The sequence below is a fragment of the Homo sapiens genome, chromosome 8 (genome assembly GCF_000001405.40).
Source record: "Homo sapiens chromosome 8, GRCh38.p14 Primary Assembly".
Classification (NCBI taxonomy): Eukaryota; Metazoa; Chordata; class Mammalia; order Primates; family Hominidae; genus Homo; species Homo sapiens.
The window spans coordinates 124,952,441-125,441,466 of record NC_000008.11 but is presented as its reverse complement, the minus strand read 5'-3'; the positions used below and the strand labels follow the sequence as shown (position 1 = coordinate 125,441,466).

The 489,026-nt window shown below is 41.5% G+C and overlaps 5 protein-coding genes, 2 long non-coding RNA genes and 1 pseudogene across 28 annotated transcripts, besides 44 other annotated features; 2 read left to right on the top strand and 6 right to left on the bottom strand.

The window, feature by feature from the left end:
* Positions 1-3,063: 3,063 nt before the first annotated feature.
* TRIB1 (tribbles pseudokinase 1) lies at positions 3,064-11,109 on the bottom strand. 2 transcript variants are annotated; one of them, NM_025195.4, is made up of 3 exons: positions 10,205-11,109; positions 7,858-8,150; positions 3,064-5,461 (listed from the first exon to the last, which is right to left on the bottom strand). In NM_025195.4, the coding sequence occupies exons 1-3, from the start codon at positions 10,562-10,564 to the stop codon at positions 4,996-4,998; spliced, it is 1,119 nt and encodes a 372-aa protein (NP_079471.1). In that variant the 5' UTR covers positions 10,565-11,109; the 3' UTR covers positions 3,064-4,995. The 2 variants fall into 2 exon arrangements, with proteins under 2 accessions (NP_079471.1, NP_001269914.1); NM_001282985.2 differs by lacking the exon at positions 10,205-11,109 and adding an exon at positions 9,143-9,258.
* Positions 9,347-9,436: an enhancer, noted in NCBI's record as "active region_27915". NCBI's record gives its function as "activates an Ori minimal core promoter by ATAC-STARR-seq in GM12878 lymphoblastoid cells {active_cell/tissue: GM12878}" and the evidence as "EXISTENCE:reporter gene assay evidence [ECO:0000049][PMID:35858748]".
* Positions 10,247-10,586: a silencer, noted in NCBI's record as "silent region_19519". NCBI's record gives its function as "represses an Ori minimal core promoter by ATAC-STARR-seq in GM12878 lymphoblastoid cells {active_cell/tissue: GM12878}" and the evidence as "EXISTENCE:reporter gene assay evidence [ECO:0000049][PMID:35858748]".
* Positions 10,907-10,956: an enhancer, noted in NCBI's record as "active region_27914". NCBI's record gives its function as "activates an Ori minimal core promoter by ATAC-STARR-seq in GM12878 lymphoblastoid cells {active_cell/tissue: GM12878}" and the evidence as "EXISTENCE:reporter gene assay evidence [ECO:0000049][PMID:35858748]".
* Positions 11,317-11,936: a silencer, noted in NCBI's record as "silent region_19518". NCBI's record gives its function as "represses an Ori minimal core promoter by ATAC-STARR-seq in GM12878 lymphoblastoid cells {active_cell/tissue: GM12878}" and the evidence as "EXISTENCE:reporter gene assay evidence [ECO:0000049][PMID:35858748]".
* Positions 19,111-19,610: an enhancer, noted in NCBI's record as "H3K27ac hESC enhancer chr8:126434099-126434598 (GRCh37/hg19 assembly coordinates)". NCBI's record gives its function as "activates a minimal SCP1, AML or CMV promoter by ChIP-STARR-seq in naive H9 embryonic stem cells {active_cell/tissue: H9 hESC(naive)}" and the evidence as "EXISTENCE:reporter gene assay evidence [ECO:0000049][PMID:30033119]".
* Positions 19,611-20,112: an enhancer, noted in NCBI's record as "H3K27ac hESC enhancer chr8:126433597-126434098 (GRCh37/hg19 assembly coordinates)". NCBI's record gives its function as "activates a minimal SCP1, AML or CMV promoter by ChIP-STARR-seq in naive H9 embryonic stem cells {active_cell/tissue: H9 hESC(naive)}" and the evidence as "EXISTENCE:reporter gene assay evidence [ECO:0000049][PMID:30033119]".
* Positions 23,355-23,404: an enhancer, noted in NCBI's record as "active region_27913". NCBI's record gives its function as "activates an Ori minimal core promoter by ATAC-STARR-seq in GM12878 lymphoblastoid cells {active_cell/tissue: GM12878}" and the evidence as "EXISTENCE:reporter gene assay evidence [ECO:0000049][PMID:35858748]".
* Positions 24,617-25,514: an enhancer, noted in NCBI's record as "OCT4-NANOG-H3K27ac-H3K4me1 hESC enhancer chr8:126428195-126429092 (GRCh37/hg19 assembly coordinates)". NCBI's record gives its function as "activates a minimal SCP1, AML or CMV promoter by ChIP-STARR-seq in naive H9 embryonic stem cells {active_cell/tissue: H9 hESC(naive)}" and the evidence as "EXISTENCE:reporter gene assay evidence [ECO:0000049][PMID:30033119]".
* Positions 25,515-26,412: an enhancer, noted in NCBI's record as "OCT4-NANOG-H3K27ac-H3K4me1 hESC enhancer chr8:126427297-126428194 (GRCh37/hg19 assembly coordinates)". NCBI's record gives its function as "activates a minimal SCP1, AML or CMV promoter by ChIP-STARR-seq in naive and primed H9 embryonic stem cells {active_cell/tissue: H9 hESC(naive and primed)}" and the evidence as "EXISTENCE:reporter gene assay evidence [ECO:0000049][PMID:30033119]".
* Positions 35,382-36,068: an enhancer, noted in NCBI's record as "H3K27ac-H3K4me1 hESC enhancer chr8:126417641-126418327 (GRCh37/hg19 assembly coordinates)". NCBI's record gives its function as "activates a minimal SCP1, AML or CMV promoter by ChIP-STARR-seq in naive H9 embryonic stem cells {active_cell/tissue: H9 hESC(naive)}" and the evidence as "EXISTENCE:reporter gene assay evidence [ECO:0000049][PMID:30033119]".
* Positions 36,069-36,756: an enhancer, noted in NCBI's record as "H3K27ac-H3K4me1 hESC enhancer chr8:126416953-126417640 (GRCh37/hg19 assembly coordinates)". NCBI's record gives its function as "activates a minimal SCP1, AML or CMV promoter by ChIP-STARR-seq in primed H9 embryonic stem cells {active_cell/tissue: H9 hESC(primed)}" and the evidence as "EXISTENCE:reporter gene assay evidence [ECO:0000049][PMID:30033119]".
* Positions 51,918-52,418: an enhancer, noted in NCBI's record as "H3K27ac hESC enhancer chr8:126401291-126401791 (GRCh37/hg19 assembly coordinates)". NCBI's record gives its function as "activates a minimal SCP1, AML or CMV promoter by ChIP-STARR-seq in primed H9 embryonic stem cells {active_cell/tissue: H9 hESC(primed)}" and the evidence as "EXISTENCE:reporter gene assay evidence [ECO:0000049][PMID:30033119]".
* Positions 52,419-52,919: an enhancer, noted in NCBI's record as "H3K27ac hESC enhancer chr8:126400790-126401290 (GRCh37/hg19 assembly coordinates)". NCBI's record gives its function as "activates a minimal SCP1, AML or CMV promoter by ChIP-STARR-seq in primed H9 embryonic stem cells {active_cell/tissue: H9 hESC(primed)}" and the evidence as "EXISTENCE:reporter gene assay evidence [ECO:0000049][PMID:30033119]".
* Positions 54,025-54,715: an enhancer, noted in NCBI's record as "OCT4-NANOG-H3K27ac-H3K4me1 hESC enhancer chr8:126398994-126399684 (GRCh37/hg19 assembly coordinates)". NCBI's record gives its function as "activates a minimal SCP1, AML or CMV promoter by ChIP-STARR-seq in naive and primed H9 embryonic stem cells {active_cell/tissue: H9 hESC(naive and primed)}" and the evidence as "EXISTENCE:reporter gene assay evidence [ECO:0000049][PMID:30033119]".
* Positions 54,866-55,160: a silencer, noted in NCBI's record as "tiled region #8491; K562 Repressive non-DNase unmatched - State 7:EnhWF". NCBI's record gives its function as "represses a minimal TATA promoter and a strong SV40 promoter by Sharpr-MPRA in K562 cells {active_cell/tissue: K562}" and the evidence as "EXISTENCE:reporter gene assay evidence [ECO:0000049][PMID:27701403]".
* Positions 63,804-64,370: an enhancer, noted in NCBI's record as "H3K4me1 hESC enhancer chr8:126389339-126389905 (GRCh37/hg19 assembly coordinates)". NCBI's record gives its function as "activates a minimal SCP1, AML or CMV promoter by ChIP-STARR-seq in primed H9 embryonic stem cells {active_cell/tissue: H9 hESC(primed)}" and the evidence as "EXISTENCE:reporter gene assay evidence [ECO:0000049][PMID:30033119]".
* NSMCE2 (NSE2 SUMO ligase component of SMC5/6 complex) lies at positions 74,347-349,607 on the bottom strand. 16 transcript variants are annotated; one of them, NR_146191.2, is made up of 9 exons: positions 349,509-349,607; positions 339,321-339,453; positions 338,980-339,150; positions 290,190-290,296; positions 285,369-285,467; positions 259,211-259,364; positions 84,148-84,248; positions 83,649-83,755; positions 74,347-74,699 (listed from the first exon to the last, which is right to left on the bottom strand). NR_146191.2 is itself a non-coding variant. In XM_017013331.2 (9 exons), exons 4-9 carry the CDS (start codon positions 339,134-339,136, stop codon positions 74,582-74,584), a joined length of 744 nt encoding a protein of 247 aa, XP_016868820.1. In that variant the 5' UTR covers positions 339,137-339,150; positions 339,321-339,416; positions 346,934-346,999; positions 349,509-349,607; the 3' UTR covers positions 74,347-74,581. The 16 variants fall into 16 exon arrangements, 14 of the variants coding, with proteins under 14 accessions (XP_016868820.1, XP_047277658.1, XP_011515276.1 ...); XM_017013331.2 differs by lacking the exon at positions 285,369-285,467 and adding an exon at positions 346,934-346,999 and having other exon boundaries at positions 339,321-339,416; XM_047421702.1 differs by lacking the exon at positions 285,369-285,467 and adding an exon at positions 341,910-342,013.
* Positions 106,735-107,552: an enhancer, noted in NCBI's record as "NANOG-H3K27ac-H3K4me1 hESC enhancer chr8:126346157-126346974 (GRCh37/hg19 assembly coordinates)". NCBI's record gives its function as "activates a minimal SCP1, AML or CMV promoter by ChIP-STARR-seq in primed H9 embryonic stem cells {active_cell/tissue: H9 hESC(primed)}" and the evidence as "EXISTENCE:reporter gene assay evidence [ECO:0000049][PMID:30033119]".
* Positions 106,944-106,993: an enhancer, noted in NCBI's record as "active region_27912". NCBI's record gives its function as "activates an Ori minimal core promoter by ATAC-STARR-seq in GM12878 lymphoblastoid cells {active_cell/tissue: GM12878}" and the evidence as "EXISTENCE:reporter gene assay evidence [ECO:0000049][PMID:35858748]".
* Positions 107,034-107,083: an enhancer, noted in NCBI's record as "active region_27911". NCBI's record gives its function as "activates an Ori minimal core promoter by ATAC-STARR-seq in GM12878 lymphoblastoid cells {active_cell/tissue: GM12878}" and the evidence as "EXISTENCE:reporter gene assay evidence [ECO:0000049][PMID:35858748]".
* Positions 131,304-131,443: an enhancer, noted in NCBI's record as "active region_27910". NCBI's record gives its function as "activates an Ori minimal core promoter by ATAC-STARR-seq in GM12878 lymphoblastoid cells {active_cell/tissue: GM12878}" and the evidence as "EXISTENCE:reporter gene assay evidence [ECO:0000049][PMID:35858748]".
* Positions 140,348-140,848: an enhancer, noted in NCBI's record as "H3K4me1 hESC enhancer chr8:126312861-126313361 (GRCh37/hg19 assembly coordinates)". NCBI's record gives its function as "activates a minimal SCP1, AML or CMV promoter by ChIP-STARR-seq in naive H9 embryonic stem cells {active_cell/tissue: H9 hESC(naive)}" and the evidence as "EXISTENCE:reporter gene assay evidence [ECO:0000049][PMID:30033119]".
* Positions 146,279-146,338: an enhancer, noted in NCBI's record as "active region_27909". NCBI's record gives its function as "activates an Ori minimal core promoter by ATAC-STARR-seq in GM12878 lymphoblastoid cells {active_cell/tissue: GM12878}" and the evidence as "EXISTENCE:reporter gene assay evidence [ECO:0000049][PMID:35858748]".
* Positions 156,085-156,254: an enhancer, noted in NCBI's record as "active region_27908". NCBI's record gives its function as "activates an Ori minimal core promoter by ATAC-STARR-seq in GM12878 lymphoblastoid cells {active_cell/tissue: GM12878}" and the evidence as "EXISTENCE:reporter gene assay evidence [ECO:0000049][PMID:35858748]".
* Positions 164,266-164,560: a silencer, noted in NCBI's record as "tiled region #6874; HepG2 Repressive non-DNase unmatched - State 13:Ctcf". NCBI's record gives its function as "represses a minimal TATA promoter and a strong SV40 promoter by Sharpr-MPRA in HepG2 cells {active_cell/tissue: HepG2}" and the evidence as "EXISTENCE:reporter gene assay evidence [ECO:0000049][PMID:27701403]".
* Positions 170,565-170,863, bottom strand: RN7SL329P (RNA, 7SL, cytoplasmic 329, pseudogene; annotated as a pseudogene).
* Positions 222,005-222,149: an enhancer, noted in NCBI's record as "145 bp enhancer 31 fragment used in the MPRA reporter construct; PK_construct_77". NCBI's record gives its function as "activates an SV40 promoter by MPRA in HepG2 cells {active_cell/tissue: HepG2}" and the evidence as "EXISTENCE:reporter gene assay evidence [ECO:0000049][PMID:23512712]".
* Positions 222,070-222,083: a transcriptional cis regulatory region, noted in NCBI's record as "HNF1 motif; enhancer activity is reduced when this motif is scrambled". NCBI's record gives its function as "necessary for full MPRA enhancer 31 activity {active_cell/tissue: HepG2}" and the evidence as "EXISTENCE:site-directed mutagenesis evidence [ECO:0005528][PMID:23512712]".
* Positions 223,413-223,642: an enhancer, noted in NCBI's record as "active region_27907". NCBI's record gives its function as "activates an Ori minimal core promoter by ATAC-STARR-seq in GM12878 lymphoblastoid cells {active_cell/tissue: GM12878}" and the evidence as "EXISTENCE:reporter gene assay evidence [ECO:0000049][PMID:35858748]".
* Positions 223,653-223,852: an enhancer, noted in NCBI's record as "active region_27906". NCBI's record gives its function as "activates an Ori minimal core promoter by ATAC-STARR-seq in GM12878 lymphoblastoid cells {active_cell/tissue: GM12878}" and the evidence as "EXISTENCE:reporter gene assay evidence [ECO:0000049][PMID:35858748]".
* Positions 249,244-249,383: an enhancer, noted in NCBI's record as "active region_27905". NCBI's record gives its function as "activates an Ori minimal core promoter by ATAC-STARR-seq in GM12878 lymphoblastoid cells {active_cell/tissue: GM12878}" and the evidence as "EXISTENCE:reporter gene assay evidence [ECO:0000049][PMID:35858748]".
* Positions 249,624-249,693: an enhancer, noted in NCBI's record as "active region_27904". NCBI's record gives its function as "activates an Ori minimal core promoter by ATAC-STARR-seq in GM12878 lymphoblastoid cells {active_cell/tissue: GM12878}" and the evidence as "EXISTENCE:reporter gene assay evidence [ECO:0000049][PMID:35858748]".
* Positions 251,409-252,608: an enhancer, noted in NCBI's record as "BRD4-independent group 4 enhancer chr8:126201101-126202300 (GRCh37/hg19 assembly coordinates)". NCBI's record gives its function as "activates an origin of replication core promoter dependent on BRD2, P300/CBP, MED14 and CDK7 cofactors, and independent of BRD4, by STARR-seq in HCT116 cells {active_cell/tissue: HCT116}" and the evidence as "EXISTENCE:reporter gene assay evidence [ECO:0000049][PMID:35650434]".
* Positions 274,216-274,265: an enhancer, noted in NCBI's record as "active region_27903". NCBI's record gives its function as "activates an Ori minimal core promoter by ATAC-STARR-seq in GM12878 lymphoblastoid cells {active_cell/tissue: GM12878}" and the evidence as "EXISTENCE:reporter gene assay evidence [ECO:0000049][PMID:35858748]".
* Positions 274,286-274,535: an enhancer, noted in NCBI's record as "active region_27902". NCBI's record gives its function as "activates an Ori minimal core promoter by ATAC-STARR-seq in GM12878 lymphoblastoid cells {active_cell/tissue: GM12878}" and the evidence as "EXISTENCE:reporter gene assay evidence [ECO:0000049][PMID:35858748]".
* Positions 289,430-289,649: an enhancer, noted in NCBI's record as "active region_27901". NCBI's record gives its function as "activates an Ori minimal core promoter by ATAC-STARR-seq in GM12878 lymphoblastoid cells {active_cell/tissue: GM12878}" and the evidence as "EXISTENCE:reporter gene assay evidence [ECO:0000049][PMID:35858748]".
* Positions 289,700-289,749: an enhancer, noted in NCBI's record as "active region_27900". NCBI's record gives its function as "activates an Ori minimal core promoter by ATAC-STARR-seq in GM12878 lymphoblastoid cells {active_cell/tissue: GM12878}" and the evidence as "EXISTENCE:reporter gene assay evidence [ECO:0000049][PMID:35858748]".
* Positions 349,516-349,735: an enhancer, noted in NCBI's record as "active region_27899". NCBI's record gives its function as "activates an Ori minimal core promoter by ATAC-STARR-seq in GM12878 lymphoblastoid cells {active_cell/tissue: GM12878}" and the evidence as "EXISTENCE:reporter gene assay evidence [ECO:0000049][PMID:35858748]".
* On the top strand, positions 349,675-417,207 carry WASHC5 (WASH complex subunit 5). 5 transcript variants are annotated; one of them, XM_047422502.1, is made up of 30 exons: positions 349,675-349,852; positions 350,070-350,464; positions 357,445-357,754; positions 358,209-358,354; positions 359,000-359,084; positions 359,706-359,806; positions 362,537-362,729; positions 364,967-365,119; positions 366,356-366,469; positions 368,143-368,314; positions 373,748-373,875; positions 377,816-377,945; positions 380,273-380,385; positions 381,925-382,091; positions 382,170-382,245; positions 383,801-383,911; positions 384,650-384,790; positions 385,796-385,876; positions 390,802-390,903; positions 392,282-392,461; positions 394,136-394,260; positions 396,769-396,931; positions 397,373-397,475; positions 397,563-397,642; positions 401,569-401,672; positions 402,508-402,637; positions 404,134-404,230; positions 409,073-409,226; positions 412,760-412,847; positions 416,794-417,207. In XM_047422502.1, exons 3-30 carry the CDS (start codon positions 357,569-357,571, stop codon positions 416,848-416,850), a joined length of 3,480 nt encoding a protein of 1,159 aa, XP_047278458.1. In that variant the 5' UTR covers positions 349,675-349,852; positions 350,070-350,464; positions 357,445-357,568; the 3' UTR covers positions 416,851-417,207. The 5 variants fall into 5 exon arrangements, with proteins under 5 accessions (XP_047278458.1, NP_055661.3, NP_001317538.1 ...); NM_014846.4 differs by lacking the exon at positions 350,070-350,464; NM_001330609.2 differs by lacking the exons at positions 350,070-350,464; positions 357,445-357,754.
* Positions 349,786-349,955: a silencer, noted in NCBI's record as "silent region_19517". NCBI's record gives its function as "represses an Ori minimal core promoter by ATAC-STARR-seq in GM12878 lymphoblastoid cells {active_cell/tissue: GM12878}" and the evidence as "EXISTENCE:reporter gene assay evidence [ECO:0000049][PMID:35858748]".
* WASHC5-AS1 (WASHC5 antisense RNA 1) lies at positions 396,478-400,783 on the bottom strand. The gene is made up of 2 exons (NR_170219.1): positions 400,688-400,783; positions 396,478-396,968 (listed from the first exon to the last, which is right to left on the bottom strand). It is a non-coding gene; the product is annotated as a WASHC5 antisense RNA 1 (long non-coding RNA).
* Positions 408,674-409,873: an enhancer, noted in NCBI's record as "P300/CBP strongly-dependent group 1 enhancer chr8:126043836-126045035 (GRCh37/hg19 assembly coordinates)". NCBI's record gives its function as "activates an origin of replication core promoter dependent on BRD2, BRD4, P300/CBP, MED14 and CDK7 cofactors, with strong dependence on P300/CBP, by STARR-seq in HCT116 cells {active_cell/tissue: HCT116}" and the evidence as "EXISTENCE:reporter gene assay evidence [ECO:0000049][PMID:35650434]".
* Positions 419,184-442,962, bottom strand: SQLE (squalene epoxidase). Of its 2 annotated transcripts, none has more exons than XM_011517246.3 (11): positions 441,396-442,962; positions 438,039-438,291; positions 435,762-435,942; positions 433,980-434,076; positions 432,383-432,496; positions 432,124-432,295; positions 429,835-429,930; positions 423,266-423,408; positions 422,740-422,836; positions 420,596-420,683; positions 419,184-419,714 (listed from the first exon to the last, which is right to left on the bottom strand). In XM_011517246.3, exons 1-11 carry the CDS (start codon positions 441,510-441,512, stop codon positions 419,522-419,524), a joined length of 1,551 nt encoding a protein of 516 aa, XP_011515548.1. In that variant the 5' UTR covers positions 441,513-442,962; the 3' UTR covers positions 419,184-419,521. The 2 variants fall into 2 exon arrangements, with proteins under 2 accessions (XP_011515548.1, NP_003120.2); NM_003129.4 differs by having other exon boundaries at positions 441,773-442,962.
* Positions 442,602-442,651: an enhancer, noted in NCBI's record as "active region_27898". NCBI's record gives its function as "activates an Ori minimal core promoter by ATAC-STARR-seq in GM12878 lymphoblastoid cells {active_cell/tissue: GM12878}" and the evidence as "EXISTENCE:reporter gene assay evidence [ECO:0000049][PMID:35858748]".
* Positions 442,862-443,361: a silencer, noted in NCBI's record as "silent region_19516". NCBI's record gives its function as "represses an Ori minimal core promoter by ATAC-STARR-seq in GM12878 lymphoblastoid cells {active_cell/tissue: GM12878}" and the evidence as "EXISTENCE:reporter gene assay evidence [ECO:0000049][PMID:35858748]".
* On the top strand, positions 443,269-444,479 carry SQLE-DT (SQLE divergent transcript). Its single transcript, NR_134457.1, has 2 exons — positions 443,269-443,504; positions 444,307-444,479. It is a non-coding gene; the product is annotated as an SQLE divergent transcript (long non-coding RNA).
* Positions 443,582-443,641: an enhancer, noted in NCBI's record as "active region_27897". NCBI's record gives its function as "activates an Ori minimal core promoter by ATAC-STARR-seq in GM12878 lymphoblastoid cells {active_cell/tissue: GM12878}" and the evidence as "EXISTENCE:reporter gene assay evidence [ECO:0000049][PMID:35858748]".
* A 17,598-nt stretch (positions 444,480-462,077) lies between the features above and the next one.
* Positions 462,078-468,172, bottom strand: ZNF572 (zinc finger protein 572). The gene is made up of 3 exons (NM_152412.3): positions 468,051-468,172; positions 465,748-465,861; positions 462,078-465,119 (listed from the first exon to the last, which is right to left on the bottom strand). The coding sequence occupies exons 2-3, from the start codon at positions 465,824-465,826 to the stop codon at positions 463,609-463,611; spliced, it is 1,590 nt and encodes a 529-aa protein (NP_689625.2). The 5' UTR covers positions 465,827-465,861; positions 468,051-468,172; the 3' UTR covers positions 462,078-463,608.
* Positions 468,070-468,229: an enhancer, noted in NCBI's record as "active region_27896". NCBI's record gives its function as "activates an Ori minimal core promoter by ATAC-STARR-seq in GM12878 lymphoblastoid cells {active_cell/tissue: GM12878}" and the evidence as "EXISTENCE:reporter gene assay evidence [ECO:0000049][PMID:35858748]".
* Positions 477,473-478,228: an enhancer, noted in NCBI's record as "OCT4-NANOG-H3K27ac-H3K4me1 hESC enhancer chr8:125975481-125976236 (GRCh37/hg19 assembly coordinates)". NCBI's record gives its function as "activates a minimal SCP1, AML or CMV promoter by ChIP-STARR-seq in primed H9 embryonic stem cells {active_cell/tissue: H9 hESC(primed)}" and the evidence as "EXISTENCE:reporter gene assay evidence [ECO:0000049][PMID:30033119]".
* Positions 483,986-485,185: an enhancer, noted in NCBI's record as "BRD4-independent group 4 enhancer chr8:125968524-125969723 (GRCh37/hg19 assembly coordinates)". NCBI's record gives its function as "activates an origin of replication core promoter dependent on BRD2, P300/CBP, MED14 and CDK7 cofactors, and independent of BRD4, by STARR-seq in HCT116 cells {active_cell/tissue: HCT116}" and the evidence as "EXISTENCE:reporter gene assay evidence [ECO:0000049][PMID:35650434]".

Genomic DNA, 489,026 nt, shown 5'->3' with positions numbered 1-489,026 from the left:
CCATCTCAAAAAATTAAAAATTTAAAAAAGATGAGCAAATAAGAACCAGCAGACTGCTTATTCACAGTCATATAGCAAAAAAAACTTTGGCACTAGGAAGAGATCCTAGTCACAAGACTTCCACTTCTGTGCCCTTGGCTCTTTGACTTAGAGGTCCATTAGACTCTGAGCTGCTAGGGGATTGCCATTCATCCACCTACCTGTCCACTCATCCATCCATCCATTCACCCACCCACCCACCCATGCACCCATCTACCCACCCACCGATCCATCCATATTGGCATGCATATATATATGTATATAATATATTTTATATATATATATATATGTGTGTGTGTGTGTATATATGTGTGTGTGTGTGTGTGTGTGTGTGTGTGTGTATATATACATGTATATGAGGTTTTGTTGTTGCCCAGGCTAGTCTCCAGCTGGCCTCAGGTGATCTTCCTGCCTTGGCCTCCCAAAGTGCTAGTGCTGAGATTACAGGTATGAGCCACCACACCTGGCCCATGTTGGCTTTTGACAAATTTCTTGTGGAAGGCACTGTGCTGGTGCTGAGGAGCCAGGGGAGAACAAGACTGTCACACTCCCTGACTTCTTGGAGCTTTCCATTCAGTGAGCCAGAACTGAGCCTCAGTCATCTATTTCCCAAGGGTCTACCACAATGTCTGGCACATGGTAGGTGCCCAGTAAATGTTTGTTGAATGAATAATGGATTGCTCATCTTCCATAATGCCTACACATTTATAATTGACATACTGGGTCATTTGAAGACATTTGTGGAGCTAAAAATTCAGTATTTGTATTTGTCTTGAACCACTTTCTCTCATCATTATTCTTACCAGGAGACTTTGTGTGGTGGTGTGTAGGCAGAGCAACAACATTGGGCATGGAGTCCAAAGACCCAAGTTCATATCCCAGCTCTGAGCTGCTTACTCCTGAGTAGCTACTGAAAGACGTTTGAGCCTCTGTTTTTTCAACTTCAGGGAAATATTTGACTTGCCTGTTTCACTCATGTGCTGTGACTCCCTGGGGAGGAGAGGAGAAACTTCCAGAAAATATGACATGAATAAAAGGTTATTGAGATGTTACTTGGATGACTTCCTCAAATGACAAGTATGTTGATGACACAGGGGAAAATAAAAGCAGCCAGCTTTTCAGCACACTCATTCTGACCTTATATAATTTAACTGGTTGCAATTGCCCCAGATTTGTTCCAACCTTAGAAGAGATTAAATGTATGGATTTGTGGTATCACATGTCATCCCAGCCAATCCTGACCCATATTTCTGTCCATCTGGTTCATGCAACAACAGTACAAAGAGGTGTTATAACCTTAATTGCTTGCAAAGTCTTTTGAAATCCTTAGATTAAAACCTCGGTGAAGTCCGAAGTATTAGCATCCTGAATGCCCAAGAAGTCACGCTGAGCCTTGTCTGGGTTCACTGGAGCAGGCAACAAGGTCTGTTGTGAGGCCTGCTTCAGGAACTTTGGGGTTTAAAGTCCTATTCATGGGATGGCCAGAGACCAACCCCCAACTTCTGAGTTCCTAAGCTACCCAGGCATTTGGCCATTTCCCACGTTGCTTCTGAGATGACTTTTACATTTCTTAAGTTCCTGGGTCACAAGGCCTGAGTTGCTCTAACTTCAGTGTCTGCTTTCCTGGCCAATCCCAGCCTGAGTCCTAAAAAAGGGTAATTGTGTCATCACTAACTTCTGTCTGCCTCTTCGTATGAGTCCAGAGTTGATGAATTGGTCCTCATCCTAACTTATACAGGTTAGAATTAAAATCCCATCCCATGGTGGTTACGCTTAGAGCAGGCACCAGGCAAAAATTGAAAAGGGCAGGCAGAGGTTCCTGAGGCCCTCCCAGTGTTTTGCTTTCTAGATCTATTGGTTATGCCTGTGTGTTGTTTGTGAAAATTTACTGAGCTACACACTTATATGTGCATTTTTCTGTTGTTACATTTTACAATGTGAAGTATTTTTAAAAATCAATCTGGATACAAATTTACTTCATTTAGACTAGATTCTGAAGTGAAGCTATAAATAGTTAAGCTATAAACAATAAAAAACTCTTTTCCTTTCTCTACTTTTGTGATTCAAATTAATGTCACCTTAGTATTTTCCTTGCTTTTATTTCCATTTTCACACTTATGGAAAGAAAAAAGTAAAAGAAAGAAAATGCCTTGCTTGGCCGGGCGCAGTGGCTCACGCCTGTAATCCCAGCACTTTGGGAGGCCAAGGTGGGTGGATCATGAGGTTGGGAGTTCAAGACCAGCCTGGCCAATATGGTGAAACCCCGTTTCTACTAAAAATACAAAAATTAACCGGGCATGGTGTCGGGCGCCTGTAGTCCCAGCTACTCAGGAGGCTGAGGCAGGAGAATCACTTGAACCTGGGAGACAGAGGTTGCAGTGAGCCGAGATTGCGCCACTGCACTCCAGCCTGGGCGACAGAGCAAGACTCCGTCTCAAAAAATAAGAGAAGAAAAAAAAGAAAATGGTTTGCTTAGCCATTTTAATTAAGTCTAATGAAGAGGGATTGGTTCACAATCGGAAGTCCCATGATGCCTTCAGAGATCTGTGTGAACCTCTGCAATGATAACAAAATTTTGTTTTATACATGTGACACTGTTCTCAGGAGTGGTCATAGCTTTATCAAATTCTCAAGGGTCCACGGCCCAAAAAAGACAAGCTGATTTTTACAACTCAAGGTTAATTTATGAATGCTCACCTTCAAACGTTTCTTGATTCTGATTCTGCTATGAAAGAGTATAAAAAATAAAAAATGTTTCCCGAGTCTAAATTCAACCCAAAGCACGTATCAACACCCAATGGGCTTCATCCATCAAAATAAATTTGCCCACTGAAATGAGAAAAGCAAATGGGTTCAAGTCTGCCAAAGGTCATCGATGATCCTCATCATCTCTACTTTTCCACCTTCCCCTTGCTGCTCACCCCCAACTAGACTGTAAGTCCTGAGGCCAGAGACCTTTGCAACCTCTGCATGAAATTGCAAAAGGCAAAGCAGATGGAACTCGAAAGAAATTCACCACACCTATTTACGAAACCAGGTTTATTAAAATTTCTCTACAAGTCAGAAACGGCCATCTCACTGTTCACATATATACACGTATGTACAGGAAGAACCTAGTGTTTCTAGCTTTCCCGGCAGAAGGCCCTGCCAGCCCAGAGTCCTTAGTCGGATAATGTATCACAGATACAACAGTCGAGCAACCACGAGAGCGTTAGTGCGACAGAGGCCTCTGTCCTCCCTCTTCTCAAAGTCCCATGATTCTGTCAAGGTAATATTGCCAATAATCATTCACATTTCACGTGGTTTTAGACACGCAGGTTATTCAGACAGACACAGACAACAAAACAAGCCTCAAAGCCAGAACAAAACAAAACAAAACAAAATCGAACATAGGTATAAAAGGTAAAATATATGTACAAAGTACACAGTACGTGAGGTATACACGGCATTCTCACAATGCATGTTAGTAGTTTGCCTAGGCATAGCCCTTAAAGATGACTGCCTGTTTTTGTGCCATTTCTCAAAATACAGTATATTTTGTTTACCCGTTTAACCACCTGATTTCAGCACTGTCCAAGACAGTTACTGATATTTCATCTGAATTTGTTTTTTAATGAAAGTTGCAATTTCTCCATTAAGCTCCATCTTTTGTAGGGGAGTGAGTTTCCATCTCTGGACATATCTAACAGAGGCTGGATTCCCACCTACAAAAGAAGCTGAAGAGGGGATTTCTGCCTTGGGAGGTGGCAGAAAGAGGAAAGAGATTGGACCGGATGATTTTTAAAGTTCCTTCCAACTTTGAAGATTTGGGGTTTGCTGTTTCACTCCAGAAGCCGATTATACAGACGTATTCATAAACCACACATTTGAAATATTAACAACCCACCATGCAAAACTGCAGATGTACACACAATGCCAAAGGCGGACCATATCTGGGAGGGGTTAAAGTATAATTCTGGAAGTTAGTCTGAGAATCACAAGACTATCCAAAATTCACTCTCTTCAAAGCACAAAGATGTTTAATGTCTGCTCTTGGGAGAGGTGGGTGGGAGCCTCCTTATCTTTCTTCTCTTAGACAGAATGCTCCACCCTGAGATGGTCTTGGGGAAAAAGTAAAGGGTAGGTACTAACATATTTGGAAGGAACTTAAAAAGCTAATAGTTTCCAAGCACTCAAATTATTTTTTAAAATCTGGAGTCTCTCTGAGCTCAGAGTTCTGAAATCGTTGGGAGATGGAATCTTTTGTGATACTGTTCCACGTTCGGCTGGTAAGTGCTTTTATAGCTAAAGGGGGAAGTGTCAAGGTCAGGGAGAAGGCATTAGTGCAGATGAGGTCTTGGCAGGAAACAGAGAAGAGTCTCGGTTCATGGTTCCATCAGGCTCCTGAGCAACTTAAAACAGTCTGCTCCAAAAACGGAGCAGAGTCATTGGTAAATGTGAGTGTGAAGAAAGGGTGAGTGTTAAGCCAAAAAAGGAACTTTCCCATCAGAGAAGCTGCCGTAGCAGTCTAGCCACCAAAGATGAGTTCAAAGATGGCAGATTTATTGGCCCAATTTGTCACCCTGTGAAAAATACGGTTATTACTCAAAATATGTCATTGTGCGATTTGCTTTTTCTCCCATTCGAATGCTCAAGTTTATTACACACTTGACCACCGGGTGTAAGATGTCCATACTCTGCCCTCCACAAAAGATGCGGAACTCCCAAATCCAGCAGAGATAGTTGGTGAGGGTTCCTTAAGGGAAACAAATTTGCAGGGCAGCCAATCACAGCATATGCTGCTCAAATCAATAAAGTCACTCATCCCAACAGAGAAGAGGAGGCGCCATGCCGAGTTCAGCAGCTTTCATCCTGATGCAGTCATTATCTGGTTGGTACCACGCCAAAGGGCCTGTCCATCTTTAGAAATGGAAATGCCAGGTGTTAAGAATTATGAGGTTTCTGAGGTTTTGGGGATTAGCAGAAGAAGGAACTAATGTCACTGTCCTCCTGGTACTCTGGAACAATCTGGTCTGAAGTTCCTATTTCTGAGTCGATGTACCCGGGTTCCAAGACGGACTCAAACCAGGGGTGCAGTAGGATCTCGGGGGCAGTGAGTCTCTCGGAGGGCTCCCGTCTCAAGAGGCTGCGAATGAGGCACCTGGCTTTGGGGGAAATGTGCTCAGGAATGCAGAACTGTCCACGCCGAATTTTGGAGAAAAGGGCACTGGGGTCTGAGTCATGGAAGGGGTATCGTCCAACCAGAAGGGTGTAGAGCATCACCCCCAGGCTCCAAACGTCCGCAGCCTTTCCGGAGTAGGTCCCAGTGGTGTTGAGGATCTCAGGGCTCACGTAGGCTGGGCAGCCATGTTTGTCTGACAAAGCATCATCTTCCCCCTTCATTATGTGTGTGTCTTCTAGACTTTCTAGTCTAAGCTGGGTTCTGCAAGAGAGAGGAACCAAGCCATTATTTCCACACCAGCTGCTATGAAAAACAAAGCCTTCCCAATAACAGCGCCCACAGGCACTAACAGCAAAGGCTCCAGGAATGCTATTTACCCCTTCGTCCAGTAAGCAGTGCCCTGCAACTACCGAGGGCTCCTGATTTCACAAACTAACACGAACTGCAATAAATGTTTGCAAAGTATCGGCAGAGCGCCTGGGGTGGAGGGTATGAGGCAAAGCCCCAAATAGTATTCATAATGCTGGAGCTTACAAGAGATATCCTAATAGGAGTTACGCAATTTACTAAGTTCCCATTGCAGAACTGGGAGCCTGTCTCAGAATGCTGCATTCTCTACAAAAGCTAGCAGGGAAGAGCAGCATATCCTACTTCTTCAGAGAGGGCCTGAGCATCCTACGAACCCATCTTCCCTCTTATGACTGCCAGGGCTACCTGGACCCACACTGCATTACAGAACACGGAGCCCAAAGTCACTGCTATTACACACAGGTCATCAGCGCTGGTGCCCACACTGATACATGCACACAGAGCAAACTTTGTCCTCCTGGGCCCAGGCTGCAACAATTAGGATGGGAAAGTTGCAAGGAATGTTAATTACATTTATTGGGGTGTTTAACTGCAAAGAACACTTTGCCTGGACAGAGAGGTTATGCGAGCAAACAAAAGTGGCTGATGGATTTCAGGGACGCAGGGACCCTGAAATTCTTACACAGGGACACACACTCCCCCTGGGATGGCACATCAACATGTGAGCATATGTATTCTACAGGGGGGGTCTCTGTTCAGGTAACAACGAAAGTCTAAAACACCTTCAGTCAAAGGCTCTCTTATGAAGCTGCAGGTGCCTCCTTATTCAGAACCAGCCACCCAAGTCTCCTGGATCCCCCAAAGCTCAAAGCCATGTGGTGGGGAAGCTCTGATATCCAGTGACACCCTGTCTCTGCCTGCTTCTCTGAAATACCCGTTTCAGTAAGTCACTTGTGAAGTTAAATGCAAACATTTGGTACTGGCTGATGGGTCAATTCCTTTTCCTCTCAAAGGTCTGTTTTTTTTTTTTTCTGCCTTCCTGTTCCCTGGAGTGTAGTATACATGTGCTAACTTCAGTATGTCCTCAGCGTGACCTCCCTGTCGTTATGTAAAATACCCATTGGTTCTGTAAACGGAAAATATGACTCAACCCACACTGTCTGCCCCTGATTGGCTGCTACAGCACTAAAACCCTGCACCTGTGCTGGTTACACGAATAGCGTCAGCCTGACATTGCTTAACCCCCGGGTTGCCAAACCCCATGCCCATGATATTCGCCTGTGCAATGCAGATTTCAAAAGCTAGTAAGGAGGTGTGTAAGGCATGTTTCAGAAAATGCATCACCATATCAAAGGAGCATGTTCCAGGAATTAGAAACTTCTTCATTGCCAACAGTTTGCTTTTCTTTGCTAATCAGTGTGTTCCAATAATTATTGCGAGGTCAGATACAAAGTCATGCTTTATGACAGCTCAACCCTGTACTGTTTCATATGCTCTGGAGTCAAAGGTAAAAATGCACAGGTGAGATAAGCCCACTTCTTACAACAAACTAACTCACTCTCACCTCTACAATGTTACAGCCTTACTGCTTGTAATCTTTCCACAAGGGATGTGGCTGGCTCTTAAAATCAAGTGTGGTCTATCTCATGCGGCTTCCTGAATTCTCTAGCTGAAACCTCAGCTTTGAATCTTAATGCCTCATTACTCTCTTATCAAGCTCATCTTGTTCTTTATGAGGTAAGCTATGATCTATATTTAGCAATCCATCCTAACCAACTTCCATTTACTATTCAATGTGGCTATTTTCTGAAGACGGATCCAAACAAGCTGTCTAAAAAGTCACCAGAGAATGTGATGTTACAGAGAACCTGGACTGGGATGGGAGAGGAATGCTGTGTGAAACAAGAGGGTGGAATTCTGCATATATGACAGTCTCACTAGCTCTGTGAAACCTTCCAGGTACAAAACAGCACTTGGCATAAGCAAAGATTTGAACACTTCCTTCAGAAGGCAATATCGTAAAGGGCAGTTTAATATTTGTACCCCAGACAACTGACCTTTCTGACAACAATGGGGAATGAACCTGATCCTGGGGTAGGAGAGGAAGAGCACCCTGTCAACACTTGCCATCCCATAGAAGCGCCACGGTGTCCCCAGGCCCCGTCCAAGAGAATGCAGAATAAACCAACCTTGGCTGTGACTCCTCAGGAACAGAAGCTCTAAATACTAAATCTGGGACATATGAGCCCTTGACTTTGTTTTGCACCAACACACAGCACCTAACTACATGACCTGCACCTCCGCTTTGGTTCCAAAAGGCCACAGGAGAAGCTGTGGCGGCCGCTCACCTCTCCTCCGTGGAGAAGACGAACTTCCTAAGCTTCAGGTCCCCCAGCACGATGGCTGACTGGTGGCAGTGGGCGACGGCGGAGACAATCTGCTTGAAGAGCCGGGCGGCTTCCTCTTCCCGCAGCCTCTTCCGGCTTCGCACATAGGAGTGCATGTCCCCAAAGTCCTTCTCAAAGAAGACATAGGCCTTGGTTTCCCCAAGGATCACTTCCACAATGCCAGTAATGTTGCTGTGCGATGGCAGCTGGATGTAAGGCCTGATTTTGTCCTGGTAGTGTTTAATGGGAAACACCTGTAGAGAGAAGGGGGGCCCGTTTAGGGGGCTAGAAAAGCAAAGGCAGCCTCCCAAACCCCTGAGGGAGCTGAACAGAAGTTCTCAACCTGTGGGCTTAGGATGTGAGTAAGTTCCATTCACCTACTCCTTTCCTCTGCCACCTTACCTTACGCAGCCCCAGCTGCCCCTGACACCTTTAAAACCAGTAACACCTAAAGCTCTAGACTTGCAAATACCCAAAGGGTTACCCGCTTTCACACAGATGATTTGAAAGAACTGTCTCCTGTACATGTTCCCATCTTCTGTCAGCTCCTGAGAGCTAAGCAAACCCCCCACCCTCTGTGGCCCTTTCCTGTTTGCAGGCCACACTAGTTGAGTGGCTGATAGAAGGAAGCCCCTGGCCTGTCCAGGAGCTGAAAAGCAGTCCCTGGACGTGCATGTGCCTCCTGCAGACCCAAAGTGCTCAACACAGAAAGGGCACAGAATGTGGTGACTCTGCAGCCTCCAAGGGGAAGCAGGGGCCAGAGAACATGCAGAGCTGTCATTAATCAGAAGGAACAGATGACTTGGAGGGGGAGGCTGGGACAATGCAGCCTTAAGCAACCTGCCTACAGTCCGACTCAAGTGTAAGCAGCCTTGAGTTACAATTCTCACAGGAAGGGTATGGAATCCTGCGAATGGGTTTTCCACTTGTTTGTTTATCCCCCCACACCCGACCCCACCCCTAGAAATGAGTAGCATCTCCTCTCTTCTAGGAAGCTGGCTGGTCTCTTTAAAGGCCTTTTGTTCAGTCCAGTTACTCATATCCTAGACTCAACTGGAAACGGTGACACACGGGCTGTCACCATCTGGATTCAGCTATTATCTGCTCAGAGGAACTGGAAGGGGTTGCACAATGGCCAGACTCACCCCACCTCTAAGAGGCCTGGCTGCTCTGGCACCAGCTAGAAAAATCCCCTGCTGCCCCCTCCTCCCACCCCATCCCATCCCATCCCACCACACACACATACATGCTTGTCCCAGAACAGCTCTTAGCCCCAGTCATGGAGAAGAAAAGGTTTTTTTTTCCTCCCTATTAAACTGGGCTTGATCATGCGTCTGAAATTTCATTCGGGTTGGGCAGTAGGTGGCAGCAGCGAGCCCCGGGACGGGGTCGGGGTGTTGGGAGTGTCAGGTGAGTTGCGGAAAACCCAGAAGCGACTTAACTGGGGGGTGATCCTATCTTTCGGGTGAAAAGGAGCGGCCCGAGGGTGCTCTGGGGTGCCTCAAGCAGGGGTGCCACGCTCGCATAAAGTAGACTGTGGGAACGTTCTGCGTCTACCCGCGCAGGAGGAGGACCCGGCGGATCCTGTTTCTAGGAGCTGTGTCTCCTCCTCCTGGATGGGATCCCTATGTTCAAAGGAAAATCGCTGGCTGGAAAATAAAGTGAATCGAAGCGAGGGTTCCTGGCCGGTGTGGGCTTTTCAACATTTCTACTCCGAGCAGATTCCTCCGCCTCGGGTGGATGACTCTGGGACTGCTCCCTTGGGAGGGCGTGTTCTAGTCTCAGCGCGGATTCAATTCGGAATCCCCAAGGCAGGAGCCGGACACAGTCTTCCAGCCCCCTTACCACCTACAACTGAGCCCGGGTGCCGTGCAAGCCCGGCAAGAGAGCTGCCAGCTGCTCCAAGCTCCTAGGAGGCACCCACTAAAGGGCGTCCTTCCAGGACATTGGCGGGGGAGGGGGGGTGGAGAGCGAGGAGAATGAGAGAAGGGGAATGGCATGGCCCTGGAATCCATTTCAATTCCACAACTTATATGGAACGCCACGCGCTACACTGGGCGCTGAGGAAAGGAACAGATAGAGAAAGCCACTGAACACTGCACTTCCTCTAGGCGCCCCCATTATATCACTCCATGGGAAACCCCTCGATCCACAAAAACGTGAACCTGGTCAAATGGCGTCTTATCTGACCCAATCTACTGATCCGCCCTGTGCCCAGCCCAAGCGTTGGCCGGACCCCAAGCACCTTTGCCTACCACCCCGTCCCGCGCCCCCGACCCCAGCCGGGTCCTGGCCCGGGAGCGCCTACCTTGCAGCGCAGCTCGCGTCCAGTGTGGATGCACAGCGCCCGGGACACATGCTCGCGCTCGGCTAGGGGCAGCAGCAGGTAGTCGGCGATGCGGCTGGGCCCCGGCGCGCTCCCGGAGCCTCCGCCGGCCCCCGGAGCGGCAGGCGGGGGCTGCGGGCTGCAGGGCGAGCCGGGGGGGCTGAGGTAGTCCGGGGGGCTGGAGCACTCGGAGAGGCGCGGGCACTTGGCCGCCACAGCCGCCGCGTCGTCGGCGTCCAGCAGGCGTTTGGCCGGGACGCCTCGGGTGGCTGGGAAGAGCAGGGCCGGGCCGCGGGGCTGCGAGGCGCCGCTCATGGCAGAGCGCACCGGACCGACCCGCATCCCGTCCTGGGCCGGGGTGGCCCCGGCTTTTTAAGTCCCGGGATCCGCGCGGGAAGACGCTGCGGGTTTGGTGCCGGCTCCGCGACTTCTTCCAGCCGGCGGGATGGAGTTTGCAGACTGGTCTTGGCTCGGCCCCCACGAGGGGCAAAGCAGGAGCCACTCCCCGGCGCTCGCGTTGCACGCGGGGACCACGCTGGCTGTGCGTCCGGGAGGCGGAGGCCGGCTCGAGTCCCCGGACCCCCGCAGGCAAGGGCTCCCGGAGCCTCGCTGGGGGCGGCCGCCACTATTGTTGCCGAGGCTGCCGATAGTCCGGGAGGCAGAGGCGGCGGCGGCAGCGGTCAGCGATCCCGGGGTCCCGAGCCGCGAGGACAGGATTCAGCAGGCTCGGCGGAGCCACGAAGCAAATGCACTTCCCAAAGCGATGAGTCTCCAGCAAAAGCCGGGGGAACTTTTTCGCGGCGCTCGGGATCCTGAGCGCTCCTGGGCTCCGGGCGTGTATGAGAGCGAGCGAGACGCGCTCAGAGAGAGTGACTGTGAGTGAGTGTGAGCGCTGCACCGATCCCGGCCAGTGCACTCCTCCTTCTCCTTTTCCTCCACCTCCTCCGCCTCCTGGTGACTCACGCTGTATACACACACACTCACAGGCCGGGCTGTGTAAACAGTTGGGAAGCCGGGTTGTGCAATGAGGTGGCTGCGACGACTCCGGCCCCGCCGCCCAGCGAGCAGTCTCCGGAGCGGAGGGAGGAGACTGGGGGAAGGGGAGAGGGAGTAGGAGGTGGGGGGAATGGGGGTGGACTTAGGGCTGGGGATGCTCCGGGCAGCGCGCGCTCGGGCGCAGGTGGTGCGTCCCGGGCCGGCCTGGACGCGCGCACACGCCCCCAGGGCTGGGAGGGGCTGGGCAGGAGGCGGCGCGCGCGCCCTCCCGCAGGCCCCCAGCTCAGCGGAGAAGCCGAAGGAGGGGGCGGAGGAAAAGTTCCCGTGACGTAAGGGCCCGGGGAAGTGGGCGGGAGGGACGGGGCTGCGGGGAGCGAAGCGACCGCTGATTGGTGCGCGCGCCTCATTCACAGTAAGCACAATGGGCTGCGGGCGCGAGGCGGGAGCGCGCACCACGGTTCTCTGCACCCGCCGCTCGCTGCAGCCCCGCGGCGACGCCTTTCGCCCCGGGGATCCCCCCACCGCCCAGCGCCTGGGGAGCTCCGGTTGGAGCCGTGGGCGCCGCCGAGGCCCGGCTGCAGCCGGAGGAAGGAGGGGGATAGGGAGGTGATGAATTCCAGAATCAGTCATTCACCCCCACGCGGTAGTTCCGGGGAAGACCTGTGCGTGGTAGTGGATGTGGCTTTTTTTTTTCCCTTTTCCTGCCCCCTCCCAGCTCTAATCCCCAGCGTCTGTTCGCTTCCACAAATAGAACCTTCTGTTGGAGGAAATAAAAGCAAACACTGGGCCTTCTGCGCTGCCTCCACCTCCACGCCCCCCCAACCCCCCCGCGCCTGCCGCCCGCCCGGATTGCACGGAAATAGCTTCTCCAGGCTCCCGGGCCGCCCCTTCGCGGTGACTCGCAGAAAGAGCTTCCTGAGCCAGGGCCGGTGGGAAACAAAGGATGTGGGGAGCGGGCGGAAGGGGCCCACGTGGCTGCCGCCGGATTCCTACTCCCTCCCCAGCCTCCACACGCGCCGCAGGGTCTAGGGCCTGAGTGCCAACCTGGGTAGGTGGGTAGGCTGGTGGAAGTCATTCTGGCCACTGCCAGAGATACCGCCTGCACCCGGGCAGCCCTGCCTGGTGGTGCGCATGCATTCATTCCGTGTGATTTGGAAGAGCATCAAAGTTGCGCGTGAAACAACTTGGAATCTGTCATTTTTCTTTCTTGAGTGAACCAGGTCAGTTTGGAGTCCCTGGGCACCCAACAATATAACTATTATTAGAGAGCCCTTACTTGTCCTTCTGCTAAATACTTAATTTTCTAAAACCAGGTCGAGCCCCAGGAATAAATCATTTTCCTTATTAATTCTCCATTCATTCAACAAATACTAATTAAGCATCTACCAAGAGCTAAACGCTGGGAATTAGAAGGTGAAAATTAAAATAATAATAATAGCTAACATGAATCGAGGCCTACAATGTGTCGGACACTGTTCTTAGCACTTTATATGTATTACTTCAGTTTTCCAACCACACTATGGGGTTATTTTTTGCCCCATTTCACAGGGAAGAAACTGAAGCCTTAGAAGGATGAAGTTAGGCCAAGCGTGGTGGCTCACGCCTGTAATCCCAGCACTTTGGGAGGCTGAGGTGGGCAGATCACCTGAGGTCAGGAGTTCAAGACCAATCTGGCCAACATGGTGAAACCCCGTCTCTACTACAAGTACAAAAATTAGCTGGGTGTGGTGGCGCGCGCCTGTAATCCCAGCTGCTGGGGAGGCTGAGGTGGGAGAATCACTTGAACCTGGGAGACAGAGGTTGCAGTGAGCCGAGATCGTGCCACTGCACTCCAGCCTTGGGGAGAAAGCAAGACTTAGTCTCAAAAAATAAAAAATAATAATAATAATAATTTAAAAAAAGAACGAAAGATGAAGTTACTTGCTGCGGTTAAGTAGCTCATAAGGGGTGGTGCGGTCAAGCTCCTAAGCATTTATGGCGACTGGAAGGAGAGATTACAATTTGTAGGGGAAAACAGGAGTTAGGGAGGACTCTAGAAGGCATTTGACCTGGGAGATGTGCAGGGACTGTGAGGGAGTTGCTCAAGGGAGAGTATGAATGGTGGGAGGCCGGGCCAGACAAGGGGTGTGCGGAAGGGCAGGGCTAGCAGGCCAGAGAAACTACAAGGGTGGTGGGAGCTGAGCCTGCAGAGGTCTCCTGAGACAGTGTTGGGAAGGGCTTGAAAGCCATGTTGCACTTGGTCCTGTGCCCAGAGGAGAGCCCACCGAAGAGTTAGTTAGTTAGTTTGTTTGTTTGTTTGTTTGTTTGTTTGTTTTGAGACAGAGTCTCCCTCCATCGCCTAAGCTAGAGTGCAGTGACCCAATCTCGGCCCACTGCAACCTCTGCCTCCCGGGTTCAAGTGATTCTCCTGCCTCAGCCTCCCAGTAGCTGGGATTACAGGCGCCCGCCACCATGCCTGGGTAATTTTTTATTTGTAGTAGAGACGAGGTTTCACCATGTTGGCCAGGCCGGTCTTGAACTCCTGACTTTAAGTGATCCACCCACCTCAGCCTCCCAAAGTGCTGGGATTACAGGCTTGAGCCACCACGCCCGGCCCCACCTACATTTTTTTTGTCTTTGAAGATTATTCTGTGCCAGAATGTAAGATCCACTGAGCTGCCAGCACTTGAATGGCAAACTCAGCATGGCCCCTGAGCATCTTCCTCCCAGGTGTGTGCCTCCTTCTCTGCCTCTTCTGAGAGACAGGCATGCCACCATCCACCCAGCTCCGCCCACCCAGGGGCCAGGATCACAGGCACTCATCGTGGGTTCCCCTTTGAATCTGCCTTTTTCCTTTCTCCCACAGCCCACCCTAGACCTGTGAGCTCTCAGTGCCGGGCCCTACCCCGCACTGTTCAGCTCCCTGGGGCTGGCCCTCACCAGCTCTACTTCCCAGGCTCACTTGCCCATTGGCTTCCAGCCCAGTTTGCCCAGTGGGAGGCCCGGGAGGGAGATTAGAAGGCAGGAGGAAGAAGAGAATGCCCAGGCTACTATTTGCTTCAGGCAGCTGGCCACACCTCCTCTGGGGCTCCAGAGGAGACAGCCACTCCGCATGGCTGCTGCGATGTGCTCCCCAGATCCCGCTGCCCAACTGGAGGATCTGTTTCCCTGGCTGCTGGGAGTGCATATCAGGAGCTGTTTTGGAAATTGCCTTGACTGAGAAGAGCCACTTTGCCGGAGGTCACACTCCCTTCCCAAGGGTCCACATCCAGTGACTGCTGATCATGGAAGAATAAAGGTCCCCTTGTCCCAACTTGGGCCACCTGTCCAAGGCATCCCAGCTTCAGAGCTCCCAGATTTAGGCCTTCCTAAAATTGCATCACAGCCCAGCTTTTTCCTCTGCCCAATCCTGTTCCTTCCTCCCCCTCTTCCCACAGAATCCTCTTGCAGGCTGGCCTGCATCTCAGAGTCAGCTTCCTGGGGAGTTCAACCTGTGGCACCCCTTCTTCATGGTCCGAGCTCACTCCAGGGACTCTGGCTTCTGGGAGCAGGTGAAACCACCTTTGTCCCTCCAGCCGTAGGGTGGCAGCAGCTTCCAGATGTTGCTAATCTCTGGGTGGCCCCCAGCACCATGTTTTGTTCTGTTTTGTTTCTGCCCTTTCTATGCCTTTGTAACTAGTTTTCTACATAAATTCTATCCACTGAACTTCCTGGCCTGAGTTCCATTTTCCTGCCCAGACCCTGTCTAATAGAAACCTTCTCCCTTTCCCACGTTCGGCCCTCTCCCCACTCCCATAATCCTAGTTCACAACCTTCCCCTGGATTCCTGCAGTAAGTTCTCAATGGAGCCACTCATTCATCCCTTCAACAAACATTGAGCCCCTACTTGGTGTCAGCACCCACTAAGTGCTGGAGACACAGTGATGCACAAAACACAGTATGTCGTGTATCCCCTTGATCCATCCCCCACACAGCTGTGGAGTCACTTTCCTAAAATCCAAATGTGATCACGCAAGGCACTGACCTAAAACCTTGCAGGGACCCCACCCCCAGATAAAATCCAAACACCACAGTATGGAAAAGTAGGCCCTCTTCCAAGCCCCATTTCCCTTCCGAGCCTCACCTTCCAGGCCCACTTCCCTTCCAAGCCTCACCTTTCTTGCCTCCTCCCCTCTGTCCTACCCATGCCAGCTCCTGGCAGGGCCCCAAACTGATCTATCTGCCAATTCACATCTCTGCACTTCAGCCTGCGCTGTTCCCTCCCACTGGAATTCCCTCTCTTCCTTTTCCAAGGAAAGGAACTCTTACTCATCCTTCAAAACACCATCCGGATTTCCCCAGCGCCTGCACTCAGATCTCAGTGTCCTACCAAATGCTGTCGAGTCCTCTGTCCAACTATCTCTCGTGACCCTTTCCACGCAACTGTGTTCCCAGAGGGCAGGGGTTGTGTCTTGTTCATTCGTGTTCATCCAGCCCCCAGCCCAGTGTCCGTTATAAAAGAGGGACTTAGGCCAAGCACAGTGGCTCACGCCTATAATCCCAGCACTCTGGAAAGGCCGGGCAGGTGGATCACTTGAGGTCGGGAGTTTGAGACCAGCCTGGCCAACATGGTGAAATCCCGTCTTCACTAAAAATACAAAAATTAGCCAAGCGTGGTGGCAGGCACCTGTAGTCCCAGCTACTCTGGAGGCTGGAGCACGAGAATCGCTTGAACCCGGGGAGCACAGGTTGTGGTGAGCTGAGATTGTGCCACTGCACTCCAGCCTGGGCAACAGAGCAAGACTCCATCTCAAAAAAAAAAAAAAAAAGAGGGGGCTTAGTAAGTGTCAACCAAATAAATGCACTCCAGGGCAGAGGGTCACCCACAAGGAGAGCCTGAGATGACAGATGGAGAGGAAACACTGGACTTCAGACAGAGACAGGGGCTGGAGAGCAGGGCACAGATTTCGGAGTTAGACGTCTGGCCCTGGAGAGGTAATGGGAGGTGGAGTGTCGGGGAAAGCAGGGGCTTGTGGGGCTCCCAGCCTGCATGCCGGGGAAGATGAACATGGACCTTTGGCAAGGCCTGAGATAAGGCAGGCCGAGGCACAAGGCAGCTAAAATTGTCTTGATTTCTTTGCGGAGGGCTTCCCTACTGGTAAAATCTGGACTGAAATTCCCTCAGACTTTTCAGATACTCACTTGAGGAAGCCAGTGGCTCTTAATGAGCCTCGGTTGTCTCACCTGTGAAATGGGCGTAATAAAGGCCTGGTTTTCCTCTCCTACACAGTTTAGTTTTGTTTAGTTTTGTTGTGGAGATGGGGTTTCATCATGTTGCCCAGGTTGGTCTCGAACTCCTGGGCTCAAGCAGTCCTCCAGCCTCAGCCTCCTAAAGTGCTGGGATTACAGGTGCGAGCCACTGAGCCTGGCCTCCTCCCCTACACAGTTCTTAATGGAAATGAGGAAGTATAAATATGTGGAAAGTACTTTTGGATCATCCAGCCAGACCCAAATGTGGGAGATTATCAGGTATGGGTGTGCCTTGATTTTGAACAGTATTCATTTAGTCAACAAATATTCATTAAGGACTTGCTATATGTGAGAATTGAAAAAAAAAACAAAAAGACCGTACTATGAAACTCCAAATCGACAAATACAAATATCTAAATAAATAGGATGGTAATTAGGAAGTCATTCTTCCCATATTAAAGGGTCTCTACCAAGCGATGCCATCCACAAGCTCCTCTGGTGCATTTATGATGAGGCCTGAAAGCCAGAATCACCACTGATCGTGCATGCGTGTGTGTCCTGCGTAGCCTCGGCATGATGCTCAGCTTGATGCTGGATGCTCAGTACATGGTCAGCTGTGAGAAAATTGATTTAACTCTGACTTTTCAGGAGCTCACATATTACATAACATGGGGAAACCTGTATCGATTTTTTTGGACAAGGTTAGGCTGCTGATGACCTCTGGCTTGATTCATTTTCATTCATGCCAAGGTAGATGCATGGCAGCAACGTTAGGAAGGCTCTGAGTGTTCTACCCATTCTAAAATGGAAATCCTTAGAGGCCAGGGCCCCCAGTTTCCATCTCCCTGTCTCACGGCACATGAGGCTTTGTAGCCACACACAGAGGGTATGCGTCCAGTGCATTATGCTCCCTGACCTTACATTCTAAAAAATAAAATGAATTAAAAAGTTTGGGGGCTGGGCGCAGTGGCCCACTCCTATAATCCCAGCACTTTGGGAGGCTGAGGCAGGCAGATCACTTGAGGACAGGAGTTCGAGACCAGCCTGGACAACATGGCGAAAGCCCATCTCTACTAAAAATACAAAAACATTAGCCGGGCGTGGTGGTGCATGCCTGTTGTTCCAGCTACTCAGGAGGCTGGGGCATGAGAATCATTTGAACCTGGGAGGCAGAGATTACAGTGATCCAAGATTGCACCACTACACTCCAGCCTGGGTGACAGAGCAAGACTCTGTTTTAAAAAAAAAAAAAAAGGAACATATTTAGGGAAGACAATATATCAAAAGTTAGGAAAGACAAAAACATGTATTGTGTTCCTGCCAATTCTAGACACTTTCCTGTTGTTTAATTTAATGTTTAAACAATCATGGAAAATAGTTATTGAGCTGGATGCAGTGGCACGCACGTGTAGTCCCAGCTACTCGGGAGGCTGAGGCAAGAGGATCACTTCAGCCCAGGAGTTCAAATCTAGCCTGGGAAATGTAGCAAGACCTTTTTTTAAAAAAAAAAAAAAAATCCTGGGCGGGGTGGCTCTTACCTGTAATCTCAGCACTTTGGGAGGCCGGGGCGGGCAGATCACTTGAGGTCAGGAGTTTGAGACCAGCCTGGCCAACATGGCAAAACCCCATCTCTACTAAAAATACAAAAAGTAGCCAAGCATGGTGGCAAGCAACTGTAGTCCCAGCTGCTCAGGAGGCTGAGGCAGGAGAATCGCTTGAACCCAGGAGGCGGAGGTTGCAGTGAGCCAAGATCATGCTGCTGCACTCCAGCCTGGGTGCCAAAATGAGACTCCATCTCAAAAAAAAAAAAAAATTGTTATTACCACCATTTGTACAGATGCACAAACAGGCTCAGAGAAGCTGATTAATTTGTCTAAGGTCACACAGCCAGAAGGTGGCAAAGTTGAATTGAACCCTCTTAGGGCTGAATCCTAGCCATGGCTTTTCTGCTTTATACATTGCCTCAATCTCCTAATGAAGAAAAATTCTATCCAAACATTTCTCTTTCTTTAAGAGCACAGGAAGCCTTAGATTTGCATAGGCCTAACATCTGTGGAGTCCTGAACAAGAGTATAAACAGAGGCTTCTGATCTGTGACCTGTTTTCCCTTATCTTCCCTCCTGAGCTTCTCTTCCCTCCTTCAGTCCTCACCATGTAGGGCCTCCACGGCCTGCCCTGGAGATCCTAGATGACACATCCAAACCTGATCCCCACACACACCCCACACACACCCCACACACACACCCCACACACACCCCACACACACACCCCACACACACCCCACACACACAGCCCACACACACACCCCACACACACACCCCACACACACACCCCACACACACCCCACACACACACCACACACACCCCACACACACCCCACACACACCCCACACACACCCCACACACACCCCACACACACACCCCACACACACCCCTTGGCCCTTCCTTGACCACCCATAGGCCTAGAGGTCCACACAGCAGAGTCAACAGGTTGTCTTGGGAAAATGGGACCCAGGAAAAAGACTCCTGAGTCCCAAACGCATGTTCCAAACCATTAGGGCAGGGAATCCCAGGGTCCTAGGTACCTGGAATTGGGTCTGGAAGGGCAGGCACAGGCTCTGTGTAGGCCCCGGCCCTTGCTCAGTGGAAAGGATACTCCTGGAGGACCAGCGAGGGCCTGGATTGTCCAGGTCTAAGGGAGGTACTGGTTTGCCAGGAGGGATTCCAGAGCACTTTGCCAAGGCCCTCTCTCCTCCCTCCTCACATGCACGTTACGGTCTCTTACTTGTAAAATGTTTTTTGTTTGTTTTTTTTTTTTGAGACGAGGTCTTGCTCTGTCGCCCAGGCTGGAGTGCAATGGCCCGATCTCGGCTCACTGCAACCTCTGCCTCCTGGGTTCAAGCAAGTCTCCTGCCTCAGCCTCCCAAGTAGCTGGGACTACAGGCACGAGCCGCCATGCCCGGCTAATTTTTTGTATTTTTAGTAGAGATGGGGTTTCACCGCATTAGCCAGGATGGTCTCGATCTCCTGACCTCATGATCCGCCCACCTCAGCCTCCCAAAGTGCTGGGATTACAGGCATGAGCCACCACGCCCAGCGTAAAATGTTTTTTGTTTGCTTGTTTTTGTTTTTTTTGTGTGTGTGGCAGGGTCTCACCCTGTCACCTCGGCTGGAGTGCTGTGATGAGATCTCAGCTCCCTGCAACCTCTGCCTTCCGGTTTCAAGCGATTGTCCTGCCTCAGCCTCCCGAGTAGCTGGGATTACAGGCGTGCGCCAGCATGCCCAGCTATTTTTTGTATTTTTAGTAAAGATGGGTTTTTGCCATGTTGTCCAGGCTGGTCTTGAACTCCTGGACTCAAGCAATCCGCCCACCTCAGCCTCCCAAAGTGTTGAGATTACAGGTGTGAGCCACCACTCCTGACCCTTGTAAAATGTTCTTCTTGATCAGATCTGTAATTAGTACAATCCCTGCCCTCCAAGGAACGAGCCATAGTGAGAAAGGCACATTAACAGAAACATAGACAAATAGCTACCTACAGTCTAGTGCTGAGAAGGAAGAGAATCACTTAGCAGGGAGAAGAAGGAAGGATCAGGAGAGACCTCCTAGAAGAGCTGGACTTGGAGGGCCATGGACAGTCTATCACTTGTCTCCATGCATGGCTGGTCCAGTGTTTGCAGGCATTGTAGGGGTGGCCAGACTGGAAGCTTCTGAAGGTCAGAGCTGGGGGTTTCCTGGATCCAGGGGCAAACATAGCACCATGCCTGCCTGCCTTGGGTCAAATGCTGACACACCCTTCATGTCTTTCTGAGTTATTTTGCTGCAACTTTCTTTCTTTCTTTCTTTTTTTTTTTTTTTTGAGACGGAGTTTCACTCTTGTTGCCCAGGCTGGAGTGCAGTGACGCGATCTCAGCTCACTGCAACCTCCGCCTACCGGGTTCAAGCGATTCTCCTGCCTCAGCCTCCCTAGTAGCTGGGATTACAGGCGCTCGCCACCATGCCCAGCTAATTTTTTGTATTTTTAGTAGAGAAGGGGTTTCACCATGTTGGCCAGGCTGGTCTCGAACTCCTGCCTCAGGTGATCTACCTGCCTCGGCCTCCCAAAGTGCTGGGATTACAGGTGTGAGTCACTGCTCCCAGCTGTTTTTCTCCTTTTTGAATGAAGCTGTTGAACTGGTGATGTTCACGCTGAGTTCCCTGCAACCTTAAGGTTACTATGGTGGCATCTGGGGAGAGAGCGGGTAGCTAATGTGAGTCTCTGAGCTACCCATGCCAGCTTTCGCCAAATGTTCTAGATGATGCTTGTTCTGTAAGATCTTGCTGGAGAAAAGGCTTCCACCGCTCCTGAGTAAAAAAATGAAAACCACTGACCTTAGTGGTTTCGGTGATCTCTGAGGTCCCATTCATCTCTGACACTAATTCTTTTATTTAATATCAGGAATCATGAGCCAGGAACCCACAGGGCAAATCCAGTCTTAGGCCACGTTTGTTAGCCCATCTCAGTGTTGGCAATTCTTTGGGGAGTGAGGCATGCACTGTCTAGTTCACCACAGCCCCCACCACTCCTTACTGTCTAACATCCACCACATCACATTTAGGTTAGCAGCCTGGACCCTGGAGACCTTTGAGTTTACTCCCCAAAAATGCTCCCCTGAGACCCTCCCTTCCTGGGAGACCCTCCAGATAGCAGAAAAGGGGTCCAGAGCCTGGAAACAGATGTCCCCCAACCAAGGGAGAGGACAAAAGGGGAGCAGGGTGTTTTAGGTATAAGGGGTGCCTCCTTTCTTCCTATCTGCCCCACCCAGAAGACCCCTGTGATCATTTTATTTTTTATTTATTTATTTATTTATTTATTGAGACAGGATCTTGCTCTGTTGCCCAAGCTGGAGTGCAGTGGCACAATCTTAGCTCACTGCAACCTCTGTGTCCCAGGTTCAAGCGATCCTTCCCTTTCAGCCTCCCAAGTAACTAGGACTACAGGCACATCCCAGCACACCTGGCTAATATTTTGTATTTTTAGTAGAGATGGGGTTTCACCATGTTGGCCAGGCTGGTCTTGAACTCCTGACCTCAAGTGATCCTCTTGCCTCGGCCTCCCAAAGTGCTGAGATTACAGGCGTGAGCCACCGTGCCCAGCCCCACTGTGATAGTTTTAAAAATACTGTTGCAAATTCTTTGCCACTTTTCCCATCAAAAGGCGGGAGTCTCTTGAATCTGGGTGGCCTTATGACTGCCTTAACCAATGTCACAATGAAAGTGACACTCTGAGACTTTCCAGCTTGGGTCATAAAAACCATGCAGCCTCTGCCTGGTTCCATTGGACACTGGCAGTTGCAGCTCTGAGCAGCCAGGTAAGAATCCCCTCTCCCCTGAGAACATGATGCTGGAGAGGCCACAGGGAGCCCCTCCAGATGACAGACTCAGCTGAGCCCGTCCCACAGCTGTCCCAGCCCAGGTACCACACAGGGGGTGAGGAAGCCACCCTAGGGGTGAATGCTCCAGCTTCAGATACCACAGAGCAGACAAGCGCCATCCTCACCCCACCCCGGGCTCCCCCGCCCCTTGTCCTGTGTGGCCTGACCCACAGAACGGCTTTATGCCCCAAGTTTAGGAGTGGTTTGTTACACTTCTAGCCATAGACAACCAGAACAACATTCTGGAACTGTTCCAGATGAGTCAGGAAGTCCAACAGGCAGAGCCTCTTCAGCCCATAGGACACCTTTCAGTGCTAGCTAGAAAAGGGTGCCCTACCCTCTGGATGGGTTGCAGCAGGGCACAGGTAGCCCCCACAGCAGAGCAGAGGGCTTGGCCAGCGGAGAGCAGGCTGGATTTCAGCCCTGTACAACCACATGCAAGAGGGCCCTGCCGACCCGAGATGCCCTCTTCTGTCCTGCATGGATCAGTGTGAGCTGAGCTGAAAGGAAAAAAGTCATTTTCTAAACACTCATACAATTGCCCTGCAATCCCAGTGAGCATCTCCCAAGTCTCAGGAAGGTCCCTGTGCTCAGACCTTACAAGCTCTGCTGCACCAGTGAGTCATCTCGGTACAGAAAGCACTCACCAAAAACATAGACATTGCCAGGCGCGGTGGCTCACACCTGTAATCCCAGCACTTTGGGAGGCCAAGGTGGGCGGATCACAAGGCCAAGAGATCGAGACCATCCTGCCCAACATGGTGAAACCCCGTCTCTACTAAAAATACAAAAATTAGCTAGGTGTGGTGGTGCACACCAGTAGTCCCAGCTACTTGGGAGGCTGAGGCAGGAGAATCACTTGAACCCGGGAGGCGGAGGTTGCAGTGAGCCGAGATCATCATGCCACTGCACTTCAGCCTGAAGACAGAGTGAGACTCTGCCTAAAAAAAAAAGTGGCCAGGCACAGTGGCTCACGCCTGTAATCCCAGCACTTTGGGAGGCCGAGGCAGGTGAATCACGAGGTCAGGAGTTCGAGACCATCCTGGCCAACATGGTGAAACCCCGTCTCAACTAAAAATACAAAAAATTAGCTGGGCATAGTGGCGGGTGCCTGTAATCCCAGCTACTCATGAGGCTGAGGCAGGAGAATCGCTTGAACCCAGGAGGCGGAGGTTGCAGTGAGCCGAGATCAGGCCACTGCACTCCAGCCCTGGTGACACAGTGAGACTCCGTCTCAAAACTAAATAAATAAATAAATATAACAAAACAGAAAACAAACAAAAAACATATACATACACACACGCATATCCACAAGTTGTTTTTTCCTTTTTCTTATTAAAAAAAAAAAAGAAGAAGAAGAAGAAGTCCCCACCTTACCATGATCTGATCCAAGTTCTGCAGGCTATTTTGAAGTAATTCATCTTTCCCCTTCAAACAGACCATTTTCCCTCACTCAGCCCGCCAAGACTGTCTCCTTTCATTCTTGAACAAAGCTAGCCCCAAGCACAGGACCGTTTGGTTTCTGGGGTTTCCATTTAAAAATACTCTCAGCCAGTGGCTCTTCTGCAATATTCGTGAGGAGTGCTGCAGACCGTGAACTGAAAGATGAAGTGGGCCAGGGCCAAATCATGCCAGATCACCAAGCGTCTGAGGCATAGAAGTCTTTTCTCCTCTGGGTTGAGTAATGGCCACTGTGAGCTCAGAAGCCACAGACTGTGTTCACAGACGCTATACCTCACTTTATGCAAACCTGGTAGACAAAAATCTGGCTTTCTGTGAAAGAATGCAGAGGTGGAGTTGTCCACACAGCCTGTGGGTTCAGGCAGCCTCCTTCGTTGGGAGGATGTGTGGTCATAGATTATTTGTCTTTGTTGAGGAAAGGAACCCACCGATGCTGAGCACTGACTCAATGTCACTTGCTGTACTTTGTATACATTATCTCATCCATCCTCGAAACAGCCCTGCAAGTGGTTACTATTATCTCCATTTTCCAGCTGAGGAAAGGGAGGCTCAGAGAGGCTGAGTCACTTTCTCAAGGTCACACAGCTAAAAAGACTGGGAGCCAGTGGGCCGGACGCAGTGGCTCATACTGTAATCCCAGCACTTTGGGAGGCTGAGGCGAGAGGATCCCTCAAGTCCAGGAGTTTAAGACCAACCTGGGCAACATAGTGAGACCCCCCCCTCCCCCGTTGCTACAAAAAAATTAAAAATTAGCAGGGCGTGGTGGCACACGCCTGTAGTCCCAGCTACTCAGGAGGCTAGGGTGGGAGGATCAGTTGAGCCTGGGAGGTCGAGGATGCAGTGAGCCATGATCATGCTACTGCACTCCAGCCTGGGCAATAGCAAGACCCTGTTTCAAAAAATAAATAAATACAAATAAAAGACTGGAAGTCAGGATTCAAGCAAACCCCAGGTTGGCCCATAGCAAGACACTTGTATTTCCCTCTCCCCTCTCTCCACTTCCTTCCCAGGCTTGCTTTCTCTTTGCTCCACTCCTTAGGAAACTGCCCCGCAAGAGCCTCTGCCTAAGCACTGCTTAAGTGAGATTACATATGGCCTCACCCGTGGGTTGGAGGGAGGGCTTACCTAGCTCACATACAACACAATTCAATTGATCAAAACTTGTTTGTATAAGACCTTTTGTGTATTGGGACAAACCTGGACCGGGCTCTGGAAGGGATCCTTGTCCTTGGGCCAGAGTCATTTGTCCTTTGGCCCACATTTATTGAGCTTCTATTGTGTGCCAAGCATCATATTCCACACCGGCAGTAGAGAAGTAAACAGCAGCCCTGTTCTCTGTGAACTCATGCCGGAATGGAAAAGGAAGGGCACAGAGAATCGTAGGATGAGAAGAATGAAATGGATCCCAGAAGAGGGACACAAGAGAGGTCAGTTCTGCCAGAAAGCCCCCCATGGACCAGCCCCTGGAACGTGAGGTTGTCGTTGTTGAGAGTGGAGCCATGTCCAAGAAAGATTCACTTGAACCAGCTCCTGGAATTTGATAGACAGCAAGAATCGCATTGAGACAGGCAGCCATCCGGCAGGCCAGGATGTACGCATCAGCCGATCAATGAAAACATTCACTTTGCCCAGATGAGCCACCCACAGGAAGCCACATTATCAGAAAGTTAATTGTACCAACGGAATCTGCAAATGTGGCGGATATTGGGAAGTATTTTGTAGCCAGGGTAGCTTGAAGCCATCTCTGTCTCTAAAGGGAAAGTCATCCTAGGATACAGTTCTGGCTAAGTTAGCGCTGGCAAGAATCCCTCCACTCTACAGAGCACAGATGGTGTATTAGTTAAAGCACAGCTCTGCTGCGGTAACAAAGAAAGCCCCCAAAAAAGTGGTTTAAGGGATGCAAAAGTCTGTTTCACCCCCCTGTCACTTTCTGAGGGGACCATTCCCAATTGCTGGAATTTAGGGATGTAGTCTCTTTCCATGTTATGGCTCCAGCATCCCATTCGCACCATCAAGCCCAGGTCTCAGCCACATCCAGGTCCCAGTTGGCTGGCAGAGGACGAGAGCATGAGGGAGGCACGCCCACTTGGCCTGGCAATGGCACGGACAGCCTCCACTCACATTTACATTTCTCATCCAATGAAAAGGCCAGCTGGGAAGTGAGCCCAGGAAGATGCAGAGAGCAGGTGTAGGTGGACCCCTACCTGTCTCTGCTTCCGATGGCAGTTGTGATGTTTGCAGGTGTAACCAAAACCTCCACTTAAAGGGCCAGGCCCGGGGGCTCATGCCTGTAATTCCAGCACTTCAGGAGGCCGAGGTGGGGCGGATTGCCTGAGCTCAGCAATTCAAGACCAGCCCGGACAACATGGTGAAATCCCGTCTCTACTAAAAATACAAAAATTAGCCAGGCGTGGTGGTGCGCGCCTGTGGTCCCAGCTACTCAGGAGGTTGAGGCAGGAGAATCGCTTGAACCCAGGAGGTGGAGTGAATGTCATTGCACTCCAGCCTGCACAACAGAGTGAGACTCTGTCAAAAAAAAAAAAAAAAAAAAAAAAACCTTCATTTAAACCAGCTTAAACCCACAGGACAGCTTGGAGGAGGCTTCAGGGTCTACTAATTCACCACCTCATCTCCAGTGGGTCAGCTCCCCACTCAGGCAGGCCTCAGCTTGGCTGCAGTGGGTCCAGTATCAAATCTCAACATGACAACATTCAAAGAAGGAGGAGAGCGCTCTTTCTGTGCTTTCCCTTAGGAAAGAAGAGTTTCCCCAGAGGCAAGCCAGCACTCCCCTCCAGCGGACAAAATTAGCCGGGCATGGTGGTGGGCACCTGTAATCCCAGCTACTAGAGAGGCTGAGGCGGGAGAATGGCTTGAACCCGGGAGGCGGAGGCTGCAGTGAGCCAAAACCTTCCCACTGCTCACACCTGTAATCCCAGCACTTTGGCCAGATGTGGGTCACATGCCCATGTCTGAGCCAGTTACTGGAGCAATGGGCTGAATCGTGCCCCGCCCCGACATTCATATGGTGAAGTCCTAAGCCCCAGGGTGACTACATTTGGAGATAGGGCCTTCAAAGAGGTAAAGTAAAATGAGGTCATCTGGGTGGGCCCTAATCTAATCTGACTGATGTCCTTAGTAAAAAAAAAAAAAAAAGAAAAAAAAAGGGTGATTAGGACACAGACAACAACACACACTGAGGGATGACCCTGGGAGGACACAGGGAGAAGATGCCACCAACAAGCCAAGAAGAGAGACCTGAGAATTAACCAACCCTGGCCAGGTGTGGCGGCTCTACGCCTGTAATCCCAGCACTTTGGGAGGCCGAGGCGGGCGGAACGCTTGAGTCCTGGAGTTTGAGACCAGTCTGGGCAACATGGAGAAATCCTGTCTCTACTAAAAATACAAAAAATCAGCCTGGCATGGTGGTGGGCGCCTGTAATCCCAGCTACTGGGGAGGCTGAGGCAGGAGACTCTCTTGAACCTGGGAGCCGGAGGTTGCGGTGAGCCGAGATCACGCCATTGCACTCCAGCCTGGGCAACAAGAGCAAAACTCACTGCAGCCTCTGCCTCCCGGGTTCAAGCCATTCCGTCTCTAGTAGCTGGGATTACAGGTATCTGCCACCATGCCCAGCTAATTTTTGTATTGTTTTACTTTTAGTAAAAACAGAGTTCCACCATGTTGGCCAGGATGGTCTCAAACTTCTGGCCTCAGGTGATCCACCCGCCTCAGCCTCCAAAAGTGCTGGAATGACAGGCATGAGCCACTGCGCCCGGCCCACTCTCCAGTTCTTTATCTAGGAGTTGCTCTGGTTTACCTTGATAGGAGTTAAGAGCTTGGGGTGCTCTCACAACCCATGTCTCACCCTATGGTCAGCCCCCTGGTTTCCCCCACCAAAGGCCAATCACATGCCCTGGGGGTGGAATTTCTGCTTTAACTCTGACAGCAGCCTCATTTCCAAGTTCTTGGGAGCAGGGGTGTGCTGGTGAATGTGGGAACAGTTGATTCTGGTGGCAGTGTTTGCCGATTTCCACGGTGTAAATGCTCCCACCCTGGCCCATTTGAATCTGCTCACGTGAGGTCAGTGTGCACAGAGTTGGGCAGCTCCAGCACACACACCGCTGCCTAGGGGGCACCTCTTCATTGCCTTCAGTGGTGACAACGGCCAGTCTCTTATCATCTATTCTGAGCTCACATCTCAAATGATGTTTATGAGAAAATGGCTCACAGGGTAGGAGAGGGTTAAAAATATGTTATGGCCCCTGGGTGGGAACCTGTGTGCAAACAGAGGGCATGGGAAAATCTTGGGGGTGCCAGGTCCTGGAAAGATCCCCTCCTTCACTTGTTCCCAGGCTGGGAGGATGAATGCCACCGTGGATAATAAGTGGAAGTAGGACTCTGCTCAACTCTCACTGCCCTCTCCAGGAGGGGCCCTCCCCCCTTCACCTCTGCACAATCGCTTCCTCTGTTCCTGGAGCTCCAGAGCTCAGCTTCCCTCAGAGTCCCATCCAAGCTGGAGTCAGGATAAAGGCCACCATTGACGGGCACTTCCTCTGCACCCCGCACTGGGCTGGGTCCTCCAGACTCGATTTTCATTGAATTCACACCACTGCCCCACGGACTTAGTGGGCGTAGTCTCGTCACAAAGATGAGGTTTAGAGAGGTCAGAGAAATGGTTTCAAGGTTGCGGTGGCAGGCGTGGGATTTCCACGGTGCTTCCGGGGTCACATATGACACTTGGAGTCACAGAATAATAATAATAATGACCATGGCTAGTGTTTACTAAGAACTTAATTTTCTTTCATTTATTCTGTTTTTTATATATATTTTTTGAGACAGAGTCTCACTCTGTCACCCAGGCTGGAGTGCAGTGGCACAATCTCGGCTCACTGCAACCCCTGCCTCCTGGGTTCAAGTGATCCTCCCACCTCAGCCTCCCGAGTAGCTGGAACTACAGGCGTGTGCCACCATGCCTGGCTAATTTTTGTATTTTTAGTAGAGACAGGGTTTCACCATGTTGGCCAGGATGGTCTCGAACTCCTGACCTCAAGTGATCCATCCACCTCGGCTTCCCAAAGTGCTGAGATTACAGGCATGAGCCACCATGCCTGACCTGAGGACTTAATTTTGGAAGTGAGGATGTACATGCGCGTGGGCTGATTCAATCCTCATCACCGCTCTATGACATAGGGATAAACTATGGTTCCCACTCTGCAGATGAGGAACCCCAGGCTCCAGGAGGGGATGCATTGTGTGCTGTGTTACAGCGGCAGGGCAGGACTGAGAGCTACTTGGGGTTGGAGGGGTGGGCAGGAGAGCTGCTGCCCAACTCATTCAGGCACCCCCCTCCCTACTTCACTCCCCAGTCTTCCTTTGGTTCCTGGTCTCTCCCTACCCCTCCAGAGGACTAGCACTTTCCCCAGCAGTGTTTGGGGTAGATCCAAGGTCCCGAAGTTCCTGCCACAGGCACTGTCTGCGTGATAGGAAAGGAAATCTCTGTCCTTCCCCTCGGTGCCCAACCTCCCGTTGGCTAAGCCGGCACCTGGGCGGGCAAGAGGGTAGAATGAGGCTATTCAGAGAGTTTTCCTGATGCAATAACTGATTGCAAAACCCTTGCATCCCTGAGCGTTTTATGGAGGTTGGTAATTCTAAGTGGCACCAGGAAATCCCAAACTCACCCAGCTGCCAGAACACAGCCCTCCAGGTCAAACCACAGGGAAGAACAGTTACCCCAAGGCTAGGCGTCAGAGAAACAAAGGGAGCACCAACAATAACCCCATGAGGATCCAGCTCTTCATGCCCCTAATCCCATTTGCTCCACAAGGTCCTCTCAGGTGGGAGGAGCAAACCCAAGTCTCAGTTCACAGATGAGAACACTGATTTGTTCGAGGTCGCTGGATAAGTAAAGGATTCTGACTTTCAGACTCCTGGTCTAGTGCTCATTTCTCCACAGTTAGGGCCCTACACTGGAGACAATGGGTGATGCTATTAGGAGGGGCGAGAGAATGGCAGAGGTGACAGGAAGAGAGCAAGTGCAAGGGGCCTGTAGCCACACTGACCCAACTGCAAATCATGGCTCTGCAGCATCAGGCAAGTCACTTAACCTTTCTGGGCCTTCCTCCTCCACACAGGGGACAGGGAGATAGTTAAGAGTTTCCACTCTGAAGTCAGAATGGCTGGGTTGTAATCCTGGCTGCACTACTTACAGGCTAAGCTGTGTGACCTTAGACAAGTCGCTTAACTTCTCTGTGGCTCAGGTTCCTTATCTGTCAAATGACCCTTTTAAAACCCACCTATAGGCTTGTTGTGAGGATTTTCTTAACTAATGCAAGTAAGGCTCTTAGCGTACGCCTGGCTTATGGTAAACAGTTAATCAATATCAGCCCTTAATATTGCCTGCAAAATGGATAAGAAAAGAGCTTTTGTTTTTGTTTTTGTTTTTTGTTGTTGTTGTTTTTGTTTGTTTGAGACGGAGTCTAGCTCTGTCGCCCAGGCTGGAGTGCAGTAGCATGATCTCAGCTCACTGCAACCTCTGCCTCCTGGGTTCAAGCAATTACCTGCCTCAGCCTCCCGACTATCTGGAGTTACAGGCACCTGCCACCATGCCCGGCTAATTGTTGTATTTTTAGTAGAGATGGGGTTTCACCATCTTGGCCAGGCTGGCCTTGAACTCCCAACCTCGTGATCCACCTGCCTCAGTCTCCCAAAGACAGGCTGAGTCACCACGCCCGGCCAGAAAAGAGCTTTTGTAGGTTCGGTGTGGTGGTTCATGCCTGTAATCCCAGCACTTTTGGAGGCCGAGGTGGGCGGATCTCTTGAGGTCAGGAGTTCAAGACCAGCCTGGCCAACATGGTGATAACCCATCTCTACTAAAAATACAAAAATGAGCCACGTGTGGTGGCACACACTTGTAATCACAGCTACTCGGGAGGCTGAGGCAGGAGAATCGCCTGAACCTGGGAGACGGAGGTTGCAGTGAGCCGAGATTGTGCCACTGCGCTCCAGCCTGGGCAACAGAGAGAGACTCTGTCTCAGAAAAAAAGAGCTTTTGTAAATTAAAGGAAACAGCACATTTAGGGGGATGGGGGAGGGTGTGGTTGAGGGGAAGTGCAGGAGAGCTCTCCCTCCACAGATTGAATTGGAATCTTCCAGAAAGGAGAAGGAATCACAGTAAGGGGACCCAGGCTGGCCCTGGGCCGGCTCTGGGATATTTCCTTCTGTAGCACCCACTGGCCTTCACCTTTGTGCTCTATTCACTCTACCTTGCGTTCAATCCCACCCCCTTCAGCCACTCCTCCCTCCCCGCAAAGATTCCCTTGGGAGAATTACCTCAAGCTGGAAATCTTCCTGGCCAGGGTAGTGAGAGGGCAAAAATGTAAATACACATTGGCCTTGGAGTTTCATAACTGCCGTGAGTCACTTCCCTTCACAGAAGACATGGCAGAGGGACAAGCGCTCTGAGTCCTATCAGTGAGGGTGGACTTAGGTGCGTTTCCAGGCATTCTTCACTGGAGTCCGCTCCAAGTTCTCTCCACCGGAAGGATGTGCTGTGGATGTTTGTGCTGAAGGCATGTCAAGGTTCAGAAGAGGGAACAGAACCCCCCTGGACCCAGGTCACAAATTTCCCTCATCAAACATCATTTCTGTCTTCTTAATTCCTGGCCACTGAAGATCCTTTCCCAGCTGCCTCAGAGGCCTGGCAACTTGCCATGTATTCATTAGAAATTCTTTAGTTTGCGAGTAACTGAAATTATAGTATTATAATAAATAGGGGTTTATTTTCTCACATTGAAAGAAATTCAGAACAGAAGAACTGTTCTTGCATTTTTGGCAGCACAGTGACGTCGAAGCCAATCATACTATGATTCTGTTGGTCTTTCCCTCAAGGTTGCAAGATGGCTGCTGCAGCTCCACATATTACATCCACTCTCGAGGCAAAAAAGGAGAGAAGAGCACAAAATGGTGGTGCTGTTGGTGTCTGTTCCTATGTCCATTATCTATTGTTGCACAAACGACCATGGCCAAATTTAGAGGCTTTTTTGTTTTTTAAGATGGAGTCTCACTCCGTCGCCCAGGCTGGAGTGCAGTGGTGCGATCTCGGCTCACTGCAAGCTCCAGCCTCCCAGGTTCACGCCATTCTCCTGCCTCAGCCTCCCGAGTAGCTGGGACTACAGGCGCCCGCCACCACGCCCGGCTAATTTTTTGTACTTTTTAGTAGAGACGGGGTTTCACCGTGTTAGCTAGGATGGTCTCGATCTCCTGACCTCGTGATCCGCCCATCTCGGCCTCCCAAAGTGCTGGGATTACAGGCGTGAGCCACCGCGCCTGGCCAATTTAGAGGTTTTAAAACAACAGTCTTTATTAGCTCACAAGTGAGAGTCAGCATTCTGGGGTGGGATCGGCTGGCAGTTCTTTTACTCTTAACCAGGTTCACCCATGCAACAGCAATCAGTCGATGGCTCAGTGGAGGCTGTCTTGTCCAAGACAGCCTCACTCACATATCTGGTGCTGGGCTCTGGCTGTTGGAGACGTGAGTGCAGAAGCACAGGTCAGAGTGAGCATGGAAGCATTCCGTGAGCCAAGAAAGGCTGGAAAAGGCAAGGAATGGCTTCTCCCCTGAAACCTCCAGATGCAATGCAATCTTGCCAACACATTGATTTTACCCCAGTAAGACCCATTTTGGACTTCTGGAGTCCACAACATCAGAACTGTAAGATAATCGATTGATGTTGTTTTAAGCCACTAAGTTTGTGGTAGTTGGTTGCAGCAGCTATAGGAAACTATCTCTCTCCCTCCACTGCTCTCTATATTTCTTTTTTGAGATATAAAAAATACAGGCGTGAGCCACTGCGCCTGGCCTATATTTCTTTTTTGAAAGTAGAGAGATTAGGCCGGGCGCAGTGGCTCACGCCCGTAATCCTAGCACTTTGGGAGGCCGAGGCGGGCGGATCACGAGGTCAGGAGATCGAGACCATCCTGGCTAACACGGTGAAACCCCGTCTCTACTAAAAATACAAAAAAATTAGCCGGGCATGGTGGTGGGCGCCTGTAGTCCCAGCTACTCTGGAGGCTGAGGCAGGGGAATGGCGTGAACCCGGGAGGCGGAGCTTGCAGTGAGCAGAGATCGCACCACTGCACTCCAGCCTGGGCGACAAAGCGAGCCTCCGTCTCAAAAAAAAAAAGAAAGTAGAGAGAGTAGGTGGATATATTACAACTTAAAAAATGGGGTTTTAGGCCACCCCAGACCTATAATCCCAGTACTTTGGGCGACAGGTGGATCGATCACTTGAGCTCAGGAGCTCAAGACCACATTGGGCAACACGGTGAAACCCTGTCTCTACAAAAAATACAAAAATTAACCAGGTGAGGTGGTGCGCACCTGTAGTCCCAGCTACTTGGGAGGCTCAGGTGGGAGTTTCACCTGAGCCCAGGAGGTGGAGGCTGCAATGAGCTGTGACTGTACCACTGCACTCCAGGCTGGGCGAGAGTGAGACCCTGTCTCAAAAAAAAAAAGAGAGTTTTTATATATGTATGTGTATATATGAGTGTGTGCAAACATATATACCTATATATACTTAAGCTATTTTATAATAAAATATTAAAAGAACATACAAAAAATAATTAAAGAGTTGTGATGATCAAACATGAAATAGTCAGGCATGAACTCAAGCTCCAGTCTGTAGGACAAGTTGCTCGGGGTCAGACCAAGTGCAGCTGCCATGGATCCAGGGCTCAGTAATCCAGTGGACACCTATGTGTCAGGCTTGAAGCTTGACCCTAGAGCATCTTTTTTTTTTTTTTTTTTTGAGACAGAGTTTCTCGCTTGTTGTCCAGGTTGGAGTGCAATGGTGCAATCTCAGCTCACTGCAACCTCCGCCTCCTGGATTCAAGCAATTGTCCTGCCTCAGCCTCCTGAGTAGCTGGTATCACAGGCATGCATCACCACGTCTGGCTAATTTTTGTATTTTTAAGTAGAGATGGGGTTTCACCATGTTGATCAGGCTGGTCTCGAACTCCTGACCTCAGATGACCCACCCACCTTGGCCTCCCAAAGTGCTGGGATTACAGGCATGACCCACCGCGCCCAGCCACCCTGGAGCATCTTAAGGGAAGGGGAAAGCTTCGTCCCAGGAGTTCAGAAAAAGAGAAGCACAGTGGGGGTCTAGCCTGGAGAAGGAGCTGAGGTCTGGGCTTGCGCGTGGCAGACCAGGGGCAGGTGAGGGACAGGCCATCTCCTCCAGACAGCACCCTCTCCTTCCTCCACGGACTATTCAGGGGTGTTTGTCCTGTGCCACCCAGGATGCTGATAGGCACAGGGGCTTGGAGTCACCAGGCCTGAAGCTCTAATTAGTACTTCTTTTTACAAATTAGAAATACAATTAACTGGCCCGGCGCAGTGGTTCATACCTGCAATCCCAGCATTTTGGGAGGTCAAGGCGGACAGATCACTTGAAGCCAGGAGTTCGAGACCAGCCTGGCCAACATGGTGAAACCCCATTTCTACTGAAAATATAAAAATTTACTGGGCATGGTAGAGCATGCCTGTAATCCCAGCTACTCAGGAGGCTGAGGCAGGAGAATCGCTTGAACCCAGGAGGAGGAGGTTGCAGTGAGCTGAGATCACACCACTGCACTTCAGTTTGGGCGACAAAGCGAGACTCCGTCACAAAAGAAAAAAAGAGAAAGAAAAAGAAATACAGTTAATTGGTATGAATTGTATAATTATATTAATTGTAATAATTGTGTAGGACCCTGGGTTTTACCAGCTACTAGTTGTGTGACTGCACAAGTTCTATGTTAGCCTCTCAGGGTCTGGGTTTCCTCATCTGTAAAATGGGTATCAAACACTCAGCCTGCCTCCCTCACTGGGTTGCTATAGGGAGTAGAAAAGATAGAGGGTGTGAAAACCCCACAGCCAGGAGAAAGATGTTCCCTCTGCGTGAATGGAGGCTTTCCACTGATTTGTCCACAGGCACTCCTCTCAGATTAGAGGGGGCCCTCTGATAAACTGGTTTTTACACAGCAGCGTGCACCAGCTTTCTCCACATCACACGGGCACTGTCCTCTGTGCTTTGGGAAAAGCCAGCAGGGCTGAGGCAGCCAGGAACAGAGCTGGGACGCCAGTCCACTTCCACCCACCCATCCAGGGATTTATTCAACAAACATTTCCTGTGCACCTACTATGTGCCAGGCACCAGGATCAAGGACAGTGAAGCAAACAACCGTCTCTGCCTTTAAGGTGTGTGCAGTGGCGGGATGGGTGCCGGGGAGAGAGCTGTGGAACCCCAGTAGCTCCAAGACCTTCCACTATCTTTTACTCTTATAAGTTCGGCAAGAGAGTTTCCATGTTCAGACCATTCCGTTTGCTGCTTCTTCCAAAGGTTTCTTCATTTGGCCTCTTTGGGGAGGAAGGGACACCTACAGAAAATCTTGAAGGCTAATTCGGATGTTCCCAGCTTGGGAGGGAATTCCAGTAGAGGGGACAGCCTAGTTAACGTCCAGAGGCAAGATCATTTAAAGTTTACCAAGATTCTGTAGGGAGAGCTCCAATGACCATGAGGATCTTTTTCCTGTTATTTCATTGAGATTTAAGTTAGAGCTCGGCCAGGCGTGGTGGCTCATACCTATAATCCAGCACTTTGGGAGGCTGAGGCAGGCGAATCACTTGAGGTCAGGAGTTCGAGCCTGGCTAACATGGTGAAACCCTGTCTCTACCAAAGGGGAAGCTCAATTCTGAGGTTGAGTAGGAGGAGCTGGAAAAGATCAAGCTCAAGTTCTGCCACAGGTGCAAATCCTTAATTCTAAGCCTCCATTTCCTCGTCTGTAAAATAGGCTTGTTGCAGAGTTGTCCACATAATGAAATGAGAAATGGGCATAATAAGTTTTCTTTTTATTTATTTATTTTTTGAGACGGAGTCTCACTCTGTCTCCCAGGCTGGAGTGCAGTGGCACAATCTCAGCTCACCACAACCTCCGCCTCCCAGGTTCAAGCGATTCTTGTGCCTCAGCCTCCTGAGTAGCTGGGATTACAGGCGTGTACCACCCCACCTGGCTAATTTTTGTATTTTTAGTAGAGATAGGGTTTCACCATGTTGGCCAGGCTGGTCTCGAACTCCTGACCTCAGGAGATCCTTCCGCTTCGGCCTCCCAAAGTGCTGGGTTTCAGCCACAGTGTCTGGCCTGACATCGTAAGTTTTTGATCATTGTTTTTAGTGGAACTGCTCAAAAATGGACCTCCTCAGGGAGGATGTCCCCCAAATACCAGCGGTTAGTGGATGCTTCATCAGGAATTGGAGGAAATTGTGGACAGTCTGAGTAGGTAGCAGAGGGGGTGCCCCTGAACCTTATCTTTGGCAGCTAGAAGCAGCAGTTCCCCCACCTTCTGACCAGCCCAGGGAGTCCATTTCCCTGGCTCTTTCATATTCCTTAGGTGGGATCCATCCCTGCCAAGGCCCGTGTCCAGCAGGCCTAAGTCACTCACTACAGAACAGTCCCCTGAACTGGGGCAGTAGCCAGACTTGGAGGCAGGCATTGAGAACATTCCCAGAGGCTCCTGGGCCATCTGGTCACCTCCCACTTCTGCAGAGCCCTGCTCCAAACACCTTCATCATCAGCATCATTGTCATCATTGTCCCGTCTGCATGTTCTGAGCTCCCTCCTTGTGGCAGGCCCTTGGCAGACACTCAGATCTCACAAAGCCCTTTAAAGCGGACTCCTCGCTCCCTCTGTCCTCAGGAGTCTCAGCGCTGTGAGTAACAAGGCCAAGGCCACGCAGCCGCTGGAAGCACAGAGTCGGGCCCTGCCCGTAGCCATCAGTATCCTGTATCCGTCTGACTGCAGAGCCAGAGCTTTAAACCCCGTTAGTCCCCATGTGCTCTGGCCCCTCTGCCCCGAAGAGAGCCAGGAAGTGGCGTGGGGTCTGAGTGCACTTCCCAGGAGGGGCCTGAGCAGAGTAGGAAGAGCTGAGCCTCCTGTGAACTGACCTGCAGGTGACTCAGAGCCCCTCTGCCAGCTCCTCCCGGGAAGCACTAGGTGGGTTGTGGCCCATTGTCGTTCACCCAGCACAGGAATCCGTGTGAGTAACTGCGGAACAGAAAGGCTGTTGAAGGGGGCAGTTCCCGGGTAGAGGCACAGACGTGGGTTGGGGAATATGAGGTGTCTTTCCGGAGCCAGGAGGGCAGAGCTCCACCTTGTCTGAGGCAGACAGAGAGGGAGAGAGCCCGAGGGCCTCTGCCCAGCACCCGGGGATGCTCAGCAAGTGGATTCGGAACACCGCCCGTGTCTCAGACACGGGGGACACGCAAATGTGTCTCTAAGTCAGGGCACCCTCTGTGTGCACAGAGCCATCGAGGGCACTCGCCTGGCTGGACCCCAGGGAAGGAAATGGGATGGCTTAGTGGAGCAGCCCAGTGTGACTTCCCAGAGCTGACTTCCCAAAACATGCCACGTCCTCATCAAATAAAATCAAACCCAAACCCCTCTAGGCTGCTGCGCCTGACCTTGCTTACTCTAACCTCATCTCACCATCATGCTCCAGCCATGCCTTCTTCTCTATGTAATAGTGCTGGGCACTTTCTGCCACAGGACCTTTGCACACGCAGAGTCCTCTTCCAGGGGCCTCTTCCTCACCACCCACCCCTCTGCTTCTCCCCACCAACTCCTACTTCCCCTTCAGGTTTCAGCTACAGTCCCGCTTCCCTGAGCCCCTACACTAAACTACCTGGACCACTCTGTTACTCCTGCTCCCAGTGATCGCCTTTGCATCACTGACCGTCATAAGAAAATTCTTTGTGCAATTATTTGCTTAGTGCCTGACACTCCCCACACACGATACAAGTGCCGTCAGACTAGCGGCCATGTCTGTTTCATTTACCAGTGCATCCTCCATCATCCTTTGTTGATAAGAAGGAAGGAAGGAAGGAAGGAAGGGAGGGAGGAAGGCAGGAAGACTGGAAGGTAGGCAGGGAGACAGGCAGGAAGGAAGGGAGGGAGGGAGGGAGGAAGGGAAGGAGGGAGGGAGGAAGGAAAAAAGGAAGGAAGGAAAGAGGGAGAGAGAGAGACAGGAAGCACTGCCTCCAGGCTTACAGCAGCAGATGGTCTCACCCCCCACCCGTCTGCTTTTTTTTTTTTTTTTTTTGAGACAGAGTTTCACTCTTGTTGCCCAGTTGCTTAGTGCCTGACACTCCCCACGCACGATACAAGTGCCGTCAGACTTTCTGCAATGGCATGATCTCAGCTCACTGCAACCTCTGCCTCTCGGGTTCCAGCGATTCTCCTGCCTCAGCCTCCCGAGTAGCTGGGGTTACAGGCATGCGCCACCATGCCCGGCTAATTTTTTTGTATTTCTTAGTAGAGACGGAGTTTCTCCATGTTGGTCAGGCTGGTCTCGAACTCCTGAGTCAGGTGATCCACCTGCCTCGGCCTCCCAAAGTGCTGGGATTACAGGCGTGAGCCACCGCGCCCTGCCCGTCATCTGCTGTCTTTCCTTCCCTGGAGTGTTCAGCCACAGCTGGATGCAGGCTCCTCGGGTGGGAAGGAGGAGGCAGAGAAGGGCAGGCCAGAGTCCATCTCCAGAAGAGCCCAGCCCTGAGCGGCCCCTTAGGGGCAGCTTCCTGGCTCTGCCTCACAGCAGCTCCGAATCTAGAGTGAGATCCTTGATTTGAGGAGCCTCACTTGGCTCTTCTGTAAGGTGAGAGAGAGGTCTGAGCTTTATGCAAAGGCTTTATCTAAAGGCTGGTGCTCCAGGGCCACTGTCTCCTTCCATCCCCTGGAGCCCAGCCTCTATCCGGGCTTAGATAAAGGCTGTGCTCTAGGGGTGGGAAGGAGACAGCGGCCCCAGAGCACCAGCATTGTGCCTGGCCCCAAACAGGTGTTCAGTAACTGCGCTCCCCACCCCACTGCCGCCCCCCGCCTAGATGCTGCTCCTCACTCCTCACTGGCCCGGATCTCAGTCTTCCCACTACCACCTCCTGCAGACCAATGTCTGCATTCAGGTAGGGCCCATCTCTTTCCTTAGTGAATCCTCAGCGCATCACTCAAAGGCAGGCCCTGGGCCTGGAGCTGGTCAGGGGAGAGACTCCTCTTGTTAATTTTTTTTTTTTTTTGAGACAGATTCTTGCTCTGTCACCCAGGCTGGAGTGCAGTGGCATGATCTCAGCTCACTGCAACCTCAAGCGCCCAAGTTCAAGCAATTCTCCTGCCTCAGCCTCCCGAGTAGCTGAAATTACAGGCACGCGCCACCACGCCCAGCTAATTTCTTTGTATTTTTAGTAGAGACGGGGTTTCACCATGTTGGCCAGGCTGGTCTGGAACTCCTGACCTCAAGTGATCTGCCCACTGTGACCTCCCAAAGTGCTGGGATTACAGGTGTGAGCCACCTCATCAGGTCCCTCTTGTTAATTTTTAATCTGCACAAAGCCCCAGAGTCATCAGGCCAAGCTGACCCACAGCAGGGTCATCCCAAAGTTCCTGCCCTCACTGTTCCAGGCCATCCCCATGTGGCTTCTGGGACTGAAACACAGGGGTCATTACCTGGGACCAAGGCACAACAGATATTCTAAACATCATGGCCATTTTTCCATGAGATCATGAAAAATAAGCGATTCTTTTTTTTTTTTTTTTTTGAAATGGAGTTTCGCTCTTGTTGTCCAGGCTGGAGTGCAATGGCATGATCTCAACTCACCACAACCTCTGCCTCCTGGGTTCAAGCGATTCTCCCACCTCCGCCTCCTGAGTAGCTGGGATTACAGGCGCACGCCACCACGCCCGGCTAATTTTTGTATTTTTAGTAGAGACGGGGTTTCACCATGTTGGTCAGGCTAGTCTCGAACTCCTGACCTTGTGATCTGCCCGTCTCGGCCTCCCAAAGTGCTGGGATTACAGGCATGAGCCACCATGCCCGGCCCAATAAGCAATTCTTTTTATCCGGATTGCCCACTGGGGCCTGTGAGGTCCAACCCCGCCCTCAGAGCCAGGCCTGTGTCAGGTGAGATGCAAGGTGGAGGGGGACATGGAGGACTGGAGGAGCCTGGAGCCTGCATACCTGTCAAATTTTCTACATGCGCCCAAAGCCATTTCAGTGGAGTGAGTGACTCGCTGCCAAAAATAGGAGAAGGTTCCAGCACCCTGAAAATCACTGTCTTCCAGGTCAGGCCTCCACGCTGAGGCCCGGTGTACCTCTGGCTGTGGTGAGAGCCTGTTTCCTGCCACACGGGCCTTAGGGCCTTACATAAAGTTAGATTCCCAGGTAGAGGAGAGGGGTTTGGCTCCATCCAGCCGGTTATTGAATGCTGCTGTCCACAAGCCAGATGCTGGGGTACAGAGGCCAACTAGACACAGTCAGGCTCCTGGGTGTTTGTGGGGAAAGATGCTTTGACAGGCACTTGCAGAGTGTGGAAAGACAGAAGCAGGGGATTCTGGGGGCACAGGGCAGGGCTACCTCATAAACCCAGTTGAGATCAGGGAAAGCTTCCTGCAGAAGGTGGCAGCTGAACTGCATGCTGGATGCCAGGCAAAGAGACGGGGAACGGTGTTGCAGGCAAAAGAGGCTGCTTGGGTTCCAGAATGCTGGGTAGTTTGGTGAAGGGGAGGGGAGCAGGAGGGAAAGGGGAGGTGGGCAGAAAAGGCCACACTTGGAGGGGCTTGAGTACCAGAATAAGATGTACAGACTTTGTTCCAGAGGCCCTGGGGAGCAGGCAGGGAGATTGGCATGACTGGCCCTGTGATTCCAGGGTGGCTTTTTTATATTATTTGCTTAATTATTTGTTTATTTTATTTATTTATTTTTATTTTACTTTAAGTTCTGGGATACATGTGCAGAATGTGCAGGTTTGTTACATAGGTATACATGTGCCATGGTGGTTTGCTGCACCCATCAACCCATCATATAAGTTTTAAGCCCTGCATGCATTAGGTATTTGTCCTAATGCTCTCCCCGCTCTTGCTCCCAAACCCCCAGCAGACCCCGGTGTGTGATGTTCCCCTCCCTGTGTCCATGTGTTCTCATTGTTCAACTCTCACTTATGAGTGAGAACATGCAGTGTTTGGTTTTCTGTTCCTATGTTAGTATGCTGAGAATGATGGCTTCCAGCTTCATCCATGTCTCTGCAAAGGACATGAACTCATTCTTTTTTTGGTTTTTTATTTGTTTGTTTTTTGGTTTTGTTTTGTTTTGTTTTTTGTTGTTGTTGTTTTTTGGTTTTTGGTTTTTGTTTTGACAAAGTCTTGCTCTGTCACCCAGGCTGGAGTACAGTGGCACTATCCTGGCTCACTGCAACCTCCACCTCCCAGGTTCAAGCAATTCTCCTGTCTCGCCCTTCTGAGTAGCTGGGACTACAGGCGTGTGCCACCACACCCAGCTAATTTTTTGTATTTTTAGTAGAGACGGGGTCTCACCATGTTAGCCAGGATGGTCTTGATCTCCTGATCTCGTGATCTGCCCGCCTTGGCCTCGAAAAGTGCTGGGATTACAGGCGTGAGCCACCGCGCCCGGTGAACTCATTCTTTTTTATGGTCCAGGGTGACTTTTTGAAGCTACCTTTTATAATTTGTTTTAAAAACTTTTGTAGAGACAGTGTTTACTATGTTACCCAGGCTGGTCTCGAACACCTGGGCTTAAGCAATCCTCCTGCCTTGGCCTTCCAAGTGCTGGGATTACAGGTATGAGCAACTGTGCCTGGCCTAGAATTTTTTTTTTTTTTTTTGAGACGGAGTTTCGTTCTTTTTGCCCAGGCTAGAGTGCAATGGTGCAATCTCAACTCACTGCAACTTCTGCCTCCTGGGTTCAAGCAATTCTCCTGCCTCAGCCTCCCGGGTAGCTGGGATTACAGGTGCCTGCCACCATGCCCGGCTAATGTATTTTTAGTAGAGACAGGGTTTCACCGTGTTGACCAGGCAGGTCTTGAACTCCTGACCTCCAGTAATCCACCCGTCTAGGCCTCCCAAAGTGCTGGGATTACAGGGGTAAGCCACTGCGCCCAGCCAGAATTTTTTAAGAAGAGTTGAAAGGGCAGGTCCCCACCATCAAGCACTAATGAGGATGTGGAACCTCAGGGACACTCATCCATTGCTAGTGGGAGGAGACACAGGAACAGCCACTTTGGAAAACCATCTGGCAGCATCTACTGAAATTGAAGACACACAGCGCCATGCACAGCACTCAGCACGTGGTGAGCACTCAATGAACAGCCGGCGAATGCAGGAAGAAGGCGAGGAACACTGACCTTCATGGTGGGCGGAGAAGGAGCAGCCAGAGAGGTTGGTGGAGAGCTGGGTGGCTGCTGTGGTGGAGGGAGTGGGATGTGGAACTATTTGCATTCTTCCTTTTGATCCTCTTTTCCATACTCATTCATTCTTTTTTTTTTTAATCACAAATATTTCTCGAGCACCTCCTGTGTCCCAGGCACTGTGCTAGGCACTGAGTATCTGTCAGTGAACAGGAAAGGTGCCATCCTCATCCACACGAAGCCTGCAGCCTGAGATGGAAACAGAGAAACCAGTAGACCGACATGGACACACAGGTGACACATCCCCATTTGGGTATCTTCCTGGATGCTCCTGGGAAGTGGAGCCTATCAATGAAGGTCAGAAGAAAGGGGACCTGCCCAGGGTCACACGGCCTCTTCATTCTGGCTGCCACAGCCCAACCATGAACCCGTTCCGCACCTTGGTTAAAACCTTGGGGGAGCCGGGCATGGTGGCTCACGCCTGTAATCCCAGAACTTTGGTAGGCTGAGGCAGGAGGATCGCTTGAGCTCAGGAGTTCAAGAACAGCCTGGGCAACATAGTGAGACCCCGTGTCTACTAAAAATCAAGAAAATTAGCTGGGTATGGGGTCGCACATACCTATATTCCCAGCTACTCTGAGGCAGGAGAATCACTTGAGCCCAGGAATTTGAGACTGCAATGAGCTATGATGGTGCCACTGTGCTCCAGCCTGGGCAAAAAGAGTAAGACTCTGTCTCAAAATCAATGAATAAATTAATTAATTAAAATAAAAATTAATAAAAACCTTGGGGGAAAGTATGTAAGGAAGCTGCAGGGGGTAAGCCCTGGCTTGGGGTTTTGTAGAACTTTGGCTCTGCTCAGCAACACCATAGACAAGCACGGGGCCAGTCCAGCCAGGTGGGAGGGAGCCGGCTTGGCTGCATAGGCAGAGAAAGGGCAAACTGGGTCCCTGCACGGTGGCTCACACCTGTAATCCCAGCACTTTGGGAGGTGGAGGTGGAGGTGGGTGGATCACTTGAGGCCAGGAGTTCAAGACCAGCCTGGCCAACATGGAGAAACCTCGTCTCTACTAAAAAAAAAAAAAAAAAAAATTGCCAGGTGTGGCAGTGCGTGCCTGTAATCCCAGCTATTCAGAAGGCTGAGGCAGGAGAATGGCTTGAAGTTGGGAGGTGGGGGTTGCAGTGAGCTGAGATCAGGCCACTGCACTCCAGCCTGGGGGACACAGCAAGACTCTGTCTCAGAGAAAAAACAAACAAACAAACAAACAAAAAACAAAAAAAAGAAAGGGCAGCCTGGGGCCTAGATCAAGGATGTGGACAGCTACCATGAGTGATGAGCTCACTGCATCCTAAGAGTCCTTAAACACCCCAGCATCCATTCCTGCACGATGTCCCCCAAATTAGAATCAGAGAGAGGAAAGGACAACGGTGATCCCTTCTTCCCCCTCAGTGGTTTGGCATAGGTGCTGGAGAACAGGAACAGGTCTGGGAATCTGGATTAGAACTCATCTCTTCTGCTTGCTGGAAAAGTGTCTACCACTGCCCAGAGCCCAGAGTCCAACCATGGCCCTAAACCCACACTGAGAGTCTCCCAGCCATGAGAGGAGCCCCCTTCCCTGCATATACATTCTGCATCAGACAAAAACCAGTCCCCCTGGACTGAGAGGAGCGGTCTGTTAAAGGCCTTACAGTGTCGGCCGGTCAGAGTGGAAGACGTGGGCAGAAACCTGGACAAGAAGCTGAGCAGCCAGCCAGGGCCTTGGACACCACACCAAGGAGACTGGACTTGCCCTTGGAAGTGTCTGAAGAAGGAAGGGTACCAGGCGATTTGAGGGTTAGAAAAATCACTCTGGAGCAGTAGAGGAAATGGAGAGGAGAAAAGGGGGCAGAATGACTGGGGCAGCTTAGAAGACTACTGCACCAGTCCTAGCAAGAGAAGAAAGTGCCTGTATAGGGCAGTGAAGGTGGGGATGAAGATGAAAAAAGAGCGGGGCAAGGTGGCTCACGCATCTAATCCCAGCACTTTGGGAGGCCTAGGTGGGTGGATCCCTTGAGGTCAGGAGTTCAAGACCAGCCTGGCCAACATGATGAAACCCCGTCTCTACTAAAAATAGAAAAATCAGCCAGGCGTGGTGGCACACATGCTTGTGATCCCAGCTACTCAGGAGGCTGAGGCAGTAAAATCGCTTGAACCTGGGAGGCAGAGGTTGCCCTGAGCCGAGAGCACACCACTACACTACTGCACTCCAGCCTGGGCCACAGAGCAAGAGTCCATCTCAAAAAAAAAAAAAAAAGAAAAAAAGATAGGACAATGAGAGAAGCACCTAGCAAGGAGGAAAATGTCTGGGCCATTAATTGGCTTGGGCAGGGCACCTTCCAGGGTGTAGTGGGTTGAATGGCACCCCCAGAAAGAAAGATTTGTTTACTGATAACCTGTGGCTGTGACCTTATATGGACAAAGGATCTTTGTGGATGTGATTAAGTTATGGATCTCTAGATGAGATCATCCTGGACTATCCCGATAGCTCCTAAATCCAATGATGAGTGTCCTTATGAGAGGCACAGAGGAGAAGTCCACGTGAAGATGGAGGTAGAGACTGGAGTGAAGCAGCCGCAAACCAAGGAGCACCTGGAGCCACTAGAAGCTGGAAGAGCCAGGAGGAATTACTTCTAGAGCCCTTTACAGAGGGTAAGACCATGCTGGCACCTGATCGCGGACATCTGGCCTCCAGAACTGTGAGAGAATATATTCCTCGTTTTAAACCATCAAGTCATTGAATAGCAGCCCTAGGAAGCTGATGTATGGAGAGATGCAGGTTTCCAGGGTCTCGGAGACCCAGCCCTGCAGCTTCCCACCCACATTTCCACATCTCCCTGCTCCCAGGAAGGAGGCGCCCTGTTCCTAGCCTGCAGACCCAGACAGGCAAGCCTGCAGTGGGAAACACTCTCACTCGGGCCCTGCCTCGTGCTAAAAAAACAACCTCCGATGTGTTGCCACATGAGGATTAGTCAAATAATTATGAGCTCTGACTTCCCCTGAGTAATTCTGTCGGGTTGACAACTAAGGCCTCTGGAGGGGTAAGTGGAGTCGTCGCCCGGTCAGTGAGGAAAGGCAGCATCCAATACCTACCAGAAGAGGCTGATCTCCGTGGGAACCTACAAGAGACCCAACCGGGCTCACAGGTGGCACATCCCAAGCATGAACCAACTGGGGAAACGTGAGGCCACCAGCCAACCACCAACCCTGCACCCCACCCCACGAGGTGAGCTCACCCCATTTGGGGCCACAAGCTTTCATCTCCAGGATCACAGGAGCAGCGCTGGGGGCAAAGTGAGAGCTTGCCGGCACTCTCTCGGCTCTGCTCTATGGGGCCCTGAGAGGGAAAGGGAAGGTTGTCCTCACATTACAGGCTCAGAGAACCCAATGTGGCAATAGGCTCAGGGTCTTCAGAATCTCACTAAGAAGCCAGGTTCAAATGCCAGCATCAGCTGGGCGTGATGGCTCACACCTGTAATCCCAGCAATTTGGGAGGCTGAGGCAGGCAGATCACTTGAGTTCAGGAGTTCGAGACCAGCCTGGCCAACACGGTGAAACCCCGTCTCTACTAAAAATACAAAAATTAGCCGGGCATGGTGGCAGGCGCCTATAATCCTAGCTGCTTGGGAGGCTGAGGCAGGAGAATTGCTTGAACCTGGGAGATGGAGGTTGCAGTGAGCCAAGATTGCACCACTGCACTCCAGCCTGGGCGACAGAGAGAGACTCCGTCTCAAAAACAAAACAAAACAAAGCAAAACAAAACAAATGTCAGCACCACTTCTTAAAAGCTGTGTGTCTCTGGACAACTTAAGTCATCTCACTCAGCTTCAGTTTCCTCATCTCTAAAATGGGCATGATTAAACCCACAGTGCAAGGTTGTTTAAAAAATTAAATGAACTGGGCCAGGTGTGGTGGCTTATGCCTGTAATCCTAGCACTTTGGGAGGCCAAGGCGGGAGGATCACCTGAGCCCAGGAGTTTAAGACCAATTTAGGCAACATGGTGAAACCCCATCTACAAAAAATACAAAAATTAGCTGTGCATGGTGATGTGCATCTGTGGTCCTAGCTACTGGGGAGGCTGAGGTGGGAGGATCACTTGAGCCCAGGAGGCTACAGTGAGCCGTGGTCAAACCACTGTACTTCAGCTTGAGTGTTGCAAAGAAAAAGAAAGAAAAAAGAAATTAAATGAGCTGTTATATGCCAAATGCCTAACACATAGTAGGTGCTTCAATCAGTAGGTAAACACTTATTGAACACCTATTGTGTGCCAAGTGAACGAGCAGGTCACTGTCCTCATGGAGCAGAAACAGCCCAGCATGGGAAGGTTCTGATGGGAGCATAGGAGGTGAAGGGGAATTCCAGAGTAAGTGATATTGAAGGCGGCCTCGTATTTCTGTTCGGCTGCAAGTCTTACGGCAAGCAGTGGCAAGGTCAGTGCTCAAAACCCAGGCTTCAGACTCCCTACCTGCTGCCAGGGCCTCAGGCAGCCTTAGAGGGACCAGGTGAATGGGATTGGCCAGCTCTAGGTTAGAGTCAGCCCAGCAGCAACATCCCTGCCCAGAGGCTCCCAAGCCTCCAGCCTAGTGCACACTTCAGAGGGCTTCAGCCTTGGCCGCTACAGCTGCTTCTCCATTCACCTGCTGATGGTCATTTGTGTGTTTCTAGCCTTGGGTTATTACAAATAAAGCTGCTATGAATATTTATGAGCAAGTCTTGGTGTGGGCATACATTTTCATTCCCTTGGGTAAATTCCTAGAAGAAGACCCAAATTGTAGTAGGCATACATTTAACTTTTAAAGAAACTGCCAAACTGTTTTCCAAAGTAGTTGTACCACGTTCTATGTTCACGTGTTCCCTGACAACACTTGGTATAGTCAGTCTTTTTAATTTCAGCCAATCTAAGAGATGTGTTGTGGTGTCTCACTGTGGATTCAACTTGCATCTCTCCAATGATTGACGACCCTGAGCATCTTTGAATATATTTATTTGACTTCTGTGTATGTTTTTTGGTGATGTATCTGTTCAAATCTCTTGCCCATTTTTGTTTATTTATTTATTTAGAGATGGAGTCTTGCTCTGTTGCGCAGGTTGGAGTGCAGTGGTGCGATCTCAGCTCACTGCAACCTCCGCCTCCTGGGTTCAAGCGATTCTCCTGCCTTAGCCTCCTGAGTAGCTGGGACTACAGGGGTGCGCCACCAGTCCCAGCTAAGTTTTGTATTTTTAGTAGAGATGGTGTTTCACCATGTTGACCAGGCTGGTCTCAAACTCCTAACCTCAAGTGACCCGCCCATTTTGGCTTCCCAAGGTGCTGGGATTACAGGCGTGAGCCACTGCCTGGCCTATCTTGCCCATTTTAAAGAAGTAATGAGGTTGTTTGTTTTCTTATTATTGAATTTTAAGAGTTATTTCTGGCCGGGCACAGTGGCTCACGCATGTAATCCCAGCATTTTGGGAGGCTGAGGCGGGCGGACCACTTGAGATCAGGAGTTTGAAACCAGTCTGGCCAACATGGCAAAAACCCCATGTCTACTAAAAATATTTTAAAAAGTAGCCAGGCATGATGACGGGTGCCTGTAATCCAGGTACATGGGAGGCCGAGGCAGGAGAATCGCTTGAACCCACGAGGCGGAGGTTGCAGTGAGCTGAGATTGCACCATTGCACTCCAGTCTGGGCAACAAGAGCAAAACTCCATCTCAAAAAATAAATAAATAAAAAGAGTTATTTCTATTTTCTGGCTACAAGTCCTTTTTCAGATATATGATTTACAAATAGTTTCTCCCAATCTGTGGCTTATTTTTTCATTATCTTAACAGTATTTCCTAAAAAGCAGAAGTTTTAAAATTTCCAAGAAGTTCAATTTATCCATTTATTTTATGGGCTGTTCTTTTAGGGCCACATCTAAGAAATCTTTGTCTAACCCAAAGTCACAAAGGTTTCCTCTTATGTTTTTTTATTCTAGAAGTTTTGTAGTTCTAGGTTTTACAGTTAGACCTGTGATCTGTTTGAGTTAAATTTTTTCTATGGCACAAAGCATGGATTCAAGTTCATTTTTTAGAAGATGAATATCCAATTGTCCCAGCATCGTTTGTTTTGTTTGTTTTTTCCTTTTTTGAGACACAGTTTAGCTCTGTGGCCCAAACCGGAGTGCAGTGGCACCATCTTGGCTCACTGAAGCATCGACCTCCAGGCTCAAGTGATCCTCCCGCCTCAGCCTCCTGAGTAGCTGGGACTACAGGCATGCACCGCCACCACCATGCCTGGCTAATTGTTGTATTTTTTGTAGAGATGGGGGTTTCGCCATGTTGCCCAGGCTGGTCTCGAACTCAGCACCATTTGTTGAAAAGAGTATCTTTTTTCCATGCGATTTCCCTTATGCTTCTGCAAAAAAAAAAAAAAAAGAAGAAAAAGGCAGTTATTCATATGTGTAGATCTGTTGTTTCTGGATGCTCATCTCTTCCATGTATCTATTGGTCTGTCTCTGTGCCAATACCACACTGTTTTGACTACTATAGTTTTATTATAAGACTTCAAATCAGGTAGCATTGGTCTTCCAACTTTGTTCTTTTTTTGAAGTTATTTGTTCTAAGTCTTTTTGCATTTTAATATGAGTTTTAGTATTAGTTTGTCAATTTCTCAAAAATATATATATATGACAGGACATTGTACCTAGTAGTTGCTCAGGCAGTTGTTCTGGATTTCAATCTTGATTATTAACACTTCTACAGTGCTTCATGGTTTGCTCTACTTTTTCTTCCCTTAAATTTAACTCTCTCAACAAACCGGTGACACAGATGAACATGGTGTAGCTGATGTCCCCTATTGTACAATAAGGGAAACTGAGGCTCTGAAGGACAAACACCTTTCCTTATGATCACGCTGCTAGTGAGTGGCAGAAACAAGTTTTGAATGCTTGCTGTCAGACTCCAAACCCAGGGCTCTCCTGCAGTAACCTGCCTCTGAGTAGGGGGTCTCCAATACATTCTTACTATCCCCCAAATGTAATAACCTGGGCAAAGAGGGGCACTCATTGTTGTGGTTACCTTTTTAAAACTCAGTTTCAAAGGCTGGTGTCATGCAAATGTATTTCCGTTGCCCTTATTTGAACGCTTTCCTCTGGCTTCCCTAAAATGTGGGTGTCTGTCTTAATGGAAAAACCATATGCCTTTGTTCCCTTTTAACTTTCTTTCTTGGCAAGAACACAGCTCCATGGAGGAAAAGCGAGAGGAAACAGGGACACATTACAGAAGGAGGGATTCCGGTTTTGAAGTGAGGAAGAACTTCCGAATTGTGAAGGCTGCCAAGCCCTGGATTAAAATGCCAAAAAAGAACTTTTCCAGCCTGGGAATCCTGAGGTCCCACCGCTCTCTGGGGGCTAGCTATGGCCTCGAATCTCTCTGTCCTCAAAGGTCACTGGAAATCAGTCATTTGACCTCTCAATGCATTCCCCTAGGTGCACAATGACAGGTACAGGTTCTGGGGCTAGCCCACACCTCTCAGTGGGACCCATGATGGAGCTGACATACAGTGTACATAGCAGTTGTTTTTTTGTTTTGTTTTGTTTTTGGTTTTTTTTGTTGTTTTTTGTTTGTTTGTTTGTTTTGTTTTTTTTGAGACAGAGTGAGACTCTGTCACCTAGTCTGGAGTGCAGTGGTGCGATCTGGGCTCACTGCAACCTCCCCCTCCTGGGTTCAACCGATTCTCCTTCCTCAACCTCCTGAGTAGCTGGGATTACAGGAATGTGCCACCATGCCTGGCTAGTTTTTGTATTAACAGTTCTGAAATATTGGTTTGTCTTGTGTCGGGTTCTCTGGAAACAGTTCCTGAGATGAAGATTTGCATGTAGGGGTGTGTGGGAGGTGCTCTTGGGAACAAGGTCACGGGGTGTGCAGGAAGCCAATTGGGCAACGTGGATGCAACAGGGACCTCAGCCTGAAGTGCTGGTCCCTTTGTAACCCCCTATCAACCAGTCATTAGGTGCTGGCTGCCCCAGGGAAAGGAGAGGGACTGGCTGGCAGCCCACGCTCCTGGTCACTGGAAAAATAAGTTCCTTCATCCTGGAGGGAGTGTGCATTGGGGTGCAGGTTCCCACACATCCACTACGAGGACAGAGATTAGTTCAAGCCCTTCCTTTGTTCTTCACTGTTCCATGGGATCAGGCCTCTGGTGTCCCTGTTTTGAACAGCAGGAACGCACCTCCAGGAGCCCCTTGGGAGGCAATAAGTCCATTATTGGCTCACCCTCGGAAGAGCAGAGTGAAAATGATGTCAATGCAAAAATATCAACATCTAGAGTTTCTTTTCTCACTCTCTAGTTTTTTTCTGGGCTTTTGCTTCCATTTCCAGTACTCAGGACCTCTTTGATACTAATGAAAGACAAGGTAATTCTAGAACTTAGTGATTTCTTTCATGTCACCCACGGTGGTTGGAAGAATTCCTTGGCAGGCTGGACGCGGTGACTCATGCCTGTAAGCCCAACACTTTGGGAGGCTGAAGTGGGCAGATCACTTGAGGTCAGGAGTTCAAGACCAGCCTGGCCAACACAGTGAAACCCCATCTCTACTAAAAAAAAAAAAAAAATTAGCCAGGCGTGGTGGCGGGTGCCTGTAATCCCAGCTAGTTGGGAGGCTGAGACATGAGAATCGCTTGAACCTGGGAGTCGGAGGTTGCAATGAGCCAAGAGCATGCCATTGCACTCCAGCCTGGGTGACAGAGCGAGACTCTGCCTCAAAAAAAAAAAAAAAAAAAAAAAAAAAAAGAGAGAGAGAGAGAAAGAATTCCTTGGCTGATTCATTGACCAGATAACTGATTAGCGCCCCCAGAAAAAAAGCCCCCTCCCACCCTCACTCCTCCAGGGAGGAAGATTGTGCTTCTTCCTTCACTTATATTATCAGGAAGCTTCTGGAAAGAAGAGGAAATGCTGCCCAGAGTGCACAACCCTGAAGGGATAAGCTTCTCCTGGGTTCCGGGGGAGTGGGGTCGGTGGGGGTGGGGGAGTAAGCTTGCGATGGGGAGTGGTTGGGAGGAGGAGACATATCCCCACTTTTACTTGTTCCTTTAGCAAATATTCGTGGCACGCTTCCCATAGGGCGGCACAGTGCCAGTCCCCGCCCTTCAGTAACATGGGGTCTAGTGGAACCCTGTGTTAAATGCTATGATGGGGGGGGTAGAGGCTGCAGTGGATAAAGCGTCCAGGGCAGACAGCAGGGTGGGCACTGGGGAGTCAGCAAAGACCTGGGGGAGGAGAGGGTGACTAAGCTGAGACCTGGCAGAGAAGGAGGAATTGAGGGGGAAAGGGACGGAGTTGAGAAAGCCAGGAAGAGTCCGGGCTAGGAGAATGGCACCTGCCAAGGCCACAGGCAGGTGAGAGCCTCAGAGCTTCAAGGAAGGCACAACATTCTTCGTGGCTCAAGGGCAGAGGGATGAGGAAGCCAAGGGGCAGATGGGGGCAGAGCTGGCAGGGTGGGCAGGGTCTGAGACGGGAATAAACAGCTGGTGCCTGACCAAGACCACCACGACCACCAAGACCACCAAGGCGAGGGGCATCCTCAGGAAGAATTGGAGGTCTTGGGAGTGAGTAAATTATCAGCCGAGCAGCCCCTTTGGGAATTGCCCAGAGCGGCACCCCTGTCTCCCTCAGCCCTAGTGGGAGGGGAGGTCCGGTGGCAGCGGCAGCAGCAGCGTGGGGGCTCTCTTTCTGGAACATGCTTTCCCAGTATGGCATGGCTAGGTTGCTCACCTCTTGCAGGTCTTTGCCTCAATATCACTTTTCTCACGTGGGTTCTCCTAATTACCCTATTGCAACTTCTCCCACTCTTTCCCCCTGCCTGGCTCGTTTCTCTCCATGGCCCTTATCACCCTTCTCCCCCCAGCATTTTACTTGCCTGCCTCACATTGTCTAGCTCCTCTCACTTCTTGTGTGTGTGTGTGTCTTTTTTTTACCACCATATCCTGGGATCCTAAATGCTGGACTCAGTAAGTATTTATGGAATAGAAAACGGCTAACAAGCGCTCCTTGTTTTTTGTTTTGTTTTGTTTTTGTTTTTGTTTTTTTTTGAGACAGAGTCTTGCTCCGTTATCCAGGCTGGAGGGCAGTGGTGCGATCTTGACTCACTGCAACCTCCATCTCTCAGGTTCAAGCGATACTCATGCCTCAGCTTTCCAGGTAGCTGGGATTACAGGCACCCGCCAACACCCCTGGCTAATTTTTGTATTTTTAGTAGAGACGGGGTTTCGCCATGTTGGCCAGGCTGGTCTTGAACTCCTGACATCAAGTAATCCACCCACCTCAGCCTCCAAGATGCTGGAATTACAGATGTGAGCCACTGCGCCTGGCCAATCTCTCCTATTTAATACTTAACAATGCACCGGACTCAGCCTTCACACTTTGCAAGCGTTATCTTGTTTATCCACACAATAACTCCCATTTTACAGTGAGCAAACTGAGGCCAAGGGACACACAAAAAAGTTGCTCCAAATCCACATCTACTAAGTGGCAGAGCTGGGGTTCAAGCCCTTAGATTTGGCATCTGTAGTTGCTGCTGCTGAGTTCCCTCTGGAGAATGGCTTTAGCATTTCCAAGAATAGACAATATCTAGGAAGGGCATGTGTTTTTAACTCCCTCCCCACCGTGCGCACAAGCACATATTTTAAAAACCAAATTCCAGCAACTACACGTTCAAATTCAGAGGGCAGATTTGCCAAAGTGGTGGCATTGGCTGTTATTGGCAGAAACCTCCCACTCACAGACGTGGATCGTGAGTTTGCTGGTAAATCTGTTGAGTGGAACTCCTGAGATGGGGATGCACCTTCCCACGGCCTGTGTGGGGTGGCTCCCAGGCTAGCCCAGGAAGCCTGTTAACTCCCGCATCCTTCCTGAATTCGGACTGAGTCTCAACGCCAAGAATCCAGGAGAGCCAGATGGGAGGCTGCTGGTGGGGGAACTGACAGAGAAAGCGTGCTTCCTCCCTAGGAGCCCACTCTCACAGCCATGGCGTGTCCAAGTTTCTTATTTGTTCTACGAATAAACTACATAGACAGATAGAGGCACACTGACTAGGACGCTGCATCCTCCCACCTTGCAGCTGCCCTGGAGGGTGCAGGAGTGTCCTCTCATCTCACGAACGGGTCCTGAGGCTGAGAGAGGTCAGGGACTTGCTCTGAATCCTACAGCCTGAGATGGAATCCTACGTTCTCATAGTCTCACGGTCTCAGGGCTCGGGGAAGGGGTGGGGGGAGGGGAGCGGGCGGAGCTCCAGTCTGGGACTCCAGCCCCCAAAGCCTTGTTCTGTCCACTATTCGTTTGGGAAAGACTGTTGCCCAGAGAGGATGAGAAGCTGTTGGCCAGGCTGCTGTCCATCTTGAGCTCCGAGTGCATCTCTTGCAAATCGCTCCTGAAGCTGCGCCTCCCAGCTCATTCATCTGAGTGGAGAGAAGCCAGATTTCAGCACAGGCGCCGGGGCTGCTCCGCTACCTTTTCCCCCATCAGCCAGCGTTCCTCAGTTCTGAGTGGCTCTTTGTTGGCTTCTTCGGGGGAGAAAAGGATGATACTGATGACTGTATCTTTCACTTCCCAGACCCCACCCAGTGTACTTTTATGATTCGGAAATTTTATTAAATCCCTCAGCACAGCTTCTTTCTACACTTTCTGTGGTTTAACTCTCCCTGGGTCTTTTTGCTTAGGGTTTGGCTTTTGGTTTTTTTCTCTTTAAACGTGAGAGTCTGTCTCTCTTTTTTTTTTTTCCTCCATTGTTTCTTAAATGAACCAAGTACTAACATCTACTTGTTTTGTTCTGAGACAGAGTCTCACTCTGTTGCCCAGGCTGGAGTGCAGTGATGCAGTCTTGGCTCACTGCAGCCTCTGCCTCCTGGGTTCAAGTGATTCTCATGCCTCAGCCTCTGCAGTAGCTGGGATTACGGGGTGGGGTGCCACTACATCCGGCTAATTTTTATATTTTTACCAGAGAAGTGGTTTCACCATGTTGCTCAGGCTGGTCTCGAACCCCTGACCTCAGGTGATCCTCCCATCTCAGCCTCTCAAAATGCTGGGATTACAGGCGTGAGCCACCACGCCCAGCCTACATTTCCTTTTTTTTTTTTTTTTCTGAGACAGAATCTCACTCTGTCACCCAGGCTGGAGTGCAGTGATATGATCTCGGCTCACTGCAACCACTGCCTCCCAGGTTCAAGTGATTCTCCTGCCTCAGCCTCCCGAGTAGCTGGGACTACAGGCACCTGCCACCACACCCAGCTAATTTTTGTATTTTTAGTAGAGTGGGGTTTTCGCCATGTTGGCCAAGCTGGTCTTGAACTCCTGACCTCAGGTGATCGGCCTGCCAAAGTGCTGGGATTACAGGCGTAAACCACCATGCCCAGCCCCAACTACTAACATTTCTAAAATTCGCTATGTATAGGCCTTGAATACTGGACAGTAAGTGCACACTGACCTGGTGTTCATCCAGTGGATCCCTCTGTGCTCGAGTCCCCAGTAGAATCTGGGTCTCCTGGGCCTGCCCTCCCCTCTCCTTTCAGTCCTGTCCCTCTGGGATCCCACCTCTGGGCCTTAGCTCCCGTAAGAGAAGGCCTTTGCTTCTCACCTGTCCGAGCTGGTACCCTTCTCATTACCCAAAGCAAGTTCCCCTGGCCCGTGAAGTCTTTTCTGACCACGGTATCCTGAGCACTTTCCCAGTCCTACCTCCTGAAGGATTACTGCCTGCCTCACTGATCTGGTGGCACAATGTGACCCTCTATAATTATCTTGAGAAAGACTACATTAATTGCAAAGACGGGAATGGCATTTTAGAAAAATTAACTACCCCACCACCCTCCATCCTGGTTCCTCCCCACTTCCACCTACCCCCAAGCTAATTCATTCTGAGACTGCTTGGTGCTTTTTGTTATTTAATCTTCATGCATTCACATGCATTCAAATAGGCTGCAACCGCCTGAAAGCAGGAACAGAGGCTGCTACAGCCCAGGCTCACCAGGGGTGCAGCCAGGCAGGCCCCTCCCCTGCGTGCTTGATTCCTACCCGCTGAGGAGGGAATCCTGCCAAATGTTCCAGCGTCTCTGGGGTGAGAGCTCACTCAACACAGCCCCGAGAGCCCTGCAGAGCTGGGGCCACCTCCTTTTCACAGGTGAAGGCACTGAGGTGCGGAGAAGTTACTGTGAGTCACCTCAGGTCACAGAGCTAGTAAGTAAGAGAGTGAAATTGGAACTCGGGTCTTCTGACATGTCCAGCTGTTCTGGGAAAAACACTGAGGGCGTTTGACTTCCCTAAACCTCACTCCCTGAGCGCCTGTCACTGCAGAGCTGGGGTTAGCTAAAAAGGTGTTGCAATCCCTCGTTGTTCACCCAACAGCCAAGCCTGGGTTCCCATCTTTGGCTTGATACGTGCCCTTGGTAGCAGCCCCTCAAAACGCGTCTGTGGGGCGGCGTCCACCGGGGTGAGTCACTAACTATCTGCCAGCTGTCACCTCACCTTTAGCGCAGAGCGCTGGAAAGGCTTGTTTTCTTTGGCTGGCATTAAACAGCCACCTCTGACACGTGGTTGGATGCGGGACATATGTGGCGTCAAAGGCAAACAGGCCCACAGGAAAAATAGATTTGTAGAATGGAAGTCTCCCAGGCCAACAACAGCAGGCTTCTCCTTCAGACTCCCAGGGCTGACAGGGATGTCACCTGCTTCAAGGAGACAGATGGGGACATGTTGGGGAGTTCATGCTTGGTGACTCGTGGGAGCAATAGGAACAGCTGGCTGAGCTGTGTGGGTGTGACCTGGGATGGCAGCACCGAGGCGCTCGGGGAGTCTGAGCCCCAGCTCACACTTCTCCTGTGAAACTCAGATCTGCTGGTAAGCACAGCCGCTGGGGGCCTGTCCCTTCTGACAGTCTATGCTGAAATCCCAACCCCAGTGGGCGGGTGGGTATGCCTTGATGATTAATAGCCGAAGCTTCGTGCTGGTGTCGCCATGCTCTCCAGGGACTTCTTCATTTCAATGCTGGGCAGCGTGGAGGAAGGTTCTTAGGAGAACACTGGAGAATGTGGGAAGGCTTTGGGCACCGGCCAGGGCCCCCCGCCCCGCTCCAGCAGCAGCCTCCCAAAGGGTCACCCGGGATGCTGTTAGGGCTTTAAGAACACCAGTTTCGACCAGGCGCAGTGGCTCATGCCTGTAATCCCAGCACTTTGAGAGGCCAAGGCACGCAGATCTCTTGAGCTCACGAGTTCAAGACCAGCCTGGGTAACACGGTGAAAGAAACCCCATCTGTACAAAATATACAAAAATTAGCTGGCATGGTGGTGCGCATCTGTAGTCCCAGCCACTCGGGCGACTGAGATGGAAGGTTGCAGAGAGCTAAGATGGCGCCACTGCACTCCAGCCTGGGCAACGGAGTTGTTTCAAAACAACTTTATCTCAAAACAAACAAAACAAGAAAACACGAGTTTCTTTTCGTTTAATGTTCCATATCGATTTCAATGTATTTAAGGATACTTAGCACATCAAACTCATGATTGTATGCATTCTATTATTTAGGAGAAGGCTGAACTCCAAAAAATTCAGCAAATAATAATACAGGCCACAGGTGGATATGGTGAAACTTTGATAGCGGAGTTTGAATATTTGGAGTTTGGGAAATGCTGCTTTCTTGGAGAATCCAATATTCATGCCAAAAATATCAACTGAGCCTCGCTCTAGCTGAGCAGATGGTTAGAGACCTCTCTCTGATACAACGTTAGCCCATTCCCAAGCTTCCAACACATATGACATCTAGATTGGTAGGGTAAAGTGGAATGAGAGGTTTTTTTGTGTGTTGGTTTGTGATAATCAAGATTGTATCATGTAATGGGCCCTTGGGTATAGAGACAGAATATTAAAAAGAAAAGAAAGAAAAAGATGTACAACTCTCTACATTTTTGTACAAAATACAACTATGGTCTTTTTTGAGCTTTTTGCTTAAGAATATGCTGTTTTAAATAGCTAAAATTATAGTGTGTATATATGTTTTTCTGCTTGGCTTTATGAACCAAACATTAATTCATTTGGGTTTTTCCTTATATGCGAGGTGCATCAGGTACAGGACCCTCACATGGGGCATGAATTAGAATTGAAACAGCTAGGTGGGAAGGGGTCCCCAGAAAAACTCCAACCGGCCTGCTCCCTGGGAGAAACGCGCCCTGGGGTGGAGTCACAGCAGTTCATGCCGTTTACAGTGGGGAGAAGCCTGGTCCCTCCTTTTCCTGGGTGGAACCTGGGATTCAATCTGTGGGGCGGGAAACACATTAGCAGGGCCCTGGCTTTGCAGAGGGTTCCTCTTTCTCTTTTTTTCCCTTTTCCCAAATAAATTCTATTATTCTCACCCATCAAATTGTCTGCGAGCCTAATTTTTCTTGGCCGTGTGACAAGGACCCAACGCTTAGCTGAACTAAGGAGAAAGTCCTGTAACAGAATTACCTGGGAAGCTTGTTAAAATGCATAATTCCTCCCAGGATTCTGACTCAGTCAGTCTAGTCAGTCTAGGGTCAGTCTAGGGTGAGCCTATGCATATGCATTGAAACAAATTTCTTTTTGAGACGGAGTCTCGCTCTGTCACCCAGGCTGAAGTGCAGTGACACAGTCTCAGCCCACTACAACCTCTGCCTCCCGGGTTCAAGTTATTCTCCTGCCTCAGCCTCCAGAGTAGCTGGGATTACACATGTCTGCCCCCATGCCCGGCCAATTTTTGTATTTTTAGTGGAGACAGGGTTTCACCATGTTGGCCAGGCTGGTCTTGAACTCCCGACCTCAGGTGATCCACCCATCTTGGCCTCCCAAAGTTCTGGGATTAGAGGTGGGAGCCACCGCCCCCAGCCAGGCATATGCATTTTAACCAGCTTTTCCGGTCGACTGATAAAGGCGAGCCTGGACCTCACTTTGAGAAACCTTGATGCGTAGGGGGGAAACATGACTCAGACGTGGACTCCATCCTGAGGAGAGCACAGCCAAGGGAGGCAGATGAGACGCCTACAACAACTCACAAAGTAGAAAGGACCCAGTGCAGTGGGAGAATATGAAATGAAGTGCAAGGCAGCTCCATGGAGGGCAAAACTGCTTCCAACAACTTGTGCCTCATGCACTCATGCACTGCTCTGATAATAAGCTTCGTTATTTTGTGTCTTTAACCAGCGAGAAGTCGTCCTTTCAGGGTGGGATCTGGGTCTTGGTCATCTTTAAGCTCAGTGTCTAGCACAGAACTAGGACTGGAATGGGACTGACCCATGGCTGGTGGGATGGACAGACAGATAGGTGGAGGGAGAGGAATTTTCTCCAAGGATAGTGTCTTCTTTATTTTATTTTTATTTATTTATTTATTTTTGAGATGGAGTCTTGCTCTGTTGCCTAGGCTGGAGTGCAGTGGCGCGATCTCAGCTCACTGCAAGCTCAACCTCTCGAGTTCCAGCAATTCTCCTGCCTCAACCTCCCAAGTAGCTGGGATTATAGGCGCGTGCCACTGTGCCCAGCTAGTTTTTGTATTTTTAGTAGAGACAGGGTTTCACCACGTTGGCCAGGATGGTCTCGATCTCTTGACCTTGTGATCCACCTGCCTCAGTCTCCCAAAATGCTGGGATTACAGGCATGAGCCACAGCAGCTGGGCAGTGTCTTCTTTTTAGAAGGTGTTTGTTCATGCAACAAATCTCCATAAGATGCATGAGGGGTTTTGTTTTAAGGTAGGTGAGTTGGGGAAGGATGGTCTAAATAGACTTTTCTGGTATTCATCTCTCACCACCACCACCCACACTCTTGGGCGCTGCAGCTTGACCCTCTGCTTCTGAAGGTTGCATATTTTTGCCTGTTGTATTCCAACCTACCCAGAATTTTTTATTCATAGTATTACTCCTACGTCTAACAGAAGAATCATTTCAATGCTGTAGGATCTTCTCTCTCCTTTTGTTGAAGGGTAGTGGGGAAAAATTTCCCATTATTTGTCTTGGATATTGGAAGTCACACGCTAGTTGCAAGAACTTGTGATCTTTTGAAAGAGTGTGGCTTTTTGTGAGGTAATGCGTAAAACAAATACAGCCTCCCAAGACCCCACCCTTTCTGCTTATCAACAGAATCAAGAAACATGCCTGCAGAATCTTTTGAAGACAGGCTGTGAGTAGCTAAGGCAGGGCCAAGAATGGAGACATCCTCTCACTGTGCCTTCAATTCCCCACCACCCACTGCTCCTCCTAGAGTACCCGTGTGCTGTGGTTTGAATGTATCCCCCAAATTTCATGTGTTGGAAACTTGATTCCCAAATTAATATATTTATGTTATTTGAAGGTGAGGCCTTTGGGAGGTAATTAGGACCAGATAAGGTCATCAGGGTGGGGTGCCCATGATGGAACTAGCGGCTTTATAAGAAGAGGAAGAGAGACTTGAGCTGAAATACTCTTGCCCTCTCGCCAAGTGATGCCCTCCTTCACGATTTTATCATGGGGCACGAAGGCCCTCACCAGATGCCAGCACTGTACTCTTTGATTTCCCAGCCTCTAGAACTGTGGGCTAAATACATTTCTTTCCTTTATAAATTACCTGGTCTGTGGTATTCTGTTATAGTAGCAGAAAATGGACTGAGACACTATGATATAAATTCACTTTAAGAAAAAAAGAGTAGGCTCATGTGTTAGAAGAACCTGGGGACTCCTCTGAGAGGATCAGAACTGCTAAGGACTTCCCACGCTGGCTCCATGGTCTGACCTAGAACTTGATCTGCCTGGCTCAGTGGGGCTGTTTTGGCAGGGGCAGGGGTGGGGTCTGGTTCCAGTCCTCCTGGCCCATCACTCACTGGCTCAGGGATCTTGGGCAAGACTTGATCTTCTTTGGGCATCAGTTTCTTCATCTGCACCCACAGCTGTTGGGAGGATTTATGGACTAGGGCATGCAAAATATGCCTGATGAGCTCTGACAACTACCGCTTGTCTGGGAGGAATTTCATCTGCATTATGTATACGTATTTCTTCTTATTTAATCTTCTGAGGACAAAGAGAACATTTCAAAAAATGCATAATTTACTAAATGATCAGCAAACAACTGCAAGGTGCCAGGCTTTGTGCTAGGTGACAGAAATACATGAATTATAGCAGACTCTATCACAGAATGTCCTGGAAACATAGCAGAGGCTGGAATATAAATGAGGAGCAGCCAGAGAGCCAGGTCCACCATAGAGGGGAGTACAAGTGCCAACAGGGCTCTTGACCTTCATTGGGCCCTGGACCAGTGGGTGGTCCTAGTGAGGTGTCGAACCCTTTTTCAGAACAATGCTTTTAAAAGCATAAGATTACAAAGGAACCCAATTATATTGAAAGGTAATGAATTATATTGAGACATTTTGAAAAATGAATTTGTAATTTAGTAATAGATATGCTTTTTAATTAACATAGTAAATAAGATCTAGCAGCAGGTTTAGAAAGTACTGTATTTTATTTCTTCTTTTTTTGTCCTCTTCTATCTTCTTTCCTTTGGGGATTCCAAATACATGTATATTAGGCTGCTTGATGTTGTCCCACAGCTCACTGATGTTGTTTACTGTTTTCTTTCTGTGGGTTTTTTATTTCCTGTGACTTTTTTCTCCCTGTGCTTCAATTTGGTTAGTTTCTCTTGCTCCATCTTCAGCCTCACTAATCTTTTCTAATACAGTGTTGAATTTACTGTTAGTCCCACCCAGTATGTTTTTCATTCCAGATGTATTTTTTTTTTTTTTAGAAATTTGATTTGGGTCATTTTTATATCTTCCATGTTTCTCCATCACATCTCATGCTTTCCTCTACCTTTTAGACATATATTTTCTTCCTTTCTTTCTTTCTCTCTCTCTCTGTCTCTCTCTTTCTTTCTTTCTTTTTTGAGATGGAGTCTTGCCCTGTCTGTCGCCCAGGCTGGAGTGCAATGGCATGATCTTGGCTCACTGCAACCTCCACCTCCTGGGTTTAAGTGATTCTCCTGCCTCAGCCTCCCGAATAGTTGGGATTACAGGCACACACGTCCACGCCCAGCTAATTTTTGTATTATTAGTAGAGACAGGGTTTCACCATGTTGGCCAGGCTGGTCTCAAACCCCTGACCTCGTGATCCATACGCCTTAGCCTCCCAGAGTGCTGGATTACAGGCGTGAGCCACTGCACCTGGCCCTAGACATATATTTTCAATAGCTGTTTTAATATTTTCATCTACTAATTCTGTCATCTATGTCTATTAATATTACACAAATCTTCCTTTTATTATGGATTATATTTTCCTGCTTATTTGCATAGCTGGAACTTAAAAAAAATTTTTAAATTAGTTTATTACTTTTTTAGAGACAGGGTCTTGCTATGTTACCGAGGCTAGAGTGCAGTGGAATGATCATAGGTCACTGCAGCCTCAAACTCCTGGGCTCAAGCAATCCTCTTGCCTCCCAAAGCATTGGGATTACAGGCATGAGTCACTGCTCCCAGCACATAGCTGGAACTTTTTGATTGGATGTCAGACATTGTGAATTTGACATTGTTGGGTGCTAGATTTATTTGTTTATTTTGTATTCTTTTAAATATTTTTGAGCCTTGCTCTGGTATACAGTTAATGAGAAATGGTTCAATCTTTTTGACCAAAGGTCAGCAAGTGGGCTGGGCACGGTGGCTCACGCCTGTAATCCCAGCACTTGGGGAGGCTGAGGTGGGTGGATCACCTGAGGTCAGCAGTTCAACGTCAGCCTGGCCAACATGGTGAAACACTGTCTTTATTAAAAACACAAAAATTAGCTAGGCGTGGTGGCGAGTGCCTGTAATCCCAGCTACTTGGGAGGCCGAGGCAGGAGAGTCACTTGAACCTGGGAGGCGGAGGTTGCAGTGAGATGAGATCACGCCACTGCACTCCAGACTGGGCAACAGAGTGAGACTCCATCTCAAAAAAGAAAAAACGGTCAGCAAGCTACAGCCCACAGGCCAAATCTGCCCCCTGCCCACCTCTGCTTTTATATGATTCATGAGGTAAGAATGTGTTTTACATTTTTAAGTGGTTGCAAATATCAAAAGAATAATATTTTGTGGCAGGTGAAAATTAAATTTAAGAAATTCAATCTATAAATAACTCTTTATGGAACACAGCCACACTTATGCATTTGCATATTGTCTGCATTTCATGCTACAAGGGCAGAGTTGAGTTGCTGCAACAGAGACTGTATGTCCTCCTGCAAAGCTGAGAATATTCACTCTCTGGTCCTTCACACACGGTTTTGCTACCCCTGCTTTGGAGGTGTATTTTTTTTTTTTTTTTTGAGATGTAGTTTCGCTCTTGCTGCCTGGAGTTTTGCTCTTCGCAGTCTGGAGTGCAATGGCGTAATCTCGTCTCACTGCAACCTCCGCCCCCCAGGTTCAAGCGATTCTCCTGCCTCAGCCTCCCAAATAGCTGGTATTACAGGTACACGCCACCACACCAGGCTAATTTTTGTATTGTTAGTAGAGATGGGGTTTCGCCATGTTGGCCAGGCTGGTCTCGAACTCCTGACCTCAGGTGATCCACCTGCCTTGGCCTCCCAAACTGCTGGGATTATAGGCACGAGCCACTGCACCTGGCCTGGAGGTGTATCTTTAGGCATCGTTAAGCAGTACAAGAGCATCCTTTAGTCTAGGGCTAGATTTCCACTCTACCAAATGCCTCATCAGTTATGAGGCTTTCTACTCTGGCTGGTGGGAAAAGGAACTATTCTTCGGTCTCTGTGAGCTCCAGTTTTTGTTACCTCTCCTCCTCTGTGGTTCTTTTCCAGCCTCAGGTGGTTTCCTCACAGGCGCATGCTGATGATGACTCAGCTGCAGGCTCCAGGGGCTCGCTGAGCAGCTCTCTCTTTTCAGTGCTGCCCTGTGAATTCTAGCCGCTTGGCCTCCCTCATCAACTGTCCACTCAGCGCAGACAGACTGGCAGGCCCACATGGGCTTCCCTGGCTCTACGGTGGCCTGGGCACTCTCTGGGCACTGAGCAGTCATTGGGCTGAGCTGGTTTGTTTGTTTCCCTTCCCTATCACTGGCCTGTGCTGCCTGTTGTCTAGTGTCTGAAAACCACTGTTTCATCAATGACATCTAGATTTTTAGCTGTTAAAGGTGGGAAGATCAATCCAATTTCTCTTATTCTGTAATTGCAAGAAACAAACTAAGTAATGCATTTTATAAGAAATGACGGTAATTTTATCTCCATAACAACAGTAATGTAATATGAAAATATTATGACTTTTTTTTTTTTTTGAGATGGAATCTTGCTCTGTCACTCAGGCTGGAGTGCAGTGGTGTGATCTCGGCTCACTGCAACCTCTGCCTCCTGCATTCAAGGGATTCTTCTGCCTCAGCCTCCTGAGTAGCTGGGATTACAGGCGTGCATCACCATGCCTGGCTAATTTTTATATTTTTAGTAGAGATGGGGTTTCACCATATTGGCCAGGCTGGTCTCGAACTCCTGACCTCGTGATCCGCCCTCCCTCCTTGGCCTCCCAAAGTGCTGGGATTACAGGCATGAGCCACCACACCCTGCCTATTTATCACTTTTGTTAGTGATAAAGTCACAGGTACTGCTAATTCTATTGGAGTTCATTGCCTATATTCAGAATTGTGGGAGACGCTAAATTCCAATTACAGGTTAGTAAAGAAGCAATTTGCTCCCCACATCAATTTATAAACTTCCTGAATTTTATCCACAGTCCCTTGGGAGTTGACCAAGGGTTCCCTCCATGAGACCCTTTATGCTAAGTTTTTCTTCTTCTAAGTCTCAAAGACTGTTTAATTGGCCTTTTAATGGCACATATTGTTAATTGTCTTGTGGCATATTCCTGACACAGTCGCATATTTTCTTTTTTTTTGAGACAGAGTCTCACTCTGTCACCCAGGCTGGACTGCAGTGGCATGATCTTGGGTCACTGCAACCTTCGCCTCCTGGGTTCAAGTAATTCTCCTGCCTGAGCCTCCCAAGTAGCTGGGATTACAGGTGTGCACCACCACACCCAGCTATTTTTTGTATTTTTTAGCAGAGACAGAGTTTCACCAAGTTGGCCAGGCTGGTCTGGATCTCCTGACTTCAAGTGATCCGGCTGCCTAGGCCTCCCAAAGTGCTGGGATTGCAGGCTTGAGCCACTGCGCCTGGCCAGAGTCCCATATTTTCTATAAAACAAGCCTGAGTTTTTTTCTCTGTGGGCAAAAACATCCCAGTTCTTTTCAGTATAGCATCCAAGTTTTACCATCCCTAAATAGCCTTGTTTATGCTGTTCTCTGGACGAATCAGTGTCTTCACATTCTTTGTGAACTGTGGTCACCATGAATAGCTTAAAAACTCACCTCTGGGCCTCACGCAGAGCCTCATGGCCTGTCTTCCTGACTGCACGGCAGCCTTTTCCATACATTCCAGCAGCATGCGGACTCGTTTCTTAACAGCACTGTGGTGTTTGTGACAAAAGATGATCCTTGAGTTGCTTCCTTTCATAATCGTATCTTGCTTTTTGTTTTAAAACCAATTCTGCATTTGTTCATTAAAAAGAAAGAAATCTGCCAGGCGCAGTGGCTCACACCTGTAATCCCAGCACTTTGGGAGGCCGAGGTGGGCAGATAAGAGGTCAGGAGTTTGAGACCAGACTGACTAATGTGTTGAAACCCCGTCTCTACTAAAAACACAGAAAATTAGCTGGGCGTGGTGGCATGTGCCTGTAATCCCAGCTACTCAGGAGGCTGAGGCAGGAGAATCGCTTGAACCTGGGAGGCGGAGGTTGCAGTGAGCCGAGATCACACCACTGCTCTCCAGGCTGGGCTGGGTGCGGTGGCTCACGCCTGTAATCCCACCACTTTGGGAAACTGAGGGAGGGTGGATCCCTTGAGCCTAGGAGTTCAATATCAGCCTGGGCAACTCAACACAACCCCGTCTCCATGAACAAACAACAAAAAAATTAGCTGGGTGTGGTGGCACACGCTGGCAGTCCCAGCTACTGGGGAGGCTGAGGTGGGAAAATTGTTTGAGCCTGGAAGGTTGAGGCTGCAGTGAGCCGAAATCACACCACTGCACTCCAGCCTGAGTGACAGAGCAAGACCCTGACTCAAAAAAAAAAAAAAAAAAAAAAAAAAAAAAGTACTGGATTCAATGAGTTTTGGTAAATTTAGAGTTGTGCAACCTCCACTACAATCCAATTTCCCTTACCCCCAGAGGGTCCCTCGTGCATTCCCTCTCAGTTGTCACCCCCAGACCAGGCCACCACTAATCTTTCTGTCCCTCTAGATTTGAATCTTTCTGAACATTGAGTGTGAGAGGATTCATAGCCTATGTGATCTCTATGACTGGCTTCTTTCACTGAGCATGTTTTCCACATCCATATGTGCTTCACTCCTACTCACAGAAACAGAGTAGGAGGGAGGTTACCAGGGGTCTGGGGTAGGGAAATGCAAAGATGTGGGTCAAAGGGTACAAACTTGCAGTTATCAGCTGATCTAACGTATAGCATGGTGACCACAGTTAATCATAAAGCATTGTACACTTGAAATTTACTAAGAGAGTAGATCTTACTCTCAACACATGATACACACACTACACACACACACACACACACACACACACACACACTTTTTTTTTTTTTTCAGACAGAGTCTTGCTCTGTCACCCAGGCTGGAGTGCAGTGGCATGATCTCGGCTCACTACAACCTCTGCCTCTGGGTTCAAGCAATTCTGCCTCAGCCTCCTGAGTAGCTGGGATTACAGATGGCTGCCACCACACCCGGCTAAATTTTGTATTTTTATTAGAGACAGGGTTTTACCATGTTGGCCAGGCTGGTCTTGAACTCCTGACTTCAGGTGATCCGCCTGCCTCAGCTGGTCTCGAGCTCCGACCTCGACACATATGGTTTTTTATTTTTTTTTTTGAGATGGAGTTTCGCTCTTGTTGCCCAGGCTGGAGTGCAATGGTGTGATCTCGGCTCACCGCAACCTCCGCCTCCCAGGTTCAAGCAATTCTCCTGCCTCAGCCTCCCGAGTAGCTGGGATTACAGGCATGCACCACCACACCCAGCTAATTTTGTGTTTTTAGTAGAGACGGGGTTTCTCCATTTTGAGGCTGGTCTCCAATTCCTGACCTCAGGTGATCCGCCCACCTCGGCCTCCCAAAGTGCTGGGATTACAGGCATGAGCCACCGCGCCCAGCCAATGGTTTTTTAAAAAGGACTTCATTCCTTCGTATTGCCAAGTAGTATTCCATTGTATGGATTTATAACATTTTGTTTACCCATTCACCAACTGAATATTTGTATTGTTTCCAGTTTTTTTTTTTGCTATTGTAAATCATGCTGTTATGAACTATTTATTTATTTATTTATTATTATTATTATTTTTTTGAGACAGAGTCTCCCCCTGTTGCCCAGGCTGGAGTGCAGTGGCGCGATCTTGGCTCACTGCAACCTCTGCCTCCCGGGTTCAAGCGATTCTCCTGCCTCAGCCTCCCAAATAGCTGGGATTACAGGCATGTGCCATCATTCCTGGCTAATTTTTGTATTTTTAGTAGAGACGGGGTTTCACCATGTTAGCCAGGATGGTCTCGATCTCCTGAACTTGTGATCTGCCGTCCTTGGCCTCCCAAAGTGCTGGGATTACAGGTGTGAGCCACTGCGCCCGGCAGTGCGTTAACATTTTTTTAAAAAGCCAAACAGTTTTTTCAAAGTGGCTGCATCAACTTGCATTTCCACCAGCAATGTAAAAGCGTTCCTGTTTCCTTCAGTTTTACCTGCCTTCTTTTCAGAATCATCATCCCCGCTCCACAAATCTGACACAGGTAGAAGGCAGATTTCCAAAACATAATAATCTTCATACAGCTGGGTAATCTACTCACATGAGTCACCCCACCCTGTCTCCCAATCAAAGGGTTCCAGACTTTTAATTTTTATTTATTTATGTATTTATTTATTTTTTTGAGACAGAGTCTTGCTGTGTCGCCCAGGCTGGAGTGCAGTGGCGCGATCTCGGCTCACCGCAAGCTCCACCTCCCGGTTCATGCCATTCTCCTGCCTCAGCCTCCCCAGTAGCTGGGACTACAGGCGCCCACCACCATGCCTGGCTAATTTTTTGTATTTTTAGTAGAGACGGGGTTTCACTGTGTTAGCCAGGATGGTCTTGATCTCCTGACCTCATGACCTGCCCAACTTGGCCTCCCAAAGTGCTGGGATTACAGGCGTGAGCCACTGTGCCTGGCCTTTATTTTTATTTTTTTAAATTTTATTATTTTTTGAGATGGAATCTCACTCCGTCGCTCAGGGTGGAGTGCAGTAGTGTGATCTCAGCTCACTGCAACTTCCACCTCCCAGGTTCAAGCAATTCTCCTGCCTCAGCCTCCTGAGTAGCTGGGATTACAGGCACCTGCCATCATGATTCAATATACACATTTTGGTCAATTATATACTAATTTGTGGCTAGGCACTGTGACTCATGCCTGTAATCCCAGCTCTTTGGGAGGCTGAAGTGGAAGGATTGCTTGAGCCCACGAGTTTGAGACCAGCCTGGGCAACACATCGAGAACCCATCCCTACAAATAAAAAAAAAAAAATTAGCTGGGCATGATGGCCTGTGTCTGTGGTGCCAGCTACTTGAGAGGCGAGAGGATCACTTGAGCCCAGCAGTTGGTTACAGTGAGCTATGAATGTGCCACTGTACTCCAGCCTTGGTGGCAGAGCAGAGCAAGACCCTGTCTCTAAAATAGACAGGGTATGTGTGTGTGTGTGTTTGTACTAATTTCCACGTCAATCTGCTGTCCTTCCAAAGGGCCTTCTACTTCCCATAGGACCTAGTCATTGACAATATGACATGGAATCTTACTTCCTTTTTTTTTTTTTTTTTTTGAGACGGTGTGTCACTCTGTCGCCCAGGCTGGAAGGCAGTGGCGTGATCTCGGCTCATTGCAACCTCTGCCTCCTGGGTTCAAGCAATTCTCCTGCCTCAGCCTGTAGCTGGGATTACAGGCACCCGCCATCATGCTCGGATAATTTTTGTATTTTTGTAGAGATGGGGTTTCACCATGTTGGGCAGGCTGGTCTTGAAATCCTGACCTCAGGTGATCCTCCTGCCCTGGCCTCCCAAAGTGCTGGGATTACAGGAGTCAGTCACCTCACCCGGCTGGAATCTTATAGCTTTTAAAGAAACTTTAGGGAGCCATCCAAGTCTTTTAGTTTATGTGGGAAATCTGAGGCCTGGGGTAGGGAAGTGACAATATCACCTTTATGTGCTAGTCAGGGACACAGAGGGTTAGTTCGCTTCCTGGAAGAAACTTTGCTGGAAAGAGAGGGGGTGCTGGAATGGAGGGAAAAGAGGGAAGTGTTGCAGAGAGGAAGGGGGCTGCTACGTGGTAAAATCCTGAATGCCAGAACAGGACATCATTCTGTAGGAAAGGAAGGCTTTTGGGTAGGATGTGAAATTACCCAATCAGTATTCTAGTAGGTTAATATGAGAGGGGCAAGATTTGAGTCAGGAGGCCAGCTGGGAGGCCGGTGAATAGTCTTGGTGTGAAGTAAGGAGGGAGGCCCTGGATTTGGTGGTGTTGGCAGAGAGAACAAGGGAGGGGAGGATCACCCAGCTATGCTAAATTCGTGGATAACTGGAGTCTGCGAACCTGGGAAATTGGTCTCAGTAACAGCAATAAGGAGGTTGGGATAGAAGTGCAGGTCTGCTGACCCTGTATGTGCCCTCCATGGCCCTGGGGCAAAGAGCCCACCAGCAGGGCAGAGTGCTTCTGCTCACTCACTGTTCCATTCCAAGACAGGACTGACTGCGCACAAGTGTGTGACCCTGGGCAAATGACTTGACTCTGAACCACAGTTTCCTCATCTGTAAAATGGGGGTAATAACGAGGGTTCAGGAGACTTAGCTTAGGGGATACTTTTAAGGGACTTAGACCTGAGCCTGGTACATGGCAAGCAGTCAGTTCACACCAGCCTTGGTTCCTCTCAGTCCTGTAATTTATCTCTGTCCTTGCATAAAACCTCCGTCGGGGTGTATCCAGCTAAAAGCAGTACTCCCCTCAGACACTGCTTCAAGCTGGACACTCCATGTTTGAAGTTTTATATAAGGTGAGACAGAAATTATCTTTTGGAGTTTGTGGTAACTTTTTAAAAATTAATTAATTAATTTGTTTATTTTGAGGCCGAGTCCCGCTCTGTCGCCCAGGCTGGAGTGCAGTGGCGTGATCTCAGCTTACTGCAACCTCCGTCTCCCAGGTTCAAGCAATTCTCCTGCCTCAGCCTCCCAAGTAGCTGGAATTACAGGCACATATCACCATGCCTGGCTAATTTTTTTGTATTTTTAGTAGAGACAGGGTTTCGCCATGTTGGCCAGGCTGGTCTCGAACTCCTGACCTCAGATGATCTGCCTGACTCGGCCTCCCAAAGTGCTGGGTTTACAGGTGTGAGCCACCCTGCACGGCCGTGTGGTAATGTTTTAAATGTGCTAGTTGAGTTTCTTAAAATAATTAGCATTTTAAAACAATGCCATGTCCACACAATTGTCCTAATCTTAAATCAGTCATATCTGAAAAACTATTTCGCTACAATGTCTAGTGCAGTTTTCGAGTGCCACTCATGTGGCCTTGGGGTAATCTCAGATAGTACTCTGGGATTGTCCTGGGAAAAGGAGAGCTGCAACTCCCACCTCCTCTTTGACTAGAACTGCTCCCCTTTAAACTGTCTTTTATATTGGGTTACTAAAGAAGATGAATATAATTTTAATGGAAGAAAAGCTTCCATTAAAAAAAAAACTCCTATAACAGAAACTTAATAAATATGCCAGATTGGGCCAGATGTGGTGATTTACACCTGTAATCCCAGCTACTCAGAAGGCTGAGGCAGGAGAATTGCTTGAACCTGGGAGGCGGAGGTTGCAGTGAGCTGAGATTGCGCCACTGCATTCCAACCTGGGTGACAGAGCAAGACACCGTCTCACAAAAAAAAAAAAAAAAAAGAAAGAAAAAAGAAAAAGAAAAAACAAGCTAATAATATGCCAGATTGATACTAACAATCAAATGACAGACCTTCAAAAGATGAAAATCAGTTTTGTGTAAAACATCAAACTCTTTGAATGGCTAGACAAATTTATGAAACAGTTTCTGAAGGCTAAAGAAGGGGAAGATTTCAGAAGATATAAATACCATACCTTTTCAAAAGTGAAATACTGTTATTTTGCATTTTTCTAACTGGTATTGGTACCTATACAAATATTCCAGAATTCTCTTTAGAGTTGGGAAAAATGCAAATCCAATCTTGGGATGCATTTTATGCTTACTCCTATCTGTTTAGTAAGCAAAGTATTTCACAAAAGAACCACATTCCATGAAAAGTATGTTTGTTCTGGCTTAAATACAATCATTTCCTCCGTAAAGTCTGATTCAGATAAAGCATCTTAGGAAATTCAAAAGCATTTAGTTTGTAGACAACTGAATTTCATACTACTTTCTGAATTCCATAAAAGTGCTTTCAAAATTAATTCAACCATGTTAGACTATGCTTTTAAACTCAAATATGTTATTATTTAGTGGATTTTACTGCCCAGTAGATGTCAAATTCAGTTATTTCCTGCATCTAAAAAAATTTATTTATCTTTCTTTTATTTATTTTGAGACAGTCTCACTCTGTTGCCCAGGCTGGAGTGCAGCAGTAGTGTGATCTTGGCTCACTGCAACCTCTGCCTCCTGGGTTACCCAGGCTGGAGTGCAGTAGTAGCACGATCTTGGTTCACTGCAACCTCTGCCTCCTGGGTTTAAGCAAATTTTGTCTCTCAGCTTCATGAGTAGCTGGGATTACAGGTGTACGCCACAACACCCAGCTAATTTTTTGTATTTTTGGTAGAGACAGGGTTTCACCATGTTGGCTAGTGATATGGTTTGGCTTTGTCCTCACCCAAATCTCATCTTTGATTGTAACTGTCACAATTCCCACGTGTTGTGGGAGGAACCAGGTCGGAGGTGATTGAATTATGGGGGCAGGTCTTTCTTGCACTGTTCTCATGATAATGAATGAATCTCACGAGATCTGATGGTTTTAAAAACGGGATTTTCCCTGCACAAGCTCTCTTTTTGCCTGCCATCATCCATGTAAGACGTGACTTGTCCCTCCTTGCCTTCTGCTGTGATTATGAGGCCTCTCCAGTCATCTGGAACTGTTAAGTCCATAAAACCTCTTTCCTTTGTAAATTGCCCAGTCTTGGGTATGTCTTTATCAGCAGCATAAAAATGAACTAACACAGTAAATTGGTACCAGTAGAATGGGGCACTGCTGAAAGGATACCTGAAAATGTGGAAGTGACTTTGGCACTGGGTAACAGGCAGAGGTTGGAACAGTTTGAAGGGCTCAGAAGACAGGAAAATGTAGGAAATTTTGGAACTCCCTAGAGACTTGTTGAATGGCTTTGACCAAAATGCTGATAATGATATGGACAATGAAATCCAGGCTGAGGTGGTCTCAGATGGAGATTAGGAACTTTTTGGGAATTGGCGCAAAGGTGACTCTTGTTATGTTTTAGCAAAGAGACTGGCAGCATTTTGCCCCTGCCCTAGAGATTTGTGGAACTTTGAACAAGACAGATGACTTAGGGTATCTGGCAGAAGAAATTTCTAAGCAGCAAAGCAAAGGTGACTTGGGTGCTGTTAAAGGCATTCAGTTTTAAAAGGGAAACAGAGCATAAAAGTTTGGAAAATTTGCAGCCTGACAATGGAATAGAAAAGAGAATCCTGTTTTCTGAGGACAAATTCAAGCCAGCTGCAGAAATTTGCATAAGTAACAAGGAGCCAAATGTTAATCACCAAGACAATGGGGAAAATGTCCCCAGGGCATGTCAGAGACCTTTGGGGCAGCCCCTCCCATCACAGGCCCAGAGGTTTTGAAGGAAAAAAATGGTTTCATGGGCTGGGTCCAGGGTCCCTCTGCTGTGTGCAGTCTAGGGACTTGGTGCCGTGTCCCAGCTGGGCTGCTACTTCAGAGGGTGGAAGCCCCGAGCCTCGGCAGCTTCCACATGATGTTGAGCCTGCATGTGCACGGAAGTCAAGAATTGTGGCTTGGGAACCTCCGCCTAGATTTCAGAGGATGTATGGAAATGCCTGGATGCCCAGGCAGAAGTTTGCTGCAGGGGTGGGGCCCTCATGGAGAACCTCTGCTAGGACAGTATGGAAGGAAAATGTGGGGTCAGAGCCCCCACACAGTCCCTACTGGGGCACTGCCTAGTGGAGCTGTGAGAAGAGGGCCACCATCCTTCAACCCCCAGAATGGTGGCACCATGTGCCTGGAAAAGCTGCAGACACTCAATGCCAGCCCATGAAAGCAGCCAGAAGAGGTGCTACACCCTGCAAACCCACAGGGGTGGAGCTGCCCAAGGCCATGGGAGACTACTTGCACCTGTTTGACCTGGAGTCAAAGGAGGTCATTTTGGACCTTTAAGATTTGACTGCCCCACTGGATTTCAGACTTGCATAGGCCCTGTAGCCCCTTTGTTTTGGGCAATTTCTCCCATTTGGAATGGCTGTATTTATCCAATACCCGTACCCTCATTGTATCTAGGAAGTAACTAGCTTACTTTTGATTTCACAGACTCATAAGCAGAAGGGACTTCCCTTGTATCAGATGAGACTTTGGACTGTGGGCTTTTGAGTTAATGCTGAAATCAGTTAAGACTTTGGGGGACTGTTGAGAAGGCATAATTGGTTTTGAAATGTGAGGACATGAAATTTGGGAGGGGCCAGGTGGAATGATATGGTTTGGCTGTGTCCCCACCCAAATCTTATCATGAATTGTAACTCCTAAAATTCTCAGACGTCATTGGGGGAACCCAGTGGGAGGTGACTGAATTATGGGGGTGGGTCTTTTTTTTTTTGAGACAGAGCTCTATTGCCCAGGCTGGAGTGCAGTGGCATGATCTTGGCTCACTGCAACCTCTGCCTCCCAGGTTCAAGCAATTTTCATATGTCAGCTTCCTGAGTAGCTGGGATTACAGGCTCACACCAAGGCTAATTTTTGCATTTTTAGTAGAGACAGGGTTTCACCATGTTGGCAAGGCTGGTCTTGAACTCCTGACCTCGTGATCTGCCCACCTCGGCCTCCCAAAGTGCTGAGATTACAGGCTTGAGCCACTGTGCCCGGCCAATTTTGTATTTTTAGTAGAGATGAGGTTTTGCCATGTTGGCCAAATTGGTCTTGAACTCTTGACCTCAGATGATCCACCCACCTTGGCCTCCCAAAGTGCTGAAATTACAGGTGTGAACCACTGTGCCCGGCCTTATTTCTTTTTTAATAGAGATGAGGTCTTGCCATCTTGCCCAGGCTGGTCTCAAACTCCTGGGCTCGAGTGATCCTCCTGCATAGGCCTCCATTTTAATTAGACTTTTTGTACACACACACACACACACACACACACACACACACACACACACACACTTATTTACAAAAGCTTTGGTTCTAAATGTGGGCTTCGAATATATTTTCATTTTCTAAATTATGTCAATAGGGAGGAGGAGAGTATGGAGTTAAGAATGGAGATTTTAGGACTGGGCTCTCCAGATTCTGGTCCCAGCTCAGCCATTTCCTAGTTCCATCTCTGACTTTCCATGGGTGACTTCGCTTCTCTGTGCCTACTTTTCCTTATCTGTAAGAACTGTCCTTCTCTCACTGGGCTATGAAGATTATAGGAGTTAATATAATGTAAAGCACTTAGAATAGCACCTGGTATACAGTAAATAAGTACTCAATAAATGTTAGCTATTATTAGCTATTCTTGGTTTTCCAGTGCCATCAGGGTATGCTTCAAATTTGGTTTAATTAAATAGTAAGGTTGATAAAAGGTTGCTAATGGAGACAATAGATTGGTGCTCATCACACAATTAGAATATAATTGAAGACATTCAATTTAAAGACCCTGCTGGTGTCAGTCCATAGACTCTCAGGGGTCACAGGACATTAGGGAGCATCTTGTTGATTAGAGACATTAGAGAGCATCTTGTTGAACACCTTCACTTTATGGCTGAAGACACCAACATCCAGAGGGATGAAGTCACTTGCAGTGAACCATCTAGAAAAACAGAGAGCAGCTGGAATGTGGTTACTGTTGATGGTACTTTAGGCTCTTGGAGGGCTGCAGCAAAGTATTCATTATAGGCATCAATCATCACTGCAATGCACTGATTAGCCAGTCACTGGAGCATTCTATTCCATTCAGAATGACAATAAAAGCATTTATATGTTTGGAACTGTCAATATACAATGTAAATACAAGAAAGTAAACTGACTTTGCTTTATAACCAAATGCTATTATTTACTATACTCATAGAAAATGCCTCCCAATAGGGGTGTTTTTATATGTTTCAATTTCAAATATCACTTGAAAGACATTCTTTTTTTTTTTTTTTTTTTTTTTTTTTTTTTTTTTTTTAGAGGCTTGCTCTGTCGCCCAGGCTGGAGTGCAGTGGTGCGATCTCGGCTCACTGCAACCTCTGCCTCCTGGGTTCAAGTGATTCTCCTGCCTCAGCCTCCCGAGTAGCTAGGATTACAGGTGCGCACCACCACACCTGGATAATTTCTGGATTTTTGGTAGAGACGGAGTTTCACCATGTTGCCCCGGCTGGTCTTGAACTCCTGACCTCAAGTGATCTGCCCACGTCGGCTTCCCAAAGTGCTGGGATTACAGGCATGAGCCACTGCACCTGGCTGAAAGACATTCTTTAGTCAAAACTATTATAAAAATCAGTCTGATGTCCTTGAAATGGAAAAGCCTGCACCTCTGGAACAATCCATACATCAGGAGGCATGCAGGGAGGACACTGCAGATGATCAAAGTTTTATTTAACATTATAGAACACTTAAAAATAAACAATATGATTGCATTTCTGTTGTGTAACTTTGAAAAATGTTTTCAAGCACACATAAAAGCAACAAGTTTTACCCCCAACAAGTATGCTATGCAGCCAGTCCCTAACTGCTGGGGTCAGCACTGCTCTCAACAGACAGCTGGGGTAGGAGGTAGGCTGCTGGTGTCCCTGCAGGCAGGTGGCTTTTCCTACTCGGAATGACGATGTCTTTTCTTGTTATGGTTCTCAATTGCCCTTCTAAGTGCTTCATCCTGGATAAGATCTGACTTTCTTATATCCGTGTGGCTACAGCCAATTTGAGGGCAACTGTGAGAAAGAAAGAACATCAAGTCAGTCCCCTTTACTGCCTTAAGCAGAAACTTCTTTTATACTCAAGTGTTTAAGTAAGGCATTTTACTGAAAAAGGAAAAGTGTCAAAATCAGGACCAAGCTGTGCTCATTCATTTATTCACTGAGTCCCTACCTGAGCCAGGCCCTGTCTGGGTGCTGGGGACACAAGCGATATGTGAGTAGTGCCTGCCTTATCATGAGCTAACTTTCTTTTTTTTTTCTGAGACGGAGTCTGGAGTGCAGTGGCACGATCCTGGCTCACTGCAAGCTCCGCCTCCCGGGTTCACACCATTCTCCTGCCTCAGCCTCCCGAGTAGCTGGGACTACAGGCACCCACCACCACGCCCGGCTAATTTTTGGTATTTTTAATAGAGTCAGGGTTTCACCGTGTTAGCCAGGATGGTCTCGATCTCCTGACCTCGTGATCCGCCCGCCTCGGCCTCCCAAAGTGCTGGGATTACCGGCGTGAGCCACCGCGCCCAGCCTATGAGCTATCTTTCTAATGAGGAAGACAGGCAACCACTAGGGAACCAAATAAATGCTTGCTGCAAGTTCAGGTCACCTTATGGGCTATGAGGGCAACAAAGCAGGGTCAGGGAGAGAGAGTGCTGGGGCCACAGCTTCACTGGCTGGACTCAGGGCATGCCTCACCGAACACATCTTATCTAGGGCAGGACCCAGAATGAAGCGTGGGAACAAGTCTGCATGTGGTCTGGGCTGAGGCAGTAGCAAGTGCAGTGCTGAGGACGTTCCAGCTTGGTGCCCTGGAGTGACAGCAAGCTCTATGTGGCTGCAGCGACCCAGGCAAGAGGGAGAGCAGTTGGAAGTGAGGTCAGTGCGCCAATGGGGCTTTGGAGTTTATTTAATTTAATTAATTTATTTATTTTGAGATGGAGTCTCACTCTTTCACCCAGGCTGGGGTGCAGTGGCGTGATCTCAGCTCACTGCAACTTCCGCCTCCTGGGTTCAAGCAATTCTCCTGCATCAGCCTCCTGAGTAGCTGGGATTACAGGCGCCTGCCACCATGCCTGGCTAATTTTGTGTATTTTTAGTAGAGATGGGGTTTCACCATGTTGGCCAGGCTGGTCTCGAACTCCTGACCTCAAGTGATCCACCTGCCTCGGCCTCCCAAAGTGCTGGGATTACAGGCATGAGCCACCGTGCCTGGACTTGGATTTTATTTTAAATATGAAGACAAAACACTGGAAGGTTTTGAGATGGGTGAGGAGTGTGTTTGGTTTACATCTGGAAAATGTTACTCTGGCTGCTTATGGAGAATACAAAACAGGGAGGTAAGAGAAGGGCAGGGAAAATAGCATGGGGGATCCTGCAGGGTGCAGGAGAGAGGTGAGGGCAGCTCGGCTGAGGGTGGTATGGCGATCAGCTTCAGGACATGCTTGACCATAGAACCTATAGGACTTGCCGATGGAGTGGCTGTGGAGCATAAGCGAAAGGGAAGAAGCGAGCTTCATCTGGGTAGATCAGTGACTGGTAGTGCCCTTCATCACAGTGGGAAACGATGGGGCAAAACAGGCTGCAGCACAGAACCACAGTCCTGGTTGGTATCTGTTTCCTCTGGAATGGATGCCCAGTAGCCCTCCTAGAAGAGAGACTGAGTGGGCCACTGGGACTCGGTGGAAAGGCTGCAGCTAAAGACATCAGTGAGTCACCCACAAAGGGGTGGAAACAAGCCACGGCTCTGCTTCGATGTGGTCTTCTCTGAGGGCAGTGGGCTGGATGAAACCACCTATTTCTTCTCAAAGAATCTGGTTCTCAAAGTGAACCAAATTTTGGTAGATTAGAGGCCCAATGTTTGGAGTCAAGCTAACCTAGGTCTGAATTTTCTCTCTACCACCTACTTGCTAGTTATGAGACCACAGGCAATTCACAATAACCCTCTTGAGCCTCCCTTGCCTCTGAGTTAAAATGGGGAGAGAACCCTTATTTCCCAAGGTGACAGTCAATACTGTTAATTCCCTCCCAGATCCTCTGTGCTCAATAATGTTAATTCCCTTCCAGATCCCCTGTGACTATCATGTGTTCCCTCATCATCATTCTTCCAAGAAGTTTTAAAGTTCTGGATCTATTTCTATCTTGCATATATCCCACACAGGCATGCACCCATTCATGCATTAATTGACTCTTCTAGGGATCAGCCCTATGCTAGGTTCTAAGCATGCAACTGTGAAATACAAATACATGGTTCCTGCCCACACAGAGCTCTGGCCCAGTGATCTGAGACAGCTCTCCATAAAGCACAGGATATTAAGACCAAAAACAACAAATGTGCAAACCACAGTAAAGATGCAAACCAGAAGGAAAGAAAGTTGGTCATGGGAGCTCCAATTTGTCTAGTGGTAGGAAGCCCAACAGTCCAACATGAAAGAAAGTATTTCTTGGCCCTGATCTGTGGATCAAGGAGTTTTTACATTAGAGGGGTATTAATCAATGAAATATAATATGCTTAATAACAGTATTTATTTTTAAAATATTAAAATATGGCCAGGCACGGTGGCTCACACCTGTAATTTCAGCACTTTGGGAGGCCGAGGCAGGTGGATCACATGAGGTCAGGAGTTTGAGACCAGCCTGGCCAACATGGCGAAACCCTATCTTTACTAAAAATACAAAAATTAGCCAGGCGTGGTGGCGCATGCCTGTAATCCCAGCTACTCGTGAGGCTGAGGCAGGAAAATCACTTGAATCCAGGAGGTGGGGGTTGCGGTGAGCCAAGATTGCACCATTGCACTCCAGCCTGGGCAACAGAGCAAGACTCTGTCTCAAAACAAAACAAAACAAACAAAAAAAAAGTGCCCTACATACTCAGGTACATGATGTGTTAAATCATAATTACAGAAAGGCAATTATATGAAAGAGGATCAGGGTGATTTGGCCCAGGTATGCATCATTTTGATGATTTGGCTTTGCATTAGGGCAAGGCTGGAGAAATGTTTTACACTAGTTTAAAAATCTGTATTTTTTTCCCAGCCTGTCCCCCTACGCTGTGAAGTCTCAAAGCGAATTCTCCTTCCTTTCTTCCTTCCTTCCTGCCTTCCTTCCTTCCCTCCCTCCCCGCCCTCCTCTCTTCTCCTTCCTCCTCCTCTCTTCTTCCTTCCTTCTTTCCTTCCCTCCCCCTCCTCCTTTCTCCTTCCTTCCCTCCCTCCCTCCTCCCCCTCCCTCCCTCTCTCTCTCTCTCTCTCTTTCTTTCTTTCTTTCTTTCTCTCCTCTTTCCTCTTTCTTTTTTTGACAGGGTCTCATTCTGTCACCCAGACTGGAGTGGCACTATCTCTGCTTACTGTGACCTCTGCCTCTGAGGCTCAAGCAATCCTCCCACCTCAGCCTCCTGAGTAGCTGGGCCCACAGGTGCACAATATCACGCCTGGCTAATTTTTAAAAAATTTTTGGTAGAGACAGAGTTTCACCATGTTTCCCAGGCTGGTCCTGAACTCCTGAGCTCAAGTGATCCACCTGCCTTGGCCTCCCAAAGTGCTGGGATTACAGGCATGAGCCACCGTGCCTGGTGAATTATGTCTGTAAGTATGAAAAAAAGCAGCTAAGATCATGAAGAGGATACAGACACTTTTGTGACTAGAAAAGCCAAGTATCATAACTTTGGCTTCCATGACATTGAAATGCAACTCCAAGTAGGTTGCTGGGATGACCCTCCCTTAAAACATAACCCTGAATATCTGCTTTGGACTGCCTGGCCTTGGTCTCTTCCATTCTACCCAGCAAAGGCCTTAACTTTCATAGCCAGACAGTGAATAAGCAGTGGAGAGGGAAGTGGAGAGTGAGGTGGGGAGGACTTCCTGATGACATCATGGTTTTAGTCAGTGCATGAGAGCATGCTGAGAATGTCTGATGGACTTAACCACACACTCAGCTGCAGAGCAGGCGCCCACCTTCACTTCAGTGGGATGGATCCCAGAGTGAGCCATGTCAAACAAGGTCTGAGTTCACTGAGGAGATAGACTCTGATGGTAGAGGCATGAACCAAATAGCCCTCCCAAGGGGAGCTGGATGGCCTACTGACAGAATTGCAGGCTCAAGAATGAGAAAGACCTGGGCTTAAACCCCCTGGCTGTGTCACTCTGGGTAAGTGACTAAATTCTCTGTGCCTCAGTTTTTCCCTTTAAGAACATGAAGGCAGAGGACAAGCCTGTCCAATAAGGCTGAGAAATAAGCAGGCTGATGTGTGTCAAGGACTGGGGAGTTCACTTCAGGTCCTGCCGTGCACCAGTCCCTGCCCTAGTCCACAGCTTCCGCTCTCAAGAAGCTCGTGGAGAGGAGCCAGCTGCACTGACAATGTTGGCATGACATGGGGTGCTAACGACATTTTGTCCAGCATGAATAAGGGCTCAGGGAAGACTTCCTGGAGGCGAGGTTGATGCTGGAACTGGGAAGGACCTTGTTTCTCCTTCGTCTCCAATAAACACAAGTTTTTAAAGCAGAAAGGATAAGAGAAGGCCATCATGCCACAGTGCTGAATCAAGGCATGCCTCCTCTGGAGAAACAACTGTCTCCGTAAGCATTCGGCATTAATCCCACGACATCTTGGTGAGCGAGTTCAGTGTGGCAATACCCGATCTTCAGCTGCCGCATCATCGCTGTGCAGGAGTCAGCCCTTCAGGCCTCGCAGGAGCGGCTGGGTCCCCACCTCCAGGCACTACCCGGGCAGAGCATTTCGCTGCAGCACAGGGCAAACACAAAGGTGACTGCTGAGCAAAGGGAACCGGGTCTTGGGGTCCCACAGAGCTGTGGGGAACCTTGGCCTCTGCAAATGCTCAAAAGTACATGATTCTGGGAGTTCCTGGATCTGGGTCCCAAGAATTCCAAGGTTTAGTCTACAAGCTATAGACAGAAGGTCTATAGAGACCTCTGGAAATCTGAGTGGGAGGGATTCCTGTCATACCTCAACACAGACAGTAATTCTATCTTACAACCCCTGAGTCAAATAATGTGTCACTAAGCAGCACGGGGAGTGATAACAACTCTATCAGCCTCGGTCTTAACAACCCTACAGCTATTTGTTTAGCGCTCTTCGCTCCCAAAAGAGCTTTCAACTAAGTGCTTTTGCTACTCTTCTGCCAAGAAATGTGCTGGTCCAGACCTAGAATGGAATTCCCTACCATTTCTTTGGCCCCTGAAGTGCTGTGAGATGCTGATGTTATTTCCACTTTACAGATGAGGAAACTGAGGCAGAAAGGTTGAATGGCTTGTTGGTAAGTGTTGAAACAGGAATTCCAAGCACAAAGCTGGAGTTCTGCTGTCGAATGACCCATTTCTATTCAATTTCATTTTATTCTACATGCTCTTAAATATGACTTTTAAAAATATGTTTCCTGTTCTCAAACAAAAAAGCAAAAAAGTGACTGTGGTCAGGTTAGAAATATTAATATATGAAAATCATAAGGTTGGGAGGCCAAGGTGGGCAGATCACTTGAGGCCAGGAGTTCGAGACCAGCCTGGACAACATGGTGAAACCCTGTCTCTACTAAAAATACAAAAATTAGCCAGGTGTGATGGCATGTGCCTGTAATCACAGCTACTTGGGAGGCTGAGGCACGAGAATTGCTTGAACCTGGGAGGCAGAGGTTGTACTCCAGCCTGGGAGACAGAGTGAGACTCTGTCTCAAAAAAAAAAGGAAAAGAAAAAAGAAACGAAAAAAAAAAAAAGGAAATCATAAGGCAGCTTTATTTTTAAGAGAATAAATAGGCTTATTGTTAACAGATATATTTTAGGAAATTATTCTAACTACCGTGCTTGGCTGGGGCTAAAGTCTCAACAATATTATTCTGACTCAAGCCAGTGCAGAGAGGCCTTCCCAGGGCCTGAAGCTTGCACAGTAAAATTCAGGCAGTGCCCAGAACACAATGGACCTGGAACTCCAGTCTAAAAAAACAAACATAACTAGAACAATCTAGGAGGAAGAAATGAGACAATGTGTCATGGACATTTCTAAACAAAGCGAACCCAGAAATACTCATCACTCTAATGTGCATCATGGGAAATGATACGACTTCATGCTTCATCAGAAACTTCTGGAGTTGGTTTCAAGAAGGCCCTGAGTTCTAATCTACTGCTGCCCAAATGCACCTGGCCTTCAGAACCCTGCCCACCCCGCCCACAAGTTCCCATGAGCCTCCACTCCTTATCACTCTTCCTGGCTCCTGGCTATATTTTAGACTGCTTTTTTAGGGGTCTTCTTCCGCTGATTGATCCTCTCATTGGTCAACAAAGTGTTTTTTGAGGGTTGGCACCAGGGTGCTAAGGCATCACAGTGAGCAGAACGAAGTCGGGCTCTGGCCTTGTGGAGATCACAGGCGAGGTGCGGGTCCTGCCTTGCTGGCTCTCTGCTGGTGAATGCATTTGTTCCAGAGCTGCATCTGTGACGGTAGTTGAGCGGGTTGACTCGTCTATACTGATAACCTCCCAATCCACATCGATAGTTCTGAGTCCTCCCCTGACTGCAAAACTCACACTTGCTGCACTTCCTGGACACTTCCACGGGGCTGTATTGCTGGGACCTTGCATTTAGGATGACCTGAGCTGAGTCTATCACAATCCTCCAATAAGAGTGTTCCTCTCTCATGCCTTCTCTGGAGGCTAATGAGCAAATGACAGTATTAGACACCCAGATGAGAAATGTCAGCCACCCCTCGCTGCTTCTTCCTTTCTCTTACATTCAGTCAGTCGTCAAATGTCGTTAACTGTACCTCCACAATCACTCTTGTATCTCTATACTCTAATTTTCTATAACTTAAACCACTGTAAAAGCATCCTAACTGACTTTTTTTTGCCTCATGCCTCCTTAATCCATCTCTGCATTGCTATTGGAGTAACTTCCTAAACTCCAGGTTGGCTCATCTTACTCCTTTAAAACTGTCCTCGTCTCCCATGCCTATAGAGCAATGGTGGAAAAAAACGAAGAGGATGTTGATAGTGGCTCAAGTTTGAAGATGATGATGGGATAATTTTACTGAGCCCTACTGTGTACCAGCTACTTTAAGTACTTTGCATGTATCTTATTTAAATTTCAAATATGCCAATGAGGTGATTACAACGATTGTCATTCATTTATGGATAAGGAAACTAATGAAAGCATGCCATGGCTGGGCGCGATGGCTCATGCCTGTAATCCCAACACTTTGGGAGGCCGAAGCGGGCAGATCACCTGAGCTCGGGAGTTTGAGACCAGCCTGGCCAACATGGAGAAACCCCATCTCTACTAAAAATACAAAATTAGCTGGGCGTGGTGGTGCATGCCTGTAATACCAGCTATTCAGGAGGCTGAGGCAGGAGAATCACTTGAACCTGGGAGACGGAGGTTGTGGTAAGCTGAGATCACGCCATTGCACTCCAGCCTGGGCAAAAAGAGGGAAACTCAGTCTCAAAAAAAAAAAAAAAAAAAAGAGAAAGAGCAAGAAAGCATGCCATTTAACAACCCAGAATCCTCCCTCTTTTTTTTTTTTTTTTGGAGACAGAGTATCACTCTGTGACCCAGGCTGGGTGCAGTGGCATGATCTCGGCTCACTGCAAGCTCCGCCTCCCGGGTTCATGCCATTCTCCTGCCTCAGCCACCCCAGTAGCTGGGACTGTAGGCGCCTGCCACCACGCCCGGCTAATTTTTTTTTATTTTTAGTAGAGTCGGGGTTTCACCGTGTTAGCCAGGATGGTCTCTATCTCCTGACCTCGTGATCCACCCGCCTCGGCCTCCCAAAGTGCTGGAATTACAGGTGTGAGCCACCGCGCCTGGCCGAAATCTGACATTTCAACTGTTAACTCAAAAACTCAAAACAGATCAAAATGTACTAAGAATGTCTACATTTTGCAACCATTAGGCAGCAAAGCCACTATTCTTCTAGAATACATAGGATAAGTTATTTGCCTGAATGACCATCAAGATATCTTTAGTCTCCAATATATTATCTCTAAGTCCACACCCAGATGAGGAGTGCTGGGGAATTCCAATTCTAGGTCTGGACCAGCAAATTTCTGGGCAATGGAGAAGCAAGCCACACATCAAAGGGACTGTTATCAGAAGTCAATTGAGAACTAGTCACACCTGCAATTCCATTCCTGCAACAAATCCATGATAAGAGCACAAGAAATGCCAAACGAAGTCAATGCCAGTCAGTCTGGCTAACTCAGGATTCTATGTTATTACAGGAACAGAGCATGGTCCTCCGTGGTCATGGAAGAAGGGGAAGGAAGGTGAGATATATATATGTGTGTGTGTGTATATTATATATATTTAAAGATAAATAATATATGATATACATATAAAACAATATATAACATATAATATATATTATGTCTATTTATAAAGATTCTGCAAAACTTCCAATTAAAAAAATAATTTATCATTCATGAGTTAGCCATGAATTTACCTAAACCTTTTTTTTTTTTTGAGACAGAGTCTAGCTCTGTTGCCCAGGTTGGAATGCAGTGGCACAATCTCGGCTCACTGCAACCTCTGCCTCCTGGGTTCAAGAGATTATCCTGCCTCAGCCTCCCGAGTAGCTGGGATTACAGGCACCTGCCACCAAGCCTGGCTAATTTTTGTATTTTTAGTAGAGATGGGGTTTCACCATGTTGGCCAGGCTGGTCTTGAACTCCTGACCTCAGGTGATCTGCCCACCTCGGCTTCCCAAAGTGCTAGGATTACAGGCATGAGCCACCCTGCCTGGCCTTATTCTGTTTTGAAGGTGTGGTTGAAGTTCCCTCAGCTTCTTCCTGAACAGATTACTAATTTTTCCCTCATGTATTGTTTTTCCAGAAAGCCCACTTCCATGTTTACAGTATTCGGGAGGTGAACGGAATTTAGAAGAGACATTGAAGTGCCTCTTCCTCTAGCGTGAACACGCCACCTCTGAGTAACTACCACTAGGGAAGGCTCCACTTCCTTCCCTGCGTCCACTCACTAGGCCTTTTTCTTCCGCTTTTGCCTGGACTCAATCATGCGAACAATGGCGTCCTCTTCATAGGTGTGGCCACACACTTTATTTTTCACTGGCTTCTTCATTTCCTCCTGTAATCAAGGAGATGTTGGGCTTTCAGGAATGATAATGATCAACTTCCAGTAGCTGTTTCGTCCTAGTCCTGAGCTTTCTATGTTTAACTTCCCATTCTCATGGCTTTACATAATTACTAGGCTTTAGATAAGGAAATGCAGGGAATCCAGTGGCAGTACTGTCACTTGGCCTGTAGGCCATGACTTTAGTCCCGGATCCTTCAGGGCATGATTGACTGACAGCTCTCTCCAGCCCAAGAACCTCCCGTGGATACTCTTCAACCCCCAGCACTTTTCTTTACTCCCTCCTTAACTCCCTAAGTGAAATCAAACCAGAAAGCAAACAGGAACCTTTCTGCCTCTGTGAAGTGAATCGTGTTTCTTTCAGGGGAAGTAGGAGGAAGCGGTACCTTTGTAATGGGGCAGGTGAAGTTGGTCTGACTTTGGGTCACAATTATATCTTCATCCACTCCTTCTGTTCCGTCAGCTTCTCTGTCAGCTTGAAGACCACCTAGAGGAAAATGGAGAGTTGATAAGCCTCTCTGGTCTAACGTCAAAGAAAAGGAAGGAATGGAAGGAAGGGAGGTGAAGAGTTTCTGGGGGAGCATTTGCTGTTGGCCCCCATGTAAGGACTGGATGCATAGAAACTCTTCTGCTTTTCAGAGAACACTACGGGGTACCTCATTCTGACTATTTTTGATAAGGAAACTGAGGCTCAGAGCAGTTAAAAAGAATCTTTTTTAAAGTTATAGAGAAAGTGACCAAGGGTGTGGCTTCAGAGTCAGAGAACCGACCTGGTGATCTCTTTCTTGTCCAGTGGTGAGACGCTGGGCTAGCAAGGTGCCCTTTTTTAAAGCCTCTGCTTTACAGCCTTGTGGCAAAGATTAAAAGAGATGAAGAATGTGGTATGCTTTGCACAGCTCATGGTACAAAGCAATAATCAATAAACAGTCATTACAATTAGGTAGTGCAGGGCTTCTCAAACTTTTTAGTTATAGGTATGAACTCTTTTAAGCTTTTTCTATGTGGGTTATATTTATCAATATTTAACATATTAGACATTAAGATTAAGGAATTTAAAATTCATTAAAAAATAACAATAAGGCCGGTTGCGGTGGCTCACGCCTTTAATCCCAGCACTTTGGGAGGCTGAGGTGGGCGGATCACGAGGTCAAGAGATCGAGACCATCCTGGCCAACATGGTGAAACCCCATCTCTACCAAAACTACAAAAATTAGCTGGGCATGGTGGCATGTGCCTGTAGTCCCAGCTATTTGGGAGGCTAGGGCAGGAGAATCGCTTGAACCCAGAAGTTGGAGGTTGCAGTGGGCCAAGATCCTGCCATTTCACTCCAGTCTGGTGACAGAGCGAGACTCTGTCTCAAAAAAAAAAAAAAAAAAAAACCAAAAAATTAAAAGTAACAGTAATAATCCCACTACGTGTTACCATAAACATTTTAAAAGTTAAAATTATATTTCCAGAACACCCCCCCCCATACACACAGACATACATAATGAGAAGAATGGCATTGTTTTCCATTTTTATAAATATCTTGAATGTCTGGCTTCATAGCAGCCAGTTGGATTTGGATATCTGCGTATGCATTCAATCTGTCACAATATCACATATCCTGTAGTCTCTGGGAAAATTCACTCATGAAAAGAATGAGAGTGAAACAGGCAGATGAGATCATACTATTATTATAAAGACAGTTTTGACCTTATGGACACTCTGAAAGACCCTTGGAGCACCCTAGAGATCCCTGGCCTGCACTTTGAGAACTGCTGAGTGATAGTGACAGGACTGGCTTTGAACAGAGCATGAGCTGCTTCTGAAACTGATGTTCTTTGAGTTACATCCCATTGGCCCCCAACTGAAAAACCAAACCAAACCAAAAACAGATGATAGACAACATTTGAATGGGATGATGGGAGTATCTCACATGAAAGCCATTCTCTCTGAAGAAAAGATACTTGTAATTTTGCACAGAAGTTAAAGATCAATAGCTTTTTTTTTTTTTTTTTTTTTTTGAGATGGAGTCTCGCTCTGTCACCCAGGCTGGAGTGCAATGGCGCGATCTTGGCTCACTGCAACCTCCGCCTCCCAGGTTCAAGTGATTCTCCTGCCTCAGCCTCCTGAGTAGCTGGGAGTATAGGTGCACGACACCATGCCTGGCTAATTTTTGTATTTTTAGTAGAGATGGGGTTTCACCATATTGGCCAGGCTGGTCTTGAACTCCTGACCTCAGGTGATCTGCCCGCCTTGGCCTCCCAGAGTGCTGGGATTACAGGCATGAGCCACGGGGCCCAGCCAAAAGATCAGTAGCTTTCTAAACATGTTGATGGTGTAGTCCTTTCTCCTTCCTTCTCCTTTCCCTTTCCCTTCTCTACTCTTTTCTCCCTTCCCTTCCTTCTTTAATTTTGGCAAAATAATACAGACATAAAAATGGCTTTCCTCAATGTGTGAGAGGAAGCCCTTGTTTCTGGTTCAGATGGTGTGGCATACCTTTCGGTTCCATAGAACTGATGACTGTGGGCCATCACCTAGGCCAGATGAGGTGTTTGTTTGCAAAGGCACTACAGGTTGAGTATCCCTTATCCGAAATGCTTGGGACCAGAAGTGTTTCGGATTTCGGACTTTGAAATATTTGCATAAGCATGATGAAATATCTTGGGGGATGGGACCCAAGACTAAACATGAATTTCATTTATGTTTCATATAAAGCTTACACACATAGCCTGAAGCTAATTTTATGCAGCATTTTTAACACTCATGTGTACTTGTTGCATGAGGCCAGATGTGGAATTTTCTGCTTGTGGCGTCATGTAGGTGCTCAAAAAGTTTTGGATTTTGGAGCATTGTGGGTTTTGGATTTTGGGATTAGGGATGCTCAAGCTGTACTGAGGGGCAGGGAAAGGGCTGCAGAGCTCTTGTTCAAGGTAACCTGGTGAATTAATTGCAACACAGGGATTCTGCCTCCAATTACTTTGTTTTTCTTAGAGAGTCACCTTCTTGGAGTAGACTGGTATATTTGTATGCCAGCTTGCTGTCCCCTAAACCAGCTTTTATTCTTTGAAGAAGGCAGTGAAGATCTCAGGGCTTGGGAATAACCAGTCAGAGCATTTTTAACCACTGGGCATTAAGGTGCAGTGCCTCGGGGCTTCCAGCTTTTCAGAGAGCTAAACAAACGTCTGAGACCTTAAAAACCATTGGTTGGCTTCAAAACAGAATAACAATAGTACTGAAATTACTAAATGTTAAAGGTCTATGCAAATGTGAAGTTAACTTCATTAATTGTTGATCCGGTAATCGAAAATACATAATTTGGAAGTAATATGTAGGGCTGGATTTATTTCTTCATAAACTTCATAAAAATTTCCCAGTATGGTAAGATAATTGCTGAAACTAATAGTCAATTACAAATTAAATCAGTTACTGGTAGCCAACCTATTTCCAAAGCAAAATTATACAAATATTTTTTCAAAATTTTGACAGCAAGGTTGGGTGCGGTGGCTCACGCCTGTAATCCCAGCACTTTGGGAGGCTGAGGTGGGCAGATCACCTGAGGTCAGGAGTTCGAGACCAGCCTAACCAACATGGTGAAACCCCTTCTCTACTAAAAATACAAAAATTAGCTGGGCGTGGTGGTGGGCGCCTATAACCTGAGCTACTCAGGAAGCTGAGGCAGGAGAATTGCTTGAACCTGGGAGGTGGAGATTGCAGTGAGCAGAGATCATGCCATTGCACTCCAGCCTGAGTGACAGAGCAAGACTCCGTCTCAAAAAAAAACAACAAATTGACAGCAATAAAATTATATATATATATATTTTTTATTTTTTAGTTTTTGAGACGGAGTCTTGCCCTTGTCGCCCAGGCTGGAGTGCAATGGCACGATCTTGGCTCATTGCAACCTCTGCCTCCCGGGTTCAAGCAATTCTCCTGCCTCAGCCTCCCAAATAGCTGGGACTACAGGCGTCCACCACCAGGCCCAGCTAATTTTTGTATTTTTAGTGGAGACGTGGTTTCGCCATGTTGGCCACGCTGGTCTCGAACTCCTGACCTTGTGATCCGCCTGCCTCAGCCTCCCAAAGTGCTGGGATTACAGGCGTGAGCCACTGCACCCGTCCTAAAACGATATTTAATAGGGCAGGTACCATATTATAGTATGTTTGCTGTGGGGTGGGGTCTCTGGAAATTATATTGCTCATGGCTATGATGGGTTTTCATGCTTCTCAGGGCCTGTCTTTGGTATTCATAGTGCAAGAGTTAGACTCCTAAGAGAGTCCCTTTATCAATCCACTGACTCTTCATCATGGCTCGGGAAAGTTGGACAGGTAAGGAGAAAAGCCAAGGAGAAGGCTAGGAGCCGTCTTTCCCTTGGATTTACTTTTCAAAGCCTCCTCCTATGCTGCTGCCTCCCATTTCTGATCGTGTGTTTAAGAGTAAAAATAAAAGTAGCTCTTTCTTAATTTTGTACACCATTTATTCTGAACTGATGCTGGTTTCTGACTGTATACGTTGTGCCAGAGAATTCACCAGAAAATCTGCTGGATGAATAACAGAGTTCAGCTGATGTGAAAGACTGTGGGTTTGTTTGCTATTTCCTATTTTTAAATTTCAAAAGGTAGAGGAAGTAAGAAAGCACAACTCAAATGCAATGCCTACCACTAGGGAAGGCTGAGTGGGGAACTTCAAAATTGTAGGTGGCTACCAGCATCAGTGATCACGAAATAAAAAGGTAACAAAAGTGAGACTGGGGAAGAATGTCACGAGTGAGTAAGAGACCACAGACCAAGAGTCTAAAAAGAGAAAGACTCTCAATAGCTAAACTTCCCTAGAGACAGAACATTTCCTCACTCTCAATCTATATTTATAGAAATTGACATTAGCGTTGGGATTCTCCAGTGTGCTAACAAAAGGTCACATCTGGCAATAAATATCACTTATACTGATTTAGATGACCCAAAGACAAAACTTTGTGATAAGTCTGGTAAAAGGAAGATGGGAGAGAAAATATTGATCATCTACTAGAATCACAGAAGTTTTAAAGTTGAGGTTATCTATCTATCCTGAGTCTCACATTTACCTGAGACAATTGAGATACAAAGAAAGTGTAGGTTTTGTCCAAAGTGATGCAGGAATTTAATAAATCAATGTGTTGTTCTATTTTCTCTGACTGGTTCATTTGAATATTAAAATCTGTGTGTTGGTTCTGGGAGCTCCTCTGCTCCCAAATTTTTTTTTTTTTTTTTTGAGATGGATTTTCACTCTTGTCGCCCAGGCTAGAGTGCAATGGCGTGATCTCGGCTCACTGCAACCTCCGCCTCCCGGGTTCAAGCGATTCTCCTGCCTCAGCCTCCCGAGTAGCTGGGATTACAGGCATGCACCACCACCTCGGCTAATTTTGTATTTTTAGTAGAGACGGGGTTTCTCCATGTTGGTCAGGCTGGTCGCGAACTGACCTCAGGTGATCTGCCCACCTCGGCCTCCCAAAGTGCTGGGATTACAGGCGTGAGCCACCACGCCCAGCCCCAAATTGTTATTTCATTGATAATAATACCTCAAATTTACTGAATGTTATATAGCAGCTACAGTGCTAAGCACGTCATATACATTATTTCATTTACTCCTAACAAAATACCCATGAAGAATAACTATATTGTTATTCCTATTGTGTAGCAAGAAAATTTAAGCCCCACTATGTATATATATTTTTGAAATGGAGTCTTGCTCTGTTGCCCAGGCTAGAGTTGCAGCAGCACAATCTCTGCTCACTGCAACCTCTGCCTCCTGGGTTCAAATGATTCTCGTGCCTCAGTCTCCCAAGTAGCTGGGATTACAGGCACCCACCATCATGCCTGGTTAATTTTGTGTATTTTTAGTAGAGATGGGGGTTTCACCATGTTGGCCAGGCTGGTATCGAACTCCTGACCTCAAGTGATCTGCCTGTCTTGGCCTCCCAAAGTGCTGAGATTACAGGTGTGAGCCACCATGCCCGGCCAACCCCACAATATTTTTAAGGCAAATGTAGAAAATATCTACATTTGCTTTATAATAAAGCAACAATTGGATTAAATCAGTTTAATCTTTAGTAAAGAGGTTACAAAATTTTCCTAACTATAAGTAGAAAAACAAGCAAACTAGTCATATTATTTTCTATATACATAGACGATGTTGTTAGAAGCATATGCCGGCTGTCCAACTTGTGACCAATGGACTGATCTCAGACCTCTACTTGACCTCCAGATGCCCCTGCCCAGGGTGCCCCAGAACTGTGCTGAAGCAGGAAGCCTGCACAAGAACTAACATTTACAGCGCACCCATGAGGGATGGAGCAAGGTAGAGTTAGGTAACTCGAATATGTTTTTTTTTTTTTATGTCACAAAATGTACACCAAAAGGAAGGAGAAACCCTGGATATGTTTGAAGTAGTATTTCCAAAGGTCTACAAATACAGTCCAGCAATGTAAAATTGGATGGGAGGTGTCATGAGGGCATTGATTGGACCCCAAGATGTAAGTTCCCAATTTTTGTGGCTTGTCAGTTATGACTCAGGGAAGAGCCAAGCAGCTCTGCCTTTGGTTCTCCTCTTCTCAGTCAGCATCCACCGAGTTGCTCAAAGCCAAAGCCTTTGGAATCATTCTTGGTTATTCCCTTTTCTTCATTCCTCACATCCAATCCACTAGTAGGTTCTGCTGACTCTGGTTCTACACCATATTCCATATCCAGCCCCTTCTCTCATTCTCTACTTCATGCCTTGGTCCAAACCACTACTGCCGCCTGCTCAGCCCTCTGCAGTTGCTTCCTAACTAGTGTCCCTCACGAAGGGCCACAACCTCCCATGTCTGCCTCTTGCAGTGGCCTAGACAGCCCCATGTGACTCTGTCCCTGACAACCTAATATGGTTTGGCTGTGTCCCCACCCAAATCTCATCTTGAATTCCCACATATTGTGGGAAGGACCCAATGAGAGGCAACTGAATCATGGGGGCAGATCTTTCCCATGCTGTTCTTGTGATAGTCAATAAGTCTCACAAGATCTGATGGTTTTAAAAAGGGGAGTTTCCCTGCACAAGCTCTCTCTCTCTTTGCCTGCCAGCATCCACGTAAGATGTGACTTGCTCTTCCTTGTCTTCTGCCATGATTGTGAGGCCTCCCCAGCCATGTGGAACGTTAAGTCCATTAAACCTCTTTTTCTTGCCAGTCTCAGGTATGTCTTTATCAACAGCATGAAAATGGATTAATACGCAACCTCTCTGCTCAGTTGTCCTGTCTCCCACTGTGCTCAAGGCACACTGGCCTTTTCTGTTTCTGGAACATGCCAAGCTCCTCCTGTCTTTGGGCCTTAACACTAACCTGTCTGGAATGCTCTTCCTCCTGCTCTGTGCCTGTCCTACTCCTTCTTGTCATTTTAAAATGTCAGTTTAAATGTCATCTCCTTGGCAAGGCCTTCTCTGATGTCCCAAGCTAAAGAAGCCACACAGACTTTCTCTATCACATCACTCTTGTTCTCCACACAGCACATGTCCATAAGTGCTATTTTTCTGTCTGTCTTTCTTCTCCACTCCCCCTCCCTCGTTCTCTTCCAGGAAAGCACGGCCTTCATTCTCTTGCTCACGGATGTTTCCCAGAGTCTAAAATAGTCCCTGGCATAGGGTAGTAGGTGTTCAATAAACATCTGACAAGCAAAGTGCCTCATCCAACAAGGCAGGAGTGGGCATATTTTTCACAAGATTACACTTAACATATTTAGCAGACGTGGCAACACAAACACATACACACATCCTCACACAATGATGATTTTATAGGTTTTAGCCAAATGACAGAGAGGACTTCACTCTCGCTCGGGGTGCAGTCCTGGACCCTGAATTACATGTCAAAGGCAGGAAGTAAATATAAGCTTGAAAATTACAGTAGGCTGTGTGGTAATTACAAAGGAGAATCCAGACATGGTCTTGTGGTCATAAAATACATTTGGTACTGGCCACACACAGCCCTAGCATTAGTCACTTGTCTGTCTTCAGGCATCCCAAATTTGGCTACCAGTTAGAAAGTTTTATGCCAGCTGGGAATAAAATTTGATTGCTATGTACTTTTTCAATTAGGCTGGAACATTTCTTTTCTTTTCTTTCTTTTTTTTTTTTTTTTAAATACAAGCTCTCACTATGTTGCTGAGGCTGGTCTTGAACTCCTGGCCTCAAGGGATCCTTCCACCTTGGCCTTCCAAATTTCTGGGATTGTAAGCATTAGTCACCATGCCTGGCCTAAGCCTGAACATTTTCCTAAAAGCACTTTTCTCTTGAAACTATGAAAGTAGCATATGAAGAAAATACAAATATTTGTTGCCTGCTTGAAATGCTTATTAGGCTGCCCATATTATTTTACTTGCATTATTCCAAAGACAGTTTATTTGGAAAGGCTGAGCTGGTGCTTGGAAAATTTGGGGGTCACGCTAATGTGCAAAAGCACATTGATTCCAAGTTTGAAATTCTTTAGTTATAGCATGTGAGTATGTATCTGTGCCAATTCCTGATTTGTTTCTCCTACTCAGTAACCTATAGCTGGGGCTACCAGTAACCCCACCTGTGGACTCAGATACTTCTTAGGCTTTAAGTGGAAAAAGAGATATTCAGCAGGCTCAGTTCTTTTGGTTTGGAATTAAGAGCTCTGTGTGTGTGTGTGTGTGTGTGTGTGTGTGTGTGTGTGTGTGTGTGTGTGTGTTTTGCTTTGAGATCCACTCCTTGGTACTCTTGGGTGTCCAGCTTTGTACCTCAGTTTCCTCATGGGACTGGTGGCCTGTCCTGACTGCCAGCTGTTTGGTTGGGCCATGTTGTCATTTCCCTTCTGCAGGAAGCTGAATCCTAGGTTCCTGTATTAGTCCGTTCTCGTGCTGCTAATAAAGACACATCCAAGACTGGGTAATATTTAAAGGAAAGAAGTTTAATGGACTCACAGTTCCACGTGGCTGGAGAGGCCTTACAATCATGGAGGAAGACGAAGGAAGAAAAAAAGGACGTCTTACATGGCGGCAGGCAAGAGAGATGAGAACCAAGCGAAAGGGGCTTCCCCTTATAAAACCATCAGATCTCATGAGACTTATTCACTACCATGAGAAAAGTAGGGAGGACACCGCCCCCATGATTCAGTTATCTCCCACTGGGGCCCTCTCACAACACGTGGGAATTATGGGAGCTACAATTCAAGATGAGATTTGGGTGGGGACACAGCCAAACCATATAAGTTCCAATGCTCCCTGGTACCAGCTAAGACTCTGCTGTATGTGAAGACATTTCGCAGAATTCAGACGGAGATCATGATCAAATAGCACCTACACAATGAAAGATTCCCTAGATGTTACAACCTCACAGGATGGCAAAGTTCAACAAACATAAATTTCAACAAAAATACTAGAACACAGGTTGAATTAATATAATGTAATCAGAAAAATGGCTAGAACACAATAAGGATCCAATATGTTACTTATTTTGTATAGGTATTTATTAAAATCAACATTATATACTTCTGTAATTATAAAATTGTTACTGCTATTATTATTATTTTTACCACTGTTATCTGCTAGACATGCATGGTATTGGTGAAAAATAATCCTTGCCTTCAGGGAGCTCAGTCACACAGAACAGACACCTACAAAGCAAAGTGTTCTTGTGAAGGTCATGCATATACAAGATACTGTGGAAGGAAGGTCTCGAGAGAGAACAGGGTCAGCCTCTCTAAGGAGCTGATGTCTGATCTGGCTCAATGAGGAAGATCTTTCAGCGTACATTTTCTAAACAACTCTACCACCCCCTTAAATGTAAGCATTTCATTCATTGCCACCTCAGGTCAACATTCTGATCAATGTTCTTCCTCCTTTTCTTCTCTTAACTATAATCCATCCTCATCTCAGATTCTATGTACGTGGTGAAGCTATCTCTATCCAATCTAACCCAATGCAACTCAATCCACCCAACACAATCTCCATAGCCAATCTCCTTTCATTGAAATCTCATAATATCCACTGTCTATACCCACACTCTTTTAGCTCAAACTTCTTTCTTATTCTGTTGTTTCATGTGAATGGAACTTTCTTTTCCTGATACATTGAAAGCTCTTTGAGGACAAGCACTGTGTGTTTAAGTGAAGCTAACTCAACTAGACTTGCATTTATTGAACACTTACTCTGTGCCATGCACTACACCAAATTCCAGGTATAGATACAAAGAGGAATAAGATCGGGTCTGGTAGGAGAGACAGATATGAATATTTATATCCTGTGTGATCAGTGAAATATATACATTTTGTACAAAGTACAAAAGTATCTCTGGAGGTAGGGGAAGAGTCAAGGTGAGCCTCCTAGAAGAAGGTAATGACTCAGCCAGGCTCTCCAGGGAGGTGTGATAAGAAGAGGGAAGGATATTGAGACAATGAGGATTACAGTATTTAGGAACATGGGCTCTGGAAAGAGGCCTGCTTGGATTTGCCTGGTTCTATCATTATCAGCAGGGTGCTCTTGGGCAAATTACTCCATCTTTCTTTGTCTCAATCTTCTCAGCTATGAAATGGAGATACTAATGGTACTTACTTCATAGTGCTGTCTGAGGATTAAGTGAGTTAATGTATGAAAAGTTCTTAGCATGGTTCCTGGCAAATAGCAAGCTGTAGATAGCTGACACAGCACTATCAACATCTTCAATTTTTTTCTGTCTGCTTCCACTTCCATGGCTCTTTCGACACACTCCTCTGAAGATTTTGAAAGTAAACTGAATGAAGAGTTTCCTCCAAATGAGCTGACATTTTAGTAAGATATACCCTTTCATGTTATCATGTGCTTATAATTTATCTACTGTTGTTGCAGACATGTCCTTTGTCCTCAGCTGACATCATGTTATTAATTTGCCTCCAGCTATTAAATACTGTCCAAATATTAGGTTTAAAATAATCAAAACCCAGCACATTCAACTGGTAGGACAAAAATCGTCAGTTAAGATTTGGTCATACAATATCCACTTCAAACCAATAAATACTGGAAATACTCCCAAACTGAGCACCTGCATTTAATACCTCTTATAAGAAAAGGCTTGATGATCATCTCTAGGTCACCAAGCAGAAGCAGAAAATCTAATGCACACATTCTATTTCTTTTATCTGGGTAATGAACTAGGAAAACCAAATAATAGGGAAAGTCTGATTAGCCAGCATTGAGAAGGTCTACAATTTTCCATTATTTACATCCTCAGTAAAGTCTGAAGAAAGCAAAGATCAGAAGGTAAGGAGCGCCCTTTGCACTCATCTTCTTACATTCTCTTATTTTAGAGAGTTGTAAGTACCACCTGTGCAGGTACTCAAGACAGTACATGCAAGTTGTTCGTATAGCCTGTCCATTCTCCATCTTTATCTTGAGTCTGTCTCCTCCTCTTCATTTTCACTGCTGCTGTCCTACTTCAAACCCCCAACATTTCCAATTTGGATTACTGAAAAAAGTTCTTTATTCAGCTCTCTGCCTCAGTCTCCCCAGTCTATTCTTTCTATTCCAGCTGGTCATCTTTCTAAGACATGGCCTTCTTTTTTTTTTTTGAGACGGAGTTTCGCTCTTGTAGCCCAGGCTGGAGTGCAATGGTGCGATCTTGGCTCACTGCAACCTTTGCCTCCTGGCTTCAAGCGATTCTCCTGCCTCAGCCTCCTGAGTAGCTGGGATTACAGGCATGTGCCACCACGCCCAGCTAATTTTTTGTATTTTTAGTAGAGACGGGGTTTTGCCATGTTGGGCAGGCTGGTCTCGAATTCCTGCCCTCAGGTGATCTGCCTGCCTTGGCCTCCCAAAGTGCTGGGATTACAGGCATGAACCACCATGCCTGGCTGACCATGGCCTTCTAAGCATGACAACAAGACTCTTCGCTAGTTGGCCCAGAGTAAGTATCCTCATCTCCTACTCTACTCACTTCAATCCTATCCCCCATATCCATCCCAGACTGACTACAGTTCACCCATATTTAGCACATTAGTTTGTGCTTCTGCTGCTATCTCTTCACCTAGCAATCTCTGACCACCCTCCAAGACTCAATTCAGGCATTTCCTCTGTCAGGTGCTAAAGCAGAGGTGAGTCCTCCTCAGGACTCCAGGGTACCTTTTGTACCTACTGTAATCATTTGTTTACTTCTCTATCTTCCCTACCAGAATGTGGATTCCTTAAGGGAAGGAACTGTCTGATTCAGCTTCATGTTCTCAGTGAACCAGGCAATGTACAGGAACTTCATAAACGAATGGTTGCTGAAGTAAGAGAATGCTTTGAATACTGTCATGTACAAATTTACCACAATAAAAAGATGAAAATAGTGAAGAGGATTGTTTTGAAGACAAACATCTTAGAATAAGACAATTTGGTCCTTGAGTTAATTACTGATTTTCCAGAAAGAAAGCCACATTATACCGTGTAGGTCATACCATTGTTCATTCTCTGTTCCACTTCTGTACAAAAGCAAATTACCAAAAAGAAAGACGACGGAGGTCACATTGGTGGAAGAAATAAACTACTCCACATACGTATTTAGATCACCTCTGATTCTGTTCCCTGGCCAGAAACCATCTACGCCCCCGATCACCTCTGATTCTATTCCCTGGCCAGAAACCATCTATGTCCCCAGAAAAGTACAGAAGTACAGTAGTAATCGGCTGTCAAAAATGTGGAGGTTTTTTTTTTTTTTTAAGTTTGTTGACTTTACCAAGGTGGGACAGACATTCAATTACTGTTGTTTTTATAATAGAGAAACATTGGAGAAGTATAGATATCTGAAAGACTGAGAATTTAAGAGAACTGTAGAATTATGACTCACAAAATCTCAGTTTCTCTAGAATTTTCCTGGTTTTAAAAAATCTGATAGTTATTAAAAATAATCTTCAACATGAGGAAATGCTTACATTACATGAGGTGAAAAAACTGAAATTAAAATGTACATGTAGTACAATTAATTTTCTTTTCTTTTTTTTTTTTTGAGATGAAGTCTTGCTCTGTCAGCCAGGCTGGAGTGCAGTGGTGCAATCTTGGCTCACTATAGCCTCTGCCTCCTGGGTTCAAGCGACTCTCCTGCCCCAGCCTCCCAAGTAGCTGGGATTACAGGTGCATGCCACCACTCCTGGCTAATTTTTATATTTTTGGTAGAGACGGGGTTTCACCATGTTGGCCAGGCTGGTCTCAAACTCCTGACCTCAGGTGATTGCCCACCTCGGCCTCCCAAAGTGCTGGGCTTACAGGTGTGAGCTACCGTGACCGGCCATGATTCATCTTAAACAATGGTATATAGAAAAAAGATTGAAGGAATAGATGATGAAATGTTGCAGTCCATCCTGTGTGGGTGACATAACTACTGCATATTTGCACTAGGAGTAGAGGAATCAAGATTTCTGAGATATTTGGAGAGTAATTATTTAGCTTGAGCTTTTTATATCTAGTACTCTTCAAGAGACCAAATAATATTGATGAGGTAAGTAGGACTGACGGCAATGAGGGTGGATGGATTTGTTTATTCAATTAGTCAAATTGAAACAAATGATGAAATAAAGTCCAGAGATCATCATAGTAAAAAAGGGAACTTTAAGATTTACAATTGCTCAACTTTAAAACTGCAACATTTCAATTTGGGTAAGATGGGGCTATGACACCATTTCAATCCCTTGTATTTTCTAGATGTATTATCTTAAAAGCAGTTGTAATTTTTTTTGTTGTTTGTTTGAGATGGAGTCTCCCTCTGTTCCCCAGGCTGGTGTGCAGTGGCGCGATCTCGGCTCACTGCAAGCTCTGCCTCCCAGGTTCATGCCATTCTCCTGCCTCAGCCTCCCGAGTAGCTGGGACTACAGGCGCCCGCCACCACGTCCAGCTAATTTTTTTTTATTTTTCTTATTTTTTAGTGGAGACGGGGTTTCACCGAATTAGCCAGGATGGTCTCAATCTCCTGACCTTGTGATCTGCCTGCCTTGGCCTCCCAAAGTGCTGGGATTACAGGCATAAGCCACTGTGCCCGGCAGCAGTTGTAATATTTTAAACTTCTTGGATCCCTTACAAGGTTATATGTCATACTTTAATTTTTTTTTTTAATTTTTAGACAGGGTCTTGCTCTGTCACCCAGCCTGGAGTGCAATGGAACAATCTGGGCTTGCTGTAGCCTTGACCTCCTGGGCTCAAGCAATCCTCCTACCTCAGCTCCCCGAGTAGCTGGGACTATAGGTGCGTGCCAACACGCCTGGCTAATTCATACTTTAAATTTATATAATATGTTTTCTTCTGTCTCTTCTAATTTCAGAGACCTAGACAAACAATAATAAAATACTTGTACAGAATGTGAGACTTTAATAGCAAAATAAATCTAGACCTGATATCATAATTTGTTTTCTAAAGCTTCTCAAATCCTTTAAGGCTAAAAGGTAAAGAACCTCTGAAGATGTCTATTTTTGGATAAAGTGCAGTGAAGGAGGAAGTACCTGTGTTATAAGTTGTCACATCTGTTAGTGCTCAGCGCTGTCCTCAGATTGTAATGACTGGAGTATGTCCCCTCACCCACTGACCCCGAATCTAATCAAATATGTCGCCCCATAGGATTTACTCAGCGCTGTCATTACCAGATGCCCTGGAATCTTAGTATTAATGAAACATGCTTGTTTTTCCTTTTTACATGCATTTGATAGAGAGTATCAAGATTTATTTTTGATCCATTTAAACATTCTTCTTTCTAGTGGCACAATATACTCGTTTAAAAAAAAAGTCAGGAGAACAATCCCAAAAGGGTATTCAATCCGGAAGATATTAAAAAGATCAAAGCCCGAGGGTGCAAATCTAGTGAAGCCTAACAATCCTGTCAACAACAATGTGGGTGAAATCCCCAAAATGTAGCTCAGCTCCACGGCCTGACAAAGTGGTCAGAGCCAATCGAGGCAGGGCTACCTGAACTTCCAAGAGTAAGGAACACTCATCTGTGATGACATCTGTACTTAGTTTTCAGGGTCTTGTCTGAAGTTAGCCTAACAGAAAACATACCCCACAAAAACCTGCTGACTGGAAGGAAGAAATAAAATGAAAGTAAGAGAGAGGGAGGGAAAGAGGGAGGGAGGGAGGAGGGAAGGAAGGAGCTAAAAGATGAGGAAAATCTTTATTTCTGCAGAGCCCAAGGGAAGGCATCACTGAGTCAGCATCGTAGAACAAAGTCCTTGCCTCTAAGCCTTCCTTCCTCTCACCCACCCCCTCCTTGTCCACTTTCCATCCCTTTAAAATCCTCCCCACATGCAAAGGAAGACACATGACTTCAAAATCAGGATCAGCTTAGGACACAGCTCTTGTGAATGTGTACAACAGATCTGAGTCATTTGTTCATTTTGTAAACATGAAGAAATCACACTTTTCAAACTTCCTCCTTCATGACATTCACAGTGCTTGACAATATGCTTAGCATGGAACATTTACTCTTTTCCTTACCCACACCCAAAGGTGTCAAGAGGGACAGATGTTCTTTCTCACTGAAAGCTCACATATTCCAGGGCAGGTGACAATTACGAGTGAGCACAAGTAGAACCACAGAGAATGTGATGTCTATGAGCCTAGGCTGTGCCACACAGAAATAGAGTGCTGAGAAGCAGTCCAGGAGGGCATTTTATCAAGGCCACTGCCTTCCTCTAGGAAAACTTCTCACTCAGGGGTCCCCAGGAGTCTCCCCTTAACCCCCCCACCACCTGAGGCAATTAACATATCAAACACATCATTCATAATTATCTGTTTGTGTGGCTGTTTCCCCCACTAATCTGTAAGCTCCATGGGCAGAGACAGGTTTTTTTTTTTTTTTTTTTTTTTTTCCATTTCTAGATCCTCAGTGCATTGCACATGGACTCTCGATCCTAAAGGGTCCTTGGTGGCTTCAAGTTGGTTCTGCCCACTCTCTACCTCTTCTGCAAAGGAGTAAAGGAGTGCTCTGCAAGACCCAGAGACAACTGTTCTGTAGTTTCATACAAGAATGGACTTCGGGAGGGTAGGTTAAGTCTGGACCTTGGCTCTACCATAAATTGGGGGATAGGTGTCAAATTTCCTGTAGGCTATCACTTTCTTCTTCTCTGTATCATTAGGATACTGTGAAGATGGGATCAAGTGTTTTGCCCTCATTAGAGGAAAAAAAAAACTAACAGATGAATCAACGCAGTAACAAAAACCACATAAGGAGAACTCTGGAAATAGTTCCTGAAAGGGCAAGGCAGGGTGACTGGTTGATCTTGCTTCGCATTTTCAAAGCCTACGGGCCTGACTCCTAGCACTACAGTGTACATACTACCTGCAGTTGTAAGCGGGACAAAACAGAGGAAGCAAGAAAGGAGAAAAAGAGAGAAGAAAAAGACTCTCAGAACTTGCTTTATGAACTCTACAGGAAAATATAAAGATCCCAAATAGTGACCTTCCTCACCCCATAATGAAGATGATGCTGTTGGGTCACTAGCATAATCTACAGCCTGGCATGTGAATGACATCTGGGTCTTGCAGTAGGTAGTGAGTGCACACCAAGTAATGAGTGCCCCTCCCGCAGCATCGCAGAAGGACAAGGCTGGATTGCAGCTCTCCAGTTACTCTAACTACACTTTTATTCCTTAGCTAAAAATTCCCTTAAGACAAAAGAAAAAAAAATATGGAGAGGTGACTGGTTAAAGTGATTGGGAAAGCCTCTCTCTGAATTTGAGGCCCCCGACCACATGCCCAGTGAGGGAACACGTAAGCAGGGAATTCAGGAGCAAATAAAGGAGGCAGGCTAAAAATAAATGAAAGGTGAACATCAAGGAGGCAGAGAAATTATGCAGGGGATGTAATTAGCACACTAATTATCAGGGTCATAATTAGGAGCAATAGAATGAAATTGAGAAAAGGATAATTTTAATTGTTGGAAAGACCTTGTGAGGGAGAGATGAGTTTCTCATCCTCTTCACCCAGACTGAGGGCTATTCATCTGAACAAAGCTGGTTCAAAATGAGCTAGCAATTATTTAAAGAGAATTTTATTTTCGTTACCAAAAGTAGATTAGGTTACTTGATGACACACAGTGGCCTCTTGTATCTAATTTTATCATTCTGTCCTTTATTCTAAATTAAATAGTAAAATAGCTAATGACAAAAAAGCCAATGACTATTTCATTCCAAAAATATAATTCAGCATCTAAGGAGATCAAAATGGCAAAGCAGGAACAAGTAAAGAGAATAAAATGCAGTCAAATATGTTCAATTTACAACAGATTTATAGATGAGAAGGGAATACTAAAAATAGGACTTGTTTCTCATATTTTTCAGAGCTAATTCAGTTATTTTATTTTTCAGAAGTAATATAAAGACGGCCAAGAAACGTAACTAACCATTGTCACTAAACGGTAAAGAGCATTGGCTTTGAAATTTTAACCTAGTTTCACAATGACAGTCGAGTAGCATTTTCACAGTGGTTGGATAACTCAAACTTGCAGCCCTAAATATGGTTAAACGTCATGCTGTATTAGGCTAACACGGTGAAACCCCGTCTCTACTAAAAATACAAAAAAAAAATTAGCCGGGCGTGATGGCGGGCGCCTGTAGTCCCAGCTACTCGGGAGGCTGAGGCAGGAGAATGGCGTGAACCCGGGAGGCGGAGCTTGCAGTGAGCCGAGATTGCGCCACTGCACTCCCGCCTGGGCCACAGAGCGAGACTCCGTCTCAAAAAAAAAAAAAAAAAAAACAAAAAAAAACTACAACGTCGGAGGCTTATGGTTTCCCAGGATCAGGAGCAAAATTTAAAGAAAATTTATTTTCTCTTCCTCATTCAGGAGCCCAAGGTATGACTCATGCAACTTTCCTTCAGTAAATGTCTGCTGACCACCTCCCATTTCCCAGGCACAGAGGATGGGGTTGAAATAGACAAGGAAACCCACGACTGTAGCATAGTGTGACGGGCACCAGGAGAGAGGCAAGCTCAGGGGGCCACGGGAACTCACCAAGGACTTCTTAAAATGACTGGAGGCACAGTGACAGTGGGAGGAATCCTGAAGGAGAAGGAGTAGGATGAGCAAAGGCAAAAATGTGAGAGAAAGCACGGCTGCCACTCTGCCATTCTTAGTGGAGGGATTTGAAGGCAGCAATTCTAATGATATGTACAAATGCCTCATTATGTCCATTATGATACACTAGGGAATAGGAGCATCTGAAAGGCAGCTTTTCTAATGTTACTTAATATTTTCCCAGGATTATGATTATTTAAATGTCTCCTGAAATGTAAGCTATACAGAAGCTTGCCTGCATGCTTCCTCTTCCAACCACCCGCTCACCACTGTGTGCCTCTCATGTGTGGTAGGTTCTGCATACACCAAGATAAACAAGACAGAGCCCCCAATCCAAAGGACTCTAGTCTAGTGTTGGGGCAGACAGTGCCATTAGCATACAAGGGATAAGTTCTGCGAGCTTCTGCAGTGGACTCCTGAGGAAAAGGACCGTCCCAAGCAGTGTGGGGAGCTCACTCCAGCCCCCAAGGAGAGAGACCAGGTGCATTTGGAGAACTGTAAGCTGAGGAGAGAAAATTGAGGGTGGACAGGACTCAAGGCAGACCTGACAGAAGACACTGCAGAGCAGTGTCCCTTCCTCCAACAGCAACAAGGTGCCAGAGAGCTTTTTAAAATGTATCCTCTCCCCATGTGAATTACCAACATAGAACAGTTTTGACAGGATGTCTCAGGGTAAGGCACATCTTGTGATGAGGCACTTTGTGCTCTCCCCAGCCTGCTCATCCTTGACCTTCATGTCAACTGTAAATCTAGGGCAGAGCGTGAATTTAGTTTTCAGGGAATCCTTTAGAAATCTTTGGCCTAAACTGAGATGCTAAGATGTCAGAAGCACCATGATAGCCTAATTCGGTCCTTGTCAAGAAACCTTTTCCATAATCATTCAGTTTCATCATGCATACCATATTTATTACTCCTAGAATAAATTTCATTTATAACCCAACTACTGACAACAGATACTGAATTTTGAAAGGGTAGGCTGCCTGCAGACAGATCCAGAAGTAAAGTAGAGTTTACAACAGTAAGGATTTTATAATGCCAGGCTTTCATCTTGCATGATGTTAGCTGTAATTGCTAACTTGATTTTTCTTTTCTTCTCTGTATTGCTTCTGAGGTTATGATGAAATGTTTGTTGCTACTGCTAACGAAATTCAGAAAAGGACCATTGGTTTTCTATTCCACTTGGGAATTTTGATGCAATAGATGCTTGCACTCTGCTGTCAGGACAAACAAGACTTATTTTTCCAAGGTGCAAAAGGAACAAAGCTTTTCAAAAGAAAAGTGAGAAGAAAATTCAAGCCAAGAGGATTTTGGGAGATCCTGCAGGAAGAAACTTTTGCATTCTGTTCATCTCACTATATGAGAAATATTCCCAAGAACTTCTATATAAAAGGCAGCTTTTTTTTTTTTTTCCACCCAACATCTAGGTAGAAAAAGACAGTGCCTTCAAGACAACTGTTTGCCATTTAGAAGAAAATGGTGCTTTGGTGGAAAGGGCACCAGAATGACTGAAAGTTCCTGGCTCTGCCACTAGTCAGCTATGTGACCTGGGAGGTCACATCATGTATACCACCTTTCTCCACCTTGTTTCCTCTCCAGCCTGAAAAGGGATGAGAATTAGAAGGAGGGTGGTCTCTCTAGTATCAAAAATCCATTCCAGCTTTAAATGCTTTATCCTTTCAATCATTATCAACATTTTATCCTGAGAGGAATCAGACTATCTTAAAAAGAAGCAGAAAAATGACTCCTTATGCTGCCATCTCCAGGCAAACCTGTTGTTTTCTTTCTTTCTTTTTTTTTTTTTTTTTTTTTGAGATAGAGTTTCGCTCTTGCCCAGGCAATGGTGCGATCTTGGCTCACCGCAACCTCCACCTCCCAGGTTCAAGCAATTCTCCTGCCTCAGCCTCCTGAGTAGTTGGGATTACAGCCATGTGCCACCACGCCCGGCTAATTTTTGTATTTTTAGTAGAGACGGGGTTTCTCCATGTTGGTCAGGCTGGTCTCAAACTCCCGACCTCAGGTGATCCGCCAGCCTCGGCTTCCCAACATGCTGGGATTACAGGCTTGAGCCACCACGCCCGGCCAAACCTGTTGTTTTCTAGAGTCAACATACAGTATTTGCAAGTCAAACTTGCATAACATTCTACCTTATGTTACAGAAATAGGTGGCCATTAGTAATCTGGCAAATAAAATTAGGATTTCAAGTGATGAAAACATGTTTCACTATGACCAATATTAAGTAAATTGAGCAACAGAGATAATTGCCCAAGTATGGCAGGTAGGTGCAATGTGGTTATTACTAACATTCTGAAAATTGTATTCAGGAAACCTTATAATCACAGCATTATTTTATAAGAGTCAATGGACTACAAAGAAGAATTATGTTCAGACCTGTCATAGACTTAGAGGGGGTGTAGGGTTGCAAGTCAGCAACAATAAGAGAAGTTAAATCAGTGGCTGGAATATGTTTTCCCAGTGAGAGGAAACAGACTTCTTACTGTGCTATGGACTCTTACCTACTTTAAAGGGCAAATGTTTGCCCATTCTTTCCGTACCTCAAGACTACAGAAACCTAATATAGGCTAACCCCATTTTCTCAAATTATAATTATTTTTTCAAAGACCTCTACCATTAGTTGCAATTCATGCAAACCCATAATTTCACAAACAATAAGAAGCCTATGTCACTGAAAAAGGCAAGAGGATCAGATGTTGGGATATTACTAAACACAGATGACCAAATCACAGTGTTAGCTGGAGGAGAAGATTCCCATAGTTCCCAGATGGGAGTGAATGGATGAATGCCTATGTTGCCAATAGGACTGATCAGTTTAAAAATGTGAAAAACCACCCACTGGAGTCAGTATTTTTCTTGGAACTATAATCTGAAGATGCATCAACCTGGAAGCCCAACTATGTAGACTAGAAGTGCTTGCAAAGAATTTGTTCAAAAAGGAACTCGCAGTTCTCCAAAGAGAGAATTAAATGCAGCTAATATTTAATCTTCCATATACCAGGTAGTAAAATGCCACACATGGCAGATGAAACTGTGAACCCAACCATGTGAATTTCCTTGTAGCCAACTTCTCCCATTTCTACTCTGCAGCAGTATCACCCAACAAAGCCACCCATATCCTCATCACTTCTCCAAATCCACTCTGATCCTCATCATCCTCTCATAGCTTCTGACTCTGCATATAACCAATCCTCCTTCCCCTTCTCCAACTTCTGGCTGAAGCAGTGTGGCAGAAGCAAGGGATTCAGAGTCAGACCTGGGACAATCCTGCCTCCCCTAGCTATTTGATCTCGGGAAAATGACCACCTCTCAGAGCCTTAGTTTCCCCATCTGTAAAATGGGAGAAGACTTAACTGGCAGGACTACTGTAAGGACTGAGTATTTAACTGAGTATTGAATTGAATTTAATTGAGTAATTGATTATTTAATATGCCCAGCACATAATAAAATGCTCACAGGTCTTCTCTTCCTTTCCTTTCCTTCTTCCCTGGATTCCATGATACTAGAGGTGTTTGCTTTTACATTCTGCCTCAATGCTCTGTCCTTCCTATCTTCAAAGCCATATCAATGGTTCCTTTCTACCAGGAGTGGGGTCCTGTCAGGCTTAACTTTCCCTACTCTTCTCCCTTTATTACAAGGTGCTGTGTGATAACATCTGTCCTCTCCTAGCTTGTGATTTTCCTAATTCTTATCTATTCACTTCCATGCTACAGTGTCTTAGTACAATGTCATATATACACAGATCCAAAAGTGATGTTTTCTGAGGCTCTATCTCACTTGATGACACTATATCGTCTCTTTAGATGACACACCAACCTACCTATTCACTTTGAACTTTCCCCTTTGGTTGAGCAATGCCTAGTTCTTAAACACCCTAATCATCAGTAACTCTTACTATAAATGACATATGCTTATCTTTCTTTGGAAATTCTTCATCTCCTCTATCTCACTGGGTCACGTCACCATGTCAATGATCTGTCAAATAAGGAACCTTAGTCATTTCTGCTCATCCTTTCTTGGGCATAATTCAGAACACTGAGAGAGCTTGTGTGGTTTTCCCACCCTCACTGCATGGAGTATCACCCCCATTTTGCTCCTTTGTTTGTTTATAGACAATAATGGAAATTTTTAGTTACCTCCTGGCTGGCTATCCATAACTATCTCTAATATTCTTAGAGAGGGCTTAAGGTGTAGCAGACATATTTGGAAGGATCCAGCAGGGGCTTAAATACTGCCTGCCTCAGTCCCTCTGTGTTTTTGAGCAAGTTACCTAATCACCTTGAGTGCGTTTTGTCATACGCACAGGGGAAACACCTGTCTGGATGAAAATACCTGTCTGGTAGGGCTGTTCTGAGGATAAAGGCATTTTATGTAAAACGCTAAACATGGGGCTTGGCACATAATCGCTGTTTAAAAATGGTGGCAATGATTTCCTTAACCCTCCAGAGCTGCTTCCCATACCTCCTCACTCCATCATGTGTCATTACAGCCCCTCCCTTGGCAGTAATTCTGAGTGGGTGGCTTCCTTCTCAGAGTCCTGTTGGGACTTCACTCTGTGGTACAAAACACCCTCAAGAATTGCTTCAAGACTTCTTTCCAGATTGCTTCAAGATACTTCGCAATCTGGTCAGGTACTGCGGCTCACGCCTGTAATCCCAGCAATTTGGGAGGCTGAGGTGGGAGGACTGCTTGAGGCCAGGAGTTTGAGATGAGCGTGGGCAACATAGTGAGACTCCGCCTCTACAAAAAAATAAAAGATTAGCCGGGTGTGGTGGTGTACATCCTGTAGTCCCAGCTATCAGGAGGTTGAGGTGGGAGGATTGCTTGAGCCTGGGAGGTCACTGCACTCCAGCCTGGGTGACAGAGCGAGACTGTGTCTCAAAAAAAAAAAAAAAAAAAAAAAAAAAAGAAAAGATACTTCATAATCTTTTTTGGCCCAATCCTTCGTACACATAGTCTGCCCACCATCCCCAAAGTCATCCTCTGAGCTCTAACCGCCTCATTTCAAGACATCCTTGAAACTAACTCCAAACTAAAGCCTTTCCAGATTGACTATAATGGACACTTGCTACATTCCAACCCGTGAGAAAAACAATTCCCCTCCAGCAGGGGGAGGTGGGAAGGACTCAGCCTTGGTGGGTCACACATCCCGCTCTCAACGTGCCATGTGACCTGAGCTGCAGCACTTCGGTCCTCTAAGCCAGGGGCGCAGAATGGGTGTCCCCATGCTCCTTCTAGGCTCTCTGAATTCAACGTTCATGGATCCCCTGTTCTGTTGCTGTGTGAATAACCTTTATGTCCCTTGCCTCAGCGCTGTTCTCAAGGGCAGAGACCATTATCTGGGTAACTCACTTAGCACAGCCTGGAGCGCTGTGCTACAGATAGTACTTAACGCATGCATTTAGATGACAATGATCAAAGCACCTCCAGTGAGGCACAGACAGCTGCCACTAGATGACTCAGACCTCTCTGCAAAATGGCTTAATTTAGCACCCTTTCAGTTGTCTAAAGAACAGACTCTGAGTAAAGGACAAAGTGAACTGAACACCCTTTAACTAATTTAACCTCACAATGGCCCTTTAAGGTCAGGAGTTATTATCTCTACAGTACAGATGAGAAAGTACAGACACAGACAACTTTGTCTGTTTATCCTGAGTCCACGGCAGACCCAGGAGCATGAAGGAGTAGTGGAAAAAAACCTGCACTGACTGTGAGGGTGACCTGAGCTCTGAGCAGGCCTCTGCCATTCATGAGTTCAGCATGCCACTGATCTTGGTGGAGGTACTCCTCTCCTTGGGCCTTATTTTCTTCATCTGGGAAATGGCCTCGCAGTGGTTCCAAACTTGGTGGTATCAGAACCACCAGGAAGGCCGGGCGCGGTGGCTCACGCCTGTAATCCCAGCACTTTGGGAGGCCGAGGCGGGCGGATCACGAGGTCAGGAGATCGAGACCATCCCGGCTAAAATGGTGAAACCCCGTCTCTACTAAAACTACAAAAAATAGCCGGGCGTAGTGGCGGGCGCCTGTAGTCCTAGCTACTTGGGAGGCTGAGGCAGGAGAATGGCGTGAACCCGGGAGGCGGAGCTTGCAGTGAGCCGAGATCGCGCCACTGCACTCCAGCCTGGGCGACAGAGCGAGACTCCGTCTCAAAAAAAAAAAAAAAAAAAAAAAAAAAGAACCACCAGGAAAACTACATTAGAAAGAAATCTAGCAAGGCGTGGTGGCTTGCACCTGTAATCTCAGTGACTCTGGAGGCTGAGGCAGGAGGATCACTTGAGGCCAGGAGTTCGAGACCAACCTGGGCAACTTAGTGACACCCTGTCTCTAAAATAAAAAATAAAAAATTACCCAGGCATGGTGGCATGTGCCTGCAGTCCCAGCTACTTGGGAGGCTGAATGGGGAGGATTACTTGGGCCCAGGAGGTCAAAGCTGCAGTGAGCCGTGATCGTGCCACTGTATTTCAGCCTTGGCGACAGAGCGAGACTCTGTTTCTAAAAAAAGATAAAAAGAAAAAAAAAAAGAAATCTAGATTCTTAGGTCTACTGTTGGAGATTCTGATTCGGCAGGTCTGGAGTGGGGACCAAGACACCTTTATTTTCTGTATGGGTCCCCCATTTTGGAACGAAGCTCACTGGCAACAATCAATGTCTATGATACTGGGTTCACAGCTCAGTGTTCCACTCAGACAACTCTGTCTCTTCCAAGTTCCAAAACTGATTAGATCATCTTATCCCTCTCTCTTGAGGTCCCAAACTGGATGATTTCCAAGCACATTGCAGGGTAGCTTACCACATTCAGGACAACTCAAAGAATTTTGAAATCAAAGGTTGGTTCATAAGACTAAACGGCTTCTCACAGGGTCAACTAAAGAGGTAATCTTGTTTTGACAGAAATCTAAGCTAAAGTGCAGGAACCTCTCCCTGAGCAAGCTTCTTGTAACCAAAATGGAACCCTGAAGGGGATAGGGGAAAGAAAAATGGAACAAGCTTGCTATAGCAGTGTACAAAGCATTCTGTTTAAAAGAAAACTTGTAATATATCTGGATTAGCTTGACTAGAGCTTAAATATTCAATGAAAATCTTAACAAGGAAAGAACTAACCTAAGAACCTGTTTGTTTTGTAATATGAGGACTATTATTTACTGAAAGCTTACTATGCACCAGCTTCTACGCTAACTATTTTATAGGCATTGCACCATTTAATTGATACAACTCTGATGCGAGTACTATATTATTCACATTTGAATGAAAACTGAAGTTCACAGAGCTAGCCAAGCCCAGGTATATTTCACTCCATAAACCATACAATACTATTAGCATGGTCTTACTACCTCATGTATCTAAGGTCAAAATTTCTAGAATATCTAACAGTGAAGAGGAAGACTCAGCAAATCTGCCAATTTTCTAAGAATCTATGAATTAGAGACAAAAATATGCCCTTTATAGAATTCTCAAATTTTGACTTAGCATCGGTGACTGGCAAAATAATTCTCAAATTTGCTTTATTTAGGAGAATTTATTCAAATGGGAAGAGGATAATAAATAAAATTTAGAGTACAACTCCTGTTCTTGATGTCGATTTGCTTGTGCCCTTGAAAAGCCAGTTTTCATATCTGGCTGTGGGCTTCATATCAGCAGAAGGAGGGTGATAGCAGCTACTTACATGGCAGGGATGTTGTGAGAATTAAATAGATTAAGTCCACAAAGCAGCTTTGATCTCCTTAGAGAAAGTGCCAAATAAATGAAATATGGAACTACTGTTTGCCCTTGCACAGGCCATATCTGACTGAAGTTTACAAGAAGTACCCAGACCAGACTTCTTCCACTGCTCCTTCCGAAATTTTACCCCTGCAAAGTAAATTTGTGATTGCAAGAAGTGGACCATGCTATACGCTGAAACTTTACCGTTGACTGAAATTTGAAAGAAAGTAAGTTGCTCTTACATTCCTTGCAGGGGATTTGGGTTCTGAAGCAGTGAAATAACTTCTAACAATGTGGTCTGATTTTGAAGGCAGTCCCCAAACTGTGCTATTCTGAAGGATTAAGAGAAAAGTGTATAAAAAGAATCTGGTTATTTTGTTAAAAAAAAAAAGATCGTTTTTAAACTTCAGGGAGGAGAAAATCTATAGTTTTCATCTTTCCCATGCTAAGTTTTCCTACCCTGCCTGCAGTTACTCTTCCCCATTACCCAGCACTTGACATTTACACAGTGCTTTACAATCTTTTTATTATCTAATGTTCACAAGCACCCTATGAGGGAGGGCCCTGAGTACTGATAACAATTTTACAGGTGAGGAAACAGTCACAGACATCTAATGACTTGTTCAAAATTATGAGAAACCTTTTTTTAAAATTATTACTATTATTATTTTTTATTTTTTGAGACGGAGTCTCGCTCTGTCACCCAGGCTGGAGTGCAGTGGCGCTATCTTGGCTCACTGCAAGCTCCGCCTCCCGGGTTCACGCCATTCTCCTGCCTCAGCCTCCCGAGTAGCTGGGACTACAGGCGCCTGCCACCAAGTCCGGCTAATTTTTGTATTTTTAGTAGAGACGGGGTTTCACCATGTTGGCCAGGATGGTCTCGATCTCTTGACCTCGTGATCCGCCTGCCTCAGCCTCCCAAAGTGCTGGGATTACAGGTGTGAGCCACCGCGCCCAGTCACCTTTCTTTCTTAATATATGACACAATACCACCTTTTTCACATCATGTGTGTGAAAGAGGTGGTAACACAAAAATCTAATGAGTAAAGGGAACAAAGTTTGAGTTTCTCTTTCAGTGGACTCTGCATTACATTAAAACTGAAAGGAGCTGTGGTCACCTAGTCCAAACCCCACACTTGACAGCTGGGGCCTAGAGGGAGGTAAGTGCTCCAGGCCACGTGCTTGTGGGAGGCAATGTTGGGTGATCATCACTCCTCCAAAGCCTCTGGCGTTTCCCACTCCTCCTGCTTCTTATTGGGAAGAGCTAGCTCTAAATTCTGTTTCCTTTAGTACCTAGCGTACATTCGAGGCTTAAGAAATAAACGTAATTAGGCATGGAATGAAATCTGGAGTTGCCCAGGTGCGAGCTTATTTTTGGCCCATGCATTCCTCAGAGCAGATCTGTGTTTCTCTAAGGGTAGCCTTCCTCCCTGAGGTTGGGGATTGGCAAGAGGGCAGGAGATTTCCACACTTCTTCATGGTGTGTCCAAAAACTAGTTCTGGGGGCTGGGCATGGTGACTGACACCTGTAATCGCAGCACTTTGGGAGGCCGAGGTGGGTGGATCACTTGAGGTCAGGAGTTCGAGACCAGCCTGGCCAACGTGGTGAAACCCTGTCTCTACTAAAAATACAAAAATTAGCCGGGTGTGGTGGCACACGCTTGTAATTCCAGCTACTTGGGAGGCTGAGGCAGGAGAATCGCTCGAACCGGGAGATGGAGGCTGCAGTGAACCTAGATCGTCCCATCGCACTCCAGCCTGGGTGACAGAGAGAGACTGTCTCAAAAAAAAAAAAAAAGAAAGAAAAAAGAAAAAGTTAGTTCTGTTTTTCCCTAACAAGAAGGCAGACTTGTTTCCATCCTTCTGAAAGCGACGTGCCCCGAATCTGTAAAGCTACCTGTTCCCTCCCATTCCTAGGTCATACCCCTTCCTCCTGTAGCTTACCCACCTTTGGCTTTAACTCCCAACCTCAGGGTCAATGATTCTAGGTAATGATGGTTCTTTCGGAGGGGGCTGGAGAGAAGTGATAGTAACAAAAAAAATAACAACCAGTCTTACTACATGGTATCACCACCACCACCTCCATGGCCACCTGTCAGTTTACTGAGTGCTAACTATCTACCAGGCCTTGAACTGAGTGAACACTGTGTGAATTAATTCACAATGTGTCTCACAACAACTCTATGAGGCAGGTTGCAAATATTATCCCCATTTTACAGATGAGGAAACCGAGGTCCAGAGAGGTAAACTGGCCTGATATTTGCCAGGCAGCTAATAAGTCTGATCCCAGAGGCCATACTTATCACTCTCTCTACTGTGATGGAGCCACAAGATTAAAAAGGGCCCCCAGACTCCCAAGGTTTGTCCCAGTATATCGGAACAAGCTAGACAGGTGTGTTGCTGAGGACTAAGATCTGCTGGCAATGAGGTTGTCTATAACTAAAGGCAGACGTGGATTCCAACTAAAACATCAACATAAACACCTAACCCTCAATGTAAACAAAACATGATGCTTGTTCAAAAGGAAATCTTCTTGGTAACTAAAAAGAAAGGAAACAGGATATCAAAAAACAATGGCGGTCTCCAGGTTTTGTGACAGCTCTGAAGAGCCAAGCTGATAGGAGCCCTGCTCACAGCCAAAAAGCTCCTGTAGTGGGAGCTCCTGCTGTCCCCAGATTGAAAGGACCTGGGCTGAAACTGCAAGGCTGTGCCAGGTTTTAAACACATCCAAGAACATCCTAATTAAAGTCTCACTGAGATAACCTGGTAAGGAAGGATTGCCCGCTGCTGGGGACTGAGGTCAGGCTGGTCTTGCTGTCATTCAGATCTTGGTTTCCCAGGTAGGGATTTTACCAAGCATGAGGTCCTACCTTGATGTTGCTGCAACATGATTCAAGGGTGGTTTTCTCCACATCTTAACTAATACAGTAGCTGTCTTGGTCACAACTCAGTCTTGGATGAGTCTGGACACTGCCGCTCACATTTCCTTGGTCTGCAGACTGTCTGATGGGACAGGCCTCATGCAGGCAGCCAAGAAGGTGCTGAACTGGGGGCCAGGAGTTCTGACTTCGGGTCTCACTGAAACAGTGACTAGATGTTTCCTCATCTCTGAGAGGGTTGGGACTAATGACCTTGGATATTATTTCTAGCTGTGACATTTTAAGATTATAACTCCCCTGCCACTAAAAATAAAACAGAAAAAAAAACAGAAAGTGGAGACCCAGATGACAGGGATGAATGAAAAGGTTGCTACTGTTTCTGATGAAACACCGATGATAGATAGCAAATCACTGATTCATGCCAGAAATAAAACACTACACATTGAGAATTTGTGCACCAGCCTGTGAATCATGTGGAGAATCCTCAAGACCACATTTTTGAAAATCCCTGAGTTGGGCTCTCATGAGAGAACTACTCATCCTCTGGCTTGGCAGCGAATTCTGAAACCAGCAGGCCTTGGTGTCCAGATCTACTCCAGTGAAAACGTGTGTTAAGATACTCCTTGTGCCTGGCACACAACCCAATCCAGGCCCTCGAGGTGCTCAGCAATTTGCACGTTCATAGCTCTCCATGTGCTTTTATACACCTTTCTTTTATTCTTTCACTAGACTCTGATGAGACAGGCATGAAAATTGATTCTTAAATGGAGACTACAGTTATTATACTTAGCTCCATCCCATGACCTCATAAACAATTCAAAAATTTTCTAAAGACAGAGGCATCATGAAGATTCATACATCAAGTTTAGAATATTGTTTCTTGTGGACATGATTCTGACTGTCAATTTCAATGTCATAACTTAAGAATCTGTTAAAAAAAAAAAAAAAAGGCCAGTGAGAAGTCTTTGGATGATGCCTGCCTCTTAAAAGTGACTATACAACCTGGAAAAATGGCCAGTACTATTTCCTCAAATGTTAGTCTCACTAAAGCAAACAGTTTTAAAAAATGATTTTCCTTGTGCTAGAAAACCTCACCCATAATTATGATAGTTCTTGAATATGGCAATCTTTTATTGAGGAGGAGCTCTTTAATATATACTAACCTCAAAAGGTTCAAAGGGAGTTCCCAGATTACCTTGATATTAATCTATTCAGACCCATTTAGAGATGTCAAGAATCTCTGTAAACCCATTCATGATAATCCCTATGGTAATTAGTTACCTAATACAGTCATGCCTTTAAATCCTAAAACAATTGTATACATATATTTTGTGGTTACTTATACTATATTGGAGAAATGGAGTACTTCAGGTCAAACCTTCAAGTCCTGTAATATTCTAAAGAAATCTTACTTTTAACACCTTTTATTTCCTTATATTCTGTGCCCAACACCTGTATGGACAAAGACTTCTAGCCTCCTTAGTTCTGTACCTACCCTCTCTCTTGTCTATAGCTCTCACATACTACAAAATGGTAGATGTTTTAGCTCAAATTAAAGACTTAAAAAAAAACACTCTCTTACTTTAATCTGATCAAGAAATAAGGTGTAAAATATTTTAGTTATTTGGGACAAACCCACAACATCAATTTTCTAACCCAGAATTATCTTTAAAGCCTCCTAAAAAGACAGCAGCTACTCAGATGAATAAACAAACTGGATTATGTTTCAGTCATATAGTTTTCAATTGGTAATTATACTACATTCATTCAGTAATTATATTTCAATTATAGTTCCCAATTTTGGTTTCTCTCTCTTTTTTTTTTTTTTTTTTTTTGAGATGGAGTCTTGCTTTATCGCCCAGGCTGGGGTGCAGTGGTGTGATCTTGGCTCACTGCAACCTCTGCCTCCCAGGTTCAAGCGATTCTCCTGCCTCAGCCTCCTGGATAGCTGGGATTACAAGTGCTCGCCACCACGCCGGCTAATTTTTTTTTATAGTTTTAGTAGAGATGGGGTTTTACCATGTTGGACAGGCTGGTGTGGAACTCCTGACCTCAGGTGATCCACCTGCCTCGGCCTCCCAAAGTGCTGGGATTACAGGTGTGAGCCACCTCGCCTGGCCCTCTCTCTCTCTCTTTTTTTTTTTGAAATGGAGTTTTGCTCATGTCACCCAGGCTGGAGTGCAGTGGCGAGATCTCAGCTCACTGCAACCTCTGCCTCCTGGGTTCAAGTGATTCTCCTGACTCAGTCTCCTGAGTAGTTGGGATTACAAGTGCCCGCCACCACGACCGGCTAATTTTTGTGTTTTTAGTAGAGATGGTGTTTTGCCACATTGGCCAGGCCTGTCTCAAACTCCTGACCTCAGGTGATCCACCTGCCTCGGCCTCCCAAAGTGCTGGGATTACAGGCGTGAGCCATTGCGCCTGGCCCGCCTTTTTTATCTTTTTAACCAATCTTTTTTTTAAACTTATAAAAGAATATGCACATATATGGTTTTCAAAAAATTCAACAAAAGTGAATAAAATCAGAAGTCCTCTCTCTCTTTTCCACAATCCCACAATGCCAATTCTCAGAAACAACCACTGTAAGCTTTTGTATATGCTCAAGAAATCCCTCACATACACACAGTGTATATACACAAACTATATATACATATATGTAAATAGACACACACATACATATCTACAAATACACACACACACATATATATAATGCCTATTTTTACTCAAAGAGATATGCAAATACCTTGCATTTTTACATCTAATAATTTATTTGGGGGATCATTTCCTATTGACACATACAGGATGACTTGATTTTTATTTTTATTATTTATTTTAATTTTTTTTGAGATGGAGTCTCACTCTTTTGCCCAGGCTGGAGTGCAGTGGCGCAATCTCGGCTCACTGCAAGCTCTGCCTCTCGGGTTCACGCCATTCTCCTGCTTCAGCCTCCCGAGTAGCTGGGACTACAGGCGCCTGCCACCGCACCCAGCTAATTTTTTGTATTTTTAGTAGAGATGGGGTTTCACCATGTTATCCAGGATGGTCTCGATCTCCTGACCTCGTGATCCACCTGCCTTGACCTCCCAAAGTGCTGGGATTACAGGCATGAGCCACCGCGCCCGGGTATTTTTATTTATTTATTTATTTTGAGACGGAGTTTCACTCTTGTTGCCCAGGCTGGAGTACAGTGCCGCAATCTTGGCTCACTGCAACCTCCGCCTCCCAGGTTCAAGTGATTCTCTTGCTTCAGACTACCAAGTAGCTGGGATGACAGGTGCCCGCCACCATGCCCAGTTAACTTTTATATTTTTAGTAGAGTGGGGGTTTCACCATGTTGGCCAGGCTGGTCTTGAACTCCTGACCGCAGGTGATCCTCCTGCCTCGGTCTTCCAAAGTGTTGGGATTACAGGTGTGAGCCACTGCACCCAACTTCATTTTTAAAAATAGCTGCTTAAGCCAGGCACAGTGGCTCACACCTGTAATCCTAGCATTTTGGTAGTCTGAGGCGGGCAGATTGCTTGAGCTCAGGAGTTCAAGACCAGCCTACATGGCAAAATGCTGTCTCTACCAAAAATAAAAAAAAATTAGCCAGGTGTGGTGGTATGTGCTTGTGGTTCCAGCTTCTTAGGAGGCTGAAGTGAGAGGATGACTTGAGCCAGGAGGTAGAGGTTGCAATGAGCCGAGATCGTGCCACTGCACTCCAACCTGGGTGACAGAGTGAGACCCCAGAATTCATCTAATTAATCCCCTGACAATACACATTTTATTTTATTTTACTTTATTTTATTTTATTTTATTTTATTTTAATAGAAACGGGGTTTGGCTATGTTACCCAAGCTGGAGTGCAGTGGCTATTCACAGGCACTATCATAGTGTACTGCAGCCTTGAACTCCCGGACTCAAGTGATCCTCCTGCCTCAGCCTCCTGAGTAACTGAGACTATAATAAGCATTTAAGTAAGTAGCTTCCTGTCCCCATCTTTAATGAGGCATAATTAATATATAATTAACTATGCATATAAAGTATATAATTTGATAATGTACACATCTGTTCAATCATTACCACAATCAAGAGAGTGAATATTTGTTGATTGTTCACAAAGTTGCCTTGTGCCCTTAGTAATCCCTATCCTCTGCACTTTCAGGCTTCTACTCCCCACTCCAACACAACTGATCTGTTTTCTGATGCCTTACATCAATTTGCATCATAAAGAATTTTATCAAAATGGGCCGGGCGCGGTGGCTCATGCCTGTAATCCCAGCACTTTGGGAGGCCGAGGCGGGCGGATCACGAGGTCAGGAGATCGAGACCATCCTGTCTAACATGGTGAAACCCTGTCTCTACTAAAAATACAAAAAATTAGCCGGGCGTAGTGGCGGGCGCCTGTAGTCCCAGCTACTCGGGAGGCTGAGGCAGGAGAATGGCGTGAACCCGGGAGGCGGAGCTTGCAGTGAGCCGAGATTGCGCCACTGCACTCCAGCCTGGGCAACAGAGCCAGACTCGTCTCAAAAAAAAAAAAAAAAAAAAAGAATTTTATCAAAATGGAATCACATAGGATATGCTCTTTTTTTTTTTTTTTTTTGGTCTGGCACCTTGCTGCATGTATCAATAGTCCTCATTTTTTTTTTTTTTGCTGAGTAGTATTCTGTGGATATGACATACAATGTCTATTCATTTATCAGTTACGGGATATTGGGCTTGTTTCCAGTTTGAACTAATAGAAATAAAGCTGCTATGAACATTTGTGTAGTAGAAGTCTTTCTGCGGGCACATGCTTCCAATGGTCTTGAATAAATATCTCGAAGTGGGATGCCTAGGTCATATATGTTTAACTTTTAAAGTGGTTGTATCAGTTTACATTTCCACCAGCAGTGTGAAGAGACTCAGATTCTGCCTAGACTTGCCAACACATGGTATGATCAGTTTTTGTCGTGTTTTTAAAAACTTTAACTATCCTAATAGGTGTGTAGTGGTATTTCATTATAGTGTTAATCTGTATTTCCCTAATGACTAAAAGAGGCTGAGCATCTTTACATGTGCTTGTCATCTATATATTTTAAGTGTCTGTTCATGTTAGTTTTTTTGTTGTTGTTCATTTCAGTATCTTTTCAAAATCTTTTTTCCATTTTTGGGAGTGCTTTCTTCTTATTGAGTTTTGAGAGATCTTTTACTATTCTGGATTCAGGCCCTTTATCAGATTTGTGATTTGAAAATAACATTTCCCAGACTGTCACTTGGCCTTTCATTCTCCTAAGAGTATCTCTTGAAGAACAGAAGTTCCTAATTTTGATGAAGTCTAAATTATAATTTTTAAAAATGTGGATTGCTCTTTGCCTAAACCAAGGTCACAGTTTCTCCTATGTTTTCTTCTAGGGCTTCTATAGTTTTAGGTTTTATATTCAGATATATGATCCACTTTGAGTTAATTTTTACATATGGTGTGAGATATGGTTCAAAGTTTATATTCTGAATATATGAATATTGGATTGTTACAGAACCATTTGTTGCAAAGGCTGTCCTTTTCTCACTGCATTATCTTTGCATGTTTGTGGAAAACCATGGAACTGTCTTTGCATGTGAGTAGAAAATTAATTGGCTGCCTATGCATGGATCTATTTCTGGACTCTATTCCATTCCACTGATTTATTTAACTGTTGTCCATCTTACTACACTACCCTTGTTACTATAGCTTCATTAAGTCTTGAAGTCAGGTAGAATAAGTTCTCTAACTTTGTCCTTTTTTTTCCAAAGTTATTTTGGATGCTGTATGTCCTCTGTGTTTCTATAGGAATTTCAGAATAATCTCGTCAATATCTACAAAAAAACCCCTGCTGGGATTCTGATTGTGGTTTCTTTGAATCAACAGATCAATTCGGTGAGAATTGGCATCTTAAGTATATTGAGTTTTCGAATTCATTAACATGGTATATCTTTCCATTAATTTAGGTCTCTGATTTCTCACAGTTTGCATTCAGTAGACAGTTCTTGCACACCTTTAGTCAGATACATCGATAGGTATTTCATATATACATATATTTTTCTGAGACAGAGTCTCACTCTATTGCCCAGGCTGGAGTGTAGCAGCATGATCTTGGCTCACTGCAACCTCCGAAACCTGGGTTCAAGCGATTCTCCCACCTCAGCCTCCCAAGTAGGTGGGATCACAGGCATGCGTCACCACACCCAGCTACTCCTTGTATTTTTAGTAGAGATGGGGTTTTGCCATGTTGGCAGTATTTCATATTTTTGATGATATCATAAATGGCATTTAAAATTTTTAAATTCTGATTGTTGCTAGTATATAGGAATATAATTATTTTTAATTAGTCTTATATTCTTCAAATTTGCTAAACTCACGTATTAGTTCTAGCAGCTTTTTTGTAGATTTCATTGGATTTTCAGCACAGATGATCATGTTATCTGCAAATTTTACTACTCCTTTTCCAATGGATGCCTTTATTGCTTTTTCTTACCTTATTGTACTTGTTTGAACCCCAGTACAATGCTAAACAGAAGTGGTAAGAGTAGACATCCTTGCTAGTTTCCTTAGGGGATATGCTTTCAGTTTTTCACCATGAAGTATGATGTTATATGTAGGCTTTTCATAGATGCTCATTAGTAGATTTAAGAAGTTCCCTTCTATTCTGTTTGCTGAGCATTTTTAAAATCAAGAATCAGTATTGGATTTTGTCAAATGCTTTTTCTGCATCTATTGAGATGATCATATGATTTTCCTTCTTTCTGCTTCACTCACTCTCAGACTGCAGTGCAGTGGCACAATGATAACTCACTGTCACCTCCAATTCCTGGGCTCAAGTGATCCTCCTGCCTCAGCCTCCCGAGTAGCTAGACCTAGAGGTACCCACCACCACACCTGGCTAATTTTAAAATTTCTTTGTAGAGACACGGTCTTGCTATGTTGCCCAGGTTGGTCTCAAACTCCTGGGCTCAAGCGACTCTCCCACTTTAGCTTCCCAAAGTGGTCAGTTTGAGGTCATATCCAGAATATAAAAAGATCTCTTAAAACTCAAAATCCAAAAAATGGAAAAAAGATCTTAAAAGATATTGAAATAAACAAAAAAATATTGATGTGAACGAACACTTAAAAGAAAATATGTAAGTGACAAATAAGCATACATAAAGATGCTCAACCTCCTGAGTCATTAGGGAAATGCAGATTAAAATCATAATGAGATACCACTACACACCTATTAGGATGGCTAAAGTTTAAAGAAACATAACAAAAACAACAACAACAAAAACTGACTATCATGTCTGGGATTACAGGCAAGAGCCACTGTGCCTGGCCTGATTTTTCTTTTTTTGCTCTGTTAATATGGTGAATTATACAGATTAGTTTTCAAATGTCAAACCAATCTTGCATTCCTGGAATAACCCCCCGTTGGTCATAATGTATTATCTTTTTTGTACATATTTGGATTCCATTTGCTAAAAAGTTATTTAGAATTTTTGCATCTATGTTTATGAGGGATATTAATTTGTAATTTTCTTTTTCTTATAATAACTTTGCCTGGTTTTGGCATCAGGGTAATGCTAGCCTTGTAGAATGTTTGGGGTAATATTTTCTATTCTTCAGTTTTCTGTCAGAGTTTCTGTAGACTTGGTATTACTTTTTCCTTAAATACTTGGTAGAATTCACCACGAAGCCAGTTGCCTGGGCTCTATAGTGTAAGAGCCTTAAAACAGTATAATTCCATTTCTCCCTGCTAGCCTTAGTGCTGTTGTTACACATTTTACTTTTACATATGATACAAACATTGGTATTATTTTTGCTTGAAAAACTCAATGATTACAGAGGTTAGAATATTAAGAAAAAAAATCCTGTGTGTATTCATGTAGTTACCATTTATGATGATCTTTATCATTTAGTTCTTTGTGTAGATCCAGGTTTCCACTTGGTATCTGATATGGTTTGGATCTATGTCCTTGCCCAAATCTCATATTGAAATGTAATCACCAATACTGGAGGTGGGGCCTGGTGGGAGGTGACTGGATCATGGGGGCAGTTTCTAACAGTTTAGCACCGTCCCCCTGGTGCTGTTCTCATGATAGAGTTCTTGTGAGATCCGGTGGTTGAAAAGTGCGTAGCCCCTCTCTCTTCCTCCTGCTCTGGCCATATGTCTGCTCCCACTTTGCCTTCTGCCATGATTTACAGTTTCCTGAGGCCTCCGCAGAAGCTGAGCAGTTGCCACCATCATGTTTCCTGTACAGCCCACTGAACTGTGAGCCCAATTAAACCTCTCTGCTTTAGAAATTATCCAGTCTCAGGTATTTTTTTTACAGCAGTATGAGAACTAATACTGCATCATTTTCTTTCTTCTTGAAGGGTTTCCCTTTAACATTTCTTGTAATGCAGGTTTGTTGGTGATGAATTCTTTTATTGTTTGTATGTCTGAAAAAATCTTTATGTCTCACCTTTTTTTAAAAAATATATTTTGCTGGGTATGGAATTCTAGTCTGAAAGTTTTTTCTTCCTTTCAGTAACTTAAAAATTTCATTCCACTGTCTTCTACCTTACTTTATACATTTTTTTGAGAAATCTGCTGTCAACTTTATATTTGTTATTTTATACATAATGTTTCTTTTCCCCCTTTGGTTGCTGTTTTCCCTTTATCACTCATTTTAAACAATTTGATCGTAAGATCCCTTGGTGTAGTTTTTTCCCCATGTATCTTTCTTTGAGGGTTTGTGAAATCTGAAAACTGTGGGTTCACAGTTTTCATGAAATTTGGAAAATTTTCAGCCTGCCTTCCTTCCCTTCCTTCCCTTCCCTTCCTTCCTTCCTTCCTTCCTTCCTTCCTTCCTTCCTTCCTTCCTTCCTTCCTTCCCTCCCTCCCTCCCTCCCTTCCCTCCCTCCCTCCTTCCTTCCTTCTCTTTCTTTCTCTCTCTCTCTCTTTTTTTTTTGAGATGGAGTCTCCCTCTGTTGCCCAGACCGGAGTGTGGTGGTGTGATCTCGGCTCATTGAAACCTCCACCTCCTGGGTTCAAGCGATTTTCCTGCCGCAGCCTCCTGAGCAGGTGGGACTATAAGTGCATGCCACCACGTCCAGCTAATTTTTATATTTTTAGTAGAGATGGCGTTTCACCATGTTGGTCAGGCTGGTCTGGAACTCCTGACCTCAGGTGATCTGCCAGCCTTGGCCTCCCAAAGTGCTAGATTACAGGCGTGAGCCACCACGCCTGGCCAGCCACAATTTTCTTAAATCTTTTTGTCTCCTCATAGCTTTCTTCTTTTGGAGACTTCACTAAAACATATATGTGACTCCTTGAGACTGTCCAGACTTCACTAAAACATATATTTGACTCCCTGAGACTGTCCCACAATTCACTGGTGCCCTGTTCATTTTTTTAAGATTCTTTTTTTTATTTCATTTTGGGTAGTTTTCACTGCTGTGTTGTCCAGTTCACTAGTCTTCTCTTCTGCAGTGTCTAAGCTGCCATTAATCCCATCCAGTTTGTGTGTTTTATCTTTTCAAAAATTTCAGCCATTGTAGGTTTCATCTTATTGGGTCTTTACATATGTAAAGACATACACCCCCACTGCCCACACACACACACCTACCTTCCATGTATCTAATTAACATGGGCAATCTTTCTTATAGTTTTCTGAACATATGGAATGCAATCACAATAATTGTTTTAATGCCTTTCCTATTAATTTTTATATCTGTGTCATTTCTAGGTCAGTTTTGATGGGTTGATTTTCCCTCCCTTATTAGGGGTTGTATTTTCCTGCTACCTGTTTGCCTGGTAATTTTACCTGGAATCTAGACATTGTGGGTGCTGTTTATTTTTGTTTTCTTTATAAACATTCTTGAGTTTTGTTCTTGGATGCAGTTATTTATTTGGAAACAGTTTGATGCTTTTGGGTCTTATTTTAAAGTTGTGCTCAGGATGACCAGAGTGGTGTTTAATCTATGGTTAATTTTTTTCTACTACTGAAGCAAAAGTAACCAATGTCTCTGAATTATGGATTTCTTTCCTTTCTGGTTGTTGAGAACAGGTACTATTCTCATCCCTGTGTGAGTTCCAGGCACTGTTCTCTCTAATCCATTAGATAGCTCTTTCCCTGGCCTTGGGTAGTTTCTTCACATGCATGTGCTCATCAGTATTCAGGAGACCTCCTCACATCTCCAGATTTCTCTCTTTGTGCATCTCTCTACTCTAGTCTAGCTATCTTGGCTTCCCTGGACTCTTAGTTATATTTCCTCCATTCAGGGAGATCACAAGGATCTGCCTAGGTTCCCCTTCCCTGTACTATGGCCTGAAAACTCTCTCAATAGTAAGCTGGAACAAGCATGGGACCCATTTCCTTTGTTTCCTGTCTTCAAGGATCATTGCCTTTCCATGCCTGATGTCAATGCCTTGAGTGCCGTGGTTGTTTCACAGATTTTGTTTTCTTTTTTTTTCTCTGTTATTTTAGGAGGGAAGTTCAATGTGGTACCTGTTATTTAATCTTGATCAGAAGCTTAAGGTTTGCTTCTAGTTTTTGGCTGATACAATAGATGTTGCCATTAACATCACTGTATACATACTTTTGGGTCTATGTGTGGACTTACATGTTGAATAAATTATTTAAGGTGGCTACTTCCCCATATATAGATTGCAACACTGAATATTATCAGAAGTGTACATCTTTTCCAATTTGATAGGTAAACATTATTTTACTTTTTGAGTCAGGGTCTCACTGTGTCGCCCAGGCTGGAATGAAGTGCAGTGGCGCGATCTTGGCTTACCAAGAACTCAACCTCCTGGGCTCAAGTGATCTTCCCACCTCAGCCCTACTAAGTAGCTGGGACTACAGGCACTACATCTGGTTAGTTTTTGTATTTTTTGTAGATATGGGGTTTCACTGTGTTGCCCAGGCTGGCCTCAAACTCCTGAGATCAAGTGATGCACCTGCCTCAGGCTCCTGAAGTGCTGGGATTACAGGCGTGTGCCACTATACCCGGCCCTATTTTATTTTCATTTCTTTTGTAAAGTTAAACATCTTATATTCTTACTGGTGATTGGTACTGCTTTTTCTGAAACTATGTGCTTTCATTTTGTAGAATATTGGTTTGTCATTTTCACATTGATTTGTAAGATTTTGTGCAGGAAATTAATCCTCTATCACATAAATTACAATTTTCCTCTTTAGCTGATAGTTTGTCTTTTGACTTTACTGAGGGCATCTAAAAATATCATAAATAATTTTTTAACTTTTTAAAAATTTAACTGGCATTCTGGTCTGATAATTTTTGCTTTGATGTAGTTCAAATTATCAATCTTTTTCTGCATGGTTTCTAGATTTTGCATATTTTCTGGATGTATACATACATGACATTAGCAAGGCTTTATATCTCAAATGCATAATTAACAAGTGAAATACCCTAGTTTCTTTTCTCCCCTGTAACCTGGAATCAGATAATAGTGTTGCTATACTGAGTTCACATTGGCTTATGCTGACCTAGACTTCAGATAGGCAACTGTCTTTGATTAATAAAACATGGAAGACAAAAATTATTATGTGTAAATGCAATTTGGTAGGGAAGAATTTCAAAGCATGGAGGAGGGAGGAAGTATATATTAAAAAAGGAATCTTGGTCAGGTGTGGTGGTGCACGCCTGTAATCCCAGAACTTATGGAGGCCAAGGCGGGTGGATCAATTGAGCTCTGGAGTTCAAGACAAGCCTAGGCAACATGGCAAAACCCCATCTTTACAAAAAATACAAACATTAGCCAGGCATGGTGGCATGTGCCTGTAGTCCCAGCTATTCGGAGGCTGGGGAGAGAAGATCACTTAAGCCCAGGAGGTTGAGGCTGCAGTGAGCTGTGATTGCATCACTGCACTCCAGCCTGGGTGATAGAGTGAGACCCTGTCTCCAATAAAAAAAAAAAAAGATCTTTAGGAAACCACTGACTTTAAATCATAGTCTTATTTTTTTCCCAGGATGGACTCATCTTGAGGGTATTCTGGGAAGGTGGAGTGATGATGTGAAATCAGAAACAATAGGCCAGGAGTGGTGAGCCAGCCTGGAATCCCAGCACTTTGGGAGGCCAAGGCAGGTGGACTGCTTGAGATGAGAAGTCCAAGACCAGTCTGGGCAACATGGCAAAACCCCATCTCTTAAAAAAAAAACGAAAAACCAAAAATCAGCTGGGTGTGGTGGCACACGCCTATAGTGCCAGCTACTCGGGGGGCTGAGGTGCAAGAATTCCTTGAGTCTGAGAGGTAGAGTCTGCAGTGAACTGTGATCATGCTACTTCAACTCCAGCCTGGCAACAGAGCAAGAGGAAAGAAGAAAGAAAGAAAGAAAGAGAGAGAGAGAAGGAAGGAAGGAAGGAAGGAAGGAAGGAAGGAAGGAAAAGAAGGAAAGAAAGAAGGAAAGAAGGAAGGAAGGAAAGAAGGAAGATAAGAAGGAAGGAAAGAAGGAAGGAAGGAAAGAAGGAAAGAAGGAAATAAAGAAAGGAAAGAAGGAAATAAAGAAAGGAAAGAAGGAAAGAAAGAAAAGAAAAGAAAGAAAGAAAGAAGGAAAGAAAGAAAGACAGACAGACAACGGTTATTCTAAGACCTGCTGGTTGATCATAACATAGTTCCTAAAGTCTGGAGCCTGCCCTGAAAATTCCAGCTTCTGACCAATGCACGTACTGCCAGTAGTGTCATAAACATAGTTGGAATAGACTTTGTACCTTATCATACACTTTCTTCATATTGTTGCCTAATTGTTTTCTGGAAGTTCTATTTTCCCAAGAAGGCAGTTAGCTGCTTGAAAGCAAGGCCTTGGGCCATATGCTTCTCACAATACTAAGTTTATATATAGAAGGTGAATTGTTCTGAATTGAGTTCTTAAGTATGTGCTGTTGAAGGTAAGAAAACTGTGTAGAAACTACCTCAAATTAGGAGACTAGAATTGAAAAAGAAGACATGCTATTCACTTGTTTGCCCTGGGATGGCATCTGTTATCATCATGCATTGATAAGAATGAGGTTTAGACCAGGTGTAGTGGCTCATACCTATAATCCCACCACTTTGGGAGGCTGAGATGGGAGGATCACCTGAGCCCAGGAATTTGAGACCAGCCCGGGCAACACAGTGAGAGCTCGTCTCTGCTAAAAAACAAAAAATACATTAGCTGGATGTGGTGGTGTGTGCCTATGGTCACAGCTACTCAGGAGGCTAAGGTAAGAGGATTGCTTGAGCCCAGGAGGTTGAAGCTGCCGTGAGCTGTGACTGCACCACTGCACAACAGCCTGGGTGACGGAGTGAAACCCTGACTTTAAAAAAGAGAGGGAAAAAAAAGGGTACCAACAAAGGAAAATCAATGTGGTGAGCCTGAATGGAAGACTCCTCCATGGAAAATATAATTGCTAAAAAGTCATACTCTTTCTCTGTACAGTTACAGTGAATAAATTACTGAAGGACTTAAAATGGCAAACTCTTACATTTCCTTAGGGGAAAGGAACTAACCTTTAGCAAGGTTCTATTAAAAGGAGAGGGAAAGCTAACATTGCTGACCGTGCACCCAGCCTTGTACTAATAAACACTTTTCATGAATTAGCTAGTTGAATCCTTACATGCCCATGAGGGAGATCCTATTATTCCCATTTCATAAATGAGAAAACTGAGGTTTTGACACGCAAGATGACTCAGCTAATACAAGAAGTCAGTGTGATTTGAAAGCAGGTCTGTCTGACTCAAAACTCAGCCCCTCACTGTGCTACAGTGCACCTCATTTCACTCTCAGAGCAACCCAAATGGAAGCTTTCCCACTTTGCTGATGTGGAAGCTGGGGCTTTGAGGTAAAGGAACAGCCTAAGGCCCAACCAGGTCTTTCTGACACTGAAGCTCATACACTACTCTGTTTGGTACTTGGGGCCTGACATTCCTTACCTATCTACTTCTCCTGTCCCTACCACTCTATCCCTGTAACTCCTCTCTCTGTTCCTAACACACAAACACACATGAAAAGAAAAAAGAAAAAAAAAAGATTCTAGTCAATGAGAAAAGTCATGATGAAGAAAACATGCTCTGCAGGGTTATTCTGTGTCTGTTTCGCCTTATGTGATTCTTTGTGCCTAATTATATCTCCTTCCTTTAAACCCTTCAGTGTGAGTCTAGTTACATCTCTGAGGTCCTCCTTGATCCCCACCCTCCCTTGCTGGAATTAGTTGCTCCCATTCCACCCAACATCTCGCTTTGTTTACTTCTCTGCTATTCTAGTACTTCTCATGCTTTGCCCATCTCCCCATAGGGCTTCATCCAGCATTTTACTTAATTGCTCTATCACCAAGAGCTGGCACACTGCTCAGGCATGGTGCACAATGAATGAATGAAAAGAGATTGAATGAAAGCCTGCAAGTCCCTACACAGTATTTACATCAAGAAAGAAAGCTACTGGCAGGATCACAGCTCCACTTCCAGAGGTGTGAAAAAATATTACTGGTAGACAACCATCACCTGGCTTGGTTGTTTTCAGGGAGTGATCGAGTGTCTAAAAATGCAAGGCTCGGCCAAGCACAATGGCTCAGGCCTGTAATCCCAGCACTTTGGGAGGCCAAGGCGGGTGGATCACGAAGTCAGGAGTTCGAGACCAGCCTGGCCAACATGGCAAAACCCCGTCTCTACTAAAAATACAAAAAATTAGCCAGGCATGGGTGGTGGGTGCCTATAACCCCAGCTACTTGGGAGGCTGAGGCAGGAGAATCGCTTGAATCTGGGAGGTGGAGGTTGTAGTGACCTGAGATCGTGCCACTGGACTCCAGCCTGGGTGCGACAAGAGTGAAATTCTGTCTCAAAAAACAAAAACAAAACAAAACAAAACAAAAACAAAACACAAGGCTCCTTGAAAGGAAACTGCAAACCTAAAAAGCACATTACTGATTTATGGGATTTGCATAAGCTTTTAATGGCTGGGAGGAATTGGCCTGCTGCTTAGATATCCACTTAAGCATTAAAGACTTTGCTTCTAGTTGCTAAATTATTTTGAACAAATCATCTCCTACATTCATTCAATTCACATCTCTGCACGTTTGCTATCCTATTTGATTACCGGTCTTTGAAAAACACATGCCAATCTTTTTCACTTTCCATTATTCTAAATAACTACCCTGGAAATGCCAGATAGCCTAAAGTTGCTCATGCAGGGCTTTCTAGGGGGTCTTGGTTGGAAGATAGAGTAAGAAAGCATCAGTTGCTTTCTGCCACTATTTAGTTGTAATAGCTGGTGGACTGAATCTCAGATCTATCATTTTGGGTCCCTTTGATTTTTCATTTTGTTCTGCAAAGTCTGTTGAGAGAAGAAAAGTAAAGTTCTGTTTCTTTTTTTCCTTCCCTTCTCTGCCACCAGACTGAACAGTGTCACACTTTGTCCACGGAAGAGTATGGGGAACAAGGAAACTCTAAGGACGTGTATAACACATACATGGGGGCTGAGGGTGGATGTAGAAGGCACAGGATGACCGATTTTGAGGACACTTTTCCTTTGCTTCAGTCTCCTTTATGTGGAAGGTGACAACAAAAGAGCTAAGCTGGCAAGTCGTGAGGTCCTTCTCTTTCTAAGAGTTACCAAGAGTAAGGCCTGTCTGTCATCAAATACAAATTTGGAGCTTACAGCTGGTTGAGATTTGGCATACAGATCCTTCCTTCTTTAAAGTGTTTTCCACGTGCCATTTTTAGAATTGGGATAATTCTAAAACACAGTAAATTAACTCAACTGTTAACTTTTTCTCCCCATACTTGACTTTTATCAGGGCTGCCTCTTCCTACCTTTTGGATCTTATCTCACCACTCTCCCCCTGTGCTCTAGCTATACCTGCCTTCTCATCCTTTCTTTTTTCTTTCCTTCTTTTCTTTTCTTTCTTTCTTTCTTCTTTTTCTTTCTTTTCTTTCTTTCTTTCTCTCTCTCTTTCTTTCTCCTTCCTTCTTTCCTTCCTTTTTTTCCTTCCTTCCTTCTTTCTTTCTCCTTCCTTCCTTCCTTCTTTCCCTTTTTTTTTTTTCCACTTTAAGTTCTGGGATACATGTGCAGAACGTGTAGGTTTGTTACACAGGTATACATGTGCCATGGTGGTTTGCTGCACACCTACTGACCCATCCTCTACTCACTGTCTCTTGATCATCAAATTCACTCTAGCCCCAGGGCCTTTGCATGTGATATGTGCTTTCTGTGTATTTGCTGAGTTCTTCTCTGTGCTCTCCCCGTGCTGGTTCAGCTCAAAGGTCACTTCCTCAGAGAGGCTTTTTCTAATGACTCTTCTCCAACCGGCCCCGTACTCTTTATCACACTAGCCACCTGTCTCCTGCTCACCCCACCCCATCCTGCCACTGGACAAAAGGCTCAAGGCCCTTGCACTTGAAACAGATCTCTTGCCTTTTGCCCTGTTGAGTCTGCTTTCTACCACCTCAGTCTGCTATCCTTGTTCTAGTGGCACTGCAGATGCAACACATTTATTTATTTATTTGTTTATTTACTTATTTAAGACAGAATCTCACTCTGTAGCCTCGGCTGGAATGCAGTGGCGTGATCTTGGCTCACTGCAACCTCTGCCTCCCAGGTTCAAGCAATTCTCCTGCCTCAGCCTCCCAAGTACCTGGGACTACAGGCGTGTGCCACCCACGCCCGGCTAATTTTTGTATTTTCAGTAGAGACAGAGTTTCACCACGTTGGCCAGGCTGGTCTTGAACTCCTGACCTTGTGATCCACTCGCCTCAGCCTCCCAAAGTGCTGAGATTACAGGCATGAGCCACCATGCCCGGCCACAATACACATTTATAAAAGAAATTTCTGTTAACCTTGAGTAACTGGAGAAATTAAATTTAAAAACCATTTTCTAAGCATCTGAAATGTTAATGTTTCTATTTCAGTTTAGCTCTTATAATGTAACAAATCTTTTGAAAAGCATAGAACAGAGACATCAAAGTTTATTAAATGTCTCAGAGAGTTCATTATTTCTACAGTTTTTATTATTCTTTCTGTGACCTTATCATTATCTTCTTTTCTTTTCTTTCTTTTTTTTTTTTTTTTTTAATTGAGATGGAGTTTTGCTCTTGTTGCCCAGGCTGGAGTGCAATAATGACCTGATCTCTGCTCACTGCAACCACCACCTCCCAGGTTCAAGTGATTCTCCTGCCTCAGCCTCCTGAGTAGCTGGGATTACAGGCATGCGCCACCATGCCTGGCTAATTTTGTATTTTTAGTAGAGACCATGTTGGTCAGGCTGGTCTCGAACTCTCAACCTCAGGTAATCTACCCGCCTTGGCCTCCCAAAGTGCTGGGATTACAGGCGTGAGCCACCGTGCCTGGCCATCTTATTTTTAAGAAAACTATCATTTCTTGATTCTATTTCACCATTTAGGTTCACATGAATTATTCCAAATTTCTTAATTTCCAAGCAACACATTACATTCTTCAGATTTCTTCCAAAATAGTTAAGGGGAAATCCCTGATGATTTCAGCTGACAATTCCTTAATCAGGAAAAGACTTTAAATGCTAGTCATCGGAAAAGTTACAATTTACAGGAAAGAAAGGGGAAATGCTGACATATTGCACAACATACCACGAATAAAGCATGGCTTATTAATTCAGTGGCATACTCACGCTGACAATTTTATCAAGAACTTCTAGTGACATCATAAACTGTGTTAGAGCAAATGAAATGTTTTTATTATCTATGTTTTTGAAAGTCCAAGGTAAAAATAAGATTTCCTTCTTTGGAGATTTTATGGGAAAAGGAAACTATACAATTTACGCATTTTTTTTTACAGATTTCTACAAAGATTCTAGGTTTTAAATGAAGCAGAGAACTGAGTGAAAGGGAATTCTTTGGTGTCTAATTTCATCCAGTATTGAGGAGAGTGGTTTTCTTCATGGTTTCTATTCTTTGGTAAAAGAAAGGAAATACATGCTTCTGCTTCTAGTTGTGTGTGCACAGATCCAAGTTCTCTGCTAGTGGCAAGGGCAAATGCCTCAATATGGTCCCCAGAGCAAAATCTTTCCCCAGGTTACACAAACACAGTTTGAAAGCAGTAATTACTGCGGTGTAACTTTGACCCCCAATTTATCTGATAAAAATCAATTCGGTTTCAGTTGGAGTAATTATCTAACATATTAAAAGTGAGATCATCATTAGCACTGGGTTTTCCCCCTTGCGATCTAATATATTCATCAATAAACCATATTCTTTATTAATGTTTTATTACAAGTGATCACAAACATAAGGCATTTCATAAACATATCTTGTTAATAAACATATCTCATTAATCGTTACATGGTAATTCAACAGCAGGTATGATGCAAACATTATACTCCTCGGTAAATGAGCATGGAGGAAAAAAGAGCTCCAGGAGGCTGAAACAGATCACAGTGACTCAGTCCTAAAGTCAGCCTAAACCTCTGTTCACATTTGGTCTTGAGCATTTATTCATTGGAATGGTATTGGCTAAGGGAGAAAAACATTACGGAAGAATGGATGAGGTACTTGCAGGTATGCAGAAGACAAAAAAAAAGGGGGCTTAAAGTAACCGGGAATTTAAATGTAGTTATGAGAAACAGCAACAAAACTTTATGATATTGGTCTTTATTTTGAAAACCATATTGAATACACCAAACAAAAAGCTATTACACATTTCTCTTTTACATAATTGCAATAGCTACAATTGATTGGGCACTCATCATATGGTAGGTACTCTTTCAAACATTCTCCACTCATTCTTTCTTTGAATTTCCATGACAATCCTATAATGTTCCAATTCCAATCCCCATTTCAGGGATTAAAAAAAACTGAGGAGCAAAAAAGGTTAAATAACTTGCCCCAAATCTGACAGGTGGTGGGCTGGGAATGGAACTCCCTTCTGTCTGACTCTAGTCTGAGTTATGTATTTTCCTTATTTTGACATTTTGGAGTCAGTCTTCCTAGGTGCCCTTTAGGACTCTAGCAAAATGTGTCAAGTATTTTCTGATGTTTCATCCTGCCAGTTACACAAACGATTAGTTTCCCAATAGAAAGATACCATCTGTTGTTTCTGTTTAATCACACCTAATTTTGCTTCAGTGTCTCTGTTTACCTAGGATGAGGGTCCCCCCATCATAGTAGAAATGAGAAAGAAACAGCCTGCCAGCTTACATGTTTCATGATCTTGAGTTTCTCACAGCAGAGCTTTAACATTTCCTTCTTAAAAACCTTTTGACCACAGACTGGTGCTTCTTGTTTTGACAGTCCAATCTTATTAGATCATGCTCTAGCTCAGTGTAGGCCTTGCTCAATACTCTGAAATTTCAGACCTACTGAAGCTACTAAAAACTTTTTGATTGAGAAGTCCACGGCCTCATGTGAAACTGGAGTCATGGAAATTTGAACAATTAATACATTTTTTTTTTTGAGACTGGGTCTCACTCTGCACCCAGGCTGAAGTGCACTGGCGTGATCATAGCTCACTGTAGCCTTGATCTCCCCAGCTCAAGCAATCCTCCTGCCTCAGCCTCCTAAGTAGCTGGGACTGCAAGCATGTGCCACCACGCCTGGCTAATTATTTTGATTTTTAGTAGAGACAGGGGTCTCGCTATGTTGTCCAGCTTGCTCTCAAACTCCCGAGCTCAAGCGATCCTCCCCCATTGGCCTCCCGAAGTGCTGGGATTACAGGCATAAGCCACTGCACCTGATCTTAATAAAACACTTCTATGGTAAAGTGACTCAATGATGGCAATAAAATAAATGACTAATATTCACATATGACTTTTTATCCAAAGCTCCTAAAGTGCTTAATGAATTTTTATACACTGATTAAACTTCTACAATGCAGTAAGTATACTCTGTGGTTTCACAACACAATTCTTTTTTTTTTTTTTTTTTTTTTGAGACAGAGTTTTGCCCTTATAGCCCAGGCTGGAGTTGAATGGCGTGATCTCGGCTCATTGCAACCTCTGCCTCTAGGTTCAAGCGATTCTCTCCTGCCTCAGCCTCCTGAGTAGGTGGTATTACAGGGATGCGCCACCATGCCCAACTAAATTTTTTGTATTTTTAGTAGAGACAGGGTTTCTCCATGTTGGTCAGGCTGGTCTTGAACTCTTGACCTCAGGTGATCCACCCGCCTCGGCCTCCCAAAGTGCTGGGATTACAGGCGTAAGCCACCGTGCCCGGCCTCATAACACAATTCTTTCATGGACAGCTGCACGCTGGCCCCACGTTATCAAGCTCAAATTGTCCTCAGATGGCTGGCAGGGGGTAAGGAAAATGCACTTCTTCATCTATCTTCAGAATAAGGAAATAGTAAAAGGTGGGGAAGAACTTGAGCTGGGGCAGATTTCACCAACTGAGCTACACTCACCGGAATGGGAGGCCTGCAGAATCTCAGGGAGTGGGTTGGCCATGTGGCTTGAAAAAGGGGAGGAAAATGGCTTCCCAATAAAAGCAATTTGCAGATGCTTTTGTGTGTATCACCTTTGTATCGTGTGGCCCCATGACTCAGCTTTCAACTCTGTGGAAGTTAAACAGGTAACTTATTTCCCCTCTAGATCTCCATGCTCCCTTCCCCAGATACAACCTATAGTCTCAAATCTATCAGCAGCAAAAATAGGTGACTAAGGACGAGGCCAGATGGTCAAACTTTGGGTTGTTGTTTAGCCTGTATTGCTGGTAGTAACCAGAACAGCGTAAAATGCTACCATGGAAAAGGTCAAAGGAAAAAGACTTCTCTGACTCAAGAAGACCATTAGGCGAGGATAATTGCCAATTGTGATTTTTAAATAAATGACACAGAAAAGGTTTTACTTAGGATTTTTTCCCCCCAAAACATCCAGAGAAAATACTTAGGATTTTTTATCTTAAATCAAAGAGCAAAGGCCTGAGACTCAGTATTTAGCATCTTGTTAAAACTAGGTCAAGGAGTGTAATGAGAATTTTCACTTTTCATTTGGGATTATACTGTAGAGAACATGGCACCACGTTCTAAGAGAAGGTTATATAAACTCCCATGCCTCCGAGACTAGGAAACAAACAGGAGTGGAGGAAGTGGGCCAGGTGGGGCCTGGTAAACTGTGGGTACCAGGGAGCCACTGTTACCCAGTCAGGCAGACTGTTTCCACAGGGGAAGCAGGGAAGACACAGTGTTGTCAGATTTGGCAGTTAAAAAAAAGAAATTGAAAATGCAGATTTTTATGTGAAACCCCCCAGTTTTTGTATGTTGCAACAAACTGACATATGCGTATACAACTATGTGGGTCAAGCCGAACACATCTGTGGGTGAGATCCAGCTCACAGTGCTGGTGTCTGTCCTCTGAGACCACAGTAATCGTTTTTAACTCTTAAGCAATTGAAAAGAAGCAAGAGCTGACACATCCTCCAGGGAGCAAACGACACTTGCTTAGTCAAAACCCCTTTATACCTCTACTTTGTGGGGTTTTAGAGGCAGGTTCAAGAAGTTGATGAATTTCTTCCATTAACAGTATCAAGCCTACAACCCTGTAGCTTCCTCTTGGAAGAAGGGAGGTATTCTGAGAACTCTAGGGCAAGCTAGGGGAAGTGCTCAGTGAGAGTGATGTTCAGTGGCTTCACAACAAGGTGTAAAATCTGTGATTTGTTCTTTGCTGCCACTCCAGACAAATGGGCTCAGGAGATGTATCAACTAGGGTCTTCCAATTGGCAGCTCAACAGGACTGATGGAAAAGTTCAGCCACGGAGAAAAGAATCACATTCCCTTTCTGATCTGACAACACATTATGAAACAGACAACACGATGGCTGGCTGGCCGCCTGCCTATCTTCTTTATCATATACTAGGCATCTCGCCATACACCATGCTTTCAGCTATCTTCCCAGACTGCTCCTGGAAGATTTCTAAACATAGACATTGCACATGTGATTGGAAAGAAGGAGACTTCTATTTTAAAGAAAAAAAAATTTCCTTGTCTCTAGCTATGGGGCTTGAAATTGACTACCCACTAAATCTACCAGGGACCGGTACCCACAATGTTAAAAGAGAGGAAAAGGAAACAAATGCTGGACTCTTTCCTCCATGTTAAGTGAACAGGGAGCTGATCTGTGAGTGATTTACAATGGGCTGGGCTCCCATTTTAACACACTGTTTTATCCACTGGCATAATTCAGTAGTAGCACTAACATTGAACCTTTATAAATTGCTTACTCTATATATGCCATGTACAGTTCTAGGCATTTCACATGTATTAACTTATTATTCCTCACATAATGCTAAGGATGTAGGTAATATCATTATATTCCCATCTTACAGATGTGGAAACAAGCACAGAGAGGTTAAGTATTTTGCCCAAGGTCACACAGTTAGCAATTGGTGGAACAAGAATTCAAATCCAGACAGTCCAGCTCCAGGACCTGTACTTTTAACCATTACACTAGATAACCTACCAAAATGAAGACTGGATATCAAGATAAAGTCCATAAATTGAGACTGGGTTATTCACTGTGCAATATGAAGGCTTGGGAATTCTCTGTTCTGATGGTCAGTGGAAAAGAAACGTGCTATTTTCACATTTTGTGCAGGTCTCCTAGAGCAATTATGTGTTCAGGAAAAAAAATCTAAGAAATTTCAGTGTATACATTTGACTCAAATACTGTTACAGTGGAGCTGCATCATATCTCTTCACTGTGTGGGGAAGGGAGGGAGGAAGTGGGGAGAAGAGAGAGAGAGATAGAGAAATTTAAATTGGGCAGTAAGGCCCAAGATGGGACAATGAGTGGTGAAAACAGCTGTTGCTCAGTTTTTTTTTTTTAATATATATAAGCTTTATGTTTTTGTTTTGTTTTGAGACAGGGTCTCTGTTGCCCAGGTTAGAGTGCAGTGGGGCAATCATGGCTTACTGCAGCCTCAACCTCCTGGGCTCAAGCCATCCTCTCGCCTCAGCCTCCCGAGAAGCTGGGATTACAGGCACATGCCATGACACCTGGCTAATTTTTTAATTTTTTATAGAGATGGGAGGTCTCACTATATTGCCCAGGCTGGTCTTGAGCTCTTGGGCTCAAGCAATCCTCCCATCTCAGCCTCCCAAAGTGCTAAAATTACAGGCATGAGCCACTGCGTCTGGCCAAGTATAAACTTATTCAATACTATGACCTGTAATCCTAATTGCCTGGCTATTGACTCTCAAGCCTGGCTTTGGGGCCAATCTTATGCAGCATCCTGTAACAGCACCCTAAAATAACATTTAGCCTGTACTACAACTGATTGTTATTGTTTAATGGATTTTTTACTAAGCCTCTCCACTAGACTATAAGCTCTGTGAGGGCAAGGCTCAAGCTCTAACAGGGAACTCTCAATACCCAGCTGACTAAAAATTTATACACCAAAGCACAAGGCTATACTTTGGTCAGAAAAAATTACACTGCATATAGGTATATGAGCGTTTCTAAACTCCTAAACTGAGTATGCAGGTATACGAGTTTCTAAACTAGGTTGGCATCCCCCTTCTAGCCTTCATTTACTGAGGGTCTGTTTCTCTTTAACCATATACTCCTTGATGAGTAACCTCATTCACTCTCCAACACCATAAGCCAGCAACACCCACATTTTCTTATTTCCCCACATGCACCCCTGAGCTACAGGTCTGATTTTCCAGCTGCCTTCAAGATATCTCTGCCTGACAGTTTAACGCTTCCAGAACTAAGACTTCTCTTCAGCCTCTTGTCCCTACTCCATTTCTCCTCTTCCAGAGTGAGGGCTTATTTACTGCTGTGGTGTAAAGTGAGGCTTTGGTGTCATACAAATCCATGTTCAGATCCTAGGGAGACACTGACTAGCTAGCTATATGACACTGGGCTCCTCTGAGTTTAGGTTTTCACAGTAGTAAAATGGCAATGATACTACTTACTCCGTAGGGTTATCATGATGACTAAATCAAATAATGTATTAAATTCCTTAGCTTAATGCCAGGTATATAGTTTCAGTCTGAAGTAAAACAGTACCTTTTATTATTCTCTGTACCAGTTAATTTAATATCTCCATTTATCCAACCTCTGAAGCTGGAAAACATAAAGACATCCTTCACTTCTGAAGATCTTCCCACTCCCTTTTACTTCAAATAGTCCCCAAGTTCTATCAGTTCTTTCTTTCCTTCCTTCTTTCTTTCCTTCCTTCCTTCCCTCCCTCCCTCTTTCCTTTCCTTTTTCTTTCTTTCTTCCTTCCTTCCTTCCTTCCTTTCTTTCCTTCTTTCTTTCTCTCTTTCCTTTCTTTCTCTCTCTTTTTTTTTTTTCAGAGTCTGGCTCTGTTGCCCAGGCTGAAATGAGGTGGCACGATCTCAGCTCACTGTAACCTCTGCCTCCAGGGTTCAAGCGATTCTCATCGCTTGATGAGAATCAGTGATGAGACTTGATGCCTCAGTCTCCCAAGCAGCTGGGATTACAGGCCCATGCTACCATGCCTGGCTAATTTTTGTATTTTTAGTAGAGATGGGGTTTCACCATGTTGGCCAGGTTGGTCTTGAACTCTTGACCTCAAATGATCTGCCTGCCTCAGCCTCCCAAAGTGCTAGGATTACAGGTGTGAGCCACCGCACCCAGCCTCAATTCTACTTTTAAAGCTCCCAAACCTGGATCCTTCCTCTGCACCTCCACTGCCTTCAGGCAGGCCCTCATCTTTGTCTAAACCATTGTAACTACTTGCTGTCTCGTTTCCTTGCCCCGGGTCTCTCTACACTTTAGCACATACATCACGGGGCACTGAAGTCATCTCTCCTGAAACCTACATGGATCACGTCACTCCTCTGCTAAAAACCTTCACAGGCTCCCATAGGTAAAGTACACATCTTCACCTACTAGGAATGAGGTGGCAACTATCACTTACTATGCTAAATATCTTGGTAGGATCTTTATATATATTATTCATGTAATCATCACAACAATGCAAATGAAATGAATTTAAGTATCTTAGTTTTATAGATTAGAGTCGAATGAGGCTAATCATTAAGCACTAAGGGAAGTCAAATAACTTTTCCACAGTCTAAATCAGTCAAAAACTGAAATTCACAGCCACGTTTGACTTTATCCTGTATATATGTCAGTACAGTGAATTAATATCTTATGTAGAGAATAAACTCTGAAGTCAAAGCATAAGATGAAAATCTCATGTATGACAAAGCCAATTTGACAATTTCTTAGAAAGGTCAAACACAACCAGGATTTCTTTTAGCACTAGAAAGAACATTGTTTCTTTAGCCAGCACAAGAAGTAGGTGACATGCATCTTAGGGACACGTTATACAAACAATGTATATCTTTAAACACTACAATCACACTTGATGCAATGAAATTTTACACCATGAGAGCAATAGGGAAGCTGAGAGCAACTGAGGGAATCATTCATCCCTGTCATCTTCTGCACAGTGTGGGACTGGTGGACAAAATTACCTGTACTATTTAAATTTCCTCTCTGTTTTACTCTCCATTTTTGTTGAGTATGTGGAGTTGAATTTCTGTACAGCAATTGGAATATATAGTTAACAGTACTTACAGTGCACTGTAAGTACTTATAAATTACCTCCTTTTCCTAAACAGCGAGAGGGGGTGCAGAAGCCACTTATTTTGACGTTCTTGGCACCCAGTATTATACTTCGCACAAAATAAGCAGTTAATTTATATACTTATTGGAAAAAATGGATACCCCTGACCTTTTATTTTATAGTTTAGTTCCTTCAATACTCATCACAAACTTCAAATTCGTGCAGCATGAGTTAAGATGATCATTGGGTAGGTCCTTATTTGGTCCTGCAAATGAATCAGAATTCCAAAGAATTCTGTCTGTTCTTCATGTTCTGCACTGCAGTTTGGTCTCGAATACACAACTTGACTTAGGGTGTGTCCATTCAGTTGAGAACAACATCTTGCAGACTAAGGAGTCTGACAGTTCCCACAGGCTCTCCTGAGTCAAAGCTGAACTGCAGGTTCACAGAGGGAGGCAGCTACTCTGAAAGCTGCCTCATTTTCTGGTCTACTGTGGTCAGTAACAGGAAACTGAACCTTTGGTATTTTGGCCTTTGATTCTACCCTGCCCTTAAAAGGCACTCAGAAACACTGAGTCTTTAAATATGGCAAGAGTGAGGACTCTCCGCTTGCGAAACAGAAGATGCGGGGAGTGTGGAGCTGCAGCATGGACACTGCGTTACCCTGCTCCGTGCCCTGGGGAAAATGTGTGTGTGGTGCATGATGTGTGCTCAGATTCTTTGTCCCGGATTCCCAGAGTTGTTTGGAGGCACAGGCACCAACTTCCTATCCAGTTCCTGAGCAGTGGTCTTGCAGAGTGGTCAAGTGGAGGCTAAGATTAGTCTTGCTACAGCAATGTGATGGCAAACACATGTCTATATTCATTAAATGACAGTATGACATCATGAAATCACTCAGATCTGGGTTTGAATACTGCCCCTGCACGCTCCCCAACCCCTCTGTCTCAGGGTCCTTTCTCGGGACAGGCCATTTGCTTTATATCATTGTTCTAATCTTCTTGTTCTATCTGATTAAGAAGTATAACACAGGTCAAGCACTTAGCACAGTGCCAGCTATCTTCTATAAGCTCAATAATCAGCAGTAGTTATCATTCTTCTCTCAATTCTCACCCCATATTAACCTCTAAGTAAAAGCCAAAGTCCTTCAATGGCCTGGGAAGCCCTGTGTCATCCACCCCTTGTTAGCTCTCTGATCTCATCTCCTACTTTCCTTTCCCTCACTCATTCCATGGGAACCTCCTTGTCACTCCTGGAATGTGTGCCAGGCCAACTCCCACACCAGGGCCTTTGCAAGGACTGATTCCTCTGATTTATCCCCAATGCTTTTAACAGTGCCTAGCACATAGGAGACATCCAATAAATATGTGTTAAAAAAGAAATTGGGACCTGGCGTGGTGGCTCATGCCTGTAATCCCAGCATTTTGGGAGGCCGAGGCGGGCAGATGACTTGAGGCCAGGAGTTCAAGACCAGCCTGGCCAACATGGCAAAACCCCATTTCTACTAAAAATACAAAAATTAGCTGGGTGTGGTACCACGCACCTGTAATCCCAGCTCTGGGAGGCTGAGGCATGACAATCACATGATCCTGGGAGGCAGAATTTGAGTGAGCTGAGATTGTGCCACTGCACTCCAGCTTGGGCAAGAGAGTGAGACTCGGTCTCAAAAAAAAAAAATTGGGGCAGGTGCGGTGGCTCATGCCTGTAATTCCAGCATTTGGAAGGCTAAGGCTGGTGGATCACCTGAGGTCAGGAGTTCGAGACCAGTCTGGCCAACACGGCGAAACCCTGTCTCTACTAAAACTACAAAAATTAGCCGGGCATGGTTGGTTGGTGCCTATAATCCCAGCTACTCGGGAGGCTGCGGCAGGAGAATTGCTTGAACCCAGTAAGCGGAGGTTGTAGTGAGCCGAGACTGTGCCATTGCACTCCAGCCCTCCAGCCTAGGTGACAGAGGGAGACTCTGTCTCAAAAAAAAAAAAAAAAAAAATGGCTTGTATGGAAAACTCATGTCTTGTGGAGAATGGGAGCTCACTAACTGCAGAGGTCCTGACACCGTGCCTGGGTCCCCTTCTGAAGGAACTGGGACGCTGTCTCCTAACAACTAACAAGAAAGTCTTCCAAGTACTTTCGGTGAATAAGTTCACTTAATCCTCACCACCACCCCACCGCCACCTCCATGTAGTGAGGTACGATTATTATTACTTATTTTAGAGAAGACCAAGCACTGAGAGGTGAATTTGCAAAGGTCACAAAGCCAGTATGTGACAGATGCTGGATACCATGAGCCACTGCATTCTATTACCTTTGGCCAGGGAAACCTCGGGTTAGATGACTACTTGGGACGCTGTTTGCTGTCCCACTTTTGCTGGTTTTTCAACCCCTTCTGGATGCCGACTGTACAGGCAGGTGATTTTCCTCAGGCCCCCTTTCCCACCAGCCTGTGCTGCTGGGGTTCTAGCACATTCCCCAGCCAATCCTGCTCAAGTTATGATGGAGGTCAGGCTAAATGGGTCACATAGATTGTTCATTTCAGGGACAAAAAGGCATGGCTCAAAGTTTTTTTTGTTTTCTCTTTGAAGCCATACTTCACAAAAATAGTTAATGATTGTGACACAGAAATAACTGAGCAGTCAAATAATGATAGGATGGAACGTCAGTGAGTCAGACAGGACACTATTTGGAACTGAGATGACCACTGGTTAGGTAGGATGATTCAAGACTGCTCAGCGGGCTACAGAGCCCAGGTGGAATGTTCTTCCATCCATTCTTCACTCTGCTAGCATTAATCCATCTTTTAACATTCATCTCAGTACTCCTGTCCCCAGAAAGCCTTTGCAGACCAGCCCCTTCCTGTCTTTCTTCCTCTCTCCCCAGGCTACATCAGGCCACCTTCCTTTCTACTCTCAAAGCACCTTGTACCTCCTCCACCATAATACACTTGCTGAACTTTATTGAGACCACCTGTTCCTACTCCACTGCCCACAGACTGTAAACTTCAGTGCAGGGACGATGTTCTTCGCATCTTTGTACCCCATGGCATAGCGAATAAGAGATGCTCAATAAATGACTGTTGAATGGAACAGTGCCAACTTACTGAGATACCATAACTTTTTAATCTCTGAATTTGCCTTGTCACATTTGATATGGCTTAGAACGAGGTCTAAATGGCATAGCCAGGGCCAGGTGTGATGGCTCATGTCTGTAATCCCTGCACTTTGGGAGGCTGAAGCAAGAGGATCACTTGAGTTCAGGAGTTCGAGACCAGCCTGGGCAACATGGTGAAACCCTGTCTCTACTAAAACAAAAAAATTAGCCAGGTATAGTCCCAGGTACTCAGGAGGTGGAGGTGAGGTGGAGGTGTGAGAATCAATTGAGCCTGGGAGGTCAAGACTGCAGTGAGCCATGATGGCACTACTGCACTCTAGCCTGGGCGACCAAGCTAGACTTGTCTCAAAATAAAAAAAAAAAAAGAGGCACAGCCCTTGAAGTGACCCACTTCCAGTACAAGAAAGCCGAAAATTGTCCAGGTGTAGTGGCTCATGCCTGTAATCCCAGCATTTTGGGAGGCCAAGGCAGATGAATCACCTGAGGTCAGAAGTTTGAGACCAGCCTGGCCAACATGTTGAAACCCTGTCTCTACTAAAAATACAAAAATTAGCCAAGCATGATGGCGTGCACCTGTAGTCCCAACTACTTGGGAGGCTGAGGCAAGAGAATCACTTCAACCAGGGAGGTGGAGGCTGCAGCGAGCCGAGATTCTGCCACTGCACTCCAGCCTGAGTGACAGAGTGAGACTCTGTCTCAAGACAAAAAAAAAAAAAAAAAAAAAAAAAAAGAAAGCCAAAATTATGAGGTCAAGGTAATAATAGTCTTCAAACTACATGGCATTCTCTTTCCATAAGCCAAAAGTTCTTTGGTTATTCTCAGTGAAATGAATTGCCAACCTCCCAATAAATAAATGCATTAAAGGGGTTGTTACATTTTCCTTAGGGGTGCTTAATATGGTTTGGCTTTGTGTCCCCACCCAAATCTCATCTCAAATTGTAGTCCCCACATGTTGAGGGAGGGACCTGGTGGGAGGTAACTGGGTCATGGGGGCTGTTTCCCCCATGCTGTTCCTATCATAGTGAGTGAGTTCTCTTGAGATCTGATGGTTTAAAAGTGTGTGGCAGTTCTCGCCTCTTGCTCGCTCTCTCTCCTGTTGCCATGTAAGACATTCCTTGCTTGCTCTTTACCTTCTGCTATGATTTTAAGTTTCCTGAGGCCTCCCCAGCCTCTTTTCTGTATAAATTACCCAGTCTCAGTTCATTCTTTATAGCAGTGTGAAAAGAAACGAATAGAGTGCTCCTTTCTTTTTAAAAACGGAGCACACTGACAAAGAATCTCCTCTTGATTCAGCCAATATACTTGGTGATGAGAATCCTGTATCAACTAGACTATTGATAACCTCATGCATTTCACTATATACAGATTTAAAAATACAAATTATGTGTAGGTGATGCTATAAAAATACTTCAAAGGTTTACTTTCAGAATGGTTCACTGGGTCACAGTAAAGGAGTTATCAAATACAGAAGAAAATAACAGAACATTATTTTTTACTAGCATCAACTATTCCTGAAATGTGCTACCTTGGGTATGCATGCAGAAAAATGTTTCAGCAATAAATGGGGGCAAGGAAGTTCATTTTAAGGATCGGAGGAACAACTACTATGGGACTTTGAAATCAGATTTTAATATCACCCCAAACTTAATCCCATCAATACTAACACTGTCCTGAGTTTTGCAGTTATTAAGAGGATTAATTTAAAAAGTCACCCATCACCCTGCTTATTCTGAACCAATGTTGACATGAGTCTCAAACTGGTGACAACAAACCACATAGTATTTAAATGAATCAGAAGTTCCTGGTAAGACCTAAACTGGGGAAAAAAAAAAAAAAACAAAAAAAAACCCACAGATGAATTTGATATGCAATCCCTGTTAAGAACCACTGGTCACGTTCAATGGTATTCCATTTAATTACTATAACAACTCTGCCTGTTTTTACAGATAAGGAAACAAAAGTGGAGATGGTTTAAGTAAATTTCCCGCATTATCCTGCTAATGAGGCGCAGCATCAGCACTGGAAGATCTGGCTCTGGGTCCGCAGAGCTAAGGGACCAGGCAATCTGCTTGACTGCAAACGCTGGATCTCACGTTTACTGGCTGGGTGACTTTGGGCAAGTGTCTTAACTGTGTCTCAGTTTCCACATCTGCAAAATGGGGATTTTTGTAGTACATGCCTCAAAGGGCTGTGGTCAGGATCAATGAGTTAACTTAAACAAAGTACTTGCAACAGTGCCTGGCATGTAGTCAGCACTATTTTATTTATTTATTTTTTGAGATGGACTTTCACTGTCACCCAGGCTGGAGTGCAGTGGCACAATCTCAGCTCACTGCAACCTCTGCCTTCTAGGTTCAAGCGATCCTCTGGCCTCAGCCTCCCTAGTAGCTGGGACTACAGGTGTGTACCACCACACCAGGCAAATTTTTTATTTTTAGTAGAGACGGGGTTTCACCATGTTGGCCAGGCTGGTCTTGAACTTCTGATCTCAGGTGGTCCACCTGCCTAAGCCTCCCAATGTGCTGGGATTACAGGCATTGCACCACTGTGCCTGGCCCAGTCAGCATTATTTTTGCTATCATGTGACTTCAACATCCGTGTTTATTTGTCCACATTAATATTATGAAGTGTATGTATTCATTTTCTGATACATTTCATAATTGCTTTGCATATTGTAAAAGTAATCAATAATTTTTTTTTTGAGACAGAGTCTCACTCTGTTGATGGGCTGGAGTGCAGTGGCACAATCATAGCTCACTGTAGCCTCAAACTCCTGGGCTCAAGTGATCCTTCTACCTCAGCCTCCCAACTAGCTATGACTACAGGCGCACGCTATTATGCCTGGCTTTAATTTTTTTTTTTTTTTTCTAGAGACAAGGTCTCACTTTGTTGCCTAGGCTGGTCTCGAACTGCTGGCTTTAACTGATCTTTCTGTCTGGTCCTTCCAAAGTACTGGGATTACAGCCTAAGTGTTTGTTAATTAAGAGATTTCACCCTAGTTTTTACTGTGTCTCATTCCAGAAGGAAGAGCTAATGTGGAGAAGCAGGCCTTAAAGAAGACAACATTTGGCTGAACAAAGGAAACCATTTCCCCCATTTAGAACTATTTGAAAATGGAATGAGCTGCCTGTCCCAGGAGGTCCCTCAACCAAAGATGACTTCTTAGTAGGTAGAGACTTTGTAGAGCAGATTAAAGAATTGCCTTTGCAGGGGAGGGGAAAAACTGGGTAAAATAAGCTCTACAGATTCAATGTATTATCCTGGAGATGACTGCTGGCTTGAAGAGCTACCTTTTGGCCAGGCATTTTTATAGGAATGTAGCTTTAGTTACATTATATTCAGACATTTACCTTGACTAAAAAGCATGAAAATATGAAATACAGGTTGTTAAAAATGGGTGTGTGATTATGACAGAGATGTTACGAATTCATTGATTTTAGGATATCTCACAGTAAAATGGCCCAGTGAAGTGATTGTAACAATTTAATTGAATAAGTGACTAAGAATAACTTAATGTTTGCAATGAGAAAGAAAATACTTCCTGAATTTCTAAGTATACTCTATATTTTCTATGCAAAATAAGTAATCAGAGGTATTCGATTTCTTAAAGAAAAATCAGTATAAGCACTGTTGTTTTTTATTCTAATTTCTTAAGAGAAAAAAATTAGCAAATTCTCTGATTCATTTTTATTCCACGAAAGTACACCTTGGCCATTTTCCTGCAGGAATGCCCAGCCTTGAGTTTGCTTCTCCTCAGCAGTTATTGTCTTATGTTTGTAAGCAACAATACGAAGGAGGAAAAGGAAATGTTAAAAGCTTTCTTAAAAATTACCACAGCAGGCCGGGTGCGGTGACTCACATCTGTAATCCCAGCACTTTGGGAGGCCAAGGTGGGTGGATCACTTGAGGTCAGGAGTTTGAGACCAGCCTGGCCAACGTGTGAAACCCCATCTCTATTAAAAATACAAAAAAATTAGCCTGGCATGGTGGTGCATGCCTGTAATCCCAGCTACTAGGGAGGCTGAGGCAGGAGAATCACTTGAACCTGGGAGTTGGAGGTCGCAGTGAGCTGAGATTGCACCACTGCACTCCAGCCTGGGTGACAGAGCAAGACTCCGTTTCAAAAAAAAAAAAAAAAAAAATGACCATGGCAACAACAATTTGACTACAGCCAAATCCATCAGTTTGCTTCCCTGTTTGGGTATGCTCTCTCTCATTCATTCATGCATATTCTCTCTCTCTTACAAACATAGTATTCATTCAATATGTCATGTACCCAGCAGAAGTGAGTGTTGGGAGTTAAGGGTGCAAACTGCACATGACAACACTAAATTTACCTCAGTTTGTAAAAAGAAGAAAATAACAGTACCTAGTTCATAGGGCCATGGAAAGTATTAAATGAGATAATCTATGCAAGGCTATTATAATGCCTAGCGTGTAGTAAATGTTTAATAAGTGCTAGCTATTTTTTTTAATTAATCAAGAGCTAATCAGTGCAAAGATCAGAATCTAAGCTGTAAGCTGTAATTCCTACTCATACTTTAATAAATATTAGTTATTTCTTGTTTAATAGTTGTGAAGGCACATGGTTCAGGATTATGCAGTAGTTTAAGATCTTCAGTAGGGGCAACGGTTATTATTGGGTCATGATATGCTTCAGTTTCATCCAAAATAATATTTTAGTCAATAGAATGCTCAAAACAGAATTCATTAGAGCTTAAAAAACAAAGAAAGAAATCCAGCTCTATAAATGTATAAAGCTGTTGCTTCCTTTTACTTTGGAGGAGACAAAATTCAAGCTCCAACTATTCCTTCCAACTATTCCCCAACCGAGCCACACAATCACACACTAAAAATTAAGGAACCAATGAGGCAGAACATGGGATGATGTATTATGAAGGGTTAATGATCCACTCTCAGTTCTTTACCCCCTTTGTCCCTCTCAGAACTTCCCAAAGCTGTACTAAGCAGAGACAGGGGTGTGCAGCCCAATGAAGAGAATTCCGACCTGTGTGTTATTCTCTCAGGGGGTCAGAAAGGATGATCACTCTACTGTTAAGGCCTCTTTTCTGGGGAGATTTCTGAGAAATCCTAAGCACTTCTCTGAAGAAAGCATCCTCTGAATTCTCTTCAACTTTTAATTTTTTAATTTTATTATCAAATGGCCCTTTTGGATGCTGTTTTTACCTGTCTGCTAGTTGGTCAAACCAAGATGGTGAAACTCTGTCACCTTCCAAGCCCTGTGTCATTTTCTTTCTTTGACAGAAACACAAAGGTCACCAGATTAGGGGCCCCAGAAGGTAAAGAGATGGATGAAAAACTGGTTTAGAAAATAGTCTACATATATAAGCAAGGGGCTAAAAATCACAGTGCTTTTACTGGAAACAAGGGATACAGAGGCAAACAAAAGTTATAAAAAGGTTCTTTCCTTTCTGCAGCCAAAACCCTATGTCATCACAGCAACACGACATTCAAGAAAGTCCAACCTATTTTAAGTAGTTTCAGGTGACAGATTATTGGCCCACAATGAGACACAGACTGATGGATCACAGAGGAGAAAAAGTTCACTGTGCTGTGAACCACCACTAATCTTGACTGATAAAACCAGAAGAGACACACATCTCCATTTTCAAGTGTTTACTGGGTGACATCACACTGTGGATTTAACCAAAGTGCTGTCTGGATTATCCAGTAAATGTCACATAGTAGTACTTGAGTAGCTCAGATAAAGGCCTCGGAACACTGTGAATGAATTCATAGCGCAAAACAAATTTCCCAGATGAGTGTGTAATCTTAACTCCATGTCATTTTACTTTATGTTTTTTCACGTATAATTCTAACCCCATAAATGACATTCATCTTGTAAAGAACTATGGTTTTGTTTTAGAAAGTCAATCCAGTAATATGAGACAGTTTCTATTACGTGCATAAGAAAGTATACGATCGCAAGTTTAGCCCTAGATTGGTAAAATAAATATTACAATATTAATCCATCAGGGAAATGCAAATCAAAATAATGAAATACCACTTCATGCCCACTAGGATGTCTACAATAAAAAAGAGACAATAACATGTGCTGGTGAGGACGCGGAGCAATTGGAACCCTCATACAATGCTGGTGGGAATGTAAAATGGCGCAGTCCTTTTGGAAAAGTCTGGCAGTTCCTAAAAAGGATAAACATAGAGTCACCATATGACCCAGCAATTACACTGTGAGATAAATACCACGAGAAATGGAAATAAAAACAAATGTCCACTGTACACAAATGTTCACAGCAGCACTATCCATAATAGCCAAAAGACAGAAAGAACCCAGATGACCATCAACTGAAGAATGATATATAAAATGTGGTATATGCATATAATGAAATGTTACTCAGCACTAGAAAGGAATGAAATAGTGATACATGCTACAACATGGATAAACCTTGAAAACATTATGCCAAGTGAAAGAATCCAGTCACAAAAGACCACATATGCATGTTTATATGAAACGTCCCAAACAGCAAATAGAGATAGAAAGTAGATTTAGTGGTTGCCTAGAGCTGGGGAACTTGGGAGAAAATAGGAAGTAAATGCTAACAGATACAGGATTATACAGGATTTCTTTTTGAAAATGTTCTAAAATTGATTGTGGTGATGGCTGCCTAGCTCTGTGAATATACAAAAACAAAACCCAGTCTACTGCACACTTTAAGTAGGTGAGTTGTATGGTATGTATATTACATCTTAATAAAACTGTTATAAAGAAGAATATTAGCACATCAGATAGTAGGAGATATAACTGTCTAACTTGGGACTCCAAAGCCATCATCTCTCACAGCATTCAGTGTTTAACCCATCAGCTAAAGGTTCAAGACCTACAGGATGGTCTTCAAAAGTCTCAGCAACCTCATAATGTTTAGGGTAATCCTGTTACCTCTACTCATCAGTATGCTTGATGACTAAACCTTCCTCCTGTTTGTGTTCCCTACAATAATTAGCATGGAGCTTTCCACAGAGTGGATGCTCAGTGATCATTTATTGAACGAAGTTCAAATAAATTTCAAAATTAACCCACTGGAGTCAGTAAATAAAAATAAACAAAGAATAATTAGCTCTATATGGGGAAAGCTGGTCAGCACCACAACAGCCATTTGCCAAACTAAATCTGAGGTATCTAAAAATACAATTATGTCCTTCAAATTTTCGTCAGTCCTGGTTATAACAATAAGAACCACCCTCTTAAACTGCCAAGTTTGTATCTCCCTTGATAAACTTCCTGGGCAGGGGTAACTTCCAGTGTGGATTAATGGACAAGATCCCTGAGAGTGCAAGGTGGGGCAGCATCCTATTTCCCGGACATGAGTATAATAGTAATAGCATTCTTAGAATGGTACCCAGAATATAGTAAGTGCTCAACAGTGTAAGCTATTATTGTTGTATAATTAAATTTGCAGAATCCCTGAAACAGAGCTGGGGCACAGCTACTGTCATCATGGACAAGAGCATATGGTATCAGACCTAAACCAGGCCCCCTGGGACAGATTTAAGTAAAATTATGGAATTAGACTCTTTCCTAAATTCTTAGTTGGGAAATACTGCTCCAGACTACAGGGGGTCTTCAACAAGTATGACCTGCCAACATTTGAAACTCGTTCATGTTGAGGAACACTCCTAGAGGAGATGATTATAAGCTTTGATGGGCAACTCATAGTTGTGCTTTGGAAGGGAAAGCACACACTACCCCCATTCTGATTAAATAACTACTTTTCAGAATCGATTTGCTCTTATTTTTCTTCTGAATTTTCCAGCACTGACAGAACCAGGGAATCACATGTGGTTTGTAGAAGCCAACAGCACTACAGGTGGTAAGAAGCTTTTGGAGAGATAACTTATCTGAAATGATCTCAAATTTTGGCAACAAAATTCTTTTGAAGATACAAAGGGCTTTTCTACAATATTTTCTTTTTCATGTTTCCCATAGGTTCTTTTTTTTTTTGAGATGGAGTCTTGCTCTGTTGCCCAGGCTGGAGTGCAATGGCGTGATCTCAGCTCACTGCAATCTCCGCCTCCTAGGTTCAAGTGACTCTCCTGCCTTAGCCTCCCAAGTGGCTGGGATTACAAGCATGTGCTACCACACCCAACTAATTTTGTGTTTTTAGTAGAGATGGGGTTTCACCATGTTGGCCAGGCTGGTCTTGAACTCCTGACCTCAAGTGATCCACCCACCTTGGCTTCCCAAAGTGCTGGGATTACAGGTGTGAGCCACTGCTCCCCCTGGCCTCCCACAGCTTCTTCTTCTTTTTTCTTCTTCTTCTCCTTTTTTTTTTTTCCTCCCATAGCTTCTTGAATCTACATATTGCTAGTGTGGCAGACACTGAGAACAGTCACTAATACTCTCTTCTTCCTGAGTCCCCAACTATACCTTTGTCCAGCCCTCCTTGTAGGTAGGTGTGGTACTTGTGACTCAATCCTGGCTAATGAAATGAGAGTGGAAGTGATGTGCACTTCCTGGTGTAGTCCTGGCCCAATCTCATTCTTTCCCCATGGACCAGCTTGAATGAATTGAGTGCGGGAGGACAGAACCACAAGATGGAAAGAGCCTGGGTCCCTGAATAAATTTATGGAACAAACACCCCCTTTATCTGCACTGAACTTTATATAGGAAAAAAATCTACAGTTTAATAAGCCACTAGGGTTTTGGAGTTGTTTATATAGAAACTCCTGTTAGTTACTCTAATGAATAAAGCTAGGTAAAAAGCTCTGTTAATTATTGTTTACGAGATCTGGCTTGCTTCCAGAATAGTTCTGGAAACACTATTAGATACTGGCAACAAAAATACTAATATAACTCCAGAAAAACACATTTCTTAGGTGTCTTCTCCTCTATCTTTACCATCACTAAGATCACTGGAAACAATCTTTCCATCACACTGAAAACACATCCCGGTGTATCATCTGATCCTGCCTGATTCTCCTTTGGAGAACATGTCTTTCCCATTGTGTGATTTGTAATCTTAATCCAAATCTGCTTGCAGAGTTGGCCAATGTATATCTCCTATTGTGCACTTGATTAATCATTGACCAGCTCATAGAACTGTTATATAATTACATCGAGCTCCAGGCTAAGAGTTTACCAATTTAAAAATGGAAGATAAAAATGAAAAGATATCAGCAAACATTAATTAAATTTATTAAAATTTTATATAGTTCTTTACAGCAACCTTTTAGCAACCCATGCTCTAATGTAAACTAGTTTTTTATGTGTTAAAATGATGAATGGAACAAAATGTAAACGGAATCTTTTATGATTACCACCTCCAGTCTCTTCGGATGAATAAGCAAAGTTAGTACAGCTACTTTGGGTTTTAACACCATCACCTACCTCTGAAAGTTTCTGCTGTAGTTTGGTAACCCTTCCTTTACCCCTCTCCCCCTTTTAACTTTCTTAATATTTACCACAATTACATCTTTTTATTTGCTTGTTTTCTGCCTGCTTTCATGACCAGACTATAATTCCCATGAAGGCAGAGCTTACCTTAGTTTCTGTTCATCCAATATTTACTGAATATTTACTGAATGCCTATTGTCGGGCACTGCTAGGTACTAGAGAATTAAACATAATTATGGTGCCTGACCTCATGGTACACATAATTTGGTGGAGGAAAAAGACAATAAATCTATAAATAATTTATACTGAGATAGTGCTACTACATTATCCTTTTTACTTTATGCTTCCTTGGGTTTTTGGTGGTGGTAGGAGTTGTCTGTCTAACTCATGATAGCCCATCCTGTCTGAGAACTGTCTCTTTGCATTCAGACATGTGCCATGGCAACCATATTTGTGTCATGTGGCTCTGTCTCCTTGATCACAGTTGCCTGGACCACACTGGACTTGTGACCTACCTATGTTGCCTCAACCAACTTTTCTGTGAGACTGGAATTGTAACTGAGAGATTCTAATTCTGTCTGGGCTCTTTAGTTGAACTGAAAGAGGATACATAACCTAGAATGCTATGAGGTAGCTACCTTCTGCCAGGTGGTCAGGCAAACTGAGCAAGCCAGGCTGAGAGAAAGAAAAAAAAAATGCAAGTCATGCAAAGAAGTAGAGATGAGAGATTTTATGGTCTGAGAAAGACCAAAAGGGCCTCCTTTTAGATTCTTGTTCCTAGTCCCTTTTCCCATGAGACACCCCTTTTTCCTTACAGCTTATTTAAAATTTTTTCTATTTATTAATTTTTTTTTGCTACCGCTACCTTGTATTAGTGTCTTTTCCTTTCAGTCACGTTTTGACTAAGACATTTCTACTTAATATGATTTTAACATATTCTACTTAATCTCATTCATTTTCGTAGCATAAGACATGGGCTACTACCAGAAAGTGGAGTTTTTTTTAACGTCATGAAAAATGCATCTGTTGGATTTTAATGCTCAGGAATTCTAATAATGCTTCTCAGGTGCTTGTCTAGAAGTTCCCCATTTTCCTCACTAGTGATTTTGTAATACAGACTCATTTCCATTCAAGGGCAGAACATCAAAGACCAACATTCTTTAAACTCCGTGAAAAACACTATCACATGTGTACACCAGCTTTTGTGGCTAGTTAACATTCAGGGGAGAAAATAATTATTCTTATAAACATCAATGGTGTGTTTGTACTCATAAACAAAAAGGCTTTGATAATAAATGCTTTGATTTAAGACCAGTAGTTGATCAGCTAGTGTGATTAACAACTGCTAACTGGAGACACCAGAATTTGAATGCACCTAAACTAAAATACATGGCTTTTAAGGTCCTACTCAAGAAAGAAAACCTAAGCTTTAAATTCGAGGTAGGTGGGGGTTTCAGTAACAGCACACCCACAAACATCTGCTACTTTTAAAGTATATTCCTTCATTATTCATCAAACATTTAATAAGCAGAGCCATGTCAGACACTGAAAATGTAAAAGGAGCACGACTTGGTCTCTGTTCTAAATGAGCTCACAGTTAACTGGGGAAGACAGACAAGGAAACAGGAAACCCTTTGATAACAAGAATGCCCTCTGATAAGTACCCTGCTAGACACAGCAGCATGGATGAAAGGCCTCTAACCCATTCTGAGGTGGGCCAACAGCTGAGTCCAAGAGAATAAGCAGGACTTGGGCAGACTGAGAGCAGAGACAGAGACAGATTGGCTGAGAGAGGGGCACTTAGCAATACATGTTCAAACGCAAAGATGGGAGGCAGAAGAGAGTCTACATGTTAACATCCAGTTGTCCTGCAACAGCTGCATGAGTGATACTTTGGATAACTGCCTATATTTTTCCTCCAAAGTTCCCGTTTCCAATGCTTTTCATGTGTTCTGATTACTCTAGGAAGTAAGTATGATCCAGTTCAACAAATATTTATTGAGGATGTGGTAAGTTTTAGGTACTGCTGTAGGCCTTGGAAGTACAAAGATGAATTAAAGACTGGGGGAAAAGGCCAAGTGTGGTGGCACATGCCTGTAAATCCCAGCACTTTGGGAGGTTAAGGCAGGATTGCTTGAGCTCAGGAGTTTGAGACCAGCCTGGTCAACACTGACCATCTCTATAAAAAGTCAAAAAATTAGCTGGGCATGGTGGTAATGCATGCCTGTGATCCTGGCTACCTGGGCAGCTGAGGTGGGAGGATGGTTTGAGCCTGGGAGGTTGAGGCTGCAGTGAGCCAAGATCGAGCCACTGCACTCCAGCTAGGGCGAGACTGCAAACCCTGTCTCAAAAAATAAAAATAAATAAATTTAAAAAATAAAGACTGGGGAAAAGACTTGTCCTAAAAAAAACTCCTAGCCTAGTGGGGAACACAGGTACACAGTATCTCGAGTGTTAAGAAAGACACATGCATAGAACTAAAGGGGCAATGAGGCCTGAAATAAGTCTATAAGAATGAATAAATGTCAACAGTAACAACAACCAAAGTGAGAGAAGAGTTTCAGATACACAGAACAGTGTTAAGTACAGAGATTTGCCAGGAAAAAGGACCAGGACATAGAGAGAGGCCAGATTTGAGAAATATCCCTGGTAAAAGGAATTTGAGGAGATATAGGCAATCAATCAATCAACAGAAATAGCTCAGAGGCAAAATAATTGAAATGTGATTGCTGGGAATGAAGGAAGGGGGTTAGTCTAATTATGACTAGGTTTTCTATTTCAGTGTATGATGCACTACCTGAGGGAGGGAATGCAGGAGGAAGAGCTGATATCAGAAGAAAAAAATTATCTTGAGGCTGAGGGCCTCCTGTTACGTCCCAGCAGTCAGAGAAGCAGTAAGGACAGGATTATGGTGAGGGAGCTCACGCAGTAGCATAAAGGTGAGTGTGGGAGCTGCAGCCGTGATAATAAATGAAATGACAAAAGAAAAGTCAGTAGAAAGAAGCGCAATTGCCCAGAATGAGAATCCTAAAACATCGGCCAGTATGGTGGCTCACGCCTACAATCCCAGTGCTTTGGGAGGCTGAGGCAGGAGGATCGCTTGAGGCCAGAAGTTCGTGAAGAGCCCGGGCAACATACCGAGACCCTGTCTCCACAAGAAAAACAGAGATAATCCTAAAAAGTTATATTTAGGTGTAGATACAGGAGTTAGTTGAGAAGGATCCCGCACAAGGGAGTAATGAGTATCTGGGAGCGTCGAGTAGTCAAAAATTTTAAATGGCACAGAGACTTAGGAAGATATGGATTGGAAAACTGGCAATGTGCAGGTCACTGGAGATATTCTGCAGAGAGGATTCACTGGAATGGTGGAAGAGATCGGGCTGCCAATGTTAAGGAGTAAATGGAAGTAAACAAGTGGTCCCTGGGTAGTCAGAACACTCTTTTAAGACAGGGAAAGGAGAGAAGGGGCATTAGCTAGACACGGGACAATCTCTCTCTCCTCTGTCTGTTTCATTTTAAAGGGTTGAGTGGGTTTGTAGCCTGAGTGGAAAGCCAGCAGAGACTAATGATATGGATGATACAGAAAGAAGAGATAACTAAAGGGCAAGGTCCTGGAGGAGAAAGTTGTCTTACTTAGGTCATTTATTTTAACAAGGTTTAGCTTCTGGTTATCTCTAGCCAGGAGAGCAATCAAGCAGTGTATGTCCCAAGGATAGGCATCTGTGGAAAGGAACAGTAGCAGCAGGCATGAAACAATGGCACTGGGCTTGTAGCAACTCCAGATAGCTGGAGGCAAATTCTGTATTTGATTTTATTATTTTATATTTTTTGAGACAGAGTTTCACTCTGTCACCCAGGCTGAAGTGCAGGTGGGCAATCTCAGCTCACTGCAACCTCTACCTAACAGGTTCAAGTGATCCTCCTGCCTCAGCCTCCCGAGTAGCTGGGACTACAGGTGCCCGCCACCACACCCGGCCAATTTTTGTAGTTTCAGTAGAGATGGGATTTCACCATGTTGGCCAGGCTGGCCTCAAACTCCAGACCTCAAGTGATCTGTCCCCCTCAGCCTCCCAAAGTGCTGGGATTACAGGTGTGAGCCACCACACCTGGCCAAATTCTGTATTTTATTAATGTGAAGGCTTCTTACATGTGTGGTAAAACCACCCTACAGAGGAGGCACGTTACAGTGAGATCGGGAGTTCACCTCCCAATTGGCGTCTACTGAAGTTCAGAGATAAACAATCAAACACAGCCCCCAATCCAGGGGATTACAATCACCACACACATATGATTTTCTTAGGATGCAAAGGAACCAGAGCTGAGTTGAAGTCCCAGGTTTGCTGGAAATTAACTATTGGCTTTGGGCAATTTTTTTTTTTTTTTTTTTGCTCTAGGCTTCAGTTTCTTCATCTACAAAATGGAGAAGAGATGCTATAAACAAGGCTTAGGGAAGCTTAAGCAAGTTCATGGACATGAAAGTGGCTTGTAAAATATAATGCTTAATTTAAATATATGTATGTGTATGATGGCACATAAAAGATGTTATTTGGGCCGGGCGCAGTGGCTCATGCCTGTAATCCCAGCACTTTGGGAGGCCGAGGCAGGAGCATCACTTGAGGTCAGGAGTTTGAGACCAGCCTGGCCAACATGGCAACACCCCATCTCTACTAAAAATACAAAAAATTAGCCGTCATGGTGGTGGGCGCCTGTAATCCCAGCTACTTGGGAGGCTGAGGCAGGAGCATCACTTGAACCCAGGAGGCGGAGGTTGCAGTGAGCCGAGACTGCACCATTGCACTCCAGCCTGGGTGACAGGGCGAGACTCCATCTCAAAAAAAAAAAAAAATAAATAAAAGGTATTGTTTGGAGTCTCTGAATATTGGGCAAATCTGGAAGAGATGGACCATTGGATAATTTTTTGGTGGTGGTGTTATCTCTGTAAAGACATATCAACACAAAGGAAAATACATATTGAAGTAAAAACCTTTGGCTTTCACTGATGATTAATTCCTATTGATTTTCTGGTAGTCTTGTGATCCTGAGAAGGGGCCCTGAAGGTAAGGTATTGACAGTGGTGTGCAAATTAACTCTCCCAGGCACTGGAGGGTAGGGAAACAAGTGCTGCTAGTGGACTGTTCTCGGGGGTAGTGTGTGGCAATGGAGGCTGTAAAAATGGGATTCCAAGGTACATCCTAATGGCCAAGGGCTCAAGTTTTGGTCAGGTCAAACCTGAATTCAAATCCTGGCACAGTCACTGAGACATACATGTGACCTTGGACAACTCAACCTCACCAAGCTTCAGTTACCTCATCTGTAAACTGGGGTAATATGATGTACCCTTGGAATGCTGTAACGATTAAATACAACTGTGTGTATAGCTTTGTGTGTGTGTGTGTGTGTGTGTGCGTGTGTATGAAGAATTCTTAGCATACTGTAGGTGCTCAATAAATGCTAGCTATTATATTGGGTCTGCTATTACAGGTTTCACAGATTCTTGTACTGTCTTCACATGTTGCTGTTATTTATTGATACTTACTATGTGCCAGACACTAAGAGCTTTATAGGTACAGTGTTACCTAAATGTACATGTTTAAAGTAAAACATCTGTTATGTCAGTCTTCAAAACCCTATTAGAGCAGAAACTATGGCTACCCTATTCTTATCTGGGTATATACAAAAAATACCCAGCACAGAATGGGCATGTAAGTATTTGTTAAAAGAAGGAAGGGAGGGAGGGGAGGAGGGAGGAAGGCAGAGCTGTTGAGAGCTGCTAACTCAGGCTCTATAAAATTCAAGAACTAAGAAAAATAGAAACAAGGCACCCCAAGCCACTGAATGTGATGAAAACTTCTTGTAAAAAGTCACTTTCTTGTGTCGATGTGACTTATTTTTATTCTCCTAAGCTCTGGTATAATCTTTCTCTCCATCTGGCAAGTGGGAATGGACCAGTTATATTTCAAGTTTGCTAACAAAGACTGCTTAAGGTAAATATTTGTTGCTTTCCAAAGCAAACTGTGCCATTTTAGTTTTAGGTTATTTTAATGATAAGCTCCTTCAGATCTAGTTCAACTGATACTTTGTACTACAGCATGAAAGTACATTTGCCTCTAATTCAGACTATATTTAGAATCCTTTTCATGCCGCATCATTCAAACAGATGTGGGCCCAGCTGTTGCTATTCTTTCCTAGAATCTCACTAAAATGTAGATTTTCGTAAGATTTTTAAAAATAAATTACACAGGTGTTATCTCTGAGGCAATTAGCACATTAGCTATAAAAAGAATGCCTACTAATTAGGTTCTCTTTTCATAAGCTCAGAAAAGGGGACAGGGTTTTCACTGTTTTGATTAATCTATTTTCATTTGGTTGTATTATTTTTTCACAAAACAAAAATTGTTGTTATTGTTATTAGTTGTTATTTCAATATTATCCCAGAATAGTGATCCAATAAAGCCCTCTCTTTAGATTCAGATTCAAGTACTGAACATGGTGCAGAAATGCTGTAAGTGCTCTCAGATCCACTATGTCATTTTCTTCCAAGTGATTTAAAAATACCTAAACAAATCTGAATGGCATATCTTTGAAAATGTGAGAAATCAGAGAAAGAACTGAAAATCCTGAATACAGCTGAGTCTAAGTATCTTAGGGTAGGGGAAAGGTCAGCAGTTGAACAATCCTCGATAAGGATAGAACCTCTCTGGTTCTGTTTCCTCATTTCTGAAACAAAGACCAATGGGTTGGTCAGTCTCAAACCCCCATGTGACTCCGCTAGAATCCCTCCTTCTCTGAAGTGGATGGCAGCCTTAGCTGTGCCTCAGTATGCCATCCTCTCAGCCACAGTTTGGAACTCTTCCAAAGCAAGTCTAATAAAGGACTTGTGAGAGTCGAAGACATACTCTGTCTTTCAGGGGTATTTTTTTTAACAAAGTGGCAGAACTTAAAATTTTTTTTCTTTTTTTTTTTTACTCTCTAAATGTTTACTTGAGTCATTCTTTTTTTTTTTTTCTTTTTCCGGAGTCTCGCTCTGTTGCCCAGGCTGGAGTGCAGTGGTGTGATCTCAGCTCACTGCAAGCTCTGCTTCCCAGGTTCACGCCATTCTCCTGCCTAAGCCTCCCAAGTAGCTGAGACTACAGGCGCCCGCCACCACGCCCAGCTAATTTTTTTGTATTTTTAGTAGAGACGGGGTTTCACCATGTTAGCCAGGATGGTCTCCATCTCCTGACCTTGTGATCTGCCCACCTTGGCCTCCCAAAATGCTGGGATTACAGGCGTGAGCCACTGCGCCCGGCCTACTTGAGTCATTCTAAAGCCAGTAATAGTCCAATGCTTGCTGTGGATCAAATGCCTGAGTTGAAACAAAGAGGCAAAATGGGCCCTGGGTTCCTCTAGGGTCTACATGTTGACTGTGCTGTGTCATGAGGGCACTGCCCCCTCCCCAGCTGGACAGCCCTCCCCGCTACCAAACAATACCTTTCATTTGTGCATTGCTTTATGTGTCTTGATACATAATTGCATTTCATCTTCATGTTATCCTGATCTTATTGATATTCACAGAGGTTAATTAAGCAGTTTCCAGTTGGTTAGAGACACTAAGAGGCAAAATGGGTGCCCAAACCAAGATCTCTTGATTCTTTTTTAATTTTTTTGACACAAGGTCTCACTTGCCCAGACTGGTGTGCAGTGGCATGATCTTGGCTCACTGAAACCTCCACTTCCCACCTCAGCCTCCCAAGTAGCTGGGACTGCAGGTGCAGGTCACCATGAGCAGCTAATTTTTGTATATGCGGGGTTTCGTCATGTTGACCATGGTGGTTTTGAACTCCTGGACTCAAGTGATCACCCACTTAAGCCTCCCAAAGTGCTGGGATTACAGGCATGAGCCACCATGCCTAGCCCCAGATCTCCTGATTCTAAGTTCAGTGTTTTCTTAATTAAAAACAATAGCAGCAGAAGTGGCTAATAATTACTTTGCATTTACTATATATCAGACCTTGTGCTAAGAGCTTTATATAGAAGGTTGTCATATTTAATCATTGTCATAACTCTATGATGTAGATATTATTACTCTTTCCACTTACTGATGTGAAAAATGAAACCACAGAGAGGTTACATAATATACCCAAGGTCACACAGCTGTCAAGAAGCACAATTAAGATTCTAATCCAGGCAGTTTGGCTTTATGACTTGCTCTTTCAACAATTATGCTAGACTACCTTCCTACAATTAGCATAGATGCCCTCATCAGAACGATTCTCATAGTTTCCATCCATAATTTCGGTAAAAATATTTTCAAGTGGAGTCCAGAACTGCCCAGTAGGGCTGTACACTGTGTTACACATGGCATTGTGTATAACACAGGTCACTGGTGTCAGGGAACACTGCTCTTGCACAGTCAACAGATACTTTGAAGGGATAAGCTGTGTAGCATTATTACTGGTGCCCAAGCACAGTATATTATACACAGACAACGGGGAGTAACTGTCCTGAATTGAACTCAGTGGAAATTACCAACTCTTCATTGACACAGTCTGAAGTACAGCCTTTCTCCAGGTTACAGCCGTTTGAAAATTAAAAGACAAAAGCCCCAAGCCAAAAGGACAAGTTCTAACTCTTAAATCGAAGGAGTAAGTGGAGCAGAGGTAAATATGCGATGCATCAACCATATGTAGCCTGCAAATAGGTTTTGTTTAGCTAAACGTTGCATTTCAAATTTCAATCAATAGCTAATATTTAAAAATTAAGGGATCTTGCCGGGTGCAGTGGCTCACACCTATAATCTCAGCATTTTGGGAGGCCAAGGTGGGCAGATCACTTGAGGTCAGGAGTTCGAGACGAGCCTGGCCAACATGGTGAAACCCCGGCTCTACTAAAAATACAAAAATTTGCTGGGTGTAGTGGCATGCGCCTGTAATCCCAGCTACTTGGGAGGTTGAGGCAGGAGAATCGCTTAAACCTGGGTGGGGGAGGTTGCAATGAGCCAAGATCATGCCACTGCACTCCAGCCTGGGTTACAGAGTGAGACTCCCTCTCAAAGAAAAAAAAAAAATTAAGGGATGACATTAAAAAATCCAAACATCCGATTTCTCTAGAAAAACTGGAAGATGCAACACTACACAGGGTATTTGCTCTCTAGCTCACCAATTTCAATGGGACCAGTTTTATCCATTTCCTTCCCTCCCTGGCCCCTGCAGGAGTTAGAGTTTGCAAGCTACGAGCTAGACAGAGCATGGAGGGAGATTAGGAAGTATATTGGAGCCTTCTAAGATTCTTAAATCACCCACTTAGCCAGTTGTGGTTGCTCATGCCTGTGATCCAGCACTTTGGGAGGCAGAAGTGGGAGGATTGCTTGAGGCCAGGAGTTTGACAACAGCCTGGGCAACATAGCAAGACCCCATCTCCTTAAAAAAAAAAAAAAAGTTACGGCCGTGCACGGTGGCTCATGTCTGTAATCCCAGCACTTTGGGAGGCTGAGGCGGGTAAGATTGCTTGAGGCCAGGAGTTCGAGACCAGCTTGGCCAACATGGCAAAATACCTGCTCTACTAAAAATACAAAAATCAGCTGGGTGTGATGGCGCACTCCTGTAATTACAGCTACTCAGGAGGCTGAGGCAAGAGAATCGGTTGAACCCGGGAGGTGGAGGCTGCAGTGAGCCGAGATTGTGCCACTGCACTCCAACCTGGGCAACAGAGCAAGACCCTCTCTAGAAAAAAAAAATCACCCTCTCGATACACCCAGTGATCTCCTCTGGCAACCTTGCTGTATAATGTGTTGAAATTTTAGTCATTTAGTGACTGAACTTTTATCTTTGCCTCAGTTGACAAAGTAAACTGACAGATCCATCTCAAATTGATTTTGTCTCCAAAACTAGAATGTCTCCAATATTAAAGCACTACCACAAAAATTACAAATTGGGCCAACATCCTTTTAATGGGCTTCAAGATGAATAACCCATGCTGTTGTTTGCAGTGTTCTGCACAGTTGGGAAAAGAGCTAGCTATAACTTTCTCATGTGTTTTAAGGAAGAAAGACAGTCAGTGGCAAAGTCTGAACGCTTTAAAGCTATCTTAATCGGCTTATAACTGTCACAAAAGTTGTAGACAAAAAAGAAAAGGTGACATCTGCATTCACCGACCCATTCTGGATAGGCAGGCAGAGTTTTCTTCCTGAAAACCTCTGTGGTCTGTGCAGCTGTGCTACCATTCAGGAAGACTGTAGGTTTGTAGGGCAGCAGGCAGGGAGGCAAGTATGCATTTGAGAAATTACTAACATGTTTATTCAATCCAAATATAGTTACAGATTAACTACACCAGTTTATAATGAGATTTCCCTTACCAAACTTTGAATCTTATGTGATAAAAATATTTCCTCCATTAGTCAGTGAATCGTTATTGACTCCTATGTCTTAAAGAATCTATAGACATTTAAAGGCTTTCTCCTGTCTGGGACCCAAACAAAAGAACTAAAGGTGTATGAGAGGTCAAAAGCATTGCTAGAATCAGTATCACTTTTATTATAATCAGCTGGACTTCAAATACTTTCTTTTTTAAATTAATAGGATCATTTCTGAACAGATGGTTTCAAAACTAAGTATGATGATAGTGAATATGTAGTTTTTCTCACTGTTAAAAAACAATCCTGTTTGTTAGAAAGTCCAGAGTCAACTCAGCTTTATTGCTTCAAATAAGCAGTTTGCACAGAGGACAGTAAAACTGTTTAATAAAAGAATGTAATAGGCTTAGCAGATGTTGCAACCATAGAACATTTTAGGTAAATGTTTTAGAAAGGACATTTCATTAGTTTAGAAACACTCTGGAAAATCAAATTCAGTTGCTGAATTTATGGAATCTCTCTCTGAGGATGTATTTGGGTCTGTTTCTCTCTAGTTATAAACACAAGACTAAGTTTACAATGAACCAACTTCCAGCAAAGGCAGGGAAGAGGGAGTTGTAACTCTTCTAACTAGCTCATATTATCCACGTTCTTGCTTATGTTAATAAAGGCAGCTTTAAAAAATCATCTTTTCCATTTGTTTACTGACAGCTTTTGGGGTGTTAAAGAAAATCATCACTTTCTTGGCAGTGAGTCCTCCAACATTTGGTTGATAACCACTAGATGAGAACATAAAGATGGTCCCTGCCCTCGAGGAATTTATAGTCCAAAAGGAAAACAAAAAATGACAAATAAAAAACATGCACATTGTTACGTGGTTCACACTATTTCTTACTCATTGATAGAGAGGATAGATGACTGCGCTGGGGTTACTAAGTCATTCCTCTGCTAATAACAAAGGAATGAAAATAATGCCACCTTCTTAAGGGCAAACTTAAGGCTCAAAGGGGGAAAAAGTGTTATGATTTTATAATGTCACTTAACAAGCAATCCATCCACTAAGGAGATAGGCAAGTATGAACAGTCAACATTTTAAATATGGATGCTTATTTCCTAATAATCAAGATGACACACTTGATTATTTTAATAAATTATAAGTTATGATTCAACTCGGATTCAAAAAAGAGAAAAATCAAAGTAGCAACCTTTCTATCTTAATGCATTTCTATCTTTCGCATTTTGCCACTTAGGACCAGTAAATATCCTAGCCCCAAACACTTACATTATATCCGACACAAAGTTAAGCAGACTTGACCTTACTTACCCCAGTCTACTGAATTGCTTCTAATTAGTACTCTTATTTAACAAAACGCTCATATTGTAACATACCCCATTATACATTTACTTGTGAGAAAAGTCTTAGTATGGTCATTATCATTATCATTCTTAAATAAGAAGATCATTTCTCATAAGGAAGCTACTTTTCTGAGTGGCATGGAAAATGTAATGTTCATGCTATCTCAATCAACCATTTGCAATATATATAAGAAAAAACCCAACCCTTGCTATATCTCAGTGCTCCATCTGTGCTAACTGCTCCAGGCTCAGCCACGTCTCAGCTCCCAGGTGCACGGAACCACATCTATCAAAATATTTATCCGACATAGCTTTGTAATAAGAGTGGAATGTCCTTTTTGATGATTTCCTTTGAAAAATATATATGTATTTAACTGGCAACTCTAAACTTTTGGAGATGGCAGATAACATAAATCCACTTATTTAAAAAACTTCCCCTCGTGGTGGTTATAGCTGATCTAATATAATGATTATACAAACACAAAATATTTAATATGCTTTATATTTTCACATTTGACTATGGCTCTAACCTCCAGCTGAATGTGCCTTAATTCCAATCCCATCCTGGTTCTCGGTTTGAGTTGAATCCTGGCTAGATAATAGGAAGATAATCTTAGATATAAAATTTCAGCAGCAAGGGCATATCAATATTATGCATAGTTAGTAAAAGCACTAAAGTCTACAGCAATTTTTGAACAGGTGGAAGTGAATTTCAGCTTCTGGGACTGCAATTTATACTACAGAATGAAAACCAAAACAATATCCAAAAGACAAAAAGAAAGAAAAAAGAAGACCCTCTTGACCAAAGCAAAAGCATACCAAAAATCTACTTGACTTTAAACATTCAACACTCATTGCTGAGGAAACACCTCTACCATATCATCAACATGTTCGCTGTATAATCAGTACCTAAAACAATAGGTCAGCACTTTGAGTCACCCTGAGTGTGAAGGGCAAGTGGAAAGGTCAGTTCCCTCATGCCTCACGAAAGCACACGCTCTGCTCTGCTGGCAGCACCTGGCAATGGCTTGCCTTCGCTTCCTCTGCACTAGCATACTGCCCTTGGGGCTTCTGTGCCACCCCCAACTTCCTACATTCTGAAGGAACCAGACAGCGTGGCAAGCAAACCTAAGAGCAGGGCCAGGACAGAGTGCTCTGAAGGGCCTTACTGGTGCCATTCAAGGGCCCCAAAGATTGCTCAATATCTCCGCAGGAATGTGGCACTCATTCCACCTAAGCTGGGAAAATTCCCTTAACTCCTTTTTCTTTTTATAAATAAAAGAAAACAAAACAAAATAATAATGTAAAATACCCATGCTTCCTTCCTTCCACAACAAAAAAGACCATCATCATTTAACTATAATCAATTAAAATCCAGCAAATATTTCACGGGCTATGTGCACAGCATTTTGGACCCAGACAGTTTATTTTAAGGATCCCAAGTATGTTCGTTTTCTGGAGGCTCTCCCACTGATACCATATCTAACATATTAAAAGTTGTATTTATACCCAATTAAAAATAACTTTCTGCCCAAAACATTTTTGAAAGAATTTTTGCATCTTTTTAAAAAAATTATTTGGTAGCTGGTTATTCATTTAATTTACAGTTTTCTATGATTTCTCAGTAATGACTGCTAAATTTAACATTTAAAGAAGATGACAGGCTGGGCGCAGTGGCTCACGCCTGTAATCCCAGCACTCTGGGAGGCCGAGGCAGGTGGATCACAAGGTCAGGAGATCGAGACCATCCTGGCTAACACAGTGAAACCCCGTCGCTACTAAAAAATACAAAATACCAAAAATTAGCCAGGTGTGGTGGCGGGTGCCTGTAGTCCCAGCTACTCGGGAGGCTGAGGCAGGAGAATGGCGTGAACCTGGGAGGCGGAGCTTGCAGTGAGCTGAGATCGCGCCACTGCACTCCAGCCTGGGCGACAAAGCGAGACTTCATCTCGAAAAAAAAAAAAAGAAGAAGAAGAAGATGACAAATTATTTGGTTTTACCTTTGTGCAAACACTTATATTCAATCCTGTGCCTTTTTGTGTTTTAAAGCCATTTTCTTTTGAGATCTCTAAAATTGTTTAGGTCCTGAAAAGTACCATATTATTTAGTCATTGTGCCTCTAGTGCCTAATGAATATCATGGCCTTGACTTCAGAGAGGTGACTTGAGGAGGAGATACCTTTCTCAGGAGCTAGCAAGAATGATGCAGGGTGAGCACAGGGGGAGGGAAGCCTAGGTGAGGAAAAGGATGGTTGATAAACCCATGTCACAGAGCCTCAAACTCAGTAAACCAGCAGATAGGATATCTGACCATTCAACAATCCCTTTGTGTGTTACTGGCAGAGGACACAAAGATGAAGAAAGCACTTTTCCTTCCTTCAAGGAATTCATAACCTAGTAGAGGAAATAGGACTTGAGTACAGGATACAAGGCAGAGTATGAACACTGCTGTAAGAAAGATCTCATGCGCCATCAGAACACCAGTGAACAAGTTATTACCAAGGCCACCAACCACACAACTCCAGGGGGAGCCATTCACACTGTCATCTATGTGAATGGTGTCCCCCACAGTTGTGCAATGCAGTGGTCAAGGTGGGGGAATAATAAAAGGCTTTCCAGAAGAGATGGCATTTGGCAGGTCAGTGAAAAACAGGAAGCTCTTCCACTTACTAGCAGAGTGACCTCTATGAGATTCCATTTGCTTGTCTGTAACAGGAATAACACTAACTTCATTGGGTTATTAGGATGAAACAAACAAAAATACATCTGTATATAGTATAATACCTGTGCCAAATCCACCATTCCTTCCCTTTCTCCTTCCTTCTTTATTCAAAGGTTCATGGAGGTTCTACCATAAGTCAGACACTCTATGAGGGACTGTATATACAATCAGATATAATAACCATATGCGTCTGCCTTTATGAAGTTTATACTCAAATGAGGCTATTCCATTATTAATTATTCTACAATCAGTGATAGGAGGAAGGTAGGCCAAGTAGAAAAATTAGTGTGAGAAAAAGCAAAGCAAAAGGTATCAGTAAGCAAAGTAAAATACAATCAGTCCTCCAGTTAGTCTGGAGTAAGGAAGAGGGGTTTTAGGGTGGGAAGAATGCATGGTAAGACCAACAAAGAAGGGCAGGAAAACTACACAGCAACAGCAAGTTGGAAGCAAATCAGAGTGGGAAACAGATTTAATCTATGGTTTCCATTCTGTTTGATTGGCTAAGGGCTTCCTGGAAGGCTATATTGAGAATGTACTCATGATTGTCAATGCTGGCCCTGGGCAGTACAGGGGCTGGGGTGCTATGTGAGTGGTGGACTGGGCATTCTTTGTCTAAATGTAATTGAGTATCCTGTCTTTGTAAAAAGCCACTTCTGGAAGAATCTCTGAATTTCTTTGGCAGACATCTTGAGCACTACAGCAGGACAGAAGACCCAGTGCGGGGGGCAGACCTCTGGCTGACTGATGGCACAGAAGGCCATGAGATCAAAGGAATATAGGGTGCCAGTGACTACTCTAAGACATTGGCTAAGGCTGGAATTTAGGTCGGGCTAAAGACATAACAGAGTTATTGGACTGGAAAAAGTGAAGACACTTGGGTTTTGCAGGCGGAGCGTTCTGGGTTTGAATTCCAGCTCTTACAATTACTAGCTCATTATGTCACTTAATCATTCTGAACCTTAGCCTCTCATGACAAAAAAAAATCTGGATATTAGTATTTATTCATAGGATTGTGGAAATCAGCAAAACACCTCATACGGCATCGAAAACACATTAGGTGACTCAATAAATAGTACTTCGTTTCCTCTTTCCCTGAAGTGGCTAGAGGCCCCTACATAAAACATTAGGTCTAGAGAAAAGGAATCAAAATTGGGAGAGTTGGGAGGGTGATTATCCAGTGTGGCTGGGCTGGGCAGCCAACGAGGAAATACAAATGAGTAGAATTCAGGAAGTTAGAGGGCAGTAAGAGGAAGAGAACTCAGTGGTTTGGTTGGCTATCCACAGGGCACGTTCTTACCTGCTGGATACCATGGGAGGGTACAGGGAAGAATAAAGAGTGGCACTTCTCTAGTGGAGTTCATAGCCCACTCGGCAAGATAGTTTTTAACCACAAATTATAATGAATAATGATGTGTGGCTAAGAATTAGGTACAAATGACATGAGAGGGCTAGAAGACGGGATGAAGTGTGAGGGAAATTCAGAAAGTTTCACAGAAGCTGAAATGAGAGTTGCATCAAAGGACATCAAATGTTTTCCAAATGGAGTGAGAGAAAGACATTCTCCTATGGACAGGAAAAGGATATGGAAGGGGGGTGTGAAGAGTTTTAGGGGCCTTGATATCAGCTGACACATGACTATCATACCAGATAAAAGCAGGGATAGGGAAGATGGGGGAAAAAGAAGTCAGGTGCTGAAGCCACCTAGGATATTATTCTATTTATTATTATTATTATTATTATTATTATTATTATTATCATCTTCAGATTGTCCTGAAAAATTGCAAGACTACTCAAGAACAAATAGGTTCTTTTTTTTTTTTTTTTTGAGACTGAGTCTCCCTCTGAAGCCCAGGCTGGAGTGCAATGGCGCGATCTTGGCTCACTGCAACCTCCGCCTCCCAGGTTCAAGCAATTCTCCTGCCTCAGCCTCCCAAGTAGCTGGGATTACAGGCGTGCGCCACCATGCCTGGCTAATTTTTGTATTTTTAGTAGAGATGGGGTTTCGTCATGTTGGCCAGGCTGGTCTCGAACTGCTGACCTCAGGTCATCTGCCTGCCTTGGCCTCCCAAAGTGCTGGGATTACCAGCATGAGCCACCGTGCCTGGCCACAAATAGTTACTTACTAGAATTCTATTCCTTGTCAGTGAAACTGAAGATGCATCTCTCCTACCTAGAAAATAATGACCTAAATAGGCAAATAAAAATGCATAGAACTGGAAATGTTATGGACCATATGCAAAAAAACTTGTCTAACTGAAAACTGGTAGGTGACATGGAGTTAACTGAGAGAAGAGCTTGACTCACAACTCAGAAAGCAATTCATTTTTAAAAGCTAGTATTATTTTAAAAATAATTAAATGAACTAAAAAAAAATCACTGAGGTGACAGGAATTAAAATGAAATTAATACAAGGAACATTGATTGGATTTTAAAAAATCCTGTTTCACTAATTTACTTTGGAACCCCTTCATGTTTAGTAAATAAGTTAAAAAGTTTTTTTTTGTTTCATTTTCTGTATTTTTCAGTTTCAAAATCTTGAATGCTTGAAGCTTTCTTTTGTGCTTGGGATCTCCAATCTGCCAAGCAGTACGGGTTAAGCTTCCCTGTCTGCTGGGAGTGAGTGGAGAGTGGGTGCAGAGTAGAAACAGTCTGAGAGGCCCTTGTCTCAAGAGCTCTGAAGTCCTCTGAGGATGACATCATCATTTAGGTGAATCATCTGCAGCACATTCCACCTTGCAAAAAGAGGTGCTAAACACAGCACAAGCTATGCTGAGCAGGGCAGAGGAGGCACCTGGAGGAGGGAGGCTTTAGAAAAAGCCTGGGCACCTGCTAGCTCCAGGTCCCAGCAGGAGGTATGCAGATGATCAAGAAATGACTCCACTTGTGTGATCCTGGGACTCTAACATTTATACAGCACCCCAAACTCACAGGTATAAAAACAAAGTCTTAAGAAGGACACCTGTTGACCCCAATCTGCAATATGAGTGAGGAACAGGGCCATAATTAAGGCACTGGTCTCCAACTTTACTGTTCATTTCTTAGGTCATTTCCAAGAGAAATTCAGATGATAATCCAGTGAATCGTTATCATAGTGTAGTATAAATAAAGAATTAAATAAAAGCCAGTTGCAACCTCAAATATGTCCATAAACTGTAAGTTGGAAAGGTAGTTTTAAAATACATTTTCCAATTCCTTTGAACTAAAATCAAATTTAGGACGCTGTAGGAAGGCAGTTCAAACAAAAGCTAATTTTGTTTAATGAACTAACCAGGAAGGCATTGTGAAAGTATTGTGCAACTAAATGCTTAGCTAATTACTGTGAGATCAAATAACTGTTACCATAGTTACCGCACACTGTTTTCCATAATAACTTTTATCACTTCAATAAATCTTTGTGATGCAACAAATATAAAAAGTTTACTGTAACATGACTATAATGTTTTGGAAGGCACACACTGATGGCTGACCTACTGAAATTACCTTCCCATATTTGTCAGTGAACAAGGGATGGTATCAGTATCTGGTTGACTCAATACCAAAATGTCTCACTGGCGTCTTTAATAGGCTGTAACACCTCAACAGTTGAATTTACCTGGTCCTGACTTTCAACAAGGAAGTCACTGGCCTTTTCAGTATTATACTTTGTCTCTGAATGAGAATAAAAGTAACAGCAACCATTTATGAAGCAGTAACTGTCAGGTTCTATGATAGGCGGCTGACATACATCAAGATCTAATCCTTTCCACACTGCTGCAGAATCAGGATCCTGCCCCGTGTCACCCAGCTCCCTCTTGGGAGGGGTTTCAACCCTGGCCTAGCTCCCAAGTCAGTTCTCTTTCCACCGTATTACACAGCCTTTTATATATATATACACACACGTATACGTGTGTATATATATGTGTGTGTGTATATACGTGTGTATATATATGTGTATATATATACGTGTGTGTATATATATACACATGTGTATATATATACGTGTGTGTGTATATATATATACGTGTGTATATATATGTGTGTGTGTGTATATATATATATTATATATATATATATATCCCAAGTAGCTGGGATATATATATACATAATAAGGCAATTTCTATAACTGTTTTATTGTGGCAGTATAAAGTGTTAAGGTTATACTACAATGTCACAGGATGCTATGTAACACAATGACTGACTGGTCTGTTAGCGGAAATGATGTCATAGCACCACTGGAAAAGAAACAATCTTTTAGTTTAGAACTAGTGACATTACACTCCTCCTGTCCCCATGTGCCGGGTTAGTCATTTGGTCACCTCCACTCTTTTCTGTATCTTGTATGTCCTTTTCTAGATCTAAATGCTGAGATTTTTGAATAAGTAAGTGAAAAAGCAAACGTGACATAATAAGATGGACATTAAACTTCTAGTGTAAGTGTGATAAAATGAAGAAACTGCAGATTTGCCGGGCGCGGTGGCTCAAGCCTGTAATCCCAGCACTTTGGGAGGCTGAGGCGGGCGGATCATGAGGTCAGGAGATCGAGACCATCCTGGCTAACACAATGAAACCCCGTCTCTACTAAAAATACAAAAAAATTCGACAGGCATGATGGTGGGCGCCTGTAGTCCCAGCTACTCGGGAGGCTGAGGCAGGAGAATGGCGTGAACCCGGGAGGCGGAGCTTGCAGTGAGCTGAGATAGCGCCATTGCACTCCAGCCCAGGTGACAGAGCGAGACTCCGTCTCAAAAAAAAAAAAAAAAAGAAAGAAACTGCAGATTCAATATTCAGTTGTCAATGTAAGGCTAAATAGCCTTGGCCAAGTCACCGAATATCTCTGGGTTTTCCCACCTGAAAAACGGAGCAATAATCCCCACCTATAAACTCACAGAGATATTATGCAGATTATTTAATATTGCTGAATTCTTTGAAGATATAAAGTGCTAAGTATAACAGCCATTCTCAAGGTGAAACATAAAACATACACATGATTACAGAGTCATTAAAAAGCATGAGTGAAAAACAGTATCAAAAGCAATAAAATCAAGCATGCATCCTCCAGAACGCTGATGTTGAAACCCCAGGAGCTCCTGCCTATGAAACCTGATTCATACCTATTCAGCACTCTTCCAAAGGTCTCAGTTTTAAGGGGCCAAAAGCCATTTCATTACTGGTTTCAAAGATGAACAGCTAGGAGTCATGTCAGGGACTGAATCAGCCTTTGATGACTCAGCTATTGTAATCCTTCATGTCCAAGATAACCAAAGGCTGACATCAGTCCTATGTACCCTTAATACCTAGGTATTTAAGCCGAAACTTATCCTTGACTCTACTCTGTCTCTTATTTCCACCTATCTCTTCCATTCAAGTGATTACCACAACATTCCAAATATCTTTCAAATTTAATTGTTTCTCTCAAATTTAATTCCTCCCCTTTATGTCCACTTTGATAGTATCTTAACTTAGACCCCCCTCACTACTTACCTCATCACTAGAGTAATACTTTTTTTTTTTTTTTGAGATGGAGTCTCACTTGGTCGCCCAGTCTGCAGTGCAATGGCATAATCTCTGCTCACTGCAACCTCCACCTCCCAGGTTCAAGCAATTCTCCTGCCTTAGCCTCCTGAGTAGCTGGGATTATAGGTGCGCACCACCATGCCTGGCAAAATTTTGTGTTTTTTAGTAGAAACGGGGTCTCACTATGTTGTTCAGGCTGGTCTTGAACTCCTGACCTCGTGATCCACCTGCCTCGGCCTCCCAAAGTGCTGGGATTATAGGCATGAGCCACCACTCCTGGCCTAGAGTAGTCTTATACTGACTTCCCTGCCTCCACTTTTCCCTCCCACTTACATTTATTCTTTTTTTTCTTTTTTCTAAGAGATGGTGTCTCACTATGTTGCCCTGGTTGGCGTGCAGTGGCTGTTCACAAGTGTGATCTCATTACTCATCAGCACGGAAGTTTTGACCTGCTCCATTTTCAACCTGGGCCCGTTCACCCCTCCTTAGGCAACCTGGTGGTTCCCTGCTCCTGAGGGGTCACCATATTGATGCTGAACTTAGTGTGGACACTCGATCAGCATACTGTACTGTAGCCCAGAATTGCCGGCCTCAAGCGATCCTCCCATCTCAACCTACTGAGTTGCTGGGACTACAGGTATGCACCACTGCATCCAGCTAGGCCTATCTTTTACCCTACCCAGGATATAACACACTGCTGATCATAACTTGCTTCTATTTAAAGCAATTCAACACATGCCATTGCCTTCAGGATAACATTCAGATTCTGTTTTTCGTCTTGTTTTGTTTTTTGCTTTGAGACACAGTCTCGCTCTGTCACCCAGGCCAGAGTGCAGTGGTGCGATCTCGGCTCACTGCAACCTCCACCTCCTGGGTTCAAGTGATTCTCATGTCTTAGCCTCCCGAGTAGCTGGGTTTACAGGTGCCTGCCACCATGCCCCGCTAAGTTTTGTATTTTTAGTAGACAGAGGTTCAGCATGTTGCCCAGGGTGGTCTCGAACTCCTGACCTGAAATGATCCTCCTGCCTTGGCCTCCCAAAGTGCTGGGATTACAGGCATGAGTCACCGCACCTGGACCTTTCAGATTCTTTAGTAAGTCATATAAGGATGTTCATAATCTATCTCCTGTATACTGTCTCCAACTTCATTTTTTACCTCTCTCCTTATATTCTAGCTACACTCTCTCTCTTCTTATAGCTCCTTATGCTTATTGCTACTACAGTTGCAAGACTGTATTGAAATTCTCATTATTTGTAAAGAGACTAGTCCTAAAGAACCATAAGGGCCGTGCTTGTCCTTTAGTTCAGCCTTGCATAAAGTACATACGTAATCAATAAATTATAAATGGATGACTGACTGAATGAAGGCTTCCAGAGGACAAGTTAACAAGTTATGTTTAGCTTACTTTGTTACACTCTCAGCTTGGTAAAAGGCTCTTGAGCAATTAACTTGATAGATGTTGTTAACTATTGATGATGACTGATTCAGGATGACCTATTATTGAGATTCATGTGAAGTAAGTTATCCTCTGCAACACAGACTTAAACGATTTGCTTTCCAAGCTTATAGGTTTAATCAGATTCCATGAACTATTGCCAAGAGGCAAATACTCAAAGCATAAAACAAGGATCTTAATGATCTTGTAGAAAGCTATGATCATTGAATGTTCACATTCATCAGACCCCTGCTGTAAAAAACTTCTCTTCATCCAAGCCATGATGAGCACAGGAAATAAATTGATCAAGCAGTGAGCAGAATACAGAGGAGTGTCATTTTATAGTGGCATGGTTTTGCTCCATAGATACAAAGTTAAACAGTATTTCAAAGACCAAATCAGCCATATATGAACCAGCTTCTTTTACTCAGTTAAAGAGTCGGCTGGGTGCAGTGGCTCAAGCCTGTAATCCCAGCACTTTGGGAGGCGGAGGAAGGTGATCACTTGAGGTCAGGAGTTCAAGACCAGCCTGTCAACATGATGAAACCCTGTCTTTACTAAAAATACAAAAATTAGCCAAGTGTGGTGGCACGTGCATATAGTCCCAGCTACATGGGAGGCTAAGGCAAGAGAATCACTGGAACCCAGGAGGAGGAGGTTGAAGTGAGTCGAGATCGTGTCACTTGCACTCCAGCCTGGGTGACAGAGTGGGACTCTGTCTCAAAAAAACAAACAAAAAACAAAGTTAAAGAGTCAAATATATCTTAATCCATTTTGGGTAATAAGCAAAGATAGCTATGCATGAGTTCATATTTTGTGGAATAAAAAAGAGAATCAAGAAACTAAACAATATATTTTTTAAAAAGTCATGATCTCTTCCCCAATACCTGCCAAATTTTAAAATTCCTACTTTTTGATACTCTTGCTCCTCCAAGATCTCAATTTGTATTTTCTAAGCTCAAGACTACTCCTATGATTACTCATGAGTTTTGATCTGCAGGCTCTGGCACTGCTGGCCATACCACTCTTCCTAAAATTACTTCCTCTCTTGGCTCATGCACTGCTATGGGATCTTACACCTCCTCCATCTCAGGCCATTCCTCCCAGGGCATCTCTTTCTCTTTCTAGGCAATGGGTGTATGTGCATCTCAGCTCTCTCTTTTGTTTCTGCTGAAACATTAACATTAAATTTGGATATGCAATTTCTAAATATTTCATTTTTAGCCCTGATTTTTCTCTCTGATTCCAGGTCTGCATCCCCAACAACCTAAGGAATATTTTAATTACTCATCACACCACTGCTTCAAAGAAATGTTTAAAATGAAATATACCATCTTTTCCTTTATTCTCCAAATAGTTCTTTTTGCTTGTTGTTGTTGTTGTTAATGGAGTGATCATTCTCTAGGCAGCCCATGATAAAACCTTGGGATCCTTTTCTCTTTTTTTTAACTTCTTTCTCCTTCAAACGACCAACAGAAGTGCCAGTGACAATGTCAATTTCCTTTGCCACATACGTCACAACTTTCCTTTCCTTTCTAATTTCACTAACCAAATGTTGACCTTCTCAAAAAATACTTTTTTTTTTTCTTCCTTGAGACAGCATCTTGCTTTGTTGCCCAGGCTGGAGTGCAGTGGTGTGATCATGGTTCACCGCAGCCTCGACCTCCCAGGCTCAAAAAATCCTTCCACCTCAGCCTCTGGAGTAGCTGAAACTACAGGTGGCACCATCATGCCCAGTTAATTTTTTTTTTTTTTTTTAAATAGAGATGAGGGTTTCACTGTGCTGCCCAGGCTGGTCTCAAACTCCTGGCCTCCAGGGATCCTCCCACCTCAGCTTCCCAAAGTGCTGGGATTATAGTTGTGAGCCACCACACCCAGCCAAAAAATACTTGTTTTTACGCATGGATAAGTACTCTCTCTGCTTTCTCTTTCCTTCCTAATTCCACCAGATTAAACTTTTTGAAAAATGAGTTTGATGAGGCCATCTCTCACTCAGAAGTCTTCTATAATTCAACATGACCTATTAGATAAAGTACCGATTACTATTTTTTGAGACAGAGTCTCGCTCTTCACCCAGGCTAGAATGCAGTGGCACGATCTTGGCTCACTGCAGCCTCAACCTCCTGGGCTCAAGTTATCCTCCCAACCGCAGGCTCTCAAGTAGCTGGGACTACAGGTGTGCACAGCCACACTTGGTTAATTGTTTTGTAGACAGGCCTCCCTATGTTGCCCAGGTTGATCCTGAATTCCTGAGCTGAAGTGATCCTCCCGCCTCAGCCTTCCAAAGTGCTAGGATCATAGGTGTAAGCCACCATGCCTGGCAAAGTACTGATTTCTTAGCGTAGCATTCAACTCCTTTAGCAGTTTGGTCCTGACTGTCTAGCCTTACTTCTCACATTTGGTCCTCACTGTCTAGCCTTACTTCTCACATAAAAATACATACAAACGAAAGCCTTTACACATATTTGTCTCACTAAAGTAAACCAATAAAGAGAACATATATTTAGAAAAGGTACCCTTGGCTGGGCGCGGTGGCTCAGGCCTGTAATCCTAGCATTTGGAAGGCCGAGGCAGGCAGATCAACTGAGGTCAGGAGTTTGAGACCAGCCTGGCCAACACGGTGAAACCCTGTCTCTACTAAAAATACAAAAATTAACCGGGCGTGGCAGTGCGTGCCTATATATAATCCAGTTACTTGGGAGGCTGAGGCAAGAGAATTGCTTGAACCCAGGAGGTACAGGTTGCAGTAGGCCAATATCATGCCATTGCACTACTGCCTGGGAGACAGAGCAAGACTCTGTCTCAAAAAAAAAAAAAAAAAAAGAAAGAAAAAAGAAAAGTTATGCTTTTCTGCTTCTGTGCCTGATGCTCAAACCAAATGTTCAGATTACCTTTATTTATAAATAAAGTTTTTGTCCTGTGATATTCCCAAGGACATAGTGATTCTGAACATCTCTCCTTCTTCCTCTTTAACAGACACTGGAGTACAATTTGAAGGTCTAAGTTTCCTTGCCTCCGACTTCCTTTACTAAGCCTGAATTGCAAGGAAACACAAGTCTATTATTGCTCTTTTATCTTCTATTTCTAATCCCAAACTCCTAGTACTTTCTTTTGCTATTCATCCCCAACAGGTATACTGGATCTGAAATTCTCATGAAAGCCTGAACCTTATTCAGGAGTAAGGTCAACTATAAGGAAAATGATCAGTTGGAGACAGCATTCTATTCTCTCCAACTATATAGCAGGACAAATTGATAATACATTGTATAAAACAAAATCCTAACAGAAAAAGGTGATTTATGCCTTCATATAGTCTGATGCACTTCCCCCACCAGAAGGTGAATACAGACAGTGTTAATTGTGTTTGTTCTTGTTATGAACTATTTTCATTATTCAAGAAACTTCACTAAAGAGTAAAGTCTGTAGGAATTCTGACTTTATAAGACATGCCACTGAATTCATAGTTGCTTTTCTAACCACTATTTCATTCTACAGTTTGATGGGGTTTAAAAAATAGACCTCAGCCTGACCAACATGGAGAAACCCCATCTCTACTAAAAACACAAAATTAGCCGGGCGTGGTGGCACATGCCTGTAATCCCAACTACTCGGGAGGCCGAGGCAGGAGAATCTCTTGAACCTGGGAGGCGGAGGTTGCGGTGAGCGGAGATCGCGCATTGCACTCCAGCCTGGGCAACAAGAGCAAAACTCCATCTCAAAAAAAAAAAAAAAAAGAAAAAATTTGACCTGCCCCGCAAGCTCACACAGGGTTAGCTATATTCATGTGTTCTTTATTCGGGTCACAGGATTTTGTTCTAAGTAAGGCAACTATTTTGAAGTGTGCCCTTGAGAGACAATTCATCCAGAAATGCTTACAAATCAAATAACTTAAAGTAATAGAGGGTTCATGATACACATTTACAGGAAAAAAAAGTACAGAAAGGTCAAAAGGAACCATGAAAGTCATTCTCAAATAATGGGGCCTACAAGTCTGAGAAAATTTAAAAAACAACTAAGGATCAATAGATGTTCAGAGACAAAGAAAACTAGGCATTTTAAGTGGCTATGTGGTATGATGAGAAGAGCATATGATTTGGAGTCAGAAGTCTTGGTTCTAACACAGGCTCTGCTTCTTACAAGTCATATGACCTACAGAATTAAATCTCTAAGGCAAGGCACGGACTAGGGTAAAGTAAGGCGGCCACCTGCCTGAGAGGCAAAATTTAAGAGGGTACAAAAAACAAAAAACTGAATAAAGATAGCAGCATTTTAACGCAATAATTTAAAAACCAAAGTTAATGCAAAAGACTAGGTGCAGTGGCTCATGCTTGTAATCCCAGCACTTTTGGAGGCCGACATGGGTGGATCACCTGAGGTCAGGAGTTCGAGACCAGCCTGACCAACACGGAGAACTCCTGTCTCTTCAAAAAATATAAAATCAGCCGGGCACAGTGGTGCATGCCTGTAATCCCAGCTACTTGGGAGGCTGAGGTAGGAAAATCGCTTGAACCTGGGAGGTGGAGGTTGCAGTGAGCCAAGATCTTGCCGTTGTACTCCAGCCTGGGCAACAAGAGTGAAACTCCGTTTCAAAAAGAAAAAAAAAAAAAAGTAATGATAATAATAATAACAAAGTTAATGCAAAAAATTCATGAACTACCAAAAAAAAATTAAATAAAGCCAGGATCCAACCTTGCAGCTGGCATAATTCACTTCACTTGCCTCTCCTTAATCCTGGCCCTGTTGAACTGTATATAAACTTTAATTTTTAAGATACTACATAAAATATTACTTGATTACTGAGTTTTTGGCATCCCCTTAAGTTTTGTGCCTGAGGTGAGGACTCTCACCCTAGTTTCAGCCTGCTCCTGGTTTGAGATTTCTCATTTGTATAGTACTAACAATAAAAACAAAACAAAAGCCACATTCCCAGGGTTGTTGTGAAGATTAAATGAGATATTTGCATGTGTCAAGGTACTAGAAGATATAAGGCCATTTTTCAGTATTATTATTTTATAAAGAGTTGGAAGAGTTAATGAGGCTGCAAGATGGTATAAGAAAACTCCCAGAAAATGAGTCTGGCGAATTGTCCTACTTTTCTCTCCTACCCTGTGATAATTTTCTCTGGGTCTTTCAGCTCTTACACGGTTCTGAAGTAGCTTCAAGAACAGCCCACCCTGATCACCTGAGGTCAGGAGTTTGAGACCAGCCTGGCCAACATGGTGAAACACCCCATCTCTACTAAAAATACAAAAATTAGCAGGGCGTGGTGGTGCGCGCAGATGGTCCCAGGTACTCAGGAGGCCGAGGAATGAGAATTGTTTCAACCCAGGAGGCAGAGACTGCAGTAAGCCGAGCTCGCGCCATTGCATTCCAGCCTGGGCAACAGAGAGAGACTCCATTTCAAAAAAAGGAAAAAACAAGAACAGCCTGCCCTGTCCTGGGACAGGCGCTGCTGAGAGTGACAGGCATGAATGGGACTCCACAGAGGATATACATAAGGCATATGTTCTCCATCCTGTTGAGGGTTATAACCTTTTTAAAGGAATATGAATGAAGTACAAACTCAAAAATAAACAGAAATGCTAAGATTAAAAAAGAAATGTCAATGAAATTCACACTCATGACAGTCCACTTTGGGCTATGCCTCAGACTCCCTGGGAACAAGCACATCTACTGCTTTTAGGGCTTACTCTAGGGAGAGACTCCCTCATGGACCTGGATTACACTTGTCTCTATGTTCGTTGGAGAAAATTCAGAGGGCCAGTTATGTGCCAGACATGGGAAATCTGAAGATTCATAATGTATAGTCCTTGTCTTCAAGGAGCCATCTATCTGAGACATGAGAACAGTAGAAAAACTCTAAACAGGGGACTGCAGCTTTCATTCATTTAAAACATTTTCAGTGAGTACCAGGTGTTAGGAATTGTTCTAGGCAATGGGGAGACAGCAGTGAGTAAAACACAAAAATCTCTCTTTACACGCTAGAGCTGATATTTGAGAGGGATTCCTGAGTTAGTCCCAGATTAAATTTATTCTAGGTCATATCAGGCCTCTTCTTTTTTTTTTTGTTTTTTTTTGAGATGGAGTCTCGCTCTGTCACGGAGGCTGGTGTGCAGTGCCATGATCTCGGCTCACTGCAACCTCTGCCTCCCGGGTTCAAGAGATTGTCCTGCCTCAACCTCCAGAGTAGCTGGGATTATAGGCGCGTGCTACCATGCCCAGCTAATTTTTTGTATTTTAGTAGAGACAGGGTTTCACCATGTTGGCAACGCTGGTCTCAAACTCCTGACCTCAGGTGATCTGCCCACCTTGGTCTCCCAAAGTATTGGGATTACAGGCATGAGCCACCACGCCCAGCCCTCTTACTTCTTTCTAGAGCATGAACATGGTAAACCTAGGATCCAGCAGTAAAATTAACATGAAGCTAGAAGTAACCTTCTAGTTTCTTCCTAAGAACACCTGTTCCATGAGCCAGCAGGTATAACTGAGTATTCCAACGTCTAAGAGAGGACCCTTACAAACATTATAGAACCAAACTGACATACCTACATAGATCCCTGGGAAATGGCAATTAGGTAATGATTTATATTCAATCGCTTTGAATTTTCAAATCCAAGTCTAGGCTGCTTGAAGACAGATGCCATCTCCTACCTTATCTCTCTCTCTGCTCCCTTAATCTGAGCACTTAATCATTACTTGCTGATTTAATGCAATGTGTAAATTGAATAATATTTTCTAAATGAGTTTCATTCACTATAGTTATCATTCCCCCAGCTACCTCATTATGAGGTCCCTGTCGCCTGCACAGGAAGTGGAGGAAATGGTAAGACTGACCAGCATAAACATATAGATCTAGTTCAAGAGAACAATATAAAGATACTCATCTTCAACCTTTTTTCGCGGAGGCACTGAAATGGTCAAAACCACTGCCACATTTACAAGAATACTACTTGCTTTATATAACACCTGGGACTTCCAAAGCTCTTTCAAAACCACCATTTCATTTGATTCTGACATCAAAGCTACGAAGTAAACAGAGTGAGCAATACCACTGCAGAGAGGAGGAAACTAACACAGAATGGGTCTCACCTAAAGCCACACAGCCTACCAGTGAGTTTTTAGAAAAAAAAACTAGACTTCCAGTGTAATGCTTACACCATGACACCAGATTGTGGAGCTAAAAGCATTGAGCTCCAAATTTCAAAGTGCCTGGCACATAGTAAGCTCTGACTGTCTTATTTATTCTTGCTACCCTAGTGTCTAGAACAATTTTTGGTGCATGAATGAATGAACAATAAATGGATGAATACTAATAAATGGATGAATGAATGAATGGCAAACTAAAGGAAAGTTTGACTCATATACTTTCACAAAATTGTATACTATTTATTTATTTATTTTTTGAGAGGGAGTCTCACTCTGTCTCCCAGGCTGGAATGCAGTGGCGCGATCTCTGCTCACTGCAAGCTCTGCCTCCCAGGTCCATGCCATTTCCTGCCTCAGTCTCCCAAGTAGCTGGGACTATAGGCACCTGCCACCACGCCCGGCTAATTTTTTGTATTTTTAGTAGAGACGGGGTTTCACCATGTTAGCCAGGATGGTCTCAATCTCCTGACCTTGCGATCCACCTGCCTCAGCCTCCCAAAGTGCTGGGATTACAGGTGTGAGCCATCGCACCCGGCCTATACAATTTATTTTATATTTTATTTTATTTTATTTTATTTTATTTTGAGACAGAGTCTCACCCTGTCACCCAGGCTGGAGTGCAGCGGTGCAATCTCAATTCACTGCAACCTCCACCTCCTGGGTTCCAGTGATTTTCCTGTCTCAGCTTCCCGAGTAATTGAGATGACAGGTGTGCGCCACCACACCTGGCTAATTTTTCTATTTTTAGTAGAAATAGGGTTTTGCTGTGTTGGCGAGGACGGTCTTGAACTCCTGACCTCAGGTGATCTGACCATGCTGGCCTCCCAAAGTGCTGGGATTACAGACGTGAGCCACTGTGCCTAGCCAATACAATTGATTTTTAAAAATGTTTTTCAAAAGCTTCTAAGCTGTTTTGTTTTTGTTTTTTTTTTTTTACTTCTTTACATGATTAGCTTTTAACCAAAGTGGATATTTTCCCTGACCTATTTTCAAAGCTAATCTTTAAATCCCTTGGTTATGAAATCTTAAGGATTAAATATTTGTTCTGTAAAAATGTGTAATGGTTCAGGCAAGAAAAAATTCAAAGTGTAAGTATATTAATTAAATTTCCAGAATTCAAGATACTAGAGTTTTATTAAAATGCCTGAAGTGTGCTGAATCTCCAATGAGAGAATTTAGTTCCCAATATTTCAAAAGTGACTGAAGTCATACCCCCAATTACCTGAGAATAGTAACCACAGAGCACAGAAGCCAAATGGAAAAAGTAGAAAGAGCAGATGCTTCAATAAATAATAAAGGCTTTCTGATATTGGATCTCGACTAAATTTGAATACCTAGCTGGAGTTTTCTGACAGAAAGCAAGAGCTTTAGCATTTCTAACCTTGCAAATTTGATCACTGTTCCATTCTTTCCCTAGATTAACACAGCAGGGGATTAGCTTGCATAAACTTGCTCCCATAGTATCCAGCATAATAGTGATTGTCAATAAGTGTTAAACAATAAACTTTGAACAATTCCACAAAAAATTACAGGTAAGTACATGCTTCTGTAATGACTATGGAGTACTTTGGTTGATTCGCAAAACAGTAATTTTCTCCCCCTTTTCACCGAAATGTAAATATCGAGGCTTCTTTTCTCAGAATGATTATATACTTTTCTCTGTCAGCTTCATCCAATACACTTATGTATGGCATAATATACCTATGTTTTGCCTTAAAATATCTGTGCCATAGGGTATATCTGAAATTAAGAAATTTGGCCAGGCATGATGGCTCATGCCTGTAATCCTAGCACTTTGAGAGGCCAAGGCAGGTGGATCACCTGAGGTCAGGAGTTAAAGATCAGCCTGGCCAACATGGTGAAACCTCACCTCTACTAAAAATACAAAATTAGCTGGGTGTGGTGGTGCACACCTGTAATCCCAGCTACTCGGGAGGCTAAGGCATGAGAATCACTTGAACCTGGGAGGTGGAGGTTGCAGTGAGCTGAGACCACATCACTGCACTCCAGCCTGGGTAACAGAGCAAGACTCCATCTCAAAAAAGAAAATAAATAAATAAATGAAATGAAATTAGGGAATTAAACCACAAAGAAGACGGCCACCTAGATCCAAATTCTTTTTATTGAGGAAACTCAGGCCCCGAGAAGGAAAGTGAAAGGTTCAACGTCCACTAAGTGAGGGAGCCAGCAGGGAGGGCTAGAACCCAGATCTAGTGGGGAAAGCAACTACCACACACGAAAGTATAGAGATATAGCCCCAGTGAATCAAAATGAACCGCCCTACACTGTAATCATCCTTTAGCTAAAGTGCTGTCTTGGTAGAGAACTGCTATTCAGATGATTTCATCTTTAATTTTACCCTCCTGATTCCATTCTGAAAAACACATTTTTATACTGGGCTAACACTAGTGACTTAGCCTAAGGAACTAGATTCTTCCAGGTAGTCACATTCCGGGGCCACTCCCTTCCACTATTCTGACTCATCAGAGATATGTCCTCCCACATTTCTTGATTTGAAACCCAATCCCAAGAGTCGTGTAGTAGGGTGTGTTCCAGCTCTGGCTTCGACACTGACTGTGGCCACTAGAAAGTTACTGAACCTTTCTGGAACATTAAAAGATTTTTAAATAAAATATTTATCCCAGAATATCCAGCCTGCAATATCTGCTTTCTTTTTGTTTCACCAGGCTGCTGCCTCGGTTGCTTCATCTATAAGAGAAGAGGTTGGATTACATGAGCCCAATGCAGTTTCCAGCTCCAAAACTGCAGTGTGGCATAGCTGAAAAGAGCTAGAAGTCAGAAGATCTGATTTCTATTTTTATTTCATCCATTTATTAGCAGTATGACCTTACCCTCTGAGATTCAGGCTTTCTGACCTATGAATGAGATAACATTACCTACCCTGTTTTAGAGTTGTTGAAACCAACATTTAATAAACATAAAGCCATATAAATATAAGCTATTGTTTATATTATGATTACTACTGTTAAATTTGTGGGTACTGCAATAACAAGAGTAGGCCACAGGGTAAGATGTTGCTGTTCCACAACTCTATGGGATAACTCAAGCAAGTACGCTACTGCAGTTGTCTCCAACTTTTGGTGCCAGGGGCCGGTTTCATGGAAGACAATTTGTCACAGACTGGGGTGTGGTGGGGGCAGGGGTAGGGAGGACACGACGATGGTTTCTGGATGAAACTGTTCCACCTTAGATCATCAGGCATTAGTTAGATTTTCATAAGGAGTGCACAACCAATAGGGCTCATGCTTCTATCAGAATCTAATGCCACCGCTGATCTGACAGAAAGTGGAGCTCAGGTGGTAATGCTCGCTTGTGGGCTGCTCACCTCCTGCTGTGCGGCCCAGTTCCTAACAGGCCACCGACTGGGGACTCCTGCTCTACTGCAAACTCTGGGGCTGGCAGAGTTCACTCAGGAGCCCATCTCTGTCTGGCACAGGACTCTCACTTTCTCTTTAAAAGCTCTGTGAGTAGGCCAGGTACAGTGGCTCACACCTGTAATCCCAGCATGAAGTGGGCGGATCACCTGAGTCGGGAGTTCAAGACCAGCCTGACCAATATGGAGAAACCCCGTCTCTACTAAAAATATAAAATTAGCCGGGTGTGATAGTGCATGCCTGTAATCCCAGCTACTTGGGAGGCTGAGGCAGGAGAATCGCTTGAACCCAAGAGGCGGAGGTTGCAGTGAGCCGAGATCGTGCCATTGCACTACAGCCTGGGCAACAAGAGCAAAACTCTGTCTCAAAAACAGAAAACAAAGCTCTGTGAGCAGGCCAGAAACTGCTAAGGACCACTGGTCAGTTGTGTGACCACAATGTCTTGTACCAAGGAAATGTCAGGCAATAGCTTCCAACCAAGTCTTTCCTTCAACTAACCTCTGGCGACTAAATAAGAAGCAAATCACATTGCCACTCCCATAACCCCCCCACCTCTCTCCATTACCCTCATCCTCTTACTCCTCTGTGTTTTCTTATCTGTGGCTTTTCTCATTCTTGAGTCCCTTCTAATCTTTCCTATTATTTTACTTTCTAGAACCCTCATGCCATTATAAAAAACAAAACAAGCCATCCTCCAGTTGCACACAGAATGCTCCATCTGTTGTCTTAAACAAAACTTTGCTTTTGTCCAGGCTGAGGCTGCTTTCCTATGGAGGCTTGCCCATTCTCCCTCACTCAGGGGAGCCAGGAAAGTGGGGTGGGGGGAGCGGGGGTGAATGGGATAGGGGTGGGGCATTCCCTTGAATAAAAGCCCTAAACTGTGCAGATTACTAGTATAAGACCATAATCTCCAAAGTCAACTGGACCTCTGGGTCACCTATCAATCCTTCTTGCCTCTTGTGAGCTAGCCCTTGTTTCCATTTTCTTAAAAGACTACTCTAAGACTCACCACTGTCTTTAACACAGCTATCAATCCCTGCTATACTCATTCCCTCAGTGAACAAACTTATCTCCTGTTTCACAGAAAAAAATTAAGTCCATCAGCTTTAATCTTCAATCTCCTGCCCTACTCTTATAAAACTATTTACATCTATACCCACACTTACTGTATCCCAAAAGACTGCCCTTGACTCTCTGCCCTTCTATCTCTGAATAGATGCTACTACATGAATCACATCTTCTTTTTCTTCTCTCTTCAATCTCCTCCCTTTAATGGCATGAGCTATTTGGGTCATAAAAGTATTTACGTATTTTCCATCTCTCCAAAACCACCACCACCACCCTCTCATGCTCCTGTGTTCTTCTCTAGCTACTCTTCATTGCCTTGGCTGTACCATTGGTGTCTATTTTCTTACTTTCCATGCACTTATCCATTGACATTTGGTTTTGTCTGGCCGGGCACGGTGGCTCACGCCTGTAATCCCAGGACTTTGGGAGGCCGAAGAGGGCGGATAATGAAGTCAGGAGATCGAGACCATCCTGGCTAACACAATGAAACCCCGTTTCTACTAAAAATACAAAAAAATTCGACAGGCATGGTGGTGAGCGCCTGTAGTCCCAGCTACTCGGGAGGCTGAGGCAGGAGAATGGCGTGAACCCGGGAGGCGGAGCTTGCAGTGAGCTGAGATCGCGCCACTGCACTCCAGCCTGGGCGACAGAGCGAGACTCCGTCTCAGAAAAAAAAAAAAAAAAAAAAAAAAAAAGAGAAATTTGGTTTTGTCCAGCTTGGCAAAAGTTACCAATGACCCTTCCTCAATCCTTATCTTACTGGACTGACTGTTTACATTTGACACAGGAGATTACCCCCTTTTTCAACTCTCTGACTTTGGTTTCTGAGATGACTCCTCCTTCTTGGTTCTCCTGGAACTTCTTGGATCATTCTTTTCCCATCTCTTTTGTGGGCACATTTTCCTTTAAATGTCTTTTTTTTTTTTTCTTTTTTGAGATGGAGCCTTGCTCTGTCGCCTAGGTTGGAGTGCAGTGACACAATCTCAGCTCACTGCAACCTCTGCCTTCTGGGTTCAAGTGATTCTCCTGCCTCAGCCTCCCAAATAGCTGGGATTACAGGCACGTGCCACCACGCCTGACTAATTTTTGTATTTTTAGTAGAGATGGGGCTTCACCATGTTGGCCAGCCTGGCCTCGAACTCCTGACCTCAAGTGATCTGCCCGCTTAGGTTTCCCAAAGCGCTGCGATTACAGGCCCGGACTCCTTTAACTAACTTCTACATGTCAGGGTGCTCCCAGAGTTTCACCTTCAGCCCTCTTTTTTTTTTTTTTTTTTTTTTTTTTTTTTTTTTTTTGACACAGAGTCTTGCTTTGTCGCCCAGGCTGGAGTGCAGTGGCACAATCTCGACTCACTGCAACCACTTCCCAGGTTCAAGCAATTCGCCTGCCTCAGCCTCCCCTAGTAGCTGGGACTACAGGCATGTGCCACCACGCCCAGCTGATTTTTTGTATTTTTAATAGAGACAGGGTTTCACCATGTTAGCCAGGATGGTCCCGATCTCCTGACCTCATGATCCACCCGCCTCGGCCTCCCAAAGTGCTGGGATTACAGGCGTGAGCCACCGCACCCAACAGTCCTCTTCTTTTTTAACTGAACATTCTTCCCCTGGGTGAGCTTGTCTATGCATAATTTCAGCTAGCAATTTTGTGACAATGGCTGCCAAATCTTTTCTTACAGCTTAAATCTCCTTTAATTTTTGACATGTATTTCCAACTGCCTCACTGACATCGCTACATGGATGCCAGAGACTTTACATATCCAGCACGTCAAAGCTGTACTCTCTAGCTTTGCCCCTGCATTATCCTCCTCCTTATATTCCCCCTCACTCCCTTCTGGTGGCACTGGCATCTAGCTTTCACCTAACTTAGAAATCTGAGGGTCCTCTTTCACTGTCTCTTTCCTCCCTATAATCAGTTAGTTTTTTTTTTTTTTTTTGAGACGGAGTCTCACTCTGTCCCCAAGCTGGAGTGCAGTGGTGCAATCTCAGCTCACTGCAACCTCCGCCTCCCAGGTTCAAGTGATTCTCTTGCCTCAGCCTCCTGAGTAGCTGGGACTACAGGTGCACGCCACCATGCCCAGCTAATTTTTGTATTTTTAGTAGAGACAGGGATTTCACCATGTTGGCCAGGATGGTCTTGATCTCTTGACCTTGTGATCCACCTGCCTCAGCCTCCCAAAGTGCTGGGATTACAGGCGTGAGCCACCACATCCGGCCAGTTAGTATTCTTTTTACCCTCTAAATACTTCTTTTTAAAACCACCTATTTCTTGACTCTAGTTTCTCTTCCCCATCCTCACCCTCGCAGTCTTAATTTAGGCCTCATTGTCCTTGCCTGAACTGCTGCAACGGCCATCTGACTGGTCTTCATGCTTCAGAATTCATACCCTGAAATCCACCTTCCCCACTGCTGATAGAAGGATTTGTCTAAAACACAAACCTGATCAGACAGCTTCAATCCAAAATGCAATACAACAATAATGAAAATAACAAGCTGTGTGTACACAATATGTCTTCACCTGGCAAACACGGGCCTTCATGATTCAACCTTTGCCAATTATCTCTGGCTACATAATTAGTACTTCCTATTCCAGCTTTAAGCTCCAGCAACACCTAAGTGCTCATAATTCCTTCTGCACACCATGTTGTTTCCTTCCTCTCTGCTTGTGATCACACTGTTGTCCCCTCTGCCTAGAACACGCCACCCTTTATTCTCCAACCTGGTTAACCTGAGATTCAGTTCAGTTGCCATCTCATTCATTGAGGGAGTCTTCCTTGATGATGAAGGAAGGATTAGGTGTCTCGACTCAGTGTTCCTGTGATACGTAGTAAATATCACTGTCATTGTAATCTACATTGCTTCAAAATTGTTTATGTGTCTACCTCCTTGTTCCAGCAACAAATCATTCCTAAACTCTATGGCTTAACTCAACAGTCATTTATTTTGCTCACAAACTTGGAAAGGGCACAGTGGGGATGGATGACTGATGACTTGTCTCTGTTTCATGTAGCATTAACTGGGGCAGCTCTCCTGGAACTGGAGAATCCACCTCCAAGATGGCTCATTCATACAGCTGACAAGTTGGTTCCTCTCTGCTTGGGTCTTTAGGCTTCATCACAGCATGGTAGCTGGGTTCCAAGAGTGAGCATACAAGGAGACAGGAAGTGGACGCTGCTAGGTTCTTAAGGTCTGGGCCCAGAAACTGATACAATGCGTCATTTCTGCCATATTCTATTGGCAGGCAGTTACAGAGCTCAGATCCAAGTGGAAGGGGCAGAGTCCCACTTGCTAATGAGAAGAGTGTCAAATAATTTTGGGGGACATGTTGTAAAACAACTATATTCCTTTACGTGCCCATGAGCTCTTTCAGGACTCAGCTGGCATGGCATTTGTTTGCTGAATGAAAGGATTCATTCCCGGACCAAACTGCTTCCATAGAACGTCACAGTCTCAGTCATTTGCACCAAGGAGGTTGATTCCAGACAACTCAGTCACATCAATTAGCAAGAGGATTAAGGCTCAAAGGAAATTAGGCTTAAAGTCTTATAGCATGTTAGAAATGGGAAGAATTTACAAGCCAATCAAATTATAGTCCTTTATTAAAAAAAAAAAATCTGAGGTAAACAGATAAAAGAAAAAGCAAAGAACCCATGTGGGTCAGTTATATAAAAAATGGCAGTGATTCAGGATTTGCTATATATGGTGAAGTACATGCTATTTACTTGTTCAATTTCTTTCTTTTAGCAAGTTAAAGCTAATTAAACTTCAGAATCTGAATGAGCATGGTTAATTTTCTTTCTTGTAAAAGGGGACACTATTTACTTTTGTAAATTGGGTCCCGTTTACAGCTACCATTGTAATTCAACTATTTGATGACGCACCATTTCTTGGTAAAATGTTTTGTGGCACACTAATGACTCAAATCCTATGCACTGACATGCATCCAGCCATTAAATAGAATATGAAAAATGCAAAAGACTTTTGTTTTTAGACATCTTCAAACACGACTGAAACACAGAGTGTTTCAATAGAGATATTAGAGTTTGAATTATTAAATGTAATATTGGAGTCAAAAGAGAATTCTTTGATACCAATGAAAATCAAATTACAAGCCTAATTTAAAAGGTAAATTTTGACTGAATAAAAAAAGGTAGTTTGCTGAATTAAGAGAGATGCTTAGTTACAGCCCTTAGAAACACACTTAGACAAATATTTGTTATCTTCTAGGCCTTTTGAGAAGCATCCTGAACACTAGGATAATCTTATAGGAGAAGTCATGATGACTATGACTGCCAAAAAATTTTTTTTGGAGGGGGAATTGTCATTTAACTGCATATGTGGTAGCATTTTACCAAGACAAAGTAAAATTAATTTTCCCCAAAGGAATAAACTTTTTCTTTTTCCTCCAAATTCTTCTTGCATGGTAGAACATTTAGGAAATGGAATAGTAATTATCTTTTAAATCAGGCTGCCTATACGACTTCATTTTAAGCTTTCTGGAGGAAAGGCACAATACTAATTTAGCAATTCCATATAAAGATAAGTCACATGAGATGCTGCCTTTACAATACAAACCAAGATGAAGATTTATAACATTATCTGTATTCTCAAACTAATGTTTATGCAGTTACTACTTTTCATCCAGTATAACATCTGAGAAACTACAAAATCCCCTGGAATGGATCACAGTTAAAGTGGAAAATGGAAAGTCAAAACAAAACAAAACAAACAAACATAAAAACAAAACTCCACCCGAAACTCTGCATCTAAGGTATATTGCAGGAATTCCCCAAACACCCATCCACAAAGATTGCATCTTTTTTGCTCAGGGCGAAAAGAAAGCCTGCCCCTAGGGGTTAAACATTATCAATCAGTACTTTGTTATGTATTCAGCATGGTCAAGGCTTTGAGCTGAGCACAAAAAAGGCTCAGAATCTACATACACCTGCTAATTCAAATTCTCTAGCAAATACCACAGTTTAATATCCTTCAAGAGAAGGGAACAGGTAGCTCCCTTAAGTGTATATAAACTTCCATATTTGCCTATTTCAGATATAATCTAGCTTTACTTAAAGAGAAATGGCAGTACCCTGGGGTAGGATGGGAAGGGCACCAATTTCTTTCCAATCGGAAATCATGAGAATGCCTATCATTGACTGAGAGCTTACCATTTGCCAGGCACAGTGCTAAGTACTTTACATGTACTATATCATTTAATCCTTACAACAATCTTAAGAAATAGAGACTTTTAATCTGTGTTCTATAGGTAAGAAAATTTAGGCTTAAGGGAGTAAAGAGTTTCACCCAAAGGACTCAGCTGGTAGGTGAGGACACTTTAAATAACCTTGGCTCTTTCCGGAGCTTGCGCTCTTAACTCCGGAACTACCCATCTAACAGATAACCATTCATTTAATCTAATCTATGCACTGCTTAAATAGACTTATACAAGTTAAAGGTATGCTTTCATTCTAAAATAATTTAGAAATGGATAAGCATGATTGATTTTTAAACCATCAACTACCAGATTAAAATATTCCTTCAGTTATAAGATGTCCCATTTATGTACTACTAATTTGTGTACTGCCAATTACAAGACCTCATTGATAATAAGACACATGCCAATTTTTGAGATAGTCAAATGCAAGAAAATATAAATCTTAATACTGATGAAACAGGGTTTTTCTCTTTTTTTTGAGACAGAGTCTCGCTCTGTCGCCCAGGCTGGAGTGCAGTGGCGGGATCTCAGCTCACTGCGAGCTCCGCCTCCTGGGTTCACGCCATTCTCCTGTCTCGCCTCCCGAGTAGCTGGGACTACAGGCACCCACCACCACATCCAGCTAATTTTTGTATTTTTAGTAGAGACAGGGTTTCACCGTGTTAGCCAGGTTGGTCTCAATCTCCTTACCTTGTGATCTGCCCCCCTTGGCCTCTCAAAGTGCTGGGATTATAGGCGTGAGCCACTGTGCCCGGCCGGTAGGGGTGTGTTATTTTACACATTTGCTTCTCTTCTTTCTGTCATCCCTTTCCAGTCTCATACATTAGCTTCTCTTTACTAGTCTCTTAAAAGTTCGTGTTCCCAGAATTGGTGCTATCCTCTTTTTGCTGACTATACTCTCCTGGGCAATCTCAGCTAGGATTACAAGGATTCAACCATCTCCAGATGACATCTGTAAGTATATTTTCAGCTGATTCTTTCCTCAGACTCCAGACCATATTTCAATGGTTTATCACCAAAGTGATATTGTGTAAATCTCTTAGATCCAGCATGTTAAAAAGTCTAACCCTAAGCCTGCTTCCCCTTCTGAGGTCCAGGTCTTATGGTGGCAGTATAATGCAGTATACTGTAGGGAAAAAAGATGTTAGATTACAGGTCTAGGTTCAAATCCCAGCTCTGACATTTAGCTCCTGTAAGACCTTGAGCAAATGATTTAACTTTGCTTTAAAAGCCTGCTTCTTTATTTAAAAAGTGGAGTTAATGAAGATAGCTTGCAGAAGGTGGTAAAGATGAAGTCAGCTAATTATGAAAATAACTATTCCATTGTCTAAGACATAACGGGCATCCAATAAGTGGTTGCTATTTTTGCTATTATTGAGATCTTCTGCCCAGGAATATATGCTGGAAACTTGGAAAAGTCAATGTCAGGTTTTGAAAAAAATCTATTTTCTAGCTCTCACTCAAACTCCATGTCTACCCATATTCACTGAGTCTACTTGAAAAACTATTCCTTCTGTTGTATGTAAACTCTAAGTTTCCTCTTCTACATTAATATTTAATCATATTCAAGTCTCTCCCATTTAAAAATCACTGTCTTCCCATTAAGACCCGTGATATAATTTTCCATTGTTTCAAAGATCTCTCAAAAATTTAAGTTTTCTTTTTGAAAATACTTTTTTTTCCAGTTCATTTGTGGGCATTTTCTGTATTATGTCATTATTGAGAATGGAATTTTTGTTTGCTTATTTATTCTGTTCCCTGCGTCTCCCTGAAACTTTCTAATGGGTATGGGTAGTATATAAGAAAGCTATTGACATTTATCTGCTTTGTCCTATAGCTGACTATATTATTCCCTTATTAAACTTTTAAATTATGGAACCACTATGCTTTTACTAGAGAAATTTTAAACACACACATAAAAATTCAGATCATTTGCAGTCCTACCATCAAAGACAACTACTTTTAACAGCTGCTATATAATTTTTCTGCACGGCATATCATAAATTAAAATATATTTTATAAAAATAGGATCATATTGTGCATGTTGTTTTACTGTCACCTAGTAAAGATTTAGTGAATGTAGGTTAATACTAATGTTATAATCAACATTATTATCAACTGTCAACATAAATCTTCCTGCGTAAAGATCAGGATTCAGACTGATTTAAAACATAAAAACTAAGAAATGGGCTGGGTGTGGTGGCTCACGCTTGTTATCCCAGCTACTTGGGAGGCTGAGGTTGGAGGATCTCTTGAGCTGGGGAGGGTGAGGCTGCAGTAAGCTATGCTGGCACCACTGCACTCCAGCTTGAGTGAAAGAACAAGATTCCATCTCTTAAAAAACAAAACAAAACAAAACAAATCCGAAGAAATGTCTGCAAGAGACATATGACCAAATAAATAAGAATTGGATGAAATTATAGCTATAAAAATTTAAGACAAATCTGAATTCATGAGAATATAAGTGAAACAAGTAAAAGCAGGTTGTTTTTAGTTAATAAATGTTTACTTACAGTAAGGAAACAGTAGTTGTTTAATGCTATGAACATTTCCACAGCAATATATCAATAGAGGTAGTCTAACCTTAATAGGCTATAACACATCTTTTTTGGATTAATTAAAGTAAGAGGGCTAGAAAAATCTGGGTGGATGAAAGGATGCTTTTTTTTTAAAAAGAAAAACATTATAACTATCTTTATGTTTCCATACCAAAAATAATACATATAAAATAGTGTTGCTGGGCGTGGTGGCTTTGGGAAGCCAAGGCAGGCGGATCACCCAAGGTCAGGAGTTCTAGAACAGCCTGGCCAACATGGTGAAACCCCATCTCTACTAAAAATACAAAAATTAGCCAGGCATGGTGGTGCATGACTGTAGTACCAGCTACTTGGGAGGCTGAGGCAGGAGAATCGCTTGAACCCAGGAGACGGAGGTTGCAGTGAGCCGAGATTGCGCCATTGCACTCCAGCCTGGGCAACAAGAGCGAAACTCCGTCTCAAAAATAAATAAATGAATAAGTAAACAAATAAATAATAAAATACTGTTTCCCAATGTTTTTTCCTTTTTTATTTTTAATTCCTCCCAATAGCAGCTGGTAATTTCTGAATGTTTTCAAAAGTTCACACCACCTTAAAGAAACTTAAAAATCTCAGGTCTGCCTTTAATGTTTGAAATAATAATAATAATGATCACCATCATCCCAAACCTAAAACAATGTCAGGTTTTGGGAAAAAAACATTTTTGCTTAGAAACTTTGATCATGTGATGCCCACATAAGCACTGAGTATTCTTGCTTGAAGGAATCTTGTGTCCTTCAATCAAACTGGGTGTGGGAAAGAGAACTCAAAGTGGGCCAGGCTGATTGCACTGCTTTCCTTTTATAGTCACAAATGGAGAAAAACCAGCTCTAAAAATGTATGTTGGTGAAGTGAGTAGGTGGCATTCAAAGTCCACTCATTTGTTTTGGAGTAAATAGAGAAATGTTTTGCCCAAAATTTTTTCAAAGTGATTTTCTGGAAGTTATTTTGTCAGCTGAATGAAACTTGAGTCCCGAACACTCCCCATGAACATCTTTCTGACAAAGACTGCATGTAGGTGAGAAAGGGATTCTTATAAGCTCCAAATGGACTGTCAGCTGTGATGTGGGGATGCTATCATCCAAACTTACTCTTGAAGCAGATTAAGTGAAATTTCTCCCCTCTCTGAATTCATCTTAAGGAACCTGTTTTTTGAGATCTTTAAAATTCAGAACCATGTTCGAAACAGTATAATAAAGTGGACTCTGGTACAAGATTGAATTTCACTCATGGCTCTGCCTATTTTTTTTTTTTTTTGAGACAGAGTCTTGCTCCGTCACCCAGGCTGGAGTACAGTGGCATGATCTTGGCTCACTGCAACCTCTGCCTCTCTGGTTCAAAAGATTCTTGTTCCTCAGCTTCCCTAGTAGCTGGGATTAAAGGCATGTGCCACCATACTCGGCTAATTTTTTGTATTTTTAGTAGAGACAAGGTTTTACCATGTTGGCCAGGCTGGTCTTGAACACCTGACCACAAGTAATCCGCCTGCCTCAGCCTCTTAAAGTGCTGGGATTACAGGCATGAGCCACCGTGCCTGGCTGCTGGCTCTGCCAATTATTATACCTGAGTGCCCTAGGGCAAGCTACTATGATCCTCTGTGTCTCCATATCCTTCCCTGTAAAACCCTATCTGCATACTTCCAATGACTGTCTTCAGTACTACATGAGGTAATACATAGAATACACTTGAAAAATGTTAGTGAGTCTCATTAGCATAGCTGGACTTTCTCTGAAAAAACTTAATGTATCAAGGAATGATGTTGACTTTTTTTTTTTGAGATGGAGTCTTGCTCTGTCGCCCAGGCTGGAGTGCAGTGGTGTGATCTCAGCTCACTGCAACCTCCGCCTCCCTGGTTCAGGTAATTCTCCTGCCTCAGCCTCCCAAGTAGCTGGGACTACAGGCATGCACCACCATGCCCAGCTAATTTTTGTATTTTTAGTAGAGATGGGGTTTTACTATGTTGGCCAGGCTGATCTTGCTGACCTCAAGTGATCTGCCTGCCTTAGCCTGATGATATTAATTTTGCCCCTTGCAGTTTCAGTTCTTTATATGCAAAATCTTCAAATATAATACATCTTGCAACCATGTTATGCTTTGCTGAATGCTTGCAAGTTTGAAGCAATTGCTTTTGTCTTTATTGTCTCAGAAGTAGGGCAATATTATCCTTCAGCTCATAAATCTTCCCAAGCATGCTTCCTTCTGACATGACTGAAAAGGTCAAACAGAACATAAGGTAATATAAACACCCCGGACTGTTTCTTTTCACACTTTAGTTTCAATTTTTAATCTTAAAATCTTCAATTCATTTGTAACATATTTAAATCTAAAGTATAAATTTTAGATTTAACATATAGTTATTAAGACATTAATCAATGGTTTCAAAATTTTTATTGAATGAGCCAACTTTTCTCTACAGATTTGAAAATCTAACATACACCAAAATCTTCCATGCACTTATTATAATAGTTGTCTGTTTACTGTCATTCTCCCATTGGAACTTAAGTTTCACAAGGAAAGTGGTCACTTTAGTTCACCACTTGTTCACTAGCACTCTATTACTCTAGAGTAATATTACAACTTGTCTTAGTAATAATGACTGAAAATGGCTTTCCTCTTGATCTCTTAATGTGGTTACCATTTTATGGATTTTTCTAATGATGAACAAATGCTACATTAGTGAAACAAATCTTTTTTTTTTTTTTTGAGACAGAATTTTGCTCTTGTTGTCCAGTGGGAGTACAATGATGCAATCTCGGCTCACTGCAACCTCTGCCTCCTGGGTTCAAGCGATTCTCCTGCCTCAGCCTCCCGAGTAGCTGGGATTACAGGTGCCTGCCACCATACCCAGCTAATTTTTATATTTTCAGTGGAGACGGGGTTTCACCGTGTTGGCCAGGCTGGTCTCGAACTGCTGACCTCAGGTAATCCACCGGCCTTGGGCTCCCCAAGTGCTGGGATTATAGGCGTGAGCCAAATCTTAACTGGTCACATTTAGGAATCTTTCAATATTCTGCCAGATTTTATTAATATTTGCTATTTGACTTAAGATTTCCTATATGTGGTTTTAGTGGAAGTGTCCTTAACTTTTTTTTTTGGAGACAATGTCTCACTCTGTCACCTATGCTCAAGTGCAGTGGCATGAACACGGCTCACTGCAGCCTTGACCTCCTGGGCTCAGGTAATCTTCCCACCTTAGCCTCCTGAGTAGCTGGGACTACAGGTACACGATACTACTCCCAGCTAATTTTTTTTTTGTTATTTTTTGGAGACAGGGTTTCACCATGTTGCCCAGGCTGGTCTCTAACTCCTGGGCTCAAGCAATCCTGCCCCACTCAGCCTCCCAAAGTGCTAGAATTAGAGGTGTGAGTCACCATGCCAGGCCTCTTAATATTTTAAGAAAAAAAAAAATACAGAATTTAATCATAGTAAAGCAACGTGACTATAGTTAACAATATTATATAGTATACTGGAGATTGGTTTGAAATACTTAAGAATGCTGATCTTAAGTATTTTAACCACACAAGAGAAAAAGAAAAAAAAGAAAATGGTAATTATGCGGTGTCAGATATGTTAATTACCTTGATTGTGGTGACTATTTCATAATTTATATCTATATCGAAACATCAAGTTGTAGACTTGTACATAATGTTTTTATTTTTCAATCATACCTCAATAAAGATGAGGAAAAAAATAATTTGGTCATAGATACCCTAGCTTCATAAAATAAAATGCAAAGTTTCACAAGACATTTCCATGCTTTGAAATAGATTAGATAACATAGGACATTTGTGTTCCTTCAAAGTTTGACAGTATTGAGTGATAAATATGTCTGGAATTTGCATTTTGGGGGAGGGAGGAGTCTTTCTTTAAATTCTGTTTTTGTCAATGTCATTTATAGTTGTTAGCCATTTGAAGCTCATTTTGGTCATTTAAGAAACATTTTTGGGGCCAGGCATGGTGGCTCACACCTGTAATCCTAGCACTTTGGGAGGAGGAGGCGGGTGGATCACAAGGTCAGGAGATCGAGAGCAGCTGGACCAACATGGTGAAACCCTGTCTCTACTAAAAATACAAAAATTAGTCGGGCATGGTGACGCATGCCTGTAATCCCAGCTACTCAGGAGGCTGAGGCAGGAGAATTGCTTGAACCTGGGAGGCGGAGGTTGCAGTGAGCCGAGATTGCGACATTGCACTCCAGCCTGGGTGATAGAGTGAGTGAGACTCTGTCTCAAAAAAAAAAGAAAAAGAAAAAAGAAAAGATTCATTTTGCAGATTGAATTGTCACAGAGTTAAAACTGAATTGTCACAGAGTTAAAAATATTACTTTTCAAATATGTTTTTTAAAAATTCCCAACACGTCTATGGTTATATACCTCTTTTTATTCCTAATTTCATATTTTCTTTGAGATGGAGTCTTGCTCTGTTGCCCAGGCTGGAGTGCAGTGGCGCAATCTCGGCTCACTGCAACCTCTGCCTCCTGGGTTCAAGCCATTCTCCTGCCTCAGCCTCCCGAGTAGCTGGGATTACAGGTGCCTCACCACACCTAGTTAGTTGTTGTATTTTTAGTAGAGACGAGGTTTCACCATGTTGGCCAGGCTGATTCCTGACCTCTGGTGATCCACTGCCTGGGCCTCCCAAAGTGCTGGGATTACATGCGTGAGCCACAGAGCTGGCCTTCATATTTTCTTTTGATCTTAATTTTGTTTCAATTTTCAGTAATCCAGCTCTTAGATTGATCATTTTATTGTTTTTCTGCTTTTCTAATTCATTAATTGCTGCTATTGTCATTATTCTTTCATTTTTCTATCCTTAGTATTTTTTTTAGATTTTTCCTTGCATTGCTGTGTAACTCACTTATGTTTATGCTATCGAGCTTAATAAGGCAACAATTTTCCTCTAATTTTGATAAACCCTCTTCCCACCTACACATTTTGGTAAGTTATGTATGTTCTTGCCATTAACTTGTGAATCATTTTTAACTATAGTTTTGACGTAGCCTTTGACTTGTGTTATAGATAAGTTTCTTTTTTAAATTTCAAATTATTATTTCAGTTAATATTTGATGTAAATGTGTATTTGTCAGCATTATGGTGAGAGAATGTGGCAAGTCCAATTTCAATGCTTACCTTTATTTATTTATTTATTGAGACAGAGTCTCACTCTGTCGCCCAGGCTGGAGTGCAGTGGTGCAATATCTGCTCACTGCAACCTCTGCCTCCCAGGTTCAAGTGATTCTCCTGCCTCATCCTCCCCAGTAGCTGGGCTTACAGGTGTCCACCACCACGCCGGGCTAATTTTTTGTATTTTTAGTAGAGATAGGGTTTTACCATGTTGGTCGGGCTGGTCTTGAACTCCTGACCTCAGGTGATCTGCTGCCTTGGCCTCCTGAAGTGTTGGGATTACAGGTGTGAGCCACAGAGCTTGGCCAATTTCAATGTTTAAAATCCCTTAAAATTCACTTTGTGGCCAGTATAAATCTTATAAATATTTAATTGATCTTGTAAATTACTTTCTGTAGCATACAAAGTACAGTGTGTAGTTATTAGTTTAAGCTTTGAGCAGTCGCTCCTCTATATCTTTTTTTGTGTGCGAATGTTCATTTACTCTGAAAAAAAAGTCCAAATTGCAGCAGCAGTTGTGTTTCTTCCAATCCTTGTACTTCTAAATGTCTTCTGATAGGACGAAAGTTTTATGAGGATTGCTTTGACAGTGTTTACTGAATTTTTAACAGCAAAAAATAATAAAGTTGCACAGTATAATACTTTTGCCTCTAATTCAACAGTAGCACCCCAAATTTTTTAGTTTGTTGTCTGGTATGTGTTTTCAACCTCTCCATTATGATATTTTTAAAGATGTACCTTTGGATCATATAGTGGCTGAATTTTTTTTAAAAGCCAATTCGAATCCTTGTCTTTTAACAACATAGGGTAGTCACTGCATGGTAATAAATGTTTGGTTTTAATTTAAAGCTACATTTTGTTTTTTTATGCTTCCAGAATGGTTTCTTTCCCCCTCCCTTAGCCATATAGGTTAAGAAGTTCCCTCTCCCCTTAGCCATATTGATTAAGTTTTTTCCCCTCCTCTCTTTAATGAACAGAATGAGTAACTTAGGAAATTATTCATCCTATTTTTACTCTGCTACTGCTCAACTTTGAACTTTCTTTATCCTGTATTTTTTTAATCAATGCTAATTATAAAACAGCCATTTTTTACTCTCCTTGGACTCTTTTGTCTTCCTCCTGCCTAATTGTTGAGAAACATTCTATAATTGTAGATCCCTGCTATTAGTCTGTTACATTATTCTTTTTTGAGGAATCATTTATCATTAGCTTTATGGCACACCACTCTGTTAACAACTGCTAGTCACAATTAATTCTATGCTACTTAAAAAAAAAACTCTTACAATATCTTCCCTTTCTTGAGTTCTTTATTCTGACTAATTACTTATGTGGCTCCAGAATGTCTTTATAAATTTTGCTTTTTGGGGGATTTATACAGAAGTGGGATATGTTGTGAGTCTTTCAGTGACAAAGATGATCTTCCTGTTGCTCTTTGAAGAAAAGATGCCTCAGCAAGCTGTAAAATTTGAGGCTTTTCCCCTCTAATGCCTAAGGTGACGGATGCTCCATTATTTTTAGCATGCGGGACTATTAGGTAATTGGATACAAAGTAATTCTCTTTCTTTTGAGATAACTATCGCCTCCCTCACTCCACCTTACCTGACTCTCACACATCTGGATGCTTATAGTTCTTTATAGTTCTTATAATTCCTTAAAATATAATAATTTTGTTAGAATATGTTTAAGAGTGAATCATCATTACTTTCTATTTAATAACATTGAGATATGATTCTTGATTTTATCAACACAATCACTCCTCAATTTTCAATGACAATACACATTAGAAATTTAGAGGTTTTTTTTTTTAAAAAATTATTATTTTTGCAAGGTTGCTTCAAAGGAGCCCATTTGCTATGGTTGCTCACAATCTTCTCCTTTTGGAACAGATCCTTTTGGATCTTCCTTTTGGAACATCTTTCAGCTTAAGGCCCTTTAAAATCAAATCCAAATTTCTCGATATGACACATAAGTCTGTAACTCTCTTGACTTTAAACATAGCACTACTTCTTCAGAGAACAATCCTGTCACTGTAAGAATTTCCTGATGCCCTAAAGCTGACTTAAATACTCATCTGACATGCTCTCTTAAGTATATATACGTCCACTATTATTGAATGTATTCTCTATTACAATTGTATATTTGATTGCCTGTCTCCCCTCAACTGCATCATACATTTTCAGGGGTGAGCCAATGTCTTTTTCACTCTATCTCAGTGCCCTGCATAGTTTCTGGCACAGACATTTCCATGTCTGGTGATTTTTTTTCCACATTGCTTACCCAGATAGAGTCTACATGTAACCAATATTGAGAATTGTGAGTGTTCTATCAAAAATGTTGTGGGTTTTTGATATAAACTTTTAGGTTCCAGCAAAAGAAAAAAAAAGTGACTGCAGCTTAAAGATGACTCTCCTCTCCTTGTCTATCACTGTGACCCACAGGCAGCTAGCACTGTCTCTTCTGCAGTTAGCCTGACTTTGCTGAGAGTAAACCAGGTGAGAATTCTGAGCCATCGCATGGGTATGCGTTTGTGCTGTGAGTGGGGGACTCTGTTCTCTAGTACCTATGTAATTACCAGAGGCTCCAGACATTTCAAAATATGTCCCCCCTCCTCTTCCACAACTACTCTGTAGTTCACCCAGGTCTCTAGCTCCTGCTGTTGTAAGCTGAAGGGTATTTGTGAGCACTGGTCAGAGGGCCCTCTGTTTACTTTCCAGGCAGGGTCCTCCTTAGCATGGGATGAACCATAAGCTAACAGTTCTTGCTGGAACCAAGTTTTGTTAAGCTAGGCATTTGCATGGCATCTTTTCTTGGTGGTCTGCAGTGATAAAGACTTTTTCCTACTAATTTCATTTGGACACTTTAGAGGTGATACAACTGGAGTGGGATGGTGGAGGTGGTGGTGAACATGTGGTGTCTCATATGTAAGCTCAGGTCAACACCTTGAACCAGGAGCCCATCCAATATGCCCTTCAGCTGTCTGTTGCTGCCATATTGCTTTTCTTCCCTTTGATTCTACGGGATCAAATATGTTAGATTCTTTATACTCTGCTCGTTTCCCCATCAGCTTCCTCTTTTCTCTCCATGGGTTTGCCAGGTTCAATCCTCAGCCATCCTTTCCTCTCTTTCTACATATATTTCCTGGGTAATATCTACTTCCTGGCTTCAACTGTCACCTGTAACAGTGGTTCTCAAACTCCCCCCCCAGTTATTGTTTACATAGAGATACACTTCCATTAGACACAGTGATTCTCAATCACATGGACATCTTGAAATCTCAAAAGGGGCATTAAGGAAGCAGTTCTCACATCTAGGGATCTTTGGTCTGAGACACCTGTCTGTTCCATTTCTGGTAAATGGCATCATCACCCACTGAAATTGTCCACTCTAAAAGCCCTGAAGTCAACACCACTAGACTTGAGGACAGACAGGGTGTCTCTCTTGTTCCCCACCATATCTAACAGAATGCCTAACACATAGCAGCTCAACAATATTTGTGGAAGGAATAAATTCAATTACTAAATTCTGTGATTTCCAATTCTTATATTTTCAACTCATTCACTTCTTTTCAACTTACACTATGAGTACTTTTGTTAAAATCACCACTACTGTTTACCTGGCTTACTATGGGCCCAACCTCTGACTCTGCTTCCTCCAACCCACCTCCATCCTACAGTTATCTTTTTCAGTTACAGATCAATTCTTATTAACCTTCAATGTAAGGTCCTTTAAAATCAAATCCAAATTTCTCAATATGACACATAAATCTGTAACTCTCTTAACTTTAAACGTAGCATTCCTTCTTCTTCAGAAAACAAACGACCCAGATATAACTGTAAGGAGAATTTCTTGATGCCCTAAGGCTGACTTAAATACTCATCTGACATGCTCTTTTAAGTATATGTACTTCCACTATTATTGAATGTATTCTGTATTATAATTGTATATTTGATTGCCTATCTCCCCTCAACTGCATTATACATTTTCATGGGTGAGCCAATGTCTTTTTCACTCTATTTCAGTGCCCTGCACATTTTCTGGCACATAGTAAGCATCCCATGAGTATCTGATGAATAAATGTATTTCCAAATTCAGGTTCAGTATCCTTAATCTGAAAATACAAAATCCGAAATGCCATAAAATTCAAAGCTTTTTGAGGACTGACCTCGTGCTCAAAGGAAATGCTCATTGGAGCATTTTGGACTTCAGATTTTCAGATTAGGGATATTCAACCCGTAAGAATAGTGCCAATATTCCAAAATTCAAAAAAGTCTGAAATCCAAAACACTTCTGGTCCCAGGTATTTTGGATAAGGGATACTCAACCTGTACCACCAGTGACCATGGAAGCTGCTAATTTTGAAACTACAAAATGGGAAAGGGATCTGAACCCAGCTGGGATCCATAAATAGATACCAGGGGTGCATGAATACCATGCAGTTGTTCCTAACATTTTGTGTTTATATACCTTTTTTTTGAGGATGATTTTCAGGCTGTCAAAAACCAATAATTCTACAAATTTAAGAAATATTACTGTTGGTGTTTACTTGATTAGACAGGAATATGCTAAGTGCATTACAAACTAACAAAAAAAAAATAACCATTACACACAAGACACAGACACACATGCAGGGATTTACTTAATGCTATCAAGCCTTATGGTAAAATTGCCCAAAGGGACAAAAATAAGAAGAGTTAAAGGGCTGCAGGAAGATTGAAGAACAGGTGATGCAGAAAAAGAATTCAGAAAGGCAGAATAGAAGGAGAAAAGTTACCTCTGTTTACTCAGCCATTTATACAAGGTCCCTGTGCTGCCAGTATGTGAAAGATTGGCTTCATTATAAAGTATGTCAGTGTCTGAAGACAGTAATGTAATTCTGAAAGCTGTAAGCCAGGCGTGGTGGCTCAAGCCTGGAATCCCAACACTTTGGGAGGCCAAGGCGGGCTGATCACGAGGTCAGGAGTTCAAGACCAGCCTGGCCAATATGGTGAAACCCCATCTCTACTAAAAACACAAAAATTAGCCAGGGGTGGAGGCTTGTGCCTGTAGTCCCAGCTACTCGGGAGGCTGAGGCAGAAGAATGGCTTGAACCCGGGAGGAGGAGGTTGAAGTGAGCCAAGATCTGCCACTGCACTCCAGCCTGGGAGACAGAGCAAGACTCCGTCTCAAAAAAAAAAAAAGAAAAAGAAAAACTGCACACTTCAGCTTGCCCTAATGCTGCCCAACTTCAGGAGAATTCTGTTCTATAATCTAGTTGTCTTTTCAGTTCAGTCCAGTGAATCTCTGTTTAGACCCTGACCCTCAACAGTAGGAAAGAGAAAACAAAGGCTGACAGTGGCCTCAGCAATGAGCAAGAAGGGGCAGGGATCAGAGTGGGCGACACACTTACTTACTTCTCAGGTGACCATCTTTCTCTGACTCACTCTACTCTTTTATCTTTATTTACAGCACAGGTTATATACTTTTCTATTAGCAGGAATCTTGATACTATCTCATGCACTTTGGTAAAATGTATGTAAGTTCTGAAAAATCCAGGTAGTTTTGCAAATTCTGGGTATATTTTTACAAATGTTATGTTCAGCCTCTAATTAATTATTTATTGAAGGAAGTGGTATGATTTTTCTTTTTAAATTTGTAATTTTTTGTATCAGCACATAACATTTAATAGTGCCTGGTTTGAATTTTTTTTTTTTTTTTTTTTTGAGACAGAGTCTTGCTCTGTCGCCCAGGCTAGAGTGCAGTGGCATGATCTTGGTTCACTGCAACCTCTGCCTCCCGGGTTAAAGCAATTCTCATGTCTCAACCACCCGAGTGGCTGGTACTACAGGCGTGCACCACCATGCCCAGCTAATTTTTGTAGTTTTAATAGAGATGGGGCTTTATCATGTTGGCCAGGCTAGTCTCGAAATCCTGGCCTCAAGTGATCTGCCCACCCTGGCCTCCCCAAGTGTTGGGATTACAGGAGTGATCCACAGTGCCCCACCCAATTTTTAAAATGCTATTTTTTTGTAACATAAGATGTTGTTTCAAATCCACTAAGGTATATCAAATACTGTGAGTTTCTTCTCAAATATGGTGATAGGCTTGACTTTTGAGTGTTCTGATGCAACCTAACCTAACTTCCATTACCATAAAGTCTACAGAGTAGCTACTGATCTTACATCCAGAGTGGCTCAGTCCATGAAACCAACCTTGCCAAATGGGATGAAAACTGGATCCTCTTCCTCATTAACATCAAAGGAAAGCCAGAGGGTGGGAAATTTTGTCAAAGGGAATAAGTCATTGACTAGTTAATCAGCATCTAAATAATCAGGAATGGGCTGTAATTATTTGAATAACAATTCGGCCCCATATCATTAAACATCAATATACAAGAACAGCTCTGTAACAATATACAGGAATAGGAGCCTCATGAATTTGATATATGTACTAATAACCCCACAGTGTCTTACTGCAGAACTCCAATTGTATACATAAACAAAACTGTGACTGTTAGAACAATTAAGAATTTTTAAGGAAGTTTGTAAAAAATAAGTCTTTTCAAGGTTCTGTATTATCCTATCTGAAATTTCTGTAAAGTCTTAATCTACTATTTAAAAATATATTATTTTAAATCTTAAAATAAATTGAGAACTATTGTGGGTAAATTCCCAACAAATTCATGGTGAGATTTAGTTATCAATTATTCTGGCTGGAAGCTGGTGGGAAAGGGGGAGGAACAGGAAAGAAAGGAAAAAAAATGCTGTTTAATGAAGTCCCAGCTAACAGTGCACTTATTTGATACACTATTCAATTTTTTTAAAATTCCAGGATTTGCTTAAGAGTTATAATGGATTTGCCCTGTTATCTGTGCTGATATCCTTCTTGGCAAGGGATTGCTGTTAATAATTTATTGAAATATGGTTTCAGTTCCGTTATATTCATAGATAAGCTGAACATGTCACAGAGAACTTGTGCTTTATTTTTTTCTATAACTTACATGGAACTTGAAACCCTTTGAAATGCTATTGGGACTGTTGTGAGGAAAGAGAGACAGATGGAAATGGAATAAAAAGTTTCTATAACCTCGTTCCCTGCCTGCTCTACTTGCATCCTTATCCTTAATCTTGTTGAAATCATTGTGTCTTCCATCTTCTTTAGTTCTCACTGTCTCAAGAGAGACCCGGGTTAGGAGGGGACTTGAATATGATGCCAGGATCAATGCTGATAGTGAGATGAGGACCAGAAGAGGCTGTGAAGCCAGGACTAGAAATGAGGTGTTGGGAGTCCTCATGATCTAGCATCTACAATATATATTCTCTTCATCCATACAGGTGTGGAATTTGCAAAATCAATCAGATAATATTCACCCAGAAGAGGTCAACTGTCATGGGGTAACATAGCTTAGTACTCTCTAACTGGAATGTGCACATTATTAGGGAGTTCTTAATAACTTCTGAGAACTCCAGTGTGGAATGGAAAGGAAACATGGCACAAAACGATGCAGATGGGCATCACCTGGGGAATCCAGCAGTCTGTGCCAACAGATGGCCACAAGGTAGTATTTACCCTGATAAGCCTTGCAGACTCTGATACCCGGTCTCACTGACTGGACTCAGGAATGCAGATTTATGCTAACAAAACTCACAAGACACTGATGTACTGAGAAAAAAAGAATGTGACTTTATTAATTCACAGTGAACAACAGAATAGGGCATAACTGAATTACTCTATCAGCCTGATAGTGAATTATCTCCTTGAAAAGGCAGTTTCCAGAGGGAAGCTTGGTGTGTGTGGAAGCACAGCAAGTGGAGTTAATTATGTAGGATTCCAGTGCCACAGGGGTTAGACATCTGCCAGGTGGACTGAATGCTTGCCTCAATCTGGCAGGTGTTGTTGATCTGACAGTGCTTTGTTAGGAACCGTAACAGTGACATTAATAGCTTTACTTTTTCTCTGTTTTAGAGACAGAAAAACTGCTATTCTGATGGAGACTGTGTGAGTGTGTTTAAGATGTCAATGCCCTCGATTAGGTTATAGTAAAAACCTTACTCCCCAAAGAGTCTTTATGTCTCTTAAGATTATGTTGCCTCTCTTGACCTTAATCTATTAGGTGTTCACTTCTCAGTTTACTTTTCAGGGGGTAATTTCATGTCCCTGCTGCCTGGGATCAAGAGGGGCACCACATGGTGGACTCCACATTTGCCTACAGTTCCACAAAGTGTTGTTTAAATTCAAATCAACCTGTATTTACTGTGCCAACTTTATGTTCACTGCTGTGCCAGGTACAGAAGAATATTAAAAAATGTAACAAGAGCCTCAGAGGAAATGTATAACTACTGAGTGCCTACAGCCCTTTGTTCTACTTAAGGTACATTTACTCATTCAGTTTTCACTAGTATTTATAGACCCTCTACTATGTACCAGTATTTAGTAGGTACAAGAAAAATAAACGTGACAGGTCTTGTTCCTTTTAAGAGTCTAGCAAAGGAGCAAGATCAGAAAAAAAAAAAAGAAAGAAAGAAAAGAAAGATAGTGTACCAAGTGGTATAGAGCATGGTAGAGGGAGTACTTTTCTATCAGTGGGCAGAGATGTTAGTCAAATCTTTTTAGAAATCTGATTTTAAAACACATTAAATGATGACAATTGTTTAAAAATTTAATTTGAGTGGTATAAAGCAAAAAGTCTAAGTTCCTTTCTCGTTCCTTCCCCATGCCCTTCCTGTCTCTCAGAGATGGCCTCAGTCAGTAGTTTAGTGAGTACCTCCAGGTCTTTTTCTAAGTATATGAAACACACATATGCAAACATTTCCATTCCCAACATAAACACATTTATATATACACATAAATTTATATACTTATTATGTAAAATGTATATATTAAGACCCCTATTTACATAACACACACACACATACTCATTTACATGAAATACACATGTATGGGATCATATGATATATATATATATAGTTTTGCAACTCGTCCTTTTACATTTAATCCTTTGTTGTAAATTATAACATGTACATAGAAAAGTGCACAAAATACATACTTTAAATTTAGAAAATAATTATCCCGTACAGCTACCACCAGGTCTATAACTAGAAACTTCTGAGCACCCTAGAAACTCCCTGACCTCACCACCTCCAAATCATTGTGCTGAATTCTACGTTAAGCGCAAAAAGTTTCAGTTCTCCACTTCTTTCTGAATTTTCACTTGCCTTCAGACTTTAGCCTTTAATTCCTTCTCTTTTCAGCCCTTTGCTGCTCTGAGGATGTTTTCTTATACATACTCAACAGTTTCAATTATTTTTCAGCAAGAAGATTGTTCAAATAACCTAACTGCCATATTTCCAGGAATAGAAATCTGTGTTGCCTCTCAATTTCTTCCTGCGTTAACATTATATGTAAAATGTGGACTCTTACCTACTAGGTCATAACTCCTTAGGGATTAGAAGGCAAGCATCTTTTATTTCCCACAGCAAAAATAGTGAAATATGCAATAAATGCACCAAGAGTAGAGAATAATGGAATGGAAAAGAGAATGAGTATGTAACCATTCCTGCTCTTGAGGACTTTCCATTTTCTTTTCCAAAGGAAGATAAGATGTGTATGAATAAAACAATTTGACATGAAACAATTTGAGGAAATAAAAAGGTATATTTAAACACAATTCTTTGTATTCACTGACATGGAAAGATTTCCAATATACTTTGAAGTAAAAACAAATGACATAGAATTGTATATGTGTATAAAATATAACTCCATGTATCTATATATACATCTATATATAACCTCTCGTGTACACAGGTGTGGGTGTATGCATGGCTATGCATATTCTTGCTTATGCACAGAAAAATGACACATATGCTACAAACTGGGATTGGGGTCAGAGGAGTTATCTTTTCACTTTCAAATATCCTATATAATATTTTTGCCACAAGCATATATAACTTTTGTAGTTAGGAAGAAAACATATTAAGAAATATATGCTCAAGGGCAAATAGATATGATAATGGAAATCAAGAAGAAAAAAATGCAGGAATATATAAACTCTTGGGAAAAGCTTTTAGGTTTCCTTTTTTTTTTTTTTAATTGAGATGGAGTCTCACTCTGTTGCTCAGGCTGGAGTGCAGTGGCACGACCTTGGCTCACTGCAACCTCTGCCTCCCAGGTTCAAGTGATTCTCCCGCCTCAGCCTCCCGAGTAGCTGGGATTACAGGCGTGTGCCAACACACCAATTTTTGTATTTTTAGTAGAGGTGGGTTTTCACCATGTTGGCCAGGCTGGTCTCGAACTCCTGGCCTCAAGTGATCTGCCCGCCTCAGCCTCCCAAAGTGCTAGGTTGCTTGAGCCACCACGCCTGGCCAGGGAAAAGTTTTTTGGTAAAAGCCAGGACTTGAAATGGGCTCTGTAGGACTGGCAGTGTTTAAATTAGAGGACAGAGGTGGCGGGGGATGGGGTGGGGATTAGGCGGACAAGAGTTGTGTTTTGAGTAGACCTTTGGGAAGAAATAAAAATGGTATCTGAAGAGGGCCATAAGGAAGCTGGCTAAAGCTAGCTCCAAGTTTACATTGAGAGAGATGATTGAAAGGGCATAACAAAGCCACAGCAGAAAATGTGGAACATCATCAACATTAAGAGTTTATAACTGGTTTGATGGGAAAGAAAAGTCATTACAGGTCATTTTACAAGGTGTATATGAGATAATATAAACCTCATGGGGTAGTTTGTATAGAATGAGACAAAACATGTGAAAATCCCTGGTAATTTGCCAGTAATTACAGGTTTTATTAAGTTATTATAATAAAGTTACACTTTAGGGAGATTATCCTGGCATTCTTGTATGAAATGTATTACAGAGCAAGAAAGATTCAGAGCAAGAAAGACTCAGAGCAAGAAGATACCTTTGCAGGGTAATATATTTGAAAAAGCCTGCCTAGTTTTCACAATCTGAAAAATACAGATAACTGTCTTAACTCACAAGATTACTGTAAGGATTAAATATACATAAAATGGTATGGCCAAAATGTATTTGTTCATTTCTTCTCAACTGCTATTAGTCTAGATGAATGTTGACAAAAATCAGAACTTATAGCCTGGTCAAGGACCTGGAAAAGATAAAGGCCAGAGATTTTTTTTTTTGAGACGGAGTCTCGCTCTGTCGCCCAGGCTGGAGAGCAGTGGCAGGATCTCGGCTCACTGCAACCTCTGCCTCCTGGGTTCACGCCATTCTCCTGCTTCAGCCTCTCGAGTAGCTGGGACTACAGGCGCCTGACACCATACCCGACTAATTTTTTGTATTTTTTTTTTTTTTTTTTTTTTAGTAGAGACAGGGTTTCACCATGTTAGCCAGGATGGTCTCGATCTCCTGACTTCATGATCCGCCTGCCTCAGCCTCCCAAAGTGCTGGGATTACAGGCATGAGCCACCATGCCCGGTCAGAGATTTTTCTAAATAAATAATCAATAGGGATCTATTCATTAGATGTAGAAAGTGACAGCGGAAAAAGTGAAGATTTCTAGGTTTCCAGGAAGGGAGACTGGTGGAATGGTGATGTCTCTGACAGAAACCAACCTAGATCTGTGATTACAATATATTTGGGAGTTATGACAATCTTATCACGAGTTTCATCTCCTCCATCTCTGTTTTCCCTGCCCCAACTCATAAACTTCCTTGTATTAATACAAAGATGTCTTGGAATATTTTAAAACAAAAGTGCATTTACATTCATTTCATTTCGGAAAAAAATTCAAGCATGCATAAAAACCTTAAAATAATTGAGACATACAAAATTACTATATATTCAATTTATTGCATATTAGTATTACCTAATAGTACTAATACCTTGTTAAAAATAAAAAACTCCACATGTGACTTTAAGGAATAAAAATCCTACATAAATAAAATATTTAACAGATTTAAACATCTTTAAGGTTTAAAATTATTTGTATTTGTTCTTATGAGAACCAGAACATAAAATTATGAAAAATTTAAAAAGATCAATAAAAATTAATCACAAAAATGGTTCTGATTTACCGTGCTTTAAAAATTCTTTTCTTCTAAGTGGATTTTGACTTCTAAATTACATGTTACGATCCCAGAATGTAGCTTAAAGCAGGGTTTATCACAGCTCTACAGTATTCCCAAAGTCTAAATTACATACCTATGTTGCCTAGCTGGAGGACAAAAAGTTTTAGCACTATTACATGATAACATGCAAAAACTGGGCAAGCTTCAAAGTGATCTGCCACGCTTCAGATTCCTTACTTTTCCGTAAGGTCACATCCCTGTAGAAGATGACAGAGCCGGCAATTGCGTAACTAAGCCTCCAGAACTAGTTACAACCCTGGAATGTGACCATTCTTTTGCAATGCAGTTGGTCACCATCATATGAAAATCTTGAGAAATAAAATATCCTGTTTACCTGCTAGTTCCTGTCAGAGAATAACTCATTCACATAACAGTCCTTTAGTCTCAACTACCAACCTATCTTTTTTAGTACTTATAATTAGATTTTTAAAAGAATATTAAAAGTATTTCTACATATCCAAAAAGGTTAAAAAAACAAGAAGAAGAAAATAAATACATGTTGGCTTTACGATAACATAAGAAAGGGGAGGTGAGAGTGTAGAAATGAAACAAAATTGGCTATGAGTTGCCCAATGTTGAAGGTGGGGATGAGTACGCAGAACATTCTACTGGGCCTACTTTATATATGTTTGAAATTTTCCATCATAATTTCCTTCTTACCTAATTTTTCAAGATTGTCTCCTAACTCTACACCTAAAAAGAAACATTACAGTACTATTAATAGTATGGTAATAAATGTGTCACCTTTAAAATACTGAGTTAAGATTCTAAAAGCACCTGAAGCTTATTTGCTCAACAATAACAAAAACTATGCCAGACAATAATTCTTATCATGTGCACAGTGCTTACAGAAAGTACTTTCTTTCTTTCTTTTTTTTTTTGAGACGGAGTTTCACTCTTGTTGCCCAGGCTGGAATGCAATGGCACGATCTCGGCTCACCACAACCTCCGCCTCCTGGGTTCAAGCGATTCTCCTGCCTCAGCCTCCCGAGTAGCTGCGATTACAGGCATGCACCACCACATCCGGCTGATTTTTTTGTATTTTTAGTACAGACGGGATTTCTCCATGTTGGTCAGGCTAGCCTCGAACTCCCAACTCAGGTGATCCACCGGCCTCAGCCTCCCAAAGTGCTGGGATTATAGGCATGAGCCACTGCGCCCGGCATCAGCACTTTCATGTTCATCATCTCAACTGATGTTCAAGATGATACTGTGAGATACAGTGGGTGATATTCTAATTTATGAAAAAGAAACACGAGGTTCAGAGGAGTCAGGTGACTTTCATTTCATTAATTAATTTATTTATTCAGTATGCCAGCATATACTGAATACTACCATGTACCAGGCAGACCTGTCTTAAGTGTTAAAAAGAAAGAGATAAAGAAAATGTGTTCCTTCTTTCAAGAGGTGCATGGTAGAGAGAACAGATTTATAAACTGATAACTACCTGATGATGTCATCCATGCTACAGTTAAGTGTTTTCCCAAATTCCTTTTACTATGACCTGCAGCAAGAAATATATATATATTTTTATCATAACCCAGTATATACAACTGTATGTTTAAGTGAAAAAAAATTTCATGAAACAGTATTCTTCCTATGCATGATACACACTGGTGTTTTCTAATCCACTTTTTCAGAATCTTTTAAGTAAAATACTGTGGGTTGCAATCTATAGTGTGCAAAAGTGCTATGGTAGGAATGACCAGAGTTCTGTTGTAACACAAAAGGAAACACAAACTCTGTTCCAGGGAACAAAGACAGGCATTAAAGAGGTTGATCTCTGAGATGTATCACTACTAAAGTGGCAGAACTCAAACAAAGGTCTTCAGATGCTTTAATCCCTTTGTTCTTGCAATAACTGCTATTTTACACTGGCCAAATAAAAAGGAACAATAGACTGTGAACTCACTGATGAGCTATGAAGACAAGTCATTGTCTTGAAGGGATGTCAGCAACCATTTAATCACATCTACTGAATCCTCATTATGTGGCACAGCACTTTCTGTGTATTAGGTCACCCTACTGCTACCTGTAAAACAACTATAAGCATCTTTTACTAATATATCATATAATTAATGCTTCTTTCTAGGACTGTAAGGTTTATTCTACAGTTAACAGTCCTAAGTATTTCTTCTCTCAAAAATTCTGTAAAATAAAGGCTTGCCAGTAAGAAACCAGAATAATATATATTAGATAGAAAATCAGATACTAGAATTTTTAATCAACCACCAATCTATATTGTGATTTTGTTTAATGCATTAATCCTCTATCAGGGTCTCTAAAAATTGTTTTTGATCCAAGGCAGTTGTACCTACTACGTAGAGTTCAGTGAAGAGTAAGCAAACCCTGACCTGTCCACCTGTACTAGTATCTCATGCTGCTGCCCCCTGCTGTCTAAGAAAGACAGGGGCAAAATCTTGAAGATGATTTTTCTTTGCCATTTCCTCCATTAGGAATGTTTTCCATTTTTAGGTATTTGTTTTGCAAATCTATTTTGCCCAGTTTGTGAACTTGACCTAGACTGGTAATTTCTTTGTACCTTTTATCCATTAAGTAATAAAAAAGAAAAGGTGTTTTTCCTCATTGGCATACGATTAGCTTACAATAGTACTACTATTCATCTGGTGTTGAGTAAAAATTCACTGAAGATACTGAACAGTGTTGAAACTGAACAGAAAAGAGACAAAAGGAAGAAAGTTAATTGGATTTCATGAGATACAGAGGAACTACAGCTGTTTCTCATTCCCACTTCCCCAAGGGATGTTCACGCTTTGAACATCAATAATGATTTTGGTGGCTGAAGGTTTTTAAAAAATCATATTCTTAATTGAAATCAAATGAAATTGAACCAAACCCAAAACACCAATCAGCCCTTGTGTCTTTAATCATACAATTGTAGGGCCTTGTTAAATTGAAAGGGTTCTGGGTAAGGCTTTATAGGGTATTAGTTCAGTAAGAGAGGGTTGGCCAGGAGGAAATAAGAATGACATTTTGAAAAAGTTACTGAAAAGCATGAGCCTTTTGTAAAGATATCTGATATCTGGATGAATCTCTTTGTCTGGAAGACACGTTTAGGCTTGATAACTCTGAATGTTCCAAAGAAATCTGAATAAGTCAATGAACTACATACAATCTGCAAGGTTTTCAAAAAGATATTTGTGTTATATGCTACACAAAAGATCTATTTTAAGAGTTTTCTTTAACATTTTCAAAATTAAAACTAAAATCGTTTTAGTGTTTTATCATTTGATTCTCAACTAAATATTTACAGATCTTGAAAATTAAATTTTTAAAATATATAATTAATGCTTCTGTCTGAGACTATATGGTTTATTCTACAGTTAACAATCCTAAGTATTTCTTCCCTCAAAAATTCTATAAAATAAAGGTAAAATAAAATTAAACATTTTAAAAATTTATCAAATGATAAGTCATCATTTATCATCTATCAAATAATAAAACACTAAAACAATCAACTAAAGATATGTAGCTAAAAATAATATAAAACAGACTCCTGGCTTTTTAATCCATAATTATCCTTATACACAAAGTAGAACTGGGGAAACCAGACTCTATTTTGAGAATAAGACTGAATTTCATCTAGAACATAAGCTTGGTGTCATTTTATTTCCTAAAATCTTTAATACCACTTCCAACTTTGTATGAAGCATCTTCAAATGTCGGTACTTCTTTAGCTATCTTAAACTCAGTATGACCCAAACCAAACTCAGATTCTCTTCCACCCTTTCTTCCTGGCAATCCCTTCCCTCATTATTCTTAAATAATTCCAGTGCTCTCTAAAATGGGTCACAAGAAAATCCACTGGAAAGGAGGTTAAAATATTAAAAATTTTGTATGGGATACATGCTCAAAAATATTTTACTATTAAGGATGTGTGATTTAAAAAAAAGTTGAGACTACGAATCTAATGTAACATAGGTTGCCTTCACTGCTTTCAGTTCATCGATCTACTAAGTGCTTAGATTATTTCTCCCAGTCTCTTGCATCTCTCTTTTCTTTCCCATTTCCATTATCACTGCAGTAGTTCAGGTTCTCCATGTCTTGCTTGGACTTCTGTTGTGGTCTTCTATCTTGTCTTGCTTCCTGCAACATTTTTTTCTGACTCATCATCCTTCATTCTACCACTAGAAGTATCTTCATTAATCATATGCTAGCACTGAATAAAAATAAACACACAAACAAACAGCAACACATACAAAATAGTCCCAACACCCTAACAGTTTTCAAGGCTATCATCTTACCTCAATCTGGTATAGTGAAAAAAGGAATGGACTTCAGGACTGGTTCTGTCTCTTATAAGCTTTGTAACTTAGAGGGAATCACTCAGGCTTTCTGAGTTTCTACTTCCGTCTGTGAGTGGCCACATACATAGTTCACAGGATTGTAACGTGAATTCAATGAGCTAAGCTACTTATGAGAAGGAGCTTAGCACAGAGCCAGGCACGTATGAATTGATTATCTTGCTGTAGGTTCACTGGCTACAACCACTCTCTGCCTTACCCCCTTTACACTTGACCACCATATGGCATGTAACACACCAGACTCTCTGGGACATTCACTTTTCTCAAATATGACATATGCTCTCAGCCCTCTTTGGCTCTGAATGTACTATACTCTCAGCCTCAAATGCCCTGTACTGCCTTCCCCAGTGAAATTAAATCCATGCTTCAAGGCTCAGCTCAAATGTCAGCTCTTCCAGGAAGTCTTCCCTTGATTCTGCTGGTCAAAATTCATCACTTTCCTTTTGTGTTTTCTCAGCACCCAGCTTGCAGCTTTATTTTAATATTTATTTCTTTGTGTTACATTATCACATATTTACATATGTTACCATCACTGAATTGTAAGCTTCTAGAAGGCAGAAAGCATACTTTTCTTCTTTTATTCTAACCAATTAACACCTTGTACTGGAAGGAATTGAATAAATATCTGCTGACTGAATGAATAAATGCATCAAAACACTTTAGAAAGAAGTAAAATTTTACCAAAACAAACACCACTTATTTCAACTTTTGAAATAATTTTTACCTGAAAAATATACCATAATTTTATTTAATCTTTATAATTCATAAATAAAAGTAACAAGAAATGATCTAAAAATTAGGCAATTTTGATAGTTAAGACTCAATACATAGTATAAGATACTATTTTTTAACTATCAAACTGACTTTAAAAATTGACAATATCAACTGCTATCCACTGAAAGACAACCAGTGCATGTAACAGTAATAGAGGGTAATGATTCAAAGAGGAATAAATCAATGGCACATGCATAACATGAAATATTAGAAATCAATTTAAAATCATGTTTTTCAAATATTTAATGAGCTCACACTATACTGACTAAAAAAATGACACTAAACTGATCTCAGTTTTGCGAATATATAGTTTACAGAAAAAAAAGACTAAAAGAAACCACAAAATGTTATTATGTGGTTATCTCTGGGTAACGGGATTACAGGTGATTTTTATTTTGCCCTCTATATTACCTGAATCTTTTACAATATACACATTTTTATAGTCAGAAAAGTAATTCGAAACAGATTGAATATAAAGGAATTCTAATTAGAGCTTAATCAGATTTGCAAACACCAGAGTTTATTAGCAAAGTACAAGGCTTCCTGATTTTTAATATGAATTGCAATACATTTGCAATTAAGATGATGTAATTAAAAACTGGGAGTTAATGCTATAGCTTAGACAAAGATGCTAATAAAAGTTGTCCTTAATTCTAAACAGAAAGTAAAGGAAAGAAACATTTGATTCGTTATTCGGTAAGGCAGCAAAGCAGTGGCTCTGGAGGGGAAGGCCCTGGTTGGCATGACTTGCTCTCTGAGCTGCAGTCACGCTACTGACAAGTCAGGGACACTGCTGTTGCCCACATCTTCTCACTGCTATCTGAAGGACTGATGGAGACACTAAGCTACCATCAGCTACCACTGATGGAGACACCGAGCTACCATTCATAAAATCTCTACTGCCATGTCAGGGACGTGGCAGGCCTGCTCCTGCTTCTCATGTCTTGTGGATCTGGAGGCTGCCCCCCAATTTGAGGATGGGCAAGGTCAAGGCAGGGGTTCATTCTGACTTAAAAGGAACCTGAAAAGTCTGGTTAAACCTGTTAGTAAAGGTTAATTCTAATACAGACCCTGAGTGGCCTCAGGTGTTTCAGACTGCACCAGACATGGCTGTGAATGTGGCACTCACTGGTGAGTCCCTAGGCAAAGGGGGCTGGGGCAACTAAAGGAAGTGAACTGGGCTGGTGGGTGGAGATAGGGGTTGGGGAAGGACACAAAAAGATGAGGCAGAGGGTTGCCAGAACAAGTTTTGGAGAGCAGTGCCATGAAACGGGGAGAGAAAAGAGGAAACTAAGGGAGAAAGCAGAAATAGCCAGACTGTCAAACAGGGAGGAGTAAGGGGAAGAAAGTGTCTTCCTCCTTGTTCTCCCTGCCCAATTTACTCTTTATTCATGCTTACTTCCCTGCTTCTACCTCTTTTCCACATCCCCTCTGCCTCTCCTCTCCACCTCTTCACTACCCAAATCATGTTTTCATTCTCAAGAATCACTCCCACTCCCTCTCAGACAAGTGGCGTTTCGTCCTCCAGGAGTCAGAAAGTGAGAACCCCAGACAACACTAATCCGAGTGGATCACAAGGCCTGAGCTGGCTTCCCAAGCCCCCAAGGCACCCAAGCATCACGAATGAGATCTTGACTGATCCCGGCTGCAGATATGAGGGGTACAGTGCAAGAAGAGCAGCTGTACACCTCTCCGCTTTCTGTCCCTCCACTCCTGTCCTCATTTGCACTAGCTTCAGTTACAAAGGATGCACTGTCTTCAATTACAAACGACCCACGCGAATGTCCCATGATTAGAATTTATCATCTGATAACTGTACGGTCACCTTCCTTTCCTGGTGAATTTCTAAAATGTTATTTTAAAATGCCAAGACTGGACATGTTTAAAAGCAAATCTACACAATGACTGGGCCATGAGAATATTTAGTTAAAGTCATGAGGCCCTCTGGGAGGAATGCAGTATTTCCATAATTCATCATCTTGGTGCCCAATGTCAGTTTAATATGCCAAGAAAAAGATCAAAACAAAATGTCTGACACTGGGGTTTTTGTGAAGAAAATTGTATGTATTCTTTTTTGCAAACAGACATAAAGGTTGAATTTAATCAAAAGTGTAAATAATTGTTAAGTGTTATATACGCAGGTGCTAAGTGGGGGCAACTTCAGAGACTCAAGGATTCACTTTGGTTAAATGGCAAAAAGTCCATTAAAATTCATCTTTTGGAAATTATTACTTGAAAAAGAAGAGAACGATAATATTGTATCTGGAAATGTGTTCATTCTCCAGTTAAAGCGTGTTATTTTACACCTCATCAAACAGTACGATAATTTGTCTACAATTGCCAAAAGCAATGATGCTTGAAGTGAAAACTAAAATGTCCTTGCAGATAGCTTTGCTTTGTTCAGCAAATAAGTATAATTTGCTCTCATGTTAAGAGAAAACATTTTCTTATAAAATATATCAAGAAATAAAAAGGCAATACCTTCCTGAATAAAAACAAATATACCCCAGAGCACAATGTGAAACAAACAAGCTATTGGGAATCTCCCTGGAGAGGCTTCTCTGCTCACTGTACCCTTAGACTTTGAACTTTCTCAGGGGGTGCTGGCAAACTGCAGGATATGCAAACAGGGTGAGCTGATGATTTTCACTTCTTCAACCTCTTTTTGCAGCTCTCTCAGGAACTTAGACAAAGCCAAGAATGAAATGAGAGCTGCAGGGCTCTGAATAACTATTTAGCAGTGTTGACTACAAAAAAGAACTGTTGGGTTTGAGGTGAATGGAGTCGAAAGGACAGAAAGAGGTTGTTAGAGAGCTTAAAAGAGCCACAAGATGAAAGGAGACCCACTGCTGTCGACTGAAGGAAAGCCTTACTTTTAGCTAATTTGTTTCTTGGCATGGCCCCACAGTGCCTCTCTGAATGGCAAAACCCAATACTGGTTTAAGAACTGATTTCAGTCTCTGAGGTAATATGTAAAAACATTAAGTTCTCAAACTCAGCTCATGTTAGGGATTAGCACATATAGCCTAAGAAAGATATGCCAAATATGTGATAAATTATTCTCAGATTTAGCCCACTGGATGAAGGCACTTTGTTTTAGAAACACAGACTTTAGCAAAAGTACTCCAAAATAATCACTAATTTGAAAAAATCTAATGTCCTACAAAACAGATCACATTATCATTGCTGTACTGACTTCCCATTTCCTCCAACTTCTAAGATTTTTTCTTTTTCCTCAATAAAGTCAATCAACAAGAGGCAGTTTACGTAATAGTAAAGGGCATGGACTCTGCAGCTTGATTTCCTGAGTTTGAATTGTAAATATAAAGTTTGGCAAATTGCTCAACCTCTTATGAGCCTCAATATCCTCCTCTGTAAAATGGGGATAACACTATCTACCTACCTTATTGCACCTTAAATAGAGCTGGGTACATAGGAAGTACTCAAAGGTCAACAGTCGATATTAGTTAAAATTGTTACCACTCACCAACCACTGGAACAGAATAGAAAGCCCAGAAATAAATCTATGAATTTATGTTCAACTGATTTTTGACAAATGTGCCAAGAGCACACAATGGGGAAAGAACATCTCTTCAATAAATAATGTTGGGAAAACTGTAGATACACATGCAGAAGAATGAAATTAGACTGTTAACTCACAATATATGCAAAAATGAACTCAAAATGGATTAAAGACTTAAGTATTTAAGACCTGAAACTGTAAAACTACTTGAAGAAAACTAGGAATAGCTCCACGACATTGGGCTGAGCAATAATTTCCTAAATATGACCCCAACAGCACAGGCAATAAAAAAAATAGACAAATGGATTGCATCAAACTAAAACGCTTCTGCATAGTAAAGGAAACAACAGAATGAAAAGACAATTCACGGGTTGGGAGGAAATTTGCGAAGCATACATGTGATAATGAGCTAACATCCAAAATACATAAGGAACTCAAACAACTAAATAGCAAGAAAACAAATAACCTGATTTTAAAATGGGCAAAGGACTGGGCATGGTGGCTTATGCCTGTAATCCCAGCACTTTGGGAGGCTGAGGCAAGAGGACTGCTTGAGCCCAGCAGTTTAAGACCAGCCTGAAAACAGCCAGACCTCCTCTCTACTAAAAATTTAAAAAAATTAGCCAGGCATGGTTTTGTGTGCCTGTAGTCCCAGCTACCAGGGAGGCTACAGTGGGAGAATCTCTTGAACCAGGAAGATCAAGGCTGCATGATTTCTGCATCAAGGCTGCATAGTGGAGCTATGATTGCGCCACTATACTCCAGCCTGCGTGACAGCGCAAGACCCTGACTCAAAAAAAAAAAAAAAAAAAAAAAGGCAAAGGACCTGAACACACATTTCTCAAAAGAAAGACACATAAGTGGCCAAGAAATATATGGAAAAAATGCTCAACTTCTCCAGACACCTGGGAAATGCAAATTAAAATCACGAAGAGATAATCACTTCACATCTGTTAGAATGGCTATTAGCAAAAAGACAAAAGACAAGTATTGGTTTGGATGTGGAGAAAAGGCAACCCTGGTACATTGTTCGTGGGAATGTAAATTACTACAGCTATTATGAAAAACAGTATGGAAGTTCCTCAAAAAACTACAAATAGAGCTACCATATGATCCCACTTCTGGGTATACATACAAATGAAATGAAATTGGTATGTCAAAGAGATTTCTGCACTCCCACGTTCACTGCAGCATTATTCGCAATAGTCAAGATATGGAAGCAACCTGAGTGTCTACTTTTATTTTATTTTATTTTTGATTTTGTTGGGACAGGGTCTTGCTCTGTTGCCCAGGCTGGAGTGCAGTGGTGCAATCTTGACTCATAGCAACCTCTGCTTCTGGGGTTCAAGCAATCCTCCTACCTCAGCCTGCCAAGTAGCTGGGACCACAGGTGTGTACCACCATGTCTGGCTAATTTTTTTGTATTTTTTGTACAGATGGGATTTCACCATGTTGCTCAGGTTGGTCTCAAACTCCTGAGCTGCCTGCCTCAGCCTCTCAAAGTGCTGGTATTACAGGTGTGAGCCACCGTGCTTATTTTATTTTATTTTATTTTATTTTTGAGACAGGGTCTCACTCTGTTGCCCAGGCTGGAGTGCACTGGCATAATCTTGGCTCACCACAGCCTTGACCTTCAGGGCTCAAACGATCCTCCCACCTCAGCCTCCTGGGTAGCTGGGAATACAGGCACACACCACCACACCTGGCTATTTCTTTTCCTTTTGTAGGGACAGGGTTTTGCCGTGTTGCCTAGGCTGGTCTTGAACTCCGGAGCTCAAGCAATCCACCCACCTCAGCCTCCCAAAGAGCTGGGATTACAGGTCGTGCCACTGCACCCCGCCTCTAAGAGTCTCTCATCGATGAACAGATTTAAAAAATGTGGTATATACATATACAATGGAATACTAGCTAGCCTTTAAAAAGAAATTCTGTCATTTGCAACAACATGGATGAACCTGGAGGGCACTATGCTAGGTGAAATAAGCCAGGCACATAAAGACCAATACTGTATGATCTCACTTACACGTGGAATCTAAAACAGGCTAATTCATAGACTTTGAGAATAGCATGGTGGTTACCAGAGGTTGGGGGAAGGGGGAAGGGGTTGGGAAAATGTGGAGATGTTGGCCAAACTACAATGTTTCAGTTAGACGGGAGGAGTAAGTTTTAGTGATCTATTGCACAGCACGAAAATCACATTATTAATAATGTATTTGTATACTTCAAAATTACTTAGAGGAGATTTCAAAAGTTTTCACCACAAAAAAGGAAATGAGGTGACAGATATGTCAATTAACTTGATTTAATTATTCTGCAAGGTATACATATATCAAAACACGCTGTATTCCATAAATATATATAATTATTATTTCTCAATTAAAAAATTTTAAAAAATCGTTCCTACTTTAAGGCAATGACATCCTTATACCTAATCTTTTTAAAAAGCATATGATTAATATATTTAGTAATTTGCATGCCTGCTTTTTCAAGTTAAGAATGTAATTCTTGAAGGTTTATTAATTTGTCTCAAATATCCTATAGTTTCTGGCATATAATACAAGTTTGACAAATGAGTATACATATAAATAAAAAGAAAGAAAGAAAACTTCCAGGCCAAATAAGGTGAATATTTATAATATAAATTCTGATTTAATGAGCTTTTTTATTGAGTGTCTACTTTATGCTAGGCCCTGTGTGAAGACTTTCACATCATCTCATTTATAGGTTGAACATCCTTAATCCCAAAATCTGAAATGCTTCAAAATCCAAAACTTTCTGAATACTGACACATTGCCACATGTGGAAAATTCCACACCTAGTTGCAGTCAAAATGCAGTCAAAACTTTGTTTCATGCACGACATTATTAAAAACATTGTATAAAATTACCTTCAGGCTATGTGTGTAAGCTACATATGAAACATAAATGAATGCTGCATTTAGGCTTGGGTCTTATCCCTAATATATTTCATTATGTATATACAAATATTCCAAAACCTGAAGTCTGAAACACTTTTTGGTTTCAAGCATTTCACGTAAGTGATACGCAACCTATAATATGTCTATGGATAAGACACATCTGGCTGGGCACAGTGGCTCATGCCTGTAATCCCAGAACTTTGGGAAGCTGAGGCAGGTGGACTGCTTGAGCCCAGGAGTTCAAGACCAGCCTGGGCAACATGGCAAAACCCTGTGTCTACAAAAAATACAAAACTTAGCCAGGCATGGTGGTACACAACTGTAATCCCAGCTACTCAGGTCTGAGGTGGGAGGATCACCTGAGTGAGGGAAGTTGAGGCTGAAGTGAGCCATGATTGCGTCACTGCACTTCAGCATGGGTGACAAAGTGAGATCTTGTCTCAATAAAAGAGATACATCTATGTAAAGGCATTAATAACACAGTGGGTACTGGGCTATGCTGAGACTCATTTAGACTATCCCCTTTAGTTTACAACCTGACATGGTTGGTTATTTAAACTTTGTTGAGCTAATTTTCAAGCCATATGAAAAACTCATTTATATGCCTTGGAAATGTAGCAGTAGAGGGTGGGTATGACCATGATATGGGGAATGCTACTGCAGGACTGGTATCCTATATTCTAGCTCTGAGGAAGGGTGATAGTATCCCTTTGGAACATAAAAAATACCTTCGAGATATTTTTAGCACACACAGGGCCCAAGTTAGAGAAAGCCCTGCTATAAGAAATCTCTTTAACCACAGAATAAAGAACTATATATTACACACAAGACTTGGCAGCAACTCAAATTCCAAATGTTAGTTTTTCTTGCATTCATCATATATTTCATGGAAAATTTATATCGATCTCAGATCTTACTAGGAAGAAAATTCTAAGCCAGCATAAATGAATAAGTGGATTTCAATCTTCTGAAAGGGCTTTTGGGTGTGGCTGAGATAGCTAACTTTGAAAACTTAGCAACACAGGATACATTATGAGTAAGTTCTTTACTTTTTTTTTTTTTTAAATAATGATGTTAACTCACCAGATCCTTCTGAAAGAGTCATTTTATTACTTTCAATGAAGTCAAGCAGAGAACAAGTTGTAATATGAAACACAATTTATGCAACTATGTTGAAATTCTCTGACAGAGTTACATGTTCTAATGTAAGAATTTTATGGTAAAACAAATAATATCAAGAATTAGGTTAGGCTCATTTTTGTTTTAGGTTGTCACAGGAAAACTCTTTCTATACAAACCATTAAAATTCTAAGGCAAATGATAATGCCTTAATTTTTTTTTAATCATGTTCCCTACAGTTTAAAATTAAACAGCTGAAACTAAACCTCATTTGAAATTATACTGTTAGGCAACTCCAGAAGCTAAACACAAAAACATGTTAAAATAAAGATTGCAACATCAAGAGAAAACCATCCTCATATATATAGTTTTAGATTCTCAGCCATTTCTGACTCCTGCCCAAATGAGATCAACTGATCCTTCATAGGTTTTCCCACAGTCAGCCAACAAGCTACTCACTATTTCTCAGCCACATGGGTTTACTCAGAGAAATGCAATACATCTAAAAAGCCAATAGAAATCCCATGGGTGGGTTTGGTCTGCCTTTCAAAACCAATGAACTTCCCATTATATAATCTTTAATAGCAAGAGGGAAGTTTACAAGTCATACACCCAACTTAACCATAAGGCAGGCTACGTTGTATGCCTCACTGTATTAGGAAAGAAGAAGAAAGAAAAAGAGCTTTCTGAATGGCACGAACCATCTTGTCCAGTAATGTCAGAAAATTAATGAATCCTACTTGATATTGACAGTACTACCAGGTTCTTTTTCACAGTGATTTTTCAGTTGGTGTGGTGTTTTCAATCAGCGAAGCCCAAAGTGTCTAAAACAAAACTTCAGTGACATTTTATTAATTCTTTATAAAATAGAGTAAGTCTTATAACCACGGGAGAATTCTGAGAATCTAGCTTTTCCAGAAAGCCCAAGAAAAATAATTCAGTTTCACCATTCTCAAATTCATTTGACTTTGAAACAAAATAAACATATTACTCTATTTAATATCGTTGCACAAGCGAATTCACAAGAATGAAATGTGTTCAGAGTTCCTAGAAAAAATGTAGCAATACAGGCTGCCAACTTGTTCAATGTCAAGCTCTAGGCAGTATAGCAGCAGCAGCAGCAGCAGTAAATGACTCAGAGTGAATCACACTTAAGCTATTTTTGCTTTTAAAGTACTGCCAGGCACTGTGTTAATATTCAATCCAGAGTAAATTTAGCCCAACAAGAAAACAAGTGTTTCCATGGTTGCTTCTTCACAGTGTTTATGGTATATATGCAGCCATTAGGCACAGGAATCCAGCCAGATAAATTAAGTAGAAATGCTCATCTTTCATTTATATCCAGGCTTTGGAACACTGAAAGTACGAAAGTCAACTCAGGCTTTTCTTCCATCTCTTTCTGTCTATCTGCCTCCCCAGACCCCAAATAGCAAATATGTGGAGTATATTATTAATGGTTCATTTAAAAGTTTATCCCATTAAAGTAGATTTAGTGGACTGGTGTTCAGGGATTTTATCTGGCTCTATATTAAGAATCACAAGCACTCACATTTTTCTGATAATGTAACCACAGGGGACTAAAATGCTTAAAGTACCTAGCAAAAACTGCAGAAAATTTGGTCTGCAGAGACCAAATGGAGTCCTTATATAGTAGATGTTAAAATATTGGTTACAGGGGATAAATCACCAATATCTAACTGATTGTTTTATTGTGTTTAAAACACGTAACATAAAATTTAACACCTTAACCATTTTTAAATGTATGGTTCATTAGTGTCAAGTTTATTCATGTTGTTGCGAAACAGATCTCTAAAACTTTATCTAGTAAAACTGAAACTCTCTATACTAATTTATTTTTTACAAATCTCAACTTTTGGCCGGGCGCAGTGGCTCACACCTATAATCCTAGCACTTTGGAAGGCTGAGGCGGGTGGATCACCTGAGGTCAGGAGTTCAAGACCAGCCTGGCCAACATGGCGAAACCCCACGTCTACTAAAAATACAAAAATTAGCTAGGCATGGTGGCAGGTGCCTGTAATCACAGCTACTCGGGAGGCTGAGGCATGAGAATTGCTTGAACCCAAGATGCGGAGGTTGCAGTGAGCCAAGATCGTGCCACTGCACTCCAGTCTGAGCGACAGAGCAAGACTCTGTCTCAAAAAAAAAAAAAAACCCTCAATTTTTCAGAATATGCTATTTTTATCCCAAATGCATGTGGAGTTTTTATATTTGAATAGCACAGTGACTTGGGGAATTGCTTCTAGAACTTTTCCCTAATTAAACCTACCTGTCTGTTTGTATGTCAGAATCCTCAGCATTATCTGTAGAATAATCTAAGCTACAGTAGACATGGTGGTTAGTATTTTGGTCAGTAAAAAATATCAGTCTGCTTTCTCAGTACAGGTTTCTAAAGTGGGATGCATGCAGCTCAGAGTACATGCAAAATCTCAGAACTTCTATTTATAATTAACTTTTATTTTAAAAAGGAGAAAAATTAGGTTTCACTAATAATGCACATACTGATATTATGCAGAATATGTACAAACACGAATAAACAAATTATCAGGAGGCTCATATGACAGTAACAATTAAAATAGCGTAGAGACTTCTGCTTTAATGACCACAAATACCTGAGCCTTCTTGCCCTTCTTGTCTCTTTATTTTCTATCCTAGTACAACGGTTTTTGTTTTGGTTTTTTTTTTTTTCATATTTAGATGGTCACTGCCACTAAGTATAGTGGAAAAGGCTGGGTCAGCAAGCAACTGGAGAAGATAGAGAAATGGTAATTTGAGCAAGTCAAGTCTGGAAAACAGCCACACTAAGTACCTCAGCACAGCTGTAATAACAGGACTGAGCACAGTGACAGTCACACAAACCAGCCTAATCGAAGACTCATGCTCTGAATTTAAAAAGTGATCAGGGCCAGGCGCGGTGGCTCACGCCTGTAATCCCAGCACTTTGGGAGGCCAAGGCAGGTGGATCACGAGGTCAGGAGATACAGACCATCCTGGCTAACACAGTGAAACCCTGTCTCTATTAAAAATACAAAAAAACAAAATTAGCCATGTGTGGCGGTAGGTGCCCGTAGTCCCAGCTACTCGGGAGGCTGAGACAGGAGAATGGCATGAACCTGGGAGGCAGAGCTTGCAGTGAGCTGAGATCATGCCACTGCACTTCAGCCTGGGTGACACAGCAAGACTCCATCTCAAAATAAATAAATAAAAAATAAATAAATAAATAAATAAATAAAATTTTTTAAAAAAGTGATCAGTTTTCTTATGAAGATCTCTAGACCTCTAGGACTCCCTGAAAATTACAGTGGAGATTCAAAAGCTATTTTCAATATTCTGAGAAAGCCTAGCACAAGCATAATATGTAATAGACAGGATCTTTCAAAACACATGCCTCCTAGGGAACAACTATCAAAGGGGTAGCTTGGTGGTAAAAAGGTGGAAACTCCTAAAATAGTCTAACTTATCTTATGGAATCTTTATTTCCTATTGAAAGCATCTAGCACAGGGCTTGGCATATAGTATAGGTGCTTAATAAATCTTTGTGGAATAAATGGATGCAATATATAACTGCATCCACACAAATCATCCTATTTGAAGCCAATGCATTCTAAAGCTCTGTTTGTTACCTGTACGCTAACTGTGTAAGTAACTTTCAAAATCTCAAAGCCTAAGGGACTATAAATAATTTACCAGAACATCTTACTTTCCCTTGATCACTGATTTCACTAACTCGTCTTTACCCGAAAATTCCAGGTTGGAGTATAAACAGTATTTAAATGTCTACAAAAAGAACATTAAAACCTAAGCAGAGGCAAAGGTGAGAGAGTGAAGAATGGTTGAAGCAGGAGATTTTTCAGACAGTGAAACTATTCTGTATAGTGGACACATGACATTGTGCATTTGCCCAAAACCCATAGACCATTTTTTTTTTTTTTTTGACACACAGCCTCGCTCTTGTTGCCCAGGCTGGAGTGCAATGGTGCAATCTCGGATCACCGCAACCTCCGCCTCCCAGGTTCAAGCAATTCTCCTGCCTCAGTACGTAGCTGGGATTACAGGCATGTGCCACCACACCCAGCTAAGTTTGTATTTTTAGTAGAAAGCGGGTTTCTCCATGTTGGTCAGGCTGGTCTTGAACTCCTGACCTCAGGTAATCTGCCTGCCTCGGCCTTCCAAAGTGCTGGGATTACAGGCATGAGCCATCGCGCCCGGACCCACAGATCATTTGATTCAGCTATTCCACTTCTGATATATACACAAAAAAGAACTGAAAGCAGAAACTCAAACAGATACATGTACACTGATGCTCACAGCAGCATTATATCCAAAAGGTGAAAACGCAAATGTCCATTGACAGATAAGTGGATCAACAAAATGTGGTACATACAATGGAATATTCAGCCTTAAAAGAGAATGAAATAGTAATACATGCTACAACATAGGTGAACATTAAAGCCACTGTGGGAAGTGAAATATGCCAGACACAAAAGGACAATTTTTTGTTTGTTTGTTTTAAGAGACAGATATAGTCTTGCTCTACTGCCCAGGCTGGAGTGCAGTGGCACAATCATGGCTCACTGCAGCCAAGACCTCCTAGGCTCAAGTGATCCCAAGTAACTAGGACAATAGGTGTGTGCCAACACACAATTCTTGTAGAGACAGGGTCTCGTTATGTTGCCCAAGCTGGTGTTGAACTCCTGGGTTCAAGTGATAAACGCACAAATATTGTACAATGCCACTTACATGAGGTACCCAGAATAGTCAAATACATAGAGATAGAACCCGATTTAATAAATGGTGCTGGGAAAACTGGCTACCCATATGTAGAAAGCTGAAACTGGATCCCTTCCTTACACCTTATACAAAAATCAATTCAAGATGGATTAAAGACTTAAACGTTAGACCTAAAACCATAAAAACCCTAGAAGAAAACCTAGGCATTACCATTCAGGACATAGGCGATTCCTCAGGGATCTAGAACTAGAAATACCATTTGACCCAGCCATCCCATTACTGGGTATATACCCAAAGGACTATAAATCATGCTGCTATAAAGACCCATGCACACGTATGTTTATTGCAGCATTATTCACAATAGCAAAGACTTGGAACCAACCCAAATGTCCAACAATGATAGACTGGATTAAGAAAATGTGGCATATATACACCATGGAATACTATGCAGCCATAAAAAATGATGAGTTCATGTCCTTTGTAGGGACATGGATGAAATTGGAAATCATCATTCTCAGTAAACTATCGCAAGAACAAAAAACCAAACACCGCATATTCTCACTCATAGGTGGGAATTGAACAATGAGAACACATGGACACAGGAAGGGGAACATCACACTCTGGGGACTGTTGTGGGGTAGGGGGAGGGGGGAGGGATAGCACTGGGAGATATAACTAATGCTAGATGACGAGTTAGTGGGTGCAGCGCACCAGCATGGCACATGTATACATATGTAACTAACCTGCACATTGTGCACATGTTCCCTAAAACTTAAAGTATAATAATAATAATAAATAAAATAAAATAAAATAAAATAAAATAAAGTGGTTACCAAAGGTGAGGGTAGGGACATGGGGAATTACTGTTTAATGGGTACAGTTTCCATCAGGGTTACTGAAAAAGTTCTGGAGGTGGCTAATGGTGATGGTTGCACATCAGTGTGAACGTACCTAATCTCACTGAGCAGCACACCTAAAATGGTCAAAATAGTAAGTTTTATGTAATATAAATGTTAATACACGAACACCCACCCCATAAAAATATACACAGCATAAACCTAATGTAAAAAATGGGCTTAACTCAATAATAGTGTATCAATATTGGTTCATCAATTGCAACAAATATATCATTCAAATGTACAATATTAAAAATAGGAAAATAGGGGAAACTGGTGTGTAGGGGATTGGGGGAGAAGGTGGTATCTGGGAACTCTCTGCACTATCTGTTCCATTCTGTTAACCTAAAAACGGTCTAAAAAATAAAGTCTATTAATTTTAAAAAATTCTAAGCAGAGGCAAAAGGGGTTGGTCTGTGGCAAACTCCTTTCTTTCACGTAGGGTCCTGTACTGACCCCGCCAGTGACCCATTTCCTTGTTGAGACCGTGAGCCCCCATGACTCAGCCTCCTTGCCTGCCAATTCTGATCTCATTCCTTTAATGCTCATGGATTTCCTGGTCTTAGAGGCTTGGACCTGATGTTCCTACTCCCATGGGCCTTGGATGCTACTGCTATTCCCTAGTCTGTCCAGCTTGCTCTGACTTATGACTTGTCTTGACCTTACTGTTTGTGTATATTCTGCCTTCCAACGACTGGCCTGCTATTGACCCTTGGTATTCTAAACCTTGATACAGTTCCCTAATTTTGCCTACCAACCTGGTATTTATCTTGCTGGAAGGCACAGCCCAGCCTAATAGCAATTAAATGGGAAGAGTACTTAGGGGAATGATATTGGGATACAATTATAATATTTGAAAACATTTATTAACACTATAAATAAAAGTTATTTGTTTAATGTAAACTGCTTCTTAAAAGCAGATTTTATTCTACCTTCTAATTTCCTGCCTTAATTCTGTGTTCACAGAGTATCCAGATATAAAGTAAGAATTACAAACTGGAATGCCAGCAGGAAAGACAGTTGAAGTGGATCAGATATAAAACAAAAGGGAATGGTCAGAATAGTGACTAATAGAAAGGCACAACTCTTACCTAAACACATTTGAAACCCAACAAATCCCAACACTGTGTGAGCCAAACAAAACTCACATTTCAGAATGGGTAGCCTGGCGACCTCCAGGTCTCTGTACAGTTGAAGGAAGGAAGGAAGGAAGGAAATAAGGAAGGAAGGAAGGGAGGGAGGGAAAGAGAAAGAAAGAGAGAGAGAAAGAGAGAAAGAGAGAGAAACAGAGAAAGAGAGAAATAAAAAGAGAAAGAGAAAATAAGAGAAGAGGAAAGGAAAGGAAAGAGGAGAAGAAAGGAAAGAGGGGAGGGGGAGGGGAAAGGGGGAGGGGAGTGGAGGGGAGAGGAGAGGAGAGGAGAGGAGAGGAGAGGAGAGGAGAGGAGAGGAGAGGAGACATGGGTGCCTTAGGTAGACTACCATTTAATACACTAAATTTGAGCTAAATCACTCCACACAAACATATATTTACTAAAGTAACAAAGAAGCTTAGGCATATGAGCAATATGGGCAGTGAAATCACATTTTAAAACAGCTAAACCTTTGGCCAAGAGAGAATGCAATTAATAATGTGACTAGTTTCCTGTACGCTGCTGGCTACAGATAACCCCATGAAGATCTACAGGGCATTTTCCAATGGCACGATTCATTTTGCTTTCAGTGTCCTCAAAGGGGAAAATCTCACAACAGAGAATAAAAGCTTAAAAAGAAAAAAGGGTACAAATGTTCAACATTTCTTTTTCATACAGGTCGACTCTTTCAAAGCCAAATACTTAATTTCTTTTTTTCTTTTTCCCTATTCTCATTTTATAAAAGAGAATTAAATGGTAGCCAATCATCATTTACTGCTCAATATAATTTTTGGATCAGAAAATATTATTACATATTGATTTTTTTAACAGATTAGAGGATATTCTTCACATTAAGTCTACAACATATAAGACAAAGAGAACAAGGCCTCTACTTGCCTACCCCAAATATTTGAATTAGCAGATGAATCAGAAAAAGGTACACTTTCCTCCAGGCATACCAGGTACATGCCTCGGTGATTAGAACCCGGGCTGAAATCTAGTCACCCTCTGCCTCCTTAGTGAGGTGCTTTTATGTAGTACATAACAAACTGTGCAACTGTATACAGTGAACTGATCCTATCCTACATTTAAAAAATGTTATCTTAATAAATTATTTAGATTATCCAAGTCAGTGCTTTCTGGCCCACCATGTCTCTTCATCTGATCAACCATCCCTAATTTAGAAACTATTTAAAGTGTCAATTTAATTAATACTCTGGCAATGACTTCCAACGGTTTGGTACTGAACACGTACCTGAACCCTCCACTCAAACCTCAGCCTGGCTCACAACTTCCTTGCCCATTTTGCTCTTTTCACCTTGTTGTTCAAGAGGCTCCCACAATAGTCTGGCCATGAACAAAGCCTCCTGCACATACCGGGCTCTCACTGCCTCAGCTCTAGGAGGTCATACTTTAAACTCAACCAAGTCCCTGAGCTTCCCCTATTACCCCAGAATGGCATCTTTTTTGAGATTCTTCCCACCTAACTCACCCAGCTCTGCAGAGTGAACCCAGAAAGACTCTATCCTGGGCTACCAGAAAACAGGTCATAAAATCTTATTGATACCTTTAAATGAATATGTGTTCGCCTTGCTAACAAGGTAAAAGTCGGTAGCAAAGAGCCTGAGTTTGAACACTGAGATTCACACGTGTAGCAACAGATACTGACAATGTTAATTACACTAATTAACACAAAGGCAGAAACTAATAAAAAATATTTAGGAAGCAATGGCTCTCTCTTATTCAAAATTATAGAGACAGATGGACTTTGCCCACTTAGGCTAATCAATCCATAAACGTTTACAGAGCACTATGACATGTAAGTAAATGAGGATACCTGGTCTGACAAGTACATGCCAATGGAACAGAATATCAGAAACTAGAACTCTCCTGGAAGTTAAGGAATATAAAGTCAATGAAAATATAAGATTATCTAAGATTGCAAAGAGCTACTGTAATGAAGGGAGGTGGGACAGAAATATTCTAAAGGATAGCAAACAATATGAAGCAGAATTAGAAGTTGATCTGGGATATACAAGTGGCAGAGACCAAAAGGTTTAATAACCTACTGAGTTGGCAAGTGTGTGAAAAATGGGCTCTCATACATTGTTGATGGGGTTGTAGATTAATAAAATCCCCATAAAGAGCAGTTTGTCTTTCATAGTAAAAATCTAAAAATTCACGTCTCCTTTGACTCAGTAATCCCACCAGTATTTACCTTACAGATACAGGCCTACTTGTGTGGACTTCTGTATGTGTACCAGTGCACATGGCAGTGATGTTGGTAACAGCCACAGAATAACTACTAAGCCCACCATCAGGTGACTGGTTAAAAATTATAGTACTATTTTATATAGCCATTAAAAAGTGAGGCAGTGCTATATGTACTGATATGGAATATTCAAAATATATTATGTGAACAAAGCAAAGTAGAACAGAGTATCCAATATGCTACCATTAAAACACATGTGCAAGCTGTGCAACACAGAGACTATTTCCACAGGGATATGTAAGGAACTGGTAAGAGTAACTGTTTCCAGGGAGGCAGAGGCCCACTTTTCACCATAGTCTTTTGCACTTTGTGAAGTTTGTACTATGTGCATGTATCACCTAATAAAAAAGATAAAACCTTTAAAGAAGAGCAGAGAATATACATATATAATAATGTTATTATACATACACATATAAAATGTATAATAGAACAGAAGAGACTGTCTTGGGCAGGAGTGGTTAATGAAGGTTTCCCACAAAAGGTAGTGGGAATGAAATCAATCTGGGAGGCCAGGCATGGTGGCTCACACCTGTAATCCTAGCACTTTGGGAGGCCAAGGCAGGTGAATCACTTGAGGCCAGGGGTCCAAGACCAGCCTGGCCAACATGGTGAAATCTCATCTCTACCAAAAAATACAAAAAAAATTAGCCGGGCATAGTGGCATATTGGCACATACCTGTAGTCCTAGCTACTGGGGAGGCTGAGGCATAAGAATCGCTTGAACCCCAGAGGTGGAGGTTGCAGTGAGCAGTGAGCCGAGATCACGCCACTGCACTCCAGCCTTGGCAACAGAGTGAGACCCTGTCTCAAACAAAAATAAAAAAATAAAGAAATCAACCTGGGGAAGAGATGGCTAGGTAAAACTGGGAAGGCACCCTTGAGGCCAGATCGGTGAGAAAAAAAAGGAACAAAATGAGGCAATTTTTAGGCTGAAAAGGGTAAGATGGACCAGAAAGAGAAAGAGACTAACATTGTGCAGATGCTGAATGCTACTTCCCTTTCTACAGTTCTTCTATAGTATGTATTTCTCTCTTAAGTGGTCATGTGTGTATAATGTAATCCATGCACTTATTGAATGTCTATCATAAGCTGCTGAGGACATAAAAATTGATGAGATTCAGTCATCACCCTCAATGAGCTCTCTCTTTCAGGAAAATGCAAAACTAGGAGAGTAAAGGAAGAATTCCACAGAGAAAAACATGATTAGCATATATCAGAAAGCAATTATCTATTCTACATGATGTAGTAATAATGACAGTAATGAATAGCTAACACATAACATTTACTGTGTGCCAAGACACTGTTGCAAATGACTTTCATATATAAATTCATTGAATCTCCACAACAATCCTTTGAAGTGGGTAAACTATTATTATGTCATTTTAACAGACAGAGGAACTGAGGTATAGAGAGGTTTAGAAACTTATCCCGGGTTACAGAGCTAGTAAGGGGCTGAACCTAGACTTGATCTTAGAACACGTGGATCTAGAGTCTAAGCTATGAACTGTGACTATTCTGTAGAGACCTTGAAAGAACAAATGCTAATCTCAGAACAATAGTATCACCTAACATTTATTTGCATAGGACTTTGCAGTTTACAAAATACTTTCATGTGTTATCTCATTTCAACTTATGATCACTCTGTGATATATTCTCTTTGGACCGAACATATAGTCCAGATATTAAAATACATGAAATGATAAGAGCTATTATAAATTCTCCCAATTTCTTGTCATTGAAAATAAATGTAGTAGAAAAATTTCCCCTAAAGAATTCTCTAGAATTCACCACATGGTAGCAATTAAGTTAGACAGTATTAGTCAAGTATCACTACTTTCATAGGAAAGGCAATGATAAACTAGATAAAGGGATTCATTCATAAAGGTGTTTTAAATCCCATTTTAACAGAGAAAAACTACCTTTAATTTACCAAAATAAAAATCATGATTCCTATATTCTATTACTAATTATATATAGTTACATCAAGTACTTTGGAAATTGGTATAAGTTTAAATATGGTACTATTCAATTAGCACTAAATAAAATACATTTTAATTGATCCTTCTCCTTCTCAAAATAGTTTAAATATAAGCAACTAAAACAGAAAGTATGAAAAGCAAATTTACCTGTCAAATTTAGGAAAGGAAATTCCCCCAATTATTTCTACCGGTTTAGTCCCTAAATAAAGCCAGATATACTTGTAGAAAGTACCCAGTTGACATCACTCAATGGGGGTTTCCTTACTTTTGTCTATGTTGTACTTCTTCGTCAGCAGAGATACACATTATTTGTTTCTATTTTTTTTCAATCAATACATGGCTACAGAGTACTATTCAATAAAAACAAAATGTGCATTTCCCTTATAAAATAACCATTCTTTACTCAGTCTTCCAATTAAAGTACACAAATAGCTGACGATAGAAAATCAAATTGGTCACAGTGGTGCATGGCTGTAGTCCCAGCCACTCAGGAGACTGAGACGAGGGGATCATCTGTGCCCAGGAGTTCAAGACCAGCCTGGGCAACACAGCAAGACCCCATCTCTAAAAAAGTTTTAAGAGAAAAAGAAAACAAAATTAAGCCTTGGCACCATTGGAGAGGAAAAAAACATTGACAGCAATCTTCCCAGCATAATGTTTTCTACAGTCTTTCTATAGTCATGTTATTGCATGCTCTTTAATACTTGCCACTTGAAAAGACTCTAATTAGATAATTACCTTCTTGGGAAAACAACTCAATTCTAAATTGAGTAGGATTCCTACCTCTCCACTTATTCAAATTCTACCTCTTCTTCAAAGTCTTGTTCAAGACTCATTTTCTGTATGAAGCCATCACCCTCTGGTTTCAAAGATGTCTCCCTTCTCAGGTGTTAATTGTATGAAACACTTACGCTGGCACTCAATCATTTGTCTCCTCCTATTCTTTTTCTAATTCAACAGCACTCAGTTTATATTTCTCTCATGCTTTGAATTATAACTATTTTAAATATCTATTTCCACTAAAAGGACTAGGTCATATCCATCTATGTACTACCTTTGATTAAAGCATAGTCCTTGGTACATTAATAAATTATTTGTTGGGTATAAATTTTACCCATGCTATAAGCATATAAACTTCTTGAAAGTAAAGACTATGTCCCATGTTTCTTTTTCTCTATTCCTATACATCTAGTCCAGTGCCAGGCAAAAACAGACAGTTAAAGATACTTAACAAATACTGTATAGGTAAACCAGCTGTAGTTTTATTTTATTTATGTTACACTCTCTTTTCAAGTTGTTTTAATATCTGAATAAACAAACATGTCTTTCATCAAACAGATGAATCAGAAGAGTGAGATTACTTCAAATACCTCCTTGTTTTGCAGGGGTAATGTACTGAGAAAAGAGGATGAATGAAACACACACACACATACAGTCAATGATGTTTCAGCAGTTAAAAACTCGTATTTGAGTATTCAAAATGAACAAATGAATATGAGCTGGATGGCTGACTGACAATCTGGCCACAGTATTTTCTACCACCCTCCCATCAAGAAGCAGAGTCTATTCTCCCACCCTTAGAATCTGGGCTGCCTTGTAATTTCTTTGACCAAAAGTCTGACAAAAGTTACACTGTGAGATTTCCAAGTCCAGGCCTCAAGAGCTCTTCAGCTCCGGCTCTAGAGGCTCTTGCCTACCCACTGCTACCATGTGAACAAATCTGAACTCATCTGCTGGAGGCTGCAACCACATGGAGCAGGGATCAGCTGTCACAGCTGAAGACATTCTAGGCGCAGAAGCTCCCAGCCAATCTGGCAGTGTGAGGAAGCCCCTCCTAACCGGCAGAAGACTCACCCAGCTAAACCCCATCCAAATGACAAAGCCAAATAGTCACGAGCCAAATAAATGGTTATTTTAAGCTACTACGTTTTGGGGTGGTTTGTTCCACAATAAAAACTAAGAGAGCTGGAAACTCAACACCATTTAATTTAAAACTGGACACTTAAATGGTGTCACAATACTAATTTCTATTCCACAGCAGTTTTGAACTACAGCCACTGAAAATCATTCTTTTATGTTTAATATTTATTTTAAAATACCTTAAAAATCAAATTATGATTAAAGTAAAATTTCTAAATAAAAAGTAATTGCTAGCTTTGGGATGAACTGATTTTTTAAAATATTATCTAATAAATGTGTATACCTCATTTATATCACTTTATGTGCTATGAGAATTTTTTTTAAACTACACAGTGTGTTTCCTGCTTATAAAATTAGACAAGAGAAGTCAGGTGTGACCTTTACTCTTTATTGCTTTAAATACCAATTTCTGGGAGAGGAAAAAGAAGCTATGAAGAAAACTCTTAACCAATACTACCAATGAAGTAGAAGCAGAGAAAAAAAAAAACTGGTGAATTCCATCCCTCTGCCCCCATAATCTTACTAGGTTATGGAACTTAGTTTTTGAATTTTTGAATATGAAAAGTATGAATAATTTTATTTAGGACTCAGAAATGTGTGCATCCTTGGTAATAGGAAATTCAACTAAAATAAGAACATGATACTAAGAAGACAAACTTTCTCCCTTTAATGCTTTTTGGCCCATAAGCCCCTTGGTCCTTCTCCCCTCACTGCAGCACTCCTTGCTGGCTCTGCCTCTTCTTCTTCTCCCTAGGCTCTCTCTTCCCTTCACTCCTAGAGCTCCAACTATCACCTGGAAGCAAGTGAAAAGCCTTTCTCCCCCTCTCTTTAGCCATGGTCTTACACGAAATGTTTTCACTGCCAACCACTTGTTGAAGATTTATACCAAAATCCAGCACCTTAAATTCAGTACGCTTGACATTAATGAAAGTCACCTTCCCCACCTAAAGACCAGTTCTTCCATGAGACAGTCTACAACTTTTTGATGGTATCACCATTTTCCCAGTTACCCAAACTAGAAACTTCATGGCCAACTTCAACTCCTTGTTCTCCTAAGTCTACTTTATTTGAAATATTTGACAAATCCTATAGATACTACTTCTACAACACTTCTTGCATTCATTCTCTCCTTTCCAATTAGCCCATGGCAGTTCAGCATATCATCAGTACTTGACTAAACCCCTGTAACAAGATCTCTTCCCATACCAACTTATCCTATATACCACAACCAGACTTGCTTTCCTAAAGTTCAAATCTAATCAGATGTCTCAGCTAATGAAAAACCTGTAACCCTCCCCATTACTTATTAATCAAACTGTCCTATTCAAGGCAACAAGTAACTCCATAAATCTGTCCCAACTTACCCTTGTAATCTTTTCTCCCATATACATATGATCTGATCTAACTGGATTATTTTATTTGCTGTTCCTCAAGTCCTGTGACTTCTGTTCTATTTCTGTTCATGGCTTACAGTATTTCCTTACCTGGTCACGGTGATCAGAATACATATAAATATTTATACTGCTTTAACATTTAATATTATATGATAAAACATTTTCTGAACACGTCATTTTATAGATAATTTTCACAAAGCTCTTGATTGTTTCCCAAGTTTCTTGTTGAACATCACACAGAAATCTCTGTATATAAAACACTTAAATTTTGGACTATCATATTAGAAGTGATTCCCAAAAGCACACTTACCAGGACAATATATTAAAGAGTTTTGGCACACATTTTATATCTTTAAAATTCAATTGATTATAATTATCTTAAATCATTGTATTATAAAAGCTTAAGCTTGACCATCAGAGATAGCATATTTTATTAAGTACGATACTGGTATTTACAACCTATAATTCTAACCATTTTTTCTCAACCCTCTGCTCCTTCAGGTCCTCCTCCCCCACTCCCCTGCTTCAATCTCCAGCCTCCAGCCGAGGTGATTACTAGGTTAATGGTAAACAAAGAGTAACAAAAACAAAGAATAGCTCGCTGCTTCTCACAACTTGGTATTCTGAAAATGGAGTAAGATACTTTCTAGTTTTTGAAGTAGGGTTATGGGGGAACTTGTTATTTGAATCAAATGAGCCAGTCAAGAGAGAAGGTTAATGTGTTTCAGTCAGTGTGTCTCCTGGGATGCACCATCACCAAAAGCAGCAGATACAGAACATTTTACTGATGGATAAGGGACAGTATAATGCATGTCAAATATTAGATTATGAGTTGAATATTTCAGTTTGGGGTTCCATTTAGTACACTATTTAAATGAAATAATTAGGATATTTCAAAGCCACCATAAAATTTGCCTCAAATCCCTCTTCCTGCCAAGCACATACTTTTTCCTAATCTTTGTAATTAGATACTCTTCTCCAGATGAAAGCTTCTTTAAAGGTCTCACATTGTAGACATGCACTTGCTCTACCTTAGGGAAGACTCCCTGAAGTCAGTGATTTCTGCATTGAGGCAGAAGGAGGGACTTGCCTTAACCAAGGGAAGAGAAAGAGGGGTAGAATAGTCCATGAAGAGATCAGCAAGAGTGAAAGTCTACAGGTAAAGAGAACACAGTACTTTCTAGGAATGTTAAGTGTTTGGATTCCAAGGGCTAGAGAGGAGAGCGGTGAGAAAGTGAAATAGGAGCCTGGAGCCAGAAGGGCTGAAGGGAGCCATGGAAAGCCCATGCCCTACTTGACTCTTGCCAGTTTCCTGTGAGCAAGCATGACCAGGTATATGCTGCAGAATGATCATTCTGGTAGAAACTGGCCGGATCTAGTTAGAGCTGGGAGCATATAGGAGGCTGACAGCAAGATCAGAAGTAGAGCAGCAATAGTAGTGGGGGCAGAAAGTAATGGAGAGGGGACTGGTAGGGATTTTTAGGAATGGGACTAGACTTTTAGGAATGGGACTAGACAGCGTATCTTATTGAATGGCATAATTCTTACCCATCTCTGCAGTAGGAATTTTCTGCTTTTGGTAAATGTAAAGTAAAACCCCTGTGCTCTACAGCAGGAGGAAAATGTACATAAACAAGCTACTACTATATTTTCTTGACTCCATACAACTATCAAATATAAGAAGTATGGTCAACTTAATACTTTGTGTACGGGGAAAAATTAATGCTTCCATATAAAGGAAAGATGGAGGTTGTTAAGGCTGATGATTGGAGGAAGGAATGAAAAGTTCTTGAGTCTAATTTGTAAGTTTCCTACCTTAGGCAACTGAAGTGAAGTCACAGTATAGTGTCCTCTCGGGAAAGAGAAAGGAAGTACCTTCTATAAGGAAGGACCCAATGGTCAAACTGGGCAAGGAAGGTTGCCAGGAAGTCTGGGAACACCTCCAACAAACAGGCAGCCACACTTTGTGCTTAAGAGTGTAGTTGTTGCCCAGGTCTGCCAAGGTAACCTTCGCAAAAAGGGCCTTGACCTATCTTTTATTCCCAGGACTACTATGTGTCAAAGTATTTGTCATGAAATATTTGTCCCATGGGGGAAAAAAGGTCACATGAACTAAGTCATAACCCCCTTCTATAATCCTTTATTCACTTCCCAAATATATACTAAGCACTGGTTCCATGACAGGTACTGTTTTAGGCACTAGGGATATAACAGATTAAGACAGACAAGCATCTGTCTCACCGCAATGACATTCTAGCCAAATGTAAATTACACGATAAGGACTAGGGAATCCCATAGGAAAGTAAACTGACTAATATATCTAACACTGAAATTTTATTTTTTTAAATTTTTTTCTCCTACTTTCAAGCTAACAAGTTATATTTTATTTTTTAAAATAACCTGACTATGTTTACTTTGGAAAACCCTACTAAAAACCTTTCAACAACCCCACCCTACTCTCTATCTTCTCCAGATTTTGCATGTTAAATTTCTAGGACCTTGTAATCTCAAGAGACTAGTCTCCTTTTCTTCTCACCTCCAAGACATCAATTACTTACTTACATTCCTAGTGACTAGCAGTGCTCTGAATATAGTAGGGGCCTACTCACTAAAATATTGATAATGGGGGAATCTATGCACATGTGGGGTATATGGGAAATCTCTGTATCTTATGCTCAATTTTGCTATGAACTTAAAACTGTTCTTAAAAAAGAGTCTGTTAACAATAATTATTTAAGAATAAAGTCTATTAACATTTACAAGGTAGGGGTAGGATGAAGCATGGGCTGTATATATCTCAAAGACCTATGGGCTGGCTGTGGAGCCATGTGGCTTATTTCTCAGTAAAAGCTTCTCCCTAGGAAGCCATTTCTGCCTCCTTCCCTTCCTCTTTCTAGATATTAGTTATGCAAGGTCCATGGGTATGATACAGTCTATAATCTGGCAAACAGGTTGACAGGAGATGAGGGTACTAAAAAAATTATATATATACATACAGACACACACACACACACAACATTTACGATAAGTTATCTGGTGATTTTTTTTTTTTTTAAAGGCTAACTAAACAACTGAGCTCAAACAGCAAAGACCATTTTTTTCAATTTAAATCTATGTATATCTATAAAGGAATCCCTACTGTATTAAAGGCCCACAGAGTACATAGTGATAGCTGCAGCTCCATTTCATTTGCTTATAACAAATATTCATGTTTTCATCAGAGCATAGGAAGGTTCATGGTGAATACAGCAATTCCTGACACTTCAGTTTCTGTCTTCCTATCAAGAAAAGGTTGTCAAAACCAATACTGTACTGAAAAATGATGTGTTACCTTGTCAACATTTTTTTGTTCCCACCCTTGCCAATTACAGAACATTCCTTAACTACTTGAAAGTCCAGCAATATTTTATCCTTCATTAAGATCTTTAACACATTAACAAAATTATTAAAACATTGCTTATGCTTAAGAATTCATGCCAATTGATAATAACTTTAAAATGTTTATCCTTATACAATTTAAGTATATGTATAAATGAAAATTATTAAAGTAAATGCCTCTAATAAGTTCAAAAATATCAGGTAACTAATATTTGGGGAGTATATGACAGTTTATAAAACACTTTTCACATATAATATTTGATTTAACCCATAAACAACTCTGTGGGCTAGTTAGCATTATTATTATATTACTATACTTTGCATAAAAATATAATTTCATTGATGTGCTTTAAAAACCACAAACTATTACTTGGTTGTGCCACTATCTGAACTTACATTTTCTCATTTCAGATTCCAGTTATCTTTCCATGGTTTAGACAGTCTCTATCTGTACCACTGTTATCAACATATATAGGTGACTAAATAAATGAGTTTAAAAAGTTATCCAGGGCTGGTCCGTTCCAAGATGGCTGAATAGGAACAGCTCCGGTCTGCAGCTCCCAGCGTGATCGACGCAGAAGACTGGTGATTTTGGCATTTCCAATTGAGGTTCCTGGTTCATCTCACTGGGACTGGTTGGACAGCTGGTGCAGCCCATGGAGGGCAAGGTGAAGTAGGGCGGGGCATTGCCTCACGAAGGAAGCGCAAGGGGCCAGAGGATTTCCCTTTCCTAGCCAAGGGAAGCCGTGACAGACTGTACCTGGAAAAACAGGACACTCTCGCCAAAATACTGTGCTTTTCCCATGGTCTTAGCAACCAACAGACCAGGAGATTCTCTCCTGTGCCTGGCTTGGCAGGTCCCATGCCGACGGAGCCTTGCTCACTGCTAGCGCAGCAGCCTGAGAACCTGCGAGGCTGAAGCTTCGCAGGAAGGCGGGGGAATGGGGTGGGGGACGGTGGGGTGTCCGCCATTGCTAAGGCTTGAGTAGGTAAACAAAGCGGCTGAGAAGCTTGAACTTGGGGGAGCCCACCACAGCTCATCAAGGGCTACTGCCTCTATAGACTCCACCTCTGTGGACAGGGCATAGCTGAACAAAAGGCAGCAGAAACTTTCGCAGACTTAAACGTCCCTGTCTGACAGCTCTGAAGAGAGCAGTGGTTCTCTCAGCACAACGACTGAGCTCTGAGAATGGACACACTGCTTCCTCAAGTGGGTCCCTGAGCGCTGTGTAGCCTAACTGGAAGACAACTCCCAGTAGGGACTGACAGACAACTCATACAGGCGGGTGCCCCTCTGGGACAAAACTTCCAGAGGAAGGATCAGGAAGCAATATTTGCTGTTCTGCAATATTTGTGATTCTGCAGCCTCCGCTGGTGATACCCAGGCAAACAAGGTCTGGAATGGACCTCCAGCAAACTCCAACAGACCTGCAGCTGAGGGACCTGATTGTTAGAAGGAAAACTAACAAACAGAAAGGAATAGCATCAACATCAACAAAAAGGACATCCACACCAAAACCCCATCTGTAGGTCACCAACATCAAAGACCAAAGGTAGATAAAACCAAAAAGATGGGGAGAAACCAGAGCAGAACAGCTGAAAATTCTAAAAACCAAAGTGCCTCTTCTCCTCCAACGGATCACAGCTCCTCGCCAGCAATGGAACAAACCTGGACGGAGAATGACTTTGACGAGTTGACAGAAGTAGGCTTCAGAAGGTCAGTAATAACAAACTTCTCCAAGCTAAAGGAGCATGTTCTAACCCATCACAAGGAAGCTAAAAAACTTGAAAAAAGGTTAGACGAATGACTAACTAGAATAAACAGTATAGAGAAGACCTTAAATGAATTGATAGAGCTGAAAACCAAGGCACAAGAACTTCGTGATGCATGCACAAGCTTCAATACCCGATTCGATCAACTGGAAGAAATGATATCAGTGATTGAAGATCAAATTAATGAAATAAAGCAAGAAGAAAAGTTAGAGAAAAAAGAGTAAAAAGAAACAAAGCCTCCAAGAAATATGGGACTATGTGACAAGACCAAGCCTACGTTTGATTGGTGTAGCTGAAAGTGACAGGGAGTATGGTACCAAGTTGGAAAAAACTCTTCAGGATATTATCCAGGAGAACTTCCCCAACGTAGCTAGGCAGGCCAACATTCAAACTCAGGAAATATAAGAACACCACAAAGATACTCCTCGAGAAGAGCAACCCCAAGACACATAATTGTCAGATTAACCAAGGTTGAAACGGAGGAAAAAATGTTAAGGGCAGGCAGAGAGAAAAGTCAGGTTACCCACAAAGGGAAGCCCATCAGACTAACAGCGGATCTCTCAGCAGAAATCTTACAAGCCAGAAGAGAGTGGGGGCCGATATTCAACATTCTTAAAGAAAATAATTTTCAACCCAGAATCTCATATCCAGCCAAACTAAGCTTCATAAGTGAAGGAGAAATAAAATCCTTTACAGACAAGCAAATGCTGAGAGATTTTGTCACCACTAGGCCTGCCTTACAAGAGCTCCTGAAGGAAGCACTAAACATGGAAAGGAACAACTGGTACCAGCCACCGCAAAAACATGCCAAACTGTAAAGACCATCGAGGCTAGGAAGAAACTGCATCAATTAACGGGCAAAATAACCAGCTAACATCATAATGACAGGATCAAATCCAAACATAACAATATTAACCTTAAATATAAATGGGCTAAATGCCCCAATTAAAAGACACAGACTGGCAAATTGGATAAAGAGTCAAGTCCCAACAATGTGCTGTATTCAGGAGACCCATCTCATGTGCAGAGACACACATAGGCTCAAAATAAAGGGATGGAGGAAGATCTATCAAGCAAATGGAAAGCAAGAAAAGCAGGGGTTGCAATCCTAGTCTCGGATAAAACAGACTTTAAACCAACAAAGATCAAGAGACAAAGAAGGCCATTACATAATGGTAAAGGGATCAATTCAACAAGAAGAGCTAACCATTCTAAATATATATGCACCCAACACAGGCGCACCCAGATTCATAAAGCAAGTCCTTAGAGATCTACAAAGAGACTTAGACTCCCACACAATAATAACGGGAGACTTTAACACCCCACTGTCAATATTAGACTGATAAACAAGACAGAAGGTTAACAAGGATATCCAGGACTTGAACTCAGCTCTGCACCAAGCAGACCTAATAGACATCTACAAAACTCTCCACCCCAAATCAACAGAATATACATTCTTCTCAGCACCACATCACACTTATTCTAAAACTGACCACATAATTGGAAGCAAAGCACTCCTCAGAAAATGTAAAAGAAGAGAAATCACAACAAACTCTCAGACCACAGTGCAATCAAATTAGAACTCAGGATTAAGAAACTCATTTAAAACCGCACAACTACATGGAAACTGAACAACTTGCTCCTGAATGACTACTGGGTAAATAACGAAATGAAGGCAGAAATAAAGATGTTCTTTGAAACCAATGAGAACAAAGATACAACGTACCAGAATCTCTGGGATGCATTTAAAGTAGTGTGCAGAGGAAAATTTATAGCACTAGATGCCCATAAGAGAAAGCAGGAAAGATCTAAAATCGACACCCTAACATCACAATTAGAAGAACTAGAGAAGCAAGAGCAAACAAATTCTAAAGTTAGCAGAAGGCAAGAAATAACTCAGATCAGAGCAGAACTGAAGGAGATACACAAAAAAACCCTTCAAAAAATCAATGAATCCAGGTTTTTTGAAAAGATCAACAAAATTGACAGACCACTAGCAAGACTAATAAAGAAGAAAAGAGAGAGGAATCATACAGACGCAATAAAAAAATGATAAAGGGGATATCACCACCAATCCCACAGAAATACAAACTACCATCAGAGAATACTATAAACACCTCTACACAAATAAACTAGAAAATCTAGAAGAAATGGATAAATTCCTGGACACATATGCCCTCCCAAGACTACACCAGGAAGAAGTGGAATCTCTGAATAGACCAATAACAGGGTCTGAAATTGAGGCAGTAACTAATAGCTTACCAACCAAAAAAAGCCCAGGACCAGACAGATTCACAGCCTAATTCTACCAGAGGTACAAAGAGGAGCTGGTACCATTCCTTCTGAAACCATTCCAATCAACAGAAAAAGAGGGAACCTCCCTAACTCCTTTTATGAGGCTAGCATCATCCTGATACCAAAGCCTGGCAGAGACACAACAAAAAAAGAGAATTTTAGACCAATATCTCTGATGAACATCGATGTGAAAATCCTCAGTAAAATACTGGCAAATCGAATCCAGCAGCACATCAAAAAACTTATCCACCACGATCAAGTAGGCTTCATCCCTGGGATGCAAGGCTGGTTCAACACACGCAAATCAATAAATGTAATCCATCACATAAACAGAACCAATGACAAAAACCACATGCTTATCTCAATAGATGCAGAAAAGGCCTTTGACAAAATTCAACAGCCTTTCATGCTAAAAACTCTCAATAAACTAGGTATCGATGCAACATATCTCAAAATAATAAGAGCTATTTATGACAAACCCACAGCCAATATCATCCTGAATGGGCAAAAACTGGAAGCATTCCCTTTGAAAACCGGCACAAGATAAGGCTGCCCTCTCTCACCACTCCTATTCAACATAGTGTTGGAAGTTCTGGCCAGGGCAATCAGGCAAGAGAAAGAAATAAAGGGTATTCAATAAGGAAAAGAGGAAGCCAAATTGTCCCTGTTTGCAGATTACATGATTGTATAGTTAGAAAACCCCATCGTCTGAGCCCAAAATCTCCTTAAGCTGATAAGCAACTTCGGCAAAGTCTCAGGATACAAAATCAATGTGCAAAAATCACAAGCGTTCCTATACACCAATAACAGACAGAGACCCAAATCATGAGTGAACTCCCATTCACAATTGCTACAAAAAGAATAAAATACCTAGGAATCCAACTTGCAAGGGATGTGAAGGGCCTCTTCAAGGAGAATTATAAACCACTGCTCAATGAAATAAAAGAGGACAAAAACAAATGGAAGAACATTTCATACTCATGGATAGGAAGAATCAATATAGTGAAAATGGCCATACTGCCCAAAGTAATTTATAGATTCAATGCCATCCCCATCAAGCTACCAATGACTTTCTTCAAAGAATTGGAAAAAACTACTTTAAAGTTCACATGGAACCAAAAAAGAGCCCACATTGCCAAGAAAATCCTAAGCAAAAAGAACAAAGCTGTGGGCTACCTGACTTCGAACTATACTACAAGGCTACAGTAACCAAAACAGCATGATACTGGTACCAAAACAGATATACAGACCAATGGAACAGAACAGAGGCCTCAGAAATAACACCACACATCTACAACCATCCGATCTTTGATAAACCTGACAAAAACAAGAAATGGGGAAAAGATTCTCTATTTAATAAATGGTGCTGGGAAAACTGGCTAGTCATATGTAGAAAGCTGAAACTGGATCCCTTCCTTACACCTTATACAAAAGTTAATTCAAGATGGATTGAAGACTTAAATGTTAGACCTAAAACCATAAAAACCCCAGAAGAAAACCTAGGCAATACCATTCAGGACATAGGCATGGGCAAGGACTTCATGACTAAAACACCAAAAGCAATGGAAACAAAAGCCAAAATAGACAAATGGGATCTAATTAAACTAAAGAGCTTCTGCATGGCAAAGGAAACTACCATCAGAGTGAACAGGCAACCTACAGAATGGGAGAATATTTTTGCAATCTACCTATCTGATAAAGGGCTAATATCCAGAATCTACAAAGAACTTAAACAAATTTACAAGAAAAAAACAACCCCATTAAAAAGTGGGCAAAGGATACGAACAGACACTTCCCAAAAGAAGACATTTATGCGGCCAACAGACGCATGAAAAAATGCCCATCATCACTGGTCATCAGAGAAATGCAATCAAAACCACAATGAGATACCATCTCATGCCAGTTAGAATGGCGATCATTAAAAAGTCAGGAATCAACAGGTGCTGGAGAGGATGTGGAGAAGTAGGAATGCTTTTACACTGTTGATGGTAGTGTAAATTAGTTCAACCACTGTGGAAGACAGTTGGGCAATTCCTCAAGGATCTAGAACTAGAAATACCATTTGACCCAGCGATCCCATTACTGGGTATATACCCAAAGGATTATAAATCATGCTACCGTAAAGACACATGCACACATATGTTTACTGTGGCACTATTCACAATAGCAAAGACTTGGAACCAACCCAAATGTCCAACAATGATAGACTGGATTAAGAAAATGTGGCACATATACACCATGGAATACTATGCAGCCATAAAAGGGATGAGTTCATGTCCTCTGCAGGGACATGGATGAAGCTGGAAACCATCATTCTTGGGAAACTATCAGAAGGACAGGAAACCAAATCCACATGTTCTCACCCACAGGTGGAAATTGAGCAATGAGAACACTTGGACACAGGGCGGGGAACATCACACACCACGGCTTGTCAGGGAGTAGGGGTGCTGGGGGAGGGATAGCATTAGGAGAAATACCTAATGTAAATGACGAGTTGATGGGTGCAGCAAACCAACATGGCACATGTATACCTATGTAACAAACCTGCACGTTGTGCACATGTACCCTAGAACTTAAAGTATAAAAAAAAAAAAAAAGAAAAAAAAAAGTTATCCAGGGCTGCACTTGGTGGCTGATGCCTGTGATCCCAGCACTTTGGGAGGCCAAGGCAGGAGGATCACATAAGGTCAGGAGGTCGAGACCAGGAGCCTGGCCAACACGGTGAAACCCAGTCTCCACTAAAAATATAAAAATCAGCTTCACATGGTGGCAGGCACCTGTAATCCCAGCTACTTGGGAGGCAGCAGAATTGCTTGAACCCAAGAGTTGGAGGTTGCAGTGAGCCGAGATCACACCACTGCACTCCAGCCTGGGTGACAGAATGAGACTCCATCTCAAAAAAAAAAAAAAAAAAAAAAAAAGTTATTCAGGAAAAAGAATGTAATGACTAACATAAACTTTAACAAATACAAGGCAAATAACTCTGAAAGACAGTACTTGAGCATAACACAAATATCATGATTAAGACTATCAATAAATAGGCATATTTGTTTTAGAGTTATAAAGAAATATATTTCCCCCAAAATACTGTAAAGTGGGTTGATGGTCAGTGCCAGAATGTAAGCTCCATGAGCATAGAGACTTGTCTATTTTGTTCACTGCCATATTCCCAGCATATTAAATGAACATCTGTTGAATGAATGAATGCTAAGTACAACATCGAGTTTCAAAATGAGGCTCTGAGATATGGGTAAATGAAGTTCATTTATATTTAAAACCAGGACACCAAGTACAATTTAATTCATTAGGTAATTACTAAGTGACTTATATGTATGTGCTTATGACTATGCTAAGATATGTTTGTATGGATCCTCCCTTTTAAATAATAAGCTGCATCAGATCTGGAATTGGTGTCAGATTTGTATCGTTTAGAGCGCCTAGTAAACAACTTTCAGTAGATTATTTTCAACCCTCATTGTACATTAGCATTGCCAGGAGAACATTAAAAAAAAATGCCTGTGGACTTACCAGACACAAACTTAATCTGAATCTCTGGGGTAGAGACTGAACTCTGATTTTCTTTTCTTTTTTTAATGTTCACAGTTGATATTGACGCCTAGGGATGGGTGAGCACCTCCGCTGTAAACCAGTGGTTCTCAAACTTTGGGTTACAGGAGAATCATTTGGAGAGCTGAAAATTCAGTCTTACTCTCCCAGTTTCAGATTCAGTAGGTCTAGGGTAGAACCTAAAAATTTATATTTTTAATAAGTTTCTAGGTGATGCTCATGCTACTGGTATGAGAATCACTCTAAGAACCATTGCTACAGGTCACCTATAGTGTTTCTGGAATGAATTAAAGAATAAATGTAGAAGATATGCTAATAGACAAACATGAACATTATATGAAAAATTTAAATATAAAAAAGGTTAGAAAAACATAAATTAAAACCACAATGAGATATCACTACATACTTATTAGAATAGCAGAATGAAAAACAAAACGAAAAATAATCCAAGTGCTGGTGAGGGTGCAATTCTCATAGACTGCACATTGAAAAACAGTTTGTCCATTTCTTTTTTTTAAAATTTTATAAATAATATCGACAAAATGTCCATTTCTTATAAGCTAAACATCATATGCTTACTAATCCCAGCAATCATATGCTTACCAAAGCCATCAATCTTATGCCTGGATATTTACTCAATAGAAATTAAGACATATTCACATAAAACTCTGTACATGAATCCTAGCAGTTTTATTCATAATGGCCACCAGCTGGAAACAACTGAGATGTTCTTCAACTGGTAAATGAATAAACAAACTATGGTATATCCATGCGATGAGATACTACTCAGCAATAGAATGCAACAAACTGCAGATAACTAGCAATACTGTTAATGAATGTCAAATGCACTCTGATAAGTGAAAGAAGCCACTCAAAAGGCTACACACTGTACAATTCTACCTATACAACATTCTGGAAAAATTAAAATTATATATAGAAAAAACAAAACAGTGGTTGCCAGGGGCTGGGAATGGGGGGAGGAGTCAACTACAAAGTGGCACAGGAGAATTTTTTGTTGGGGGTTGATTGATAGAACTGTGCAGGACAACTGATTGTGCAGAACCTCATCCGTAAAATGGGATTAATACTATCTACCTACCACACTAAGTTGTTGTGAAAATTAAATAAGATAATAGATGGGAGAGTGCTTTGTAAGCTAAAATATGCCTTATGAAATACAGTCATGCATACAATACATTTTGCAAGCATTCCTCCTCCTCTTTCAACATATACAAAGAGGCAACACTCTCCACAAGAACCACTAACACTTTCTGATATTTCAAGGACAAAGTGACAAGGACCTGGCAAATAAATCAACGACATACAGTTAATGGGGATGATGAGAGTTAACAGAGAATAACAAAGGGTAATTATGAGGCTGCTTCTCACTGTCCACCAGACTGTCTCAGTGATAGGCAGAGACTGAAGGGGCACACTTAGGATAAAACTAGGGGTGAAGATAAAGCAGCCATGTACCTTTCTTCTTTCAATTCTTCTGAAATCTTAGAAGAAGAAATACGCTTTTTGTTTTGTTTTACAACACTTACCTCTTTTCTAAGAAAATATCCTCCCAAGCATGCTTGTCACTCCTAACCAATAGTTCTTTCTCAGTAAATTGAGGGATTTTGGTTTCTTGATTATAAAACTATATAGACTCTTTATAGAAAACTAGTGAAGAATAAATACATTTTAAAAAATGAAGGTAGATAAAGAGACAAGGTAGAAGCATAATGCTACAACCAGCAGTGTTTATTCTATGAATGTGGTTTAAAAAATATTTTTCATATGTTTATTAGCCATTTGTTTATCTTCTTTTGTGAAGTCTGTTCAAACCTTTGCTAATTTTTAAACAGAAGTGTGTTGTCTCTTATTATTAGTTCCAGTTTTTTACACAGTCTGGATATACTATATTCTTTGTAAGATACATGTTTTGTGAATATTTTGTCCTATGTTGTAGCTTGTCCATTCACTACCTTAATGTCTGTCGTGATAAGTTGGAGGTTTTAATTTTGATGAAGTCTACTTTACATAAATGTGTAGTTAACCTACTTGTAATCATACTGAATACTCAACTTTATACCCTGTTAACTCTTAATAGCATAAGCATTTATTTCCTGATGTTATTAAAACTCCTCACATCATTTTTAATGATTGCAAAATATTTCATTGAATTGATGTTGCATATTTTACATAACTAGCCTTCAACTATTATACGTTGTTAATATATTAATTACAAATAATATCATAAAGGATATCTTTGTAAATAACTTTTGCTTCATTACTTCAGAACATCTCCTTAAAGTATGGAATTCCAAAGAAAACATATTAGAATGATACTGAAAAGACAGCACATGTTAGCAGTAGAGCGCGTCATCATCATCTATCATCATCTGGCAGGCAGCCTTACAGATGAAGCCTTTCCCCTATGTGAGGACATGAGATCCAGAGACAGAAACTGAATTGCCAGAGTGGGTAGAATCCATTCATTAATGTCTAAGTTAGGTCTTTCGATTTCCATTATTGTGCCCTTTTTGTGATACCACATTAATGCTCCTAAAATCTTAAATTGAAATGAAATGTAGCAAGTCATTAGTATTATTTGAATGTGTAAAATTGTATGACTGTGCTCGATTTCAAATGTTGTTCACCAACAATGCATTTCTATACAAGTAGCTCTGAATTTCTATACGCAGTTTTTTCCCTATTTGCTACCATATACATATAATATTCAATTATAGCTGCTTTATAAAGCCAAATTACAATATTAACTTGAAACATTTCATTTGACTTCAAAATTTCAGATAGTTAATGAGTAAACCATGTCTACTTGCTATACACACAATAACACACCACGCACTAAGATGCCAAAATTCTACTTAAACTTTCTTTAAAAAAAAAAAAAAACCTTTTAAAAATGAAGTAGAAGTAGACAGAAATGCTCAATAACTTTGCCTGAAACTTCCAGTATATCTAACAAATATAACACTTAAATCATTCTAACTTCAGGAATTATAACTCAACAAGATAATTATTTTCTTAGGTATAATGTAACATCATCTCTGGGACACTTAAGACTTGGTCTTCCTAATCTAGATTCAGGCTACTTTCTGAGTGTGGATGGCATCATACTCTCTTAAAATAAGTCACAATGAGAGAAACACCCAGAGTTCACAGTTTGTGTTTAAACTTGCTGCTGACTCATTTGTCCCTTGATAACTGAACCTTTCTTCACTAACTTTAATTATAGCTATCTGTCATTTTAAAACTTCCCCTTTCCTTGTGAACGTATTTGCTATCCTTGTGGCCTCTTGACTGTGAGACACTGGGTAAATATGTCACCTCCAAGATTCTTATTATATGGTGTTCAGTCTGCTAAAAACAGAACTTGTACTTTTCATGCATTCCTTTCCTGCGTGTGGATGTTGTAAAGATTACGCGAGATGATGTATGTGCAAGAGATTACTGTTGTTATGTTTGAAATAAATTTCATGGAATTTGTTCTAAACTTGGGATGCCATAAATATCCTCCTCCTCTCTGCCATAACACACCAACTATTCCACCAGAAACATAATTCTTAGGCACTGTATTCTAAATGAATTGCCAAAACCATGGAGATCTGGAAAAGAAGAACTGCTATGTAATGTCTGGTATCATTACTACTCCCTAATCTCTAAATGCAAGTGACCGAAAAAGATTCTCTCTCAGCTAGATGAAGCAGATTCCTCCAGCGTCATCAAAGTACATCAAGGCAGTTCTATGATCTGGAAGATCCAAACAGATGATTCACTCTTCAAGAGTCCTATTAAAAGTCAATTTTTTTTTTCCAAGAAATGAATGGTATGCTTGAATTGAGAGAAAGAAAAAACACACAAAAGTGTTTTCAAGAATTGGTGTGGTATGTGGGAAAGAACATGGGCTGTGGTATCACCTAAACCTGGGTATGAATTTCAGCATCAGGATTTTAGGCAACTTATATTACATCTCTTTGCTTATTTTCTCATCTATAAAATGGATACAGCCATCTAATAGAGCTGAAAGAAAGAAATAATAATGCACATAATGGCTGGGCATGGTGGCTCACACCTGTAATCCCAGTGCTTTGGGAGGCCGAGGCGGGTGGATCACCTGAGGTCAGGAGTTCAAGACCAGCCTGGCCAACATGGTGAAACCCCGTCTCTACTAAAAATACAAAAAATTAGCTAGGTGGCGTGGCGGGTGCCTGTAATCCCAGCTACTCGGGAGGCTGAGGCAGGAGAATCACTTGAACCTGGGAGGCAGAGGTTGCAGTGAGCCGAGATCATGCCACTGCACTCCAACCTGGGCAATAAGAGCGAAACTCCATCTCAAAAAATAATCATAATAATGTACATAAAGTCTGCAAGTACAATAGCCTGAGCAGAGGTAAGCACTCAAACAATGTCGGCTGTTATTCATTAATTCAACCAGCACTCAGTACTTTAGGTACTAGGCATTATACAAAGCATGCCTATGACCTGTATTATAACTATCATCCAATAGGAATAGGGCAAACCTAAGATGAATGCAGAGTAGATGAGTGCTTTTACTATACAATATAAAGGACATGTAGAAAAAGTTAATTTCTCACTACAAAATAACTCCTGGACAGCTTAATGACCTCATTAAAACTCCACCACTATGGAATCAATCCTTTAATTTGAATTAATCTTTTTCTTAATTATTTATTTGGTCCCCCAAATCTACTTTAAAATGTAAACATTCCTAAAAAGTAACAGCTTTACAAAAGAGAAGAGAGAGAGTAGCTACACTTCTCTCCAATGTTTTCTCTTCATCCTTGGCACCGTCTGTCTTCTGGTTCTACTGTTCACTAGCTTTGTTGTTCTTGGGCATGTCACTTGATCTCTCTGAGGCTGCTTCACCATGAAGATGGGGATAACCTCTTCAGCTGCAATGATGTAAGTCAAAATTTACAGAAAAGAGAAAACTTATGGAGTGGGAGACACAAAGAAAGCAACAGGGAGGAAAGAGACACACAGAAAAGAGTCAGACAGATGCTGACTCAGAGAGGAGGAAAGAGGAGAGAGGCAAATACTCAAAGAATAAAAAATTTGTGTAGGGCAGAAATTTCACTCAATGAACATAAGCTCTCAGGATGCAATCCAGCCTGAAAAAGTCCATCTTGGTTGTGACATTTAAGATTTTTAGCATCTCCCAACAATTATTCAGCAAGTTAATGGCAATGGCTTCATCAACATCTTTAAGGAAAAAATGAAGACCTGCTGAGAGGCACAGAGATGGTAAAACCATAGAAGAGCCAGCAAACTTCATCAATTTGTTTGAATGTTCTAAGCAGTCACACTTAAGTGACTAAAGCCATATTCTGTGATATTAAAAAATGTGTATTGCTGTATATACTATATGTTTGTGCCAACATATCATTGTAAAGGGTTATATACACAAAATTATGTATTTACTTTTGTTGAGCATTTTAAGGAATTTTCAAAGACAATATAAATTTTTAACCTTTTCTACTGATTTTAGATCTCAACCCTATAAATGCTAATTTTTGTCCTCTATTTTTCTCTTCCTTACTGATGATGTATTGAGAGGAAAAGGATTTTTATCATCAGACTGCCTTAACTATGTTCTGACCCTCTTTTTCTAGGCAGCTTATCTGATCAGTTGAATAAATCTGTTCTAGGAATAACAGTTCCTTACTCTAAAGCCTCCTATCAACTATTAGTTCTTACACTTTAGCCCAGTTAGTTGCTTTGGCTTATTTAGGCATGTCTGGACAGGCCCAGGCAAGTTTTAGCCTTAAACCTTTCATAAGCAACTTCCTCTCCTTCTTTGTTCTTCGTTGCACTTACCTATTTAGGAAAGTTTTAGGCTATTAGCAAATCGAGTATCAGTTTAAGATTGTGAGGTTCAGCTCCAGCCAATGGATGCAGGACAGAGCAGTAAGGATGACCCAAATGCATAAGGGATAAACATGTCTGCTTTTCCTTTGTTCAGGTGTGCTCTTGTCATTATTCCATCTGTGTGGAGCACCCTTTCTGCAGAAAGTAAAGATTGCCTTGCTGAGAGGTCCTTTGTCTCTGTGCTGACTTTTCTTCGTGACACTGATTATCTATTTCTAACAACAGTTATACCTTATGACAAAGTAAAACATTTCTAAGTTGAATAGTATCAGGATGAAGGCAAGTTGGTCCATACTTTGCCCAGTTTAAATGCACTCAATATGTTTCTAGGAAAAGTCAAATATTTTCCCTATTGGCACTACCTTGGTTTACTTCTCATCTGTCTTCTTCCAAGTTTCAAAACTCACACATACCTTTCCAATCACTAGTCTTCTCTAGAACCACACTGTTCACCTGCATCTGGATGAGGGGGCTCCCATACCTGGCCCCCATCACAAAACCCCCATCTGCTTTTTCAATAGAACCCAACAGGTTTCTACAATACACATTCCCAAATGAAGCAAACTGCACATTTTGGCCTTAGTTCGCAGTATCCTGAAAGCAAAACCATTCACTCTTCTGAAGACATCACAAATTAACAGTAAATTAAACGGCTGCCGTCTCTCATTAAAGTGCCTAATAAGGCACTAAAAAAATTATATTATGAGAAAGTAAAGGCAAAGGTTACAAACTAACAGTTTTGTTTGAACAGTGTTTTTAAAATCTAGTAACTGAAAAACAGAAAAATCTAGTAACTTAGATTTCTGAGTTTTCTAAAACAACCTGAAGATCTGGCAACAGTGGGTCCACACCCACTCACAGCAACAATAGGCTGGCAGGGGTGACAGGTGTCCCCTTTCAGTAGCACAGAAGCTCTCAAGCACATGATGGTTTTTTGGAAGACTGCTGTGACCATCAAGGACCTGTGCTATGGTAATACTACACTGTACCTAGGCCTCATGCTGGAGTTCAAGGAATACAGCAGTAAGCAAAACATAAAAACCACTACCCTTGTGCAACTACACTGTGGTTTTGAGTAGATGCTGAAGGAGACGGAAAAGCCACCAACTAAAAATAGTAAAGCGAAGGTGTTCTAATGTTCCTGAGAAGACTTAATAGTATCCTTCAGAGAATCCTTTTGTAAAGTGAATGGCCGCTCCCTCCTTTTATCAGTTTTGAGATCTAGATTGGGTGTGCTTAAAATGAATCCATATTAATTGCTAGATTACAATGTGAATTCCTATGTCTCTATATGTCTGATACAAATATCATTGTCATTCAAAATGATTTATAACCTTCACTTGTAGCTGCAATTATCTCCATACCATATATTCTATATGTAACAGTGACCTAAATATACTGTCTAAATTTGTGGTGAACCTTTTCAGATAAGCATTTTTTTCATTAAAAGATAATATGATACGTTCTCCTTTAAGCTTAGCATTTAAATATACTAACAAAATTATATTGCATATTAAATTAACACTTAAAATTTCAGATTCACATTCAATTCTGTTTTTGAACATAAAGCAAAGCCCTTATATTTTGAAAGTTTCTAAATCTCAATCTTAGAAACTTTCAAAACATAAGGGCTTTGACAACTGCCCTCAATTTCTGCCTTTGCTGATGTACACTAAAATCTACAGGGCCTGATAGTCACGTAACAGGTAAATGAATAAAAGACGCCAGAAAGATTGCTTGATGACTTGAAGAAGTATCTATACAGAGGAGTTCACACATTCTAATTAAGTTCTCCTGATGTTAAAACTGCAAGAAACCATGAGCTGTAATATTGAAGGCAGTTTAAGGCAAGGAGAAGAGAAAATTATCCATATTGTCTAGCTAAATTAAAATTATTTCACCCAAGAAAGTCTGGTTATGTCTGCCTTAAACCGAATCATATTGTTTCATTTCACAACTTGGGCTAGTGAGAATATGATTACTGTTTAAGAAATTCTTCTCTGTGAAATTGTTCCCTAACTCAGTTATCACCACCATCACTATCCTAGTCATCTTGTCTAGAAGTGTAGAAGTTATCTTCGATCAATCTTGATTCTATGACTCCAAGAATTAGAAGTATCTAAGATAGGCGGTATCTGAAGGGAGAGTAGGCTGCTATTAAGTGACTCAAATCCAAGTCTTCCGTCTGCTAAGCCACATTCTTTCCATTATGCTGTACTAGCTCTTCCTCAATAACTTAAATCTAAAGCTTTTAGAGCTAGCAGAGTCAGTATCTCATTTAATCTTGGTAATGACCCTGAGATGTAAGCTGAGGCAGACCTAATTATTTCTAACATACAGGACACTGGGTATCTAAAGGATAAAATTCTTTGTTCAAAGATGTTATATCTAATGCCTAGTAATATCTATAAGACATAACTATTGGGAAAATCATTGTGTGTAACTGAAATATATTATCTTTAGAGTAACAGTATCTCTAAATGAGTGTAGTATATCTGTTAGGTTTGTATTCTGGGGATGGTAAATACTAGACATCTGTACTGCCCTCTCCTTTCCCACTGTTATCTTTTAGCACATTCTTTCCTACTGGGGCTGAACCCAGCCTCAAAATCTTTCTGTACCTACTGCTCCAGAGAGCCCCATATCAGTTGACTGGCATGGCATTCCTGTTTTGACTCTCCTCACTTAGGTCCCACATTGTATAACATTTGTTTCTGATGTTTTCTTTGCTTTTGAGTTGATATTTGTTATTAATGGTTGTCATATTATATCATGTTTGTATACACTGTCTTCTGCATGTACAGATTCCTGCTTTTTGCTTTTTATTTATTTCAGAGCCTCAACTGTAGTAATTCATACACAGTGAATCCTCAAAGTGTTCTGAATGTACTTGAGACAAATGGATGGTATTCAGGGAAAAAATATAAAATTAAAAAAATAAAAACTGCCGTTACTTCTGAATATAATTTAGATCAAGGGTCAGTAAACATTTACTGTAAAAAGTCAGATAATAAATACGGTAAGTTTTGCTAACCAGATGATCTGTGATGCACTCACTCAACCCTGCCATGACAGTGTGACAGTACCCACAGAAAACACATTAACAGGTGAGTATGACTATGTTCCCATGAAACCATTTATGGACACTGAAATAGAATTTTCATATAATTTTCACAAGTCACCAAATATTACTCCCCTTTTGATTTTTTTCTCCAACAGTTAAAAAACATAAAAATCATTGTTAGCTTGCAGGCCATAGAAAATCAGGAGGCAGGCTGAATTCGGTCCATGGCCCAGAGTTTACTGACCCCAGGCCTAGATCTAGAGTTGTCAAAGTGAGAACTTCTGGTGGTCTGCAAGATCTTTTCAGCAAGTTCAATTACCAATGTGTGAGACAAAATTTTCTTTGTGTACGTCAACAAAATAGACCAAATGCAGATGCAAATATGAGGAGCTAGTTACCTTCTATTTAAATAAGCCAAAAATTGAAGAGATTGACAAAAATGTAAAAGAATGCCACTCTTCTCAATAATTTTTCCTTTATGTTTATAAAATGTAAAGTGGTATCCCATATCAAATACTGTTTATATTAACATGTAATAGGCTTATTTTTCATATGTTAATATTTTTAGAATTCTTCAGTTTTGATTTCTAATATGATAAATGTCAGTTGATATAACCAATGAACAAAAGCTCTCTGGGGGCTCTCAGTAAATTTTAAGAATGTGACCAGGTGCAGTGGCTCACGCCTGTAATCCCAACATTTTGGGAGGCTGAGGCGAGTGGATCCCCTGAAGTCAGGAGTTCAAGACCGGCCTGGCCAACATGGCAAAACCTCGTCTCTACCAAAAATACAAAATTAGCTGGGTTTGGTGGCATGCACGTATAATCCCAGCTACTTGGGAGGCTGAGGCAGGAGAATCACTTGAACCTGGGAGGCAGAGGTTGAAGTGAGCCAGGGTTGCACCACTGCACTCCAGCCTGGGTAACAAAGCGAGACTCTGTCTCAAAAAAAAGAAAAAAAAAAATTTAAAATGTAATGGGAGCAGAAGACCAAAAACTTTGAGAACCAGCTGCTGAGCCACAGATAGATTAACTTACAGCTGGTGCACTGCCAGCAGAGTGTACCTAGGCCTGCCCTTGAGACAAAACCACCTGGGAGACAACTTCATTGCAAGCTGTATCTTGGCCTCTCCCCACCTAAAAGATTCCTAGCATTTCTCTGATTAGATCCTGATTTTGTCAAATGTAATCCCATGTATTTATGTTCTTATATAATAAAGTTAGTGAAGACATGGTGGTTATTTTCATAAAAGAACTCTTTGGATCTATGTAGACCATAAAAGCACTTCAGCCTTTACTCTGTCAAAACAGGCATCTAGAAGCAAGTCTCTCTCTCTGGCCTCTATTTTCTAATCTTTAAAAACAAAAAAATTATTATTGTAATTCCTTGCCGCCAGAACATATCTCAAAACAGATTCATTAGCTCATTTACATATCATAGTGTACCTTTGACCTGGCTACACAAATACTGTGGGAGCCTGATCCTAATTAGAACCCTCACAACAGTGTTAAATCTAAAGAAAGAAAATCCACTAGACATGGTACAAGTTTATACTTGTATCAACTTGTATTAGTATAATACAAGTATTATATTAATAATACTGCACTAAAATTACATTTTGCAAGTAAGGTATACAGATCTTATAGAGTATTTTTCAAAAGTATTAATATTTTGCTTGTTCTGTCATTTGAAATCTAAAAACTTTTTAAAATAAAATTCTAGGGGAAATTTTTATTTTAATTATTTTAGGGGAAAGTTATTTTAATTCCAGTGTTACAATATACAGGGAAACTTTATAAGGAAGTATTTCTTTCAATATAAATATACATAAGGTTTGACTGTCTATCCAAATAATGTGTACTGGTGGCCTGAGGAAACATTTTCTTTCTTTTTCCAACTCCATTTTAGAGAGATTTAAGAAGTAATAGCCATGATTTCAACATTTATCATTTTTTTGAATTATATGTTCTTAATTAGAAAGTGTTTCTCCATGAGTATGATTCTAAAAGTCTTCATCCTTTACCTTGTGGAATAATAACTTTGTAAACAATAACAAAAGAAGGAACAATTTATATTTTTGAATATTTGTCCTTCAACCTGTATTATAAAATTACTTAAAACTCAGGAATTGTGATTGGATGCTAAGTCTGCCACAGTTTATGAGTACTGGCTCCAAATAGTCAAATAAAATACATTTGGCTACTTAGACCAACACCAAAACTGAAATTCATTAGCATCTTTTTTTTTTCAAGATTGAAAAATTGCTATTTATTTGACAAAAAACTATTGCATTTAATAAAGAGATGTTAATAACTGGTACATATATTAGTTCAAAATATTTTCACTAAGCACCAAATAGAATAGTTCTCGGTCTTTTCACTGAGAATGCCTTTGAAAAAATGCCTATAACAATCAGTTTATTTAGGTTTTTAATCAAGAAATCGAAAGCTGCCAATCAGAGTTTCTAATTACCATGAGATGACCAGGTAAACAAACTTGAGGTCATATAATGTGAGCTTTTAAAAGCTTTGTTTAATCTCTACATCCCAACTGAGGGGTTTGTTGGCCTCAGGCTGGTAATCACAGGTCCATGTGCCAGATACTATACACACACACACACACACACACACACACCACTGAGTAATAAATATCATGGATAAAAGGTAAAGACTATATGGCCCATGTATATTTAAGGGGAATAATGTCTAATTCTCATGGCTATACAATTAATTCACTAGCATCTTTAAGATCAGAAAGCCATTGGCAAATTATTATCTCTTTGGGAAATTATTAATCATTTGAGGGAAGAGTGAAAAATACATTAGAAGAATGTTGGGAGCTGTGATGTTAAAAAAAAGAACAAAAATAAACTTAAAATATGGGGAAAATGCTTACTGGTTAAGTCTACAGTAAAAACAAAAGTCTCATCATGATTGCAAAACATTCCAAATTGTGAAACTTAAGTTATTTGTAAAATAGACAAAAGTGAGGCAGCTTCCTCAGTCATTTTTTGAGATCTCAGCATCAATTTAAAGAAAATGCTTATATTTAAAAGAAAGCCTATTTCAAAATACGAATCCCTACATTAAGCACATATAAGGACACGAGGTAAATTTATGTCTCATATCATACAACACTCCTGCTCCATGTGTGTGTAAATGAAGGTGTTGGGAGACTAAAGTTAGAAAAGGTTATTTGCTTCACTATTCACTTCTTTAAGAAATACAAGCGTCTCAATCCTAAAAGAAGCAAAGACTACAGGACTAAATAGATGCTAATGTGAAAAAATCAATTTATATAAAATTGGTATGTGGACCATATGGAAGAATGGGAAAAGAAAGGGCATATATACTTTACTGTGCAGAAATGATATATTATTTCTGGTAAATACTGTCTAAAAAATTTTTTTGGTATAAAAAATTACATTGCCTGCTCCAATTCTTAAGTCAAAATTATGTCCACTAAAAAACTTGAATGTAATAGTTTATTAAGAAGGCAACAATTTAAAAACCACATGGAATTTATACTACCACAATGCTAAAATGGATCAAGGAGATTTTGGTCTATAGTTGAGAAGATAAAGTGGTCTTCTGAGAGAAAACATAGCTAATATTACTCCAAAGAGGCAAAACCAGAATCAAAGTATGGTTATTTTAAAGCATGGCACAGCAGTTTAAAACTTGAACGATACCATTGTTATTTAAATAAAATAGTTTTCACTTTTATTTTGTTTTCCCAATTTCCCTCCCCAGCAATGGGACAATACACATAACTAGCTGCTGGGAAATTTTCTGAGCACTTTGTGGAAACTGTTGGCTTTCAGAAATGAGCAGGCTGATTTGAACCAAAAATTAGACAAAATACAGAATTGCAACAACAATAAAACGCAACTTAGAATGAGGATCAAGCCAAGCAGATAAGCAAACTTTATAAAATCAGTTAACTGGGGCTGTTCATCAAGTCAGTTCCCTAATTTCAAAAAGCCGAACCAAAGCAAAGCATGTTGACTTACATTGCTTCTTTAGTTCTTTCAGCTGTTGTTTAAACTGTACAAATTTTTCATTATTTTGAAAGTCTGCATCAGAATTCTTGCTCTGTAAAGCCAAAAATTTCTTCTCTACCAATAATTTTAAATCTGGTATTTTTTCTGGACGTTCTTCTTTCACCTAAGGGAGACAACAAAATTACCTGAGTTAAATGTTAATAATAATAGTGTTAACAAAGTTTTGCAACATTGTTTTTATCTCAGATAATTCAAAGCAAAAGATAGTGAGGTTGAAAACAATCTCTTGAACAAAGCACCAGAGAGGTTGGGACATGTTCTAGGACAGACTGCTGGCAAATACTGAAGGGACTCATTCATGCCAACTACTCATTCTATTTTGGCTTCCGTAAGCTAGTGGCCCTTCAATGATCCTACTAACTTGTTGTCTTCTGATAACTGCCAGGGAAAATCACAAATGTGGCAACTTCACCAGACCTGAGCATCACCACCCAAGTCTGCTCAGTCCTCTCTCACACTCACAAGTGGTTATTCCATCCTTCATGCTCAACATTTTTTTTTTTTTGGCCCTCCACCCTAGCAGGTCAGAGTCACTTCTGCTTTACAAAAGTGGCTGGGGCTTTAGCCTTGACCTTCCATAATGTCCTGCCATGCCAAGGAATAAGTGCCCCCTGGTTCTGTTCAAGGCTAAATTCTCAACCCATGTTCTCCTCCATCCCCAATATTATAAAATTATTTCCCAATATTATAAATTTTCAAATATGCAGAAAGGTTGAAGGAAGTATATTATGAACACTCATTCATCTACTTCCTAGGTGCCACAATTAACATTCTGCTCTGTGTATGTTATCACATATCTATTCATCTATCTATCTCGCTATCCATTCTCAACCCTGTTCTTTATTACATCTTCATCTCCTTCACAACAAACTTTCCTCTCAACGGGCTCTTTTCTCAAGAACCTTTACACAGGCTCTTCACACCCATTTTTTAAAACAAACAACCTCTTATAATCCCAACTCCCTGCCCCCAGTTATTTTCTGTTCATATTCCACCTCCTTGGGGGAAAAAAGGAGCCACTCTTTCCACCTTCTCATCCTCCAGCTTTAGCCACTATAGTCAAGCTGCTGCCTTATCACTTTGCTGCAGCTGCTCTCCATCAGGCCTTCATAATCGCTCCCTTTCATCACTGGCCCTTTCCTGATGCTCCTGCTGCCAAGCAAAACTCACCAAACTCTCTATTGTGCCCCATACACTTTAGACGGACTTCTACCACCACTCCAGGAATATTCAATTGCTTATTTTTATGCCTCTTTCCCCTAATAAACTCCTTGAAAGATGTCTGATTTATCACGGTATTACCAGTGCCCAGCACACAGTAGGTAGTACTCAACATGTATTTCAAATAAGTTAATCTTATTAGCTCCAAATATACCTACCCACTAAAAGCCACAATTTATTAGCTGCCATTATTATTAGTATATAGTACAATTTCTAGGCTGGAAGACAGCTTAGAGATAATCTAATCTTGATCTCCTCCCCCCAGTTTCACAAATAAATAAAATGATTTAGAAAGAAGTCAAATGACTTATCTTCTACATCCAACTAGTCAGAGGTAATGCTAAGACTACAAGTTAGATACAGAAAATTCTTGATATTGGTTCTAGTCAGTAGCATATACTTCTAATCTCTCTGAATCTGAGTTATCAATGCATATGAATTCAAAAGATTATCTGCAAAGTATATGCTTTAACTTTTGTCACAGAGAAAAGACATAATCTTCTTTTGCTTAATTGCTATGCATTTTGATTACTAAATAGAAAATGAGAATTAAGCATGAAACCAAAATGTGTAAAATTTATATTTTAGTGTAGGAACGGACTGTCTTCTTGTATTGCTAACCCCCAAGTGCTGGATTCACCATTAAAGAGAGTTTTAGAAAACATGGAGAGGCTTTAATGACAAGTGTTATATGTAATTAAGGATTTAACAGAAGTACTGTATGGCTAAAGAACGAATAAAGCTCAATTTGGAAAAGAGAAGATAGAAAGGCAATATAATAGTGCCTTATATCTCAAGAATAAGAGCTATTATACACGGTGACTAGCTATCCTCTACCTCTACATAATAGAACAAAATGCAAGAAGTTCAAAATTGTAGCATGAAGAATTGAGAGCAGACCTAGAAAATAAATTGCTGGTTCTTAGAAAAGGATTATAGGCGCTCTTTCTGGATTTATAAAATAAAATGGACTCACATCCACCTAAGATGTTAATGGTAACATTATAGGAAGACATTCAGGTGAGCCTTGTCAAGGTGTAATCAGTCTGAAATTATTATGTAATCTGGGATGATCTAAGCAGATAATAAGTAAAATCTGAATGTTGTTTTCCAACAAAGTCTCTAACACAGTCAACCTACTTAATTCCCACAGTTCCACTACAACCACTGCTGAGGAGGTGAAGACTGAGTGGGGGCAGTGAGGATGGAGGGGAGAGGCATTTTGAGGTCTGACAACATGACAACCTGAAATATGACTAGGAAAAGCTGAATAAACCAAATTTTTAGTGATTCACTGTGCTTTCCCCCCATAACCAGAACTTTTAGAAAACTGCTGTAAAGCACATAAATTCACTGCTGTAAATGTCTTCTCTGAAAGTTTGAGTCTGCATGGCCATCCATTGCAAAGAGAACTGACTGTACTCTAGCTATCAAAATGAAATTTAAAAACATTCAACTCATTATCTCTTTAAATCAATAAAACAAATGGGCACTAACTATTTTTTAATGGTTTCTTGCTTTGTTTGAATATCTAAGAGACACAGATTAATGAAAGGAAAAAAAATTGAGTGGCTAATCATGTAGCATGAAAAAGATAAAGATGCCCCTCTTTTCTTAGGAGAATTTTTGTTTGTTTGTTTTAAATTAAGAGACAGGGTCGGGCTCTGTCACCCAGCTGGAGTACAGTGGCATGATCACAGTTTACTGTAGCCTTTAACTTCCTTGGTCAAATTTCAAATACCTCAAAGAAATTTGAGATGGAGAGATCTACTAGATTATTAGGTCCATCCTTTTCCCAATAATAAAGTCTACCCAGATACAGGACTTAGAATCTCAGTGAATTAAAAGATACTAGGTATATTAATTTACTAGGGCTGCAATAACAAAGTACCACAGATTAGGTGGCTTAAACAACAGAAATTTAGTTTGTCACAGTTCTGGAATTAAGAAGTCCAAGATCAGGGCAAGTCCAAGCAGGGCTGGGTCCTATGGCATCAAATGGTCTTCCCTCTACACAGGTCTGTGTCCAAATTTCCTCTTAAGGACATCAGTCATATTGGATTAAGGCCCACTTACTGACCTCATTTTAACTTAATGACTTATTATTATCATTTTTTTTTGAGGCGGAGTCTCACTCTGTTGCCCAGGCTGTAGTGGCACGATCTCGGCTCACTGCAAGCTCCACCTCCCGGGTTCACACCATTCTCCTGCCTCAGCCTCCCAAGTAGCTGGGACTACAGGTGCCCGTCACCATGCCCGGCTAATTTTTTGTATTTTTAGTAGAAACGGGGTTTCACCGTGTTAGCCAGGATGGTCTCGATCTCCTGACCTCGTGATCCGCCCGCCTCCACCTCCCAAAGTGCTGGGATTACAGGCGTCAGCCACCACGCCCAGCCAACCTAATGACTTCTTTAAATACCTGATTTCCAAATACAGTCAAATTCTGAGGTCCTACTAGGGGTTAGGACTTCAACATATGAATTTAAGAGAAACACAATACACTGGATTAATGTTTATATCATTATAATTTAAAAATGAGAGAAGTTACTGAGAAGTAAATAGTAGGTACCATACTTACATGATAAAAATTTAATTCTGCCCTTTGACAACAAAAGGTCAGATTTTTCTGTACCACCCGCTTACTCATCCAGTATTCAGTGAGTGCTCTCTGTGTGCTAAGCACTGTAGCTAAAATGAGAGTAGACCAGAAGAGTGGATCAGGAGCAGACGGTCAACAGCTCTGGAGGCCAGGTTATAGAACTGAGACCTGACCCAACAGGCAGCGAGAAAGACACTACAAGATTTCAAGGGGTAAAGTGATAATGAGAGTTTAAAAAAAATGATTACTATTGTTAATGCCTGGAGGACACACAACTGAGAGGGAGGGAGAGGGCAGTTGCTGCCATATGTTAACTAATGGCAGAGGGGCTGGCAACTGGGATGCTGTTTTAGAAGCAGAATCACCAACTCTTGTTGTGAGAGGAAGACAAGAGAGTAATGATGCCTCCAAGATATTTAATGTGGACAGCTAGTCAAATGCTATTGTCTTGAGGAAAGCAGCACAAATCACTGAAACTGTAAGACTTTGAAGTGAAGTTACCTAGTACGAAGCTAGAAACATTTAAAATGAGGGCACTGGAAGAAAAAGAAGAGAGATGCAAAAGGAACTCTGAAAAACTAAAGAAGAAAACCAGCAGTGAGGAATGCTACAGAAGAAAGGAAAGAGAAAATTTCCATTAGAGAAGTGCTTGTCCTTTGGGGAAAATGATGCAAGTGAGCTTAAGTAAGAAAAGGGCTAATCCTTAAATCCACTGGATTTAATTATAAGGCATTCTGCACACAGCGCTGGAATTATGGCTCCATGAAGCTTCTCTCAGACAAGGATTATGTCCCTAGTGTCTGGCCCGCTGCCTGTTGCACAGTGGGTGCTCAGATGATGTGGGTGAACGAGTAAATTATCAGAAGGCTAAATTACACTGTGTTGAGATGAGAAAAGGGGTTAACAGAGTTCTGTGTGAACCAATGAATATAGTTTGATGGCAAAGGAGGAACAAGATGAGAAGCAGATCATGGGAATGAGAGTGCTAAAGATACTTGTTTATTTGTATAGAGGAACAGGAGCTAGAAGTTGTTATGATAGAGGAGAAAAAACTTTGAGCTCGGGATCAGACAGATCTGAATCCACTCTGGGTTGAAATTCTTCAACCCAGAAATTCTCTCATCTCTTAATTAGGAATCAGGAACACCCACTTCAGTGCTGTGAAGACTTAACTAAACCAAGCCTGTGTTTAACTCTGGCCCATAGTAAATGATCAAAAACTTTTATTCTTTTCCTTCTAACTTCAGCATAGAGACTTTAACAAAGTTGTGGGTAGAGGAGGAGGTGATAAAGAAACATACATAGAAAACTATTAAGAGAAAGCAAGTAACAAATTTCATTTGAGAAAACCATTCCAGTACTAGGGCAAAAAATAGAGAAGTCTGCAACCAGCTGGGAAAGCATGTCAATTGTCCTTACAGGTGTCAGAAATGCCTATGGGGCTAGACCAGCAAGGATATGAGGAAACTCACAATAAGTGCAGGCCAATAGGAAGTGGTGAGGACTGTGTGAAGTAATGGTACAAGTCCCAGGTAAGAGGAAAGCTGTTACTCAGCTGCCGATGTCTGCTGCCAGGTAAGAAGGCAAGCCCAGGCTTTTCCAGGACACTTAGAAATCGGGATCTTTATGAGACATTTTTCTGGTTTTTAAGACAATGTATAGTGTCGCTGTGAGGTAAATAAATGAAGCAATAAAGCGCTCACCTGTCTGATGCAGAAAATATTCAATAATGAGTAGCTGTTAGTATTGTTGTTACTATTATTATCTATCTATACATATCTCCAGTGTTGCTGAATACACAGGTCTATAGCTCATCAAGACTGACATAAAGACACCCACTTGGAGCAACCAGTGTATGGATTTTAATGGAAACCATGGAAATGAATGGGATCACCAAGGAGACTGGATAAATAGAAACAAAAAAAAGGACCAAGACCAAACTCTGGAGGATATCACATTTTAAGGGCGGCTAGAAGAGTTTAAAAAGAAAAAGTGTAAGAGTTAAGAAACAACCAAAAGAAAATATCCACAAAGTTTAGGAAGGAATTTCGAGATCTGTCAAATGCTGCAGAGAAGTGAAACTAAATAAGAAGTGAAAAGTGTGCATTAGATTTTTGAGTCACTAGAGACTCTAGCAAGAGCAGACATATGCGCAAAGGCTGACTCCAAATATCCAGGTCTTTGTTTAATAAATTGCTGCAAAAAGAAAGAAACAGTAACAGGAAGAAACACGCAAATCCCCAGAAATTCCACAGACTCTTCAACGAATTGCTCATTTTAGCTCAAAATCACTTGTGAATACTTAGCTACATGTAATTAGAACCCAACACCCCTGTGACTGCAACATTTCTCTATGTCAGCAAGGAGAAGGTAATCAATGAGTTGACTGTTAGGAACTAAGTTAGGGCTCCAAATGGCTCTGTCCATATAGAGGCTTGTTGTTTCAGGAAAAAAGATAATGGTAGAAACAAAAAGCAGAACTCAGTCCTCATCCACGCTGAAACTACATATTATTTTCACCATATTTTAACACAAATATTAAATGTATTTATATGATGATAATATAACTCATTTCTTTCAAACAATATTGTATGCACATGTAATTACTTAAAGTGTGTCATTTTATTGCCACGGGGCAAAGTCAAAGTCTCCTCCTCTTCCAATTATCATTATTGCCTTATAACCATCGTTTCACTGGGAGGGGAGATCACAGGAGCTAAGGATATTAATGAGCTGAGTCATTCACACACTTTTTGAATCATGTGAGAATCTAGTATAAAATTAGTCATTCCTGTAACTGAACCAAGACCCAGATAGATTGACTTTCTCCAAAACAGCCATTGTTAGATGTCTGCCTCCCAAAATAACACATACCCAGTGATTTACATTTAGGAAATGACACAGCCTTCAGAAGTTTATCACAGACACATACTAGTGATAAGCAGTTTGCTTTGTGTTCTGCTTAGTACTAGTACTCTAAGTATGCCAACTTTTTATTCCAAGTTTTAATTCATAGTGATCTAAGGTTATGGGACTGCTTTCATGCTAGAAATCCAGAGGGAATTGCCTCAACTGATCCTAGAACATTCATTCAACAAATAATTACTGAGTCCCAGTTGGGTGCCAGGCATTATGCTAAGCACCAAGACATTTAAGGAAGTTGGCCCACACTTAATGACACACCACCAACCCAATTCGTCATGCACAGGGTAAATTTATATAGGCCAACACTGTCTCCACCTTTATATAGCAAAAAAAAACTTGGTAAAGTTGTTCTTAAAAGGCATGCCCAAGCTGAGAATCATCATGCTTTCACTGGGTATAACCTAACTGCATGTACATATGGACACACTATATTTTCTAGAGTTTAGTATATTGCCTCTGTCCTATTTAAAAATCACACATACTAATGATGACCAGCATGGATTATACCCCTTCATCTCATGCCAGTTTCTGTTGCCAGTTGCACAACCTACACTGAACTCTATTGGACCAAATTATCTGTAGCTGAGTGTGTTTCCTAGTGCCATTATTTAGCATGGTTTTGACTTTTGACAAAACACTTAAGAGAGAATACTTCCTTGTTGAGCATTACGACACATCAAGTGGACTTCACGGTTTGCCAAGGTGTTGTAATACACTACTATTAAGTAGCAGCCAACCAAACATGGAAACACCTTTCCTCCTTCGAGCCTTTCGGAAAAATTGTGAAAATGAATAAGCTTAAACATGGGTAAGAATGTTATTTGTCTAGTTTGAATAGACCAGTCTTATTAGAATAGACAGTTGTCTAACAGATGGAAGCTGAATGAGGCAACCTGCCATCTATGTGCATCTGTTACTAAACATTTAGGCTGTTAAAAATTACTCCAATAAATTTCCCATGGCACCATGCCCACTATAATACGATGACCAACCGGAATGATTTATTTACACAGAATACAGCATTAGAATTCCCGTACTGGTGGAAAAGAAACGAAACTGATTTTACATCTCTGGCTTTTTGTGTTGTTTTGGCAGAAATTCACAGAAACATGCATTATTTATTTATTCATTTATTCATTCAGTAAATATTTACTGAACATCTACCACATGTGGGAACCATGCTAGGCCTTGGAGATATTATAACAAACAGACAAAAGTGGTCCCCATTGTGCTCAGAGGTTTTTGGATCTAGTGGGGGAAACAAATATTCAAATAATCAAGCAGATTATTGCAAACTATAAAAAGTGTTGGGAAGGAAATATATCAAGTGCTGGGAGAACATACAGCAACATAACTATACAGGATACCATTTCACAGGCAATCTTTTTAACAGTGCTCAATTTAAACACAGGTCATACTGAGGGCAAGGTGAAATGAGGATTATCAGTATTGTTGTTAACAACACTTTGCACTTACACAGCACCTTTCGTCTGAGTGGTTCAAAGCCTTATATACACAAAAATATCATTATCCCAATTTCACAGATATGAGGAATAGGCAGCTCGCAGTAGTTCAGCATCTTGCCCAAGGTCATAGTGAGTCAGTGTCAGCCAGTTTCAACTTACTCAAACCCCCGTTCACCTTAAATGTTTTACTTTGCTTGTGCCTCCAAGTAACAACACAGAATAGATTTAATTTTATGAAAACATACATGATTTCAGACATACATCCTAACTTTCAGTGGTCACTTGTCAGTCTTCATATGAAAAGACACATATTCTGAATATGAAACTGCCTTTCCTGTCCACCATACCTCTGCCATCCACAGAATGACTGAATGCCTCATTCATCACCATGGTATCTCACTCAAGATTTAACAGTGAAAGAGTACAATGATGGTATGATGCTAATGGATTGCTCTTCTTACCACATACCCTATCATCTAGAAGATCATCTTTCAGAATGCTGAAATCATCTTCTGAAGATTCAGTTCCAAATAAAATTAGATAGGGTGGTGTCTCCCAAGATGCTCAGAACCAGTGAATAATACAAAACATTGTTTCTCCCACAGCCATAATACAGGGCCCAGTAACCAAGGGACAGAAGCAGAATTAGTTACACATCTTCTCCTCCCCCTCATCACACCTAATGACCAACTTGCAATTCCCCCATCACTGCGACTCTGGTTCTGCTGGTTTAACAGTCTCAGCACCCAAGTGAAGAATGATTTCACCAAGGGACTCAACAATACCTCCACTGATTTGGAAGCTTAAACTGCAACCTAGCAATTCTGAACTCCTCATGACACAGAACAGGGACAAAAAGGGAGGTGACAGAATTGGTTGTGTTAATGAATCTTGATTATCAAGGGTAAAGAAGATTGTTGCAACAGGATGAGAGAAGGGAGGTGTGTGTCTGGAACCTGGAACACCTGTTGGTTTGACCACATCTAGCGGTGAAAGATAATGGAAGATAGAAATAACTCCATATAGGCAGGACCACCAACAACTCAAAGCCTCCTTCCTCACCCCTGTGAATGACAGTCTAAAGTGTTGTCAGATAAACGTCAGTCAGATAAAAATCTACAGATAAAAATCTACAATTAGCTGAGAGCTGGCTGAGGGCAAAAAGAACATGGAATGAGTAGTGGAGGAAGGGAATTAAAAATACCAACTTTGGATTCAGAACCAATAGCAAAAGCTAAGACTAAAGTATCTATTCATATTTATTTTTTGGTCTGACATAAACATATTTATGTTTTTAACCAATTTCCCCTTCTCTTTTTCTCCTAATGTTTTATAAAAATAAGTTGCTGGCTCACTAGTTGTAGAGCGACATAAGGCAACCTTAACAAAAGGAATAAGCTCAGCTCAGATATCTTGGACTTCAAGCTGGAAACGGTACCTGGTAAGATGTATCATTCCCCCTTTTGGGGAGGGGGAGAGCATATTTTTCGCTTTTAGAAAAATAGCTGCAACACCTTAGGAGGAAACATTTTGTTGTTGCTGCCACTATATTTGTAAATTTAAGTCTTGGAAAAAAGTGTACACAGAGGTTGAGTAGCCAAGCTTACCTGTCTAGAACTGTTTGAACATTTATCCTAAATCTGGGAATTTCTCACTTTAGGAGTGATATTGCACTGCAGTAAGAACCAGAAATTCTCTCAGCTTTCCCTGCAGCAAGAATACAGATATGCCACCTCAGTCCTTTGCCTGTAAGACTTTAATTCTTGAGAATGACACGAGGGAGGTGCAGCACAGAGGGTGGCTGGCAACAGACCCTGGAACCAGATTATCTAGGTCTTTAACCTTTAAATCCCAGTTCTGCCTTGTATTAGCTGTGTAATCTTGGGCAAGTTTCTTCACCACTCAGACAATCAATTTCTTCATCTATAATCTACTTAACCTTTGAGTATTAAATGAATTAATGTAGGTAAAGAATTTAGAGTTTTAAAATACAGTAGCCAACATGGTCATTAAAATCTAAATTAATTAAAATTAAATAAAATTAAACACTGAGTTCCTCGGTCACACTGCCAAGTGCTCAAGAGCTCTCTCTGCATGTGGCTAGTGACTACCACACCACTCTGGACAGAGCAGATATAGAACGTTTCCATCACTGCAGGAAGAGGCACTGGGAAGTGCTGACTTAGAGAATACTCTCTAGTACTTGGTAAGCACTCAAATGATCACAGCTGCTATTATTATTACTGGTATTCTTATGGTCACATTGTTGTTATTATTATTATTATAGCAAGTTTAAGATGTAGCCAGACAAAATCTGGTAGAAGAGATGAACAAGTCAGAAGCAATTTAAATGCTGTAATCTGATCAGAATTAGCAGCAGTATTAGTAGCAGCAGCTGCTCTCAACTATTTATTATTGGCAAGGTACTGAGGTAAGCACTTCATACTGTTTATTTTATTTAACCCTCCCCCAAACAAATAACATTATAGGTAAGAATGAATACATCCTATGCTATTGATTAGGAACTGAAGCTGAGGAGCGGTCTAATTACAAGGGGTTGAAGAGCTCAGTATTGGAGCTAGGACTGACTGCATTAGCAGGTCTGTTATATCGCTAAGTCCATGACATACTACTAACCCTAGACTTCAACTATTTACTTAGAGCCTATTAGAGGCCACACACTGCTCCAGGAGCTGGGAACACAGCAGTCAAGAGAACCAGTTCCTGCCCTTGTGGAGTTTGTATTCTACTTGAGTAGAAGAATAATAAGAAAATACGTAACTAGCTAAATGGTATAAGTGCCATGGAGAACAATTGAGCAGAGTGGAAATGAGTGAGCTCTTCTGTGATGGACGGTCAAGGCAGGCTTCAATGAAAAGACGACATCTGAACCAGAGACCTAAAGAAAATGAGGGGGTGAGCCATATAGTTGGAGTCACAGTAAAAAGGGTTTGGGAAGTAACAGGGGATGAGGTCAGTAGTATTAATCAAAGCAGGGTGCGAAGTGGGACAGATGACGGAGGGCTTTAGCTTTTATTCTGAGAGAGATGTGTGAAGGTTTTGCACAGAGTAGTAAAAACCTCTGATTTTCTTTTTAAAAGGGTCATTCTGGCTGTGAGGATGAGAACCACTTTAGGGGAGGAGGAGCAGAAGCAGGAGAGCAGTCAGTAGGCTGCTGCAGGCATCCAGGTAAAAAGTGATGATGGCATGGATTAGGGTGACAGTAGGAGAAACAGTGAGAGGTGGTTAGACTCTAAATACATGTTGTAGGTAGAAATAATAAGGTTGGCTGGGTGCGGTGGCTCACGCCTGTAATCCCAGCACTTTGGGAGGCCAAGCCGGGTGGATCACCTGAGGTCAGGAGTTCGAGACCAGCCTGGCCAACATGGTGAAACCCCATCACTTCTAAAAACACAAAAGTTAGTCGGGCATGGTGGCACATGCCTGTAAATCCCAGCTACTCAGGAGGCTGAGGCAGGAGAATCTCCTGAACCCGGGAGGTGGAGTTTGCAGTGAGCCGAGACAGCGCCATTTGCACTCCAGCCTGCCCAAGAGGCCAAGAGAGCGAGACTCTGTCTTAAAAAAAAAAAAAAAAAAAAAAAAAAAAAAAAAAAAAAAGAAATAAAGAGTAAGGTTTATTGATGGACTGGATATGGGCTGTGAAAAAATTAAGGAACAAAGGACAACTCTGGATTTTGGTCTAATTAAAAATGGAATAGTAATACTGCCATTTTCTAAGATGGGGAAGTCAGGAGGAACAGCTGGTTTTGGAGAAAAACAAGAGTTTAGTTTTGGAAGGTTAAATGTGCAATGCCTATGAGAATGAAATAAAGTGAAAATGAAGAGAAGACAGTTATATGTCTGAGATGTGGTTTTGGAGAGAGGACTAGGTTACAGCTACAAATGCTATGAAAAATGATTAACTTCATGATGTTATGAGAGCACATGAGAGTAATCCACTTGGCAAACAGAGATGGGATGATATCAGAGCAGGCTGTAAGAAAGGAGCTAGCCTCAGTCTGTGGAGAGTAAGAAAGAGTCAGCTATTTGGAAATGAAAAAAAAAAAGCACTCCCAGTAGATAGTGTGTGCTAAGGCCAGAGGCAAGAGAACATTCAAAGAGCTAGTGTAAAAGAATAGTACAAAATGAGACTAGAGAGGTAAGGAGGGGTGTACACCATGTAAAGAAATTTGAGCTTAAAGCTGAAAGTAACAAGGAAAAACTGAAGAAGGTAAAGTTATGGAAAAGGCAGGAAAAAAAAAATCAAATGTTCACTTTAGAAAGATCTCGTGGGCTACCAGATAAGAAATATAGGAGAAGACAGCAACTGTGTGCAGCCAGTGTGCCCAAGGGGACTGAAGACTGTGAACATGGGAATGGAGGTAGGTGAATTAATTTGAGAAGCAGGAAAATTTGGAGATGGAATGTAAAATGTGAAGAGCTAAGTAGGGGAAGTAAGGACGACAACAGATTTCTGATAGGAGAAACTGGGTGGATGATATTACCATTTACGAAGTTACAGAATCCCAGGAGAAAATCATGGGGAAAACGTCACTGTGGGACACTGAATTTAAGGAGCCTATAGCACATTTAAGTAGAGAATGTCAAATCTATCATTAAGTTTATGTGTGTGGTTCTAAGATGAGAAATCTAGAATGGAAATAAAGATCTGGGACTCAGCAGCATAAAGACAGCAATTCAAGTTATGAGCATAGATGCTATTTCTCAGGAAGAGTATGCAGTGTGAGAAAGAAAATCGAAGAACGGGTAGGAATAGCAGGCTTTACTGAGTGAAGAGATGAAGTAGGATCTACCAAAGAGATTATGGAGGAGTGACCAGAAGCTAGAAGAAAAAACAGATGTGTTGTCATGAAAGTCAGGGGAAAATAAAAATTCAGGAAGGAAGGAACAGTTGTCAATAGCAGAGAGGTCAAATAAGAGAACAACTGAACAATATTCTCTGGATTTGTTACTAGGTGTGTAACCCTGGGTGAGTCACATAACTGCAAGCCCTAGCTTCCTCATCTACACAAAAATGCTGTTATTATCTACTATACCCTGGTTGAGAATACATGGTAATGTGTATAAAGCACCTCAAACAGTGTTAGACATACTAGGCACTACAAATAGGCTTCATTCTTATTACCACATATCTTCTGTTTGTCAGACAGGCAGGCCAAAGTAACAAAAAGAACAAGCGTTGAAAAGCACCAAACTATACCTATAGTCTGAAAGCCTGTGTGCCCTCCAAATTCATATGATGAAATCCTAACCCTTAAGGTGATGGTATTAGGAGGTGAGGCCTCTGGGAAGAGATTAGAGCACGAGGGCAAAGCCCTCATTAATGGGACTTGTGCCATCATAAAAGAGGCCCCAGAGAGCTTGTTTGCTCATTCCATCTTGTGAGGATATAGCCAGAAGGTGCCACTAAGAACCAGAAACTAGGCCCTCACCAGATGCTGAACATGCCAGCACCTTCATCATAGATTTCCCAGACTCCAGAACTGTGAGAAATACATGTCTGTTGTTCATAAGCTACTGGTTTATGGTATTCCATTACAGTAGGCCAAATGAACCAAGACAAATGTCCATTTGTCTTTGAGAAAGGGCAACTGGCAGAAAAGACTCTAGACAGTCTTCTTCCTTTTCTTCCATCCTCCTCCCAGTGTTTCCTTTCTCACTCCTTCTAAATGCAGCTTATAACACAGAAACTTCCAAGAGCTTGTCAATGGAATCTATTTAAGCACATCTCAGCATTTATACAAAGAACAGTGTTTCGCTGCCATTCACTACAATCTTCATGAGCTTGTGATATAGACATTATGCTCTTAGGAAGAGGCAGCTTAAACTCATAAGTAGTCCACAAAAAAAAATAAAATCTTTCATAGAAATTAAACCCATCGATTAGTGATTTCAAAAATTCTTCCAACAGGTTTTGAAATGATAAGCCAGGTAATGTTTATCAAATGAAATACCCGAACTGTATGATTAAGGAGACCTTTGAACAACCAAACTGACTTTCAGCTTGGTTCCAACATTGACAAAATGAGTCAGAGAGAAGTTTCCCAGATGGCACTCAACATATATTTTCCTATCAAGGATTAAAGTTCTGTCTACCCTTTCCTGTCCTCACCTCCTCAAAGACATCACAGCATGTGGAACTGAGAAAACTTCCCCCAATGCTTGCATTTCTAATGTAGAAAACATGTTTCCTAAAATAAAAAAAAAAAATCTTACAAGAAAAAAAAAAAGAATTCCACTGATTTTTCCCCCCAAGTCTAGCCTAAACTATTCCCATCCCTTTAGCATAATTTCTTCCATAGCCTCTTTGCCTTAGGATTGACTTTGCAATTTTTTTTTTGAGACTGAGTCTTGCTCAGTTGCCAGGCTGGAGTGCAGTAGCACGATCTCAGCTCACTGCAACCTACGCCTCCTGGGTTCAAGTGATTCTCGTGCCTCAGCCTCCCGAACCCAGCTAATTTTTGTATTTTTAGTAGAGATGGGGTTTCACCATGTTGGCCAGGAGGGTCTCAATCTGCTGACCTCATGATCCGCCCGCCTCAGCCTCCCAAAGTCCTGGGATTACAGGCATAAACCACCATGCCGGGCCTTGACTTTGCAATTCTTTTAATGCAACTCTCAATACACAAAGCCTATATTATGTTCCCTTCCCTAACTGCTTATTCTGTTTTACATCAAATTCAAGATTTCGAGCAATCAAATTTCTAACTAATGAGAATCTCAACTTTCTTCTACATATTTAGATAAACCTCGCTTTACTACACAACTCAGTAGTGGTTGGTCATACCAAAGCTTATCTGGTGGTAAAGAGCCATCTTGCACTAGAATCGAAACAGTTAGCTACTAAAGGCACAGTGAAAGTGAAAGAAGTCTGCCTTGCTCCAGTCTTTGTGTGAGAGTACATGTGGAGGGGAGATGAGGTGGGAGACAGTGGAGGAGGAATCCACATACGTGGTGCTCTTTTTATGAGACATCTTACTCTGTCACCCAGGCTGGAGTGCAGTGGCACCTTTATAACTCCCTGCATCCTTATACTCCTGCCTTGGCCTCATGAGTAGCTAGGACTACAGGTGCATGCCACCAGGCCTGGCCAACTTTGAGTTATCTATCCTGAGGAACGTAAAAGACTTCGGAGGAGAATGGAGATGGAATAGTGCTAAGTCTCATGGAAGTCCTTTCTTATTGAGGCACTCTAAACCAGGAAGACCAGTCTTCCATAGCTGGGACCACTGGGGAGTACCCCAACTAGATGGTAGCAGAAGTGTCTTCCCTGGGTCCTCTGGTCATACCCTCCACAACTAGAGGATCTTAAGAATCAAAGAACTAATTCACCAGAAAGACAGGAAAATGTGAATTGTTTTCTTCCTTCTGTTCTTGCTAAGCATCCATTTTAAAAAATCTATTTAGGGCCAGGCGCGGTGGCTCACACCTGTAATCCCAGCACTTTGGGAGGCCAAAGCGGGGAGATCGCTTGAAGTCAGGAGTTTGAGGCCAGCCTGGTCAACATGATGAATCCCCATCTCTACTAAAAATATAAAAATTAGCCAGGTGTGGTGGTACGCACTTGAAATCCCAGCTACTTGGGAGGCTGAGGCGCAAGAATCTCTTGAACCTGGGAGGCAGAGGTTGCAGTAAGCTGAGATCGCGCCACTGCACTCCAGCCTGGTGACAGAGCGAGACTCTGTCTCAAAATAAAACAACAACAACAACAAAACCTATTTAGTATGACTACAGTAACTGAAAAGATAAGCAAAAACATCTATTTTGAGATCGTAACATTTTTTCAAATCCATGAATTAATTAATTTCCAAAGTGCCATGACTTTTCTAATAAATAGTAAGTCTGATTTCAAATCCCTTGTCTTTACACTATACCACATGTCCACAGCCCAGAATGAGGGCAATCCAAGGATATGAGGCTGAATCTTTTCCCTGTTATCACATCTCACCCAACACAATAAAGATTATGAAATTATTAATACTCCATCAGTTTATTAATGCTCTTTATCCTTTACCTGCTCTGTTCACTCCCATCTAGCAGCCTATCAAATTCTCTGGCACTGCTTTCTCTATAATTAATATGGCTCCCTGAGATTTGAAGTTACTTCCCACTAGCACACCTATCAAATTGCCTTTTGCCTTCTAATTCTCCTCTATTTAGAAAGATTTTCTGACTAAGTGAAAATGAATTCTATCCATCACAAGTCTAATCAAAAAACTGCTGTATTATAGAAAAATTAGAACAATAAACAAAATAAAAACCACACTTAGATGCTTCCTAACATATAGAATACTTCTGAAGATAATGTATATAATTTTGATTCTCAGTGATTAGAGAGATTAAATTACTTCTCCAAGCCAAACAATAGGTGATGGAACTGAGACTACAGTGTGGCCAAGTCTGCAAATAGATAATACTATTACATGTTGCACTGTAAGATAATATCATTAAACCACTGTTTCCAGATGTGATGGCCACCCAGTAAAATCCAGATTTTCTAGTTATAATCCAGTTTCCTTAATTCTCCCATATATTTTACTCTGAAAGTGCTGAAGAAGGCACCACTCATTGGAAAATACCATCTTATATTAGAACGACATTTAAATGTTTTTAAACCAGCTTTCATATTGTTTTCCAATTTAATTTCACAACTACCTTGTGCATGAAGATGAAAAGAGGCAATTAATATTTTCTGAATGCCTGCTACATGAGGCCTCATCTTTTGAAGGCATAAATTAAGTACTTTACCTAAGTTATCTCATTTAATCCTTGCCACAGCCCTATGAGGTATCACTGTTCTCTTTTTACAGATAAGGAAATCGAAGGTTTATGAAGACAAGTCACTAACCCAGTGTCACACTGTTAGGCCAGGGAGGAACAAGGAGGAGGCTAGGTCTTCTGACTCCAATTGCAGTATCCTTTTCACTATTCAGTGAAACATTTTTACATGTCCCATGTAATGCCACATACAGACCTTATCACTGTCTTCTATCATGGAGACTTATCCCTCACTACTTCTAAGAATTGATCATGAACAAATCTGTAGGCTAACCTGGCAAGAAGAAAACAATTATTCAACCGGAGATAACTGAATACTGCCTGGCTCATAACAAGCACTGGAGACATGTTAGCTAGGCTTGCTATTATTATGGTAAGAACTGAATATTTTAATAAATATAAACATAAACCATATCATTAAAACTAGAAAAAAGTTTATTTCATTTTTATTTTACTTTAAATTCCTAAAATTCCTTCATATTCACACCACTACCACTTCAAAAATATAACACAAAGTTTTAAAGAAGTAAATAATACTGGCTCTTCAAAAGTTTTTCTTATTTTTAATATAACCGTTACATATAACAGTATTCTTTGCTTCAAATAGTTCCTTAATTCTAATAGAATCCCTCTCTAACACACGCCACATCAGTGTGGGGAGTCACTTTTTGTTTTGACTAAATTTCCCAAAACTTTACCTTTGGAAAATTTACAATAAGAGATGTACAAAATCATAAATATACTTTATAACCAAGACTCCCTAAAAACATTCTTACTCTCAACTGAAAACTACAACTCAAAGTGAATTCAATGAATAGCATCCATCTTGAAACAGAACTGTCATGAAAACAGCCTTGAATTACATGTCAAAACACTGAGGTTCAAGTCTCACCTCTTGAGACTAACCAAGTGATCTGCGCAAGTCCCTTAACCTTCTTGAGGCTCAGAGTCAACAATAGCCACCTTTCCTAACTTTGTAAGGTCACTGTGCTTATTAAAGGGATTGGGGACCTGAAAGGGCTTCTCACCCTTTCACTGAGGGAAAGAATGTTGGTTTCAGAATTTCAGTCAAAGGGCCAGGAGACTGGAGTATGAACTGATGATACTTACAAATCTGGCTTAAGTAAGCCCTGTGCAAATATTAAATAAGTGGGGAAGCTAGAAGAGAGGTGGATTCATTATCTTATCCAGACCTGGGCTAAGGCCTCCAACATACTTGAAACAAACTCCAAGCTAATATTCATACTACAAGTGGGCTTTGTTAACAGCTTTATAGAAATTGGATCACAATGAACTATTTATGGTTAAACCTCTTTTTTCCTTTTTTATTGGCTAGCCAGAAACACAACCACTGACTGTCATTTCTGTGGGAAACTGTGTTCCAGAATTTGATTCAGAGATCTAAGCACTGGGAATGTATCTTTCCTCCTCTAAGAGCTAACAGGGACTCCCTTCCCATTCTTGTTGGTAGAATCAGGAAGTTTCTTTCACTCTTCAGTCTTGTGGCCATTCAGATATGGGTTGTCAGATGAGGACTGTATGTGGTAACTATATAACCACCTTTCAATTTTGTGGGGCAGGGGGGTAGTCAAAACATTCCTATCTACAATCTCGTTTTATCTACAATTGCCCAATGAGGTATGTAGGCCAAGTACTATTATTACCCCATTTTAGAAATGAGGAAGCTGAAATACAGAAGTTACGTGACTTGTCCAAGGTCACAGCCTGGTAGAACATGGATTAGAAGCCAGATCTTTATTTCCCAGCTGGACATGCTTATCAATCAAATACCAACTGCTTACAAAATGGGAAGAGGGAAGTAAAGATGATTACGGCTTATTCAGACTTTATTTTTAACTAATTATATCTGGCTTTGTGAATTTTTATTAATTTCACTTTTCATTGCTGTCTGATGAGTTAGTCATGAAAACCATCAGATCAGAAAGTATAAATTTTTGAATTGTTTATTTACTTTCATTTTTTAATTTTTTTGTAGAGTCAGGGTTTTTCCGTGTTGCCCAGGCTGGTCTCAACCTCCTGGGCTCAAGCGATCCTCCCACCTCGGCCTCCCAAAGTGTTGGGATTACAAGTGTGAGCCACCAAGCCTGGCCTTAGAAAGTATAAACTGTTTAACATTCTTTCTTCATTGCTATATACAGATATTCAACTTTAAGTATTTCATAATAAAGTGACTCAGTGACAAAGCAGGCCCAGTCTACACCAGTCACTTGTTGAACTGTTATATGAGATTTATGCAAAATTCTGAGGGGGCAGGATGGTAGACAGGAATAAACCTTTATGAAAAAGATGACTAAAGTCAAAAGGTAAATGTGAATCTTATACACTTTTTCCTTCCAGTTTAAGCTGTGAGTTGGGAAAATAAATATAAGGAAAGTTTATCGCCATTTATTCCAAGTTTAGGTGGTTTAGAGGAGTTCACCAATTTAAATCAGCCTGTGGTAGGTGTTTTTGTGGTAAGAGAAAGAAGTAAAAAGTTAACAGGACAGAACAGTAAGACCTTGCCCTTATATAGCACTCTTACCTCCCAAGTACTTTCACATAATGTTATCTCATTTTTTTAATCAAGAAATCACTAGATAGGAGGGGCAGATATTATTACTAAGCTGATTTTGCAAGCGAGCATAGAGCCTATGAAAATTGCTTATGGCCACACAGCTATTCAGTGGGCAGGCACAGAAAAAAAAAATCATTAATTAAATTTAACTCTAACACTGGAAAATTTACGATTGTAACAGGACCATATATGACACTTTACATTATAAAGCCAAAACGGTTTAATTCTACATTCTGAGAGCAGTTCCATTACTATTATAAAACATGTAGTATAACATGTTCAGTTTCACCTACATTATTTATAGGTGCTTTAAGCAGTAACAAGAATTTCTTCCAAGAGAAAATTGAGCATATGATGTTTTTGCTGAAGCTTTTAATTTTCAAACAATTAAAATTTTTTTTACCAACTTCCTGAGAAGTATTGCTGCAGCTTTTCAAAACATGGCCTAACTATACTTCATGTGTCAAATTCAATTTCTGATTTTGCAAGAGAAGAACTCTTTGAGCACACCCAGAATTTATTCCACTTAAAGTTCCTATTTAGTATTTCATGTGGGCTTCTGTTCCATATAGGGGGCTAAAATAAACCTCAGGGTGACAGAAAGTGACCTGATGGGTAGAGAGGACTTGCTTCGTGGTACCAACAGCACTCCAAGAACCACAAATAGCCGAGGCAACTGGAAGGCAGGCAGAGAAGCATGTGAGACCTTGCAGGTATCAGCCAAGGGTAAGGTAAAAAGCAAGCAAGTCAGAATGTCTGGAAATCAATCCTGTGGTGCAATCATATTCTACTATTTCTGGTTACCGTTTCCGATTTTTTTTTTTTTTTTGAGACATTGTCTCACTCTGGCACCCAAGCTGGAGTGCAGTGGTGCAATCTTGGCTCACTGCAACCCTCCTGGGTTCAAGCGATTCTCATGTCTCAGCCTCCCGAGTAGCTGGGATTACAGGCATGTACCACCACACCTGGCTAATTTTTATATTTTAGTAGAGGTGGCGTTTCACCATGTTGGCCAGGCTGGTCTCGAACTCCTGGCCTCAGATGATCCAACCGCCTCAGCCTCCCAAAGTGCTGGAATTACAGGTGTGAGCCACCACACCCAGCCTTTACTGTTTCCAATTTTAAGTAATACTGACTTGATCTTTCTGAATATCAGCTTCCACAAGAAGATGACTAAATGATAATTTGAAGATGAAATAAAGGATAAAAGAGATCATTAAATTTAAAACTATTCATAACTGACTGCATTACTCTAACCCAAGATAAATAAACATAATGATTTTCACTAAAGAGTGCTGTATTATTAGACTTTTTTTTTAAAAAAGGAAGTCCAGAAAAAAATAAAATTCTTAAAGCTTTAGTGGTTTAAATATCACACTGGCCACAACACAAAAGAAGGAAAGTGCCACCATTACCAGAAACTTGATGCTGTGAGAGAGAAACAATGGAAAGAAATCCTCTCCATTCTCCCAAGGACAGTTCACTGGGCACTGGCTCCACTGCACAATGAAAGAACTTTTCCTTACCAGCACAGTTGCAAACTCACACAGGGGCTTGAAAAAATAAAATCCATTCACATACTCTCCATTTATATCCTTCTCGTTCTCTCGCTTGTCAGCAATGTATAGAGATTACACACTTGAACCAGAGCTGACAACCTGCATGTGATACATCAGAGGCATAAATCCAACACATTTTTCTCTCCCAATTACTTTTTCAAATAAGTGTTACTAATAAAGTAAATAAAAAATACTTAAAGATGTAAGCAAGATAGTTTAATAAACAGCATGATTGTGTACTCGTACACAGAGAGAAATACATTTTAGGGCTGAATTTCCTCAGTCTTCATTTAAATAAAATGTCTAAGAAAACACTGAAAGTTATTCCTGAATTAAAAACTGTGAATGTTTACTTGTTGTCTGGTTCTTATCTCTAGAATGACCCCCTCATCACTATTAATGATCACATATTAAAGGGTGCGGTATCTTTTTCATTGTTATAGACATAGGGAGGGTGACTATCAGGGAAGTTCAAATGCAGCTGGCCAAATGTCACATTGTTCACTGGCCTCTGCATTGGCCCAGTTCCCCTGATTCTGAACAATCCTTTCTGGTCACAACACTGACTATGAGCACTAACTTCCATACCCCAAGCCACCCCCAACCCCTTCCGAGGAAAGAGGCCCTTCCTTCAGCCTATCTCGGAACATCATCTCTAGCCTTTCCCGATGGTTTCCTGCTGCCCACTCTACTCTCCAAACTTTAACTTGAAATTCCCTTTCAGACAGTATTTGAATTTGGTCCAGAGAAATGAGTTCTTTACAGAACGTTCTAGGCAACCTTATAAATTAGTGTGACAGAACTGTTTTAGGTGCTTTCATGCTATCACTTTCATCCTTAATGAAACTCTGTGACCTAAATTATCATCCCTACTTTCAGAAGAAACTGAGGCTCAGAGTTAGAGTGCATGAAAGCCAGAATTTAAGCAAAGACTCTTTTCCCTTACTCTGAATTTCCTATGCACGTTTTTATTGTCTCTGTCAAACTATTTCACCGTTAAAATTTTTTTGTAGCTATTTGTGTACATATGTCAAGAGGCTTTTGTTTCTTTATTGGACTAAACATACTATTGGCACCAACTGAACAATTTTTTTTTTTTTTTGAGACAGAGTCTCACTCTGTCACCCAGACTGGAGTGCAGTGGCGCCATCATGGCTCACTGCAACCTCTGCCTCCTGGGTTCAAGCGATTCTCCTGCCTCAGCCTCCCAAGTATCTGGGACTACGGGCATATGCCACCACACCCAGCCGATTTTTGTATTTTTAGTAGAGACGGGGTTTTACCATGTTGGGCAGGCTGGTCTCGAACTCCTGACCGCAAGTGATCCACCAACTGAGCAATTTGAGACTAATAAGCAACTCCAGCAGTCCACCCTTATCCACAGGAGATACATTCCAAAACCCCCAGTAGATGCCTAAAACCCCAGATAGTACCAAACCCTGTATAGTCATGCACTGCTTAACGATGGGGATACTTTCTGAGAAATGAGGCAATGCTGTGGAACATCACGGAGTGTACTTACACAAACCTAGATGGAATAGCCTACTACACTCCTGGGCTCTATAGTAAGCCTATTACTCCTAGGCTACAAACCTGTACAGCATGTTACTATACTGAATACTGTAGGCAACTGTAACATGACAACTATTTATGTATCTAAACATATGTAAACACAGAAAAGGTACAGTAAAAGTATGATATTATAATCTTATGGCACCACCATCATATGTATGGCCCCTCGTTAACTGAAATATTGTTATGTGGTTCATGACTGTATGACTATGTTTTATCCTATACATACATACCTACAATAACGTTTAATTTATAAATTACACACAGCAAGAGATTAACAATAACTGATAGAAAAATAGAATAATGATAACAGTATACTGTAATAAGTTATGTGAATATAATCTTTCTTGCTCTCAAAATGTCTTATTGTACTGTACTCACCCTTCCTCTTGTGATGAAGACAGGACAGAGCAGCAAGGCACAAGGTTTCATCACACAACTCAGAATGAGGTGCTATTTATTTATTTGAACTGTTTATTTCTGTAATTTCCTGTTTAATAATTTTGGACCAGAGATGGCCACAGATAACTGAAACAGTGGAAAGTGAAACTGTAGACAACCAGTGACTACTGTGCTTTCAACTCCACGCTGAAAAATGCATTCATTTTACACTGAATTTTAACATTTACTGATCCATTCCCCAGTCCCAGTTCAGTCTATTTCCCCATCTCTCTTCTGCAGTTAGCCCATTCAGCACCACTGCCAATTAGTGGGGAAAGGCCTAAACCTCAAGCTTTTTAATACTTATTAATTACGTGAAAATTGTGAGGTTGGAAGGAAGTTAAATTGACATCTAAAATAAAGGTTTAATGCTGTATGTGGACTATCTACAATGTCAGAAATAATCAGGAGTTTGCTGTGTTAAGGAACATTCATATCATTTGGGTAATTCAAAGAATTAGCTGCTAGGATGGCCTGGTGCCACTGAGGCCAAGGTGTTTAATAATCACACTGGGCGCCTCAGTACCTACCTGGAGTGCTGTGGTCAGCCTGGCCCTTCAAAGGTCCATATGCGTTTCCTGCCCATTCTGCTGCTCCTGTGTGTCTCCTGCCTCTTCTGTAAGCCCCTCTCTTCTTTTCCTCTCAAACATTTCCTTCTCTCCTTTTTCTCATATCATCACTGCACAGAGGGGTCTTCTTTGCTTCAAACACAGACTAAGCATTCACCGCATGTTTTTAAAAACTGTCCCTTCCTCACTGTTGGAGTAATGCAATGGAGAAAGGGCCTGGCCCTTTCCTGACCTTCAACATGGAAACATCTTTAAGGCTCATTTTGGAAGGGAGTTCGACATACTTCCCAGTTTTCTGGATGCCACAAGAAACTCTGCCACAAAGTGCTGGACCTATCTCACAGCCTCCTTCGTAAAATTAGGGGGTTGAAACCACAGCAGCACTTCCCAAAGTGGGTTCTGAAGAATATCAGTCCCTCCTCCAGAGAGATGTTCTAGTTAACTAAGTTTACAACATTTCTGAATATCCTCTTCCTTTGGAGAATCACATTGCATAAAAGCACATTAAAGGCTTTGGAGTCTTTAAGGAAATTCTTTTAATCAAGCATTCCCCAAACTTATTTGACCACAAAATCCTATTTTCCTATTATACTTATTCACATCCTGATTAATTAGTATTATGGGGCAAACTCTTGAAAATGCTGCACTAGAGGCACATTAAGGCCCAGTAACAGTTTTATAAGTCTGATTAAAACCCAACATTTAATAACTCCAAAATACTATGATGGATTTCTATGAGGTAACGGTGAAAATCAGTCTCAATATAACATATCTTCACCTATTAGCAGCTATGTTACTTCGAAACCTAAGAAATTTTATATCTAGATTATTTCTTATAGAGGTAATTCAATTAGTGGGATACTATATTCAGAACTAATTGTCTCTGTCTCTGTTTATTAGGCAAAATGTTACCGAACACAACCTTAATTTGAGAATAACTGTACAGGGAGTTCTAAACCACCGAAATAGAAGTTAATTACCAGTAATCACAGAAATAGACACATTCCAAGTGTCTGAAGAGTGAATACCTAAAGTCAACTTTCTTTCTCTGGTTAATTTCCACACCTGAGCAATGTTCCTACAGATGAAAAGCTCACATATAACTCATTTGAAAACTTTTGATAAGAAACATGTTAAGAGTTGTCTATCACTGTAGAATGCCATATGCAGCGAGTAGAGAAGAGGTGAGTCTCCTAGTACTTTCCCCTCTGGCTCGAAGAGCTTTTCACTAATTTCACTCTCCTGTCACCTCCTGCCTTTTTGCTATTCTGCTGACAAGAGTAATTTATCTCATGCTCAGGAATCTCCTGTCCTCAAATTTTATAGCCACCGAACGAATTTCCCCCTCCTTCTTCTTTTGTCAATGATTCACAATGCCTAATAGAGTGGGGTATATTCTTATATTCAGTCAGTAAGTGGTCATATATAATAGGTTACATCCTGTGGCCTAGAACTGCTCTCAGGTACCATAGAATAAATTATTAGCTTTCTAAGGGAGAAATTCTTCCCAAATTTGGTTTAACTAAAATGGTAACTTCCAACCTGCAAGATACCCTATAGAATTTCATGTTAAAGTAGTGGATATTAAGGTAACTGCACAGTAAGAAAAAGGCACAACTTACCAGGTGATGAAGGGTGAACAGCAAGGAGGCACAGGGAAGTGCTATGTCAAAAACAGTCAAAACTAGTTGCATAATGAGAGAGCTGAGATAAACTATACCTTTGACCCACATTGTTCCTTTATTATATCTAAGATTGCTTTGGTTTCAATAGCATACATCAAGTACATTTCTTCTCTTCTAACTCTCAACACATTAGTTTTAAAAGGCATATAAAATGTTCAGGTTAGCATATCAAGTGAAAAACCACACTACATAGGGCATATCCATGAACGAATTTATAAAAAACAATACAAATGGACCAACCTAGCACCTACTTGCTCCAGTTAAGAAGAAAAATATTCTCCCTCACCAGGCTTCTAGTAGGAATTGTTATAAGATATTGACTTAAAAAAACAAATATGTAGCTGTAATCCAATATAAATGCTTTAAAATCTTATACAATTTATAAGATGCAAGAGCATAAAAGAGGGTATTAGAGGAAAGTGAAGACATACTTGGATTTTTCAATAAATTAACATCCAGAAGCAGCACATACCAAAAGAACAATATACAGGTAAATTCTGAAAATTCTTTTTTTTTTATCTTTTTGAAAATTCTTTTAAGAGGTAAAATGTCTTAAAACTACACAACTAAGGATCATAATAAAAACAATAAAAGCTGAAGTATAATGTGACTCTCAAGCTTTAGTTACTTTTGCTAAACTCTGAGACTATACTGGTCACCAAAAACATTTTTTTTTTTAAAGAGATGGAGTCTTACTATGTTGTCCAGGCTGATCTTGAACTCCTGGGCTCAAGTGATCCTCCCACTTCAGCCTCCCAAGTAGCTGGAACTACAGGCGTGCGCCACCACACCTAGCTGAGAGGATATATATTTTATCATCAATTGCTAAATATATATGACAGTAATCTCTGAACTTGTTGGGTCATTCTCATTTAGCTACATTCCCATCATTTTCCCTGTGAGAATTAAGGTTAGAAAAACATTGCAAGGACTACCCCCATGATAGTGGTTGGATTTGTTACCTCTTATCTGAAAAAGCACATACCTAAAAATGGACGTGAGGATTCCCTGAACTAAACTGGTGTTCACTCTCCAAACCTACCCTGAGCAATTTGAAGCCCACAGTTTGGAACTATAGGTTTAGTTTAAAACAATCATAAACATATAATCAGAAACACACAGTACTACCACTGGGTTTATTTAATAGTCAATAAAAAGTCTCATTTTAAGAGAGATAACCCCTGTTTAAGAAGTAGGATATTGATAATAAAATAATTCTTAAATCAACTACTGCCATGACTTGCATTACTAAGCATAGTTCCTGGCACATAGTAGGCACTCAAAAATCTATTACTAAATGAATCACTGACCAATCTTAGGTTACTCAACTATTCTATAAACATTAACTTTCTATATATAAAGGTAGGCCTTCTCTGGCCTAATTTTCACAATAAGTCTTTGGATTGATTAAGGCACTCTGAAGCTGACATCAAGACAATCAGAAATAAGATGCTTCCATTTCATGCAAAAGTTACACAGAATATATATTTCCCATGTTGAGACTCATTTGACTTGAATCTTAAATATCATTTCCTCCAGAAGGAGTCTCCAAATTCTTCCCTGCCCTGAAGACATTATTGCCCCTGGGTTATTAACTCTCCCTGAATGCTTTATTTTTAATTTGTAGCACACACCACAGCAGTAATTAAATAACATTTGTAAAATATTTGTCTTCTGTTCTGGACTTCGCATATCCTGAGGTGAAGGTCACATGGACTTTGCTGATTGACTTCCTATTTCTTGCAACTAGAAGTGCCTGGCACATGGCTGTTCAGTAAATATTTATTCAAAGATTTATTTGAGTATTTATTCAAATGTTCATAAATTTATTCATTTATTTATGAAAACTGAAAAACAAAAAGCCAGCCAATAGTGTCTCTTCAATGTACTTAATAAAAGCGTAGAAAGCAAGGGAGGAAACATCAGGTCATCAGAAGTCTAGTGTTCAGAACATCATTCTGTTCTCAATATGAAACTGAGAAAACAGTTTTTCCGTGGCAGTAATAGTGATTAAAAAAAAGTGTGTATCTGTGTACTGTCTTATAGCTCTAAAAACACTTTTATGACATGTTGGTCTTATGACTGAAAATATCAAAAAAGTTCATATAGAACTCTCTGAGGATCTAAATGCAGTTTTTAAAGAGTTGTGACAGGTATAAAACCCATTTAACCTGAAAGTTTTTATAAATGACTTAGAGACTATCTGAGAATTTTTTTAGTGTTCACTGCATAATATTCTCTCAACAAATTAGCTGGAATGAGTCCTTTTTTTTTTTTTTTTTTAACTTTCAGAGCACTAAAATAGATGCCAATTCCAAACAAAATCTTTGGGCACTGTGGAGTATAGTAGCCCTGTTTTCTTGAGAGACAACGGAAGGTAACCTGAGAACTTCTGCTAATTGCCAAAGGGACTTCCCAGGGATTGTTGGTAAGTTGACCCATACCTCTGAGGTTCCAAAGAAAACTTCCAAAACTTTTCAAAAGGAGCATAATCTTTAGAATTCTGAGAAGATGAGAGTGGAAGAGAGATGTCTATTTAAATAATAAATTCAAATGCTCTTTAATGATTAAAAAAGTTTTTAAATCAACTTTCTATGACTATGTGAAAATTCATAAACAGAAAGACCACAGGGTAGATTTGAATCTAGGCAAATATTATAGTAACGGAAGTATCGCAATTTGCAAAAGTCTATGACAGAGCAGTGGGTTAAATGGGACTTGTATGGCTTCCCATTAATTGCCTTTTAAAAAAATAATCTTATTTTAAACAACTCATTCATTTCAGAGGCCATGAACACCTTGTGCAATAATTTAAGTAGCCTATACTTAATCCTATATGACTCTTGAATTCCAGAATAGGACAGGTCAAAGCCAAAAAAATACCCTGAAATAAAGTGAGCAAAACAAAATACTTGCTTTTTAGAAGATTTTGTTCCATCTCTCTAAGGGGTTCTGTTTGGAAATCTGAGTTTGCAATAATATATTATCTTACAGCCCCATCAAATTTGATGAATGCCAAAGCATTTTGATATACATTATCTAATCTGATTCACATAATCATTCTGTGAAATACACAGGGCAGGAATTTCACAGACAAAAAACATGAGTTTTCAAGAGGTTAGGTTTCTTGACCAGGGATCATAACTTAGAAAGTAGAAGAACCAGGGCTGGAAAAGCTTCAGATCCCTAGACCATTGCTATTTCTAAACAAGTATATTATCCCGGCCCCTCCCAAGCTGCTGTTCATTCTTATCGCTCACTAAAACAAGCAATAAGATAGCAGTATCCTTAGCTTCAAGTACATAAAGTGATGTAAAACATTTCCCTCAAAATGGTCATATCCCCATATAATATCAAGTCTTAGAAACCTTATGAAATTGTGATTTATTATTCTTGGTCTGGTATCCAGCTTGCATAGAAAGCATACCTTTGTATCATAAAAGAAAAATAACTATGTTTTTTCTTCCTATAAAAGAACAGAGACCTTCCTGATAAGCATCGGAATCACTAAATCCAAGTTGTTCCAGTCTATTCTAGTGTGAGGTTAGGGCTGAAAAGTGAGATAAAATCTATCTTCCCTGTTCGAGGATAATGAGATGAAACCTCAAGATGAAAGAAATGTTGTTAACTACTGAATGTGAGAAAGAGTGAGAAGTTTTAAACTTTTTTTTAAATGAGTGACTCAATGTCCTGAAGGGGGAAAAGTTCAATTCTTTTTTTTTTTTTTTTTTTTTTTTTGAGACGGAGTCTCGCTCTGTCGCCCAGGCTGGAGTGCACTGGCGTGATCTCAGCTCACTGCAACCTCCACCTCCTGGGTCCAAGCGGTTCTCCTGCCTCAGCCTCCTGAGTATCTGGGATTACAGGTGCATGCCACTACACCTGGCTAATTTTTGTATTTTAGTAGAGACAGGGTTTCACTATGTTGGCCAGGCTGGTCTCAAACTCCTGACCTCAGGTGATCCGCCTGCCTCGGCCTCCCAAAGTGCTGAGATTACAGGCGTGAGCTACCGCGCCCAGCCAAGAGTTCAATTCTTGATGTAAAAATACCTTAAGTATCTGCAAATCCTAGAGTTTAATAGGGAAAAAAAATCAACATAACGTTCTTTGACTCCAAAATCTTGTTTTCTTATCTGTAATATACACTGTGCTATTGCATTTGCACAGTATGAAAGTTAAAGATAGAAAGGCTTATCAAGTAAGTGCCACATAATGTAAGGGTCAAAGCAAGATTGATCCATGTAACAAGCCTAACTCTAATCTTTGGCAGTAAACACTTGACTTTCTTCTATAAAGTCAGCCTTGTTCTTTTAAGTCAGTGGTTTTCACCCTTGAATGCACATTAGAATGAGTTTCTAAAAAATACTAGTGTCCCAGTCCTGCTCCAGACTAATGAAATCAGAATCTCTGAGAGTTCAGAAACTGGCTGGTTCTAGGGTTCGGCTGAAATTGAAAGCCTCTAGTCTAAGTGCCATCCAGTTTCAAATATGATGTCAACATAACGGCACTGTCATATTTTCCTATGGAAGAAATATTCATAAGACCAGGACTAACAGTCACAATAGCCAGAAACGTCAAAATTTTACAAGCTGAATGAGTTTATTATTTGGATATAGGTGATATTCTTAAAGTTAGTCAAATACTATAGTTAAATACTAACCATTAAAAAAAGCTTACTCTAACTATATAATGCTCATTTCATTGGCTTAGGTATTAAACATGATTTAAAAATGTATCTTCTACTGAGTAATCACTGATCTTGTAAAATATTTGATTTTTGGAATTTTCCCATAGCTGTAAGTAAGAAAAGGCAAATAACGAAACCAGAAATACAAGACATCCTATTACACAGGTATACAAAATCAGTTCAACAGGGAGTTTCCACTGCTCAGAGGACAAAAGACTTCTCAGAAACATGACTGCAATCGTATTGCTCATTTCTTACTCAACACAGTACTACTGAAAAGGATGTTGCTATGTTCCCACCTTAACTGCCTTATGTGTTGTTCCTGTGACAGCTGGAGTCAACAAAGATAAGTTTGGCTTCTGGAAAAACCAAAATACCGATCTTCTTTATTTTTAAACTTGCTTAAAACTCTTCCATATTATCTGATTCTAAGAATTTGGCAATAGATGCATATTAAAGTTAGAGAATGAGTAACTAAACCTGGTCTCAATTGTATGTTTAAGCAAATAGAACAATAAAAACAAGGTGCATGCAATTTTTAGGATTTTATAAAAATCTCCTCACATTCAAAGGAGGCTTACACTAAAATTTTGAGACAAAAAATTGCAAGCAATCTAAAATAGATTTAATATGTTAATCAACCTAAGTGGCCTAGCCAGGAAAATACTTAGGATTCCAATTTTATGAGACTTCCAAATTTAGAGGAATTTAATAGCTGCTACATTAAGGATAAGGAAACATTAAAGATTAGAGAAGAATTTTGATTTTGTGTTTCTACTTCTCGGTCAGTGAGTTGTAACCAAATATATAACCAGGGAGTGGTATAAACTTACATGATTTATTGTAGATTGAACAGCCTTTACATAATGGTTTAGTTGCCGATCCAATGTAGCAAATTCAACCATTGCCTTGTCCATACTATATTCACTACTCACTTCAGCTGAAAGAAAAAAAAATTGCAATTATTATTTTCCATTTAAAATGCCATATCTGGAAAAAGTTGCATCAATACAATCTACATCAGTCAATGGTCTAAATAATTTTGTAGAGCTATTACATCTTTTTAAAAAAACCTCCTCAAAAAAATAAAAAATAAAAAAAATAAAAAAAACCTCCTCACCATATGATGCTTCATTCAAAATTCTAAGAATACACTCAGTAGAAGACAGCTCAAAGGCAGTGGTAGGTTGGAAAGAAGAAAAGACTTGTATTAAGGAGTTCCAGGCTGTGCCCTTACTTACATGATCTTAAATCAATCACTACACCTCTCCCAGCCTCAGTTCCCTCATCCATTAAGCAGCTCTGTCTTATATCTGTTGCATAAACTGTGAAGGATTGTTAAAGGTCAAATAGGGAAGATTCTCACTTTTAATAACACAGAGCTAGATTATTTGGACCAATCTTCCTAATGAAAACAATCAAAGATAGCAGCCGGGCGTGGTGACTAACGTCTGTAATCCTAGTACTTTGGGAGGCCGAGGCAGGCAGATCACTTGAGGTCAGGAGTTCAAGACCAGCCTGGCCAACATGGTGAAACCTAGTCTCTATTAAAATACAGAAATTAGCTGGAAATTGCTTGAACCCAGGACATGAAGGTTGCAGTGAGCTGAGATCATGCTATTGCACTCCAGCCTGGGCAACAGAGTGAGACTCCATCTCAAAAAAAAAAAAAAAAAAAAAAAAAGAAAGAAAGAAAAGAAAAAAAGAAAAAAGAAAACCAAAGATATCAGATACAGTAGAAAAAAAATAAATCTTAAAAACAAGAGTCACAAGGTAATAAGAAATAACCAGGGCAAAATCTAGAATAAAACAAAAACGAGAAGTGGGGCAACAGAATGCCAAAGTTACATACTATCCCACAGTAAGCTGAGATCCCAACTCTTTGTATAAAGATGAACCAAAAGTAATCTCTCCCTGCTGCCTGGGACCGAAGGGAGGTTAGCCTTGGCCATGAAGCAGAACAGGGAAAAGGGAAGAGAAAACAAACTTGTTTTCAGAAAAACTGGCCATAAGGCAGTCCTCCTGGATTTGCAGCAGCCTGGGTTCCCCTAACCTGAGTGATCCAGAGACCCTAGTCTCTGATCTTGGTGGGAGGTGGTCTCAGGCAGATAGTACTCACAGGTGTCTGGCAGAAGCAAATATAACTACTTTCTGGAGAAGGCACTCTTAATCTAAGTGTCAAATAATCCCTACAAATACTTTTTAAGAATGAGCAGATCACAGGAGAAAAGGCTGAAACAAAAATAAATATAAAAACAAACAAAAAAACCTTACATACCTATAATACACAAGAAAACAAGCCACTAAGAATAACAATCAGCAGAAACAGATCCACAAATATTTCAGTTATTGTAACTATTTATATTAGTCAGAATAAGAAACAACTATGTTTACTATGTTTAAAAAATTAAAATATCCTCAGGGAACAGGAGTCTATAAAAAGGGACTAGCAAATTAGAAAAGCAAGGTAATGTTGTTACAAGTGCTTTTAAACTGTTTCTTCAAGCTCTAACATAATTTAATAGATTAGGAAAAGATAGTTAACACAGGAACATAAAAATTTCAACTAAAAACTTTGAATTTAAGATAACTAAATGAAAAGAAAATAAAGCTTTCTTTCATCACATTTGGGAATGAACCTACTCAAAGACTCTCCATTCATATATCTTAGTGCAGACAAATGTCAGTTTTTCTTTTCTACTCTGAAGAATAATACCACAGATGATTCCAAAGTAATGAAATAATGTAAAGTCCATTCACATTTGGCTTTTAAAACATATGCTTTAATTTTATAATAGTTACTTATAAGTATATTTCATAGACTATCTCCTGGGTTAACATGCTTCTGGTAGAAGACCCTTCAGCTTTTACTATCCAGGCAGCAAAGAATACACAAATATCTCAATGTAAGTTAGGGGGTCAGGGGAGGGTGTAATGTTTACATAAGAAAAATTTGTATTTACATTCCCCAAATTAAATATATGTTTAACAAAATGGTGCGTGAGAAAAGGCTCAGGTCATACTCCAGGTAAAATTGTTAGACTATTAGAGTCACAGTTTGTTGTTGTGAAAATTTCTGAAAGTCAACAAAATGGACATATGGCTTGGTACCAACATATATATGTTGCTATATATACAGCAACCATTTGTTAAAAATCATATTGTTTCATGATAAAGAAGTGAATTTTAAACAACTTACATCCTAATGTAATGGATGTTTTGTAATTTATTTAGGCATTTTACTGTACTTAGTTACATTTCAGTAAATTGATTAGGGGTTTTAGTTAACCTGTAATTTATTTTTTTCCATTTAAAATAATGAAAAATAGACTATTGGTTTCACACCAGCCTTACCTAGTTAAAGGAAAGTATTGTTTTGTTTTGTTTTCCTTAATGGATCAGTATATTTTATGAGTATTAGATTCTGATACTGGAACTGGTCAAAAAAGTGGGTAAGGCTGGTAACCTGAACAAAGACTAACAGTATAAACTGCTTTTCCAAAATTCTGCTGATTAGGGGTACCCCAAAACCAAACAGGCACTCACTAAAGTATCTGTTGGGAGCAAAAGTCTGAAGCATAAGAAATGAAAGTCTGTAAGGGGCTTAAATCAGTGGAAATAGATATAATGTTAGCAATCTCCCTCTGGGATTAAATGAGTTAATTTCTGAAAGCATTCAGAATGTGCCTAAGATATTCAAAATGCTACAAAAGAGCTGCAAAACGAAATAAATGAGATGATAAGTTCTCATTAACAGGGTCCCATATATGCTACTAAGACCTGAGCCAGATAGTAAGCTGGTTCAAGGCCAAAGAGACCTTCCTGCAAAGGAGGAAATGGGCAAGGCTTGGGTCAGTTTTGATGGCATGAAGCTTAAGGAAAGAATCTCTGGAGCCTAACTGGCTTACAGGCAGCCTCAGTTCAGGCTCCAGGGCCCAAGAATGTTGGGACAAGCTGCTGAAGAACACTAGGAAAGACTGGTGCAGCCCAAGCAACAAAGGGAACAGGAAACACCAGAAGAGATCAGGAAGGAAATTCTAAAAAGAACTGAGGATCACAGCACACCTGGAAGCAGTGCCGTCAGATAACTGTAGTCAGAGGGTCTTGGTCAGCTGTAGCAGGGGGCTGAGAGACCAGAGACCTACGATGAGAACTAGAAGGGACTCCCACAAGAGCATCTTAAAGACAGGTCATGAGAACGTCCATGTCAAGTAGCAACCTGCCACAGCAATTTTAAGAGGATTTTCGTAATTCTTTTTTGTTCTTCTTGTTAACCTTTATTTCCCGACTGCAGTAAAAACCTCTTGACTTTGGAGGGGGAAAAAGGGATAAACACAGAAACACAGAGTTACTGACTAAAAAGTTGCTGGGGGTTGGGGTGGTTGTGGAGGTACTGATCAGGCAGAGGCTCCCTGCTACTTGATTCCACAGTATATCTTCCCACCATCAAAATTCTCCCACTCTTTCACTGAAAGCCCTTTTTGAGAATATATACCAAATTAAATCCTACATATCCATCAAGGGCTGAGCTCAGGCCCTACCTGCTTTTAAATTATACCAGCCTAGAAGGATTTCCTTCTTCACCTAATTTGCCTTAACACATACACTCTTGATATCTTGGGACCACCACCAATCTTTCCTTTCTTATCTGCATTTGTTTCCTTTCACCAAAGAGATTTTAATCCATTTGAGGACAAGAATGATGCCTTAGTGTTCTTAGGATCCAACAAAGAATTATAGCAACTCTTCCTTCAATATTCTTCTAAGGCCATTATATTTCATAAATCTGAAAATTAAACTTTCACTAAAATATAAATTGTCCTATCAAAGAGATTCAACTGAATTAGAACATAAAAGAGGACATATGATATAACTTCACTTGCCTATTTTATATTTTCAGTGTGACTTTTCTATAGGAAAAGAGATGGCACCAGCACTGGAGTGGTGGGTAGAAATCACACAACGATGTTCAAATTCACAGAATGATGACTCCAGAGAGAAAAGCATTGCTGTACAACACTTCTGCAAGTCTGGCATTAGGGAAGTTCAGTGCAGATGATAAAACATGGAAAGTAATGACAATGATTATATATGTATATATAATAGCTGTAGCTAACAATTAGGGAACACTGTTATGTGCCAGCACATCAAACTTACATCAAATCTCAGGGCAACATAAGAGTTAGGTAGTTTGTTTTTTTTTGTTTTGTTTTTTTTATACTTTAAGTTTTAGGGTACATGTGCACAACATGCAGGTCTGTTACATATGTATACATGTGCCATGTTGGTGTGCTGCACCCATTAACTCGTCATTTAACATTAGGTATATCTCCTAAGGCTATCCTTCCCCACTCTCCCCACCTCACAACAGGCCCCAGTGTGTGACGTTCCCCTTCCTGTGACCATGTGTTCTCATTGTTCAATTCCCACCTATGAGTGAGAACATGCGGTGTTTGGTTTTCTGTCCTTGCGATAGTTTGCTGAGAATGATGGTTTCCAGCTTCATCCATGTCCCTACAAAGGACATGAACTCATCATTTTTTATGGCTGCATAGTATTCCATGGTGTATATGTGCCACATTTTCTTAATCCAGTCTATCATTGTTGGACATTTGGGTTGGTTCCAAGTCTTTGCTACTGTGAATAGTGCCGCAATAAACATATGTGTGCATGTTATACCCAAAGGATTATAAATCATGCTGCTATAAAGAGTTAGGTAGTTCTATTTCCATTTTACATATGAGAAAACTGAAGTAACTTGCTCAAGGCCACAAAGGTAGTTAGCAGCAGCGCCAGGCCTCCCACTCTGGCTTTCTAACTGCCAAGTCTGTACACTTGCCCACCTGTGCAAAAAGGTATTTAAACACAAGGAGGACAAGCACCTCCGACTCCTCCATGAATATCCAGGGAACAAACCTTCAGGTAGGAGAAAGTCAAAGACCCAGAGCCTCAGCTCAGCTCCGTTGGCAATCTGTTAGCATAAAACAACACTTCCAAGGAGGACACTAGACAATGCCACTCAGAGGCTATCAGACATGGTTCTGGAAAGCTCTTTCCAAATTCCTTAAGAAATCTGATAACAAAAAGAAAATTATTTTTCCCCTTTTTGAAGATTAATAAGTTTTAATATTGGTGAAAAGTGACCTTTCACATCAGCAAAGCTAATCTGAAGTGCTGTAAGAGCAACCAAGTCACTCAGAGAATGCTAGGAGAATAACTAAGTCAACTCCAGCTGCTAAGAGGTCAAGCTTGTACTAGGCCAAGAGCACCGGCAGCAACAGAGATGAAAGCAGCTCCAGACTGACTACCAGGCAGCAAATGAAGAGCAGCAGGAGAGAAATGTTCAAGGTGAAGGGAGAATACTGGAAGGCTTCATGTTGCAGAATTACTTCTGAATAGAGCTCAAAGTCAAAAGTCACTTTTATTAGCCACACATTTGACTCCCCCGACCCCCAGCCCTGCCAAGCGAAGTCTGGGAGGCTAGGAATATTCAAATTCCTTCACTAAGCCATTCTGTGAGCGTTTATTTATTACAGCCAGCCCTTGCTTTCGTTAATCAAATGAACCTAAGTGATATATTTGAACATTCATTTACAAGCCAATAAATACATGGAGAAGTATCACAGTGGGGCCTTGGTGACTCTGTGAGACCTGTCACCTGATACGTCAATTAAGAAACTGTTGCAAGAAGTTAGTACAATAACTAGCTATCCCCCCCGCACTGCCACCCCACAAAATCAAGTCCAAAGGGCACAGATAATCCCTGATTTACATTATAAAATTCTAGCTGTTTCTGTAAGTATGCCAGTGCCAGGGCTGTCATCCTATAAACCTGCATGTCTGTACCCAATGACCCCAGTCACAAGCACAATGCCAAACCATTGTGGACTGAAGTGTTATTCAAACCAGGAAGGGCTACTGAATTAAATCCATCCTTTAAAGATGGTTTCTATTTCATTTTGCTTTTTCCTACTGAGTGGCAAACCCTGGAAAAACAAAGAATGATTATCACTGAAGGAGGGGGTTTCTTTTTAGAGTGAAGTGCTCTAATATTTACATAATACAAAAAGTCTCTAAATGGGTGAAGTTGGCCTGCGTATGATTTTCCTAAAGTCAAACAAACCTATAATTATGCAATCTAAGCAGTCACACTATTCATTAGACATGTCATCTGTTACTCAGTGTCAAAACCCACTAACAGCAATATTATAACTACATTACTATTCTCTCTTTTTGAGGTATTGAATAGGCATTAAAGTTATATGATCAACAGAACATTAAACAGAAATGGGTGATTTTGTGTTATAATCAAATTCAACTTAAAATTCATGAGACTTCAATGAATAGAAGATGATGAATGAGGCACAAACAAGTATGAAAGAATGAAAGCAAGGCTGGTTGTCTCAAATGTGAAAGGCTAGGGGCAAAATGAAGGAGAAAGGATCGTCTAAGAAAGGAAAGGAAGGGAGGGAACAAACTAGCTATTTTTATAGATGTAGACTCTCAAGCAAGACCAATTCCAGGTCCTTTGTGACTAAGAGATGTAGGCAGTAAGCCTGTAGCAATACGGTCCTTATGTAGCACAGCATGGACTCATGAGCTTATCCGGCGCCAGTTCCAGCATTGTCTAAGGTCTGTTCATACCGTATTTGTTCAGTATAATGCCATTTTCTAGGCTACAGGTTAAAAAGCAACAGCAGATAGGAGAGCAGAAGATTCTTTCTATTGGCTTTCCCAAATCCAGGTGGGCATGGCTAACAGACCAATCAAACTTTCATTCCAGAGCAGCAACCAGTTCTGCAAGAAAGGGACAGAAGTGATGTGCTTTTTGACCAACTATTCTAAATAGGGACCTTCCCTAACCACAGCTGCCCTATAGCTGTAGCCTAAGGCATGCACTGGAGAGAATCCCTGAGGCCCAGGCCTGAGGCTTGGGAAGCAGAGATGAAACAGGTCCGGTAGTACATGGTACCCAGAGCCAAATAAGATCCCTCAACAACCCCAGGTCTTCAGTAGAACTGCCTTTAATGAATCAGACATGAAAATAAGGACTTTCCCCCCCTCTTTTCCCTATCACGTCCACACACATTTATCTCTATACTACTTCATTACACTACCAGATATCATTTTGCTTTGCTCTCTGTTTCCTATGATCTCAGCCACAAGGTCCTTTTCCAGAATCCTCCCTAATCTCCAGAAAAGAACCAAACACTTCATACCTTATGGGTCTACAAAACTTCTTTACCTTTACAACTGGGACACGTGGATGTGTGTCTGTGTGTGTATGTGTGTGTTAGGGAGGCACACCCTCAAGACAAATTTCACCTACTTATTCCTTCCAACTTTATGTCTCTGATTCAACTGTATAGTTTTGCCCACGGCCAAGCTGTTTCCTGAAATTTGGTCCTAAACAAATAAAAATCGCAGAATCAGATGTTTTTTATTCTACAAAGCCATGTACAGGCATGTCTGAACAGGAACACCACCAATTATATATAGTGGATTAAATTCAACTCCACGCATTTTATTAGTAAAATACCAGGCTAAGACAAAGTAGACATTTAGTGTTCTTAAGGGGTTGCTGACTCCAATTCAACATGACTCATATACTCAGAAGACTCTGATAAATATTAAATGTCATAAAGTACATATGTCCATTTTGGCAAGGAGGAAGGAAGAAAAGGCGGCAAGGGATTGCCTGATTGTATTTTAAATTTCTTAGAATAAATGGGACGTATATTGGGAGATTTTACTTTCTGAAACAGAATATGGGTATTTCCTAATCTCTTCAAATTAAAACTTGATTTTTCTATATTTTGTAAAGAAGACATCTATTCTTTTTGGATAAAATAAAACAAATCACAGTATCAAGCATACCTCTGACCCCACCCACCAAAATGCAACACACAAAACAAAAAAAACCCTTCTTCTCTGAAACTATAGCTCCAACTATCTCTAGCAACACACATCTATACATGCACCTACCTCTGTGTGTGTGTGTGTGTGTGTGTGCGTGCACCCACACTGGGGGTGTCCTGGGAGCCTAATGTTAAGTAATCACATATTTATCAGGAGTTGAATTTAATGACTTACTCACTCCTTGAGCAATATTTAATAGAAACTTGGTTACTTCTCCCTACACTGCACTTTGAACTTGTAATTATTCCTCCACATAGATATTAGTGTGGCAAAATTAAAACTGAATACATGGCTGGGTGTGGTGGCCCATGCCTGTAATCCCAGCACTTTGGGAGGCTGAGGCGGGTGGATCACCTGAGGTCAGGAGTTCGAGACCAGCCTGACCAACATGGAGAAACCGTCTCTACTAAAAATACAAAATTAGCCAGGCATGGTGGTGCATGCCTGTAATTCCAGCTACTCGGGAGCCTGGGGCAGGAGAATCTCTTGAACCTGGGAGGTGGAGGTTGTGGTGAGCCAAGATAGCACCACTGTCCTCCAGCATGGGCAACAAGGGCAAAACTCCATCTCAAAAAAAAAAAACTGAATACACATTTTATAACTGCCGCCCACTAGAAATCATAGTGAAGAGTGTCAGCAGTACATGATACAAGCTAGTAAGTGTCAGGGGTTCTTTACAAACACAGTGAATATGGGAGAAATCCTCAAGAAGTAGTCACCTTTATAGTCATGTTTAGTTTACCCGCCAACACAATTCCCTCATCATCGTGACACAGAAGAGAGACGATGTAATACAGTAATCAAAAAAGCTAGCTCTGGAATTAGACTTCATTCAAATCTAGGCTTTATGAAATTACATGCTAGCTATGTAGTTTTTGGTAAGTCATTTTACTAGAGTCTCAATTTCCTTTTATATATAATGGGTACAATAACAGTAACTACTTCAGAAAGCTGATATGAGGACTAAATGAGATAATGTAGGTAAAATGATCTGCACAGGGCCTGGCTCACAGTAAGCACTAACAAAATATTTGTCATTATCATTATTACAGAATAGATAACTATTCTGCAAGTGTAATTAGTCTAAATACTGAAAGCACTTTGCCTTTGGAACCAAAAGGTAGCAAGTGAAAATCATCTTCCTAGCTCTCTTAGCTCTCTAGGTTGTTTTTTACTAACTTCTAAAGCGTGAAACTGAACTCACAAGACTGCAATAATGCTCCATAAGAAGCACTGTAAACACCATACCCCTCCCCCAAGTTCAGAAACTCATTTGCCCGGCAAATGCTTATTGAGCACTCACCACATGTTAGGCAGAGGGGAAAAATGTTTCAAAGCAAGAAGAACGGGCAGCTAACACTGCCTATAGAAAGAACAGGTTTAGCTGGTGAGGGCAAACTTGAACTGTGTCTTGAAGGATGAGTAAGTGTTCATCAGATGTTCACCGGACTGGGGTAGAGGCTAAACAAATGCCTCACTCCTCTCCACAGAGACTACATTAGAGTTAAAATGGTCAAACAAAAACACTTGGGAATGAAGAGAGGAGAAGGACATAGATTTTTAAAACAGAACAAATCTTCACGGAGCACTGAGTCTGTGCCAGGCACCCTGCACCTATTACCTTATCCAGTTCTTTGTTACAACAACATGAATTCAGTGTTATTAAACATATTGTAGAGATAAGGAAACAGATGCTCACAGACACTAAATCATTTGCCCCAGATGACATAGTTAATAAATGATGGAGTTATGACTGACCTCAAGACTGACAAAGTCAGCATGGAAGGCACATGCCAGTGTCTGGACTATTACACAGAAATCAATAATATACCCTTCATGCAAAAGTCAGGGAGTAATGAATAATCTGTTCTGTACTAAAGGAATTCTCCTAAACATTACCTTCTTTTAGGAGAGAAAATGAAAGAGAGACTGATTGACTTAAATAAATTGCTCTACCTCAGAGTGATGGAGACCACGACATCTTTGATTATATAGACAGATATATCCTTAGAATGTATGTTAATATCTATAAATGACTGTGATAGTGGTATAATTCAAAATACTGTTTGAAATAAAGTATATGAATTCAATTAATAAAAATCATAGAAATCAATCTTTGCCAGCCATCAAAAACACTATGGAAACTCAGGCTATGGGAATCTGTCATTTTAAAGCATATCCGCAGACCCCCTTTGGCTACCTAAAGCCTCCAAATCTTCACGGCCAGGTGTCTTTCATTTGACTTATCTTTTTTCCACATCTTTCTTGTCCAATTCTATCTAATCTCTGGTAGACTGAAAAGAAACTGTGAATTTAAGGCCACAAGAGCATTTCCCAGGCAACATATTTTCAACAACTGCCACTTCTCTCTGGTCTTCAAGTCTTTGGCTGTGCTCAAGTCTTACCTACAGTTGCATGACTTGGAAACCCAAGAGGCTTAAGAAACAGAGTCTGGCTTTGACCAAATACCAAAGCTCTTGCATGAATTTGTGGCAGCCAAGACAAAAGAAAGTGAGGCTTAAATCTCATATGTTTTTTTTTTTGAGATGGAGTCTCACTCCATCACCCAGGCTGGAGTGCAGTGGCATGATCTCGGCTCACTGCAACCTCTTCATGCGATTGAACCTCAGCCTCCTGAGTAGCTGGGATTACAGGCACCCACTACCACGCCCAGCTAATTTTTGTATTTTCAGTAGAGATGGGGTTTCACCATGTTGGCCAGGCTGGTCTCAAACTCCTGACCTCAAGTAATTCTCCCGCCTTGGCCTCCCAAAGTGCTGGGATTACAGGCGTGAGCCACTGTGCCTGGCCTTTATATGATTATTGAAAAAATTAAATGAGAATGTAGGTAAAGCACTCAACATAAGGCCTCCAACACAGGAGACTCTTAACAAATGGGGGTATTTTGCTGTATTAACTGTACTTTGCAATATTCCCAATACAAATCTTCTTCTTCACTTAAGCTAGTATCTACTGAATCATGGGGTTTCCCCAACTACTTAAAAAATGTTTTTAAAATTAATAAAGCATATGACTAAAAAAGTAATCAAGCATACGGTTGAAAAATTCTAACAGTACAATCATGTGGTATCTCCAATTCCCAAATGCTCTCCTTAGAGGCAACCATTGCTGTGAGGTTCTTGGGACAGTAATCCCATGCAAATATTCCATGTGTAAGGCATCCCTTTTAAAAAGGACTACAGAAATTCAAATACTTATAGAAACAGCAGAAATAAATTAAAAACATCTACACCTGAGGAGAAACTACTCCCAGGAAGTTTCACGATGAAAATTGTATCTCTGTGCTCTACTTTTCAGTAAGTGTAGGTGAACAGAAGGAAAAGTGAATGTCTGGTTCAGTTTAATGACAAAATTTCCACTATAAAATGACAACATAAGGGCAAACAAATATATGTGGGAAGATGATATAGTTTGGCTGTGTCCTCACCCAAATCTCATCTTGAATTTTAGCTCCCACAATTCCCATGTATCATGTGAAAGACCCAGTGGGAGGTAATTGAATCCTGGGGGCAGGTCTTTCCTGTGCTGTTCTTGTGATAGTGAATAAATCTCATGAGATCTGATGATTTTATAAAGGAGAGTTGCCCTGCACAGGTTCTCTTACCTGACACCATGCAAGACATGACTCTGCTACTCCTTTGCCTTCTGCCATGATTGTGAGGCCTCCCCAGCCATGTGGAACTGTGAGTCAATTAAACCTCTTTCCTTTATAAATTACCAGTCTCCGGTATGTCTTTATTAGCAGTGTGAGAACAGACTAATACAGAAGACAACACATACTATATTAAAAACAAAAAAAGAGTGATGCTAAACAAAGATTAGAATATGAGTGTTAGTGGAGGAACTTCCATTCACTCATTCAACAAATATTTACTGAGCAGACCATGTGCCTAGCACTGTACAGGGTACCCTGGACACAGTGGTGAATAAGGCAAACACTGTATCTTCTCTCAAAGAGCTTTTACAAACTTCTACTCCATGTAAAATTTCCTAAAAAGCCCTGATATAACTATCTGGAATTTGTTTGGCTCTTAGTGTGATGGCAAAGCTTGTTCCACCGCTGAACAGTTCCATTTATTAGAGTCCTTCCAAAGACAGAGCTGATTCAGCGCCTCCCTAGAACACTGCCAGGCAATGACAACAATAAATCCAAATTGCTCATTCACACACATTAACTTATTTACACCACATAACTTCTGCATAGAGTAATTTTACTTTCTGCTTCATATGGTTGAGGAAATTGAGGCTCAGAGAGGTTAACTACTTCCACCTCAATATCAGAAGCAGGCTGTAAATTCTGGTCCTCTACTCCAGAGCTACAGAAAAGCTACCTCCTGGGTCAAACAGAAAGTCTCAAGTCTCTTCCAGATTCCAGTGCTTCAAAGATCTGAAGGTAGCCACTAAATATCTCCTACCCTGCGAATCTTTGCTTCCCAGGATAAATAACAATCATCAAATTCCTTTGACCGAGTTGACCTGCCTTACTTAAACATGCTTCATTTGTCACTTTAAAGATGAACTTCAGAATAAAAAGCAATAATTACAGCCATAAGTTAAACAACGAAGACTATGATAATACTACTATTACATTTGTACTACCTGATCACACACTGGTCTTGTCAATTAAAAAAACAACAAAAAAACCAGCCAGGCACAGTGGCTCACATCTGTAATCCCAGCACTTTGAGAAGCCAAGGCAGGAGGATCACTTCAGGCCAGAAGTTCGAGACCAGCCTGGGCAACAAAGCATGACCCCACCTCTACTAAAAATAAAAAAATCAGCCAGGCACAGTAGCATGCACCTGTAAAGTCCCAGCTACTCAGGAGACCGAGGTGGGAGGATCACTTGAAACCAGGAATTCAAGGCTGCAGTCAGCTATGATCATACCACTGCACTCCATCCTGAGTGACAGAGATTGACCAGGTCTCTAAAAGAGAAAATAAATTTAAAAAGAAAAAACTCAACAAAAAGTACTATTAAGCCAGATCTCTCCCTTCCTATATTAGTACTGCTGACTTTTACAATCTAAAATGCAAAACTTAAGACTATCAGATTTCATGAATTTGAAACCTGACATTTTATTTCATTCAGGAGGTAAAAAGAAAGTCTTTCTGAATTTCAATCTTATCTAATTCATCAGCTAGTCTCCCTGATTTTCTGTGACACATAAATTTGACATAAATTTTCTTGGTTTTCTATCAGGAAGTTAAATAAACAGCAAACATCTATTGAGCACATACTATGTGCCAGACATTATGCTAAGCAATTTACATGCATCATCTCATTTAATCCTTACTACAACAGCTCTGTGAAGAAGACATTATCATTATTACCATCTTATGAAAGAAAATACAGGCTCAGAGAGGTTAAGTACCTTGAACTAAAGTCATATAGTAATAAGCTGCAGAAGCAGGACTTAAATCAGGACCTATTAAATAACAGAGTCCATTCGCCTAACTACCTCAATAATCACCACCCTTTGGGCATAAACATTTCTATGTCATAAGACTTTGTCAAATTCGCTCTTAAGATTTATGCATGTTAGATCAGAAAACATGCCTACTGTGCCAGAGAAACCACACCAGTAAAAAAAGGAGCAGGAGAGAATTAGGGGGATCAAGAACAAAAATATCAAGTAAGTTCATAAATGAGATAGCCACTCAAAAAAGGTTAATTACCTTTAGCTTGCATGTGGATAGCAACTGCCTTAGATTAGCATATCTCTACACTTATTTTAAACACATTTATACCAAGAAAAAGATACGAATAGGGTCAGCCTCCTTTAAAACAGAAAGTTAATGAAGGAACAGTTTAATTAAACAAATCAGCCCTATAAGCATTAAGATTCCAAGATATCTGACAAGAAGTTGATTAGATTATAAGATCCATGATGACAGGCTGTAATCTCTGTTATTTACCTAACTCTCAAATGTCCATCTAAATAAGAAGTAGTTTGTGGGGAGAAACATTTCTTTCAGGAAAGAGTAGAAGTGTCACGATCACAAAAGGAGGGAACAACTTCATTTCATATTCCTATCTGTCGGAGAATAATTTCTATGATTATTGTTGGAAAGTAAAAAAAAAATTTTGATTTCATGAAAATAATAGCAAATCAATCCTTTAAAATTTAAATCACTGACACCACCAAAAAATAAGTTATCATAATTAACTACAAATATCATTATACTTATCCCATTCAATTTGCATTTCTCCTTATATTTACACCTCCACACACTGCAAGTTTCTGAAAAGATGTCTCACATTTTAGAAGGTAATTTTTATTTTTTCCTTACTTATATTGACATTTTAAAGATGTTTTATTTTCAATTTAATTGACTGAAATCATCAGTGACTTCCAAGATTGTTTTTCCATCTTTAAAAGCTTCCTATTGAAAAATAGTAATAATTCATAAACACCTAAACCTACCAGAAGCCTCAAAAAAACTCTTTGTTGAGTGAAGTAAACTACTTCTATAATGGGAATAAGCACCCACTAGTGTATCTGTGTTTGGATGACAATTATAATGAACTGCAAACTAAGAAATAAAGAACTATTAATATTCACTGAGTAACTGGTTCTGAACTCCAGGGTATCAATTATAACACCACAGTACTATTTATAAAATGGGAGGTTCTAATCAATCACATCCCACATGCAGGCACCTAGTCTCTGCAACCAAACAGAACCAAACTATATGCAAGACCTAAAACATAAAGTCATCTTAGACTCCTCACTCTTACTGTCCACATCTAACTAGTCACAAATGTCTATCTATTCTGCCTGCTAAAGTCAGCTAGTATTTCCTTTCCAACTATAGCTGCCTTAATTTCAATCTTTGTTTCTTCCTCAGATTATTGATTTGTTTCCTTCGTCATTTCCTTTTCCAATCTCTTTTCTTTTCCCTCTAATAGTTCTTCCATGATGTTGCCAATTCTCTTTCTCAAGTACAAGTCTGGTGTTACTCTCCTGTTTATCAAAAACCTGCCATAATACTTCCACTGGCCATTAACAGGGGCTAGATTTGTCTGCTGTCTCAAACAACCAAAAAAATAAAAATTAAAAAATGTTTTAAAAAAGGTTTATAAGATACTGGACATCATCATGCAAGGAGGAAAGAACAAGAGTGACTAGAAGCATACAAGGTAAGCCATATAAATGCCCACCTTAGTATCCTGAGAGAGCCTCCAGGCTGCAAGGCATGCAATATCAATCAAAACCTTGGCCGACTTCTCTGTAGAAATTGACAAGCCAAGTCTAAAATTCACATGGAAATGCAAAGGACCTAGAATAGCCAAAACAACCTTGAAAAAGACAACAATGGAGGACTAACACTAGCTTATTTCAAGATTTATCATAAAGCATCAGTAATCAAGATAGTGTGCTATTGGCATGAAGATGGAAAAAGAGATCAACAGCATTGAATTGTGTCCAGAAATGGATATATACCTACATGGACAACTAAACAGACAAAAGTGCAAAGGCAATTCAGCTGAGAAAAAACAGTCTTCAGCAACAAATGGTGCTAGGACAATTGGCTATCCACATGCAAAGAAAAAAAAAAGAAGGAAAATACTGAACTTTGATCTATACCTCGTACCTTATTCCATATACAAAACTTCAGTCAGAAAGAATCACAGACTTAAATACAAAACCTAAAACTACAAAATTTCTAGAAAAATACAGAAGAAAATCTTTGGGAACTTGGGTTAGATAAAGATTTCTTAGATACAAGAGCAAAGCACAATCCACAAGAGAAAAAATTGGTAAACTGGATGTCACAGAAATTAAAAACTTCTGTTCTTCAAAAGAATCTGTTTGAGCCAAGCACAGAGGCTCGAGCTTGTAATTCCAGCTACTTGAGAAGTTGAGGTGGGAGGATCACCTAAGGCCAGGAATTTGAGACCAACCTGGGCAATATAGAGAGAGCTTGTCCCCCAAAAAATCTTTTTTAGGCCAGGCACAGCAGGTTACAACTGTAATCCTGGCACTTTGGGAGACCAAGGCAGGTGGATCACTTGAGCTCAGAAGTTTGAGACCAGCCTGGACAACATAGTGAAACCCCATCTCTACCATAAATACAAAAAATTAGCCAGACATGGAGGTTGGCATTTGTGGCATCTGTGGTCCCAGCTACTCAGGAGGCTGAGGTGGGAGGGTTGCTTGAGCCTGGGAGGTGAACTTTGCAATAAGCCAATATTGAGCCACTGCACTCCAGCCTGAGTGACAGAGTGAGATTCCATCTCAAAAACAAAACAAAACAAAATTTATTTTTCATTAGCTGGGTATGGTGGCATACGCCTATAGTCCCAACTACTCAGGAAGCTGAGACAGGAAGATCACTGGAGGCCAGGAGGTAGAGGCTGCAGTGAGCTATGATCATGCCACTGTACTCCAGCCTGAGCAACAGAGCAAGACCCCGACTCTTAAAAAAAAAAAAAAAAAAAAAGGAATCCGTTAAAAACAAAGAGGCTGGAAGGAAATACTCACAAATCATATATCTGATAAAGAATTTTTATTCCGAGTATACAAAGAACCCTCAAAATGCAATGATTAAAAAACTGGTCCAATAACAAATGGCAACACAAGATTTGAAGATACTTCACCAAAGAGGTAAATGCCAAATAAGCACATTAAAAGGTACTCAATTTTAATGATCATTAGAAAAATCAAATTAAAACCACTATAAGATACCATTGCATATCTATTAGAATGGCTAAAAGTAAGAAGACTGCCTGTAGCAAGTGTTGACAAGGATGGGGAGCGACTATAGAGTTCCCTTAATATACTCCACACATAGATCCCATATTTTCAGACTTGCCATAATACTTCCACTTCTAATAGTAACTCTATTACTAAAAAAGTACATTTAACTATATAATTTAAACCACATTTAATATAATGAAATCTCATCATAATGACTCAGAAGTCTTCATAACATAATGTCTGGGTGTCCTCGTTACAGTTTTTCTGTTAAGTATGAAAACATTCATCAATACAGATTTTTTACATAACAAATATGAAAGAAACCAGCTTTTAATGTATAATCCCCTCACCAGAATATGATTGCTTTGTACTATAATTTGCTTTCTCTAATCTAGTCATTCTCAAAGTGTGGTTGGGCTGGACTAACAGCACCATCACCATCAACTGGGAACTTGTTAGAAATGCAAATTCTCGAGTCCTGCCCCAGAGGCCTGAATCTGAAGCCTTGGGGGTTGGAGCCCAGCAATCTGCAGTTTAACAAGTCCTCCAAGTGATTCTGATTAGTGATAAAATTTGAGATCCACGGTTCTAATGTATGATACAAAGTTAAAAATCATAAACGGCGTTTTCTCTGAGACTCTTTCTGATTTCACAGAATTTCTTTTTTCTTTTTCTTTTTTTTTGTTTTGGTTTTTGTTTTTTGAGATGGAGTCTTGCTCTGTTGCTTTGTTTTTTTGAGATGGAGTCTCGCTCTGTTGCCCAGTCGTGATCTCGGCTCACTGCAACCTCTGCCTCCCAGGTTCAAGCAATTCTCCTGCCTTAGCCTCCAGAGTAGCTGGGGGGATTACAGGTGCGAGCCACCATGCCTCACTAATTTTGTGTATTTTTAGTAGAGATGGGGTTTCACCATGTTGGCCAGGCTGATCTCGAACTCCTGAGCTCAAGTGAATCACCTGCCTTGGCCTCCCAAAGTGTCAGGATTGCAGGCATGAGCCACCACACCCGGCTGAATTTAAAGACAAACTATTACTTCAAATCAATGTTTTCAACAAATGTAGAACTCAACCAGCTGTTTTCCCATTTTACACCCCTGGATTATTTCAGTCTTTCATTAAGCTAGAAAACCAAAACTGGATGTAAGATCCCAAAATAAAGCATTCCATAAAAATGTTTGTTTTAAAACAAACTTTTCTACTTAAATATCCTAGTCATTTACTCACATCTATTTTTTGCAACTGCACTGAATATTCCTTCTAAATTTACTAGATTTGCTTCTAATTTCAGCTACAAATTATCATCCTCTAGTGGATATCTGCAGTTTTTAATTTAAAATGGATTTTAAAAATCTAATTAATAAATTTTTTAATCATTTCATAGAGACACTGAAGATAGAAGCAGAATGAAAGTGGAAATTATATTGGATTGAATCAGGATATCTGCAACTGTCAATTTTCTCTGAGACTTTGAGTTAATAACTTAATCTTACTGGTGCTCAGTTTCCTTACTTTTAAGAGAGAGTTAGATGAGATGACCTGTAAAGTGCATTTCAGGCCTAAGGGTCTATAAATCTAGTCTTATCTCATGTTCTATGTTACTGTACTTTTACATTCATATGACATTGCCAAATTATTTCTTAAGTATTGTATCCATTTTTAACAATTTAAAAATTGGGCTGGGTGTGGGTGGCTCACACCTATAATCCCAGCACTTTGGGAGGCTGAGATGGGTGGATCACTTGAGGTCAGCAGTTCAAGACTAGCCTGGGCCACATGGCAAAACCCCATCTCTACTAAAAATACAAAGAATGACCCGAGTGTGGTAGCGTGTATCTGTAGTCCCAGCTACTTGGGAGGCTGAGGTGGGAGGATTGCTTAAGCCTGAGGAGGTGGAGGTTGCAGTGAGCTGAGACTGCACTAGTGTACTCCAGCCTGGGCAACAGAATGAGATCCTGTCTCAAAAAAAAAAACCAAAATTTTTTTTTAATTTAAAAATTGTCTTAAGATACATGCCTCTCCTTAGGATTCAAGAACACTGCTATCACACTGCTTCCTAGAGAGCTGAACACAGAAGAATATGAACAGGTCAGGCACAGAGGCTCATGCCTGTAATCCCAACACTTTGGGAGGCCAAAGAAGTGGGAGAATTGCCTAAGCCTGGCCAACATAGTGAGACCCTGTCTGTACAAAACATTTTTTGAAAAATTATCCAGGTGCAATGGTGTACGCTTGTAGTCCCAGCTACTCAGGAAGCTGAGGTGGAAGAATGGCTTGAGCCCAGGAGTTGCAGTTTACAGTGAGCTATGATTGTGCCACTGTACTCCAGCCTGGGCAACAGAGCAAGATCCTGTACCCACCAACTCCCCATAAGAAGAAGAAGAATATGAATACACATATATTTTTAGTTGCTGAAACACCAAAATGGCAATTATTTCTTGGCTTAATTTACCTGAGAAACTCTAAGGATGCATGACATGAATCCCCCAAAGCAAAGCTTTTACAATGTTGTTAACATAGACTCTGGAGACAGGCTGCCCAGATTTGAATTCTGGAACTTAAGAACTTTTACTTACCTGCAATTCAAGTTAGTAAACACACAGGGTGCACCTACTTGTGCAAGGCACCTCACCATTCAAAGTGAGGGGATAGGGCTCTCAAACTTCAGGATGTATCAGAATTACTTGGGATGCTTGTTTAAAATGCAGATTTCTGGGCTCTGCTTTCAGAAGCTCCAATTTTGCATTTTTAAAATATACATCCCAGGTGCCTCTAAGACTGCAGTTTAAGAAACATTTCTGTAGGGGTTTCAAAGAGACATAATCTCTCCTCTCAAGTACTTACAATCTCCAAGCATTTTTTTTTTCCACGTTAGAACTCAATGAAAAGCTACCATGGTGTTGCACCTGTTGGCTGGGCAAGGTGTGCATAAGTTCCAATATCTATATCCTGATGTAATGATGTAACTCAATTCTTGGCCTTATATTTGAGATCTGCCTCATTCTCTAAACCCAAGCATCTGTAGGCTCTTGCCTACTGAAGTTTTGTTATATATGAGTGAATTCTGACTTCGGAAAGCAGAACATCTTTAACCCTGATTGCTGACCTATAAATCTGACTGCAGCTTCATTCACTGCTCTGGTCTTAGCCTTAACACTGCTGCCAGCAAACATTCTAGTATGTCTTCAGTGCGTATATTTTCCAAGTACGTATATATTTTCAAAAAGAGATTGCAGTATGTCAAGACCCATGTAAATTTCACTCACAAAGAATTATAATGTATCCAAAAATAATAATAATAAACTACCACAATGCCAACAATCAGGAATGAGGGGATCCTGTAATAGAATCCAGACTATGACAACAATGTAACTGTATTGCAAATGCATGACAAATGTCACTGAAGGAAGTGGAGAACAAAGGGAAATGACCTAAGTAACCTTGGAAATGGTGTTCTGACTGAAAACCATAACACTAAAGGCAAAAGAACTGTCCGTAAACCCTAAGCTAGCTGATGAACTTGTTTGTCACAGAAGCACAGGCTAATAATTCTGAAAATGCTTTACATGTATACTGGAGGCACACACAGAAGCAAATGTACAGTGGACGGTGGGAGTCCAGTTTCTTAATGTTGGTGAGGGAAATTACAAATCAGCAGGGAAAAAGAAAAGAATTTAACCACGCAGCACTAGATTAGCGTTGAAGATAATGGTGTGAACACATGTTCCCCTTAATATAGATACAGATGAATACACATACAAGTGACAGGTATGTATGTACACATACATTAGCCTACATACACATATTTCCTAGCTCTGTCTGCTGAAAGGGCTTAGAGGCAGTCACTTTCTGGTAGCAGCAAGCACATCTGGAGCCCAGATCTTGGTTTCTCAATACCACTTTCCAATCAAAAAGAACCAGGGCCCTTGGAAAAATAGCTGATCCTAAGGCAGGGGCAGAAGCAGAGAAAACAAAACTCTTTACAGAATTTCAAATAATTTATGTAGATAATTACTCCTCCAGGAGGTAGAGTTTAATTATGTCCCCTTGAGTGTGGATACAGCGAGCTACTTGCTTCCAAAAAACAGTATGTAGAGGGAAAAGAAAGAAAAAAGTACCTTTCCAGTAAAGAAACTTGACAAACACTACTAGGGCCAGGTGATCAAGGTTGACATTACTGGTCATGTTGATGACTTGCACTAGCTTTGATATGACGTGATGAGAAGGGCCCTTGACCTCTGTGCTCTTCTTCCCAAAAACCTGTAACGCAAATCTAATCATAATAAGACATCAGACAAACTCCAGCTGAGAGACATTCTACAAAACACCTAAGCAGGATTCCTCAAAACTGTCAGGATTACAAGAAAAAAAAAAGCGAAACCAACTAAGAAGCGTCTACGAAGATGATGATTAAATGCAATGTGATATCCTGGATTGGATCCCAGACAACGTTCTTTAAAAGGATATCAGTGAAATCCAAATAAAGTCTGGAGCTTACTATTTAGTTTAGTCAACAGGAATGTACCAGAGTTGTTCCTTAGTTTTGACAAATGTACCATGGTAGTATAAGATCTTCTTAACAACTGAGGGAACTGTGTGAGGGTATGGGTATATGGGAACTCCACTATCTACAACTTTGGTAAATCTAACATCATTCCAAAATAAAAAACTTATTGAAAAAATAAAAAGGATAGAGAGAGATTGCAAAATGAGGTGAAAGAAACTGCAAAAAGAGATGAAGTTGCATTTAAAAAAGTTTACATGATTTAAAAAGTAATTATTAATTCTATTATTTAGTATAAACAATTTTTAACTTGCATGTAAATAAGGCACCAGTCAGACATCATTCCAGCAATTTGCTCTCAGTATTCAGAATATCAATGAAACACACAGACACACACACACACACACACACACACACACACACAGAGCCAAATCTTTTCCTAACACTATCTTCAAAATGAAAAGATTTAATGGACCTGGGTTGCAGGGTGGCAAATAAACTAAGTAGGAATGAAGAAGCACTTCTATTAACTAGTTATACAATCTTAGACAAGTGACTTCATCTCTCTGGGCCTCAATTTCCTGATCTGTAATAGCAATAGGCTTAAAAAGATGTTTAAGTATCCTTTCAGACCAAACACACAATAGTCTATAAAGGTCATTACCAACCTCCTTAAAATCAAATTCCTCTAGATTTCCTCCTACCCTCCAGTGGCTCCTTCTCAATCTCACTACCTGCAACTTTACCCAAACCCTAAGGACACTGGCCCGGGCCTTCTTGTCATTTCACGTATTCCCTCCCCACCTAAGAAACAAACATTCATTCTATGGCTTCAATTTTCATGTATAGGCTTTTGTCATATCTATATCTTTATCCCAAGCTCAAAAACCAACTGTTTATTTGTCATCCCCACTTGAATGCATCTCTAAAACTAAATTTATTTCCTCTGTAAAACGTGTTCTTATCTGCTGTGAGGAGATTAATGGCCCTCTAATAATCCCCCAGTGCCACAATTATGTTATGTTACATGGAAAGGGGGGATTAAGATTATAGATGGAAATAAGATTGTTAATCAGCTGACCTTGCAGTGGGGAGAGAATCCAGGCTTATCTGGGTGGACCTAATGTAATCACAAGGCCCGTTATTAATGAAAGAGAAAAGCAGGTTAGTTAATGTCATAGTGATGCAGGATGAGAAAGACTCAATGGGCCATTGCCAGGTTTGAAGATGGAAGATGGCTAGAAGCCAAGGAATGTGCACTGCCTCTAGAAGCTGGAAAAGGCAAGACAATGATTTTCCCCTGGAGCCTCCAGAAAGGCACATGGCCCTGCCACACTTTGCTTTTAGCCCAGTTAAGATTCACTTCAGGCTTGAGATTTGTGTTGTTTTAAGTCACTAAGTTTGTGGTACTTTGTTCCAGCAGCAACAGCAAAGCATCACACCACCTTAGAAAATGGGGCCTCCATTAACATAGATGCGTATGTCAGAAATTTGAGTATCACCATTGACTTCTTCCTTTTCCTCAATTTCCATATTCAATAAACCATCAAGTTTCATCAATTACTCCTCCTTTGTCTTTTATAAATTGATCTACTTCTCATCAATCCCTTACCACCTTTCTAGTCCAAGTCACTACTACCTAATAGCTGGGAACTACTACAACAACCTCCCAACTGTTAGGCACACCTCCAGGCATATTCCTAGGAAGCCATTTCCCACATTATGGCCAGAGAATAATGCAAAATAAAATTATCCTATTCCTATTTTTAAACTCTTTAACACCTTCCCATTGCCCTAAAGTAAGAGCTTCTTAATTTGACTTACAAGAGCCTACTACCACTAGTCTGGCCCTCTCCAAGTCTCTCCAGCTTCTGCTCAAAGCACAATGGCCATGTCTATTTTAGTCAATGCTGTATTTCTAATAAAGGTGAGCATCCCCAATTCAAAAATCCAAAATCTTCAATGCTCCAAAATCCAAAGCTTTTTTGAGCGCTGACATGACACCACAAGTGGAAAATTCCACACATAAGTACTTAACACAAACCTTGTTTCATGCACAAAATTACTTAAAATGTTGTATAAAATTACCTTCAGGCTATGTGTATATGAAACATAAGTGAATTTCATGTTTAGACTTGGATCCCATCCCCAAGGTATCTCATTATGTATATGTAAATATTCCAAAATCTGAAATCTGAAACACTTCTGGTCCCAAACATTTCACATAAGGGATACTCAACCTGTATTATTAAGTTTCAGCCAAGACTCCAAACCCCTCATAAGCTTACCACTCAGAAAACAAAGATAAGGCAGATACAGGGTAATGCTCAACAAACTCCAGAACGACCCAAGAACTCTGGAAGGCTCCATTCCAGAAGAAGAGAGGGAGACAACTAACAAAAACTGCATCTTCCATGTAACACATTACATAATCTTTCTTTGTTAACTGGTTTAAACGCCTATTTTAGTCTATCCCACAGGAGCACTCATCTTTTTTTGCTTGAAATGAAATCCCATACTAATTTTTCTAAAACTAGAACATACTTTTGTTTCTTAAACCATATCATAAACATCATTTTTTCCTATTAAGAAGACAATCTCCCCCCACACAGAAACACACATGGCCCTTACTATCATGTACTCCCCCAACCTCAGCACACATTCTCAGTGCCATTCCCCATCCTAACAGTAAGACATACACTTTAAATTCTTTTTCCACTAATTCCCTTTATAACCAAAGCAAGCATTTACAGGCTGATCAACCAAGTTGAGAAGTAAATCTTGGACAGCAAAGCATGTAACTGTTTCATCAAACCAGGAACCATGAAAAGGAGATAATGTCCATATTTTTCATGCATGGAAAAGAATGCTAAAGAAGTGAAGTAACTGGTTCAAACTCACAGAGCTAGCAGATAGCAGAACTTGCATTTTAACTCATGGCTGCCTGTGTTATGTACATTATCATTTCTGAGCCAAAAGCTCCAAAGCATCCACCTCTCTCACCTGCGAAAGAACCAAATAATTATAAGCAAAACAAAATAACTGACAGATAAAATAAGAACGCTGTGTGCCAAGTGAAAAGCATTTTATATACAGTATTTAATTCTCACATCAATCCTAAATAAAGTGAGAATAAGGGAGATGTGTGTGGGTACAAAGTTAAATACTTATTAGATGTTAACTGCTATTTTACAATATTATCCTCATTTTGCAAATGAGAGAACCAAAACTTACACAATGCTAATAATTGCCAGAGCTGTGTTTGAACCTAGCGACCTGATTCCAAAATTGTTTCTGAAAGCTCGAGGTTATTCTGCCTAGCCAACAGAATATGATGCCCTCTTTGCCAAAAAGGGAAAGAAGGAATCCAGCAGCAAATAGGACTTTCGTGCATCAAGTAAGGTACTACATCTTCTTGAGGTAGTAAGTGCTGAAGCTATAATACGTGGTGGTAAAATTCTTGGAAAGGCCCAACCTGAAGTTAACATGCAGTTCCCTGAACCTGCCAGGTGCTGGGACACTATTCCTCATGGTCTCACACATCTCCTCACATCTTGTGAGCAAAGACAATAACTGTCCCCCTCGTTTTTTTTTTTTTGAAACAGAGTCTCACACTGTCACCCAGGCTGGAGTGCTATGGCGCAATCTCGGCTCACTGCAACCTCTGCCTCTGGGTTGAAGTGATTCTCCTGCCTCGGCCTCCTTAGTAGGCACCCACCACCATGCCAGCTTAATTTCTGTATTTTTAGAAGAGATGGAGTCTTCACCAAGTTGGCCAAGCTGGTCTCGAACTCCTGACCTCAAGTGATCTGCCCGCCTTGGCCTCTCAAAGTGCTGGAATTACAGGTGTGAGTCACCCCGCCTGGATGACTAACTGCCCTTTTATAGTTTTCAAGGATGTTTGTATAATGAACAAAACCCTGGAAGATTGAGGTTGTGCCTCCTTCTACATCAGAGGGCAGTATAATAAGATGATGTCTTCCTCCATGGCAAAGGTCAGGGAAGTTTACTGCTCGTTACAAAAATCTGGGTCCCTTAGCCCCCAAGTTCCTCAGCTGTGACACAAACCCTCCACAGTATCACCCTGGGCCCTTCCTCACCAATGTAGGACTTGGGACAGAGGGGACAACAAGGTGAACTATGATACTCACACTGTTTGATGTGCAATGTGCAACAAGTGATAAAGACCTTTGTCTCTGACTCATAAGCTCTCACCTTCTGCCAACATCCTGCCACACTGTGGCAGACTAACCTGTTAGCTTTCACAGATCTTGACACCAAGCTGCTCACAGCTCTTCTCATCTTTGCTACCCTCAGAAACACCCTCTCCCACTCTCTAGGGAATGCCTACTCATCATTAATGTCCTCATTTCCAGTACAGAAGTTCTACTAAAGGTCCTCTGCTAGAATTGACCACTAACTCCATGGTGCCTTCACTGTTTCCTGCAATTAGGTTTCTATCACAGCACCTTCACAGCTTTATTCCACTTGCTTATTCATGTTCTGTGCCAGTTATCAATTAATTGCCTCTCAGCTCAAAATTCACCCTTCAATACCCGCTCTGTGATAATAGATGGAAGTGCTTGAAGCATTTTCTCTTACAGTGAGAATGATGTGAAGCTTTCTCAATAAAGGGCGTTAGAAGGCCACTGCAGGAGGAAGGGAGCTCTCCAGATAACATTACACTTAATATTGAAAGATGCTGTTGCCCTAAGATCAGTAAAAAGGATGTATGCTCTTGACACTTTTACTCAACATTGTACTGCAGGTTCTATCGAGGACAATTAGGCAAGAAAAAGAAATAAAGGGCATCCAGATTGGAAAGGAAAAAATAAAACTATCTCCATTCACAGATGACATGATCTTGTATGCAGAAAATCCTAGCTGGGCTCACACCCGTAGTCCCAGCACTTTGGGAGGCTGAGGCAGGGTGATCACTGGAAGTCAGGAGTTCCAGACCAGCCTGGCCAACATAGTGAAACCCCATCTCTACTAAAAATATAAAACATAGTCAGGTGTGATGGCGGGCACCTGTAGTCCCAGCTACTCAGGAGGCTGAGGCAGGATAATTGCTTGAACCCAGGAGGTGGAGGCTGCAGTGAGCTGAGATCACACCACTGCACCCCAGGCTGGGCAAAAGAGTAAGACTCTGTCTCAAAAAACAACAACAACAACAACAAAATCCTGAGGAGGCTGGGTGCAGTGGCTCATGTCTATAATCCTAGTACTTTGGGAGGCCAAGGCAGGAGGATCGCTTGACCCCAGGAGTTCATGACCAGCCAATCCAACATAGCAAGACCTTGTCTCTACAAAATACAAAAATTAGCCAGGTGTGGTGGTGCAAGCCTATAGTCCCAGCTACTCAGGAGACTGAGGTGGGAGGATTGCTTGAGCCTAGAAGGTTGAGGCTACAGTGAGCTGTTGATCACCCCACTGAACTTCAGCCTGGGCAACAGAGTGAGACCTTGTTGAGAGAGAGAGAGAGAGAGAGAGAGAGAAATCCTGAGGAATCCACTTTAAAAAATCAAAATATGAGAACAAATAAATGAGTTCAGCAGTTTCAGAATGCAAGCATGATCAATATACAAAAATCAACTGTATTTTTATACACTTGCAATAAACAATCCAAAAGTGAAATTAGGAAAACAATTCCATTTATAATAGAATCAAAAAGAATAAAATGTTTATGAATAAATTTAACAGAAGTACAGTGAAATATTATTCAGCTATAAAAAGGAATAAAGTACTTACTGATACATGCAACATGGATGAACCTTGAAAACCTTATGCTAAGAAAACAGCCAGTCACAAAAGACCACATATTACATTACTCCATTTATATGAGATGCTGGAAATAGGCAAATCTATAGAGACAGAAAGTAGAATAGTGGCTCCTTAGGAATAGTGAGAATGGGAAAACAGGAAGGCAATAGCTAAAGGGTACAGGGTTTCTTTTTTTGAAGTGATGAAAATGTTCTAAAATTGACTGTGGTGATGGTTATATATCTCTGAATATTCTGAAAACCACAAAATTGTACATTTTAAATGGGTGAATCATACCTCAATAAAGTTGTTATTGTCACCAAATAAAAGAATAAAAAAGCTAATGGGATTTAGAGGGAGTGACTAACTGAGAGGAATTTTTTTAAAAAACAAGGTGAAATACTATTAAGAAGAATTTAAGGTGATTAAATACTAAATTAATTATCTGCTGAAATGAATTTCATTACAGCAAAATTGCATCCTATAATGAGGGATTCTTTACTTAATGTTCCAAACTTAATAGCTCTACATATAACGGCAAATAGGACTGGCATGGGACATGTTGATCTACACAAGATGCACACTTGTGTGTGTGTGTTTGTGTGCGTGTGCGCATGTACACATGTGGGTTAGCACTGCAGAAGATATTCTGGATGTGAGTAGCATCTCAAACTTTGTGACTTCAGATAAGTCACTTAACCCTTCGAGCTTTAGCTCTTTCATCTGTCAAGTGTCTCCTTCATTTTCATAGGATTGTTAAGAGAGAAAAATAACTGCAATAAGATTTATAAATTTGTTGAGTGATATCTCCATATCTTTATATTTCAGAGAGAAGGTGCTTAGTAAATATTGTGGAACTTAGTAAATATTGTGGAACTAACTTCAGAAAATGTAAAGGGCTTTTGGAAAGGAGGAAACTAAAACATAAACTTTATTATAAACACACCTGAGTCTAGGAGAACTTTATAGGTAAGATTTTTCAGTAACCCATGATATAGAAGTTGTCAAGGCTTATATCGTACTCTTTGTAAAAATTATTTCCTACCAGTCATTTAATGAGTTGGCCAGAAAAATATATATATATATTTGCAAGAACCATTTCTGTTATCTTCCCTATAATCCCTTTTCAGGTATCACTTTATATTTTGATTTTATGAAATTTTAACCCATTCTTAGCCTTTAAAGACATGAGACAAAACTATCAAACTTCTCTAGACCACGGATGAGTAAAGTGCAGCCCACTACTATTCAAATCACATCCATTTGTTTACATATTGTTTATGGCTGCTTTTGAGTGAAAATGGCAGAGTTGAGTAGTGCAACACAGACTGGAACACGAAGCCCCAACTTGGCTGGGAAACAGGATATTATTAACTGGTCTTTTCAAACCCCTGTATCTAGTGGTGAGAATACCTTATGCTAAAGTATAAGGTTGAAATATATATAGTATATAGTTGAAATACAACTGAGTGCAAAGAAGTGCTCTGCTGTTTAGATGGACGAATGTACAACAAACAAAGAGGAACCCAAGAAGAGATCAATTTGGTTTGGGTGGGAGAGGAATGTCTGCAGAAAAAAGATGATACTTAAGCTTATCCTTGAAAGATGAATTGGTGCCCTCAAAGCACTCAACAGAGAAAGGGCATTCTAGGGAGAGGAAGTCATGTGAGCAGAGAAAAGAGGCTTAAAGAGCATATGTTGATGGCACTTAAACCAGGCTCCATGACTGGAGTATATAGAGTATAAGGGGATATAGCCAGTGACATCATGCACCTTCTGTAAGTTATGCTCAAGGGTTTAAAATAGTTGTAGAAGGTAATAACTACCATTTTTCGGGAAGCAAATGCCAGATGCTTTGGTTATGGCTAGAGAAACAATCAAACAAAGATGATCCAAGAAGTCAATTCACGGTAATCAAGACTTACAATCCTAGTAAGGATCTAGAGATTTGTTGAAGTATCTTCATATCTTTGTATTTCTAGCATAGTACATTTCATATAATAGGCAGCATTTTTTTTTTTTTTTTTTTTTTTGGCTCAGCCAGAGAACCTTCTAAGTCAATCATCAGAGTTGGCATAGAATGGACTCTATAAATGGTTTTAATGAAGAACTCATCTTCAGGCATAACGGTGTCAGAGCTCTGCAAAAGAGCTATCTACACTGAGCACAGGCCTAGGTCAATAATGCGTAGGTAAGAACTTATCTCAGAGCTTACTGCAATTGGGAAGGGGTTAGGGTTACAAAGGATGATGGGTGAGAATATGTAAGGAGTAAATAATTAAAATGTATATTTCCAATCTGAAATCCATTATTGTGGTTAAAAAACAAAAACCACTCCTTCAGAGATACAGTATATAGTCCTTGGTCAACCTCAAGGTTCAGTTTACTCATATGTATAATGGTAATGATACCTACCTACCTGACAGTATTTCTGTAAGGATTAAATGAATGAATACACATAAGGCATTTATAACATGCCAGGTACACAAAAAGCATCACAAGTTGGCTATTATTAAGTTGCCTATTAAATTAGAGTCTACAAAAGATGTATGCCTATGGGATACAGAATCAGGCTGCTAGGTCATAAAATGTAAAAATACATTCACAGATTCTTGATTGAGACATACAGATTCATGGTCTCCTCATTTGGCACACATTACTTACTACCATGTAGTTCTCCTGATCTTTGCATGGATACCTATTTGCCTTATCTGCTAACAAAATTATTAGCCTTTTGAGGGCATGAGCCAATAATAATTGGTGACTGATCAACATAAAATGCTAACAATTACCTAACAACAGTGGCAATCAACCAACCTCAAATAAATGTTTGAATCAGTATTGTACAATAAAGGGACAAAATTACCTTGTCCAAAATTACCTGCCCAAAAGAAGAGGAAGCGCAAATCTTTGTCTTGGAGTAAAATCTGCCACTGCTGTCACCACCAGTTTAAAAAGACAGTAACTCTGAATTTTATAAATATTCTCTTTCCCTTCTTCATCTACTGAGCACGCTACCTATAACTTCTCACCATGTATATATAGCTTTTCCAACTAACATTTCTTTCTCCTCACTTATTCAGGCCACTTTCTCCTGGCTCTACTATAATAGTAGTAATAAACACAAAACCAAAAGAGTTAATAAAAGATGCCTTCCAAGTTCTTTTTCAGTAAGTTTAAGAAATACAATGAAATAGTGATGAAAATCACTGTGTAGCATTTTTCAATCAACCTTCGTTATGGCAGATGTGCAGTAGAATGAAGAGGGAAGGGTAAATTCAAAAGTAATAAAGCTTCCTCTCAACTTTAGTCAAGGCATACATGTCTGATTCTACAAGGCCTTCAAAGAAATTCATGCAAGGAATGCGCCTCTTGCGACTTGGTCACATGCAAAAATGAAGCAAGAAGCACATCTGTTTGGAGCTTGCCCCAAATGCCTCAAGTTCTCCTCCAAACTAGGTTCATAACTCCCACCCACAGAGAGAAAGCCAGTGCCTGAGGCAGCACCCAGGGACAAGCAAATTAGCATTTCCAAGGTCAATTGCTGACAGGCCTAATTGTTTATAGCAACTAGAGTACAGTATTCTGGCTGCTGAAGTTAACAGGCTTAACCTCTGGCTTGCCCAATATCGTAAGAAACTAGTTTACCACATCAGCCACAAAATATGAAAGTACTGTAGATGTGGATTCAAATTATCATGACATTTCAAACAGAAGCAAATACTAGCAGGATCCTCAGAAGTAAGTCATTTTAGGCTGACTAAACTATTTTTAAAATTGGCATTTTATGTATTAAAATACCAATCACACCTAGGGTAGAAAAGTGACAAATACAAAAGAAATCAACAGATAATAACTCGTTTTACCGACTGGTTTGATTTGAGTACTCTCCAAAACTTCTAAAATGTTACATGATGATTGATTTAAATATCCTTATGCTTTCTTGCCCTTCTCTGACACAGTCACTGACAAATGAAATAACCTATATCTGTGCTGTTATCTAATACAGTACCCACTTTTCACATGTGGCTACTAAATATATGAAATATGGCTAGTCCAGGTTGACATGTACTGTAAGATTCTAATTTTAGTATCAAAAAAGTCAAAATAATATTAGTAACTTTCATATTGATTATATGTTAAAATATTTTAGACATATTTGTTTAAATAAAACATTTCTAAAAGTAATCTTTCCTCTTTCTTCTTACTTTTTGTAATAAGGACAGCAGAAAATTTTAAATTACACATGTGGCTAACACTTTATATAAATAATGCTTTACATATATAAATAATAATGCTTTACATATATAAATAATGCTTTACATTTATATATAACAAATAATTTCATTTATAAAGTACAGAAAGAAGAGGGAGAAAAAATAGGTCTGGATAATAAAATAATCTTCTCTAGAATAATCAAGTTGGTTTAGCTATGTTAATTGCCAATCTACAAAAAGCTCCTTTCTGCTTACTAGAAGACGTAAAATTTTATGTCTTTTAAAAAGGAATCTGATGTCTCAAAAATAATCCTAAAGTCTGTTCTATCTACTTCTTCCATAAGCTGTCATCTTTGCTTAGCATTAAACTAGTCTCAATTATTTCCAATGATCAAAGAGATATAATAAAGTGCTAGTCTAATTTTAATCTGATTGAGTGACTCCAATTCCATTTTTTCTGTGATGGTCATTTTCAAACCCTGTTAGGCCACTGAAACCTAAACCAAGCTTCAGCTCCAAAGACAAAAAAGCAGAATTAATAGAAAAATTATTCTCAGGATTCTAGAAAAACCCAGATGGTATTCAGATACTATACACGCTGTTTTAAAAACTAAAAAGTGACTCATTTACTGTTTCACAAAGTGACATCCTAATGTGAATGGGAGAGCTTAGCAAACAGGGGAACACAGCAAGTAATTATTTCCACACACGCCATCATGTGGAGAAACCATGCCAACTTTCAGGTTGTTACAGTCGGTGGAGGAAAGAAAATCTGGAGGTGTTGGAATGATTGGAAATTTATGGAGTGAGATTCCACGGTAACAGGAGGTGAGATGAGGTGAACAGCAGCCAAAACTTTCCTCTCAATAGCTCTTAAAAAGGAAACTACTCAACTTTCTGAGTAAGGAAGCCAATAGGAAAGCACATTTCACCCTTTTTGACATTCTAAAACTGCCCCAAATACAACTGGGCCACTGGAGGAAGGACAAAATTACAAGAAATTTATGCGCACAATATGTATAAGTCTTTTAAAAGTGGTTTTAAAATGTAATCGATAACAAAATCAAGATCCATTAACCTGGAAGAATAAATACTTATGATTCATATGAAATGTTTATTTTTATTTTGTGAAAGGATCTGCATCAATCACTGGTAAATGAAACTGATTAACCCACACAACTGAAAAGGAGAGCAGCAAAGGTGAGAGGTATAGTCCTCATTCCTGGAAGAGTTGATCTAAAAATTTAACCTTAATAGTCGTATAGTTCTCTGGTCTAATAGAATCAACACATTTTTACTTTTTATATACATGAGATAATTCAGGCTCCAAATTCCAATAATTTAGTGATTGTATCTTTTATATAATCCTAAACTGTGCAATAAGCACTGTTCAAAAAGCCAATAGCTACTTCATAAGAAGTGTTCTGGTGCCACCTAGTGGTATTTCCTACCAAATGGGAAATACTGACTAGAGAAGGGTTCTCAAAGTGTACCCGCAGACCCTGGGAACTTCTCAGAAATGCACATTCTTAGACTCATTCGAGACCTACTGAAACTCTAGTGGCAAGGTCCAGCAATCTCTGTGTGTGTGTGTTTGTTTGTTTGTTTTTAAGACAGTCTCACTCTGTCACCCAGGCTGGAGTGCGGTGGTGTAATCTCGGCTCACTGCAACCTCTGCCTCCTGGCAGGTTCAAGTGATCCTCCCACCTTAGCCTCCCGGGTTCAAGTGATCCTCCCACCTTAGCCTCCCGAGTAGCTGGGACTAGAGGCGTGTGCCACCATGCCCAGCTAATTTTTGTATTTTTAGTAGAGATGGGGTTTGGGTATGTTGGCCAGGCTGAGGTCACGTGACCTCAGGTGATCCGCCCGCCTCGGCCTCCTAAAGTGCTAAGATTACAGTTGTGACCCTTCTCCATGCCTGGCCCAGCAAGCTCTCTAAAGTGATGCTGATGCACCCTCAAGTTTGAGAACCTCTGGCTAAGACATTTCATACACAAAAATTGAATGCGGTCTTTAAAAATTAGGTTCAAAAATTAACAAAAGGGCTTATTTTCTCATTTTGGAAAGTAACTTCCTACATTCTTGATCCAGATATTTGTATTAAGAGAACACAATCTTGAAAGCCAGTTACTAACGCATTTATATATGGATTCAACACCTAATAGGCATTAAAGTCCCAGACTCTGAAGACATCAGATGAACACACTGAGATCTTTGTCCTCAGGAAACCTAGTTAAAAGGGAAGACCAGTTTGTGACTAGCCTGGGCAACATAGCAAGACCTTGTCTCTAAAAATAATAAAAAAATTAGCTGGGGATCGTGGTGCACGCCTCTGGTCCCAGCTACTTTGGGAGGCTGAGTTGGGAGAATCATTTGAGCCAGGGCAGTAGAGACTACTGTGAGCTTGGGCGACAGAGTAAGACCCCATCTCTTAAAAAAATAAAATAAAAATAAAAAAGGTATAAATGCAAAAAGCCCCATGGAACAAAGAAAACGCATTAACTGGTATCAGGATATCGAGATATCGAGACATGGCAAATTATGGTATCTTAGGAAGGAGGAACACTTACTTGGAAACACACAAAAAGCCAAAGAGACTGAAGGCTGGGAGCAGTGGCTCACGCCTGTAATCCTAGCACTTTGGGAGGCTGAGGCGTGAGAATTGCTTGAACCTGGGAGGTGGAGGTTGCAGTGAGCCGAGATCATGCCACCACACTCCAGCCTGGGTGACAGAGCAAGACTCTGTCTCAAAGAAAAAAAAATAAAAAGCCAAAGAAGCTGAATATTGGTGATTTTTTAAATTAAGCAGCAGCTACCCTAATGCTAATAGACACCACTGCAAGTCCACTGTATACATCTGCTTTGTGTAACTATATTATAAAGTAATCAAGAAAAAAGCAAATCTGATGAAGCTCTGCTAAATTGTTTCTTTTCCATTTAGGTCTTAGAGGAGAGCGCCTGTAGTCCCAGCTACTTGGGAGGCTAAGGCAGGAAAACTGTTTGAACCCAGGAGGTGGAGGTTGCAATGAGCCAAGATCATGCCACTGCCCACCAGAGTGGGTGACAGAGAGAGGCTCCATCTCAAAAAAAAAAAAAAAAAAAAGTTATATGCTTAAGTAAAAAAACTGGATCAAGAGATATATCTTCAGTATGGCCATTGGCCCATATAGTGATAATTAGGCACTATGCTTTGTTCTGTGGCTCAAACTGCAAACATATCACTTAGAAGAAAATAAATCACCTCTGAAAAGCTAGCCTTGCAAGCTCAAGACTCCATGACAGGTAACATCACAGACATTACTGCTAATGACATAAGTAGGTTAAGGAATTTCAAAGACCTGCTCTATTGATTAGTTTTTATTTTGTCCTTTCAAAACACAGACACTCCCATGTGTGCACATATACGCACACACACACGCACACACAGAGCAACCAATTCTAACATTATAAAAGCAACTATCCATAATAGGATGAGTTTCTGACAAAAGGCTTTCTTCCAAACCTTCCCTATACACAGAAATAAGTTAGTAAAAATAAGTCACAGAAAGCTGGGTCAAGTAAAATGGAAATAATAATAATTTTTTTAACATAAGGAAGAAAATCTTTGATCTCATTTTTAAAAATTAACTTTCTTTGTTGTCATTGTCATTGCACTGAAGGACCTGTGGTGAGCAGTGTATGAGCCTGTGTGCCATACTGCCTTGCCAAGTTCAAATGTTCTGCCATTTGTTAGCTGTGACCTTGGTCCAAAAATTAACTTTTTGAGCTTTAAGTTTTGTCATTTGTAAAATAGAATTCATATTACAAGCCTCATATATTTGCAATAAGAACTGGATGTCTGATACATCACTAACAGCTGTTAAGGATTACTGCCATTCATCCATGGTTAGCAGAAAGAGGAAAGAAAGGAAAGAGACTACAGATAAATCGAGGTCATGGGGCTGGAGTTGGGCAAACTGGGTCCAAATGCAAATTCCCAATTTGCAACTTGGGTGTGTGCCTTATGGTAAGTTGTTTCAATTCAATGAGCCTAATTTCCCCTTCTGTGGAGTGAGGATGAGGATATTGACCTCTTTCAGTGATTTCCACAACATACACCTTTATTTCATACTTGCCTATTGTAGGCTATGACAGCTCCCTTTTCTTCACCTACTTCAACATTTTTGTAAACAGTTGCATCAGCAAGCATCTCCCAGGTCAAGACTAAACAATATACTAATGGCCATGAAAGATTTATTTATTTATTATTATTTTTTTTTATTGAGACGGAGTCTCGCTCTGTCAATCTTGGCTCACTGCAACCTCCACCCACCTGGTTCTAGCAATTCTCCTGCCTCAGCCTCCCAAGTAGCTGGGATTACACACATCTGCCACCATGCCTGGCTAATTTTTGTATTTTTGGCAGAGATGGGGTTTCACTGTGTTGGCTAGGGTGGTCTTGAACTCCTGACTTCAGGTGATCTGTGTGACTTGGCCTTCCAAAGTGCTGGGATTACAGGCGTGAGCCACTGAGCCCGGCCTGAAAGATTTAATAGAAACATCTTTCACATATTTCCAAGACATAAATCAATGTACATGGAATCTCACTGGTGGAGAAAAAGGATGACTCTGAAGCTCCTCCAATATATAGGCTTTGTTACTTTTAAAGCCCTTTCCCAAACCTGTCTACCAAATGCAAATTTGCTTCAATGTCAGATATGCCCAGGGGGGTGCTGGTAACTGCTTCATAACCAGCTCTCCAGCTGTTGGGGAGGGTCTAATTTGTGACATTTGCCCATTTCCATGGGTGGAGTCAATATTCCTACCGTGGCTTCTACAATCCAACACCCAAATTTCTTAGTTACTTGGTTGACTGACTGGTTCACTCAAAAAGCATTTAAAGAGAACCTAAAATGTACAAAGTCCACTGCCAAGCTCTGAGAGTTGGAGCATGAGGATGGCTGTATGGGAATCCTAATCTCAAGGACATACAGTCCAGTGAGGGAAATATGACACATAAAGAAACATAAAATATAAGGGAAACACGAGGAATGCTATCAACTCTGAAAATAAGGAAAAGCCTTAACTGCCAGCAAAAAGAGCAATAAAGGTCCAAGTATTATTTACCTAAAGAACCCTTAGTATTGCCTATGTTTTCCACTTCAAATTTCAAAAATTCTCTAAGTAGATTTTTTAAACCAGTGACTATGTATGTGTATGTATGTGTATATGTATGTATGTATGCATACATTAGTGTGTGTATCAGAGTTTCTCAGCCTCAGCACTAATGACAGCTTAGGCTGCACAGTTCTTTGCTGTGCAGGGGCTGTCCCATTCACTGAAGGCTGTTTAGCAGCATCTGAACACCTAGAGGCCAGGGCACACATGCTCCCCGCATCCCCGAGTTGTGACAGCCAGAAATGTCTCCAGACACTGCCAAAGGAACCCTGGAGGGCAAAATCACCCACTGCTGTATATACATATGTACGTATGTATGTATACATGGATATGGATGGGGTATAGGCATGGAGTGCATATATAATCCATGAACATGGGTGTGGGTATATATGAATGAGTTAGACAATCAGAGGAAATTTTTATAGTAATTTTCCTGTTAGGTTTTAAACACATTCTTTCATTTATTGAGTGCTTACTGTGTATCATGTACCTATAGGCAATAGCAGCGGGTAAGGGTATCTGATAAAAACCCCTGCTGTCACAGAGCATACATTCAGGGCAGACACAGACAATAAATAACATTAATAAAGCAATTATACAGTATGTTAGAAAGTGAGGTAGTGGTAAGTATTAAACAGTCGAGAGAAAAATAAAGCAGAGAAAGGGGTAAGAGATTCTGAAAGGAGTGGGATGAAGGACATGCTGCAATTCTAAATTTCAAGGGCCTAGACATACCGGGCAAAATATTTATGTTCAGATTTTCAGAAGATCATGTGCTTATAGGTAACTTCTTGAGAATACAATCTAAAAACAAGTCTAAATCTAATTAGATTTAATCTTAATAACTGGGAATTTACTTCTTTTGGTTCACAACCAAAGGGAGAAGAATCCTATCAAATTCATAAAAGTAGTTGTCACACTACTCCTCTACCCTCTACCCAATCCTAGAACCTGCTAAACCTCACTCATTCTGAAAAGCTCCCAGTCCCTGAACAACCAATGGGCAAAAGCATTCATGAGAGATTACCTAACCACTAAGGTCCCTTTCAGAATCAAGATGATATTAACAGATCATCTATGTGAACATGGTGGATCCTGCTGATGAGAAAGGAGAGGATGACGGGGGAAATGAATTATGAATTTCATTCTGGTAAATCTTTCTGCACACCTAAACTGGTGTTGAAAGGTTGGTTTACACTTTATTGTGTTCAGGTTCTAATCCACATCATTGTGAACATTTTCCTTATGATTCTTTTTATTAGTACACTTTAATCTCCTCCCCCAGAAATGTATTTCTCATAAGTTGTTCTTTTTACCCATTTAACTATATATTTTTATTTATTTATTTTTTAGAGACAGGGTCTTTCTCTGTTGCTCAGGTTCAAGTGTAGTGGTATAATCATATCTTGCTGTAGCCTTGAACTCCTGGGCTTCTCCTGCCTCAGCCTCTGGAGTAGCTAGGACTACAGGTGCATGCCACCACACCTGACTCATTTTAAAAATGTTTGTAGAGACAAGGTTTCACTATGTTGTGCAGAGTGGTCTCAAACTCTTGGCCTCAAGAGATCCTTCTGCCTTGGCCTCCCAAAGCACTGGGATTACAGGTGTGAGCCACCACAACAGTTCTTTACTTAACTATAAAGTCTACAATGGTAACACTAAAATGAATGAATAAACACAGTCCTAGGAAACACAAAGATATCAGCAAAAAAGAACTGAGTTTTTCAAAGTTGGATTTTTCATATTCTGTAGGTATTGACTCACCCCCCCCCCCATTTTCTGTTAATATATATTCACTTTTAAATTTATTTTTAATTGACAAAAATTAAATATATTTATGGTATACATTTTGTTTTGAAATATGTAAACACTGTGGAATGGCTACATCAAGCTAGTTAACAATACCTCACATACTTAAATCAGTTATTGGTAGTGAAAACACTTAAAATCTACTCTCTTAGCAATTTTCAAGTATATAATAGTTATTAACTATAGTCACCATATTATACAATAGATCTCTTGAACTCTTTCCTCCTAATGGTAATTTTGTATCCTTTGACCAACATTTCCCCAGTCCTCCCACCCTTCCCTTCCCCAATCCCTTGGTAACCATCATTCTACTCTCTGTTTCTATGAGTTCACCTTCTTTAGATTCCACATACGAGTGAGATCAAGCACTATTTATCTTTCTGTGACTGGCTTATTTTGCTTAGCAAAACATCTTCCAGATTCACCCATGTTGTTGCAAATGACAGTATTTCATTTTTTTTTTAAGACTGAATAATATTCCATTATGTATACACAGCACAGTTTTCTTTATGCATTCATCCATTGATAGACACTCAGGTTTGCTTCTGTATCTTGGCTATTGTGAATAATGTTGCAGTGAATATGAGAAGGCAGATATCTCTTTGACATACATCCTTTGGATACATACCCATTACTGGGATTGCTAGATCATATGGTAGTTCTATTTTTAATTTTTAAAGGAACCTCCATACTGTTTTCCATAATGACTGTACTGATTTACATTCGCACCAACAATACACAAGGGTTTCCCTTTTCTCTACATCCTGGTGTAGGCATTGCCTTTTACTTTTAGTACTATATACAGCATAATTAAGTATATATGTTTAATAATCTTCACTAATTTAAGTTATAATGCTATTTTGCTGGTATAGTTGGCTCCAGTTATAAAAGCTGTATAAGCATACAAACATTGGCTTCTTAGGGTTATTGTTATTTTTATTATCATTGTGGCCACCACTCACCACTAGAAACCACCTACTTCTAGTTACTCCTTCTATTCAATAATTATGAAATAAAAGACAGGAACAAGGTCAAAAAGAAATCTCCCCGACTCAACTAGACTCCTAATAACAAAAAGCAGTGCTCTAATGGAGAAATATATCACAACACAGTGAAAAATCCAGAATGTAAGTCTTTCTAAAAAATCAAGCCCTGAAAATATCAGGTCAGTTGTATTGACATATCCAATTATCAAGTAATTTTCAAACCATTTTTTTTTCTTTGAGACACGGTCTCACTCTACTGCCTAGGTTGCAGTGCAGTGGCGTGATCTCGGCTCGCTGCAACCTCTGCCTCCTGGGTTCAAGCAATTCTTGTGCCTTAGCCTCCCAAGTAGCTGGGATTATAGGCACACACCACCACACCCAGCTAATTTTTCTATTTTTGGTAGAGATGGGGTTTCACCATGTTGGCCAGGCTGATCTGGAACTCCTGACCTCAAGTGATCCGCCCGCCTCGGCCTCCCAAAGTGCTGGGATTATAGGCATGAGCCACCGCAACCAGCCTCAAAACATTTTGAACATGAAAGGTTTAAGCAAAATGCTTATCCCTTTTTCATAAAATAAGGTGATGGGTGATAGGGTTATGGATGATCACAATTTTCTGGGAGTTTTTTTTCACCCATACTTACCAAATTTCTAGATTTAAGAATGTCTTATTCAGGAACAAAACTAGAATCTTACCCCCAAAGCACCCGGATTTAAAACTATTCTCTCAAGGAAATGCTTAACATTTGCAAATGTAAAAGGTCAGTTATTCATGAGGGCAGTAAATGTCCCTGACCATGTAATTTTTCACTTTGCTGGTTGTTTTTTACTCATCATGAACTCTGAAGTAACTGCCACACAGTGAAAACTTTTTTGGCTGCGTGGGGATTAAGGTAAGACAAAAGGAACTAGATCTAAAAAGGTGATGATTCTTAGCCAGAACACAAGTTGTGGATGTATGAAAGAACAGACTATCATTCAATCAATTTGATGAATCACTTCCATGAGTCAGGACTGTAACCAGCTGCAAAGAAGAGCAAACATGAGAGCTGTTGCTTAGCCAAACAGGGGTTTCTTTTCCTGCCATTACAAGAACTGAAAGTAGACAGTCTAGGGTCAGTACAAAGGCCCTGAAAGGTCCCAGCTCCTTCCCCCCATGACCATACATGACCTCCATGAGAGGATGTTTCAGAAAAAGCATGCAACCTCATTTGGGTATTTAAAAAAAAAAATCAGATAACATTATCCTCAAAAAAAAAAAAAAAAAAAAAAAACAACAACAACCAAAATTATCTAAGCAAAACGTCGCTAAATGTCATTTGACTGCACAGGCCATGACGCTGGCACAATACATTTTTTATGAAGTGTAATGGTGAAGGGCAGAAACTATGAAGTCAGACTGCTTATAATCAAATCCCTACTCAAACATTTACTAACTTTGTGACCTTAAAAAATGCATGTAACTTCACTAAGCCTCAATTTTTCTCATGTGTAAAGTGGGGACAGCAACAGTCCCTACTGCACAGGATTACTGTTAGGATCAAATGAAATAGCACATGTAAAAAGAGCACCAGTTAAGTATGTAACAAATTCATCATCATCACCATACTTTAGCATAGCTCAACAAATACCCAATTAACTGCCTGACCATAGTAACTGTAATCTTTCTGCCCTATAGCTCCGAAATCACAGAAAGAAAAGCAATATATAGAGAAAACTTTAATCCTTTACTTCTAAATGTTGCTATCAAATATTTAGCAAGAATCTGGTAAAACTTTTAATCCTCATGCACATACATTTTTGTAGAATTGCAGAGCATTAACCAAACCTCTGAAGCCCATTCACAGACTTGCCCTGGCAGAGAGGCATGAGAAGAGATGACACATCTTTGAAAACTACAAAGATGTAGTTTACATCTTTGAGGTACATTAACATTTTAGAGAAGGGAGATTCCTCAAATTTACTTAACTAAACCTAAAGCGCTTACTAAAACTACTTAAAGATGATTTAAAAATAATTCCAGTTAATTAGGTCAGTATATTCTGTGTAAGATGGCAGAAAAGTACATAATAAACTCAAAAACCTGAAAAAAATAAGCTTCGGTAATCTCAAAAAAAATCTCCTAATGTAACAAATTTCATTTCCCAGTTAGGTCAAAGAAGAAGGTAATACTAGAATATCGACAAATTTAGAGAAAAATGAATAAACATGGTAGTGGTGAGTCTAATTGCCTAGACACCATATATTCTAACGTAACACAGGCAAAGGTGATCATTTCAAATAAGCTAGAAAGTTGAACAGGGACAAACACCTGGTATAGGAATTAGGAATCTGCAACCAATAAGAAACAAAATAAAACACATCACCACCCTAGTTCTTGGGAGCAAGAATCTCCTTTACCAATAACTTAATAATACAACAACAGGAAAATGTCAGGGCAAAGTGATAAAATGATACCTATGTGATCATTATCATTTGGTTTATCAAAGTTCACTCTGATTTGAGATGAAATCAGGCAACCCAAAAAGTCAACAATCTCATAAAACTAAGGAAAACAGTATTTCTGTTCTGGGATAATCCATGAAATTCCCCACTTGCTCTTCTGCACTTTAATCTCTCCCAATCCATTCTCTGTTGTCCAACACACCCACCGGTCAACTCAAACTCAAATGCACACCAAATTACTAGTAACAGCTAACAATTACTGAGCACTTACTACTATTCTAAGTAATTTGTAAAATATTATCTCGCTAATCCCCACAATAATGCCTTTTATAAATAGGAAACCTGAGGCAAATTGGAGGGTAGAGAATTTGCCCAAGGTCACAAAGATAAGAGAGGGCACTGGGATAAGAACCCAAGCAATCATCTATTACACTATTATGCCTGTATTACAATGAGGGTATAAGATACATAGCACACAAATCAAATCCTTTTTACCTTAGTTACAATACCTTAGTCAAAGTTATTTTCTTTTTCACTTGAGCTACTGACATAATCTCCTCTTTGGCCACCTGAAGTCTTTCCTTCCTCAGTACTGCTGTGGACAGTTATCTTTCTAAAACTGGATCTTACCATATTTTTTCCTCTACTTTAAACCTTCCAATGATAAGGTTCAAACTCCTTGGCAAAGCATCACATTATAGGCCATCAATGTTCACTTAATGATTGAATAACAAGTATATGTCTTATTTCCTACCTAGACTGTAAACAACTCAAAGGAAGAAACCTTTATTTATCTTTGTAGTTTTGGCAACATATCTGATGAATTAGTGACTTAGCTGGACTCAGTCTTACACAGACTTCCAAACTCATCCATCTTTCTTACCCTCTTCACATCACAGGCCCTTCTTCTAAGTTCTGACCCTCAAATTTTACTAATTGCTGGTTGTCATATATGATAGCTATTGAATTAACATTGTGGCTGAGAGCACTTAGCATATATTATCTCATTAGTCCCAACAATCTTATGAAGCAGGCATTTTAATCCTATTTCACAGATAAGAAATTAGAAGCTGAAAGAAGTTAGGTACCTTACTCAAAGTTACAGAACTTATGACAGAGTTAGGACTGGACCCAATAGCAAGCGTGCACTTAAGTGCTGATACTGGCTGCCTTAGTATCAGCCTTCTACAAGTCTTTCATCTACTGTTACAGGCTGATCTACCCTCCAATTTCCTTAAACAACCGGTGTTTTCCTACTCTCTGGGTCCTTGGACAGCACCTCAGTCTGGTATCACATTAACACTGCTCCCCTAACAAGTTCTTGCTGAATTACCCCAGTGGGAGTGATTGCCCTTGGCTTTCTCTCTGCAGAGGACTTCTCATGTCATCTACCTCCTATTCATAAGCAATCAAACTCAGTTTGTTCTCAGTGTGGTCTTCTGAGCCATTTCAGGGGGTCCGTGGGTCAAAACTATTTTCATCGTAATTTCTTCTGGGCCCTTTCAGGGGATCCATGGGTCGAAACTATTTTCATCATAATTTTTTTTATTTTTTTTTTGAGACAGGCTCTGGCCCTGTTGCCCAGGCTGGAGTACAGTCGTGTGATCTCAGCTCATTGCAACCTCTGCCACCTGAGCTTAAGCTGTCCTCCCATCTCAGCCTTCTGAGTAGCTGGGACTACAGGTGTGCACCACCATGCCTGGCTAATTTTTGTATGTTTTGTAGAGACAGGGTTTGCCATGTTGCTGCAGGCTAGTATCAAACTCCTGAGCTCAAGCAATCTGCCCAGGTTGGCCTCCCAAAGTGCTGGGATTATGGGTGTCAGCCACCAGGCCTAGCTTATTTACATCATAATTTTAAGATGCTATTTGTCTGGGTTTGTTTGTTTTTCTTTTTCTTTTTTAACATTTGCACCATTAGTACAAATGTTGAATGTTTGTACTAATGGTGCAAAAGCAATTGTGGAAAAAACTGCTGGTGCCTTAGCAAAAATCAGAGCAGTGGCACCAAACTGTTGCACTCTAATAGATCATTGTATTCCTCTCTACCAAGCACTCATAGTAAAACAAATGCTAGTTTCATTTAAGAATGTCCTTGATAGGCCAGGCCTGGTGGCTCATGCCTGTAATCCCAGCACTTTGGGAGGTCGAGGAGGGTGGATCACGAGGTCAGGAGTTCAAGACCACCCTGGACAACATGGTGAAACCCCGTCTCCACTAAAGATACAAAAATTAGCCGGGCATGGTGGTGTGCACCTGTAATCCGAGCTACTCAGGACTCAGGAGGCTGAGGCAGGAGAATAGCTTGAACCCAAGAGGCGGAGGTTGCAGTGAGCCAAGATCGTGCCACTGCACTATAGCCTGGGACAGAGCAAGACTCCATCTCAAAAAAAAAAAAAAAAAAGAATGTCCTTGATAAAACAGTACAATATAGAACAATTCACAGACAAACTATGGTTATTCAGGTTTGGGTATCTGAAAGACATTTTCTCAAAAATGAAGAAAGTGAGCCTGTGCAACTGTAATTTCAAAGACAACAACTAACAGCATTTGTTGCTAATGGTAAAATGAAAGTTTTTTTTTGTTGTTTTTTTTTTGAGACAGAATTTTGCCCTTTCACTTAGGCTGGAGTGCAGTGGCGTGATCTCGGCTCACTGCAACCTCCGCCCCCAGGGTTCAAGCGATTCTCCTGCCTCAGCCTCCCGAGTAGCCGGGATTATAGGCGCCCACCACCACGCTCAGGTAATTTTTGTATTTTTAGTAGAGACAGGTTTTCGTCATGTTAGCCAGGCTGGTCTCCAACTCCTGAACTCAGGTGATCCTCCAGCCTCGGCTTCCTAAAGTGCTAGGATTACAAGTGTGAGCCACAGCACCCGGCCAAAATGAAAGTTGTTTGTTTTTTTTTTTTGAGATGGAGTCTTGCTCTGTCGCCCAGGCTGGAGTGCAGTGGCCTGATCTCTGCTCACTGCAACCTCCGCCTCCCAGGTTCAAGCTATTCTCCTGCCTCAGCCTCCTGAGTCCTGAGTAGCTCGGATTACAGGTGCGCACCACCACGCCCGGCTAATTTTTGTATTTTTAGTAGAGATGGGGTTTCACCAAGTTGGTCAGGCTGGTCTCAAACTCCTGACCTCGTGATCCACCTGCCTCAGCCTCCCAAAGTGCTGGGATTACAGACATGAGCCACCACACTCAGCCCAAAGTGAAAGTTTTAAAGAAAAAATTAGAACTTTGAAAAATTTGTGTTCACCATTATAAATTTGAGAGCGTATGACTTTTCTGATAAGATCAGTGGTGATATTAGTTATTTGCAGCTTTATAACATCTTTTCTGTTTTCTCATTGTTTTAGTATTTTAATATGTGTTTGTCTTCCCACTAAGATGGTAAACTCTATGAAGGGAAGAACTACTTAATACTTGTTTATGTCCTCTTTAAAACCTAGAGCTGAATTATATGCAGAATAGTCACTTGGTTAGTTTATGTTGACTACTTTGTTATTTTGACTCCTGGTATTAGTTAAAATGTGTGTGTGTGTGTGTGTGTGTGTATGCACACACACACGCATGTATTCATATACATATTGAGTTCATAAGAAGTCCAGGCTCCTGGTGACTCTGTGTCTGTCTAAGTTGTTTAGTTCACTTTTTTTCCCATATAACTTGCTCAAAATTTTTCTTAAATTAACTTTTTTGGTAAATGCAAAATCAAGTATTTGCTGTAAAATTAATCCAAATATTAAAAAATAAATACATCTTTCTTTTAAAAATTACTTAATGACAATCTGCGGCACTAAAGCAGGGGTTGACAAACTAAGACCTGTGAGCCAAATCCGGCCCACTGCCCATTTTTGTAAATAAAGTTTTATAAGACCACAGCCATGCCCATTCATTTACGTACCATCTATGGTGGGTTTTGCACTACAACAGCGGGTTGTGACAGAAACCACATGGCCTACAGAGTTGAAAATATTTGTTATCTGGCCCTTTATAGAAAAACTTTGCCAACTTTGGCTTTAGAGCATGAACCTTTCAAAAAATGATGTTTATAATTCTTCTTAAATTGCACATGTTGTATTTTACAACAAAATATACCTCTTATTTAAAACAAAACAAAACCAAGAGAAAAAAAAAACTCTGTAGCTAAAACTCCCAGGAATCTTCAAAAAGAATCCTGAAAAAAACTGATACAATCTCCCAAGGGGTTATGTTCCAGTCTTCTCTCTTATGGTTTAAGATTTTATTATGACTTTTATCCAGGCCTATCTATCAAAGCTAAATTATGATCACCAAAAACATAATCAAAAACAGACTGGGTAGGGTTAAAACATTTGGAGGCCACCCACTAAAAAGATTATGAGTGACACCTGCTGTTAGCCGTAAATGAATAACTGTATGGAGCTGGTCCACCTGCCATGAATGACTGAAAAACTAAACAAAATATATGAAACAATAGCTGTGGGACAGTAGGACAAAGGCGGGACAGGACTGTAATTACTGCAATAAGGGAAAACTGGGAAAAGTCTTGCAATGGCCTCCTCCCTGCGCAAGGGAGGAGGAATCCAAGGGAGTTTTTGAGACAGAGTCTCACTCTCTTCCCCAGGCTGGAGTACAGTGGCACAATCTCGGCTCACTGCAACCCCCTTCTCCCATGTTCAGGCAATTCTCCTGCCTCAGCCTCCCCAGTAGCTGGGACTACTGGCATCCTCCACCATGCCTAATTTTTGTTTTTTAGTAGAGACAGGGTTTCGTCAGGTTGGCCTGGAACTCCTGACCTCAGGAGATCCTCCTGCTTCGGCCTCCCAAAGTGTTGGGATTACAGGTAGGAGCCACCATGCTCGGCCTAGCACAGCAGTCTTGAAGGATTGAGGAGACAGAGACTTCAGTTCAGGGAGGCTGAGGCAGCCAGCAGGGTTTGCAAGAGAGTGAGGGAGCTATGCAGATAAAGAGCTCTAGGAATCTGCACTGGGGTCCCCTTGAGTCTGATGCTGAGTCCTAAGATGCTGAGCAACAAATACTGACAGCTATAAAGTGAACAACTCCCAGGTTCAGTCACGTAGGACCTAGGACCGGGAGACACTCAAATTCCATCCAGCCAGAGTAGAGCTATCGCACTGAACCCTCGGGGCAATCAAGAGAGACTCCAGAAGGGCCATGCTTTGTAACAAGGCTAAATTAGCCCTAACATAAAGGCTATATTAGACTTGACCTAACAAAGCTTAACGATAAGCCTAGAAAGGATCAGCCTAATCCACAATCACTTAGCTGCACACCAAACAAACTCCAACACTATTTAAAAGAGGACAACAAGCTGGGCATGGAGGCTCATGCCTGTAATTCCAAGATTTTGGAAGGCCAAGGCAGGCGGATTACCTGAGGTTGGGAGTTTGAGACCAGCCTGACCAACATGAAGAAACTCCGTCTCTACTAAAATTACAAAATTAGCTGGGCGTGGTGGCGCATGCCTGTAACCCCAGCTACTCCGAAGGCTGAGGCAGGAGAATCGCTTGAACCCGGGAGGCGGAGGTTGCAGTGAGCCGAGATCGCACCATTGCACTCCAGCCTGGGCAACAAGAGCAAAATTCCGGCTGAAAAAAAAAAAAAAAAGACAACAAAATCCAAACACTCAACAACATAATACACATAGAGATGACAGAATTAACATACAAGGATATTAAAATAGCTATTATAAACATGCTCCATATACTCAAGAATGTAGAGGAAAATATGGACACAATGAAGAAAGAAATGGAAGACTAAAAAAAAAGATTCTACTTAATTCTTTGTTATGTCTTCAACAATTAAAAATACAGTAACTGAAATTTTTAAATTCACTAAATGGAATTATCAGATTAGACACTGCAGTAGACAAGATGAATGAACTTAGCAATAGAAATTATTCAAATTGAAGCTAAAGAGTAAAAAGACTGGAAAAAATCTATCAAGTTCCACTGATTTATGGGACAATATCAACCCATCTAACATACATGAAATGTGAGTCACACAGAAGGAGAGGAGAGCAGAGGAATTAAAAAAATATATTTGAAGAAATAGTAGCAGAAATTTTTCCAAATTTGATTCAAAAAACTATAAGCTGACAGATCCATAAATCTCAAACAATATCAGTCAGGACAAAAAAAATCACACCACGGCACATCACAAATTGCTCAAAACCTATGCCAATAAAAACAAAACAAAAGGATCATGCTGCTCCTCTGGCTCCATGTGTAAAATAAAATAAAAACGATTCTACTCCAAAGAAAGCAAATAACATCTTTTTTCTTTTTTTTTTTGAGACAGAGTCTTGCTCTGTTGTCCAGACTGGAGTGCAGTGGCTCGGTCTCGACTCACTGCAACCTCCACCTCCCGGGTTCAAGTGATTCTCCTGTCTCAGCCTCCCGAGTAGCTGGAATTACAGGCACCTGCCACCACACCCAGCTAATTTTTTGTATTTTTAGTAGAGACGGGGTTTCACCATGTTGGTTTTGTATTTTTAGTAGAGACGGGGTTTCACCATATTGGCCAGGCTGGTCTCAAACTCCTGACCTCGTGATCTGCCGGCCTCGGCCTCCCAAAGTGCTAGGATTACAGGGGTGAGCCACTGCACCCGGCCTGCAAATCACATCTTTCTAGATCTTCTTGATTGAACAAATGTAGGTAAAATTCATTAAAGTTGAACTTTTCTCATTTTTGTTGAGGCCTTCCTTTGCTGGTATCCCTAGCATAAGCTTAGTCTATCTACTGGTTAATCAAGTATGACCAAAGTATAAACTACTGAAAAATAACAATATCATAATAAATTTATATACCTTACAGTTCACAAATGTCAAATACTTTAGATTGTATGCTCCTTGGGGTCAGGATCTTCAAATCTTTGCCCATACATTTCTAGCGCAGTTTCTCATGGAACTTAACTGTCTGAACACACATGAATGAGTCAATCTTATTTCACCCTCAGTACCCTGCTGCGGTGTGTAGAATAAAATGAGACAACAGATGCCTAGAGGGGTTAAATCATTCCCCCAAGGATACTCAAAAGGCACCCCCAGATAAATACCACCACACAGTGTTACCTCAAAGTAGACACAAAAGAGGTTTTAATTTTACTTACTCTGACTTTCCACAAGATCCAAAGCAACACTAGAAGCTGTGTCCATACCAGAGTTGATACAGGCTTGGAAGTTTTTCAAGGAGGAGAGAGCAGACTCTACACCACTGAAGGAGATGAAACCAGTTGAACCTGAATTTGAACTGGAACGTCCTGGCATCTTGAAATTAGTACCTAAGTTTTCAAACACAATGAAACAAGATTCGTAAGTCAGAATAATAACTGCACAGGAAAATATTAATAAAACTGCTGTAAACATTCATACAAATGTATCCAATATCTCATAAATGCCACACTATTCTGTATATCCTATAGAGAAGACACCAAATCACTGTGCCACTCACCTGGGCCACCAAACACAGCTGGACTCAATATATGGGGAAGGTAAGTGTCCTCAGTTTTTGGAGAGAGATTACCCTCTTCCAAAAGAGTGCTTGATTCTGTGAAGAAGTCAACAATAGCACAGTTCTTAAAAGCCTACAAGATAAATGGGTTAGAAAAAGTAGACCACTCATATGATGCAATTTTCCAAAGAGAAAAAAATACTAATAAAATAGTTTATTAGTAAACTATTTTGAAAACCTGTAATCGTTAAACTATCCAACATATATGCATACTGAATTCTGGAAACTGTAAAAAAAAGAGAAAATCTATATTCCTGCCAGTTCCTCTGGCTTCTAACAGATTAATAGACTTGGTGAGATCCCAGAGTCAGTGAAAGCAGAATTTCTGTATAAACTTGTCTTCTGGCAGCACATCCACTATAACAGTTTCAGTTATTACCTTCATATTTAACACTTCCTAATCTATATCTTCAACCACAATTTGTTTCAGCTTAGTAAAGCAATGTAAAGCTGCCTACAAAAGGACATCTCTGCTTAATTCAGAAGCCATTTGAAACTCAATCCACTGAAACCAACTAGAAAAGTGGGGAGAATTCACAGTTTTAAAGGGATGGGAGGGCTATTAACAAGGCTCTATGGCAGCAGAAAAAGGGGTATTTTCATGGAATCAGATAGACATAACATGAAGACTGCTAAACATCTCTGAATCTCAGCTTTACCATCTTTAAAATGGAAAGGAATAACCATGGTATGGTATAGCATACAGTACACAATTAATTAGCATTAGAGCCTTCCCTTCTGCCCTTCCTAAGTGGGGAACTGTGTAGTATCTCTGGCATTTCCATCCTCATCATTGCTACCACCTTCATCTCACAGCTGAACTACTATTGTAGTTTCTCCATTATTAGTCCTTTTTAATTAGGTTCATTCATTCATTTCACTCATAAGTATTGAGTACCTACCATGTCAATCATGAGACCCATTCAAAAATCCACAGGATATAAAAAGAGAAGGGCATAGAGACATGCAAGATGCACAGAGATGCATAAGATTTCTAATTTGAAGTGTTTGTTTACCTCAAACATCCACAGTACAACTCATTGTCAGTTCAAATATTTAGTATCTCTTTAAGTGCCAGGCACTTCCTTTAGCATGAGAATACCACAGTTTTCAAGATGAGCACTCTTAAGACACTCTCCTTTTAAAGAATTATTTTGTTATTCTAATTTGATGAAAACCTATCATGAGCCAGGCACTATCCCAGGCACTAGAAATATTCAGCCTTTGGCCAGGCGCAATGGCTCACACCTGTAATCCCAGCACTTTGGGAGGCTGAAGCAGGAGGGTCACCTGAGGTCAGGAGTTCAAGACCAGCATGGCCAACATGGCAAAACCCTGTCTCTACTAAAAATACAAAAATCAGCAGGGCATGGTAGTGGGCACCTGTAATCCCAGCTACTCGGGAAGCTGGGCAGGAGAATTGTTTGAACCTGGGAGGCGGAGGTTGCAGTGAGCCAAGATCATGCCACTGCACTCCAGCCTGGGCAACAGAGCAAGACGCGGTCTCAAAAAAATAAAAATAAAAAAAATTCAGCCTCTACTCCCAGGGGCTCACCACTGAGTAGGAGAGACAGAGATAAAACATAAACCTGATAATTAAAGCAACATGGGAGTTACTGCAAAGCTGAGGCACAGATAAGAAAATGCTCAACTTTGCCTGACTGGATCAAAGAAGGGAACATAGAACTGAGTTTAAAGGATAAAAGACGAAGTTTAACAGATGGAAGGGTAATGGAGAAGGGCATTCAGGCAAAGGAAAAGGCAGGTAGGAATGAAGTGCACAAATCATTGCAGAGTACATAAGACAATACTTGACTTTTCCTGATTCTATTATGCTCTTTTACGACTCCTCTCACTAGAAACTTCCAACACTTCCTCCTCTATCCTCACTCTCACTGAAAGATCTAGTTTCCTAATTTCCTGAGGAAACAGAAGCAGTCAGAATAGAAATTTTGCAAGCTCCCACCGCTTACCTCTCCACCTATCAGCATCAGTTCTCATACACTCTGCTTTCCCTCCTGTTAAAATGAATAAACTGTTGCTCCTAGATAAGGCCACCTCCACTCCAATTATCCACTAGATCCTATCCCTCCCTCCCTACTCTAAGACATTCTCCCAGCAATTCTCCCTGCTTTCCTGCATCATTAAATTTTCCCTCTCTACTGAATCATTCCCTTCAGCAAACAAATACACCATTACTTCTCCCATCTCAAAAACATCCTCCGACTTTCCTCCCACTTACCCCTCTGGTTACCAGCCCCATTTCTCTACTCAGCCTTAGAGCAAAACTCGTCTGTAGATTTGTATACATTTGTCTCCAAATCCTCTCCTTCCATTCCCTTTGGAACCCACCCCCACTAGGGTTCCATCTCTATCACTCCACTGCAACTGCTCTTGTCAAGGTCACCTGAAAAGACTTAATGTTAAATTTGTTATCAATGCTCAGCCCTATCTCCTTTGACCTATCAGCCAGCAGTATGCAACACAGTTAATCACTCCCTTCCTGATGCACTTTCTGCACCTGCCTACCTTGTTCTTGTTCTCATTCTCCTTTCTGTTTCCTCTCCATCTCCTTGAGCTCCATATGTTGTAGGGTCCCAGGTTCAGAATCCAAGCTTCTTTTTCTTCTCCTTCTATACCCAAATCAAATACAGCCCTGCCTCAGGGCTATGCCTTCTTGGTTCCCTCTGCCATGATACTGGTCCCCTAGATATCTACTAGGTCAATTCCCTTACTTCTCTAAGGTCTCCCTTTGAGTATCACCTCATCAGTAAGGCCTTCCCTGGCCATCTGATATACAACGGCAAGCCCTCCCAATCTCCACCCCCAGGCATTCCCACCCTTCTGCTTCTGCTTTATCTTTCCTCAAGGCAGGTATTGCCAAACGACATTCTTGTATTTATTAGGTTTATAGTGTCTAGTCCCCAATTACACTGTAAGTTCCTTAAACTTACAGACTTTTTGACTTTTTCTGTTTTGTTCACTGCTGTATTCCAAGCACCTAAAACAACGCATGGCACATTAGTGGCCATTCAACAAAGGCTTGCTGAAAGAAGGAATGAATGTAATACTATGTATCTCCAGCACCTAAAACAGCACATGTCTCCAAAACTGTAGTATAGGTGGTATGCCCAGGGCTCAGTGCTCTGATCTCTCTTTTCCATCCTCTCCCATCCACCTAGTGTTCCCAACTAGACCCATTCCATCTAAATACCATTGGCAAGATCACTCCAGAACTTAAAACGTCCAACATGGAAGGCCCACATTCCTTCTCTCCCACCCTACCCCTCCCCCAAACCTACTCCTTTTACAACCTGCCCCATCTTACTAAATAGCAACTCCATCCTTCCATTTGTTGAACCAAAACTCTTGGTTCATACTTGATCCTTCTCCTCCTCCCCTCATATCCTATACCAAACTCAACATCAATTTTGCCAGCTCTGTAGTCAAACTATCTCCAGAATCCAACCACTCTCACCAATTCTGCTGATAACACCGTGATTCAAACCATCATCTCTTGCCTGAATTACTCCAACAGTCTCCTACCTGGTCTCCCTGCTCTCAGTCTTGCCTCTTCCACCCTATTCTCAACACAGCAGCCAGAGTAAACCTTTGAAAATGTACGTAAGATCATGTGACTCCTCTGCTCAAAAACTCCTAAGGACTTCCTGACTCACCGGGAGTAATGGCCAAAGAGCTTCGTAATAACTGACAATAGTGGTTCTCCAAATGGTTCCTGACCAAGTGTCACCAGCATCACCTATGAACTTGTTAGAAATGCAAATTCTCAGGCCCCAACAATCTACGTTTTAACAAGTCCTCTATGTAATTCTAACTCTGATATATCTAGGAGACATGTAGTGTCAGTGTATTGAATCATCTGATGGGCCCATTAAAACACTGATTGCTGGACCTCACCCTCAGAATTTCTAATTCAGTATGTCTGGGAAGGGACCTAAGAATCTGCATTTCTAACAAATTTCCAGGTAATGTAGATTTTGCTGATCCAAGAATTACACTTTGAAGACCACTGTTCTACATTATCTGGCCATTGCTAGTCCTTTAATAACCCAGGCATGCTTCACCTTAAGGTCTTTGAGCTTGCTAATAAGACAGAGATGCCAGTAATAAAGACAGAAAAAAGCAGGAAGGGTTGGTCCTAACTCCCTCCTGCCTATATAATAAAATTCAACATAATTAGCACAGTATCCAAAGCTTTCTACAATATAATGCAAACACGCTTTTCAAATCAGAGATTCTACTTTTCACCAAGACTTAAATCATACATTTCATATAACCTTAACTATTTGATATTCCAGAATAAACATAACTCCTTTCTGCCACAACCCCTCAAAACAGGCTTGGCAGAGAACAAGTTCCATATTAAAAGAATGAACCAAGTACTATGAAGTTGAAAAAAGAAACCGATTACACAAACCCACTATGCTACAATGTTCAAGAAAGGAAAGGATTATAGGCACAACAGGGGAGACATAGGCTTCACGGAAATGAAGGCACTTAAGCTGGACCATAAAAGGTACTCAGGATTTGGAAAGGTCTAAATTATCAGGGAGAGCTGTTCAGATGAAGGAAGCAGTGAGATGAAAAAAGATCATAAGGTAGTAAACGATGAGATGAGTTCCCTTTGCCTGGCATACAGGTACAAAGGAATGGGAAGATAACTGGATTTCATTCTTTGGGAATATAGTGTAGACAGCCTTAAGTACAGGATAAAGATTCACTCCAGTTGGGTCTAGTGGTCATCATGGAAATTTGAGCTCTATGTATTTTCAAAACTTTACCTTAAAAATCAAGACCTGAAACAAATATGGCAAAATGTTAAAGATGTTAAAATCTGGGTGATGAAACAAGGGTTCTTGTTGTGTTCTTTTCTGGGACTTTACAGTTCCACATCAAAAAAGAAAAAATACAAACAGGAATAAAAGCCAATGATGATCTTCAAACATTTGCATTGAAAGAGACTGCTTGTTTACAATCTCACTGTATTATACCAAACAAGTTGAGACATTTTACACAATATAAATACAAACATACACAAAAAGATGGAAAAACATAAATTCAGAAAAACCAGGATCAAAAAACAGAAATTTACGGGCAAACCAAGCATATGAGAAAGTTATAATGGAGTCACGCACACTTTAGGATTCTACACAGAGGGCCAGGTGTGGTGGCTCCCGCCTGTAATCCCAGCACTTTGGGAGGCCGAGGCAGTTGATCACTCGAGGTCAGGAGTTCAAGACCAGCCCAGCCAACATGGTGAAGCCCCATCCCTACTGAAAATACAAAAATTAGCTGGGCATGGTGGTACACACCTGCAGTCCCAGCTACTCGGGAGGCTGAGGCAGAAGAATCGCTTGAATCCTGGAGGCAGCAGTTGCAGTGAGCTGAGATCACAAAAAGACTCCGTATGAAAAAAAAAAAAAAAAAAAAAGGATTCCACACAGTACTAGTAATACACATTTGGTAGTGAGCTTCCTCACAATCAAAACAAAAAGTGACAGTTATTTTCTCCAAAAAAAAAAAACAAATAACACTAGAAACTCAAGAAAAAAATAAAGCTTTCCATGGCAATCAAGGCAAGTATGGATCATCATATATGAGATAATGGGTTACACTGAAAAAAATAATCCTCAAAAATATCCTTATAGTAAATGCAATAGCAAACTTCTAGGACTGTTTCTTGAGACTATTTCTCAGGGCAGGTAAGGACAAAACACTTGTGACAGATACTGGACAGGTGCCCACCAAAACCATTTCCTCTTCAACCCGGTTACATGCCTATATATGCTCCACATTTTCCAGCCTTCCTTGAAGTTAGCTGTGGCCTATGACTGTACCCAAGGCAATGAAATGTGAGCCATTTCCAGGCCTAATCTGCAAAAAGCCACATTTTCCCATTTGATAGCTTGATGCAGGCAAGCATAGGGACCTTAGTAAAGCTATATGCTGATGATAGAGAATTACTGCATGGAAGGAGCTCAAGGCCCTACATCACTGCTTGGAGGAAAACTACTCACCTATCAGGCTCCATGCATGAAAGAAACTTCAACTGGGCAAAGCCATTTAGACTTGTGGGGTTTACCTGTTACAGTACTAAGTATTAATCAAAAAACACAAACCTGCAAGGACCAAATGATATAATTCCAGTATTCAATTTTCTTTTCTTTTTTTTTTTTTTTTTTTGAGATGGAGTTTTGCTCTTGTCCCTCAGGCTGGAGTGCAGTGGCACTACCTTGGCTCACTGCAACCTACGCCTCCCAGGTTCATGCAATTCTCTTGCCTCAGCCTCCCCAGTAGCTGGGAGCTACATGCCAGGCTAATTTTTGTATTTTTAGTAGAGACGGGGTTTCACTATGTTTGCCAGGCTGGTCTCAAACTCCTGACCTCAAGTGATCCACCGGCCTCGGCCTCCCAAAGTGCTAGGATTACAGGCGTGAGCCACTGCCCCTGGCCTCGGTTTTCTTTTTGTTTTTGAGACAGGGTCTTGTTCTGTCACCCAGGCTGGAGTGCAGTGACATGATCATGCTCGCTACAGCCTCAACCTCCCAGGCTCATGTGATTCTCCCACATTAGCCTCTCAAGTAGCTGGGACCACAGGCGCGCGCCACCACTTGGCCAATTTTTCTTTTTTAATTTTTAGTAGAGACGACCATCTCCCTGTGTTGCCCAAGCTGGTCTCAAACTCCTGAGCTCAAGTGATCCTCCCAACTCGGCCTCTCAAGTGCTGGGATTATAGGCATGAGACACCATGATCAGCAGAAGTATTCTGTTTTCTACTCAGTCTTGATTCTAGTGTAAGTCTAAATTGTCCAGAGCAGCATTGTCCAATAGAACTTTCTGTGATGAAAACGTTCTATAATCTGCACTGTCCAATATGATAGGCACTAGGCACATGTGTACTGATTATCTAAAACCTGGCTGGAAAGGTGGCTCATGCCTATAATCCCAGCACTTTGGGAGGCCAATGTGGGAGGTTGGCTTGAGCCCAGGAGTTCGAGACCAGCCCAGGCAATAAAGTGAGACTCTGTCTTTACAGAAAATAAAAAATTAGCTGGATGTGGTGGTGCGGGCCTGCAGCCCCAGCTCCTCAGGAGGAGATGTGGTAGGATCGCTTGAGCCGGGAGGTTGAGGTTGCAGTAAGCCATGATCACGCCACTGCACTCCAGCCTGGGCAACAGAGCGAGACCCTCTTTTCTCAAAAAAAAGAGAAAAGAAAAGAAAAGGAAGAGACGCCAGGGACTGCTCTCTCTCTCTCTCCCTACCATGTGAAGACACATAAAAAGGGCAGCCATCTACAAGCCAAGAAGAAAGTCCTCACCAGAATCCAACTATGCTGGCAACCTCACCTTGAACTTCTGGCCTCCAGAACTGTAAGAAATAAATTTCTGTTGTTTAAGCCACCCAGTCTATGGTATTTTGTTATGGTAGCTTGAACAAAGACACAGTATCTATGAAGATTAATGCAATCCAGTATAAATGGAAAGTATCTACCAAACAGTAGCTGTCACTATTTGTTTGAATGCAAAACTCACATTACTTTAGTGAAACTTCACTTTTGCAGAGGACCAAGGAAAACACGATCATGCTCTTCTGTAATTCTGGAGTAGGGAAAAGATTAAGACTGAGATTGAATTGAAAAGCAAAGGCAATGGATGGTGCAGAAAGATGGAACAGACATACTTTTCTCAATCTCTCCCAATAAATACAGCTAAGTACAAGTCAAAGACAACTCCTTTCTCTGACTCTAACAGCACCTTCTTTGATATAATTATAATTATAGTCACTCCACTTTGTTAGTGACTATCTTGCAAGATGTTAGCAGTGCTTCACAAACAGCAAGTGCTCTGAAAATAGTCAATAAATGAATAAATTAACTGTCTGCTTCAGTCAGATTCATAGCTCTCCTGTTTCCTTCTCCCCTTCATACCCAATATTCTTAATCTCAGCTCCAGACTTTGTTCAGGCTGGGTGTGGTGGCTCATGCCTATAATCCCAGCACTTTGAAAGGGCAAGGCAGGAAGATTGCTTGAGGCCAGGAGTTTAAGACCAGCCTGGGCAACACAGCAAGACCCCAACTCTACAAAAAAAAAAAAAATTTAAACTTACACAGACATAGTGGCTTGCACCTATTGTCCTAGACCCTCGGAAGGCTGAGGTGGGAGGACTCCTTGGGTCCAGGAGTCCAAGGCTGCAGTGAGCTATGATCATGCTACTGCATTCTAGCCTGGACGATAAGAGTGAGACGCTGTCACCAAAAAGGAAAAAGAGGACTTTTCCTCATCCTGCTCCCACCATGAGAAAACCTTCTCTTCAGTTTTCTTTCTATTTATTTATTTATTTTTTGAGACAGAGTTTCGCTCTGTCGCCCAAACTGGAGTGCAGTGGCATGATCTCGGCTCACCTCAACCTCTGCTTCCTGGGTTCAAGGGATTCTCCTGCCTCAGCCTCCCGAGTAGCTGGGATTACAGGTGTGTGCCAGGACACACCAATTATGTTATTTATTTACTTATTTATTTATTTATTTATTTATTGTATTTTTAGTAGAGAGAGGGTTTCGCTATGTTGACCAGGCTGGTCTCAAACACCCGACCTCAAGTGATCCGCCCGCCTTGGCCTCCCAAAGTGCTGGGATTACAGGCATAAGCCACTGTGCCAGGGCCTCTCTTCAGTTTTCTATCTGCCCACATCTTACCCATATGCTAAAGTCTGAATGTTTGTGTCACCCAAAATGTATATGTTGAAATCCTAACTTCCAAGGTGATGGTATTAGGAGGTGGGGCCTCTTGGGAGGTGATGAGGCCCACTTTCATGAATAAGATTAGTGCCCTTTTAAAAGATGCTCCAGATAGCTGCTTTGCCATTCCACCATGTGAGGACACAGCAAGAAGCCACCTATGAACCAGGAAACAGGCCCCGGAACTGTGAGAAATAAATTTCTGTTGTTCATAAGCTACCTAGTTTATGGCATTTCCGTTACAGAAGCCCACATTGACTAAGATACCATCTTTCATGGCTTGGTTTAAGTGGTTCTCAACCAAGAAGGATTTTACCCCTCTCGCAAGGGGACATTTAGCAGTATCTGTAGACTTTGTGGTTGGCATCTAGCGGGCAGAGGCCAGGGATGCTCTTAAGCATCCTACAAAACACAGGACAGCCCTCACCCTGACCCCACAGCAAAAAATTATCTGGCCTAAAATGTCAATAGTGCATCAGTTGAGAATAACTGGTTTAAATCAATCTCTCTTGGATCCCTCCCCAGGTAATAACACTGATCTTTTTCTTCCCGGTACCTATGATCTCCAAGAAAGTTTAGAACAAGTTGTGCATTTCCTGAGTTTTTTCTCTGCATGTTATTTATAGACAATATGTTGACTTCCTTTAAATCCATGGGAGCCTTGTACAAGTCAGCCAGAGCTGCCTCTCCTTTTTCAACATGCAAGGATAATCCCTTCTCTCTGAATCCTTCTCATACAATTGCTTTTCCCTCCCTCATGCTACCATTATCCCTATCACATGCACATGTACACAACACACTCCTATTATGAAACTCATCACAACTATTTGCTCACATGTCTGCAGCTTCTTTAAACTGACACCTCCTTAAACTAGAACCCTGACATATTCTATTGCATATAAAGCAATTCCTCACACAAAATAGGGGACCAATAAAGATTTGGCCAGTTACAAAAATAACAACAGACATCATCATTTCTCGGTCACCTACAGAATGCCATAAACTGGTGTCCCGGCACTTTATTCTCCTTATCGCTAATTCTCACTGCAATCTACATAACTGAAGAGGAAATTGAGGTCCAGAGAGTTTATTCAAACGACCTTCCCGTGGCCTTACTTTTAAAGTCAGTTCAAACAAAATCTATTTGGATCAAAAATTCGTAATCTTGCCCCTACACACTTGAGGCGAAAGGATGGAGAGATGGCGTCTCGGACAGGAGGGTAAACTGTCCCAGACTCACTACCGTGGCGTGAAAAGTTCCACAACCATAATCCGGGTAGACGGACCCCCGGCTCGGAGTCCCCGTGGAGTGTCCCTGAGGGTGGCGAAACTCCTGCCACCCTCCCCATTGCCGTCCCCCGCTTCTTCCCTACCTGGTAGTCCAAGCTGTCTCCGTCTGGTGGCACCCCAATTTCCCCTGCCTAGACCCACCTCCTTTCCTCAGCCCCCTTCGCCTGCCGCTGAAAAGTGAGAGCGGGCTCTTGCGTCATCAGCCGTCGCCGGCGAGTGGTCACATGATGCCCCTCCCTGCTCCCAGCCGCTTCGGTCATGTGACCGCCTGGGGAGTCAGGGGCGGAAGTCGGGGTCTGACCCGCTCCAGGTCCGGGACTGCGGATAGAAGAGGACCGCCGCCTTGAGGGAGGGGTGGAAACTGGGTGCCGGCTCCGCGCGCGACCTCCGGCCCTGCGCGTGCGCCGTGGCGCGGCCCGGCTGACAGGTGAGTGGGGATGGAGTGAGCGCGCCCCATTTTTGCATGGCCCCCTTCCCCTCCCCGCTGGGCCGCGCTGGCCACGGGGAGGTCTGCAGAGTCGCGTGCAGCCTGGATGGGGGACTCGGGATGGAGGGCTTAGGGGCTTTCTGGGGCGGGGGCTGTAATCCAGCTCTTCGTCTCCGCTTAGGGGGAAATCATTTTGCACACCCCTTCCTCGCTTTAGGAAGCACCGTTCAGCTGCTTGGTCCGAATCTCATCCTTCCAAGTTTCCGGGAACACTGCTGTATGGATGTCGTCGTTATTTCTCTTTGCTTTTGAGAAAACTGAAAGGCTAGTAGTGAGGACTTTTACAGGCTGACAGACGTGGATTTGCATTCTAGTTATGCCATGGGCTGTGAGTTTGGGCAAGTCATTGCTGCTCGCCGCGCCTTAATGCCTTCACCTGTGACATACTGATGTCAAAATCCTTTGCATTTGGGGGAAAAAAAAAAAGTTCCCAGGGCCCTGATTCCTGGGATCGGAATCAGGATTATGATCGGACAGGAGAAAGAAAAAAAGTCACAGAGCCATAAAACTGGGTCTCCTGATTGCAAGCGCATGGAGCTCCCTCAAACATAGGTGAGGCGTAGTGAGGGCGAAGTTTTACTGTCTTTGTGCACTACAAGGGACACCTTCTCTAATTGTCCTTCACCTGCCTTTCCCAGGATTTCAGGTTCAGCCTCATTTCAGAACTTTTCTGGAAAATATATGCAGCTTGCATTTATCTTGATCAGCAACCGTTATATTTTGTTTGTGATAATGGATTTGTGGAGACCAGTGCTTCCTTTATGGAACTGAGGTTTTGCGAAAGGCTAAAAATAGACCTGCCTTCTTTTGTCCTCTGAAGAGGGTAAACTGTTTGTCCACGACAATTCGATTTCCTTAAGAAATATTATTCTGTACTCAGGGTAATTGGTGTAAGGATGTCATGCCTTATTCTTGAAAGCATGTCTTTTGATTAGGATTACTTCCCAAACTGAAAATCACAGTTCCACGCCAAATTATTAAAAATGAAGTTACCGGCACTTGTAAAAGAAAATAAGAAAATATAGTGGGATCTCTGGATTTCATGCCAATAATAATATAGCCTGTATTGAGAAAACTGATCTTCAAGTGTTCTTGATCCCTAGCACCAAGAGAACCTCTGAAAGGATAATTTAACATAGCTTCTTCTACAGTGTTTATTTGGACCTAATTCTAAAGTGGTTTTTTAAGACTTAGCTGAGTCTTAACACTTTGTAAAGCCATCCACCTACCTCTTAGCTGCAACTTGATTAGGCATTTTTAATGATGGTTCTTAGATTCTGTTCTTCAGGACTAGTCCTTCAGCCAACGAGGGGGCTATTTACCAAATACTCTAGCCAAATTATATTTGTACAAATTATGGAAATTCCATTTGTTACATGGAAAATATAACTAGTCCGGGTTAGGAGGTCTAGTACATAAAATGTAACTAAGTGATTTCCTTCTTTCAGCTAATCTTGTTTTAACTTCTTCCATCTTCAAAAACTTAGCAGGAGATGCTTGCATTATTAGAAATAGAAAACACAAGTGCCCTTCATGGGGCAAAACAGATTACAAGCAGTGAGTTCATTTCAGTAAAAGTATATTAAATATAACTCATATGCTTTTGCATTAAAAATTTAATATAAAGTTTATATATAGAATTTTAGAAAGGTGATTTACCTAGGTAATAAAGACCCATAATATTTGTTTTACTATTGCCGAACATATTTGGTTATTATTATCCTCCTCATGTTCTTTTAAAGTTGTCTACAGCGTAATTCTTGAGTAAGGGACTAAGGATTAAAACAAGAGATTGACACACGAAAGTCTTGATCTCTGTCGTTATCCCAGACTGAAGCTTCCCCGAATGTGTGCATGCAGGTGCTGAGTCTGTCTGTCCTTCTGTATGTTGGGAGAGAGTAGAGTAAAGGGCAAGTAATGTTACTTTGCTTTAAGTTGTTTTTCCCAGGGCCACATTGTTGCCCTGTCATGGTATCCCAAATCGGGTAGCCATTGGACCTGTTAATCATAGCTTGTCCTCCTCTTCATGAGTCTAGAGCAAGCTTGTGTAGCCTGAGGCCTGCAGGCCACATGCGGCCCAGAATGGCTTTGAATGTGCCCCAATACAAATTTGTAAACTTGCTTAAAACATTATGAGATTTTTTTGCGATTTTTTTTAAGGTCATCAGCTATTTTTGGTGTTAGTGTATTTTATGTGTGGCTCAAGACAATTCTTCTTCCAATATTGCCCAGGGAAGCCAAAAGATTGGACACTCCTGGTGTAAAGTTTCATCCTACTTAGACCTTCTGGGTTAGTTTGGTGGTCTTCAGAGGGCTTTAGTATGTGACTGTTTTGCCCACTGTCCATTATTTCCCCTTTCCCTCTCTGCTTTCCCAAGCCAGACCATATCCATGCAGAAAATGAAATGAAATTATCTGAAATTCAGCCTGTTAGAGATCAGTGTGGTTTAACAAGCAAGTATCACAGAGGAAACTAAAAGAACTTGTTAATAATGTATGCCTTAATGTGTATTACAGGGTACCTTCATGGGAGTTCTAGACAGCTGTAGTGGCTTCTTGGCTCTCAGATCCAATCCAGTCTACTTCTTCTGTTTCCGCCCCTAGCTGACTCTGCTCCAGCCACTTTAGCCACCTTGCTAGCCATCTAGCACATTCCTGCCCTGGGGCCTTTGCACTTACTTGTAACCTCTGCTTGGGATGCCATTATTAGGATCATTATCTATTGCTGCATAATAAACTATGCCAGAACCCAGTGGCTTAAGACAATAAGCTTTATAGCATCTATGGTCCGGAGGGTAGGGCATAGCTGGCTGCCTTTGGCTCTGGGGCTTTTAGAACATTGCAGTCAGGCTGGGAACAAGGAGCTATGGTCTTATCTGAAGGCTGGACTGGGATTATAAGGGATCTACTTTCAAGTTCACTCAGGTGGTTTTTGGCAAGCCTCAGTTCCTTGTCATATGGGCTTCTCCCCAGGGCTCTCTCACACCATGATATGTTGCTTCCCCTGGACTAGCAAGCTACAGAGGGTGCCCAAGCCAGAAGTTAGTCTTTTCGAAATCTAATCTCAGAAGTGCACTGTATCTTTTGTTTCTATCCTATTTCCTTCCCCCCCTCCCCCTTTTTTTTTTTTGAGATGAAGTCTCACTCTGTCACCCAGGCTGGAGTGCAGTGGTGCAATCTCGGTTCACTGCAACCTCCGCCTCCTGGGTTTAAGCAATTCTCCTGCCTCAGCCTCCCGAGTAGCTGGGATTACAGGTTTTTGCCACCATGCCTGGCTAATTTTTGTATTTTTAGTAGAGCCGGGGTGATCCCGGCTCTCCTAACCTCAGGTGATCCATGTGCCTCAGCCTCTCAAAGTGCTGGAATTACAGGAGTGAGTCACCACACCTGGCCCTATTCTCCTCTTTAGGAGGGAGTCAGTAAGTCAGCTTATACTCAAGGGAAGGAACCTACATAGAACATGAATACCAGGAGGCAGAGATCATTAGGGACCACTTTAGAAAGCTGCTGACCATACCCAGATATCCATACTGCTTGCTCTCTCATTTCCTTCTGACTTCTGCCCGAGGTGCTCTATGGAAACTAGCATATGCCCCATCCTTTATTATGTTTTTTCTTCACGGCACTTATCACAGCCTAATATATAAAGCTCATTTTCACAAATTTCAAGATACATTTGTAATCAAAACTTTTTCTTCTCCTTTTTATGAAACATTTTTCTGTATTTTGTAATCACTCTAGCATTTTTCAGATATGAACTATTCTTAATAGCAAGAATCTCCTATACTTGACATGTGAGAAAATTTTTTTTTTTTTTTTTTTTTGAGAGAGGGTCTCATTGTCACCCAGGCAAGAGTGCAGTGGCACGATCATGGCTCACTGCAGCCTCAACCTCCAGGGCTCAAGCAATCCTCCCACCTCAGCCTCCCTTGTCACTGGGACTACAGGCTCGCACCACCATACCTGACTGATATTCTTTTGATTTTTAGTAGAGACAAGGTCTCGCTATTGTTGCCCAGACTGGTCTTGAACTCTTGAGCTCAAGCATTCCTCCTACCTTGGCCTTCTAAAGTACTAGGATTACAGGTGTGAGCCACCGTTGCCAGGCCTAAAAACATTTCTAAAGATTGTTCCCTCACCTACTTGTTGTTCCCTCACCGACTTCTAGTGGTTTTTAGGACATAGCTCTCTTTTTCCAAAGATAAGACAAATGGCACAATTCCTGTAAGGAAATTGCAATAATCAGCGGAAGCAGAGAACTGAAAAGATGGGGATTGGAGGAAAATGCAGTAGTACAATACAGAAATAGCTACATGGACATTATTATACAAAAGCAATGACTATATTGCACAGCATTATAGAAAATGAAATATCACAATAACAGCATCAGCATGCTGTTTAAATTGACAACTTGTACTGTTAGTCCTCAAAACTGAATCTCAGCACTATGGCAAACTACCCCAAGACTTATTTGCCCAAAACAATACAATATGTTAAAAATTTATCATGATCCTGTGCATTAGGAATTGGGAAAAGGCACAGAGGGCTTTGCTGGCTGCAGAAGCCGAATAGCCTCATCCCTTATATGTCTAGCACTTCAGCTAGGAAGACTTAAAGAGCTGGGGGCTGAGTGGACCAGGTCAACCCAAGTCACACGTCGGCACTTCAGTTTCTGCTGTCTGCTGGCTTTCTTCATTCTCTTCTGTGTCAGGACTTTTCCCTCTCAGCATGGTCTTTCCTCTTTGTAACTCCTGTGATCTCTCTAGCAAGATACCCAGACATCTTACATGGCAGCTTCGGACACCCAAAGAGAGCAAAAGGAGATACTGCCAGGCCTTCTCAAGGCTTAGGCCTGGAATTGGTAGAGAGTTAATTCTACAGTATTCTTTGGGTTGAAGGAAGGAAGGCACAAGCTGTTATGAGCTGAGTTGGGTCCCCCCAAAATTTATATGTTGAATTCCTAACACTCAGTAGCTCAGAATGTGACTATATTTGGAGACAGGATTTTTAAGGCGGTGGTTAAGTTAAAATGAAGCCACTAGGATAGGCCCTAATCCAATATGACTGGTATCTTTGTATGAAGAGGAAATTTGGACACAGAAATTTACAAAGGAGGGCCAGGCTTGGTAGCTCATGCCTGTAATCTCAGCACTTTGGGAGGCTGAGATGGGAGGATTGCTTGAGCCCAGGAGTTTGAGACTCCCCTGGGCTACATAGTGAGACTCCCATCTCTATACAAAGAAATGAGCAATGGGGTGGCCATGCGAAGACACAGGAGGAAAATAGCTGGCTACAAGCCAGTGAGAGAAGCCTGAGAAGAAAACAGTCCTACCAACACCTTGATCTTGAAGTTCTCGCCTCCAGAATTGTGACAAAATAAATGTGGTTGTTTAAGTCACCCTCTCTGTGGTGCTTTGTTACGGCAGCCCAGCAAACTAATAAAATGCAATCCAGACTCATTGAGAGGGAAAATAAGGTTCAGCCCTTCACTTAAGGTGCTGTATGGGCTGACTTCATGGCAAGGAATTGTTGGGAGCCATCTTTGGCAACCAGTTACCACATTATTATAATCAGATTGCTTTCCAAGCCCCTAGAACTAAGAAAAATGATTGTTGCAGGGGAAGGCACACAGGCCTGAACAAGAAGGGGTACTCAAGTCTGTGGGCAGAGGGGAATGTAAGAAGGAGTAGCGTAATGAGACAAATTACCTACTTCAAGAACTTTCTGAAACCTCATCAAGTCCGAGGAGTTATTTCATTTGTGTAAGTCTTTCTCGCTTCCTTCTCCAGTTGCCCTTCGCCTTCTACCATCTGCTCACCCCTGCTATCTGCACTGGCTGTAGGAGGAAGCTAGTGGGAAGGAAAGGGATGGGTCAGGAAGCAGTTTTATCGAGAGTCTCTGTGTTACAGAAGATGCTTAGAAGGCACAACCTGGGTAGTGACATGCTCAAAGACTTATGTGTACAGGAAAACATCACATGTATGTTTTGTTGGTTGGTTGGTTTTCATTCCTAGTGACATCTTTTTTTCCCTTTTCCTTGTTACTTGGCTTCTGCCTCCGCTTCTCTCTCTGTTCTCTCTTTGACAGCTTGTGAGATCCCTTTGCATGTTTTAGAAATCAACCCTGTGTCTGCCCTTTGGATTTCAAATCCATCTTCTAAGTCATTTACCATGGAAAAGTTTTTAAGTGTTACATACTAAAATAGGTCATTCTTTTTAGATGCTAGGTTTCTTTCTCTAGCCCCGAATTCCTAGATGTCACTTTACTAAAGATCACCCAGTATAAGAATACCTTTCCCAACAGAACACCTAATAAATGCTCCATACTGACAATTAAATGTATGTTACACTTCTTATTTCTTTATTGTAAAGACACACTGAAGCACTTCATCTCTCTGATTTTTTTTCTTCAGGGCTCATCTCCAGCAGTATAGCAGGCAGCTAGAGAGGACAGACATCACCTCTTGTAACCCTAGTATTATTTATGCACTCCTTATACTTGTCAGTGCCAAGGAATGAGTTCAGCACAAAGGGCACAAAGATAAATATTGTTAATTTCCTGTTTGCCTGCTGCAGTTTTCTATAAGACCAGTCATTCTCTACTCTTTTAATGATCCTGGCTTCACATCAGAATCATCCGGGGAGATTCTTAAAAACAGAGATGCTTAGGACTACCTCTAACCTACTTACCAGAAACTCTAAGATGCTAGGTGATTCCCTTAAGCAGCCAGGCTTGAGAACCACTGGACTAGAAGGTGAGATGTTTAAACATCTTCATATCCAGCCTGGCAAAGAGGTATTCAGCAAGGAGTGGTTGGGTAAAGATCAATCCTTGCCTTCAAGAACTTTCAGAATGAGCTGTAAGCAACGATAATATTCAGTATGCTAAGTGATCTAACCATCCTCAGAGAGTGCATTGGAATACAAGAGAAGCAAGTAATGGATTCTGCTAACAGTGCTAGATACCTAAGTGCTGAATTTTATGAGACTTTTGGACCAGTTTGATTTAGTATTTATAAATCATCTTCACAGAATTTTGCAGAACCTAGCATCTGTAATTTTAAAAGGAATCTTGGACATGTTCTTACCTTAAGCTTGCAGTTCCATTTCTGGGAAATAATTGGACAAATGCCTCAAAATGATGTACAGGGATTTGTCTCTGAGCTCTCTTTATAGCGTTTGAAATTATTTGCTAATATATCAAATAGTAGGAGATAGCTTGTATAATCAGGGTACATTGGAACCACACATGCCCAGTGGTTCCTTCTCCCTAGCACAGAGATGAGCTGTATCATATCTTTTTCTCAAGAGAAGTGACTAACATGTTGAAGAAGAGGCCAAGAGTGTTAATCTAGCAAAGTCCCTCCACATGGAAAATATGAAGAGTGACAGATAAACACCCTTTCCCCTATAAAGGAACTCATTATTTCTTAAAATTTTTTTAGTGAGTTTGGGAGAAAAATGTGTTTCTTATGTGTACACATGTGCTTCCTTAAACAAATTGAGATTTTCACACTTTTTTTGGGGATACAGGTTCTTTAATGGAGGAGCCAATCTCTCTGCACACCTGGTTTCATCTAATAATATACAGACACCAGCTCTGAGGCCAGTTAATCATCCCCAGTGTCCAGGCACAGAGTAGTCGGTCCGCCTCACAATGTTGGACTTTCTAGCCGAGAACAACCTCTGTGGCCAAGCAATCCTAAGGATTGTTTCCTGTGGTAATGCCATCATTGCTGAACTTTTGAGACTCTCTGAGTTTATTCCTGCTGTGTTCAGGTTAAAAGACAGAGCTGATCAACAGAAATATGGAGATATCATATTTGATTTCAGCTATTTTAAGGTAATCTTCCTCTATAGCATTTTTATTGTTGTCTTTTCTACAAAAGCGTGTTTTCTCTGGGAACCATGAAACTCTGTAAGGTTAAGGAATTATGGAAAAAGCTAAAGAGAAGAGCTTTTCGACTAAACTTAATATTAGCTACTAACTTGAAAATAAGTTGAAAGTATTATGTCAAAGCCCTAACACAATATAATTGTATTTTTAAAAGATAACTTTGATATTTCACATTGAAGGGCCCCATACTTAAAAGCATGCTAATCTTGGGTCCAATTCAAATTCATTTCTCTCAAAGGGATTTTATATCTAGGCTTCTATTATCTTCACTACTTTCTGTTGCTCTGCTTTAAGTTTGGGATGTCTAATAACATAAGAACAAATTTTTAAAAGACTATTTAGAAATTGTCACCAACAAGTATGCTTTTATTGACATTTCACATGTGTTTTTTTTTCTCAGGGTCCAGAATTATGGGAAAGCAAACTGGATGCTAAGCCAGAGCTACAGGATTTAGATGAAGAATTTCGTGAAAACAACATAGAAATTGTGACCAGATTTTATTTAGCATTTCAAAGTGTACATAAATATATTGTAGACTTAAACAGGTATTGATCTATTTAGGAATAGCTTATTCTGGTAGTAAATAGTGGAGAGGGAAAAGGACACATAGCAACGTGTAAATCTCTCTGAGTTACTACAAAATTTCCTAATTTAGTTTATACTGTATATAGTTGTCTTTTCCTACCTGTGGCACTGGTCATCTTAAGAATTTTGAAGTTTTACTATAATGTCCTGCTCTTATGAGGTGTTGTAATAAACTTAGTTTAACTAAGTCATATAGTTTCCAATCCTGTTATTTATTATCATATCCTAGTGTATTATATGTGAAAAGTGGGAAAAAGAACTTATCTTTATCATTAACTTTCTGTCTCTTAATACACTTCTTAAGAATTCATTACTCATTAACTTTTAGACTAGATATTCCATGTTCTTCTGCCTTTACTCCTAGATACTTGTAATTCACAAATCAGGACTAGGGAATATTTCTTTTACTTGGAACAGCGATAAATATCAAACTGTGGCCCTAAATCAGTTTATAAGACTGTATTCTTAAGAGCATGAAGGACCATGAACTAGTGGAAGGCCAGAATGCCTGGCATCCTGCCTTATCTTTTAAAAATCTTTCCTTCTTTAAAGATGTTAAAGTTTCTATTATAAATTAATAACTTGCACTGTGGTTTTATTTCTAGATATCTAGATGATCTCAATGAAGGGGTTTATATTCAGCAAACCTTAGAAACTGTGCTTCTCAATGAAGATGGAAAACAACTTCTAGTAAGTAATAATGATTATTTAAAATGAAATTCAAGAATATCAAACATAGTATCACTTTTTTTTCTTTTAAGTCACAAATATATACGAAATACCATTCTTTAAAGAGAAGCGAAATGAGCTTTTAATTATCTTCTAACTGGCAGGTCCATATCTGAGTTTAGAACATAGACTTTGAACAGAATTTAAAACAGTTAAAAGTTATGTGGAAGTTATGAGCCTCCTCGGTGTAAGAATTCTGTCTTCTTTACTTTTTGCATCCCAGCCATCTGTCCTGATACCTAGTACATACTAACCATTTAAGAAATGCTGATTGAATAAGTGAATGATTTTATGATGAAGAGGTATACACAATATTGGGTTGCTATTTTGGTGTCCCAAGCAACATAGCCAAAATAGGTCAACTGAAAAATTATCACTATGAATTAAAATCTGTTTTACATAAACTTTTCAAGGCCCATTCGGCAAGAAGGTAAGAGCTCCTTGGAGGAAACCTACCTTTTCCTTGAAATCTAAAACTTTTTGAAGAAGTGTGAGCAAAGCAATATTTTTCATGATTACCGACTTTACTCCCTAAGAATGTATAATCTAGTGATTTTGGCTTTTGTCCTCTTCTCTTCTTAGTGTGAAGCACTGTACTTATATGGAGTTATGCTACTGGTCATTGACCAAAAGATTGAAGGAGAAGTCAGAGAGAGGATGCTGGTTTCTTACTACCGATACAGGTATTCCTGGGCTAGGACTACACTTCCGAAACGCTGCTGTCGGTAAAATGCAGTGTATGTCCCCATATTCCTTATACTGTGAACAGCAGTAATCCAAGAATAGATAAGAAAGTATACGATTCAGCCGGGCACAGTGGCTAACGCCTGTAATCCCAACACTTTTGGGAGGCCAAGGCAGGCAGATCATCTGAGGTCAGGAGTTTGATACCAGCCTGGCCAACATGGTGAAACCCTGTCTCTACTAAAACTACAAAAATTAGCCAGGCACGGTGGTGGGCGCCTGTAATTCCAGGTACTCAGGAGGCTGAGGCAGGAGAATCGCCTGAACTCGGGAGGCGAAGGTTGCAGTGAGCGAAGATCATGCCACTACACTCCATCCTGGGTGACAGAGCGAGACTATGTCTCAAAAAAAAAAAAAAAAAAAGTAAGATTCTTATGTCTTGTGAGCATATTGTAGGTATATAACAATTACATATTTCATAATGATTATAAATTATATAATCTATGTATTACATATCAAGTATTCTATATATTATAGATTATTAGAAGTATGGATTATGCTGTCCCTAATGATAACTCCAATTTTAAAAAGGAGTCTGAATTGTGAACTTTCTTTACCTTGAGGCTAAATTTCAAAGAATCTTAGAAATCTAATGAAGATTATTTTTGCTTTTGTTGTTTAAGTTTTCAAATATTACTCCTTGGCAGATATAAGGAAATAAGTGTGCTTTCTGTTGTCATTTCAGTTTGATGACTTTGAAAAGTTGTCATTCAGAGTCAGGTTGAAAGTGAATTCTCTCCCATGTTTACATAGAAACAAAAACAAATCAAGCAACAGCACATATCCACAAATCATTTGTTGTGTTTATCTATACAGAACTGTGATTCTTCAGGAAGTAAGGTCTTGAAAACAGGAGCCACCTTAACCAACTTTTTAATTTTAGTGTCTAACGCACAGATTTTCAATTGGTTGAATGAGCTAAAAATGGAATACCAGGTCAATGTCGGAGATAGTCAAGATTCAGAGAAGAAACTGTCAAGAAGGAGGAGTCAGGAGCTTGAGCTAAAGATGTAAAGAGTAGAATTAACATTTTCAAACTTAAAAATTAGGACAAAGTAGACAAGGAGAAGGGGGTTCTTTGGGGACATTATACTTTTCGGCAATACCAGGTACTACTGTGTCCTCAGCAGCAAATTAGTCTTAGGCTCCTCAACTAGCCTTTTCCTTTCAGCTGAAGGGAGTGTTCTAGCAGTGTTCATTCATGTCAGTTTGACCAAGCTGTTTTAACATCCATGTTTTTAAAAATGAGATTTGAATGGCCTTTCCTATATTTCTGAGAGTACCTGGAAAAACAAAAACTATACACAGTGTAAAGAAGAAGAAAAAAATATTGGCTTATGAAGCCCAGTTTTGAAAATATGGCTTTGTCCCCTTTGGTACAACAGCTAATTCATTAGAATGTGAGCATTTATTATTGAAGTGACACTGAACACTTCCAAGTCACAGTCGTGGCAAAAGAGATCCTTACAGCAAATAGCAGGTCATATCCAAGTCTAAGATTCTTTGAATCTAGTTCATTTCTTTCAGAGCTTACTATTCCACCCGGAAAAATCACAGACCTGTTTATTAGATCTCTGTAGAAGGAACAGCTTGCCAAGAAAAAAGTTAGATATATTTTACTTTAAATTGACATAATATTTTTAAATTATTTTTTAATTTGTAAAATGTCAGGTTCACATTCTTTACCCACAATTTTCAAATCCAAAGAGCTCTGAAAAAATATATATACACGAGTATACACACAACACACATGTACATATACATAGTAATTCATTTGGCAGCAAAACCTGATGTAAGCTGAAATCATTTGGAGTCAAAACTTGCCTGGAATAGGTGTGAGGCTATATATAGTCTTCACTTATCTCACTTTTGTAAATATTTATAAATTTTCCTCCAGAATTATTCACTTATGTTGATCATGAGATGCCAATTCAGACCCTGCTGGAGTGTTGTATTGTGTATGATCTATATGCCATATGACTCTTACTATTTGAAAAATGCTATATTCCGAAACAAATCCACTCCTAAGGATTTTGGAAAAGGGATTATGGACCTTTACATAGTATGAATACCCATCTTCTAAACAGGCTTTCAAAAATATAATTTTGAGGCCGGGCACAGTGGCTCACACCTGTAATCCCAGCACTTTGGGAGGACAAGGTGGGTGGATCAGTTGAGGTCAGACATTTAAGACCAGCCTGGGCCAGCATGGTGAAACCCCATCTCTACTAAAATACAAAAATTAGCCAGGCACGGTGGCAAATGCCTGTAGTCCCAGTTACTCAGGAGGCTGAGGCAGGAGAATTGCTTGAACCTGGAGGCAGAGGTTGCAGTGAGCTGAGATCACGCCACTGCACTCCAGCCTGGGTGACAGAGCAAGACACCATCTCAAAAAAAAAAAAAAAAAAAAAAAAGGTTATATATACATACATAGCGAGACTCCATCTCAAAAAAAAATGTATATATATATATATATATATATACACACACACACACATATATATACACATAATTTTGAATCTTGAGGATATATTGAGGATATAGATGGACCTGTGATCATATCTGAAACTATATTGAGTCAAAGTAGAATGGAATTCTACTTTATTGGACTTTTCAGTTTCTAATATGTGTGTTTTGGGTCTTTGTTTCCCATTGTGAATATGACTCAGTGCTGCTCGATCTTCTGCTGATTCAAATATGGACGATATTTGTAAGCTGCTTCGAAGTACAGGTTATTCTAGCCAACCAGGTGCCAAAAGACCATCCAACTATCCCGAGAGCTATTTCCAGAGAGTGCCTATCAACGAATCCTTCATCAGTATGGTCATTGGTCGACTGAGATCTGATGATATTTACAACCAGGTGGGAATTAAATCTATTAAGACCTATTAAGACAGTTTAACAGACTGATTTCACTTCCCTCTTTAATTACTCCTTTCCTTCCTTCTTTCCCAAAAGAGTAAAAGCAGGTAGAACCTTTTAAAACCTTTTGAGCTACACCCCAGGATGATAAAGGAAAGAGGGTTATTAATTTTGCCAGAATCATATATTTCAGGGAGAAGATGGAATTTGAGCTATTGGGAAGAAGATGCATTCTTTTAGTCATTCATTCAAGAAATGGTTGTTGAGTATGTGATACGTGCCCATTCACATGCGCAATGCTGGGGACCCATCACCGAAGAAGACAGGCCATGTCCCTGCCCCTACTGAGCTTGTAGCTTAGGAAAGGCAGATGACAGGATTATAGTAAAGCAAGATGGGTGTTATCTTAGGGTAAGCACAGGGTGCCACTGGAGCATGCAGCAGTGGCAGCAAGGTCACAACAGGTGACAAAAGGAAGGTAAGAGGAGTGCCAGGAAAGGAGGCAGCCTGAGCAAGGCTGTGAAGATCATGCAGCATTTGAAAATCGCCCCACTCCCCTTGCCAGTATGTGTAGTAGTCACTTCCTTTTAAAAAACGCCAAATAAAATTACCATTTGACTTCATTCTTCTGAAGAAAACATAATTTTAGATGTTATATATTTAAATATTTGTAAAAATTATAATTAGGGAGTAAAGAGGCCTGTGATAACTGTGGATATCATTTATCACAGAATGAACCTGATCTGTGCAGTTCTTTAGGTAGCTTGTTAGTTTTTTGTGTGAATATGTTAAGTATAAATAAGAGGGTTTTTGTTGGTGGTGTTGTTGTTGTTGTTTTAAGACAATTCAAAATCAGAAGCTACCCACAGATGCCAGGTCTCCATAATAATTGTTGCCATTCATTGAGAATTCAGTCCAAACCAGCCACAAAGGAGGTTTTGTTCCCATACCATTTTCTCTGTTCCTCACAATAGCCCTGTAAAGTAGATGGCATTATCCCCCATGTTGCTGTTGAGAAGAATAAGACTTGGAGAGCTTAAATAATTTCCTTAAATTCCTGTTACTAAGTAGCAGAACCATAACTTGAATTTGGTCTGTGTCAATTCAGAGCATCTCATTCCTGATTGCCTCTCATTCCACGTCCTTCTGAAGGCAATGTGCTTCCATTTCCTCCTTGCCCCATGATCTTTATTAGCACAAGGGTTAAGCTGTGATTGTGCTGTGTGTCCACCCCACTCTCTGTCCTGCACCTCCCCCATCCCTGGTCATGGGTGATGGAACAGATTCTGTCTCCAGGTAATTTGGAATTGGGCCTGAGAAACAGTTTCTGGATTGGAGTTTATCCACAACATGCAAAATTGGGAGTTTGTGGGCAGCCTCATTCTGCCATGTATATGGCGAGTAGCCTGGAGGGAGAGAAAAGGTGGGCCAACACATCAAGGGGAGAAAGAGCGAAGGCATTCCGGTTCCCAGCCCCAGCCGCTTCCTGTGGCCTGGCCACATACCTGCCTGCAGGTTTCATGTGACATGGCTATGTCTGCCCTTATAACAATTTCTCTCCTTTTTGCTTGTGGTAGCTCAAGGTGATATGTGCTTTGTGCATCCAAAGATTTCTAGTACGTGAGGGGATGAACCCCTGGGGAACACCAACATTTAAAAGGCAGAAGATGAGGACTCAGCAAAGGAGATTGAGAAGAGAGAGTGGTATCTAGGAAACCAGAGAAGGAGAGATTTCATTCCTCAGAGAATTTAAGTGAGAGTCTTAAAAAGAAGCCGTTGAATTGGATGGTTGTGAGGTCATGAGCGACCGTAGGGAATTCCACTGGGATGATGATGGAGGTCGAATTTCAGTGAGTTGAATAATAAACAGAAAGTGAGAAAATAGCAACAGTGAGTGGAGCCTGTCAGTTCTAAGGGTTGTCTCCAACAGGAAAGATACAAAAATGGAGAAGTGGTGGGAGACACAGGAATGGGACTTTTTTTTTTTTTTTTTAAGAAAAGACTTAGAATTGCAGCGGTCAAGGGCTGGAAGAAGAGAATATTATGGTGTTAGGAATAAGAAGGAAGACCTTGGCAAGCAATGGTACAGTCTGAGAAGGGCTTCCAGTGTCCAGGATCCTGAAAGGTGATGGGCTTTGGAAAAACTGATGTGTCTTACAACCAGAGAGTTTAATTTGAGCATGTCTACGTGCAAATGTTGCCAACAGCTTTCTCGGGGTGTCGTCTTGACATTGCAGGTCTCAGCGTATCCTTTGCCGGAGCATCGCAGCACAGCCCTGGCAAACCAAGCTGCCATGCTGTACGTGATTCTCTACTTTGAGCCTTCCATCCTTCACACCCATCAAGCAAAAATGAGAGAGATAGTGGATAAATACTTTCCAGATAATTGGGCAAGTATTGCTAATTTTTTTCCTCTACAGTAAATGTGTTAGAGAACTAACTTCCCATTCTTTTGGCCTTTAACCCACAGGTTGTAATGTTGTAAATAATGGGACATAACATCACTTAGGTAAACTTGCTCTAACTGTATTGAGAATTTTATAATTATAACATGAAGGAATAAATGAGTCAGTAAAACTTCCTGAAGAACCCACTAGTCTTTTTCTAAAATGGATACTCTCAAGATTAAATCATTTATTAAAATGTCTCTTGCTTTAGCTACTGAGATTACAACTAAGTTGTGTAAGAATTTATTTATTCTTTTCCATTTTCTGAATCTAAGATAGCCAAATTCATCTAATTTGTCACTTTGTGAATAGGAATTTCACTTTAATAATAAAGTTTTACCTATAAGCTAACTGTAATGGGGTTACTAAAGTTTATATTATTGCAAGGATATGCTTGTACCTTTGTAAGCATTGTTTCATTTAAAAATATTCTTATAGGAATAAAGCTTGCTTCATAATATATATGAAATGAAATATATGAAAACAAAGAGGCTTTAACAAAATGCAGGGAGTTGGATTATATTCGCATGTAGCAGATTTTGTTCTGCTTCTATATCGGCTGTTGAATCACATAAACTATCGTTATGAGGGGCCTTCAATTTATTGGTAGTATGAGAACAGCCTACATTAGGAAGTGGTGGTTCCTGGCCAACTGTGAATCATATTAGTGAGCTCAGAGTTGAGCAGCCAAGAGGAAAACACTGATAGTGTGGCTTCAGGTTCCTAAGTTTAATAAAGAAGTTTTGACCATGATACTATAATTAAAGACATATTTATTATTAAGAAAGACCAAAATCCAATTACATGAAACCTGTAAGATACACACCTGAAAAAATACCCTAGCACAGTGAAAATGAAGGGATTTTAAAAAAAGATATCCCAGGCAATTGCCAACCAATAAAACAACTGGTGAGAAAACATTAATATTACACAATAGAGAATTTCAAAAAGCAACGTTAATAGGTGTAAAGAGATCTTTATACCTATTAACGTGAATTAACAATCAGGAACACTTACTTAACAATCAGGAACACTTACCTATATATTTGGAAAATCTTGGTTTTTCATTGGAATGGAATTTAAACATGGAGTGGGTATTGCCTTCTATAACTTTAGTATTCAACCCTTTGCCTTGAAGTGAGTAGGAATTTAACAAATTCTGAATGTCTCCTCTTTCAGGTAATTAGTATTTACATGGGGATCACAGTTAATCTAGTAGATGCTTGGGAACCTTACAAAGCTGCAAAAACTGCTTTAAATAATACCCTGGACCTTTCAAATGTCAGAGAACAGGTAGGTTCTAATCTGGGGACATTCTCTGATAACTGCAGGCCTAGTTTATGAAGTAGCAAATAAGCTAAGTAGATTTCCCAAGGAATTTGGAAGATAATCACTTAGATAATTTAATGCAATGATTAATAAAAGGTGAATTTTATAGGTTAGAATAAGATAGGTAATTGTAGGTTTTGTTATATAGTATATGTAAATTGAAGATTAGGATCCCAAGGAAGAGTCAGTACCCTAAGACAAAGAAGCATGGCATATGCCCCAAATGACTTAGTTTACTTTTGCTTAAAGACTATATTCTCATGGCCAGAGTTGGTTGTACCAATAGCTGGAATTAATATGTTTTTATAAGTAGGATGAATGATGAAGATGATAACTGAATATGGATAATATGTCCTGTCACTGTAATTTAAATTTATCATTTGTGTTGTGCTAAATAAGCAACAAGACTCAAGACATTCATCTTAAAGGTTAAACGGTTATATTCTATCTCTTTTGTTCTTACACAAGGCAGAAGGGAACATCCAAGTAAGTAGAGGAATAAAGATAAAATCTTGGGGAGCATACTTGATATTTCTAAATGGTTATGTTCCTCATCCTGGCTCAGTTACTGAGTTTCCTGTGTGGATAAAACAATATTGACTCAAAAAACTTCATCATGTTTTATTCAAGTAAATTGAATTCCATAAATAATGCACAAAATAATTTCAATGTTGGCACATCTCCTAGAAATATATTAGAGAAAGTGGCACTTTTATACTTAGCAACATCAGATCATTAATTTTTCATTGCTAAAATCCCTTTCTAAAATTGCATTTTCTCATTTGTGACATTTTTAAGAGGTTTCTTGATACCACAGATTTCAACTAACTTGATGAGGTTAATGATGTTTAACATTTGACTTCCTTTAAGTAAAGCAGAATGACCAAATTTTCCAAAAAGCTGGTTTGGAAATTCATTTTTGATATACTAAGGTGTATTTTTTGCTAAGCTTTCATAAGCCTGTAGAAGAAGTCTTATATTTTAAGTGTTTCTGCTCTGTTCTGCCTTCTTTGTCAACAGTATTAGCAAGAACAAGCAATTGAACTTCTGTCTTTATTTTCTTTTTCATCTAAGTTAATAATAGAAGAGTTCTGAGGAACCACCTGGTCCAAGTCTCCGTTTGAAATTTGAAGAAACCAATACACAGGGGTTAAGCCCCAAGTCACACCAAAGTTTAATCACAGCCAGAACTAGGATGTAGTCTCAGAATTCTAAGTCCAGTGCTTTTTTCAAATATGTTCAATAAGCCAGTTGTCTTTGAGCCCAATAAGTATAGTCCATATGTTATTCATCTTATATAGAAATGTTATCTTTGAGCCCTAGAACTATAGTCCATATGTCATTCATCTTATATAGAAATTACATAAAAATGTTAATGTTTGAGCCCTATAACTGTAGTCCATATGTCATTCATCTTGTACAGAAATTATATAAAAATGTTAAAGTTTGAGCCCTATAACTGTAGTCCATATGTCATTCATCTTATAGAAATGTTATCTTCGAGCCCTATAACTGTAATCCATATGTCATTCATCCTATATAGAAATGTTACTATTTGTCAGTGAATTCATTTGAATGTGATTTATTTTCAAGATAAATGACTTTTTAAATGTAATTCAAGTTTCTTATTTGTCAAGGCAAGCAGATATGCTACTGTCAGTGAAAGAGTGCATGCTCAAGTGCAGCAATTTCTAAAAGAAGGTTATTTAAGGGAGGAGATGGTTCTGGACAATATCCCAAAGCTTCTGAACTGCCTGAGAGACTGCAATGTTGCCATCCGATGGCTGATGCTTCATACAGCAGACTCAGGTAATGCACAAAAGGGGTGGCCGTTTATATTACTCCACATAAAGACTCTCAGAATCAGGACCTACTTCACGATGCAGAGTGGTTTAGCAGGGAGAGAGGCCTTGGATGAGAATCAAGTTGCTTTTTAAAGTTAGTCATTTTTTGTCAACTTGGATAGGCCACTAGCATACCTGAAAAGCTCTCCCCTGTCAGGTACTGTTAGGTGCTAGGGAATAAGAGGATGTTTATCTCTCATGTTCAAGGAGCTTGTCACTGATCAGAATGGGGAGATCAAATGTAGACATATGAAAAAATAGAACTGCAGATCTGTGGTAGGCAGAATAGTGCCTTCCAGCCCACACCCAGAGATGTTCATGCCCTAGTCCCTGAACCGGTAGATATATTACATGAAAAAGGGGGATTGAGGTTGCCTATTAGCTGACCTTTAAGGAGATGTTTCTGGATTATCCCAGTGGACTCAGTGTAATCATAAGGGTCCTTGCTGTGTGTGGTGGCTCATACTTGTAATCCCATCACTTTGGGAGGCCAAGGCAGGAGGAGAGCTTGAGCCCAGGAGTTCAGAACCAGCCTGGGTAACACAGTGAGATCCCATCTCTACAAAAAGTAAAAAAATTAGCTGGGCATGGTGGCACACACCTGTAGTCCCAGCTACTGGGGAGGCTGAGGTGGGAAGATCACTTGAGCCTGGGAGGTTGCAGCTGCAGTGAGCCAAGATCATGCTACTGCACTGCAGCCTAAGTGACAGAGCAAGACCACGTCTCAAAAAAGAATAATAAAATAAGAGCCCGCCCCCCCCCCCCACTTTTTTTTTTTTTTTAAGACAGGATCTCAAGTTCCCCAGGTTTGAGTGCAGTGGCACAATCTCAGCTCACTCAGACCTCCTGGGCTCAAGCGATACAACTTCCGCAATCCCCGCAAGCAGCTGGGACTACAGGTGTGTGCCATCATGCCTGGCTAAGTTTTTTGTATTTTTTTGTAGAGACAGTGTTTCACTGTGTTGGCCAGGGTGGTCTCAAACTCCTGAGCCCAAGCAGTCTGCCCACCTCGGCCTCCCAAAGTGCTAGGATTATAGGTCTGAGCCACCATGCCCAGCCTGTAAATATAGGGGTCCTTAAATCAGGAAGAGGGAGGTAGAAGTGTCAGAACCAGAGAGATAGCATTGTGACAAAAACCTGACTGGCCATTGCTGGCTTTAAAGATGGAGGGGGCCACAAGCCAAGGAATACAGGCAGCCTTTAGCTGCTGAAAACAAGAAAACAGACTTTTCCCCTAGAATGTCCAGAAGGAGCCCAGCGCAGCCATCACCTTGATTTTAGCCCAGTGAGCCCCATCTCAGATTTGTCACTTCTGGGATGGTGAGAGAATAAATTTGTGTTGTTTTAAGCCACTGAGTTTGTGGTAATTGTTAAAGCAGCAGCGGGAAACTAATTCAAGGTCCAAGGCAGTAAACAGACACCAGGTGTGTCAAACAGACAGTTGGTGTGATTTGAGTTCAGAGTAGAGAGGGAAACATTGCTTGGGATAGGGGAGCAGAGGAGGTCAGGAAACCCCATACAGGAATCAGGAGCCAACCAGGCGTGTGATGAGGTTTTGAAGCAAAAAGCAGAAGAAATTCTAGACTACAGAAATGATGGAATAAGTGATACGATTTTGAAAGTACAGAAAAACATATGGGCCCACTGAGTTGATGACCTGGCTGGACCAGAGTGCTTATTTAAGGTAGATTGGATCTTAGCTTTTTATGAGTCATGGTCTCCTCCGAGACCTTCTGTTCACACAGTTTGACCATCAAGTTCAGATTGTGAGAAATGCTTCAACCTCTGGTTTAATGGTAGAAAAATAAGTAAGTTGAATTAACATCTCTGAGCTTGTTCAGGGCTGGCACAGTTTCTTATTCTTCGTAAATGCTGGATCAACACTAATTAACCAATGCATTCCCTCATCCAGGACTGTATACCCCTACCCCTAAGAGGTGTGTCATTCAGCAGGCCTGTGAAGCCCTCTGCTTTTTGTTTTTCACTCAACAAACTTTCCTTGAGGACCAACTCTGAGACAGGCACTGTGTGCAGCACTTCTTTGTTCTTCCAGATAAGACTGTGTCTCTTTAAAAAACTGTGCACACAAGACTTCTCTGTAGCCTTCCTTTGTAACATGGTAGCCCCTGTCTCACAGCTCTTCCAGCCAAGATGACTTCACAGTCCTTCTAGCTACCGTCTGCTTCCACTTCCTATGGGTGGTCCACAGTGAAAACAGCAGTTGGACTTCCTCATCCTTCGTATCTTTGAAAATGTGTGGAGTTTCCCCTCAGCCTTCTCTCCAGCTTCTTAAACCTTTATCCTGAGAGCTGCTTTCCAGTTTGTTTCATCATCTTGTTTGTTGGCCTATATCCATTTACAATTTACCCACAGTATGAACACGATGGCTGAAGTTTTTAATCCCTGAATCTGTTTTTAATTAGTTGAGTTTATTTTTTACATAAACTCCAGTTCTAATTTGAGGATTTTACTACATTGACTCAGCTTTTAATCTTCTTTACCAAAAGTCTTGCATTCACAAGCGTATAAACAACTCAAGCCCTCACTTTATCCTGTCATAAAACCAACTGGGGTTTTCTAGTGACTCAGCCTCATCTTCATCTTCTGTGTGACTCTGCCTGACGGCCCTGTCTATGTTCGGAAAGCCGGCAGTCTCCTGAATTCGCACCCATGCCAGGGACAACCTTGGCTTGCCAGAGGTCTGTGGTTTTATCTTCAGCCACATTTGTCTTTTGCGTTTGTGCCTGGCAATTGTCTGACCTGATTGCACAGGGTCGTAATTTATCAGAAACAAATGATTGACCTATCTGATTGTGAGTCACACATGGGAAAAGCAACTGCTTAGTTAACTTTTGTGGAATTTCAGTCATGGTGTTCAGAAAAGCAGGCCTAGTCTCATTGCCTCCTGTTGAGTTGCTGGAGGCATTTCCCAGTCTTAGGATGCTTGTACAGAACCTTGTAAAGAAATATTCTCTGAGGAAATAAGGGATGAGAAAGGCTGGCTGGCTACTGAAGTTTGACCCCAAAGTTCTGATGGCTCTGCAGTTCTCTGGGTATGAATCCTTAAGGGTCAGATCTGAGAGAGATGGTCAGGCCCTGGGAACCCCAGAAGCAAACCTGGTTTATACCAAGAAGCTAAATGTTAAAGCACATTGAGGAATACAGAGTGTTTGTCCAACAACTGGGTACTTAAACATTCCCTATGCAAACATGAAAGCAGATTAAAATCAGGAGATTTCTAGTTTAATTAAAATTAGTATAAAGACAACTGGAGCTCCTTCTGAGTTTGTTTGATTTTTGTTTAGTTAGGTAAATATGGAGCTGAAAATTTTCACTTTGTGTAATCAGTGTCACCAGTTCCAATATATTTCTTCCCACATAGTTCTGGCAAATTCATGAAAAATCAGAACTTTGCAGTTTCCCATGAAAACTGAGCCTCTTTTCCAGGTTGTCACGAGTCTCCTCCTGATGGAGTAACTTAGAAATCAGCATATAAGATGACCTTCCACAGGCTTCATCATAACTAAAGCAACAAAACCACCCATGACATATACATATATCTATACAACATTGTTGTTCTGTACCTGCCAGACATCCTGAGATATTGATGGGGGCAGGACTAGGAAGGCAGGAGGGGGCACATGTAATACTAGTGTAACTACCATATACCTTATACCTATCAGCTGTGAACTTTTTGACAAAGTCTGTTTAAGTCTTAGAGTTTTTATTTTGACTTTATTTGTCTTAGTTCATTTTCTGCTGCTATAACAGAATACCACAGAGTAGGAAATGTATAAAGAAGTTTATTTGGCTCATGGTTCTGGAGGCTGGGAAGTCCAAGAGCATGGTGCCAGCATCTAGCAAGGGTCAATATATGCCAGATAGGCAGAAGGGCAAGATAGTGGGTGCAAGAGAGAGCTCACTTTTATAGCAAAGCCACTGTTGGAATAACTAACCCACTCCCAAGATAATGGCATTAATCCATTCATGAGGGTGGACCCCTCATAACACAATTGCCTGCCAAGGGCTCTACCTCTTAACGCTGACACAATGGCAACCAAGTGTCTAACATGTGAACTTTTGGAAGACGCATTGAAACCGCAGCAGTAGCTTTGCCTTGTAAGTATTTTGCCTTATTCTACTTACTCTTTCTTAGATAAGTAATTGGCCTTATAAACCAATCTAAGCAAATATCAATATTTTTTATTCTATTCTTTTAACTTGGCGTTTATTTCATTTGAAATGGTTTAGCTTGGCAGATAGGATCATCTAAGAATTAGGACATCCAGTATTTTTACCTTGGGTCAATCACTGCCTAATTTTGTGACCTTGGCCTAGTGCCTGGGTAGTGGATAGTTCAGAAAACTCTGACTGCCTGCCATGCCCTCTGGCCTCTACAAGAAGCAGGATGGCCAGAGGTCTGCTGCTTCTTGTTTGGGGGTCCCTCATCTTTGTGTGAGGAACCCTTCCTTGTTGTGTCGGGCATTCCCCACGACCACTCTGGCTTCAGTGATTCACTACAGGGACACAGAGGACTCAGCATCTAGTAGTACTCACAGCTATGATTTATTATAGCGGAAGGATAGAAAGCAAAATCTGCAAAGGAAAAGGGCACACGGAGTGAATTTGGAGGAATGAGGCACAAGCTTCCGAGCATCCTCTCCCAGTGGAGTCCCACAGGGCACACTTAATTCCCCCAGCAGTGAGTCATGACAATGCATATGAAGTGTTGTCAACCAGGAAGGCTCATTAGACTCAGCTTCCTTCGGTTTCTATTGGGGGCTGCTTACATAGGTAGCCTCTGCCCAGCATGTACCAAAATTCCAGACTTCCAGAAGGAAAACGTTGTTTGTACAATCATTTAAGGCTTAGTGAGCTGATCTTGTGAGTTCTCAAAATGATGGCAGCTCTTCGTGAAATTCAAGTTCCCAGATGCCAGCCAAGAGCCAACCTTGCAAACAGGCCTCTCTAGGGATAGCAGTCCGTTACTGAATGGCAGGGATCAATGTCTAAAGCAAAAGCAACTCCGAACAGACAGGACGTGAGGAAGCCACCCAGCTATGAAGTAGTACAAGGAGGCTCTGCCCATTCGTTTTAGACAGTTGCTATAAACAAACCGCAGAATGCTCACAAAATTTGGAAACACTGTTCTGCAGCTTGCTTTTTGTCATTCAACAATCTTTCAAGGATGGCACTCCATGTCAGATTCAACTGTCATTTAACAGTTTAATTGTACTCCATGGCATAGATGTACTATATTTCACCATCTTTTATTGATATACATTTTGCTTATTACTTTTTAAATGGTTAAAATGAAGGAAAATATTTAATAATTTATCTTATTTCATAGATATTTTCTACACATTTAGTAAGCAGGTAACACTTTTCCTGTTTCTAGCCTGTGACCCAAACAACAAACGCCTTCGTCAAATCAAGGACCAGATTCTAACAGACTCTCGGTACAATCCCAGGATCCTCTTCCAGCTGCTGTTAGATACTGCACAATTTGAGTTTATACTCAAAGAGGTAAAAATATTTGAATGAATATCACCACAGTCTTAGCTTTTTTATGCTTAAAAATATTTTTTAAAAAAAAGACTAGGATTGCTTGCTCTGTCTCTGATTCAAGGTACAGATTTGAGCTGTTGAGATAGTTCTTATAGTTAAAGGACAGGAATAAACATTTAACAAGCCTGTAGTGCCTCCTTTCACTGGGGATACAGTGATGGGGAAAGGTACTCAAGATGGTAGAGGTTATAGCCTAATGGGGAATATAGACATTAATCAAAGAATCACACTAGGCCAAGTGCAGTGGCTCATGCCTGTAATCCCAGCACCTTGGAAGGCCCACGTGGGCAGATCACCTGAGGTCAGGAGTTCGAGATCAGCCTGGCCAGCAGGCTGGTGAAACCTCATCTCTACTAAAAATACAAAAATTAGCTGGGCATGGTGGCACACGGCTGTAGTCTCAGCAACTGGGGAGGCTGAGGCATGAGAATCACTTGAACCTGGGAGGCGGAGGTTGCAGTGGGCCAAGATCGCACCACTGCACTCCAGCCTAGGCAACAGAGTGACACCCTGTCTCAAAAAAACAGAATCACACTAATAAAAATGTAAATATGAACTCAGATATTTGCTCTGAAGGAAAGGAATGTAGTTCTCCAGGTACCTAGAATAAAGTATCCTGTTGCATCCTGGTAGACTTCCATGAGAAGAGACGCAAGAGCTTCTGAAGGGGCCTGGGGAAGGGATCTGTTAGTGTTAGGTAGACAAAGGTAGGGAGCGTGATGGAGAACATTCCAGGGACAGGAAGAATATCAAGTCGTCTTTGGTGAGGAGGAACATAAACAATTCAAAGACCTGAAAGACCAGTTGGCTGGAGGAGAGAGAGTGAGAGAAAGGTAGTGTGAAATGAGGCTGAAAGGTAGGCAGGAGTCAGCCCATACTAGGCCTTGCAGGACTTTGGTCTTTATCCTAAGAGCCATGAGAACCACTGGAAAGGGTATTAACTGGGGTGGGTGATTTGCATTTGTACAAGGTCATCTTGAGGACTTCAGGCATCTGAGTTCACTGAAGGAAATGCTGAGGTTAGTCTTACCTCTGAAGAAGCCTGTATGGGCATAATAAAAATGATGGGTACCTGGGAATGCTCAGGTTTTATAACCAGTATCCCTGGGGGCTTGGATCAGGTGGGCCCAGGAACTAGCCCAGACATTTATACCCATTCGGAACAGATCCTCATCTTGCTTCAGTATGGTTACTAGTATATTAGATGTTTCTTTATCTTCTAGGTTTCTGAGGATACTATATTCCCCTACTAAGTAGCTCAGAAAAAATAGATACTGACTGCTAACATAATGATAATGCCTGTGCTTAGTGTTTTCAGTGATTTGTCTGGGCATAATTTTATCAAATCAGATAAATGCTGCTCCTTTTTGATCTATTAATAATTTTAATGGTTTCCCTCTGAATAGCAAATAGTTATTGAATACCTACTCTGTTCTTTGCCAGGTGCTGGAAATTTAAATATGAACAAAATGTGTCCCTACCGTCTAGGAGCTGCCCTGTCAGTATAGTGAGGGAAGAAAGACAGATTAAGCCAAGATGAGAAAACAGGAAAGATCCAAGAACAGGAACCAGGTCAAAGCAAAAGTGGCCTTTCAAAGGCAAATGAAAAAATGCCCGCAAGGAAGAAATGCCCAGTCGAGTGCAGTGGCTCACACCTGTAATCCCAGCACTTTGGGAGGCTAAGGCGGGTGGATCACCTGAGGTCAGGAGTTCGAGACCAGTCTGGCCAACATAGCAAAACCCCATCTGTACTAAAAATACAAAAATTAGCTGGGTGCAGTGGCGCGTGCCTGTATTCCAAGCTCTTCAGGAGGCTGAGGCAGGAGAATCACTTGAAAACACAGGCAGAGGTTGCAATGAGCCGAGATCATGCCACTGCACTCCAGCCTGGGCAACAGAGCAAGACTCTGCCTAAAAAAAAAAAAAAAAAGGAATGAAAGAAATGCCCTCAGACCAGTTAGAATTATGAACTAGAGCCCCAGGGACCCAAGAGTTCTATAGATAATATGTAGTTCAGCATTGTTGAGTGGAAATCAGGACAGACCTAGGCTATCTGACTGACCAAGCCTGTATTTCTAATGATAAGTCTGTTCTCTGGAATCTATTGAAACAGAATGGACAGCTTCCTTCTGTCTATCCAGGTAGACAGGAAACAAGACAGCATAAAGGAGTACCACCTCATTAGAGGTCTTCAGGAAAGCTCTGGTAAAAAGAAAAAAAAAATACCCAATACAAATTGCTCAAAGAAATGATACATTTGAATTTCTGACATTTCAGCTGGGTTCTTTAACCTGTGCTTCCTCTGTCCTACTTCCCATCCTGCACAGTTCATAGAGTCACTTTCTGACTATCCTATAGACACAGTAATTGGACCTGTGTTTTTTCTAATCTTTATATGACAGCACATTTCCTAATTCAGGGACCATCCCCTATCCCAAATTCCATCCTGTGAGATGTGAAACCTGTGAGTTCATGTGAATGAGTGTTTGAAGGGCTTGACGCCATGTAGTCTCTTACGAAGGCTTCAGGGTGCTCTTATGTTGTTGCTTTGCCATTATCAAATGGCATTGATTGATCCGAGGGACTCAGAAAGTTAGGGTAGACTCTATAAATAATTTCATTATTCCTCATCCTCTCCGTCATCATTTTATTGGTTAGTCATTCTGCCAGATCACTAAGATTCTTCCTCTACAGGCCCCGCAAAATTCCACAGAGCCCTGATTCTCCACCTGCAGATGGAGTCTCCCTATCCCATTGCTCAGCTTTTCAAGATTTATTATGATGCTGGCAAGTGAGGAATTTCTTAAGCGAGAAATCAGAGTTCATGCCTGTTTACCTCCTAAGAGCCCGGTGTAAAAGACCATCTACCCTTGTCTGAGATGGCGTGTCCTTTAGTGAGAAATAAGTATGTTTTTTAAGTTTGTTTCAGAAAAAAAAAAAACCCAACCCTGAGTTACACCCGTTTCTTCTCTGCCCAAGACTTTGTAGAATTTAAATGTTATGAAGGAGTGAATTAATAAACAGAATTAAGGCGGTACAGTGGCTCATGCCTATAATCCCAACAGTGTGGGAGACCAAGGAGGGAGGATCACTTGACACCAAGAGTTTGAGACACCAGCCTGGGCAACATAGCAAGGCCCCCATCTCTGCAAAAAAAAAAAAAATAAATAAATAAGAAAATTAACCAGGTGTAGTGGCGCATGCCCATAGCCCTAGCTACTTGAGAGGCTGAGGCAGGAGGATCACTTGAACCCAGGAGTTCAAGGTTGTAGTGAGCCATGATCACCCCACTGCACTCTAGCCTGGGCAACAGAGTGAGACCCTGTCTCTCAAAAACTAAATAAATAAATAACAATAAACACAATTACTTGTATAATAATAAATAAATAAATAAAAATAAACAATTAAACTTGTATAATAAAACAAAGAACTTTTGCAGGTAATCTAGTTCATTCCCCAGTCATTGGAGAAGGTAATACACAAACTGTCCCTGACTGTTTACGTTAGAATTGCAGACATTGTTGCCTAGAAGGAACCATAGAGCAGTGGTCACAAATTTAATCTCACATTAAAAATGCGGATTTCTGGCCCTATTCAAGACCGCCTGAACGAGAATCTTTGGGGGTGGGCCTTGAGAATCTGAAAACTTTAAAGCCTCCTGGTGGTGCTTATGTGCTGTTGGTGTTGGTGTGAGAACTACTGTTTTGGAGGTGGTCTGGCTTTGTCCCTGAATTTCTGCAAAGTATCAGTGCCTGAGGAGATGACATCAGGGTCAATGTTAATTTATAGTGTAGCTTCTTATTTAAAATTTAAATTGGGTTTCCTCAAGCTCTCTTCATAAGCTGCCTAGTCTGGATTTTTCTCTTAAGTAAATAAATATTTTCTGTTGCTTCAACAGATGTTCAAGCAAATGCTTTCAGAAAAGCAAACCAAATGGGAGCATTACAAGAAAGAGGGTTCGGAGCGGATGACTGAGCTTGCTGATGTCTTTTCAGGAGTGAAACCCCTAACCAGAGTGGAGAAAAATGGTAATTACTGAAGAGGAAATACTGGTGTGTTTGGAATGTGTGCACAGGTTATTTGAAACCTTGGAAACTGGCAGGTTAAAAAGACTTTATGTTCTCATTATTGTATCCTATGATATTCCATCTTTAGTGTTGCTAATAAAGATCTGAAGGTTAGTTTTGGCTGCGTCTAGCTCTCTGCTCTCTTGGGCAATGTTCATATTCATTTTAGAGTTCAGGTTTTATATCTTATCTTTGAAATGTGAGGTTATGCTAAACCAGGGGTTTTGGTAACTCCAGTTCATAGACAAGAGTTTAGAGAGTCACAGTTGGCCTCCATCTCCATGGTATGCAAAACTAATGTGTCAGTTTAGTGATTTGGGGAAAGGGGGGAAAGGATCTATAATTCTCATGATCTTCTCAAGAAGAATACGTCACCCAAGAATGTCATAATCTACCAGCATAGATGATATCTAAAATTCTTCTGATTTTGCTTGATTCTTGTTCACGAATGCACCTGCTATCTAGTAGCAGAAGAGGGTACTGCAGACTAGTTTTGAAAAAACACAAACTAAAATTTTACTTTAATGATTTTGATCCTACTTCTTCTAGGAAATTTTATTTATAGGAAAGTTCTGGCATCATTTCAAATTTTTTATAAATAAGAAATTTCTAACTGCTCCCAAAAAACCATTCTGAATTTTATGGTGACAAACTATTTTTTTAACGCTTAATTTTGTTTTAACTATCAGATCTATTTCTGATGAAGTTAATTATACTGTAGAATTGCTTAGTAGTGTAGCTTCTTGTTTAAAAACTATTATTTTTAATCAGTATGAGCTTGTGATTACTGTATTTTAGCTTTTGTTTATTTCTTTGATGCTGAGTGGTTGGTCAAAAATATATTTCCAAATTGTATTATTGTTCCTATAGGGAAAAGCCAGCCAACGTATAACGATGTGATATAAACTAGAAACATGTTTTGCAGGTCACCATATTGTGATATGAAACCTGAAGTCTAGAATGAATATTATGGTTATCATATTGTGACCTGCAAAACAATCACGTGTAACAATCTGACCCGGTTAGCTGCCTAGAATTAGTGCATTAATCTCTGTGATAGTGTCTTTTAGGCCCTTACAAATACCAACTTTGTTTCAGAGATGAAATAACAATTTTACATTTTTTTCCAGCTGTATAGTTTAATTACAGCTTAGGACATACTTTCACAGTTTTTTCTCATCCTTACAACCCTGTAAGATACACATCTTAATCCTTATTTTATATATAAGGAAACTGAGGCTTAAAAATGTAATCATTTGCTGAAGGTACAAAGGTGGAGAGCCTGGGTCTCACTCATCTCAGACCCCAAATTTCATGCTCTTTCTACTACTCCATCGCTGCCCCTCAGCCCTACAAAAATCTTCAAAAATGAGTGTTTGTCATGCCAATTCTTGAAATAACTTAGATCGTAAGTCTTTAAGGCCTTTTAATAACGTGGGACCACCCCATTGATAAACAAACAAAAAAAAAACTTTAGGGGATCAACTTGGTGAGGTAAAGAGCACAGAGTTTTTGAACCTGGACAGATAATTGTAAATCCTGGCTCTGCCATTTAGTCACCGTGTCACCCTGTATAGCATTCTCAGTCTCTCTGAGCATCAGCCTCTTTATCTGGGAAATGGCTAACAATTTCCACCTCCCTGTATTGCTATGAAGATCAAATACTTAGAACTTTGCCTGACACACTGAGGGTAATCAGAGCATGTGGACACCCTTCTCTTTCTCTACTGTATGAAATGTCTGCCGGTTCCTAAGTGCAAATGGCACCCCCTGCATTGTTCAGACATCCCTGTGACTCACCAGTCACACCTTACACTTCTGTCATATTGGTCTCTTCTTTGCCCTCCAAGATATGCTCTTGTCATTCTTGCCCTGAAGCCTCTGCCTGTGTCTGCCTTTCATCTGGATACAATTCCCTTCTTCATCTCTCCGATGATCTGATCTTTACTTTTCCTCGCTTCTCCAGAAAATTCTCCCTGGTAACTAGGGTCATCCTTCAGTTCCTTTCCAACTCTTCTCCACTGCCACCACCACCTCTACACTTTATAGCATGCACTTGAGCCTTTAGTATTTGTCTGCCAAGTGCTGTAGACTAAGCTATTTATGTAGAAAGTTTATTCTACTATGTCGCATGCTCCAGGCATTTTTGTCGTTTGGAAAATTCCTAGTGTTAGGCCCACGGTTAAAGCTCTGAAGAACTGAATTTATAAAAGATTATTTAGTTAAATTCAAAGCCACAGCTACAGGAATTCGAGGATTTCAGTATTTTCTTATTTCTGTATTACTAGAAAACCTTCAAGCTTGGTTCAGAGAGATCTCAAAACAAATATTGTCTTTAAATTATGATGATTCTACTGCTGCGGGCAGAAAAACTGTACAACTGATACAAGCTTTGGAAGAGGTAAGGAAACGCTTTTTAAATGCAGGTTCTTGGATCATGAATCACACCTTATGACCCACCCAGCAGTCTGTTCCTGTAAATATAGCTGAGAGACTATTTCATCAGAAGTAAAAGCGATGTGAATTAATATGTTTCCTGTAACGTATACTGTCCTAAATTTGGGGAAATAAATAACTAGTATGAAGAGAATGGTAGCAAAAATTACGATATTGTAACTTGAGGAAACATGTAATCTTAGAAACATAATTATAAAAATAATATAGAAACATTGGGCAAATTGTGATAAGGAGGTAAAAGCAAAAACAAAATTGCATGTGTATACCATTTTTAGGGTTGTAAAAAAGTGTGTGCCTTGGGGGAAAAAACCAGAAAGGAATACACAAAAATGAAAATAATTATATAATGGTCATATGCTTATAAGTGATATATTTTCTTTTCTGAAAAAAATAGTTTATTGTTTTTCTTTCAACTCAAAAATGATTGTACCAAAAAAATTATACCTCACCACTCTTAAATTTTAATTGTGTATTTAACTAGATTTAAAATGATAACTAAAAGCAGCAGAAAAATAATCATAAACTCTTTTTTTTTTTTTTGAGACGGAATCCAGTTCTGTCACCCAGGCTGGAGTGCAGGGGCACAATCTTGGCTCACTGCAACCTCCGCCTCCTGGGTTCCAGCGATTGTCCTGCCTCAGCCTCCTGGGTAGCTGGGACTACAGGCGCCTGCCACCATGCCCAGCTAATTTTGTATTTTTAGTAGAGACGGGGTTTCACCATGTTAGCCAGGTTGGTCTCAAACTCCTGACCTCAGGTGATCCACCTGCCTCGGGCTCTCAGAGTGCTGGGATTACAGGCATGAGCCACCGTGCCCGGCCAACTCTATTATTTAAAACATCATTTTTACTCATAATCTATAACCCTATCCAATTGGTATGATTATATATTTTTAGAGATATAATTAATACTGTTTTCACTTGGAATATTTTCTTACAGGCTTTTTCTTATTTCTGCAAGGTTTTTAGGATGGTCGCTATAAACAGCAACACAGTAAAATAATTCTACCAAAGTTTCTTATTCCAGAACAATTGCACACTTGTATTATTTCTACTTTGCTTGTTTGGATTTTTTTAGTCTATAATATGATCGTAAACAACTTTGTAAATCTCAAATGCTTTTTATCATTTGCCTTATTTATTTTGTCATATAACCCAGGCATCTTCAGTTATATACATTAAAATTTCAAGACATTGTAGAATCATTGTTTTGTTTTTAAAAGTGCATCAAAAGAACTTAATAATACACAAATTCCAACACATGGTTGTGATATACACAATAAGCAGCGGAACATTTTCTAATCCTAGAAACTTGTGCATTTTTTAATAGCTTGGCTCACGTTTCTGAAATTTATAATTTGAAATAAAAACTTTATCAAGAAATTGTCAGAAGTAGTGTGCTTTATTTGAAGTGTTTTCAAGAACAAATGAGCACCATAGAGTCCATTCAGGATTTTTAAATTAAGTATATTTCTGTAACACAGGTTCAAGAATTCCACCAGTTGGAATCCAATCTGCAAGTATGTCAGTTTCTTGCCGATACTCGAAAGTTTCTTCATCAAATGATCAGAACCATTAACATTAAAGAGGAGGTTCTGATCACAATGCAGATCGTTGGGGACCTTTCTTTCGCTTGGCAGTTGATTGACAGGTAATGTAGGCAGCCTGACATTTGCTGTAGATGAAAGGCCCTAGGAACATCTTCTTACCGTTTCTTTTCTTTTTACAGTTTCACATCCATCATGCAAGAAAGCATAAGGGTAAATCCATCCATGGTTACTAAACTCAGAGCTACCTTCCTAAAGGTAAGCAAAAAACAGTGAGATTCTCTGTTGCTAGGAAAGAGTTGGCCTTCATTCATACCTCATTCATTAATTCAGCCCAGGATTTTATCCTTTTAGGAAGGTAAATAATTTCAATATTTTTATAGACTGAAATTGTTAGCAGTTTTTCCACGAGAGCATAATTTCAAAGATTCCAGAAATATTTAAAGTTTTAATTAATGTAAGTTGGAATGTCTTCAGGAATACTATTTTTAGGTGAAGAATAGATTTTTTTTTAAGTTTTATCTGTGTACTAAAAATGTGAGTCCTTTGTGTCCTTTATTCCCTAGGCATGAATTAAGTCCTTTTACTTATTCATTCAAAAAATTACTGAGCCTCTGCTACAAACTAGTACTAATATCTACAGTAACAGGGAATATTGGTGAACAACAGGCACAGTCCTTGCTCTCATGGTAATTTCAGTTCGTGGTAAATGAACAAAGAGTCTACTCAGTGTCTTCTTCTTCTTCTTTTTTTTTTTGAGATGGAATCTCGCTTTGTTTCCCAGGCTGGAGTGCAGCTCCTCCTCCCGGGTTCAAGCGATTCTCTTGCCTCAGCCTCCCAAGTAGTTGAAATTACAGGTGTTCACCACCATGCCCAGCTAATTTTTACTATTTTTAGTAGAGATGGGGTTTCACCATGTTGACCAGGCTGGTCTTGAATTCCTAACCTCAAATGTTCCTCCTGCCTTGGCCTCCCAAAGTGCTGGGATTACAGGTGTGAGCCCCCACGCCCAGCCTACTCAATGTCTCCTGACAGAGCTACCATGTACCATGTACATCAATTCTGAGATGCACCTTTTTTTGGGACGTGGGAGTGAGGGGGATGGGGTTTTACTGTGTTGCCCAGGCTGTGTCTCAAACTCCCAGGCTCAAGCGATCCTCCTGCCTTAGCCTCCCAAGTAGCTTTAATTATAGGCATGCACCACTGCGCCTAGCTACTACAATTCTTTTCATATTTTAACATTTCTGTAACTGGGGATGGGTTTTATCATTGATGGCATATCATAGTTTAGTTGTCAGCATTTAATTTTTTTCTGAATGGCACATAAAATAATGGCACTTCTTACACTTGACGGCATATTAGATTGGACAGATTCGGTAGAATCTGTCAATCAGATTCTATCAGAACGTCAATCAGAACGTCTTGATTTCCACACAGGAGTAGCTCTTTTCTGTGGCACAGTGGCTCTCAAACTTGAGCATGCATCAGAATCACCTGCGGGGCTGGTTGTAACACAGATTGCTGGGCCGCACCCCCAGGGTGTCTGACTAAGTCAGTGTGGAGTGGAGCCCAGTAATTTGCATGTCTAATAAGTTCCCAGGTCATGCGGAAGCTACTGGTCCAGGGAGCACAGTTTAAGAACCACTGCCATCACAGTTAACTTGGGTTTTTCAAAAACTGTATTGTCAGAAACTATTAATGCCCTCTGTTGGGTAAAACCCAAATGTTTTGTTGTATGTTACATTTTCTGGAAAGAAAGATTTCTAGGACTCTTTTTGAAACAAGAAACAGATATACCTTATTTTTCTTCCAGCTTGCCTCTGCCCTCGATCTGCCCCTTCTTCGTATTAATCAGGCAAATAGCCCCGACCTGCTCAGCGTGTCACAGTACTATTCTGGAGAGTTGGTATCCTATGTGAGAAAAGTAAGAAATGCATCAGGGTGATATTTACTCTTGCCAGATAACTGCTGTTTTAAATACAAAAAGTATGCTTAGGCCCCCCAAAAGTATATCCGTGTCTCTTTCCCTTTTAAAAATTTGATTCCAGAAATTTGCAACACCTAAAAATAAACTTACCCTTATTGCTACTGTGGATGTACAGATGTTTTTACTTGCCAGGAACTTTTATTTCTGTGTTTTAAGTGTTGGTGGTATTCACATCTATTTTATAGATGTAGAAACAGAGATTATAATAGTTTCTTCAAAATCACAGAGCCATATCTGGTAAAAGAGCCTGATCTAGATCCAGCATCTCCCGGTCAGAGCCCAGTTCAGGTTTTCATGGGAATTTTGATTCTCGTTTTAATAAATTCTGATGGAGCATGGAGCCAGACCAGCCTGAATTCAAAATTTACTGGTGTCGCATTCTAGCCAGTCCTCTATAGTGATGTTACTTAACATTTTTGAACCTTGATCTTTTTAAAATCTGTAAAATGGGAATGATACAGTCTTTTGCAGCATTTTTAGAAGGATTAGCTTTATATTCTGTAAGCAATTAATGTTTAAAGGAATGGAGCCCTGTGCCTGCCAGCAGTTATTAAAACAGCTCTTTTACATTTTTCAGCATCCCCCTATATAGACAAATTAGGCATCCTAATATTTGTCAGCCAAGAAAAGTAAAACAGATGTTCATTGCGTTTCCTGCTTTCCTTTTCACTGAAGGTTTTGCAGATCATCCCAGAAAGCATGTTTACATCTCTTCTAAAGATCATAAAGCTTCAGACCCACGACATTATTGAAGTGCCTACCCGCCTGGACAAAGACAAGCTGAGGGACTATGCTCAGCTAGGCCCACGATACGAGGTGCTGTGTCCCTCTGACTTCTGCCTTTTCATATTAAAAACTAACAGTCATGAAATATCACAGGCCTGTGTCACCTGCCATATTCTGGGGACCACCAGACCAATTCTGACTTGTTGTCTCACATTTGCAATGGTAAACGCGTTTTATGATTTTAGTACAATCACACCTTTTATTCTTGACATTTTCCTGGTGTCACTTAAGGCCTTGTTCGCCTCAGTATTCTCAGGGGAAATGAGGCTTAGCTGGTCACTTTTTCCTATAACAGTCTTGCTAAAGCAGCCCTTGTTCTCTTTGAGCTAGATGACCTGACTTTTCATATTCATGTTCCTTTTTGAGCAGCTCAAAATAATCTATATTCCATTAACCATTTCTTTTGGGCAGATTTTAAGCTCACTCAATAATAGTTCAGCAGCCTCAGAGGTTCTTCTCCCCAAGCACCTCTGGTTTTTTTCTCCCTGAGCTTAGAATTTAAAGACATCAAAAGTAAAATCAAGTGAAGATTGAAAATATGATGTACAGTGTCAATTTCCCATTCTGATACAAGTCCAAGAAATATGTCAGGGACTTAGATTATCAAGCTTGATATTTCCATGTTTATTCTGATTCAACAGTATAGCTAGCACCTGCCTACCTTATCAATGTCTGCTGCTATTGCTTGCAAATAATGGGGAGGCCAGGGAAGGGGAGGTTACCTTCTCAGTCTCATAGTCTTTTCTAGCCAAAAGGGCCCATCTAGATCATTGAATTCTGCCCCAAATTTTAGACATGAGAAAATGAAGCCTAAAGGAGAAATGCTTTGTCAAACATGAAAGAATAAACTGTTGTCTTCTGACTCTGTTACCCAATATGTCTAACAGTGGGCTTTCAGTTGTACCACAGAGCCTCATTTCTGTCCAGAATATGTGGACACAGGTGTCCTAAAGCTACAAGTTCTTTTCCTGTTATCTTTGTTCATTCCAGGACTATTAGACAGTGATTTTTCATACCTCTTTTTCTTTGTTATAGGTTGCCAAGCTTACTCATGCTATTTCCATTTTTACTGAAGGCATCTTAATGATGAAAACGACTTTGGTTGGCATCATCAAGGTAACAGTTTTGTTAGTCTGCGTGGCCTCGCACCATGACTCTTAGCTGTTTGGGTTTTTGTGGTAATTATCATGTGTGCAAAAGGGAGTGACATCATCTGGCTGTTTGACATTCCAATTTCGGTCTTCATTTTACTCATTTATTTTATTTTAGTTGAGTTTTTTGAGACAGAGTCTCTCTCTCTCTGTTGCCCAGGCTGGAGTGCAGTGGTGCAATCTTGGCTCACTGCAACCTCCACCTCCCGGGTTCAAGTGATTCTCATGCCTCAGCCCCCCAAGTAGTTGGTACTACAGGCATACAACACCACACCCAGCTAATTTTTGTATTTTTAATAGAGACGAGTTTCACCATGTTGGCCAGGCTGGTCTCAAACTCCTGACCTCAAGTGATCCATCTGTCGTGGCCTTTCAAAGTGCTGGGATTATAGGCATGAGCCACGGTGCCCAGCCCGTTTTACTCACTTATTGATGGAGGAAGAGAAAGCATTGTAATCTTTATTTCTCTTAGTACTTGAAGGTAGTGGGAATTTCTTTATCTTGTAGTTCTGCAGAAAATGTGTGGTGCTAGTACTGTTTTATCAAAGAGTTGTTTAAATCCAAGAAAAATATATTTGATTGAATTTTGGGAAAAGCAAAAAAAAAAAAATTCAATTTCCTTAGTCAAAATTGCTTTATTCTTCTCTCTCTCTGTTTTCCTTCCTTCATTTTTAGTACTTTTATTTCACACCCCAGGTACAGAGAGCTAAGATAATCATATCCCTTTTTTTTTTTTGAGACAAGGGTCTTGTTCTGTCATCCAGGCTAGAGTGCAGTGGTGCAATCTCGGCTCCCTGCAGGCTCCACCTCCCGGGTTCACACCATTCTCCTGCCTCAGCCTCCCGAGTAGCTGGGACTACAGGCGCCCACCACCATGCCCGGCTAATTTCTTGTATTTTTTAGAGACAGGGTTTCACCGTGGTCTTGATCTCCTGACCTCGTGACCCGCCCGCCTCGGCCTCCCAAAGTGCTGGGATTACAGGCATGAGCCACCACGCCCGGCCCATATCCGTCTTTTAACAGACCACTATCATCACTGGGGCATGCAAGCTCCTGTCATCTTTTGTTTGTTTATTTTTTTCTTCTCCTGGATCCCTGCTTCCATTTCCATTACCCATAGCACCAACTTTGTGGATTTGGTAATTGTTCCTACATATGCAAGTATTCTTATTTTTAGCATATGGCATTATTTGATGTGTGCATGTGCTTTTGATTTATCTCAACCATATTGTGCTCTAAGTCTCATTCTTTTTCCAGCTTCTCTTACTGGTTATTGCTTTTGCAATTTATTTATATTGCTATAGGTCAGATAGTAGGTTACTTTTTACTGCTGCATAGAATTCCACATTTTTCTTAACCATCCAGCTTGGGACAGACACCTGTGCCCCCCATTATCACAACCAATGTCATGATGAACGTCTCTGAGCATATCCCCACTCCAGACCTGTGCAAGAGTTCCTCTGAAATCTACATTCTTTTCAAGTGGCCGCAGACCAATCCATAGTACGAATGCACCGTGGTGTATTTACTATTCCACCACTGATGGATGTTGAGATACAAATGTTCCTTGACTTACAGTGGTGTTACATCCCAATAAACTCATCACAAGTTGGAAATATCAGAAGGCCATTGGGACTTAACGGCTTATATCTTCACCAATACTTGATATTATCCACTTTCTAATTTTGTTCTCCCAAGAGGTATAAAGTATCTCATTGCTTTTTTAATTTGGAATGTTATGGTGAGTAGCGATGGGCCCATTCATATAGTTTATGGTGCTTTTCTTTATTTTTCTATATATCTGACATCAGTAGAATCTCAACATTCCTAATTGCCATATTAATATTTGCATTATTAAAATCAAAGAAAATAGAGGAAATGTACCTAAATGGAACTTTGGTATGTGTTTTCTGGAAGTATGCTAAAGGAAATACCATGGTATTTCCTAGAATATTAATAGAATTTGCTAAACATGCTTTAGGCCTGATCCCAGGTGAATTCAATTGATGTGTAGAGAATGTACATGCATTTTAGTCACTTCTTACACACAGGATGATAAATCCTAGGACTGCAAAGTGACCACTGTAAGAAGGATGTAATAAAACCTCTTACAGGTAATTAACAATAATTATCAAAAGAATTTTACCAAGACTGCTTGGTAAAATACTGATCTTTTCCCACAGTGTTTCAGATTATAACAGCAGAAGGAATACTCTGCTGACCAACTACATTCAACCCAGTAGACTCTCTCTGCTAGTCTACCAATAACAACTAAGGGCTTTTAAAAGTAATCCTGTGGCCCTCGCTGATCTTTAACCTCAGAGTGTTGAGGTTGTGTTTCAAACACTTATAAAAAGTGTAGGTTCAGTTTGGTTGATATTGACTTAAAACAAGTGAGATATACACAGAGATATAAGCATTCATTGTTAGAGGCAGCAAAAAAAAAAAAAAAGAAATACAGGTCGTCTCAAACTTAAAATGATTCAACTTCATATGATACCCATACTGTTTTTCACTTTCAGTATAGTATTCAATAAATTACATGAGATATTCAATACTTTATTATAAAATAGGCTTTGTGTTGGATGATATTGCCCAACTGTAGGCTAATGTAAGTGTTCTGAGCACATTTGAAGTAGGGTAAGCTAAACTATGATGTTTGGTAGATTAGGTATATTCAGTGTATTTTTGACTTCTGATATTTTCAACTTACGACGATTTTATTGGAATGTAACCCCATCTTAAGTCAAGGAGCATCTGTAATCTAAACATCCATCATCAGTAGGGGAATGGTTAAATATTCCATGGTGCATTCGTACTGTGGATTGGTCTAGAGCGATTCAAAAAGAATTTAGTACTGGAAAATCTCCAAGGTGGAAAATGAAAAAAGCAAATTGCAGAAAAACATGTATGTATGTGTGTGTGTGTGTGTGTGTGTGTGTGTGTAGTGTGTGTGATATACATGCATGCAACTATGTGTATATATGTATAATATATGTGTGTGATATACTTGCGTGTCTCTGTACATATACATGTATATGATCCCATTTAGATTTTTGAAATTAAATATATGTGTAAGGATGGATATTTATGTATATAAACGAATGGAGAAAGGTCTGGATGATCCATATGAAAACAGTTACTGTTGTTAACTTCAGGGGAAGGGAATAGAAATGTGAGGAAGGGGTGTGTGAAGATGGCTTTCTCTTAGCTGTGAACACTTCCACAGATTAGTGAGAATGCGGGAAGGATTAGAAGAGCCGCATGCGATCTTTAGATTCACGAAAGCATTGAACTCTTTTAGTAAATCTGTTCTTGTAAGGAATATTTCTTTGAAAGCTTCATGATACTTCTTTGATTCTGTACTCATTGACTATATCTTTATAATTTACCTTTTTATTGTATAATAAAGCACAGATGCTGAAAACTAAAGAAAGAATGATGTAGCCTATTAGGTTATTACAAGGTAAACACAAGTCATTCTGACTACCACTTAAGAAATAGGATTTAGTGAGCCCCACTCCTGAAAGCCCCCTCATGCACCCTGACCTCATCTCAGGCCTCCTGTGTATAGTTTTATTATCCAGTGAAACTATATGTCATTAATTTCCAGACTATAGCTTAGATTTGCCCATTTGAAAAACTATGTTATGTCTTTTAAGTCTTTTTTTTTGAGACAGAGTTTCACTCTTGTTGCCCAGGCTGGAGTACAATGGTGCAGGCTCACCGCAACCTCCTCCTCCCGAGTTCAAGCAGTTCTCCTGCCTCAGCCTCCTGAGTAACTGGGACAACAGGCATGTGCCACCACGCCCGACTAATTTTGTATTTTTAGTAGAGACGGGGTTTCTCCATGTTGGTCAGGTTGGTCTGGAACTCCTGACCTTGGGTGATCCGCCTGCCTCAGCTTTCCAAAGAGCTGGGATTACAGGCGTGAGTCACCACGCCCGGCCCTCCTTCCTTTCTTTCCCTTTAATTCATCTGTTGAAGAACATAGGGCCTTTCACCTTCAGTTGCTCCACAGTCTGGATTTCCCTGATTGAACGATCTTGACGTAGTTTAATGTGTTTCTCTGGCTTTTGTGTTTTTGTAACCCCCTTGCAGTTGTCTTATTTGAAATTTAAATACAATCAAAACTGGATGGAACCCATTAATTGCCTTTATGACCTTTTAAAATAATGGTTCTTTACAAATTAAAAGTAAAAGAAACAAGTCTCAGAGAATTCAAGGGAGTATGTAAAAATCATTTGATGTTTTATGGATCTGATAAGAGACTTTTTAAAGGAATAACAAAACCTTTTCATTATAGGAGAAATAATTAGCAAAGTAAGCTTGTAGAGTTAGATAGCAGATTTGCTTTCTTATTTTATCTCCCTAATTCCAAGAATGCTGAAAGAAAAGATAATTATTCAATTTACAGAGTGGCCCGACCTCAAATCTGAGTTTGCTCATGTGGATATAAGGTGCCTAGAAATAAAATCTAAAGGAAGAACATGCATCTGTAAATTCAGTCATAGGTCCTTCATCCTGCCCCTCCAAAAAGAGGGGCCATTAATGAGAATGTGAGGCCATTTAAAACTCCAAAAAGAGGGGCCATTAATTAGAATGTGAGGCCATTTAAAACTTTCCTTATTCACCGTCTTTGAAATGTCTTGTTGTAAAATTACCATCATGAACTTTGCTGAAATAAACAGAGTCCTAAAAAGGTGACAGGTTTAATAATTCCATCCAAGCTGTGCAAGATCACAGGGACAGGAAAGGAAAAAATTCAAATCATTTAGTGAGGAGGTAGGAAAATGCCCCACTGCAGATTCTGAAAGCCATCTTTCCTCTGGATTTCGTTAGGACTGAATTTTTCGTAACTATCATTTAATACTTTTGATTGGCACTTAGGTGGATCCAAAGCAGTTGCTGGAAGATGGAATAAGGAAAGAGCTTGTGAAGCGCGTTGCCTTTGCCCTGCATAGGGGACTGATATTCAACCCTCGAGCCAAGGTACCCAGTGACCAGAGTGGGCCTGTCCTCTTCTCCGCCCAGCTTGCAGCATGGACTAGAATGCCATTTTTAACCTATCGCGAACAAGACCTTACCTCCTAGCTAACGTATATCAAATATGTGATTTTCAACACAAACAACTGATGTGCTTTTTGATCTTATAATCCATTCATATTATAAATTTATAGTATAAATATGAAATTTAGATTTTATATTTAAAACTTCATATTTTTAAAACCAGTGCTTCTTTCCTCCACCTATTGATCCCATTTCAGAATTAAACTGATTTTATGATTCAGAAGTACTTCTTATAGTTAAAAGAATTTGGTAACCCTAAAGTAGATAGGAACTATAAAGGTTATAATTTTTTATTTTGCTTTATCTGCTAGGGAATATGGTCATTTTTCTCAGGAGAAAAATAATAGGCCTGAAATCTCTATTTAGGATCTTTATTATCATAGTAAATTCAATTTAAAATGTTTTAAGTATTCTGAGACTAGATAGATTTATTAAATGACAGAGAAATCACAGTCATTCTTTTTTTTTATTTCTTTATATGAGGCTTCCTTCCCAAATGAGTGAAATCATTTATTTGCTGAATGTCTGACATCAGTTGTCAGTCATCCTAGATGAAGTAGGAAATGAGTATTCCAAAACTTAAAGTATATCTTAAACTATGACTGTGGTCTCTTAGCTGCTGTACTATTGACTGATTGATTGATTGAGACAAAGTCTTGCTCTGTCTCCCAGGCTGGAGTGCAGTGGCACAATCTCGATTCACTGCAACCTCTGCCTCCTGGGTTCAAGCGATTCTTGTGCCTCAGCCTCCTAAGTAGCTGGGATTATAGGTGCCTGCCATCATATCCGGCTAATTTTTGTATTTTTGATGGGGTTTCATCACGTTGGCCAGGCTGGTCTTGAACTCCTGACCTCAAGTGATCCACCCATCTCAGCCTCCCAGAGTGCCGAGATTACAGGCATGAGCCTGGCTTATTTTTTATTTTTTTAAGATTAAGTCTTGCTCTGTCTCCCAGGCTGGAGTGCAGTGGCACAATCTCAGCTCACTGCAGCCTCCGCCTCCCAGGTTCAAGCAGTTCCCTGCCTCAGCCTCCCAAGTAGCTGGGATTACAGGTACACACCACACCTGGCTACTTTTTATATTTTTTTAGTAGAGTCAGGGTTTCGCAACGTTGGCCAGGCTGGTCTTGAACTCCTGACCTCAAGTGATCTTCCTGCCTAAGCCTCCCAAAGTGCTGGGGTTACAGGTGGGAGCCACCGCATCTGGCCTGCTATACTATTTAAAGTCTAGTTAGATATTAGAACGAATAGTTGACAATCTACTCCAGTGTAAGAGCTTTATGTTTCCCCTTTTCCACAGCCAAGTGAATTGATGCCCAAGCTGAAAGAGTTGGGAGCGACCATGGATGGATTCCATCGTTCTTTTGAATACATACAGGACTATGTCAACATTTATGGTCTGAAGATTTGGCAGGAAGAAGTATCTCGTATCATAAATTACAACGTGGAGCAAGAGTGTAATAACTTTCTAAGAACGAAGGTATCTAATAAATTTTAAAATTCTTGACTATATTTGTTATTTCTCATGTTTAGAGTACACATCCCAAACCTCAGAAATGTCAACAAGAAAGTTTACTAGATAGTCTCAGTACCTTCAGAGTACTTTCAGGAGCCAGGAGGGTTGCAGAAAAGTGGACATGGCATGTAACTTCCGGGAGCTCACTGTCCTAAGAAGGCAGACATCATTAAATGGCTACAGAATGAAGCTGTTTGTTGTAATTGTTATAACCCAAGTGATTAACAGTTCAAAAGACTTTTAGGACTCCTTTGTTTGTGTTCAGCAGGGTACATACTGAGGAGTGGAATTACTAGGACCTATAATGGGTAGTTCTATGCTTAACTTCTTGAGGAACTGCCAAACTGTGTTCCACGGTAACGGCACCATTTTATGTGCCCAACAGCAGTGTACGAGGGTTCCAGTTTCTCCACGTCCTAACCAATGCTTGTTATTTTCAATTTTTTAAAATTATAGTCACCCTAGTGCACATGAAGGTATCTCATCATGGTTTTGATTTGCATTTCTCTAATGCCAATGATGTTGAACAGCTTATTGGCCATTTGTATGTCTTCTTTGGAAAAATGTGCATAAAAGTCCTTTGCCTATTTCTTTAATTGGGTAAAAAAAGAATACCAAATGCATAAGTGCCAAAATTGAGAAGTTTGATTTTAGTAAGTAGTTAACAAGGAGCCACTCTGCAAGTTTTCATGTGGGAACTGACATGATTTGGGTGACATTTTCAAAAGTTTAAGTCTATTCCAGCCTTATGATATTTTGGATTTTTATATTACATGGATGCATGTCAACTCATAAGACAGAAAGCCGAAGTTCCCATGTCTCATCTTAGTTCTCGCTTCTCGTTTGTCACCTCACCTTTTCACAATGTTTCTTTGTTTTTTATAAATGTTATATGTGGTATTTCTGGGAGACTATTATTAATGCAGTTTTAGAAGTTTCCTCTTCAAAACCAAGAAACAGGCCAGGTACAGTAGCTCATGCCTGTAGTCCCAGCTACTTGGAGGCTCAGGTGGGAGGATTGCTTGAGCCCAGGAGGTTGAGGCTGCAACAAGCTGTGATCACACCACGGCACTCCAGCCTGGGCAACAGAGCAAGATCCTGTCTCTAAAATAAAAAACCAAGCCAGGCACAGTGACTCACACCTGTAATCCCAGTGCTTTGAAAGGCCGAGGCAGGTGGATCACCTGAGGTCAAGTGTTTGAGACCAGCCTGTCTCTACTAAAAACACAAAAATTAGCCAGACCTGGCACACGCCTATAATCCCAGCACTTTGGGAGGCCAAGGTGGGAGGATCACTTGAGATCAGGAGTTCGAGATCAGCCTAGCCAACATGGTGAAACCCCATCTCTACTAAAAATACAAAAATTAGCCGGGCATGGTGGCGGGTGCCTGTAATCCCAGCTACTCAGGAGGCTGAGGCAAAAGAATCGCTTGCACCCGGGTGGTGGAGGTTGCAGTGAGCCAAGATCATGCCACTGCACTCCAGCCTGGGGGACAGAGCGAGACTCCATCTAAAAAAAAAAAACAACCTTTATTGTCACTCTTTATGCAATATTATCTTTGTAAAATTATATGGAAAAGGGATAACTAGGTTATCTTATCAAAGGTTTACTAAATATTGATGGTTTTGTTTTCTAGATTCAAGATTGGCAAAGCATGTACCAGTCCACTCATATTCCAATACCCAAGTTTACCCCTGTGGATGAGTCTGTAACGTTTATTGGTCGACTCTGCAGAGAAATCCTGCGGATCACAGACCCAAAGTAGGTGTACCTGAATTCTACAGAGCCCTGAATACTGCAGGCAGTCTCATCTGCATCTGTGGCCCTGTGGCACAGCCCCTATTCCAGTCACGGGGGTCCTGCACTTGTCAACTCATATTCTGACCCTTTAGGGCAAGGGTCCCTAACCCCTGCGCTGCAGACTGATACCGGTCTGTCACTCGTGAGGAACCTGACCGCACAGCAAGAGGTGAGCGATGGGCAAGCAAGCATTACCACCTGAGCTCCACTTCCTGTCAGATCAGTGGCCTCCCAAAGTGCTAGATTCTCATAGGAGCGTGCTAGATTCTCCCAAAGTACTAGATTCTCATAGGAGCATTAGATTCTCATAGGAGCGTGAACTTTGCATGTGAGGGATCTAGGTTGTGCGCTCCTTAGAAGAATCTAATCTCTCCCCCGCCCCCCTGTCTCCACAAAACGATTCTTAGCTCAACACACAAGCACTTTTGATAGCAACAACTAATATTTATTGAACACTTATCTATGCACTCTTCTCAGCACATTATACACATCCAGTCATTAACCCATTTACAGCAATCTTATAGGCATTATTCTTATTCCCATTTTAAAGATGAAGTAACTGAAGCACAGAAAAGCTTAGTCATTTGCCCAGCATCACACAGTTAATAAATGACGGACCCAGAATACACTCCAGGCCCTCTGACTCCAGAGCCCAGCTCCTAGGCATTGTACTGTGAAAGGCAGACTGCATAGCTTTGTATACAGCCAATCACAGTCTACATACGGGTTATGTGGGCTCTACGTTCAGCAGTAACTGGGTGAAAATCTCATTTAATTAAAACTGCTCCTGAGAATATTTTAGGTGAGCACCACGGCAGAGACTAGCATGCTGCCTCTAGTAAGTCCAGCTGAGCCAGTTTTCCTCCTTTTTCTTCATTTGAGCCTCAGGAGAAGCTGTTGGTACTAAGATCAGCTTGGGGAAGAGCAGGTTCTCATGTCCACCCCTGGGCACAGGCTCACTGAGCAGAAGGGTTGGTGGAATTACCCAGGAAAAAAGCGATGATCTTTGTTCTCTGACCACCCAGGCACGTGTAGTTGATCTTGTGTGAGTTAAATCTTCTTAGGACCTGGATCCTTTGTGCTGTCTTCTTTCTAATCCAGTATTTTGTCCTTCGAAACTTGTGAAAGTTGAGAAACTATGCATAACCTTATTCCAAAATTTCTAGCAGAAATAAGGAATTTTGACTCATGGGACAAAAAAAGTAAGTGATTCAAAAAGTTGTATAGCTCCTTCTTTCTTGGTAGCCTTCAATCACCGAAGCCTTTTTAGAAAACTATCCACCCAGTGCCCTATTAGTGCAGGCAGAGAGGATTAAGTGTGACCAGAATTTCCACATCATATATGAATTTTATCATCAGAATTGGGGGCCTCCCCAGTGACACATCAGAGTGTACTTGGTGGCAGAAGGAGTCTTTGAAGCAAGCAGATGGAAGTTGTAAGCAGTTTGGGAATCCTCTTGTTTTGTTCTCCCTATTTACTTCCTGATTTAAAACCTCCCTTGCTTCTAGGCTCTTTCAACCCCTTCTCACGCCTCCTTCTGGTAAAGGTATGTGGTGGCTTTGGACAATAGGATATGTCATCTGTGGAGCTTGCTGAAAATGCAAAGGCCAGAGCTCTCCCCCAGAACTATTAAATCAGATTCGTCAGGAATGGAAGCTGGGCATCTGTATTTCAGACAAGCTCTACCAGGGACTCAGGGTCCCTCTCTCAGTGTTTGAAAACCATTGAAATGGTGGTTAAGGGTGGTGGTCAGACCTATGAGAGCCTCAATTATCTATAAAATGAGGATGAAATGGTTTGTATTCCACAGAGCTATTATGAGGATGAAATAGCACATGGAAAGGTCTTAGCACACACAGCACCTGGTGCACAATAAGTGCCCAGTAAATATGGTTGGTTGTTGTCACTGTCATCATCACACTTCTGAGTCTAAAAAGAATCATTTGGAGAGGACCAGAAGATGGCATCTACAAGTTTAAGGAACTGGGAGGAAAAAGCAAATTGCTTTGTCGTCATAGTCTCAAATGTTAGGTAGCATATGGAGATTCTAGGTTCCTTTTTTATCAAATGGAAATGACACAAGGCCTTGTTTTGTCTCCAAACTGGAAATTTAAAGGAAGGCTGCATAGAGAGACAAATGGGCTCTAAAGTCTTCCAGCCTGACAGCTGAACCTAACCTTGTCTTCTCAGCATGATTCCAAGTCAACACCCTAACTCAATGGAAATAAATGACTGAAACCAATGATATGGCATAGGGCAGGAAAAGGGGGTCAGACTGAATTTTACCTTCCTGTTCCATTGGGTGTCACTGGGAAGACGCATTGGGTGCCTGAATACAGAGGTTAGAAAACACAGATCATGTAACTCCTGTTCTTCATATTTGGTGCCGCATGTCCTGTTGAGTCCTAACATCTCTTTAAGGATGAATTCTGAGCCATTCTGGGGTTTTTGCATTGTTTTCATTTTAGAATGACATGTCACATAGACCAGCTGAACACTTGGTATGATATGAAAACTCATCAGGAAGTGACCAGCAGCCGCCTCTTCTCAGAAATCCAGACCACCTTGGGAACCTTTGGTCTAAATGGCTTAGACAGGCTTCTGTGCTTTATGATTGTAAAAGAGTTACAGGTGAGCCTTTTGACTTTCATGCCTGTTTTCTGCCACCCTGGGGGAGAGGCAAGAACATATTTTAGTGGGCAGTTTGAACTCACTTAACCTTTCTTCCATGATTTCTTACACTGACTTTAGGCATATGATACCTACTGGGTAGATCAGAGCTGGGAATAAACTAGAATTTGTTTGGCCAGCATAGTACTTTTAGGATTAGACTGTTTTTGTAAGTTTCAACTTGGGAAGATAAGACTTTTTAATCCTTGAAGCCAGTGACTTTTCCTAGCAAGGGATGTTTCTAACAGGAACCTGAAGTTGCTTCTTTTTGCTGTCATCCTGTTTAGAGGTTTTGTGTGACTTAGGCCCAGCCTCTGTTCTGCATAGCATTTTAGGTAACTGGAGAATTTGCTTGTTTAATTCATTATGTTTGGTTCTTTGACCGTGCCTTCTTGTTTTTAGAATTTCCTCAGTATGTTTCAGAAAATTATCCTGAGAGACAGAACTGTTCAGGACACTTTAAAAACCCTCATGAATGCTGTCAGTCCCCTAAAAAGTATTGTCGGTGAGTGTCCTGAAACTACCTGAGGCGGGGATGACACTGTAGCCTTTACGAATGTACTAAAGAGAAAATTATGTTTTAACTTTTCAGCAAATTCAAATAAAATTTATTTTTCCGCCATTGCCAAAACACAGAAGATTTGGACTGCGTATCTCGAGGCTATAATGAAGGTATGTTGTAGAAGAGAGGGTGTACAGTCAATACTTACATTTTTAAATTTTTTATTTTCTTGTAACTTTGTTGCCCAAAAAAAGCTACTCTTCTTTCTTTTGTCATTAAATCAAAAATATTTTAATACTTCAGTTTATCATTTTAAAATTCATTTTGTTTATCTCCGTTTCTGGATCTGTTCTTGATTAGGCTTTTTAGGAGCCTAGCGTTTTCCTTTTGTTCAAGAAAACTGGCTCTTTGTAAAATGCCTTTTGGCTAGAGGTGCTTTTATATATGAAAATTGAACTTTTCCTTGCACAGTAATACTCCCTTTTTACATAACAAAGTTCATTTATACACACCTCATCTGCTCCAAGCTGCTGTTAGAACAGAACATTGTCTCTCTGCCCTCTTGTGTCTGCATAGATGTTAGGAAGCCAGGTTCTTTGGGGCATAAATTATCCTTATACTCTGCAGAAAGCAGTCTTACTTTGGAAATGAATAAGAAAGACGAAGAGATTAATTTGCTGGATGGAAGTCTAACTTATTTTAGAATCCAGCTGCCTAGTTTCCTGCCTTTACTCGGCAGTAGGAGCTCCCAGGGACCCCTGCATCTTCTGCGAGTCTTCTTTCATCATCTGATAATCTGAGATCATCACAGCCCATTCTTGCACACCCATTATACCCAGGGCATTGTCAGTTGCTGTGAAAGACAGAGTTAAATGAAACATGACCGGTCTCCTTAGCTAACTCACAATCTAGCAGGGAAGAGTAGACTTCCTGGTAGAAAACTGGTTTGTGGTCAAAAATATCACATACTGTAGAAAAGTCTAGAATTCTAGAATGCTAAGGGAATTTTGAAAAGTTCCATTCTCTGATTCCCAATTATATAAGTTTCTCATTGAGACAGCACTCATTGGTATCTTAGCCAAATTCACAATATATTTCCCATAATTTTGGTGAGTGGTTGTTGTTGTTGTTGTTGTTTGGATCATTAAACAGAACAGGTAAGGCAAGGAGCCCATGGCTCTGCTAGATATCCTCTCGTGATGTGGGTCTGCCTTCCCCTAGCCTCATGATTGTCAGATATTAAGCGCTTCCCAGGCCAAGTTTCTAATTGCTGGAAAACCCTTTAGGAGGAATAAAGAATCACCCGAGTTTGGACAGGTGTGAGTCCCAACTCTGTAGGAGGCGTTAGGGGGATTACAGGGATTCTTCCAAGAAACTGGAAGGTTTTCCCCTTGCTTACTGGAGGGTTCTCAGTCCAGTAGCTATTCCAACTATTGGTTATAGTTGCCAGTAATTCAGTAACAGCCACGTGACTGTGACCGAGTCAGTGATCTTTAAATAAAGCCCCAAAGGACAAATTTGTCTTTTTGTCTTGAATTAGGGTGCGTACAGTCACGGAGCCAGTGTTAATAATCTGGAACAACAATGGAAATGTTCTGTGCTATTCGATGATGACAGCAGCTCCTAGCCCTGTGTAGCTATTGAGCTCATGAAATGTGGGTTGTGGGACAGTGAAATGCAATTTTTAATTTTATTTCATATTAATTTAAATATAAATAGCCACACATCGCTAGGAGCTGCTGTACTCAATAGTGCAACTCTAGAAAAATCTTGGAGAAAGAGTGATAAGCCAGATATCTCCAAAGAGGCAAATGAGTAGGTAGAATAAGTTTCTCATCCATCCCAGGCTCCTTAGCCTCTTCAGCAGCTTATTAAAGCTTGAAGTGCGTGAGTACCAAAAATAGAAAATGTCACTAACAAAGATTCATTGTGCAGTAAACGAGAGCAAGTTATATTAAACTGACTTTATTTCTATTTCCAGTTCTAGATTGATATTTTCAAGAGGATCCTTGACACAGAGTATACTACACATAGAAAATTAAGCAAAGAATTATATGGGCCAGATACAGGGTTTCAGGGACATTTTTATGTGGCCTGAAAGAACCTACTATTTTCTTGGATTTGCTGCATTCTAATTTTTAAATAATGCTACTCTATAAATTCAAACACTTCCTATTTATAAATAGCATTTTTGGATTGACGTTTTTCACATAAATAGAGTAATAGTCTTGTATGAATAGTGGTCAAAAATAATACATCTGAGGTCATTTAATACTTTTGACCATTACAAGCTCCATTTAGCTAAGTAACTTTTGCTCATTCTTAGAGAAGGCCACCCTCCTTTTCTTTTTTTTTTGAGACAGTCTCACTCTGTCGCCTGGGCTGGAGTGCAGTGGCACAATCTTGGCTCACTGCAACCTCTACCTCCTGGGTTCAAGTGTTTCTCATACCTCAGCCTTCCAAGTATCTGGGATTACAGGTGTCCACCACCATACCCAGCTAATTTTTTTATTTTTAGTAGAAACAGAGTTTTACCATTTTGGCCAGGCTTGGTCTCGAACTCCTAGCCTCAAGCGATCAGCCTGCCTCGGCCTCCCAAAGTGCTGGGATTGCAGGCGTGAGCCCCTGTCTTTTCCTTAACTCTTCTCTGCCCCCAGCAACTCAGAGGAAATGCATTTATTTCCACCTTATTGCTGCTTGCATTATAATACTGTCTTCCCTCCTCTCCCCACCTCCCTCACTCCCCTTTGCCAGTCTTTTAGGAATACTTTGTCCGAGTAGAAAAGAAGACATTTATAGGCAGAAAAAGTTAGAGTGTGCTGTTGACCTTATGATGCAGACAACATTATGAGGGCAAACTGAACTCTCAAGCCTGACCCAAAGATCGCTTCCTATCATCCAACCATTGCAGATAATCTCCAAGTATCATTTATGCTCATAGCTACTTTTAAAGTACTGTAGTTAATACACCATCCTAGCATAACTCTATATCACAGATTTGTTCTTTGAATGGTTAATTATATTTCATTACAACTGGCTTCCACTGTTACCCTCTATGTTTTATTTTGTACATTCAAAAACGTTATTCTGAAATGGTGTCCATAGGCTTCACCAGATTCCCAAAGGGGTCCAAGGCTATATTAGTCAATTCTCACATAATAAAGACATACTCAAGACTGGGTAATTTATAAAGGAAAGAGGTTCGATTGACTCACAGTTCAGCATGGCTGTGGAGGCCTCAGGAAACTTACAACCATGGTGGAAGTGGAAGCAAACATGTCCTTCTTCACATGGCAACAGGAAAGAGAAATATAATCAAAAGGAGAAAAGCCTCTTATAAAACCATCAGATCTCGTGAGAACTCATCCACTATTACGAGAACAGTATGGAGGTAACCACCCCCATAATTCAATTACCTCCCACTGGGTCCCTCCCATGACACATGGGGATTATGGGAACTACAATTCAAGATGAAATTTGGGTGGGGGCACAGCCAAACCATATCAGACACACAAAAAAAATTAAGAACCCTGGATTAAGGGGCTATCATTGTTAAAATTTTCGTGAAAGATTTTATGTAGATTATTTTGTAATCCAGATAATTATAGAACCTATAATCCTGAGTGGCATGGACAGACTTAATATTCACCCAATTTGAGAATACTAGTGTGAAATGGCATTCCTAGAGCTTGAGAAAGTTCCATTTAGGATAAATAAAAGGAAGTAAGTAAGACTTCTCACAGCAGCTACTAAATTTGGAGCACTTATTCCAAAAGGTTAAAAATATAGCTTCAAAAAAGACATCTTTGATACATGAACAACTGAACATTAATAGATCACTTTGTGAATCATAGACTTTGGGGTATTTTTAGGTTGGGGTATGGGAATCCATCCAGACATTCCTTGAAGGGCCTCTGGTGCTTCATTAGATCCAGTGCTGGTCTTAGCCAAGAGATCAGTTCAGGAAATCCTTATTTTTTTTCCTGTAGAGTGATGTGAAGGCCCAGTGAAGAATTGTCATCTTTGTGTTTACCTCCTCACTGTCACTCTGAAATGCTTGAATGCACTACCTGTTCTTTCTCTTGCTTGTGCACAGGTTGGGCAGATGCAGATTCTGAGACAACAGATTGCCAATGAATTAAATTATTCTTGTCGGTTTGATTCTAAACATCTGGCAGCTGCTCTGGAGAATCTCAATAAGTAAGTGCCAGGGTTTGAAACAGCCATCCGTGGGCTTGGATTGTTTATTATCTACGCACCCCAGTTTCTTCAGTTCTTACTCTTTTAAGTTATTTTTGGGTGGAAGGTCTGAATTTACAGGCTTCCTTGCCACGGATAATCAAATCTGTCTTCGGAGCCTCTTTCCTCAGTATTGTCCCTCCGTTTATCTCTGTCTCTCACTCACTCTCTCTAATGGATTCGTGTATTCAGCAGACAGGTACTGATCACATGATTCAATACATGTCTGCTGAACAAATGAATTCATTAGAGAGAGCGAGTGAGAGACACACCAGACACTGCTAGATACTTGCACAGATTTTAGAAAGCAATTATTACCAAAATCCGCAACTGGCTTTTTACAGGGCTGATCACTCATCATCCAGAGGGCAGTTGGAAGTGTGTTGATTACCAAGAGTGGTTATGGAGGCCTGTCCTAGAGGGAACTCATATCCTCCGCCTCACCAGCAACCTGCTGTCATTTGAGGCTGCCTACTTACAGATAAATAATCTGTGCTTCTCACTCACCAAGTCAGTGCTTTTGACAAAGCAGGTATTAAGAACAGTTCAGTCAATACATGAAAATTTGAATGGTGAATGCATTTGATTGAGGTTGATTCCAAAAGATGAAGTAATTCTAGGTCAAATTTTCCACTTAAAACCAATCACAGGCATGGTTGAGAATTAGCGAGATCAAGCTCTCATTTTACAGATGAGGAAACTGAGGCTTGAAAAGATTACATCACTGCCCTATATTAACTCTTGTATAAATTCATTTACTCACTAATGTTTATCTCCAGGGTTTTTCTTCCTTTAGGGCTCTCCTAGCAGACATTGAAGCCCACTATCAGGACCCTTCACTTCCTTACCCCAAAGAAGATAACACACTTTTATATGAAATCACAGCCTATCTGGAGGCAGCTGGCATTCACAACCCACTGAATAAGGTGAGTAATTAAAATATATAATGGCGGGGATGGGGGTACAGAATGGTATTTGGCCCAGGTAACAGATTACTGTGCAGAAATACCAGAGGAACCTGGGTTCAGACCCCAGAGCCTTCATTCCATTCAGTTCCCTGCCCTTTCTAAGCAATCATCACACTTTCCCCGCCTGGCTCAGGTCTGTGAGAATCAAGTGCTATAGCGCTGGTGAAAGCTCATGACAAAGGGGAAGGTGCTGCCTCCGTGTAAGAGATTAGTTTTGGGTTTCACTGGGGTTTGCCGTTCAGTCATCAAGGCCCAACAAACCCAAAATGGTAGCATTGATCTGTCTTGCCAAAGGTGCTTCCCCTTGTGGCTGACAGTAATCCCACTCATCATAGAAGCTACAAACTCTTCCCTGCAGTTGTGAGCTCAGAAAACCTCTAAGAACTGAAAGTTTTTTCATAACTCGGTGCCAGATCTCTTTGCATGGCAAAATCTGTCCTGAGCTGACATAAGGCTGTTTATACTAGTTATTTATCCTCCTTACTGTAAACATTCATATATTTTGATGCAGACTTTGATTATAGTAACTTTGATTATAGTGCATTACGCCAGCCCCTATATTATCTTTCTAAATCTGTAAAATTTGAAATTCTGAAAGCTGTATTATCCCTTGTGTTTTGGATAAAAGATTATAAACCTGAATAGTAGCTAATGTCTTGAATATTTACTGCATAACAAGTGCACTGTCTTAACCCTGATTGTGGATTATCTCACTTCATCTCACAACAAGCCCTATGAAATACGCCATTATGAGTTGAGGAACCCGAGGCTCAGAGAGGCCAGCTAGCAAGTGGAGGAGCCAGGCAGTCTGACCAGAGCCCCTGCTTCTGACCCGTGTGCTACCCTGTCTCCTATGGAATCGGCCAGCTGGCAGTCTGGACCTGGCCATGTACGCCCTGACTGTAGTTTCTGCCGTGACATCTGGGAGACTGCTCTGTGACATTGCCTAGGGGACAGCAAATGACAAGAAGAACTTTGCTCTCTTTCTACTTAGATACCACCACTCGCTGCTACATGGATCTTTTCCCTTCACTCTCCCTCCTCCTCTCCTTCTTCCCTCTTTCCCTCTCTCTCTCTTCTCTCTCCCACACTCCCCCTATATTCACCTCCAGCTCTTCCTCAACTGCTCTTCATTTTGCCTTCCCCTCCCATTCTTGCTCATCACTCATTCCTCCCTCCCTTTATTAATGACATTAACAGGATTCAGGGGAAAAGTCTTTCTAAGCAAAATTGTTTTCTTCCCAGAAGGGCAAATTATGATACAGGTATTTATGTGGCCAGGGCCAGGTGTGTTAAATAAAACTCTGAAGGCAGCAAATTAATGGAACCATCCACATTTCAGGAAAGCCAAAGAGCAAATTGAAGTAAAATGGAAGATTTTCATTTGGAAACCTGTTCTGTGGTATTGTGCAATGTGATTTAACCATCTATTTTTCTTACCTTTCTCTTTCCAGATATACATAACAACAAAGCGCTTACCCTATTTTCCAATTGTAAACTTTCTATTTTTGATCGCTCAGTTGCCAAAACTTCAATACAACAAAAATCTGGGTACGTATAACATTTATTATTTGCAATGAGTAACAATACCAACAGATTAACATTTAACTAAATAGCTTTTTGTATAGAATGCCTATGTCGGATATGAGATCTTTTCTTAGTTAAATTTATGTTTATGAAATTCGAGTCTTTATGCCTTTGAAATACAATGCCTTTTTATGAACTGTAGACAGTGGGTTTATTCTTATTTTTATTTATTTATTTATTTATTTTTGAGATGGAGTTTTGTTCTTATTGCCCAGGCTGGAGCGCGATGGCGTGGTCTCAGCTCACTGCAGTCTCTGCCTCGCAGGTTCAAGCGATTCTCCTGCCTCAGCCTCCCAGGTAGCTGGGATTACAGGCACGTACTACCACGCCCATCTAATATTTTTGTATTTTTAGTAGAGACAGAGTTTTCACCATGTTAACCAGGCTGGTCTCGAACTCCTGACCTCAGGTGATCCGCCCACCTTGGCCTCCCTAAGTGCTGGGATTACAGGTATGAGCCACCACACCTGGCCGGATTTATTTTTTTTTTAAGTACACTTATTTATTTATTTTATTTTATTTATTTTTTGAGACAAGGTCTCACTCAGTCACTCAGATGGGAGTACAGTGGCACAATCTCAGCTCACTATGGCCTTGACCTCTCGTGCTCAAGAATCCTTCCACCTCAGCCTCCTGAGTAGCTGGGACTATAGGTGCACACCGCCATGCCCAGCTAATTTTTTTGTATTTTTTGTAGCAACAGGGTTTTGCCATGTTGCCGAGACTGGTTTCAAACTCCTAGGCTCAAGCGATCCACCTGCCTCGGCAACTAAAGGGCTGAGATTACAGGCGTGAGCCATTGTGCCCAGCCCTAGACAGTGGATTTAAAATCAACAAAGTATGGTCTACCTCAGTAAGGGTTCATTGTCCAGCTTGTAGAATGTGAGGGACCTTTGTTTTGATTCTCTTCTTTAATGTTTAGGCAGCTAATTGTGGTGTGAAAGAAACTTTTTTTGGTTGATGTTCTGTTCTTTCAACAGGATGCATGTGCCAGCTGTGTATCTGGAACCATGATGGGAAAAGTAACAATATAGTTAAGGAGATAAGACTAATATTTATACATGAACATTTAATACTTTATGTATGATTGTATGTCAGAATATTCTGTACAAACAAGAGACACCAAAGCCTTTCAATATGTCTGTTCTCTCCAGGAATATAACCCTAATTTATTTTTGTCATTCGTCAGAATATTTTTGTAGTTACATAATAGATAACAAAGTGTTTCCTCTGCCTTCAAACTTTGTATCCAGCTAAATGACATTTTTAAAAATCCACTATAGACTTTAGTTTACTTTAAAAGCATTATAAGAGCATTTCTACAAATGTAATCATTGTTTCTTAACTAGAGATTCCTAAATATATTTCTTCCTTACAGTACTTTCCTATTTCATAAGCTTTTTTAGGGTGAAAATGTGGAATCTCTTTAATGTTTTTATTCTCTCATTCAAAAGTAATCATTGATTCTAGACACTGCTTCCATGACAATGCCTGTGATTGTCACAGAAGGCAGAGCATGATCTCCTCAAACAATACTTGCTGTAGGAGGGAGGGAACCAATGTGTGTTTGGAATCTGGCTTCACCACTTATCACCTATGTGACTTTGGCCAAGTCACCGCAAACTGAGTGCCCAACAGGTGCTGAGTCCCTTTCTATATATTGGTCAAAATCAATTTAAAGGGCCATCCCAAGTGTAATGTAAAGGTTCATCTGAAGATTCAGAGATTCATGTTCTCTCTCTGTTCTATGTTATTATTCAATAGGAATATATGATTCTTGATAATGAACTGTCAGTGCAGAAAGAACCTTCTTTTCATTAAAGAATAACTTTTTGTTGACTTCTCATTCTAATTTTTTTTTCATTGTGTATATGATTAGGGCCTGGCACCTTGATTGTAAAGCTGCTTATGGAAAGTATCACTCTCCCTGGAATTCCCAGATCTTAAAACATAACACAACAAAATCTTTATGTATCCTAGAAATGTGGTGTTTATAACTGACTATAATTCTTCTCATCAATAAGACTGATGTGTTAATGCAGGAACTAAATTACAGTAGGACTGAGGAAGGAACAATTGTTTGGTATCTTTGTGGGTATTCAGTTGCTCATATAAGGGTGAGACTATCTCTAGACTATTCTGTTCCATTGATGTGTTTGTCTTTTCTTATGCCAATAATGTCTTGATTATTGAAACTGTAAAGAGAGCCTTGAAACTGTATATCCGAAAAACATTTATTTAACCTTGTAAACACCGTTCTCAGCATTGGCCTATGAAATGCATACCTGGCTTGGTCTGTGTTTGAAGAAAGAAGCTTCGTGGTGTAGTGCTAGTTGTAGAAGTGTTTGTTGTTAACATCACTCTTGCTTTCCACCTGGAAAGGATTATTTCTCCATACTGAGTCCTGTTAGGATTCTTCCTCCATGTTCTGAATTGCCAAGGCCTAGGTTAGGTTATTCAGGATCACTTGTTTAGGCTTCTCTGGTTTGGGGAAGATTTTCCGGTCTTCACAAGAAGTCAAATATGGGACCTGAGGGTCTGTCTAACCAGTTAACTTGATAAGAAACTGCCAACCCTTTGTCCAAAGTGGTTGTGCCAGTTACACTCTCACCAAGAGTGAGTATATGTGTAGTCCACATCCTCGCCATTATTTGGTGGCGTCAGTCATTTTCATTTTAGCCATTCTTTTTTTTTTTCTGAAACAGAGTCTCACTCTGTCACCCAGGCTGAAGTGCAGTAGCGTAATCTCGGCCCACTGCAACCTCCACCTCCTGGGTTCAAGCAGTTCTGCCTCGGCCACCTGAGTAGCTGGAATTACAGGCTACAAGCATGCATCACCATGCTCGGGTAATTTTTGTATTGTTAGTAGAGACAGGTTTCACCATGTTGGCCAGGCTGGTCTCGAACTCCTGACCTCAAGTGTTCCACCCACCTTGGCCTCCCAAAGTGCCAAGATTACAGGCATAAGCCACTGAACCCAGCCCATTTTAGCCATCCTGATGGGTATCTATGGTATCTTGTTGCAGCTTTAATTTGCCTCCCTGATGATTAATGATTTTGAGCACTTTTTCATGTGCTTATTGGCCATTCCTTATATCCTTCTCTGCGAAGTGCCTGTTCTAGTCTTATGCTCGTTTTTAAATTTTTTTTTTATTACAGAGTTGTAGTAGTTATGTATATATTATGGATACAAGTTCCTTATTAGATATGTTTTGAGAATATTGTGACTTATCTATGTATTTTTTTACTGGTAACTTTAATGAGCAGAAGTTTTTACTGTTGATGGTGTCCAGTTTATCCATTTTTTTCCTTTATAATTATTCTTTTTTGTCTTGTCTAAGAAATCTCTGCCAGGCCAGGCACAGTGGCCCATGCCTGTAATCCCAGCATTTTGGGAGGCTGAGACGAGAGGATCACCTGAGGTCAGGAGTTTGAGACCAGCCTGGTCAACATAGTGAAACCCGTCTCTACTAAAAACACAAAAATTAGCCAGACGTGGTGGCACACGCCTGTAATCCCAGCTACTTGGGAGGCTGAGGCAGGAGAATCGCTAGAACCTGGGAGGCAGAGGTTGCAGTGAGCCGAGATTGTGCCACTGCCCTCCAGCCTAGGTGACATAGTGAGCTCCGTCTCAAAAAAAAAAAAAAGAAATCTCTGCCTTCTTCAAGGTCACAAAGATATCTTCGATATTTTTTCTTACAGTTCTGTAGTCTTTGCTTTTACATTGAGGCCAGTGGTTCATCTCTAATTGTTTTTTGTGTACAGTATGAGATAGGGGTCAAGGTTTGTCGTTCCCCCATAAGACTATCCAGTTTCAGTACCATTTGTTAAAAGATTTATCTTTTTTTATTATTTGGTATATTTGTGACTATTCAATTACTCATAGAAGGGTGGGACTATCTCTAGACTCTATTCTGTTCCATTGATCTATTTGTCTGTTCTTATGCCATAGTGTCTTAATTATTGAAACTGTATAGAGAGCTTGAAATCAGGCAACCTAAACCTTCCCAACACTGTTCTTTTTCAACATTGTGTTTCTTCTGGAAGACCCTAATCTCTGTCTCTGGTTTCCCATGCAGCCACCCAGGCAGAGGTCAGGGTCTCCACATTTTGGCAGAAATCTTTAGTGTAGAGCCAGGTGCAGTGGTACACACCTATAGTCCCAGCTTGAGCCCTGGAATTCAAGGCTATAATGTGCTGTGATTGCACCTGCGAATAGCCACTGCACTCCAGCCTGGGCAACATAGCAAGACCCCATCTCCAATTTTTAAAAAATCGTTAGTGTAAAGGCCAGCTTTGATACTCATTCACTTCATAAATATCCTTCTTCCACTCTCTTGATTTCTGCAGATTCTTTATGTATATATATTACTCAACATTTGTTTAAAGATACCCTAAAAGTATTTTATCCAGCTTTTCACTTAAGATAGTAGTTCAGGGTATCTAGTATGTCATGCTGCCGTTAACAGAAGTCAGTTGTAGTGATTTTTTTTCTCATTTACATTTATCTGTATCTTTAAAAATTGCTACAATAATATATGTTAATTGAGTAATTCAAAAGAACCAGTAATGATAATTACAAAATTTAGTAACCGTTTTATTGGTTTTGAATCCTTCAGACCCCTGGAATGCCCTACCAATCCTGTGGCTAATTCAAAATATGGCCCAGAATTGTCATTCCCTCCAAAATATCATCTGCCAGCGAGAATATGGGCCCCAAACATTTTGACCTTCACAGCGTTGGTATTTAATGAATGTTGCTGAAGGCAAGTACTTCATATGGTGTTGCAACTTGTTCCCTTGCAGGAATGGTCTGCCGAAAACCGACCGACCCGGTTGATTGGCCACCACTTGTCCTGGGACTGCTCACTCTGCTGAAGCAGTTCCATTCCCGGTACACCGAGCAGTTCCTGGCGCTGATTGGCCAGTTTATCTGCTCCACGGTGGAGCAGTGTACAAGGTACAGAAGACCAACCAGGACTACGTGGGACTTCTTGTCACAAAACCTAACTTAAACCTCACATTACCAAATTCCTCTTATCGCCCTAATAGAGATGGGAAATGGTTGCTCACCCTTCTCTGTAAAGCAAGTCAGGGCATACCTCCTTGTTTAGAGCAATTACAGGTGTGTCCATCCTTAGTCACCCTGCCAGGGGAACTCCATCCGGTCTACTCACATTGATTTTCCAGGAGTGACTCAGGACCATGAATAGTAACTACCATGGGGAAGAAAGTGCAGCCCTGTTCCTCTGCACTCTTGGATGCAGCTCTTCAATCTCAGCGAGCCCCTGCACTCCTGCTGGGCCACTGCCAAGAGATGATTCCACTCACTTCAGTGGGAGTCAGAGAACATATCAGTGTGTCAAAGCCTGGGCAGTGTCTGCATGTAGAGAAGCAAATTTCACAAGAGTTGCTATTTGATACAATGCTTATAAAACTTTAATTCCTGCCAGTTCTTTTCCCCTGCCCCTAAATGTGGCTTTTCTGGGATAAAGAAAAAAAAGTTATTTCCATGAGATGCTGGGTCCTGTGCCTCCTTCTCTGCTATCCTAAAGGGTCAGCCTGGCTACATAACCTTTGCTGTCATGTTTGCTTGGTCATTTTTGCCACTATAATGTAAAAAACGAATCAAAGCGGCTGGGCACAGTGGCTCAAGCCTGTAATCCCAACACTTTGGGTAGATTACTTGAGGTCAGGAGTTCAGGACCAGCCTGGCCAACATGGTGAAACCCCATCTCTACTAAAAAAACACAAAAATTAACCACATGTAGTGGTGGCCACCTGTAATCCCAGCTACTCAGGAGGCTGAGGCAGGAGGATTGCTTGAACCCAGGAGGCCTCAGAGGTGCAGTGAGCTGAGATCATGCCACTGCACTCCAGCCTGGGTGACAGAGCGAGACTCCATCTCAAAAAAAATAAAACGAACCAAAGTGATCTTCTAAGTCCACACAAAATACTACTAAGTCCTAAAACTGGAAATGATTTTCGAGGTCATTTAATTGACCTCCCACTAAGTGCATGAATGAGCTCTAGGACATCCTTGACAGGTAGTCATGCAGCCACTGCTGGAACACTCTCACCGAGGGGGCTTGTGCTACCTCTCCAGGCAGCACAGTCCACTGGCTAAGTCTTGTTCTCATTAGAAAGTTCCTGATTGTGATTATTAGAACCTGTGTCTCTGGATGTTTCACTCGCTGAGCTTTTTCCTACCTTTTGAAATCATACAGAATAATGCAGTCTCCCTCCTTTGCAACATCACTTCCGATTTTGTATGCCATCTGTTGTCTTAGGTCTTCTCAATGTTTAGATAAGCCCCTTCCACCTGTTCCCGATGTCTTGCAGTTTAGAGGCTGCTCACCATAGTGAGTGACTTTTTCTGGGTGTTCCAGTCTGTTTTTGACCATCTTAAAATGTGGCTTCCCAAACTTGTATTGAGATTCCAAGCACAGCCCTCCCCTTGGCACAGAGGAGTATTACACGTCTTCATTCTGGGCCCTCTGTGGACAGTACAGCAGCTACAATTGCAGTGATGAGTCCTTTTTTTTTTTTTTTTTTTTTTTTTTATGAGAAAGAGTCGCTCTGTCGCCCAGGTTGGAGTGCAGTGGCGTGATCTCGGCTTTGCAGTGATGGGTTTCTTGACATCCAGTGCATACCAGTGGCTCCTACTGATTTTGCATTCTTTCTAAACCCCAATGTCGTTATTTCCCGTGAGCTGCAGTCAGGCCAGCTCCTCCTCCTCTTAGTTAATGAATCGAACAACAAACACTGGTGTTTTCCTGGGATAGATGTTAAGACTTGCTTCAGAAACAAGATTTTTTAACAATTGAAAAATAGAGGAGAACTCAAAGTCTCAAAAATGAAATTGTAACAATCACGAAGTGAGGTCAGTTGGCAAGGAAAGCAGTAGGCTCATAAAAACCCAGCGCCTCTGGCCCAGGCTCCCAGAGAGGAGGGGAAGGACTCCAGTTCAGGTGGTGCGGAGGTGATTAGCAAGTAACCTCCACACAACTGGCTGTCCCAATTGTAGCTCCCTAGCTGTCAACTTGGACAGGTTCTTCTTCCTCTCTTTCTTTTTCACTAATGGCAGTAAAGGCTTAAGTGTGGCTCTAGTCCAGCATGTTATTGGCAACCCTGAGGGTGGTGATCAGGCTACAGGAGACCAGCTGTAAGTCAGGCTTTCTGATTCAGCAGAGCAAAGGAATCTAAGGAACCTGTGACGCATGGGAATTCCTTCCTTTCTCTTGCTCCAAGCAGAGCAAATATAGCCCTGGTCACAGATTGAAAGATTGAGAGCAGGGAGAATTTTTCCAGGTACAGTCATTCTTAACCCATTCAAAAAGCAAAGTTCATCAGCGAAATTAACCAGTAATGTATTAATAGTACTAAAAGTTATTTGTTAATCAGAAAATGCCAATTGGTACAGGAATTGGAAATCGTTTTAACACCTAAAAACTCCTTTTGATGTAAACAAGAAGGAACGTTAGCTCTATAAGGAGCCTGGCATGTACTTTGCTGTATTCCCAGCTCTGGAACAGTGCTTGGCACTGTAGTTGCTGAATGAATGAATACATGAGTAAAATCCCATATGAAAAATTGCTAGATGCTGTATTTATTTGATACCGTCAAATATGCAGTACATGCCAAGCACATTTCCAGATGCTGGAGAAACAAAGATGAACATATGACCTAGGCCCTCGAGGAGTTTATACTCCTGATGGGAACCCAGCACACCATTGAAAAATTAAGAGGCTTGGAGAATGCTGCTAACTATTATGACAGCCCAGGAGAATCAGGGAGGATTCCACAGGAGAAGTACCCAAGCTGAGACTCGAACAATGTCTAGAAGTTTACTTTCAAATCAGTGTGCAGGCCAGGTGCGGTGGCTCACGCCTGTAATCCCAACACTTTGGGAGGCCAGGGCGGGTGGATCACCTGAGGTCAGGAGTTCAAGACCAGCCTGGCCAACATGGTGAAACCCCGTCTCTACTAAAAATACAAAAAATTAGCCAGGCATGCTGGCGTGCATCTGTAATCCCAGCCAGTCGGGAGGCTGAGGCTGGAGAATCACTTGAACCCGGGAGGCGGAGGTTGCAGTGAGCCGAGATCATACCACTGCACTCCAGCCTGGCTACAAGAGTGAAAAGTCTGTCGCAAAAAAAAAAAAAAAAAAGTGTGCAGGGATGGGAAAGTATGGGACCTGCTAGGTATTGAATCATGTAAACAGAGGGAGATGAGTCTGGATAGATAGCAGGGATCGTGTTGTAAACGCCCATGGAAACCGTATAGAGAAGCTCACATTTACCCTATGGGGTGGGCTCCTGAAAATACATGAGCAAGGTAACAACTTGACAGGAATTAAGAGCATGCTCAATGTTTTTGTTCATCTTTGACTTCATTAGGTAATCTGTTGGTAATTTAGTCTTTCAGGATTCTGACCAAAAGGGCTTATGATGTGCAAAGCAGTTAATTGATCTAAACTGTTCTCTATCACAGCCAGAAGATACCTGAAATTCCTGCAGATGTTGTGGGTGCCCTTCTGTTCCTGGAGGATTATGTTCGGTACACAAAGCTACCCAGGAGGGTAAGTGATAGATAGTAAAGAACAATATTAATAGTTGTAAAAAGATGCTAATAATAGTGGCCCTGGATTCATCAGGAGTGAAGCCCAATAGGTCGTTCACAGTAGATGCCTCTGCGCCTCTCGCCACTGCTCTACCCCCAGCTCTGAAATGTCCTTGCCTTTTCCACCATGGGAATTGCCTTGCAGAGTTTAACACAATGCCCCTCCCGCCTCTTCTTCCTCTCCACCATGTACTCCTGTCAGCAACTCATCTGGTTCAGGAGTTAAGTGAAATAGGCAAGCCAGGAGGGATTCCTTAAGTGGCCAGAGGAAAGAAATAATCATGGTGGTTTGTTCTTTCTCTCTCCACTGACCTGGTTCCCACAGCAAGCACAGTTAAGTTCATGCCACAACTAAATGTATATATGAGCACTGTTTCCAAAAATGGCAGACTACTTTTTACCTGCCAAGACATTCTTTCCTATCCCTTTCTCATTAGTAATTCCACTTTGTTAAATTTTAGCTCAAAGTGGAGAGCTTGATACTGAAAAATACAACTTTCAGCAGATACTGAAAATCATTTGATTTTTAGAAATTAGTAGGTTAGGAATCAAAGATACTTTCTTACAACATGAGCCAAAGATGAACTTTTAAAATTAACTAGCAATGTCAGTACATAATAGTGAAATGTTAGTGGCATTCCCATTAAAGCCAGGACTGTCACAGTGTCATGACAACTATACAGACTCTTGCAACTACTTTTGTTATACAGGTGCAAGACAATAAGAAATGAAATGAAAATAAAATGCATATTGGAAAGAAGACAAACTCTGTATTATTTGAGATTAATTGTCTTCCTTTTTTATTCTATTTTTCCATAAGTTATTGGGATACAGGTGGTATTTGGTTACATGAGTAAGTTCTTTAGTGGTGATTTGTGAGATTTTGATGCACCCATCACCTGAGCAGTATACACTGCACCATATTTGTAGTATTTTATCCTCACTCCCCTCCCATTCTTCCCTCCAAGTCCCCAAAGTCCATTGTATAATTCTTATGCCTTTGCGTCCTCATAGCTTAGCTCCCACATATCAGTAGGAATATACGATGTTTGGTTTTCCATTCCTGAGTTACTTCACTTGTAAGAATAATCTCCAGTCTCATCCGGGTCACTGCAAATGCTGTTAATTCATTCTTTTTTATGGCTGCGTAGCATTCCATCGTATGTATATATCACAATTTCTTTATCCACTCATTGATTGATGGACACTTAGGTTGGTTCCACGATTTTGCAATTGTAAATTGTACTGCTGTAAACATGCATGTGCAGGTATCTTTTTTGAATAATGACTTCTTTTCCTCTGGGTAGTTACCCAGTAGTGGGATTGCTGCATAACTGTCTTCCTTGAATACCCAATAGAATCATGTGAAAAACTATCAAAATAATACAGAGATCAGAAAACAAGCTGGCTACAGAATAAATGTATGAAATACATCAATCGATTAAAAAATACAGTGTGAAAAAGGACCTATTCACAGAAATAACAAGGCAATGATATAGCTAAGAATAACCTCTATAAGAAATATGAAAGAACACTTTATTAAAAAACTATAAAAATTTTAAATATAAAATTTGAAAGTCCATGTTTCTGAATGAGGGTCCTCGAATATTACAGAGATAATAGTTCTATCTAGTTTATAGGTTTACTGCAGTTACAATCAAGATTTCAGGTACTTTTTTAACTTCAAAGAATATATTTTTTAAAATGTCATAGGACTTAGGCAAGTCCTTTTTTAAAAAAAAGATATTAAAATATTATATCAAGTATTAAAACACTGTAAAACTGTAGAAACCAAAATAGGGTGCTACTGGTATGCAACTAAATAGAAGGAACAATGAGCAAGAATATGTAGCCTAGAAACACACCCTGTGCATACAATGGTACATAAGGAAAAGTAGCATCTCAAATTAAGAGAGAAAGGGAATATTAGTCAATAGATGTAAGTTCACACAGTTAAAAAAATAGCAACTTAGTCCCCTTTACATCTCCTATGTTATCAAAATTAATTACAGATAAAGGGTTAGTGTGAAATATGAAACAAATAAATTAGCCGAAATTTTAGGCAAATATGTATCAGCTCTCAGAAATTCCTAAGTATAAAACCAAAAGAAGAAACTATAAAGAAAAAGATTTAGAGACTTGATTTTTTATAAATGCTGAATGTAATTAATTCTGTGTCAGTGTCTCAGTTAAAAAACAAAAGACAAAAGAGGAAATACCAACAAAGGACTAGTTTCTTGATTTATAGTGTGCTCTTCAAATCTTCAAGTTCAGTATGAAAAAGATGTCCAAGCCAATAGAAAAAAAGCAGGGGAAGGGCAAAGGAAATTAAGAGGCAGTTTTCAAGAAAATAGAAATGACAAACCTTCGGATTCAAGGGACAAAAATCCAAATACGAAAATTACTGTTTCCACTTATCAGGTTGGTGAAAGGTAAAATGTTGGGCCCCCATTATTCGGAAGCATTTGGAGAAATGGGACTTGTAAGTGCTATTAATTGGAATGTAAATTGACAGCCTTTGAGGAGGGCAATTTAGCTTTATCTATTTTAAAAAAACATTTGTAATATACTTACCCTGATCCCAGCAATTCCACTGCTAGGAATTTTACCTGCTGGATATATGTGCAAAGGTTTACCAAGATATGTGCCCAAGGATGTTCATAATATAAGATTTAGCAGAGGTAGAGAAGGACACAATATTATGTGATCCTAATTTTGATTGTGTGTGTGTGTGTGTGTGTGTGTCTGTCTGCATATGTAAGTAAACTGGAAAAATTCATTACAAAAGTTGCCAGTTTTTATTTTCTTTAAGGGATTAAGATTAAAAAAATATTTTTTTAAATTTTAAGCTCTGGGCTACACGTGCAGAATGTGCAGGTTTGTTACATAGGTATTATACATGTGCCATCTGTCGCCAGGCTGGAGTGCAGTAGTGAGATCTGGGCTCACTACAGCCTCCGCCTCCCTGGTTCAAGTGATTCTCCTGCCTCAGCCTCCTGAGTAGCTGTGATTACAGATGCGTACCACCACGCCCTGCTGATTTTTTTATTTTCAGTAGAGATGGGATTTCTCCATGTTAGTCAGGCTGGTCTTGAACTCCTGACCTCATGATCCACCCACCTCAGCCTCCCAAAGTGCCAGGATTACAGGCGTGAGCCACCACGCCCAGCCTAGGTTTTAAGCCTCACATGTATTAGGTATTTATACTAATGCTCTCCCTCCCCTTGCCCTCCACCCACTGTAAAAATAATTTTTATACTCTTCTGCATTTGCTAAATTTCCTCTCATTAGCAGGTTATACCTTTATGATCAGAAAAAAAATTAAACACTGCTTCTAAAAAATACTCATCTCCAGCACTTGGAGATCACCTACCTCTACATTCTACCCAACTGAGCCCAATTTAGTCTTCTCAGGGCTTTGCCCAAGAACAGTTCAGGAATGCATGCCTCTGAAGGCCTTCCTGCTCTTCCCCTTCTGGCCTTGGTATCTCATTCTCATTCCTGCCCTCCCCTACCTCTCCAACCCCATCACTTGCCAGCCATCCTGTTCTTCCTTGTTGGTCATCAGTTAATGAAGTGTATTAGGTGACCTGAGTACTTGTCAGTACTTCCCAGAGGCAAGAACATTCCTCGCAGATCAAGGTACCTTTAAGAGCCAAGAAGCTCAGATTTGGAGGCGGGAGAGCTGTACTGCATCCCCTCAAATGTTAGCAGTGCCAAGAAATGAGACGCTAGTCTAGGGGGCACCACAAGCAGAAAGGGGCTGTTTCAAGGAGTCGTCCGCCCATGGGAGTCTCCTCTTCTATTATTCACCTTGCTCCAAGGATATCTTTTCTTTTACGTATGAAAATTTTGTAATTGTTCAACTATAACACCATGAATAATTTAATTCTTTAATTTTTCAGGTTGCTGAAGCACATGTGCCTAATTTCATTTTTGATGAGTTCAGAACAGTGCTGTAACTGTTTTTCCTACTTCTTCAATGGAAGGATTGTCCTTAGATCTTCCCACCATCACAAATGAATTTGAAGATGAAAAGAAACTCAGTTGCTCATACAACTGCATTTTTTCTGTCTATTATGGGAAACATCAGACGTTCTGAGTAAGATATATCTCATGGCATTAGTTAATATAACTGATATTGTTTAAATCATGGTATTACATGCAATTTATATCAGATAAAAGCAGAACACATTTTTGTACTGCCTCTCTTAAATGCTGAATGTAACTGTTATGTATAAATCCATTTAGTTTTATGTTCTAAAGAACTATTTGTGCAACTCCAGATTTTCAGTAAAATAGTATTACTAGTACCCAAAGTCGTCTCGCTTATGATTCAAAAACTGTGTATTCACCCTGTAAAAAACCCTGTTTGGAATAAGAGATGACTCTGCTAGGTATAATAGCTCACCCCCAACAAGCTGGCAGGCACGTGGTGATAGCCAGACTAGTAGCAAATGTAGTGGCCACACAATCTGTGTCATGTGCCATTGAAGTTTCTTGGTGTCTCATCATCCTCTTCCAATCCCACATGCCCTAGGGGGTCCACAGCATTCCTTCTGTAGGACTCCTTAACAAAGCTGCTCCTTCCGGTATCTTCCTCAGCAACCTGAGTCCTGCCCCAAGTCCCCACAACCGTATCATTATCCAGAGTCCTTTTTGGTAATAGCCTTCCCATAAGCTTAACTCCCTCGAAATCCTAAATCATTTCTGCATGAAAATTACCCTGAAAAGGAAGCTGCCACTATTAGTCTGTTCTCACACTGCTATGAAGAAATATGGGTGGGGACACAGAGCCACACCATATCACTGCCATCCTACTGTGGCAACTTGGGTATCAACAACTTGGATGAGAGCAAGAAAGATGTTTCCACCCTAAATCTCTATGGTTATGTCCTTCTCTGGAGAGGAAGGAACAAACCAAACCAAACCCAGAAGCCAAAATCTGTTTGACAGTCATTTTGCTAGTGGTGGGGGAAGATGTACTGATTTGCAATCAGGAGGGTAAGTTTGAGTCCTGGTTCTGCCACAAGCTACACCTTGTCCCAAGCCAGCCTACTGGCATCATCTGTAAAATTAGGACTAAAGGATTTCTCAGGTTCCTTCGGTTTTCTCATTTTATTTCTTTTGTCAGAAGGCCTCAAATTCTGATATTGAAGGGAAGAAAAGACTTTACAGGCTTTGATTATTTCACTATCATAGTAGAAAGGACTTTAAAGGAGTCTCAGTGGCGAACAAGGGTAACCTCGAATCCTGGCCATGAGGGCACCGAGGCCAGGGCAGAATTTTAAGAGAACTGTTGCTTGGTACGTAGGGAGCTTGGAAGTCTCACCCCCTGCAAAGACGGTGTGTGGGAACATCTATATCTCAACGATAGCGTGTTATTTTTCATTTGTAATCTTGTTAACAATAACCACATGAAGTGAGATCTTTGTTCTCGAAAAAGAAAGCTAACTAACTGCTAAGAAGGCCAGATCTGGGAAAGTGAGTTTTTAACCAGAAAATAGAAGTTTAGGGTCAGTTAGATGGGAATCTTACGAAACCAAGCAAATGGGTCCACCATATGCTCTACTAAAACAAGGCAGTGATGTTTGAAACTGATTTTGCTAGTGATTTGGCCAGTGAAGAATTTTTTTCAACTGAAAAAACTTAAAAATTGAAATTTTTATTGTAAAAGCTTTGTAAGTTATATTTTAGCCCTGTTAGAATCTCAAGTAGTAACTTCATTTGCCAGGTTATATTTTACTGCTCTTTCAGAAGTAACAATTTACTTTCATGGTATTTGGAGATTTACTGAACTTTTATGATGATACCCTTTGAACATCCATAGTCTCTTCAAATTTACTATAGATAAACTCAGTAAATCCTAACGGATTTTAAGGTATTATGCCGGGTATTACAAGTGCTTACTTGTTCACTCACTGTTTCTTGATGTCATCCTGGGCTGCCTTATAAATGTTGCTATACAGTGGAACTTATAAAGCCCTTGATTGCCTTTCCTGTCAGAATCTGATATTTTCAGAGAACTCAGCAAAGAACCTTTCGGTTCAAATCTGAGTCACAGCCCCAAAATAAAATAAATAAATAAATAAGTAATTTTTTTTAAAGAAAATAACCTTATCAAATTGCTTCACTGGATAGATGAGGAAATCAAGGTCAAGACATTAAGGCAACTTCCCCAGTTATTTAATAGAACAGGTTTCCCTCTGCACTTTTCATCCCACTTTGGTTTTCTTTTTCATTATCATGAAGCTATGTAAACGAGCCCACAACAAGAAACAAAAAGACACGAAAGTTCATTCTTCATTTTATTTGCATGTCCCAACAACTCATCTCAAATACTAAATTCAAAAGAAAAACTGTAGTTCTCCTCAGCATTAGCACTAATTTATGGTAACAATCATTTCTTTTAAATGTCTAACTTATTTAACCCCTTCATTTTAAATTGCAAATTAAAGCATGTATTTACATATTTATATACAAAAAACTTCAAAAACAAATTAATCCAAATCTTGGTCCAAGAGTTTCCACTTTATAAGTGGTATGGTACTATGCTATATATATCCTCTTCCAAAAGTCTCTTAGGACTTGGTAAGTTCCAAATATTCATTCACAAATGGTTCCCCTTTAAGCTTAATGAACCATATACTTCATTTCTGAGTAAATTAGAGGAAATATTACAGAACACGCTTTGTACAATACAGCACCACTACTGAGAAGGGCTCGAGGTTTTGTAATCCAAGGTTCTGACTTAAAGCAAAAATACACGGCATAGATTGCAACAGCAAAGAAGTGTCCAATTAAAACTAGAGGGTTAGGAGACAATCTGTAATAGAAAAAAATACATATTGGTAAGACTCAGAAACTAAAATTTACTCCAAAGGTTCCAATTACATATAATCTACGAAGCTCAACAAACATCCTACTTTTTTTTACCCAAGCATCATAATTCTGTATGAAACATTCTACATTTTAGAGGACGTCACAAATATGTCTGCATGTTAAGTTTGATGGCAGGAGCAAACCCCCCACCCCCCTTTTTTTTTTTTTAAGAAAAAATACTTAGAATATATCCCTTTCAGAAAAGCTAGTAACTCCTGTAACTCTAGTTTACATAAGTCATATATTTTTAGCTGTTTGTTTACTCATCCTGAGACACCACGCTGAAATATCTAGATGGCCTGGTCTGTTGGGATGTAGGGCTTTTAAAAATATCAGTATTAACATTCAGATTATAGATTATGAGAAATGACTCAAAGGATCACTTTGCAAATGAGAAATAACTCGATAGATTTCACTTTGTAGACTTTCCAAGAATAGTTCCACATATGTCTGTACGCTCAAAACTAATACTGGGTTGTATAAGTCCCCGTACTTCAATGAAACTAATTCTTAAATTAAAATTTCTCAATTATTCCTGGCTCCCACAGACCAGAACATATGGATAAATCCATAGGCAAAAAACAAGCTTCTATTTTAATCAAGGGTTATAGCTTCCTCTACCACCACCTTTAACTGCTGTTCCCTAGAAAGAAAACAGTACTAAATATTGCGTTTCTTCATTTCTTTGGGCCACCTTCTCATTGGGATACTAACAGATAATAAAATATCAAAATGTGTAAGGAAGAAAGATTTGCAGTAATTCATCAACTGAACAGTCCTAAGAAAATCTGGCAGGTTTGTATCCTCTGTGCCATCACAACTTACACAGAAAGCAGCCCAACAGGACCCGCAACACATTCGCCACCAAGTTTGAAATAAAGAAAACAGGCTTTTCTTAGTTGATGCAGGGAATCTAAAATAAAATTGTAAAATAATCAAATATGTGTACACACTTATGTAGGATGCTAATGATATATCAGAAAAAATGAGAAATAACAAACGCTACATCTTGCAGATAATTTTTAAATATCTAGTCCTAGAATTTCAACAACCAGGATTTCTTCTGAATTCCATAATCAGCATTATGGAGAGTAATATAAATATGAATAAACTTTTTTCTGTTAGTAAATAACTACTAATATTTAGGTCTTGGAAGAGTTGTTTAAAAGGTACTTCCTTGATTTTGCTGTTAATTCATTAAGTGATGCAAAATACTTTGGAAGCTCTTTTTAACACAATTCTAGAAACCAAATTCCCAGTCTCTAAGATGTCCAACCAGTATCTCTAACTAAGCAGTAAATTATCAAGTGAAGAGAGCTGTGAGTAGCGATAAATAATAATTCCTTATATCTATAAAGTTTTTAATACCTTTCAAAGTAACTCATAAAACCCTCACAATGTAGTGTAATCAATTGATAACCTTTTTAACCATTTAGAATCAATGTTCTGTTCAGGTATGCCCAGATTTTTCTTTACAACAGATTTTAAAAAGTAAAGGATGCAACAGGTAAACTTTTGCTCCAATAAAGGTCTTTCCTCCTCCAATCTTGTAACTTTTAAAAAATGTTGTTTTGTTGGTAGATTTAAATTCATAATGTTAAGAACTCAAGAAGTTAGAAAAGCTTAGAAAGAAGAGCTCAGAAAAACTCTTAAATTTAGTTCTTTTTATTTGCCCAAAACTCTAAACTTAGTTCTTTTTATTTGCCCAAAACTCTAAACTTAGTTACTTTCATTTGCCCAACCAGCCATTTTAACTTCTATGCCAATTTAGCAAGAGAAATTTGTTTGGAAAAATCATAACCAGTGAGATTGGTGGGGTTTTTGTTTTGTTTTTTTTCCTTAGGAAGAGTTAATGGTTATAGAGGCTACAGAAAGCATTTTTATTGTATCATCTTTTGTAATTATAACCACAGCACTTATCACTAGGGCCTCAGCCAGATCATACAAATAGCTATGTTGCAAATATACTAGAGTAGTGGCATATGAGTCAGTATTTATTCTTGAAAACTGAAAAGCCTAGTTTCATTAACCTACTATTAAACTGATGTGTACACTGCTGTGGTGAGGAGGTGGCACAGTTGCCTTTTCTCCTCCATTTCTTTTAATTTTTTGTTTGTTTGTTTTAGAAGATGAAGTCTCACTCTGTTGCCCAGGCTGAGTGCAGTGGCACTTCATATAGCTCACTATATATAGCTCACTGTAGTGAGCTATATAGTCCCAAATAGCTGGGACTACAGGCACACGCCACCATGCCTTGCTGATCTTTTAATTTTTTGTAGAGATGGGGTCTTGCTTTATTGTCCAGGTTGGTGTGAAACTCCTGGCTTTAAGCGATCCTCCTGCCTTGGCCTCCTGAAGTGCTGGGATTACAGGCATGAATCATTTCGCCTGGCCTCTTTTCCTCCATTTCTAACACTGCTTCTGCTAAGTTGTGTTTTCTCTAATATATACATTGACCGTGACCTCTGTATAATATGGAAACAGTAACAAAAGCACCAAAATAATCCAAATAAGTAAAGGGTGAATGCATTGTTACTTGTGCTTTTCAACAGGGACAAGATTAACAGCTTGTATTCATTTTATAAAATACTACTTTAAAAAGAAATTGAAACTAGTGTTAGGAAGAAAAAGACTACATTGCCTTTTAATACATGGCCAAAAACACCTTCCATCACAGTCTTGTGTGTGTGAGGACAAGCATGATCTAGTCTGCACCAGAGGAATTCAAAATAATGAATATGTTACTGAGGCATTGCTATTAATGTTGTCTAAGGAAATTCCACTACCTTCCAAACTAAAACTAAAACTACAACTATTGCTCAAAATGGAATTTTAAAAAACTACCAACTTGGGAGTTAGCAAACTCAGGTAACATTTTTATTTCTGGACAAATCACTAACTTGTTTATTCCTTTCCTACGCTAAAAATCTGCAATTGAGTAATATTCACTAAAAAGTGTCTACACTTACCATCTGTGGCAGAAAATAATTCATAAAGAGCCTGAGCAAGGATATTCACGACAAAGGAATGAGATGTTTTTCTTGCCCAGTAAAATGATTTTTTGGCCTAAAAAAGAAATAGCTCATTTATTATATGGTAAGGATAAAAAAGCACAAACTGATGTTTATAATCCCCTCAAACTGATACTTATCCTTCTAAGGACTATCTGCAAGTAATATTGCCTTATGTTTATCATTTACAAAAAAAATAAAAAATCACCTTCAGAGCAATGGGTTATATGACACTGAAGCTAAATTTACAACCACTATGAGCTAAGTGGCCCATAGCAATCAAGTGTTACATAATATTCAAATTTAGAAATTCTCTAAGATTCACAGGTTGCAAGTCAGGTTCTTTAAGCCTAAGCAAGATGCCTAAGAGCTATTATAAAGCATCAGGTTCCTTAGTACAGATCTCCCCATCAGAGCCCCACTGCTCTTAACCCCCAGAAATAAATCCATTTTGAGACATTTTTGTCAAAATAATTGATCTTACCTCGAAAATAGCTGCATCATCATAAAGGTCAGGGATACCCTTTAGCAGTTTTCTCCATAGTTTTATATCTTTAAAAGCAACAGTCATTCCTCCACCAGTAAGTGGATGCCTCATATTATATGCGTCTCCCAAAAGAAGAACACCTATGAAGAGAGGTAATGAAGATTTTATTTTAGAGCATCCCTTGAGACAAAACAAAAAGGATAACTCAATGTATAAAGATTACTGATGTAAGCTAATAATAAGAAAAATGTGAAAATACATGAAAACAAATCATGATTAAAATTTGCTGAGGCAAAAATTCAAGAGTTGTTTGAATCAATGTTGGGTACCTAATAGGTGGCCAGGCACTGGGGATATGGTAATAACAAGAGTGTGGCCTCTGCCCTCATGAAGCTCATATACAAACCTAATGACAAGTCCAATAATGTCAATACATTTGTAAGGCCTCCTTAAAATATGAAGAAAATAAAAAGAATCTACAGGTATCCAGGTATACAAAGCAAGTCCTCTGGCGATCATCCCCCTCCCACACAGGAAAGCACCTTCATAAGAACCAAAAGTCAGCCTGGGTACCAGCTTGGCCAGTGAGACAGAGCACCAAGTGGGTTCCTGGGGTCCCTGATTCTAGGTCTTGGCACCTGGACAGCATTTTTGGATCCGTCCTGGGTGAGAGGGGAGCCCATTGTACTGAAGGGAGAGACCCAGGTCTGGCAGCATTCACCACCAGCTGACTGAAGAGCCCTGGAGCCTTGAGTGAACACCAGCAGCAGCCAGGCAGTACTCACTGCAGGCCTGGAGCACTGGTGGCCATGGGGAGAGGCTCCTTCTGCTTGAGGAAAGGAGAGGGAAGAGTGGGAAGGAATATGTCTTAAGGTTTGGGTGCCAGCTCAGCTGCAGTAGAATAGAGCACCAAGTAGATTCCTAAGTTTCCCAACTCCAGGCCCTGGCTCCCAGACAGCATTTCTGGACCAGTCCTGGGCCCCCAGGAGCTCACTGCCCTCAAGGGAAGGGCACAAGCCTGGCTGGATTTGTGCTGACTGTAGAGCTCTTGAGTCTTGAGGGAACATCAGCGGTGACCAGGCAGTCATCACCACAAGCCTTTCACCAATACCCAGTGCTGTACTGGCTTCAGGTCTGACTCAGCACACGCCAGTCATGGTGGCCACAGGCATACCTGTGTCACCCGTCCCCCACAGCTCCAGGCAGCTCAACAAAGAAGGACAGACTCTGTTTGGGGGAAAGTAAGGGAAGAGAACCAAGAGTTCTTTTCCTGATAATCCAGGGAATTCTCCCAGATATTACCCAAGACCACCAAGGCGGTACCTCTACAAGTCTGCAAGGGTCACAATGTTACTGGACTTGGGGTGCCCCTTAATACAGATACGGCTGCTATGACCAAAGACTTAGATCACAACACTCACTTCCCTTTGAATACTTCAAAAGCGTTCCCAAGAAAGATGGGTACAAACAAGCCCAGACTCCGAAGACCACAATAAATACCTAACTCATCAATGCCCAGACATTGGTGAACATCCACAGTCATCAAAACCATCCAGGAAAACATGAACTCACTAAATTAACAATAATAAATAAGGCACCAGTGACCAATCCCAGAGTAACAGAGATGTGAGCTTTCAGAGAATTCAAAATAGCTGTTTTGGAGAAGCTCAACAAAATTCAAGACAACACAGAGAAGGAACTCAGAATGCTATCAGGTAAGTTTAACAAAACAACTGAAATAATTTAAAAGAATCAAGCAGAAATTCTGGAGATAAAAAATTCAATTAACTTACTGAAGAACATGGCAGAATCTCAACAGTAGAACTGATCAAGCAGAAGAAAGAATTAGTAAGCTTGAAAACAGGCTATTTGAAAATACACAGAGGAGACAAAAGAAAAAAGAATAATCAAGAATGAGGCACACCTACAAGATCTAGAAAATAATTTCAAAAGAGCAAATCTAAGTTCTTGGCCTTTAAAAGGAGATAGAAAGATGAGGGTAGAAAGTTTATTTGAAGAAAAAATAACAGAGAACTTCCCAAATCTAGAGAAAGATATCAATATTCAAGCACAAGAAAGCTACAGAACACCAAGCAAGGATTGGTGATTGATTTAATCCAAACAAGACTAGTTCAAGCCATTTAATAATCAAACTCCCAAAGGTCAAGGATATAGAAAAGATCCTAAGAGCAACAAGAGAAAGGAAACAACAAACAATGGAGCTCTAGTATGTCTGGCAGTAGACTTAGTGGAAATCTTACAGGCCAGGAGAGAGGGGCAAGACACACTGAAAGTGCTGAAGGAAAAGAACTTTTATGCTACAATAGTATATCCAGTGAAAATATCCTTCAAACATGAAGGAGAAATAAAGACTTTCCCAGACAAACAAAAGCCGAGGGACTTCATCAACACCAAACTTTCCCACAAGAAATGCCGAAGTGAGTTCTTCAATCTAAAAGAAAAGGACCTTAACGAGCAGTAAGCAATTACATGAAGGTACAAAACTCACAAAAGTTAAAAAGCAAGGAGGATAAAGTGTAGAGTTTTTATTAGTTTTCTCTGCTCGTTTGTGGAATCAGTTGTCATCAGTTTAAAATAATCGGTTATAAGATATGACCTGCAAGCTTCCTGGTAATTTCAAATCAAAAGCCTACAAGAGGTAGGCAAAAAAATTAAAAGCAAGAAATTAAAACATACTACCAGAGAAAATTACCTTCACAGAAAGGAAACAGGACGGAAGAAAAGACAGCAAAACAATCAGAAAACAAAAACAAAATGGCAATAGTACGCACTTACCAATAATAACATTCAATGTAGATGGACTAAACTCCACTCGAAAGGCGTAAGTGGCTGAATGGATTTAAAAAAAGAACCAACGATCTGCTGCCTAAAATAAACACACTTCACCTATAAAGCCACAAAGAGACTGAAAATGAAGGGATGGAAAAAGATATTCCATGCAAATGGAAACCAAAAAAGAGCATAGTGATATTTACATCAGTAAAATAGATTTCAAGACAAAAACTATAAAAAGAGGCAAAGAAGGTCATTAGATAATGATAAAGGGGTCAATTCAGCAAGAGGATGTAACAATTACATATGCACCCAATACCGGAGCACTCAGATATATAAAGGAAATATTATTAGAGCTAAGGAGACAGACCCCAATACAATCATGGCTGGAGACTTCAACACCCCACCTTCAGCACTGAATAGATCATCCAGACAGATAAACAACAAACATCAGACTTAATCTGGACTACAGGCCAAACAGACCTAACAAATATTCACAGAACATTTCATCCAACAACTGCAGAATACACATTCTTCTCCTCAGCAAATCGATCATTCACAAGGATAGATCATGGGTAGGCCACAAAACAAGGCTTAAAAAATTCAAAAAACAATTGAAATCATATCAAGTATCTTCTCTGACCACAGTGGAATAAAACTAGAAATCAGTACTATGAGGAACTTTGGAGACTGTGTATACAAACACATGGAAATTAAACCACATGCTCTTGAATGACCAGTGGGTCAATGAAGAAATTAAGAAGTAAATATAAAAATTTCTTGATAGAAATAAAAATGCAAAGACAATATATAAAACCTGTGAGACACAGCAAAAGCAATACTTAAAGGGAAAGTTTTTAGCAGTAAGTGCCTACATCAAAAAAGCAGGAAAACATCAAATAAACAACCTAACAGTGCATCTCAACCAGAAAAGCAAGAGCAAACCAAACCCCAAATTAGTAGAAAATAATAAAGATCAGAGCCAAAATAAATGAAATGAAAAAAATACAAAAGATAACAAAATGAAAAGTTGGTTCTTTGAAAAGATAAAATCAGCAAACCTTTAAGACAAACTAAGAAAAAAGAAAGAAAACCCAATTAACTCCTTTTCCTGTTCCTATGTCAGCAAATGGCTGGCAAAACTATCTAAGCCAGAAACCTGGAATTTACATCAAGAGATTTCACTCTCATTATAATATCCAAATCATCACGTTTTTTACATTCTACATCCTAGATATTACCCAAATTTATTCATTACCTTTCATTTTACAACCCTAGTTCTGGCCTTTTATCATCATTGACAGAATAATTAATCTTAGTGTATGTTTTACTAGACTTTCCTCCAAACCATCCTCCACAAAAATGTCAGAGTATATTCCTGAAATAAAAGTCTAATCATGCCACTGCCTCTTTAAGAAAATTCCATTTACAAAAGTATCAAAAAAGGTAAAATACTTAGGAATAAATTTAACAAAAGAAATGCAAAACTTATACTCTGAAAACTACAAAATATTGTTGAAAGAAACCCTTACCTTTCAGTCAAGGGAATTTTGACCACAAGGGCAAGAAAATTCACTGGGGAACAAACAGTCTTTTCAACAAATGATACTGGGACAACTGAATATCCACACACAAACAAATCAAGCTGGACCCCTTCCTCTCAACAGACACAAAATTTAACTCAAAATGGATCAAAGAGCTAAATTTAAGAGGTAAAACTATAAAACTCTTAGAAGAAAATATAGGAGTAACAGGCCAGGCATGGTGGCTCATGCCTGTAATCCCAGGACTTTGGGAGGCTGAGGTGGGTGGATCACCTGAGGTCAGGAGTTTGAGACCAGCCTGGCCAACATGGCGAAACCCCGTCTCTACTAAAAATACAAAAATTAGCTGGGCACGGTGGCGAGCACCTATAATCCCAGCTACTCGGGAGGCTGAGGCAGGAGAATTGCTTGAACCTGGGAGGCCGAGGTTGCAATGAGCCGAGATCGCACCATCGCACTCCAGCCTAGGCGACAAGAGCGAAACTCCATCTCAAAAAAAAAAAAAGAAAAAGAAAACATAGGAGTAAATCTTTTTGAACTTAGATTGGACAAAGCCTTCCTAAATATGACATCAAAAGCACAAGCAACGAAAGAAAAAATAAACATGAAAATTTAAACCATGTGTACTTCAATGGAAACCATTAAGAAGAATGGAAAGAAAACCCACAGAATGAGAAAAATTTTGCAAATCACATATCTAATAAGGGACTTGTACCTAAAATATATAAAGGACTCTTGAAACTCAACAATACATAAATTTTAAATCTGCCCAATTAAAAAAATATGCAAAGTCTAAATATACATTTCTCCAAACAACAAATGGCCTATATGCATATGAAAAGATGTTCAACATCATTATCTATGAGAGAAATGCAAATCAGCACAATGATAAAAGGCCTAGTTCACACTACTAGGATGGCTATGCACACAAAGATAATACAAGTGTTCACTGACAAGGATGTGGAGAAATTAGAACTCACACACTGCTGAAAGGAATGTAACTGGGACAGCTATTTTGGAAAACAAGTCTAGCAGCTCCTCAAAAAGTTAAACGTGAACTACTATGTAATCCAGCAATATCACTCTTGGGTATATAACCAAGAAAAATGAAAATATATGTCCACACAAAAACTCGCACACAGATGTTCATAGCAGCATTGCTTGTAATAACCAAAAAGTAGAAACAACCCAAATATCTATCAATTGATGAATGGCTAAACAAAATGTAATATAGCCACACAATGGAAGATTATTTGGCCATAAAAACAAATGAAGAACTGAAACATGCTACAACATGAATGAACCTCAAAAACATTGTGCTAAATGAAAAGCCAGTTCCAAAGGGCTTTACTATACAATGCCTTTAGGAAACATCCCAAATAGACAAATCTAGACACAGAAAGTAAATTAGGGGTAGCCTAGGGCTGAGTGTTGGGAGGAAATGGGGAGTGAATACCAATGGGTACGGGGTTTCTTTGGGCAAGATAAAAATGTTCTAAATTTGATTGTGGTGGTGATGCACACACTGTGAATATACTAAAAAAGTCACTGTACTGTACACTTTAAATGGGCAAACTGATTTGTGAATTATATATCAATAAAGTTAGTAACAAGAAAACACTTCAAATGACTTTCCATTGTCTGTAAGATTAAATGTTAATGGTCTGTCTCCCACTCTGACACCCACCCTATGCTCCTGCCATAGGAAACTGCTTGAGTTCCTTGAAAGTGCCACCATTTCTCATCCTTTGGCAATGTTATTCCATCTACCTAGAAGTTCCTCATCTTAGTGTCCACCTCATGAACTCCCACTCATCCTCCAGGTCCAAGGTCCTTTGTTTCCACTGTTTCCTGAACAACGTCCTCCCTAACTACCCCTCCCATTTCACAAGCTTCCCTCCCTGCTCTGCACACTTCTTGACACTGAATCTGTGGGTTTTATTTATCAACAGTGTTGTAAAATTATCTGTCTACATTCCTAAGTAGAAAATTGCCTTCTCTAGGTCAAGGTCAGTTTTTTACCTGTTGTTTCCCTGACTAGCACAATACTTGTATACACTCAATGTTAACAACTAAATAGATCATAAAACTAATTTTGGTATTAATAATGCACTAATCCACAGTGACAAACTATCTGTCCCAGAAGTTATTCGTAACAGTATAAATTTAATCATATATTTGTCATTTGGAATACTGATTCCTTTATAAAATAAGCCCAAAAAATAATACCTCGTTTCTTCACTGATGAAGGAGGAAGGAAGCTTGCTGGCATGGACCTCAGATGAGAATTGTCAGTGGCTTCTAAGAATGGTTCTTTCAGGTGATCTGCAATAAATCCCACCAACCCAAAGAAATGGGTCATAACACTTCAATTTCAAAGTATCACATATTTTCTTATCAAGTATAAACAAATGCCTACTATACATCTGTTATGGTTGTTACATATATCCCTTGTGATAAATCAAGAACTAATTATTTCATTAATAAAATTATTCATTAAGCACTTAGCTGTTAATGCCAAGGAATGACTAAGGAATCTAAGAGAACATTAATATAAACATACATACAACTGAATGAAAAAACAATGAGGCAAATTCAGATGAAATGAAACAGGGAGAAAACCACCTACCTTTCTTCCAAATGTTAACAGACTACTGTCATATTTAATATTTAATGTATTATAATCAATATATTCTTGTAATAATCAGATGAAATACACTACCAATTCACAAACAGCAGGAGGGTATGTACACTAGAAAAGGAATTCGAGGCCAGCCCTACCTCTCTGAGCTTCAATTTCTTCATCTATAAAAATGAAATGGTTTGATCAGCTCATCTCTGAGATACTTCCAAACAAGCTTTAAATTTCTGTGCTACTTATATAGAAAATGAACTGTCATACAATTCCCAGTGTGATCTGGGAATAGAGGAGCAGAAGCCTCTGTTAAAAATTATTCCATTCATATTAAGGAGTAGAATTTTGGTAATCTAACTAATATTAATATAAACCTACCAATGGTTTCTCTCCATAATTTCAGGGCACTCTACTCCAATTAACCTCTGGATTGGAAAAAAGAAAAAAAAAAGAAAAACCACCACATTTACAATAAAAGAAAAATAAATGCTAAAAATATCAGGTAATGGATGACCCTTTTCATAAATATTCATAATTTCCCCATCTGAAAGCTTCAAAAGTGGCTTAACTAAATGAAAATTTATTGAAATGTTTCCATGTACATGTTGAAAATGTCATTATTTAAAATCTAAGTTTGCCCACTTCATTTCACTTCATTTCTGTTAATAATTTGTTACTAAAGTGGTTTCACTTAGTTTAAAAAATAACTTGAAAAAAACGGAATATTTAAACAAAATGTACTCATACCAAAAATAGTTTCCTATTACTCTAATCATATCATAATTGACAATGAGGGTTTCCCTTCAATTTTATCAAAATTCTTAAATTTTTTTTACTTTTCTTTCCTATATCATCCCATTCTCAAAAAAAGATCCTAAAAACTGTACCATGAAAACTTTAGATTTGTGAAAAAGTAATTTTTATTAATGTTTTTACAAAGCTATCTAAATCTCATGAAGCCTTTATATTCAACTCAAAACTAACATGATCCTGAAGATCCCTTACAATTCTCACATTCTGCGGACAGGACATGTCTGTTCAAACAGGCACATATGAGCCAGACAGACCTGATATCAACCCTGGTTCTGCCATTACTAATAGTTTATACTTGGAGGAGCTAACTAATCTCTCTGAACCTTAGTTCTCCCATCTGTAAAATGAGAATAATGATAATGCCTACCTCACAGAGTGGTTACATAGATTAAATGAAATTATGTTTGCTAAACACTTTATAGTAAGCATTCAAGAAATGGTAGCTGTCATTACTACAAAAACCAAGCACAAAAATATTTAGGTATAAGAGATAAAGAATTCAGAGTCAGATTCGTGTCCAGAGACTACCTTTAAAAATACCATATATGCCAATAAAAACAATTATTCTAAAAACTATGCTATTATGTGACAAAAACATATCAAAACTTTTTTTTTTTTTTGAGACGGAGTTTCGCTCTTGTTGCCCAGGCTGGAGTGCAATGGCACGATCTCGGCTCACTACAACCTCTGCCTCCCGTTCAAGCGATTCTTCTGCCTCAGCCTCCTGAGTAGCTGGGATTACAGGCATGCACCACCACACTCGGCTAATTTTGTATTTTTAGTAGAGACGGGGTTTCTCCATGTTGGTCAGGCTGGTCTTGAACTCCCAACCTCAGGTGATCTGCCCACCTCAGCCTCCCAAAGTGGTGGGATTACAGGCATGACCTACTGTGCCCGGCCCGAAACTTTTTTTTATTAATTTGGGAGTTTGTTTTGCTGTTTTTAAGTGCTAGTTTAAATAGTTCAGTTCCAGAATATCTGGTTGACTGGATGAATGTTTCACCTGCCATCCTTATCTCTGGCCTATTTTAGACACAGCCTTTGTAAGAACTGAAGATGCTATTTCTTACCAGGTATTTGTGGGTAAATTTTTTCAACCATGTATTCTCTTAAATTCCTTGGCATTTCTCCTCTAATGTCAACAAGTACTCGAGTTTCACTGGATGAAATCTGGTAGATGAGAACTGGACTCGGGTTAGCTAAAATAAGTTCAGCATGATTTGCTTTAAACTGTGGTGCATTCTAAAACAAATAAAAAGAAAATGTTTTAATAATTTTCAAATTTCAAGTTTCTTTTATTGAAATTACAATAACACACTCCTACAGTACCTTCATAAGAAAGCCAACAAAATGAGATGATACAGAAACTTTATTGGAGACCAGGCTTTTCCTGAACTTGGAGAAAAGCCCATCTGCAACAACAGTCAGTGGAGCATGGAGTTCCTATAACAGAAATGAAGACTACTCAGTTTAGTAGTCAGAAACACACAGTAAAAAAAGCCATTCTTAAAAAATGTGCGTGAAGAGATTTAGATATATTATCAGATAGCATTATAGAGAGTAGTTGAAGATAATACTATTGAAGAAACTGTTACGTGGGCTTCAGATAACGCATGACCAGTGTTTAGATACTTCCTCTGAGTCCCTGAGGATCATCTCCCTTTGTAGCCCTCCCATGCAAACCATCTGGGATTACTCTCCACTTTGACAGACAATGGGGGAAACAACTACAAGGCAGGCATGTAACACAGAGCAGTCAATCTCATTACAAATTCAAGGGACTAGCCAGATTCTTTCATTCTAAAATTTCCTAACTTCATATAGTGCTTTTAGTCAGCAGCTAGGGCTTAGAAGAATTTTTGTACAAATGACTACATGTATTTATAATACTACAGTATGAGCAGAGAAAACATTCCAGTCACCTTCATTAGAGGACAATTTCTAAGAGGTGGTAACCCTATGGGGAGCAGTCCAGAATTACATGTTTTTTACTACGATAATTTTTTTTTAAAAAAAGGAAAAATTGGCCGGGTGCGGTGGCTCACGCCTGTAATCCCAGCACTTTGGGAGGCTGAGGTGGGCAGATCACCTGAGGCTGGAAGTTCAAGAGCAGCCTGACCAACATGGAGAAACCCCGTCTCTATTAAAAATACAAAATTAGCCGGATGCGGTGAAGCATGCCTGTAATCCCAGCTACTCAGGAGGCTGAGGCAGGAGAATCGCTTGAACCTGGGAGGTGGAGGTTGCAGTGAGCCGAGATCGCACCATTGCACTCCAGCCTGGGCAACAAGAGTGAAACTCCGTCTCAAAAAATAAAACAAAATAAAATAAAATAAAATAAAAGGATAAATTGTTTTTAAAAAGATTCTCTTACTATTACCTGAGTTAAATTGCTCATTTTATCTGAATCATTTCTTTTATGTTGAATCTTGCCTTCTTTCCCCTGCTAGTTCCCCTCTGCTTCTCTGCTGATGTATATTACTGTTTCAAAAACTATTCACATTAGTTCTGTTTAAAATGTTTTTTGCATAGCATTCTGAAGTCCTCTAAAGAACAATGTGTTGCAATCTGAAACCCATCCTGTTGCATATGGCTTAGAAAGAACTCAGTTCATTTGATAAATAACACAGGCTGAGTATCTCTAATCCAAAAATCTGAAATCCAAAACTTTTTGAGCAGTAATGTGACAAACAAAATACTCATTAGATCATTTCAAATTTCAGATTTTCAGATTAGAGATGCTCAACTGGTAAGTATAATGCAAACATCTGAAAAAAATAAAAAATCTGAAACACTTCTGATCCCTAGCATTTCAGATAAGAGATACTCAACATGTAAACCGGTAAGCCTACTTTTTTAAAGGGGTAAGTGAAAAAGCAGGAAAAACAACATCTCTTAGGAAGAGGTGACATTTGGTATTTCTCACCTTGATATCTCCAGTCTCTTTATCCTTGTACTGAACTCCCATCACAACATCATCTTCCTCTAATAACTGTAACACAACACCTTCAATAAACTTTGCACTAAAGAATAAAAAAAAATACATTTCTAAAGCAGCACATTTCAGCAATTTAAATTAAATATAAATTCCTTATCTCCAGTTTATCCATATAAACTGGACATGCATGTGTGTGCAAACACGTGTCCAATGTGTGTTTTTTATTTTCTAATTTATCAACATTTAATACATATTACTAATGATTACATTAGTAATCATTAGTAATCATTAAATATTTTAAAAATATTTTAAAAAGTAACATTGGATTTTCATCTTAATTTGTTAAAAATAAATTAATTTGTTAAAAAATAAAATATAGGCAGAGAAACTTTACATACCCTCATACATTCATACACAGAGGGGAAAACAAGTATTGGAATGCATCCTGCAAACTGTTAAGAGTAATTATTTCTGGCAGGGCACGGTGGCTCACACCTGTAATCCCAGAACTTTGGGAGGCCAAGGTGGGCGGATCACAAGGTCAGGAGATCAAGGCCATCCTGGCCAACATGGTGAAACCCCGTCTCTACTAAAAATACAAAAATTTGCCAGGCGTGGTGGCATGTGCCTGTAATCCCAGCTACTCGGGAGGCTGAGGCAGGAGAATTGCTTGAACTCGGGAGGCAGAGGTTGCAGTGAGCCGAGATTGCAACACTGCCCTCCAGCCCGGGTGACAGAGCGAGACTCAGTCTCAAAAAAAAGAAAGAGTAATTATTTCTAGTCAGAAAGATCACAGGTAATTTTTATAATCTTTATATTTGGGACTATTTTTCCATTTTCTTTTTTTTTTTTTTTGAGACCAAGTCTCGCTCTGTCGCCCAGGCTGGAGTGCAGTGGCGCTATCTCGGCTCACTGCAACCTCCACCTCCTGGGTTCAAGCAATTCTCCTGCCTTAGCCTCCCAAGTAGCTGGGACTGCAGGTGCGTGCTACCACGCCTGGCTAATTTTTTCTTATTTTTAGTAGAGACGGGGTTTCACCATATTGGCCAGGCTGGTTTTGAACTCCTGACCTCGTGATCTGCCCACCTCAGCCTCCCAAAGTGCTGGGATTACAGGCATGAGCCACCGCACCTGGCCGATTTTTCCATTTTCATACAGTGAACATACTCTTCTTCCATGGATATCAAGTCTTTTTAGTCCAAAGGATTAAGTCCACTTGCTTCTTCACTTGCTTTGTCAATACTTTAGTCTGTGTCAGTCACATGAGGGTTCTCACGCTTAAAACTTCTTCAATTAGTGTTTTAAAGGTTACTGGTAAATATAAGTTAATAAACAAGAGAAGAAGCCAGTCCTAACAGACTGGGTCTTTAGTGAGAATGAAACAGGGATTTCTCCTTGCAGTTTTGTATCCTGACTTCTAATAGAAAGTATCGTAACCACAAACTCAAACTCCAAAATGTGCACAAATGGACTTATGCCTTAGTTACAAATATATCCTCTAAATTCCCGTCACATAAAAATTATGTAATTTTCATTTAGTCAAAGGAGAACTCTTCATAGTTCCATGTCAAAGGAAAATTCTCTATATGATATTCTTAACAAAAGCACTGAATATCTAACACTCTTTTGACTGACAGTTTATTTTAATATACATATGTTCTAGACTATGCCCCAAAAATTCATTAAAATTTATAAAATCTTATTTGTACAAAGGTCAAATTTAAATGCATTGATTCTTTAGTAATTATATATTTGAAACTGTGGTCTTACTTGGGCTCTGCCATAGCTGCTTTCCGGAGACTCATGATGAATCTTCCGTGATGGAAAGCTCTTCCACTCTGCACTTGATTGTTTTCTGACAGAGGGTAAGGAATCTGAACCTCTGATTTGCTTTCCTGATCATGAATCATGTAACCATTTACAACCTGGGCATCAAGACCTTCCACTGTATCTGCAAAGCAATCGAGTTCAAAACAATCAATTCTGTTAACACACCCAGCGTTAAACTAAGAACCAAAGAAGACACACACACATCAAAAATGAGTCTCTGCCTTCAAATCTGGAGAACTGAACAAAACTAATGTAACTATTTCAGAAACTGTGAATGCTTCTGGAAGTCAATGAGAGTCTTAGCAAATCTGTAATATCATTTAAAGATAACAACATAACTATTTCAGGTCTGTAATTCCACTTCAACTTCAGAAAGAAAATGCAACATGAAATAAACCATAATCCTCTCCTGAGTAAACCTGTTCTGCCATAAAGACATAGGAACACATTTAGTCCTTCTTAACACTTCTTTCAATGTATGAATATGTAGATTTGTCACCAAAAAGAAATAAAAATAAAATAAAACCAGTATGGAAACTCAAAAAAAAACCCCAATTTATATATAATGACTGAATATATGAAAAAGTAGATTTTCCAAACCAAATGGAAAGGGTAGAGTTATCCCCCAACTGTTGATGATTACATACTATCCATTAAAAGTGACTCAGGACAAACTGCAAAGAACTTTTTAGTACATCAAATAATTTAAATGGCAGCAAACAAAACACTGAATTCATCAGAATCATGTAAAAACTTCTTTCTTAAATCTAAAGCAGCAAAAGCAGTTGAAAAATAAAAAACTTTCAATAGAAAATATCACATTTTTAAAGTGCCAACCGAAAATTAGAAAGTTAAAAAATTAATTTTAAAAATAAAAACTAAAACAATACTTTGGGAAAGACATATGAAATAGAACAAAAGATTAATACATGTATATATAATAAAATTTACTCATTAAAAACCACTGGAAAAATATTAAGACGCCAATAGTAATGGACAAAAACATGTATGGATGATTCATATAAAGCAATATAGAAACAGTGAACAAATCAGAAAAAATGTTCAAACGATAAAAAAAATTAAGTAAAAATTGAAACAACAGGACACCATCAAAATCACTGATGAGATTATGATAAAACTGATAAATTCATATACTACTGGTGATACTATGAACTAATATTATATTTTAGAAAATATAACAATAATTATCAAGAACCATGAAGAAATTAGCATCCTTCGATGTAATAATCTTACTCTTGGAAATCCATGTAAGAAATTCATCCTAAAGACATAATATTTAATAATCTTTAAAGTTACATGCAAGAATAGGTTCACTATAGTGTTACCTAAAAAAGGATAACTGAAAATAACCTAAACATTCATCTAAGTTTGAAAAGTGAAGTACATTATGAAGTCAACTGAAAAACAACTATGCTTGGGCTTAAAAAGATACTGATAAAGAATGGTTAACAGTATTGGAAATATGTTTCTGTCAAGTGAAAAAGTGGACTCTAGTATATATATTAGTGACATAAAATGTTCAAATATGGTATTGACTGGATGTCTGTGTCCTCCCAAAATTCCTAAGCTAAAACTCTAATCCCCAATGTGATGATATTTGGAGATGGAGCCTTTAGAAGGTGATTAGGTCATGAGGGTAGACTCTCACGATAGGATTAGTGCCCTTGGAAAAAAAGACAGGGGAGGGCTTGCTTCTTTGTGTCTCTCCCACCTTCCCCACCCCACCCCACCCCACCACCCCATCCCCACACAAAGTAGACAGTGCATAAATATTTCCTAAATGAATAGCCAGTGCTTAAAAAGCACTGGTTGAATGGATGAATGGTGCTTAAATAAAAGATTCTAAGTAATAACACTGTAACAAGTATACAACATACCCTCTACAAATGACAGTTCCCTTCGCCTTTCACAAAATTTAATGCCCTCATTCTAGGATTTTCCAGTCCTTAATTTTGACCATTACAATCTTTTGGCCATTTTATTATATCTCATTAAGTCTAATTCACATCTAATCATACTATTAAATGCTTATTTTATCCTTTGCTCTCACTTTCATGCAAATTTGTTGGTAAATGAGTATAGAAAATTTTATAAATGAAAATAAAATGGAATACCTTCTTACTGGTCATAGGATGGTCTAAGTGAAGAGTGCTTGTTCATACCACGTAACTCTCCTGAAAATCAATATGAACCTACCTCCAAGACCAAGGTCTTTGAGAACATGATAACCACCCGGCTGCAGGAATTCTCCAACTATTCTGTCAGGCTCTTTTAAGTCTCTCTCAATGACTGTCACCTTTCTTCCATCTCTGGAAAGCACAGCTGCCAAAGCAGAGCCAAGCACGCCAGCTCCCACGATGATAACTTCTGGGTCATTCTGAGAAGATGTTGATGTACAGGCAGCTGTTCCTATTAAGCTTGTTTCTGAAATATTGGTTCCTTTTCTGCGCTGTTTAAAAAAAAAAAGGTAAACTAGGTATCCAAATTTGTTAGATTCAAATCATGCTACCGCTATGTGGACACACTGGACTTTTGCATCCTAGGCTAAAGCTAGATACTAAATATTATCAAACCAAACAAATTGTTACATTTTAAAATCTAGATAATATATAAAAATCAATGATATCAAAATATTCGTTAAATAAAAGTGTGTCATATTATCCCAATAAAATTAAATATTTATTGTTTTCTAAACATGATATTTGGAAAATGTTATACAGACATATTTAGAAATCCACACTGGGCCGAATATAATAAATGTTTATAAGGGGCTTCAAAGACTTATTATAGGGCAAACTGTATCATTAATAACTAAATTCTTCAAATATATCCTGGGAATCGACAAGATGCAAATCACTTACAACTTCTGATTTGAGTTCATGTTACAAACTATTCGGCACCTTTTAGACATTTTCTTTTTTTTGTTTGTTTTTTTGTTTGTTTGTTTGAGACTGAGTTTCACTCTTGTTGCCCAGGCTGGAGTGCAATGGCGCAATCTCGGATCACTGCAACGTCCGCCTCCTGGATTCAAGCAATTCTCTGGCCTCAGCCTCCCGAGTGGCTGGGATTATAGGCATGTGCAACCATGCCCGGCTAATTTTGTATTTTTAGTAGAGACTGGGCTTCTCCATGTTGGTCAGGCTGGTCTTGAACTCCCGACCTCAGGTGATCCTCCTGCCTCAGCCTCCCAAAGTGCTGGGATTACAGGCGTGAGCCACTGCGTGCGGCCTTAGATATTTTCATTATTCATCTTTATTTTCTCTTTCTGGATTTTCATTTGAAAAATCTATGTTAATTTAATATCACTTTTATATGACAAAAGGATTGTCAAATCCTGCCTACCAATCTATTAATTGAAGATTATCTAAATAAACAAAATTACAAGAGAAGAAATAACTCATACCGACTCTTAGATTTGACTTGTTTACAATTTTGGTCCTTAACATATAAGCACATATTTAATTTATCCCTCCTTTTTCCCCATCCTGATACTCTAAGAGATCCTAGTCAAAGAGGTGGTCCCCAAAAAAGGAACAAGGAAAAACATTAAACCTGTCACTGGCTGAACTGACAGCAAAACTTTAACTTTGATCATAAAAAGATGCAAAGTCTTGTTTTGAGAGATTTATGACCACTAAGAACAACAGTGCACAGTGGCTTTTTAAAATGAACAATTCAATTTTGTAGTATTTCTTCTTGGTAGATGGATTCACACATTTGAATACATTTCAGATACAGAATTGCAAGGAACCACCTTCCTTGAGTTCTTTGACCTTAATGATTAAGATAAGACTAAATGCCATTTGAAGGGGTTTTTAAAAAATAATCAAGCAAAAAGGAAGACGAAGCCTAAAATCCTTTAGAACTTTACTCTGTGATTCTAATATCCACCCAGCATTCTTTTACCTCTATAGTGGACTGGGAATTTGTCTATTCTTTTTTTTTTTTTAATTTCTCTCAGAAAAATACTTTTCTGTCCTTTTACTATGGGAAGATCTCAATATTCTACTCTTCCCATTAGTATGTCTTAATGGCCAGAACTGACTATATTTAAATTACTGTAGGGGGCAAGACAAGCCCCTTTTGTCATCTTAACCAAAAATGTGCTTCTTCATAAGTTTTTCCTGTTTTATATACACACACACACACACACACACACACACACACACACACACCCTGAAAGGAGAGCTCTGGAGGAAAACAGGCCTTGCAGAGCCTGATCAGTAGAGTAAGCACTAATGGGAACTTAGTAGTCAATAGATCACAATCTAACAACTCCCTGGTTCACAAAAAAATAAAGAGAAAGCCTGGGGCGTTCACAAAATGGAACCAATATTGATTGCTGGTAACCCAATTTTCCTACTCCAAAATTTCTCTACACAGCATGAAAACAGGAACAGCATTCCAGCCACCTGAACTAGAGCTCAGTGACCTTAAGGGAAATTATTTCAGACCACAATACAAAAAAGTTCAAATTAAACATTAAGGATTCTCTCTCCCTCCTTTCCCATTCCTCAAACCCATGCACCATGTCACTGAACTCAGCGCTACTCATAAAGCTCACCCTAAGAGATGTATATTACCCCTAGGCTAATATTAACAGCTACTATTATCAGGCGGTTATAGACTAGGTATTAACTACCAGCAAGGGTGGTGCCATTCCCGTCTAATGGAAGAGGTAACAGATTCTCACAGAAATTAAGCAATTTGCCAAAGATCTCACATCCAGAAATGGTGGCGCAAAAATTTAAAAAGCAAGTGGGCGTTTACTGCTATAGTCTCTTGCCTGATAGCCCTGCTTCCATTCTTGTACGCCTACAACCCATTCTCCATACAGCAACTGCAATGTTCTTTTTAAAAGGTAAAAGTCAGGCCAGGCGCCGTGGCTCACGTCTGTAATCTCAGCACTTTGGGAGGCTGAGGCAGGCGGATCACTTAAGGTCAGGAGTTCGAGACCAGCCTGGCCAACATGGTGAAACCCTGTCTCCACAAAAATACAAAAAAAAAAAATTAGCCAGGAGTGGTGGCGTGCACCTGTAATCCCAGCTCCTTGGGAAGCTGAGTGAGGCACGAGAATCGCTTGAACCAGGGAGGCGGAGGTTGCAGTGAGCCGAGATCACGCCACTGCATTCCAGCCCGGGCGACAGAGCGAGACTTTGTCTCAAAAAACAAAAATTTTTTAAAAAGTAAACACCGAATAAAGTTACTCCCATACTTAAAATCCTCCAGTGTTCTTGGGAGAACTCTTGGGAAAAAGCCCGAACACTCATTGCCAACATGCCCTAAATGATCTGGCCTAAACTCTTCCCCCTCATCTTCTCCCAGTGGCCGCCTCTGCTCCCTTTGCAGGAATCCCAACTACACCCTTATTTGAAGACCTGGCCTTTATGTTAGGACATTACTACAAGCATTTACTCAATGCTCCAATATTCGGGGGAGGAGAACTTTGAGCCCAATGCCTCAAAATGTTGAGCATTCTCCTTCTGCCTGCTTTTCAAACTGTTCTGTCACTTTCCCCAGTCAGCTGTCACTTCTTACAAGCAGTGGACTTACCCGCAGCACGTTTCTTTCTTCCTCAGGCACAAATCCAATCCTTACCCAAGAACTTTTTAAAAACTTTTTCATCATGGAAAGTGGTTGTTCTTCTCCTTCAAAATGAAATTCTAACATTTCGTTCCATCTTTCATAATCAAATATCCAACCTCCATCTGAGGCTCAACCAATGCTAAATGAAACAAATGTCTTCACTCATTCTTAAGAAGGTCAAAGATGTAACCAAGGCACAGCAGAGTTTAAAATAAAAAATACATGAGAATGTATACAAGCATCTAACCTGCCGCCTTTTGCAATTCAAATAAAACTTATATTTGAGTGAACCCAATCCTACTCCTAAATAAGACATTCATCTGCCCGCTTTGAAATCAACCTACCCTCCTGGCCTCGAGCTGCTCCTTATTTTCTGATTCAGGGGGGGATTTGGCCCAGAAGAAGCCAATGAAAGGCAGGCCTGAGAGAATATCCGAGAAGAGGGCGAACTGGGAGCCGCTCTGCTGGCGCCCGAGGAGACCCCCGTTTCGGTGGCGACAGCGGTAGGAGAGCACCAGGCCCAGCGAGAGGAACACCAGCACGCACAACAGGACCTCCCTGTTGGCCAAAGTGATGAAGTCCCCGAACTTCTTATAAAAATAGGTGAAAGTGGCAATGCCCAGAAAAGTCCACATGGTTCCAAGGCTTCTTTGGTGGCACCGGTCAAGGCGGAGATTATCTGCTCGAGTGGGTTTAAGGTTCTCCCCAAAATGAGGTACCAAGAGGAGCACGGAGAGCCGGCCAGACTCCAGTAAACAGTGTCCCAGGACGAGAAGTCCGATCAGACCAGTTTTTAAAAATCATATAAAGTTAGTGTAAAAGTATGTGAAGCCAAGTTGTATAGGGCGTAGAAAGCAGTATTTAAAAATCGCCTGCTGGAACAGCTCCCGAGCAGACTCGCTCCTCCTCGCCCAGGAAATCCAGATATTCCCTTTTTTTCTTTTTTGATGGTGTTCCCTGAGCGGTTGCTGCGGGTGATGGATACTCTTCTGATACTGGCTCTTCGTGCTATAATTTCTTTTCTCACCAAGAGCAGGTGCCCTTTCAGAAGGGAATGGGAGTGGAGGGAGGGTCACAGAAACACCTCGGCACTGGGGGAAACGTGGCCTAGCCTCTGGCGACGGCGAGCAGCGGCCGGAAGGCACGGGGGCTGCGGGCCGGCGCGGGTTCAGAGGCTTCTTTTTCCGCGGACGGAGACACTGTACAGCCCAACCTCGGGAAAACGCCAACGCCGACGCCTTCTCCAACAAAAGATGGCCTCGGACTCAAGAGTGCGGCTCCAGGGCAATGCAGCCCCAACCTAAAGATTTAGAGGCCTCCCGTTTCGCTGGCCCCCAGAGCCGCCCACCGCGACTGCACTTCCCCACCGATAAAAGGTGGTTTCCAGGGTACCTCCCTCAGATGGCGGCGGCGGCTCCCGACGGCTTCCTCACCAGCATCCCTCGCGGGCGGCGGCTCTCGCCAGCGCGGCGCGGCCCCAGTAACCAGAGTAACCGTCGCACGCCCCCACTCGCCGCCAGGCTCCACGCGTCTCAGCCAGCTGGGCGGGCTCGGCCCAGACGAGGGACCGGGGGCGGGGCTCAGGCGCGAGTCCGCCCATACCGCGCGCCCCGCGTGCTGCCCCGCCCCCTACCCCTGCTCCTGCCGCCGCCGGCCAATGAGGGCGCGCACCGCGCGGTAGGCCGAGATGGCGCTATGCCGCGTTTGGCCAATCGGAGGCGGCGCAACCTGCGCGGCGACGCCCCGAAAGGCGCTAGGGCGATGTTGCGTGGTGCGGGTTGGGGCGTGGGGATGGGCGCGGGCCGGCTCCGGCGTGGGTGGGGCCAGGGGTCGCCTAGGAGGCGCTCTGGGGCCGGGATCGGCGTCGGGGTCGGGGTTGGGGTTGGTTCACCGCAGCAGCCCCAGCTCCTGCGCCCTCCCTGGACTGAGGTGTGCTCGCTTTGAGGAGAAGCCTGGAGTGATCCGCTGCCTCGGGTCGGAACGTTTCCATTCATTCCGCTAGCATTTATTGAGCGCTTATGATATGTCAGTCCCCGGAGTCCGAAAGAGGAATCAGACACAGCTTCCCTGCCCTGTGTATGTGGAGAGGGCGGAAGGGAGGGCCATGAGTGCGTGGAGAGCCTGACATTCCAGCTGAAGCTGGAAGAATGAGTAGGCTTTTGCCTTAAGAAGAAAAGGAGAGGACGCTCCAGGTGCTCAGGCTAGAGATACACGGATGCGCCCAGCCCGTTCTCTCAAGACCAGAAACGTTGGGGGTGGGGGCTCGGAGGCAAAGAAGTCAAATAGTCGTGTCATAGGTGTCCTGAGAAGGGGGTGGTTAGAGAGGGAGCCATGGAAACCCAAGAGGTGGTCCTTCCCTTGGCCTGGAGAAGTCTGGTGAGGCGCCCAGGGGGAGGTTACACGGTGTCCAGGACAAGCAGTCCGAGGGAGCAAAAGTGTGCAAAAGTCTCGGAGTGAGACAGCCCTTATTCTACTACGATGAAACTTACCTAAAATTTATTGAGGCTTAAGACCTCAGTGTCTTTGCTCATCCTGTTTCTTAACTCTGGACTTCCTTCTTTAACCCCTATGATAATAGGTGCAAATCCCTTCTGCCTTTTGGAGCGTGGCTGCATTGTCACCTCTTCCACCAAATCGCCATTGACCTTCACCAAGTCACATAACTTTATTCATACTTTTTAATCTCTAGATTCCCTAAAGATCTGTGTCTGATAAGATCACCCACAGCACCTAGCACAATGCTCTGCCCTTAATTTATCCTCCATAACATGTATTTAATGAATGATGAACGACACTGGCGCATAAAAGCAAGACTAGGCAACTAGAGTTAGGAGACCCAGATTCTGGCTACCGCTAACCAGACTGTGACCTTTTACAGATGTTACAAGTCACTCTGCCTCTGTGGGGAGAAGGCAACTTCTTCATGAACTCGAACATCCTTTGCAATTCTGTATCAGATACTTGGCAGGGTTTAAAAAAACATGGCACCTCTTATAACTTTTCACCCCCAATATTATGTTTTATCTGCTAATAAAATAATTATTTGGTAAAACACCCGCACAGGCGTTCACTTGACCCTCAAAACAACTTTGATTTTTAAAATGAGGAAAATGAAAATTAAAGAGGTTAAATGGCTTGACTAAATCACAGCTGTGATTAAATCGTAATGATGAAACCAAAAGTCAAAGTCCTGGTCTCCAAATCTTGTGGTTCCCCAGTATGCATAATTATCAATAACTGCCTTGCTTTCCAATACTTTTATTCTTTCTTCTACAATATTCCTCACTGTTACCAGTAAGTTTGGCTGTCTGAACTGACATCAAATTTAAAAGGACTGCAGAAAAGAGAATCAGTTCAATGTATGGGAAATCATTTCCTGAAGAGAATTCTTCAATAAACTGCTTATTGGTATCTGTGAGTTCTGTTTTGTTAAAATAATAGAGGAGCAGCTGACTCTTTTATTATTTTTAAATTTTTGTGACAGAGTCTCGCTCTGTGGCCCAGGCTGGAGTGCAGTGGCGCAATCTCAGCTCACTGCAACCTCTGCCTCCTAGCTTCAAGCGATTCTCAAGCCTCAGCCTCCCGGGTAGCTGGGACTAGAGGCACGTGCCACCATGCCGGCTAATTTTTGTATTTTTAGTAGAGACAGTGTTTCACCATGTTGGCGAGGCTGGTCTCAAACTCCTGACCTCAAGTGATCCTCCCGCCTGAGCCTTCCAAAGTGCTAGGATTACAGGCATGAACCACCAAGCCCGGCCAACTGACTCTTACAGATGGGAATACAGTTATCACCAGGATGGCTGTTACCTGCTAACTCTGTACTCAAGATTATCATAAAAGGAATTTTTCTTATTAAGTAGATAATTTTTTAATCTCTGGAAAGCGACTTTCTTCATATGTTTTTATCTTCACAAAGTCATTCTTACAATGTCAGGTCTGAATCCTTTAGGCAGTTCAAGATCCACTTCTGAATTTGGGGCAAAAAGAGCACTTGTAATACCTACCGCAGAGCACACTCTGAATGCCTATATCTTCTGAACTGAATTAAATGTTATATAAGCATTGCTTAAGTATTTTTGAATCTTGCCATGGTTCATTTATTCAAAAACAAATCTGTCATTGAGACCTGAAGGGAAAGCAATGAAATGTGAGACAAAATCAGCTGCTTACTGGCAGAAAGCCATAATGCTATCAAGTAGGTACATGAGAAATACTTTCGTACAAGAGCTCACACATATAGTACGGGTAGCATTCTAAATACTTTTCATATATTAGCTCGTTTTGGCTTCCTGACAACACTTTTAGGGAGATACTACTTTTTTTTTTTTTTTTTTTTTTTGGAGATGGAGTCTCGCTCTTTCACCCAGGCTGGAATGCCGTGGCCTGATCTCGGCTCACTGCAACCTCCGCCTCCCGGGGATCAAGCGATTCTCCTGCCTCAGCCTCCCGAGTAGCTGGGACTACAGGCGCAGGCTGCTACGCCCGGCTAATTTTTGTATTTTAGTAGAGATGGGGTTTCACTGTGTTGGCCAGGCTGGTCTCCAACTCCTGAGCTGAGGCAATCCGCCCGCCTCGGCCTCCCCAAGTGCCAGGATTACAGGCGTGAGCCACCACACCCAGCTAAGATACTATTTTTTTAGCCCCATTTTACAGACAAGAAAACTCATGCACAGGGAAGTGATCACAGCTAGTGACTAGCAGAGTCTGAATCCAAGCCCAGAAAATGTATGTGAGGAATTTAGGAATGTGTGACTTGATTTTTCTCCCCACACAAAGACCTAGTTATCTTGAAACAAACAAGCACATCTGATCTCTTTTTTGCTTAAGCTTTTGAGTTTTCACTGTTAGCCTAGTTTGGCACACCAGGCTAGATTTGTGTTTTAAGTGCCATTCTCAATGCAAGAAAAAGTCCCGCCCAGCTTTCCTCAACTACCCATGCTTTGAGACCTCAGATTAATCATCTTTTTTTTCCTCAAGTTTTCATAATTCCACCTCTGTTGTAGCAGTCACTCACCAATTTGTACTATAATTATCTACTCACAATGCCTTTTCCAAGTTGTCGAAAAAGAGCTCAAGAGAGGGTTCTGAGATCTCATGCAAAAAGGAATTCAAGGCTAGTAGCAGAGCGCAGTGAGAAGAGAGTTTATTAAAAGCTACTCCATTACAAAGTAGGGCATCCCCAGAGAGTAAGAGGAGGCACGTCTTGTCTGTAAGTTTTCCTTATACAGAGGTCTTATCTATGTAAAAAGCTAAGCTGTGTCTACATGTCGGTGAGCAGACAGCATTACAAATTATTCTATTGATTTAAAGATAACTATCCTTGACATTCTAGTGTGTGAATACATCAAAGCTTAACTGTAATTATCTTGAAAACATAGATTGTTATGGGTATTGGGACATGTGGGCTTTCTGCTTTTGTAGGAGTGTGTCCTTGTAGTAGGTATCTTTAGGCTGTTTCCTCAACTATAAACGTGTTATGATTATGGGTTGTGACCGAAAAGGAATGTGCCTTGTTAGTCTCAAGATGGAGTTGATTTTTAAAGTGGTGCCACTCTGGCTCTCCTAGGCTCCTGCTTCCCTAACACAAGGGATTCAACTCCTCAAGACAAGGACCATGTCTTATTCACAGTTGTATACTCAGTATTTGGCATATGGTAAGCATTTCCTCAATGTATTGAATACAATCTTTCTTTTTAAAAATGTTATCCCATTGTTTTGGTAGCAAACGAAATAATTGTCTTCTCAAAATTTTCTTTATTTTTTATTTTTTATTTTTTTATTTGAGACAAGGTCTTGCTCTGTCATCCCAGTTGGAGTGCAGTGGCACAAACATAGCTCACTGAAGCCCTGACCTCCCAGGCTCAAGCCATCCTCCAACATCAGCCTTGGAAGTAGCTGGGACCATAGGTATGTGCCACCACACCTGGCTTATTTATTTATTTTTCATAGAGATGGGGTCTTGCTATGTTGCCCGGGCTGGTCTCCAACTCCTGGCCTCAATCAATCCTCCCACCTTGGCCTCCCAAAGTGCTGGGATTACACGGGTGAGCCACCATGCCCAGCCCTTCAAAACTTTATCACTCACCATTTACCTCATCCAAAGACTTTTAACCCCAATCATGTAATTGTTGGACATCCCCTCAGCACTTACATAATCTTTTGCAAATTCTAGTTGCAAGTGATGGAGCCAACGGTATTAATTCGGAACATTGTTTTCATTTTCTTTTTCTCCTTTATGGCTCATAAAACCATAGTTAGAGTGACCATCAATCCAATTTAATGTAATTATGTAAGAAGTGTCTACTTTGTGTCAGGCACTGTGTTTGGTGCTGGGACGCAGGCAGTGAATAAGGCAGACATGGTACCTGTCATTTTGGAGTTTAGAATGTATTGAGAAAACAGCAGTGAACAAGTAATTACAGATGTCATGTGTATGAAGAAGGAGGAGGAGGAGGAAGAGAGAGAGGAAGAGGAAGAAAGAAGGAGAAGAGCACCACCAGCAAGCAGATGTTGCTCTGGAGGGTAAGAAGTTATAAACAAAACTAAGGGTCAAGAAAGGCCTACCAGAAGATGTTACTTTTAAGCTAGGTTTGAAGAATTAGTAGGGGTAGGCAGGTATAACCTCTGTCAATGTCAGTGATCACACCTTACCTTTCTTCTTCCCTTTCTCCTTACTAAAACATTATACAGCCAACAAAATAAGCTTTTCACTCTTGATGGCAGTATGATTGGAAAGATGAAGGTTCTATTCTTCTGAGCAGTCTTATTTGATATCTTTCTATAAGTGTCCATTCTGTTTTTTTCCTCAATATTGTTAATTTGAAATAATATATAAAGGTCAATCTCTAAGAAAGAGTTTATTTGGGAAAATGCAGGAATTGCAATTCAGGACACCCAGACCTGGGCAGCACCTGGGTGTGTCCAAAGAACGAAGGGAAAGGCTGAGGTTTTATTGGGAAAGTGAGGAAGGTACACTGTTTTGAAAGAAAGTTCATTGGTGCCAGCAGGAACTGGCAAGTTCTGCTTGATGAAGTAGCAGCAGTTACCAGGTAAGACATAATCTTAAAGCCACAGGTAGGTCTCTGTGGGTTTTTTGTTGAATTGCAAAAATAGTTTATGGAACAGGTGTATGGGAACTGGGTGCCCTTTCGTATGACCTCTGGACTCCATTTTAGTTGGTAATGACAAGACTGACTCCATTTGATACACTCAACTTTCACAATGTCAATTTTAAAAACTAGAAAATATTCATTTGCTAAATCAGAGTTGAACCTAATCTCCTAGATTTGGAGTGCACTTCATTTTCTGAACTGGGTGGCAATACATATTGAACTAGGCAGCCTCTTCCTCAAGCATTCTTCCTCTTGGCACTTCAGGCTTTGAGCCTTGGCTCATTTCCCTAGTTCTTGGAGCACATCCTAGTGATATCCACTGGAATTGTGCTGAGAAAAAGAAAAAGCCAGAGTAATTATTAAAATGATTCAACGCAAGGTGAATCTCAGCTGATCCTAAGCCAAGGAGAAGGGGAGTGAGGAGGAGGAAAAAGATTAACTAAAAAATCTGCCTTAGAAGGTTTTCATCATATTGATATATTGGCCATGAATTCCAATAATATGTAATTTATTTACCTATTAGTTGTTGTTCTCCCCCTCTCCCCAAAAGGATTTAACAAAATTACTTCACTGGGGTAATTTAAATTGATAAAATTTCTGAAAGTAATTAAGCAATATGCCTTGAAAACAATGTATACCCTTTGATTCAATAATCCCACTTCTAGGAATTCACCTGAATCAGTAAGGGTTCTCCAGAGAGACAGAAGCAACAGGATATATGGAAGGGAATTTATTAGGGAAAATTGGCTCACACTGCCACAGAGATAAAGTCCCACCATAGGCCACGTGCAGGCTGGAGCATCAGCAAAGCCAGTAGCATGGCTTAGTCTGGAAGCTTCAGATGATGCAGCTTGAGAACAGTTTGAGAACAAAAGCCTGACAATCCTGGGAGGACCCTGGTGCAAGTCCCAGGGTCCAAAAGCCAAAGAACCTGGAGTCTGATGTCCAAGCGCAGGAGAAGAACAGGCATCCAGATCTGGAAAGCAGACAGAGAGCAGAGAACAAGGGTCTCCCATCTTCCCCCTTTGTCCCAGCTGGCCCCTAGCTACCTGGATGGTGCCTGCCCATATTGAGGACAGGTCTTCCTCTCTCAGTCCACTGACTCTTGTATCAGTCTCCTCTGGAAACACCCTCACAGACCCATCCAGACATAATGTTTCCCTAGCCATCTAGGCATCCCTTAATCCAGTCAAGTTGACACCTAAAATTAACCGTCGCAAGTCCACCCCTTGTTAAACTATCACCCATACACATCTCCTTAAACCATACTTCATCTCCAAATAAAAACAATAAAAAGGTCATAATTCCACCTAACATGATAAAACTATCCTGTGTACAACCAAAAACGCACAAATCCCATCCCCAGAAGAGAAGGTGAACTTCTTTAGTGATGTTTACTCTTCTCCTGATATCCCATAACTTAAATACTGTGATGTAAAATTAACAATACTTAAACACTAAAAGTCAATAAATTTTATGTTAATGCTAAATGAATAAGAGAGGAAAGACAACAAATATCTGTGTAAGATGTATGTATCTATGCATGAAGGTATTCTTAACAAAATAGGGAGGAAATAGTCATGACAATTACAGTCCTCAATTCTGTTAACTGGTCATGTGGGTATAGCTGGTATTTATAACTACTTTCTTCTATCGTATATGCTGTATTCCATTTGCCTTCAAGTTCAGCAAGCACCTCAGCTGGTTGTGGTTCTCTAGCTGGTGGGGTGACATAAGCCTTCATTCCTAAAGGGTCTGGGCCATTCGTAGTCCTGCCTAGATTCAGTTATTGTATAATAGTTTCCCATTGACCTTAATCATAAGGCATGGTAAAACTAAGGGACTTCCTATATTTCAGACAAACTCTTCCTTATCTCTATTGTGGAGTAATAGTCCAATTTCACCCTTGGTAGTACAGATCAATCACCTCAGCCAACACCTTAACTACTTTCTTAGCCTGTGTGGAGTCCAGGTTGGCCCGGTGGCAGTTTTAAACTTCCAATTCAATGAAATCATTGTTGTGTCTGCTGGTAAAAGTATTCCTCCCTCTGGAACTAATGCCTCTAGGCCAGCAGAACATGTCATTGGAACAGAAAACAAACATTTTGCTAGTGGGTCACTAGGGGCAATGGTGAGTGGTGCCACTCCCATTTTCACCCCTTGATTGCTGGATGCATGAGTCCTGGCTATGGGAGAAACAGTATAATATATTGGATGCTGATTCAGAGCATATACGGCCTTCTAAAGAACCTTGTTCCAGTCCTGCAAAGTATCGTCACCTAGCTAGCACTGTAACTGTGACTTCAGAAGGTCATTCTGCCATTCTATTAAGCCAGCTGCTTCAGGATGATGGGAAACAAGGTAAAACCAATTAATTATATGAGCATGCGCCCATTGCCACACTTCTTTGGCTGTGAAGTGAGTTCCTTGGTCAGAAGCAATGCTGTGTGGAATAACATGATGGTGAATAAGGCATTTGGTAAGTCCATGGATGGAGTTTTGGCAGAAGCCTTGCATGAATGGAAGACAAATCCATATCTAGAGTAACTGTCTATTCCAGTAAAGGCATACGGCTGTCCCTTCCGTGATGGAAGCAATCCACTGTAATCAACCTGCCACCAGATAACTGATCACCCTGGGGAATGGTGCCATATCAGGAGCTCAATGTTGGTCTCTTGCTGGCAGAATGGACACTCAGAAGTGGCTGTAGCCAGGTTGGCCTTGGTAAGTGGGGGTCCGTGTTGCTGAGTCCATGCATAAACACTATCCCTGCCACCATGGCCACTTTGCTTATGAGCCCTTTGGGCAATGATAGGGGTGGCTAAGGAAAGAGGTCTACTGGTATCCACAGAACAGGTCATTCTATTCACTTGATTATTAAAATTCTCCTCTGCTGAGGTGGTCATCCTTTGGTGAGCATTCATATGGCACACAAATATCATCACATCTTTTGCTTACTCAGAGAGGTCTATCCACAAAACCTCTTCCCCAAATTCCTTTGTCACCAGTTTTCCAATCATGTTCCTTCCAAGTTCTTGACCATTCAGTCAAACTATTGGCTATCGCCCATGAATCAGCATGTCATCACACATCTGGCCATTTCTCCTTCCAAGCAAAGTGCACAACAAGGTGCACTGACTGAAATTCTGTTCACAGGAGGATTTCCCTTCACTACCTTCCTTCAGGGATGTTCTAGAAAGGGGCTGCAGTGCTGTAGCTGTCCACTTTCTGGTGGTACTTGCATATACGAAGAACCATCTGAAAACTAGGCCCTAGTATTCTCTTCCTCTGTCAACTGATCATAGAGTCATCCCCATGAGGCCAAAGTTGCAGGCTGGGAGAGAGGAGAGAGAGAGTGTAGCAGCAGGAAACATAGGCATTTGAGTCCCTTCCTCATGGAATCTCTTGCCTTCAGGACCTGCTCAGGCTGATCAATACCCTACTTCCATTTGATGATGGAGTGCTGCTGTACACACCCAACTTTATGGCTTGGTGGGTTAGATAACACCCCATTCATGATAGGCAGTTCAGGTCACATGGTAACTTGGTGGCCCATGATCAACCATTTAGTTTCTGCTAAGGTCCAGTAGCAGGCCAAGAGCTATCTTTCAAAAGGAGGGTAGTTATCTGTGGATGATAGCAGGGCCTTGCTCCAAAATCCTAAAGGCCTCCACTGTGATTCACCAATGGGGTCCTGCCAAAGGCTCCAAACAGCATCCCTATCAGCCACTGACATCTTAAGTACCATTGAATCAGCTGGATCATATGGCCCAAGTGGCAGTGCAGCTTGCATAATAGCCAGGGATCTGTTGCAGCCCCTCTTGAATCTAGAAGCTTTTCTAGTCACTCAGTAAATGGATCAAAGCAACACACCCAAGTGAGGAACATGTTCCTTCCAAAATCCAAATAGGCCCACTAGGCATTGTTTCCTGTTTATAGCAGGGGCCAGATGCAAGAACTTTACCTTAGAAGGGATATCTCGACAGGCCCCACACTACTGGACCCCTAGAAATTTCACTGAGGGTTGGATTCATATCCCACCCTCTGACACACAAATGTCTTACCAGTAAGTCCAGAGTGGTTGCTACTTCTTACTCACTGGGTACAATCAGCTTAATGTCATCAATGTAATGGACCAGTGTGGTATCTTGTGGAAGGGAAAGGCAATCAAGATCTCTGTAAACTAAATTATGACACAGAGCTGGAGACTTGATATACACCTGAGGCAGGACAGTGAAAGTATTTTGCTGGCCCTTATGGACAGGTATGGAGAAAAATGCATTTGCTACATCAGTAGCTGCATACCAGGTACCAAGGGATGTGTTAATTTGCTCAAGCAATGAAACCACATCTGGTACAGCAGCTGCAATTGGAGTCACCACTTGGTTAAGCTTACAGTCATCCACTGTATTCCCCAAGATCCTGTCTTCTACACAGGGCAGAGAGTTGAATAAGAATGGGCAGGGAACCACCACCTCTGCATCTTTCAAGTCCTTCATGGTGGCACTAATCTCTGAAATCCCTCCAAAGATGTGATACGATTTCTGATTTACTATTTTCCCAGGCAGACGCAGCTCTAATGGCTTCCATTTGGCCTTTCCAATCATAATATCCCTCACTCCACAGGTGAGGCAACCAATGTGGAAATTCTGCTCAGTATGCTAAGTATGTGTATTCCAACTAGGAATTCTGGAACTGGGGAAGTGACCACAGGATGGTTTGGGGACTCACTGGACCCACTGTTAAGTCAAACCTGAGCTAACACTCCACTGATCACCTGACCTCTATAAGCTGCTACTCTGACTGGACGGCCACCATATTTTGGGTCTCCTGGAATCAATGTCAGTTCAGAGCCAGTTGTCAGTAGTTCCCTGAAAGTTCTGATTATTTCTCTTTCCCCAATGCGCAGTTACCCTAGTAAAAGGCCGGAGGTATAAACAGTATAAAGGTTTGGTAGTATACCCAAATGAAGGGTAGGGTACCCTTTATTCAAGGGGTTCTGGGTCTGTAAACTGGCTCAAGTGTGGAAATTGAGTGGCCATGATGATCTGTTTTTAATATTTGAGTTAGACTTTTGTTCACTTGACCTGGAAGTTTTCTGCTTAAGAATGTAGTAAGCTTCCCATCTATTTCACTTCTAGGAACAACAAGATTAATTAGCCAAAGCCAAATGTCTACATGAGTCAGATTATTCTGATTGTTGGATTGCCTCTGCTGTTCGCTCATTATGATAACTATGCCCACCTTGCCTTTGGCAGTTGAGTTTTGCCACTTGGACCCTGCCACCTTGGAATCCAATTATTCCCATTCTTTCCCAATCAATGCCCTCACTTTAACAGTAAACATCCTGTGAGGCTGAGTGCACCTTTCTTCGTAGGTAAGCTAGTTGCATGATCAGGGCTTGTGTTTGGTTTTCAGTAATTTCAACCCAAAGGCTACTGGGGAGAAGATTCTCCTTCAGGGAACACTTAGAAGTTTCGAGACTATTTATGTATACCTGGAGCTGAGAATTCAAATCCCTGAGCTCATCCTTTTCTTTCATTACTTTGCCCAGCAATATTAGTAGCAACCAACTAATGTCATTATGTTTCTTGATTTTCCACAAATATCCTAAAGTATCATGTACAGAATCACCAAGTGCATTGCTTCTTATAAGTGGTGAATTAGGAGTGTCACATGCATTTATTTTGCGTATCTCTATAAACAACTCAGCCATGGACTATCAGTGCTGTCTGTACTATTAGAAGTAGAGAGTCTTTAGCATTTTTAGCTCTAATCAGATTAAAGAGCCAATTCCAGAAACCCCAAAACCAGTTACGAAAATCCACCCTTAAAATTCTGTTCCTCTGGAAGTACTCCTGGTACCAAAACCTCATCTTATTTCCCTAGTTCTTAAAGCAGCTCCTGAAGATGTCCCTTGAAATTATGTCTAGGGCAGCAAAAGGAAAAGTCAAAGTAATTCTTAAAATGATTCAACCCAAGGTGAATCTCAGTTGATCCTAAGACCAGGAGAGAAGGAACAAGATTATCTTATAAAAACCATCTCAGGCAAGGTGCAGTGGCTCATGCCTGTAATCCCAGAACTTTGGGAGGCCAAGGCAGGAGGATCACTTGAGCCAGGAGTTCAAAACCAGCTTGGGCAACATACAAGACCCCATCTCTACAAAATAAAAGTAAAAAAAATAGCAGGGCAAGGTGGTGTGCCTATAGTCCTAGCTACTTGGGAGGCTGAGGTGGAAGGATTGCTTGAGCCTGGGAGGTCAAGGCTGCAGAGAGCCGTGACTACACCAGTGTACTGTACAGCCTAGGCAACAAAGCAAGACCCTGTCTCAAAAACAAAACAAAACAAAATCTCAAGAGAAGGTTTTCATCATATTAATGTGTTGGCCTTGAATTATAATAATATATGATCTATTTACATATGATTTGTTCTTCTTTGTCCCCCAAAAAAAGGTGTTTAAGAAAATTCTTCCACTGGGATACTTTAAACTGATATAATTTCTGGAGAGCAATTAAACAAAATGCCTTTAAAATCATTTATGCCCACTGATTCAATAATCTCACTTTTAGAAATTTATGCTAAGGAAATAATTAGACATGTACTTTAAGATTTATATTTTTTTAAAAAAAAGCATAAAAGCAAGACCAAACAATCACAACCACAACAGTAAAACAAAACAGCAGCTAAAAACAGCCTGTTCAAAGTAGTATTTTTATTTTTACTTTTTTGAGACAGGGTCTCACTGTTGCTCAGGCTGGAGTACCATGGCATAATCATGGCTCACTGCAGTCTGGACCTCCTAGGCTCAAGCAATCCACCCACCTCAGCCTCCTGAGTAGCTGGAACCATAGCCACATCACCATGCCCAGCTAATTTTTAAAAATTTTTTGTAGATATAGGGTCTCACTATGTGGCCCAGGATGATCTTGAACTCCTGGCCTCAAGTAATCCTCCTGTCTCAGATTCCAAAAGTGCTGGGATTACAAGTGTGAGCCATGGTGCCCAGCACAGCAGTGGTTTTTTGTTGTTGTTGTTTTGTTTTGTTTTTTAGACGGACTCCCTAGGCTGGATTGCAGTGGCATGATCTTGGCTCACTGCAACCTCCACCTCCCAGGGTCAAGCAATTCTCCTGCCTCAGCCTCCCGAGTAGCTTGGATTACAGGTGCACATGCCACCACACCCAGCTAATTTTTGTATTTTTAGTAGAGATGGGGTTTCACCATGTTGGCCAGGCCAGTCTCGAACTCCTGACCTCAGGTGATCCACTCACCTCAGCCTCCCAAAGTGCTGGAATTGCAAGCGTGAGCCACCGTGCCTGGCCAGTGTTATTTTTAGTAGCAAACAAGTAGAAACAATATAAATATCCTACATTAAAACAATTACATTGTTATGACACAACAGTTCAGTATATTATGAAGCCACTAAAAGCTTCCTAACAATTTTAAAACAAGTAAAATGACAAATGATGTAATATTAAGAAAAAAATAAGACACAATGCTACACTCACACACACACACTCACACATACACTCCATATAATCCAATTTTAAATATTTATTCATATATATGCTTAGAAAAGAGGTTACTGGGAAAGACCTCAGCATTTTCAAGGTAAGTAATCTCTGGAAAAAATTATTATGGGTCATTTTAATTCTGGCCTTCATACTTAAATGTATTTCCTAATTTATACTTCTTTGTATATTTTACAATTAGTAAGTATTACTTTAATCAGAAAAAAGCAATGTTAAGGGGGAAAATCTTTCACCTTTGTCTATCAGTCTAATGAACTAATATGTTCTTAATGTGAACATTTATCCATGACTTAGTAAGGCTCAAAATTAATAATGTTCATTTCTCAATCAAGCTTTCATTCCATCCCTCAACCTGTCAAATTCTAGAATATGTACTGAGTTTACCATATTCTAGAATATATACAGAGTCAAGCAATGTTACATCAGAAACCTGGCTGTCTTAGCGCCCACAAGCCACCTCTGCTTGGAAGCGGCTACAGGCGCACTATGTCATGATTGCCTGGCATTCTGTTTCCATCTGTATCCTTCTAACTAACCCCAACACTTGCACCATCCTCAGCTTTGACTTGATTCCAACCTCATAGCAGGGGTAGAGGGGAGGGTGATGAGAGGAAAGGATGGGGAACAAATTAAATGGTAGGAAAAAGCTCATTTGAGCCCAGGAGTTCAAGGTTACAGTGGGCCATGATCGCACCACTGCACTCCAGCCTGGATGACAGAGCAAGACCCTGTCTCTTAAAAAGAAAAAATCTTAAATTTGGGTTGGCATATGGACAGATGAGGCAGAGGTTAGGGCCAGAAAGAGGTAAACAAGAACAAAATAGAAATAAAAGAGATAGAGGAGTGACAGGTAGGGTATTTTTTTTTTAAACTTTAATTTCTGTAGAGACAGGGTCCCACTATGTTGCCCAGGATGGTCTCCAACTCCTGGGCTCAAGTGATCTTCCCACCTCTGCATCCCACAAAGTGCTGGGATTATAAGCATAAGCCACCACACCCAGCTGGGAATAATTTTTAAACAGAAAATGCAGCAGTTGCTCAACTGGCTGCCATATTATAAAAATGATGTGCTACATTATCAGCCTCCTGAACAGCTTGCTATTATTCATGTCCCCACACTCTTATTCATGGCCCTTCCTACTCATGTCATAAATAATAATAAAAAGATTGCACTATTTTAGTGGCCTCAGGGGACAGTCATATCTCTGAGGCTAACTTCAAAGACGATCCAAAGACCCATGCTGGTCTGGAGCCACCTTTGATGATAACAATGGTAGTAACAGTTAATACTGAGTGATGACTAAGTATCAGGAATACTGAGCACTTTACATACATCATCTCACTGATACTCACAATAAACCCATGAGCTAAGCGTTATTAATGTCTCTATTTTAGAAACCTAGAAATAATCCATACAACAAATGATTAAACATTTCTGTCCCTAAAGTCTATCTCTGGCAAAATTATGAGCAAATGAGGTGGAGAGAAAAGGAAAAAAGTATTTCCTTAACACCTATGATATGCCAAGTTCACCTCATTCACTGCTTACCAAATCTACAAGGTAAGTACAAAATACAAAGCTAGAAAGTGACTGAAATTTAAATTTGAAACAAGTTTTAAACTCGTCCTGTAGAGTCCAATCTGAAGCTCAGGGTAGTGAATTATCAGGACACTTTTTATTTATTTATTTATTTATTTATTTATTTAGAGAAAGGTCTTGCTCTGTCACCCAGGCTGGAATGCAGTGGTGCGATCTTGGCTCACTGCAACCTCCGCCTCCTGGGTTCAAGCAATTCTCCTGCCTCAGCCTCCCGAGTAGCTGGTACTACAGGCAACACCACCACGCCCAGCTAATTTTTTTTATTATTTTTAGAAGAGATGGAGTTTCACCATGTTGGCCAGGTTGGTCTTGAACTCCTGACCTCAAGTGATCCGCCTGCCTCGGCCTCCCAAAGTGTTGGGATTACAGACATGAGCCATTGCGCCCGGCCAGGACACTTTTTAAATGTCCTCTAAGGTTAGTGTGAGGATACACCCAGCCTCCTATCACAGCAACTTTCATTTACAAACCAGCCCAAGGAGATATTGAGATTATACAATCTAATCCAGTAGACTTTATTCACTGGTGAAAACCCCTCAACCAAAACCCATAGACACTTCATATGCCAGACTCTGTGTTAGGCTTAAGGGTTACAAAACTTGATCCATTCAGTCACAAAAATGGATCCATATCCTGGAAGGGCATACGCTTAGACATTAGCATAAAACACATAAGCATATGACACCCACTCAATAACTATTAAGAACAACTATGTGCAAAGCACTGTCAAACTTCGGAGAGCCTGCATTTTCACAGAGCAAACTTAACCCACTTTAATCTATTGTTATCTCTAGCTTTTCAGATCATCTATTAAGTTTGAAGATGAAGGATTCAGTAGAGTAAGTGTAGTTCCAGAGCTGCCAAGGAGAAAGTAGCCAAGCAAAAAGCTGCATGTTTTCCTACAACTGCATTGTCCTCACATTTGCCCCTCCCATTGTCACATGACCTCTGCTAAATACATGTTAGGCATCAAATAAATTTTTGTTGAATGAATGGTTATACTACTATGCTTTTTAAAAAGCATAGTAGTCCCCCTTATCTGCTGGGGACACATTCCAAGATTTCTGGTAGATGCCTGAAACCAAGGACAGTACTGAATCCTATATGTACTAAGTTTTTTCCATACATAAAGTTTATGTATGATAAAGTTTAATTTTATCACATAAATTAAATATGATACATTTTAATTTATAAATGAGGTACAGTAAGAGATTAACAATAACTAAATAAATAGAACAATTATAACAATATACTGTAATAGTTATGTGAATGTGGCCTCTCAAAATATCTTATTGTACTGTACTTACCTTTCTTCTTGAGGTAATGATGAAATAGTACAATGGCTTCATGATGATATGAAATGAAATAAATGATGTAGGCATTGTGATGTAAATAGAAAACTCCAGAAATAATTTCTAAGTTTTAAACTGCCTGCTGTTCTGAGTAGCATGACAAAATGTCTCACTGTCCCACCATTTCTGGCCTGGATTGCTATAAATCACTTAGTAGCCATCTCAGTTATCACATCTACTGTTGTGGTATCACAATGCTTATCTTCAAATAATCCTTACCTTACTGAATAAAGGCCCCAAAGGGCAAGAGTAGTGATGTAATATTTTCAGACCATGGTTGACCAAGGGTAACTAAAACCCCAGAAAGCAAAACCTTGGATAAGGGGGGACTACTGTAACGACAGTCTTGTTGTTACCAAATGCTATGAGTTGAGTGTTCCCACCAAAACTCATGTTGGGACCTTAATTCCCAGTGCAGCAATGTTGGGAGGTGGTACCTTTAAGAAGTGGGGCCTAATGGGAGGCATCTGAGTCACGGGGGCTCCCTCTGCTCATATGGGCAGCATGCTGCCAATTCTTCTACAGTTCTTGTCAGTGAGTGACCTCTCTCTCTCACGTGAGACCTCTCTCTCCCATGAGACAGGATTAGTTTCTGAGAGCGAGCTGTTATGAAGTGATTACAACTCTCATGTTCTGCCCCTTTGCACGTGCTCCCTTCACCCTTGACCTTCTGCCATGTTATGACACAGCACAGAAGCCCTCACCAGAAGCAAGCAGATGCTGGCCCCATGCTCTTGGACTTTCCAGCCATCAGAATCATGAGCCAAATAAACCTCTTTTCTTTATAAATTACCCAGCTAAGGTATTCTGTTATGGCAACACTAAAGATACTAAAACACCATGATTTCAGAAAATGAGACTGGCTGAGATCAATGTGTCAGATTAACGTATAAAGGGCAATAGTCACAGTACCGCTGTACTCCACTACCTCTCACCATCAGTGAAGAAACTTCTACAGCACTAAGGAGAAGGCCCATTTGGTAGACCCCACTTGGATGACTTGGGATGATGGGATTAAGACTTTACCTTGATTACAATAGAGACTTATGCTTACATGCCCTCTGGTAGGCTGTACAGCAGTTAGGGAGTGAGTTCCCTCCTATAGTTGTGAGTATATGCATTGACATGGCTCTCCCTATGCTATGGTATGGAAAATATATATGAGCTCCTTCTTTGAGTAGGAAAAATATACATTATAGGTCTCTTCTATTTAATTAAAAAGAAACTATGAAATAAATCACTCATAAATAAAGAATGCTTTCTTTATTCACATGCTGAGTCCTTTATGCTAGCAAGAAAAATAGAGAATATAGAATTTCTTTCTCATGGAGCTAAACAAAGAGCCTACTTGCTGATTAATGAAACTGAGATAAAAGTATCACATATTACGTTTGACTATGTTATCTTCTCCATCATAAGGTACAAATCTCTTGTTTTCCTCATTTTCAATCCAAAGAGACAAGGATTTTTGCCAAATTTTTCTACTAATGGAGCCCATCTTAACCCATCTAAGATATGAACATCTTTATTCTGGTAGACATCAAGGTTTGTGAAATAGGTTTTATATATTGCCAGCCATCATAGTACATTGTATAGGTGATGGTGACAGGACATAAATTGTACCTGTTATTAATCTCTTCAGATGCAAATTAACTTCAATTGAACTTGCGACTTTGTTCTTTCCCAAGTTAAACCAAATCCTTTGTTTCATGAATAAAAAGAAAATTTAGTAAAATTTCCTGTTTCTTTGTTATAGCTGCTTACAAAGTGAATAAAAGTGTTTTAGACAGTCTGCAAACAATATAGTCCTGTGCTTTTCCAATATTTTATCCCTTAAAATTCCTGAAGTTGATCATAAAGAATCTACAAGTAAGATAAGTTTGGGGCTGTACTACTACTTCCTATTTCTAAAACATGTGGATAACATTTTTTTTCAGTTTGTTTCAATTAATAATAATAGCAGCAACTAAGTATCATTTATTGATACCCTGCTATGTTTAAGCACTGTGCTATATGCTTTGCAAACATTCATTTAATGTTTATGGTAACCCTGTAAGGTAGGCATTATTTCTGCTTTACAGATGAGGGAACTGAGGCTCAGAGTGGTTACCTACCACAGAGCATTGATTTTGTATCACCCCAACCACTGCTGCCTTGTAACTGAATTTCAGCCTCAACAGCAAACTCCTAAGTTTATCAGCCAACTCCTAAGCTGATAACTCCTTAGTTATCAAGCATTAATCAAACTGTTACCATAAAAACTTGTCCTGAAATATTACAATTTAAGAAAATTTGGGCAATACTAGATAACATACAAAGACAGAAAAATACTCAGGTGAGGTCACACAAAAGCCAATAATGGGCCAGGTGTGGTGGCTCACACCTGTAATCTCAGCAGCTTGGGAGGCTGAGGGAGGAGAACTGCTTGAAGCCAGGAGTTCAAGACCAGCCTGGGCAACATAGCAAGACCCTGTCTCTATAAAAATTTTAAAATTAGCTGGCTGCAGTGGCATGTGCTTGTAGTCCTAGCTACTCAGGAGGCGGAGATGGGAAGATCCCTTGAGCCCAGGGGTCTGAGGGTGCAGTCAGCTATGATGGTGCTAGTGCACTACAGTCTGGGTGACAGTGTGAGACCTTATCTCTTAAACAATTAATAAGGGCCGGGCGCAGTGGCTCACGCCTGTAATCCCAACACTTTGGGAGGCCAAGGCAGCTGGATCATGAGGTCAGGAGATCGAGACCATCCTGGCTAACACGGTGAAACCCCATCTCTACTAAAAACACAAAAAATTAGCTAGGCGTGGTGGCAGGCACCTGTAGTCCCAGCTACTCGGGAGGCTGAGGCAGGAGAATGGCATGAACCCGGGAGGCAGAGCTTGCAGTGAGCCAAGATCGCACTACTGCACTCCAGCCTGGGCGACAGAGTGAGACTCCGTCTCAAAAAAAAAAATAATAATAATGAATAAGAAAAAAATAAAAATAAAAAGCCAATAATGCCTAATGTTTTCCCCCTTTTTTGAAAGCAGAAAATTTCCCCCAAATTCTCCAATACCTTTATTTGTTAGTTTTTGCTTTATTTTTGTAATCAAATAACAATACAAAAACACACAAATACCCCGCCAGCATCAGGTGCACCACAATCATGAAAGATAAAATAACCCCCATGCAATTAAATGACCATCAGCTACAGAACTTTGCAGCAGCTACAACTGACCCATTCTGGCTTCACATTCCTAATATGCATCTCTGCATATTATTCATAAAATACATTCTGAATCCAAAAATTAGATGAAATCATGGGCAACTCAGGAGTCCTAATCTTCCTACTCATCTACCTTTTGCACTAGCAGGAAAAAAATGGGAGGAAGGGAATAGGATATATCTAATAATTTCCAAAGCATCATTCCCATAGGAATGAGTAGGGAAGATGGGACCTCAGTTATCAGATCCATATACCAATTATGTCAAGAGGCAAAAGAAAACTGTCAGTACCAAAGCTAAGAAGTCTCAGTACTCCTTAATGACAAACTGTCCTTGGACACTGGCTCAGATTTAGTGAGTTAATTATTAGAAAAAGAACCCAGTTCTTGAGCTGACCAAGAATTACATAATGGGATAATTTAGGGAAAAGGCTCTTCATTGCAAATTTTAAGATAGAATTCAGGAATCCTGCCTTCTATTCTGGCTTTGGTCAAGACAGTGAGGTCATATCACTAGATAACTCAGTTGGCAGCACATGAATTAGAACACACAATCATTAAAATATCCAATGTCTAAACCCAGTGTCTTCAATACTCTATCCCAATTCTACTCTATATTACAATTCTTTTTGGAGAGCAAACCCTCCAGAACACACTTCTACAGTCTTTATAGGAAATATTTATGGGTCTGTCAAGAATGATGATCTTGAATGAAAGAACCTTCTATAATATCCAATACAGTAGCCGCTGGTCACACAGAGCTACTGAGCACTTAGAAAGTGGCTAGTGTGACTGAGGAACTGGATTTAAAATTTCAATTAATCTTAATACAAATAGCTACATACGGCTAGAGGCTATGGTACTGGACAGTATAGTTCTAGATGGTACGACAGTTAATTTTTAGTGACTAAAAATGCATTTGAAAAAAAAAAATCTTAAGCCCCCAACAAAATAGCCAGGAAATCACATTATTTGCTCAAAAATACCCTTTCTTTGGGTAAACCCCTGAGGCCAGTAATGATGTATCTCTACCCAATAAGGGAAGAGAAAATAAAGTAATTCAATAGCAATTCTAGCTTCGGTTCTCATGGTTCCTTTGCTTACTCTCAGGATTACTCTGTATGTGTTCTTTTGAAGCTATTACTATCTTACCTTAAATTTTTAAAAGTCCTCCTTTCTTCATCCTTGGTGGATGAATCTCTCACTGGACAGATCCAATAACCTGGTGATTGGGGTCTTCCCATCCTTTAAACTGGGAGGTTGACTTTTTCCAAATGTTTTGACAAACACATCAAAGAAACTTTATAGCACAACAATCACAGAATACCTAAATTGTCATGGTCCAACAAGGAAGAAAAAACCATCACCAACCAGGCTTTGGGACTCAGGAAGATGAATTTGAGACGGAAAATGAAGAGATGAAGGGCATTTCCCCTGAACAGTTTTTCCAAGTCCATTCATGAGGAAAATCCCCAACGTCGGGAGACTCAAAAGGCTTTTCTACGTGAATTTTCCGATGCTGACTGAGGTAGGCACTTCTGCTGAAGCATTTCTCACAGCTGGTACATTTGTAAGGTTTTTCCCCTATGTGGGTCCTCCGGTGCCTGATAAGGTTAAAGCTCTGACTGAAGCTTTCACCACAATCAGGACATTTATAAGGTTTCTCTCCTGTATGTGTCCTTTGGTGAATCACCAGGGTGGAACTCTGACTGAAAGTTTTCCAGCACTCAGAACATCTGTAAGGTTTTTCTCCTGTATGTGTTCTCTGATGTCTAATGAGATGGGAGCTAAGGCCAAAACTCTTCCCACATTCACAACATCTATATGGTTTCTCTCCTAACTGGATTCTGCATTCTTCTATCACATTGCAGTTCTGACCCAAACTTTCCTCATATTCAGAACTTTCATAGGATTTCTCTCCTGTGTGCATTTTCTGGTGTGTAATAAGGTTTGAACTACGACTAAAATTCTTCCCACATTCTGGACATTGATAAGGCTTTTCTCCTGTATGTATTCTCTGATGTTTTATTAGAGTAGAATTACAACCAAAGCTTTTTTCACACTCAAGACATTTGTAGGGCTTCTCACCTGTGTGTGTCCGCTGGTGGCGAATGAGGCTGGAACTCTGACTAAAACTCTTCCCACAATCAGGGCACTTATAAGGTTTTTCTCCAGTGTGAGTCCTCTGATGTTCTATTAGGACATAGCTGTGACTGAAGCCTTTTCCGCAGACAGAACATTCATATGGTTTTTCACCTGTATGTGATCTGTGATGCTGAATAAGGTGAGAGCTGCTGCTGAATCTCTTCCCACACTCGGGACATTTGTAGGGTTTCTCTCCCGTGTGAGTTCTCTCATGGATAATAAGATGGGAGGTATTGCTGAAGCTTTTCCCACATTCACCACACTGGTAGGGCTTCTCTCCTGTGTGCATTCTTAGATGCTGAATCAGGTGAGAACTGTTACAAAAACATTTTGCACACTCAGAGCATTTATAAGGCTTTTCTCCTGAGTGGGTCCTCTGGTGAGTACGCAAATGAGAACTATTACTGAAGCTTTTCCAACATTCGGAACATTTATAGGGTCTGTCTACAAAGGATGAATTCTGCTGGACACAGGCATTGGTATGTTCTCCTGAGTCCCATTCCTGGTGATTGGGTTTTTCCTCCTCTTTAGCTATAAAATTTCCCCAATTCTCTGACTTGCCATCACTCTCATAGGAATCATGACACCAAATCTCATCTTGAACCCATGTCAGTGGCATTTCTTTTGCATCCTCATGCTTATAATGTTGTGGTCTATGTCTTTTAGACCATTCTGAAGGTTTCTCTTTAAGTTTATCTGCCTTAGAATTATTGTGGTGAACAGTTTCCAAATTATTCATACTTGTATCTCCTGCAAGAATAAACAAATATTCTAACCATATTCCAAATCTCTGCCAGAGAAGTAAATTCTAAATTGCAGTGGAAGAGAGGAAATAACACTGTAAAACCTCATAAATAATTTCATATAAAAAAGTTTTTAAAGACAGTTTTACTTCTTTTCCTCTGTTTACCAGAAGCAGGTGGATTTTTTTTTGTACCTAGCAACAACAATAATGAATTATTTGAATCATTATTGGCAAAGGGAACATCAATCTAAAAATAAATGCATTAGGTTTTGTTCTAGAAGACTTAAGAGAAAAAACAGGATTGATGTGAATAGAAGTTAAATTGAACAGGATACCATCTCAGGTAAAAACTAGACAATAGCTTTGCTAAAATCTGAGCAAATGCTATAGAAATAACAATAGCCACTATTTATTAAGAACAGTAGCTTTGGATACGGTATCTCACTAATTCTAAAATATATGTGAAATAGATATTATTCATTTTCTTAAAGATGAGAACAATGAGGCTGAAATAATTAACACAGCTTATAAGTGACAGAACAAGGAATTAAATTAAGGTTTGTCTCATTCTAGTGTCCTGTTCTTTCTACATCAAATTTCCTAAGGATTCAGATCATCGTCTTGATCCCTCACCTGTGAAAGGGCTTTTCAAACTCTCCCTCTCCATAAAGCTGTTAGAATCTGAGACCAACAGTTTTTTTTCTTGCTCCATCACAATGATCACAGCCAAGTTAGAGATCAGAAACCCTGTGGAAGGAAATAAATTATGTTTGGAGGTATTTGTTAAAGCTTATTCTTCCTCCTTCCTTCCCAACCATTCCAACACAACAATAGGAGGCATAGAATGTTCCATGAACCATACCGAAAATAAGAAACACAACTTTTAGCAGCCCTTTTAGAAAATCTTATCTCAGATCTAAGTGTTTAGAATTAAGGGTTAACCCTGAAATAACAATGCAAAAAAGTAAATCTTCACATTAAAGGTCTGAGGATCAAGCTTCAAAGACAGAATACTAATCCTCATTGTCCACACGTAGCTTAGAAACACTTTTACTTTAAAAAGCAAAGTATTTTTTTTAAGACACCAATAATAAAACTTATAAAGACTTCAAGGAATCAATATGAAGGCATAAGCAGCAGCTAAAGAAAAAAAGCACCCTGTTTAGTTTCAAAAGAATAACTTGGTCTTGACAGAAGGAAACCTTTGAAGTCAATTTCAAAGGAAAGTTAGGATTTATATAACCAGTAAAGAGAAATTAGGACAAAGCCGAGGTGGAATAATTATAGCCAATAACCCTGCAATATAAAAAGGAGGCTAAAGAGGGACCTCTTCCTCCTTGCACTTAGTTCCTAAGTCTATCATATTCACAATATCCATTTCAGCCTAAACTTCGTCTTCTGGAGCCAACAATCACTAACCTATTTTAAGGGACTAGAAAATGTTCCATCCTGGCTAATGCGGTGAAACCCCATCTCTACTAAAAATACAAAAAATTAGCCGGGTGTGGTGGCGGGCGCCTGTGGTCCCAGCTACTCAGGGGGCTGAGGCAGGAGAATCGCTTGAACCCAGGAGGCAGAGGTTGCAGTGAGCCGAGATCGTGCCATTGCACCACTCCAGCCTGGGTGACAGAGCAAGACTCTGTCTCAACAAAAAAAAAGAAAAAAGAAAAAGAAAAAGAAGAAAATGTGATCTATCACAGGAAGGCAGTGACATATGGACTTTTGGCATCCATTTCAGAATATAAAGAGTATCATTATTTGGGAGAAAAATAAGGACGTAAAAGGATATACAAATGCACACATTTTAAAAACAAAAAATAGTATATGTACTTATATTGTATCTTCACCATTACTGCCTATTATGTGCCAGGTAGTGAATGAAATAATTTGCACACATTTGTCATTTAATTCTTACAGTAGCCCTCTGAAGTGTATGAACAACTACCAGCATTTTATAGGATGAGTTTGAAAGGTATTAAGAAACTTTCCTAAGGTCACCTAGAAAGTGGTAGAGCAGGACTGAGCTCCAAGTCTGTTTGGATGCTGACCTTTTTCACCCTCTGATCTATTATCGTAAACTAGAACAGGAAGCAGAGCTGGGCATAATCCCAAACTGCAAAGAATCCTCAGAGTCCCTTTATTTTAGAATATTTAGAATACTGGCATTTTAAAACAGAGGTCTACATTCCTAAACCTTGTTAACAAAGTGAGTCGACATTCCCTAAGCACACTCAGCAAGTGGGGATTTGTTCTAGAGAAACGTGAAACTAGTCTACATTACTAATATCCCCAGTGTTTGAGTTGGGGGGGAGAAAAAACCATACACCTGAATGCAAAAAAAGGAAGGGGGTGGAGTTGTTCGAATGGAGTTATATATTTTGCTGTCCTAAGTTACATATTGTTATCAAAGTATTTACAAAAGCAGCAAGAGTCTGGGCAACACATTACCATCTCCCCCATTTTCCCTACTAAAATACTATTAAATTTGGCAGCAAAGGAGCCCCCGGAACAGTGGCTCAGCAAAATGGTGGCAAATGCAAGACCATACAAGGCTGCCATTAAGATGTCTCTCCACGGGGAAGGAGTGTTTTCACTGTTCTAGAGCAACAATGTGATCAGAGTGGGGCCGTGCTTTGATCAGAAAGCCTTCAAAGAAAATGCACTGCCTGAAGCCTAGTTTTAAGAACCGCTGGCTGGTACAAGTTGGAGACGCTGGGGGGTGAAGTTCCAGGATACCAGACGGTCTCCGGCCGACAAGATCCCGTAAGGGACCCCGCGGACAAGGATGACGGTGGCCCGTCGGCGGGAGATGCTGGGCCTTCGCCCCTGGCAGCAGCGGGAACTCTCTCCCGGACGTCCACTGCAGCCTGGACGGGGCTGTTTCCACTCCTCTAGCCCGCAACCCTCGGCTCCCTTCCCCCCAAGAAGGAACTCACTGTTCTGGGTGCTACACCCAAGGCGCCCTGCACCCCCAGCGGTCCGGGAGGAAGGTACCCCCTCTCCCTCTGACCCCACCAACCCAGGGTCCTAAACTCTCAAACCCGGAAGGCAGAAACAGGAAGTTACCCTCATCTCCCCCGGCGGCTTTGCTGGGGCCGTTCTAGGAAACAGTGATGGCCCACTCTCGTTGATCTTAACCCTTAGGGTCCTGGACCAGAAGGAGCGTGGGGGTGGATTTCCTTTCCCTGTGCTGTGACCAGCCAACTGTGAACCTCATTTCTCTCACTTGTCAGGCGGCTTACGACAGGGGCCTGATTGGAGCTTATACTTTTCCTTGCCATCAGAATATCATCAGATTAATTATCATCACTATTAGAATCAAAATCAATCTAGTATTTTTCTTTTTTGAGACGGAGTCTCGCTGTTGCCTAGGCTGGAGTGCAGTGGCGCGATCTCGGCTCACTGCAAGCTCCGCCTCCTGGGTTCACGCCATCCTCCTGTCTCAGCCTCTCGAGTAGCTGGGACTACAGGTGCCTGCCACCATGCCCGGCTAATTTTTATATTTTTCGTAGAGACGGGGTTTCACCGGGTTAGCCAGGATGGTCTCGATCTCCTGACCTCGTGATCCGCCCACCTCGGCCTCCCAAAGTGCTGGGATTACAGGCGTGAGCCACCGCGCCCGGCCTCAATCTAGTATTTTTAAACACCTATTGTTTCTGTTCCCACCGCTATGAACATGGATATATATTTACTTACCTGTGAAAGTTAGAAAGCTAAGGCATCCATTCACATATAAAACAATTCGTTTACAAGGCACCCTTATTAACACCTAGAAAAGTAGTTAATCCCTCCTCTTTCATTACAGAGAAAATAGAAGCCAATCCCTTCATCTCACCTCTACCAAACAGAAATCTACTCAAGTCTGCACCCTGCCGTTTTCTTTCTTCCCTCCTGTTACAATACAGAGTCCCTCTGTGACCTTTTTTTTTTTTTTTTTTTTTTTTGTGATGGAGTTTCACTGTGTCACCAGTCTGGAGTGCAATGGCAGGATTTCGGCTCACTGCAACCTCTGCCTCCCGGGTTCAAGCAATTCTCCTGCCTCAGCCTCCCAAGTAGCTAGGACTACAGGTGTGCGCCACCATGCCCAGCTAATTTTTGCATTTTTAGTAGAGACTGGGTTTCACCATGTTGGCCAGGATGGTCTTGATCTCTTGACCTCATGATCTGCCCGCCTCAGCCTCCCAAAGTGCTGGGCTCTTTGGTATTTTAATAAGCCCTTTACTGGTACTCACTTTCCTACCTATCTTCTTGGAAACTTCGCACTACCAACTAAACTCTCCATCCCTCCACCCCCATCCCCAAATAGTCCCTCAGCTTTTCTTTTCTCTTTTTACTCACAATGTTTCCATTTCATCAATTTTCCACTAACCTTAACATTTCTCCTGCAACAACAACAACAAAAAAATCACTAGCATCACCAATGACCTCCATGATGTTAGTTAGTGCAACTGGTATTTTTAGTTCTCGGGTCCTTTTTCAGGAGGTTTGATATGGCTACGGACTCGTCTTCTAGAAACACTCTTTTGAGGTGACATCACATTCTCCTCCTTTTCTTCCAACATCTCTAGTCAGTCCTGTTAGTCTCTTTTCCAAGTCAGTCCCTCAAGATCATCCTCTCCTCTTATCACTGAATGTTCTCTGCCTAGGCAATCTCATCCACTCCCACATTTTCAAATACCACCTAGGCAGACAACTCAAAAATTTACTTCTCCAGCCCAAGCTACATGTCTGAGCTCTTCACTCATAACCAATGGTCTATTTGGCATCTCATACAGGAAGTCTCAATAACACCTCAAAACCAAAATGTCAAAAATCAAAATCATAATCTGTCTTCTCTCTCACTGTTCTTCTCCATATACACATATAAACACAAAATAAAACAAAATAAACCTGTTTCTCTTCCAATATTCTTTCAACCATCCATCCAGTTATATGGAAACCCAGAAGCCCTTCTTTTCACTTCCCTTTCCTTACCTTCCATATACAATTCATAAATAAGCCTCATCTGTTGTGTAATAAATAATTCTCACCTGTAGTTGTTTCTTCTAACCACCAGGGTCACCTCTAATTCAAGCAACCATCACCCCCCATTTGAAGGATTTCCATACCCTCCTAACAGTCCCATAGATACCCATCCTTGCTCCCTCTCATTCACTCTTCCCTGTTGAATCCAGAGGGATCTTTTCCAAAAATGAACCTGATTCTTCCATGTTCCTTTGCCTAATTGAAGCTTACTCATCCTTCAGATTTCAGCTTACACATCACTTTCTCACAGAAGCTTTCAAGGCTCTTCTACATGCTCTTCTCCTACCATATCTTTTTTTCCATTTTAGCCCATGTCATGACTGCAGCTTTGTGTGATTGATGCATTATTTTGCCTCTCCATCCAGATAGCAAGCTCCATGAGAACAAGGCCTGCCTCCACTTTTGCTTGTAATTCTATCTTACAACTTAGCACAGTGCCTGACTCCTTCATTCATTCATTCAACAAATATTTGTTGAAAGCCTACTATGTGCCTGTTACTGTGTTATCCTAGACACTGAGGATACACCAGGGAACCAAACAATGTGAGGGAGATCATAAATGAACATCAACAAAAAGTAAACAAAGAAATGTATGTTAAGCAGTGATGAGTATTAGAAAAAGAAGTAAAGGAAGTTAAAGGAAGTGTACTATTTCAGGTAAGGTGATCAGGGAAGTCCTCTCAGTAGGCAGATATTTCAGCAGAAGTATGAAGGAAGAAAGTCGTGGGCCTCATTGTTATTTAAGGGAGGAACAATTAAGACAGGAACAGTAAGAAAAAGGACTCTGAGATGGAAACTCAAGAAACAATAAGGAGCAGAGCAAGTGAAGTGAACAGTACTTGGAGGTAAGGTCAGAGAAGTTTCAAGAGGTTAGATCATAATCATATAGGCCGTAAGTGACAGACACAGAGATGAATCACTCAGAATCCAAGGAAGTACATGTTGCCCACCTTTGAGAGTGCTGTGAACAGAAAGCTTTCAGCTGTTAGCTCCCTCAGGGAGTGCTTCAGTTTCAGAGAATAGCCTTTCTGGAGCTCATGCCCTTTCCAAGGCAGCCCACGTCTGGGGACTGATCAAGGCAGAAATATAAAAGGCTGTCCATGTTGTCCAAAGCAGGATAACTCTTAAATGCACTATTTCAGCTCCTGAGTGTTGTTTGTTTGTTTGTTTTTTAAGACAGTCTTACTCTGTCACCCAGGCTGGAATGCAGTGGCACAATCACGGCTTACTGCAGCCTCGACTGCCCAGGTTCTAGCAATCCTCCCATCTCAGCCTCTTAAGTAACTGGGACTAAAGTCACGTGCCACAATGCCTTGCTAATTTTTTAATTTTTTTTGTAGAGAGGGGGGTCTCACTTTGTTTCCCAGGCTGATGTGAACCCCTGGGCTCAAGCAATCCTCCTGCCTTTGCCTCCCAAAGTGTTGGGATTACAGGTGTGAGCCACAGTGCCCAGCCAACTCCTGAGTTCTTGATGGCCTTGATGGAGGAATGTGTTGTCAGGCCCAAATTGTAGGTCTTCCCCCTCTGCTCAATCCTGATTCCTTTCTCACCCTTCCACAGGTTTGGATACCAAGGCCATTTCCTAATCAACACCCTGGACACTAAACTCAGTCTCAGAATCTGCTTTCTCAACAAACAAGCAAATGAACAAAAACCTCCAAAATACATACATAAAATGAAATGTCCTCTCTCATCCCTGCCCCCAGCTATCCAGTTCTTCTCACCACTGGGGCAACCAACGTTGTATGTTTCTTGTGTATTATTCACAGATAATGCCATATGTGAGCAAATACCTACCTACCTGCTTATATACATATGTATATATACACATATATAGGTAATGAATAAAGATAGATGACATATATTCATACATTTCTTTTGCTACACATATAGTAAACTATTCACTTTGTTCTAAATTTTAGTTTTTTCACTTAACAACATGGAGAGTTTTCTTTTCTTCTCTCTTTTTTTTTTTTAATTTCTGAGGCAGGATCTCACTCTGTCCCCCAAGCTAGAGTCCAGTGGCATGATCTCAGCTCACTGCAACCTCAACCTCCAGGGCTCAAGCAATCCTCCCACCTCAGCCTCCCAAGTATGTGGGACCACAGGTGTGTGCTACCACTCTCAGCTCCAAGCTAATTTTGGGTTTTGGTTTTTTTGTTGTTTTTGTTTTGTTTTGCTTCGTTTTTTGTAGAGACAGGGTCTTACTATGTTGCCCAGGCTGATCTCCAACTCCTGGGCTCAAGCAATCCACCTGCTTCAGCCTCCCAAAGTGCTGGGATTACAGTCATGAGCCACTGCACCCAACCGAGAGTTTTTTATAATAGTACAGACATTTATCATAGAGCTCCCAGTATTCTTTTTTTTAACAGTTGCATGATATTCCATTGGGTAAATATAACAGTATTTATTTAACCTGTTTTTTATATTGCTTCTGAACTTATACTATTACTTATGTTGAAATGAATAATTTAACCTTTATTTTTTTAAAGCTGTGGTGGATATTGTATATTGGTTTGCTCAATAACCATTACCACTTTCTTTCATTATGCGTTCCTGCAGAGAAGAGTTGGTGTTATGAACTGAACTGTGTCCACCAGAAATTCTTTTTTTTGTTTGTTTTTTGTTTTTGAGATGGAGTCTCGCTCTCTGTCCCCTCAGGCTGGAGTAGAATGGCACCATCTTGGCTCACTGAAGCCTCTGCCTCCTGGGTTCAAGCAATTCTCCTGCCTCAGCCTCCCAAGTAGCTAGGATTACAGGTGCATACCACCACAACTGGCTAATTTTTGTATTTTTAGTAGAGATGGGGTTTCACCATGTTGGTCAGGCTGGTCTCGAACTCCTGGCCTCAAATAGTCTGCCCACCTCAGTCTCCCAAAGTGCAGGGATTACAGGCGTGAGCCACCACACCCGGCCTTCACCCAAAATTCTTATGTTGAACCTGTAATCCCCAGTGTGGCTGTATTTGGAGATAGGGCCTCAAGGGAGGTGTTTGAGGTTAAGTGAGGTCATAATGGTGGGGCTCTAATCTGATAGGACTGGGGTCCTTGTAAGAAGAGGAAGAGACACCGGAGACATCTCTGTCTGTGTACACACAAAGGAAAGGCCAGGGGAGAACATAGCAAGAAGGTGGCCATCTGCAAACCAGGAAGACAGGCCTCATGGAAACTAACACTGACAGTACCTTGATCATGGACTTCTACCTTCCAGAAGTGTGCGAAAATGAGGCCATGCATGGTGACTTACACCTGTAATCCCAGTACCTCTGAGACACGAGGACCACTTGAGCCAAGGAGTTTGAGACCAGTCTGGACAACAGTGAGACTCCATCTGTACAAACAATTTTTAAAAAAAAAGAAAAAAAAAGCTTTGCATTGGTGGCACATGCCTATAGTCCCAGCTACTCAGGAGGCTGAGGCGGGAGGATTGCTTGAGCCCAGGAGTTCAAGGCTCCAGTGAACCATGATTGCACTACTGCACTTCAGCCTGGATGACACAGTGAGACCCTGTCAAAAAACAAAACAAAACAAAAGAAGCAAAAACCAAAAAACCCCAGAACTGTGAGAAAATGAATTTCTGCTGTTTAAGCCACTCAGTCTAGTATTTTGCTATGATAGCCTAAACAGACTAATACAGTTGAAAAAGCTAAACATTACATTTCCAAGACTTCTTTGAAGCTGTAATTGCCATAGTTGTAGCAGCACCTTTGATTGACACTCCTGGAAGCTCAGCCCACAGTCCATTTCCTCAGTCCTCCCAGAGATTCCAAAAGTCCTTTAATCCTTGTAATATATCTATTATTCCTTATGTCAGCTCAAGTGAATTCTATTCTCTGTAACTGACTCTAGTTAGTACACAGCTAAACTGCTGGGGAGGCTCTAGTTTGGGGTTGAGGGCACACGGACAAAGTTTGTGCGTTCCCTGGAGTAGCAAGCTTTCAAACAGAACTTCCAGCTGGAGGATGGCTATATGGTGTGTGTAAGCAGGCTGAGCCTGGCACCACAGGTCCAGCTCGGAAATGAAAGAAGAGTGACGCTTGCCTTCTAATTATCTGTTCTAGCCATGAGCAAACTGTTATTGGAAGATGGAGGAAGGGGGTCCGATTCTCAACAGTGGTGATATCGCCCCCAAGGGGACAAAAGAGTTCTTCAGGGGGAGCATGAAAAAAAAATACCCTTTTCATGCATAAAGCACAGACATACATCATAGAAGACTTAAACAGTTATACAGTGTATTTGTGGTGTTACATTTTAATGGAGGGGGAGTGGTTAATAAAAAATGTCTGAAAAGATGGGGTGGGGGATGATAAGGAAAAGAGGGTTGAGAAGCACTGCTGTAGATATTATGAAGAGCATGTCGTATGCCAGCAAACAAGATGCCCATGTTGAAGCTGGGTGAGGTGGCTCACGCCTGTAATCCCAGCACTTTGGGAGGCCGAGGTGAGAGGATCACTTGAGCCCAGGCGTCCGGGACCAGCCTGGCAACTTACAAAACAAAAAATTTAAAATAAAAAAATTAGCCAGGCATGGTGGCACACACCTGTAGTCCCAGCTACTCAGGAGGCTGAGGTGGGAGGATCACCAGAGCCCAGGAGTTCAAGGCTGCAGTGAGCTATGATCACACCACACTACACTCCAGCCCAGGTGACAGAGCAAGATCCTGCCTAAAAAAAAAAAAAAAATTGCCCCATGTTTTAGGATGTTTTAGGATGAGCATGAGAAAGGCCATGTTACTGCCAACTAAGCAGCTTTTTCTTAACAACCATATTGTTTGGTGATCACAAAGCAAAATTTAAGCATTTTATATTCTAACATTATAAGTATTCATGTTCCTTATATATTTGAGTTACACTTTAGGAGGTTATTTATTGCGGGATCTGGCCAGCAGCCCACAATGCAACGGGGCTCTCTCTTTGTTCCCAGGCAGATCGGCAGGTAGAGAAATAATAGACACACACGATAGTGAAAGCTGGGTCCAGGGGGGTCACTGCCTTCTGGTCCCGCTATGCCAACAATGCACTGGATATACCAGCATTTATTACTAAGTTTAGTGAGGGCGGGGGTAGGTTAGTGAGGGATTTAGGGTCATTTGATTATGAGGTGTGATGGTCACATGGAGATGAAGTAATTCTTTAACATAACATCTGTATGCAGAAGTACAGTATACAGGGATAAGAATTTACAATATAGTGTGTGCATCAGTAATTTCTAACAGAGCCTTAAAACAGAAACACAGTCTTTCCATAACCTATGATTAGCAAGATATTAATCAGAGTAACAGTTGCAGCAAAAGCTGGTTACAAACAATCCATAGAAACAGGACGTGAAGCTAGACAACTGGTTAGACCAGAAATTCTCGGAAGGAAGTATGCCTTAACCCTAAAGAGGCCTAGAAGAGCCGTGGCAAGATGAGGGTGTTTATAGCCCTATCTTATCCATATGGACAGGCGCCCCCCATGCGTCCGTTTATAGGTTCTCCACAAGGGTCGCATTCCATTCCCAGAGCTATGAACATTTGCTTTTCTGGGATAGGAATCTTGGTGATGTGAAACCTCCCTGACTGCACGTCTGTTCATAGGCTCTCTGCAGGGGGAAGCACATCACGCGCTGTTGACTCGTTCTGGCAGTCCAACCTGGCATTGTCTTTACACAATCCTGCATGCAACTTTGTATTTACAATAATCAGGAGTGTTTCATTTTTTATTCCATAGCAATAGTTTCGGGGGGTCTCCCTAAAGTTATTTGGAGGTTTGGGGTTGAACTGCAATGCATTGTAATTTTCCCTACATAAAATAATGAGAAATAGGCTCCCAGTTGGCATTGACACCCAGAACCTCAGATGATAAGGAACAAATTTGTTTAAAGTTCCATCAAAAGAGAAAGAGAATATGGATTTAATGAGGACTTGGGCTGTAAATGGCAGAAGGTTTTCTGGGTGGGATATAAAGACAGTACTTCTGAACATTTTATTGGCAGGTACCTCTGCAGGAATTTGATAACAACCTGGGACCTCATGCTGGTTATTTTTAATTTGTTCCCTCCGAATATATTCTCTGACCTTTTCTATGCCCAAGGAAGTTGATCTTTGTAGGCTGAGACTGATCTTTACGAAATATGTTACCCTGACTCCCTTCTCTGTGTTTTGGTTAGGCCAATGAGAGGCACTGACAGGAGATGGGGACGGGGGGTACCTATTCACTGTCCCTCTCTCAGCCAGTTGTGATTGGCAGAGACTCTGTGCCTCTACCCAAGTCCACGCATGTAGTTCGGTGACCCCTATCCCAAGGCTTGCAGTTCCCTGGGTTCTGCTAATGGCTCCCTTTCCATTCCCCTCCAGGCCCACAGGTAGAATGCCTTCACAACATTGCTAAGTCCTTGGTGCACTCTGGTGCACAACCCTGTTCACAACTCTGTAAACAGTTCACTAAACTGGCTTCAGTTACCCCGTTGCATGGGAAGGGGTAATACAGGTAACTCCTTCTTGTCCATCTTTCAGCATGCCATCTGTTTCCTCTTAAAACCCTAACTGACAGGATACTCTCTCCAGAAAACAAAATAGGTGGACTTACGAAAGCTTCGCATGTAATACTAAGGGCTCCTCAGACTCACTCTGAAGCCCAGCCAAGGATGTGGAGAAGGCAGAGGACTCAAGGAACACCAGTTAAAAATCTCTCTTCTCGGATTTGGTAAGCCACCAACACTGCATTCCCTTACACATCACAACCTAGCATTTGAGGGTAAAAGTAGTGGATGCACCAGGTGGTGAAAGGGGTTAGAGATTTGCCTGTATCTTTCCCTCCTTCTATCTTTTTTTTCAGAGACAGGATATCACTCTGTCACCCAGACTGGAGTGCCGTGGTACAATCATGGTTCACTGTAGCCTCAAACTCCTAGGCTCAAATGATTCTCCTGCCTCAGCCTCCTAAGTAGCTAGGACTCAAAGTCTAATCAAACAAGTGGCCTTTCTGGTGTGGCCAGACCCTACCCTGAGTCATCTCATTTGTGTAAACTCTCCAGGGGCTCACCAAGAGTAGCCTCATTAGCATAAATGCAAGTGAGGTCTGAGGGGCCCACCATGAATAACAAAGGTGCTCCTACCACTCGCGATATTCCAAGGGTTGAGAAGCCCCTTTCTAGGAACCAGTGACAAAGACCAGCCAAATTCTTTATTGTATAAAAGCAGCCCTCCTGTCTACCAATCTGATCCTCTTCCTTGCACCTCCTGCTTGCCTCAGATGGCAAAAGTTTCCTAACTCTGCTGATTTCCCACCACCGCCCGAGGAAAACAATGACAATCTCTCCTCCTTCCTGCAAGCCCAGGAATTCCCCTGTGGCGAAGATATGGGTTTGGTACTGAGCTGATTATACAATCAGAACAGCTGGCACTAAGTTGTCAGTTGTCAGTAGGTTTTATCCTACTATCGGTAGGTTTGCATTTTAAGGGAGGAGGTGGTTAAAATGATGAGTTGAGGCTATTAATTGGCAGGTAGTGCAAAGCTGTGTAATGAGGGGCAGCGTGATGTCATACTGCTAGCAGTAGCGAATCTGTACAGGTCTGCAACAACCTCAATTCTTGCCTTCTTAGAAGAAAGAATTCCACCAAGGGGCATAAGGCAGAGGGAGAGGCTGAGGCAAGTTTTAGAGCAGGAGTGAAAGTTCATTAAAAAGTTTAGAGCAAGTCCGGCCGCGGTGGCTCACGCCTGTAATCCCAGCACTTTGGGAGGCCGACATGGGTGGATAATGAGGTCAGGAGATCGAGACCATCCTGGCTAACACGGTGAAACCCCGTCTCTACTAAAAATACAAAAAACTAGCCGGGCGTCATGGCGGGCGCCTGTAGTCCCAGCTACTCTGGAGGCTGAGGCAGGAGAATGGCGTGAACCCGGGAGGCGGAGCTTGCAGTGAGCCGAGATCGCGCCACTGCACTCCAGCCTGGGCGAGAGCGAGACTCCGCCTCAAAAAAAAAAAAAAAAGTTTAGAGCAGGAATGATCGGGCGCGGTGGCTTACGCCTGTAATCCCAACACTTTGGGAGGCCGAGGTGGGCAGATCGTCTGAGGTCAGGAGTTCGAGACCAGCTCGGCCAACATAGTGAAACCCCGTCTCTACTAAAAATACAAAAATTAGCCAGGCGTGGTGGTGTGCTCCTGTAATCCCAACTACTAGGGAGGCTGAGGCAGGAGAATTGCTTGAACCTGGGAGCCAGAGGTTGCAGTGAGCTAAGATTCTGCCACTGCGCTCCAGCCTGGGTGACAGAGTGAGACTCCATCTCGGGAAAAAAAAGTTTAGAGCAGGAACGAAAGGAAGAACCCTTGGAAGAGGGCCAAGCAGGTGACTTGAGAGATCAAGTGTGTGGTCTGATCTTTGACTTGCGGTTCTATACGTTGGCATGCCTCTGGGGTCTTGTGTCCCTTCTCCCCTGATTCTTCCCTGGGGTGGGCTGTCCACATACACAGTGGCCTGCCAGCACTTGGGAGAGGAGCATGCGCAGTGTGTTTACTGGCGTTGTATGCATGCTCAATTGAGGCATTTTTCCCCTACCCAGGCATTTAAACTCTGCTATTTTGCCTCTTACTGACTGGAGTTTTTCCCTCAGGAGGTGAGTGTTCCTGGAGGAATGTCATATACCATTTAAACTCCGCCATTTTGCGTCTTAGTGACTTGACGTGTTTTTCCCTTACCAGTCAAGTGTTCCTAGAGGAAAGTCATATATCAGTTAAACTCTGCTATTTTACCTCTTAGTGTGTATGCTTGAGCCCACTCGCCCAACTCCTGAGATCTTACTGGAAGCTGCTGATCACCAGTTTCAGGTGTTTCAATTTATTAGGAGACTGCCCTTTCCTAGATACAAGCTGCAACCAATTATTATTTTAGAGAGGCAGTTTAACAACTGCCTGACTATCACATGATGGTCACCTGGCATTCCTGGCTGGGGGTTGGTGGGGGCGCTCTCCTGCTCTGCTCATGTCTGACTACCTACCTACCGTAACAATAATCAGGGCAAATCCTTTGCCTCAGAAACAAGATCTGTGACTCTTGACCAAGAAATTGAATCTAAGCCTCAGTAACTTGCATACAGTAATCCTCATCTTCCAGAGTTATGGGGTTTGCTGTGATTATTTTTGGTGGTGAGCTTTCTGGTGCTTGCAGGAGATCTCTGGATCTTTTTCTTCTCTCCAGCCTCTCCCCTCCCTCTGCTTCCTGCGTCATTGGGCCTGGAAATGTATACAGAGAATTGTTACTGAAACGATCACTGCTCTAAGTACCTTTGCACCTGACTCAGCACCTCTGGGGTGGAGCGAAACAGAGTAGAGGCATGGCTTAGGGAGTGAGTATGGGCTGGCACAGAGCACCAAAGCTATTGGAAGCCCAAGAAGCATAGAGTCCCGATGCAGAGGCTTGCCTATATTGAAATGGCTAGCTAGGGAGATGGCAACATCTCTTTTGAAGGTGGCTGGGAGAGTGGGTGTGGGCTTTGGGAGGGGAAAGAATTGTTCAAGATGATTTGACTCTGGTGCTACAGCAAACCCAGGGCATCAATCGAGTGGGCTGGAGCACAGTGGCATGATTATGTCTTCTCTCTTGTTAGCTTGGGATAGCACTTTCCTTGGTTAGGTCAAATGCTCAAAATTCCATGCTGTGTCAGCAGGTGGCTTCAGAGGCAGCTGTTTGGTAAGACGGCAGCAAAATGAAAGGCTGCAGAGCAAACCAACACTGCATAATCTCCAGGAATCTTTATGCAAACATAAAGCGATATTTGTACCAATTAGATTTAACATGAATAAATGTGGATGTAACAGTGGATTCTGAGCATAGATACTCTGTGATGTGAATCATTTGGAATGAATTCCTAGAGAGAGAGTGCCTAGGTGCCAAATACCTCGCTCCAGAATGTTATGGGTCACTTTTCCTCCTTGGCCACAGATTTTCTCTAAAGTTAGTTGTCAAATCTTCTCATCTTGGCACCCCCCCATCTTCCCCCACCCCTACCTCTGCAAGCCAGTCTTCCTCCAGAAAACAAAAGATCAAGATTAGGTAGGTCTCATTCCTGGCTTTATAGGAGAATTCTGGTGCTTGGGGGCCAGTTCTAGTTCTTGGAGCCCCAAAGCTGTAGAAACCTGCAAAACTGGTCTCAAGTTAAGCAGGAACCTGAGAGAGGAGGATACCCATTGGAAATGTGAGGTTCGAGTACACATTATGAAACATGGCCTGAGAAGAGCGCCTGATTCACTTCTAAATATACCAAAGGCTGGAAAGCAGGGTGCTTGCCAGTCAAACTGTGAAAACAGCAACATTTTTCCAGGATATCTTTCTGGACTCTCTCTGATGCCAACACCCTACCCCCTACCTTCAACTCTGCAGCTGCCCTCCAATTTAAGGTTGATCTACCATCAGTGAGCACCCACCAGGTGTCACTTCCTTTAGTCTCCTGTATTTTATTCTTTGTCTCTTAACTCTTCCTTGTAGGATCTTATATTTTCAAGGGTCAGGTTGAATGGAATTCATGGAATTACATAAATCTAGAGTTGGAAGTAGAAAAGAAGGGAGAGGAGTAAAAGAAGGTCGTGAGTGCCTTCCACGACCCAAACACTGTCACATCTGTTCTCACCTCACAATCATCCTGTATGAGGAAGGGAGTAGTATTCCAATTTTTCTCACTTTTGAGGAGAGGGACAGAAAGAGCTTGAGGATAATCACAATACCACTAGGAGGTAGTGGGAGTGAAGGCCCTCAACAAAACCTTCTCCTGCCCAGGGAAGAGCCCAACAGATCTCTTTTGAATTCACGAACATGTCCCCTCTTCTGTATTTTCTACTGCAGTGAATGGCATCCCCAGGCAATGAGCTGCATGAGACTACAACCTGGGCACCGCCTTTGACTATGCTTTTTCCCTTATCCCATAATCAACCACGCACCAAATTCTGTAGATATCACCTCCTAAATAACTTTCAAAAAAGTCCCCTACTCAGCATCCCCACTGTCACTTTCCTAGGTCACCTACCATTGTTTCTTGCACATGCCTCTGTCTGCTCCATGTTGAATTAAGAGGTGTGTATGGTGGGATGGGTGGGGGAGCGTGCTGAAGAAGAGTGAAGAGCTGCAGAAGTATCTTTATATTTGAATTGCCCTTTCACAATATTAAATCAAACAATAGTATATATGGAATGTTTAGAGCATTGTGCTTAACACTGTACCTACTCAGTACATGGGGTGAGTATTAATAGGGAAATCACATGCAAATGACTTCCTGGTTAATGTGTTTATTCATTCATGCATTTGTATATTTATTAGAGAGAGGGTCTTGTTCTGTCACCCAGTTTGAGCTTATTGCAGCCTCAAACTTGAGCTCAAGTGATCCTCCCAGGTGCAAGCCACGGCACCTGTCCAGGTTAATGTGTTTAATATCGTAACTGCAACTCTGCTGGAGGGTAATCCTTTGTCTTCTTCTTCTATCTGGAAGCCATCTTTTAATTCTCCTGAGACTCTTCCTCCCTTTAAATTCCTTACTAAATTCTTTTTATACTAGATTTCAGAACAGAATGTTATTGATTTTTATAATACTCACTTGTCAAAAAATGTATTCGATCCAGGGAGGCAATACATAAATACCCACTTTAAATCTTTCTGCCTTTGTTAATAGTATATTGTTTCAGGGCTAGCAACCTCTGAACAGAGAAATATTGTCAGCTTTATCTAATGATGTAAGTAATGCGTTGGATTTCCCAGAGTCCATTAAAAAGTCGCTTTTCTCAGATAAATGTTTCGCCTGTCATCAGAAAATGATAGCCAAATTGGCAAGTGCACAGGTATTCGTAACTATTTAAAGAAGATGTGGAAATTCTGCACATTGAACCTCAGAATAGGAATTCCTCTTAAAGTGCTAGGAGACACTTGTGAATGTGTGGGACTGTTTTTGTTATCCTTGGTTGGAGCTATCAGGAGTTGACGGGCAAGTATCCTAAAGTTCATATGTTGACGCCCTAACCCCCAGTGTGCCTATATTTGGACATAGGGCCTTTAAAGAGGTAATTAAGGTTGAATGAGGTCATATGAGTGGATCCTAATCCAACATGACTGATGTCCTTAAAAGAAGAGGAAGAGATGCATGCGCAGAGGAAAGACCACATGAGGAGAGAAGATGGCCATCTGCAAGCCAAGGAGAGAGGCCAAAGGAGAAAAAAGATCTGCCCACACCTTGACCTTAGATTTCCAGCTTTTGGAATTGTTAGAAATAAATTTCTGTTATTTAAATCACCCAGTCTGTAGTATTTTGTTGTGGCAGCCCTAGCAAAATAAGACAGTAACAAACAGGAATGCCAAAGACCCTACAAAGGACAGGATGGCAGATCCTGCACACTAAAAAGTTGTCCTGCCCAGGCTAAACATGGTGGCTGATGCCTATCATACCCACCCTTTGGGAGGCTGAGAGGTAGGAGGATTGCTTGAGGCCAGGAGTTCGAGACCAGCATGGGCAACAAAGTGAGACCTTGTCTCTACAAAAAAATACAAAAATTAGTGAGGCATAGTGGCTCACTCCTGTAGTTCCAACTACTCGGGAGACTGAGGTAGGAGATGGCTTGAGCCTAGGAGGTTAAGGCTATAGGGAGCCATGATTATGCCACCGCACTCCAGCCTGGGTGACAAGGTGAGAACTCATCTTAAAAAAATAAAAATATCCTGCCCAAATGCAAATAGCATCCCCTTGAGAAACATTAATCTGTTCCCAACTCTTCGCATTATAGATAACCCCATTAGACTTCTCTTTGAGGAAAGGCACTATATTTTATTTATCTCTGTCCTGCCAGTGGCTAGCATTGTGTCTGCCACTCAGTGGGAACTTAGTAATTGCAAGGGCATGATATTTTAAAAATCATGTGTGTGTCTGTGCATTTTACCTTTCATCTCAGTTCACCTGAGCCATACATCTGCTTGGGGGTATGTCATGCAGTTCTTACTACTGAAGGGCTGCAGAGACAGAGTGGGATACTATTTAGCTTTTAACATAGAAAAATAAGATTTTGCTGCAAGACATTGATGACATTCTTTGCCAAGCTACTGTCTTGAGAAAGGACTGTCTAAAGTTCTTTAACACATCAAGGGCCTGTCTGGGGCTCCGTCAAAGAGTTCTTCTGAAGGGAGTTCCAGAAAGACAAAGTGAGTGGGTCAGGGTCGGGGAAGTCCTTTGACTGAAGGTGAAGAACTTTAGATTTAAAAAAGGTTAACACTGGGAGGGGGAACTATTGTCCCTCTCCTGCCTTTTCTCGTCACCCTGTCTGAAAATGACACCCCAGTGACCTATGGTTATCTGACATTTTGTTTTATATGTGTTTGTTTCTCTGTTTATTATCGTTCTCTTTGACTAGGATCTTAACTCCACAAGCCAGTTCTTTGTCTATTTAATTTCTGCTGTATTCTCAGCATCTAAAACAGTACCTGGCAGTTCAATAAATCTATTGAATGAACAAATGAGTTTTCTTTTCTCTTCCTTTCCCTGCAACATCTAAAAAAAGAGAAGAAATCATTTCATTTGAGAGCATATCTTAAAAGCTTTTGCTTTCGAAGCCATTCACTGGATTTTCTGTACTTCAGAGGAAATCCTAGAAACTGGCCTAATAAAATCTCATCCTGAAAGATCTAAGAACAGGAGCATCTCTGACTTATTGCTTATTGCTCTGCATGCCACGTTTGTTCCCTTTGAATTCCTTTACAAAGTTTATGGTGTGACAAATAGCATCTATAATGACACCGGGCCACTAATTGCTCAGAAAGTGCCCTGATAAAATAGAGTTGATGCCCTGGGTGCTTGCCTCTTCCTGGCAGGCAAACCTGGGCATGTTTTCCGTGACTGGTGACCCCTTAGTAGAACCTCACAGGTTCCTGGGTCTTCGTGGGGCTGCCGAGAGCAGCATGTCATGTCACTGAAGGAAGCTGTACGTCCTTCTCATCCATCATCTCTGTAGGAAGTGCATAGGGGTGAAAAGGTGAAGACAAGATTCTGCATTAGAAAAACAATTCTAGCAGGAAATCCTGTGCATTCAGATCACTGAGTTTTGGTCATCAGTGTTGGGACTTTTCTTACACACACACACACACACACACACACACACACACACACACATCCTAGGAAACATCAGGCCAAGTGATCAAGAATGCGCATCTTCACAAAGGGTTGTGACCATCAAGTTCTTTGTTCGTTAGTGTCCAGAAAGTTCAACCACATTCCTTTGGGATGAATTACATGGTGACTATTAGGGTGGGAAAAGGAAGGAGAAAGGGGAAATTCACAAAGGGCATGGCAGTTTACAATGGACAGTTCCATAATGTCAAATTCACATGCAGAACAAGTGATTTGTTACCTGGGACAGGGACTAATCTAAAATGGATTCTCTTCACCTGCATAAAGGAGAAACCTATTGAAAAATAAGATTTTGCTGCAAGACATTAATGATATTATTGAGGATAATAGGATTGGATAACAGGACAAAATAATGGGCTTCTGACATATATTGTCACGATAAAAAGGACTTTCATCTGTTTAGCGGTGAAAAGCTGACCAAGTGCTTGCATGCCAATATGCTACTTATTCTCATCACAAGTTTGTGAAGGAAAATATGTCCCTTCTACAGGCAGGAAAACCGAGGCTCCTGAGAGGCGGAAGTGGGTTGCCCAAGCCGGTGGAACCAGTGATGGAGGCAGGTCTCGGGTTCTGGTCTTCCAGCCCCACGGCAGAGTGTCTTCCACTGCACCTGAATGCAGCACTCCGTGATGGGTCTTAAGTAGAGTGACCATGTGATTTATCATTGAAAATGGGACCCTTTGGAGACTAAAAGAGGCTCCATGAATAATTATGCTGAGACAATAACTGGAAACCAGGACTGTCCTGTGACTACTTAGATGAATTGTTGCCTTCATCACAGGGCAGAAGCAGAGGGGACCTGCACGCCTCCCTGCTCATCTGCTGCAGCAGGGAGAGCCCTGTCATGGCTCAGAGCCAGACTTCTCTTTCCTTTGGCAGGAGACATAAATCTTTATCTCTTTTTTTGAAAGCAAGTGGCCTTTCAGTCTTGAGTGACAAAGGTCAATGAACGGATGTGGTTGGGAGTAGTGCAGTCACGAAGAGCCAGTTCTCCCTTTTCTCTGTGCCACTGTGTCTGACCAGTTTGGACGCCAAAGCTCCAAAACTGTAGCCAGTACTTGGAAGATATAACCAAGAGTAAAGGAAGAAAAATGACTCATCTGAAGAATGGAGAACGAGGCTGATGAGAACTGTCAGAGACGACAACCTGGGCAACTTCGCTCCGACAGCTGAGCAGCAAGCAGATTGGGTGTCACCATTAGTCTGGGGGCCTCCGCTGGGAAAGGCAAATTTTATCATGTGGATGAGGTCATGAGGCTTCCTAGAGAGGGGCACAGTCTACCCCACCTGGCTAGCTAGACCATTTGTCTTCTGGTCAACACTAATATGCCGGTGGTGACTGCAATATCTATTATGGCAAACACCTGCTCCTGGATACAGTTGCTGCCATAGAAGGGCAGGATGAAATGATTAGTAATTATATTTTTTCTTTCTTTCTTTATTATTATTTTTTATTATGGATGGGGTCTCACTACATTGACCAGGCTTGTCTTGAACTCCTGGCCTCAAGCAATCCTCCTGTCTTGGCCTCCCAAAGTGCTAGGATTACAGGGCTAAGCCACTGCACCCACCCAAATCTTTTCTTTTCTTTTTTTTTTTTCTGAGACTGAGTCTTGCTCTGTTTCCCAGGCTGGAGTGCAGTGGTGCCATCTCAGCTCACCACAACCTCTGCCTCCCTGGTTCAAATGATTCCCCTGCCTCAGCCTCCCAAGTAGCTGAGATTATATGTGCGTGCCACCACACCCAGCTAATTTTTTTGTATTTTTAATAGAGATGGGGTTTCACCATATTGGCCAGGCTGGTCTTGAACTCCTGACCTCAAGTGATCTGCCTGCCTTGGCCTTCCAAAGTGCTGGGATTACAAGCATGAGCCTCTGCACCTGGCCTATATTTCTTTTTCATGTTTTGAAACAGGGTCTTGCCCTGTTGCCCAGACTGGAGTGCAGTGGCACAATCATGACTCACTGCAGCCTGGATCTCCTGGGCTCAAGTGATTCTCCCACCACAGCATCCAGAGTAGCTGAGACTACAGGTGCACACCACCACACCTGGCTAATTAAAAAATTAGTAGAAATGAGGTCTTCCTATGTTGCCCAAGGCTGGTCTTGAACTCTAATGATATTTCTAATAATAGCATTTACAATTGCAGAATGCTTTATTATTTTTAATGTTTTTACCACTGCTTTAAGTTCCATATAAAGTACTTAAAGCAGTGTCTGCCTGATGTTAAGAAGTGCTATGTATTTTCTATTATTATTATTGCTGTTATTATTTCATTTGACTCTCACAAATAGCCTACAAAATAGGTTGAACAGATATGATAGAGAAAGAAACTAAGCATAGATTGACCAAGTTTATTTTTCATCACTACTCAGCCAGTCTCTTTCAACAGCATGACTCTGGTCGTATCTTCAATCCTGTGATCTCAGTCTATATCGCAAGACAACAGACACACCAGGAACATTTGGATTCTTGGAACTCTGAAGCAAGTTTGCCTGCTGCCACAAGCTCATGGGTTTCCTAAGGCTGCAGTGTGACTGGGTGATTGGTTGTATCAGTGTGTGTTGTGCCCTGTCTGACTTTTGTTCTATCACCAGTGCAGTAAAAACAATGTCCCATCACAGGCCCCACCTTATTGAGCCCTCTCTCTATAGCTGTCTTAGCAAAGAACCCAAGGGACCCAAAGGCATCTGTCAGAACACATTTTGCTGCATTTCCAAGAAAATGCTCATAATTCAATGGGCTAAGAAAGAATTGTCCTCTCTTAGTAACCTAGGGCATTGCTGATTAGCTTTCTGCATTGAAAGTGGAGAAGTGAAATCAACATAAAAGCAAGTTGAAGTTGTTTCCAGTGTACATATAGACAGTTTGCCAAAATCATGCCCTTAGAGTAAAAGAAGAATCAGAAGGAAAGGTCACTATGGGTTCACCCACGGAGAAAGATGATACCTGAGTGGGGTTAATACAACATTGTGGGCCAGCTCAAAGTTAAAGCCATTTGCGAATTAGACATGGAAACCACAGTGGTGGGTGTTTGTGTTTGACTCTGATGACATCAAAAAGCAGGTGACATCTTGCTGTGGGTGTCTCTGGAAAGACCCAGACTGTGGGCCTGGAGGTAAACCTTCACTGGTATTAAAGGTGCATCTGAAATTATGAAGAGTTTCATCTGGGAACTGCTGTAAGCAGAGTTGGTGATCTTGACATACCCATGTAGGGAGATGTGCAGCTAGCCAAGGCCTCTTCGTGGAGTGCTAAAAATTGAGAGACATAAAGGAAATCAAGACTATGCATCAGCCCACCAGAGGGAGCTGACATTGCCAGAGAGCATTGCTGATATCCCTGGGCTGAGAGCTGTTCTTATTCAGGACTATTTAGAAAGCAAATTTTAAAATTGTGCTCTTTTTACTGCTAAAACAATCAGAAAATCCAAGAAAAAGATTGTATCCAAAATTTCATCAGTTATTGCAGCAAGTATTATTTTCTTTTTGTTTCCTCTAATTTTTATTTATTTGCATACAAGTTTTTCTGTTTTGTTTTGTTTTGTTTTTATTTTTGTTTTGAGATGGAGTTTCGCTCTTGTTGCCCAGGTTGGAGTGCAATGGCAGGATCTTGGCTCACTACAAGCTCTGCCTCCCGGGTTCAAGCAATTCTTCTGCCTCAGCCTCCCCAGTAGCTGGGATTACAGGTACCCACCATCATGCCTCACTAATTTTTGTATTTTTTTTGGTGGAGACAGGGTTTCACCATGTTGGTCAGGCTGGTCTCGAACTCCTGACCTCAAGTGATCCACCCGCCTTGGCCTCCCAATGTGCTGGGATTAAAGGCATGAGTGACCATGCCCGGCCGCACACAAGCTTTTTTTGTTTTGTTTTGTTTTAAATTATTTTGTTTTATTTATTTATTTTTGAGAGGAGTTTTGCTCTTGTTGCCCAGGCTGGAGTGCAATGGCACGATCTCAGCTCACTGCAACCTCCGCCTCCCAGGTTCAAGCAATTCTCCTGCCTCAGCCTTCCTTGTAGCTGGGATTACAGGTACCCACCATCATGCCTGGCTAATTTTCATATTTTTTTTTTAGTAGAGACGGGGTTTCACCATGTTGGTCAGGTTGGTCTCAAACTGCTGACCTCAAGTGATCCACCTGCCTCGGCCTCCCAAAGTGCTGGGATTAAAGGCGTGAGTCACCATGCCCAGCCGCATATAAGTTTTTTTTTTTTTTAAAAAGCAATTTTATTTTATTTATTTATTTATTTTTGAGGTGGAGTGTCACTCTGTCACCCAGGCTGGAATGCACTCTCAGTCACTGGGTTCAAGCAATTCTCCTGCCTCAGCCTCCTGAGTAGCTGGGATTACAGACATGCACCACCACACCTGGCTACTTTTTGTATTTTTATTAGAGACAAGGTTTCGCCATGTTGGCCAGGCTGGTCTCGAACTCCTGACCTCAAGTGATCTGCCTGCCTCAGACTCCCAAAGTGTTGGGTTTACAGGCACGAGCCACTGTGCCCGGCCTGCATACCAGTTTTTAATATAGTTGTAGTGAAACTATACAGAATATTGTGTTATACCAGTGGCTGTCAACCAAAGGGAAATTTCCTCCCAGGGAACATTTGGCAATGTGTGGAGACATTTTTGGTCATCACAGCTAAGGGAGTGAAGGGAAGGAGGTGGCATGTGATATGGCATCTAATGGATGGAGACCAGGGATGCGGCTAAACATCCTGCAATGCACAACATAGCCCCCTACAACAAA

Bases quoted from the DNA above. Each gene is read 5' to 3' on its own strand.
- SQLE (NM_003129.4), bottom strand. From the start codon at position 442,063: ATGTGGACTTTTCTGGGCATTGCCACTTTCACCTATTTTTATAAGAAG. The intron at 432,497-433,979 runs GTGAGAAATACC...TTTCTGTTATAG, and splicing joins AAGAGACTGGAGATATCAAG to GAACTCCATGCTCCACTGAC. The intron at 432,296-432,382 runs GTACTGTAGGAG...TATTTGTTTTAG, and splicing joins TTGTTGGCTTTCTTATGAAG to AATGCACCACAGTTTAAAGC.
- TRIB1 (NM_025195.4), bottom strand. From the start codon at position 10,564: ATGCGGGTCGGTCCGGTGCGCTCTGCCATGAGCGGCGCCTCGCAGCCC. The intron at 8,151-10,204 runs GTAGGCGCTCCC...TTCTCTCTACAG, and splicing joins GACGCGAGCTGCGCTGCAAG to GTGTTTCCCATTAAACACTA. The intron at 5,462-7,857 runs GTGAGCGGCCGC...TCTCTCTTGCAG, and splicing joins GTCTTCTCCACGGAGGAGAG to AACCCAGCTTAGACTAGAAA.
- NSMCE2 (XM_017013330.3), bottom strand. From the start codon at position 311,275: ATGATTAGATTTGCGTTACAGGTTTTTGGGAAGAAGAGCACAGAGGTC. The intron at 290,297-311,112 runs GTACTTTTTTCT...TTTTTCTTTCAG, and splicing joins CAAGTTTCTTTACTGGAAAG to CTGAAGTGAGTAGTGAATAT. The intron at 74,700-83,648 runs GTGAGTGGACGC...TCTTTCTCACAG, and splicing joins AAGCGGAAGAAAAAGGCCTA to TTGCCCTCAAATTGGCTGTA.
- WASHC5 (NM_014846.4), top strand. From the start codon at position 357,569: ATGTTGGACTTTCTAGCCGAGAACAACCTCTGTGGCCAAGCAATCCTA. The intron at 390,904-392,281 runs GTACCCAGTGAC...CCTTTTCCACAG, and splicing joins TATTCAACCCTCGAGCCAAG to CCAAGTGAATTGATGCCCAA. The intron at 397,643-401,568 runs GTATGTTGTAGA...GCTTGTGCACAG, and splicing joins ATCTCGAGGCTATAATGAAG to GTTGGGCAGATGCAGATTCT.
- ZNF572 (NM_152412.3), bottom strand. From the start codon at position 465,826: ATGGAGCAAGAAAAAAAACTGTTGGTCTCAGATTCTAACAGCTTTATG. The intron at 465,120-465,747 runs GTGAGGGATCAA...TTATTCTTGCAG, and splicing joins TTTGAAAAGCCCTTTCACAG to GAGATACAAGTATGAATAAT.